Consider the following 487,587-nt stretch of genomic DNA (forward strand, 5'->3'; position numbering starts at 1 on the left):
CAGTTTTGAGGAAAAGGGCAGGGGTTTCAGAAGACCCTTAGAATTAGCTCTTGTCCTTCTAGCTCCTTTCCCTCTTGTCCTCCTTGGCCCAGTGCTCTACCTCTTCTTGAGAGGAATATTTTTGTATGCTGTCTTGCTGTAGCTCACTGTGTGAACTGTTCACTGAACCCATGGTAGGAAAGGTACGAGATAAGTTGGAAGAAAACTCAAAGAGCCATAGGAACTGCAGACGTGTCACTCCTTCCTGGCTGGCACAGCAGACACACCGTATTCTCTCCTCTCCTGGTTGACTGAGCAGACACAGCCACAACACAGCCAACACACCATAACACAGCCATACATAGACACAAGGACTTTTTTCAGGTGGAGCTGATACAGGTGACTGCACAAAGCAGCCCATGACCAAGCCAGTACCTTGAGGCAAGCATGCACAGTACTGATATCAGCTGTTACATAACCATGTATCCTCGAAGCATGGGGCAAGAGCAAGAGGCCGTGGGGCGAGAGAGCTTGACCACGCCATCTTGGCTAATTTGCTCTCTCCCCACACTCCACCCCTTCAGGGTCTCTCACCTCACAATCTATGCACAGTCCATCTTCTGTGATATTCCCTTGGTGAGTAACACTGACCCTTGAACTTACATCTTGCAACAACAGCAGATGTTATAACAACAAACAGTTACATCCCCAATACATGGCAAAACCCCACGCCAGGTATCACCTGGAACTCATGTTGCGGTCCTTGCCCTCGTGGGGCTAGAAGAGCCAATCACCACATGTGGAGTGCCTTTGTCTTCCATGGCCAAGTCCAGTCCACCATCTGTCTTTGTGAAATTGTAAGACAGCCTCCACAGGGGCAACTCTACCCCACAGGGTTTTTATTAAAGACCCGCAAAACCCCTCATGGGGTCTAGGCCCACCCCTTCAAGGAGGGGATTTTTGTGGCATTCACAGTCCGCCCACATGATTCACAGTCAACCTACATGATTCCAAATGCAGTCCACCCACATGATTCCAAACACTGTTCTAAACCTGCAAGAGAATCAGAGGGTAGTAGCACATTACAGGACACAGACTTTATACACTGTTCTACATCATCGGACGCAGCCTTTACAGTATACCTTTGCACAAATCAGCCCACGTTTGCATCTGAAGAACCTAGATGGGATCCCTGGCAGCTCGGGCCCGCTTTGGGTTCTTCGCATTTTCAAAATGGTGCCTCACATGTCGTCCCTCTACTTCTCTCAGTAAAGAATCTGCAAACCCCCCCTACAGGTTCCGGGCCCACCCCTGTGTCTCAGAGTCACAAAAGCCAAGCTGCCAAGGTTTCCCCTTGCTTTTGCCAAAACTTCTTACCCAAGTCAACCAACTCTGCCTGAGTATATGGTCAATACGTCATGACTCAGTCACATTGGGGGCCCCTTGAGGTGGCCCCTCTTGCTCTAATGCCAGTATATGTTGCTGTGCTTCTTCCAAGTGTCTCTGCACATGGCACCCTGGCTTGCCACCACGTAGGGCACTATCCACACTCGCCCTCAGGGCAGTCAGGAAAATCCATCCCACGGTGCCACCTTGTTCAGCAAATGCCACCTTGTTCACTGCCTATAATGCCTTTTCAATGTTCTCTGGTCACCCATCCACCCAGCCACCACCTCCCAGTCTTCCAGCAGAGCGCACACTGATAGGATTGCAGCCACCTGGCACTATATCCTATATGGTGGCCACTGGCTTCCTCCATCCAGTGGTACCTCAGGCTCTTATCCTCCTGGGTACCCCTCCTCCTCTTCTTCGGTGGAGCCTCAGGCTCTTCTACCTGCTGGGTATCCTGCTGACTACACCAATTATCTTGCTATAGCTCACTGTGTGAACTGTTCACTGAACCCCTGGTAGCGAGAGTGCGAGCTAAGAAGCTGGAAGAAAACTCAAGGAGCCATCGGAAGTGCAGACACATTTATTCTCTTCTGGATGGCGCAGTAGCCATAGCAGCAGAAACACTGTATTCTCTCCTCTCGTGGTTGACCCACCAGACCTAGCCATAACACAGCCAACATGCCATAATGCAGCCATAATGTAGCCCCAAAGGTTTTTTTCAGGCGGAGCTGATATAGGTGTACCACACAAAGTAGCCCAAGATCAAGCCAGTACCTCATGGTGCACATGCACAGGACTATAAGTGATCTCAGCTGCTACATAACATGTGCTTACTAAGTGTGGGGTGAGAATGAGTGGCCATGGGGCGAGAGAGCCTGACCATGTTGTATATACCTGGTAAGTTGCTACAGTTGTGTCCAACTCTGTGCGACCCTATGGACTGTAGCCTTCCAGGCTCCTCTGTGCATGGGATTCTCCAGGCAAGAGTACTGGACTGGGTTGCCATGCCCTTCTCCAGGGGATCTTCCCAACCCAAGGATCGAACTCAGGTCTCCCACATTGTGGGCAGATTCTTTACCAAAATACTGAGATATACTTTATACTGAGATAAACTTTACTATTAACAACACATTTTATGTTAGATGATGAAAATGAGAGGGAAGAAAGAAATATTTGGTTTGTGTAGGGAAAAGGCAGACTAGTCTAGATGGCGTGGTCAAGGCTTCCCAGGTGGTCCTAGTGGTAAAGAATCTACCTGCCAATGCAGGGGATGCAAGAGACACAGGTTCAGGGACACTGGTGGCCTCTCCTTTCCATGAAATTTCACACATGTAGTCTAATACATTCATGATGTTATGCTGATTGAACATTGTGAGCAGGAAGTGGCAACTACTCCAGACATACGGCTAGGATGCATCAGAAGGTATGAAATAAATTCCACAAAAAATTCAGGGACCTATCACTTCAGTGAAATTTCTAGGGGTCATGATGTGGGGGCATGTAGAGATATTTATTCTAAGGTGAAGGAATGATGGGTTGTCACATCTGGCCCCTTCTCTGACCAAAACAAAGGCAAAACACCTCTTTGGATTTTGAAGACATATTCCTTCTCTGGGTGTGCTACTCTGATCCATTTGCTGAATGACCCAAAAAACTGCTAATTTTGAGTGGACTCTGCACTTGCCATGCAAGCTGCTCTGCCACTTGGGCCAGTGGTGCTTGAAGTGCCCGTGTTGGTGAGGGATGCTGTGTGGAACTTTGGCAGGCACCAATAGATGAATCACAGCACAGGTCCTTAGGATTTTGGAGCAAAGTTCTGCTATCCTCAGCGAATAACTGATCTTGGTGAGGCAGCAGTGAGTGGTGGCGTGAAGTGAGATCTAATTCTCTGCCCAGGAATTGAACATGGGTTACCTGGATGAAAAGCAGGAATCCTAGCCACCAGACCAGCAAGGGCTAGAAGCTAGAAGCTACGTTTCCCTGGATCTCTGCCCCCAATGAAAAATACATTTATCACAGAGGCAGAAAATGTAAATGCAGGCACTAAGTTTATTATTAGATACACAGCATAACAACAAGTGGGAGAGAAACTGTTTGTTAAGATAGAAGCAAGGCAGAGATGCACACTTGAAAAGAAAGAATGTGGCGTCCCCCAGTGAGGAGGAGCACAGTAAAGAGGCAGTTGTCATTTATATAGGTCAGTTCTTCCTGGTTTTTTCCTTCCTTCAGGCCAATTATCTGGTTTCTTTTTCCACACCTGACCTACCCTGGGACCCTCCACTGGGGTGCACATGCACCCCTCAGCCAAGATGGATCTCAAAGTGAAGGCTTCTGGGAAGAGTAAGATTCATTATGGCCTGGCATTATCCCTTGACTTTTGACCCACAAGCACCCTTTCCATGCATGTGTAGTGTTTCCCTTGTCCCAAAAGAGGAGGGGAGGGAGATTCCTTAATCCTTCACTCAAATGGGGTTTTGCCTCTCTTTGTCCTTGAGATGACTATTACCTTAAGGTGTTTACAAGAGACAAACACTGGCTATTTACCCTGTTTCTGTTTTTACTTCCATTTCAGAGGGAGAACAGGAGGCTGATTGTAGATGTCTCCACTGGAGCCCACATATCTCTTGTCTCAGGAAATGCAAACAGGAGGCTAGTTGTAAGTGTCTAACCTGGAGCCCATCTATCTCCTACATCATAACTACTGCCCTTTTGAGAACCAACTTTTGGTTTGCTGCTGGGCCTAAGTAGGGACTGAACACTTAACCATGGGCCACCAAGTTATACCATGTGACCTGAGCTGCACATCATGAACTTCAGTCTGAAGCACACAGACATCAAGCTGGAATACATGAGATAAGTGCAAGCAGGCCTGGAAGGCCCAGTTAAATTGCATGTGGAAGTGGTCTGAGTGACTATGGCCCCACATTTTCCGAACTACTTCTCTCTCTAGGACCATCCCACTTTTGAGTGGGCTCCTCAGAGGAAGAGAACGCAGGGCTTGGCTTACAAATGGTTTTACACAGTATGCAGGCCCACTCAAAAGTGGACAGTTGCAGGTGCAGCCCTTTCTGGGACATTCCAGAAGGATAGTGGTGAAGGGAAATCCTCCTAGCCCAGGTGGTTCCTTATTTTTCCTGGAAGGAGAAATAGTCACAGGTGCAATTATATATCAACTCATGACTGCACATGCCAATGGTTTGACTATATGGTCAGGGACAGGAAACTTGGTGACAAGGAGGTTGGAGAAAAAAGGATGTGGTAGCCATTTCTTTATGGGCCAAGAATGAGAATGCTCACTAATGGTGTCCTCAGCAGAAAAGGATGGGTTAGTAAATGGATGGGTAGTATGATCTGTTCTGTGAATACCAATCAAGCTCTTTCCTCAATCACCTTGTCATTACCCAATGGGCTCTTGAATAAAGTGGCCATGGTGGAGGGACCGAGGTTGTGCACAGGCTCAGTAATATGCACTTACACTCAACAAGGCCAACTTGGCTAGTGCCCATTTGTTTGCAGAAAAAAAACGACACTGGACACTCAATATGGCACTACTGCTCACATTTACATTAGATCCCTTCCATCATGGAAGAGGCAGTGTTTTGTTCTTATTGAAATAGACACTTACTTACCCTGGATATGGATTTGCCTCCCCTGCACACAATGCCAAAACTACCATCTGTGGACTTTTCCACAATTATGGTATTCAATAGAGCACTGAACCTAGACAGCATATTAAAAAGCAGAGACATTACTTTGCCAACAAAGGTCCACCTACTCAAGGCTATGGTTTTTCTAGTAGTCATGTATGGATGTGACAGTTGGACTATAAAGAAAGCTGGGTGCTGAAGAATTGATGCTTTTCAACTGTGGTGTTGGAGAAGACTCTTGAGAGTCCATTGGACTTCAAGGAGATCCAACCAGTCCATCCTAAAAGAAATCAGTCCTGGGTGTTCATTGGAAGGACTGATATTGAAGCTGAAACTCCAATACTTTGACCACCCGATGTGAAAAACTGACTCATTGGAAAAGACTCTGATGCTGGGAAAGATTGAAGGCAGGAGAAGAAGGGGATGACAGACGATGAGATGGTTGGATGGCATCATCGACTCAATGGACATGAGTTTGGGTGAACTCCGGGAGTTGGTGATGGACAGGGAGGCCTGGTGTGCTGCAGTCCATGGAGTCGCCAAGAGTTGGACATGACTGAGCGACTGAACTGAACTGAACTAAACTGATATAGCATTGCTTTTGATCAAGGAATTCACTTCTGAACAAATACAGTGTAGAAACAGGTCCATGTTCATGGGCTGAACTTGTCTTATCATGTTGCTCATCGTCCTGGAGCAGGTTCCTTGATAGAGTTTATTGAAGAACATTTTTAATTTCTTTCATCAAAGTTTTATGGTTTTCAATGAACAGATATTTAACATACTTGGTTACATGTATTCCTAAGTATTTTGCTGTTTTTGATGCTATTGTGAGTGGAATTGTTTCTTTCATTTCCTTTCCAGAATGTTTATTGTAAGTGTACACAAATGCAATTAATTTTTTATGTCAGTCTTGTGTCCTGTAACCTTGCTAAATCTATTTACTGGTTTTAATAGTTTTTCAGTGGATACCTTACACTTTTCTATAGACAAGGTTATGTCATTTGCAAATAAAGATAGTTTTTACTTCTTCCTTTCCAACATGGATACCTTTCCCCCTAATTGCCCTGAATGGAGCTTCAGTCCAACACTGAATAGAAGTGACATTAGAGGGAAAGCATCCAGTCTTTCTGCATCAAGTGTGTGGGTTTCTTATAAATGCCTTTTATTAAGTCAAAGAAGTTCACTACTATTCATAGTTTGTTAAAGGTTTTTATCATGAAAGAGGGTTATATTTGATAAAATGCTTTTCTGTGTTATTGAAGTGATTGTTATTTTTGTTATTTATTCCATTGATATGATGACTTACACTGTAATTGATTTTTGGATGTCTAAATAACTTTGCACTCCTAGAATAAACCCCACTTGGTCATGGTTTATAATTCTTTCTATATTTTGTTGGATTACACTGGTTAGTATTTTGTTGAGAATTTTGTATGATTTTTTAAAATTTTAGTGAAAGCATAAAATTTTAAATTTATTTTTAAGTCTACAATTCAGTAGATTTATAACAACATTATACTATTGCTATTGTTGTGCAATCATCACCATAGTCCATCTACAGAACTCTTTTCATTTGCAAAATTAAAACTCTGTATCCATTAAAGAATAACTCCCCAATTCCCCCTCCTCACAGCCCCTGGCAACAACCCTCAACATTCTGTCTCTATGGATTTGACTACTCTCGATGCTACAAAGAAGTGGAAATATATACAATTTGTCTTTTTGTGACTGGCTTATTTCACTTAGCATAGTGTTCTCAAGGTTCAGCCATGTTGTAGCACATGTCAGAATTTCATTCTTTTTTCAGGTTGAATAGTATTCCATTGTGTGGATATATCATACTTTGTTTATCCATCCACCTGTCAGTGGACACTTGGGTTACTTTCATCATTTGGCTATAGTGAACAATGCTATTATGAACATAGGTGTACAAATATTTCTCTGAGACCCTATTTTCAATTCTTTTTGTATGTACCCAGAAGTGGAATTGCTAGACCATATGTTGATTCTATTTTTCAGTTTTTGAGGAGTCACTGTACTGTTTTCCACAGTATGTGCATCATTTACATTTCCACCTATAGTACACAAGGGTTTTAATTTCTGTACATCCTCAGCAAAACTTGTTATTTTCTGTTTTTTAAAATTAATTTTAATTAATAGCCATCCAAGTGGATGTGAGGTAGTATCTCATTGTAGTTTTAATTTGCATTTCCCTAATGATTAGTGATGTTGAAAAATATTTTCATATGCTTATTAGCCATTTGTTATTTTCTTTGGAGAAATATCTAATCAAATCCTTTGACCATTCTTTAATTGGGCTGTTTGTTGTTGAGCTGTGCAAGTTCTTTATATATTTTGGATATTAAAACCTTATTAGATATATGATTTAGAAATATTTTCTCCCAGTCTGAGGGTTGCCTGTTCACTATGCTGATTATGTCTTACGAGGCAAAAAGTTTAAAAATTTGATGTTAGTTCAATTTATCTATTTTTTATTTTTTGTTGTCCTCGTTTTTGGTGTCATATTTAATAAATCACTGTCAAATCCAGTGTCATGAAGTCCTCTCATGTTTTCTTCCAGAAGTTTTATAGTTTTACCTCCCTCTTACATTTAGGTCTCTGATCTATTTTGAGTAAATTTTTGTGTATAGATTACGGTGATAGTACTACTTCGCCCTTTTGAATGTGGATATCCAGTTTTTCCAACATCGTTTGTTGAAAAGGCTGTTCTTTTCCCATTGAGTGGTCTTGAAATCCTGTTAAGAATCACTTGACCATATATATGAGGGTTTATTTATAGGCTCTATACTCTATTCCTTTGGTCTGTATGTCTGTCTATATGCAAGTAACACATTGATGTGATTACTATAAGCTTTGTAATAAGTTTTGAAACAGGAGGTTTGGATCATCCAGCTTTGTTCTGCTTTTTCAGGATTATTTTGGCTATTTGGGGTCTCTTTAAATTTCATATTAACTTTAGGATGGAGTTTTGTATTTCTGCAAAAAACACTGCTGAGATTTTGATAGGAATTACACTGAATATGCAGATCACTTGGGGGTAGTATTGACATCTTAAAATTACTGTCTTGGGACTTGCCTGACAGTCCCATGGTTAAGACCCTGTGCTTCCACTGGAAGGGGCACAGGCTTAATCCCTGGTTGGGGAACTAAGATCCTGCATGCCACTTGGCTTGGCCAAAAAAAGAATATTAAGGCTTCTGGGCCTTTTTCCAAAGGTGATATTTAAATGGCCAATGGGTACTTGAAAAGGTACTCAGCATCACTAATCATTGCTGCTGCTGCGTGGCTTCAGTGGTGTCCGACTCTGTGCGACCCCATAGACGGCAGCCAACCAGGCTTCCCGTCCCTGGGATTCTCCAGGCAAGAACACTGGAGTGGGTTGCCATTTCCTTCTCCAATGCATGAAAGTGAGAAGTGAAAGTCAAGTCGCTCAGTCGTGTCCAACTCTAGCGACCCCATGAACTGCAGCCCACCAGGCTCCTCCGTCCATGGGATTCTCCAGGCAAAAGTACTGGAGTGGGGTGCCATTGCCTTCTCCGTCACTAATCATTAGGGAAATGCAAATCAAAACTAGAATTAGATCTCACCTCATGCCTGTTAAAATGACTAGCATCAAAAAGGAAAGAGATAACAATTGTTGGGAAGGACTCAGAGAAAAGGAAACCCTGGTGCACTGTTGATGGAAATGTAAATTGGTACAGCCAATATAGAAAACAGTGTGGAGGTTCGTCAAAAAATTAAAAACACAACTACTACATTATTCAGCAATTCTACTTATGGGTTTATATTCAAAGAAATCAAATTACTATGTCAAAGAGGCATCTATAATACCCAAGACATGGAAACAACCTAAGTGTACATCAAAAGATCAATGGATAAAGGAAATTATATATATATGTACATTATATATAATATATATATAATGAAATATTGTTCAGCAACAAAAAAAAGAAAGAAGTCCTGCTCTTTGCAACAACATGGGTAAAACCTGAGATCATTATGCTAAGTGAAATAAATCAGAATGAAAAAGACAAATATTTTATGATCTCTGCTGCTGCTACTGCTAAGTCGCTTCAATTGTGTCCGACTCTGTTCGACCCCATAGACAGCAGCCCACCAGGCTCCCCGGTCCCTGGGATTCTCCACGCAAGAACACTGGAGTGTGTTGCCATTTCCTTCTCCAATGCAGGAAAGTGAAAAGTGAAAGGGAAGTCGCTCAGTCGTGTCCGACTCTTAGCGACCCCATGGACTGCAGCCTACCAGGCTCCTGCGTCCATGGGATTTTCCAGGCAAGAGTACTGGAGTGGGGTGCCATTGCCTTCTCCGTTATGATCTCTATTATATGTGAAATCAAAAAGAAACAAAAAATACAAGCAACAAACAGAAAAAGATCAGATTTGTGGTTACTAGAGGCAGGAACCTGGAGGTAGAGCAGTTGGATGGAAGTGATCCAAAGGTACTTAAGATACATAAGTACTGGGGATGTAATGTACAACAGTTAACACTGCTGTTTGGTATGTTTGCTGCAAGAGTAAATCCTAAAAATTCCATCAGAAGGACCTTTTTTTTTCTTTTTTGCAGCTGTGTGAGGAGATGGATATTAACTAAATCTATTGTGGTATCATTTTGTGGTACGTTTGTGTTAAGCCGTTATGAGTTACACTTTAAACACACACAAAGCTAAACGTCAGTTATGGGCTTCCCAGGTGGAGCAGTGGTAAAGAATCTGGCTGCCAATGCAGAGACACAGGAGACGCGGGCTTGATCCCTGGGTCAGGAAGAAGCCCTGGAGAAGGAAATGGCAACCATTCCAGGGCTCTTGCCTGAAATATCCCATGGACAGAGGAGCCATGGGGTTGCAAAGAGTCAGACACGACTGAGCACACACACATGTCAGTTATATCCCAGTAAAACTGAAAAGAAAATTGCCTGTCAGTCCATGAAAGTGAGAGTTCTTTTCATATATTTCTGTCTTTAGGCAAAGTTTTGTGGTTCCAAATATACAAACTTTTTGTCTTTTTTTTTGTTTAGATTATTCCTAAGTATTTTATTCTTTTTCATCCTATTATACCTGTAATTGTTTTCTTAATTTCCTTACTGGAATGTTAGTGTATGTAAATACAACTGACTTTTTAATGTGTTGATTTTATATCCTACAACTTTCCTGACTTGGTTTATTACTTCTAACAGTTTTTGTTTTTTTTTTAATGAGATCTTAGATTTTCTACAAGTAAGATCATGTCATCTACAAACAGATGATTTTACCTCTTTTCCATTTTGGATACTTTTTTCCTGCCTAACTGCTCTGAATAGGCCTTCCTATGTTAAACAGAAGTGATGAAAGTGGTTTATCCTCAAGAAAGTTTCCTGTACACTTGAGAAAAATGTGTGTTCTGCTGTTGTTGACTGGAGTGTTCTGTATATTTCTTTCAGATACAGTTGACTTCAAAAACTTGTTGCAGAACTTCCCTGGTGGTACAGTGGATAAGAATCTGCCTACCAATGCATGGGACACGGGTTAAATACCTGGTCTGGGAAAATTCCACAATGCCTCAGAGCAACGAAGCCCATGTGCCACAACTCTGGAAGGTCTTGATCCTAGAGCTTGTGCTCCGCAACGAGAGAAGCACTGCAATGAAGAGTAGCTCCTACTCACTGTAACTAGAGAAAGCGCATGCAAACCAATGGAGACTCAGTGCAAAAATAATTAAATAAATAAAAGTTAAAAAATTTTTTGAATAAAAATTTTTTAAAAACTTGTTACAAAGCTGCAGTAATTATGACATACAGTAAATCACAACACTGTGGTCCTGGCATAAAGAAAGACAAACAGAGCACTGGAATAGAATAAAAATCCCATTAATAAGCCCTCACATACATGGTCAAATGATATTTGACCAAATAAGGAAATAGAGTACTTTAACAATATGTCTTTAACATATTAATCACAGCTTTTAAAAAGCTCCGGATCGGATAATTCCAACATTCTTTCCATATCTGAGTCTTGTTCTGATGCTTGCTTGATCTCTTCAAACTATTTTGTCTTTTTGTTTGTTTTTTACCTTTTACTTGTGCGTGTGTGTGTGTATATATATATATATATATACACACATATGCACCTAAAAGATGAGAATTATGCTTTACTCAGCAGTCATACTGAGGACTTCAACTCTGACAGGCAGCATTTCAAGTAACCCCGAGAAAACTGCTCCAAGGAGAACAGAGGTGAGCTAGGATATACAGGAGTTTTGCAGCAAAGGGTAGGTAGTAAGAACAAAAGACTACTGTTAATAAAAGAAAACTAGGTATCTCAAGTTAAGGAATTTAGTGCTTTTCTACACATGAGCAGATGCAAGAGTCTGAGCTCACTGAAGTCATTCCTTTGATACGCGCCTCAGCTGTCTAGGGCCAGGATCCTGTTTTCACATCCGCGGTTCCTCAGGGCTCAGCATCTGAGTGACTGCAGTGCAATGGCTGTTAGATGGCAGGCATGCTTTCCTCCCTGAGTTCCCCCAGGGCCCACCAGCGCACTGTGGGGGGACTGCAATTGTTGATGACTGTGACATCCTTTGTTTACTGATATGGCAGGTAATATTTTATTTCTAATAGTATACCTTGTGATTTTTGCTGAAAGACAAAAACAATGTACTAGATAAAACAATCTGTGGTAAACAGGCATTTACTGATGTGGTGGTAAGGTGTAGATGGAGGGGTAGGATTCCACAGACCATGAAATACAAGTCCTCAGTCTTTTAGGGAGACTGTTCCCCTGAGCTGTGAACTTCACAAGTGTTTCTCAGCTTTCCCCCTCCTTTAGATGGGAGAGGGTATCTGGAGGGGCTGGCATTATTTCCCTTCATCCAGGTGGCTTATGCTCTGAAAAACTCCAGGAAGTTAGGGTTGTTGAGACAGTTGTTGAGGTGTTGTTGAGATAGCTCTCTTTAGGGCAGGCTTTGTTAGGAACAGAATGCTCTGGTTTATTTCAAAATAGTTCCTTTCCCCGTCCCTCTGCTGAAATCACAAGAGGACTTTTTTTCTCTAATTCTTACTGTAAGTAACTGGGAAGGCTCCTGGAGATAAAACTCAAAAAAGTACAAGCACACCATCTAAGAATGGTCCCCTCTGGAGTTTTTAACTCTCAAACTTTTCCACACTGAGCCTCCAGCAATTCATCAGTTTCCGTTTAGGTTTACTACTTTGATACTAGCTCCCACAGAAGTTTCTGTTTGTGGGTTTCTGCTTTGGTGTGTTTTGATTCCCTAAGTCTACTGGTCTGTCTCTCTGATTTATGGGTCAGCAATATGCCCTGTGACCTCACTTCTTTAATGGATCTAAGAAGATTTGCTGATTTGTGGTCCATTTAGCGTGTTAGAACACTGACAATTTTCATGCTCCAGACGTACTGGACCAGAAACTGGATCTCCATAATTTCTCTCTCATAGATATTTTCATTTGGTTCATATATTGACTTCCTGATGTCCTTAGTTTTCTGTATGTGTTACACCTTAAGTCATCAAGCTGAATCATTAAGAAAATTGTTTCAAAGTGTTTGTCAAGTGAACTGGAAGGCTTTCTTTGGGTTCATTTTCTGAAGATTTATATTGCTTCTTTGAATGGGTCATATGTCTGTTGAAAATCAAGCACTGGACAATCAGAAACCTCTCCTAGCCTTTGCAGCCTGGCTGTGCAGGAGTCAGTCCCCTAATCAATGCAGTATGAGAGCTAGGGTCTTCTCGGAGCTTTTGGGTGCTGCACCTTCCTCGGGCGTGCGTGTGTGCTTTCCCCTACCCTTAATTCCTCTACATATACAGCTGCTTTTCGAAGTATCTTATGTCCCTAAGAGTCTTGGCCTTCTTCTTAGGGCCTTGGATGTTCAGTCGTACTTCTCTACCCACAGGTGCATATAGGTCAGAAATGCCCCTGCAGCATTCCACCATGCCCTGGCACCACACTGCTGTCATGAGCCTTCAGTCCCATACCCAAGTTAATCCACTATTCCTGTCAGCACTCTGAGTCAGCACTCTGACACAAAAACCAGTCCTTCCAATAACCCCCAGAGAAGTTGAAACATTGTAGACAACTTCCTTTCACTCTAAGGGAGGGATCAGGAATTAAGTGACTTCCTTTATCTGTAGCATGCCTTTGTTGGGGGTGGGCAAGGGTGATTGCAAATGCCATGAAATTTTTGTCTGGAATGTTTTGAGTGCTGCTGTTTCCGGCTTGGGCATTCATTTGGCTGCTGCAGATCCTTTAACTGGTTTCTAGAGTTCTCATAAAGCTACTGAGGTCAGAATGATGTTTACTTGATGTTTCTGTGAGGAAATGAGGACCTGGAGCTTCCTACTCTTCTTTCTTGATCACATCAACCAATATTATCTTTTGTACCTGGTAAAATTTTTGTGTGATAATACTTGGACAGTAATTCTTTCCCATTTAATATTAATATTCCATTGTACAAATATACAACAATTTGTTTATCCACTTTTCTAATTGTATTCTTTGAGTTGTTTCTAGTTTTTTGCTTTTATGATTGATTACTCATGTACAAGCCATTGTGTAGATATAAATTTTCTTTTCTTGGGTAAATATATACAAGTAGGATTATGCTATATACCATATGTATATGCTATGTGGCATATATATATATATATATATATATATATATATATATATATATAACTTGATAAGAGACTTCCAAAGTAGTTTCTTCTTTGAAGTGTCCTATTTTTGTTGGGTTGGCATTTTATTGTTGATTTGTAGGGGTTCTTTGCATATTCTGGGATCAGTTGTCTGTGTGCCAAGACTGTCTTCAAGTCTGGCATTTCACTGTCTTAACATTGTCTTTTGGTAAGAAGTTTTAAAATTTCTGACCAAATCAGTTATCACTTTTTTTTAAAGGTACTGACCAAAGAGGTTAGTACATTTTCTCTTCTAAGACATCTTTTCCCACCTACATTCTAAGGTTGTAAAATTACTCTTTAGTTTCCTTCTAGAAACTTTGTATCTTTAGCTTTCATGTTTAGGTCTATGATCTGTATCAAATTAATTTTTGTGTATGATGTGGGCAAGGAGATCAACTTTTTCCACATAGTTATACAATTACTTAGCACCATTAAAAATAGTTCCCTTTGTCCACTGAATTCCTTTGGTATGTTTATTAAAAATCAACTGACTATAGAGGTGTGGGCTTGTCAATCTGTTTGGGAAGAATATCATAGACTGGGTAGCTTACAAACTACAGAAATTTATTTCTCACAGAGTCTGGAGGCTGGGAAGTCCAAAAGCAAGATGCTGGAAGATTTGGTGACTGGTGAGAGCCTACTTTCTGCTTCACAGACCTGTAACCTCATATAGAGGAAGAGATGAAGAATCTTTCTGGGGTTTCTTTTCTACAGGAACTAATGCTATTTGTGAGGGCCCTATTCTCTTTACATATTCACTTTCCAAATACCAACACATTGGGGTATTAAGTTTCAACATATGAATTTTGAGGAGACACAAATGATAGGGACAAAGTAAGTAATGAAATAGTTAATCCCACTAGAGGACTGTAAGTAAAGAAAAAAGCATGGGAGACCCCTGCAAGTTAAGTGAAAAGTGAAAGTCGCTCGGTTGTGTCTGACTCTTTGTGACCCCATGGACTGTGGCCTGTCAGGCTCCTCTGTCCATGGAATTCTCCAGACAGAATACTGGACTGGGTAGCCATTCCCTTCTCTAGGGGATCCTCCCAACCCAGGGACCTAACCCAGGTCTCCCACACTGCAGGCAGATTCTTTACCATCTGAGCCACCAGGGAAGCCCCTCTGTAAGTTAATGATCACTCAAGAAACAGGTTTCATTAACCACAAAACCAAGCAGGCTTCTTAAGCAGCAAAATCACGCAATAGAAGCATGAGACAAAAACAATAAAACAATGATGGCATGAGACCCACATTTTGTCCTGTGAGCTCAGTAAGTTAATGATCCTTAAAACACGCTCTTTGCACAAATTAAAAAAAAAAGTTATGGAAAAGTGAGATTTCAAAGTGAAACACCATTATTGTACTCAGACCTGAAATGATATTCCCTAGTGCCATGACCGGAGAAGGCAATGGCACCCCACTCCAGTACTCTTGCCTGGAAAATCCCATGGATGGAGGAGCCTGGTAGGCTGCAGTCCATGGGGTCGCTAAGGTCGGGCACGACTGAGCGACTTCACTTTCACTTTTCATGCATTGGAGAAGGAAATGGCAACCCACTCCCGTGTTCTTGCCTGGAGAATCCCAGGGATGGCGGAGCCTGGTTGGCTGCCGTCTATGGGGTTGCACAGAGTCGGATATGACTGAAATAACTTAGCAGCAGTGCCATGATAGTCCTGGCTTGACCATGTAGGGACAAGAAAACTTTTTTGCCCAACATGGAGAAGGAGCTAACGATGGAAGTTTGACATCTACTCAAGAATAAGGAAGAATGTGGTCTCCCTCCCTTACTTTCCTCTGATTATAAAACTGTAGCCCACTAAGTTCTCTGGGTGCAGCACCCTCTCGCTCATCTGCTTATAAGCCTCACAAGTCTCCAATTCTAAAATATCACTTCTTATCTACTACTTTGCCTCTCACTGAATTCTTTCTGTGCTGATACATAAAGAACTGGAACCCGTGGGAATCCCCTGAAATGACATCTAGAAGTTTTACAAACATTCAGTCTATAGCAGGGATTTTTTCTTACTATTCTGTTCCATTGCTTTATTTGTGCATCAAGTCAATACTATACTATTCCTGTGGCTTTGTAAAACTGGTGTTGCTTCTTTCTTAAATGTTTTATAGAATTCACCAGTGGAGCTATACACCCTTGGAGATTTTCTTTATGGGATGGTTTTAAATTACAGATTCAATTGTTTTCTTCTACCAGTGCAGAAGGGATTGAATCCTCTCACATTGCAGATGGATTCTTTACCAGCTGAGCCACAAGGGAAGCCCAAGAATACTGGAGTGGGTAGCCTATCCCTTCTCCAGGAGATCTTCCGAACCCAGAAATGGAACCAGGGTCTCCTGCATTGCTGGCAGATTCTTTACCAACTGAGCTATTAGGGACCAAGTGAAGTCGCTCAGTCGTGTCCGACTCTTTGTGACCCCATGGACTGTAGCCTACCATGCTCCTCCATCCATGGGATTTTCCAGGCAAGGTTACTGGAGTGGATTGCCATTTCCTTCTCCAGAGGATCTTCCCGACCCAGGGATCGAACCGGGGTCTCCTGCATTGTAGGCAGACGCTTTACCTTCTGAGCCACAGAAGGGAAGCTATTAGGGAAGCCCCTGTTAATCCCAAACTCCTGATTTATCCCTGTGGGGGCGGGGGTGGATATTCTTATTTGTTCATCTGTTTTCTAGTGTATTGACTTCTGTTCTTATCTTTATTATTTTTTTACTTATACTTTCTTTGAATTTAATTTGCTTCTGTTTTTCTAACTTTTCTGAGGTAGAAGTTAAGGTAATTGATTTTAAACTTTTCTTGTTTTTTACTATGTGTATTTGATATATTAACTTTCCTTCTGAGCATTCATTTGGCTGCATCTCACAAATTTTTATTTTTTTCATCATTACTTAGTTCAATATATTTTCCAATTTCCATTGTGATTTCTTTTTTGATCAAAAGAATATTCAGAAGTGTATTATTTAGTTATCTAATATTTGGGCATTAAAAAGTTATCTTGGACTTCTCTGGTGGTACAGTGGATAAGAATCCACCTGGCAATGCAGGGGCGTGGGTTTGATCCCTGGTCCGTGAAGATTCCACATGCCCCAGAGTAATAAAGCCCATGTACCACAACTACTGAGCCTACTCTAGAGCCAAGCTGCAAACACTGAGTTTGTGTGCCGCAGCCCCTGAAGCCCAAGTGCCTAGAACCCATGTTCCGCAACAAGAGAAGCCACTGCAATGAGAAGCCCATGAATTGCAAGGAAGGCCCAGCACAGCTAAAAAATAAAATAAATAAATAAAATATATTTTTAAAGTTTTATTTTTATTGCGTTTTCGTTCAATTTCGTGATGGTCAGAGAAAGTTCTGTATGATATCAACACTTTGACATCTTCTGAGATTTGTTTTACTTCCTAAAATATACTTTGTGCATAATATTTGAAAATTTTAATTCTTCTCAGTAATTACCTTAAGGGTTCAGCATAAATATTTTGAACATCTGTCATCAAATACAACATATTTTGTGTTTTGTTTTGTGAGGCTTAAGGGTAAATCAGTCAACTGCTTTAAAATTTTCTGTATCTGTACTTATTTTGGTGACTGCCTGTCACATCAAATCCTAAGAGAGGGGTGTTAAATCTCTAATTGTGAGTATCTGTATGCCTATTTCTTCTTCTGACTATCAATTTTTCACAGTTTATTTGGTGCATACACTCTAAAAATTGTCATTTTTTTTTTCTGAATTAATTGACCCATTTATCTTTACCCAGTGTCCCCTTTAATTTTTGGTCATGCTCCTTGTCTTTAGGTCTACTTTAATATTAATATAGTCACTGACTTTTTTGATTAGCATGGGCATGGTAGATGGTTTTTCATCTTTTAAAATTTCAACCTCTTTGTGTCCTCATATTTAAGGTATGTTTCTTTTAAACAGCCATGTATTTAGGCTCTGTTTTTATCCAATGTGACAAGTTCTTTGGAGTGTTTAGTTCATTTACGTTTAATGTAATTACTAATACAGTTGGATTTAAGTCTAACAGCTTGCTCTTTGTTACTTATGTGCTTTTTGCTCCTTCTTTGCTTTCTTCGATTTATATTTTAGCATTCCATTTAATTTCCTATCTTGGATTTTTTAATTGCTTATTTTTCATTAATTGCTCTAGGGGGTTACAGTATTTTTAAGTAAATACACTATACCTTGAATATGTATTTCACCACTTCACTTTCAGTATAAAACAAACAAAAACGAAACAGCCCTTGGGAATTTAACTTTGAGACTCAGCCCTGGGCTGAAAATGTGTGGACTAGCCGGGAACCAGAAAGTCACTCAAAACCCCTGTTGGAGTGAGGGACCTCCAGGAGCTTCTAGAAAAAGTGGTCTCTGAATATTTAGACAACTGGTGGATTTTGGTTTAGTCAGGATTCATTTGCTGTAACTTTGCATCATCTAGAAGACAGCCAGGAGGTAATGAAACTTCTTGTGGTTTTCAAAGGCTAATGGCCTGATACCTGCTGCTCATCTTTATTGCTCTCCCTTACGACAGGTTGGGGAGGTGGTGGTGGTGATGGGGAGCGGCGGTAGTTTAGGGAAAAATTTCTCCCAAACATGCTTGTGACAAACTTACTCCACTTGGCCTCTCTCAAGATTTTGTTTGGGGGCTAGTTCGTCAGATTTCTGCTCTCAGCCATTCCCACAAATCTGCGCACGCCTTTGCTCCTGGCTCAGAGAGGACACGCGATCACTTCAGAGGCCAAACAGGATCATTTTCTCCCGGTTGGCCGGGTTCTGGCAGGGAGTCCCAGTCGCACCCCGCACCTGGCCGCTTGCAGGATCCCGCCCGCGGAGCTCAGGTGTGAACGAGTACCTCCTCCTTGGTTGCGGGGCGCCAGGCCATCGCGCCTGGGTGTCCCCCTAAGTTCGTTCTGCGGCTCATCTCACTTGCTGCCCTTATCTCACTGAGGCCCGGGACAGGGTGCGCCCTCCGCGCTCTTTTTACGGCCCAAGCTGGGCGAGTCCCACTGGGAAGCCCCCCCCCCCCCTTTCCCGCGGTCCCAAGGACTAGCTGAGGTCTCCTAGGCCGGCAGGTGGCCCTCGAGGTTCCCTTCCCTGAGGAGCATTTTCGACAGCCAGAGGGGCCTGTGGCCCCCGGGGTCGAGGGAGGGAGCACAGCGCACAAAGGCTAGCCGACTGGCCGAGGGCCGGGGGTGGAGGGAGGAGCGCCAGGAGGAAGAGGCCGAGCCGGGAGAGCCCCCGCCCCGGGAGGAAGGGGAGGAGGCCGGGTGTTTCCTGGCGCATTCCCGGCCCGCCCGAGTGACTCACTCGGTTAGGAAACTCCCAGGGCCCGCCCGGGACCCCCAAGCAGCCGCCGCGGACCCAGGTGAGGAGCGCTGCGGCCCCCTTCCCGCCCCGCGCCCCCGTTGGGATCGCGGCCCGCCCTCGGAGCCTGGCCAGCCGGGAGCTGGGAGGTGGCGGTGTCGCACCGGGGCCCCTCAGGCAGCCGGGACTTGGACCTCCGCGGCGCGGCCTCCCGGGCGGCGCGGCCTCCGGGATCACTCCGGCCTCGGAGTGGCGAAGCCATTCCCCAGCGCCCCTGGCCGCGACGGAGTTCCAATGGGGAGGGTCCATTGGGATTTTGCAGTTATTGTTTGAAAGTACGGAGCAGGCGGTTTGTACTGAGGTCGCGCTTTGTGCCCCTCTCTGAGGGGAGGAGAGACTGACCAAGCGAGACCATTTTGCAGATTCTTGGAGAGAGGAGTTTGGGGCTTTGTTAAGGAGCCCGGATTGTTACGTGGGCAGTGCGGTTCAACACAGCCAGATTGAGTTGTATATTTTAAGCCTCAAATGCGTGCTCCTAATTCGCAGCCCTTAGTGGGTGGGAGAATAATTTGGAAATGGGGTTTAAGAAGCGCTTTCTAAGCCGAGAGAGGCGTCCGGAGCACGTCCACCCTAGCGTTATGTCTGAACGGCCGGATGGCGATTGCTTATGAAGCCGGGTGTTGGACGGTCTACGCTGCTGTGGGAGTCCGAGACTTGGGAGTTTCCTTTTCCAGGAGTAGAGAGAGGGTGCTGTGCGCCGCGCCGCTCAGTTGTTTTGTCAGAGCTTGGTGAGTTGGGTGGTATTTCTTGGCCGTTGTCAACGTGATTCCGTCAATGACCCGTGATTGAAGCAGCAGCGTTCTCGGTGTTGTAGCTCAGGTTGCTTGCTTGACAATTCACCAGCAGCTCTAGCGGCTCCGGGCTCGTGCAGGAAAATCCTGCTCGGCCGCTCGGCCGCTCGGCCTGTGAAGCCGCGCGCCGGTGCCTGCCGTCTCTTCTTCCTGAAGGCCTTCAGTGGTTTTTCGAGTAAAGCGCAGATCTACCCGTGCTGAGCCTGAAGAAAATAATCAAGTTTTAAATGAATGTGGGCCACGGCAAGTTTGCATTTGTGGGAATTCACTTAGGAAGATGGTGCCAAACACTGTCTTCACGCAGCGGCATCTCTATGCCAGAGGTGAACAGGGAAATGTGGAAAACATTTCCGGTATTAAAACATACATTTGTATGCTCATACGTCCCTCAAAGAAAAGTTACTCGCCAAGTGTTTTTGTGTGTTTATTTAAATTTATTTTAAGTTGACATGTAGTAATATTGACTTTATGATAAACAGTCTGAATTTTAACAAATGCTTAAGTGTCTGGTGACTTACAACCACAGTCAAGATACAGAGCAGTTTTATCACCCCCTAAATTCCTTTCTGTCCTTTTGTAGGCAACTCCATTTTCCACTCCTGACCCTTGATCTGTTCTCCATTCCTACAGTTTTGCTTTTTACAGAATGTCATATGTGGTTTTTGAGTTTGGTTATTTCACTCAGCATAATGCATTTTCGATTCATCTGTACTCTAGTTTGTCCCTGAGGGGTAAAGACATTAAAGTTTAAAACGTGTGCCTCTAGGATACAACCTGAGCTATTCAAATAACACTTTTAATTCATGAGAAGAATTACAACACTTAAGCTTATTAAAAAGTCCAACAGTGCTCCACTACATATACTAAAAGTGCAATTCCCTAAGTCTCTCTTAGTATGTAGCCTTTTCTGTGCATAGGTTTTATTTTTGTGTATGTTCTTTTTCTGACAGCAAGATTATATTGCATGTATTGTACCTTTTCACTTAATGTTCTTGGATTATTTAAAGATCTTGGAAATATTAACATGTTGGCATATATATTATATTGGCATATATACTATATATACACACAGATATTCTTCATTCCTTTTAATGACTATAGTATAGTGCTTTATGGTTAGATGTATGATCATTTATTTAATCAGCCCCTAGTTAACTGACATTAGTTTGCATTTGTCACCATCATATTCTGGGAAAGATTGAGGGCAGGAGGAGAAGGGGATGACAGAGGATGAGATGGTTGGATGGCATCGCTGACTTGATGGACATGATGAGTTTGAGCAAGCTCTGGGAGTTGATGGACAGGGAAGCCTGGCGTGCTGCAGTCCATGGGGTCGCAAAGAGTCAGACATGACTGAACAACTGAACTGAACTACCATATTCAGTGCTTGTGTCTATATCTTTATGTATATACTCAGATTTATCATTCTGGAAGTGAATGAGGGTTTAAATAAAAGCTAATGTATCTTTTAAGTTGGCTTAAAACTCAGCATTCAAAAAACTAAGATCATGGCATCTGGTCCCATCACTTCATGGCTAATAGATGGAGGGAAAACTGGAAACAGTGGCAGATTTTCTTTTTTTGGGCTCCAAAATCACTTAAGATGGTGACTGCAGCCATGAAATTAAAAGACGCTTGCTCCTTGGAAGAAAAGCTATGACAAACCTGGACAGAGTATTAAAAAAAAAAAGCAGGGATATCACTTTGCTGACAGAAGCAAAGCTGTGGTTTTTCCAGTAGTCATGTACAGTTGTGAGAACTGGACCATAAAGAAGGCTGAGCACTGAAGAACTGATGCTTTTGAAATGTGCTGGAGAAGACTCTTGAGTGTCCCTTGAACAGCAAGGAGACCAGACCAGTCAGTCCTAAAGGAAATCAATCCTGATACTCGTTGGAAGGACTGATGCTGAAATTGAAGCTCCAGTACTTTGGCCACCTGATGTAAAGAGCCTACTGATTGGAAAAGACTGATGTTGGGAAAGATTGAGGGCAGGAGGAGAAGGGGACAACAGAGGATGAGATGGTTGGATGGCATTATCGACTCACTGGACATGAGTTTGAGCAAACTCTGGGAGATAGTGAAGGACAGGGCAGCCTGGCATGCTTCAGTCCATGGGATCACAGAGAGTCGAACATGATTTAGCGACTGAACAACAGCAACATTTCTTGAGTACTTACTTTGCTTCAGTGTTGTTTTGTGTGCGTGCATGTTAAGGCACTTCTGTCACGTCTGACTCTTTGCAACCCATGGACTGTAGCCTGCCAGGCTCCTCTGTCCATGGAATTGTCCAGGTAAGAATACTGGAGTGGGTTGCCACTTCCTTACCAACCCAGGAATGGAACCCGTGTTTCTTATGTCTTTTGCATTGGCAGGTGGGTTCTTTACCTCTAGCGCCATCTGGGGAGCCCCAGCATTGTTGTAGGCCAGGATTACTTTTCCTGTAAACGTCCAATAGTGATTATGTCCAGCTTTGCAGGTCATATGGTTTCTGTCACAGCCTCCCCAGTTTCACTCCTGTAGCATGAAGTCAGCATGGACAATTTGTAATGAATGATTGTGGCTGTATTCCAGTAAAACTTTACTTATGGAACAAACCGTAGGCTGTAGTTGGCTAACTCTTGAGTACTTTGTGAAAGTGAAGTCGCTCAGTCGTGTCCGACTCTTAGCGACCCCATGGACTGCAGCCTACCAGGCTCCTCCGTCCATGGGATTTGCCATGCAAGAGTACTGGAGTGGGGTGCCATCTCCATACCAACTATTCTCACAACCCTCAAAGATGGGTGCAATTATTATTCTCACTTTATGGATGAGGAAAATGACAAAGAGGTTAAGTGTGTGCCTGTTAAATGTCTGGGGACTTCTCTGGTGGTCCAGCGGCTGACTCCTCGCTCCCAATGCAGGGGCCCAGGGTTCGATCCCTGGTCAGGAAACTAGATCCTATATACTTCAACTAAGAGTTCACATGCCACGACTATTAATAAGACCCAACACAGCCAAATAAATAAATAAATAATTTTTTTTAAAAGTTAGCATGCCTGATAAGAGCCAGACTTTGAATCGAGCCTTCTGACTAGTAAGTTAAAAACTAGAAAGAAGCTGCCAAAGATGCTTTCTCCAAAATATTAGACCTTGGGACCTGACCCTCATACACTTACTGAATCCCTCACCTATGATTTTTTGAAGGCACTGTGCTTGCTCAGGTATCACTCCAGGATCACTGCCTCTACTCCTCTGTTGGGCCAGTGTTCCTTCAACCCCTCTCAGTGTGTGACAGTCTTGTGTCTTGGCTTTTGATCTGTGTTTTAATACTACTAGTTTATAGAGGGGTCACCTCAGTCAGTGCCTGGGACTTTGGCAAATGAGATCAAGTTGGGTCCTGGCAAAGCTACTATATATGTCTGCTATAATATGATCACCTGAGCCCTGATAGGTATGTTGGTTGGACTACCTTTGACCATTTTTCTTCTTTGGTAACATGGAAAAAGCACCTATTAGATTGTTACGAAATCAAAGGAGATAGTATATATAGGAATGTATTGTTAATATTCATACTTTGGCTTCTAAAGCTTTTATATATCTTGTCCTACCTAGGTCTTCATAATTTTTGCAACCAAAGGAATAGAGCATGGATTAATAACATATATATAATAATTAAAAACTTTATTTTAGACAGGGCAATAAGATCAGAAAAATAAATAAAAGGCAGATTGGAATGAGAAAATTGTCCCTTTTTGCAGATGGTATTATCGACATAGAAAATCCAAGAAATCTATGAAAAAACTATCAGAATTAGTATGTGAAGTTAATAAGGTCACAAAATACAGTTAACACATGTAAGTTAGTCTTATTTCTATATACCAACAGTGTGCAATTAGAAAGTAAAATGTTTAAAAATAACCATTTTCAGCAGCTTCAAAAAATCAAATACTTAGATATAAATTTTAATAAAACACATACAGGATCAATAAGCTGAAAACTGCAAAATGCTAATGAATGAATCAAAGATCATGTAAATAAATGAAGAGGCATGTATGGGCATGAGTTGAAATACTCAACATAGTAAAGATGTCACTTCCCTCCAAGTTGATCTATAGGTTTAACACAATTCCAGTAAAATATTGCAAGAAAAAAATATCTCAACTTTATATTGAGGTACAATGTACATACCGTAAAATTACCTCCTTTAAGTGTGCAGTGATTTTTAGTAGATTTATGGAGTTGAACAGCACCATCATAACATACATATCACTCCAAAAAGGTTACTCATGACCTTTTACAGTTAATCTCCATTCCTAGCCCCTATTCCTGCTAATCACTAATTTGCTTTCTTTTATAGATCTGCCATTTCTGGACATTTAATATAAATGAAAGTGTACAATTTGTGTTCTTTATGTGTAACTTTCTTCACTTAGCATAATGTTTTTGGAATTTATTTCTGGTCTAGTATGTACCAGCATTTCATTCCTTTTTTATTGCTTTGTATTCCATTGAATGGATATATTACATTTTGTTTAACCATTCATTAAATTCATTTTTTTTTTTTGCCTGTTATGAATAACTGCTGCTATGAAGACTCATGTTCAAGTCTTTATGCAGGCCTATGTTATAATATCTTTTTGATAGAAATCTAGAAGTGTTCTTGCTGGGTCATAAGATACTTTTGTTTAATTATTAGAAGTCACAGCAGATTGTTTTTATAGATAAAAGACAAACTGACTCTAACATTTCTATGAAGGGGGAAATAAACTGCAGTAGCTGAAAAAATGTTTAAAAAAATAAATTGGGGAGATATTGTCCGATTTTTTTTTTACTATAATAAAATATAAGTAGCCTAAAATTTACGGTTTTAATCATTTTAAATGTACAGTTTAGTAACATTAGGTACATTTACATGGTTGTACAGCCATCACCACCATCCATCCCCTAAACTCTGTCTTCATCCTAAATTGAACCTCTGCACTTATTTATTTATTTTATTGAAGTATAGTTATTTACAATGTTTCTGATATACAAAGTGATTCCATCTTTTAAAAGATGGAATCACTTTTTGTGTGTGGAATCATGTATATACATATATATACACACATACATGTGTGTACATACATATGCAGGTCTATTTTTTTTTTAGATTTTTCAATCTATAAAGATTATTATAAGATGTTTAATATATTTCCCTGTGCTATACAGTAGGTCCTTGTTTATTTTATATCTAGTAGTGTATATCTGTTCATCTCAAATTCATAATTTCTCTCTTCCCCCCTTACCCTTTAGTAACCATAAGTTTGTTTTCTATGTCTTTACCCATTTAAATACTAACTCCATTTTCTCATTCCTCTAGCTCCTAGTAGCAACCATTCTACTTCCTGTCTATGAACTTGACTATTGCAGACACCAATTAAGCACTGCTATGGCTTACTATAACTATGAACATTGGTATATGTTATTGAGATGCTGTTTTCAGTTCTTTTGGTTATATACCCAGAACTGGTATTGCTGGGTTATGTGGTAATTAAATGTTTAATTTCTTTGAACAGTTGTCATATTATTTTCCTTAGCAGCTTTGCCAGCATTTCTGTGTACCAGCAATGCACAAGGATTCCAATTTCTTCACATCCTCTCCAACAATTGTTATTTTCCTTTTTTAAAAAAATAATATCCACTTTGCTGCTACTGCTAAGTTGCTTCAGTCGTGTCCAACTCTGTGCGACCCCATAGACAGCAGCCCACTGGGCTCCTCTGTCCCTGGGATTCTTCAGGCAAGAATACTGGAGTGGGTTGCCATTTCCTTCTCCAATGCATGAAAGTGAAAAGTGAAAGTGAAGTCCCTCAGTCGTGCCTGACTCTTAGCAACCCCATGGACTGCCGCCTACCAGGATCCTCCGCCCATGGGATTTTCCAGGCAAGAGTACTGGAGTGGGGTGCCATCGCCTTCTCTGAATATCCACCTTAATGGTCATGAAATAGTGTCTCATTCCAGTTTTGATTTGCATTTCCCTAACAATTAATGGTGTTGAGCATCTCTTCATGTATTTATTTTCCATTTGCATATCTTCTTTAGAGAAATATCTGTTCAAATCCTTTGTCCATTTTTTAATCATGTTGTTACTTTTTTTTCATGTTGAGTTGTAGGAGTTCCTTATATATTTTGGATAGCAGTCCCTTGTCAGATACATGATTTGCAAATATTTTCTCCCATTCTGTAGGTCTTTTAACTTTCTTGATAGTGTCCTTGCTGCACAAAAATTTAAAATTTTCATGTCTAGTCTAGTTTTATCTACTTTTTCTTTTGTTGCTAGTGCTTTTGGTGTCATATCCAAGAAATCATTGCCAAATTGAGTGTCATGAAGCTTTTCTTATATGTTTTTTTCTTAAAGTTTTATAATTTTAGTTCTTCTGTGTAGGTGTTTTGTTCATTTGAGTTAATTTTTGTATATAGTATGAGGTGATGGTCCAGTTTAATTCTTTTGCATGTGGATATCCAGTTTTTCCAGCACAATTTGTTCAAAACAGTCTTGGGCTTCCTTGGTGGCTCAGTGGTAAAGAATTCTCCTGCCAGTGGAGGAGACATGGATTCGATCCTAGGTCCAGGAAGGTCCCACATGCTGCAGAGCAGCTAAGCCCATGTGGCACAACTATTTAGCCTGTGCCCTAGAGCCCATGGGAGCCGCAACTACTGACCGCACGTGCTGCAGCTGTTGAAGCCTGCACGCTCTAGAGCCCCTGTTCCACAACCAGAGAAGTCACAGCAATGAGAATCCCTCCCACCACAACTAGAGAACTGACTCATTTTCTGTAACTAGAGAAGAATTCTGTGCAGCAGCGAAGACCCAGCACAGCCAAAAATTAAAAAAAAGAAAAGAGAAGGTCCTTTTTTCAGTGAATGGTCTTGACACCCTTGTTGAAAATCATTTGATCATATACACAAGCAAGGGTTTATTTCTGGGCTGTTTATTCAGTTTCATTGGTCAATGTGTCAGTCTTTATGCCAGTATCACAGTTTTGATTATTATAACTTTATAGTAAGTTTTGAAATCAGTGAAAGACTTTCAGGTTTGCTGTCCTCTATCAAAATTTGTTTTGGCTATTCTGGGGTTTTTTTGAGATTCCATATTATTTTAAGATGAGTTTTTCTATTGCAAAAAAAAAAATGCTGTTAGAATTTTGATGGGGATTACATTGAATTTCCTGGAGAAGGAAATGGGAACCCACTCCAGTATTCTTGCCTGGAGAATCCCATGGATGGAGTACACTACACAGTCCACAGGGTAGCAAAGAGTCGGACACGACTGAGCGACTTAACTAACATTGAATTTGAGGATAGCTTGGGTTATAGTGACATCTTTTTTTTTTTTTTTTTCGGTTGCTCCATGCTGCTTGGAGGATCTTAGTTCCCCAAACCAGGGATCAAACCCAAGTCCCTGTCAGGGAGAACAAGGACTCCCAACCTCTGGGCCACCAGGGAATTTTGTATATTGTTATCTCAACAGTATTAAGTCTTCCAGTTCATGAACATGGAATATCTTTCCATTTATTTGTGTCTTTAATTTATTTAATCAGTGTTTTGTAATTTTTAGTGTATGAATCACTCACCTCCGTAGTTAAATTTATTCTTAAATTTATTTTCTTTTTGATGCTATTGTAAATGGAATTGTTTTCTTAATATTCTTTTTGGAACATTTATTGCTAATGTATAGACATGCAGCTGATTTTTATGTGTTGCTTTTGTATCCTGTAGCTTTGCTGAGTTAATCTATTAGCTCTTACAGGTTTTTTGTGAAATCTTCTGTGAAAGCTCTACATAGAAGATCATGTTCTCTGTGGTTTCATATAGTCCAAAGTTCTGTTGTTAGTTGAATAGGTTTATAGTTGTTACATCTCTCTGATGGAGTGACTATTCTATTATAATGTTTCTAGTAACAATTTTCTGTTTCAAGTCTATACGTCTAATATTAATATAGCTGCTCTGACCACTTTTGGTTTCTCTTTGCATGTTATATCTTTTTCCATCCTTTTGATTTCATCTCCTTGTGTCTTTGAATTTAAAATTTGTCTTTCATGGGTAGCATTCCCACGTGGTGCAGTGGTAAAGAATCCGCCTGCCAATGCAAGAAATGCAAGAAACATGGGTTTGATCCCTGGGTTGGGAAGATCCCCTGGAGAAGAAAATGGCAATCCACTCCAGTATTCTTGCCTGGAGAATTCCATGGACAGAGGAGCCTGGCGGGCTGTAAGCCATGGGGTCACAAAGAGTCAGATGCGACTGAGCAGCAGCAGGTGGCGTATACTTGGTTCATGGTTTTTTTTTTTTCCCCATTCTATTATTGTCTGCCTTTTGATTGTCTACTCCATTTTCACTTAATGCAGATACTTATATCTTAGGATTTACATATGCCGTTTTGTTATTTGTTCTCTGTATATCTTATATCTGGAGACCCTTTGGCCATAGTGAGGAGCTTAGACACAGCAGCTGTGTAGGAGCCAGTAGAGAACCTAGCACCGTGAATGGCCTGAGTTCAGGCTACCTAATAAGACTCTAGTATTCTGGCTTGGAGAATTCCAGGGACTGTATAGTCCATGGGGTCACAAAGAGTCAGACACGACTGAGAGACTTAAAAAAAAAAAAAAAAAAAAGATTCCAGAGCACTCTGGGGGTAAGATTTGCATTTATATGAATTTTTTATGTTAAAGGCCTCTCAGAACTTGGTCTTAAGAATACAGGGATGTATTTTTTTACCTTTGTGTTGGTTTGAGCCTGGTGTAACTTGTGCTGTTGAGCATTCATTTACGCACTCCACCCCGCCAAACTTCGTCATGACTGCCTTACTTTCATGCAAGACTGTGGAGACAGAACCCACAAGCCAGACCTTGAACTGTGGCATTCAGATTTTTTAACTGTGTATAAGACAAATGGACAGTGATAGTTACTGTGACTTGAAACAAGCATATTTGTGCTTTGTATTTATATCTCAGAACTGGACTAGCCAAGGTTGTCAGGTCCTGTTCTTTACTCTCTTTTGGGGGAGTTTTGCTCCATGGGAGAGAAAAACCAGTGCTTAGAGAGCAGTGAGTTCCATCTTGGAACTTGATTTGATAACCAGAATTTTATGTCCTGAGCTAGCATGGTTATTTCTTGTGCCCATTTGTCCTGACTAGGAGAGTGGAGGTGTGCGATGCTTCATCTTTGAAGATATTCACAGAAGAAGATACTTTGCTGTGAAGAACCGCACAGGCCCAGGTCAGAAGTGGTGATGAGGATTTACATTATATTTAAATCCCTACCTAAAGCTTGAGTTACTCAAGCTGTTCCATGTTGAAGAGTTTTCTTCTTTTCCCACAAATCCTGCCTGGAAGAACCAGTCTCCACAAAACCAACTAGCATTACAACCACCTGGACTCTTGACTCATTGGGGTTGTCTGTCCCAGGGGTCATGGAATAACTAAGTGTGTTAAATCAAGCAGACTTGTGCATGTGCATGATATTTTCATATTCTGAAGTCAGTTTTGCTTCTGCCCTGGAGACCACATTCCTAAGAGTTTTGTACATGCCAGCTGTGTCTCTTCCTTTGCGTTAATTGGGGTGGGGTGTTTGTATGAGTCAGCATTCTCCATAGAAACAGAGCCATAGGGTATATGGAAAGATTGATTTTAAGGTTTGACTCACATGATTGTGGAGGTTGGCAATTCTGAATTCAGAGAGTAGGCAGGCTGAGACTCCGGGGGAGTTGATGTTACAGCTCAAGTCCAAAGGTCCTCTGAAGGCAGAATTCCTTCCTCTTTGGAGAATCTCATTTTCTTCTTTTAAGGTCATCAGCTGTTTGGATGAGGCCCACCCATGTTATGGAGGGTCACCTGCTTTACTCCAAGTCTGCCTATTTAAATGTAAATCACACCTAAGAAATAGCTGCACAGCAACATCTAGACTGATGTTTGACCAAAAACCGTATTGTACCTAGAACTCGTCATAGGGAATAGTTTTTACTTTGTATTTTAAGTTTGCACTTTATTTGGCTGCGCTGCGTCTTAGTTGCCAGTGGGTTTTAGTTGCGGCACATGGGATCTTTGCAGAGTCTTAGCCACTGGGCTACCAGGAAAGTCCCTGTAATTTTCGTTTCAGACAGTTGCCTCCTCCTGCAAAGATTGACTTCAAGGTAAGCACCATGCAAAGGGTGGGAGGGGAGGGGGACGGTCCTTGCCGTCTGGAACTGCCCGCTGAGGGAGGGAAAAACCACCACTGCCCACCCTTCCTCCACTGGGAATGTGTCACTGACCAACGTTGCACACAAGCTCTGAGAGGCTCGGACAGACACCAGCGGTGGACAGAGCAGGGTTAGTCCTCTCTGGGAAGCCTCTGCCAGGATGGCCAAGGTCTGGGGCAGCTCCCTTGGAAGGCGTGACTTCCTGCCCTGCGCTCTGAGTGTCCCTGAACCGTTTCTGAATGTGCTTTTAAGGAGCTCTGTACCTCAGGAGCTCGTGTTGCAGTTTAGAGTGACTGGGGACTGTGTCCTGCAGCAGTCCCGCTGGGTCTGCCAGAGGGCCCCGCCCCTTCCCGAGGCCTCTGTCCTTGGCATGTGGGTGGCCACATTCTCACCATGTTTTCACATGGCCTTCCCTCTGTGCCTGTCTGTGTCCTGATCTCCCCTTCTTATAAAAGACACCAGTCACATTGCGTTAGGACCCACCCTATAACCTCATTTTGCTTTAATTGCGTCTGTAAAGACCCATCTCCAAATACAGTCAGTCTGAGGTATGAAGAGTTAGGACTTGAAAGCGGAACAGCCCTTTCAAGTTCAGGGCTCAAAGCAGTTCAACCCCAAGCAGCTCATTTAATTACAGTGATGGAGTGTCTATGAGCCTCGGGAGCCATTGGCTCCTGCTGCTCCTTGAGGATCTGGCAAGGAGGCGGGGGCAGATGTGTTGCTATCAGGGAGACTTTGTTCCTCTTTGTGAGGCAAAATTACAGACACTCCAGCATTTTATTCTGTCACTTCGAAGGATTACATGGTATACTCTTACGTTGGAGACTGCTACCCTAAGACGGCCTCAGAACTGGCTGGTTCCCTCCTGATTGCAGCCCCTCACTGTTTCCCAGCCTTTAGCCCCTGCAGCTGGCAGCTCCCAGGAAGGGGTGGGTAGGGAGCAGCCACCCATCGTGCTGTCGCCCTGGCCACACTTTCTCTTAAGTGTGGGCGAGAGACTCCAACCTCAGAATCAAGAGGTGTATGTGGGTGCATGCCTGGTCACCCAGCTCACCTAGTCAGGGCAAGGTGTGAGAGTTGGCATTTGCACCGGGTCTCCCTGGCAATTATCGTCTCTTTTAGTTCCAGCCAGTTCGTGCCCTAGTTCCCTAAGCATCCTGGGGTACTAGGCAGGAGGAGCCCACTTCCAGGGTTTTATGGTGCTCTGAATAAGGTACAGACAGACATCATATAATTGCTCTTTGCTTTATTGCACTTCTCAGATAGTGTATTTTTTACAAATGGAAAGTTTGTGGTGATCCTACACAAAGCAAATCTGTTGGTGCCATTTTTCCTTCAGCATTTGCTTACTTCATGTGTTTGTGTCACATTTTGGCAGTTCTTGCAATATTTTAAACTTTTAAATTATTTTTATATTTGTTAGGTTGATCTGTGATCAGTGATCTTTTAAAAAATTTTTATTTATTTATTTTGGCCACGCAGCATGTGATATCTTAGTTCCCTAACCTGGGATCCAGCCTGCGCCCCCTGCATTGGAAGTGCACTGGACCACCGGGAAAGTTGCTATGATCAATGATTTTTGACGTTATGATTATGCTATGTTATGTTATTATTGCTGCAGGCTCAGATAGTGGTTATCTTTTTTAGCAGTAACATATTTTTAAATTAGGGTATATACTTTGTCTTTACTTTTTGAAGAGAGACAACCATTATGTAGTCTCTCAATACTAAGATTCTGAGCTGCTTTTACATTACCACAATGGCATGCTTTTAAAAATACATTTCTAGCACCCTCATTATTTCCCCTCCAGTATTGTCTTCTAATACACTTGGTTGACATTCCTATGGGACTGGTGGCCTGTCCCTTCTGCTATCACAGGGGAACCCTATACATTATTTCCAACTCACAAGTAAAACTAAAGTACAGTGAATTTCTGGTCTTAGTAAGTATTGTTGTCAAAAATACAGTCTTGAATTTCTTGTGCACAAGGTTAAATAAAAATATTCTACTGTTTTACTTAAAAGTGTGGTCAAGTTAGAATGGTGGCAAAAGAGGTATGGGACATTTGAGGCAGGGCAGCGTGAGTCAGTCACATTCAGCATGTTTGTGTATCAGCCACTATTATTTAGACCAAGTCTGTACATTAGTTTTGGGCTTCCCAGGTGGCTCAGTGGTAAAAGAATCTGCCTACCAATGCAGGAACCGCAGGAGACATGGGTTTGATCCCTGGATGGGGAAGATCCTCTGGAAGAGAAATGACAACCCACTCCAGTATTCTTGCCAGGATAATCCCATGGACAGAGGTGCCTGGTGGGCTATAGTCCATGGGGTCTTAAAAAGAGTTGGACACAACTGAGCACCCACATACATTATTTTTAAAGAAATAATGCTATCACACACTTAATAGGCTACAGTATAGTGTAAACATAACTTTAGATGCTCTGGGAAACCGAAAACGTTGTGTGACTCCCTTTATTGCAGTATCTGCTTTATTGTGATGGTCTGGAACTGAACTTGCAATATCTCCCGAGATATACGGGAAAAGAAGATGTAGACAATTAGAACTATACAGGAAGGAACTTTAAATAAGGTGGCCTCAGGGCCCAGTGGCTACAGGCAGAGCCCTAGCTGCTACATGACCTGCAGGGATGAAGCAGTGATTGCACATTCTAGCTCAGTCTGAAACCTGTAATCTCACATGTATGTATATTAAACTGTTCGTTGAAGGCAATTCCTTAATGTGCAGAGGCATGGAATAGTATTATGAACTCTCAATAGTGGTCTGAGCTCTGCTGTAACCCCTGCCCCACACTGTGCTGTTGTGAAGGAAGTCCCAGAAGCAGCATCTTATCTCGGTCATAAGCATTTTGGTACATGTCTCAGAGTTTTGCTGCTGTTTTTCTGGGCCAGAAGTGGAAATGGTTTTCTATTTTTAGGATCTCTTGCTATTTTGTATAAGCTGGTTTCTTCAGATTGTAAAAATCTGGGAAGTGTCAAATTTTAAGTAATTGAAGCTAAACATTTGGAGTGTATATATATTTTAAACAAAGCCCACTACTCTGCAGTTGCACTACTCTGAAACACTTGATTATAGAATGAAAATAATCACTGCTGAGGGCTGAATTGCCTGAGGATGTGTGGTCCTCAGCTCAGATTTCCGTTGGATCAGAAGCTTTCTTCAAGAGTGCGGGACTCTGGGCAGACAACAGGGATTTCCAAGGCAGATACTCAGACTGGAAAGATGTGTTTTACTCTGAAGAGATGACTTTACATGTGGACATCACCAGATGGTCAATACCAAAATCAGATTATATTCTTTGCAGCCCAAGATGGAGAAGGTCTATACAGTCAGCAAAAACAAGACTTGGAGCTGATTGTGGCTCAGATCTTGAACCCTTATTGCAAAATTCAGATTTAAATTGAAGAAAGTAAGGAAAACCACTAGACCATTCAGGTATGACCTAAATTAAATCCCTTACGATTATACAGTGGAAGTGACAAATGGTTTCAAGGGATTAGATCTGATAGACAGAGTGCCTGAAGAACTATGGATGGAGGTTTGTGACATAGTACAGGAGACAGTGATTAAAATCATCCCCAAGAAAAAGAAATGCAAAAAGGCAAAATGGTTTCTGAGGAGGCATTACAAATGGCTGAGAAAAGAAGAGAAGCTAAAGGCAAAGGAGAAAAGGAAAGATATATCCATCTGAATGCAGAGTTCCAAAGAATATCAAGTAGAGAAAAGAAAGCTTTCCTAAGTGATCAATGCTAAGAAATAGAGGAAAACAATAGAATGTGAAAGACTAGAGATCTCTTAAAAAAATTAGAAATACCAAGGGAACATTTCCTGCAAAGATGGGCACGATAAAGGACAGAAATGGTATGGACCTAACAGAAGCAGAAGATGTTAAGAAGAGGTGGCAAGAATACACAGAAGCACTATCCAAAAAATATCTTAATGACCCAGATAACCACGATGGTGTGATCACTCACCTAGAGCCAGACATCCTGGAATGTGAAGTCAAGTGGGCCTTAGGAAGCATCACTATAAACAAAGCTAGTGGAGGTGATGGAATTCCAGTTGGGTTATTTCAGATCCTAAAAGATGATGCTGTTTAAGTGCCGCACTCAATATGCCAGCAATTTTGGAAAATTCAGCAGTGGCCACAGGACTGGAAAAGGTCAGTTTTCATTCCAATCCCAAAGAAGGGCAATGCCAAAGGATGTTCAAACTACCACACAATTGCACTCATCTCACATGCTAGCAAAGTAATGCTCAAAATTCTCCAAGCCAGGCTTCAACAGTACGTGAACTTCCAGATGTTCAAGCTGGGTTTAGAAAGGGCAGAGGAACCAGAGATCAAATTGCCAACATCCGTTGGATCATAGAAAAAACAAAGAGAATTCCAGAAAAACATCAACTTCTGCTTTATTGACTATGCCAAAGCCTTTGACTGTGTGGATCACAACAAACTGTGGGAAATTCTTCAAGAGATGGGAATACCAGACCACCTTACCTGCCTCTTGAGAAGTCTGTATGCAGGTCAAGAAGCAACAGTTTGAATCCAGACATGGAACAACAGACTGGTTCCAAAGTGGGAAAGGAGTACAACAATGCTATATATTGTCACCCTGCTTATTTAAATTATATGTAGAGTATATTATGGGAAATGCCAGGCTAGATGAAGCACAAGCTGAAATCAAGATTGCCGGGAGAAATATCAATCACCTCAGATATGCAGATGACACCACCCTTATGGCAGAAAGTGAAGAGGAACTAAAGAGCCTCTTGATAAAAGTGAAAGAGGAAAGTGAAAAAGCTGGCTTAAAACAACGTTCAGGAAACTAAGATCATGGCATCTGGTCCCATCACTTCCTCCAAATAGATAGGGAAACAATGGAAACAGTGACAGACTTTATTTTTTTGGGCTTTAAAATCACTGCAGATGGTGACTGCAGCCATGAAATTAAAAGACGCTTGCTCCTTGGAAGAAAAGCTATGACCAACCTAGGCAGCATATTAAGAAGCAGAGACATTACTTTGCCAACAAAGATCCGTCTAGTCAAGGCTATGGTTTTTCCAGTGGTCATGTATGGATGTGTGAGTTGGACTATAAAGAAAGCTGAGCGCCGAAGAATTGTTTGCTTTTAAACTGTGGTGTTGGAGAAGACTCTTGAGAGCCTCGTGGACTGCAATGAGATCAAACCAGTCAACCCCAAAGGAAATCAGTCCTGAATTTTCATTAGAAGGACTGATGCTGGAGCTCCAATACTTTGGCCACCTGATGCTGCAAAAGATTGAAGGCAGAATGAGAAAGAGACGACAGAGGCTGAGATGGTTGGATGGCGTCACCAGCTCGATGGACATGAGTTTGAGGAAGCTCCTGGGAGTTGGTGATGGACAGGGAAGCCTGACGTGCTGCAGTCTAATGGATTCCAAAGAGTTGGACATGACTGAGCAACTGAACTGAACTGTGTTCAAATGTATAACCTGCTTTGGGTCACAGCAGTGAGGAGTCACTCTGCAGGTGTTTTCAACATTTTTCATTCTCTTTCCTTTACGTTCACAAGAAATTTTCGGAGGGATATTCCATTTTTTACTGTTCTAAAATAAATTCACACTTACAAAAATTGCAAAAATAAAAATACCTCAATACCTGAGTGTGTTTCCTCAGGGTAAGGATATTCTTTTGCAAACCCACAGAACAATTACCAACTCTGGCCCTTTATAGAAAAAGTTTACTGATCCTGTCCTAGAGAACCCATTGCACGTATTAGTGTGCAGGAATTTTCTTCACAGTTTACTGTAACAAAGACCCTGTTTAGGGAACCTCAGGAGACCCAGATCGATTCGTTCATTCAGTGAAATAGTATATATCTGTCCAAACAGTGGTTCAGAGCAGTATGTGACAGTGTGTGGATCCTTTTAGTAATAGTGAAGAAAATAAATCAGACAGTTAGAACAGCATGATACTCTTTTGTAAAGACTGAATTTTAAAAGTACTTTTCTGAGAATATATATAGGTGAAGTGCAGCTTATATACACAAAAAGGCAGGGGCTTTATGCCCAGGTGAGATTTGCTGTATATAACAGTCAGGACCCTAGCTTTTGTTGTAGATGGTGATTCACCTGTCTTTATGCCCTCATTTTAACATAACGAAGTGAGAGTGGGCCAGAGTCTAGGAACTGTTTCTCTGAATCTCAGTGTTACTTTCAAGTTAAATCTTTGAGATTACCGGCTGTCTCCGAAATGTTTCTCAGATGGGCAATTGTTTGACGTCTGACAGAGGTCAGCAGTTTGCTCAAGTAGGGACTGTGAGTTAGAAACTGCTTCATTCCCTAATGGCATCATGGGGCTGGTAGAGTTCTTCCTACTTGATAAATTTGTAAGTGAAAGATTCCAAAGGGAAAAGGCTGAAAAGTGGATAATGGTAAAAATATTTTAAACTGAGTTTTCAAAGAAAAAAGTAAGTGACTTAAGAAGGCAAGTAGTCTGACTGGGAAACATTTTTGTAGCAACTTTCACACAGTTTTAATGTCTGTAGTATCAGAGGTAGAGGTATAGTGAGTACTTGCCATTGATGAGGAAAATAGTGAGGTTTCAAAGGACAAAAATAACAAGAAAATAAACCAAACTGGCAAGTCACAGAAGAAAAAAAAATGGGTTACTCTGTAAAAATTTGTTCAAATTCCTTCATAGGAATAAAAGTAATACAAATTCAAAGAACGTTTATTTTATTTTTTTAATATTCCAGTTTTTAGTATTTATTTCTATTTTTAAATTTTTATTGGAGTGTAGTTGATTTATAATGTTGTGTCAGTTTCAGGTATACAGCAAAGTGAGTCAGTTACACAGGGACATATATCTCCTCTTTTTTCTGCATTCTTTTCCCCTGTAGGCTGTTAAGTGTGCTGTGCAGCAGCGGGGGCTTATTTATCATCTGTTCTGTATATAAGCACATTTAGATGCGGCTCCACTTCAGTTCAGTTCAGTTCAGTTCAGTCGCTCAGTTGTGTCCGACTCTTTGCGACCCCATGAATCATAGCACGCTAGGCCTCTCTGTCCATCACCAACTCCCAGAGTTCACTGAGACTCATGTCCATCGAGTCAGTGATGCCATCCAGCCATCTCATCCTCTGTCATCCCCTTCTCCTCCTGCCCCCAATCCCTCCCAGCATCAGAGTCTTTTCCAGTGAGTCAACTCTTCGCATGAGGTGGCCAAAGTACTGGAGTTTCAGCTTTAGCATCATTCCTTCCAAAGAAATTCTAGGGCTGATCTCCTTCAGAATGGACCGGTTGGATCTCCTTGCAGTCCAAGGGACTCTCAAGAGTCTTCTCTAACACCCCAGTTCAAAAGCATCAATTCTTTGGCGCTCAGCCTTCTTCACAGTTCAACTTTCACATCCATACATGACCACTGGAAAAACCATAGCCTTGACTAGACGAACCTTTATTGGCAAAGTAATGTCTCTGCTTTTGAATATGCTATCTAGGTTGGACATAGCTTTCCTTCCAAGGAGTAAGTGTCTTTTAATTTCATGGCTGCAGTCACCATCTGCAGTGGTTTTGGAGCCCCCAAAAGTAAAGTCTGACACTGTTTCCACTGTTTGCCCATCTATTTCCCATGAAGTGATGGGACCAGATGCCATGATCTTCGTTTTCTGAATGTTGAGCTTTAAGCCAACTTTTTCACTCTCCACTTTCACTTTCATCAAGAGGCTTTTTAGTTCCTCTTCACTTTCTGCCATAAGGGTGGTGTCATCTGCATATCTGAGGTGATTGATATTTCTCCCGGCAATCTTGATTCCAGCTTGTGCTTCTTCCAGTCCAGCGTTTCTCATGATGTACTCTGCATATAAGTTAAATAAGCAGGGTGACAATATACAGCCTTGACGAGCTCCTTTTCCTATTTGGAACCAGTCTGTTGTTTCATGTCCAGTTCTAACTGTTGCTTACTGACCTGCATACAGACTTCTCAAGAGGGAGGTCAGGTGGTCTGGTATTCCCATCTCTTTGGGAATTTCCCACGGTTCATTGTGATCCACACAGTCAAAGGCTTTGGCATAGTCAATAAAGCAGAAATCGATGTTTTTCTGGAACTCTCTTGCTTTTTCGATGATCCAGCAGATGTTGGCAATTTGATCTCTGGTTCCTCTGCCTTTTCTAAAACCAACTTTAACATCAGGAAGTTCACAGTTCACATATTGCTGAAGCCTGGCTTGGAGAATTTTGAGCGTTACTTACTAGTGTGTGAGATGAGTGCAATTGTGCGGTAGTTTGAGCATTCTTTGGCATTGCCTTTCTTTGGGATTGGAATGAAAACTGACCTTTTCCAGTTCTGTGGCCACTGCTGAGTTTTCCAAATTTGCTGGCATATTGAGTGCAGCACTTTCACAGCATCATCTTTCAGGATTTGAAATAGCTCCACTGGAATTCCATCACCTCCACTAGCTTTGTTCGTAGTGATACTTTCTAAGGCCCACTTGACTTCACATTCCAGGATGTCTGGCTCTAGGTCAGTGATGACACCATCATGATACCTGGGTCGTGAAGATCTTTTTTGTACAGTTCTTCTGTGTATTCTTGCGACCTCTTCTTAATATCTTCTGCTTCTGTTAGGTCCATACCATTTCTGTCCTTTATTTGGCTCCGCTTAGTAAACTGTAAACATGAAAGTGATCCCTGGATGCTGTCCAAGCTGGTATCTTTGGGACCCTGTGCGGGTCCTCACCTGAATCCACCTGCAGCTTTTAAAAATTGAGAAATAATTGACATGCAGCATTATATTAGTTTCAGGTATACAGTATAATGATTTGAAATTTGTATCTATTGTGAAATGATCACAGTAGGTCTAGTTAACATGTATTACCTTTACAGTCACAAAAAATTTTTTTTCTTGTGATGAGAACTTTTAAGAATCTATTTTCTTAGCAACCTTCAAATAACACAATACAGTATTATTAACTACAGTCACCACGCTATACATTACATCTGCATGACTTGTTTGTTTATTTTTGTAGCTAGAGGTTTGTAGCTTCTGACCCCCTTACCCAGTTGTCCCACTCCATACCTCTGGCCACCACCAATCTATTATCTACCTGTGAGCTTTTTCTTTTTAAGATTCCACATGCAAGTAAGATCATAGGGTGTCTTTCTCTAACTTGTCACTTAGCATCACATATATCTTGGCTACTGTCAACAATACTACAGTGAACATGGGGTACAGATATCTTTTTTTGTTGTCTGTGCTGGGCCTCAGGTGTGGCGTATGGAATCTAGTTTTCTGACCAGGGATCGAAGTCCGGCAGGCTGCACTGGGAGCGCAGAGTCTTAGTCACTGGACCACTAGGGAAGTCCCGATAGTAGTGATTTTGTCTCCTTTGGATAAATGGCCAAAAGTAGGATTGATGGATCATCTCCTGCAGCTTTGAAGACAGACATTCATGGGATTTAAGAATCCCCTCTTGGAAGAAGGGGATATATGTATGCTGCTGCTGCTTCTGCCAAGTCGCTTCAGTCGTGTCCGACTCTGTGCGACCCCATAGACGGCAGCCCACCAGGCTCCGCCGTCCCTGAGATTCTCCAGGCAAGAACACTGGAGTGGGTTGCCATTTCCTTCTCCAATGCATGAAAGTGAAAAGTGAAAGTGAAGTCGCTCAGTCGTGTCCGACTCTTCATGACCCCATGGACTGCAGCCCACCAGGCTCCTCTGTCCATGGGATTTTCCAGGCAAGAGTACTGGAGTGGGTTGCCAATGCCTTCTCCAGGATATATGTATACCTATGGCTAATTCATGTTGATGTATACCAGAAACCAACGCAATATTATAAAGCAATTATCGTTCAATTTAAAAAAAAAACAAGAATCGCCTCTTGGGGTGTGCTGCCAAGAAAGTCATCTGAAAACACAGACACCCCTTGGTATCCACCAAAGGTTGATTCCGGAAACTTCTGTGGATACTGAAACACACAGATGCTTAAGTCATGTATATAAAATAAAAGTTGTACCATGAATACAGTCAGTCCTCTGTATCCCCAGGTTTTGCATCTGTGGATATGGAGGACTGATTATACTGGACTTTTCTGCCCAGATGTGGTCATCTTAGACTTTTATCTAGAAGGTAAAAATCTGTTATTAATAAAATGGCTCACATGAAGGGAAAGTTCAGAAGTACTACTGGGTCAGAGTTCTTGGGGAGCATTTATGAGGTTGTGTGAGCAAGGTTGAGCCACCTTCCAGTGTGGAGGGATGGCTGGAGCCTGGATAGGAAGCATCTAGGTCCACATTTGTGGGGCAAGCCTGCCCTGTGGTAAGTGCGGATGTCCCTGCACCTGGCAGGCGGGCCCTCAGGATGGTTGCCAGGCTTGTGGCGGGCTCGCTCTCCTTTCGGGGAGCCTCCAGCCTGGTTGGAAGTTTGGTGGCACCTCTATGGTGTGACCACCCCCAGTGCCAGAGACTGCCGAGCTTGACTCCATCCTAGAAAGAACATGCTGAGTTGCTACTGGCATCTTCTCTAGTGTCTTAAACATGCACTGGAGTCTATATAAAGATGAAGGCCACCACAATCACAAAGAAATGGTCAGGCATTGGTGAACGAGGGTCCAGACCATGGAGGAGATCAACCTCCCACTGTCCCAGCCTCATCCCACTGCAATGAACTGGTCTCACGGGGCTCCCCTCTGTGCTTGGTGTACTGGTGCAGAAGCTGCAGAACATTTCCATTTTTCCCCCAAGGACCCACTGGAGGTGGCAGGGGTGGTAGAGCTTAGCACAGGGCATCCGTCTGGGTCCGGTGTGGGCACTGCACGCTGCAAGGACCCTCTTTATCTCAGCAATTGAGACTTGATTCTGTGGAATTGTACACCCAGTCCTGCGTTTTGTTGATTGATTTATATTGGCCTCAGATTAGTTTTTCATAAAATCTCAGGTGGCATCCCAGTTCATAAATGGATAAATGCAGCGCTGCTCTCCCTTGCCATCATGGGGCACCCCAGAATTCCAGGGCACGTGGTTTGAAACCCACAGCTATAAGCATGTAAGCAGGAGAGCCACAGGGTCAGAGTACTGCTTGCATAGTTAAAAGGAATTAAAAAGGAGTGTGGCAGGCTTGAGTGTGGCATATGAGTGCTCTAGGTTGGGAAGGGGCCAGTCAAGCTGAGTAGAGCAGCGACAGGAAACCTGGGGAGAAAGCATTCAGGAGGCAGAGAGACTACTCTGTCTTGAGAAAACCCTGTCCCAGGTCTGCAGACTGAGTATGAAAGGCAGGAGAGCAGTGCCAGGACCTAAGCACTGACAGACTCGACTCCTCTGGGGGCTCTGTCTTAGACTTCACCTTACTGTGATTTTCAGGCAAACTTGGTTTTTGTTTCTCTGTTGATGCAGTGATTCCTTTGAGGTAATTGCAGAAGAGACCAGTGCGGCTTTTGAGAATGGAAGTTAATATTTTGTGCAATTGAATTTCTTCAGTAGTAAAGAAATTTACTATATTGTTCTTCTTGGGCAGAAGATGATGTTTGTGTTTTAATTATGAAGTTTTTTGCCTAGGGATTATAGCAGCCCTGTTCTTTTTCCCCATCCCACTTAGTCTGGGAAAAAAAGCTGGAATTGGAAAAACACATTGTTTTAAAATGCAAGATAGAAAGGCTCAGCTGAATAAAGTATACTTCTCTTCCTCAGATGATTTATTTTACATGTGAACAGACTGCACAAAAATTTGGATGTAATTTTCTGGGAGGTACCATTATTTGTATATAGAAGAGGAAGAAAATCAGTTAGAAACATCTTGTAGTTTGCTGTGGTTTGGTTATGCTCTGCCGTTTGACAAGTGAAACACTGTCCAGTTGTAAAATTTCAGAAGTACAGGTTTGGAGCTGTGGGGGAGGCCCTCTTTCCAGCCAACCATCCTCTTGCCTCAGGTTACATGGGCTTGAAGGGTCACATGGGCAAACAGGCAGGGGTGCCCCAAGGCAGTATGTTTAGATGGGCAGGAACCATCCGTTCTGCATTTTCCCTCCTGTTGTTTCACCATGTTTTGCAACCTTGGCATCAAGCTGCCTTGGCAGTTCTATTTTAAAGCCTATGCAAAGCACCCGCTCCCTGGCTTTCGGCTAGGATGCAGCCTCACTTCTCTTTGCATCTGACCCTGTGCCCCGTCTGTGCTGGACGCCATCCCTCCCTGTGTCTGGGGCCGACGCAGCCTCCTCCTGCCCTGCCCTGTCTGGCTGGACCGGCATGGACTGCGCTCCGCAGCTCCTGGCCGCGGGCAGGCATTCCCCTGCCTCCGCACTTTCCTGTGCCTCCCCTCTAGTGTCCGTCTCCTGAGGCGTCTGTCTCAGTCTTGCTCCTTTGTTTCGTCTTGTCTCTGCAGCCCTTGTTCTGCCGGGGAAGCCTGTGTTCTCTCCCACACGGTGGCTTATTGAAAACATGTAAACACTTTGTTTCTCTTTTCCTTTTAATATTTTGGTGCCACCCTTGCTACCAGGTTGAAAATTAGTCTCTCCCCTTTAATTTCAATTAGTGCTTTGCAGCCTAGCCTACGTGTTCTTTTTAAAAAGTGATGAGTTATATAGGGAAGGATTCGTTGTCTGTTACTGCCAGCCCACCTACTCTCATGCTGTCCAGAGACAGGGGAAATAGTCAAACCATACTTACTAAACCACACAAGTTCTGTTATCCACTGTTCCTGGTTTTGAAGTGTGTGGTGGTTGCTGTGAGTCACAGAAATCCTTTTAGTGTCTCCCTGTCCCCGTCCCCAACACTGCCCCCTCGGCCCCAACTGCTGGTTGGGGTTTTATGCTCTTGCTGCCCCTCTCCTGCCCTCAGACCTGGCTGGCTCCTCTGCCACTGATATCATGCCTGTGAAAATCACTGCCGCTGAGGTCACACTGACTCTGTCCCTGACGTGTGGCTGTGGGCTCCATGCTTTTCTCTGCTCTGCTGTCAGAGCGTGATGACCCCACCTTAAGTGTAACTGTGAGGATGACTTGTTGAGAAGATGTAGGGTAAGCTAGGCTGAGGGGCGGACAGTATCATGTGAGGGTCAGCAGCCAGGGGGTTTCTAGCCTGGCACCAGGAACCTTGGCCTCCTACCTACTTGAGGTTGCTTGCCCCTATTTGGGGTCTCCTGGTCCCACTTGGGTCATCTGATGCCTACCTGTGCTGGCCATCTGAGGTTCCTAGGGCACGTTCATTGGGCCCTAGTTCTGGTCATTTGTAGATTCCAAGTCCAGGTGAGGGACTAGAGGAAGGGTCACTAGCTGGCTCTGCTTGTGAGCCTCGCCAGAAGTACCGTCGGGGTGCTGGTCCTGGGAGAGTGGGGTTGGTGCAGCTCCACACAGTGGTTCGTGTCATGGCAGGAGAGGGAAGGCCGTCTTATGGAGGCAAGATTTTAAACCCTGCCCTGCACAGAACTGAGCCTGAGTCTAGGTGCATGAAGGTGTGTCTGCCGAGTCAGAAGAGGCCCCTGGGCCCTAGGGGCCCCACACCCAAGGGCAGGGGGTAGGGAGTGTAGCAGGAGGAAGCAGTTGGGTCTCACTGGCTCCAAGTGTTGTAAGGTCTCACAGAAGAGCATCCTGGACCTCGGCCTTGCCGGTAATCTTGCCCACTCTCCTCTTCTCGAGCTCATGGGTGTAGGCCCACTGTCCGAGTGCGAGGGCCCAGCTGTGGGAGCCCAGGGCGTGCCGATAACTGAACAAGCAGGGCAGGTGGTGGTGTAGTGTGCATGAGGTTTACCAGCTCGCAGTTCTGGCTTTGCGCTTACCCACCCTACCCGTGGGGAGGATCCTGAGAAGTCCCCTGGGCCCCAGAGTTCCCTGAGTCAGGGACACTCAAACAGCAGCTCAGTGAAATCAGCATGTCTTTTCTTTTCTGGCCAAATGCAGGATCTTGTTTTTCTGACCAGGGTGAACCTGGGCCCCTGCAGTGGGAGGCACAGAGTCTTAACCCCTGGACTGTTAGGGGAGTCCCAGCTGAAATCTGTTTTAAAAACTTAAACTTGCAAAATAAATTAGTTGATAGCTTGTTAAAAGACAGTTCCCCTGACGTATTTAAATTCATTTTTATAACTTGGCAAACTATAGGAATCAGAAACAGGGTTGAAAACTGCTGTTGAAAGAAATCAATCAAGGAAGGAAAATACCTGGCTTTTATGTTGTTGGAGGACGGAAACCCTGGACAACATGTTTGCTCTGTTGTTTCACCCCCATCGGAAGGAAGGATGCGATGGGTGGGGGGCGAGCTGGGGGCGGGAGGGATGGGTCACAGACTGGGGGTGCTGGTGCTGGGCTGTGAGACTGAGGCTCTGGTGGGTCAGGTAGTCTTTGCTTTGCTCCCAGCAGTCTGCTTTTTGTGCATCAAGTATGTATGTGTCAGAAAAATGCCAGCATGAGGGTGGTTTTAGTGGCCAGTCAGCACGAGGGGGTAGGTACCCTGTCTGGGCAATTCCGCTCTACTCAGTCTTAGCTGTGTTAGTCTGCTCAGGCTGTATGTATGCTAAGTTGTTTCAGTCCTGTCCAGCTCTTTGTGACCCTGTGGACTATAGCCCTCCAGGCTCTTCTGTCTGTGGGATTCTCCAGGCAAGAGTACTGGAGTGGGATCTTCCCAAGCTAGGGGTCACCCCCCTCACCTCTTATGTCTCCTGTGTTGGCAAGCGAGTTTTGTTTTTTGTTTTTTTTACCTCTAGTGCCACCTGAGAAGCCAAACTGAAACAAAACCATACCCTAGGCAGCTTTCAGTTCAGTTCAGTCACTCAGTCGTGTCTGACTCTTTGCGACCCCATGAACTGGTAGCACGCCAGGCCTCCCTGTCCATCACCAACTCCTGGAGCCTACCCAAACCCATGTCCATTGAGTCGGTGATGCCATCCAACCATCTCATCCTCTGTCATCCCCTTCTCCTGCCCTCAGTCTTTCCCAGCATCAGGGTCTTTTCAAATGAGTCAACTCTCCACATCAGGTGGCCAAAGTATCGGAGTTTCAGCTTCAACATCAGTCCTTCCAATGAATATTCAGGACTGATTTCCTTTAGGATTGATTGGTTTGATATCCTTGCAGTCCAAGGGACTCTCAAGAGTCTTCTCCAACAACACAGTTCAAAAGCATTAATTCTTTGGTGCTCAGCTTGCTTTATAGTCCAGCTCTCACATCCATACATGACTCCTGGAAAAACCATAGCCTTGACTAGACGGACCTTTGTTGGCAAGCAGGTTAGGCAATAGAAAAGTATTCTATCCTAGCTCTGGAGGCTAGAAGTCTGAGATCAAGGTGTGAGCAGGGCTGGTTCCCTTCGAGGTGCCTCTCCTTGACTTGCAGACGGCCGCCTTCTCACCATGTCCTCACATGGCCTTCCCTCTGTGCCTGTGGTCACATGCCATCCTGCTGTGACCAGGCCCCAAGCTGTGGAGGGGATTGAGCTCATTTGAGCTGAGCCAAGGGAGACAGAAATGTAATTGAGTTGTTAAACTGTGAAGTCTTGCATGGCAGCAGGGGAGGTTTTGAGTGTGTTCCAGATGTGTTATTTTTGTTACACTCTTGGGCTTTGGCACTGTGGCTTTTGACACTGCAAAGGCGTGTCAGTCCTTAAGGTGCAGTTGAGGCTCTGTCCCAGGGCCGTGCGGTGGGTGGCCAGGCACACAAGGCCCCTGTGTTGTGCTGAGAAGAAACCCCAGTGAGCTGAAGGGGGTGAGGCTGGCAGGATTCTGGATTTGGGGTGGCTGGAGCAGGGACAGGGAGCGTGGATTTTATTCCTGGGGCAGTGGGCCACCCCTGACAAGGGAGTGGCTGCTAGAAATGGAGAAAAGTAAGTGGATTTAAACGGAATCTTGAGGTGAAATTGGGAGGTGTCAAAGAAACCGGTGAGATGGAGACTGGGGACTTGAATTCAGAACTGACGGTTTCAGGTTTCCTGAACAGATGAGGCAGACACCTGCTTCTTCTTTGTGGAAGAAGCACAAGGCTGGAGCTCCAGTCATGGAGGCGCCCGTGGCCCTGGAATTGGATGTTTGTAGGGTGTGTTCGTGGTCGAAAAGCACGGAGAAGAAAATGCAACAGTTAGGAAAGAGCCTCTGTGTGTGATAAGAGAGCCTTGACTGGTAGTTCACACAAAGATTAAAGGATGCTGTGAGAGAATGTTCAACAACTTCAGTGTTTTTATGGAAGTTGGAAGGGAAAAGCAGCTTACAGAATAACTGATATCGTCTTGTTTCTGTGAGGGATCAGAGGATTATGGATAATTTCCTTTACTTTTTCTTTATTTTCTGATTTATCTGCCATAAATATTGATAATTTTTTTATCCTAATTTTTAATTGTAGTAAAATATGCAGAACATAAAATTTACCATTTTAAATACTCACACTATCGTGTAACCGTCACCACCATCCATCTCCAGAACTTTTCCCATCTTCCCAAACTGGAACTCTGTGCCCATTAGACAGTAATTCCCCCGTTTCCTCTTCTCCAGCCCCTGGGTAACCACCGTTTGACTTTTTCTCTGAGTTGGGCTCCTCTCCTCTGAGCGGAATCGTGCAGTGCTCTTCGATTTGCGACTGGCTTATTTCAGTTAGCATGACTTGTGGGCTCATTTGTGTTGTTGCATGTGTCAGAATTTCCTTCCTTATTAAGACCAAATAATATTCCTTTGTATATATAAACCACAGCAAACAAAAATGTCCTTAAACACTGATTTGAAATAAGTTGAACATTTGACATTTGTCCTAGGGTGTGACCCAAGCGTGTCACAGAGCCTTTCTGCAGCTCTCTTGCACCACCTCTCCTGTCAGTGGGTGATCCAGGCCTGTCCTGGGCAGAGAGTGGGGAGGAAGCAGGTCCCATGGGCACTGAGTGGAAAGCTAGGGCAACTGGTCGTGTGGGCTGCATGGTGGTTCCTGGGTGGTTGGCTTGACCTGTGGAGGTGAGAGGCACAGAGGTAAGGCCAGGCAGCCCTGAGGGACCACAGGGACCTTGTTGGGCAGCCTGGCTCCTTGGAGGCCGTCAGCTTTGAGGTGCCCTGTATGGGCACCGCTGGGGCCCCTGCGCTGGCTCTGCAGGGCAGTGACCGGGAGGAAGACTTGGCTCTGTGCACCCCTGTCCTGGATGTCCTCCTTTCCTGAGTGTGTGGAATAGGAAGTTGTGATGAGAGAAGGAAGTTGGTAATGAAAGGGAGATTTTTTCATTGCTGTGAAGAATATCTGCTATATTTAGCATTAACGTGGATGGTGGGAACCATGCAGAATGGATCTTGTGCTGTTGTTGGGCTGGGGGAGGAGTTCAGGCCTCGGCTCCCTCGGTGTCTGTCCTCCCCGTCCTGCTGATCTTGTTGCTGGCTGAGAGCTGTCACTGTCTCCAGGGCGGAGTTACTTCTCCTTTCGGGGCTGCCGGGGTTTGCCTGGTTTGACCCTCTCTCGTTAGTCATTCACACTGAGCGTGGTTGTTTCCTTTCTGAATGATCTTCCGTCGTGCACCCTCCTCTTTATCCCTGGGCATTTCCTGCTCGGAAGCCAGCTCTCTCTGACACTTGAGTAGTCCAGCTTCCTTTGACTAGTCCTGCTTGGTTTCTCTTTTCCCCGTTTACTATCAGCTACCTGTGTCACTATGTCTGAAATGAGTTTCTTACAGCTGGCATAGGCTTGGGTCAGGAGTTTTTAAATCCATTCTGACAATCTCTGTCTTTAATTGGTGTGTTTCAGCTTACTTTGATAAACCTAATTATTGATATGTTTGGATTTAGGTCTGCATTTTATTTTTTAACTCCTCTTAGATCCCTCCCTCTCCGTCTCTCTCTTTTTGGCTTATAAACAATGGAAATTTATTTCTCACAAATTATTGTTCTCTAGGTCATGAACCACTTTGGTCAGGCTATTTTTAGGATATTTTTTCATTGTCTTTATTTTTCAGCCGTGTGACTGTGATCTGTCTGGGTAGGGATTTCTTTAGGTTTGTCTTGTTTGGGGTCTGCTGAGCTTCTTGAATCTGTACACACATTTGCAAAGTTTTCAGTCTTGTTTTCAACTGTTTATCCAGCTGAGACACTTTGTTCTTGTTCTTGTATTTTTATGAGACAGTGTTTGATAGTTTTCTCTTGTTCTAGAGGTCCTCAAGGTTCTTCATTTTTTTCGGTCCTCAACGTTCTTCATTTTTTTCAATCTTTTTTTCCCTCTGTCATTCAATTCAGCTTATTTCTGTTGCTCTGTTTTCAAATTCACTGAATCTTTTCTCTGCTTTTAAGCTCCTGTGGGGAGTTCATTAAATTTCATTATTGTATTTTTTAAATTTATGTTTAATTGGAGGGTAGTTGCTCTGCAGTGTTGTATTGGTTTCTGGAATACAACATCACGAATCAGCCATGTGTATACATGCATGCCTTCCTACTTGCCCTGCCACCCCCCACCCCCACGCAGCACTCTAAGTCATCACGGAGCACCCAGCGGAGCTGCCTGTGCTGAGCAGCTGCTTCCCGCTAGCTTCCTCTTTACACGATAGTGTATCTGTGGCAGTGCTCTTCTCTCAATTTGTTCCACCCTGCCCTTCCCCTATATCTCCACAAGTCTGTCCTCTATGTCTGTGTCTCCATTCTTGCCCTCCAGATAGGTTCATCAGTACCGTCTTTCTAGATTCCATATATATGTGTTAATATATGATAATTTGTTTTTCTGACTTACTTCACTCTGTATAATAGGTTCTAGGCTCATCTACCTCAGTTCAACTGATTCATATTTGTTCCTTTTTATGGCTGAGTAATATTCCATTGTGTATATGTACCACGGCTTCTTTATCCCTTCATCTGTCGATGGACATCTAGGTCCCTTGCATGTCCTAGCTATTGTAAATAGTGCTGCTGTGAACATTGGGGTACAAGTGTCTTTTTAAATTATGATTTTCTCAGGGTATAAGCCCAGTAGTGGGATTGCTTGGCCATATAGCGGTTTTATTCCTAGTTTTTTAAGGATTCTCCATACTCTTTTTCATAGTAGCTGTATCAATTTACATTCCCACCAACAGTGCAAGAGAGTTCCCTTTTCTCCACATCCTCTCCAGCATTTATTGTTTGTAGATTTTTTGATGATGTATTTTTTAGTTCTAATTTTCCATTCAGTTATTTATGTATTTATTTGTGACTTTCAGTTTTTTTGTTCACTTCAGGAGTGCCATGTTTGTTTAGAGCATTTTTATAGTAGGTACTTTAAGTCTGGTAGATAATTGTAGTATCTGTATTATTTTGGCATATCTGTTGCTCATCTTTTCCTGTAGGAGCTAAGACATTACTGGTTCTTTACTGAGTAGTTTGGATTGCAGCTGGACATTTTGGATATTATAGTATGAGACTCTGGGTCTTGTCGAAATCCTAGGAAATGTTGTTTTTGTTTTAGCTGGCAAACAACCTGCTTTGATTTAAGCGCCAGTTCTGACCTGTCCTCTCTGGACTGTGGTGCAGTGTCACTCCTGTCTTTGGAGCTCAGCAGTGCCTTTTGGATCTGTCCTGTGTGTGCCTCCTATGGCCGTCTGGGACCTGGCTCTGGTCTCAGGGCTTGGGATGTGAGGATCAGATCCACGCATGTGCAGCTTGAGGGTGAGCCTGATGACATTTCTGACCAACTTTGTGGGCTTGGTCTTCCAAGCTTCTTCCTCTCCACATTGTCCCTGGGGCTTTCCAGTGCCCTGGGGTTCCCTTTTTGGTCCTCTGACCAGCATGCTGAGGCTTTGGAAACCTGCCTCACCAAATACTTCCACACCCATGCCTGTCTGGTGCCCAGTGCTAAGTAGAGCAGCTGGGTACCTCTTCCTTTTCTTTCAGTGTTCTTGCCCAGCCTGCCTGCTGCTTTTCAATCTCAGAATGAACATAGCTGTCCATGTAGCTGCCCCACGTATCCTGCTGGGGTCAGGGCTGCTTCACATGTCCATCTGGAGTTAGAGTTGCTCCCTGAGTCCCATGCAGGATCACAGCAACATTCAGCGGGAGGCAAGCTGGAGTATGTTGACTCCTCCCTTCTGGAGCCAGCATAGATGTATCAGATGAAGTCCATCTCCTTTTCTGTGCTTCTGTATGGCAGTCACAGAGTTCAGGCTCTCAGTCCTCTGCCAGTAGCCCTCTCCCTATTTCCTTTCCTTAGCTATAGGCCCTCACCTTATTGGGCCGTGCAGGCTGTCCTGCATTCTTGGAGTCAGGGCACTGGCTTTGTGCATCTCCATCTGGAGCGTGTGGCCCTGCTTGGAGGAAGCCCCTGGAAAGCGTCGTTGGTTGGAAGCACTGTTGCCCATCCGAGGCTGTGCTGGCCTCCTGAGGACAGACATAGTACTGGAGGAACTATTCCTGCCCCCAGCTCAGTGAAGGGGTTGTCAGACCCTCTCGGAGAGCCCTCCAGGATGATGGCCCTGAGGTGGGAGGGTGGCAGGAAGCCGTGGCACGTGTGTTGGCCCTTGTGCCCTATACCATGACCAGCAGCAGTTGTGTTGTGACTCCCCTGCTGATGAGGCCCGAGAGAGATGCCAGGCCCCAGGGACAGTCTAAGATGCCTTTGCCAGCCCCAGCTCCCTAAGAAGAAGGCACAGGGGAGCAGGACCCTAAGTACCCCACCCTGGAGGGACTGTCATGCCCTTCCTCACCGCACAGGGGGCTTTGTGTTTGGTCGTAGGCCAGGATGGCGGCCCAAGTGACGCTGGAGGATGCCTTGTCCAATGTGGACCTCTTGGAAGAGCTGCCTCTGCCTGACCAGCAGCCCTGCATCGAGCCCCCACCGTCCTCACTGCTCTACCAGGTGGGTGCTGGACAGCTGCAGGACATGTGACCCGTGATGCTGACCTCCATGTGATGGTTTTCTTTTTCCTTCCAGCCAAATTTCAACACTAATTTTGAAGACAGAAATGCATTTGTTACCGGCATTGCAAGATACATTGAACAAGCAACCGTCCATTCTAGCATGGTAACTACATGTTTTCCTCAGTGGGAGGGCAGGGGGTTGACACATCTGAATGGCAAATGTCTTTTTTTTTTTTGGTATTATTCTATTACTAAGAACAGTGCATGCTCTTTCTGAAAATCTGGCTTCTGTGGCCCAGAGAAAACCTTTGTCAGCATCAGCAAGCCCACTCTCCTTTGTTTATACTTGTGGTCAAGCATACCAGCCACACACCCATATGGGATTTAGATTGCAGAAGTGAATTGCATTGCTGTTATAACTATGTATATTAATAATTTAATGAACATTTTGGTATGTCATTACATTAAACCAGATGAAGCATGTTTACTTAGTTTGCCTTGCTTTCTTATAATAAGTTCTATGATGAATATCTTCCTAAATATATAATTATTCTCCCCGGCTAGATTTGTACAAGTGAAGTTATTAGATCAAACCTTGTGAACATTTTAATGCATCTTAAAAATATTTCAGACTGTAGTCAGCTTCCCCGCCTCTCCCTCTGGTTTATGGCTGTATATGTTAGCACTTGGTGACTGTTCTGCTTGCCTTTGATTTGCCCGGTATACCCTTGCAGAATGAGATGCTGGAGGAAGGCCAAGAATATGCTGTCATGCTGTACACCTGGAGAAGCTGCTCTCGGGCCATCCCACAGGTGCCGGTCCCAGCCAGACTCCACCCCACCCCTACTGGGCACACCCCACTCCAGACAGACCAGGCCTCATCCCTTCCAGGCTTTCCTGCCCAGTCATACCACACCCCACCTCTGATCTGCCCTCCTCCAGCAACTCCTCACATTCTGTGGGTTGAAGCCTCTCTCGGTCGTGCTTGTTTACTTCCAGGTGAAATGTAATGAACAGCCTAACAGAGTTGAAATTTATGAGAAAACCGTGGAGGTCCTTGAGCCTGAGGTCACGAAACTGATGAATTTTATGTACTTCCAGGTAAAACGGTGAAATAATCCCAGGGGTTTAGTGCAGAGAGTGGGGCACTGGCACCATGTCCTGACTAAACAAACTGCATGTAAATTCAGACGGTCACAACAGCTTTGAGGCCAAAGGGAACTAAACCTTTGACAGGCTGAAGCTTGACTGGCTGCTTCAGAATAAATGCTGCTTTTATGTTTCACTTCTCTCCTTCCCTTGAGAGTGACTCTGTATTTCCTGCATGAAGACTGCTTTCTATCAGTATGCTTGTACTTTCGATTCATCTGGTTTTCACGTGTTTTCATCCCATTGTCTGCTCTGGTGGGCCTCACCCTGGTCTTGACTCCTTCTGGCCCTTGGGTTAGGCAGGGTGGCTACGGGAGGGGCCTTCCTGGATTTTTAAAGACATACTTAAATGTGTGTGAGTTTTTTATTATAGATTCCTTTAGCAAAGATAAAACTTTAGAAGATAAAACTCCTTAGATGATGAGTTTTGTTTTATCTTAAAAAATTGTCATGTGGAAATCCTCCCACTCCCTTTTTCAACTCTGAAAGCTAAAGCAATCTGCTTTACAGATGTTCTTTTGCAGCATCTTGCTCAGTAACTTTGCCGGAATAGTCAACAAAATTCTTTTACTTTGGGGACATAGTTGGTAAAGTGCAAAATCGATGATGATTGTTATAGAGCAAAGACATGTGGAAATCACTTTCTAGAAAATGTCTCTTTACCTGAGCTGTAAATACGCACCTGTTGGTTGGGCATTTCCTCAGCGAGTAATGTGAGTCTGGACTCTGTGCTTGGAGCTGAGTCTGGGGTTGGCCCGTCCCTGAAAGCAGTGTATTTGTCCCTGCTTCCTCTGTACAGAGAAATGCCATTGAGCGTTTTTGTGGGGAGGTGAGGCGCCTGTGCCATGCGGAGAGAAGGAAGGACTTCGTGTCCGAAGCCTACCTGATCACCCTGGGCAAGTTCATCAACATGTTTGCTGTGCTGGACGAGCTGAAGAACATGAAGTGCAGTGTGAAGAATGACCACTCAGCCTACAAGAGGTGAGCGCACCTGGGTTCCCGGGCGCCTTTGCGTGGGGGGTGCGGCACCCACAAGGGCCATTCTGGGCCTGAGACAGATCACGAGCCCCACAAAGCATTCTTGTAGTCCTATGTGTGGAGGGAGCTCTGGGCTCCCATCACCCTAGAGGATGATGTGCTGCCTTGAGCCTGCGCGTCTGGTCTAGGTGGGCACGTCACAGCAGTGTGTCTGTAAGACTGAGTATGTTGGTGGCAGGTAGATCAGAGCAGCTGTTCTGTAACCAACTCTCTAGGGAAAGTCTGTGCCCTAGACTGTTAAAATAAGTTGGCTGGAATGAGATGCTGACTTCTGTTTCCTTTGTTAGACAATGAAACTTAGCTATACAAGTGAATTAGAAGAGATTTACTTTGCATCTGAATAGGCTGTGGTTTCATTTGTAGAGAAAGCAAAGTAATTTCTCCTGTGCCCTTCTAGGTTCTTGCCTGAGAACTGCCTTTAAGAAAGCAGAAATTAATAAGAGCAAAACAAATTTAATTTAATAAATATGGCGGGGGGTCCCAAGATATGACACCCAAAGAAGTAACCTTTTAAACAAAGAAAAAGTAGCCTGTGAAGAATTGATAAGACAGAGAAGTTTGCGTTGGCATGGTCAGTGAGTGAGGAGGTAGGAAGGTTGTTCACACAGCCTCTGGTGATGAGGACGCCTCCTGACCTCCTGGTACAGGGAGGTTACCTTTCAAATGTGGGAGGTTTCTTTCCTGCTTTCAGGGGCACAGAGGAGGTCAGAATGTACTTGCTGTAGCTGTTTAAGTAACTAATTCAGAATAAATCAGTATGCCACAGTGGCATATTTGGGAGCAGCCTACCCTGAACCCTAATACACATCTAAAATCATGCAACCATTGCTGTGTCTTTAAAATGAAGTCAACTTGAGATGCAGCACGAAACAGATCTGAGCTTGGGTCAGCAGTGGGGGTGGAGCTAGATCTCCCAGCTAGATCTCACATGAACTTATTGTTCATGTGAAATAAGTTCAGGTGTTCCATTCATCACCAAGAGTCGGCTCTGCATGCAAGCGTAGATCTTCAGAATGACAACATCTTTTGAATGGTCCCGTTAACTCCTCTCCAGTAGGAGAGTCTGGAGTTGTCTCCATTTGATGCCAGTGTTCGGGGATTTCAAGTGTGTGAGACTCTTGGTGGAGCATGGGGCTTCTGAGCTTCCCAGTCCAGGAGAATAGCTTCTGCTCCTGATGGCACAAATCACTTGTTGCATGATTTTTGATCAGCTTTGTCAGCCTTTCTGACTCTATCAGAGGAATGGGGAGGTAGACAGCACCAGTGGTTTTTCATTTTAAAAAGGTTTCTTTTCTCTCTCTCTTAGCAGTAGCACCTTTATTTCAAAGCCCAGTCTGGAAAACAGTTTAAAGATGGGACTGCTCTGTGGAAGGCCATTGGAGGGCCCCTGGGCACCCCCTTCAGAAGTTGCCCACCATCTTTGCCGCCCTCCAGGCTCCCCTGAGCACAGAAGATGGCTGAGGCAATCTTCATCCTTCCAGCATCCTCTTGCTGTGATCTCTGTTGTGGACAATCTGTTGGTTCACTTTCCCAGACAATAACCCTTACTCATCCCCAGCCCTTACACCCACAGTCAACATTCAAAACACTTTTTATTAAAAAAAAAATAACCAAAAAACACTTTATTTGAATGTAGCTGGTAGTTACAACTTCTTCTAAGTGTAAGTTCCCGATAACCCATATTGTCATGGTGAGGCTTAAGGAAAATAAAAATAGGTATTTTTGGTCCTTTTCTTAATTTCCATTCTTGCAGCTTCAACAATCACTCAAGTCAATAAAGTGGACACTATACATTCTTTAAAAAAGAATGTAAATGTGCCAGTTAATATTATTTTACTGCATATATTAAAAAAAAAAAAAACTTACAGAAATAAGCAAGATTACAGTTTATTTCTCACCTGGAATGTCCTGATTTAGGTGGCCTGCAGCTAAGTGGGTTCCCGACCATTCAGGAACCAGGGCTCCTGCTGTCTTTATGTGTTGCCTTGTAGCCCAGAATGGCTAGTTGAGCTCCAGGTGTCATCTCTGCATTCAGGTCAGCAGAAAGGAAGGAGAGTTGAAGGCCCTACAATATCTCTTATAAGTAAACTTTCAAGTGCCTTACAAAGTTTTGCCTTATTTTTCATGGCTGAGCAGTTGATCCCAATGTGGAGATGAGGTTCGTTGCTGCACTACAGGAATTCAGGGCTTATTTTGAAGCAGGAAGGAAAGGAAATGACAGTTGGGATAGGTTACCAGTCTTTGCCATGAAAGCTTTTCTTTAGTACGACCCTCAAGGTTCTAGGTTGTACAGACAGGTCCTAAACTTTTTTGGGGAAGCCCTAGAAGTGCAGAGTCCTCTTATGTGCTTTCATACTGCTTTTTAAAAACTAGAGACTCAGCCCGTGTTGTGTAGGATTGTTGGACCTCAGCATTCAGGTCCTTCTGTGTCCACTGTTCCCTTGTCAGCCCATGAGTAGGTCATATAGGTCTTGTTTTTCAGATATGGTGAGAGTCAGGAGAGTTCAGGGGGTATGTATTGATATATAACAAGAAGTGTATATTCATCCTCATTTCTGGCACAACTCCTAAAACCCTTGGAATTTCCTGTGATGAAAGCAATAAAATTTCTTTTGTTATGTTAGTGTGATTTTGGAAAGCCCCTAGGTACCCTCAGGATGGTGCTGGTCACCAGAGGAATCAGCCCCGGGACTGGAGGGTTGGAACTTTTAGTCCTACCCTTCTGACCTCAGTGGGGAGAGAGGGGTTAGAGGTTGAACCCATTGCCAGCATTAGTAATCTAATCAAACACTTTTCTATGAGGAATCTTCCATTAAAAACCCCAAAGGACAGGGTTCGGAGAGCTTCCAGGTTGGTGAATATGTGGAAGTTTGGTGGAGTGGTGATTGGAGAGGCCGTGGAAGCCCCATTCTTTTCCCATACATTGCCCTACTCATGGGATCTGATGCTGTCTTCCAGCAGTGTCAGAATTTAGTTCATTGCAGGCCACCCAGCTGGTGTTAGAATATTGCTTGATGGTGTGGGAAAACCCACTCCTCATATTAGACTTGGTACCAGATCTTTAGGTTTGTCCAAGATGGAGCTGCACATTGGTGGTGGAAGCAGGATTTTGTCTCATACCTTTGGCACAGAACTGTGTGTGGTGTAGTCCCTGACTGATGGGAGGTTTGGCTGCCCAAAAGTTTCCCAACAGAGAACCTAAATGGTGCTGGCCATCCATGTCACTCAGCACTGGACTCACGGAGGGAGTGTCAGCCTTTTTCAGACTTGGGGATGGGGAGCCAATGTGAGAGGCCATTGTGTTAGTGCCCTTCAGGAAAACCTGTGAGTGGTGGTGCCACTTCTCTGAGGAAGTCCATCAGCTATGGACAGTGGGGTCATGAGCTGTCCACGTTGCAGAGAGACTTAACTGGAGTTCAGGGGAGAAGCTGGAGGAGGCTGAAATTGAAACCAGCGTCTATGATGCACATTTGTACAGATAACTGTGGCAGTAGTAAAGTAATTTTGATTTTGCCAGGCTGTTTTTTTTGTTTAATGTCATTAAGCATGTTGGTTGATTAACCCTTTTTTCCCCCTGTTTTATAGGGCTGCTCAGTTTTTACGTAAAATGGCAGATCCACAGTCCATCCAGGAATCACAGAATCTGTCCATGTTCCTGGCCAACCACAACAAGATCACACAAGTAACTCACACTCTGGCTGATGGGGCACATTGCCAGGGGGCTGAGGGGCAGAGATTGGTCAGTGACATAGATCTTTGTGTTTCAGTCTCTGCAGCAGCAGCTTGAAGTGATTTCTGGTTATGAAGAGCTCTTAGCAGACATCGTGAATCTCTGTGTGGATTACTATGAGAATAGAATGTACCTGACGCCCAGTGAGAAACACATGCTTCTCAAAGTACGTGTGTTGAGGGAAGACTGCCAACAGCACCATGAGAAAGGGGCAGCCTTCTTTTCATGAATAGGCTGAACTTGATGATTGTTTTGCCAACCTTTTCTCTCATGCTTGTGTGTGTGTGTGTGTGTGTGTGTGTACATACAGCATCTTCCACCTTACATGCAGATTGCACTACAAATCCTTGACATATTCCCATGAGTGTGTCCCAAGCTTGAGCCCAGTGTCAGATAGATCTCATGCCCATCCCTGGAGAAGGTGCTTGTAGATAAGGAGGTTTTGGTCAAGGACTTTTCTCAGCATAAAGCTCCTTGTAGCAGAGATTATGCCAGATTTTACTTGGCAGGGATGTAGTTCCTAGAGATTTAGTATACTGTGTCACCACGATTGGGCTTCCCAGGTTATTCTAGTGGTAAAGAACCTGCCTGCCAGTGCAGGAGACATAAGAGACGTGGGTTTGATCTCTGGGTTGGAAAGAGCCCCTGGAGGAAGGCATGGCAACCCACTCCAGTATTCTTGTCTGGAGAATCTCATGAATAGAGGAACCTGGCATGCTACAATAATCCATAGCATTGCAAAGAGTTGGACATGACTGAAATGACTTAGCACACATGCACGTCACCATGATTATAGTAGACTTTCGTTGTTCAAGAATCATGCCATTTAACATATTCCTCATTATTACTCTGTTTCAAATTGGGGAGGTTTTCAGTGATGTTTCTCATTGGGAAAATGAGAAGTTTTTTTTTTTTTAATCAAATGAAAGTTTAATAATATATACATTGGAGAGAACCCAGGAAAACTGAGTAGCTCTGAGGAGATGGTTCTGCTATTCTCTTCACTCTGCTCTCTACCTTCATAGAGGGCAGCTCTGTGGGACCCTGTGCTGGATGTCCTGCTGGCCCAAAGCAAGTGGGCCCAGCTCCAAGATTTCTTCCATGTAGGAGAACTGCATGGAGGGATCAGAGAAAATGGGCACTGTCCAGTGGAGTGCTTTATGATATTAGAAACATTCTGTTTGCACCTGTTGGTACAAGAACCCCCTGGCAATAGGTGCTTTTGGAAATTCACATTTATTATTGCATTGTGCTTCAGAAGAGGTGGAGCTGATGTGTATACATGTAAGAGGAAACAAGAAGTCACATAAAATGGCTTCACGTGAAGGGCTAGCTATTAATTTCTGAGGGGCTTTTAAAAATACTTTTTACCAAGCCTAGAAATATTAAAATTACAAAAAGAAAAATCTCATTGGAAAAGATAAATAGTAAAAGTAGTAGATCCACTTATAGCAAGGTTAAAAGACAGAAGTAGTAAAATCACCTATATTCATAACAAATAATTAAGGGATACAAAAAAGATATAAAACATGATGTAAAAAAACATTAAGCGTTGGTAGGGGAGTAAAAATGCAGAGTTAGTAGAATGAATCCAAACTTAAGAGACTATAACTTAATCATACATATACATATATATGGGTTGTTATATATCAACCTCATGATAACCACAACCAAAAATTTATAATAGATTCACAAAAAAGACAAATCTAAACCTAACACTAAAGATAGTCATCAAATCACAAGGGAAGAGAGCAAAAGGAGGAGAAAGGAATGAAAAGGAACTATGAAAAACTGAAGAACTTAACAATGAATAAAATGGCAATAAGCACGTTGTTGTTTAGTTGCTAATTGTCTCTGATTCATTGTGACTCCATGGACTGTGGGCTTATGGGAATTCCCAGACAAAAATACTGGAGTGGGTTGCCATTTCCTTCACCAGGGGATCTTTCTGACACAGAAATTGAACCCATGTCTTCTGTATTGGCAGGCAGATTCTTTACTGCTGAGCCACTAGGGAAGTACCTATCAATAATTAATTTAAATGTGAGTGGATTAAATGCTCCAATAGAAAACACACAGTAGCTGAATGGGTTAAAAAATAAGACCCATATGTATGCTGCCTTCAGGAGACTCATTTTAGATCTAAAGACACATAGACTGAAAGTGAGGGGATGGAAAATGATATTTCATGGAAGTGGAAAGAAAGCTAAGGTGGCAATACTTATATCAGACAAAATAGACTACAAGACTTAACAGCACAATTCTAAAGAACAAGGACAAAATCATGAAACGTGGAAGTTTGCTGTGCCTGTGATGTCAGCAATAATGTTGAAGAAGTATAGAAAAATGATAGAGGAGATTGAGGAACTTCTCAGTGTGTAGATGCAGGGTCAACCACTCAATGCTGATTCAAAAGAAAGCTAAAAGCCTTTGTGAAGACTGGAGAAAGAACCACAGTAAAGAATCAGAGGGTGCATCTTTTAATGCCAGCCGTGGCTAGTTTCATCAGTTCAAGGCTAGTCAGCCTTTACAACATAAAAGCAAATGGCAAGATAGCTAGTGCAGATAGGGTAGCTGCCTGGGAATTTCCTGAAATGCTTTGAGAAATTACTGATGAAGGCTTATATTTACCAGAGCAGGTTTGTAATGTATATGAGACAGGACTGTACTGGAAGTGGATGCCAGACCAAAGTTACATCAGTAAGGAGGAAAAGTTGATGCCAGGCTATAAAGAAGCAAGTTCAGTTCAGCCGCTCAGTTGTATTCAACTCTGCGACACCATGGATTGCAGGACGCCAGGCTTCCCTGTTCATCACCGGCTCCTGGAGCTTGCTCAAACTCGTGTCCATTGAGTCAGTGATGCCATTGAACCATCTCATCCCCTGTCGTCCCCTTCTCTTCCTGCTTGGGTGTCTTCCAATGAGTCAGTTCTTCACGTCAGGTGGCGAAAGTGTTGGAGCTTCATCTTCTATGAGACTAGGAATCAACTATAAGAAAAAAAAAATGCAAAAAAACACAACCACGTGGAGGCTAAGCAATATGCTACTAAAGAACTAAGGAGTCCCTAATGAAATCAAAGAAGAAATTTAATAATACCTGGAGACAAATGAAAATGGAAACACAGTGTTCCATAATCTGTGGGACATAGCAAAAGCAGTTCAGGAAACAAGAAAAATTTCATATAACCAATCTAAACTTACCCCTAGAGGAACTAGCAAAAGAATAAGCAGAACCCAAAGTTAGTAGAAGGAAATAATAAAAGATTGGAGTGAAAAATAGATGAAATAGTGACTAAAAATAATAGAAAAGAGTAAAACTAAGAGCTCGCTTTTCAAAAAGTAGACACATCAATAAACCTTTAGTTAGACTCCTCAAGAAAAGTAGCAAGAGGGCCCAAATCAATAAAATCAGAAATGAAAAAGAAGTTACAGCCAACACCACAGAAATACAAAAGGTTATAAGAGATTACTGTGAACAATTATATGCCAATAAAATGGACAGCCTAGAAATGGATAAAGTGCTGGAAACGTACATCTACCAAGATGTATCAGGAAGAAACAGAAAATAAATATGAACAGACTGATTACCACTAATGAAATTGAATCAGTAATCAAAAAACTTCCAACAAATGAAAGCCTAGAACCAGATGGCTTTACTGGTGAATTCTACCAGACATTTAAGGAAGAGTTAACAACTATCTTCAAAATATCCCCACCCACCACAAAAAATGAAGAAGAAGGAAAGCTCTGACCTCATTCTGTGAGGCGTCATCACTCTGATATCAAACCAGACAAAGATATCACACACACAAAAATTACAGTCCAATATCATGGATGAACGTAGATGCAAAAATCCTCAACAAAATGTTTGCAAGCCAAATTCAGTACATTAAAGAGATCATACACCATGATCAACTGGGATTTATTCCAGGGATGCAAGAATAATTCAATAATTGTAAATCAATTAATGTGATAACACATTAGCAATTGAAAAATAAAAATCATATGACTACCTCAATAGATGTGGGGAAAACTTGACAAAATTCAGGATCCATTTATGATAAAGAATCTTAACAAAGTGGATATAGAGGGAACATACCTCAGCATGATAAAGGCTGCGTATGACAAGCCCACAGCTAGCATCATATTCAGCAGTGAAAGTGTATTCTCTCTAAGATTAGGCACAGAACAAGAATGCCTGGTCACTCTCACCACCTTTATTCAGCATAATATTGGCGGTCCTGGCCACATCAGTCAGAGAGAGAAAAGAAATGACAGGAATCCAAATTGGAAAGGAAGAAGTAAAATTGTTACTGTTGGCAGACGCCATGATACTATACGTGGACAACCCCAAAGATACCCACAAAAAGCTTTTGGAACTAATACATGAATTCAGTAAAGTTGCTGGATGTAAAATAATATATAGGAATCCATTGTGGTTCTATATACCAACAACAAACTATCCGAAAGATAATTTTTTTTTTAAATCCCATTTGTATCAAAAAGAATAAAATACCTTGGAATGAATCTAACCAAGGAGGTAAAAGACCTGGCCTCTGAAAAATTATAAGACATTGTTGAAAGAAATTGAAGACAACATGAACAAATGGAAAGATCTGTTTTGTTTCGGGGATTGGAAAAATTAACGTCATTAAAATTCCCATACTACCCAAGGCAATCTACAGTTTTGGTGCAACCCCTATCAAAGTACTACTGGCATTTTTCACAGAACTAGAACAAATCATTATAACATTTGTAAGGAAACATAAAAGACCCCAATTAAAACAATCTTATGAGAGAAAGCTTTAAGAACAAAACTGGAGGTATCACACTCCAGTTTGATGTAATTGATTTCAAACTATACCACAAATTCAGAACAGGATCATAGTCATCATAAGTCGCTCAGTCGTGTCCGACTCTTTGCGATCTCATAGACTGTAACCTACCAGGCTCCTCCGTCCATGGGATTTTCCAGGCAAGAATACTGGAGTGGGTTGCCATTTCCTTCTCCAGGAGATCTTCCCAACCCAGGGATTGAACCCGAGTCTCCCACATTGTAGGCAGATGCTTTACCATCTGAGCCACCAGGGAAGTCCTCAGAACAGGATGGTAGGGCACAAAAACAGACACATAAATCAGTGAAACAGAGAGCTCAGAAATAAACTCACACTTAATGGGCAATTAATCTATGACAAAAGATACAAGAATATGTGACGGAAAAGACAGCCTCTTAATAAGTGGTGCTGGGAAAACTGGACTACTCTCTCACACCATATACAAAAACAAGCTCAAAATGGATTAAAGATTTAATTGTTAAGACCTGAAACCATAAAATTCCTGGAAGAAAACTCTCTGACATTATTAATTTTAGCAACATATGTATATTTTTTGATCTGTCACCTCAGAAAAGGGAAGCAAAGGAAAAAATAAACAAATGGGACCACATCAAATTCAAAAACTTTGAAGGAAACTATCAGCAAAATGAAAAGACCGTGTACTGAATGAAGACGGTATTTTCAACGAAGGGTTAATATCTGAGATGTAGAAAGAACTTGAACAACTCAATGTGAAAAAAAATTTAAAAATGGACAGAGGATATGAATAGGCATTAATTACAAAGACATAGAGATGACCAAGAGCTACATGAAAAGATGCTCAATATTACTCATCATCAGGGAGATGCAAATCAAAACCACAGTGAAGTATCATCTCACACTTGTCAGAATGGATGTTGTCAAGAAGACTAGAGATGACAATTGCTAGCAAGCAAGTGGAGAAAAGGGAATTGCTGGTACAGTTTGAAATCTGGTGGGAATGTAAATTGCCGCAGCCATGACTGAAAACAATATGGTGGTTCTTCAAAGAATGAAAAAAATTACTGTAAGATCCAGCAGTTCCACTTCTGGATAGTTATATGAAGAGAAATACTAATTAAAAAAGATATATGCAGCATTGTTAACAATAGCCAAGACATGAAAGCCTAAGTGTACATTGATAGATGCATAAGAAGGTTGCTACTGCTGCTGCTAAGTCACTTCAGTCGTGTCTGATTCTGTGCGACCCCATAGACGGCAGCCCACCAGGCTCCACCGTCTCTGGGATTCTCCAGGCAAGAACACTGGAGTGGGTTGCCATTTCCTTCTCCAATGCATGAAAGGGAAAAGTGAAAGTGAAGTCGCTCATTCGTGTCTGACTCTTTGTGACCGCATGGACTGCAGCCTACCAGGCTCCTCCATCCATGGGATTTTCCAGGCAAGAGTACTGGAGTGGGGTGCCATTGCCTTATAGATATCTATATAGCTATATATTTAGATATAATGGAATGTTGTTCAGGCATAAAAAATGAAATCTTGCCATTTGTGAATGTACTTAGTATTATGCTATGTGAAATAGGCAGAGAAAGACAAATACCATATGATTTCACTTATATGTAGAATCTAAAAAAATAAATGAACAAACATAAAACAGAAACAGACTCATAGATACAGAGGACAGGAGGTTCCCAATTGTGGTATGGAGGAGTGAATGAAATAGGTCAGATTAAGAAGTGTAGACTTCTGGCTACAAAGTAAGTGAGGCCAGAGGATGAAATATACTGCTTTGGAAATACTGTCGTCAATATTGTCTGTCTTTGCGTGGCAGACCAGTGGTAACTGGACTTATTATTGTGATCATTTTTGAATGTATAGAAATATCAACTCACTGTGTTGTGCGCTTGGAACTAACATAGGGTTGTAGGTCAGCTACAGTTTTTTTAAAAAGTGCTTTTTGAAATAAGAATGAATTGTCATTTCAAAGTTATGAACTATAGCAGTGTGTTTATGGATAATTAAACCTGCAGGTCTAAGCTTTATGTGCCATTTTGTGATTTTTCAGGTCATGGGGTTTGGTCTATATTTGATGGATGGAAGTGTCAGCAACATTTATAAACTAGATGCCAAGAAAAGAATAAACTTATCCAAAATCGACAAATACTTCAAGGTGAGTTGCAGTTTCTAGATAAACCTTTTTATTGAAGTGTATGCAGTTTGCGCTTTGGGAGGTCAACCTCTGTGACTTTGGTCCAAAGTAGGAAATGCAGTGTTGGCAGGTGGGTGGATGTGAGTAGACTGTCTCCTGCTCTTACAGCAGTTTTACCTGAATTTGAACCTTGTCTAAAGGAATCATGCCATATGTATTCTTTTGTGTCTGGCTACCCCCACTTTGTCAGATCGTCCCTATGGGAACCTGCAACTATAGTTTTTACTTTTTCACTGTGGTGTGGCCCTACATTTTATGACTAACCTGCAATTTATGTATCCATTCTGTGATGAACATGAGATTGTTTCTGCGTTTGGCTTGTGTGAACAGTGCTGCTCTGATGTGTGCACATTGTGCACACTTTTACTGGATGAGCACCCAGTGGTGGATTGCGTATTCATCTATAGAATGGACATTTTCAGTGCAGTAGATACAGCCTCAGTTCCCCCACATGGCTGTGCTGACTTGGATCACCACCAGCAGTCAGTGAGCATTCTTGGGGCTTCATATCATCACCAAGGGGGCATCCTGAGGGGTGTGCCTGTGTGTCTTTGAGATTTTATTGGCTAGTTTCCTTGTGGTTTAGTTGATGTTTCCCTGATTCCTGATTGTATTATTAGTCCTTTGTGTGTTCTCTTTGTGAAGTGTCCTTTCAAGTCTCTCATTCTTTTTTTTCCCTGTTGGTTTGTAGTTCTTTACGTATTCTGGGTATGTATCCTTTGTCGGACACATATGTCCTAAAATACATGCATTTCCCCTCTGTAGCTCTTATTTTTCACTTTCTTGAAGAGTCATCGGTGAACTGAGGTTCTTAATTTTAATGTGGTCCGATATATTCATCTTTGATGTCCACTTTAAGAACTCTTTGATAAAACAGACTCTTGAGAATTTTCTTTTGCATTACCTTCTAGTAGCATCATTGTTTCCTTTTCTGTCTAGCTTTATAATCCCCCTGGAATTGATGTAATGTATGCTGTGAGAGAGAGGGTCGACAGTCTTGGATTTTTTTTTTCCCCCTGTGGATATCTAGTTGACTCTTTTTTCCCTTCATTGCTCTAAAGAGTCACCTGGGTCATAAAGCAGGTGTCTCTATGTGAATGACTCTGCCTTAAGTTGCTCTGCCCCACTGGTCTGCACCTGTGCTGGCTTAGTTGCTGTAAGTCTCCAGCAGGTCATCAAGTTATGTTCTCCATGGTTGTCTTGAGCATTGTCCCTCTATCTTTTGAAATATATTTTAGAATTGACTTGCTGATTTACACACAGACATACACACACGTGCACATACTACTCATAAACCATTTTTCCTCTTGGAATATTGTTTGGGATTCTGTTGAATCTGTAGATCGATTTAGGGAAAATTGATATTTTAAAAATACCATGTTTTCCAATACATGAACCTAACATAATTCTCTATTCACTTAGAACTTTAAAAATTTTTCTAGAATTTTTGGTAATATTTTGTTTTGAAGTCTTAACATATTTTGTTAGATTTAATACTACATACTTTTATTTTTTGATGCTATTGCAATTTTTTTCTCTTTAGTTATTTATCCTAATTGTTTCTTGTATATAGAAATGCAGTTTTTTTTTTTTTTTAATGACCATGGTTCTAGCAAGAAGGTAGGTTAATTTTAATGTTTGAATTCGTTCTTTAAGTGAATGTAGAAGTTGTTTACAACTTTTTTACAGTAAGTAATTTGCAGAAATAGCATTCAGCCTTCAGTAATTATTAGCATTCCTCATTCTTCTTAGATTGTATTTGGTGACTAAATACAATACATAATGACCCTGGGTTTTTTGTTTTTATTCTTTGAATACAGCAGCTCCAGGTGGTTCCGCTATTTGGAGACATGCAAATAGAACTGGCAAGATACATCAAGACCAGCGCCCACTATGAGGAAAATAAATCTCGGTAGGCAGAGAGTGAGTTGCCCGGTCAGAGCATTCTTCAGTGTTCTCACTGTGGTTCCTGACATGCTGCTTACCTATCCAGAGACGCCACCTTTGACATTTTCAATCAAATCCTGATATGGTAGTCTATTCCATGTGTAGATGTTTACATTTAAATTCATTTATAAGTGCAATTTATTTTCTTAGTAGAATGGCCACATTTCAGATGTCTAATAGATAGGGTCCTAGAGGAGCTATCCCACATTGAAGGTCAGGAAAGGTGGCGGTGAGGAGATACCCCTCGTCCAAGGTAAGGAGCAATGGCTGCGCTTTGCTGGAGCAGCCGTGAAGAGATACCGCACGCCCAAGGTAAGAGAAACCCAAGTAAGACGGTAGGTGTTGCAAGAGGGCATCAGAGGGCAAACACACTGAAACCATACTCACAGAAAACTAGTCAATCTAATCACACTAGGACCACAGCCTTGTCTAACTCAATGAAACTAAGCCATGCCCATGGGGCAACCCAAGATGGGTGGGTCATGTTGGAGAGATCTGACAGAATGTGGTCCACTGGAGAAGAGAATGGCAAACCACTTCAATATTCTTGCCTTGAGAACCCCATTAACAATATGAAAAGGCAAAATGATACAATACTGAAAGAGAAACTCCCCAGGACAGAAGGTGCCCAATTTGCTACTGGAGATCAGTGGAGAAATAACTCCAAAAAGAATGAAGGGATGGAGCCAAAGCAAAAAGAATACCCAGCTGTGGATGTGACTGGTGATAGAAGCAAGATCCGATGCTGTAAAGAGCAATATTGCATAGGAACCTGGAATGTCAGGTCCATGAATTAAGGCAAATTGGAAGTGGTCAAACAAGAGATGACAAGAGTGAATGTCAACATTCTAGGAATCAGCGAACTGAAATGGACTGGAATGGGTGAATTTAACTCAATGACCATTATATCTACTACTGCGGGCAGGAATCCCTCAGAAGAAATGGAGTGGCCATCATGGTCAACAAAAGAGTCCAAAATGCAGTCCTTGGATGCAATCTCAAAAACGACAGAATGATCTCTGTTCGTTTCCAAGGCAAACCATTCAATATCACAGTAATCCAAGTCTATGCCCCAACCAGTAACGCTGAAGAAGCTGAAGTTGAATGGTTCTATGAAGACCTACAAGACCTTTTAGAACTAACACCCAAAAAAGATGTCCTTTTCATTATAGGGGACTGGAATGCAAAAGTAGGAAGTCAAGAAACACCTGGAGTAACAGGCAAATTTGGCCTTGGAATATGGAATGAAGCAGGGCAAAGACTAATAGAGTTTGGCCAAGAAAATGCACTGATCGTAACAAACACCCTCTTCCAACAACACAAGAGAAGACTCTATACATGGACATCACCAGATGGTCAACACTGAAATCAGATTGATTATATTCTTTGCAGCCAAAGATGGAGAAGCTCTATACAGTCAGCAAAAACAAGACCAGGAGCTGACTGTGGCTCAGACCATGAACTCCTTATTGGCAAATTCAGACTTAAATTGAAGAAAGTAGGGAAAACCACTAGATCATTCAGGTATGACCTAAATCAAATCCCTTACGATTATACAGTGGAAGTGAGAAATAGATTTAAGGGCCTAGATCCGATAGATAGAGTGCCTGATGAACTATGGAATGAGGTTCGTGACATTGTACAGGAGACAGGGTTCAAGACCATCCCCATGGAAAAGAAATGCAAAAAAGCAAAATGGCTGCCTGGGGAGGCCTTACAAATAGCTGTGAAAAGAAGAGAAGCGAAAAGCAAAGGAGAAAAGGAAAGATATAAACATCTGAATGCAGAGTTCCAAAGAATAGCAAGAAGAGATAAGAAAGCCTTCTTCAGCCATCAATGCAAAGAAATAGAGAAAAACAACAGAATGGGAAAGACTAGGGATCTCTTCAAGAAAATCACAGATACCAAGGGAACATTTCATGCAAAGATGGGCTCAATAAAGGACAGAAATGGTATGGACCTAACAGAAGCAGAAGATATTAAGAAGAAGTGGCAAGAATACACAGAAGAACTGTACAAAAAAGATCTTCACGACCCAGATAATCACGATGGTGTGATCACTGACCCAGAGCCAGACATCCTGGAATGTGAAGTCAAGTGGGCCTTAGAAAGCATCACTACGAACGAATCTAGTGGAGGTGATGGAATTCCAGTTGAGCTATTTCAAATCCTGAAAGATGATGCTGTGAAAGTGCTGCACTCAATATGCCAGCAAATTTGGAAAACTCAGCAGTGGCCACCAGACTGGAAAAGGTCAGTTTTCATTCCAGTCCCAAAGAAATGCAATGCCAAAGAATGCTCAAACTACCGCACAATTGCACTCATCTCACACGCTAGTAAAGTAATGCTCAAAATTCTCCAAGCCAGGCTTCAGCAATATGTGAACTGTGAACTTCCTGATGTTCAAGCTGGTTTTAGAGAAGGCAGAGGAACCAGAGATCAAATTGCCAACATCTGCTGGATCATGGAAAAAGCAAGAAAGTTCCAGAAAAGCATCTATTTCTGTTTTATTGACTATGCCAAAGCCTTTGACTGTGTGGCTCACAATGAACTGTGGAAAATTCTGAAAGAGATGGGAACACCAGACCACCTGACCTGCCTCTTGAGAAATCTGTATGCAGGTCAGGAAGCAACAGTTAGAACTGGACATGGAACAACAGACTGGTTCCAAATAGGAAAAGGAGTTCGTCAAGGCTGTATATTGTCACTGTGTTTATTTAACTTATATGCAGAGTACATCATGAGAAATGCTGGGCTGGAAGAAGCACAAGCTGGAATCAAGATTGCCGGGAGAAATATCAATGACCTCAGATATGCAGATGACACCACCCTTATGACAGAAAGTGAAGAGCAACTCAAAAGCCTCTTGATGAAAGTGAAAGTGGAGAGTGAAAAAGTTGGCTTAAAGCTCAACATTCAAAAAACAAAAATCATGGCATCTGGTCCCATCACTTCATAGGAAATAGATGGGGAAACAGTGGAAACAGTGTCAGACTTTATTTTTCTGGGCTCCAAAATCACTACAGATGGTGACTGCAGCCATGAAATTAAAAGACACTTACTCCTTGGAAAGCAAGTTATGACCAACCTAGATAGCATATTCAAAAGCAGAGACATTACTTTGCCAACAAAGGTTCGTCTAGTCAAGGCTATGGTTTTTCCAGTGGTCATGTATGGATGTGAGAGTTGGAATGTGAAGAAGGCTGAGTGCCGAAGAATTGATGCTTTTGAACTGGGGTGTTGGAGAAGACTCTTGAGAGTCCCTTGGACTGCAAGGAGATCCAACCAGTCCATTGTGAAGGAGATCAGCCCTGGGATTTCTTTGGAAGGAATGATGCTAAGCTGAAACTCCAGTACTTTGGCCACCTCATGCGAAGAGTCGACTCATTGGAAAAGACTCTGATGCTGGAAGGGATTGGGAGCAAGAGGAAAAGGGGACGACAGAGGATGAGATGGCTGGATGGCATCACTGACTCGATGGACATGAGTCACAGTGAACTCCGGGAGTTGGTGATGGACAGAGATGCCTGGCGTGCTGTGATTCATGGGGTCGCAAAGAGTCGGATATGACTGAGCAACTGATCTGAATAGATAGGGTCTACTGTTTTGGTCAGCACAGATATAGAACTTTTTCATCATCCCAAAGAGTTCTGTTAGACAGTGTTGGTCACATATATGGAAGTATAAAATTCTCTGGGTGCTGATAAAAGCTGAACAACCAGTCTGCTGGGAAGGGGCTGGATGTTTGTATGCAACTTACAGAGGTTATAGAACTATCACCCGAGGGTCAGAACCTGACCAGGCTTATTTTTGCAAGGTCTCAGTTGTTGAGACTGGTCTTTACATTTTTAAAGAGGTGGTTTTTTGTTTTTTTTCTTAAGATAATGGCTCTACGGCTGATGTGACAGAGGCAGTGTAGCCTCCAAATTTTAAAGTGCTTACTTTCTGGGCCTGTGCTAAGACAGTTGACCAATCCCTGTTATAAAGAATCTGCAGCTTATGGTTACAAGTGATAGTAAATACGTAATTCTTTTTAATGCACCTTTCACATAGTCACTTGAGTCTCATAGGATGCTTCTGTTGACTTTCGCCAGATCCATGGTCTCCATTCAGCCATGGTTTTGAAAAATACAGTTGTACCTCAATCTGCCTACTCAGAGGTTAGCAGTCTTTTTCTGTGAAGGCCAATTTATAAACATATTATGTCTTTCTAGCCACATATGTCACATATTCTTATTTTTTACTTTTTTTTTTAATTACTCTTTAAATCTGTAAAAACCATTTATGTGGCTCGGGGGCACATAAAAACTGGTCACGTTGGGTCTGTGCTGTATGCAGCTTGCCAGCCTCTGTGCCAGCTTATTTCCTAATACATCTGTCATTAAATCTGATATGTGATGACCTTCCTCAAAATCACATTCACTAAACTGAACCCTCTCTTCATTTCAGCATCGACTTGGGCTCTGATTGGAGGGTGTACTGATTTCCATGGTATAAATAGAAATGCCTAAATACAAGTTAGCAGCGTGCACCTCCTGCTGTAACAAACTCAGTCATCTGTATAGCATAAGTAATGGTGAAATCAATAAAAGAGTCAGGAAGCAAGGAGTTTTGCATACTTTGTTTTTAGTGTAAGTGTAAAGTCACTAAAAGTCACAGGGATTTGTGTAAGTCATTGGCCATTATTACCAGTTAATTTCTGTGTTTCATAGCCACTGAGGCAGATGCCTAAACCTGTAGCAGTCAGCTCTAAGAGCTCAGCCCAGCAGTCTAGCACCTGTGTCTGGCCCCTGGGGGTTGGTGCAAGTGGCAGATGTTGGCATCTGGCTCTTGTGCCAGCTTATTTCCTAACGCATCTGCCATTAAATCTGGTAACACATATGCCTCTCCTGAGGGGGACATGCTGTCTGGGGCCTGCAGGGAAGGCCAGTGTGTTGAGAGTGGACCCTGGTGCAGGGCCTGGCCTTGTGTGCCTGCTGTAGACTCAAGGAGCTGCCTTGGCCAGTGCCTCTGTGATCATCATGCCATCTTATAGTGGAATCAAAGTTAAAAGTGATGCTGCTTGAGATAGTGTACTGATCATCTTGAAAATTGGTAATCTGCATCCTTTCCTTCTGGCAAAGGGGCGAACTTGTTAGAAACATGGTGCAAGTTGGTGCTGAATGTGAGGAAACCAAGGGAACTGCTCTGAGCCCGAAGACCCATGCTTTCTGCCCAAGAATGCCAACAGATTTAATCCTTTTTTTTTTCCAATTTAAGTTTTGATACCCTTTTTTCCCCACTCTCTTGACTATATCTGTTTGCTGCTGAAATGGCGTGTTGTACACGTAGTTAGTTATGGCAACACTGTCTAATTTCCAAGTTATGTCAGTTTCAACTCTCCCATCAAAGATAACTTTTGTTCCTGAGTCTTTGGCTGACTTGTTTTGTACTATAGTTTATATTTTCACATGTGAATAATAAGGAAATACTAGTTCCTGCCAACTGTGCAGTAATGTGTCAAGGGGCTCTGGAAAGGTTATGCAGTATCTTGAATCCAGCAACTCTCAGCTTTGTGGAAAGTAGTTTACTGATTAAGGAGAAATTAACAGTTCCTTTTCTAGAATACAGATATGAGAAGGTAGACACAGACCCGACACGGAGCTGAGGCAGACCCAGCTGTTACCATGCAGAGAATGCCACATTTGCTCTGCACCTCGACCTCAGCTGCAGTGGGCCTGCTGGGCTGGGAGTGGGCCTGCCTTGCACGTATCCTTGGCCAGGTGTCCCTCAGGTCATGCACGTTTCCCCTTTACCCCCAGATGGACCTGCACGTCCTCCAGCAGCAGCCCACAGTACAACATCTGCGAGCAGATGGTCCAGATTCGGGAGGACCATATGCGCTTCATCTCGGAGCTGGCACGCTACAGCAATAGCGAGGTGAGTGGCTTCTGCCTGCAGTGCACACCTGGCAACACCATGTCTGATGTGGTCCTTGTATTCTCTGCACCCAAATTTACTTTGAATTTTACACCCTTCATTTACTTTGAGAAGCATAGTTTAAGTACTGTGTACTTAACAAGCTCTCATTATAACGGATGAGGCAGTGCAGATATGATATAGTGGAGTTTGTTTAGATCTGTTCCGCTGTACAAAAAGCATCTTCTTTTTTTTGGGAAAAATATTAGCAGTGATCCCCAAAAAATGACTGAGTTGAGACCATGAATTAAGTGCATTTTCTAGTCTAGTTCCATTGTTCCAAACTGCTAGGAGAAAGGAGAGGAGAGTAGAAGACATCAGGAGCAGAAGGGATGGTTTTGACTTGTGCCCTTTCCTGTCTAGAAGGAGGAAGTACAAGAGCTTCCAAGTTGATGGGAAGATACATCAAGTGCCCAGAAAAAGGCCTGAAGAAGGGTGTAGGAGGTAGTGCTCTCTCTTGGGCCACGGGCCTTGTTACTTCCTTCTGGCTTTGCAGCTGGGTTTTCTGTGTCCTTGTTTGGGCCAGTCACATTGCCCATACCTGCTGCGTGCCTGGCTCCAAGCCAGCGTTACTCACATGGGGTCGGTGGGTCAGGGGTCTAAGAGAGGAAAAGCAGCAATGGGAGGGTCATTTCTCACATCCTAGACTTTCATGCATTGGAGAAGGAAATGGCAACCCAGTCCAGTGTTCTTGCCTGGAGAATCCCAGGGATGGGGGAGCCTGGTGGGCTGCCGTCTATGGGGTTGCACAGAGTCAGACACGACTGAAGCGACTTAGCAGCAGCAGCAGCAGCAGACGAGGCACCAAGGTCAGGGTCAGAGCAGTGGTCAGTGGCATGGATGGGTGCTGGAAATGGTCTAGAGGGACCTAGGGACTTGGGGCAACATATATAGGTCTGGTTTTTGAGGTTGTAGTACCTTGGGGTTCCCAGGAGGACCATTACATTTGGAGGAAGAACTCTGTGTGCTGTTCTGCCCGTTGCAGACAATGAGCACTGCATCTCTCAGCCACAAGCACTAGTCAGTATGTAACCAAAATGACTGAAAGAGAGCCCAAACCCTCAGGGCCTGTTACCTCCTTGCAGACCACAGGTGGGTGGCCGACCGAGTAGAGACGGGGGCCAGCCCCCTGGACTTCTTCATGTAGTTGTAAACTGAGTTCATGAGGAGCTTTCAAACAGCACAGAGAGCTAATGTCTGCCTTTCCAAATAGGAGCATTTCACAGCATGCATGGTTCCTGTCTGCCTTCTGAGTTCTGCCATAGTGTCCTTATAATCAGAGAATGGTTTTAATAAGAGAAAAGAGATCTACCTTTGAAAGCTTTGCTCAGTTTATTTTTAAACAGATTTATGAGGACATAATACACATATCAGACAATTCACCCATTTAAATTATACAGTTCAAAGATTTTTAGTATATTTAGTGAGTTGTGTGACTGTCACCACAGACTTGTTGAACACTGTCAACATCCCCAGAGCAACTCTGCACCCATTAGTAGGCACTCCCCGTTCCCCTTCCTTCTGGCACTTGGCAGTCTACTTTCTATCTATGGATTTACCTACTGGAAGGTTCATCCATGTTATAGCCTGTATCAATAATTTTATGGCTTATACTATTTAAAATAATTTTATGTCAGAATAATACTGTGTTGCTTGGACACACCACATTTTGTTGGTTCATTATGAATAATGCTGCTATGAACATCCGTGTACAAGTGTGTGGACGTGAGTTTTCAGTTCTCTTAGGTAGATATCTAGGAATGGAACTGCTGAGTCATATGGCACTCCGTGTTGAACATTTTGAGGAACTGCCAAGCTGTTTTCAAAGCAGCTGCACTATTTTACATTCTTGCCAGCAGTCCATGAGGACTCTGATTTCTCTGCATCCTCGCCAGCCCTTGTTTCTGTTTTTTTTTTTATTCTAACCATCCTGGTTAATGTGAAGTGGTACCTGGTTGTGGTTTGGATTTATATCCTTAATGGCTAATGAAACTGAGTATTTTTCCATGTACTTGTTGGCCAATTTTAAAAAATGTCTCTTGAAGTATTTGCCCATTTTTAAATTGCATTACCTTTTTTTTTTTTTACTATTGAGTTCTTATATTCTGTTATCTGTTATGTGATTTTCATATATTTTCTTCTGTTCTTTTGGAGTTCTATCTCCTGTCTTTTTGCTGTTCTTCTGTCTTTTTGCTGTCTCAGTGATGTTCTTTGAAGCACACTTTTTTATTTTTGATGTGGTCCAGTTTGTTTTATTTATTTGCTTTTGGCTGTGCTGGGTCTTCATTGCTGTCCAGGCTTTTTCTCTAGCTGTGGTAGGCGGGGCTTCTCTCAAGTCTGCCACCCTCATTGTGGTGAGCTCCCTTGTTGTGGAGCACAGAAGCCAGGGCACACAGGCTGTAGTAGTTTTGGCACGTGGCTCTGTAGCCGTGGCTCCCAGGCGCTACAGCACAAGCTCAGAAATTATGGTGCACGGGCTTAGTTGCTCTATGGCATGTGGGATCCTCCTGGCCGAGGGATCAAACTCCTGTCCCCTGCATTGGCAGGCAGACTCCTTAGTGCTAAGCCACCAGGAAAGCCCTAGTGTAGTCCACTTTTATCTATTTTTTCTTTGGTTGTTTGTGCTTTTGGTCATAATGAAGAAACCGTTGCCTAACCCAAGTCACAAAGATTTACCTCTTGTTTTCTTCTAAGAGTTTTGTAAAAGTTTTAGCTCTTATATTTAGGTCTATGATCCATTTTAAGTTACTTTTTAAATATGATATAATTTAAGGGTTCAAGTTCATTCTTTTGTATGTGGATATCCAGTTTTGCCAGTATTGTTTTTTAAAGACTATTCTTTCTCCACTGAAGGCACCTTCATCAAAAATCAATTGACTGTACCACTTCTGTGTTCATTGCAACATTATTTATGATACTCAAACCAAAGAAACAGCCTAAGTGTCTACAGATAAATGAATGAATAAAGAAAATGTGATATATATTACACAATGGAACATTATTCAGTCATACAAAATAAGGAAATCCTGCCATTTGTGACAACATAGATGGCCCTTAAGGGGATTACACTAAGTGAATAAGTCAGACAGAAAAATACTGTATGATATCACTTTTATGTGGCATCTGAAAAACTAAACTCATGAATACAAAGAACAGATTGGTGGTTGCCTGAGGCAAGAGGTAAAAGAAGTGAGAAAAGACGGCCAAAAGGTACAAACTTTCAGTTATAAGATAAATAATTTCTGGGGCTGTAATATGCAGCATGGTGACTCTAGTTAAATAGTACGGTATTATATATTTGAAAGTTCCTTGGAGAGTAAATCCTGAAAGTTCTCATCACAGGGAAAAAAAATTGTAACTGTGAGTTGGTAGATGTTAACTTATTGTGTAGTCATTTCACAGGATATGCACTTGTCTCAGTCGCTTAATCATGTCTGACTTTTTGTGACCTCATGGACTGTAGTCCATTGGGTTCCTCTGTCCATGGAATTCTCCAGGCAAGAATACTGGAATGGGTTTCCATGCCATCGAACCCAGGTCCTCCGCATTGTAGGTGGATGCTAATATCTCAATAATTAGGTGGAGGAGAATCAATTGATTATAATCCTGAGGCTTCATTTTTGGACTCTCAGTTCTGTACCATTGACCTTTATGTCTGTCCTTATGCCAGTACCACACTTGCTTCTTTTAATTGAAGTATGGTTGATTTACAATGCTGTGCCAATCTCTGCTGTACTGCAAAGTGACTCAGTTATACACATACAGACATTCCTTTTTTAATATTCTTTTCCATTATGGTTTATTACTTGATGTTGAATATAGTTCCCTGTGCTATACAGTAGGACCTTGTTGTTTATCCATCCTATAAATAATAGTTTACACGTGCTAATCCCAAACTCCCAGGCCCACCCACCTCCTGCTTGGGCCATCACAGATCTGTTCTCTGTGTCTGAGAGCCTGTTTCTGTTTTGTAGATAGGTTCATTTGTGCCATATTTTAGATTCCACATATAAGTGTATCATATGGTGTTTGTCTTTCTCTGTTTGACTTAATTCACTAGTACGATAACCTCTAGTTGCATCATGTTGATGCAAATGGCATTGTGTTCTTTTTTATGGCTGAGTAGTATAATTGTATGTTTTAGCTGTTGTGAATACTGCTGCTGTGAACATAGGAGTACATGTATCTTTTTTTTGCCATGCAGCGAGGCATGTGGGATCTTCCCTGATCAGGGATTATACCTGTGCCGCCTGCATTGAAAGTGCGGACTCTCAACCACTGGACTTCCAGGGAAGTACCCTGCATGTATCTTTTTGAATTACAGTTTTGTCCAAGTATATGCCCAGGAGTGGGATTGCTAGATCGTTTGGAAATCTATTTTTAGTTTTTTTAAGGAATCTCCATACTGTTTTCCATAGTCACTGCACCAACTTACATTCCCACCAACAGTGTAGGAGGGTTCCATTTTTATTATTTGTGTTTTAGTTCTCCATTACATAAATTTTCAAGCACACAAATGAAGAGACCAGTCCTGACTCCTCAGATGCCACACGAGGCTTCATCACCTACCCCTTTTCAGTTACTCCTCCAGGTTAGCGTGAAGCAATTGCAAAATAACATAGCACTCCCTCTGAATATATTCCCCATGCGTCTCTAATAAATAAAGAACCCTCTTAAAACATAACCATAATTCCATCACACCTAAACAGCCAAGTATGTATTCCTCAACAGTAAACAGCTGGTCTTTGTTCACATTTACCCTATTTGCTCATTATCAGCAATGATTTATTTTTCCAGGTTTTTGTGCGCCAGTCTCCAAATAAGTTGTATAAGCTGCAGTTGGTTGACATGAACATCCCCCTTCTCATGCCTATGTCCGCCCTCACTTTCTGTGCCGTCATTTGCCATGACCTCTTTCCCCTGTGTGTCCTGTACACTGCCAGATTAGAGGCCCCGGCAAACACAGCTCCCGTTCTCCAGGCCCACTTGGTCCCTGGGCAGCCATGCTGAGGTCTGCTGAGGGGTCCAGCTGATTGTCTGGATACGGACAGCTGCATCCACTGTCTTGAGGCATGACTAGGGCTCAGCCTGGTGGTCCTCAGCTCCTTGCTACTTCCAGAGCTGGATTCCTTTGCTCTGTGTATCAGTTGTTAATTAATTCCCTAGCACAACTAAAGTAATAGCTAGTTTTTTAGAACTACTTTTGCCAGTGTACATTTGGAGTAGGCTCCTAGAATGGGTTTGGTAAGTGGTTTCCTGGACACTGGTGACCTCTTAATGCTCTATTATCTCTAGGTGGTCACGGGCTCAGGCCGCCAGGAGGCTCAGAAGACGGATGCTGAATACCGGAAGCTCTTTGACTTGGCTCTTCAAGGTCTTCAGCTGCTGTCCCAGTGGAGTGCTCATGTGATGGAAGTGGTGGGCCCTCTCGCTTTTATTTGGAAATGCACCCCCTAGTTAATTAGAAGTGCTTTTCTTCCTAAACTTGTCAATAAACCGACTAAACTATATTTTTCTGCTTTAACTTTGGCCATTGGATCAAAAACAAATTAGCTTTTTATCTTTGGCACTAGAAATAAGAGTATATATTAATTTAAATGTTTCTAAGATGGCTCAATGTACATTTCATTTACATATATTAGAATTAAAGGTCCTTATCTTTTAAAACACATTGGTAGAATTACATTTGTATTGTTATGATGATTTTTACTTCTCATTTTTTTAAAAACAACACTCTGTATTTCTAGCCATCAGTTTCTTTTGTTTAGGATTAGTAAAGTGGTTTATGATGCATAAAAAGGTTTGGATACTCATAAGTCAGAAGATTTTTCTGTTTCATTGTTTATTTTGCTCAGACAAGGATTTTTATATTTGGATGGGTACTTGATTGTTTGAAAGGCTAATTCTTTTAGAAATGGTGATAAAGTGCTTATAGTCTTAGATATTCCACATAAAATATCCAGACCATTTTACCTGATGTATTTCTTAAGTTTTTGATGTATTACTTGAGACTGAAGTCACATTTCCAGAATGTTTTGCAGTTTTATGGAGATGGACTGTGTGTGCATGCATATGTAGTGTGCGTGTGCACATGTGTGCATGCATTGTGTGTGTGCGTGTGTGCATGCAAGCACTCATGCCTGTGTGTGACTCTCAGACTCAGTGAACAATAGAAGGCTGACCTTTTACCTTTGGTAGCTTTTGGCAGTAGTCCTGTAAGTCAGACCAGCAGGTAAACATTTTGCATTCACTGTGGCTGTCGCCCCTCTTTTTTTGATCACGCCAGTATTCATGGAAACTTGTGCACCCAACGGACAAGTACTCTAACAAGGACTGCCCTGACAATGCTGAGGAGTATGAGCGTGCCACCCGCTACAACTACACCAGTGAGGAGAAGTTTGCCCTGGTGGAGGTACGGCTTGTCTGCTTTCTTCTCCTTCTTTGATTCTGACCTCAAACTGTCTTTGCTTTACAAAGAAAGGCAAAAACATGAATGAACTACTTGTTTTATGCAGTTGCGTCTGTGTAGGGCGGCTCTTTGAATCTGTCACAAATGTCAGAATAGAGATTAAAATAGGTTGTGGGTTCCTGGTCTCTGCATAGACACTCCCCTGAGCCAGATCAGGGCGTGTTCTGGGAAGAGCTTGGGAGCCTCAGCAGCTTTTTGGTGGCACACACAAGAGGAGCGAGTTGAGACCTGGATGTTGGAGGGAGAGGAACCCCACTCACAGCTGTGTGGTCCCCAGCTCTGCATGATGTTCAGGACTCTTGTGATGAGCAGGTCTTAATTTCTGTGCCATCTAGTTTCTGAATGTATGTTTTTTAGCTGTACGTTTCCTACCTTGTTTGAGAAATCTTTGCATACCCCCAAGGTCATGAAGATAGTCTTCTACATTGTCTTCTGGATGTCTTATTCTGCCTTTCACATTTAGGTCCGAAATACCCCCTCCAACCCTCCCAGGTGCTCTGCCTGCCACCTCTGTTGTGCGTCAGGTAACCATACTCAGGCAGGTGTGTTTCTGCTCATGTTCCAATCCATTGGTCAATCTGTCTGTCCTTTCCTAATCCCTCTGTCTTAATTACAGTAGTTAAGTGTGTCTTGTAAAGTACATCTTTCTCTCTTCAAGAATTCTTAGCTGTTCTCACCCTTTGCATTTTCATATACATTTTAGAACCATCTATTTATGTCCCAGTGAATCCTGTTAAAATTTATTATAAGGGTTTGAATAAACCTATAGACCATTTTTGGAAGAATTAACAAATTTATAATATTAAATCTTTCATGAATCTGATATGTCTGTCCATTCCTTAAGATTCTCTAATACCTCTTTTCATCTGTAAAACTGTTGCACATCTTTTGTTGGCTTTATTTTATTTTTTTCTAAATGTTTATCACTGGTGTTTAAAATCAATTTTTTTTTTCAGTTTTCATTGTATCTACCAACTTGTCTAAACTCAGCTTATTAATTGTAATGAATTGTCCATAGATTATTCTGTATTTTCTACTTATATAATCATATCATCTGGAAATAATGACAGTCTTATTTCTCCCCCTTCTATTTTTTTTTTTTAATCAGACTGGGTAGGATTCCTACTCATTAAATAGAAGGAGACTCCAGGCATTTATGTCTTGTTTCCCATCCCAAAGGGAAAGCTCTCAACATTTCGCCATACAATGTATTTGTTATAGGTTCCTTGTAACTACCCTTCCTCAAATCAGGGAAGTTGCCTTCTATTCCATACTTGCTAGGAGATTTTATCATGGATAGATGCCAGTTTTATAAAAAAATTTTCATCCATTAAGATAGTTTTATGATTCTTTTATCTATCAGTGTGCTAGATTTATGTTGATAGGGTTTTTTGGATCAGGTTTAATATTAAGCTAGCCTTGCATTCCTGATATAAACTCAACTTGATCATGATATTTTATCCTTTTTATATATTGCAAGATACAGGTTGCTAAGATTTTTATATGGATTTTTGCATTGAAGTTCATGAGTAAGAGTGGCTTTTAATAATACTTTTTTCTTTTAATGTTTGGTTTTAAAACACTTTTAGATTTGCAGAAAAATTGCAAAGATAGTACAGTGGATTCCCATATACCCCATGCCCTTTTTCATTTATTACTAACATCTTATTTTAGTATTGTTATGTTTTAATAAGCCAGTGTAAATACATTATTATTAGCTAAAGACCATGCTTTCTTCACATATCCTCACTTGTTGTATAACACTCTTCCTCTGATCCTAGGATCTCACATCACATGTAGTCATCATGTACCCTTTGATTCTTCTGGGTCATGACACTGTCTCAGACTTTCCTTGTTTGTGATGACCATGACAGTTTTGAGGCGTGCTGGTCTTTAGAATAGCCCTCAACTGGAATTTATCTGATGTGTTTTTCATGATTAGATTGGGGTTGTAGCTTTTGCAAAGGAGGAGCACAGAGCTGAAATGCCATTTTCATAACATCACATCAAAGGCCCATGCTGTCAGTGTTATTGATTCCTCAGTGCTGGTGTTGACCTTGGTTGTTTGGCTGAGCGTGTCCAGGTGTCTCCGTTGTGAGGTTCCCTGCACCAACTACCAATACTCCCTTTCACAGGTGCTTTTAGGGAGGAGGTTGTGCTTAGCCCACACCTTGACAACCTTCCATTCTAATTTTTGGATTCTGGCTTCATGAAATGGTTGATGACACTCCCGTCTTTTCTGTTGTCTGTAGTGGTTTGTGTAAGATATTTTTTCTTTAAATGGTTTCCAGCATTTACTTGTGAAGCTTTTCCTGTATGGGATGGCTTCTGAAACTTTCAGTTTCTTTGTGAGATATAGAAGTATTCAGATTTTCTGTTACTTGTATCAGGTTTGGTAAGTTGTATTTTCAAAGATTTTTCTAAGCATCTTTCTAAATTTTCTTATTTTTGACATAGATTTTTTATGATAAGTTTTCATCTTTTTTGGTAACAGCTTTTTCCCACATACCTACAGTTCACCCATTTAAAGTGTAAAATTCAGTGCTTTGAGGGGATATACTCACAGAATTGTATAATCACAAACAAATTTGGAACATTTTTGTTGTCTCAAAAAGAAACTCATACCCATTAGGAGTCACCCCTCATTTTCCCCTTCCTTCATCCCGTGGCAGCTAACAATCTGCGGTCTGACTCTGTAGATTTGCTTATTCTGGGCATTTCATACAATATGTGATTGTGATTGGTTTCTTTCACTTAATAATATTTTCAAGGTTCCTACATATATCATCAATGTTTCATTCTTTTCCATGCCAAATAATATTCCATTGTATGTATATATCATATTTTATTTATCCATATTAGCTGACAGACACTTGGGTTGTTCTACCTTTTCACTTATGAATAATGCTGCTATGAACTTGTGTGTGTAGGTTTTTGTGTGGACTTGTTTTCCTTCCTTTTGATAATACATCTAGGAGTAGAGTTGCTGGGTCATATGGTATCTCTGCCTTTAACGTTTTGAGAAACTACCAGATAGTTTGCAAAATGGCAACACTTCTTTACATTCCTGCCAACAGTGCATGAGAGTCCACTTTCTCAACTCCTTGCCAGTTGCTGATGTCTGTCTTGATTCTGGCCATCCTACTAGATGTGAAGTAGTGTCTCATTGTGGTTTTGATATGAATTTTTATAACAACTAACGCTGTTGAGCATATTTTCATGTGCTTATTGACAGTTTGTGGGCTCCCCAGGTGGTGCAGTGGTAGAGAATCTGCCTGCCAGTGCAGGGGACCTGGGATCGATCCCTGGGTCAGGAAAATCCCCCTAGAGGGGGAAATGACAACCCACTCCAGTATTCTTGCCTGGAGAATTCCATGGACAGTGGAGCCGGATGGGCTACAGTCCATGAGGTCGCAAGAGTCTGACACAGTTGAGTGACACAGTTGACAGTTTGTATATTTTTGGAGAATTGTCAGATTCTTTGCCCATTTTTTAATTGAATCATTTGTCTTTTTCTTATTGAGTTCTTTATATATTCTAGGTACCAGTTCTTACCAGACATATGATTTGCAGCATTTTCTCCCATTTACTTTTTGTTTTCTTAACGGGATCTTTTGAAGCATAAAAGTCTTTCATTTTAATAAAGTTCAGTTTTTCAATTTTTTTCTTTGGTTGCTTGTGCTTTTAATGTCATATCTTAAGAAATCACCACCTAACCCAAGCCACAAAGATTTGTCTTGTTTATTTTTGTTTGTTTGTTTTGTCTTACAGATTTTTAAATGTATATGGTCCATTTTGAGTTAATTTTTTAATGCTGTGAGATAGGGTGTTATATCAGAGGTCCCCAAGACTACCCTTAGCCTAGATTTGCTAGACTAAGCTACATAGAACTAAGTAGCTGTTCTGTTCAAGGTTATGATTTATTATAGAGAAATGACATAGATTAAAATCAACAAAGGGAAAAGACACTGGGTTAAGTCCAGGAGAAGCCAGGTGCAAATTCCAGATGTCCCCCTCCTTACTGGAGCTGCAGGGAATGTGTTTATTTCTCCTGGCAGTGGTGGGTGACCACAGATGCAGAGTTTTGCCAACCAGGGAAGCTCACCTGAGCCTTGGTGTCCAGAGTTTTTATTGAGGGTCAGTTGGCATGTAGCACAATTGCTATAGCACTCAGCTACTCAGACTGTAGACCTAGAAGAAAAACAGCTGTTTCTTATAAATCACATTGTTAGCATAAAATATGTGGTGAAACTGCTATTGAAGTGGCCCAAAGCCTCAGACACATATTCTTCGGGCTGAGTATTCCATTGGCTTAGAGTCGTTTCCGAGGAGCCAGCCGCAGGCCGACTTCCTGGGAATGTGCAGGGCTTGTTCATCCCAGCCTACTGATATGACCCTTTCCTACACGAGAGTCCGGCTTGATTCTTTTGCGTGAGGATGTCTAGTTGTGCCTCAGTGTTATCTGTCGGGGTCGCAAAGAGTCGGATGTGACAGCGCACGCACGTTTGTTGAAAAGACAGTATTTCCCTGTCGAATTGTTTCACACCCTTGTTGAGAGCAAATTGGTTATAAATATAAGGACTTATTTCTGGACCTTAATTCTATTCTGTCAATCTGTATGTTTATCCTGTTCTAATACAGTCTCATAATCTCTTAGTATCTGTGGATTGTGTGGTAATGTCCCCTCTTTATCCATAATGCTTGTCTGTTTTTTTCCCTTGATCAGTCTTCCTGAATATTTGTTTGTTTATAAAACAGCTTTTTCTTAGTTGATCACTTTCTAGTATATGCTTATTTTCTGTTCCATTAATTTTTGCTTTTAGATATTCATTTCCTTCTACTTTGGGGGGGTTATTTTTATCTTTTTATAAATTAGTGATGAGTATTGTTGTTATTATATTTAGGCCAAAGCTCTAGATTTACCTTTCAGCACACCTTTCCTACATTCCATTGTTTGAATATGTTGTTACTGTTGTTCAGTCACTAAGTCGTGTCTGACTCTTTGCAACCCCATGAATTGTAGCATGCCAGGCTTCTCTGTCCATCACTATCTCCCTGAGTTTCCTCAAACTCATATCATTGAGTCATTGATGCCATCCAACCATCTCATCCTCTGTCATCCCCTTCTTTTCTTGCCCTCAACTTTTTCCAGCATGAGCGTCTTTTCCAATGAATCAGCTCTTTGCATCAGGTGGCAAAATATTGGAGCTTCAGCATCAGTCCTTCCAGTGAATATACAGGGTTGATTTCCTTTAGGATTAGATTTCCTTTAGATTGCTGTGAGCTTGAATTCAGTTCAACTTCATTTGGAGAATTTGCTTTTTTAAATAGAAAATTTCCCTTTGTTTCCTCATTAGAAAAGCAGCCTGGGTTCATTATATAAATCCTGCAAGCAAACAGAGAAAACAGGCATGTGAAATGAGGGCAGAATCCTGTCTCTGGTACCATCACAAAAATGAACTTTAAGCAGTTCACTGCATTTTCTTCTGACTTTCTATGCAGATCAATTTACTGTGCCATTGTTAACAGATGGGATTTGGGTTACATACTTGTAATTTCTTTTTTCTTTTCCAGATAATAACAAATTTGCTTTCCTGAATCTTTTTCTTTTTTGTTGGAAGTCTTTCACAGAGAGGTGTACCCTAGTAGATTGAGAGGTGTTTTGAGTCAGTTACCAAACGCTCCTGTTAGCTCCAGGCCAAGCAGATATGTCCCTGCCCTCAGGTACTTGTAGTCCGGTGGGGTCAGACCCAGAAACAGGGACAGATGCAGGCGTACAGTAGAAAAACAGAAGGCCGGGGGCGAGGGCCTGCGCTCGGGGGAGGCGGACACCTGGCATGTGCCCGGCTCACTTGCCAGCCTCCACACACTGAAGGTCCTATGTCCTCCTGCAGGTGATCGCCATGATCAAAGGCCTGCAGGTGCTGATGGGCAGGATGGAGAGTGTGTTCAACCATGCCATCCGCCACACTGTCTACGCTGCGCTACAGGACTTCTCCCAGGTCACCCTCAGGGAGCCACTCAGGCAGGCCATCAAGAAGAAGAAGAATGTCATCCAGAGGTCAGCCCTGCTGCACACACCTCCCTACACAATCATCCACAGTGGAAGGATCAGCTTAGGTTTGAACAGCTGTAGAGTTACATTTTTATACATATGCTCAATACACTTATATTCAACCTCCAGACACCTGTTTGGTGAATTTCCTCTAAATGTAATGTAATGGATCCAATTGTTAACCTGAACAACCCACAATAAGTCAGATACAAAGGTCTATGCAGTCTGGAGACCCAGGAACAAGGGTTTGGTTATCTCAGACCTGGGTGTGTCTCAAAATCTGTGCAACAGTTCTGCTTACCAGGACAGTAGGGACACACAGCTCAGCATCTCATCTCCCGTTTTAAAGTTTATTATCTTCAGTGTTTTTGCTTCTATTCATATGGCCTGTCCTACAAACTAGTTATAAACCTCATATGTATTGCAGAGATCCTACAGCAAACTTAAGCTAGGTTTCTGTTAATGTTTAGCATTTTAGATAAGGTCATCTTTCAGAGACATTTGTATAAAATGAAGCTCAGAGAGGCTTACATGGATAGTACTTTCGTTTTGTTGCTTTATAGGTGATATAATTGTCATCTGGTCTTTTTTTTTTTTTTTAAACTTTACAATATTGTGTTAGTTTTGCCTGGTCTTGTATGACTTTAGCACTAATAAGATCTTATTACACTGTCAGGCTTCCTAGTTTTTGTTCTCTCACCTGGAGGGCTTAGTGAAAATTTTCATGTTTTCACTGAGCCTCAGTATTGCTGCAGGGAGCCCCACTACTACTGTATGGGAAATGTGCATGTAGTCTAGCTCAAAGTGACCAGAGTGGGCATGTGGGTGTGTCTGCCCTGAATGTGGCACCTGTGGGGAACTCTACATGGTGGAGCCCTGTTGGGAGTGGCAGAAGCCAGATGTCCAAATGAGGTGTGGACAGCGGCCCCAGGATTGTGTTGGTGACCATATTCAAATGAGAAAATGGGATAAGTCTCGAGAAGGTTGTTTGAGCTCTGAGTGGATGTTTGGGGTTTGTCTTCTTGCTGCCCTTAGCGTGACTCAATATTTAAGAAATCAAACACCACTTCTGGGCTAATTGATGCAAAATGCAAATGCAAGCACATTAGGTTTTCTGAGGGTGGTAACGTCCCCAAGAAAATGGTCTATTTTGAAAGTTTAACGTTGAACTGTCTCATTAGCACATCCTCCCACTGCCCCCAAGGGTGTCAGAGTTGGCTGTGGGTTGTCAGGAGATACTGTGATTGTAAAAGTGCTGAGGATGTCAAGACTTTGTCCCGCCCTAACAACTTGACTGGTGGTTTAGTGTCCTGCAGGCCATCAGGAAGACTGTGTGTGACTGGGAGACAGGGCATGAGCCCTTCAACGACCCAGCCCTGCGGGGCGAGAAGGACCCAAAGAGTGGCTTCGACATTAAAGTGCCGCGGCGCGCTGTAGGACCCTCCAGCACCCAGGTTCTCGTTCCTTGCTCTACTGAGTGGGGTGACCGTGAGCTGGGGAGGTGGTGGGAGGCTGGGAGTGAAACGACCTCACTGTGGCCAAGTACAGTCTGGGTCTTTTTTGCTCCTTTATTGCTTGTCCAAGCGAATCTAGGGTATAGACACCCCATGATTCCCAGGTTTGGTCATTTGCATGCAGAACTTAATTTGACTGCATCAACTCCTATTCCCAAAATGTGGGTGAAAGTCTCTGTGTCCATATTTACACTGTGTTTCCTGGTGTTTAAATGTGTGGTTATAATTTTTATGTAGGGTCTCAAAAATGATTATTCCTAAAGATAAAATTTTTGGAAATTTGAAAACATAGCTTTGCTATATCCCTGGTCTTCAGCTTTCACTGCTGGTCTTTCTCCTAGCACACTCAGCTCCCTCCTGCCCCTTCAAGCAGCTTTCCTCTGATCCTCACATCTGATTTAATTGCCCTCTGCTTTTTCCCCTCCTGTCTGGAACTTTGTTCTCGTCAGCTCTGTGCTGTGGGCTTTTTGAATCTCTTCTGTCAGCCTTTCAGAGAATTGCCAGCAGAGCGTGTTGCTGGCTCTGTATAAAATCTTGGGGTACTTGGGCGGAGGGTGAGGGTGCCGTCCGGGGCCTGTCCCTCCCGTCTGCCAGCGTGCACATCCCTGCTCATCCGCGTGCCCCCGTGACTAACGCTCTCCTGTCTGTCCGTGTTTAGCTGTACCTGGTGCGCACCATGGTGGAGTCCTTGAGCTCTGCCGAGCTGCTCAGGCAGCTCAAGTCTGTGGGCGCGGAAAGACTCTTGCATGTGGTTAACGCGTTTCTGAGGCAGTCCTACGTCTATCCGCCCCTTTTAACCTTTGGTGGTAAGACATCATTTGTTTTTCTTGTTGACGTTTATGACATGAGGGTCTGCTCTGAGTTCTTTGTCCCAAGCAGCAACGACTTGGCCGTGTGGATTGGTGCTGCCCTTGCAAGGAGCCAGCGCAGTGTCAGTGGGCAGCCCTTCTCGTGGTTTATCTGTGTTTGTTGTAACTAATGTGCCATGTATATTTTCTCCCCTACAAATGTTTCCTTGGATAATGCAGCTTTACATGGTGAGAACCATGCTAGAGTCCCTCATTGCAGACAAAAGTGGTTCCAAGAAAACCTTGAGAAGTAGCCTTGAGGGGCCCACCATATTGGACATAGAAAAGTTTCATCGAGAGTCATTCTTCTACACCCACTTGATAAATTTCAGTGGTAAGACCTACTGCTGACCAGTGTCTGCTCCAGCATATTCTAACACCACTAACAATGTCTAGAAAGCTCCTGCCTGGCTGGCTGCCCCTGCTGTGGTCCCTTCGTCCTCTCAGGCAGTGACACATGTTGTAACCCTCGTGGCATTTCCTCGCCTGTTGCTTTAAATGCATGGCTGGCCAGGGACTTCCTCCATGTGGCATGGCCCTTAGAAGGGTGAGGCCCATCGGGCTGGGGCTGGCCCAGTGACCTGGATACAAAGTCTTTGTAACCTACACTGGGTCAGCAACTCAGACCGGTGTAACTGTCACCTGGCTTCAGATCCAGGTGGTGATAAATACCAGAAACCACTCCCAGGCTAAGTGTAGAAAGTAGCGGGTGAGCTGAGGTGCATACTGCACATGCCATCCTGGGGTGACCATGTGCATGTGGGTGCCCTTGGTCTTCATGGAGCTGTACATGTTTATTTCTGTGCTGTAGCCGTGATTCAGGGTACAAAGCCTCTATCTTGGCTGCAAGTGCTATAGGTTTATAGTAATCGTTAGGCTTTTCTTTTTCTCTTCATAAAAGGACGGAAACATTTTTTTCCAATCTGTTTTGCATTAGATAGACATGTACTAAGTAAGAATACAGTACTGTGTCTGTATCCCAAGTAAACTGTCAGAAGGTGCACAGTGTTAACCATGTCCTGTTGATGGGTGTTGCTGGGCTTGTGGTGCTGGACGCTGACTCTCCTGTTGGTGAATGAGAATCAGCACATCCAAGTGGCTTTGTCTGTGGCCACACTGTGTGCAAGGCACATACTCATGTCCACTCGCCAAGGCCCAGGGCTGAAAGCCTGGCACGTGCCCCCTTGCCTTGCCCTGTGGAGTCCTTTCTGGTTACAGAAGATTAATGTGGTGTCTTTTGAATCCCTTAAGAGACGCTCCAGCAGTGCTGTGACCTTTCGCAGTTGTGGTTCCGAGAGTTCTTTCTGGAGTTGACAATGGGCAGAAGAATTCAATTCCCTATTGAGATGTCCATGCCCTGGATCCTGACAGACCACATCTTGGAAACCAAAGAAGCGTCAATGATGGAGTAAGTGTTCTGGAGGCCTGTCCCAGCCTCCTGTCCATAATGTTTATAGTCCTTGGTGGTGTTTGGGAGGTGGAGGAGGGGCCGATTGTTCTCATTGCTTCATTTGAAATCATGATTCTTGGGGTGAGACTTCAGAGATCAATACAAGGAACAGGTGTCTTGGCTTTGGATTGAAATCTGGTGCCCAAGCAGTAAAACTGATGAATAAGTTCTCTGTGTCCAGGTGCCTGCAAGGTCCTGGGAACTTGGCAAGGGGAGAGGTAGCCTGACCTCTAGTGTGGCATGGCCTCAGACCCAGATGGATTTGGGAGAGGAAGTGTTTAGTGTGAGGCTCAGGGTCAGGGCTGGGGGTTAAAGACTATGAAGGGGTCAGAAAATACGAAATCCATGGAGGGAAAGTAACTGCAAACAGGGTCTCGTGTGGTGAGCAGATGGGGTCCCCACCTGGCCGTCCTCCCTGTCCTCCTGGCCTGTGCACACCAGGAGAGCAGCCTTCCCTCCCTCTGCAGCAGCAGTGGCATCCACAGCATGAGGTCTTGATGAACCTGTGTGCTCTCTGAGGGCTGCGTTGGGCCTGCTGCTCATGTGCCTCAAGCCCTCAATGAGACCTTACCTCTGCAGACTGCTGCTGCTGCTACTGCTGCTAAGTTGCTTCAGTCGTGTCCGACCCTGTGCGACCCCATAGACAGCAGCCCACCAGGCTCCCCCGTCCCTGGGATTCTCAAGGCAGGAATACTGGAGTGGGTTACCATTTCCTTCTCCAATGCATGAAAGTGAAAAGTGAAAGTGAAGTCGCTCAGTCGTGTCTGACTCTTTGCGAACCCATGGACTGCAGCCTGCCAGGCTCCTCCGTCCATGGGATTTTCCAGGCAAGAGTACTGGAGTGGGTTGCCATTGCCTTCTCCAGACTGCTAGCTACCACCTTTTATCCAGGGTCAGAGGGGCTTTGGCCACACCAGATTTGCTCTTGGTACGTTATGGGGCCCGGGACCTTTGTATGTTTTTCTTTTTAGGTCAGACAGTTTATTCTTAAAAATAAGAAAGTGACTCATTCTTGTGGTTATTAAAAAATTGCAAATTGGCATGAAAATCTTTAAAACATGGTAAGTGAGAAGATGAAGTTGCAGGAGGCTGTCATGGACCTCCCAGGTGCCCTGGGAGTTGACTGAACCATGCGTATCCTGCCAAAAGCCCAGCCTGCCTGCTGGGGCTGTTTTGTCAGGGTACTCACAGGAACCAAATTTGGCATTTGAAGTAAGAAATTATTTTTCCTCATGAGAAAGGAGAACAGTGAGTGTTACATTGCTGGTGGAGGGGAGGGTGTGAAAGCCAAGAAAGCCCGTGTGGGCAGCCGGGCTGACCTGTCTCCCCTTCTGCAGGTACGTCCTCTATTCACTGGACCTATACAATGATAGTGCCCACTACGCCCTCACCAGGTTCAACAAGCAGTTTCTCTATGATGAAATTGAGGCGGAGGTAAGGGCCCAGGCACTTTTAGCAGACTTTCTTTAATTTCCCTTTTCCTCTGAATATTAGAGGAAGCAAACTTTTCTTTTTAATACAAAGACGTTTAAACAATGGAATGAATTTTGAAATAAACATTTTAGGATGCACCCTTCTATCAGTACTTTTTTCTGTGCATCCACACAGGATGGTTGGTGTCTTCAAACCAGCTTCAAAGCACCCATCAGCTGTTGGGTGACATTTTTTTCACGTGATCCCATGTCTCACATGACCCCATGTTATAAGCACCGCATATCTTGCCTGTTCTCTTGCATGAACACAGTCTAGAACAGGGACATTATATGAAATAGATGGACTGAACCAATCTCTATTTTATTTCTCTAGTTTTAGCTTTTTATTTTTTACTCATTATAAATAATGCTTTAATGAACTTCCTTGCACATAACTTTTTAGTTGTTTTGGGTTATTCTTGAGGAAAATTCCTCCAAGTGGAATTAGTAAGATAAATCTGATTTTCTGGCTCAAGATATAAGAGAATTTAACCTTAACATTACATTATACATATGGGTCTCATTCCCCATTGTTGTTGTTCAGTTGTTTAGTTGTGTCTGACTCTTTGTGACCCCATGAACTGCAGCATGCCAGGCTTCCCTGTCCTTCGCTATCTCCTGCCGTTTGCTCAAACCCATGTCCATTGAGTCAGTGATGCCATCCAACCATCTCATCCTGTGTCGCCCCCTTCTCCTGCCCTCAATCTTTCCCAGCATCAGGGTTTTTTCCAATGAGTTGGCTCTACGCATCAGGTAGCCAACGTATTAGAACTTCAGCTTCAGCATCAGTCCTCCCAGTGAATATTCAGGGTTGATTTCCTTTAGGATTGATTGGTCTAATCTCTTTGCAGTCCAGTGAACTCTCAAGAGTCTTTTCTGGCACCGTAGTTGAAAAGCGTCAATCCTTTGGCACTCAGCCTTCTTTATGGCCCAGCTGGCACATCCATACATGACTATAGAAAAGCCATCCCTTTGACTCTACGGACCTTTGTCGGCAAAGTGATGACTCTGCCTTTTAATATGCTATGATTGTCATAGCTTTTCTTCCACGGAGCAAACATCTTTTAATTTCATGGCTACAGTCACTGTCCACAGTGATTTTGAAGCCCAAGAAAATAAAGTCTGTCCCTGTTTCCATTTTTTCCTCATGTATTTGCTGTGAAGTGATTGGACTTGGTGCCACGATCTTAGTTTTTTGAATGCTGGGTTTTAAGCCAGCTTTTTCACTCTCCATTTTCACCTTCATCAAGAGGCTCTTTAGTTCCTCCTTGCTTTCTGCCATCAGGGTGGTGTCATCTGCATATCTGAGGTTATTGATTTTCCTGGCCATCTTGATTCCAGCTTATGCTTCATCCAGCAGGCATTTTGCGTGATGTATTCTGCATATAAGTTAAATAACCAGGGTGACAATATACAGCCTTGACATACTCCTTTCCCAGTTTTGAACCAGTCCATTGTTCTAACTATTCCTTCTTGACCTGCATACAGATTTCTCAGGAGGCAGGTAAGTTGGTCTGGTATTCCCATCTCTTTAAGAACTTTCCACAGTTGGTGGTGATCCACACAGTCAAAGGCTTTACCATAGTCAATGAAGCAGAAATAAATGTTTTTCTGGAATTCTCTTGCTTTTTCTATGATCCAGAGGATGCTGGCAATTTAATCTCTGATTCCTCTGCCTTTTCTAAATCCAGCTTGAATATCTGGAAGTTCTTGGTTCACATACTGTTGAAGCCAAACTTGGAGAATTTTGAGCATTACTTTACTAGTGTGTGGGATGAGTGCAGTTGTGCAGTAGTTTGAACATTCTCTGGCATCACTGTTCTTTGGAACTGGAATGAAAACTAACATTTTCCAGTCCTGTGGGCACTGCTGAGTTTTCCAAATTTGCTGCATATTGAGTACAGCACTTTCACAACGTCATCTTTTAGGATTTGAAATAGCTCAACTGGAATTCCATCACCTCTACTAGTTTGTAGTAATGCTTCCTAAGGCCCACTTGACGTCACACTTCAGGATGTCTGGCTCTAGATGTGTGATCACACCTGTTTGTAAGGCCTCCTCAGACAACCATTTTGCCTTAATGCCTTTCTATTTCTTGGGAATAGTTTTGGTCACCACCTCCTGTACAGTGTTACGAACCTCCGTCCATAGCTCTTCAGGCACTCTCTCTGTCAGCTCTAATCTCTTTAATCTATTTGTCACTGCTACTGTATAATCATAAGGGATTTGTTTTAGGTCATGCCAGAATGGCCTCATTCCCTGTATCCTCACGAAAACCACAGGAAACACTTCCTCAGGGAGATGCTCTGGATTCCTTGGTGAGGCAGGGTAGGCTGGGGAGAGAGACCCATGGGTCCTGGGGCAGCTCCACTCTGAGCACAGTGTGTCTTCATCACGGTTTGGGGATATGAGTTAATCCCATTTGCAAGTGAGAATACAGTCTTGAGGGTGAAGTCCCAGGACTGTCCACCCTGCATCTCCTGACTAATCTTGGCAGCCCAGGAGAGGCCATGAGCAGATGCCCTTGGGACATACAGCCTGGAGGCAGGGGTATACCCCCTCAGTTCAGTTCAGTTCAATTTAGTTGCTCAGTCGTGTCCTACTCTTTGTGACCCCATGGACTGCAGCACGCCAGGCCTCCCTGTCCATCACCAACTCCCGGAGTCCACCCAAACCCATGTCCATTGAGTCAGTGATGCATCCAACCATCTCATCCTCTGTCGTCCCCTTCTCCTCCTGCCCTCAATCTTTCCCAGCATTAGGGTCTTTTCAAATGAGTCAGCTCTTCACATCAGGTGGCCAAAATATTGGAGTTTCAGCTTCAACATCAATCCTTCCAATGAACACCCAGGACTGATCTCCTTTAGGATGGACTTGTTGGATCTCCTTGCAGTCCAAGGGACTCTCAAGAGTCTTCTCCAACACCACAGTTCAAAAGCATCAATTCTTCGGCACTCAGCTTTCTTTATAGTCCAGCTCTCACATCCATACATAACTACTGGAAAAACCATAGCCTTGACTATACCCCCTGGAGGAGCCCAAATGCAGTGCACATTAGCCCCCTGGGAGTACATGATAAAGAGAGACTTTTTAATATTTCTTTACATTTAGGAGAATTGAAGTATTTTTCTCCATCATTAAGAAAGGTTCTGACATACTTTTCAGTGGTAGTGTGGTGGTTACTCCTGGTCACACTGAAATGGATTTAATCTTCTATCATTGGATGGTAAAGTTGTATCCTTTCTCATGAGAACCTCTTTTAGTTGCCTTAACAAAGAGTTGAGATTTTGTGGAAGGGTTGAGGTTCTGTGGTTTTAGGTTTTTTTTTATCCCTAGGACTTAACTTATTTTATAACTGGAAGTTTGTACCTTTTGACAACCTTCACCCATTTATCCTATGCTTCACCTCTTCAACTACCAATCTGTTCATTGAATTTATGAGTTTGTTTTTATTCTTTTAAGATTCCACATATAAGTGAGATCATGCAGTATTTGTCTTTGTCTGACTTACTTCACTTAGCCTAGCACCCTCAAAGTCCATCTATGTTGTTGAAAATTGGCAGGGTTTTCTTATCTTCTATGGCAGAGCAGTATTCCACTGTGTGTGTGCGTGTGTACACACCACAACTTCCTTACCCATTCATCCGTCAGTGAACACTTAGGTTGTTTCTGTGTCTTGGCTATTGTGACTAGTGCTGCAGTGAACTTCAGGGTATAGATCTTGAATTAGTGTTTCCATTTCCTTTAGATTAATACTTAGAAGTTGAATTGCTCAATCAAAAAAATTTTTAAGTTTTTTTTAAAAATTTCATCTTAATTCAGAAAAGCAAAATTTGGGGCGAGAGTGCAACTTGTGGGATCTTAATTCCCCTGCCGGGGATGGAACCTGTGCCTTCAGCAGTGAAAGCGTAGAGTCCTAACCACTGGACTGCCAGGGGAGTCCCTAGGGAAGCAGAATTCAATGCATGCTTTTTTTTTCTTCAGGTGAATCTCTGTTTTGACCAATTTGTTTATAAGCTGGCAGACCAGATATTTGCATATTATAAGGTTATGGCAGGAAGGTAAGTATGTGGTTTGCAATTTGGGTACAAAATCTTGGGCAATTTGATCTGACATTTCCATTAAAATTCATAGTGCATGAGAAATTGTCCTCTCTTCCCTCCATGCTAGTTTGCTTCTTGATAAACGGTTACGATCAGAATGCAAGAATCAGGGCGCAACCATCCATCTCCCGCCATCCAACCGCTATGAGACACTGCTGAAGCAGAGGCACGTGCAGGTGAGCCAGGTCACTCCTGGGTGCAGTGAGACACGGAGCCGGCCATGGAAACGTGGGGTTTTTCTTAGAGCTTCTCAGATTTTAATGGACGTCAGTATGTGTTGGCTGTGGGAATATCCCTGTCAATAGCTGGGATTTTAAAGATAAACAGTTTCTCCTGGGGAACCTGACACACTGGGGATGCTGCCCAGCGCAGTTCCCGGGGGCTTGGCCCAAGCGCGGGTCCTCTCCAGGAGCCCAAAAACCAGAACTTGAGTGAAAGAAGATTCGGCACTTGTTACAGTGGTGTGCTCAGTAGCTTCAGTCATGTCCGACTCTTTGCTACCCCATGGACGGTAGCTCGCCAGGCTCTTCTGTCCATAGGGTTTTTCAGGCAGAAATACTGGAGTGGGTTGCCATGCCTCCTCCAGGGGATCTTCCTGACCCTGGGATCAAACCTGCATCTCCTGCATTGCAGGCAGATTCTTTACCGCTGTGGCTCAGATTCTGTGGTAAAGAATCTGCTTGTAATTCAGGAGGCCTGGGTTCAGTCCCTGGATTGGGAAGATACTCTGGAGAAGGGAATGGCCTAACCACTCCAGTATTCTTGCCTGGAAAATTCCATGGACAGTGGAACCTAGTACATGAAGTCTCAAAGAGTCGGACACAACTGATTAAGACTTTCAGAGTGGTGGGGAGGAGCTTTTTCTTGGCCAGCATGAAGAGTAAGAATACAGTGCTTGTTTTGTTTCTTTAAAAATAATATATGTATATATAATCAAAAGGAAAATACAGAAAGTTGTAGGGAAAGTTTCATGTCATTCTATCTACAGATAGTGTTAGTCACTCAGTCATGTCTGACTCTTAGCGGCCCCATGAACTGTATAGCCCTGCAGACTCCTCTGTCCATGGAATTCTCCAGGCAAGAATACTGGCGTGAGTTGCCATTCCCTTCTCCAATCCACAGATAACCACCATTCATATTTTGGGGCATTTTCACCAGGGTTTTGTCTGTATCTTTATGGTATTGAAACGATACTGAGGTATACCCTTGTTGTTACTACTCTGCAGTAGAGATGGAGGGGTTTTCTCCTGTCCATCCCTGTGACACAGTGGAGGAAAGGCACACACAAGCCACTCTGCTGGGAGGTGGCCCTGAGCCCATCACAAGGGGTGCACTAAGTGACAGGCCCAGGCTTTCCAGGAGGCTTGGCATCTCTGCTGTGATACAAGTGCAAATTCGCTGCAATGAATGCTATAAAAAGTACTTTACAGCTTTGACTTGCAGAATTTCAGCTCTAGGAAAATAGGATATTTGATTGTACCGCCTTCTAAATTTTGTATGTTATTTGCCTTATCCTTTGGAATAGCTTTCTGGGAGTAGATACATATTCTCTTGCTTGTTTGTTTTTTGTTGCTCACACTTTCTACCCTCTGTGCCCAGCTTCTGGGCAGGTCCATCGACCTCAATCGTCTGATTACCCAGCGCGTCTCCGCTGCCATGTACAAGTCCCTGGAACTGGCAATTGGGCGATTTGAGAGTGAAGACCTGACGTCGATAGTTGTAAGTGCACCCTCCTTTCAGGTGCAGCACACGCGGGGGAGGACTGGTTGCAAGGATTGGAGCTGCTACTGCTTTCGTCATTATTGATGAATTGACCTGATTGTAGCTGAAGTTTTTGCACAGAACTCCAAAAGTGTGCACTCACTGAGCTGGGCCTGCCTAGGCATTTGCTCTCAGTGTTCGCAATTCCAAATCAACTTCAGAGAACACATAGTTACATCTCACTATTGCATAAGATATGGTAAAAGAGTAAAAGGTGAAAAGTTTAAATTAAAAAGAAATGAAGACAGACAGAAAGGATTTGAGAGAAAATCATGTAGAAGATGAGATAATGAAGATTCAACATAACGTGTCATAGAGCCCCCTGAAGACAAAAACCAAACAATGAGATGGAACAAACATTAAAAATGCTATTTCAAGAAAACTTTGATGAAATAAAAAACACAGTATAAATGCTTATTAGAAGCAAATACCACATACCAGGGAAAACTTGACCAAGGACCATTGTAGTGAACATTGTAGTATTGGACTTTTGAAGAAAAGGAAAAGTCCTGTGGCTATCTGAGCAGAGTGATTAGGGAAAGAAAAATCCAGTTGTCCTCAGACCTGAGCTGGCAGAAAAGCAGGTGCAACATAAGGATCTTTTTGCCAAATCTGTCTTCCAGGAATAATGGCTGCAGGCACATGCTAATGAACTTGTGATAACTCCAGGAAAACTCTTTGTCCTTAGAAATCAGTAGTGGGTGGGGGTTGTCCCCTGGGCTCACCTCTGAGCAGAGCATCTCCACAGGAGTGAGCATGCTTCCCCATCCTTCCTCAGGATCCAGGCTGTCTTGGGACGCGAAGCCTAAAGTGGCCTTCCCTTCAGCCTGGCTTGGACTTGGCCATAGTGTTTTCATGCCCTTGGTCTTTCATGCCTTAGTGGAGTCTTTGACCAGTATAAACAGAATGCAAGTCACAGAGACCATTTCAAATTTACTTGTAGTCACATTAGAAAAGGAGAAAGAAATAGGGGGAATTAATTTTAATAATCTATTTTTATTTTATTTAACCCAATATATCCAAAAGTCGACATTTTAACATATAATCGTTAAAGAATTTTATTGGTGTGGATGTTTTATATTCTTTGTTTTCACATTTGGTTTCTGAAATCTGTACGTATCTCACACACACGGCACAGCTCGGTTCAGGCCAGCCGTGTTCATTGCCGTATGTGGTCAGTGGCTGCCGCAGTGGATGGAACGGACCCGGGCAGGTCTATGAGGGGGCCGTGTGAGAGCCTGGAAGGCCGCCTCTGCGCGTGCTGCCAGTGTTGCCACACAGCTTTGGATTTCCTAAGGTGTTTCAGGGAGGCTGGCTGAAACTGACACCCGAGCACACACAGTCTGTCATCAGTGCGGTGGACACGTCTCCGTGTTCTCTGCCCCGTGAAGGGTTTGGAGGATATCGTCGGCCAGTAGGGGGTCACTACCGTGGAGAATGGACAGTGGCTGTGGGGGGACGACCGTGGAAAGGAGGGGCATTTTAAGAACACTGGAGAGGGCGTGATGAATTTAGGTGTGAGAAGTAAGCTCGCATCACCTGTCAGACCCCTGCCGAGGTCCAGCCTCGGCTGATCCAGGGTATTGGAAGGGGAGACGGCTTTGGCGAGTTCACTGGATACAATAGCTTATAGCTTTATTTAAATATTAATTAGAGATATAAAGAGTAACAGAATGAGGATAGCTCAGTAGGAAAATTCAGCAGAGAAAAGAGGCTGAGTAGCTTGGTTTACGCGGAAAATCAATGTAACCTGTGACATCAGGTTAGCTCTGACCACGGAGGCCGCAGGCGCCCTCTCGAATAGCGGAAGGTGCCCCACCTTAGACACTTTCTTGAGTGGGTCTTAGAAGCCCAGGCAAATAAATGGTCACAGAGGACCTCCACACTCCAGATGGAAACTTCAGCCGGAATGTGAAAAGAAAGAATGACATGGGGAGACCAAGCTTTGGTGAGCAAGGCCCGCAGCTTTATTTTCAACAGGGGCTTTTATACCCTAAGTTGCACATAGAGGATAATACGGGATGTGAAATCATACAAAGTCAGCAGTCTTTGATCCTTATTGAACCAGGGTTTCTTTTCTGCAAACTTATCTTATACATGGTTTAGGTGATTTACATCATCTTCTAGCCAGAAGGCCTATTAACATTTTATGACTCTTGACAAAGGTTTGTCAACCGTAAGACTTATTTTCTCTAAGAGTAATTATTTTAAGGTTTGGCGCCATCCTCCGAAGGTGTTAGATAAAGTTGCATTCCTATAGGGCAGAGGTGCAGTGGGTTTACAACAAAGGAAAGAATTTATTACCTTAAGGGTCTAAAGTTGCTAACACCAAGGCCACTACTTATTTTGTCTGCATACCAAGTATATTAATTAATACACATTCAAGGATACAATACAGGGGATGTGGAAACTTGGCAGCAAGCATTGGCTCATCAGTGAAATCCTTTACTAGTTTTATTCTGACAGTTTCTAACTCTCTGAGAGGCTCTAAGCTATTTGAATATCTTAAGCTTCCCGTGCCTCTCGAGGCTGGGAGACTGTAAACAATCATATGCATAGCTGTAGGAATCCGAGTAAACTTGTCAGGCGAGTTAGAGAGCTATCTAAGGGGTTTGGATTTAAACACTCCTAATGCCCAGGAACTTATTAACTGGAGCTGTAAGTTAACTCTTTATCAGAGAGAGCGAGATGGTGGTGGGGGACAGCCCCCACTAAAGTCAGAGGTGAGAGCACAAAGCAGTAAAGTAGGCAGACTCTGGTTTTTTGGGGGTAGATGCTCGAGAATTTCCAGGGGGACTCCTGAGGCTTGATCCCGCCTTTGCATATATTGAGCCTCCTTCCTCATGACCTTTGCCACGGGTGGAGGTCCTCACGCCGGGTCCCCACAGACCCCCACCACGTGGGTCCTTGGCCTCGTACGCTGACCCCACCTCGGTGCAGCGCCTTCCTGTCTGTGTCCTGTCCCGCTCCATCCGCCTCCAGCCCCCACCACGGCCCTGCCCGTGTGGAGGGTGGAGGCCACCATACCATACCTGACTCTTCTCATGTGCCTGACTTTATGGTCCCGTAGGAGCTGGATGGCCTCTTAGAAATCAACCGCATGACACACAAGCTGCTGAGCAAGTACCTCACTCTGGACAGCTTTGATGCCATGTTCCGGGAGGCCAACCACAATGTGTCTGCACCCTACGGGAGAATCACCCTCCATGTCTTCTGGGAGCTCAACTATGACTTCCTGCCCAACTACTGCTACAATGGCTCCACCAACCGGTAAGCATGTCACCTCACAGACAGCTCTGGGTGCCCCTGTCATTGGGCATCAAGAAAGGATGGTCTCTGGGCCCATCTTTCCCCGTGTCCAGGATATGCAGGCCCTCGTGATCTCCTCTAAACAGTGCAGCCCAGGGCCAGCCCTTGGTTCTGTGGTCATGGCTTCCATGTGCAGAACACATGCAGGTCAGGGTTCCTATCGAGGGCACTCCCATGGGGCCCAGGGTCAAATCTGTGGAGCAGTTGCTGGATCTACACCACCTCCATGCTTTTACGTCTGTTGATGTTGGGATGTGCTGGCTGACTCGACACTTTGCATGCTTCCATTCTGGGGTGCTGGAGCACGTGAGGGTCCAGTTAGCCTCCCTCCACCCATCCACCATTTCACTACTGTGTTGAATGCATAGAGTGGCCTGCTGGGTAGCGGCGTGGCTGCTGGCTGCAGTGTCACGTGATCCAGCCTCAGGGTACATCCGCATCCTGGGATGGTCCTGTGTCACTTCCAGCTCTGTGGAGAGCTTCATTTCTGCTGTGTCAGCACATGCCAGGGACTCATGGGAACGTGTGTGTTTGTGAAAGAGAAAACGTGGTGGGTGTGAGAAATAGGAGTGCGGGCGAATGAGGGTGTGTGTGAGAGACTATGTGTGTTTGAGCGTGATGACCACTTTTTTAAAGCAAATGTCTTTTGCTTTTACTTTGCTTCCCTACTGCATCTGAACATCCCATCCCATTAAGTGTAAGCTTAATCACTACTGACTTTTCGTCCTAGATTTTTGTGTCTTAATCCGGGGTGCTGAGGTTCAACCCCAAGGGCAGAAGGGAGGCCCTCCTTTGGCGTGACCATACCTGCTGTTGCCATTGTCTGTTTGGGACACCAGGCTTGGTTTCCTTGTGGGAATACAGGCCTGTTGCTGGTACATGGAGGTGTGCCCTTAGGGCCATCTTCTCAACCCCATGTAGCAGCAGGGGGCATGTGGCCATGGCCACGAGAGCCACTGGTGAAGGAGCCCTGGTTGGCCGCTTCGGGTCAGGGGCCCTGTGCCCAACTGGGTGCAATCCACTGAAACCAAACTTAAGTTTTTTTTAGAGTTTGAATTAACTAGAAAAATATTTTTATTACACAAGTAATGCATCATAGTTGTGGAAAAGCTGGAAGTCATGTGTGTGTATGTGTGTATGGGATATAATGGGGAAAATAATTAAATCCCTAGAGATTTCCCTTGTAAAATGTCTGTCTTTTAGAGTTTTTGCCATACAGGCAAATATACATGTGTAGTTTTTATTTTGCAAAAATGGAGGCATACTGTCAAATTCACATTCTTTTTTTCACATCATATGTCACAGTGAGGGGTATTCTATGCTCATGAGGGTGCATACATGCTTATTGTGCATTTGAAAATCTAATTCATGGCCATTTACAAGATTTTCTTTGCTTTGGTTGGTCCGTTTGGAACTTTGGGAGTTAGTTTCTGTTGTGTCTGTTAACAGGCTTCCCTTGGGGCTCAGCTGGTAAAGAATCTGCCTGCCCCTGGAGAAGGGACTGACTCCCCACTCCAGCATTCTTGGGCTTCCCTTGGGGCTCAGCTGGTAAAGAATCTGCCTGCCCCTGGAGAAGGGACGGGCTCCCCACTCCAGTGTTCTTGGGCTTCCCTCGGGGCTCAGCTGGTAAAGAATCTGCCTGCAATGTGGGAGACCTGGGTTTGATCCCTAGGTTGGGAAGATCCCCTGGAGAAGGGAACGGCTCCCTACTCCAGTATTCTGGCCTAGAAAATTCCATGGACTATATAGTCCATAGAGTCACAAAGAGTTCACTTTCATTATATCCCTAAAATTATTTTGCCTAGTGCTTAGAACTGGCATCTCCCAAAGTGAAATGCATCAGAACCCTGTTACAGACAAACTGAGAAAACATGTTACAGTGGTGGCGGGGGCGAGAGGGTTAGAATCAGGCAACATAAGGAGTTGTAATTTTTTTCTTTATTTTAGATTGCATTTTTGATCATCTAGCATTTTGTAGCCCTTTAAAGAATTCCCAAAGATCTTGCAAAAGGAACAATTGAAAATGTTCCCTGGACCCCCTTTGTGCCCCCTGCACTGCATGTGTACAGCACTGGCCTGTTCTGGACAGCCCAGCGGGTTGAGGGCTCAGAAACAGTCTTGTTATCAGAGACAAGGTTGCCAGGACTCAGGTCAGGAAGTGGTGCCAGTGGCCTTAGCAGGAGTGGGGCCAGCTCCAGGCTGTAGAGCTGTGGGTGTGGAGGACGCTGCAGCACAGGGCGTATGAACTGACTTGAGGCCCCTCTGCCCTCAGTCCCCTTAGCCTGTTCCATGTGAGAGCTCATGCGGAGAGCCTCAAGTGGAGGCTGCCTTCACTTGGTGGTATGTGTTCCTGCCTCCCAGGAGGTGCTGATACGCGGCTCTGCCCCAGGCTCTTGAAGCCTGTGCTGCCTTCAACAGGCTTGGTGATCGCAAGGAAATACAGTTTCACATGCATAGGAGCTGCAGTCTGGCAGGGGCCAGCATAAAGTGACCTCAGCCTTCTTGGGCCCAGAAACCCGTGTGCAGTTCAGAGATACCATCTTCACCAGAGCAGCTCTGGTGGCCTTCACCTTTCTTAGCATAGGCAAAGCCAATTACTTCTGTATTTTTAACAGTCTTCTAGTAGATCCCCTAGAGCTTCATTATCTGGAAAAGACAGTGAAAAATAGGATTTTATATCTCCACCTTGCATGTGGAAACCTGAGAAGACAGACAAAACTATGCCATCCAGGATCTTAATTCTATACTGAGGGTTTTCTGAGAGCTGCTTGCAGGAAATCCACACTCCAATTTGTTTCTTGTCATACCTACTTATTTTGCTGCTTATTTCTGCTTAATAATTTATGCCTGGTGACTCTGGGAGGTCACATGGGATGACATGTGACTTAAATTTAACCTGTACAGCTACTGATTTTGACAGTATGATAGCCCTCAAAGTAAGCCAGCTGTTGGGAAGTGTGCCTGTTTGGCAGCAAGACTGCTGAGGAGGGAGCGTCCAGAGTGCAGTGAACCACAGGGTGTCCCATCACTGGCTGTTGTAACATCCATCCCCTCGTTAGGGTGCTGCTTATGCTAACTTACTTCAGTTTTGTCTGACGCTGTGACCCCACGGACTGTAGCCTGCCAAATTACCCAAATAATTATCCCTGTGGTGTTTGAACAGTGGTGATTTTCCAACCTTGTCATTCCATCTATAGTTACTCTTTGGCATTCTGCTGTACGTGTTAGCAGTTTTTATGGGGATTTTAATACAGGGTTATAATCTGTTGCTGTCATGACTTGGTTTTCGTTTTCGTGGCTCACATCTGTCTTGGCTCGTGGGAGCCCCTTCTGCCCCATTTCTCTGTCTTCTTGGCTGTCCCATTATTCTTAAGCCCCCCATCGTGTGTAACACAAGAAGTCCCAGGTTCATCTTAGAATTATCCTTCTTTATTCTTGTAATCTGTGAGTCAATGATTCCTTTTCATGGAGAATATTTTAAAATTAAGCGAAGTCTGAGTGTTAGGTGTACTCACTGCTGCTGGGGTGTCCTTGGTCTCACCTCCTCTCAGTGGTCAGAGCTGGGAAGGACTTGCTCCTGTGCTGTACCAGATTCCTGGGGCTGCCAGAACCAGTTATCACAAACTGGGGGGCTTAAAACAGCAGAAAGTTATTCTCTCACAGTTCTGGATGCAAAACGTCCAAAACCAAGGTGTCGGCAGGGCTGTGCTCCCTCTGAGGCCGGTTGGGGCCCTCTCTTGGTTTCTCCTGCCTCTGGTGTAGCAAGCCGCCCTTGGCCTGCAGCTGCACGGCTCGTCTCCATCTTTGTTGGCCTGTGGCATTTTCCTCACGTGTCTCTCCCCTCTTCTGTGAGGAAATGAGTCATGTTACATTGAATTAAGGGCTCACTCTGCTCTAGCATGACTTCATCTTAATTAATTACATCTGCAACAACCGTGTTTCTGAATAAGAGCACATTCTGAGGTGCTAGTAATTCAGACTTCAAGTTATCTTCTGGGGGACACAAACCCATAATGTGTATGAGTGTGTCTACTTGTATCCAGGCTTCCCAGGTGGTGCTAGTGGTTAAGGAACCTGCCTGCTAATGCAAGAGATATAAGAGACACAGGTTCAGTCCTTTGGTTGGGAAGATCCCCTGGAGGAGAGCATGGCAACCCACTCCAGTATTCTATGCCTGGAGACTCCCATGGAGAGAGGAGCCTGGCAGGCTACAGTCCATAGGGTCACAAAGAGTCAGACATGACTGAAGAGACTTAGCATGCATGCATACTACTTATTCGGCTTTCCTTGTGGCTCAGCTGGTAAAGAATCTGCCTGCAATGCGGGAGACCTGGGTCCAATCCCTGGATTGGGAAGATCCCCTGGAGAAGGGAAAGGCTACCCACTCCTGTATTCTGGCCTGGAGAATTCCATGGACTGTATAGTCCACGGGGTCGCAAAGAGTCGGACATGACTGAGTGACTTTCAGTTCACTCACATGTTACTTGTACCTAGCTCTCTCTATATTGAAACCATGAATTTTCACAGCTTTGTCTTCAATTCCAGGTCAACGACACAGGCTTCATTTCCATTTTTTAACTTCCTTCTATATTGAGAATTCTTATTTTGTCATTCTTAATGTATTTATTCATTTGCTTAATTCCGGGACATGAAGAAAGTAGTTTCAGAATTACTTAGCCTTCTGACTGTGAAGCACAAACCTATTAACTAGAATTCAGCGCTTGTTCCCATTTTTTTGTCTTTAGATTGAGAAATGTGTATAATCAAAATGTGGTGTTTAAAAGTTATTTGAGATAATGGAGTAATAGGGTTTGAATTTACTCTTTCACCTTAAACAAGTGGAAAACTGGACAGCATTTATGAAACAACTGTTTTCATCAGATGTTTCCTGGAGGGAAAGGAAATGAAGGATGGAGCTGTGTGGCTCCTTGGCTTCCTACCTGAAAGCACTTTGGAGGTCTTGCTTGGTGGAGGAGACAAAGAAGCTGAGATGGCTGGATGTGCACGGCAGAGTATGGGAAAGGAGAGCAATATCAGAGGAAGAGCTCCTGACACCAGCTTAGGAGCCCTTTGTGTCTGTTGGTCACTCAGTTGTGTCCGGACTCTGTGCGACCCCGTGGACTATAGCCTCCCAGAATCCTCTGTCCATGGGATTCTCCAGGCAAAAATACTGGTGTGGGTTGCCATTTCCTTCTCCAGGGGATCTTCCAACCCAGGGATCAAACCCGGGTGTCCTGCATTACAGGCAGATTCTTTATCATCTGAGCCACCAGGAAGCCCAGTCTTTGCTTGAATATGTATTTTGTGTTTTGTGTGTGTGTGTGTGTGTGTGTGTGCACGTTGGTTTGGTGGTTTTTTTTTTTTTTGGCTGTACCCACAGCATTCAGGATCTTAGTTCCCTGACCACCTATGTAACCTGTATCTGCTGCAATGGTAGCACAGGGTGGTAACCACTGGACCACCAGGGAAGTCCCCATTCTTGAGTATTAAACTGTGTGAGCTGAGTGGAACGCCCCAAGGCTGGTAGAAGAACAGCTGCCAGGGAACTGTAGATGGAATTGTTTCCACAGCTCACCAGGACTAGGAGTCATTTGAGGCTGCCTGTAAGAGTGGGGAAAGCTCTCTGGATACTCAGGTATTCGATAGAGTTGCCAGCAGGGCCTGTCTTAGTGCCAGCACTAGGGTAGTGACTACTCTGTGTGCTGTGCTTAATCACTCAGTCGTGTCCGACTCTTTGTGACCCTATGAACTCTAACCCACCAGGCTCCTCTGTCCATGGGGATTCTCCAGGCAAGAATACTGGAGTAGGTTGCCATGCCCTCCAGAGGATCTTCCCAACCCAGGTCTCCCACATTTCAGGTGGATTTTTTAAAAATATTTATTTCTTTATTTGACTGCACCAGGTCTTGGTTGCAGCATGTGGGAATCTAGTTCCCTGACCAGGGATTGAACTTGGGGCCCCTGAATTGGGAGCCTGGAGTCTTAGCCACTGAACTACCAAGGAAGTCCCTCAGGTGGATTTTTTACCATCTGAGCCACCAGGGAAGCCCAAGAGTGGGTAGCCTATCTCTTCTCCAGGGGAACTTCCTGACCCAGGAATCGAACTGGGGTCTCCTGAGTTGCAGGTGGATTCTTTACCAGCTGAGCTACCTGGCAAGCCCAGTGGCTACTTTACACCCTAACAGACCATCTACCCCCCAAAATTCAGCATTCTTTAAAAGTTAAGGACAAAATCCAGCCACTCAACACTGTGGTGTTTCCACGTCAATGTGCTCAGAGCCACGGGCCGCTCCTCCCCTTGGTTGCAAGTGTTTGTTTCATGAGCTGGTAGTGTTTTGACAGTTACACTCTTTTTATATGTTAATCAGGTTCTTAGAATTTAATAATTAACAAATCCAGGACTTTTAAAAAAATTTATATTTTAGTTGAAGGATAATTTACAGAATTTGTTGTTTTCTGTCAAACCTCAACGTGAATCAGCCATAGATATACATATATCCCCTCCCTCTTGAAGCCCCCTCCCATCCGCCTCCCCTTCCCACCTCTCTAAGTTGATACAGAGCCCCTGTTTTGAGTTTCCTGAGACATACAGCAAATTTTACATGTTTCCGTGAAACAGAGTAACAAAATTTCCATGTTACTGTCTCCACATATCTCACCCTCTCCTCCCCTCTCCTCATGTCCATAAGTCTGTTCCCTATGTCTGTTTCTCCATTGCTCCCCTGCAAATAAAGTCTTCAGTATCATTTTTCTAGATTCCATATATATTAGTATACAATATTTATCTTTCTCTCTCTGACTGACTTCACTCTGTATAGTAGGCTCTAGGTTCATCCACCTCATCAGAACTGACTCAGATGCATTCCTTTTTACGGCTAATACTCCGTTGTGTATATGGACCACAACTTGTGATAAATTCATCTGTCGATGGACATCTAGGACATCTGCTCTCACGTTCTAGCTGTTGTACATAGTGCTGTAATGAACAGTGGGTGCATGTGTCTTTTTCAGTTTTGGTTTCCTCAGGGTTTATGTCTAGGAGTGGGATTTCTGGGTCGTATGGTGGTTTTATTCCTAGTTTTTAAGGAATCTCCATACTGTCTTCCATAGTGGCTGTATCAATTTACATCCCCACCAACAGTGCGAGAGCGTCCCCTTTTCTCCACACCCTCTCCAGCATTTATTCTTCGTAGACTTTTTGATGATGGCCATCTGATTGGCATTAGGTGATATCTCATTGTAGTTTTGATTTACGTGTATCTGTTAAAAAGCGATGTTGAACATCTTTTCATCTGTTTGTTAGCCATCTGTATGTCTTCTTTGGAGAATTGTCTGTTTAGGTCTTTTCCCCACTTTTTGATTGAGTTGTTTGTTTTTCTGGTATTGAGTTGTATGAGCTGCTTATATATTTTGGAAATTAATCCTTTGTCAGTTGTTTCATTTGCTATTGTTTTCTCCCATTCTGAGGGTTGTCTTTTAACCTTGCTTATACTTTCCTTTGCTGTGAAAAAGCTTTTAAGTTTAATCAGGTCCCACTTGCTTACATTTGTTTTTATTTCCATTACTCTAGGAGATGGGTCATAGAGAATCTTGCTTTGATTTATGTCATCAGGTGTTCTTCCTATGTTTTCCTCTAGGAGTTTTATAGTTTCTGGTCTTACATTTAGATCTTTAATCCATTTTGAGTTTATCTCTGTATATGGTGTTAGGAAGTGTCCTAATTTCATTCTTTTACGTGTAGCTGTCCAGTTTTCCCAGCATCATTTATTGAAGAGTCTGTTTTTGCCCCATTGTATATTCTTGCCTCCTTTGTCAAAAATAAGGTACCCATAGGTGCATGGGTTTATTTCTGGGCTTTCCATCTTGTTCCATTGGTCTATATTTCTGTTTTTGTGCCAGTACCATACTGTCTTGATGACTATAGTTTTTTAGTATCTATGACTTGTTTTTTTATCATGCTTCTTTGTGAGAATTTAATATGTTTAAATGACCCCTTCTGATGAAACTTAGTCAATTTTGATATTTCTGCTTTAAGATCCAACTGTTTCATTTTCAGTGGCTCTTAATACATTATGAAGCCACAGTCTCTTGGCTTCACAAGTGTGTTTTTGGACTCATCTTCTGTTAGTTCATACCCAGTGACCTAAGTGACATCACTGCTCAAATCTGCCTTCCTACTCCTGTCCCCTGGCGTCATTGCTGTGTCCACAGGCCCCTTTTCAGAAGATGAATGAGGCCTGAAATGGTTCTGGCACCCACTCTGCAGACTCTCTTTATGTTCTAGAAGGGCCCTGGTGTTCTCATTCTGTTTCTTTGAACTTTGAGTACATTTATCAAACTTGAGAGTATTTATCAGTTCAGTTCAGTTGCTCAGTCATGTCCGACTCTTTGCGACCCCATGAATTGCAGCACGCCAGGTCTCCCTGTCTATCACCAACTCCCGGAATTCACTCAGACTCACGTCCATCGAGTCAGTGATGCCGTCCAGCCATCTCATCCTCTGTCGTCCTCTTCTCCTCCTGCCCCCAATCCCTCCCAGCATCAGAGTCTTTTCCAGTGAGTCAATTCTTCGCATTTATAGCTCATTCTTACTATGGGTTTTGATTTCCTATGTGATGATTAATTGGGAGGAAGAGTTAATTGATGAGTAATAGAAAAGTTCTCAATTTTAAAGAAGTACCGTTAAATTTTTTATTTTCTTTCTCTTTTAAAATCTTGTTTAGATTTGTTCGGACAGTATTACCGTTTTCTCAAGAATTTCAAAGAGATAAACAGCCAAATGCACAACCTCAGTATTTGCATGGATCAAAGGTAAGTTCTTTTGTGTTTATATTATATTATGATTTTTAAGTTCACAGTGAAGTGTATTTTGAAGTTTAGTTTGATTAAGTTTAGTTGCAGTAATTTAAATGTATGCCACATAGGGCTTTCCAGGTGGCTCAGTGGTAAAGAATCTGCCTGCCAATGCAGGAGATGCGGGTTTGATCTCTTGGTTGGGAAGATCCTCTGGAGGAAAAAATGGCAACCCACTCCAGTATTCTTATGTGGAGAATCCCATGGACAGAGAAGCCTGGCAGGCTACAGTCCATAGAGGAGCAAAGACATGACTGAGTGACTAAGTACACACACATCATGCCACATACGAAATGTGATTATATCCTTCAGTTAGCACCTTTCTAAATTGTAATGTTGTGCTGCCTTAAGTGTGGCTGTAGGAGTACACAGAATCCTAGGAGGCCGTCTGTATTCATCAGTATTTAAATATTCTTGCTTGTAGGAAGTCAGACTCCTAAGGAAATAAGTCAGACAAGTACAAAGTAAAGTATGTTACAGGGGCAATAATACATCATCGTCATAAAAAGCATGGCAGCAGACTAACTGACCACAGCACCTGCCTCACAGGTTCGGGGCTGGGGGGTTAGAGATGAAAGCCCCCTTCTCAGTACTGCTGCTGAGCAGCTGTGCAGGTAGGACAGGTGACGGGTGGGGTGGGACACGAGGCCCAAGACTCTGCCTCTTCCCCACGCCCAGATGACGTCCATGCTCTGGGACTGCACAGGAAAGCATTGTCTCGGTATCTGAGCTGCTGGTGGAGTGAAGCTGGGTACCCAGCCCACCCTTTAAATTGGGAGGTTGGGAGCCTCCTTAGAGTGTGAGCCTTTCATTTCCATCCTCTCACTGCAGATGTAGCAGAACTCAGATGTGCAGCAGTGTTTCCACCTTGGAAATGGGTAGATAATACAGTCTGGGCTCATGTGTGGGTTCAGCCTTCCTCCTCCACCACTTGGTAAGGGCATGAAGTGGATAACTTAAAAAGGACGAGAATAAATCCTCTAATGCACCTCCTTTTGGAATTAAAATACAGTGTTTAACCCCCTTGGAACTAAAAGAAGTTTTATGTAATTTTTGAAGACAGAACTAGAAACTTTGGTGATTAAGATAGAAATTTCTGGAGAAGGAAGTGGCAGCCCGCTCCAGTATTCTTGCCTGTGAAATTCCATGGACAGAGGAACCTGGTGGGCTATAGAACATGGGAGTCACAAAAGAGTCAGACACAACTTAGTGACTAAACAACAAAACTGTGCTCATGTTTGCACTCCCTCCCAACCTTGGAAACCAGTCCACGGCCACCCCTTGCTGATGAGAATATGTTCAGCTGCCAGAGATGAAATCAGGAATTATAGCTTGATTATCTTTAGTGCCAGTGAGCTGAACTCACAAGTTTCAAATGATTCAGGATGGTGTCATCATCTTTGGGTAATGAAATGACACCGCCATGCTTTGTTTGGGGCAAATTCAGGAAAAAGAAGAAAATAGAATATCTGTGTGAAACAATTCTACAGCGGTGCTCTCAGACTTTAACATGCTATGTGATTCGCCTGGACTGCAAGAAGATCAAACCAGTCAGTCCTAAAGGAAATCAACCCTTAATATTCATTGGAAGGACTGATACTGAAGCTGAACATCCAATACTTTGGCCACCTGATGTGAAGAGCCATCTCATTAGAAAAGACCCTGATGCTGGGAAAGACTGAAGGCAGGAGTAGAAGGGGCCAACAGAGGATGAGACGATTAGAGAGCATCACCAATTCAATGGATATAAATTTGAGCAAACTCCAAGACATAGTGGAGGACAGAGGAGCCTGGTGTGCTGCAGTCCATGAGGTCGCAAAGAGTAGCAACATAGCAACAACAGTGTGATTCTGACAAAATTCTAGCATCACCGATTCAATGGACATGAATTTGTGCAAATTTCAGGAGATAGTAGAGGGCAGAGGAGACTGGTGGGCTACAGTCAGTCCATGGGGTTGTAGAGAGTCAGAGATGATTTCATGACTGAATAACAACAACAAAGGTGAGCAGAAGACAAGAAGAATCAGGCTTCCTAGAAGAGGAATCACATAGGTGTTTTTGCTTGAGTAGGTTTTTTTCAAAGTGGCGAGTGACAGATCCCGCTTCTTTGCCAAATTGGTCCTCTGCCATCTTCAACACTTGCCTCCCAAGGAGTGTTCCCTGTACTTTATGTACTTTATACACTAACTGTACAGTTTGGGTGTATTGAAGGAGATGGGGTGGGGAGAATATGCAATATGCAGGATGAGAAACAAAAAAGACCTGCACCATAACATTAGGAAGTAACACACAGGAAATTAATTTGGCAGCTGTCTCATACATTTCAAGTGGAAAGCAACTTTCTAACTATAATTTTCCACTTGCCAGTATAATGAAAACAATACTTCAGGAGAGTAAGTTTACTGTACATCATCACTGGTAAAATTAACAGGGCTTATACTTTAAGGATTGTGAAGAATAGGGAATGTATTTATTTTTTAATATGCTTTTACTATAGCTGCAAAGTATTTGAGTATTCCTCTTCTGGGACAGTTCACGGCTATCAGAAACACATTTTATGTGATGCAAAGCAGATAGAACACATGTCATTGTCACAAAACCCTTGGTTTTTTGATGGGATATTTATTATTGTCATTTACTCCATGAGGATGACTGCTACTGGAATTCACATCAGAGAAGAGCAGAGAGAAGGTTCTGGGACTTCCTTGGTAGTCCAGTGGTTAAGACTGCACTTCCACTGCAGAGAGCACTGGTTCAATCCCTGATCAGGGAACTAGGATCCCACATGCCAGGTGTTGCAGCCAAAAAAGAAAAGAAAAAAGTGAAGGTTGTGCCACCAATCTCTGGCGCTCCAGGAAAAGCCAGCCTCTAGGAACAGAGCCAGGAAAAGCCTGATTTTACATGTCAGTGGGTTTCCAGCTTTCTACTCATATAAGAAACAAGGTGTGATATCCCAGTTTTCCTTTTGGTTAAAGTGTAGTCACTCTAGAACAGGTTCTTTTGAGAGGCAGTGAGATTCTAGATGCTCATGGCTCGGAATGCAGAGTTCATTGCTCAGGAGAAAGAGGAAACACCTAGAACAGCCTCCATAAGCCTTGAGGATAGGATGATCCCCTGAGAGTTGATGACTGATGAGGTTTCACACTTCCTCCTTGGAAGGAAAGCTATGACAAATCTAGACAGCATATTGAAAAGCAAAGACATTATTTTGCCGAAAAAAGTCCATATAGTTAAAGCTATGGTTTTTCCAGTAGTTATGTACAAGTGTGAGTTGGATCATAAAGAAGGCTGAGAGCTGAAGTGTTGATTCTTTTGAACTGCGGTGCTGGAGAAGACTCTTGAGATTCCCTTGGACTCCAAGGAGATCCTAAAGGAAATCAACCCTGAATATTCATTGGAAGGACTGATGCTGAAGATTAAGTTCCAATACTTTGGCCACCTGATGTGAAGAGGCTGACTCATTGGAAAAGTCCTTGATACTTGGAAAGATTGAAGGCAAAAGGAGAGTATGAGACAGAGGCAGAGGATGAGACAGTTAGATGGCACCAGTAGACATGAATTTGAGCAAACTCTCAGAGATAGTGAAGGACAGAGAAGCCTGGTGTGCTACACTCGATGGGGGTCACAAAGAGTTGGACACTACTTAGCAACTGAACAACAAAACTCCTGAGGATATTCATTCAGAGCTGAACAACCAGACTTGCTAGTCCAGGTATTCAGAATCTTCTTGTCCTGATGTAGTTCTCTGTGTTTGTAGAGGAAATATTTAAGACAATTATAAGAGGGGAAGGGGAAAGAATACAGAGACCTAAAAGGAGAAATCCTAAAACACTTCATTCAAAAGTGGTAACTTCTATAACCTATAACTTACATAATGTATAATACAACATACACATTACATCCTCTGTCCGTGGAATTCTCCAGGCAATAATACTGGATTAGGTAGCCATCCCCTTCTCCAGGGGATTTCCCAACCCAGGGATCGAACCTGGCTCTCCTGCATTGCAGGCAGATTCTTTACTGTCTGAACCACCAGGGAAGCTCACAGGTTAACTCACATAACATATAATGTAAAACTTGGAACATCACTGAAAGACCTGTGCAAAGAGATGCTCTCAAAAATACCACAGTTATGTCACAACAGAATTCCAGAAAATGTCTAAGTGACCCACAGGAAGAGAAGAAGAAAGAGCCTACTTAAAAATCAATAATTGCATTATTTGTAAATGTATTAAATGTAAGTAGTCTAAAGACAGTTCAAAGGCAGAGATTGTGGATTAAAAAGTACGACTGCATAAGAAACTCACTTCAAGTCAACGATATAAGTAAATTAAAAGTAAAAGGATGGAAAAAGATGTACCACACATCAGGGGCAAAGAGGAATGGACATAACATAATGAGAAGAAGGTCAAGCAACCAAGAAGATATAGCAATCCGAATTGCAAACAACAGTTTCAAAATACTTGAAGCAAAAACTGACATAAGTGAAAGGAGAAATGAACAACTCCATAGTTGTAGTTGGGGAGGTCAACTTTCCTCTCACTTAGTAATCAAAAGAATAAGTATACAGAAAATCAGCAACAAAGAAGAATGAACACCATCAACCAACAGGATCTCATGGACACGTGTAGAACACTTCACCCAACAACAGCAGAACACACATTCTTTTCAAGTACCCATGGAGCATTCTCAAGATAGACCATATCCTGGGCATTAAAACAACCTCAACAGAATTCAAAGAATCAAAATATTACAGTGTTATCTGACCACAGTGAACTCAAACTTGAAATCAGTAACAAAGAGATGACAAGAAAATCTCCAGACACTGAAATTAACATATTTCTAAATGATCCTTAGGGCAAGAGGAAGTCTCAAAGGAAGTAAATCAGAATTTGCAGGGTGCAGCTAAAGAAGAGCTGAGAGCAAAGTACATAGCACTGAACGCTTAACGTGAGGAGTTTCCCCGATGGGTGTGCGCCTGCGTCCTTAGACAAACTTGGAGGCCTGATCTTACCAGAAACTACCCTGCCTACCTTTCTTGCCTGCCCACCATGCGGGGGCTGCGGTCTCCAGCTCCCTGGTACCCACTGTCCCATCAGAACCTATTGCTGAGCGTCTCCCTTAGGAGACGGGGAGCAGTAATACGGGGGCAGCAGTGAGCTTCTCAGATACATTCATTTCTCATTCCAGGACCTCAAAATATCTTCTGTAGGACTGGCAGTTTAATAAATGTTGGAAGACCAAATGGTTTTGTTTTCTTCCTTCTGTTTTAGCGAGCTTGTTTTCATGTCTTCAGGTTGAAAACCTAGATACCAATGAAGGGCAGTCTGACAGGTTCTCTGGATCCACTGTGTGCTAATGCATGTAGATGTGGATTCTTCATTTTCATGTGTGCATGGGGCTACACTGAAGACCCGGCAGCTTCATCAAGCACTAATGTTCTTTGCCCCCAGGCTTTAAACCTGGCCTATTCGAGCATCTATGGGAGCTACCGGAACTTTGTGGGGCCCCCACACTTCCAGGTCATTTGCCGGCTGCTTGGCTACCAGGGCATTGCAGTGGTCATGGAAGAGCTGCTGAAGGTGGTCAAAAGCCTGGTATGTTTCCCTCTGGTGGGCTTCCTTCCCAAGGTTGGGGGGAGGATTCTGCACCCAGTTCCTGTGTGGCGAGGGGCTGCCCACTCCCATTGAGGTTGCTTTTCGTCTATGTGTGAGATTTCCTTTCTAGCCAAAGTGATTCTCAGTCCTGGGTCATTACCGTGCATTTTACTAACAAATTCATTTTCAAAAGTCCCCATCGCACCGACAGCCTGCAGGGTAATGTGGCTGGTGGTTGACACAGACCATCTCTCACAGCTGCAAGGCACAATCCTACAGTATGTGAAGACGCTGATGGAGGTGATGCCCAAGGTCTGCCGGCTGCCGCGACATGAGTACGGCTCCCCGGGTGAGCACAGCGTCCCTCTGGGGCGTACAGGGAGGGGCAGTGTCAGCCCTAGGTCAGTTAAGGGAAATCAAGTTGGAAATTACTGGTAAGGATCAGATCTGCCTTCCCCAAGTGGGAGAAGGTGGGAAGCCAGAACCTGATTGTTTCTAACAGAACAAACCTGCCTTTCAACCAAGAGCAGGTGTGCAAGGGTGGGAGAGCTGGGTGGAGGGTGACAGTGCTGTGAACCCTGTGCACCTTGGCTCTCCTGTAATACCAGGATCTTGCAAATCACTGGTGGGGGAGGCAGGGAGCGCCACTGCCTGGTCCAACTGCCTGCTAGTCTTCAGCAGCCCAGGCTGCAGGGGAGCCCGTGGAGGGGGTCACTGCCCCAACAATGCAGCTTGTCTGTCTCTGCCCGGCAGCCTCCTATCTTACTGACTGGCCAGCTGCAGGGCCCTCAGGCAGATGTGGTCTTTGGGGTGCCAGACGAACCTATGTGACCTGACCAGAGTGGATTTGGGGCTTTCTACATGGATAACATTCATGACCTCAGAGAGCTTTGTTTGTGATAAAATTGAACTACAAGAACCTTTGTCTCTTAACAAAGCTGCCTTTTATCTCTTATCTGTTAATACTTTATTGAAAGCTGGAAAACTATCTTGTTGGTCACCAGTGAGATACTGTCCTGATAGGCAGTTGGCTGGTGTGGTTGAGCCCCTGGGTGTTCCTGGCACCACCCAAGGCTGCTGTTGGTGTTGGAGGAGACAGTGAGGTGACCCATTTGGCCACTGGGAAGGGAATAACCATTGGTCTGTCCTGGCTTAGGGAAAATCTCAGAAAGTAGACGGGTAATGTTGGGATAATAAAACTGGTGCTCAGATCCTTATTAGAGGTGGATATTTTAAATGTCAAAGACAAAGCCATTTAAGCCAAATCCAGAGCTGGTCTGCAGGAGAGCTGTGGACTTCCGGGCTGGTTTCCACATGTCCTCACCCAGCTGGCATGGCACCACTGTGGAGGTAGTGCCATGTTGCTGGAAGTACCCCTGTACTCATGCTCATTGTGGGGTGGACCACCAAGAGGAAACGATGGTCTCTCAGGCAGGCAGGGCTGTGGGGTCATTGTGGAACAGCACTCAGGGCCTGACCTGATGGGATGAGAGGTCTGAAATCTCTTTAAGTATCCAGCATTTTTCTCAGTGTTGTTTTGCCTGTTCTGGGTCTTCTGTATGACTATAAATTCTAGAGTCAGCTCGGGGATTTTGACTGTTTCAGCAGTGAATGGATAGAGTGCTTCCTAGACTTTATGCTTCGTGTCTTTTCCTACCTTATGACAACATCCAGAACCTCCAGGAGAGTGGTGAAGATGCTCTCTTTCTCTGAAGCTCTGGGAGAAGGCATGCAGATTCACCACTGAGTATGATGTTAGCTACAGGGTTTTTGTAGATGTCCTTTATTAGATTAAACACGTTCCTTTCTGTGCCTGTGAAGGGATTTTGAATTTTATCAAATACCTTTTCTACCTCTGCTGGAGATGACTGTGGTCTTGCTCATTTATTGCAACATGATGCCTCCTCTGAAGGTATACACAGACCTCAGAGATGTTGCATATCTGGTTCCAACCAGCTGCAAATTATCACAATAAAGCAAGCCATATGAATTTTTTTATTTTCTGATGCATATAAAGTTATGTTTGTACTATACTATAGTCTATTACGGAGAAGGCAATGGCACCCCACTCCAGTACTCTTGCCTGGAAAATCCCATGGACGGAGGAGCCTGGTGGGCTGCAGTCCATGGGGTCGCTAAGAGTTGGATGCGATTGAGCGACTTCATTTTCACTTTTCACTTTCATGCATTGGAGAAGGAAATGGCAGCCCACTCCAGTGTTCTTGCCTGGAGAATCCCAGGGACGGCGGAGCCTGGTGGGCTGCAGTCCATGGGGTCGCACAGAGTCAGGCATGACTGAAGCGACTTAGCAGCAGCAGCAGCATAGTCTATTAAGTGTGCAGTAACACAAGATACGCCTTTTAAAACATCCGTATCTTGGACTTCCCTGGTGGTCCAGTGGTAAAGAATCCGCCTGCCAGTGCAGGGGACACAGATTTGATCCCTGGCCCAGGAAGATCCCACATGCCCTGAAGCAACTAAGACAGTGCGGCACGCTGCTGAGCCCTCACTCTGGGGCCCGTGCTCCAGAAAAAGAAAAGCCACCAGAACGAGAAGTCTGCCCTGCAGTGAGGAGTATTCCCTGCTCGCCACAACTAGAGAAAGCCTGAGTGCAGCAATGAAGACCCAGCACAGCCATAAATAAATAAATACAACTAAGTATCTTAATTTAAAACACGTCATTGCTAAAAAATGCTAACCATCATCTGAACCTTTAGCAAGTTGTGACCTTTTTGCAATAATAACATCAAAGATCCCGGATCACCATGACAAATATAATGATGAAAAAACTTAAAATATTGCGGGAATTATCAAAATCTGATATAGAAACATGAAGTGAACAGATGCTATGGGGAAAATGGCACCTATAGATTTGTTTGACACAGGAGTGCCACAGACCTTCAGTCTGTGAAAATAACACAATATCTGCACAGCACAGAAGAACAAGCTGTGCCTGGACTGGGTTGGCAGGCTTTGGAGCTGAGGACAAGGATGCAGGCGGTGGAACAGGGGACACAGCCATCTCCTTGGTGGGCAGGATGGCAGTGTCAGAGTCTTCTGTCAGCACGGGTGCTTCCGGCCGTGGACCCAGGCTGCGCACTGTCACGCTCCCTCCCTCTAGCCTCTCCCAGCCCCACACTCATTCTCTCCCACTTCAGGCATCCTGGAGTTCTTCCACCACCAGCTGAAGGACATAGTTGAGTATGCGGAGCTGAAAACGGTGTGCTTCCAGAACCTGCGGGAGGTGGGCAACGCTGTGCTCTTCTGCCTGCTCATAGAGCAGAGCCTGGTGAGTGCCCAGCACTGCCGTGGCCCGCGTGCTGCCAAGCCCCTTCCTCCTCATGGAAGACAGAAGAGGCCATTCTCTAGGCGCTTGATTTACTGGCGTTATTTAATGGGGGAAGGAGAGCAAGTGTTGTAAAGCACTTTTCTTTTTTTCATCGTTATTTAGACTTCTGAATTTGTTCCCTACAATTGAAAAACAAAAATGCAGTAGTTCATTTAAGAATGTTTTACTGTGTGAATATTGTAAGAATGTTTTATTATAGATTTACTGCATCTAGATTAACATATATGACATACACATAATGTATAAAGCTGCTGCCCGGGAGAACTGTTTGTGATGGAAAATTCCATAGCTGAGGCTGTTGAGACCTCAGAGTGGGGCTCCATGTGACTAAAGAACAGAGTTTTAAATGTCATTGAATTTTAACTTTTTACATTGAAATAGGTACACATGGCCCATGCCTGCTGAGGTGGACAGCATAAGAAAGCAAGCGCTGGGAGCCCAGCAACACCAAGAAATCATGCGTGGGCACGCGCAGTCCCACTGCCTGCCTGCTGGGGGTGTCCTTCGGCCTCTCCCTCTGTCCCTGTAGGTCGTCAGCTGACTACCGCTCTGCACCCAGAGCCCTCTTGAGGTGGCCTCACTCTGCTTTTCAGTGAGGACTGCGGAACTGGGCATCTTTGCTGCTGCTGGGCTCTCCTTCTGTTAAATGTTCCGTTTGTATCTTGTCCATTTTACTACAACTTGTGTATCTTCTGTGTGTTACATGCAAATGCTAGTATTGTTGTATATCGCTTGATCGTGTCCGATTCTTTTTTGTGACCCCTTGGACTACAGCCCACCAGGCTCCCCTGTCCATGGGATTCTCCAGGCAAGAATACTGCAGTGGGTTGCCATTTACTTCTCCAGGGGATCTTTTCGACCCAGGTATCGAACTTGTGTCTCCTGCATCGGCAGGTGGATTCTTATTGCTGAGCCACCAAGGAAGCCCTGATTTTAGCTTATCTTTTCACTCTAATAGTAGCGATGTTTGAGAAACTGATACTCCTAATTTGACTAGAGTCTCTTTTCTATGGTTCTTGTGTACAAGCACTTCTTGTATCTCTTCAAAGAAGTCCTTTCCTCTCTAGGAATCATAAAGACATTCTTTAATATTTTCTTCTAAAGATTTTAGGTTTTGTTTCTACATTAAAGTTTATAATCCTTCTGGAGTTGGTTTTTGTGTGTAATGTGAGATGTGGATGAAGATTCTTTTTTCCTCATGGGTCACCAGTTGTCCCTTCTCCAGTGACTGAAGGAAGACTCCTTTCCTTGTTGGTCAGCAGGATCCCTCTGTCACCCTTCTGCTTTCTGTAGATGTGCTAGTCTGTCTCCTGGTTTTCCTCCTCATTCTACTAGTCTGTGTCTGTCCACGGCTTCTAACATGTTGTCTTACTCATGGTAGCTCTAACTAAAGTGTTAACCCCAGGTAGGACGTGCTCCTTACCGTATTCTTCTTCAAGCACATGCTACCTCTTTGTGGATCTTTGCTCTGCTCTGAAAGTATGAGAATCACCTTGGGCCAAATACACTGAAAAAGCACACTGATATTTCAGTGGGAGTTGTGTTACATTTCTAGCTCTGTCTGGGGAGATCTTTGCTCTGTTACTTCTTAAAGCAGTCTCTTCTCTCTCTGGAGCCTTGGCACCTTGGCAGAGGCACAGTGTGCTTTGCAACGACCTGGGCCAGGTGTTGCATACACTGTGCAGGGCGTGGCAGGCAGACTGCAGGCTTGAGGGGCTGAGCCAGCGGGCTAGGCACCTAACACCTGCTTACTCGAAAAAGATATGTTGGCTCTCGTGTCAGGGAGCCCAAGTTCGGGTGCAGGGTACAGTCTCTGGTCAGGACCTGCATCTTCCAGACTCTACTCTGCCACTCTGCTCGCAGAAGACCTTTTCCATGTGGTGCCAAAGGCGGGCAGCCCCCAGGCCCTTGCTGTCCCCTGCCTGCGACTCAGCCCAGCTGCTCCCTGCAGCAGGACTGGTGGTGCTGGGCCAACAGGCAGCTCCCCAAGAAGCTGGTGTCCAGGGCAGCCTTGCTCCAGGAACAGCTGAGGGAGAACTGGATCTTTCACCTAAATACACAAGATAAGTGAGGGAAATTCCTGTAAATAGTAATCACTCGTCATGAATTTTCAATATTTAATACAGGAAAAGTCCCTTCACGTATGACTTCTCCTGAACACATACATAAAGTGCAGTATCTCATCCGTGTGTATCCACACCCATCTCCGCGTTCCTTTTTCACTTGACAGTAAATCTGGAGGTCATTCCACATTAGTAAGTGTTGACAGTCATCAGCCTTTTTCAGCTGCGTGATAACCCACAGACGTTACTCGCTAGTCTGTGTCTGCGTGGTAGTCCTTCACGTCTGATGCCTTCCTTCTGTGTGAAGAGCTTGTGTTCTTTCTGGACTTGGGCACAGGAGGTGTGGAGGAGGGGGCCGGTCTCCTTTTGGAGGGTTCTGAAGGAGCAGGTCTCTGAGTGACTGCTCTTCCAGGCTCATGTTAGGGGATAACAGGACTTTTACATGATGGTGCAGAAAGCCTTCTATTCCTCCTCTTGGTCTTAGTTTTGCTGTCATCTTTGTGGAGATCCTCAGAAAGGAAACTCTTATCAGTCAGTATGTTTTGATTCTCTGATAACTATTTCTTTGTTTAGCAGTTTGTTTTCTCAAGATTTTAGGATGGATGTACAGTAGGAGGCAGGAGAGCCCATTCTCATTGCCTGTCTTTTTGCCCTGTGCTGAGCACACTGCTAAGCAGTTTCCCTTGTTTAGGGGCCCTCCAGCTAGGGAAGGGCACCCTTCCTGACCATATTTGGGTTCGTGGTGGAGTTTTAGATGTTGTGAAACCCCTGTGATATTGGAAGTAAGCTTTCTTCCTACATTGCATTGTTCTGGAGAACAGGTTTTATGTAGTGTGGGGTTTTATTGCCTGTTTAAAGGAATTTGTGATCCAACAACAGGTTCAGAGTGACTGCTCAGACTCTTGTTTTAGGCTCAGTGGGGAATGGCCAACGGTGCCCCTTCCTTCTGCCTCCTGCTCTTTGTTTACAAAGGAGGCACCTGCTTCCTGGCTCTACAGGGACGGCTGAGAGACCCTAAAGACAAAGGCACTGTGCTCAGTCCTGTCTGTGTTTCAGTCCAGTCGTTCAGTCGTGTCCGACTCTGCAGTCGCATGGACTGCAGCACTCCAGGCTTCCCTGTCCATCCCCAGCTCCAGGAGCTGGCTCAAACTCATGTCCATCCAGTCAGTGATGCCATCCAACCATCTCATCCTCTGTTGTCCCCTTCTCCTTCCTTCAGTGTTTCCCAGCATCAGGGTCTTTTCCAGTGAATCAGCTCTTTGCATCAGGTGGCCAAAGTATTGGAGTTTCAGCTTCAACATCAGTCCTTCTAGTGAATATTCAGGACTGATTTCCCTTAGGATGGACTGGTTGGATCTCCTTGCAGTTCAAGGGACTCTCAAGAGTCTTCTCCAAAACCACAGTTCAAAAGTATCAATTCTTCAGTGCTCAGCTTTCTTCACAGTACAACTCTCACATCCATAGATGACTACTGGAAAAACTACAGCCTTGACTAGACGGACCTTTGTCAGTAAAGTAATCACAATCTGCTTTTTAATATGCTGTGTAGGTTTTCCTGCAAGGAGCAAGAGTCTTTGAATTTCATGACTGCAGTCACCATCTGCAGTGATTTTGGAGCTCAAGAAAATAAAGTCTGACACTGTTTCTTCATCTGTTTGCCACGAAGTGATAGGTCCAGATGCCATAATCTTAGTGTTTTGAATGTTGAGTTTTAAGCCAGCTTTTTCACTCTCCTCTTTCATTCTCATCAAGAGGCTGTTTAGTTCCTTTTTGCTTTTTTCCATAAGGGTGATGTCATCTGCATATCTGAGGTTATTGATACTTCTCCAGGCAATCTTGATTCCAGCTTGTGCTTCATCCAGCCTGTCATTTTGCATGTTGTACTCTGCATATAAGTTAAATAAGCAGGGTGACAATATTCAGACTTGACATACTCCTTTCCCAATTTTGAACCAGTCCATTGTTCCATGCCCAGTTCTAACTGTTGCTTCTTGACCTGCATACAGATTTCTCAGGAGGCAGTTAAGGTCGTCTGGTATTCCCATCTCTTTAAGAATTCCACAGTTTCTTGTGATCCACATAGTCAAAGGCTTCTGGCATAGTCAATAAAGCAGAAGTAGTTGTTTCTCTGGAATTTTCTTGCTTTTTCAGTTTGATCTCTGGTCTGTATTTAAATTAATCAAAATGAAAATTGAGTAACTAAAAATGAAAATTCAGTTCCTTAGCCACATTCCAGGTACTTAATCCCCACATGTTGCTGGTAGCTACCTGGCCAGAACAGCAAGGGACAGCTCCACCAGCGCAGAGACTCCTGTTGGGCAGTCTGCTTGCAGTGTTTATTTTACACAAAATGACAAAGATGTGCCTTGTTTTCAGCATCCGATTTCTTTGTCCATCTCTACTGTGAGATGAGATTCTTCATGCAGCCTTCTTTTTCATTGTTCTAGTCTCTAGAAGAAGTATGTGACCTGCTGCACGCAGCCCCTTTCCAGAACATCTTGCCAAGGGTCCATGTGAAAGGTGAGCCAGTCCTCTGACCAGGGTAGGGACACATGTCTGTGTTGCCAGAGAGTTCTCTTTAGTTAAAAAGCCAGCTTTGAGTTTGCTTCCTGTTCAGTCACATCCTGGAAGTAATATAATATAGTTAAATGAATACTGAATAAAGGAAGTACTTAGGATGGAAATGCTGTATCTTGATTGTTTCAGAATAGCATGGGAGCAGGGGTATTAGGTATATATGAAAGGAGAATGCCATGAGCTCATGATTGTAGCAACAGATAGTCACAGAGGATTCATTGTACTGTGCTGTTTTTGACTACATTAAGTTTTTAAAAGTTTGAATATTGAGCAAAGACTCAGTTCTCTGTTTGAGTTAAAACAGCAGATGAGCCAGTTCCATAAAAGAATTTTCAAAGAGAACCTCTATGCATAATGTTAAATATTTTTCATTTGGGTTTTTCTTTTTTTTTTTTTTTTACAAAATTAAACTTATGCAATTGTTATTCATACAAGGAATAGAGTATAAAATATTTTTTTCCACCATAGAGGGAGAGAGACTTGATGCCAAAATGAAAAGACTAGAATCAAAGTATGCCCCACTGCACCTTGTCCCTCTGATCGAAAGACTGGGAACTCCACAGGTAATGCAACATGCTGCTGTGAGCTGGGCGCCCAGCTGGGCTGGTCCTTGGCAGGGTGGATGGACTCTGGGTGAGACCTAGTCCTCAGGCATCAAGAGATTGCATGGGCCTGCTCAGCTACTCAGGCCTGAGTTTTCCAAGTGAGTTTTATAATAGGACCTTGTCACAGGGTGGCTGGGAAGTGTGAATGAGCTAACACGTGAAAGGACGTGGAACATCACGTGGCAGGTGAGGCATGCACAGTAAACATCGCTGTTTTTGTTGTCCACCCCTTCATGAAGAAAGCTTTCTCATTGGTTTTTAAGAACAGGAGGCAGGGAGGAACTTAAGCTAGCTACATCAGAGTCTCTCAACCTGTTGCCATTTTGGATGAGATAATTCTTTGCTGGGGGGACTGTCCTATGAATTGTAGGACATTTAGCAGCATCCCTGGCCTCTACCCACTAGATGCCACTAGACCCAGAAGCTATGAAAACCAAGTATCTCCATATGTTGCCAAATGTCCTCACGAGGTAAACCTCTCCCTTAAGAACAACTGTGCTTGACAGTTCTATTTAGTCTGATAAGACATATAAGTAATAGCTGACGTATTTTGTTGATGTTTATTTTTAAAAACCCTCTTCTGCAAGGTGTGATAGTTTCCAGTGAGTCAAAAACAATACCGGAGTACTTCGACTTCCGCATTCTAGCTGCCTGCCATGCCTGTGACATTTTGTCCTTTTACAGCAAATTGCAATAGCAAGAGAGGGGGACCTGCTGACAAAGGAGCGTCTCTGCTGTGGCCTGTCCATGTTTGAAGTCATCCTGACCCGGATCCGGACCTTTCTGGATGACTCCATCTGGCGCGGGCCTCTGCCCAGCAATGGGGTCATGCACGTAGATGACTGTGTTGAGTTTCACAGACTCTGGAGTGCCATGCAGTTTGTCTACTGCATTCCTGTGGGAACACACGAGTTTACAGTCGAGTAAGTGAGTGCTCAGGGAAGGGAAATGGGAGAGAAGCCGGCGTTAGGCTCATGCAGAGAACCACTTTCCTCTGGAAATGGATCCCCATATTGCTGAGCTGCAATAAAGTGGCTTAAATAGGGGCTGTTACCTGATGCCTAGGAAATGCCTCAGGGCTGGGCTTCTGGAGTTTTCTGAACTCATGGAGACTTATGCAAGTCAGTTGTGTATTTTGCTAGACAGGAGGACCACCAGCACTTCATGAACTCATTCTTCATGGCAGGGCCTTGATCTAAAAAGAGGTTCAGAAACAGTTTGCCACAGGAACCCCAAAGAGGTGTTTACCAAACCAGGGACACAGCTCTGCTCATCATACCCTGTGGGGCACACAGGTGGTTTGGCAACTGGCATCTGGTTGCCCGTTCCACCTCCTGCTTCTTGTCTCCAGGCAGTGCTTTGGCGATGGGCTCCACTGGGCTGGCTGCATGATCATTGCGCTGCTCGGGCAGCAGCGCCGCTTTGCTGTGCTGGATTTCTGCTACCATCTGCTCAAAGTCCAGAAACACGATGGCAAAGACGAAATCATCAAAAATGTGGTATGTGGAAGCTTCACAAAGACAGACATTTTCTATTTATTTAAAGTTGTTTTTTTTCCCTGTGAATGTTGCTCATCTGAGGACAAAAGGTGCCACCAAATGAAACTTTCTTTTCACCCAAATGAGTCCAAATAGAATTAGTGAGCAAAGGAGTCTGATGCCATTTTCCTTCTATTTTCAAGGTATGTAGATCTTCTTGTGTTTGTCATTTTATGGATTCTTTGTAATTGAATTCCAGAAAATACTTATTATCTTTTCAAATATTTTAGTTTTTCTTCCATTTGGGGACTTCATCAGACATGTCTATACTTCAGTTTAGGCATTCAGTCCTGTCCAACTCTTTGCAACCCCATGGACTGCAGCACGCCAGGCCTCCCTGTCCATCACCAACTCCCAGAGTCCACCCAAACCCATGTCCATTGAGTCGGTGATGCCATCCAACCATCTCATCCTCTGTCTCCACTTCTCCTGCCTTCAATCTTTCCCAACATCAGGGACTTTTCAAATGAGTCAGCTCTTCGCATCAGGTGGCCAAGATATTGGAGTTTTTGCTTCAACATCAGTCCTATGAACACCCAGGACTGATCTCCTTTAGGATGGACTGGTTGGATCTCCTTGCAGTCCAAGGGACTCTCAAGAGTCTTCTCCAACACCACAGTTCAACAGCATCAGTTCTTGGGGCTCAGCTTTCTTTATAGCCCAGCTCTCACACCCATATAACTACTGGAAGAACCATAGCCTTGACGGACCTTTGTTGACAAAGTAATGTCTCTGCTTTTGAATACGCCGTCTACGTTGGTCATAACTTTCCTTTCAAGGAGTTTAAGTGTCTTTTAATTTCATGGCTGCAATCACCATCTGCCGTGATTTTGGAACCCCCAAAAATAAAGTCAGCCACTGTTTCCACTGTTTCCCCATCTATTTGCCATGAAGTGATGGGACCGGATGCCATGATCTTAATTTTCTGAATGTTGAGCTTTAAGCCAACTTTTTCACTCTTCTCTCACTTTCATCAAGAGGCTCTTTAGTTCCTCTTCACGTTCTGCCATAAGGGTGCTATCATCTGCATATCGGAGGTTATTGATATTTCTCCTGGCAATCTTGATCCCAGCTTGTGCTTCATCCAGCCCAGCCTTTCTCATGATGTACTCTGCATATAAGTTAAATAAGCAGGGTGATAATATACAGCCTTGGCGTACTCCTTTTCCTATTTGGAAGCAGTCTGTTCCATGTCCAGTTCTAATTGTTGCTTCCTGACCTGCATACAGGTTTCTCAAGAGGCAGGTCAGGTGGTCTGGTTTTCCCATCTCTCTCAGAATTTTCCACAATTTATTGTGATCCACACAGTCAAAGGCTTTGGCATAGTCAATAAAGCAGAAATAGAGGTTTTTCTGGAACTCTCTTGCTTTTTCAATGATCTAGCACATGTTGGCAATTTGATCTCTGGTTCCTCTGCCTTTTCTAAAACCAGCTTGAACATCTGGTAGTTCACGGTTCACATATTGCTGAAGCCTGGCTTGGAGAATTTTGAGCATTACTTTGCTAGCGTGTGAGATGAGTGCGATTGTGTAGTACTTAACATCTCTCAGTTTTCTGCGTCAGAGGTCGGGAACAGCGTGGCTCAGCTGGGTCTTCCATTTACTGTTTCACAAGGCCACTGGCAGTGTGTCTGTAGGGCTGTGTGCTCTTCTGGAGCCTCTAGTTATGGATCTACTTCCAGACTCATTCAGGTGGTTGGCTCCATTCAGCTCCGTTCCATTGGAGAGCTAAGGTCTCCATTTCCTTGCTGGTTATTTAGCTCACATCCCTTCTCATGCTTTCCACATGGCCCCTTCCAGCCAACACGATCAAGTCCCTCTCACACTACTAATCTAATTTTGTGCCGCGCCTCTGCTGTCTTCAGCTGGAGAAAGTTCTCTGCTCAGTATGATTAGATTGGATCCACCTGGGTAATCCATCCTACTTTTCCTATTTTAAAGTCTGTAACCACCTACCTATATTTGCAAGGTCCCCTTTGCTATTGGAAAATAATACATTTACAGGCTGCAGGGACTGGAACATGGACATCTTAGGGGCCACTCTACCTCCCATACCTCCATTTCCTTGGCTGTCTGGCTGTACCCAAGTACTGACTTAACTGATTTCACCTCAGTGTGATCTGCTGTGTTTTTAACTTTTGAAAGTCACTAGTTTATATTTAACATGTTGATTTCCTTCTCCAAATCTTGGTAGTAATTGATAATTTTATCTTCACAGAATTTTTTCCATTTTTGTTTCTGTATACATCTAGTCTAAATGCATAAAGAAATGTCATCACATAGTCTTTACTTTTCAGTTCCAAGACCTCAAGGGGTATCTAAAACTCTGAAATGTTTCATTGTTTATTGGATTTCTATTTGGCAGCTTTTGTTTGGTTGAACTTAATTTGGGATGCCTTTCTCCCTGGATTTCCATTTACTGTTCATCTCCCAGAGTTATTACCAATGTGGAACCACTTTTAACTTCCTAAGAGGTCCAGGCTTGGTGGAGAGCCTTGGAGTGCAGTCCACTTTGCTTAAAGCCCAGCCTGTCACTTCATCCCACCCCTGCTGGTAGCATCTGTCTCTGAGGAGCCTGGCTTTTCCCTCACTTCTTGCATAGGCAAAACCAGCAGTGCTTTAAACTGGAATAGACTTTAAAGTTTGTTCTGTTTTCGTTTTTGTGTGTTTTTTAACATAGTTCTATTATAGCAGGAAGTGACATGACGTGAAAGTTGCCCAGTCGTGTCCGACTATTTGCAACCCCAATAGTCCATGGAATTCTCCAGGCCAGAATACTGGAATGGGTAGCCTTTCCCTTCTCCAGGGGATCTTCCCAACCCAGGGATTGAACCTAGGTCTCCTGCATTGCAGGCAGATTCTTTAATGAGGGAAGCTCATTATAGCAGAAAGTGAAAGTGAAGTCGTATCAGACTCTGCGACCCGTGGACTGTAGCCCACCAAGCTCCTCTGTCCATGGGATTCTCCAGGCAAGAATACTGGAGTGGGTTGCTGTTTCCTTCTCCAATTATAGCAGAAGGGTCTATCAAAGCACCCTGTCCACAATAACTGGAAATTACTTGTGTTGTGTTGGTTACTGGGCTTCATCTTCACATTTCTAGCTCTTAGGACACCATAGTTCTCGATACCAGTCTGTTGAATAAACAGGTCTTTAAGTTTTACACGTGAATCTACAGTAGCATGAAGCCAACAGAGAAATGTTGCAGTAGAGATGGTATGTGTCAATAGTTGGCTGTAATTTTTCTAATATGAAAATGCTGAGGTATTTTGAAGCATGAAGAATAAATGACAGCTATCCTAATTTTAATTGTTGTAGCCTTTGAAGAAGATGGTGGAAAGAATTCGCAAGTTCCAGATTCTAAATGATGAGATAATCACTATCTTGGACAAGTACTTGAAGTCCGGTGATGGAGAGAGCGCACCAGTGGAGCACGTCCGCTGCTTTCAGCCACCCATCCACCAGTCCCTGGCCAGCGGCTGACGGAGCGTGTGTCCCCTGTTTCTCAAGAGTTCCAGTACTGACTGCATTTAAGATCTAGAAGGGCATGTTTTTCTTTCCATAAACTATTTAGTGGGATTTTTGAGAACTATTTTTCAGTATCTCTGTGCCTGTTAAAATAAGGGGGTGCTTTTCAATCTAAAAGCTTGATTTTACAAAATTGACTTATTTTTCTACACTAAAATTGTATATACTTTTAGTAATTGCAAAATCTGAGAATGTTGACTGCAGATTGTTGCCTTCATGTTCTTACAAAATCATTTTCCATTTTTTTGTGGAATGTTCCAACAGCTAGCTGTGTCAGGAAGTGCTGCTGAGTTCATCCATTTATCCTGTAACATTTAAGGAAAGATCTGTGAATTTAAGCAAGAAACTTAATACCAGCTAATTGTAATAAAACCCATTACCAATTAGAATAAACTTAATGATTAGCTTTTGTTGAGGGATTTTTCTGTTTTTTTAATGAAAACCTTTTCTAAGTCATTTCCCTTTCCCTTTTTGTGTCTTTCAAAAAGTAGTGAACTTGATTTCTCTGTTTCTACTAAATCCAGCTGTAACAAAATCTAGTTTGTGACAGGATTTAAAGGTTACAGAAATAAAAATAATGAAACCTGTTTGTGTTCATTCATTTACTGTGACCCTGTGCGCCCTGGCTTTGGTCAGGTACTTTCCCTACTTGCTCGAGTGCACAAACCAGGCTAGAAGTCCAGGTCACCTGCAGCCATGAAGGAAGGGACAAGATTATGGTGGTAACTCCTATATGGTTTTAAAAACATTAATAGCAAAGTCCAGGTGCATTATCTATGGCACCAAAAATAAAGTCTGTGAACTACTTGGTTTTACTGTTTAACCTTAACATAAAACAGAACTGTTTTAGAAAAAGTAACCTAAAAATGTTGCTTGTGGTAACGTGAAATAATAACCCTGGGGCCAGTATTCTCCTGCAGATTAAGAGGTAGTATCCGTGCTCACCTTATAATGGAAGTATAGAATATGATGAGTAAACTTAAATAATTCATGAGTTTTTATAACAATTATAAACTAAGTAAGAATTTTAAGTGCTGTAAGATGTTAAATAATTACAAATTTATTACTATAAAGCTATGCATTCTCAATGAGGGCAATATCACACCCAAAGGGGTGAAAATTGGTTTTCATCTGTTGTGTACAAGCACAGATATAGTTACGGTTTCGTACATAAGCAAATATAGAGTATATCTGTGGTATTACAATTACATGGAGAGAGGCAGTTAGGAAAAAAATGTCTACAGAGGTTCCTTAGAAGATCAATAATAAAATATTGGGAAAATGGAACGTGTTTCAGAGACCTGGAAAGTGTCAACTCTGCCCTGATAAGGCCAGTGAACAGTGAACCTCCCATGGATGGCTCCTTAGACAGCAGCCCAAGCTTGGTGACTGTGGGCAGGAGCAACAGAATGGAAACAGGCCCAAGCTCTTCCTACCTAGGTGGGGATGAGTTGTATTTTTGAGGCCAATTGATGACAGGTTTTGAAGCTGGACAGAGGTTCATTACACTGTTATTTTTTGCACAGGTTTGATGTTTTCTGTAAACATTTTTTTCATGGACATTTTAACAAAACCAAAATAGTGGTCCAAACTCTTAAGCAAAAATAAGTGCTACAAAGAAATTATATTTTACAAACACCCTGTTTGTTCTAAACATTCAGATTTAGAAGAGATCTTTCAGTTTTATTTCAACATGAGCTAAATTTAAGAATTTACCCTAGTCTTCTATTTTCCAGCGTTGTTAGAAGAGCTAAATGATAATATAACTCATTACAAAAATATATGGAAAAGTACAAGAGCTGATGTAAAATGGTAATCAAGGGTCCAGCCATCAAAGGATTAGAGTAACTGAAGAAGAAAACCAGCCAGGCTGTAGTCTGACAAAGGATGTGCTGATTTAACAAAGTGTCATCTAGGAAGGCCATCAAATGTTCATGGTGGCAACTCCCAGCCTGAGAAGTACTTCCGTGCAGTGACTTCCTACCTTTTTTTGTTTGTAAGTTTCCTTCATTTAATAATTTAGGGGTCTCTTAATAGTTCAAAATTTAAATAATTCATTAAATAGGAGTCATTTTTATAGGTAAGATAAATTACAGGATAATGTATTAATTTTGTTTTTGTTTTAATCAAAAAGCCTTAAAATGATCAGGAATTGATAAGAATGAGCATGAAGAATGTACATTTCAGACTTTCATCACCAGTGGGGGGAAAAAGCCTTTTTATAGACCTAAAACTGTCATTAGTGCATTTAGATTTTGGTGAAGGAAAATTTAAAATAACTCTACAATAATACAATGTTAATAGAAATGGGCCATGTATTGAGTCGTCATTTAAACATAAGTAATTTCTTGGTCCAAATTAGTGAAACCTTAAAAAAAAAAGGATTGTCTCTAGAGAACATCATTTGAGAACAATGCTTTTTCAGACACATTCTGATACTCAGATTCACTTTTTTATAACAGTTATAGATTAATTACATCTTTCTTCTAAAAAGCTGTCAGATTTCCATTTCTTCGGGAGATATTTTCAGCAGTGTGTTGTTCGATTCCACAGGTTAAGCTCTCTTCATTATTATTAAGAACTTCATACATACTAGAAAGACTGCCATTCACTGCTTTTTCGTCTTTCCGAAAAGACACAGGCAGACTTGAGAGACTAAAGCTGACGTCTTTAAAGGCATGCAACAAGAATATTCCCACAATGATTGTAAAGAAGCCACTCAGAGTACCAATGACATCATCAACAGGCATATCTTGCCATTCCTTAAAAAGAATAGCTGAACAAGTTATAACTGATGTTGTGAAGAACACGTAATATATTGGAGTCACGATGGAAGTGTTGAATATGTCCAGGGCCCTGTTTAGGTAGTTAATCTGTGTGCTCACACAGACTATAAGGCTCAGCAGCAGGATCCAGGTCAGGGGATGTTGTAGCACAGGTTTTCCAGCAAACAGCTCTTTGATAGCAATGCCCAGGCCTTTAGCACAGGAGACTGAAACTGCCCCAATTACAGAGCAGATTGTGATATACACAAGAATGTTTGTCTGTCCATGGCGAGGTCCCACCACAAAGATTAATATCAAGGACACAATGACCACAAGTGTTGCAAAGACCACAAAACCTGGAGGAGGCAAAGAAAAATTATATTTAGTTAAATGTTTAAGTACTTGATAAGAAGGAGAAAAGGTGTGGTCCTAAAATAAAAATTAGCTTTCTTATGCTGCCCCAACAAAAACACAGTCATAATAATTTAGTTAGATGTACACACTGGAAGATTACGCTTCATATTCACAAATTATTATACTATTAACATTTTTAAAGTAGTATCTTGGGCCTCATAATTATACAGATATCCCTTGATTAACATGGGATTGAGTTGCATGGATCCAATTATACATGGATTTTTTTTCCCCAATAAATACAGTACAATACAATCTGAAGGCTGAACCTGTGGATGTGGAACCTCAGACATACAGGATGGACTGTAAGTGGGTGTTCTCAGATATCCCTAAGCTCTGTGTTGTTGAAGGGTCAAATGTATATATGTCAAAGAAAACAGTATCAGGCTGACTCACAGCCATCCGTCCAAGAACACTGCCCTACTTCCACCCACTGGGGTGCTCTCATTCCAAGAATAGGTATAATACAATCAGAACAATCAGAAACCAGTGGAGAGAAATTATGAGATGACCTTGAATGCTCAATGATCTGTAGATGCTAAAGAACATTTGTCTAATAGGAGCAAATTTTTTAAATATTTAGGGACCAACCACTGGCGTAAAAAATCAATAAGAGAACTTGACAATAACTGTCGGGATCCAAGTTAGATAGGAGACTTGAAGCCAACATGATAATAGCTAATGACTGTATAGCACTACAGATCAGACACTTTTCTTAGCAATTTGCATCAATTAAGTCATTAAATTCTCACAACTACCCTGTAATACAGACACTGTCATTTGCAATTTTAAGATGAGGAAACAGAGCAGTTGTTTAATCTTTTAACTCCTTGAATTCTAGTAATATGATTTTTAGAGAAGGAAACACAAAAATAAGAATTTGTAAGGAGATGATAGAAACATGAAAGCCAAAAATCAGAAGATAGTAACTGATAACAGCAGATTCAAGAAAGCTGAATCCCACATCAGTAGTGATCAAAAATTAGAAAGTGACTCGGTGTGCTACAAAGAATGCTCTGAAGATACAAACTACCTCTAGAAGTGGGTTGAAGAAGAGACTAAAAACAGGAGGCCTAGCTAAAGTCTCTTCAAAGAGCACTGAGACCACGTCAGATCCCGGCCCAGTTCTGAATATCTCAGTGACCCGTCCCCTTGCCAGACCAGCTGAGTGCGTGGGGGCCTCACTAAAATGGGGCCCTGGAGGAAGGCATACGTCTATGATGGTAGCCATCTCCTCTTCCCCACTCAAATCCTAGATGCTGGCAAGCCAGATAGGAAACTTGGCTGGGAATCTGACCAGCTCAACTCTCAAGGCAGTCAAGGGTCACTAGAGAGGGGCCAAAACAAACAGAAGAAGTCTTTGTTAGTTCAACGTAGACAGAGGGAAACTTCAAAGACAATAATGAAATGAGAGGAATCAAAGCAGTCAAAATCTGAAGTAAAAGGAAGTACCCTGAGGTAGCTAGAGAAAGACCACACAAAGCAATGAAGACCCAGCGTAGCCAGAGAGAAATAAAAAGTATTTTGAAAAAGAATAAAATACAGTAAGACTAATAAAGTTTTTATTTTTTCATACCTGGATCTCCTAGCTTGTGAGACATTTCATTTAAGGTCTCAATCTCCTCTTCTTTTGGAGCATGAATAACCATAACTGTAGATCCCAGAATACTTAGCAAACATCCAATTTTTCCATGAAGATTAAGTCTTTCATTTAGAAAGTATGAAGAAAGAATGGCACTAAAATGGAGGGAAAGATGGAGGACTATTAATCAGCTACTTTTCTCATTTTTAAATATCAACACAACTTAAGAATTTAAATTACTGAACTCAAACTAAAACACTGAGCTTATAAAGATTCTAGCTTTCAGCCAAGGTAAAAAAAAATGCACATTCAATCATAAAATGAAAGTTTCTGGGAACCACCTGCTTCATCATACTCTTAAACCAGAATAGTTACCATCTTTCTACTGTAGGACATCAATATGAAATTTTACAATAAACAGAGCTATGATACAAATTTAAGAATCTAGGTCCATTTGGACTTATTTGCTCAACTTTATCCTTACTGAGTGATGAATCCATCATATATTTTCATTTAATTCCACATAACTTGCCTATTAATGATCAAGTTTTAATATTTTACAGCTAGTTTTATTGAAATCTTAAAAAAAGTATAAACCTATAAATAATGGCATAACAGAAAATTAAGAATAAAAGACATTACCATAATACATATTTATTACACATAATACACAAATAGCATCTTGTATCTTTATACATTATACAGTTTCTTGAAAATTATATAATTTTGCATACAATATAGATTTATGTAAATATTAATGTTAAAAAAAGGATAAAAATACCTATCAATCAACCATCTTTGGGAATACTAGCCAAAATCCAGACTTCAATATGGGCTTAGCTGTTTCGGCTAATGATTAAAACAACAGAAACAGGACAAGTCTTGGACTTGTTCCTTCCAAAAAAGTGTCCCAGGCCAGTCTTCAACCTTGCTCCAATCAATTACTTTCTAGAGAAGTTATAGAGATCTATTCATCACCAGTCACCACCTACCAAAGTATACACGGGTCAAATGATAAATACTGTTAACTAATGCAACTTGGAATTTTAAAATACTGCAATTAAAGTAGAACTAGTGTTGACTCTAAACACAAACAAGACAAAGCATAAAAGCATTTTCTCCCACAACTTGTTAGCTGGCCTATGCACAGAGAATAACATTTCAAAAGCAAACTACTACACAGCATAAAAAAAGTCTCAAGGTTGTTTAAATAAATATAAATTAAACTGAGCATGTGTAATTAGCAGGTACTGAATGCCTTAGAGATGAAACATTAACTGCTGTTTCTACACGTGAAGAGAAGGGTCCTCACCTTACTAGGACACTGAGTGCTCCTAAGGGAGTCACTAGGGTGGCTGGTGCAAATGCATATGCAGCAAAGTTGGCCACCTCGCCAGCTCCCACTTGGAGAAAGACAACAAAAGAAAATGCTCAGATAGGAACATATTTAGTCAAAACAGAAAAGGCTGCATTTTACATACATTTTTTAACACACTATTTAAATTGTTATTCATAAGGGTTCTCCTGTAAATTATCAACATTAGAATAGAATTCAAACCAACTAGAAACAATACAAACCTATAATTTTAATGGAAAATATCTAATTTCTATGTGGGTTTTTTTTTTTTTTTTTCTGGTTGGGCTGCGTGGCTTGTGGGATCCTAGTTCCCCAACCAGGGATCGAACCAGGGTCCTCAGCAGTGACAGCACTGAGTCCGAATCACTGGGCTGCCAGGCAATTCCCCTGTGTATGGGTTTTTTAAATCAAAAATTTAGTATTTATATCCTATGACAAACAAAAAATCAGCTTAAATAGATATAAAAGCCTTTTTTACTAGCTCTTTTCTTTTTTAAAACCCAACTCTTACATTCAGAAGATATTCTTGGGTTGCTACTATGCATCAGATGTTCTAGGATGAGGAAAAATAAAATAAGACATTTTAGTGAAGGGAAACAGACAAAACATAAAAATGAAGTAAAGTGTGCTATTCAGAAAACAAAGCAAGGGAAAGGAATGAAGAGCTGGTGCCAGGCAGATAATGTTGCCAGGCAAGGGTGCTTGGACAGAAAGTTTTGATCAGTCAGATATGGAGTGAGGGATTTACCAGCAGCTATGTGTGGGGGGGAAATGGGGAGACATCCCGAGCAGGAAGAACAAGTACAAAATTTTGAGTCAAGACCATGTCTGGCATGTCTGAGCAGCAAGGAAGCCAGAGTGGCTCATACAGAGCAAGCATGCGGGGAGTGGCCAGGGAGAACAGGACCTTTGTGAGTCTCTCAGTGGATTTCATCTGAGCTGAAAAGCCACTGAGGAATTTTAGCAGGGGAGGGACATGTGATCACATAAAATCACTCTTGGCTATGGTTTTCCAAAATGGTTATACACCTAGTAGTGTATGAGAGTTTCCTATTTCTCACTCTTCCCAATGTTTGCTAATCTGTTAATGGGAAACAGGATTATTTTATTATGCTTTGAATTTGCATTCCCCTTTTTCATATGTTTATTAGCCAAGTTAAATCTTTTAGTGAAGTAGTTTGGGTTTTTTACCAGTTTGTCTATTAGGGTATTTGTTTTCTCTGATTGATTTTAAGTAATCCTTCATATATTTTGAACACGAATATTTTCTCAGCTTCAAAAAAAGTCTTTGCTATTTCCCCATTTTGGTGTTTACTATGGGCTTCCCAGGTTGGCTCCAGTGGTAAAGAACCCACCTGCTAATGCAGGAGATGGAAGAGATCCCTGGGTTGGGAAGACTCTGGAGGAGGGCATGGCAACCCACTCCAGTATTCTTGCCCGGAGAATCCCAAGGACAGAGGAGCCTGGCGGGCTTCAGTCCACAGGGTGGCAGAGTCAAACATGACTAAAGACTTAGCATCAAGCAATTGTCAGTTCTGGCATTTTTTTGGCTTAGAAATCCTTTATCATCTTATCATCTTTAATTCACCTAAATTACTAATTTGAAATGGTTTTAGTCATGAATAGCTGAATTTTACTGAAATAATCATATAATTTTCTCCTTCAATTTAACACAGTAAATTACAGTGACTTGTTTTCCAAGATTATGCCAATTTTGCATCTGCAGAATAAATCTAACTTGCTCATATTATTTTGTTTGTGATTTTTACATTTAGGTTTGTGAATGAGACTAGACTTTATTTTTCCCTTCTTATTCTGTCCTGATCAGGTTTTCGTATTAGGATTATACTAGCTTTTTAAGAAGAATGAGGGAACCCCTTTTTCTATTATTAAGAAACTTCTTAAGACTACAATTATTTCTTCTTTAAATGACTGTGTAATTTACCTATGAAACCATCTGGGCTCAGGACTTAGTACATGCAAAGGTTTTAAAACTACAGCTTCAACTGGGTTAAGCTAGAGGAGTATTCCAGTTTTCTATTTCCTCATGAGTATTGATACACTTTACCTTTCCATAAATTTTATCTATATTTTTTATCAACTGGATGTTTTTCATAATATCCTGTTAATATCTATGAAACCTTAATTACATCACCTAGCTATTCTATCTTTTCCTTTTCTTGATCAGTTTCAACAAAAGGTTTGTCAAATTCATTATTCTGAGCATTGACCCAAATCTCGCTTTAATACTTTGTTTTTCTATTTAAATACTTTTAGCTCTTCTCTTTACTCCTTCTATGGTTTATTCTACAATTCTTTTTCTATTTTCAACTAGATGCCTCATCTTTCTTTTCAATTATATTTATTTGAAACTATAAATTTTACTCTACTTCAGTTTTATTCCCTAAGTTATGATATTTTGTATTCTGTATCAACATACTGAAGTATTGTTTAAATTAAACATACTTTTAAAATATTTTAATTTCCATTCTGACTTCTTTGAACCATGGGTTACATAAAAGCGTATTTCTAAATTTCTACATGTATTTTTCATGTTGTATTTTTGTTACTGATTTCTAATATAATGATAATGATCTGTGAAAAACTTAATTAAATCCTTTGAAAAATTTCAAGACTGGCTTTATGGTCCAGCAAATAGTTCATCTGCATCAATATTCCATATGCACTTGAAAATAACGGAGACCTGAAGTTGCTGAGTTCAGTGAGTTAAGTTAAATCTGCTGTTCATATTTTCTATCACCTTAAGAATTTTCCTCTGCCGGTCCCATCAACTGCTCAGTGTCATATTAAAATCTCACTATATGAACCTGGATTTGTGTATTTCTCCGTGCTGTTCTGAGTTTCAAGGCCACATTATTCGTTTTATGTATTTATTTATGGCTGTACTGGGTCTTCGCTGTTTGCCTGTGCAAACATTCTTCAGTTTTCGGTGCGCGGGGGCTACTCTTTGTGGCGGTGCACAGGTTTCTCCTTGTAGTGGCCTCTTGTTGCAGAGCACGGGGTAAGGCTTAGCAGGTGCTGATATATGGGCTAAACTGCTCCAAGGCATGTGGGATCTTCCCAAACCAGGGATCAAACCCATGTCCCCTGCAATGGCAGGCAGATTCTCATCCACTGTGCCACCAGGGAAATCCTCAAGGCCATATTATTTATATATATTTTATCAGTCAGGACTGATAAAACCTCCTGAGTTGAACCCTTTGTTTTTAAGAAATAATCCTCTATCTCCAGTGTTGTTTTGGTATGAAGTTTATTTTTTCTAAAACAATAACAGAAATGTCAAGTTTCTTTAGGCATGTTTTTCCATCCTTCTCTTTCAGCCATTTTATATCCTCATATTTTACAGTGTACCTGACAACAGGCATGAAGTTTATTATTTGTTTTTATAATTCCTTTGTCTTTATAATAATAATCTTTGTCTTTAACTGGGCCATTTCATGCACAGTAGTTGATAGACCTGGATTTAAATATACCTGAGGCTGATTCATGTTGATGTTTCGTAGACACCAACACAATACTGCAAAGCAATTATCTTTCAATTAAAAATAAATTTTAAAAATAAGTTAAAAAATAAATATACCACATTTTAAAAGACTTTCAAGAGTTTAAATATTAATAATGTAATACTTCAAATATTCAGAAAAACAGAATAAAATATAAATGACAGCTATATATCCACCACCCGAGTGGTATCACCCTTCACAAGTTCTCTCTTTCAAAGGGGCCTGCTATGGAGTCTGTAGTTACCTCTAGGGCAGGAGTATCTCCAGCTCATCCTGAGCTTCATGCGTTTCCTGGCTAGGTAATTCTTAACTATCATGTTGGCTCTTTAATGCTTTTAAGAGGATGCTTTTTTATATCCTGTCCAGTCTTTCAACTTGTTTTCAGCGAATCTTATTATTAGTTTCATCTTCAAAACATCCAGAATTCTACCACTACTCACCACACTAACTGCCATTACTCTGGGTCCATGCCATTATCACCTCTTACCAAATTATTTCAATAGCTTCTTACTGGTTTCTCTGCTTTTGCCCCTATACAGTCTATGCCTCCACACAGCAGCCCAAGAGTTCCTATTAAAACCTGAGTCTGTACATGTTACCCCTTTGTTCAAGCCTCCAATAATCCCCCATCAAACATAAAAGTCAAAGTCTTTTCTGTGACGTACAAAGCCCCATGTAATCTAGGTCCTCATTACTTCTCTAAACTTAAGCTCAACGACTGCCCTGCACTCCCACTCCGTTACTATCCTTATCTCTTTAATGGTTCCTGAGGTTTTAGTAATCCAGTGCTGTACAACAAAGCACCCCCAAAACTGGCAGCTTAAAACAACAAATGTCAGCCGTGTTTTCTGTTGGCCAAGACAATGATTTCTCATAGTTTCTGATGATCAGCAGGTACTTCTCAATCAGCGTCTTTCAAAACGTTGCAGTCGAGATACTATCTGGAGCCTGTGCCTTGCCACAACCTGGAGGACTCACATCCAAGGTAACTCATGTGACTGTTAAGGCAGTAACTTGAGTGTAGCCTGGGGACCTCTCCTCAGGCTGACTGTCCTCCAGCACAGAAGTTGGCTTCAGAATGACCAATCCAATCAATTAAGGCAAAACCTTAATGCCTCTGATGACTTAAGTCACAAGTCATCAACTCTGTTGTATACTTTGATCATAACGCATTAATTCAGTGTGAGAGGAGATAATACAAAGTTGTGACTACCAGGGAGCAAGAAGCTTTGTGGGCTATCTTGGGTTCTGCCTACCACATTTTAACCCGCCAGGCATGGTCCTGCTCACTGCCTTCATGTTTATTATTTCCTCCTGCTTAAAATGTTCTTCACCCAAATACCCATATGGTTCTTCACCCAAATACCCCTCACTTCCTTTATCTTTTACTCAAATATTATCTTTCCAATGAGGCCTGCCCTGGCCCCTCGACTAAAATATAAACCTATCTATCCTTCCTTTTACTACATCCCTTCTCTACGTACTACTAGCAAATGTCAGCATTTATCACTAACACACAGTTTAGTTTATCTTCTTTACTGTTGTCCACCTAGAAAGTAAAGTCTCCTGTGGATAAGAAGCACCTAGAACACCTGACACACAAAATGATCAAGAAGTATTTCCTGAATGAAGAGTTAAATTGTCTCTTTGTTATTTCAACTGCCCTTAGAAAAAAATTTTACATAATTCAATCCGGAATATTTTGAAAGCTCAGTGTCTTAAGGATCCCTCTTTCTATGTACCTTTTAAAAGACAATCATCAGAGCCCCCTCGCCTGCCCCCTTGCACCCCTCACAAGCATCCTACAGTAATAAACCTACTTCTTGCCTATCAAAAAAATAATACATAAATACACAAAATGTAATCATCAAAGTATGCACGGAAGTCTTAGCAAATGCATACCTCCTTTCTAATTTGGAATGAAAATCAAAGGAAGGACAGGAATGCTTTCTATGATCTTTCACTTAAGATCACCTTAAACTGAGCATAACTTTTAAAAATACATATATATGTCAGGCATGTTTTAATCAGATAGACAAAAGTTTTCTCATCCAAATTAAATAAACTATTAAACTGTTAAGTGACTTATACAGGCTTAAATTTTACATATTTTGAGTTCTGTTCATCAAAAAAACCCAGAATTTAAAGTTTTAAAATTTGCTGGTAATATAAATATGGTAATATGTAAAATAGTATACATAAATATTTCAATATACACCTATAGTATTTTCTTGAAACATCCTCTATACATACTTGATAGCAGTCCAGCCCACCATAACCATTCTTTGAGATACGCATGGCCACCTTGACCTGTCAATGAAAACATATTTCACTTTTTTGGAAGATTATTAGACTTCAATATATTTATGACAACAATTAGTAATGACAGATTTTAAAATATCATTTGCTTATTATTACTATATTGAATAAAGGTTTCATCATGATTACACCGGAGAAGGCAATGGCACCCCACTCCAGTACGCTTGCCTGGCAAATCCCATGGATGGAGAAGCCTGGTAGGCTGCAGTCCATGGGGTCGCTAAGAGTGGGACACGACTTCACTTTCACTTTTCACTTTCATGCATTGGAGAAGGAAATGGCAACCCACTCCAGTGTTCTTGCCTGGAGAATCCCAGGGATGGAGGAGCCTGGTGGACTGTGTCTATGGGGTCGCACAGAGTCAGACACGACTGAAGTGACTTAGCAGCAGCAGCAGAAGCATAATTACAAAGGGGATTTCTTAGATAATATTTTTATGATTATCTTAAAACAGGGGATGTGAGGATCACAAGAACGTGAATGAAGGAGTTAAATCAATCCTTCTATTTCAGTTCATAGTTCATGCTTTTGTTTTGTGAACTTACCTTCAATAAACAAAGTGAACCAATCAGAAACAGCTCAACTTCTAGTGAATGAGATAGTGGAGAAGCCATTTAGGTGTGGGTTGGCCCCACTTATGAGGTAGTAACCCTGGAGAAAAGGGTCCTTTATTGACCAGAACATAAAAAGTTTGAGCACTGCTCACAGTCTGGAGCTTCCAGGATATTCATCCTGCCTTTTCCTCTAGACCATCCTTCGCTTTCCTCTAGACCAAACTAACAAAATTCAGAAGCAATCAGTACTTAACCCATTATTCAAAAGAAAAGGTCAATGTGAATGAACCCTTTGATAAGCATATCCACATGGAAAGTGTGAGTACCTGACTTAGGAATGAGGATATACTTGTTCAAATAGTATATGCCAATACTTTCTCCTTTCTGCACGAAATCCAATTGAGGTCATTATTTTAAGAGCTTGATTAGGTATGGCTATAGAAATGGCACAGAAAAGAAGGAGGAGGTAATTTTTTTTTACTGCCAAAGCAGATTTTCCTATGAGAACAGAACTGGGTCTAAAACTGAAGCAGAGGCTGAATGACAGAACATGGCCAGAATGCAACATAAAGCTGGAAGCTGTTATGATACACCAAAGTTAGAGGGCATTCAATCACATCAGGCATTTTCCAGGGGCTCATGGCTTGTCAGTAGTTTCTGGGGATCAACCTATACCACCAATCAGAATTTCACTCAACTGAGTACACCTCAACCCAAAGAAGCCAGCTCTCCTTCCTGCCAATTTGAGATCAGGAAGGAAAATGTCTAAGGAAAAAACAAACTTACTATCATAGACAAAAGAGCCTAGCCTTTGATAGGATTCTGATTCTATCCATATAAGCTCATTTCCTTCTCTGCAGACATATCAAAATTTAAAGAAAGGGCTGGATGCTAACTGGGTATTGGTCCCTATTCCCACTTTGATAATAACTGCAAGAGTGAGTAGTTAACTTATTTTGACTTTTTATTTTTCTTATTACAAAAGTGATTCTCTATAAACATTTACAATTCTTACAAAGTCCAAAGTTTTGAATATAGTCACCAGGAATGAAGATATAGTCTTCTACAGTCAAAGAACCCAAATATCAATGGATATTTGGACCCAAATATCATGTGTTCCACAAAGGAACACAATGATGCCATTTCAAAGTTACACAGGGCATAAATAACTTACCTGCTCTCGTGGAGCCTTTTCTGGCAAGTCGTAGAAGGCCTTTTTTTTTCAAAATGAAACTCCCTCCAATGAAAATACTGGAACTCATAGCCAATCCCAGACCAATATAAAAGTCATACTTTCCATGCCCCTGGCTCATTTCGCTTGTTACTTAAAAAGCTACTGTGAATCACATTGATCAAGAGCACAGAAACTGTTGGTGCTGGAGGCAGGATGATGCAGTCTTCAAATCTAAAGAGGGAAAACAAAATGAAATTTTCACAGAATGACAGGATGCATGATCACTGCAAAATTTTACTGTTTCTTTTCTCATAAAATAATACTTTTTATTACTACTATTAATAACATAAATATATTCACCATTTGTATTTAGCACTAATCTAATTATATATCCTCCAATTATGGAAAAAGATGGGATTGTGATATAAAACCAAACTTAAAAACTGGGACTTCCCTGGCAGTCCAGGGGTTAAAACTCCATGCTTCCACTGCAGGGGGCAATGGTTCAATCCCTGATCAGGAAACTAAGATGCTACATGCTGTGCGGTGCAGCCAAAAAAGAAAAAACACTGAACTCATAGGAACAGAAAACTCTGAAAGGTGGGGGTTAAGGGGTAGGGAAAGGGAGCGAAGGTGGTCAAAAGGTACAACCTTCCAGTTATAAGATTAATAAGTGACATAGTTAACAATACTGTATTGCGTAGGCTAGTGAATGTGGCTAGACAGTAGATCTTAATTCTCACTACAAAAAAAAAATAAAAACCCATTTAGCTATGTGTGGTCATCGATGAACGTTAACTAAACTTACTGTGGTAATTATTTTATAATATATACCTTACGCGGTACACCTTAAACTAATACAATGTTACATATCAACTACAATTCAATAAAACTGGGGAAAAAATAAAAGTAAAACCATATTTAAATTGATTTTATAAACTCTGGTTTCGTATTTTAAAAATGTTTCCTGTCTTAGCTGCACAGTCCATAGTTAACAAACTTTCCTAAGAAAAAAAAACTCCTCAGAATGAAAATGAGGCATAAAAATACACAAATCTAGTTTACAAAAACATTTACCAGTTTTACAAATGTGTCTTTCTGAATATGCTATACAAAGAAACAAAAAATTTTCTCAAGCATACATTTTCTTCTTAGAAATCTATGTAGATGTAAGTATATGGTAATTTATTTCTTATGTAGCCCATTCAGGAATGTGTAAGGAGAAGGCAGATGTCACATTATTTTGTTATAGTAGAGAATGAAGTCTAGCAGACAGATGTTTGTCAGGGTTATGTGTGTGGTACTCTTGGCCCTTTTAGAAAACAGGAGGGTCATGGAACCTAGAAGACTCAAGCTATAAGACCAGAAAGGATGCGATGGCTTACCAAAGACTACAGTTTTTTTCAAACAGCCCAAACTCAGAACTCTATTGGCAAATGAACTAAATTGGGTAGAAAAGCAGAGGAAAAAGCACTTACTCGGCTGCAAGGTTTACTACTGGTTATAACAAACTGCCAGCCCAACTTTCTGATATGTCTTGAGATGTTTTTAGTCCCACAATTTAACAACTGAATCCCAGAATTAATCTACAATTCAGTCAGGATCCTTAGTCATTAACCCTCACCGACCAGCCAGATTTTTCCATTCTTCAGGTTACAGGACACTGGCCTTTAACAAAAGCAACTTAATTTCCTATCTACCTGCCCCTCAATTACCTTATCCATCCACGCAAACAGGTTTTACTGAACATATGTTCTGTGCACTAAGCAGTATGATCAGCTGTTTGGATAAAATGGTAATAGCTTTTAGACTTCAGTGGGGAGACAGACAAGGGCAAGATTATAACAGGGGGTTGGGAGGTAAGTGAAATAGGTGAGGGAGATTAAGAGGTACAAACTTTTAGGTACAAATAAATGACTCACTGAGATGAAACATACAACATGGGGAACATAGTCAATACCAATGTAATATCTTTTTATGGTGATAGAGGGTAACTAGGTTCATCAAGGTGATCGTTTTGTAACATATAAAAATATAATTAATCCTGAAATGAATTTCTAAGGTCCCAGGCTGCTGAAATTGTGAACTAATTGCATCCTTAAGCAAATGAGCCAACATAAAAGTGGTTCAATTTTTTTTTTTTTAATATTTTGCACTTGGAACATAGCATTGTGGGTCAATTATACAGTTAAAAAAAAAAAAAAAACTTTCAATACTAAACTTCCAGTTATGAAAAAAATACCTTAAAAACAGTACTTACTGTAATTGCACAATAAAGTTTGACAATTTTCTTAAACACAAAAGAATGAAACCCTCGGCTATAGTTTTTCACATCTAGTGGCTTAGTTTGAATCAATTCCCTTATTTCTCCTTCTTATTAATAAATATACGAAAATGAAAGAGAAGTTCTAAACCTATAATTAAACTACTCTATTAACAAAAGAAAAAAAGATTATAACAAAATAAAAAGTGTGTTTACAGGTTCCCACCATACCCTACAATTTGTTTATCCATGTTTATGACTCAGTTACCCTCAGCAGAAGGCCAGCTTCCGGGCTCCTGCACAAGAGTCACCTTTATTTATCCTGTGTGCCAAGTATCCAGCAATCTCAAACTATGTCAGATGTATTCTGGGTGAATACTGACGAATGGAATCATATGATTGGCCCTAAAAAATAAAGCTGGCTATTTATGAGTAAGAAAACCACTGCGTCATTCAGCTTAGCATTCTAAAACGTAACCACTGTAAAACATAGCCTATAAACTGAAAAACTATAAAAAGTTGTCAAAGTAAGCTGGGAAGTGATAGTACCACATACAAATGAACATGCAAAGATGACAGTAACAATGGCTGGAAAATGAGAGTAAAGAAACCCAGCCACCGCTAAACACTTCAGCCTACTTGGCAGATATATTCTTCTAATAAGCAAGAGTCATCTAACTGAAATGAACCATCCTCCTTTAACCACTATGTTCATGGAACAACGTTCTTAATTACCATCCAAGTTCTACTGAGGAAGTAACTAATTAAATCTTTGAAAATCTCCCTTTTGAAGGTTTGACTAAAACAAGCCAACTGAAGAGTCTGAATATCCTAGAATCAATAAAACAAAACCTTGTTATCTGCAAGGACCATACTCAGAAACAAGCCAAGCATATCTATAATTCCAATCCCATTATAAGGATAGCCTCACAAATCCAAATTGAGACTTCATAAAACTGACCTTCAAATACCAAATGTGTAGCTACCAACTTACTAATATTTACTAGTGCTTAAAGTTGAGCGACTCCACTTTCACTTTTCAGTTTCATGCATTGGAGAAGGAAATGGCAACCCACTCCAGTGTTCTTGCCTGGAGAATCCCAGGGACGGGGGAGCCTGGTGGGCTGCCGTCTATGGGGTCGCACAGAGTCAGACACGACTGAAGTGACTTAGCAGCAGCAGCAAAGTTAACTTTCCACTAAATGGCAAATTACAAGTAATGTAAGGTCTAAAATTAAGATCCAATATATTATGCTGCCTTGACACCTGGTAAAACTGGGGTGACTTAACCACAAGTTTCGGTCCTCCCCTACTCTGCTTTCATGGACAGGTCCCAAAGTCAAACAGCCCTCCTTATCACGGAGACCAGGCACACCTCCTGCTTATCCCTGAGTAGTGAGCTTCACTGCCTTGACAGACTGCAGAATTATTAAAGCAAGCCAATCACATCCTCCTGCAGGAACTGAGGGGCCCCTCAACCTCCTGCTTGCCTCACAGAGGTCCTGGTTTTTTACTCTGCAGCATGTGTGTGGCCCTGTGTAGTATGTGGTGTACTCCTCCTAGACATGTAAAAGTGACTAATGAACTGTTGTCTAAGAAACTGCTCTCACGTGCCCAGTGTCTAATGTCATGGGGAGGAAATCTTCTCCAGCAACGAGGTGAAGAAGAGATGACTAAACCAACACATTAAGTCGGAATCTTATTTTACCCTATGATCACTGAAAGTCCACTGTTCTTAACTCTACTGTGTCTATATATAAATTTTCTCTATATTTTACATAAAGTTGCACGTTGCTATTTAAAATCTTTTCCCCTCTTTTCTTTTTATTGTTACTGACTTATTGTGGAAAGCTTCAAGCATACAAAAGCAAAGAAGGAAGTTTTTGATCGGTTGGGTCAATCTTACTATGCACATGGCTTTGGAGAGCTGTACCCCTTATCCCAAATTCATTTCCAAACACAGAATCATGGCTCCCTTCATACAAGTCATCACTACCAGGACATACCACAGCTCCTCACAACCTTCTCTCCACTATGTAAGAGGATGCTCTTCACTTCAGGCCAGGTCACACTTCAAGTTGTGCTATAAAGACTTGTCCTGTAGCTACAGCCCACAGGCATTTTCTCTCCTGTGCAATTATTTTATTTACAGACAGGTTCATAAAATTTATTTCCCAATTACTATTCTGTCTTTGAAGATAAATTCTAAGTTTCTTAAAGACAATGACTAGTTATTCGTGGTGGTCTCCCCAGAAAAAGGCACTCACTTATACTGGCAAACCTGATTCATAAGCTTTTCTAAAATTAAGGTTATTTGTTGTATGTGTTTGTTCACTTACTGAATACACCAGTGTGTACATGGGTGGGGAAGGATGCCAAGTAACATAAAAGTTGCATACCATCAAGCTATAAAGCAGCCTTCAGCCACTAAACTAAGTAAATGAATCACCTCATGTGACTTACACAGCAATGAGTCAGAATCTGTTTCCAAGCGCAGAGAAGTTCCTCCGTGCTACGTGGGGACAACAATGAACACCCAGAAGGATGTTCAACTCCCAAAGCAGCAGCCAATGATATAGATCTGTGGAGAATGTTACACAGAAAATGAAACAAAATTAAGGGGTCTAATCCGATGCAAAGAAGGTGGATACAGAATAATGTAGAATAGGACTAAAAGATGGGTGGGTTTTGATGCTCAATGAAGCATGAAATTCAGAAGACTATCTTCATTTGATTTGTTGTTAATGTTGTATAGTTTTTGACTATTGAATTTATGAATACAACTATATACAACTGCTTTCATTTTAAAAACCATGTTGTATTTAGGTATCCAATAGTTTATATAAAAATATTATTTTTTGTTCAATTAAAAAGAAAAGGAAGGAAAGAAAATGGACATCAGCATGAATGTCCTGAAAGGAATATTTGCTTCACTATTCTCAGACCTGGTAATGTTCTGTTCCCACTCTGTGTAACTAAAGGTCAATCACAGCCAGGAGAGCCTGAAACAGAGATTATTTTTTATTTCTCAAGGATCTGCTTTAGGCAGAGCCAGATTTAAAAACAGTTAAACAAGGAAACTTGCTAAGTTTCACTTCAACTAGGTTCCCAAGCCAGAAATGACGAGTCCCAGGTGGTAACCTGCCCATCTTACCTCTCAGAGGGACTCAGGTGAAAGGTCCCAGTCCGCTACCCCTGACTGTTACAGTTTAATTTTTGTGGTAATCTGTTCAATAAACATACACTAAGCAGCACACGTCCCAGGCACTGGCGTTATAAAGATGACCAAAAGTTCCTGTCCTCAAGGATTCCACAGCTAAGTAAGAATTCTGAAAATAAACTATTCAAATTTTAAACACACTTCCAAATTTTAATAACTTTTAGAATTTTCAGCTTGTTCTAACAGGCACTTGATTTTCATAATTGATTTCATTAATATCTGTGAACACTTACACTGTTAACTTTCATCAAATGCAATTATGTCAAAAGTGAAATTAATACAGCTCAAAGAAAAAAAATTATGAAACTGGTCCACTTCCTTCTAAAGCACAGAGAACATACAATTTAAGGAAGAGGAAAACATGGACCGGTATTCTAACACCTATATGAAAAGCCTGAAGTAAGATTTGTTTTGGGAATTCCCTGGCAGTCTAGAGATTAAGACACAGTGCTTTCACGCCCTGGTCCCAGGTTCAATCCCTGCACAGGGAAAGATCTTACAAGCTGCAGCACAACCCACCCCACCCCCCGCCAAAAAAAAACCATGAAAAAAAGAAAAAGATTTACTTTGCAAAATGACATCATCAATTTCAAAGTCAGCTAACTTTAAAAATCACACCTATTTATTTAACAGTTTTAAACTTGTCACAGCACTTTTGACATTTTATTTTCACAAGAGCTTACATGTGATAATGTTAAGTAACTTCTCATGCAGCTGGTGAGTAGCAGACCTGGGATTAGAAAATGAGTCTCCTCATCCTCAGCCTTTTGCGTTTTCCATTAGTTTCCTTTTAGTCCCCAGGCTGGAACACAATCAAGGGGCAACTCAAACCAGGTTCTCAGTGTAGGTCAGTCTTCATGCCCAACCTGCTTCTCGTGTTCGAACTGTGGCTTCACCATCCTTCATCACCCAAATTGCCTACAACGGCCAAGGGTGCCAGATGGATTCTCTCTCTGAGAGAAGCCAGCCAGTGGCTGGCTACCCACTATTTACAAAAAGAATTCCAAATTTTGTAACCCAATATCTAAGACCTTTCACATTTGCTCCAAACCTGTATTTTAAATCTCTGCTTCCCAATACTGTATTTCATATACTATGGCTCCACCCTAGGTGAACACACTGCTGCCATTCTTACTTATTCCTTTCACTCCTCTGTATCTTTTTTACATTATTCCTTTCATCTTTAAAGACCTACTTCAAAAAAGCACCTCCACAATGAAGCCCTGCTTGAATTCCATAAACCAATTTTTTTCTGAATGTGCTAACCTTTATTCTGAATCTTTCTGCGGACACTTTTCCAGCCTCTATTATGATTACTAATGTACATGATTTATACCCCCCTCACTGTGACGCCCTATGGACAACGGTATGCTTATTTCATTTACTCAGTCAACAAATAACTGATTTACAGTAAATGAATACATACTATGTTCAAAAACACGGCTACACAGTGAATACAGCAGACCAAAACCCTGCCCTTGAGTTTACCTTCTGTTGGCAAATAACGTTAATTTGGAAAGTGGTGAATGATACAGTGAAAAGTAAAGCATGTTAAAAATATTGAGTAATCTTAAAGATATTGGGTAATATAAAGTAATTGGGTTCAGGGGCTTCTATTTTAACTAAGTTGGTTAGGAGGCCTATTGGACAATGTAACATTGAGAGGCTTGAAAGAAATAGTAAAAGAACAAAGCATAGAAAGAAGCAAGTGCAAAGGCACTAAGGCATGAGCAAGCACGTAGTTTCTTAGGAAAACAAAGGCTACTATAACTGACACTAACTGAATCAGAGGGCTTCCCAGGTGGCTCAGTGGTAAAGAACTGGCCTGTCTAGCAAGAGATGTGGGTTCGACCCCTGGCTCAGAAAGATCCCCTAGAGAAGGAGATGGCAACTCACTGCTTGGCGGGCTACAGTTCACGCAGTAGTAAGAGAGTCCAACGCTGTTTAGTGACTAAACAACAAAAACTGAAGGAGGGTAGGTGGGATACCTCAGCAAGGTGTTTTTATACACTAGAAATATCCTCAAGAGTATAACTGTTTCTTATTATTATGTCTCCCTAATAGTAATAACTACCACTCTGGTGTGATTGATACACATTAATTCTTTTTTTTTTTTGGATACACATTAACTCTAATCCACACAATAATGAGAAAAAGCTATCATTACCCCCCACCTTTTAGTTAAAGAAACCAAACCTCCCAGAGGTTAAATCTCAAATAGAGGATCACATAAAAGTTGCACAGCCTGAAATGAAACCTAACTGTCCACTGGACTCAACTTCTATACAGACTACCCACATCTAAGAGTTCTCATTATTTACTTCTGCTTGGTTTCCATTGCTTTAATTTTTTCCAGCCTCTCCTTGGGCTAATTATTTTTAAACGTAGTAACTATAAATACTATGGAACCTAACTTTCCAATCCTATTTAGCAACAGTAATTATAAATTAAAATTTTAACTTACATGTAAGTTTAATATGGTCTCTTATGAATAAAAGGCTGGAAGAGGTTAGAGATGACTTATTCATTCTCATTTCCTCGTAAATAAAACCCTTTATTCTCATTTAAAGTTTTAAGCCCTGGCAGAGTGGCTCCAGCCTGGAAAGAAGAAAATACAGAAGTAGCAAAAGGAATGAATAGTTACTGAATACTTTTTTAAATTTAGCTACTAGCCTCCATACTCATTTTACTTACCAACTAACATAAAACCTACTCAACTGAGCATAACATACTGCTTCAACAGACAGCTTACGGGTATGAAACAAAGATCTCTATTCTCTCATATTTATTGTTAGTACTTTTAACAAAAAAATGTACTAACTGGGTTCATGGTACATAGGGAATTTCTAGAAACAAAACTAAAACATAGCGTGTAGTAAATGAATTGAAAAATCTAGAAAAGAGATTCAAGAGACAAACACAAAATCAAAGGTATAATGAATTTTGTTCAGTTGTATGGTGAGGGAGAGAGGGTTCATTGACTTTATAAAAGTTAGGAAATGGCCATGCTCAAAACGTTACAGCGACATCTAAGGCTTGTTCCACTGTCAGTATCTCCGTGGTAGCTGAAACAATCTTTTAGAACTCATAACAAAGTGAAACTATTTTAATGAACAGGCGGCCCGAAAATGCCAGGCCAGGTTTCCATGGGATTTATTGGCAATCCAAATCATGTTGGAAACTCGATTACGGGGGAAATTACTTCCTTCTCAGAACACGCGTGGCTCAGTGTCTCCAGAGAAAAGAGGCGTCCCTGAGGAGTCCTCCCCGACCCAAAAGGGGCAGGCCTGCCCACAGTTAGCCCCTTCGCGCTTGCCTGAAATGAAGAAAAGTGGAGACCTCACCGAAGTTGGCAGGCCCGCCGCACGGCTTCCCCTCCGCTATCCGGCCCGGGTCACCTCTGCTCACACCCCCACACAGGCCGCTCCGGCTACCCACTCCTGAGCTCGCGCTGCCACCGCCTTCGTCTCCGTCCAGTGGGAGGTGTGAGCATCCAGGGCTGCAGCCGTGCGCACCGCTTCCTCCATGGGGGAGCGCCCGGGGGATCTTGTCCCAGACGACCTCCAGCCCCCACCACCGCCGCCGCCGCCACCGCCGCCGCCACCGCCACCACCAGGACCTAAAGAGACAGCTAAAGAGAGCCTGGGCGCGGCCGAGTGACGCAAGAGGCAGCGCGCGCACGCGCAGTGAGGCGCGGCAAACGCCCCGCCCCCGGCGCGCCTTCCGGATAAGGGGCGGGACAGAGGAAAGTGGTCTGGATTGTTGGCTGACCAAGTGATCAAAAGCAAATCGAATCAACGTCAAGAAGTACCATGTACGGTGAATTCCCACGCGCGGTTAGCACATGAAGCTATGTGTCTAAGCTATCCTAGGGAAAGGTGCTCCGAGAGGGCAAGAGCGGGACTAGAGTGAGAACCGGAGGCCCGGGCGAGTAGGAGGAGGCCAAGGGGTGAAACCGAGTGCTGGGGACGGGGCGGAGTTTGGCCTTCTCCGGGTAAGGCCTCCTCTTCCCAGATGGTAACTAACCGAATCCGAAACTATTCGTTACGTTCTTTGGGAGGGTTCATTGTTTGCTAAAAAGCCGACCTCCCTACACTTGGGAGATTTATTTTTCATGAGATGCACGGGAAACCCACTGTTAAGCTGCCCTGCCTTGGCTTCTTCTGGAACGTAGGAAGTTCCTGGGACCCATGATCATGGTTTCGTCGAAAAAGGACGAAGAGGGCTGGCTCATTTATTTATTAGAAACCAGAAGAGCAACTAGCTGGATCTGGAGTGAGACCTGCTAATAAAACAATAATACCTTGGTTACAGGTGCAATTCCTCTGGGGATATTTTTCCAGTTTTTGACTAGATACGGGAACACTATTATACCAAATTTAAATAATTTTGGGTAGGAATCTTTCTAAAATGAAGTCTGTGCTTATTTAGCCAGAAAATGCCAAATGTAATTTGCTTGTTTAGGACTGTAGTCTCATTGGACTATTATTTAGACTGCACAGTCCCTGACTACTCAGGTTTTGGTAACTATGCAGCTTCTAATTTAAAAGCTTTTAATCTTCCCTAAACTTGGCAACCAGACAACTGTCCTTTTTAGAATTGGCTCAGAGGAACTTTTTTGTTTACTTTTTTGGTCTCACCTGTTGTATCTAGAGGACATGGTCAAATAAGCAATTACATTGACTATTGAAAGATAGTTGACCAGCTGGTCTCTAATGATGCAGTAGAGTGTTAAAAATGGCTATAATTCTGTACCCACACATTTTGCAGAGTGGCTTTGCAGTTCTACTCCATCCCAACTCTGCCTTAGCCAAGAAAATGTGGTGGTTGCCAGCCTAAATCATCATAAGAAGTGTGGATTAGTTGGCTGGAGGAGACCAGGTGGAGCAGAGCACCTTGCAAAGCCACCTAACTGACCCAGAGAATAGACATAGGGCCACGTTGGTTGAGGTACACAAAACTGTCCTGTTGACCCGTAGATACATGAGAAAGAATAAAGGAATCTTCTATTAAGCCACTCTTTTTGACATGAATAAGTATGTAGCAATAACATAAATTCCAACAGGTACCTCTAAGAGGTAGGTGGCTGTAATGGAAGCAGTGGCTAGTTCATATGAGCAAAAACACTTTGAAACTATGTCGACCTAACAAATTTGCTCGCGCCTCTTTTCTGCCAGTATTGTAATCATACCAACTAAATCCTGCCTAATCTAGTCATCTCTCTCTCATCACTGTAGCTCACAGACTAATCTCAAATTCATTATCTGAAGTCACCACGCACCTGACACTTATTGTCTGCACGGTGTATTATTTTTATAAGTATATGTAATATTCCCTGCTAATGTGATACAAGCGCCTTAAATGCCCAGATAACTTCTTCAGCACCTGATGATGCACATCTTACATACCAGAAGTGTTCAAGCATTGATGATGAGATATTTTTAAACTTTTAAAAGTTGAATGCGTTTTCATATACTGCTAGTAGGATTGTAAAATGGTACAACCTCCTTATAAAACACTTTGGCAGTTTCTTAAAAAATTAAACATACACCAACCATATGATCCAATGATCCAGCTGTTCAACTTCTAGGTAATTTTACCCAAGAGAAATGAAAGCATATACCATTAAAAGATATAATGTGAATATAAATGAACATTCAATAAGTTTTATTTATAATAAAAAAATAGAAACAATCTAAACGTCTGTCAATACATGAATGGATAAACAACTATGGTATGTCCATATAGTGGAATACTACTGAGCAATAAAAGGGAATGAAATGTTGATACATGCTATAATATGGTGGCATGTCAAAGTAATTCTGGATAAGTGAAAGAAGCCAGACCAAAGAGAGAGTATATATAGATTATTACATTCATATAAAATTCCAGGAACTGGATGGTAATATATAGCAATAGAAAGCAGATGAATGGTTGGGAGTAGAGGGGGCAAGGACGGCAGACAGATTACAATGGGGTAAAAGGAAACTTTGAGAGTGATAGGTATGTTCACTGTTTTGCTTGTGGTGATGCTTTCATCATATGACATCATATATATTAAAACATACCAAGTTGTGTATTTTATATATGTGAAGTTTATTGCATGTCAATCATACCTCAATAAAACCATTAAAATCTACTTTTGTCATTGTTAAAGAAGTATAGGCAAGATTTATTAAGTACTATTTTTTAAAAATCATGAATTAGTAAATCAAAATTACTTCTCATATATAAATTATCCTTCAATTACTCTCCTGTGTTTCAGTTTTGTTACCATAGATGTCAGTCAGAAACATGAGAGTAGCATTTCAGATAATCTTTTAAATTTAGCTCAACCCCCTATTAGTAATTTTACCTTTTACACTGAAAAGTAAATAATGACATTCTCTAGCATTTTAATAGTTTATTATTATATACATTTTTCAATTAATATTAGTTTACCCAAGGCCATAGATAACTGACACATGTAGTAGGCATTTTCTAATACATTTGTTGGAGGAAGAGGGGATCGCTCTCTGAAAAAGTAATAACTTGAATTTTTGGGTAGAACACTAGGATATTTATTAAAAGCCAGACGTTGGCTTTTTTATATTTAATTATTTTAATGAGCATATGACACTGTTAAGAAATAACCACAGAATCCTTCAAAACTTGTACACATCTGTGTGTGTGCTCGGTTGCTAAGTCATGTTTGACTCTTTTGCAACCCCATGGACTGTAGCCCACCATGCTCCTCTGTCCATGGGATTTCCCAGGCAAGAATACTGGAGTGGGTTGCCATCAGATGTTGGCTTTTAACAGTTGCTTCACTTGATGAAATGTTGAGTGGATCAGGTGGGGAGTGTTATGGCCCCCCAAAGATATCTACAGTCCTCATCCTCAGAACCTTGTGAGTATGATTAAGTTAAGCATCTTAAGAAAATCCTGGATTGTTCAGGTGGGCCCAAAATAATCACAAGGGTCCTTGTAAGAGGGAGGAGGGGGCATCAGAGTCAAAGACTGAGATGTGACAGTGGAAGAAGAGAACAGCTTTGAAGATGGAGAAAGGGAAACAAGCCAAAGAATGTGCATGATCTCTGGAAACTGCAAAAGGCAGAGAATAGGTCTCCTCAAGTGCCTCTAAAAGGAATGTAATCCTGCCAACATCTTGACTTGAGCCCAGTTAAACTTGTGTTGGACTTCTGACCCTCACAACTATAAGACAGTAAGGTTGTGTAGCTGTAAATCACAGTTTGTGGTAATTTGTTAGAGCAGCAATAGAAAACCAACAGTGAATAAACATGCCAAAATAGGGAAAGAACACTGAGATCCTCCAGACATCTTCACCCAAAATAAAACGATTGCATTTTATAGACAGACAACATAATTTGAGCTTCCTCCACCTTCCAGCCCGTTATCTCAATTATTTTACATGGATCTGTTGTGTTTGTTACTTGATTGGCATCTCTCCTATCCTGCTTGCCATGGCACAATTCCAAACCCCACACTTACAAATTTCTTCAGCTGGAATTAATACCTTTTTTCTTTGAACTGCTAATATAGATACAGGTATCTGTTTATTTCTCTATTTCTTGACTGTGCCTCAGCTTTCCAAAACAAAAAGTCTTTTTGAAACTACCTATGATATGAGGTTAAAAATATGGTGTGATTAATATTACATCAAAGATGCTGGCATGTGATGTCTAAAGGTCAGCTGACAGGGATATAACTCATCAACAGAGGAAGTGGAAACTGGGGAGCACATCTAATTTTCTCGACTCAAATTCAGATATAGAGCTCAGGTTCAATAGTAGTATACTTGGCTACCAGCTACAACTAACAGTTTTGTAATAGTAACCAACCCAGGCAAGTTTTTGAAGAATTTGGCACTTACACATTTCATCCCAGAACCCTATGTAGAAACAGTTATCCATTTGGTGGTTTCTTAAAATGTTTTTTCCTGATTTCTATACAGATATACTGTGATCAAAATGTGAGTAATTAAATCTTTTTGGATAGAGCCTAAGGAAAAGTATTTTGCTCAAATATTTTTTTTCATTCAATAAAATTACTTTAGGATACTAATAAAGATTAGTGATAAGATTTTTGATGACAGTATTAAAATGTGTTATGATTCTCAAATTTTCAATGTATTTAAAATGTGTTATATACCTCAAAAACATGTAAAAGACATTAACATATTAAAATACAAATGGTTTTCTTTAATACATCATTTCATTGTATCAGAAGGTAGTCACTGGGTGGTGAATTCCTTCACACATCATAGATTTGCGTCCTAAGATATGCATGAGTGGACATTTTACATCCTGATGGAGACCTGGGCTATTTGTTTCTATGATGAAAATGGGAAGCATCTGATTGAGAAATTAAGATGATATGGAACCTGAGACCACACAAACTTCTCATGTAAAGGGCAAAAAAGCAACGAGTGTTCAGCTAGAAATAAGTTATTTTATTTTAAAACACATACATATTAATAAATATTATTGGAAAACTTAATAAATAGCCTTTTATTTACATAAGGCAATTACAACATGCTATGACTACTTCTATAAAGCAGAATATAAGCAAGTATTAGTCATTGACAAATATGTGTGTGTGCCAATTGGAAGCTCTCCTGATACATTTACATGAAAAAACTTTTATGCAACCAACCAACATTTTACATTTTTTATCTAGTTTTATTCCTCTTTCACAATTATATTCCATTTTACAAGAAAATTATTTAAAGAGGCAAAAACACTCAGGAATTCTACTGAAAAACAGTACTCTTAAATTTTTCCAAAGTGTAAAAACACTGACATGAGGTTGGGGTTGGGGGCAAATTATTATGGTCTGACAAATAAAGAGATTCTGCGCTTTTCAGTGTGACCCTTGGCACTAATGGTCTGGGAGTTCCTGACATCCACCTGGTGTCAGGTAGTTCATGGTCAGGGTTGAGCCGCTCGGAAGCAGGAAGTTCAGCATCACCCATTACAAAGTAAACACAACAGAATTCATCTGGTTTACAGGTCATTGATTCTTCTGCAGAACATACACCTTTGTGAAATGTCAAAGAAGCTCATCACACCATCAGAATGTGATCTCTCAGTGCAGCTCTTTAAAGTCCTTGTTTAATTTCCATATTTTACAACAGAATATATAAAACCCTTCTTTTTAAAACAAAAAAATAAAGGAAAATTAAAGCTTCATAGAATCATGCAAGCTTTACACCCAGTGCTTCCTTTGCTTACTCAGTGCTCGAAGTTGCATGGTCCTGAGCAGACAGGATGCCCAGTCCATCACTCCCAAGGAGTCCTGTACATGCACTCTGGTCTGAGGTGACCAGCATATGCTAAACATGCAAGTGCTCTTACACAGATATGGAGACCCATCCCACCCTTTAGAGGTAGAGAAACTGAGGCACAGAAAGGTTAAGTGACTCACCTACAGTTGCACAATTCAGAGGAAAATAGAGAAAATAACAAATAAATCCTCCCGGCTCATGCTCTGGGGCCTAGACTAAGCTTTTTATCATATTGGGTACATTTGAAATAGATGTTTATTTACATGATCATTGTTCTACTGAGTATCAACTTTTCACTAGACAGTATTTTTTGATGTAACAGAAAGTTACACTTTTTTTAAAATATAATTCTTTTGTTGCATTTAACAGTATGTGAGAAATATGTATGAAAATAAATGAGTTGTGAAATTGGGCCAAATTCTTGTTCCCATTCCTATATTTCTTAATCTATTCAAGTATATGATGGAGGTATAAGAATCTGGCCAGATGTGAAAACTCACCTATAAGCTAAAGGATAGACCCTCAAAATTCATCACCAGTACAACTTTGAGGCGGAGGTGAGGAATACAGAAAGTTGAGGTATTTTATATGATAAACTGTTTTATGGTGTGACTGGTGTACAAACTGGTCTTTCTCTTCCCAACTCAAACTAACAGACCTCTAGCTATGATTATGAGTAAAACATATGAAAAACTATTAATAACACAGACATGTCTTTGAGAGGAAGGTCAATGCTAAGGAGTTAATGTTACATTTTTGGTCCCTGAGAAGGTAGAACACCAAGATTCCATCAAATCCTGCTTGATGGGTGAACTATTTCCATGGTGTCAGACACAGTAAGGACAACTTCATCAGACCACTGGAGCCAACTGATCAGTCATGAACACATCTAAACTAAAGCTTCTTCTCTCTGCAGGTTCCTACTCAGTCCCAGGAATTCTAAGTCAGGATCAAGCAGGCATCAAAGAAGAGTGATGGGCAGAGCTCTGCAGATTGCTCTTTTGCGTTAGTTGAGAAGCTCAGAAAAGAGAGGTATCATCTCCCAATAAGAATTAGGCAGCCCGACAGTAGCCTGTGACCAACAAACACCTCAGTCTCCGTGGACTCATCCACGCCTACAGACGGTGCATCTCAAGCACTTTACAGATGTCTAGGAACTGGCCTCTAGAAGTGAGCACAGTATTTACAAAGAGCTGAGAGGTCAATGAAGAAGGAAGATGAGAGGTGACTGCCTACTTTAATAGTACTTTCTTCTATCAGATGAGAAACCCAAAGAAAAACCCAAAGATCAATCTATTGACTACACCTAGAATCAACTTCTGGAAATAAAACTGCAGATAACAAATTGGCTTGAAAAGTAGGAATTGAAAGAATATTTCTTATTGCTGAATCAAGAGCAGCAAAGTGTATTTCACTAACTTTCTAATGTGAAAAGACCATAATAACATCTGAGTGATGATACCCCCTGAAGACCCACCTGTGGGGAGTTCTTGCTCCCCATGTGGCAGTGGAGAGACTGCCCTTCCTCTCTGGATTCTTCTTTGCAGAGATGGAGCAGTCCTATAGAACAGCAAAGTACTCAGGGTGATCTCGGTGCTGGGTTTGGGTTAGAATCCTTAATAGGCCCTACACTTGACCACTGAGCAGAACAGGAAGCAATCTTTTTAAATGCAAAGATTCAGAGGAGAAAACAAGGCATTGTCCAAGTAAGAGAGGAGAGACATGGCCTATTTAGATATCTATCCAGGTAAATGTGCAAGTTTTGATCACAAACATAAGATTTTACAGGAGGCTTGAAAACAAATGGACAATTTTTTCCTTAGTTTTATCAAAGATAAAACCCAGAGAATAGCATAATAATGAAAATGTTTACTTTTGGAAAGATCACTGTAAGACCTATTCCCTTTCTCTTTAAAGCTTTTATTTTTTTTAATTCCAAATAAATTATAAAAACACAGATTTGTAAAATAAATACTGTAAGTCAGAAGTTATATGCTGTATGTCAAACTTGAAAAGTAGGCTGTTAGACTGCTGGTCATGTCAATTACTTCCAGGCTGCAGTCACACTTGGAATACAATGGATGATATGAATTGCATTCCACTGGAAGAAAAGCTGTGCATCCTACCAAAGTAATCTGCTAAACAGATATAAATTTGGAAGAGTCTAACTATTCACTATAACTTACCACCTTCAAGAGACGACAAGTTGTTTATACTTCGAGTTTTTATTTTACTAAAAAAAAAAAAATCATAGGGAGATAATCCAGAAAATATCACCTCTAAGTATCTATGGAATAACCACGGATTAACTGCAATCAGGAACATCAATAGATTGATTTAAATAAACTAAGCTTCACATGTGAATTGCAACCAAAAAAAATGGTAATTTCCATGAACTTTCTTATGATACTTGTATAGCCACATGTATTTTTTGAATATCTCAACTCCTTACCTAAGAAACTATTTATACACCTACATTTTTAGAAAATTCAGTTCAATAAATTAAGGCCTGTATTCCTAAAAATACTGATGATAAAAAACAAACCTTCAAGAGTTGATAAAAAGAGTAATGGATTTCTGAGCATTTATTAACTATCAGTTACTATAAGATTTAGAAAATTTTTTAAATAATCTTGCTGCTGTTAGTTCACAGCTCACTGACAACTCATGATCATCCAATGTACTTTTAATTCATAAGGGTGTTTTTTGCTCTATCCTTGTTTTATTTAGCCTCTTTATTCAACACTTTAGGGAACTATCCCTTAGGTCTTTAGAGATGTTCTTTTTATCTAAAAAAAAAAAAAATACATTTTTTTCTATTGACATTCCTTAGTAATTTTAACTGGGTATTATTAAATTCCATGTTCTACTTCACCAAGTCAATCCCATCACTTTACTCAATCTCATTTTTCAACTTGGCTTAGTTCCCTATTTAGACAAAACACTGCCCTGAGGGCTTCCCTGGTGGTCCAGTGGTTAAGACTGCACTTCCACTGCATGGGGCACCGTTTCAATCCCTGGTAGGGAAATCCCACAAGTCTCGCAGGGTGGGATGGGGTGAACAATATTGCAGATGAAGTATATAGATATCTTGATGAATATTTGCGTCACTCTGTGCCTTGTTACTATTTCATACACATGGAAGATTACTATAGACAGGCAGATGACCTCTTTTGATCCAAATGCTGGGATAATTCATGGCTATTTTGCATTTCAGAAGTTTAATGAGAGATTGGGTGAGGGACTACAGAGTGCTTTGTCATCTCAAACAACAGGGAGATGGTTAAACTGTTTTCATTTTTGCTAGAAATTCTTCCTAAAACTATGTGTGTTCCAATTTGTAGCAAAAAAAAAAAAAAAAAAACTTAAGCTTAATTGTGTCCTTTAACTTGTTCCTGAACTCATATGTGCCACTGAACAGGTACTATCTCATTTAACAGCCTTATTATCAACTTAAATAATTTCTTCTTAGTGGACACAATGCTTGCTGAATGAGAACATGGGTAAATTTAATACTGGATCCCAGTTATATTAGACTGAATACAAATAAAATACCTCATGCTACTTAGTCAATTGTCTTTCATTGGATTATAACACATACTGAAAGGGTCAACTTACTCTAGCGTGTCTTTCATCTTGATTCTCTTCCAATAAATAATATTCTATAATTTATAACTGCTTTGAACATTTATAGTTTGAATAGTGAAATACTAAAGTATAATCATGGAAGTTGCATTATTCTAATTTAAGAGAACACACACACAGTAATAGTCAAATTAAGTGAATAGTTCAAGTGATAAAGGCACTGAAATTGATTTGAGCTACTGAAAATCATCCTGCAAATGGAACAGTATATGGTATCCATTCACTCTTCTCTGTTTCCAATTAAAATGTCTAGGAGTCAGGGGTAGGAGAGTCAACACATCAGAGGATTAAAAACAATTAAATGTATATACCTCTGATTTGGATGGAACACCTGAATGTTACACATGCTTAATGCAAAATAACAAGACTAAAGACACATTTACTGTAGAGTCAGATTTCAAGACAACACCTTCTCCCATTTCCAAAGTAAGCTTCTAAATAAGAATATCTGTTCCCCTTCAAACACTAACCAGAATAGGCCCGTTCTATTTAAATAATGATAGTGTTTTAAAAGCAAAGAGTATTCATCAAAGCTTCCAGGTTAATGGCAATGAACATAAGATTCGTCTCATCTGAGAGAGATGACACTCAGGCAACCATAGAGCAACTTCAGAGAACAGAAGGCTGAGTCCACACTCCAGTGCTAAGCAACGCATCCTCATTCTCCACCAGCCTATTCATCATATACAAGCAACTCCAACACAAGCCATTTACTTGTGTAAATTTACTCTTCTACTTCACATCAAATTAGGACCAGAAACCATATCTTCTTTCTGTTCCTCAAGCCATACAATTCCTTGTCACATCCTAGTCCGTTTTCACATTAGATTTGTTCATCTCCCCCAGGTTGAAGTTGAACTCTTTGAACACCTGTATAAGGACAATTCCAACGGAGACAGTGGTGAACCCACAGGCCATGCCCAAGAAGTCCACCAGACCCACGTTGCTCCACTCTCGGAAGAGGATGGCTGAGGCCAGCAAGACCAGTGTGGTGAACACCACGTAGTAGATGGCCCCAAACACAGAGGAGTCGAAGCACTCGAGGGCCTTGTTGATGTACCTGAACTGGACGATGATACTGCAGCCAAGCACGGCTAGGAGCACCAGGCACAGGCAGAGGGCCCGCTGACTAGATGGGTTGTTGTGGAAGATGTCTTGGGCAGCCAGCCCAATGCCCTTGGTGGAAGGCACGGTGAAACTCCCCAGCAAGGAGCAGATGCTGATGTAGACCATGATGTTGGTGGGCCCGTGGGCCGGTGCGATCCAGAAGATGAGCAGCAGCAGCATGAGCAGCACGATGCACAGATAGCCCACAAACACTGGAAAAGAGGGGGCACACAGTGACTGGGGGGCTAGCAGAGCAGCCCCCATCATATGCCCCACCACCTGCCCCTGCCCTCGTCACCAGGACACTCCACTGCTCCAGGTGTGCTTAACCACACCCACTGAGCTCATTCCACAAAAATGTTTTCCCATCACTATTTTCACCATTAAAAAATTCATAGCTCCTACATATTACAAATCAATAAATAAGTCTTCTATTAGTAATATTTTATAACATTAAAAGTCAACATATACACTATGAGATTTTTTCTTTTTCTTTTTTGCGCACATGGCATGGCACGCAGAACTATCCCCAGCAGGGATCAGACCCATGCCGCAAGCAGCGGAAACAAAGAGTCCCAACCACTGGACTGCCTGGGAAGTCTCAAGAATTTTTTTTAAGCCAGTCCACAAGATGGTCAATTCAACAAACCCTAGGCAGAGTATTCCTGTTGGGGGAGGGCAGGGAAGGAGAGTCATGTGGGGTCTTAAAGAACATGAGGGAAAACTGTGGGGTGTCTCTGGCTGTGGCAGGGACTGAGGGCTACACGCAGAGGCCAAGGGTCCTCAGGTGTGTAGAGAGTTTCACACAACAAAAAATCATCAGATTCTCCTCACAACTTCTGAATATCACCTTGGACAGGTAACTGAAAAATGTTTATAATAATCAGAGCCTAAAACCTGTTTTATGTATAAAACAAAGTAATTTGGCAAGCATTTAATATATATTGAATTTTTCAGTACTTCAAGAGTTATTTTCCATTTCAGAAGATCCCACTGCTGGGAGTTCCCTTGTGGCCAGGTAGTTAGGATTCCAGGCTTTCACCGACAGATTCAGGGTTTAACCCCAGGTCAGGGAACTGAGATCCTGCAAGCTGTGTGGTCCAGCCAAAGAAAAATAATAAAAGAAGAAGAAGATCCCACTGATGATGGCAAAATCCCAAGTGAGTCAATAAGATAACACCTCCACATCATCTGTTTTGCACCTGCCAGATTGTCAGCAACTCCACATATGCTATGGGGTCTGCTGGCTTTAATGTATCTATTCCTGTGGCTATACTTGAGCATTCTATTTTATTCCAAAGTATTATTCTTAGGGCATTATGTTGACTGCTATTTATATGTACAAGGAAGTTGTATTTTCCATGAATTTCATTCCCAGATTGTAAAGTGGGTGCTAGGCACTGGGCCTGAGAGGGCTGGGTACAGCCTGGACATGCCAGCAAACAGGTGGTGGGAGTCCCCTCTTCCCCAAGGGTAAGGAAAAGGACCTTGGAGGTCTGCTGCAAGAGAGGATTCGGGAAGACACTACAGCTGAAAGCTGTCTGGGAGCCTGACCTATAAACAGGGGAAGAGGTAGTGAAGGGCAGAGAGAGCAGTGTGCACAAGGGTGTTATAAAATATTGCAAAAGCATGGGCTGTGTTTGTGGAAAAATCAGAAAAAGCAGCTGAGCCTGAATGTGTAGCAGATTTCCCTGGTGGTTCAGATGGTAAAGAATCTGCCTGCAATGCAGGAGACCTGGTTCAATCCCTGGGTCGGGAAGATCCACTGGAGAAGGAATGGCTACCTCCTCCCGTAATCTTGCCTGGAGAATCCCATGAACAGAGAAGCTTCATGGGCTACAGTCTGTGGGTCACAAAGAGTAGAACATGACTGAGCAACTAACATTGAATGTGCAGGAGTTTCGTCTTTTGAATCTCATGGGGATGGGTGTTGGGGGTGGGAGGGTGGTGATTGCAGTTATCAAAAAAGGAATGAAAGAGAACCTAGGTAAAAAATATATACCAAAGAACAAACAAAAAACACATACGGAGCTCTATAGGGTCTCTAAAGATGAATTAAATCAGGCCTTGGCTCTCAGAGAGCTTCACAACAGAAGGAGGAACCAAGGCCTGGACACATGGTGGTCCTAAGGGAAACAACATGTGGGAGAGCCGCAGAACTGGCACCCGTTGTGCTATGGACAGGGAGGCAATGTCAACGTACAAGGTCCAGTCCCAAGAGGCAGCAAAGGGGCCAGGTCAGCAGGGCAGCCCCAGGGGACAGCCGTGGACAGTGGTGAGCAAAGAGGAACCAAGGGCCTGGAGGACAGACCACACAGCAGGGCAGGGCAGAGGGTACAGCTCCCCTGGGGAGAGCCACGATGGAGGCAGCAAGCTCTCTGGCAGTGAGGCCTGAGTTACCTGGATTGGTCAGCTTCTCCTCCAACTCAGCCTGAGTAGTCACACTCTCAGATTTCGGGGAATGGATAATCAGCACGACAGAACCCGCACAGCTTAGCAGACACCCCAACTTGCCCAAGATGTTGAGCTTTTCTTTCAGAAGATAAGAAGCTAAAATGGACCTTCAATTTTAAAATAAGAAATGATTAAATCAAACTATCTGACCTGTTTCTTCTCATTGCAGATGTTATTAAAGCTACCTTTTCTTTATAGTCACGTTTTATTTTTAAATTAGTTTTTAAGTGTAGAAGGATTAGGAATTTATTGAAGCTGCTATTTCAGTGCAAACAGGATTTTCATACCAATTCCATGCACAGCCAATATATAATGATACTCTTAAGTCATACCACGGTATTATTTCAGTAGATATGAAATATACCAGGATAGAAAAATAAGTTTTATGATTGGCCAAAAATTACAATATTGCTTCCATATTTTTAAAAGTAAACAGTCCAAAAAAACTATGTTAAGTAGGATATTAAAGTTGTTAAAATAATTACAAGTAATTTATGATCAAAACACTTATGTTAAAATGAAGTAAATTAAGAAAGTGCACAAAAAGGAAAAAATCAAAACGCTAACAGAAATTCAATTATGATAGAAAGAATCTGGGTGATTACTTTTAAAATGTGATCACATTACTTCTTTAATGCAAGAAAAAACATTCCTCATAAAACATCTATAATTTTAAGGCTGGTGATTTGTAGTTGTTCAGTTGACAAGTTGTGTCTAACTCTTTGCAACCCAATGGACTGCAACATGCCAGGCTTCCCTATTCTTCACTATTTCCTGGAGTTGGCACAAATTCATGTCTATTGAGGCAGTGATGTTATCTAACCATCTCATACTCTGCCGCCCACCTTTCATTTTGCCTTCAATCCTTCCCAGCATCAGGGTCTTTTCCAGTGAGCTGGCTCTTCGCATCAGGTGCCCAAACGATTGGAGCTTCAGCTTCAGCATCAGTCCTTCCAATAAATATTCAGGGTTGATTTCCTTTAGGATGGACTGGTTGGATCTCCTTGCAGTCCAAGGGACTCTCAAGAGTCTTCTCCAGCACCACAATTTGAAGCATCCATTCTTCGGCACTCAGCCTGCTTTACGGTCCAACTCTCACATCTGCATATGATCACTGGAAAAACTATACCTTTGACTATACAGACCTTTGTTGGCCAAGTAATGTCTCTGCTTTTTAATATGCTGTCTAGGTTTGTCACAGCTTTCCTTTCACGGAGCAAACATCTTTTAATTTCATGGCTGTTGTCACCTTCCTCAATGATTTTGGAGCCCAAGAAAATAAAATCTGTCACTGCTTCCACTATTTCCCCTTCTGTTTGCCAAGAAGTGATGGGACTGGATGCCATGATCTTATTTTTAGTTTTTTGTTTGTTTTAATTAATTTGAAGGATAATTGCTTCATGGTATTGCATTGGTTTCTACCAAACATCAACATGAAACAGCCATAGGTTTACCCATGGCCCCTCCCTGATCTTATTTTTTGAATGCTCGGTTTTAAGCCAGCTTTTTCACTCTCTTCTTTCACCTTCATCAAGAGGCTCTTTAGTTCTGCTTCACTTTCTAAAGCTGGTAATAGTGTTTCTTAGTTCCCTGTATATAATTTGAATTGGGAAACCTGGGCTTTTTCTAAATCATGGGATTGGTCATTGTCAATTTGCTACTGTCCATGCCAAAGGCACTCAGAGAATAGGAACATCTTATAGGGAGGACACACAAGACCCAGATATATACAGGACTATTTCCAATAATCATTTCACAGATAAGGAAACCAAGCCTCAGAAATGATCAGCATTTAACCCAAAGCCACAAAGCTAACAAGAGGTGAAGCCATGGAGAGGTCAAAACTTCCATTTTTCCCTTACAGCACTTTATGTCCCGGTCCCCAAGGAGACCCAGCAGTGCAGTTGAGAAAAATAAGCAACATATTTGAAGAAACCATATGGGATACTATAATACGCAAAGTGAAAGTGATGTCGCTCAGTCATGTCCGACTCTTTGCGACCCCGTGGACTGTAGCCCACCAGGCTCCTCCGTCCATGGCATTCTCCAGGCAAGAATACTGGAGTGGGTTGCCATTTCCTTCTCCAGGGGATCTTCCAGACCCAGGGGTCGAACCCAGATCTCCCACATTGCAGATAGATGCTTTAACCTCTGTGCCACCTGGGAAGCCCCACTATAATACAAAACTGGATATTAAATTGGGGGGCTCCAAATAGCTGCACAGAGAGGTGGAAACCACAGGAGTGGGAAGCTCCAAGTAGAAAGAAAGAGCCTGGCGTCAGCCTGAGACAATGGGTGGGCCTACGATGGCAAGAGGGGAAGGGGCTGCCATGCATGAAAGAAAGGGGCAGGGACAATCCTGGACCATGAGGCCAACTCATCTTTTAGTCCACTCTTAGTATTACACCAGAGTACAGTTAAACAGTACTTTTACAAAATAGAGTGTCTAACAGAAAATTGGAGGGATACCCTTTCTCCTCTCTTCCTGGGCTGCAGTAACTTCAGCTTACTACCTTTTGAGCCAAGATTAAACAAAAAGCATACAGAAGCTCTTTGACTTAAGTCAGGAGTCAACAGACTATGGCTGAAGGCCCAAGGCAGCCAGCCCTTCACCTGTTTTTGTAAATAACATCTTACTGGATCACAACCACATCCATACAGTTAGTCAGCTCTGTGGCTACTTTCTACCATGATGGCAGAGGCAAGCAGCTAAAAGAGGCCACAAGGCCCACAAAGCCTAAAATGTTCACCATCTGGCCCTGTACAGAAAAAGGTGGCCACTCCCAAAGTTAAATGATCTACAGAACTAAGCACACATCTACTTGGACAGTTGGCCTGAGATGGAAGCACAAGTTACGTGTTGGCATCAGGGCCACAACACAGAGGAGCAGTATCCTACCAGAAGGCTCCGGGGAGTGGAGCAAGGATGGGAGGGTGGAGTAAGGAGAAGTGTGATAAAAGGAAAGAAAGGGAAAGAAACTTAATGCCAAGAAAGAGTCAATAAACTCTTAATAAACTTATAGTAATAGAAAGCAAACAAAAACATGCTGTACAATTGACAGCAAGGTCTTGAAAATAAATCTGTACACTCTTGTTCATAGCAGCATTACTAACAATAGTGAAAATGTAGAGGCAAATCAAGTGTCTACTGGTGGATGTATGAACAAGTAGACAGAGCACAGAGGGCACAAGGGTACCCTTCTCTCCACACCCTTGTCAGTACTTCAGTTCAGTTCAGTCGCTCAGTCGTGTCCGACTCTTTGCGACCCCATGAATCGCAGCATGCCAGGCCTCCCTGTCCATCACCAACTCCCAGAGTTCACTCAGACTCACGTCCATCGAGTTGGCGATGCCATCCAGCCATCTCATCCTCTGTCATCCCCTTCTCCTCCTGCCCCCAATCCCTCCCAGCATCAGGGTCTTTTCCAACGAGTCAACTCTTCGCATGAGGTGGCCAAAGTACTGGAGTTTCAGCTTTAGCATCATTCCTTCCAAAGAAATCCCAGGACTGATCTCCTTCAGAATGGACTGGTTGGATCTCCTTGCAGTCCAAGGGACTCTCAAGAGTCTTCTCCAACACCACAGTTCAAAAGCATCAATTCTTCGGAGCTCAGCCTTCTTCACAGTCCAACTCTCACATCCATACATGACCACAGGAAAAACCATAGCCTTGACTAGATGGACCTTTGTTGGCAAAGTAATGTCTCTGCTTTTGAATATACTTCTTGCTTATTTTTTATGGGTCATTCTAACAGGTGTGAGGTGTATCTCACTATGGTTTTGATATGGATTTCCCTGATGACTAATGATATTGTGCATTTTTCTGAGAGGGTAACAGGCAGGAAGACCAGGGGTCTCCAAACGGAGGAAATATGCTGCAAGTGTCAGACAATTTTTATCTCTCCCTTAAGCTGCAATAGGAAACAAACTACAAGTGTCACATTTTTTCTTGTAAAATTCTGTGTTGCCAAGACACCTGGTTCCACCTGAACCTAACTTGTCTCAAACCTTGAGCTAACCAATGCATTTTTCTTAGGGAAATGTTTTTCTTAAGCTATGTTAATCAAACTATGTATTTGCTTTGGAATTTGCCTTTCTTCAAAATAGTTTCACCTAAGACTAACTTTTAGCTGATAACAGCTCAACAAACCAGTATTCATATCAATTATTTTACGGCTGAGAGATGACATACCTCGTGCCATTCAATCTCAAAAATGCATACTGTGGGAGAGGGGCCTGGTGAAACTCCGTCACCCTTGAGGTGTCTCTCTTATCTGATTCATAGCTTTCTAACAGACATAAAACAGCTTGCTAAAACTAGCAAGGGGGGCACTCTCCGGCCCGCTTTTGATGTCTGTGTCAGAAGCTTTCCTTGTCCCTTTCCACTTTAATAAAACTCTGCTATACAAAAGCTCTTGAGTGATCAAGCCCGGTCCCTGGTCCTGAAGTTAAATCATCTTCTTCAGAGATCACGATATCTGACACCATTAACCGAAAGCTATCATTTTCATGTACCTATTGCCCATATGTATGTCTTCTTTGGAAAAATATTTGTTCACTTCTTCTGCTTAATTTTTAAATCAGATTTTTTATGGGCATTTTGGTATTGAGTTCTTTATATAATTTGGATATTAACCCCTTATCCTATTATGATTTGTAAATTCTTTCCCATTCTATAAATTGCCTTTTTTTTTGTTTATGGTTTTCATTGCTGTGGTGAAGCATTTTAGTTTGGTGTAGTCCTTCTTACTTACTTTTTTGCATTTGCTGCCTTTGCTTTTGATATCAGACCCAAAAAATGTGTAACACCAATATCAAGTAGCTTACTCCTTATACTTTTCTTCCAGGAGTTTTTTGGGCTTTTTTTTGGTATGGTTTCAGGTCTTAGGTTTTGAGTTGATTTTTGTGTAAAATCACAAAGTAAAATAGTGATCTAGTTTCATTCTTTTATATGTGGACTTTACCAGTTATCAGGAAGAGACTATCCTTTCTCCATTACATATTCTTGATACTTTTGTCTTAATCGCCCATACATGTGTGGGTTTTATCTGGGTTCTCCATTCTGTTTCACTGATCTATATGTCCATTTGTATGCCAATACCATATTGTTTGGATTACTATAGCTGACAATATAATTTGAAGTCAGGAAATGTGATGCCTCCAGCTTCGTTCTTTCTCAAGATTGCTTTGTCTATCTTTGTCTTTTGCAGGTCCACACAAATTTTAAAAATTGATAGTCCTCTTTCTATGAAAAAAATGCCACTGGAATCTTGATAGGGATTGCACTGAATCTGAAGTTGCATTGGACAGCATGGACATTTTAACAACATTAATTCTTTCAATGTATAAGCATGGAAGACCTTTGCCTTTATTTGTGTCTTCTTCAATTTTTTTCATCAATGTCAATGGTTTTTAGTGTACAAGTTTTGCTTTCTTAGTTAAATTTATTCCTAGGTATTTTATTGTTTTTGATGCAACTGTAAATTGTTTTCTTAACTTCTTTCTCTGATAGCTCATTCTTAGACTGTAAAAATGTAACTGATTTTTATACACTGATGTTTGTATCTTGAACTTCATTAGATTTATTTACTAGTTTAATAGTTTTTTGTTAGAGTCTTTAGGATTTTCTATATTAAGTTATCTCCAAATGGGAACAATTTTACTTCTTTCTTTCCCATGTAGATGCATTTTATTGCATTTTCTTGCCTTCCTCTAGTTTAATTTTCAGTATTATATTGAACAAAAGTGGCAAGAGTAGGCATCCTTGTCTTATTAATGATCTTAGAGAGAAAGCATTTGGCTTTTCACTGTTAAGTATGAAGCCAGCTGTGAAACTGTCATATATGATCTTTATTACATTGCAGTATGTTCCCTTTGTACCCAGTTTGTTCAGAGTTTTTATCATGACTAGATATGGAATTTTGCCAAATGCTTTTTCTGCATCTACCGAGATGATCATATGATTCTCATCCTTCATTCTGTTAATGTGGCATAGCAGGTTGATTGATTTATGGATGTTGAACCATCCCTGCATCCCTGATACAAATCCCATTTGGTCATGGTTTATGATTTTCTAGTGTATTGTTGAATTAAGTTTACTAATATTACAAATTTTTGCATCAATATTCTTCAATGATATTGGTAAGTTATTTCCTTTTTGGAGTGTACTTATGTGGTTGGAATTATAGTAATGCTGCTGCTGCTGCTAAGTCGCTTCAGTCGTGTCCGACTCTGTGCGACCCCATAGACGGCAGCCCACCAGGCTCCCCCAGTCCCTGGGATTCTCCAGGCAAGAACACTGGAGTAGGTTGCCCTTTCCTTCTCCAAAGCATGAAAGTGAAAAGTGAAAGTGAAGTTGCTCAGTTGTGTCCAACTCTTAGCGACCCCATGGACAGGAGCCTACCAGGCTCCTCCGCCCATGGGATTTTCCAGGCAAGAGTACTGGAGTGGGGTGCCATTGCCTTCTCCGATAGTAATGCTAGTTTTGTAAAATGAGTTTGGAAGTGTTCCCTCCTCTTCAGTTTTTGGGAAGATTTGAGAAGGTATTAATTCTCCTTTAAAGATTGGCTAGAACTCACTTGTGTAGCTAAAGATTGGAGAGAATTCACTTGTGTAGCCATCTCTTCCACAAACTTTTCTGTGTTGGGATGTTTTAAATTACTGATTCAATTTTCTTAGCCTGTTTAGATTTTCTGTTTCTTCATGATCTAGTCATGTTAAGATACATGCTTTAGAAATTTATCGGTTATTTCCAAGATTATCCAATTTATTGGTATGTAATTGTTCATAGTAGTATCTTATGATCTTTCTATGTCTGTAGTTCAGTTGTAAAGCCTCATTTTTCATTTCTGACTTTATTTATTTGAATCTTCTCTCCTTTTCATTAGGTAATCTAGCTAAAAGTTTCTCAATTTTATCAAAAAAAGGGAGCTCTTAGTTTTGTAAAGCATCTCTACTGTTTTTATGGACACTGTATCATTTATTTCTGTTTCGCTTTTTATTTCCTTCCTTCTGCATACATTGGGGATAGTTTGCTCTTTTCCTAGTTTCTTGAGAGGAAAAATTAACTTGTTTATTTGATATATTTCTTTTGTCTTAACGAACGTGTTTATTGATGTAAACTTCCCTCTTGGATCTGCTTTTGTAGCATCCCACAGGTTTTGATATATTAGATTTCCATTTTCTTTTGTTTCAAGATATTTTTGGATATCCTATTTGATTTCTTCTTTGACACACTGTTCAAGAGTGTATATCAAATATTTACATATTTGTGAATTTTCCAGCTTTTCTCCTGTTGTTGATTTGTAGTTTCATTCCACTCTGGTCAGAAAAGATACAAGGCATGATTTCAATCTTCTTAAATTTGAGAAGACTTGTCTGTAAGCTCTAATAGGTTGTATCCTGGAAAATGTCTCCTGCACACTTGAGAAGAATGTGTACTATGCTGCTGTTGGACCGGATAGTCTGTATATGTTGTTGTTCAGTCACTCAATCATGTCTAATGCTTTGAGACCCTATGGACTGCAGCATGCCAGGCTTCCCTGTCCTTCACTATCTCCCAGAGCTTGCTCAAACTCACGTCCATTGAGTCAGTGGTGCCTCCCAACTTCTATAGTCCCTTATCCTCCTGCCTTCAATCTTTCCCATAATCAGGGTCTTTTCTAATGACTCGGCTCTTTGCATCAGTTGGCCAAAATATTGGAACTTCAGCAACAATATTTCCAATGAATATTCAGGATTGACTTCCTTTAGGATTGACTGATGTGATCTCCTTGCAGTCCAAGGGACTCTCAAGAATGTTCCTCAACACCACAGTTCAACAGCATCAATTCTTCAGCATCCAGCCTTTTTGATGGTCCAACTCTCATATCCATACATGACTACTGGAAAAACGATAAGCTTTGACTACACAGACCTTTGTTGGCAATGGCTTTGCTTTTTAATACGCTGTCTAGCTTTGGCATAGATTTTCTTCTGAGGAGAAAGCATGTTTTAATTTCACGCTGCAGTCACCATCTGCAATGATTTTGGAGCCCACAGAAATAAAGTCTGTCACTGTTTCCATTGTTTCCCCATCTATTAGCCCTGAAGTAATGGGACCAGATGCCACGATCGTTGTTTTTGGAACGCTGAGTTTTAAGCCCGCTTTTTTTCACTCTTCATTTTCACCTTCATCAAGAGGCTCTTTAGTTCCTCTTCATTTTCTGCCATAAGGGTGGTGTCACCTCCATATCTGAGGTTATTGATATTTCTCCTAGCAATCTTGATTTCAGCTGGTGATTCATCCAGTCCAGCATTTCACATGATGTACTCTGCATAGAAGTTAAACAAGCAGGGTGACAATATACAGCCTTGACGTACTCCTTCCCCAATTTTGAACCAGTCTGTTGTTCCATGTCCAGTTCTAACTGTTGCTTCTTGACCTGCATACATGTTTTGCAGGAGGCAGGTAAGGTGGTCTGGTATTCCCATCTCTTGAAGAATTTTCCACCGTTTGTTGTGATCCACACAGTCAAAGACTTTGGCATAATCAATAAAGCAGAAATAAATGTTTTTCTGGAATTCTCTTGCTTTTTTGATGATCCAGCAGATGTTGGCAATTTGATCTCCGGTTCCCCTATCTTTTCTAAATCCAGCTTGAACATCTGGAAGTTCTTGGTTCCAGAAGTATCATCCTCTTTTCTCCTGGCCTGAACGATCTCTGCTCAGAAATACACTGATAATCTTATAAGGGTTTCCTTCTATGAATTTTTTCCGTTGCTTCTTTCAAAATTCTCTCTTTGACTTTAATCTTAGATAGCTTTATTATGTGTATTGAACAAGATCATTTCAGACTGAAATTTTAACGAAACTTATTAAAAGACGTTTACTTCTTGGAAGGAAAGTTATGACCAACCTATATAGCATATTCAGAAGCAGAGACATTACTTTGCCAACAAAGGTCCGTCTAGTCAAGGCTATGGTTTTTCTGTGGTCATGTGTGGATGTGAGAGTTGGACTGTGAAGAAAGCTGAGCGCTGAAGAATTGATGCTTTTGAATTGAAGTGTTGGAGAAGACTCTTGAGAGTCCCTTGGACTGCAAAGAGATCCAACCAGTCCATTCTGAAGGAGATCAGCCCTGGGATTTCTTTGGAAGGAATGATGCTAAAGCTGAAACTCCAGTACTTTGGCCACCTCATGCAAAGAGTTGACTCATTGGAAAAGACCCTGATGCTGGGAGGGATTGGGGGCAGGAGGAGAAGGGGACGACAGAGGATGAGATGGCTGGATGGCATCACTGACTCAATGGACGTGAGTCTGAGTGAACTTCAGGAGTTGGTGATGGACAGGGAGGCCTGGCGTGCTGCAATTCATGGGGTTGCAAAGAGTCGGACATGACTGAGCGACTGAACTGAACTGAACTGATGGCCTTCAAAAACCTGGTTGTCCAAATCTCTCCCCATGTTTGGGAGGGTCTCAGCCACTATTTCTTTACATAAGCTTTCTACTCCTGTCTCTGCTTCTTTTCCTGGGATTCCAATGAAGCCTACATTGTTTCTCTTAACGATGTCATTTAAATACTATGAGCTTTCTTCATTCTTTTTCATTCTTTTTTCTTTTTGATCCTCACACTGGATAATTTCAATTGATCTGTCTTCAAGCTTACTGATTTTTCTGTTTGGCTATCTACTGTTAAAGCTCTCTATTGAATTCTTCAGTTCTGTCATTTCATTCATCAGTTCTAAAATTTCTGTTCGGTTCTTCTTTATATTTTCTGTCTCTTCATTAAACTTTTCATTTTGTTCTTGTACTATTTTCCTGACAAAAAAATAATTAAGAAATAATTAAATGTTTATATGTTATTTTGAAGCTAAGAATCTTCAGCACAATCACTGTGAATTATTTGTTAGGAAATTCATGATCTTCATTTCTTTGGGTGTTACTGGAGGTTCTTTTGGTGGAGTCATGTCTTCTGATTCTTTGTGATTCCTATAGCTTTGCATAAGTGTCTGCACATTTGAAGAAGCAGTCACCTTTTCCAGACTTTATAGGTAAGAGAAAACTTACTACTAAATGATCAATGGATCAGTAAAGAAATCGCAAGGGAAATTAGAAATCACTTTGAAATGAACAAAAATGAAGCAACAACATGCCAAAGCATTTGGGATTCAGTTAAATAGGTACACAGAGAGAAATTTATATACATAAATGCATACAGGACCCAATCCAAATCCAGACTAAAGTGTAGCTGTGGAGGGCTGGTTCTCAGAGTGCTCTCCTGGGGCTGTCAGTCCACCCACTCCCAACATGCATATTGCAGAGGAGGCTTGCAACGTGGCAAGGCACAGCAGAAGGGGCTAGCTTCAAGGAAGCACATGCTGGTGAGGGTCAGGTGTGGGGATACAGGCTAGTGTCTGCACTCACAGAGCCAAACCACAGTCACTCCCACTGTATGGCTGCCAATGATTTCTCTTGCTTTTCTTCCTTGTTCCTAGCCATCTTAATACACTTCTGTTTTGCCAGTCTAGGTGAGACTTTCTCATGGTGCTCTGAAAGTCTTGGGGAAACTGGTTACTTAATCCATTCTTCATTTTCTAGCTAGGGGAACAACATTCTTGATTGTTGTAGGGAGATGTTTTCTGACATCACTCTTTGGTGTCACCTTTTTTCCTGAATTTTCATTTTCTTGATGTTATCCTTTAAATCACGAAAGCTTCTAATTATTATGATGTCCAGTTGATCTATTTTTCTTTTGTTGCTTGTGCTTTCAGTTCAGTTCAGTTCAGTTCAGTTGCTCAGTTCTGTCTGACTCTGCAACCCAGTGGACTGCAGCTTCTTTGCCAGGCTTCCCTGTCCATCACCAACTAAAAGAGACTGCTCAAACTCATGTCCATCAAGTTGGTGACGCCATCCAACCATCTCATCCTCTGTCATCCCCTTCTCCTCCTGCCTTCAGTCTTTCCCAGCATCGGGTCTTTTCCAATGAGTCAGTTCTTCACATCAGGTGGCCAAAGTATTGGAGCTTCAGCATCAGTCCTTCCAATGAATATTCAGGACTGATTTCCTTTAGGATTGAATGGTGTGATCTCCTTGCAGTCCAAGGGACTCAAAAAAAGAATCTTCTCCAACACCACAGTTCAAAAGCATCAATTCTTTGGCACCCAGCCTTTTTGATGGTCCAAGTCTCACATCCATACATGACTACTAGAAAAATGATAGCTTTGACCACACAGACCTTTGTTGGCAAAGTAATGTCTGTGCTTTTTAATACACTATGTTTGGCATAGAAGCAAGTGTCACCTTTAATTATTATTAATTAAATTTAATTAATTAATTTCACGCTGCAGTCACCTTTCTCAGGGATTATGGAGCCCACAAAAATAAAGTCTGTCACTGTTTCCATTGTTTCCCCATCTATTCGCCTTTAAGTAATGGGACCAGAGCCATGATCATTGTTTTCTGAACGTTGAGTTTTAAGCCCACTTTTTCACTCTCCATTTTCACCTTCATCTAGAGGCTCTTTAGTTCCTCTTCATTTTCTGCCGTAAGGGTGGTGTCACCTCCATATCTGAGGTTATTGATATTTCTCCTAGCAATCTTGATTTCAGCTGGTGATTCATCCAGTCCAGCATTTCACATGATGTACTCTGCATAGAAGTTAAACAAGCAGGGTGACAATATACAGCCTTGACGTACTCCTTCCCCAATTTTGAACCAGTCCGTTGTTCCATGTCCAGTTCTAACTGTTGCTTCTTGACCTGCATACATGTTTTGCAGAAGGCAGGTAAGGTGGTCTGGTATTCCCATCTCTTGAAGAATTTTCCACCGTTTGTTGTGATCCACACAGTCAAAGGCTTTGGCGTACTCAATGAAGCAGAAGTAGATGTTTTTCTGGAATTCTCTTGCTTTTTCTATGATCCAGCGGATGTTGGCAATTTGATCTCTGGTTTCTCCGCCTTTTCTAAATCCAGCTTGAACATCTGGACACGTACTATTGAAGCCTAGCTTGAAGAAGTTTGAGCGTAACTTTGCTAGTGTGTGAAACGAGTGTAATTGTGCGGTAGTTTGAGCATTCTTTGGCACTGCCCTTCTTTGGGATTGGAATGAAAACTGACCTTTTCCAGTCCTGTGGCCACTGCTGAGTTTTCCAACTTTGCTGGCATACTGAGTGCAGCACTTTAACAACATCATCTTTTCGGATTTGAGAGAGCTCAACTGGAAATGTGAACGTTAACTTTGTTCACAGTGATGATTTCTAAGGCCCACTTGACTTCACATTCCAGGATGTCTGGCTCTAGGTAAGTGATTACACCATCGTGGTTATCTGGGTCATGAAGATATTTTTTGGAGAGTCCTTCTGTATATTCGTGCCACCGCTCCTTAATATCTTCTTCTTCTGTTAGGTCCATATCGTTTCTGTCCTTCAATGTGTCCATCCATTCATGAAATATTTCCTTGGTAACTCTAATTCTCTTGAAGTAATCTCTAGTCTTTCCCATTCTATTGTTTTCCTCTATTTCCTTGCATTGATCATTTAGGAAGGCTTTCTTATCTCTCTTTGCTATTCTTTGGAACTCTGCATTCAAATGGGTATATCTTTCCTTTTCACCTTTGCCTTTTACTTCTCTTATCTCAGTTATTTGTAAGGCCTCATCAGACAACCATTTTGCCTTTTTGTATTTCTTTTTCTTGGGGATGGTCTTGATCACCATCCTGTACAATGTCACAAACCTCTATCCATAGTTCTTCAGGCACTCTGTCTATCAGATCTAATCCCTTGAATCTATTTGTCACTTCTACTGTATAATCATAAGGGATTTGATTTAGGTCATACCTGAATGGTCTTGTGATTTTCCCTACTTTCTTCAATTTAAGTCTGAATTTGGCAATAAGGAGTTCATGATCTGAGCCACAGTCAGCTCCTGGTCTTGTTTTTGCTGACTGTATAGAGCTTCTCCATCTTCAGCTGCAATGAATATAATCAATCTGATTTTGGTATTGACCTTCTGGTGATGCCCATGGGTAGGTTGTCTCTTATCTAAGAAACCATTGCCTATCCAAGATTACAAAAATTTACATCTATTTTCTCTTAAGAGTTCTACAATTTTAGCTTTTACATTTACATTTGTTTTGTTTTATAATCTATTTCATCTGATCCACAGCCTCTCCAACTTTCTTATGGTTACTACTGGCATAATATATCTTCTTCCTTTCTCTTATATTCAATCGATTTGTATCTCTGAATATACACTATGTCCGAAGTAGAAAGCATATAATTGGATCTTGTTTTTTTAAACCTGCCTGACAACCTTTGCCTTTTAATTGGATTGTTTAGTCCACTGACATTCAAGTTTTACTGATAGATTATCTTAGTTTTTGTTTTCTATGTTTCATGTCTTTTTTTGTTTCCTATTCTTCATTACTCTCTTCTCCATTAAGTGAGTATTTACAGTGTGACATTTTAATTCCTTTAATGATTTTTTTCACTATAGTTTTTTAAAAGTTATTTTCCTAAGGCTTTCTCTAAGGCTTATCAGAATACATGTCAAATTGATACTAACTTTACTACAGTGAGATATTATGTTACTCTTCTTCCTTTCACTACATATATGTTTTTGATGTTTATATGTTTGCTATGTGCATTTTGTTGAAAATGTGGTTTAACATTAGTGGAATAAATTTATTTTCATATGTATAAAAGTGGCACTTTTCAACCTTTGTCATTTTATCTATTGGGATTCTCATATTATTTTAGTCAATTTAAGAAATTCTTTATATCACATTTTAACTATTGTCATATTTGTTGAAATCTTTTTCCTATCCTTCTTATTTTACCTCTCAGTGTAGGAAATTAACCTTTTCATTTTTATTGCTTCAAATGTTTGAAACTTCTTAACCTTCTAAGATACAAAACACATTAAAAGTTTTCTTATACATAGGCTATAAACTCTAGGTACATAGCTAAACTTTTTTTCTCCTCCTTCACAGATTAAATCTCTACATAACTTACTCTGGGTTGTGCTAGAGATGCAGGTTTATTCAGTGAAAATCAGACAGAAATTACTGGTAGCTACATGTCACAGACAGGCAGGTATTAATGGAGATGCTAGTTAACACAATGAGTTCACTGCAGCTTTACTCAGCACACCCTGCACTGCTGAGTGAGATAACACATCTCAACATACTGATCACACAACATGTGACTACACAAATCAGTCCCTGAATGTAGTATCAACAAACCATTCAATGTTGTATTTCACACTTGATGGCCATGCTTAGTTCAGTTAGATCATATTTTGATGCTGCTATGATTAGGATTTAAGTTGATGTCCCTACAAATTGTTTACCAGTTTTCCCAACACTATTTTTTTTTAAAGAATAAGAAACTCTCTTTTTTAAACTTGAGATATGACAACTACATGCAGCTCTTGCTATACTAGATCATTCACTAGACGGAAAAATAATGGTATAAAGCATAATGGCATAGAATAACGGTACAATGGCTCAATGAACAAAATTGGAATGGGGAGGGCAGATCAGAAAGATACATTTAACATTAAATAAAGTGAAATCTACCAAAATTGATGATTATACCATTAACTTATATGCAGAGTACATCATGAGAAATGCTGGGCTGGAAGAAGCACAAGCTGGAATCAAGATTGCCGGGAGAAATATCAATCACCTCAGATATGCAGATGACACCACCCTTATGGCAGAAAGTGAAGAGGAACTCAAAAGCCTCTTGATGAAAGTGAAAGAAGAGAGTGAAAAAGTTGGCTTAAAGTTCAACATTAAGAAAACGAAGATCATGGCATCTGGTCCCATCACTTCATGGCAAATAGATGGGGAAACAGTGTCCGACTTTATTTTGGGGGGCTCCAAAATCACTGCAGATGGTGACTGCAGCCATGAAATTAAAAGACGCTTAGTTCTTGGAGGGAAAGTTATGACCAACCTAGATAGCATATTCAAAAGCAGAGACGTTACTTTGCCAACAAAGGTCCGTCTAGTCAAGGCTATGGTTTTTCCAGTGGTCATGTATGGATGTGAGAGTTGGACTGTGAAGAAAGCTGAGCGCCAAAGAATTGATGCTTTTGAACTGTGGTGTTGGAGAAGACTCTTGAGAGTCCCTTGGACTGCAAGGAGATCCAACCAGTCCATTCTGAAGGAGATCAGCCCTGGGATTTCTTTGGAAGGAATGATGCTAAAGCTGAAACTCCAGTACTTTGACCACCTCATGCGAAGAGCTGACTCAGTGGAACAGACCCTGATGCTGGGAGGGATTGGGGGCAGGAGGAAAAGGGGAGGACAGAGGATGAGATGGCTGGATGGCATCACTGACTCGATGGACATAAGTTTGAGTGAACTCCGGGAGTTGGTGATGGACAGGGAGGCCTGGCATGCTGCGATTCATGGGGTCACAAAGAGTCGGACATGACTGAGCAACTGAATTGACTGACTGAACTGATGAAGAAGATGTTTCTAGTCTCAGAAAACACAAGTCAAAGAGTTTAAGGGTAAAAGATCATGACAAACGTAACTGATCTCATAAGGATCAAAAACAAAATCCAAAAATCAAAACAAACATCACATTCATAATAGAACAGTGTTTCTCAAACAGGGGTGATTTGCCCCACAAAGTGACATTTGCTTATGTCCAAAGACATTTTGGGGAAGAGGAGCTACTGGTATCTGGTGGGTGGAAGCCAGGAATGCTGCTAAACACCCTACAAAGCACAGACTGGACCCTCAAAGCAAAGAATTACCTGGCCCCTAGGTCGATAATATCAAGGCTGAAAAATGCTAATATAGAGAAAGCAAATGATGGAGAAAGTGGGATAGAATTTAGTAATCTGTGTCTGGGGGACCCAATATGAATATTGTTTTGATTATTGTTCTTAACCTTGTATTTTCCTATAATTTGGAAATTAATTCCAAATAAAGCATTTTTAAAAGCCTTTTAAAAAGTACTATGTTGTTTTAGAAAAGGCAGAGGAACCAGAGATCAAATTGCCAACATCCAGAGGATCATCAAAAAAGCAAGACAGTTCCAGAAAAACATTTATTTCTGCTTTATTGACTGTGCCAAAGCCTTTGACGGTGTGGATCACTATAAACTGTGGAAAATTCTGAAAGAGATGGGAATACCAGACCACCTGACCTGCTTCTTGAGAAACCTATATGCAGGTCAGGAAGCAATAGTTAGAACTGGACATGGAACAACAGACTGGTTCCAAATAGGAAAAGGAGTACGTCAAGGCTGTACATTGTCACCCTGCTTATTTAACTTCTATGCAGAATACATCATGAGAAGCACTGGGCTGGAAGAAGCACAAGCTGGAATCAAGATTGCCAGGAGAAATATCAATCACCTCAGATATGCAGATGACACCACCCTTATGGCAGAAAGTGAAGAGGAACTCAAAAGCCTCTTGATGAAAGTGAAAGAGGAGAGTGAAAAAGTTGGCTTAAAGCTCAACGCTGATTCAGAAAAAGAAGATCGTGGCATCTGGGCCCATCACTTCATGGGAAATAGATGGAGTAACAGTGGAAACAGTGTCAGACTTTATTTTTTTGGGCTCCAAAATCACTGCAGATGGTGACTGCAGCCATGAAATTAAAAGACGCTTAGTTCTTGGAAGGAAAGTTATGACCAACCTAGATAGCATATTCAAAAGCAGAGACGTTACTTTGCCAACAAAGGTCCGTCTAGTCAAGGCTATGGTTTTTCCAGTGGTCATGTATGGATGTGAGAGTTGGACTGTGAAGAAAGCTGAGCGCCGAAGAATTGATGCTTTTGAACTGTGGTGTTGGAGAAGACTCTTGAGAGTCCCTTGGACTGCAAGGAGATCCAACCAGTCCATTCTGAAGGAGATCAGCCCTGGGATTTCTTTGGAAGGAATGATGCTAAAGCTGAAACTCCAATACTTTGACCACCTCATGCGAAGAGCTGACTCAGTGGAACAGACCCTGATGCTGGGAGGGATTGGGGGCAGGAGGAAAAGGGGACGCCAGAGGATGAGATGGCTGGATGGCATCACCGACTCGATGGACATAAGTTTGAGTGAACTCCGGGAGTTGGTGATGGACAGGGAGGCCCGGCGTGCCGTGATTCATGGGGTCACAAAGAGTCGGATATGACTGAGCGACTGAAATGAACTGAACTGATGCTGAGATGATTACTTTATCATACATTAAACCACTGCAGAGAAAAGTGGACCTCTTTGGGGGCTCTCTATTCTATTTCACGCATGACAGACATCTTTTTTCCCAGTGCCACATTCTTTTCATCTCTATTTCTATATAATTCTAGCAACCTCATTCCATTAACAAAAATAGAACTGTTTTTAAAATATATATATATGTACCTATATATTGTTATATTTGGTTTTTCCAAATTAGTTTTAGTTTTCTTATTTTTAAAAAAATCTTTTATTGGGATCCTGATTTGAAAGCACTCTTTCAATTCAGAATGCCATTTCACACACTTCTTTGGGAAACATCTCCTGAAGACTCAGAGTAATGAACATTTCTGGTTAGGAGACCTAATTATCAAAGTCCATAAGAATAGTTCTTTGGAAATTAATGAAGCAAGGCATTTTAATATATGCACCTTAAATATGCAAAGATCACATAGCTGGGTTGTTTATTTGCCTGATCATTTTTCAGGAAACAGAGAGAGAGGCTGGGCTCTGAAAGGCTGAAGCAGTGATTCCCCAATGATAGCACCACTCATGTCATCCAAGCTTTTCAGGGTCATCCGAAATGAAAAGTGATATTAAACCACACGTAATACTAAGAATATGTTTGCATTAGAAAAATACAAATGCATTTTCAAAGGTTGACATGTTGGAAAATGCTTTTGTATTTTTTAAGCTATAGAATCTTAAAGCCTAAGTGACTTTAAATTAACTACATCTATCACAGATACATTTCTCTACATGTATTTGTAGCTCTGTCTGGAACATAGCAGCATACCAATATATCAATGAGTTAGAAACTTGGATTCTATTTCACTTCTATTTTATCTCTGTTTATTAACAATTTCTTCAAAGGTAAAATAATATAAATAGGTTCACTAAAGGATATGTGTTAATATAGTAGTCTTCAACCTTTTTAGCACCAAGGACCGGTTTCACGGAAGACAATTTTTCAATGGACGGGGGTGGGCGGTGGGGTGGAGAATGATTGGTCAGGCAGTAATGGGAGTTGACAGGCAGGATGGTGCAGGTGGTGATGCAAGTTATGGGGAGCAATAGGGTGCAGCATATGAAGCTTCGCGTGCTCACTCACTGCATACTTCGCGCTATGCAGCCAGGTTCCTAACAGGCCAAGGACTGCTACCAGTCTGTGGCATGGGGGTTGGGGATCCTGTAATGTATTTAATAACTGTCTCACAAAATCATTTTCAAAAGAGAAAGACCCCATTTGTGGTGGCTGGTAGCTTTCATGTTCCCAATCCTCTCTTTTCCCTTTTGTCCCATATCTGGACAACCTCATAAAAAGGAGAGCTTATAATGTTAGGCCCCAGCATACTCAGTCCCTTGGCACTAAACTTTCAAAGTATGCAAACCCTAGCCTGAGCATGGGACTCCCTACCTGGCTTACCTCCTAACTGTAATAAAAACTCAAAGCCCTGAATTGTTCCTGTTCTACTCCAGATCAAACCAGAGCCATTTTCCTTGAATGATATATTTACTATTGACTGTTGTGAGTAACAAATCCTTTTCATACCCACTGGAGCCCAGGTGTCATTTGTCCCAACCTCCATAACTTCCTGAGGCAGGGGACTGCCTAGCATCCAGTAGGAGATGGCAAATAAAACACCAATAAAACAAAGAAAACACCAACTGACAGTTTTGCTTACTGATATCTCAGAATCACTTGCCAAGGAGCTGGATGATTCCAATCTCTAGGAAGTCCTCCAGAGAAAGACCAGGAGAGTAATAGCATCATGTTTGTAATCTTGAATAAGTTAGAATTTGAAATATACTAAAGCAAATGTCTAAGAGAAGGTTAATAATTCACACAACTAAATCTGAAGGGATAAAATTAAGCCCAGAAATGCAATACTAAAGACCTAACTTCAGTAACTTTTACTTTTATTATTTTAACAAAAACATTTAAAATGAAAACTTTTCTTATACCTAAACTACACATTAAAAACCAAAACACAGAATCCCAGTTCTCACCCAAATGGCACTCCAAGGGCACCAAGAGGAGTCACCAGGACCGTGGGGACCGCTGTGTAAGCCAGGAAGTTTCCAATCTGGCCAACAGCCACTGTCAAGAGAATCACAAGGATATCACTGCAATTACAAAACTCTCTTTGAGCAACATCCCAGAGTTGAATTTTGCAAGACTGTGCTCTGAAAGGGCTTCTTTTCCATTCCAGGTGAGGAAGGCTATATGGGACACTGTTTGCATGTTTAAGAGTCCTGAGGGCAGAGGACAGCAGGCCCAGAAGTATCTATCACTGCCCTAATTAGTCAAGGGAGTAGCTTCAACTTGCTATGAAAATTCCCAACTTAACCAACAGTGATTGACAGTGGATGCAATAAAAGTGTATTTCCACTTTCTTCTTAACATATCCCTGTTTTAAGACAGATCATATAGAGCTTCCATGGCCCTTCAAGCGGCCTGGGATACATTCCAGTGACATACTGCTGGCACGTCCGGTGGAAACACTATTGCCTGCACAGGACTGTGTCTGAGGCTGCATCAAGATAAAGCTCAAACATGAGCTCTTCAATAAAGCAACATCTGCCAGAAAATTTATTGCCTAAATACAACATGTGACAAATAGACCTCAAGATACATTTGAAATATCTAACAAAATTTTTCTTTACATATTTAATGTTCTGAAGTCTAACTTTATATAACACATGACCTCTGTTAAGGCTGAGTGAAGAAACTCTCTTTTGTAAACCAATGACACTGAGCAAAAGTTCACCAGATGCCCACAGACAAACCACAGATGAGGAAGCAAGAGGTGCTTTAATTTCTTCAGACCCAGGGCAATCTGACCTGGATAAAATTCAGGGCTAATTTCAGGCAGCAGGAACCTCTACCCTCTCCCTCCATTGCTCCCCACCCTCTTGGTCCTCATTCCAAAGAACAAGCTAAGCTCAACCCACAACCTCCACCCAGCCCTGCCAGACAAATGACTGATCTTACAAAAGACCAAGCTTTTCACCAAAAAGAGTACTTACTTGCAATTGTTCCTGCCCACCATACAATGTCTGTTAAGTAGGAGGTACCTGTAAAGAGTGAGATAAACGTGTCAGGAAGGTATGAAGCGAGAGGCTTACAAGCTACATACTGAAAAGAGGAAGTCAATCCAAACAAAATCTTTATAAACTGTAGGGTTTTTTGGCTCAACATGTCACCTAGAGACAAATATTCTTTGGAGTAACATTTTATATGTTGATTTCAAATGAGATTTGATCTTCAAAGTACAATTCTCTCATGCATTGACAGAAACCCATGTATATGATAATTTTACTAGCATAGGGTTTAACGACTTGCTACTTAAACAGGTTACTCAATGTTCATAATGTAGAAGTTCTGTGACATGGCTCTTTTTGAAACCATGTGAAAATGGCTGAAACAGACCCTTACACTCACTCAACGACTGACACTGTACACAGTGTTTCTCTTTTACTTCCTGAGATTACCCTCCTATGTTCCCACGCATGCCAGGGCAGGCAGAGATGGGAGCAGCTGTCCAGGCCCTTGTCACATCCAGCCCTCCTTTTGTCCTTCTTCAGGTATGTCAAAATGCTCCTAGTCCAAGAGGCTTTTTTCAGTTCCGATTAAAATACCTAATTCTATTCGGATGTTTTAATTTTCAGTAATTTGGTATAATGAACATAGGAAGCCAACCTGTTTCACTGAGAAGCAGAGCTCCAGGTATTTAAAAAGTACCTTTAAAAAATGAGATCAATAAGTAATGATAAAGTAGAAGGAATGGTCTAGTTCAAATAGCACCATTTGGCAACATCACAGTAAAAACTTATTCAGGCAAGAACCATCGATGGATAATAAATGGGTGAATGAAAGCTTGTTGAGGGATAGGATTGTCACATAGTCTCCATGGATCACCTCCACCAGTTTTATAATCACAAGAGATAAAGTTATCTTTGGGCTTCCCAGGTGGCACCAGTGGTAAAGAACTTGCTTGCCAATGCAGGAGACATAAGAGATGTGGGTTTGATCCCTGGGTCGGGAAGATCCCCTGGAGAAGGGAATGGCAACCCACTCCAGCATTCTTGCCTGGAGAATCCCATGGACAGAGGAGCCTGACAGGCTACAGTCCGTAGGCTCGTAAGAGTCAGACATGACTGAAGCAACCTGCGCACACAGCATGCAAGACTCTGATGAACATTACCTTAACCTAATGGTCAAAGTCAAGTTTAACATAATCAGCAGCAGGACTAGCCACACTGTGTCCTCCTGTGGGTGTACCAAGAAGGGTACAACATTATGTCTTCAGAGCTCCTACCAGAGTGCATCACCTGATCTGATCACAAGGAAATTGTGAAATGGTCCATATTTCAGTTGGCCTGGACTCTTTGAAATCAGCAATGTCATGAAAGACAACTGTTTCAGATGACAGGAAATTAAAAGAGATGTGACTAAACACAACACATGATGTTAGATGGAAAAAAGGCTGCTACAGAGGACAGTGTGGGGTAACTGGCAAAACCAGCTGGACTGCTGTAGATAGCAGAGTAACAAAACCTCTTCACTTACTACATGAGAATGTGACTTATGGTCCGCTTTTTGAGGGCTAATAGGATGAAAATGACCCCTGATGGGCAAGTGGCACCTAACTGAAGGTGCATGCACACCTTCAGGAGATTATCACTTAAGCTCCCCCTTAGCACAATACCTCTGGGAACAGGCTCTTTGAGGGTCTGGGAGTTCTGCATCTACAACTTTATACTGGGGGGCATGAGGCTTATAAGGATGGGCAGTTGAGCACCGCCTGCTGCAGTTCTGCCTCTAAGCCCTGAAACTGCATCCTTAAAGAGCACCCTATAGCTCTGCCTCTGCTATCAGGCTCCAAAACAGAGGGCCTGACACTGGCTCCTGTCCCATGTCCTTCTGAATGTGCCTGATGTGAATGTGGCCCATGGTGTCCTACATGTCTGAAAATATAGCTGAGCCTAAGAATGCCCTGCAGTGAACACTGCAGAACAACTATCAACTATTAATACAGAATCCTGGTTGAATTTCCCAAAAGTGCTGTGGCTATTTTAGAGCCTGTCCTTACTTACATGTGAAATCTTAAAGAAAGAAAGAGAAAAAGACAGAATTGTCAAAGCAATCCTAAAGAAAAAAAACTAAGCCGTAGGCAAATCCTCCTAGACCTCAGACAATACTGCAAAGCTACAGTAACTAGGACAGTGTGGTACTGGCACAAACACAGACAGATCGATGAAAGAGGACACAGAGTCCAGACATAAACCTACAGACTCAGGGTCAATCAACCTTCAACTAAAGAGGCAAGAATATACCATGAAAAAAGACATTCTCTTCAGCAAATTGTGCTTGGAAAGCTGGACAGCCTCACATAAATCAATCAAAGTAAAACACTCCCTCACATCATATACAAAAAATAAACTCAAAATGGCTTAAAGAGATTTCCCTGGTGGTCCAGTGGTTAAGACTGTGCTTTCAACACAGGCAGTGTGGGTTCAATCCCTGGTCAGAGAAATAGGATCCCACATGCTGTGTGGCATGACCAAAATTAAAAAAAAAAAAAAAAAGCCTTAATATAAGGCATGACACCATAAAACTCCTGAAAGAGAACACAGACAAAACATTCTCTGATATAAATCGTAAAAATAGTTTCTTGGTTCAGGCTCCCAAGGTAAAAGAAATAAACAAACTGTACTGAATCCAACTTAAAAACTTTTGCACAGCAAAGGAAACCATCAACAAAACAAAAAGACAACCTATGGAATGGGAGAAAATATTTGCAAATGATACAACCAAAAAAAGACTGATATCCAAAATATACAGCTTATACAACTCAATATCAAAAACAACCTAATGAAAAAATGGGCAGAAAATCTAAATAGACAAGTCTCCAAAGAAGACATACAGATGGCTAACATGCACATGAAAAGATGCTCAACATCACTAATTATTAGAAAAATTCAAGTCAAAACCACAATGAAGTATGGCCTCAAACCAGTCAGAATGGTTATCATCAAAAAGTCTATAAACAATAAATGCTAGAAAGGATGTGGAGAAAAGAGAACTCTCCTACACTGTTGGTGGGAATGTAAATTGGTACAGCCATTATGGAAAACAGTATGGCAATTCCTTAAAGAACTAAAAATAGAGCTATCATATGATCCAGCAATTCTATTCTTAGTTATATACTGGGAAAGATGTAAACTCTAATCTGAAAAGATACATTCACCCCAATGTTCACAACAGCACTATTTACAATAGCCAAGACATGAAAGCAACCTAAGTATCCATCAACAGATGAACGGATAAAGATGTGCAGTGTATGGGAATACATGTGTTTGTGTCTGGAATATTACTCAGCCATTAAAAAGAATGAAATATTGCCATTTGCAGCAACACATGGGCCTAGAGATTATCATACTAAGTGAAGTAAGTCAGATAGAGAAAGATAAGCAATTATCTTATATATCACTTATATGTGGAATCTAAAAATAATACAAATGAATCTATAAACAAAACAGAAACAGACACACAGACATAGAAAACAAACTGATGGTTACCAAAGAGGAAAGGGAGGGGCAGATAAACAAGGAGTATGGGATTAACAGACAGACAGTACTATATATAAAACAGATAAACAACAAGAATTTACTGTGTAACAGAGAATAATATTCAGTATCTTGTAATAACCTTATGTACTTATAAGTATATATAATATCTTATTATGTAATATAATGTAAAATAATCTGAAAAATACAATATATATATAAAACTGAACCACTTTGCTGAATACTTGAAATTAATATAATATTATAAATCAATTACATTAGGATTTTTAAAAATATTAACAAAATCAAACTCATATATACAAAAAGATTGGTGGTGGCCATAGGCAAGGGGTGGAGGAAATGGGTGAAGGGGTCAAAAGGTACAAAATTCCAGCCATAAAATAAATAAGTCCTAGGGACACACTGTATAGCATGGTGACTATAGTTGATAATACTATATTGTATATGAATGTTGCTAAGAGTAGATATTCGGAGAAGGCAATGGCAACCCACTCCGGTGTTCTTGCCTGGAGAATCCTAGGGACGGTGGAGCCTGGTGGTTTGCCGTCTATGGGGTCGCACAGAGTCGGACATGACTGAAGCGACTTAGCAGCAGCAGCAGCAGCAGCAGCAAGCAAGAGTAGGTCTTAAAGAGTCTTATCACAGGGGAAAATTGTTACCATGTGTGGTGATAAATGTTAACTAGATTTATTGTGGTGATCATTTCACAATGTATACATATATCAAATAATTACACAGTACAACTGAAACTAATGTTATACATCAATTTTATTTTGATGTTTTTTTAAAAAAGAATACTATGCACCCACTTAAAATAAAAAAAATTTTTTGTGAATCACTGTTGTACACGTGTAACTAATATTGTACATCAACTATACTTCAATAAAAATGCAATTTAAAAATCAGTCATTCATCTGCATTTACCTCATTAAAGGAAGACTACCAGTTCACCAGGTGACATACATACGTACATGCATGCATGCTCAGGTGCTTCAGTCGAGTCTGCTGCTTGGTGACGCCATGGACTGCAGCCCGCCAGGCTCCTCTGTCCATGGGATCCTCCAGGCAAAAATGCTGGAGTGAGTTACCATGCCCTCCTCCAGGGAACCTTCCCAACTCAGGTATTGAACCCGCATTTCCTGTGATTCCTGCACTGCAGGCAGATTCTTTACCTGCTGAGCCATCAGGGAAGCTCACACACATACATATATAAAATTAAAAATAACAACGACAACAACAAATTTAGGGTCTCTCCTGGTGGTCCAGTGGCTACAGACTCCACATTCCCAGTGCAGGAGGTCCAGGTTCAATCCCTGGTCGGAGAACTAAGAGCCCATGTGCCATGAGGTACAGTCAGAAACAAAACCCAAAAAACACCACATGACGCAACCAAGCATTCCCATGCCACAGCCAAAGACCCTGCATGCCCCACAGAGACTGAAGACGCCACGGGCTGCAACTAAGACTTGGCACAGCCTAAATAAATAAATAAATATTTTTATATGCTGTTTATTTAAAAATGAAAAGTCATAAAGCCCACTTTCAAATACAGTGTATGAGGAGCCTCATGGATAGTTCCCTAGCAAAACAACCATATTTGGTAAATAAAGCAGTAAAAATAAAATAAAGTCTCTGGAAATTGTCCCAAGAGGATACAGCAAATGAAGAAACATTTTTTTCAAGAAAATCAACAAAATCTCAGTAAGAACAGTGAGTCTTTAGCACATGAGCCAAGACCCACTTCTCCCCCTGCTGCAGCTCAGCTGGACAGACGTGCCACTCCAGGCTGGTGTGACCAAAAGAGAGGGCTCCTTCCCCTCTCAGCTCTCAGTCACCAGAAGAGCAGGCCTCCAGCACTTCCAATCCCTTCCAACTTCAAGTTGAAGAGATTAAATATCTGGTTAATCCATCCAAGGGTTGGAGGCTCACTTCCTTCACTCAGTCCCTACTTTTAGGGTACAGACTCTACCCTAGGCATGGCAGGTCCTAATCATCCTGTCCCAAGTATGAAGATAAATGTAGGGTGAATATCCTATATCTGGAGAGGCAAGAAGAGAAGATCAGAGGCTACTACCCCCACCCACTAACTGTTCTCAACAAGTAAATCTGCCTGAATTTAACAGGATAAGGTTGTAAAGCAATCTATGCACTGCAGCATTGTCAAAAACAGTAGAGCAACTAGCCAGCAATTAGTAGATCTGGGTGTAGTACCCAATGAGGCAGACAACAAAGAAATCAGGGTAAGAGACGATCGAAGATTGCCAGTTGCCAGTTGGATGACCACTGTCATCCCAGGGTAAAGGTGCACATATCCAAGGCTATCCCCTCTGAGGAGTGACATCAGAGACTTCACATTGCAGGGGAATGATAAATGGATAAATATACTTTATCAAGGTACTCTAAGTCACTAAACAAATAAACAAACAATAGGTTGGAGGTGGGGGTAGGAGAATATGCATCTAGAGTTGCTACCACATATTACTTAAAATCAACAAAAATATTGTATTGGTATCAACAAAAATATCATGAGGTAACAACAACAAAAACCATTTCAAAAATGGGGAAAAGATTGGAATAGATGTTTCTCCAGAGAAGATATACAAATAGCCAATAAGCACATATAGAGATGCTCAAAATCACTAATCATTAGGGAAATGCAAATTGTTAACAATGATGAGATACCACCTACACCCATTAGAAAGGCTACTATCAAAACAAACAAAAATCCAGAAAAACAGCAAGTGTTGGTAAAGATACAGAGAAATTCAAAGAAACCCTTGCTGATTGCTGGTGAAAATGGAAAATGGTGTACTTGCTGTGGATAACAGAATGGCAGTTCCTCAGAAAGTTAAATATAGACTTAGCATATGATCCAGCAATCCCCCTTCTGGGTATATATCCATAAAAACCGAAAGCACAAATTTGAACAAGTATGTGCACACTTATGTTCTTAGTAGCATTATTCACAATAGCCGAAAAGCCATTAGAATCCACATGTCTATCAATGGATGAATAGATAAATTGATAAAATATAATGTATATATTCCCTTTTGTTATGCATGAAACAGCAAGCAGTACAAAATCTACTGTATCGGTGCTTTAGTAGTATTTGTCTTTGTTGCACTAACTATAAATGTTCTGGAAAAGAACTATTGAAACGATGATTATTACCTGATTGGTAATAATAAAAAAAATAATTTTTAACTGAAAAAAATTATAAGATGCACCAAACAAACAAGAAAACATGCAGTATATTACAAATATCATTTAAAGGGGGGAATGCAAGCAACAAAATTGCCCGTGAGAGCATCCAGATTTTAGATATAACAAAAACTTCAAACCAGTTATTTAAAATATGTTCAAATAACTAAAGGAAATCATGCTTAAAGAAGTAAAGATATGATGACAACTCATCATCAAATAGAGTATCAATAGACATAAATTGGGCTTCCCTGATGGCTCAGAGATAAAAGCGTCTGCCTGCAATGCGGGAGACCTGGGTTCGATCCCTGGGTTGGGAAGACTCCCCTGGAGAAGGAAATGGCAACCCACTCCAGTATTCTTGCCCAGAGAATCCCATGGATGGAGGAGCCTGGTGGGCTACAGTCCATGGGGTCACAAAGAGTCGGACACGACTGAGAGACTTCACTTTCAGACATAAATTATTTAAAAAAAATGAAAAGCCAACTGTAAATTCTGGGGTTGAAAGGTAAAATGACTAGAATGAAAAAATCAATAGCAGATTTTAACCTCCTGGCAGAAGAAAGAATCAGTGAACTTGAAGACATATTGATAAAGATTATACATTCTGGAAAACATTAACAGAGAACAAAAACTAAAGAGAGAGAGGTACAAATAAAAATTAACAGCACCTCAGAGAAATGTGGGACATCATTAAGAATATCAATAGATATAATGTGATTATCAGAGGAAAAGAAAGTATCAGAAAAAATATTCAAGGAAAAATAGCTGAAACTTACCAAATGTGATTAAAAAAAAAAAAAAACTACACATCCAGGAAGCTCAAAAAACTCCAATGAGACAAACACAAAGATATCCACACCCAGTCACATGATGGTAAAATGCTCAAAGACAAAATTGTGAAAGAAGCAAGAGAAAAACAACTGACAACAAGGGAATTCCAATAAGATTAACAACTGACTCCTCAGCAAAATAGTGGAGGCCAGAAAGCAGTGGAATAATACAGTCAAAGTTCTTAAAGGAGAAATATTACATCCAGCAAAACTATCTTTCAAATATGAAGGCAAAACAAAAACATTCTCAGATAAGTAAAACTGAAGAGAATTGAGAACAAACAGAGCTTACAATAAACATTAAATGAAGTTCTTCAGGTGAAAGCAAGTAAATTCAGACGGTACTTTGAATACATACACACACACACTCCAGTAATGACAGACGTAACTGCGTCGTTATAAAAGTCAGTGGAGATGAAAATATATTGTCCTTTCTCATCTTGCTGCTGCTGCTGCTGCTAAGTCGCTTCAGTCGTGTCCAACTCTGTGCGACCCCATAGACAGCAGCCCACTAGGCTCCCCCGTCCCTGGGGTTCTCCAGGCAAGAATACTGGAGTGAGTTGCCATTTCCTTCTCCAATGCATGAAAGTGAAAAGTGAAAGTGAAGTTGCTCAGTCGTGTCCGACTCTTAGCGACCCCATGGACAGCAGCCTACCAGGCTCCTCCGCCCATGGGATTTTCCAGGCAAGAGTACTGGAGTGGGGTGCCATTGCTTTCTCATCTTAGATGATTTGAAAAGGTACTGAATGTATATTATTGTATTGTCGGATCAATAACATACAGCATTATACATTATATAGTATACATTATAAATACACACATATATAACATATAGTAATAAATTTGATAAGGGCAGCACAAAGGATATGTGTGTGAGCAAAGTTTTACCAAGCAAGAACATGATAACTTGATGGTAACTTGATCCACAGAAACAAATGAAGAAGATAAGAAATGGTAAATAAGAAAGTAACATAACAAGGACTTCTCTGTGGACCAGTGGCTAAGACTCCACATTTCCAATGCAGGAGGCCTGGGGTTGACCCCTGGTCTGGGGGCCTCCCTGGTGGCTCACACAGTAAAGAGTCTGCCTCCAGTGCAGGAGACCTGGGTTTGATCCCTGGGTTAGGAAGATCCCCTGGAGAAGGAAATGGCAACCCACTATGGTATTCTTGCCTGGAAAATCCCATGAATGGAGGAGCCTGGCAGGCTACAGTCCATGGGGTCAAAAAAGAGTCGGACACAACTGAGTGACTTCACTTTTTTTCAGTGCTACAATTAAGAGTTTGCATGCCACAGCTAAAATCCAGCATGCCACAAAGAAGACTGAAGATCCTAGGTGCTGCAACTAAGACCAAGCACAGCCAAATAATTTCTTTAAAAAGAAACATAACAGACACTATAAATCTGTATTTGACTTCGTTTTCTAAGCCTCTTTGGGATATAAAATAATATAAAGTATATATTATCTTTATTATAAGCTACAACAATACATTGTTGGGTTTGTAACATAAAAAATGTAACATATATAACAATAATAAAGAAAGAAGTTACATGTATATGTATGGCTGACTCCCTTTGCTACTCACCTGAAACTATCACAATATTGTTAATTGGCTATACCTCACTACAAAAGGTTTCTGGTGTTTAAAAAAAAAAATTACAAAAAAAAAAAAAAAAAAGCAGCAATGCAGCTGTATAGGAGTAATATTTCTATATCTACCTGGATTTAAATTAGTATAAGTCTGAAGTAGATTCCATTAGCTAAAATATAATGGTAAATCCTAGAGCAAATAACTAAAAAATATGGTGAAAAATCATTAGAGGAATTAAAAGGTTACACTAGAGAAATTCACATAATGCAAATAAAGCCATAAATGAGTAGAGAAACAGAAAATCTACAAGATGCATAGAAAAAGAGTAAATGGCATAAATCCAACTGTAAAAATTAAAACAGTAAATGCCAATTGATTTATAGTATTGTTCAAGTCTTCTACTTCTTTGCTGATCTTCAGCCTTGTTTTTCCATCCATTTGAATGTAGGATACTAACATCTCCAACTACTATTTTTTTTTATTTTTATTTATTTGGTTGCATCAGGTCTTAGCTATGGTTGCCCCACGGCATGTGGGATCCTAGTTCCCCAACCAGGGATCAAACCAGCGTCCCCTCCATTGGAAGGCAGATTCTTCACCACTGGACCACCCGGGAAGTCCGATCCAGCCACCTCTTCTAATTGTCTCTCTCTCCCTTTATTCTGTCAGTTTTGCTGAAGCAAAACTGGGTGTTGTTGCCAAGTCCACATGTATTTAGAAATGTTGTATCTTCCTGAAGATTGAACCATTTCATCATTATAAAATGTCCTTCTTTGTCTCTAGTAACAATTTTTGTCTTAAAGTTTATTCTGTTTAATATAAGCATGGCCACTCCTGCTCTCTTGTGTGTATAAATAAATATTCTTGCTTATTATTTAAAATAGCTCTGAATATCATTCTAGATCTTGAAGATTGTTTTACAGCAAGTGAACACACTAATTTACTCAACAGCTTTTCAAAATTCTATATATGATACTCAGCAGATTTCAGGAACTTAGAAATCAAGGAATCAGTCACAATCTTTTCTGTTGGGGGTCTATGCTGAGGGCATGGGACCACTGCTACAGCAGCAGCTAGAATGTGGGCAATCCTCCTGCAGTTCAAGGATGCCAGTACAAGGGGACCCACTGAGACTCTCCTCTTTCACGGCTTTCACTATCGTACAACACTACTATAGAGCGTATGCTTTTGCTGGTTTCAAATGGATTCTCACTAAAATGGGGAAGGACCTGGGATACTAGGAATGGAGAAATAACAAGATTTTGGTCTCCCTTTAGTCAAAGGGTACAAGTCAGCTGCAAGTGTTTAGGGTCCCCCCACTCATACTCCCCAAGAGGAGACTGAATTTGCTGAAATGCAAAAGTATTGCAATCACCTGCACCTTTTAAGTCAATATTAGGTAAAATTTTTCTGCTTTAATAGGCATTAAGTTACACTTCTAACTATGTATCAAAGTGGTACTTCTCCACGTGGGCCCCAAGGACCCCAGTTCAGCAGTACCCCCAGTGCTCATGGAAGAAAACCCACTGCTCTTTCTGCTCATCCACCTGTGCAGTAGCTGCCCCAGGTTCCATCCTCTTGCAGCCAGAAACTCTTAGGAGCCTGCCTTCCACGTTAGGCCTTGGCCCTGCTATAGACATTATTTTCTTATGTTCTAAAATGACAGTTTCTTCATAGTTTCACCTTCATCACTGTCCCTAAACATCTTAGTTACTTAGCTGACACCCTCAGGGGGCCCTTGTTCAAGCTTATGTTCATGCTCATCCTCTTCCAGGCTGATGTTTGGGACTCTTCAAGTTCTCTGGCCTCAGCAAGAACAAGGAGCTCAGAACTGTAGAACACTGATGATTTTCTGTTTGTTTATTTGACTGCACTCATGCCTCCTCCCCTCCACTCCTAAGTATGGGTTCCAAAGGTAGCAATATCTAAAGTCTAGAATTTTTTTCTCCCCTCATACTGGAAACCCTGGATGCTGAGAGTTCAATGGTTGTTTATAATAGCTGAACCATAAGACAAAGAACTGTTGTGCAAACACAAAAGAACCTTCTCAGGATGATAATACCAATTGGCAGTGATGTTGTCTATTGATAGTCTATTGTCTACTGATATTGATATGATAATATCAATTGGCAGTGATGATGGACTATTGGCTTTTAAAACCTTCCATTTAGTTATAAACATGTGTCAGAAATGTCCTTAAAATATTACTTTCTAGCACAAAAATACAGACAGTCATCTAGTTTATGTACCTCCTGATCATACCACAGGAAAATTACTTCCATTCACGTGCGCTCCCAAGAGGAAGAACAGAAGTTGCTACAAACAGCAAAGCAGAAGTGGATCATTAAGTCCTTTACTAGCTAATTAATGCCTTAACTTAAAAGATGCTACATAGTTTTTACAGAGTTCTTTAAAAAAAAGAACTATCAAGAAAATTTCTTTCCTGACACCAACTAGCTAAATGAGAGCATTAACTAGACTCAATTTGGGTACTTGGTATTCACCAATGTATGAATGGAGTTAGTACCTGAAGTTCTTATTAGTACAGTTAGTACCTGTATGATTCTTATTAGATATGTAGAATCTACTTTCCTAAAGAAATAGCTAGGCAATTTTGAAAAAGAAGAAAAAACCTGTATGACTTATACTATCTGATTTTAAGATTATAAAACAACATAATCAAGACAGACTGACGTAAGTATAGGCATAAACAATAAAAAGCTAAAGCTCTAATACTTTGGCCACCTGATGCAAAGAGCCAACTCATTGGAAGAGACACTGATGCTGGCAAAGATCAAAGGCAGGGGGAGAAGGCGACAACAGAGGACAAGATGGTTGGATAGCATCACAGACGCAATGGACATGAATTTGAGAAAACTCCGGGAGTGATGAAGGACAGGGAAGCCTGGCGTGCTGCAGTCCATGGGGTCGCAAAGAGTCGGACACAATTGAGGGACTGAGCATATAATAAAAACAGAATACAATTCAGAAATACACTCACACATGTACACTCAGATCATGGACTAAAGCAGCAGTATAATTCAGTCAACAAATGATGCAGAACCAAATGTCTACCAGGAGAGACAACACTGAACCTTGACTCATACCTTCACTTCAGTTCAGTTCAGTCGCTCAGTAGTGTCCAGCTCTGTGATCCCATGAACCGCAGCATGCCAGGCTTCCCTGTCCTCCACCAACTCCCGGAGCTTACTCAAACTCATGTCCATTGAGTTGATGATGCCATCCAACCATCTCATCCTCTGTCACTCCCTTCTCCTCTGCCTTCAATCTTTCCCAGCATCAAGGTCTTTTCCAGTGAGTCAGTTCTTCACATCAGGTGGCCAAAGTATTGCAGTTTCAGCTTCAGTATCAGTCCTTCCAATGAATATTTAGGACTGATTTCCTTTAGGATGGACTGGTTGGATCTCCTTGCAGTTCAAGGGACTCTCAAGACTCTTCTCCAACACCAAAGTACAAAAGCATCAATTCTTAGGTGCTCAGCTTTCTTTATGGTCCAACTCTCTCACATCCACACGTTGACTACTGGAAAAGCCATAGATTTGACTAGACGGACCTCTGTTGGCAAAGTAATGTCTCTGCTTTTTAATATGCAGTCTAGGTTGGTCATAACTTTTCTTCCAAGGAGCAAGTGTCTTTTAATTTCATGGCTGCAGTCACATCTGCAGTGATTTTGGAGCTCCCCAAAATAAAGTCTCTCACTGTTTCCATTGTTTCTGCATCTATTTGTCATGAAGTGATGGGACCAGATGCCATGATCTTAGTTTTCTGAATGTTGAGTTTTAAGCCAACTTTTTCACTCTCCTCTTTCACTTTCATCAAGAGGCTCTTTAGTTCTTCTTCACTTCTTCACTTTCTGCCACAAATGTGGCATACCTTGACTCATACCTTAGTCGTATACAAAAATTAATTCAAGATGGCTTGCAAAAAGATCTTAATGATCCAGATAACCACAATGGTGTGCTCACTCACCTAGAGCCAGACATCCTGGAGTATGAAGTCAAGTGGATCTTAGGAAGCATCACTGCAAACAAAGCTAGAAGAGGTGACAGAATTCCAGCTGAGCTATTTTAAATCCTAAAAGATGATGGAACAACATACTGGTTCAAAATTGGGAAAGGAGTACGTCAAAGCTGTATATTGTCACGCTGCTTATTTAACTCATATTCAGAGTACATCATGTGAAATGCCAGGCTGGGTGAAGCACAAGCTCCAATCAAGACTGCCAAGAGAAATATCAATAACCTCAGATACGCAGATGACACCACCCTCATAGGAGAAAGTGAAGAGAAACTAAAGAGCCTCTTGAGGAAGGTTAAAGGGTGAAAAAGCGGGTTTAAAACTCAACATTCAAAAAACTAAGATCATGGCAACCGGTCCCATGACTTCATGGCAAATAGATGGGGAAACAATGGAAACAGTGACAGACTTTATTTTCTTGGGCTCCAAAATCTTGCTCCTTGGAAAAAAACCTACAACAAACCTAGAGAGCATATTAAAAAGCAGGGACTTTGCCAACAAAGCTCTGTCTAGTCAAAGCTATGGTTTTTCCAGTAGTTATGTATGGATATGAGAGTTGGACCATCGAGAGGGCTGAGCTCCAAAGAACTGGTGCTTTTGAACTGTGGTGTAGAAGACTCTTGAAAGTCCCTTGGACCACAAGGAGATCAAACCAGTTAATCCTAAAGGAAATCACTCCTGAATATACATTGGAAGGATTGATGCTGAAGCTGAAGCTCCAATACTTTGGCCACCTGATATGAAGAGCCAACTCACTGTAAAAGACCCTGATGCTGGGACAGATTTAAGGCAGGAGGAGAAGGGGATGACAGAGGATGAGATGGTTGGATGGCATCACCAACTCAAGGGACCTGAGTTTGAGCAAACTCCGGGAGATGGTGAAGGACAGGGAAGTTTGGCATGCTGAAGTCCATGGGGTTGCAAAGAGTTGGACACTACTGAGAGACTGAACAACAACAACAACATTCATGCAACCACTGGATATTTTTTCAAAGGATATTTAACAGCATGGGGATGAGCACAACAACAGGACGTAACCTGGCACACAGTTTTCAAGGTACATGATGAAGAGATATACCATATCTGACTGGGGGTATTTATTTCATTTTTCTCTATACCCTATGTATTATATATATTTGGTACACAGGATTTATTCATTAAAATTCAATGTTGAAATATAAGTATTGAATGTGACTAAGAGAAATACACCTAATTGTAACAGTAGTTACCTCAAAGTGAAGAGATGAATACTTTTTATTTTCCTATTCATATGTACTTCCCAGATTTTAAAAAATGGCCACATTTCTATAATCCGGAAGAAGATGCTCTTTTAAAAATATGACAATGCCCAGAGTTCTCTGGAACGATATGATTGTTTAGCAGAGCTCTGATTGGGCATGGACCAGCAAAGGAAACCCTCTGCCTGCCCACCCTCCCTGGCTGATGCAGGCACTATCCAAAAGAATCAGTTTACAGTCACAGATTTGGAAACATTAGCGAATGGCACAGATACATAGGGAATGTGGGATTGAGCATATTCTCCTTGAAAACTGTTTTTTCCTAGTTGCTCATCTTTAAAATTTTTCTAAAAAGGGCTATTTACTCATTGAGGACTTAAAGTATTGGAAATATAAATTACATTATATTTTATACTGTATCAATAAACATTTTTGAAGAAAAAATACACTCTGTCCAACAGAAGTTCAATAAGATCAAGTGGTATTTCATGCAGGAATGTATATTAGTGATCTAGTCCCATGTCTGTCATAATGAAAAAGATTAGAAATTATTTACCTTAATGTTTTAGGGTATTAATTATATATACTTATTTATAATAAACCAGTATCATATGATGAACTTTTTTCAAATAAATTATGAAACTCATTGGAAAAGTCCTACTTGTAGGTGAATTTATGTGTTAATATCTTCCCCTTCACTTTTCCTACAGGCAGCAGGAGAGAAAGACCACCTTCAAAGTCAGCCTGAGCTGGGTTCAGATCATGGTACCACCAGTCCTGTATCGAGTGCGAGCCTCAACTTCTCTCCTACATCACACCTCCTGGGATCCATGTCCCTATACTGTCCCCTCACACTCTGAACTTGGGCTGGCTCTGAGTATACCACTAGAATGTGGCAGTGGCAGTATTTTAAGACTTCCAAAACAGGTCACAAAGATCGTTCAGCAATCACTTTAGTCTTTGGAAGATTCGGCCTCGATGAAGCTATGCAGCACATAAGGGGTATGACTTCCCTGAGACCGCTATGGTGTGAGAAAGCCCAAGGTAGCCACGTGTGAAGAGACTACAATAGTGACAGAGGTAGGGAGGAAGGCGGAGAGAGAAAAAGAGAGGGGGCTCAGGACTCCCCCTAGCTGTTTCAGCTGTCCCGAACAAGCAAGTGAAGAAATCATCTCAGATGGCTCCAGCCCCAGCCACCGTCTGACTGCAACCCACTGGAAGACCCCAAGGAAGCAGGGCCTATCTGAGTCCAGACAGAGGCATGAGGCTGGGACATCATGAGTCTTGTATAAGTAGCAGCCTTCTTTACCTTCTCTTCTTCTGGAAATACTACCAAGTAAACCAGATATGTACAGGCTATGGAGACACTTGATGCTCTTAACAACTGCACTGTTCTCCCCGTGTTCCTCATCAATGGTCTCCCCTTGGAGCTGGACAGGGATCAGGGTTAGAGGTTTTCAGATCCGGCAGTAACTCTGGTTTCTGTTGCTTAGCAAAGGCCACAGATAAATGAGGTCAGCTCTGAATAATTTGAAGAAAGCTTACAAATAAAATACAAGGTTCAGTTTTACCCTCTTTACTACACGGATACTCATGGCCAGTTAGATGTTATATTGAGTGCCCACCATATGGCTCCCCGTTGACAGGACATGTCCCCTGCCTTGAACAGCCACGATCCAGGGGGCACACAGATAAGTGAACAAGCCATTAGACCACAGGTTTCAGGAGCAGAAAAGGGTTGAGGACAGACACAAAGAAGACATACAGCAGGAGGAGCCAACTCCATCTGTTAGGGTATGGAGGACTCACAGAAGCTGAGAAACTAATCGCAGGCCCAGAGGGCGGCAGGGGTGAAGACAACATGTGTCCATCTCATCCCTGGCTGTGGGGGTACATGCACCTAGGTGTGTGCCTGGGAATGACAAGAGAGGCAAGGAAAAAAGTGTACTTTCGAAAGCCAGAGAGCACGTGCCCTTCAAGTCAGTACAGGAGGCTTGAGACTAGCAGGCGGGATACTTGGATCCCAGTTTTCACTCTCATGGGACAACTCACTCACCTTCTGAGCATCTAACAGTTTAACTACACACTTAGGCTGTACTCTTCTCAGGAAAAGAGACTATGAAATCTGAAGAGGATTTTTTTATTGTGGAAAAATACATATAAAAGTCACCATTTTAACCATTTTTAGGTATACAGTTCCATGGCATTAAGTACATTCACTCTGTTGTACAAGCACCATCATCCATCTCCAGAACTATCCCATCTTACAAAGCAGAAACTCTGGGTAAAAGAGAATATTTAACAACAACAAAAAAGAAACTCTGTGCCCATTAAACATTAATTTTCCACCCCTCCTTCTTACAGCCCCTGTGATACCATTCTACTTTCTGTCTCTATAATTTGACTACTCTAGATACCTCATATGGGTAGAATCATGTAAGGTTTGTCCTTCTGTGACTGATTTATTTCACTTAGCATAATGTCTCAAGGCTCATCTATTATGCAGCATGTGTAAGGATTTCCTTCCTTTTTAAGACTAAACAATATTCCTTTTAAATGTATATACCACAATTCGTTTATCTATTTATCCATCAATGGATATTTGGGTTGTTTCCACACTTTCTCTATTGTGAATAATGCTCCTATGGACAAGGGTGTGCGGATATCTATCCAAGTCCCTGCTTTTATTTCTTCTGGATATATATACTCAGAAATGGAACTGCTGGCTTATATGGTAATTCTACATTTATTTTTTGAAGAACCTCCATATTGATTTGCATAGCAGGTGTACCATTTTATATTCTCAAGAACAGTGCACAAGGGTTCCAATTTCTCAACATCCTCACCAATGCTTATTACCTCCTACTTCTTTTTAAAACAACAACCATCCTAACAGGCATTAGGAGGTATCTCCTGGTTTGGGGCTCCAAAATCACTGCAGATGGTGACTGCAGCCATGAAACTCAAAGACACCTACTCCTTGGAAGGAAAGTTATGACCAACCTAGATAACATATTCAAAAGCAGAGACATTACTTTGCCAACAAAGGTCTGTCTAGTCAAGGCTATGGTTTTTCCAGTGGTCATGTATGGATGTGAGAGTTGGACTGTGAAGAAAGCTGAGCACTGAAGAATTGATGCTTTTGAACTGTGGCGTTGGAGAAGACTCTTGAGAGTCCCTTGGACTGCAAGGAGATCCAACCAGTCCATCCTAAAGAAGATCAGTCCTGGGTGTTCATTGGAAGGACTGATGCTGAAGCTGAAACTCCAATACTTTGGTCACCTCATGCGAAGAGTTGACTCATTGGAAAAGACCCTGATGCTGGGAGGGATTGGGGGCAGGAGGAGAAGGGGACGACAGAGGATGAGATGGTTGGATGGTATCACCGACTCGACGGGAGTTGGTGATGGACAGGGAGGCCTGGCGTGCTGCGATTCATGGGGTCGCTAAGAGTCGGACACGACTGAGTGACTGAACTGAACTGATCTGGTTTTGATGAAAGGGAATTTTTTAAAAGTTCATGGTTCTTCCAGGCCTAGGACATTCTAATAGAGTTATTCATCTGTGTAGATCTCCAAAGCCTCCAGCAAATCCATACATATGACTTTCCTGAGGCTGTCTCTACAGTGTCTGTCTGAGGGTAGGACATCATTCCCCTAGCTAAGAGGCTCCATCCTAGCCTATCTACCAGCACAGGAATTCTAATATTGCAACTGGCTTTCAACAAACATCTTTACACTCGATGATTACCTTGTTTCTCTTTTAAAAGCTCTGCTTCAAGTGGGTTCTAACACTAAACATATTATCAATGTCCTATAGCCCCAGGTGCTCCCGGACCTCTTCCCATCTTCAGAGTCCTTCAAAGCCACCCCAGAAGAGAGGCAGTTCACCTTAAGCCTGTGTTGTTGATGGTGCTCCTAGCCTATCCATTTTCATTCCACGCATGGTATTCTATTCAAGGTCCTTTCAAGAGTGAGTGAAAGCTAGTAACAGAGGAAGCTGTACCCCAACCCCTCCCAGCCAATAGAAGGGCTGTAACCAGAACGGTGGCTCTCCTGAAGCTGAGACTCAAAAGAAATGCTGGTGCATGGCAATGCAATAAAGTTGAAACTTTCAGTGAGAAAGAAATGCTGGGGCATGGCAATGCAATAAAGTTGAAACTTTCAGTGAGACAGCTTTTTGCAGTTAGAAACCATTCCTTAACACAAGAACTTGACTCCCCAGTTTTCAGCCACCTCCTCTGTCCTCCCATCTCCTCCATTTCAGTCATTTCATAATGGCCAACTATGCTGCTTGTCAGAAAAGGCAGAAAAAGGATTCAGGAGGAGTCGATTTTGAAACTACGTGTCCTCGATACCTACAACAGTGTCTGACATATAATAAGACTTTCATGAACATCTGCTGAACAAATAAAAACTAATTTATCAAAACAAGACTATATGTCTGTACTCTACCATTATGAGGAACCCAGCTAGCTTGAATTAGTAATGGTGGATAGTAACTGGGGAAGAATGAAATTAGCAAATATTACATTTTCACTCATTAATTTAAGGACATAGTGTGCAAGCATAAAAAAAATCAATAATTTTTTTTCAGGTTTCTGTGGGGTTTTTTCTTATTCACTAACTCCCTTGAACACATAAGCTGAGCTGAAACAACACATTTAGTTTTACTCAATAATCATTGTTTTCTGTTAAGTCTATATTCAGGTTTCCTTAGATTTTACCTAATGTCATATGGTCACGTGTCCTCAGGCTACTCCTGGCTCTGACAGTCTCTCAGACTTTACAACCTTGACAGGAGGGCTGCAGATATTTTGCAGGCTATTTCTGAATTCAGCTTTGTGTGGTGTTTTTCCCATGGTTAGACTGGGTTTGGGAGATCATGTACCCATCCTATCAAGGGCATATATGTTGTTTATTTTTTAATTACAGCAAATACTTCACCCTAAAGCCCCTCAAACTGACAGGTGCTCTCTGAAAAGTGTGCAGCTGCCAGATGGCTAATTCCTACCTTAGGGTTTACAGCCACATCCAAGGGAAACTACATTAGATTTCATTTAGATCTTATGTATAGACTGCAATTGGAGAGGGCAATGGCACCCCACCCCACTCTTGCCTGGAAGATCGCATGGACGGAGGAGCCTGGTGGGCTGCAGTCCATGGGATCGCTAAGAGTTGGACATGACTGAGCGACTTCACTTTCACTTTTCACTTTCATGCATTGGAGAAGGAAATGGCAAGCCATTCCAGTGTTCTTGTCTGGAGAATCCCAGGGACGGGGGAGCCTGGTGGGCTGCCGTCTATGGGGTCACACAGAGTCGGATACGACTGAAGCGACTTAGCAGCATAGACTGCAATGTTTTCCCTTTGAAGCTGAATTCTTTAACAAATATCTATAATTTCATATTTTCTCTTGAGGTTGTAGGTCCCTTTATCTCCTTCCTCAATTCACTCATGGCTGAACATCCAGGGCACTCAAGAGAGTTTCACTTGCATTCTAGAATTAGAACTATTAAATGAGTTAACTTATTCTTAAACCCATGACCTGGTGGCTTCCTCCTTCCCAGAAAGCTCCTAACACTATTCTTGTAGAACACAATGAACAACCACAAGACCTTCTCAGTCCTTCTGGACAGGTTCATTAGCAGTTTAAAGCATGCTACATCTTGCCTTCAGTAAACAGTCTCAACCTCTCTTAGCACACAGGAACACTGGCAAAAAACTCGGCCACATCTCCCACTTTCCATACTGATAAGCAGTGTCCACCTCAAGCAATATTCAGTCGGCCCATTCTTGATTATTTTAATCTGTCTTTCGTGTTCTTCACACTGAAAATCATTTGTAGTCAAATCAGTTCAGTTCAGTTGCTCAGTCATGTCCAACTCTGCGACCCCATGAATCACAGCAAGCCAGGCCTCCCTGTCCATCACCAACTCCCGGAGTTCACTCAAACTCACGTCCATTGAGTCAGGGATGCCATCCAGCCATCTCATCCTCTGTCGTCCCCTTCTCCTCCTGCCCCCAATCCCTCCCAGCATCAGGGTCTTTTCCCATGAGTCAACTCTTTGCATGAGGTGGCCAAAGTACTGGAGTTTCAGCTTCAGCATCAGTCCTTCCAATGAACACCCAGGACTGATCTTCTTTAGGATGGACTGGTTGGATCTCCTTGCAGTCCAAGGGACTCTCAAGAGTCTTCTCCAACACCACAGTTCAAAAGCATCAATTCTTCGGTGCTCAGCCTTCTTCACAGTCCAACTCTCACATCCATACACTGTAGTCAAATAGGTCAAATCTAAACCAAAGACGGTTCAAGCCGAGGACCTCAGGAACAGAAGACGCAGAAAAGCACAGACCCCGAGGACAAGCGCCTTCTTGGCCCACAAGTCCCACCCTGGCCTGCCTAGCGCACATTTTTTCTTCTGCACTGATATGGCTACTGCGGGGAGAGAGGTCAGCGGACCCTGCCCTCCAAGTGCACCCCAGGCCCGAGTCAAAGCAAAGGTGGGAGGCCTGTCGCACCTCCCGGTCCGGCAGTGGACTCTGACCATTCCAGGAATACTGTAGACAAGAAGCTTTCCCTAAGCAGCCGGCGAATGCAGGTGACAGGGACACTGGGAGACAACCAGAGGGCAGGTCGGCGGGCTGCAGGGCTGCAAAGGGATTGGGTCTGCGAGGTAGGAAAGAAGTCTGCTGGAAAAATCTTATAAAACTGAAGACGGCCTTGGCAGCCGCTGGGAAGAAAGAGAAAACAGTGGCGGCGACACCACTACCATCGCTCAGGGCGGGCGGCTGATTTCCCCGGCAGCTATGCTTGCAGAGACGCTCCTGGCGCGCGGGGCAGCGTCTGTGCTAGCGCTTTGGGTGGGCTCAGGGGTCTCTCGCCCGCGCAGCTCGCCCTTCGGAGGTGCCCCGCTCGGTCTGACGACCCGAACACTCCCCTACTTGAGGCAGCTCCTCTCCCAACACCCGGCGGCTGCTCCCCCCACACCCCCCGCCCCCACCCCGAGCAGGGCCGCTGCCCGCCCTACCTCGCCGCTTGGCGCGCACGATGCCCTTCTTCTGAAGCACGAACGTGGACCCGTTCACCAGGCTCGACACTACGGCCACGCCCAGACCGAGCGACACGGCGGCGGGGCTCGGGCTGCGCGCCCCCTCCCCGGCCGCCGCCGCTGCAGCAGCCGCAGTCCCCATTCCGCCCGTGCCCGCCCTCTGCGCCTGCGCGCTCGCCAGCCCGGCCAGAAGGCGGAGGCCGGCTCCTCGGCAGAGCAACTGGGCTGTGGGGCGGGGGGACCTTGGGCGGCACGGAGGCAGGGTGGAGTCTGGGCTCCTCGTGGAGGTCAGGCGGAGGGTGGATCCCGAGTTCTGGGAGGAGGGTGAGCGCCGAGACGAAGCGAATGGGGGTTCGGAGCGCCTGAAGAGGCCGCGATGGTGAGGGATGGAGCGAGACGGTAGGTGGGTGGGTGTAGAGGCAGAGTTTCCAGATTTGGCAACTGCAAATACAGGACCCCCAGTTAAGTTTGCATCTCAGATAAACACATAATTTTTAGTGGTTGTCCCATGCAATATTCGGGACTGAAAAAGCGCCACAAGACGCAGTCCTAACTGGGATCATGGACTCCCACAAAGCTGGTCCGGGATCAGCAGGGAGCCGCCCCTGGGGCCTGAAGCCAAGCCAGCTATGGAAACTCAAATGGGACCACTAAATGAAGTCATCTGCCTCCGCACTGGAGCAGTGAGCTTGTGATCATACTGTCTATCCCAATTTATTTTTGATAAAACATACCAAATTTCAGAAAACACGGAACAGTATTTTAAAATTACTCAAGCGCACTCAGTTCAGTTCAGTCGTTCAGTCGTGTCCGACTCTTTGCGACCCCATGAATAGCAGCACGCCAGGCCTCCCTGTCCATCACCAACTCCCGGAGTTCACTCAGACTCACGTCCATCGAGTCAGTGATGCCATCCAGCCATCTCATCCTCTGGCGTCCCCTTCTCCTCCTGCCCCCAATCCCTCCCAGCATCAGAGTCTTTTCCCATGAGTCAACTCTTCGCATGAGGTGGCCAAAGTATTGGAGTTTCAGCTTTAGCATCATTCCTTCCAAAGAAATCCCAGGGCTGATCTTCAGAATGGACTGGTTGGATCTCCTTGCAGTCCAAGGGACTCTCAAGAGTCTTCTCCAACACCACAGTTCAAAAGCATCAATTCTTCGGTGCTCAGCCTTCTTCACAGTCCAACTCTCACATCCATACATGACCACAGGAAAAACCATAGCCTTGACTAGATGGACCTTAGTTGGCAAAGTAATGTCTCTGCTTTTCAATATGCTATCTAGGTTGGTCATAACTTTCCTTCCAAAGAGTAAGCGTCTTTTAATTTCATGGCTGCAGTCACCATCTGCAGTGATTTTGGAGCCCCCAAAAATAAAGTGTGACACTGTTTCCACTGTTTCCCCATATATTTCCTATGAAGTGATGGGACCGGAAGCCATGATCTTCGTTTTCTGAATGTTGAGCTTTAAGCCAACTTTTTCACTCTCCACTTTCACTTTCATCAAGAGGCTTTTTAGTTCCTCTTCACTTTCTGCCATAAGGGTGGTGTCATCTGCGTATCTGAGGTGATTGATATTTCTCCCAGCAATCTTGATTCCAGCTTGTGCTTCATCTAGCCTAGCGTTTCTCATGATGTACTCTGCATATAAGTTAAGTAAGCAGGGTGACAATATACAGCCCTGATGTACTCCTTTTCCTATTTGGAACCAGTCTGTTGTTCCATGTCCAGTTCTAACTGTTGCTTCCTGACCTGCATACAGATTTCTCAAGAGGCAGGTCAGGTGGTCTGGTGTTCCCATCTCTTTCAGAATTTTCCACGGTTTATAGTGATCCACGCAGTCAAAGGTTTTGGCATAGTCAATAAAGCAGAAATAGATGTTTTTCTGGAACTCTCTTGCTTTTTCGATGATCCAGCGGATGTTGGCAATTTGATCTCTGGTTCCTCTGCCTTTTCTAAAACCAGCTTGAACATCAGGAAGTTCATGGTTCACATATTGGTGAAGCCTGGCTTGGAGAATTTTGAGCATTACTTTACTAGCATGTGAGATGAGTACAATTGTGTGGTAGTTTGAGCATTCTTTGGCATTGCCTTTCTTTGGGATTGGAATGAAAACTGACCTTTTCCAGTCCCGTGGCCACTACCCCAGCCTAATAGTTATTATTTAAAATGTTTTCCTACCTTAAGTACAATTTAATTGCCATATGCAAAATAGCCTTTTTATTTAATATACCATAATCAGTTTTAACGTTTCTGCACAATGATTGTTTTAATGATAGTATAGTGTTGGTGGTTTAGTCGCTAAGTCATGTCCGACTCTTGCAATCCTATGGACTGGGAACCTACCAGGCTCCTCTGTCCATGGGATTCTCCAGGCAAGAATGCTGGAGTGGGTTGCCATTTCCTTCTTAGCATTAAAGTTCTCGTACAGAAATACAGAAATGATAGTATAATCTCCCTTAAAGTTAATTACCATAATCTGTGTAACTGTTTGGCTGTTGGTTGTTAGTGTTGAGTCCTGCCCCAGGCCATAGGTACAAGGACTTGTACCAAGGCCACAGAAGCAGAGCCCAGAATCAACCTCACCCAAGAAACTAATTGAACCCCTTTTTAACGTTTGGCAAAAGCCCCTGATCATCACTAACTCCAAACTCCTAACTCCAAGTTAGGCAAAGATGCCCACTCCAGTAAACACCCTATGGCGCCTCAACCAGTCACCTAATGCCAACCTTCCAGCAGGAATTTTGTTTTGTCTTGAAGCTATAAAGATTGGCTACTAAGCCACAAAAATACTGACTCTCCCTGGTTTGTCAGGAGTTTGGCCTGCTGCACTTACAGCACCTTCATTATCTCTGCTTCTTGCTCCTAATAAACTCATTCCCTTTTGAAATACTCTGTCTGGAAATTCTTTTCCAACCTGAGCTCAGACTGCTTCAACAGTAAAGTTGCTACTAGTTTGTTTGTTTTTCTATTATAAGTGACCATTTTCCAAAGTTTTAAAAATACTGAAGAGTATCAATCTATACCTATATACATCACTGTTTGTGAAGGAATATAAAAATCAAATACTATTTCTGTATGAAAACTTTTATGCTGAATGAATTTAGTCTTCTGCTTTTTCTTTCTTGTTGTGGTAATGTATGTGTAACATAAAACTTACCATTTTAACCATTTTTAAATATACAATTCAGTGGCACTAATTACATTGACAATGTTGAGCAACCCTTATTACTATTTCCAAAAGTTTTCCATAAACAGAAACTGTAACCATAAAGCTTATCCCATTTCCCTCCCCCTAGTCCCTGCTAACCAGCTAACTTTCTGCCTCTGTGAATTGGCCTATTTTAGAAATTTCATATAAGTGGAATTGAACTATATTTGTCCTTCTGTGACTGGCTTGTGTCTCTCAGTATAACATTTTTGAGATTCATGCATGTTTTAGCATTTATCCATGCATGTGTTGTAACATTTTGTTTACCTAGTCATCGTTTGATGGACAATTCGGTTGTTTCCACCTTTTGGCTGTTGTGAATGTCGTTACAGTGATCATTTTCATGAAAGTATCTATTGGAGTCTCTGACTTAAATTCTTTGGGGTATACACCTAAGAGTGGAATTGCTGAGTCATGTGGTAAATTCTATATTTAGCTTTTTGAAGAACCACCAAACTTTTCCACAGCCACTATACCATTTTATGTCCCCACCAGTAACACATGAGGGTTCCAATTTCTCCAAATTATCACCAATACTTCTTATTTTCCCATAGTCTTTTTCCCATAGCCATTCTAGTAGGTATGAAGTGGTTGCTTATTCTTTTTAAATATACTACTGAACATCATTCAGTAATGAAATCATTCTGAAAGAGATAGGAATACCAGACCACCTGACTTGCCTCTTGAGAAACCTATATGCAGATCAGGAAGCACCAGTTAGAACTGGACATGGAACAACAGACTGGTTCCAAATAGGAAAAGGACTACATCAAGGCTGTACATTGTCACCCTGCTTATTTAACTTCTATGCAGAGTACATCATGAGAAACGCTGGGCTGGAAGAAACACAAGCTGGAATCAAGATTGCTGGGAGAAATATCAATCACCTCAGATATGCAGATGACACCACCCTTATGGCAGAAAGTGAAGAGGAACTCAAAAGCCTCTTGATGAAAGTGAAAGAGGAGAGTGAAAAAGTTGGCTTAAAGCTCAACATTCAGAAAACAAAAATCATGGCATCTGGTCCCATCACTTCATAGGAAATAGATGGGGAAACAGTGGAAACAGTGTCACACTTTATTTTGGGGTTGAAACTTCAGTGAGATAAAGCAGTTAGAAACCATTCCTTAACACAAGAACTTACCCTCAGTTTTCAGCCACCTCTCTGTCCTCCCATCTCCTCCATTTCAGCTGCCTCTTGTTAATGGCCAACTATGCTGCTTGTCAGGAAAAGGCAGAAAAGCGGATTCAGGAGGAGTCGATTTTGAAACTACGTGGTCCTCGACACCTACAATAGTGTCTTATGTATGGTAATAAGACTTTCTTGGGTGAACATCTGCTGAACAAATAAAACTAATTTATCAAAACAAGACTTGTATGTCCGTGACTCTGTACTAATGGTGAGGAACCCAAACAGCTTTGAATTAGTAATGGTGGATAGTAACTGGGGAAGAATGAAATTAGCAAATATTACATTTTCACTCATTAATTTAAGGACATAGTGTGTGCTAATAAAAAAATCAATAATTTTTTTTTCAGGTTTCTGTGGGGTTTTTTTTTCTTATTCACTAACTCCTTGAACACATAAGCTGAGCTGAAACAACACATTTAGTTTTACTCAATAATCATTGTTTTCTGTTAAGTCTATATTCAGGTTTTTAGATTTTACCTAATGTTATATGGTCACGTGTCCTCAGGCTACTCCTGGCTCTGACAGTCTCTCAGACTTTACAACCTTGACAGGTGAGGGCTGCAGATATTTTGTGTTATTTCTGAATTCAGCTTGCGGTGTTTTTCCCATGGTTAGACTGGGTTTGGGAGATCATGTACCCATCCTATCAAGGGCATATATGTTGTTTATTTTGAATTACAGCAAATACTTCACCCTAAAACCCCTCAAACTGACAGGTGCTCTGAAAAGTGTGCAGCCGCTAGATGTATTAATTCACCTTAGGGTTTACAGCCACATCCAAGGGAAACTACATTAGATTTCATTTAGATCTTATGTATAGACTGCAATTGAGAGGGCAATGGCACTCTCACCCCACTCTGCCTGGAAGATCGTGACATGGACGGAGTGAGCTCAGGCTGCAGTCCATGGATCGCTAAGAGTTGGACATGACTGAGCGACTGCCTCACTTTTCACTTTCATGCATTGGAGAAGGAAATGGCAAGCCATTCCAGTGTTCTTGTCTGAGAATCCTAGGACGGAGCCTGTGGGCTGCCGCCTATGGGGTCAAGCACAGAGTCGGATACGACTGAAGCGACTTAGCTGGCATAGACTGCAATGTTTTTCCTTTGAAGCTGAATTCTTTAACAAATATCTATAATTTCATATTTTCTCTTGAGGTTGTAGGTCCCTTTATCTCCTTCCTCAATTCACTCATGGCTGAACATCCAGGGCACTCGAGAGTTTCACTTGCATTCTAGAATTAGAACTATTAAATGAGTTAACTTATTCTTAAACCCATGACCTGGTGGCTTCCTCCTTCCCAGAAAGCTCCTAACACTATTCTTGTAGAACACAATGAACAACCACAAGACCTTCTCAGTCCTTCTGACAGGTTCATTAGCAGTTTAAAGCATGCCTCCCAGCATCAGAGTCTTTCCAGTGAGTCAACTCTTCACATGAGGTGGCCAAAGTACTGAGTTTCAGCTTTAGCATCATTCCTTCCAAAGAAACCCAGGGCTGATCTCCTTTCAGAATGGAGGGGCCCTGAGTCAGCAAGGTGGAGGCCTGTCGCACCTCTCCGTCCGGCAGTGGACTCCTGACCATTCCAGAACACTGTAGACAAGTAGCTTCCTAAGCAGCCGGCATGGTGATAGGGATCAGAGACAAAACTAGAGGCGGTCGGCGGGCTGCAGGGCTGTATCGGGTCTGCGAGGCAGGAAAGAAGTCTGCTGGAAAAATCTTATAAAACTGAAGACGGCTCGCAGCCGCTGGGAAGAAAGAGAAAACAGTGGCGGCGACACCACTACCATCGCTCAGGGCGGGCGGCTGATTTCGGCAGCTATGCTTGCAGAGACGCCTCCTGGCGCGCGGGGCAGCGTCTGTGCTAGCGCTTGTGGGCCTAGGTCTCTCTCGCCCGCGCAGCTCGCCCTTCGGAGGTGCCCCGCCTGGTCTGACGACCCGAACACTCCTCACTTGAGGTAAGCCTTCCAACACCCGATGGCTGCCCCGCACACCCCCGCCCCCACCCCGAGCAGGGCAGGACCTCAGGAACAGAAGACGCAGAAAAGCACAGACCCCGAGGACAAGCGCCTTCTTGGCCCACAAGTCCCACCCTGGCCTGCCTAGCGCACATTTTTTCTTCTGCACTGATATGGCTACTGCGGGGAGAGAGGTCAGCGGACCCTGCCCTCCAAGTGCACCCCAGGCCCGAGTCAAAGCAAAGGTGGGAGGCCTGTCGCACCTCCCGGTCCGGCAGTGGACTCTGACCATTCCAGGAATACTGTAGACAAGAAGCTTTCCCTAAGCAGCCGGCGAATGCAGGTGACAGGGACACTGGGAGACAACCAGAGGGCAGGTCGGCGGGCTGCAGGGCTGCAAAGGGATTGGGTCTGCGAGGTAGGAAAGAAGTCTGCTGGAAAAATCTTATAAAACTGAAGACGGCCTTGGCAGCCGCTGGGAAAGAGAAAACAGTGGCGGCGACACCACTACCATCGCTCAGGGCGGGCGGCTGATTTCCCCGGCAGCTATGCTTGCAGAGACGCTCCTGGCGCGCGGGCAGCGTCTGTGCTAGCGCTTGGGTGGGCTCAGGGTCTCTCGCCCGCGCAGCTCGCCCTTCGGAGGTGCCCCGCTCGGTCTGACGACCCGAACACTCCCCTACTTGAGGCAGCTCCTCTCCCAACACCCGGCGGCTGCTCGCGCACCCCCGCCCCCACCCCGAGCAGGGCCGCTGCCCGCCCTACCTCGCCGCTTGGCGCGCACGATGCCCTTCTTCTGAAGCACGAACGTGGACCCGTTCACCAGGCTCGACACTACGGCCACGCCCAGACCGAGCGACACGGCGGCGGGGCTCGGGCTGCGCCCCTCCCCGGCCGCCGCTGCTGCAGCAGCCGCAGTCCCCATTCCGCCCGTGCCCGCCCTCTGCGCCTGCGCGCCAGCCAGCCCGGCCAGAAGGCGGAGGCCGGCCCTCGGCAGAGCAACTGGGCTGTGGGGCGGGGGACCTTGGGCGGCACGGAGGCAGGGTGGAGTCTGGGCTCCTCGTGGAGGTCAGGCGGAGGGTGGATCCTGAGTTCTGGGAGGAGGGTGAGCGTCGAGACGAAGCGAATGAGGGTTCGGAGCGCCTTAAGAGGCCGCGATGGTGAGGGATGGAGCGAGACGGTAGGTGGGTGGGTGTAGAGGCAGAGTTTCCAGATTTGGCAACTGCAAATACAGGACCCCAGTTAAGTTTGCATCTCAGATAAACACATAATTTTTAGTGGTTGTCCCATGCAATATTCGGGACTGAAAAAGCGCCAACAAGACGCAGTCCTAACTGGGATCATGGACTCCCACAAAGCTGGTCCGGGATCAGCAGGGAGCCGCCCCTGGGGCCTGAAGCCAAGCCAGCTATGGAAACTCAAATGGGACCACTAAATGAAGTCATCTGCCTCCGCACTGGAGCAGTGAGCTTGTGATCATACTGTCTATCCCAATTTATTTTTGATAAACATACCAAATTTCAGAAAACACGGAACAGTATTTTAAAATTACTCAAGCGCACTCAGTTCAGTTCAGTCGTTCAGTCGTGTCCGACTCTTTGCGACCCCATGAATAGCAGCACGCCAGGCCTCCCTGTCCATCACCAACTCCCGGAGTTCACTCAGACTCACGCCCATCGAGTCAGTGATGCCATCCAGCCATCTCATCCTCTGGCGTCCGCTTCTCCTCCTGCCCCAATCCTCCCAGCATCAGAGTCTTTTCCAGTGAGTCAACTCTTCGCATGAGGTGGCCAAAGTATTGAGTTTCAGCTTTAGCATCATTCCTTCCAAAGAAATCCCAGGGCTGATCTCCTTCAGAATGGACTGGTTGGATCTCCTTGCAGTCCAAGGGACTCTCAAGAGTCTTCTCAACACCACAGTTCAAAAGCATCAATTCTTCGGTGCTCAGCCTTCTTCACAGTCCAACTCTCACATCCATACATGACCACAGGAAAACCATAGCCTTGACTAGATGGACCTTAGTTGGCAAAGTAATGTCTCTGCTTTTCAATATGCTATCTAGGTTGGTCATAACTTTCCTTCCAAAGAGTAAGCGTCTTTTTAATTTCATGGCTGCAGTCACCATCTACCGTGATTTTGGAGCCCCAAAAATAAAGTGTGACACTGTTTCCACTGTTTCCCCATATATTTCCTATGAAGTGATGGGACCGAAGCCATGATCTTCGTTTTCTGAATGTTGAGCTTTAAGCCAACTTTTCACTCTCCACTTTCACTTTCATCAAGAGGCTTTTGAGTTCCTCTTCACTTTCAGCCATAAGGGTGGTGTCATCTGCGTATCTGAGGTGATTGATATTTCTCCCAGCAATCTTGATTCCAGCTTGTGCTTCATCTAGCCTAGCGTTTCTCATGATGTACTCTGCATATAAGTTAAGTAAGCAGGGTGACAATATACAGCCCTGATGTACTCCTTTTCCTATTTGGAACCAGTCTGTTGTTCCATGTCCAGTTCTAACTGTTGCTTCCTGACCTGCATACAGATTTCTCAAGAGGCAGGTCAGGTGGTCTGGTGTTCCCATCTCTTTCAGAATTTTCCACAGTTTATAGTGATCCACGAGTCAAAGGTTTTGGCATAGTCAATAAAGCAGAAATAGATGTTTTTCTGGAACTCTCTTGCTTTTTCGATGATCCAGCGGATGTTGGCAATTTGATCTCTGGTTCCTCTGCCTTTTCTAAAACCAGCTTGAACATCAGGAAGTTCATGGTTCACATATTGGTGAAGCCTGGCTTGGAGAATTTTGAGCATTACTTTACTAGCATGTGAGATGAGTACAATTGTGTGGTAGTTTGAGCATTCTTTGGCATTGCCTTTCTTTGGGATTGGAATGAAAACTGACCTTTTCCAGTCCCGTGGCCACTACCCCAGCCTAATAGTTATTATTTAAAATGTTTTCCTACCTTAAGTACAATTTAATTGCCATATGCAAAATAGCCTTTTTATTTAATATACCATAATCAGTTTTAACGTTTCTGCACAATGATTGTTTTAATGATAGTATAGTGTTGGTGGTTTAGTCGCTAAGTCATGTCCGACTCTTGCAATCCTATGGACTGGGAACCTACCAGGCTCCTCTGTCCATGGGATTCTCCAGGCAAGAATGCTGGAGTGGGTTGCCATTTCCTTCTTAGCATTAAAGTTCTCGTACAGAAATACAGAAATGATAGTATAATCTCCTGAAAGTTAACTACCATAATCTGTGTAACTGTTTGGCTGTTGGTTGTTAGTGTTGAGTCCTGCCCCAGGCCATAGGTACAAGGACTTGTACCAAGGCCACAGAAGCAGAGCCCAGAATCAACCTCACCCAAGAAACTAATTGAACCCCTTTAACGTTTGGCAAAAGCCCCTGATCATCACTAACTCCAAACTCCTAACTCCAAGTTAGGCAAAGATGCCCACTCCAGTAAACACCCTATGGCGCCTCAACCAGTCACCTAATGCCAACCTTCCAGCAGGAATTTTGTTTTGTCTTGAAGCTATAAAGATTGGCTACTAAGCCACAAAAATACTGACTCTCCCTGGTTTGTCAGGAGTTTGGCCTGCTGCACTTACAGCACCTTCATTATCTCTGCTTCTTGCTCCTAATAAACTCATTCCCTTTGAAATACTCTGTCTGGAAATTCTTTTCCAACCTGAGCTCAGACTGCTTCAACAGTAAAGTTGCTACTAGTTTGTTTGTTTTTCTATTATAAGTGACCATTTTCCAAAGTTTTAAAAATACTGAAGAGTATCAATCTATACCTATATACATCACTGTTTGTGAAGGAATATAAAAATCAAATACTATTTCTGTATGAAAACTTTTATGCTGAATGAATTTAGTCTTCTGCTTTTTCTTTCTTGTTGTGGTAATGTATGTGTAACATAAAACTTACCATTTTAACCATTTTTAAATATACAATTCAGTGGCACTAATTACATTGACAATGTTGAGCAACCCTTATTACTATTTCCAAAAGTTTTCCATAAACAGAAACTGTAACCATAAAGCTTATCCCATTTCCCTCCCCCTAGTCCCTGCTAACCAGCTAACTTTCTGCCTCTGTGAATTGGCCTATTTTAGAAATTTCATATAAGTGGAATTGAACTATATTTGTCCTTCTGTGACTGGCTTGTGTCTCTCAGTATAACATTTTTTGAGATTCATGCATGTTTTAGCATTTATCCATGCATGTGTTGTAACATTTTGTTTACCTAGTCATCGTTTGATGGACAATTGGTTGTTTCCACCTTTTTGGCTGTTGTGAATGTCGTTACAGTGATCATTTTCATGAAAGTATCTATTGGAGTCTCTGACTTAAATTCTTTGGGGTATACACCTAAGAGTGGAATTGCTGAGTCATGTGGTAAATTCTATATTTAGCTTTTTGAAGAACCACCAAACTTTTCCACAGCCACTATACCATTTTGTGTCCCCACCAGTAACACATGAGGGTTCCAATTTCTCAAATTATCACCAATACTTCTTATTTTCCCATAGTCTTTTTCCCATAGCCATTCTAGTAGGTATGACGTGGTTGCTTATTCTTTTAAATATACTACTGAACATCATTCAGTAATGAAATCATTCTGAAAGAGATGGGAATACCAGACCACCTGACTTGCCTCTTGAGAAACCTATATGCAGATCAGGAAGCACCAGTTAGAACTGGACATGGAACAACAGACTGGTTCCAAATAGGAAAAGGACTACATCAAGGCTGTACATTGTCACCCTGCTTATTTAACTTCTATGCAGAGTACATCATGAGAAACGCTGGGCTGGAAGAAACACAAGCTGGAATCAAGATTGCTGGGAGAAATATCAATCACCTCAGATATGCAGATGACACCACCCTTATGGCAGAAAGTGAAGAGGAACTCAAAAGCCTCTTGATGAAAGTGAAAGAGGAGAGTGAAAAAGTTGGCTTAAAGCTCAACATTCAGAAAACAAAAATCATGGCATCTGGTCCCATCACTTCATAGGAAATATATGGGGAAACAGTGGAAACAGTGTCACACTTTATTTTTGGGGGCTCCAAAATCATGGCAGATGGTGACTGCAGCCATGAAATTAAAAGACACTTACTCCTTGGAAGAAAAGTTATGACCAACCTAGATAGCATATTGAAAAGCAGAGACATTACTTTGCCAACTAAGGTCCATCTAGTCAAGGCTATGGTTTTTCCTGTGGTCATGTATGGATGTGAGAGTTGGACTGTGAAGAAGGCTGAGCACCGAAGAATTGATGCTTTTGAACTGTGGTGTTGGAGAAGACTCTTGAGAGTCCCTTGGACTGCAAGGAGATCCAACCAGTCCATTCTGAAGGAGATCAGCCCTGGGATTTCTTTGGAAGGAATGATGCTAAAGCTGAAACTCCAATACTTTGGCCACCTCATGCGAAGAGTTGACTCACTGGAAAAGACTCTGATGCTGGGAGGGATTGGGGGCAGGAGGAGAAGCGGACGCCAGAGGATGAGATGGCTGGATGGCATCACTGACTCGATGGACGTGAGTCTGAGTGAACTCCGGGAGTTGGTGATGGACAGGGAGGCCTGGTGTGCTGCGATTCATGGGGTCGCAAAGGGTCGGACACGACTGAGCAACTGAACTGAACTGAACATCAATGATGTTTTTTGAAAACATAAACAACATCTTGTATCTTAAATCTCAGCAGAAGCAAGTGGACACAGCAGCAACAGCATTACCATAATCATAATGTTTTACTTTTCTAATAATGCTACTTTTACATTCTTTTAAGAAAAAGACTAAAGCGCTTTAGGAAAAAGAGGCATGCTAAGTTTAAAAAAAAACTCAATAAATTTAGAGAATATAACATCATCTCAATTTCATCTCGCTAAAGTAACTTATTACCATTGAGAACTCCACTCCAGACAGTTTTCCAGGATATGGATATATAGGTAGACATTTTATCCAATGGGAAGGCACATGTACATAACTTGGATTTGACATTTAGAAAACTCAAAAGAAACTAAAGTAACTACCCAAGATGAGATAAACACTAATATGCCGTAAGAGATATTAGTTCCTTAAAGATACCACTAAAATTTAAATGAAAAGCAGTAAGAGATGGTAGTTATTATGTTTTTCTTAACTCCACATTTCAAACTTAGTGTCAATGAGAAGTGAGGAAATCAGCTTACTTTCTGACTCCTTGAAATGTTTTATATGTTGAGACATACAACACTTGGAGACTATTCTTTATTCATACCTATTTAAGATAGGTGAATTGTGAATTGTGAATTAAATATATGTGAATTGAGGTGCTCCTACGTTGGGTGCATAGATATTTACAATTGTTATGTCTTTCTCTTGGATTGATCCCTTGATCATTATGTAGTGTCCTTCCTTATGTCTTGTAATCTTCTTTATGTTAAGGTCTATTTTGTCTGTTGGAGAAGGAAATGGCAACCCACTCCAGTATCCTTGCCTGGAGAATCCCATGAACGGAGGAGCCTGGTAGGCTACAGTCCACAGGGTCGCAAAGAGTCGGACACGACTGAGCATCTTCACTTGTCTGTTAGGCGGATTGCTACTCCAGCTTTCCTTTGCTTCCCGTTTGCGTGGAATATGTTTTTCCATTCTCTCACTTTTGGTCTATATGTGTCTTTAGGTGTGATGTGGGTTTGTTGTAGACAGCGTATATATGGGTCTTGTTTTTGTATCCAATCAGCCAGTCTGTGTCTTTTGGTTGGAGCATTTAATCCATTTACATTTAAAGTAATTATTGATATATGTTACTATTGCCATCTTCTAATTGTTTGGGGTTGATTTCGTACATCTTTTTCCTTCTATTGTATTTCCTGACTGTATAAGTCCATTTAACATTTGTTGTAAAGCTGGTTGGGTGGTACTGAATTGTCTTACCTTTTGCTCGTCTGAAAAGCTCTTTATTTCTCCATCAATTTTTAATGGAATCCTTGCTGGGTACAGTAATCTTGGTTGTAGATTTTTCCCTTTCAGTACTTTAAATATATCCTGCCATTCCCTTCTGGCCTGCAGAGTTTCTGCTGAAAGATCAGCTGTAAAGCATATGGGGTTTCCCTTGTATGGTACTTGTTGCTTCTCCCTGGCTGCTTTTAATATTCTTTCTTTGTGTTTGGTCTTTGTTAGTTTGATTAGTATGTGTCTTGGTGTGTTTCTCCTTGGATTTATCCTGTATGGGATTCTTTGTGCCTCTTGGACTTTATTGACTATTTCCTTTTCCGTGTTGGGGAAATTTTCAACTATAATCTCTTCAAAAATTTTCTCATACCATTTCTTTTTCTCTTCTTCTTCTGGGCTCCTATAATTCAAATGTTGGGGCATTTGATATGATCCCAGAGGTCTCTTAAATATATATGAAAGTGAGTCATTGTTCACATCATCCTTTTACCAAGGTTTCCCATTCATCTTTGATCCACTGGAAATTTTTCAATGACTTTATATTAAAAATAAACAACTATGGGTTCTACAGTCTTTGAGCTTTTTTATTTACAGAGAGTTTGCTTGAACTACAAAATGGACATGTCTTATATTTCCAGGCTATACTTTATTTTCCTAAAACTTTGCAGGTATTGTCCCATTGACTTCTGACATTTAATGTTATTTTAAGTCTGAGTCCAAAGTCAGGGGAAATTGAACCCAAATATGGTATAAATAATGTTGAGGAATGGTTGTTAATTTTCTTGGGTACAATAATAAAATTGTGACTATACTAATATCTTGACTATTACAGACAACTATGAAAGTATTTACAGATGAAATAATTACACTGCAGATTTGATTTTTTTTTAATTTCACAAGGAAAATAAAAAAGAGTGTGTGAGCCTGTATGGAAATGGATTTGTCAAGCAAACAGCACCTGTAACCACCCTCAGGGAAAAGTCCTACTGCATGGAGAATAGCAAATAGCATAGGAATGCCTGCCAGCAAGACTAGCAGTCCCAGGATATCTACTCTCTTCATGGTTTGTAGATGTCAGGGTTGCCAGGAGAGACACGGCTCATGGATGGAAACTGGATGGAACCCTTTACTCACATGCAAAAGAGGCAGAGCAAGGTCAGCTTCAATAGTGGGCATTGGTCCCTCGTGGTCAGGGATGCAAATAAAAAATGCAAATGAGAAGTCAGAAAAGATTGAAAAAGCTGTTGTCTTCCTTCATCATAAAGTATTTCAAGTGTATATAAAAGTACTGAGAATAACACTTTTTAAAATCTATGAATTCATTCTTCCAAATCTGTCTAATCCTGGTTTTTTGCTATTTGCGTCAAATGTTTTAAGGAAATAGGTAGTAGGAGAGACTCTTTATTTCACCTCTCTTCTGCTTAGTGCCTCCAGAATTATTTATTCTTGAAGCACAATAGCTCAATCAGGGTATATTACAGTAGTGCTCAATCTATATCATTCTTCCTAGCACATATCCTTCCTAGTATATCCTTTCTTTTGTAGATTGTTTTTCCTTCTTTCAGGCAATTCTTTACCACTGTGGGGTTTTTTTTAATATATTTTTTAAATTTATTTGGGCGTATAGGATCTTTTAGTTGCAGCCTGCAGGATCCATTTCCCTGACCAGGAATCAAACCCATGTTCCCTGCATTGACAGGTGGATTCCTAACTACTGGATCACCAGTAAAGTCCCTACCACTGTTTTTTAAATATCCTCAAACTGTCCTTCTTCTTAGGTTCTATCAGGTAAATTCTCTTTTAAAGACTCCAGTTCTCTTTGTGTTGAATAGTATTTTATCTGTATTTTCTTAATTATCTCCATATATATCATTGGAAGAGACCCTGATGCTGAGAAAGACTGAAGGCAGAAGAGGGCGACAGAAATTGGATGGTATCTCCAATTCAATGGACATGAACTTGGGCAAACTCCAGGAGATGGTAAGGGACAGGGAAGCCTGGTGTGCTGCTGACTTTGGAATCTCGAAGAGTCGGACACAACGTGGTGGCTGAACAACAACTAATAGGATAAAACTGCTAATAGGATAATGGTGGTGTTCTATTTCCTTAGCTCTGAAATTTTCTTTTTCATTTTATCCATTGTCTTGTTATCCAGTGTCTGAGTTCTGCTTTCATTGTTCTATGTTCTTATTAAGCATCTGTGTCAGGGGTTCCCAAGACCACTCAGTGGTTTGATGATTCACTAGCAAGACTCATAAGGACTCAGCATATAGTCATACTCCTGACATTGGCTTTTACAATGCAAGGCTGTAAAGCAAAATCAGCAAAGGGAAAGGTCCATGGGTTGAAGTCTGGATGAAACCAAGAGTCAGCTTCCAAGAGTTCTCTTTCAAAGGTCACACAGTATGTGCTTAATTCCTTCAACAATGAGCTGTGACAACATGTATGAGGTGCAATCTGCCATGAAAACTTGCCTGACCCCAAGAGTCTAAAGATTTTCTCCATGGTCAGTCATACACCGAAATTCAAGAACCTCCTACAGGAAAGCAAGGGTTCAACATAACCCCTATTTGTTTGCACAATAAACAGGCACAGTGAACCTTCTTATCAGTTAGGGGAAAAGATAATAATGAAGCTGTCAGAAAGAAAGTGAAGTCGCTCAGTCGTGTCCAACTCTTTGTGACCCCATGGACTGTAGCCTATCAAGCTCTTCCGTCCATAGGATTTTCCAGGCAAGAGTGCTGGAGTGGATTGCCATTTCGTTCTCCAGGGGATCTTCCTGACCCAGGAATCGAACCTGGGTCTCCGGCATTGCAGGCAGACGCTTTACCGTCTGAGCCACCAGGGAAACTGTCAGAGGCCTAACTAAATCCAAGTTCCCAGAGGTCACCCAATGGAAAACTTTGCAAGCAGGCCTCTCTCAGGACAGTTTATCTACCTATCTATCTATCTGTCTGTGTGTCTGTCTTTTTCTTCCCTTTCTTTCTTTCTTTTTTCTCTTGTGTATTTGCAGTAAGAGTTTCCTCCATACATCAGTTATAGTAAGGGAAGTACGCTCATAAAAGGTATCTGAGTAGATTAACCAAGTATCACAAAGCCAACAGATTGATTCTATTAATTTTAAAAGCAGGAGGAACTCAAGTCTTACTCAGAAAAAACTATTTACTCATTTTTACACACAAAGCTTCCCAGGTGGCTCAATTGGTAAAGAATCAGTCTGCCAATACAAGAGAATTAAGAGATGCAGGTTCAATCCCTGGGTTGGGAAGATCCCCTAGAGGAGGGAATGGCAATCCACTCCAATATTCTTTCCTGGAGAATTCTATGGGGAGAGGAGCCTGGCGGGCTACAATCCACGGGGTCACAGCATCAGACACGACTGAGCTTGTACACACACAACTACACACAGAACTAGAAAAGTTGTAAACTTTATTGGAACTGCTTAACTATTGTGTGGTGGAAATGTTAATGGATAAGCTGAGCACAACTTGGTGATCAAAGAAAGAACATTACATTGGATCCATTTATTACAACTTACAGCCAAATAAATTCCAAGTAGATGAGTCTTTTAATGTTAAAAAGAGTCTCAGTCAATATCTTGATTTCAGCCTTGTGAGACCCTAAGGAGAGAACCAGCTAAGCCATGCTGAGTCCTTACACACAGAAACTGTAAGATGATAAATATTTTTTAAGCCTCTAATTTTGTCATACAGCAATAGATAACTAATGAAGTCTGCTAGTTTTTTTGTGTGTGACAATATTTTATTTGTTCTTCTATTCATATTTTCTATACATTGGATGTTACTTTTACATGTGTAATTAGATTCCAGTTCTACTTTTTAATGTTAAAAATATGACATAGATAGTGCTAATGATTTTATTTCTATTGTATCAAATATGGAGGCACCCAATGCCTGATAAGGTCAGTGGGTTCGGGTGATAAGAACCTGATCCCTCCACTCTAAACTCTCCCTTCATCCTTTCAACTAATAGTTTCATTCATTGCCTGAATAAATTAATACGGTGAAATGGTGATTTTTATAAATCAGTCAGCCTTTCTACATTTACTAATTGGAATCTTAAGTGTGCAGCTTGGTCTATCTATCTATCTAACTGCTGCCCAGATCAAGATATACAAAATTCCTAAGACCCCAGAAGATTCCTTTTCATTTTTTCATTTAGTTTGCTTTCTTGAACTCCATATGGTGGTGGTGTAGTCACTATGTCATCTCTGACCCTTGCGACTTCATGGACTGTAGCGTGCCAGGACTGTCCCTGAGATTTTCCAGGCAAGAATACTGAAGTGGGGTGCCATTTCCTTCTCCAGGAGATCTTCCTGACCTAGGGACCAATCCCTGGTCTCCTGAAATTCAAGCATATTCCTGACCAACTGAGCTACCAGGGAAGCCCTTGAACGTCATATAAGTGAAATCGTATAGTGAATATTCCCTTGTACCTCATTTCTTAATTCAACCTAATATCTGTGAGATTAGTCCATATTATTGAATGTTCTACCGCCTCATTCTGTGTGTGTGTGTGTGTGTGTGTGTGTGTGTGTGTGTAGTACTCCATTAAAGTATCACAGGATTTATCCATTCTCTGGTTGATAGGCATTTAGATTGTATGAACTTGGGGACTATTATGAAGAAAAATGGCTATGGGATTTCCTGGTGGTCCAGTTGTTAAGACTCTGCCTGCCAGTGCAGGGGACTCAGATTCAATCCCTGGTCCAGGAAGATTCCACATGGCTTGGGGCAACCAAGGCTGAGTGCCACAACTACTGAAGCCTGCATGCTCTAGAACCTGTGCTCCTCAGCAAGAGAAGCCACCATAGTGACTAGCCCTTGCTAGAGAAAGCCCGTGTGCAGCAACAGAGACCCAGTGCAGCCAAAAACAAAACAAATAATTTTTTAAATGGTTATGAACATTGTTATACAAATCTCCTTGCGGACATATGCACTCATTTCTCTTGTGTAAAAACCTAGGGGTGGAATTTCTGAGGGTAGGAATATGTTCACAAAACAACTTTGTAATGTGATTTTACTACTCTCTACTCCCGCAAACATTGTTTGACAGTCCTGATACCACCACACATTTACCAATACTCAGTATAACACAACATTTAACTTGTAACAGAGATAAAACAATGGAAATATCCAAAGTAGTATGCACATTCCCAAGTAATATTCAGTAAAGTACCAGTTTTGTTCATCTAATTCTGGTACTAAAAACCATGATACAGCCAACTTGGAGAAGGAAGTTTGCAGAACCGTCCCAGTGAGGCACATGTCTCATACACTCCAGTCACAGAACAAAGAGAAGGGATGGAGGAGGCTTCTTCTGGGCATGCTGATCTCTCCTGACCTTGCTAGGCCAGAGAAAGAGTAAGGTGAGCAGAAAGCAGTGTCTTCTGCCCCATCCTCCATGAAGAGGCCAGCCCCTTGGCTTCTCTTTCAGGAATTATGAAATCCATAGGTCCTTGGTGTATTTATTCACTGAACATGGTTTAAAGCAATGTCTTCTTCCTAGCTCTGTTGGATGAGTCCCATGAAAAGAGCTGAGGCTGACAAGGGGTTCTTGAAGGAAGAAGCCCTCTGGTCAGAGTCTTTGGGCCTCTAGTTCTCGGGACTGAAGTGAGGCTGTCTAGGGAAAGTCTTCTTGTCTGGGACAAGGAGTCCACAGTAGTGATGCCAGCAGGCCCCAGGGTCTGTGGTGGAGCCAAAAGGCCTTGAGAAGTCAGTGTTTAGCCCCATCTGAAAGAGTGCTCACGTTACTGAATGCACTGAGTCCTGCTGCTTGCAACTTACAAAAGCAATTACATACTCACAAATACTAGAAAAGAAAAATGACCTTAATCAGGATGCCAGAAATTCAAGGAGTTGGTAGACTCAGTGTCCCAAAAAACCACCTTTGAAGATTCTGCTTGGCCCTGAAACTTTTAAAGGGAAACATGAAAGTAAGCTCAGTTAATCATTGAGATAGGGAGTCATCACCATCCTCTATTGTGTACAACCTTGTGTACAGGCTTGTTGACCTCTTGTGATCTTCATCTAGAAGTATCTTGTTCAAACAGTTTTGGTCACACAGTGAAAAGCGAATCTGAACTTTTGTTCACAGAGACAAAGAATGAACTGCACAAACACACAACCACTCACAGTAGCAAGCAAACAGGATTTATTTCAGAGAGAAAGAAAGTACAAAGCTGTTAGCATAGACACTGAGAGGGGATGAAGTGCCCTGAAAAGGTGGGACTTACAGCAGTTTATATCCTTACTAGCATTGATTTGTACACTTTTGATTGGTTCTTACTTTTAACATGTGTCATTTCTAACAATCAGTTTAAAGGTCACAATGTTTAACTTGACATCTTTATGTCTTCTTTTGATCCTCAGATTGTTAGTTTTCATAGACATTAAGTCGCCATCCCATGACTTTTTTCATGACCCGTGTCCATTTTACAATGGATCAGATATATAGTCTAAAGATTAATGATCACCAATTGTTTTTCCCTCAGGCATATGGAACAGAAGTTAATTACTACCCTTTCCTGGATCTGAGTGCTGATAATTTAATCAGACCAAGGACTCTGAGAGCCAGTAATTCAGGACATAGGGTATTAGATCAGATCAGTCGCTCAGTCGTGTCCAACTCTTTGTGACCCCATGAATCGCAACAGGCCAGGCCTCCCTGTCCATCACCAACTCCCGGAGTTCACTCAGACTCACGTCCATTGAGTCAATGATGTCATCCAGCCATCTCATCCTCTGGCGTCCCCTTCTCCTCCTGCCCCCAATCCCTCCCAGCATCAGAGTCTTTTCCAGTGAGTCAATTCTTTGCATGAGGTGGCCAAAGTACTGGAGTTTCAGCTTTAGCATCATTCCTTCCAAAGAAATCCCAGGGCTGATCTCCTTCAGAATGGACTGGTTGGATCTCCTTGCAGTCCAAGGGACTCTCAAGAGTCTTCTCCAACACCACAGTTCAAAAGCATCAATTCTTTGGTGCTCAGCTTTCTTCACAGTCCAACTCTCACATCCATACATGACCACAGGAAAAACCATAGCCTTGACTAGGTTAATGAAGAGGGATTTTTCCTGAAACAGGCTGAGGTCTCAGAGTTCCTACACTAACTGCCTAACAACTTCTGCCTCAATAGTTTGTTCAGGAGATTGCTGAAGAGGAGGCTAGGGAAGAAATCTGGTTGTCTGTTAATTATTTATTCTTCATTTTTATTTCTTTGACCTACAGAACTGACAATTTAGGCAAAGTATTGTGTGATTAAAAGATTTGAGTGGTGTGCTTGGCTGGGAGAAGAGTAGACGATGGTGAAACTACTAGGTAGAGTATTAGGGACCCCCAAAGAGCTCCAGTTCTTTATGTCTCAGTGCAGGAAGATTTTAGCCAGAGGCAAAATGATACATAAGAAGTGCTTTGTTAGAATAGGACACTTGTGAGGCTTACAAGCAGACAAGTGAGAGGGTGCAGTATGCTGAAAACTTAGCAGGCTACAGTTTTCTAATCAAAGGAAAACTGAGAAGCGGGAAAAGACCACCTTCTTCCTCATTTTGAGAAGAGATCACACTTCCATTGCCAGCTCCTCCTCCAGGTTGGGTGTGCTTTGCATGCTAAGTCACTTCAGTCATGTCTGATTCTTTGTGACCCTATGGACTGTAGGCTGCCAGGCTCTTCTGTCCATGGGATTCTCCAGGCAAGATACTGGAGTGGGTTGCCATGCCCTTCTCCAGGGGATCTTCCCAACCCAGGGATCAAACCTGCATCTCCTCCATCTCCTGCATTGGCAGGTGGGTTCTTTACCTCTAGCACCATCTTGGAAGCCCTCCAGGTTGGGCAGAAGAGTTTTTTTGTTCCTACATGATCAAGCCAGAACTGTCATGGCACTGTGAAAAAATTATTTCAGGTTTCAGTACAATGAGGGTCTTTCACTTTGAAGTTTCATCTTTCAGTAAATTATTGTTTTTTAAGTGTGCAGAAAGCATGTCCTAGGAATCATTAACTTACTGAGTCACTGGGTAGAATGTGCCACCATTGTTTTATTGTTTTGAGGCAAATCTTATGCTTCTGTTGCATGGTTTTGTTGCTAAGCAAGCCTGTTGGTTCTGTGGTTAAGCAAACCTGCTTTCTTGAGTGATCATTAACTAACTGTGGTCTCCCCTGAAGTTCCCTCTTTATCTAAAATCCCCAGTGGGATTTCTGAGCTATTTAGTTGTCATAATTATCCTTACCAATGGTGGTGCCTAGTTTAAAAGTTAGTTATGATATACCTTTAACAAGAAAAGTGGCTTCCTGTGAGGGCAGTTTTCTGTAAAGAACTGCTTACACTCATGCAAGTTTTGGGGGTATGTAATTCTGGGCTGAGTCAGCCAGCTCAGAACAAACACAGGGAAGCCTGGCAGCTCTGACCCTGAAGGAGGCAAAGCCCTCCCAGCACAGGCCTATGCTGAGTCTTGGGTGCCTACTGTATAATTTCTAACCACATCCAGAAATGCTGACCCATACACCAACTAGTAAATAATAGATTTTTAAAGCTCAGAAGGGCTTTCAGACCAAGCTGGAGGCACCATAGCAGCCAGCAGCAACCTGTTTCGAGTGGATTAGATTTCATTAAGTGCAGTGGTATTTTTTGGAGAAAGCTTTAAGTAGGTGTCAACTACAAATTGGCAGCCAAGAGCACTGTCAGTGACTGAGCAACAAGGGCATTTTCCATCTGCTTCTGTGGAGACTGAACCCTGTGCTGCAGTAGCTGTTGACCTTCAACACCCTCTGGGAGAGTTCAGGATGGAGTGAGGCACTCTGTGCTTCAGGAAGTCTAGTGGAACAGGCCTTTAGATAGTTAAATATTTTCAGGAACTGATTTCATGATTTCAATCCTTGGATCTCTTCATATCTAGAAAAGCACTAAATCCCTTTATGATGACATCAGCTCCTCATGACTAGCAGAAAATCTTTTTAAAATGAGTGCTTAATTGTACTGAACTCCCCCTTCACCAAAATCTTATGTGTTGACCTTCCCCCACTGCCTCTTTGGAGGAGTCTCTCAGGACTAACTTGAAGTGATGTCTCCCAGGCTGCAGTCCTCATTTTGCCCCAAACAAAACTTAATTTGCAACTCTCAAGTTGTGCATCTTTTTCAGTCAACATAGGTGTCGACAGAAAACTAAGCACAACTTAAAATTTGAGAATTATGTTTTATTTGGCAGACATTCTGAAGACTTTAAACCTAGGAGGCAGCCTCTCAGATACTCTGAGAGACTGCTCTGAAGAGGTAAGGAAGAAGCCAGAATATATAGGGGTTTTTGCAACAATAACCAAGTAGTCAGACCACCAAAAGACTACAGGTGATTAAAAAGAACCAGATAAGTTAAGGAATTTAGTATTTTTCTCTGTATGAGAAGATGTAAGAATCTGGACTCACTGAAAGCATTTCTTTGATATGCACTTTAGCTATCTAGGGCCAGTAATCTCTTCTTTTCCATCCTGAGTTCTCTCAGGGTGCACCACTGGGGGTGGTTGTAGCGGCTGAGGGCTGGGCAGTGGGTAGTCCATTCATCTCCACCCTGAATTCCCTTAAGGTTCACTATCAGAGTTAGCTGTAGTGGCTTGATTCCTACAACATTGTTTGTTTATCAATATGGCAGGCAATGTCTTATCTTTCACATAGGATAAAGAAGGATGATTATACCTTAAGGTGATATGGGTAATTCAAAATGGAGTTTTGAGCTAGATCCACTACTAAAAACTTTAAGAAAAAAAGAAACAACTTCCCACCTCCAAAACTCTTCCAGCTTTTCTACAGAGGAAACTATTGAGATAAGGACAAGAAAAAATTATTTGTGGGAAGTGAAATTTAAATGTGTTTAATTGTGCATAGCTATCAATTCTTTCTGTTTTTATACTTCACTTATTGTTAACTATGGGCTTCCCAGGTGGCACTAGTGGTAAAGAACCTGCCTGCCAATGCAGGAGACATAAACTCCTTGGGTCAGCAAGATCCTCTGGAGGAGGAAACCCACTCCAGTATTCTTGCCTGGAGAATCCCATAGTCCATAAGGTCTGTGGGATACAGTCCACAAGGTCGCAAAGAGGAGGAAACTACTAAAGTGACTCACAGCAAATTGTGAACTATAAAACACATAGGAAAGTAATCAAAGACACAGTGAAATAAAGTAGTATACAGTCAATTCCCAGCTAATTTTTAGCTAACCACCTCCCAGGCCAAAATCTAGATTGTTGGCAGCAGCCAAGAAGTGTAACCAGGAAGGGTTAATTTGACTCCATGTTGAATCTGTTCCTCAAAGTTTATTGCTTGTTTTGCCACTTTTTTTTTATAAGCATACATAATGGCCTGCCCCAGGGAACTCTGCCCTGCTCTGACTGACTGTTAAACTAAAGTGCCTTTGTTCATAAGCTGTCCACCTGTAGATTGAAGGAAGAAAAAATTAACACATCCCCTGCCTGAGGCTTGCCAATCTAGGAGATATTTGCAAGAATTAAATGGTATTTTTACTTTGTTTCCTCACCTCACTGCATTTCTGATCTATAAAAGAACCTGGCATCCAGGCTCTGACAAGATGGTTATTTTGAAATGATAGAATGAATTTGGAAGTTTGCCTTCCTCTGCAATTTTCTGGAAGAGTTTGAGTAGGATAGGTGTTAGCTCTTCTCTAAATTTTTGGTAGAATTCAGCTGTGAAGCCGTCTGGGCTTTTGTTTGCTGGAAGATTTCTGATTACAGTTTCGATTTCCATGCTTGTGATGAGTCTGTTAAGATTTTCTATTTCTTGCTGGTTCCATTTTGGAAAATTATACTTTTCTAAGAATTTGTCCATTTCTTCCAAGTTGTCCATTTTATTGGCATATGGTTGCTGATAGTAGTCTCTTATGATCCTTTGTATTTCTGTGTTGTCTGTTGTGATTTCTCCATTTTCATTTCTAATTTTGTTGATTTGATTCTTCTCCCTTTGTTTCTTGATGAGTCTGGCTAGTGGTTTGTCAATTTTATTTATCTTCTCAAAGAACCAGCTTTTAGCTTTGTTGATTTTTGCTATGGTCTCTTTTGTTTCTTTTGCATTTATTTCTGCCCTAATTTTTAAGATTTCTTTCCTTCTACTAACCCTGGGGTTCTTCATTTCTTCCTTTTCTACTTGCTTTAGGCCTAGAGTTAGGTTATTTATTTGACTTTTTTCTTGTTTCTTGAGGTAAGCCTGTATCACTATGAACCTTCCCCTTAGCATTGCTTTTACAGTGTCCCATAGGTTTTGGGTTGGAGAAGGAAATGGCAACCCACTCCAGTATTCTTGCCTAGAGAATCCCATGGACAGAGGAGCCTGGTGGGCTTCCATCTATGGGGTCGCACAGAGTTGGACATGACTAAAGTGACTTAGCAGCAGCAGCAGCATAGGTTTTGGGTTGTTGTATTTTCATTTTCATTCATTTCTATGCATATTTTTATTTCTTTTTTTATTTCTTCTGTGATTTGTTGGTTATTCAGAAATGTGTTGTTCAGCCTCCATATGTTGGAAATTTTAATAGTTTTTCTCCTGTAATTGACATCTAATCTTACTGCATTGTGGCCAGAAAAGATGCTTGGAATGATTTCAATTTTTTTTAAATTTACCGAGGCTAGATTTATAGCCCAGGATGTGATCTATCCTGGAAAAGTTTCCATGTGCACTTGAGAAAAAGGTGAAATTCATTGTTTTGGGGTGAAATGTCCTATAGGCATCAATTAGGTCTAATCGGTCCATTGTATCATTTAGAGTTTGTGTTTCCTTGTTAATTTTCTGTTTAGTTGATCTATCCATAGGTGTGAGTGGGGTATTAAAGTCTCCCACTATTATTGTGTTATTATTAATTTCCCCTTTCATACTTGGAGAAGGAAATGGCAACCCAGTCCAGTATTCTTGCCTGGAGAATCCCATGGACAGAGGAGCCTGGTGGGCTACAGTCCACGAGGTTGCAAAGAGTTGGACACAACTGAGCAACTTCACTTCACTTCATACTTGTTAACATTTGCCTTACATATTGCAGTGCTCCTATGTTGGGTGCATATATATTTATAATTGTTATATCTTCTTCTTGGACTGATCCTTTGATCATTATGTAGTGTCCTTCTTTATCTCTTTTCATAGCCTTTGTTTTAAAGTCTATTTTATCTGATATGAGTATTGCTACTTCTGCTTTCTCTTTTTGCGTGGAATATCTTTTTCCAGCTGTTCACTTTCAGTCTATATGTGTCCCTTGTTTCGAGGTGGGTCTATCGTAGACAACATATATAGGGGTCTTGTTTTTGTATCCATTCAGCCAGTCTTTGTCTTTTGGTTGGGGCATTCAACCCATTTACATTTAAGGTAATTATTGATAAGTATGATCCTGTTGCCATTTACTTTGTTGTTTTGGGTTCGAGTTTATACACCTTTTCTGTGTTTCCTGTCTAGAGAAGATCCTTTAGCATTTGTTGGAGAGCTGGTTTTGTGGTGCTGAATTCTCTCAGCTTTTGCTTGTTCTGAAATGATAGTCTGCCATCTTCTCCATCAGTTAGCTCTCCAAATAAAGTCTTAGTTCTTGCCTCAACACCTCATCTCCTGGATTTATTGGCCTCTTGTATGGCGAACAGAGTAAGCCTGGCTCAGTAACAGAAGAACTTACCTTCTCCTTCTGTCTCACAGCACTGCCTCCTGGCCTAGAGAGAACTACTCTCCTGCTTTTCTCTAGAATATTCCACCCAACAGCAGCAGAACATATATTCTTCCTAGGTGGGTGTGGCCCATTTTATGTCTCTTCTGCAACTCCCATTATGTGTATAGTTGTACACTAGATAGGTGTTCTAGACACCTCTGAGACTGTTTTCCTTGCTCTTTTTTTTTTTTTATTCTATTTCTAAGGCAAGATAATCTCAATTGACATAATTTCAAGTCATTGATTTTTATTTTTATTTTTCCTGCTTCAATTTACTATTTTGCCCCTCCAGGAGATTTTTCATTTCAGTTATTGTACTATTCAACACCAGAATTTCTACTTGGCTCACTTTTGTAATTTATTTCTCTTAATTAACCCCATAACTTCATGGAAAATAGATGGGGAAAATGGAAACAGTGACAGACTTTATTTTCTCAGGCTCCAAAATCACTGTGGACAGTGACTGCAGCTGTGAAATTAAAAGATGCTTGCTCCTTGGAAGGAAAGCTGTGACAAACATAGACAGTCTACTAAAAAGCAGAGACATCACCTTGCCAACAAAGGTCTATATAGTCAAAGCTATGTTTTTTCCAGTAGTCATGTACAGATGTGAGAGTGGGATAACAAGGAAGGCTGAGCACCAAATAATTGATGCTTTTGAATTGTGGTGCTGGAGGGGACTCTCGAGAATTCTTGGACTCCAAGGAGATCAAACGAGTCAATCCTAGAGGAAACCAGCTCTGAATATTAATTGTAAGTGAGAGAGTTGATTCTTAGGTTGATAAGGGGTCCAGGACCCTCCAGGAGGAAAAAGAACAAGTTTTTTTTTTTTTTTTTTTAGTATATATTCCTTCCTATTGTCACATAAGACATTTTTTTTCTTAACTTCTGAGTTGTTATGGCAACAATCTATTTATTCTTAGACTTTCCTTAAGCCCAGAACTAATGATTATGCAACAAAACAACTCATCTTGCTCAAGGGTATGTTTTTCCTTAAGCTCTGTACTAATGATTATACAACAACATTGTATCTTGCTTGAGGAAATGTTTCTCCATCTTAGCAAGAAACTTCTGACTAAGCCTGTTTTTTTTTTCTCCTTCTTTTTTTCTTTTTTAAATTTTATTTTATTTAACTTTAAAATATTGTATTGGTTTTGCCATATATCAAAATGAATCTGCCACAGGTATACATGTGTTCCCCATCCTGAACCCTCCTCCCTCCTCCCCTCCCCATACCATCCCTCTGGGTCATCCCAGTGCACCAGCCCCAAGCATCCAGTATCGTGCATCAAACCTGGACTGGCGACTCGTTTCATATGTGATATTATACATATTTCAATGCCATTCTCCCAAATCATCCCACCCTCTCTCTCTCCCACAGAGTCCAAAGGACTGTCTATACATCAGTGTCTCTTTTGCTGTCTCGTATACAGGGTTATTGTTACCATCTTTCTAAATTCCATACATATGTGTTAGTATACTGTGTTGGTGTTTTTCTTTCTGGCTTACTTCACTCTGTATAATAGGCTCCAGTTTCATCCACCTCATTAGAACTGATTTAAATGTATTCTTTTTAATGGCTGAGTAATACTCCATTGTGTATATGTACCATAGCTTTCTTATCCATTCATCTGCTGATGAACATCTAGGTTGCTTCCATGTCCTGGCTATTGTAAACAGTGCTGCGATGAACATTGGGGTACACATGTCTCTTTCAATTCTAGTTTCCTCAGTGTGTATGCCCACCAGTGGGATTGCTGGATCATAAGGCAGTTCTATTTCCAGTTTTTTAAGGAATCTCCACACTGTTCTCCATAGTGGCTGTACTAGTTTGCATTCAAGATGTATGTTGTGGGAATGGGTCTGGTAATACCTTTAAAACCTTGAGACATTCTTTCAATCTATTCTTAGTTCAGTTCAGTTCAATCTCTCAGGTGTATCCAACTCTTTGCAACTCCATGAATTGCAGCACGCCAGGCCTGCTTATTTAACTTATATGCAGAGAACATCATGAGAAACTCTGGGCTGGAAGAAGCACAAGCTGGAATCAAGATTGCCGGGAGAAATATCAATAACCTCAGATATGCAGATGACACCACCCTTGTGGCTGAAAGTGAAGAGGAACTAAAAAGCCTCTTGATGAGAGTGAAAGAGGAGAGTGAAAAAGTTGGCTTAAAGCTCAACATTCAGAAAACAAAGATCATGGCATCCGGTCCCATCACTTCATGGGAAATAGATGGGGAAACAGTGGAAACAGTGTCACACTTTATTTTTGGGGGCTCCAAAATCACTGCAGATGGTGATTGCAGCCATGAAATTAAAAGACGCTTACTCCTTGGAAAGAAAGTTATGACCAACCTAGACAGCATATTCAAAAGCAGAGACATTACTTTGCCAACAAAGGTCTGTCTAGTCAAGGCTATGGTTTTTCCCGTGGTCATGTATGGATGTGAGAGTTGGACTGTGAAGAAAGCTGAGCACTGAAGAATTGATGCTTTTGAACTGTGGTGTTGGAGAAGACTCTTGAGAGTCCCTTGGACTGCAAGGAGATCCAACCAGTCCATCCTAAAGGAGATCAGTCCTGGGTGTTCATTGGAAGGACTGATGCTGAAGCTGAAACTCCAATACTTTGGCCACCTCATGCGAAGAGTTGACTCATTGGAAAAACTCTGATGCTGGGAGGTAATGGGGGCAGGAGGAGAAGGGGACAACAAAGGATGAGATGGCTGGATGGCATCACCGACTCAATGGACGTGAGTCTGAGTGAACTCCAGGAGATGGTGATGGACAGGGAGGCCTGGCGTGCTGTGATTAATGGGGTCGCAAAGAGTCGGACACGATTGAGCAACTGAACTGAACTGAATTTCAATCCAAAAGAAAGGCAATGCCAAAGAATATTCAAACTACCATACAGTTGCACTCATTTCATATGCTAGCAAGGTAATGCTCAAAATCCTTCAATGTAGACTTCAGCAGTATGTGAACCAAGAACTTCCAGATGTAAAACCTGGGTTTTGAAGAGGCAGAAGAACCAGAGATCAAGCTGCCAACATCTGTTGGATCTTAGAAAAGCAAGAGAATTCCAGAAAAACATCTACTTCTGCTTCATTGACTATGCTAAAAGCCTTTGACTGTATGGATCACAACAATTAGTGGAAAATTCTCGAAAAGATGAGGGTACCAGACCACCTTAACTGTCTCCTGAGAAACCTGTATGTGGGTCAAGAAACAACAGTTAGAACCAGACATGGAACAAAAGTGCTTCAAAATTGGGCAAAGAGTAAGACAAGGCTGTATACTCTCATCCTGTTTATTTAACTTATATGCCAAATGCATCATACGAAATGCCAGGCTGGATGAATCACAAGCTGGAATCAAGATTGCTGGGAGAAATATCTATAATCGCAGATATGCAAATGATACCACTCTAATGGCAGAAAGTGAAGAGGAACTAAAGAGCCTCTTGATGAGGGTGAAAATAAAGAGTGAGAGCTGGCTTTAAACTCAACTTTCAAAAAACAAAGATCATGGCATCTGGTCCCATCACTTCATGGCAAATATAATGGGAAAAAAGTAAAAGCAGTAACAAATTTTATTTTCTTAGGTCCCAAAAATTACTGTGGATGGTAAATGCAGCCATGAAATTAAAAGACACTTGCTCCTTTGAAGGAAAGCTATGACAAACCTAGACAGCATATTAAAAAGCAGAGACATCACTTTACCAACAAAGGTCATATAGTCAAAGCTATGGTTTTCCATTAGTCATGTACAGATGTGAGAGTTGGTCCATAAAGAAGGCTGAGTGCTGAAGAATTGATGCTTTTGAATCGTGGTGATGGAGAAGACTACTGAAAGTCTTGGACTACAAAGAGATCAAACAAGTCAATCCTAAAGGAAATCAATCCTGATTATTCTTTGGAAGAACGAACTGTCTCTGAAGCTGAAGCTTCAGTACTTTGGCCATCTGATGAGAAGAGCTGACTTACTGGAAAAGACCCTGATGCTGGGAAGGATTGAAGGCAAAAGGAGAAGGGGGAAGTAGAGAATTAGATGCCTAGATAGCATCACTGACTCAAAGGACATGAATTTGAGCAAACTCCTAGAGGAGCCTGGTGTGCTACAGTACATGTCATCACACCACTTAGCAAATGAACAGTAACAACAACCAAAACTTGTTTCCATGGCTTGTTGCATCCCATATGTGAAGGTGAGTGCCTGACACTAAGCTTTTGATTGCAGAAGCCCTCATTTCAAAGAGGGCTTCCCTGGTGGCTCAGACAGTAGAGAATCCTCCTGCAATGCAGGAGACCTGAGTTCGATCCCTGGGTTGGGAAGATCCCCTGGAGGAGGGCATGGCAACCCACTCCAGTATTTTTGCTTGGAGAACCCCACAGGCATAGGAGTCCAGCAGGCTGTAGTCCATGGGGTTGCAAAGAGTCGGACATGAGTGAGCAACTAAGCACACATACACATTTCAGAGAAGTCCATCTTGAATAAACATATTCCTAGCTACCAAACTAGATGAAGAGATAACCCATTCATAAATTTCCCCTTTACAGAAAATCCATGAAGACCAGATAACTGACCAACCCTGCTTTCCACTTTCCCCTTTGTGCACTTTAATCCTTGCTCTTATGTTTTAAATTCACCAATTGTGGCTGTTGTTCAGTTACCAGTCATGTCCAGTTCTTTGCAACCCGTGGACTGCAGCCTGACAGGCCTCCCTGTCTCTCACCATTTCCCAGAGTTTGCCCAAGTTCATGTTCATTGCATTGGTGAAGCCATCCAGCCATCTCTCCCCTCTGACGTCCTCTTCTGCCCTCAAACTTTCCTAGAATCAGGGACTTTCCCAATGAGTCATCTTTAAGAGCTTCAGTTTTAGCATCAGTCCTTCCAGATAGTCAGGGTTTATCTCTCTTAAGATTGACTGGTTTGATCTCTGTGCTGTCCAAGGGATTTTCAGGAGTCTTCTCTAGCACCATAGTTCAAAGGCATAAATTCTTTGGTGTTTTGCATTCTTTATGGTTCCGCTCTCACAACCATACATGAGCACTGATTTACCATTAACTCAAGTGGTAAATTCACCAATAGTGAACCCTTAAATCCCTAGGCAGAACCCTCCATCTGTATGCACTCTCTCTCTCTCCATAACCTTGCTATCTTGCCTCAGGCATGCAGTGTATCCTCTAGGACCTATGAGTAATAAAACTTGCTTTTTCAAAGTTCCATGATGTTTGTTGCTAATGTGCATCTTGCAATCATAATAAAAACCACAAGGGCTAGTTCAGCCATACCACTGGGGAAATGTCTGCGGAGCTGCCACAAGCAGTATGGGTCTAGATGAGTGCCCCAGACATTCCCAGCTAACAGCACCACTATAGATTGGTTGAGACTGCCACAAAACAAGATGTCAAGATTTCAAGTATGAGTATCTATACTTGTTGGATACAAATTCTCTAGGTTCAAAGCATAGACAACTACTCACTCGGTGCCTAGGGCTGACTTCCTCTCTTATTGGCACCAAAGTCTAGGTTCACAGTAGAGAGCAAACCATAATACACAAAAACTGGTCATTCTTGCTTGTTGTTTATTGGTCCTCCTTGCTTGTTGGTTTCAGGTACTGGCAACTATTCTAAGACTAAGGCCTTGTCTATTCTTCAGTAGAAAGAATTTAGATTCATAATAATAATGAATTATTCTCTACTTCTTTCAACTCAGCAAAGCCTATTCTATTCTGCTTGTTGGATCCCTGGTGTTTAAGAACCAATCGTGGGAAACAGGGCCTTCAGTTCAGTTGCTTAGTTGTGTCCGATTCTTTGTGACTCCGTGGACTGCAGCAAGCCAGGCTTCCCTGTCCATCACCAACCCCGGAGCTTGCTCAGATTCATGTCCATTGAGTCGGTGATGCCATCCAACCATCTCATCCTCTGTCATCCCCTTCTCCTCCTGCCTTCAATCTTTCCCAAAATCACTTTTCAAATGAGTCAGTTCTTCACATCAGGTGGCCAAAGTATAGGATCTTCAGGTTCAGCATCAGTCCTTCCAATGAATATTCAGGACTGATTTCCTTTAGGATGGACTGGTTGGATCTCCTTGCAGTCCAAGGATCTCAAGAGTCTGCTCCAACACCACAGTTCAAAAGCAGCAATTCTTTGGCACTCAGCTTTCTTTATAGTCCAACTCTCACATCCATACATGACTACTGGAAAAACCATAGCCTTGACTAGATGGACCTTTGTTGGCAAAGTAATGTCTCTGCTTTTCAATATGCTGTCTAGGTTGGTCATAGCTTTTCCTCCAAAGAGCAAGCGTCTTTTAATTTCATGGCTGCAGTCACCATCTGCAGTGATTTTGGAGCCCCCCAAAATAAAGTCTGTCACTGTTTCCATTGCTTCCCCATCTATTTGCCATGAAGAGATGGGACCGGATGCCATGATCTTAGTTTTTTGAATGTTGAGTTTTAAGCCAACTTTTTCACTCTCCTCTTTCGCTTTCATCAAAAGGCTCTTTAGTCCTTCTTAGCTTTCTGCCATAATGGTGGTGTCATCTGCATATCTGAGGTTATTGATATTTCTCCCGGCAATCTTGATTCCAGCTTGTGCTTCTTCCAGCCCAGCATTCTCATGATGTACTCTGCATATAAGTTCAATAAGCAGGGTGACAATATACAGCCTTGACGTACTCCTTGCCTGATTTGGAACCAGTCTGTTGTTCCATGTCCAGTTCTAACTGTTGCTTCCTGACCTGCATACCGGTTTCTCAAGAGGCAGGGCAGGTGGTCTGGTGTTCCCATCTCTTTCAGAATTTTCCACAGTTTATTGTGATCCACACAGTCAAACACTTTGGCATAGTCAATAAAGCAGAAGTAGAAACAGGACCTTGTCTCCTTTGTATTCAATCTCAGGTCTCTATTCAAGTTTGGGAGAATACTCTCTGGGCACCAAGACCTGGTCAAATACCTTTATTAAAAATGAGCCTTGGGACTTTCCTGGTGATCCAGTGGTTAAGACTCTGCACTCCCAATGCTGGGGGCCCGGGTTCTATCTCTGGTCAGGGAACTAGATCACATGTGCTACAGTGAAGATTGAAGATCCCTTGTGTTGCAAATAAGATTCAGTGTAGGCAAATAAATAAATATTTTAAAAAATGAGCCTCTAGTTTCTGAGTATAATCCACTATGCACAAAACATCAAAACTTTTTTTACTTGCTTGTTGAATCCCACATTTTAGGGTTTGAGTGAAAGAATAGACTTCCAAGGCAGCAAGCTCTGTTTTCTTCTCCTTATTGAGTCTCAGGTCTGTAGTTCTGGGTATGGTAGCTGCTGTGAGGACATCATGTCTTGTCTCCTGACCTTATTAAATCCCAGGTAACTATGTTCTGTGGAGAAGGAAATAGCAACCCACTCCAGTATTCTTGCCTGGAGAATCCCAGGGATGGGGGAGCCTGGTGGGCTGCCATCTGTGGGGTCGCACAGAGTTGGACACGACTGAAGTGACTTAGCAGCAACTATGTTCTGAGTATGATAACTATGTTCAGGGTATCATCACCTCACATCTTTTACTGGTTAGATTCCAGATCTTTCTGTTTTGAATATGGGCACATAATCTTACAGTTACCAAGCCTACATCTCTCCTGCTTATTGGAATACTGAGTTCAGGTTATAAGGAACTACTCCCAGAACACCAAAAATTAACCTTCTTTGCTCTTTGTTTTCCACATATCTAAGTCTACAGTATGTATACCTTCTAAGGCACAGGACCTTGTTTCCCTGATTGATAATTCCCAATTTTCTAGAAACTACTCTCATGTCACCAAAGCATTGTATTCTTTGCTATTGCACCCCAGATCTCTAATCTGAATATAGGCAGCTACTTTCAGAGTAGTTGGAGCCTGTTTGTTGGAGTTCAGATTTCTGTGTTGAGTTGGGGCAACTTCTACTTGGGCAAAAAAAAAAGCTCTCATATATTCTACTTTATGGGTCCCTGATCTTTTGAGTCCAAAATTTTTACAAGCTCCTATGGCATCATGTCCATTTTTCTCTGCTTGTTGGATCTCTTATCATTAAGGTCTGAGTGGTGGCTCAGTGGTAAAGAATTCACCTGCAATACATGAGCCACAGGTTTGTTATCTGGGTTGGGAAGATCCCCTGGAGAAAGAAATGGTAATCCACTCCAGTATTGTTGCTTGGGAAATCACATGGACAGAGTAGTCTGGTAGGCTATAGTCCATGGGGTTGCAGAAGAGTCAAATACAACTTATCCACTAAACAATAATAATCGCTAAAGCAAATAATCTCCAGGCACAGAGGCACAGGCTCCTCTGCTTGTTGGAATCCAATTCTCTAGGATCCTAGAATGGGCAATAACACCAAGAGCATTCATGATTTTTTCCTTTTCTCCTTAGCAAAGTTCAGATCTCTATGATCTGGGTATAAGCAACTATTCCCAAGGTGAAAAGATCCTGGCTCCCCAGCTTGAAGGAATCCAGACCTCCAAGTTCAGCAGATCAGCAGCTACTCCCAGGGTAAGGCCTTATGTCCTATGCTTGTTGGATTCCAGGTCTGTATGTTTCCAATAGTGGCAAAATTTCCCCATGCAAGAAGGTCTCAGATATTCTGCTTTGTGGATTCCAAGTCTCTAGAATCTGGGAGCTGGCAAGTACACCTAGGGCAATGTTTCTTCCTTGCTTGTTGGATCTTGGGTTATTTAAAAAAAATTATTGTGAGAGTTGGACTAAAAGAAAGCTGAGTGCTGAAGAATTGATGTTTTTGAATGGTGGTGTTGGAGAAGACTCTTGCGAGTCCTTTGGACTGCAAGGAGATCAAACCAGTCAATCCTAAAGGAAATCAGTCCTGAATATTCATTGGAAGGACTGATGCTGAAGCTGAAACTCCAATACTTTGGCCACCTGATGCGAAGAACTGACTCAGTGGAAAAGACTGTGATTTTGGGAAAGATTGAAGGCATGAGGAGAAGGGGATGACAGAGGATGAGATGCTTGGATGGCATCACTGATTCAATGAATATGAGTTTGAGTAAGCTCCAGGAGTTGGTGATGGACAGCGAAGCCTGGCGTGCTGCAGTCCATGGAGTCATAAAGAGTCACAGGACTGAGCAATTGAACTGAGTTGATAGTTGCTTTAAAATATCATTTTAGTTTCTTGCTATGGATATCAGGTTTTGATGACGGGAAAGTATCCTAGCACTGAGGCAGAGGCCCTTCTGCCTTTTGGATTCCTAGTATAAAATCTGGGTATCGACTACTACTTTTAGGGTTCTAAAGCCTGTCTCTACTGCTTGTTTGATCTCATGAGCAGAAATACTAAGTATGTGCACATGGTTTAAGGGCGTTAAGACTTTGTTTCTTCTGCTTGTGGGATCCAGTGTGTTTATGCCCAGGGAACTAAGGCTTTGTTTCGTCACTGTCGTACCCCAGTTCTCCAAGTTCTGAGTATAATCTACATCCAGGCACAAAAGCCATGTGTCCTATCCTTTTGGATCTCAGGTTCCTATTCCCAGTATGGGTTACTATTACCAGGCCACCAAAGCTGTCTTTGTTCCTTGCTTGAATCCAATTCCGCAAGTTCAGATTATAAGGGTCCCACCTGTCTAGGTTCCACATAGAGTTACCTACTTCCAGGGTGTCAAGGCCCTGTCTCCTCTACTTGTTGCACCCCAAGTCTGTAAGCTCTAAGAATGAACCTTTACTCTCTGGGCAACAATCCCATTTCTTCTCCTTGGTAGATGACAAACATCTAAGTTCTGAATATGGTTAACTTCCCCAGGGTGAATATCCTCATCTCTCCTGCTTGTAGATCTCTAACTCAGGCTCCCTGTATGAACACTCATTCCCAGTGCTCCAAGATTGTCTCTCAGATTTGGGATTCCAGGTGTCTAGGTTCCACGTATGGGCAACTACTTTCATGTTACAAAGGCTTTCTTACTCTATCATTGCTTTAGCTCTCAGTTTCTATTTGCATTATATCTAGAAACATTCTTGAGCTTTTAAAACTTGGTTACATTTAGACTGTAATATAATTTCTAATATGTCGAGGTGTTTTTAAGTGGTAAGATTTTTTTTTTTCTCAGAAACTATATTTCCAGAAATAAAATTTTTCCAGCTAACTAAAAAAAAAAGTTTACATTTCACTTTTCTGCAGTGAAGTCTTGTTATATTTTGGAGTAGGAAATGCAACCCACTCCAGTATTCTTGCCTGGATAATTCCAGGGACAGAGGAGCCTGGTAGGCTACAGTCCATGGGGCTGCAAAGAGTCGGACATGACTGAGCATGCACGCACTTATTATATTTACTTATTTTTAGAGTACAATTTAACCTTTATATGTTTAGAAAACTAGAAAATACAGATAAGCATAACTAAGAAAATAATCACATCTTTTTTCATTGTCCAAATTTTATCACTATTAATCCCTTAGAATGTATATTCCTAGATCTTTTTCAATGTGTGCGTCCACATACACACACTGTTTTGCAAAATATTTTCATCCCGTACATTGTTTTTCAATTTGCTTTTTCTCCATCAATGATATTCACTTTTTAAATTTCAGTATATATCCACATAATTTAAAACCCAGATCTTATTCAGATTTATCTTATTATCCTCCAAATGACTTTTAAATGGAAATTGTCAAAAGTATTCAACTCAGGACTCTGCATTTATATTTGATCTCTTAAATCACATAAGTATCTAAATTCTCTTTTTATCTAATTCAGACCCTTTCTTCACACCATTGACTTGATGAGACTAGGTCAGATTACTTGTGATGATTTCACCTTGTATCTCTAATACCTATGTGTCCTGTAACTCAAAAGTTATAAGAGTCTAAAGACTTGATAGATTTAATGAAAACATTTAAAAAGAAAAGATTTAATGAAAGCATAGATTTAATGAAAAATTCTTATTTTTTTAAAAACTAGAGTGTATCATGGGTAATACTGGATATTTTGTATTATGTCAGAAGACTCAAAATATCTAGTTGACCTTTCATCAGAGTTACTAACAGTGGTCACAGAATTAGGATGATATCATTCAGGACAATTAAGGTTTTCCCCTTGTGACTAGAAAGCCTTTTGGGTAGCATTACTGTAGGACATCAATCATTCACCTAATGGTTTTACTACGAGTTGCCTGAGTCAGTGTTATTAGGATTTGCAAAACAGTGCTTCCCTAATTTTGCCATTACTTCTACATTTGTTATACAATCCTATAATTGTTATGTAGAGGAAGAGAATGCTAGAGGATCTCACATCAGCAACTAATGCTCTAGCTCAGAACTGATGTATGCCATTTCTACCCATTACCTACTGGTATGACTCTACCTCACTTCAAAAGGAAATACAGTCTTCATGTATGCTTGGAAACAAAGAGGAACTGTCTCTGATGCTACGGCTGGTTGTTAGTTACAGACTGCATGACACATCACACACATTGTCTCTGACCGGCGGAACATTTCAAGAGCTAGGCAGTGAGGCTCTTGCGTCACAAGTAAAGGAACTGAGGTTAAACAACTTCCACAAGTTCACATAGAAGCAGCTAACTCAGAATTCAAACCTCTATGACTCTATAGCACATACAGGAATCTTCTGGTGGGATAAATTACCTTTTTTTCTCCTTTGTCTTTGGGGTCTCCTTCAGCTCCAAATAACTAACTGGAGCTAGAGTGAGGCCAAGGGGAATGATGATGATGATGATAATGATGATGATAATTGCTAACATAAATTAAGATCTTACTAGGCACTGTTCTAGGCACATTGTATCAGTTATGTCAATCCTCAAAGTAATTCTATGAGGTGGATACGTTTATTATCCTTATTTAAAAATAAGACTAGGGACTTCTCTGGCAGTCCAGTGGTTAAAACTCTGTGCTTCCAATGCAATGGGTGCAGTTCACTCCCTGGTCAGGGAACTAAGATCCCATATGCTGTGTGGCATGATGAAGAAAATATTAAAATGGACAATTAAATAAAATGAGACTGAATGACTCGCCAAAAGTCACATAGCTAGTGAGAAGCAGAAACAAAATTTAACAGAGACAGTCTGTCTGCAAAGCTCTTCCTCTTAATTATTGGAAACTTGACCAATCAAAAAGGTAAAGAAATTGTAAATAGACTTGTTATATGAGTGCCTACCCAACTCATGCATCTTATTTGAAAATACATCGAACCTATAGCTTCTGCCAAAGGACTGGATCTAAGTAGGTGTTTTATATCGTATGACTCTCCTCTTGGCTCTGATGATTGACCCAAGGATGGATAACTTCCTCAAGAGAGAGTGATCCTCTCCATTGCCTGGAAATAGTCAAGGAGGTTTCCTCTCTTGGACACTGTGAGTTGGGGTGTGGAGTCAGATGTTGATGAGTCTTTGAGCTATGTATAAATAGAGGAAAACCAGATAAGTTTCTAAGGAAAGATCTTTCCAAGTAGGGAGAACAATAAGGGCAAAGGCCCTGGAACAAAAACACATTTGGCATGTTAAAGCAGCAGGAAGACCAGGGTACCTGGAGTGCAGTGGGTAAAGAAGAAAGTAGAAGGAAGAAAGCACAGAGGAGTGGGGAGTGAACCAGGTATAGCTTGCAGACATGATAGTGATCTTGGATTTTATTCAAAGTATGATGAGAAGCCATTAGAGGGTGTGGTTAGGGAGAGATAATCTGAAGCATATTTGAAAAGTATCATGAGGTTGCTTGGGTGGAAAACAGATGGTGGTGCACAAAATTGGAAGTAGGGGGAGGAGTTAAGAGCATCTTGCATAGGTCCAGGTGAGAGATTAAGGCATTTTGGACCATGTTGTTGTGGAGATGATGTGAAATGATCTAACTCAAGATCGAGCCAATGGGATTTATTCTTGGGTTGGATGTTGCACATGAGAGAAAGAGAGGAGTTATGGATGATTCCAAAGTTTTTGGCCTGAGAAACTGGGCGAAATGTAGCCTACTTACTGAGAAGAACAGGAGGTGGGGAGGGGAGAGCCTATATTCACTTTTGGACATGCTAAATTTGAGATACATATTATTCTTCCAAATGGGTGATTGGATGTAGGACTGGAATTTAGAAATGGAAATCTATAAATCTTATTTCCTCAATTCTGAGGTACACATTTTCCATGTTTTAATATCTCTGAAATAAGGATGCATCCTGTTGTCAACAGATGTCAGACAAGTGGAAATTGTGATTCAGTTATGACATCTTCTTTGACATCTTTTAGTAAAATCAAGAAAATAATGACATCAAGGCATATTAGATTTGATGAAAGATGTCAAACTTGGGAGTTATTAGCATATTGAAAGTCACAGGATTAGATGACATTACCCAGGGAATAAGCATTCATAAAGAAAAGAGATGAGGAATAAGCTTGGGTCATTTCAATATAGAAAGGTCAGGAAAATAAGGAGCCTGATGAAGAATTTCCAGTCATGTAGGAAGAAACATGGGTAAATGTGAAGAACAAATTTCAATAATGAAGATGCGAGCAACTATGAACTTACTGCTGCTGCTGCTGCTGAGTCGCTTCAGTCATGTCCAACTCTGTGCGACCCCATAGACGGCAGCCCACCAGGCTCCACTGTCCCTGGGATTCTTCAGGCAAGAACACTGGAGTGGGTTGCCATTTCATTCTCCAATGCATGAAAGTGAAAAGTGAAAATGAAGTCACTCAGTCGTGTCCGACTCTTCATGACCCCATGGACTGCAGCCCACCAGGCTCCTCCGTCCATGGGATTTTCCAGGCAAGAGTACTGGAGTGGGTTGCCTTTGCCTTCTCCGATGAACTTACTGGGAGATCACAAATGGTGAGGATTGATGACTGATATGAGATTTGGCCAAGTGAAGGTCATTTGTAACCTCTCCAAGAGTGTCCTCATAAGTGGTGGGAACAAAGCCTGACTGGTGTGGTCAAGTGAGAATGGGATGGAGAAATAAAGGTAGAAAGTAGAGACCACTTGAAAAAAAATTGCTAAACAGAAAGTAAGAGAGAAATGAGGAAGTTTCTGAAGGAACATGCAGAATTCAAAGGAGGGTCTTTAAAGCTAGGATCCAGGCATATTTATAAGTTGATAGAACAGATACAGCAGAGAGGGAAGGATGGAGGGGAGAGGAGGCAAGGACTAATTCCTGAATGGAGTCACTGAGAGCTGAGGATGTGGATCCAGAGCCCTAGCAGGGGGATTGTCTATCTATAAGACATGGGAAGCTTTATCCACAGTAACAGAAGAAAGAAAGAAACTACAGACAGAAATTATGATGGTAATTTTCATGGCGAGAAGTTTCACCAATTAGAGTGCTTCTGACTGCAGTAATATCTGGTTGTTAATTTTTTCTACCCTTAGTAAGTCTTGGGGTGAATGGGCTCAAGATTGGTGAGTGGTACATGTACGTCTTCTATGGTCGCTTACCATCCCTCCACTCTGCTACCCCTGCTGGCTGGTTTTTAATTCTTTTATTTTTGGCTGCACTGGGTCTTCCTTGCTGTATGCAGGCTTTCTCTAGTTGTGGCAAGCAAGGGCTGTTCTTCATTGTGGTGCATGAGCTTCTCATCCGGTGGCTTCTCTTGTTGTGGAGCACAGGCTCCAGGTGCATGGGCTTCATTAGTTGTGGCATGTGGGCTCAGGAGCTGTGGCACATGGGCTTAGTTGCTCCAAGGCATGTGGAATCTTCCCAGATCAGGGATTGAACCCATGTGCCGTGCGTTGGCAGGCAGGTTCTTATTCCCCATGCCACCAGGGAAGTCCTATCTGGCTTTTCATCCTCAGGCCTGTTGTATTCTGGGTACCAGGAGCACCAGGCGAATGGAAAGAACTATTGAGTGGATACTCGGTAGTGTACCTCAGGAATTCAGCCACATTCCAAGTGAGTGGAGCAGAGTCATCCAGTGCTGAGGTTTCCCACGGAAGTACAATGGAGGGAGAGGGGTGCAAGTGGTTAGAGATTATGGGCAAGTGATATTCTGGGCTGCAAAATTTAACTTGGCAAAAAAAAAAAAAAGTGAGACTGTGACTCAGGACTCCTAAAGGGGTTGAAGATTGTTGGCATAGTTACTAGAGGAAGTGAACTAGAAAGACAAGATGTGGTGATCAAAGAGTCAGAGGCCCACAGTTGTGATGTTCAAGGAGATTTGGTGAATGGAACTGATCAGGGTGGTTAATGGCTCAGGTGGAGCAGGAAGAAAGGGTGGTCCTGAGAGGTTAGGGAACTGGATGAGTGATTCCTGTTCTTCAGCGAACATGAGAGGTGATGAAAAGGAGTGTGGATTATTGCAATCAGAAGCAGACGATAGTATAGTCTTATAGTAAGGGCTTCCCTTATGGCTCAGTTTGTAAAGAATCCACCTGCAATGCTGGAGACCCTGGTTTGATTCCTGAGTGAGGAAGATCCCCGGGAGAAGGGATAGGCTACCCACTCCAGTATTCTTGGGCTTTCCTTGTGGCTCAGCTGGTAAAGAATCTGCCTGCAATGCAGGAGACCTGGGTTGGGAAGATCCCCTGGCCTGAAGAATTCCACGGATTGTAAAGTCCATGGAGTTGCAGAGAGTCGGACATGCCTGAGTAACTTTCACTTTCAAAGAAGTTTGGGTTTTGTTTTCTTAAGTGAAGCAGAAGGAAAAACAGTTTAAAAGTGACAGGAACAACTTCATGCCCTAAGATGTACATATGTGCAAGAATAAAAAGTGACTGATTTTTTCTACAGGGGACAACAAATTTTTCATTAGAATAGTAACATGAGGAGAATATTAAAAAATCAATTGAAGATGTTGTGGATGATAGTCTATAAGTTCCAAAGGGTTTAGGTGGGGGAAAAGGATGAGAAGTAGGAACCTAAATAACATTAGGGATAAGCAAAGCTTTAAGTTTATTCAACTTGTCTATTTGTTGCTGTTGTTGCTTGTGCTTTTGGTGTCATTGTCTAAGAAATCATTGCTAAATTCAATGTCATGAAGGTGACGTTTTCTCCCATGTGTTTTTCTAAGAGTTTTATATTTCTAGTTCTTACTTTTAGATTTGATTAATTTTGAGTTAATTTTTATATATGGAATATATAAGGCAAGGGTCCAACTTCATTCTTTTGCATGTGGATATTCAGTTTTCCCAGAATCGTTTATAGAAAAGGCTGTCCTTTCATTACTGAGTAGTCTTGTCAGAAATCAACTGACCAGATTATGAATGTTTATTCTGTATTCTAATCCATTGATGTATATTTTTATCCTTTTGGAAGTATTAAAAGTTTTGTTTATATAGTTTTGTAGTAGGTTTTCATATCAGATGGTGTGAGTCCTCCACCTTTGTTCTTTTACAAGACTGTTTTGGCTTGCATGCAGGTTTTCATAAGTGTTCATTATCAGGTGGAGTTCTCTATGTTGCTGAGTTTTTATAATGAAATGTTGGATTTTGTCAAAAGCATTTTTTTTTTTTTTTTTGCTGTTGAGATCATCTCATGGTGAATTACTCCACTTAGTTAGGCTGTGTTATTCTTTCTGTATGTTGGTGGAATCCATTTGCAAAAAGTTGTCTAAAATTTTTTTTGCATCTAGTAATATGTTTGCATATTGGTCTTTTGAGTTTTCTTGTAATGCCTTTTTCTGGTTTTGTTATTAGGATAATATTAGGCTTATATAATGAAAATGTTTACTACTCTTCAATTTTTTGGAAGAGCTTGTGTTACTTCTTTATTAAATATTTAGTAGAACCAGAATCCACCAATGAAATAATTTGGTCCTGGAGGTTTCTTTTTTGGAAGATTTTTTAACTGTGAATTCAATTTAATAGGTATAGTCCTGTTCAGGTTATCAATTTCTTTTTGAGTGTACAACTTTCATGGAATTAACCCATTTCATATAAATGGTCAAATTTGTATGTATACAATTGTTTCAGGTAGAGGGAACCCCTTTTCATAAGTTTATTTTACTCCACGTTACTTTTATGAAAAGCCCTATATTACTACCCGTTTTCGCTAACCAAAAGAAATCCCAGAGAATTTTTGCTTTTATGAAAAACAGGCAGAGTGAAAATAGCGTTCAGCATTTGTTTTGCTTGTGAGCTGCTACAGAGGTAGACTGCACCCCAAGTAGCAAATGGCACTATAGAGTTCCTTCCCTGGGAACTAAATTCAGCACCTCAGCATCAAGGCACTGTAACTTTGGATTGCGTCTGTGAGTATCTGAGCTTTGTGGTGTAGTCTCAGTAGTTCTAGCCCATCAGGCTTCTCTTGTCCATGGGATTTTCCCCGCAAGAATACTGGAGTGGGTTGCCATTTCCTCCTCCAGGGTATCTTCCCCATCCAGAAATTGAAATTCCGTTTCCTGCGTCTCCTGCTGTACAGTAAAGGGACTGAGTTATATATATATACGCATTCTTTTTCACATTCTTTTCCATTATGGTTTATCACATGGCCTGTATCTTTTAATGATTTGTAGTTAAGTACATTATGATCTGATAACATACTTAACATAAATTTGTTTTGCACTTCTTAAGAATTAGTTTTTCGGCTGCTGGTTGTGGACCTAAAAGCTCTCACTTCCTTTTCCGATTCCCCTGCCACCAGCTGCTCCACGTATTCTGCCCAGGGTTTCAGCAGCACTCAGTGCGACAGGCAGAAAGAGGCTCTTGCAGACCCCAATCTCATTTTTAGCCCCAGCGCCCGTCCAGGCCGCACGTCCCTGTACTAGTCCGGTGTCTTAGACGCCCACCACACTTGACGGCTTTCTGAGAGCGCAGTGCGAAATCCGGGTCAGGAGCGCGTGCGTGTGTGCGTGCATTCGGCGGAAATCCCGCCTCTCGGCGTCTTCGGTTGGCCCTGACCGCAGAGGGGTGAGCTTAAGGAAGAAGACGAGCAGGATAGAAGAAAACTGGAGAATCGGGAGGAGGGGCGAGGAGGTTCCTCTTTCCCATTGGCTGGGCCCGCGGCGACGCCTCAATGCAATTGGCTGAGCATCGTGGGCCTTAGCCCCGCGTCGACCCGCCCCTCCGGCCGCAAGAGACGCCGGGATTGCGAGCACCGGCGGAGCCAGTGGCGGCTGGTCAGTGTTAGCACGAGCTGGAGCTAAGCGGCTGGGGGCCTGTGCCGTACGGTCTTCGTACTCCGGGTGGCGGGGGTGCGGCGAGGGCGGCCGGCCGCTGGGGCGGTGCGGGCCGGGGCCGGGCCAAGCCGGGCCACGGCGGGCGTTGGCACAGCCGCTGGGCCCGGGCCTGCGCTGACCGCCTTCGGCGCGTGTCTCAGGCTGTCTTTTCATTTCCAAGTGATTATTGTTTTGGATTTTTCTGCAGACGTGAATTTTGATTAATTTATTTCACGCACCAGTTGCTGCTCTGAGGTAAAGCGGATAATGCATGCTGGTGTCATTTGTCGTGGAGACGTGGGGTTCCTGCAGTTTGTGTGTTAACCTTTTGGATTTAAGGGAAGGAAATGACATTGTGATTTGGTCTCTGTGACCGTCCATTCTCAAGGTCTCGCCCATGTAGTATAGACGCGGGCGAACCCTGTCTGTGAGTCTCTTACCTGGACTCGAAGTAGGCTTTTTCCTCCCTCCCTCTGTCTTTCTCCCTCCTCCTCTGACTCCCCTCTCCCTAGTGCTCCCCTTCTCCATTTCTGTTCTTTTTGCTGCATTAAACCTTGCGGGAGGGACTTTGTAAAATTCTGAAGAGGTTTAGGTCTTCAATATTTCTGCTCTACTTGCAGGTTTTAAAAAAATTTTTAGTGGGGTGTAATTGATTTACGGTGGTGTTTGTGTTCGTTTCAGGTCTACACAAAGTGAATCAGTTAGGCATATACACATGTGCAGTCTATTTTTAGATTCTTTTCACATACAGGCCATTACAGTTGAGTAGAGTTCCCTGTGCTTTACATTAGGTCCTTATTAATTGTCTATTTTATGTGTACTACTCAATCCCAATCTCCCAATTTATCACCCCTGCCCCCCATAAGTTTATTTTCAATACCTATAACTCTATTTCGGTTCTGTAGATAAGTTCATTTGTAGCTTTAAGATTACACATATAAGCAATATATGATATTTGTCTTCCTCTGACTTCACTCAGTATCAGAATCTCTAGGTCCATCTATGTTGCTGCAAATGGCATTGTTTTGTTCTTTTTATGGCTGAGTAATATTCCTTGCTTGCAGGTTTCACGACTGGGAGGAAATCAGGGGAAAGATGCCTTCTGATTCTTTTTGTTTGGCTGCTCAGGCTCGACTTGACTCCAAATGGTTGAAAACAGATATACAGGTGGGGTTTTGACAGCCTTTTTTCTCTTGTCTTCCTACCTACAGAGTTATATTTCTGGTTAACCCTTTCCAAGGTTATATAAGGGCATGCAGATCTGATCTTGTCATATTAGAGAAGCAGGTTTATTTTCTGTAACTCAAAATGTACTTTTTATTGTTTTCATAGAGTGTATCTACATTTTAATTACAGTTATTTATAAATGCAAGAAACGAGATAAAAGTTATGCAAACATTTTTTCTTTTTTTTTTTTTTTCACAAGGTCTGTATCATTCTTAGCCATACCTTGGTGACAGATTAGTGATACTTTTTGAGATGTTCAGTTAATTATGTGGAGAAAAGTGACATACAGTAATTTATTGTGTCCTGCAGAAACTCATTTTTATGGCATTCTGTGTTTGTGTTTCTGGAGAGATGAATTCAGTTGAGCTGTTTGTTTTTATTTGTCACTGTTCTTAAGAGGAGTACTTAGATTTTTGTATCAAGAGCGTGTGAAAACAAAATGTTAACCATAGATTTTCTAATATTATTTTTTAAGGTAATTGCAAACTTGCTGAGAAATGATCAATAAACAGTAACAGTAATGTTTCTGTAGTCTATTTTTTATCCCATTAGTTTTGTTTGCAAATGGAAAAACTGCTTTTGTAACTTTCTATTGCCCTCAGAAATCGCTGAAATAATTTTGCAGTGTGTTTGTGTTCTTTCCCTCTTCCTTGAGGTTAACTATTTAAAGTATTTCTCAAGTAATCTTAACTTTGTTTAAATACAGTCTTCTGAACTGTATGATGCAAGTCATGTATTCTGTAAGCAGTTGATCTTAGACACTTGAAGTGAAGCATTATTACCCCTCTTTTTAAAAAATATTTATTTATTTATAATATTGATTATTTATTTGACTGCCCTAGGTCTTAGTTGTGGTATGTGGGACTTTTAGTTGCAGCATGTTAATTCTTTTGTTCCAACATGTGGGATCTAGTTCTCTGACCAGGGATCAAACTGGGGCCCCCTGCATTGGCAGTGCAGAGTCTTAGACACTGGACCCCCAAGGAGGTCCCTAAATTTTTTTTTAAGTATTGAGTATTAGTTGGTGGCAGAGCTAAATAAATGTTAAGAACTGTGTTGTGGATGATGAAATTGTTATTAATGGCATAATGTTAGATAAGAAAATCAAGAAGAATTGGGTTAAGAATTGGCATAGTAGTAACTTTTTTTCCCCAGCAGGATTGGGGGAGGTGAGAGATAGATAATTTTTTATTGATGACATCCAGACAAACTGACTTTATGAATTATCTTTATATAAAATTTAATTGAAGTAAAGAACTTTACCTGATGAAGTTTCTATTTTGTTAGCAATCATAATCGAGTAGCTGCTTAATATGAATTTTAGCATGTTGATCTAAAATGAGTTTAATGTTGAGTTGAGTGCCTATGATGAGTTATAAAAAATACCACTTATACCTTCAAGTGCTTACCATTTAACTTTTGATTTATTTAGTGTAATATAAAGTGTTTGGTGCTTCTTAGACGTTTGAGTACTATACAAAAGTCTTCCAAACTCCTAGGAATAAGTGACAAGACTTAGGTTTTGGATTGTGCATCAGAGGCAAAATGTGGTATGGTTACTGAAGCTGTGAGAAAAATGTGAAAATAGTGTGAAAAAAGTGATTGCTGACCTTGGTTTTATACAGTTTTTCCAGTGTTGCTTACTAAGTGTAAGGAGTGAATCTTGTTTTACCCTAAGGAATTTGAAAAGACTGATGCTGGGAAAGATTGAGGGCAGGAGGAAAAGGGACGACAGAGGATGAGATGGTTGGGTGGCATCACTGACTCGATGGACATAGGTTTGGGTAGACTCTGGGAGTTGGTGATGGTCAGGGAGGCCTGGCGTGCTGCGCAGTTCAGAGTTGGACACGACTGCGCGACTGAACTGAAGGAGTAACTTAGACGTAGTTTACTCTTTGGAATCCTTCCTGAAGACAAATGCTGTCTATTGCTGACAGGCCTATAAGATGCAGGCCTTATGCTGACAGGTTTTACCCTTATCTAGTTGGGGATGTCTCTTCCACCTGGAGTGAGAAGTGTCCCGTTCCTTAGGTAGGCTTTTGTATTGGGAACAGGATTGATACCAGGTTAATGAACAGTATGTGGGGTAGAAACGTGTTTCTTAGTCATAAGGTTTAGCAAATACATTTTCTATGGCTATTTTTATTTGAAATGCCCTTGAGGTTTTTAGTGATTTTTGAAAGGAAAAGGTTTTGGAGACTGAAAAATTTTAATATGTATATATTATGGAGGATATAGACACTAATCCTAGACTTTCTGCATCAGAGATATTTAGATGCCTCAAGCCTTGCAACCAGTTGCCTCTAATGGAGTGCCCATTATATGGCAGGCACATATCTGGTTTTTACACATATAATGCTTCTTGTTTCTTCAGTTCTCTTTCCTGGTTGTTGTGTGGAGTTCCGTTATTTGTCATATTTTCCTTCACAATTCTCTTGAGGACGCAACAAAATAGAGAGTTCAGAAGTGTTTGTTACATTTGTTACATCAATCACTTCCATTACCATTTTTATATTTACAGTAAAATCCTGTCTTTTGTGATTGGTAGTTTTTTTGGTGAACCAAAAAGTCAATTAAGGGAAAGAACTGTAAAAATAGTACATAATCCCTTAAAAACATTTTATTTTTGAAAGATATGTGCACACTTATTTGCTAGTCTTGATGTAAGGTTAAAGGTGTGTCTTGGAGCATGGGGTCAGGAATGGCATTATCCTGCTCTTTTTTGCATAAACTGTACTCAAATGAATCTCCTCCAGTTTCTATTTTTGGGTTCTTTGAGGTGAAACATGAAATTAGATATGTGTGAGGCAATTTTTAAAACTTTTTATTTTGAAATATTAATAGACTCACAGAAAGTTGCAAATGAAGTACAGAGGTCACTGTATACTCTTCTCCCAGACTCCCTCAGTGTTGCAGTCTTAGGTACAGTGTTAAAACCAGGAAACTGACATTGGTGTAATGTGTGCCTAGTTCTATGCCATTTTATCGTATGTGTCTATTTATGTAACCATTAAAATTGAGATCCAGAAGTGTTCCATCATTACAAACATCTCCCTCCTGCTGTCCCTCTGTATTCACACTTCCTCTACCATCTCTGACCCCTGGCAAGCACTAATTTGTTCTCCATCTCCATAATTTTGTCATTTTGAGAATGTCATGTGGTATGTGACCTTGTGAAATTAGGTTTGTTCATTTGGTATAATGCTTTTGAGGCCCATCAAATTTGTTAAGTATATCAGTAATTCAACTCAGATTAAACTTTTCTTTTCTTCTAATCATCAGTTTAAAATGATTCAGCATAAAAATTAGCTTTTAAAATTAAACTTGTCACTTTATGCTTGGAAATACTAGTAGATTAAAAAATGTAAACATGAACATCTTGGTAATTTCTAATCTCACGTTTTTCAGTTGACAGATGATATGTAGAAATAAAAGAATGTTGTAGGGACTTCCCTAGTGCTCTAGTTAAGACTGTGCTTCTAATGCAGAGGTCACAGGTTTGATCCCTGGTTGGGGAACTAAGATCCCACATGCCATATGGCTTGGCCAAATTAAAAAAAGAATGTTGTAAATACAAGGTATTTGCTTGATTGAAAGGTAACTTACTTGATTTTCATAATGACTTTTTGTATTTATTTTCGTTCTGTAGAATTGGTAGCATTCCTCATTTTTTTATTCATGAGTTTGGGAGGCTGCAGTTCATCGGGTCGCAAAGAGTCGGACACGACTGAGCGACTTCACTTTGGTTATTTATATCTTTTCTGTATTTTGGATTATTTTGTCAGATTTATATATTTAATTAGTCTTTTTCTTGTAGCTTTGGGTCTTGGAAAAGACTAATAATAATTATAAAGGAAAGAAAATGAGTTTATTATCAGACGTGACAACAGGCCTTATGTTGGAAGAAAGCTGAGTAACATATTTAAGGCACCCAAGAAAAGAAAATCAATGAGTAGGAGCTCAGAAAATATTGTTTCCATGAGTCCTTCCTGAGGAAGTGAATAGAGACTAAAGATGTTTAGATGACTGAATGACTGTAGATTAACATAAAGACTGGTGGTTGGTGTCAGACCTATAGTTACGGATAGGACCCAGAGTAAATGAATTTTATAAAGGATGGAACATAGCATGTAACAGTTGTATGCTTAGACATAGTGGATTAGACTAGAACTGTTCTACAGTGTCTAGTTAATCCTGTGCATTGAAGTTTTTACTTTAGATCCTCTATTTTTCATCTCTAGAGGTTCCATTCCAGTCCTGATTGCTATCTTCCATTTTACTTGTTATCATGTTCATATTTTTCTCTGTCAATATATGATACATCTCTGTAGTGGAGCTTTTAACATTCTGGTCTGCTAATTCCATCACCCCTATTGTTTCTGTGTTTATTTTGATTGATTTCATCATTTCTGTTGATTTATTGCTCTGGTTATAGGATATGTTGGCATGCTTGTTAATTTTTTTATTGAATGTCGCTAAGAGTCAGACATGACTGAGTGACTTCACTTTCACTTTTCACTTTCATACATTGGAGAAGGAAATGGCAGCCCACTCCAGTATTCTTGGCTGGAGAATCCCAGGGACAGAGGAACCTGTTGGGCTGCTGTCTGTGGGGTCGCACAGAGTCAGACACGACTGAAGCAGCAGTTTGTAAATAAATATGTTATTCTGTGCTAGATTTTGTTTTATTCTCTTGAAGAGCTGTAGTTTTGTCTGACATGCTTGTAAGTTACTTGGAATCAATTTGGTCTTTTCAAAGATTGAGCCTAAAGTTTGTTTGGGCTGATCTAGCACAGCCTTTAACCTTGGGCTATTTATCTGCCTCATTAAGGCAGTGTCCTTCTTAGGACTCTGTCTGATGCTTGGTGTGTTGGGAGGTCTTTCTGTTCTGGTTGGTGGAAACAGGCTTTTCCTAGACTGTGAATATTGATTGGGGTTCTGCCTGCTCTTTTTTAGTGCTGCTTTGCCTATTCTTGGTAGTGTTCTCAACCTGTACCCAGATCAATACCCAGCTAGAGTCTCAAGGGGGCCCCTCTGTCCAGCTCCAGAGATTATTCTCTCTGCAGCCAACTTCCTCTCCTATATTCTTGTCATTTTGACCTGCTTACAGGCAATCTGCTCCTCCTTTCAGCAAGACTTCTGGGTTCTATTTGGGTTCCTCTTTCCCGTGCTACAGTCTGGAAGCTGCTTCTAGGCATTAAGCTTGGACTCTTACTTCATTATTGCCCTTCATGGGAATCACAGATCACACTGGATCTTTTGCCCAGTGTTGGAAAACAGTTGTTTGATATATTCGGTCTGGCTTTCTACCAGAGATGTAATTACTAAAGAAGTTAATTCTTCACAGGTGAGAGAACAGGCCTTCCCAATCTGATCTCATTTATTGACATTTTAATTTTAGATTTGTATTTTTTGTTTTAGAATTTCCACATTTTCGTATGACTGCATTTTATTGAGGTGTAATTAATTATATTTAGTAAAATGCATCTATTTAAAAGATTTACTTACTTATTTTTTGACAAGTCTGGTTCCTGGTTGCTGTGCACATGCCTTCTCTAGTTGCAGCAAGCAGGGGCTGCTCTTGGTTGCAGTGCATGGGCTTCTCATTTTGGTGACTTCACTTGTTGCAGAGCACAGGCTCTAGTCACGCGGGCTCAGTGCTTGTGGCTCTCGGACTCCAGAGCACGGGCTCAGTAGTTGTGGCACATGGACTTAGTTGCTTCGTGGCACATGGGATCTTTCCTGAGCAGAGATCGAACTGATTGAACCCATGTCCCATGCATTGGCAGGTGGATTCTTAACCACTGGACCACCAGGAAAACCTTAAAATGCATCTGTTGTAATGTTGAGTTTGAAGTGTTTTGGCAGTTTGCTTAACTGCCACATTAGGGACTTTTCTGTAGTTTCTAGTTCTCTGTTGAGATTGTTAACATGATCTTTTAATTGCTTGGACACATCAAACCTTGTGCAGCCTTTTTTGATTCCTCCACTGCATCTTCCTTTCCCTCTGGATTGATACCCCAGCATGCCTGTGGGCCACCCTTCTGTTCCTGCTCTTAGATGTAATGTCACACAACAAGGCGTAGGTTGTGGCTTCCCAGCCACCTGCCTTGGAGCTGTAGGTGACAAAGTCTGGAAAGTGGGGGAGAGCAGAAGCTCATTTTCCATGAGGTGAACATGCACCACTTGGTAAAGAGAGGTAAGGGAACTGGCTATTTTAATCTCCCTCTCCCCCCTTTTTTCCCCTCTTTGGATGGTTCTGTGGTTTCTTCTTGCACTTTGGTTAAGAGCCCCACTGCCTAGTGAAAGTGCCTGCAGCACATCTTGGAGTGGGGACTAGTGTGGTAAAACAGGAGTCAGCAAACTTTTCTCTAAAGGCCCAGATCGTGAATATTTCTATGGGCCATATGTTGTCTGTAACAACTGCTCACCTCTGCCGTTGTCATGTGAAAGTAGATACAGATAGTATGTGAAACAAGTGTGTGGTGTTAGGCCCAGAAACTTTATGGATACTGAAATTTGAATGTCATAATTTTCATGTGTCATGAAATGTATTTTTCTTCTCTTGATTGTTTCAACCACTGAGACATGTAAAACCCCTCTTAGCTTGAGGGCTAAGAATCATAAAATCGGATTGTGGGCTAGATTTGGCCTCTTAGCTGGGCCTTAATTTGCTGACTTGTGTAGTAACTTGCTATGTCCCCTCACTGCCCTGGGCTGGTACCTTCCAGAGAAAGTGTTACTGCTTTAGTCCATTACTTAGGCTTTCCTTTTTAGGGAAAGGCTATGTCTCTGTTTCTGTTTTCTTGATCTACTCTTGATTTGTTTATGCTGACTTCCATTTTTATTTATTTATTTTTTTCCATTTTTTTAGTTATGTAGTCTTATCTTCAGAGAAGGCCGTGGCACCCCACTCCAGTACTCTTGCCTGGTAAACCCCGTGGATGGAGGAGCCTGGTAGGCTGCAGTCCATGGGGTTGCTAAGAGTCGGGTGTGACTGAGCGACTTTACTTTCACTTTTCACTTTCATGCATTGGAGAAGGAAATGGCAACCCACTCCAGTGTTCTTGCCTGGAGAATCCCAGGGACGGCAGAGCCTGGTGGGCTGCTGTCTATGGGGTTGCACAGGGTCAAACACGACTGAAGTGACTTAGCAACAGCAGCAGCAGCAGTAGCAGTAGTCTTATCTTATTATTATTTTTGAGTTCTAGGTATTGTATGTGAAAAATTGTTGTGGTCATTTGAGGCCCTGGATAATGATCTCTTCTCCAGAGTGAATCTGTCAAGCTAGTAACACTAGTGACTCCAGGTTACTGCAGAGCAATATGGAGCTGTGATGATTCAGAGCTGGGCTCCTGTCAGTCTGCTTGCACTTTACCTGTGCTTCTGTGTATGTGGCCCTTGGAGGTTCTGTTCAAGGTATGGCGTGTTTACCAGGCTTCTCCCCTGTGAGGACCAGGGCTCCGTCCTTTCTCAGCAGCTCCACTGAGGTCTGCTTGGTCTCAGCTCTACTTGCAGAGTTGGCATGTGCCTCAGGAGGCAGTCTTCAGCGCCTTGGGCTGTTCTCTCTTGGGTCTTAGGTTTGTTCTTCCTTGCTGCTTGGATATCTTCAAACTGATGTACTTTATGTTTTCTTGTGACTTTCCCAGAATTTCTTTCTTTCTGGAATTTGTCATTCTTAAATTTGTTTGGAATTGATAGGTTATCCTGTGTTCAACAGGTGTTTAGAAGGTATTTTTCTGCACAGCTAAGAAAAAAGCTAGATATCTTTATAGTCATCTGCAAATATTTGAACAGATCACATTTCAAAAATATTTTAAAGATAGAAAAAATAAATATCTAAACTATAAGTTAATGCCATTTCATTGGGCACATTCTATTTTGAATTATATTGCATAATTACACAGTTCTGAGTGATCATGTTAATAGATACCTTAAAAGACCTCTTGCCCGATTCTGTTTGGTTTTCAAATATTGTGGCCCCTTCAGTGGCTCCCCCAGGCCTCCTTACTGCACCTGTTGGTTCATGTTGATGAGAAGAAAACAAGCTGGAGAGTTTGGCTTCTTTCCCCAAACTGATGACCTTGGTGATCTTGGTGACCTTGGTCAGGTAATTGAACTGCTAAGTTTTAGTTACTGTCTCTCAAAATTGGCCCTGTTACTACCCCCTGCCTTGTTGGCTTCTTTTCAGGATGAAAATGCCTTTACCTGTTATGTCGTTTTAGAGGTATGAGGTAAGAATATAAGAGCAAATTGGTAAAGGATCCTCAGAATGAATAATACTAATTAGAGATATCTGGATTCTGTATGAAAAAAGTTAAAATTTAAGAACTGTATTGTTAGCCATTGGGAATGTTTTTGTAAATTAGCTACTAATAAGGTCAGGATTTTTTAAAAATTTATTTTTGGTTGTGCTGGATCTTCACTGCTCTCGGGCTTCTCTCCAGTTGTGGCAGGTGGGGTTTACTCTCTGGTTGGGGTGTTTGGGCATCTCGTGGTGGTGGCTTCTGTTTTGGAGCACGGGCTGTCGATGCACTCGGTAGTTGCTGCTTCTGGGCTCTAGAGCACGAGCTCAGTAGTTGCGGTGCATGGGCTTAGTTGCTCCGCATGATGTAGGGTCTTCCTGGATCAGGAATTAAACCCATGTCTCCCATGTAGGGATTCTTTACCACGGAGCCAACAGGGAAGCCCCAAAACAAGCTATTTGTAGACTGTTGTACAAATACTCTTAAACTGACAAATTTAAGTGATTGTATTGCTTGTGCATGCTCTTTTTCCAGTGCCATGATTGTTTCCCAGTTTCTTTCTCCTTGGGATCCTGTGCTTTCCTCCAGTGCCTTGGAATGCTCTCCCAGGGACTTCATCTCTGCCTTTCACAGTCCAACTCTTTCAAGGCTTCCTCCAGGGAAGCTTGCTTTGTTACCTTAGCAATGTTCCCTCCTTCCTTGAATCCTTTCAGATGCCTGAATCATTGTAGTTTGCGTGGTGGTTACTTGAGTTCATGTCCCCGGCTCCTAGGAGGCTTTTACAGTGGGTATCCCTCCAGACACCCAGTTTCTACCTTCCACACAGCTTCTGCCCTACCCCCATCCTTCCCAACACTACTAAAGTGATGAGAGAAAGAAAGGACGATAGTGATGATTCTTGTCTTCATGTAAATGGGGCTTCCTCGGCCTGTTCTTTAATAATTGTATCATCCCCAGCCACCCTGGGGTAATCCTAGTGGGCCGTCAGGGCTGAGGACCCTCCCTCCTTGGGTGTGGGCATCTTCTCCAGGTCTGCAGCCCATTTGCTGATGCCTTCCAGGTTTGAATCTCTAGCCCTGAACCCTCTGCTAAGATCGGAATTTGTGTTTGCAGTGTATGTGTATTGTGTGTATGTGTATGTGTGTGCACGGGGAGAGGATCTCCATGTTTATGTTCAGTAGTTGGTGCAAGTATCAGTGGTTAAAACTGAGCGAATTCTGTCATTTTGTCTGTTCTCTACCTTGTTTTTCACATCTGATCTGTCCCATTTGATCTGAAATGTCTTAAATACTCTTTTTTGTCTTGACTTAAGCTCTCATCCTGTTTTCTCTGTGTTTGGTTTCTTCCTCTGTCCTGGTCCACTGCTCTGACACTGAGTTACGACCGGATGTGTGGTCATTTATTTCCTGGAGCCCCCAAAGGTGGCAGGTAACTGCTCAAGTGCAGCACACGTGGGGCTGTTTAGTCTGGTCATTGTTTGATTCCCAGCCTTTGTGGCCACGTGGGCCTGGACTGAGCCCAGGGAGAGGTCTTAGGTCCCTCCTCTTATCCAGGTCAGCAGGTGAGCCAGACCTTTCCATCATGTGTTAAAACAGCAGGGGTCCTGAATGTTTGTGGCTCACTTTTTAGGAAGTATTTACTTCCCCCTCTGCTAGTTGATACTTTTGCCAGCAGTCGTGTATTTTGGTCTTAAGCATGTTTATGGCAGTTGTCTCATTCAGTGATGTGAACAAATATGAGTGCTGAGAGAAAGTTGTTGCTTCTATGAGAACTAAGTCGGTTGTCAATTTGGTTTTCTATTGCTGTGTAACAAGTCACTGACCAGAAAATGTTCAGTTAAAACAACTCAGTGTACTCTCTGCTCCTTTTCTCTGTGGGTCAGGAGTCTGACCATGGCTTAGCTGGGTCTTCTGCTTTAGGACTCACAGGCTGCAGTCAGGGTGCTGACCAGTTTGCATTCTCATCTAGGGTTTTATTGGTGTCCTTGTTGGCAGGATTCAGTTTGTGGGACTGTGGGACTGAGTTGTGGCCTCCTAGGAGACACCCCTCTCCATAGGCAGCTCATGGCAGTGGCTGTGGAGAGCGTCTCTTCTGGAGGGTCCCATTCTCTTAAGGGCTTTTACCTCACATGACCCTAGGATAATTTTCCTTTTGATTGACTAGATATTAGCTGATGTGAGACCTTAATTGTATATGGGAAATTCCTTCACCTTTGCCACAGAAAGAAACAAAACCTAGTCCAGTTGTGATGTCCTCTCCTGTGTTCGGAGGTCCTGCCTAAACTCAGAGAGAGGATTACCCAGGGTGTGTATGTGCCAGGGGGTAAGAATCTTTAGGGCATCTTAGATTTGCCTACTACACATTGCTTGGGTAAAACTGAGATGCTGAAAAAATTACTTGTGCAGGTTAGGAAAGAGAGAATTGATAAGGATTGGGGGAGATGTCTTGTAGAAGAATTGTGTACTAAGATTGTTCACAAAGTGCCCTTCAGTTCTTGGTGAGTCTGGAAATAGTGAGTGCTTCATGAGAGTGGTGTATGCGGAACTGATGGCAAGGAACAAGCTAGTGGACTTGTGAGCCAAGAAAAGGCCCTGGCCTTCCATTGAAAGGTGGGCAAACAGATGTGTTTGTTTTAGTGTAAAGTGTATTGTCTGTCTGAGAAGAGGGTTTCTACTGTACCTGCAGCTTTCAGAATGAATGCTTTCTGTGGGTGTTCACTGTGCCCCGACCCTTGGTCAATGACTGCTTGCTCTGGGAAACCTTTTCTGACTCCCAAATGTGGACAGCCAAGAGCACTTTTTGTGAGAATGTTATTTTGTCTTTGAATATCAGTATGGACTCATGTTTTTATTTACTATTTTAGTCTAATATAGTTGTTATATATTTTGCTGTTCAAAATTACTCTCAGTTTGGCCTGTGGAGGAGTTCCTGTCAGGCTTTGAGCAGCTTTTTTGGTGCAAACCTAAGTATTCCTGGCTCACTATCAAAGTTATATTTGGATTAACCTCCAGGTTATTCAAGGGTGAAGTGTAGTTTTCTTAATAAACAGGTTAACTTGCATGTAAGGTAAACTCAAAATCTTGCTTTCATTCACCTCTCCTGCCTTCTACCCATGTTCCCCTTCCTGTAAGTGATCACATTATTTGTGACTGGCTTATCTTTCCAGAGCATGTGCCCACATGTGTCTTTTATCTTGTATCTTAAGTAAAACTTAGTATGTAAAATATTGTGCATGGTACCTTGTTCACTTAACTGTGTACCTTGGGACAGTTTTCATTACATGCTGAATGACTGAATAATAAGTGAGATTTTTTTTTTTCACATTATTCTTTAAAAATTGCATTGTGAGTATGATCACTCTGAATTTATTTTTTTTGTCATTACCAGCTTGCATTCACAAGAGATGGACTTTGTGGTCTGTGGAATGAAATGGTTAAAGATGGAGAAATTGTATATACTGGGACAGAACTATCACAAAATGGAGAGCTTCCTCCTAGAAAAGGTAAGGGCCTTTAACTAATATTTTTCATTTTTTGAAGACCTTTATAAATTGAATTCTATAGAAATTTTAGAATGTGCTGTATGGACAGGAGTGTGGCTGAGTATAACTCTGAAGTTTTGCTTTCACTTTGGAAATGCCTAAATGATAATTAATATTAGGCGCTTCCTGAATTTTGTTGTTCTACTCAAATTGAAGGCCTTTTAATTGCAGAGCCACCTGCTGTGGTGTCCTTCCTCTGATGTCTCATTTGCAGCTTCTGGGAACTCCACTTATTGTTTTTTCCTCTAAGTTTTGAAATATACCTTGCTTTGGCTAACTATAAATTGTGGTTTTTATGAGGTTGAGTGGAAATAGTATTCTGAAATTTTCCAACATGACTACCCTGTGCGTGTGTGTGCGTGTGTGTGTGTGTGTGTGTGTGCGCCACGCGCGTTCAGTCGTGTCTGACTCTGCAGCTCCATGGGCTGTAGCCTGGGATTCTCCTCTGTCCATGGGATTTTCTAGGTGAGAAGACTGGAATGGGTTACCATTGTTTCCTCCAGGGGGTCTTCCTGACCCAGGGATTTGAAGCCTGTCTTTTGCGTTTCATGCATTGCCAGGCAGTCTTCTCCACTGCACTACCTGGGAAACCCCTGTGACTATCCTGTGGGAGTGTATAAAACACTTTTTGGAAGCCTTTGGCCTGTGGACTTTTATTGTATTTGTCTGTGCAGGGAAGTATCAGTGAACACTCTTGTTGGGGATAGGATTATGAAAACGCAGTGAAGTCAGTTGTTCTTGACTTTGGCTGTGAATCAGAATCACTGTTTAGACTTTAAAAAGAAATGGATGCCTATACCCACCCCAAACCTGTAGAATCTGAACAACCCTACTTGAGACCCACTGCTGAAGTTTATTAGTCCTCCTATTTGAAAATCATCAGGATGGATAAAGTTATTTTAGAAAGTAGTGGGACTTCCCCGGCTGTCCGGTGGATAGGACTTCACCTTCTGATGCAGGGGGTGGGGGTTCAGTCCCTGGTTGGAGAGCTACATGCCTGCAGCCAAAAACCAAAGCATAAAAGGGAAGCAATATTGTAACAAATTAAAGAAAGGCTTTAAAAATGGTCCACATTAAAAAAAGAAAAAAGAAAAAGTAACTTTTCGTAGAATGAATTAGAATAGTGTCCACTTGAAAATACATTGGAAAAACAATATATCTTTTCAGTTACAGTGTCTAGCAGAGTGAGCTCATTTTTTTTTCCTGATATTTTATTGTGAAAACTTCCATGCACCCACAACAATGGACAGGTCTGTACAGTGAGCAGGTGCACACTCATCCCCCGGATCATACTAATCTATCCTCTGTCCACTGGTGCGTCTTACCTGACTTCCTTAGACACTTCATGCATATTATTAACAAGATTGACTTCAGTGTAGCTTTTTGTCTTTAGGGCAGAACTTACCCATAATAAAATATATGTTTTGAGTTTCCTGTTCCATAAGTTTCAACAGACATAATTGGTGTAACCAACCACTTATTGGTACTCCTACTTTGAAGGTTCTCACGTGCCCCTTACTGGCTCCGTCCTGCCCTCTCTACTCATAGGCAACCACTGATCTGATCTTTTTCTGTTGTGGATTGGTTTTGCCTGTTCTACACTTTCATGTAAATAGTATCATGTAATCACGTTACATGTTTGTTTCAGTTTGTAATGATTTATTAGTTTTAGTAGTTCATTCTGTATACTTTTGAAGTTTTTGTGCCTTTTCGTCCTGTCCTTCCAGTATTAATGCATTAAAACATACTTTTTAAAACGTTTTTTGTGAAATATTAGTTCTAAAAGATATTCTGAGAAAAACTAATTACATGGAAAAATTCAAAGTCTATTTCTTATTCATTGCATTTGATGACTAATAGTGGTTAGATTAAAAAATATGTGGTTAGAAAGCAAAGTGTAGGGCCTCCCTGATGGATCAGTGGTAAAGAATCCTTCTGCCAATGCAGGAGACACGGGTTTGATCCCATGTCCGAGAAGATCCCATATGCCACAGAGCAACTAAGCCTGTGCACCAGAACTAGAGCCTGGGAGCTGCAGCTACTGAAGCCTTCATGCCCTAGAGCCTAGGCTCCACAACAAGAGAAGCCGCTGAGATGAGAAGCCTGCACACTGAAACTGGAGAGTAGTGCCCACTCTCCGCATCCAGAGAAAGCCTGAGGACAGCGACAAGGACCCAGAAGGGCCAAAAGTAAATAAATTTAAAACAATAAAAGAAAGCAAAGTGTAATTGTTCTTTATGTAGGTCCCAAATTAATATTTTTTCTTGACATTCAGTAAAAGTTATTGTTTTTAATAAGACATGATATATGCTTTTTGTTATGAAAAAATACTTTTTTTAATAGATAGATTTATACACCTAATTTCATTTTTAAGGCCATGGTCTTTTTTTTTGGGGGGGTGGCTGCATTATATAGCAGCTTGTGGGACCTCAGTTCTCCAACCAGGTTTCAAACCAAGGCCCCTGGCAGGGAAACTGCAGAGTCTTAACCACTGGACTTTCAGGGAATTCCCAAGAGCGTGTACATTATTTTGTTGTTGTTCAGTCAGTAAGACCCGTCTGATGACTCTTTGCAACCCCATGGATTGCAGCATGTCAGGTTTCCCTGCCCTTCATCTATCTCCCAGAGTTTGCTCTGATTCACGTCTATTGAGTTAGTTAACCTGTCTTAACCATCTCATCTTCTGCTGCCCTCTTCCTGTTGAATTCAGTCTTTCCCAGCATCAGGGTCTTTTCCAGTGAGTTGGCTCTTTGCATCAGGTGGCCAAAGTTTTGAAGCTTAAGCATCAATCCTTCCAATGAGTATTCAGGATTGATATCCTAGGCAATGGCACCCCACTCCAATACTCTTGCCTGGAAAATCCCATGGATGGAGGAGCCTGGTAGGCTGTAGTCCATGGGGTCGCTAAGAGTCGGACACGACTGAGTGACTTCCCTTTCACTTTTCACTTTTATTCATTGGAGAAGGAAATGGCAACTCACTCCAGTGTTCTTGCCTGGAGAATCCCAAGGACAGGGGAGCCTGGTGGGCTTCCGTCTCTGGGGTCGCACAGAGTCGGACACGACTGAAGCGACTTAGCAGCAGCAGCAGCAGCAGCAGGATTGACTGGTTGGATCTCCTTGCAGTCCAAGGGACTCTCCAGAGCCTTCTCTAGAACCACAATTCGAAAGCATCCATTCTGTGGCACTCAGCCTTTTTAATGGGCCAACTCTCACATCCATACATGACTACTGGAAAAACCATAGCTTTGACTTTACAGAGCTTAAGTGATATCTCTGCTTTTTAATATGCTGTCTAGGTTTGACATTGCTTTCCTTCTAGGGAACAAACATCTTTGAATTTCATGGCTGCAGTCACCATCCATAGTAATTTTGGAGCCCAGGAAAATAAAATTTGTCACTGCTTCTACCCTTTCCCCTTCTGTTGGCTATGAAGTTACAGGACTGGATGCTATGATCTTAGTTTTTTGAATGTTGAGTTTCAAGCTAGCTTTTTCACTCTGTTCTTTCACCTTCATCAAGAGGCTCTTCAGTTCCTCTTCACTTTCTGCTGTTAGAGTGATATCATTCGGACAGCTGAGATTGTAGATATTTCTCCCAGCAATCTTAATTCCATTCTGTGATTCATCCAGCCCAGCATTTTGCTTAATGTACTCTGCATAAAAGTTAAATAAACAGGGTGACAGTATATAGCCTTGTTTTACTCCTTTCCCAATTTTAAACCAGTTCCTTGTCCAATTCTGTTTCTTTTTCACCCATGTACAGGTTTCTCAGGATCCAGGTAAGGTGGTCTGATATTCCCCCTTTGTGGATCATAACCTTTTCGTGGTGAAGGGACTTGCATGCCTCAGTGAAGCTGTAAGCCATGTGGTTCAGGGCCACATGAGACAGGCAGGTCATAATGAAGAATTCTGACAAAATGTGGTCCACTCAAGCAGGGGAATGGCTAACCACTCCAGTATTTTTGCCGCAAGAACCCCATGAACAGTATGAAAAAGCAAAAAGATATGACACTGGAAGATGAGCCCCTAGGTTGGAAGGTGTCCAGTATGCTACTGGGCAAGAGCAGAAGGCAATTAGTAGTAGCTCTAGAAAGAATGAAGCATTTGGGCCAAAGCTGAAATGACTTTCATTTCAACTGTGGATGTATCTGGTGGTGAAAGTAAAGTCCGGTGCTGTAAAGAACAATATTGCATTGTAACCTGGAATGTTAGATCTGTGAATCTGGGTAACTTGGAGGTGCTTAAGCAGGAGATGGCAAGAATGAACATTGATATCTTAGCAATCAGTGAGCTAAAACGAATGGGAATGGGTGAATTTAATTCAGATGATTATTATATCTACTACTGTGGGCAAGAATCCTTTAGAACAAAGGGAGTAGCCCTCATAGTCAACAAAAGAGTCCAAAATGCAGTATTTCGATTCAGTCTCAAAAATGACAGAATGATCTCGGTTTATTTTCCAAGGCAAACCATTCAACATCACAGTAAACGGAAGTCTGTGTCCCAGCCTCCTTGATGCCAGAGAAGCTGAAGTCGACTGGTACTTTGAAGACCTACAAGACCTTCTATAACTAACATCAAAAAAAGATTCCTTCTTTTGTCCTTTTCACATAGAAGATTGGAATTCAAAAGCAGGAAGTCAAGGGATACCCAGAATAACAGTCAGGTTTGGCCTTGGAATATAAAATGAATCAGAGCAAACACTAACACACTGGTCATAGTAAACACCCTTTTTTCAGTGACACAAGAGATGACTCTACACATGGACGTCACTAGAGGTCAATACCGAAATCAGATTGATTATGTCCTTTGTAGGCAAAGATGGAGAATTTCTGTGCAGTCCACAGAAAAAAGACCTGGAGCTGACTGTGGCTCAGATCATGAGCTCCCTATTGCAAATTCAGGCTTAAATTGAAGAACGTAGGGAAAACCACTAGGCCAGTCTGTTAATGACCCAAATTAAATCCCTTATGATTATACAGTGGAGGTGACAAATTGATTCAAGGAATTAGATCTGGTAGACAGAGTGCCTGAAGAATGATGGCCAGAGGTTCGTAATATTGTACAGGAGGAAGTAATCAAAACCATCCCAAAGAAAAATACACAAAGGCAAAATGGTTGTTTGAGGAGGCTGAGAAAGGAAGAGATATACCGAACTGAATGCTTAGTTCCAGAGAATAGCAGTGAAAGATAAGAAAGCCTTCTTTAACGAACAATGCAAAAAAGTAAAGGAAAACAATAGAATGGGAAAGACTAGAGATCTCTTCAAAAAAATTGGAGATACCATGGGAACATTTCATGCAGAAATGGGCAACAAAAAAGGACAGAAATAGCAAGAACTTAACAGAAGCAGAAGAGATTAAGAAGAGGTGACAGGAATACACAGAGGAACTATACAGGAAAGGTCTTAGTGACCTGGATAACCATGATGGTGTGATCACGTGTCTAGAACCATACATCCTGGACTGAAGTCAAGTGGGCCTTAGGAAGCATAACTACAAACAAACCTAGTGGAGGTGATGGAATTTCAGTTGAGCTGTTTAAAATTCTAAAAGGTGATGCTGTCAAATTGCTGCACTCAGTATGTTAGCAAATTTGGAAAACTCAGCAGTGGCCCCAGGACTGGAAAAGGTCTATTTTCATTCTAATCCTAAAGAAGGATAATGCCAAAGAATGTTCAGACTGTCGTACAGTTGTGCTCATTTCACATCTAGTAAGGGTGTGCTCAAAATCCTTCAAGCTCTGCTTCAGCAGTATGTGAATCTAGAACTTCCAGATAGATGTACAAGCTGAATTTAGAAACGGCAGAGGAACCAGAGATCAAATTGCCATAATTCATTGAATCATAGAGAAAGCAAGGGAATTCCAGAAAAACATTTGCTTCATTGACTGTGCAGACTCTTTGACTGTCTGGATCACAAGAAACTGGAAAATTCTCAAAGAGATAGAAATACCAGACCACCTCACCTCTCCTCAGAAAACTGTGTGCATTGTATGTAACTGTAGTGTGGCTGATTCTGAGGAAAACACAGATCAGAGCAGAAGCCTTAGAGGCGCCGTTTCCTTTCCTCTGCTTCCTGGGGATGACCGTTTTCTCCTGCACACACGGCGATTCAGGATGGGTTCTTACTCTGGCTTAGCTTGTTTTCTTCATTCATTTCTGGACATAGTGGCTTTTAATAATTGGAGCTTACCTTGGAATAAACCTTCTTTTCTTCCTTTTAGAACTTTTTGATCCTACTGATGAAAGAGTGCTTCCATCTAGGTAGTAAGCTTTGTGTTTCCTTTTTGGGGCCTGCCCTACAAAAGACAGGCTAGATTATAATCTTACACTTTTTTTTCAAGTGACTGTTTCTTACAACCCTGTTTAGAGTTAGAGTATTTATTATTTTGAGGGAAAATAGAGGAGGGAATAGGATGTAAAGAAGGGAGAGTTAAGAGGCTAATAACAGATACACTAAACTTGATTTTTAAATTTTTGTCAGGGGCTGACCTTTGTGTGAAGAACTGTTTCATATATTGTAAACCTTCTCAGTCTGTGCAGATAGTAGAAATATACTAGCCAGTTGTTTGCATAGTCAGGCCTCTTAAAAAATTTTATTGCTATTTCTGTTACATTACTAATGTCATTTATGGACATCAGTACTAACTTTTTATAGTTTTTATATAGTTCTTATGGAGTTTATTTTGGCTTTTTCTGACTTTGTATTGTGCATTGTTTTTAAGGTTTTCTTTTCTCTTGGTCTAGTCAGTGCCTTTTTTTTTTTTTTTTTTTTTTAGTCAGTGCTCTTTAGTTACATGTGTTTCAATTTTAAGCGTCCAGAGATGAGTTTTTAATTTTTTTTTTTTTTTAAAAGAACGTGACAACTTTTCTCCTGGTTTTATAGTTTCTCTGTGGAGGATATAAAATATTGGATGTGGCTTTTCTTCCCAAATAATTCATGATTATTTGGGCAGAAAATGTATTTGCATACAGAAGTGTTTAACAGGATCATAAAAACCCCATGATGTTACCCACAACCAGGGCTGGTGGAGTTCAGGAGTGGCCTGATTCCTGCGGTTTGTCAAGGAGACCTGGCCTGGGCCCAAGGGTGGTGGTGCAGCTGGGATCCTCCAGGTGGAGGACTGTGAAGAGCAGTGGTATGTATGGTGGACAGGGAGCAGCAGATAGGTGTGGGCCAGCCTGGAGGGACATGGACTGCTTGAGTGCTCAGCCGCATCTAAATCTAGGAGAATGCAGCTGCTGATGCAGTGGACACATTCTGGGGGGGCACATTTATAAACTCAAGGCTAGACGCTATTGCACAAAGGGCTGTGAGTGTTAGGAAGAGTAGTCAGGACTCAGTCCTCCTAGCAGTGAGAACTCAGTTGAATCCTTATTCTGTAGCCCAAGGGTTCTCAAACTCTGTAGTTCATTAGGATCACCTGGAGTCTTGGTCAGATACTGGCCTGACCAGTGTCTGGCCCCACCCTTAGAATTTATGATTTCTTGGATTTGGGTAGGACTTGGGAATTTGCATTTCTGACATGGTTCCAAGTTCTGCTGATGATGTTTTCTTTTCAAAGTGTGTTGTGTCTGTACAGCCAAAGTCTACTACCTTGAGGGTTTCAGAGACGGGAAGAGAGCTGATCCTGGGAAGATGGCATCAAACAGCTTTCAGAGGAAGTTGATCTGGGCTCGAGAGAGGATGGCTTTGCTATAATCACAGAGAGAAAGCCCAGGGTGGTAGTAAAGGGTTCACACCTTTCTTTATTGATCAACTTTGTCAATTCTGACACATTTTTTGCAGGTTTTGTTAACTAAGGCAGATAAAGTTTATCTCAGATCTTCTGTTACTTACTGTATCTGCCAACTTATCTCTTACCATCTTGTTTCATGTTTTTGCATAACTGGACATTTTTCTTTAAGACAGAAATTACTATCTTTCTTCCTTGATAGTAATCTTTAGCATCTTGCTTATATAGTTATGTTTCTCTGCCAGCATTCTTTCTTGTTTAATCTCAGCCATTCATGTGGTTGAGATTATGACTTTGATCTGAATTAAGTAGCCTCTAATTCAGATAGTGGGCTTCCCTGGTGGCTCATTGGTAAGGAATCTACCTGTCAGTGCAGGAGACACAGGTTTGATCCCTGGGTCAGGAGGATCCTCTGGAGAAGGAAATGGCAACCCACTTCAGTATTCTTGCCTGGAGAATCCCATGGACAGAGAAGCCTGGTGGGCTGTAGTACATGGGATCACAAAACAGTCGGACATGACTTAGCGACTAAACAACAACAAATTCAGAGTGTGGTTCTACACTAATTCTGTGATTCTCCAGCACCAACTGAATGTCTGATCATTCAGTCCAGTTCTGACACTTAACTACTGGAGTTCGGTCCTCACAAGTGAAGGGCTCAGTTCTCCAAGGCTGCCTCCACTTCAGATGCCAGACTCAGCTGGAATTCCCAGGTTACTCTCACATTTGCCTGACTGACTACAAATTTAGAGGTTTCCATAACCCTCTCAGGTTCAATAATTGCCTAGAAAAACTCACAAAATTCAGGAAAACACTTTGTTGGTTTATTATAAAGAAGACAGCTCAAAACAGCCAAGTGGAAGAGATGCAGAGGCAAGGTGTGGGGAAGGGGCTCAGAGCCTCCATGCCTTTTCTTGGCCCTCCAACCTCCCAGCACATCTGTGTATTCACCAACCTGAAATATCCCCCAGTTTTTGTGCTCAAGAGATTTTATTTAATCTCCAACCTCTCTCTCTCTAGAGGTCAGGAGATGGTCCTGATAGTTTTCCCCTCTAATCACTATTGGGTCTTTCTGGTGACCAGCTCACATCATGGAGCTAGCTATCTAGAGGCCCCATCCTGAGTCAGTTCCTTAGCATAAGCTCAGGTATAGTGGAAAGGAGCTTGTTGTGAATATCAAAAGACACTCCTGAGTAAATTGCAAGGGTTTTAGAAGCTCTGTACCAGGAATCTAGACCAAAGACCAAATAAATATTTTTATTATACCACAGATTAAAAAGTATGATATTGGTGTTAAACATTTTAGCAGAACTCTGGAGTCCACATTATGAGTCCCATTTAATATGTTTAATAAGCAAAAAGAATGTGCTAATGATTAAGAAGTGTAAAGTTGATTTTGCATCTTGGCATACAGTAGCATGAAGAGGCAAAGGCATGTGTACATTTATTTGTTAACTTGAGCGTGGTGACTGATGATCTAGTAGTCTCTCTTAGCATTTGTACAGGATTTCACAAATTCAGTAAGTCAGTTCAGTCGTGTCCAACTCTTTGCGACCCTATAGACTGCAGTATGCCAGGCTTCCGTGTCCATCCCCAACTCCTGGAGCTTGCTCAAACTCATGTCCATAGAGTTGGTGTTGCCACCCAACCATCTCTGTTGTCCTCTTCTCCTCCCGTCTTCAATCTTTCCCAGCATCAGAGTCTTTTCCAATAAGTCTTCACATCAGGTGGCCAAAGTACTAGAGTTTCAGCTTCAGCATCAGTCCTTCCTATGAATATTCAGGACTGATTTCCTTTAGGATGGACTGGTTGGATTTCCTTGCAGTCCAAGGGACTCTCAAGAATCTTTTCCAACACCACAGTTCAAAAGCATCAATTCTTTGGTGCTCAGCTTTCTTTATAGTCCCAACTCTCACATCCATATGTGATTACCAGAGAAAAGATAGCTTTGACTATGCAGACATTTGTCAGCAATGTAATCACAAACTGCTTTTTAATATGCTGTCTAGGTTTATCATAGCTTTTCTTCCAAAGAGCAAGTGTCTTTTAATTTCATGGGTGCAGTCAACATATGCAGAAATTTTGGAGCCCAAGAAAATAGTCTGTCACTGTTTCCATTTTTCCCCTGTCTATTTGCCATGAAGTGATTTAACTTGATACCATGATCTTTGTTTTTTGAATGTTGAGTTTTAAGCCAGCTTTTTCACTCTCCTCTTTCACTTTCATCAAGAGGCTGTTTAGTTCCTCTTTGCTTTCTGTCATAAGGGTGTTGTCATCTGCGTATCTGAGGTTATTGATATTTCTCCTGGCAGTCTTAATTCCAGCTTGTGCTTCATCCAGCCCAGCATTTTGCTTGATGTACTCTGCATAGAAGTTAAACAAGCAGGGTGAAAATATACAGCCTTGACATACTCCTTTCCTGATTTGGAACCAGTCTTTTGTTCCATGTCCAGTTTTAACTGTTGCTTCTTGACCTGCAAACATGTTTTGCAAGAGGCAGGTAAGGTGGTCTGGTATTCCCATCTCTTGAAGAATTTTCCAGTTTGTTGCGATCCACACAGTCAGAGGCTTTGCTGTAATCATTGAAGCCGAAGTAGATGTTTTTCTGGAATTTTCTTGCTTTTTCTATCATCCAGCAGATGATGGCAGTTTGATCTCTGGTTCCTCTGCCTTTTCTGAATCCAACTTTAACATCTGGAAATTCATGGTTCATGTACTGTTGAAGCCTAACTTCAAGAATTTTGAGCATTACTTTGCTGGTGTGTGAGATGAGTGCAATTGTGCAGTAGTTTGAACATTCTTTGGCATTGCCTTTCTTTGGAATGGAATGAAAACTGACCTATTCCAGTCCTGTGGCCATTGCTGAGTTTTCCAAATTTGCTGGCATATTGAGTGCAGCACTTTAAAAGCATCATCTTTCAGGATTTGACATAGCTCAGCTGGAATTCCATCATCTCCACTATCTTTGTTCTTGGTGATGATTCTAAAGCCTACTTGATTTTGCATTTTAGGATGTCTGGCTCTAGGTGAGTGATCACACCATTGTGGTTATCTGGGTCATTAAGGTCTTTTTGTATAGTTCTTCTGTGTATTATTGCCACCTCTTAATATCTTCTGCTTCTTTTAAGGACCGTATCTGTCCTTTATTGTGCTCATCTTTGCTTGAAATGTTCCCTTGTTATCTCTAATTTTCTTGAAGACATCTCTAGTCTTTCCCATTCTGTTGTTTTCCTCTATTTCTTTGCACTGGTCGCTGAGGAAGGCTTTCTTGTATCTTTTTGCTGTTCTTTGGAACTCTGCATTTAAATGGGTATATTTTTCCTTTTCTCCTTTGCCTTTCTCTTCTCTTCTTTTCTCAGCTATTTTTAAGGCCTCCTCAGACAACCATTTTGCCTTTTTGCATTTCTTTTTCTTGGGGATGGTCTTGATCACTGCCTCCTGTACAGTGTCATGAACCTCCATCCGTAGTTCTTCAGACACTGTCTATCAGATCTAATCCCTTGAATCTATTTGTCACTTCCTCTGTTTAATCGTAAGGGATTTGATTTAGGTCACTACCCTTATGGCAGAAAGTGAAGAGGAACTAAAAAGCCTCTTGATGAAAGTGAAAGAGGAGAGTGAAAAAGTTGGCTTAAAGCTCAACATTCAGAAAATGAAGATCATGGCATCCGGTCCCATCACTTCATGGGAAATAGATGGGGAAACAGTGGAAACAGTGTCAGACTATTTTTTTGGGCTCCAAAATCACTGCAGATGGTGACTGCAGCCATGAAATTAAAAGACGCTTACTCCTTGGAAGGAAAGTTAATGACCAACCTAGACAGCATATTAAAAAGCAGACATTACTTTGCCAACAAAAGTCTGTCTAGTCAGGGCTATGGTTTTTCTAGTAGTCATGTATAGATGTGAGAGTTGGACATAAAGAAAGCTGAGCGCCAAAGAATTGATACTTTTTCATTGTGGTGTTGGAGGAGGCTCTTGAGAGTCCCTTGGACTGCAAAGAGATCAAACCAGTGAGTTCTAAAGGAAATCAGTCCTGAATATTCATTGGAAGGACTGATGCTGAAGCTGAAAGTCCAATACCATGGCCACCTGATGTGAAGAGCTGACTTATTTGGAAAGACCCTGATGCTGGGAAAGATTGAGGGCAGGAGGAGAAGGGGACGACAGAGGATGAGATGGTTGGATTGCATCACCAACTCAATGGACATGAGTTAGGGTAGGTTCTGGGACTTGTTGTTGGACAGGGAGGCCTGGCATGCTGCAGCTCATGGGGTTGCAAAGACTCAGACACAACTGAGCGACTGAACTGAACTGAACTGAATAGAGGTTCTTCATCTTTGGCTGCAAAAATATAGTCAATCTGATTTTGGTATTGACCATCTAGTGATGTCCATATGTAGAGTCTTCTCTTGTGTTGTTGCAAGAGGGTGTTTGCTACCACCAGTGCGTTCTCGGAAAAACTCTGTTAGCCTTTTACCTGCTTTGTTTTGTACTCCAAGGCGAAATCTGTCTGTTACTCCAGGTGTCTCTTGACTTCCTGCTTTTGCATTCCAGTCCTCTATAATGAAGAGGACATCTTTTTTGAGTGTTAGTTCTAGAAGGTCTTGTAGATCTTCATACAACTGTTCAAGTTCAGCTTCTTCAGCATTATTGGTCAGGTTATAGACTTGTATTACTGTGATATTGAATGGTTTGCCTTGGAAACGAACAGAGATCATTCTGTTTTTTTTGAGATTGCATCCAAGTATTACATTTCAGACTCTTATGTTGGCTGTGATGGCTACTCCTGTTCTTCTAAGGGATTCTTGCCCACAGGAGTAGATATAATGGCCATCTCAGTTAAATTCTCCCATTCCTGTCCATTTTAGTTCACTGATTCCTAAAATGTTGATGTTCACTCTTGCCATCTCCTGTTTGACCGCTTCCAATTTGCCTTGATTCATGGACCTAACATTCCAGGTTCCTGTGCAATATTGCTTTTTATAGCATCAGACTTTACTTCTATCCCTGTCACATCCCCAACTGGGTGTTGTTTTTGCTTTAGCTCTGTGTCTTCATTTTTTGTGGAGTTATTTCTCTACTCTTCTCCAGTAGCATATAGGACACCTACCGACCTGGGAGTTCATCTTTCAGTGTCATACCTTTTTGCCTTTTCATTTTGTTGATGGGGTTCTCAAAGCAAGAATACTGAAGTGGTTTGCCATTCCCTTCTCCAGTGGACCACGTTTTGTCAGAACACTGCACAATGACCCGTCCATCTTGGGTGACCCCACACAGCATGACTCATAGTTTCATGGAGCTAGACAAAGCTGTCGTCCATGTGATCCATTTGGTTAGTTTTCTGTGATCGTGGTTTTCATTCTGTCTGCCCTCTGATAGATAGGGATAAGAGGCTTATGGAAGCTTCCTGATGGGAGAGACTGACTCAGGGGAAACTGGGTCTTCTTCTTATGGGTGGGGCCATGTTCGGTAAATCTTTAGTCCAGTTTTCTGTTAGTGGGCATAGCTGTGTTCCTCCTGGTTGCTTGACCTGAGGCCAATCTGTGGTGGAGGTAATGAAGATAATGGTGACCTCCTTCAAAAGGCCCCATGCACACACTGCTGCACTCATTGCCCCTGACCCTGCAGCAGGCCACTGCCGAACCTAGCCTCTGCTGGAGACTGCTGGACAGTGACGGGCATGTCTGGGTCAGTAACTTGTGAGGTCACTGCTCCTTTCTCCTGATTCCTGGTGCGTGGAAGGTTTTGTTTGTGCCCTCTAAGAGTCTGTTTGCCCAGTCCTGTGTAAGTTCTGGTGGCTCTATGGTGGGGTTAATGGTGACCTCCACCAAGGTTTTTGCCATACCCAGGTCTGCTGCACCCAGAGCCCCTGTGGCAGGCCACTGCTGACCCGTCCCTCCACAGGAGACACTCAGACACAGTTCTGGCTCGGTCTCTGTGGGTTGGGTGTACATTTTGTGCCCTTCTCCTGTCTGAGCAGCTCAGGCCCCCAGGTGCTTGGTGAGCATGCTGTCCCGAGGGGGCTGTGTGTCTCAATCACCTCCTGGTCCCAGTTGCTCAGTTTCCCAGGGGCACCATGAGAGTACCATATCAGGTGTGCTGTGTGTCTCTTCTGGAGAGCTGGTCTCACCCTAGACCCTCCTGGCCGATGTCAGCCGTCCAGGGTCTCAGGAAGTCAGCATTAGCAGCTGGGAGCCTCCTCACAGTTTGGTGGAAGATGTTGTCTCTGGGGGTGAGATTGTAGCAGTCCCTTGCCTTCCAGCTCTGGCTGTTGCAAGCCTGCCTCTGCCTCCAGGCATTCTCCTTTGGTATTCCCTCATTCCTTTGTTCTGTGAGCAGGCCAGGCTACCCGTTAGGTTGTTAGGTTAGAGCCTTTCTTGGGAATGTTCCCATTTCTGCATTTGTAGTTAGGTGTGTATTCTCTGGGGTTTTTTTTTTTTTCTTCTGGGTATGTTGCCTTCTGAGATTCCAAAAGTCCCCACACACCTGTCTGTGAGAGGGTTTCCTACTGTGTGGAAACTTCAGGACTCCCTCCCCAGGACAGGTCTCTGTCCCTAACTCTTTTGTATCTCTTTTTGTCTTTTGTATTTTGTCCTACCTCCATTTTGAAGAGATTGGGCTGCCTTTCTGGGTGCCTGGTGTCCTCTGCCAGTGTTCAGATGTTGTTTGGTGGAAGTTGCTCAGCATTCAGATGATCATTTGATGAATTTGTGGGGGAGAAAGTGGTCTCCCTATCCTATTCCTCCACCATCTTGAAGTATCTCCTTTTAGTTTTAATTAATTTTATTAATTGAGATCTTTAGTGTAATGGTTTATCTTATGTATCAACTTTGCCAAGCCATGTTGTCTAGATATTTGTTTGATTAAATATTATTCTGGATGTTTCTATGAAAGTGAATTTTGAATGAAATTCACATGTAAATCCATGGACTTTGAGTAAAGCAAATTACACTTCATAATGGGGGTGGGCCTCATCCAGTCACGTGAAGAGTCTGAGTAGAGAAAAGACTAACTGTCTTCCAGCAAGAAGAAATTTTCCCTCCAGATTGCCTTTGGACTCAAAACTGTAACATCAACTGTTCCTTGGTCCCCACCTTTCTTGCTTTCTTTGCAGTTTTTGGAGTTGAATTTCCACCATTGTGGAAGCCAATTCCTTAAAATAAATCAGTCTCCCCCTGCCACCAACACATGTATAATCACCGCCCCCCCCCCACCCCCCAGCCCATTCCTTTTCCGTTTTTGTGGAGAATTTTCAGTGATAAATTTAGATTGTTGTTCAGTCACTAAGTCATGTATGACTTTGCAACCCACGGACAACAGGCTTCTCTGTCCTCTGCTTTCTCCTGGACTTTGCTTAATTCATGTCCACTGAGTTGGTGATGCCGTTTAACCATCTCATTCTCTGTTGCCCCCTTCTCCTCCTGCCCTAGATCTTTCCCAGCATCAGATTCTTTTCCAGTGCATCGGCTCTTCCCATCACATGGCCAAAGTATTGGAGCTTCAGCAAAAGTTCTTCCAGTGAATATTCAGGTTAATTTCCTTTAGGATTGATTGGTTTGATCTCCTTGCTGACCAAGGAACTCTCAAGAGTCTTCTCCAGCTCTACAGTTCAAAAATATCAATTCTTCCATGCTCAGCCTTCTTTATGGTCCAACTCTCACATCATTACACGACTAATGGAAAAACCATAGCTTTGACTGTATGGACCATTGTTGGCAACACACTGTCTAGGTTTGTCATAGCTTACAGGGAGCAAGCATCTTTGAATTTCATGGCTGCAGTCATCATCTGCAGTGATTTTGGAGCCCAAGAAAATAAAATCTCACTGTTTCCATTTTTCTTCCATCTATTTGCTGTGAAGTGATGTGCCCAGATGTCATGATCTTAGTTGTTTGAATGTTGAGTTTTAAGCCAGCTTTTTCCACTCTGCTCTTTCACCCTCAAGAGGCTCTTTAGTTTCTCTTCACTTTCAGCCATTAGAGTGGTATCATCTGCGTATCAAGGTTGTTGATATTTCTCCTGGCGTTTTCATTTTTGGCTGCAAAGAACATAATCAGTTGGATTTCGATGTTGACTATCTGGTGATGTCCATATGTAGAGTAGTCTCTTAGATTGTTGGAATAGGGTGTTTGCTGTGATCGGCGTGTTCTCTTGACAAAACTGTTAGCCTTTGCCCTGCTTCATTTTATCCTCTGAGGCCAACCTTGCCTGTTATTCTGGGTATCTCTTGACTTCCTGCTTTTGCATTCCAATCCCCTATGATGAAATGGACATCTTTTTTTGGTGTTAGTTTTAGAAGGTGTTGTGGGTTTTTGTAAGACTGCTCAACTTTGCCTTCTTCGGCATCAGTGTTTGGGGAGTAGACTTGCATTACTGTCATGTTGGATGGTTTGCCTTGGAAATGAACCAAGATCATTCTGTCATTGTTCAGATTGCACCCAAATACTGCATTTTGGACTCTCTTTATTGACTGTGAGGGCTACTCCATTTCTTCTAAGGGATTCTTGCCCACAATATTAGATATAATGGCCATCTCAGTTAAATTCTCCCATTCCTGTCCAGTTTAGTTCACTGATTCGTAAGGTGTTAATGTTCAACCTTTCCATCTCCTGCTTGACCACTTCCAAGTTCCTATGCAATATTTTTTTTTTCTTTTTTTTTTTTAAATTTTATTTTTAAACTTTACATAATTGTATTAGTTTTGCCAAATATCAAAATGAATCCGCCCCTATGCAATATTGTTCTTTACAGCATCAGACTTTACTTTCACCTCCAGTCACCTCCACAGATGAGCATTGTTCCACCGAGGCCCCGCCGTTTCATTCTTTCTGGAGCTATTAGTAAGTGCCGTCTGTTCTTCCCAGTAGTGTATTGGACATCTTCCATCCTAGGGGGTCATCTTTCGTAGTATATTAGACATCTTCCCACCCGGGGGGCTCATCTTTTGGCGTCATATCTTTTTGCCTTTTCATATTCTCCGTGGAGTTCTCCAGGCAAGAATACTAGAGTCGGTTGCCATTTCCTCCTCCAGTGGACCATGTTTTGTCAGAACCCTTCACTATGACCCATCTGTCTTGGGTGACCTGGCATGGTTTTGGTCATAGATTTCGTTGTGTTATGCAAGCTCCTTCGCAACAACAAGGCTGTGATCCATGAAGGGGAATGTTCTTAGATACCTGTAGTTCTTTTTTTTTTACTTACAGTCTATTTTTTTTTTTAATTGAGAAGTCTGTATTAGTGAACAAGCTTTCTTCAAGGTAGTGATTAAAGTGAAAATAAAACACAGTTGAACTTATGTTGTGCAGTAGAATGCAGGAGTCTCTGGTGGCCCTGGGCCATTTAGGAGTGCTGCTCCAGCTGTGGTCCTGCCTGTGTGGGGAGAACTGCACAAAGGGGTTGCCTGTACCTCTAGCCTTCTGCTTACTCTGGACCTCAAGCATAGCGACTAAGCAAGAACAACTCCTCTTTCTGTAGGTCCTACACCTAGCACCTTCTGACAGTGCTTTGAGAGGAAATCTCATTGGGTGGTTGTGAAAAATCTTCTTACTGTACTAGAACAGGAGAGTGTTAAAGTCTTCTAGTCCTCATTTCATCTCCTGAAATCTGCTCTTCCCCTTCAGGGTGTTACCCTGGAACGTTAGGAAGATCAACTCCCTGACTCCTGTATCCCCATCTTTCCATTATCTGTGCTGTGTGTGTGTTCCATAATAGTTTATGTTCTGTTTGTTTGCTCTCTGTAAACTTTTGAGCCCTGTGTTAATGGAAAGAAGAAATGACATACTTAACCTTTTGTCTCAGAGCTTGTTGTGGAGCTATTCTTGGTTGTTTTTGTATCCTCAAGTGACTGCCTCCTGCGTTTGCTATTGTAAACGTTCTTGTTTATGCTCCTGAGAGTAAAACTTGAGTTGTGTTTAGTGATGCTTCTTGTCTGCTTCCTGGTGATGAAAGATTATATTGCTGATGTTATATTAGCATTTTGTATTTTTATTTGTAATATTTACAATGAGATTTGCTTCAGAGGTTGACAGACTTACTCTAAACGGCCAGGGGACCCACTTTTGGGACCCTGCAGTTGTGCCAAAGCAGCCATACACAAAACTTCACGTTGAAATGTAAAGTTTTTATAATGTTTTCATTAGAAAATATTCTTTTGATTACTTTTCAGCCATTTAAGATGTGAAATCTTTACTTAGCTTTCAGACCGTACATGAGCCAGCTTCAGGCTGGAGTTTGCCCCCAGCCTTGTAGGCAGACCCTATGGTGTGTAGGGCCCAGCAGTTACAGCCTACACTGCGTTCTAGCCCAAGCTCTTTGCCTGAACTGTACTGTGAGGTGCAGTATCTTTTGCATCTGTGAACAGGAGACAGAAGCCTGCCTGCTGGAAGAATTTTTTGTAAGGATTAAAAAGAATAATGCTCTGCTGTATGGCCAGGTACTTTGTATTGTACACTTCAGCTTATTTTCACTTTTCTTGTGCTGTTTCATTTTTGTCCCCCTTCTTCAGTCCTGCTTTTTTGAAATGTGATCTGTCTTGGTGAATATTCAATGTATACTTTAAAAAGAAGGCATGTTCTACTCTTACTGGATAGCTTGTTGTATAAAGTGTTGATCACATCTGTTTGGTTTATGCTTATGATTTTCAGTTCCTTATCAGTGCTGGTTTTCTCTCTGCTTGTTTTGTTACTGACAGGGTAGTATTGGTGTCTCTAACATAATTGTGGATTTGTCCATTTTTCCTTTTAGTTGTTGTTTTGTATGTTTTGGGGCTTTATTTTGACTTCATACACATGTAAGGTTGTTATGTTTTCTTTGGTGAATTTACTGCTTTATTATTATGTTATATTCTGCTTTATCTCCAGTAATTTTCTTTTCTCTGGCATCCGTTTTATATGATATTAAAATAGTCATTTCAACTTTCTTTTGATTAGTATTGTTTGGTATATATATATTTTCCATTTATTTACTTCTAATCTCCTTATATTTTTATATTCCTAGTGAGTTTTGTAGAGATTGCATGTAGTTGGGTCATTTTTAGAAAATCCATTGTGACAGTCCATCTTTTGTGTTCAGATCATTTATAGTATAATTCATGATATGTTTAGATTTTAAGACTTCTCGTCTTACTATTTGTTTTCTGTTTCTGCTCTGTTTTCTGTTTCTCTCACCTACCTTTTTTGGATATTGGAACATTGTTTTTAAGTTGTTGCTGCTGCTCAGTCCTGTCTGACTCTTTGCGACCCCATAGACTGCAGCACACCAGGGTTCCCTGTCCTTCACCACCTCCTGGAGCTTGCTCAAACTCATGTCCATTGAGTGAGTGATACCATTCAACCATCTCTTCCTCTGTTGTCCCCTTCTCCCTTCAATCTTTCCCAGTATTAGGGTCTTTTCTAATGAGTCAGCTCTTTGCATCAGGTGGCCAAAGTATTGGAGCTTCAGCATTAGTATCAGTCCTTTCAATGCCTATTCAGGATTGATTTCCTTTAGGATTGACAGGTTTGATCTCCTTGCAGTCGAGGGGAGTCTTCTCCAACACGACAATTCAAAAGCATCAATTCTTAGGCTCTCAGCCTTCTTTATGGTCCAGCTCTGACGTCCATACATGACTACTGGAAACATAATAGCTTTGACTGTATGGACCTTTTTGGCAAAGTAACGTCTGTGCTTTTTAATTTGCTGTCTAGGTTTGTTATAGCTTTCCTTCCACGGAAGAAGCAGCTTTAATTTCATGGCTGCAGTCACTGTCAGCAGTGATTTTGGAGCCCAAGAAAATAGTCTATCACTGTTTCCATTTTTTCCCCATTTATTTGCCATGAAATGATGAGACTGGATGCCATGATCTTAGTTTTTTGAATGTTGAATTTTAAGTCAGCTTTTTCGCTCTGCTCTTTCACCTCATTAAGAGGCTCTTTAGTTACATTACAAAAATAATCTATGTTTTGTTGGATTTATTTTTTATTCCCTTTTTTCTTTATGGGCCACGTTGTATGGCTTGCAGGATCTCATTTCCCAACCAGGGACTGAACCCAAACCCTTGATGGTGAGAGTGCAGAGTCCCAACCACTGGACTGCCAGGGAATCCTTGATATTTCTGTAAATAAAAGAGGTACCTTTAACCATAGCTATGGCATGACGTTGAGGGAATGGGACATAAGTAGTATACTGTGACAAGGGCTTTTTCTTTGGCCTCAGGGGCAGAACGTTGAGTTAATTATACTTGTCAGTTCCTGACACACTATTTCCAAATCGATATTTTTAAGTGTTTTTCTGTCTAATGAATTTGTTTTTGTGTTTTTATTTTATTTTATTTTTTTTGTGTGCTTTTATTTTAAATACACTGGTATTTAAAACATACTCGTGTACAGTGTTCACACATTATGCTATGTCTGAGGTGCGTTAGATTGCTGTGAGCCTTTGTCTCCATGTCTCCCGTCACAGGCCTGTCCCAGAGCTCTGTGGGCATGTGCCTGGAGGCGACTGCTGGACCTCCCGTGCCCTAGATTGCTCTTCAGGTGGGCTGTGGGCGCGACTCCTCCACAGCTGTGTCTGAAGATTTGTGCCTCCAGCTCCACATTTCTCCTGACACTTGGCATTATTTAGTTATTGAACTAAATAATAATAGCCCTCATCATCGAGGGCTTAATCCCTGGCATCTGTTGTTCTAGGCCCTTGGGAAACAGAGCAAAACCAGATGGAAAAGGAATAAAAGGTTCTGCCTTGGAGCTTTTATTTTAGCTTTCTAACAGTTGTGAGTTTGGTGAGTGTAAAGTAATATTTCATTGTTTTAATTTATACTTTTTCTAAGTATGAATTTAGTATCTTTTCATAGCATTAGCTTTTTGGGGTTGCTTCTGTTGGACATTTGATATTTTTCTTATAGAATGTCAGAGTTTCTTTTATACCTTGTTGGTTTTAGATACTCTTTACTATCTGTGATATGATACACTCTTTTTTCACAGATGTAGATGTAATAGTGGATGCTAAATAACAACACAGGTTTGAACTATGCAGGTCCACATATGAGCAGATTTTTTTTCAGTAGTAAGTACTATGGTACTGCATGATCGGTGGTTTGAATTGCTGGATATGGAAGAACTGTGGATTTTTGACTGCACATGTTCAAGAGTCAACTGTCTATTTCTAATTACTATTTAGGAAATAGTTTCTATTATTTAGAAAATAGTTCATTTAGTAGCGGTCTTCTAGGATAGGATACATTTACACTTCAAGGTGAATATTAGTTCTCTCTTAACTTGCTAAGTAAGGAGTTTCATAACAATTTTTCTTAGGCCAACTAGTCAGTGGCCTAAAGTTGTGGTACTCAGTTTACTTCTGTATTGCAGCATTGCTGAATTACTATTTCAGTTGGTAGTGGCCCTGTGTAACATTGGTTCTCAGTTGGTGTGGGGTAGGGCAGTGTATAGAGTTGAAGATGATTTTTGAATCATATTCCCATTCCATGTCCTCCCTTACTGTGGACACACTGCAATTGGAAATCACTGGATAAAAACAATTAATGTTAATATCAAAGACTTAAGATTTTTAGTTGAGAAATATAGTAGGAAATCGATAGTATGTCTTGGAAGACATACGTCAAAGAACAGTTTGAATGATATTTTGATTTTTCAAATGAAAAGAGTCACTGGGCCATTCATTACTTCTTAAATCACACTGTATGTTATGTTGATGAGTCATGTAATTTTTTCTTCCCAATTGTCAAATGGTCAGCTAATGATGTGTGTTGCAACTTAACTTTTCCATTTTTTGGGTGAAAATTTGCAAAGAGACTGGCAAGTGTTATGTTACATTTTAAAAAGCAATTTATATACTTAAATTTATAAAAAATTTTCCAGATGATGGTGTTGATACTCAGATTGGAACAAAGAAAGAAGATCTGAATGACAAAGAGAAAAAAGAAGAGGAAGAAACTCCTGCACCTGCATATAGGGCCAAGTCAATCCTAGAGAGCTGGGTATGGGGTAAGCAACCAGGTATGAAGATCTACTCAAATTCTAGTTCTTTGAAATGAATGGCTTGGCATTCATTTTCTAGATAAAGTAGATGGACTTTATTTTTGTCATGGGATTTTTAAAAATTAAACTTAAATTTTTATATTTTAGTAGTGCGCTCAGTCACTTGGTTGTATCTGACTCTTTGCCACTGTATGGACTGTAGCCCACCAGGCTCCTCTGTCCATGGGATTTTCCTGGAAAGAGTACTGGAGTGGGTTTGCATTTCCTCCTCCAAGTTTATATTTTAGTAGACTGTGCATAGCATACATTTTACCATTTCAGTCAGTTTTAAGCGTACCGTTTAGTGACATTAAATACATTCACACTGTTGTATACCATCCATTTCCAGAGCCTCTTTATCTTCTGAAACGGAAACTTCCCTTCCTTGCCTTGGAAATCACTTTCTGTCTTTAGGATTTTGACTAGTCTAGTTACCTCATTTAAGATGGTTGCCATCCAGCCATCTCATCCTCTGTCGGCCCCTTCTGCTGCTTTCAATCCTTCCCGGCATCAGGGTCTTTTCCAGTGAATCAGCTGTTTGTATCAGAGGGCCAAAGTATTGGAGTTTCAGCTTCAGCATCTGTCCTTCCAGTGAATATTCAGGGTTGATTTCCTTTTGAATTGACTGGTTTGATCTCCTAACTGTCCAAGGTTAATACATGATATTTGTTTTTCTCTTTCTGACTTAACTTCACTCTGTATAATAGGCTCTAGGTTCATCCACCTCAGTTCACCCGAGTCACATTTGTTCCTTTTTATGGCTGAGTGATATTCCTTTGTGTATATGTACTGTTGCCCATATATACTTCTTTATCCATTCATCTGTCAGTGGACATCTAGGTTGCTTCCATGTCCTGGCCATTGTAAGTAGTGTTGCGACAAACATTGGGGCGCATGTGTCTTTTAGAATTGTGGTTTTCTCTGCCCATTTTTTAATTGAATTGGTTTTTTGTTTTAATGTTGAGTGAGATTTTGTACATTAATCCTTATTGGATATATTGTTTATAAATATCATCTATTCAGTGGGCAGCTTTATCATTTTGTTGATAGTTTTCTTCACTGTGCAGAAGCTTTTTAGTTTGATGAGGTCCCATTAGTTTATTTTTGCTTTTGTTTCCCTTGCCTGAGGAAACATATCCAGAAAGATATTGCTAGGACCAGTGTCAAAGAGCATATTGCCTAGTTTTTCTAGAAGTTTCATGGTTTCAGGTCTTTCATACAAGTCTTATAGTTTAAAATCAGGGAGCATGATACCTCTAGCTTTGTTCTATCTCAAAAATATTTTAAATATTTGAGATTTTTTGTTTATGTTTCTGTACAAATTTTAGGATTATTTGTTCTAGTTCTTTAAAAAATGTCATTGAAATTTTGATAGGAATTGCATTGAATCTGTAGATGGGTGGTATGGTCATTTAAGTAATATTAATTCTTTCATTATATGAGCACAGTATGTCTTACATTGTCAGGTTCCTTTATCAGTGTCTTACAGTTTTTTAACTACAGTTCTTTTACCTCCTTAGATTTATTCTTAGCTATTTTATTCTTTTTGATGCAGTTGTCATTAGGACCCTTTTTCCTAATTTCTCATTCTGATAGTTCATTGTGAATAGAAATGCAACAGGTTTGTGTTTATTAATTTTGTATCCTAAAACTTTACCAAATTCATTGACGAGTTCTGATAATTCTTCTGAGTGTCTTCAGGATTTTATGTCATGACATTACAAGCAGTGACAGTTTTACTTATTCCTTTACAGTTTAGATTACTTTTTCTTCTTTGCTGTGGCTAGAACTTCAAATACAGTGTTGAAAAAATGTTGTGAGAGTGGGTATCCTTGTACCTTATATTAGAGGAAATGTTTCAGCTTTTCAGCATTGAGTATGTTGGTGCTGCTGCTGCTGCTGCTAAGTCGCTTCAGTCGTGTCCGACTCTGTGCGACCCAGTGGATGGCAGCCCACCAGGTTCCCCCGTCCCTGGGATTCTCCAGGCAAGAACACTGGAGTGGGTTGCCATTTCCTTCTCCAGTGCATGAAAGTGAAAAGTGAAAGTGAAGTCGCTCAGTCGTATCAGACTGTTCGCGACCCCAAGGACTGCAGCCTACCAGGCTCCTCTGTCCATGGGATTTTCCAGGCAAGAGTACTGGAGTGGGGTGCCATTGCCTTCTCTGGAGTATGGTGTTAGCTCTGGGCTTATCATATATAGCCTTTATTACATTGACGTATGTTCCCTCTTTACCCACTATATTGAGAGTATTTATGAGAAATGTGTATTGAGTTATGGCAAATGCTTTTTCTGCATCTATTGAGGTGATTATATGATATTTATCCTTCAGTTTGTTACTATTGTATAGCACATTGATTGATTTGTGGATGTTGATCTATTTTTGTATCCGTGGAAAGCGTCTGCCTGGAATGCAGGAGACCCGGGTTCGATCCCTGGGTCGGGAAGATCCCCTGGAGAAGGAAATGGCAACCCACTCCAGTACTCTTGTCTGGAGAATCCCATGGAGGGAGGAGCCTGGTAGGCTACAGTCCATGGGGTCGCAAAGAGTCGTACACGACTGAGCGACTTCACTCACTCATGATTCTTTTAATGTATTGTTGATTTTTTTGATGAATATTTTGTTGAATATTTTTGCATCTGTGAACATCAGGGTAATTGTGCTGAAATTTTCTTTTCTGGTGGTTGTCCTGTCTGTTTTTGGTATCAGGGTAATCCTGGTCTTATAAAATGAGTTTGGAAGTATTCCGTCCTTTTTTTTTTCGTTTTTTCCTTTATCCTTGGAAGAATTTGAGAAGAATTGGAATTAATTCTTCTTTGAAGGTTTTGCATAATTCCCCAGTGAAGTCCTTTGGTCCTGGAGTTTGTTTGTTGGGAGGTTTTTGATGAATAATTCAGTCTCCTTACAGGTTATTGGTCTGGTCATATTTTCTATTTCTTAATGATTCAGTCTTGAAATTTTATATGTTTCTAGGAATTTATTTCATCTAGTCTTCAGTTGGTGTATAGTTGTATTTCTCTGGTGCCAGTTGTAACAGTTCCTTTTATATTTATGATTTTATTTATTTGGGCCCTCTCTGTTTCTTGGTGATTCTAGCTAACAGTTTGTCAGTTTTATCTTTTCAAAAAACAGCTGTTGGTTTTATTGATCTTTTATATCATCTTTTTATTCTCTTTGAATTGTTCCCACTCTTACCTTTATTGTTTCCTTCCATCTGATAACTTCGGGCTTCATTTGTTCTTTCTTTTCATTTTTTTTTTTTTTTTGAGTTTATTGAGGTGTTTACTTAGGTTATTTAGTTTCTTGTTTGAGATTTTTCTTTTTTTCTTTTTCTTTTTTTGGGGTAGACATTTATCTTTCTGAACTTCCCTGTTAGAACTGCTCTTGCTGTATCTGGTAAGTTTGGTAGGTTGCAGTTCTGTTTTTCTTTGTCTGAAGGTATTTTTAAAAATTTCTCTTTTGATTTCTTCACTGACCCATTATTCTTCAGTGGCATGTTGTTGCATCTCCATGTGTTGTGAATTTTCCAGTTTTCTTTTTGTAATTGATTTCCAATTTCATAACTTAATAGTTTGGAAAGATTCTTGATGTGATTTCAGTCTAATGAAGTTTATTGTGGCCTAATATGTTTTTTGTTATGGAGAATGTTTCATGTGCGCTTGAGAAGAACGTGTATTCTGTTACTTTTGGATGGAATGAACTGTATATTAACTGTTAAGGCCGTCAGGTCTTACGTTGTCATTTAAGTCTGATGTTATTTTAGTGATTTTTCTGTCTGAATGATTTATCTGTTGATGTAAGTGAGTCTTGTACTATTATTGTATAGCAATTGATTTCTCTTTTTAGGTCTGTTAAGATTTGCTTTGTAAATGGTTATGCCTATGTTAGATGTATAACTATTTTACAAATGTTAGTCCTTTTGTTAGACTCACCTCTTTATCATTACGTAATGCTCTTCTTTGTCTCCTGTTACAGTTCTGTTTTAAAATTTATTTATCTAATCTAAGTGTAGGTACCCCAGGTTTCTTTAGGTTTTCATTTGCATGGAGTATCTTTTTCCATCCCTTCATTTTCAGTCTGTGTGTTGTCCTTGTCTGAAGATAGTCTTTTGTAGGTAGAATATAGGTGACTCTTATTTATTTTTAAAAAACTTTATTTTGTATTGGGGTATAGCTGATTAACAGTGTTGTGACAGTTTCAGGTGACCAGCAAAGAGGCTCAGTCATGCATGCACGTGTATGCATTCTCCTCAGACTCACTTCCTATCTGGGCTGCTACATAACATCGAGTAGGTCCCGTGTGACATACCTACAGTAGGTCTTTGTTGGTTATCCATTGTAAGTATAGCAGTGTGCCCATGTCCATCTCAGACTCCCTGGACTTGCTAGATTTCAGTGTCTGCTTCCTCCCCGTTTGGCAGGTTTGTACCTGTGTTACATTGCATCGCTTCTCTGCGCCTTTCTCCGCTTCTTCTCCTTCTGGGGCCCTGCAAATGTTAGTCTGCTTGATGTTGTGTCATGTATCCCTTAAGCTGTTTCCGCATTTTTTTATTCTTTTTTCTTTTTGTTGATCTGATTAGGTGAATTACCCTGTCTTTGAGTTCACTGAGCCTTTCTGCTGCTTCATGTAATGTGCTGGTGAATCCTTCTAGCATAGTTTTAGTTCAGCGCGGTTTTATTTTTTGCAGTGTATTTTTGGTCTTGATTCAGATTGGGCAACTTCCAGCTTTTAATTTTTTTTTTCCATTCTACTGTTGAGCCTTTTCACTGAACTTTTTATTTTGGTTCCAAAATTTCCATTTGGTTCTTTTTTTTTTTTTTTAAAGACATCTTTTTTGACTTAGGTTTTCTATTTTCTCACGTTTCAAGTGTGTTTTTGGTTTTGAGGCATTTTTAATCTGTGGCTTCTTTAAAATCTTTCTCAGAGTATTCTAATGTCTCTGTCATCTTGGTTTTTCCATCTGTTGATTGTCTTTTGAAAATTAATTTTGAGATCTTCCTAGTTCGTGATGTGGTGAGTAACTTTCTGTTGAAACACAGGCATCTTCATGTTATATCCTGAGACTATTGCACTGGCTTTCTGTGACACCATTCTGACAGAGCAAGAAGGTGCTGTACTTTGTTAATGTCAGGAGGGGATTGGAGTTCTGCTGGCTCCCCACATGGTCTCATGATTTATTTCTGTGTGTGTATGTAAACACTCACCAACTTGTTTCAAAGTATCCTGCAAAAACTGACTGATTTCTTGGCATTAGGAGTTGGACAGGGCAAGCAGATGTAGAACAGTCAGGAAGGAGAGCAGGCAGATGCTCAAGAGCATATGTGCTTTCTCTAAGTTTCACAGTTATCTCTGGATTTTGTAGCTAAGCAGATGAGAGACTTTATCATTTCATGGTAGAGAATGCAATGACTGGAAGGTGCCATCTGTTAGACCTGATCTCTGGAAGAAATTCTGATGAGCTGTCCTTGGCAATGCCATTTCAGTGACGTCTCCTGTGTGTCTACAGGGAATCAGGCATCTCTCAGTGGTGGGCCAACAGTGATTCTGCAAGGATGCCTGTGAAGGCTAGGGATAGTATCTCACATATAAACCTTTCTACTTCATCTTGAGCCTAATGTGGAGTTTAAAAGATATATATGTTTTTTAAAGTATTTTTCATCTAGATTTTGTAATGATGGGCTGTTTTAGCTAGTGGAACTTTCCATACTTGGAATCCAGCCTCTGGTGTCTGAATGTGTGTCTCTGTGCCATAGTGCCTGTGCTTGGTGAGAGAAGCTTTGTCCTGGTGGCCTCCCTAAAGAGAGGTGAGGTGTGTCCATCTGATGCCTTCTGTGATCTCCTTTCTCATGGGAAAAGCATGTTGAGGTCATGGGTAGCTGAGAAGTAGGTGTCTTCCATATAGGGACATTCACTAGGTATGTGGCTGTTGTCTCTTGGGATATAAAGCTATCAGGGTGTTGATTGGTTTAGCCTCATAACTAATCAGCATTAGCGATAGAACAAAAAGAACAGGACACCCCTGCTCTGGTCACCACTGGGTACTGTACTGTTATAAGGGATTGGTGGAAGGTAACTTATATTTCAACTTTAGACAGCTTTATGATTAATTGCTAGATGAGACTCCTTTTAATTATTTTCATTCATGTAACTTTCTTCTAGGTACCTAAAAAAAGTCCTAAACTGTGGAAAATTTCAAACATACATGGTAGAAGGAGTAGTGTAATGAAATACCCGTTATCCGTAGCACATTCTGACTAGTTAATTTCATCTTCCTCTGAAACATTCCAGTAAATGTATCAACTTTCATGAGTATTGTATGCTGGGCAATTTATTGAAGCATTATTTTCATTATGAATTTGTTTTCACAACATAAAAATACTGAATATGGTTTTTCTTTCTGTCTAGGAAATGTATTGCTAATAAGTATTGACTTCATAGTGTTGTGTTAAAAACTTTTTTAACCTTATACCATGTTTACAGAAGGACAGAATGCCACACTCATTTGGGTGACATTGGGCAGGTACTCTGAGCTGAGTTGCCTCTTCCATAGAATGCCCTCCCAGTACTGCCTCTCTATGGGGCCTGTGAGGATTACCTAATGTGTGTTAAGTGCTCAAAATCATTTGTGGCACATATTAAGCACTCAAGTGTTACCTATTATTATTACCTATCAACCTTAAAACAAACTGTGCCCATGATATTCAGAGGTTGGATATTCTATGTTGTTTTCTAGATGTGAATGAATTGAAGGAGTGTCTTTCTGTGTTGGTTAAAGAGCAGCAAGCTCTGGCCATCCAGTCAGCGACCACCACCCTTTCAGCTCTGAGACTCAAGCAGAGGCTCATTGTTTTGGAACGATATTTCATTGCCTTGAATAGAACCGTTTTCCAGGAGAATGTCAAAGTTAAGTGGAAAAGCAGCAACATTTCTTTGCCTCCTGTGGACAAAAAAAGGTAATAATATAATTAAGAAAGTATCCTGATAACAGCTAAATGTAAAACTCAGGCTGGTTTGTTTAATAAGGAAAGTTTAATTAAGACTTACAATGTAGTCTGCTTTTTCCTTTTTTTGAAATTTTATTCTTGGTTTCCCTTTTTGTATGTTTTACATAATTTGGAGAATGGCTTTCCCAGTTTGCTTATGAAGTATCAGGCCATGCTGTAACCTGTCCCATTAAAGACACTTTTCTGTCAGTAGCAGTAAAAACCGGTCAGAAGTTTAGATCAGCATGTCAAGATTTGATAATCTGATCTGAACATTATGTTCTTTTTGTTTAATTTTGGTATTGGATAGGAAATTATCATATTGCAGTAGTGCTTAACTAGTTTAGATGCTTCATTTTTTTTTCTTCTTAATGTGATTTACTCATTCTTTAATTAAAGAGGTGCTTTTATGAACTCACTTGTGGTTGTAAGAAATGATACAGGGATTCCTTATACCCTTTGGCCGGGTTCTCCAGGGTTAGCCACTTGGAAACTGTAACGCAAAATCACAGTTAGCATGTTGACGTTGGTACATTTTACCTGTGTCACTCATATTTCCTGTTTTAGGTGCTCTCAGTCCTGTATGTATGTTTTTCCAGGTGATTTTATCACAGGTGTAGGTTTCTGTCAGAACTGCCCCAGTCAGAGGACCCTTTTTTATAGCTGTAACTATTAACCTGTTTTCCATGTCTATTATGTAACTTTATGAGGTTGGCTTTTTCACTCAGTATTATTCCTTTGAGGTTCTTCCAGGTATATGCATGTGTCATTACTGTTGAACAGGATTCCATGTATAGGTGTACCATATTTTTTTAACCACTCACCTTTTGAAGGTATCTCAGTTGTTTATAATTTTTGAGTATTTTGAATAAAGTTGCTGTGAATATTTTCTACAGGTTTTTCTGTGAACATAATTTTCAGTTTCTCTGGAATGAATAACTTAGAGTGCAATTGCTGGGTCTTAAGTTTGGGTTTGTAAGGCATTTTCATAGTATGTCCAGAATAACTGTACAATTTTACATTCTCATCAGCCAAGTATGAGTGGTGGTTTTTTCCTATCCTTGTCAGCTTTTGGTATTGTCACTTATTTACTGTAGCCATTTTGTTAGATGTATTGTGTTATCTCCTAAATATTTATAGATTTCCTAATTTCTCAACCTATTTGTATAGTAGTGAGTTTTTACCTTTTTCACAGAACTAGCTCTGGGTTAAATAGTTGATCAGTGTAGATGAGAGTGTGTCCAAACTGTTTCTGTTTCTGTTTGCTTAAATATCTATAAAATAGAGAGCCACTTGTTGAAGATTTAGCAGTTCTTGCACCATGCCAGTTTAGGACTACTGGGCTCCTTTTCCGTGGATAAGGTCACGATTGGCTCAGGAGAGCCCTAGACTCATGTTTCTCCTGGAATGTGTTTCTTAAAGGGTTCCCTGTGTGGGGTGCTCCTCCCACTTCATCTGAATTGACTTTGTCTGTGTATTTATTGTTTTAAAGACCACATGTCTTATTATACATCTTTATCCTTTAAGGTTATAATTCTTATTCGGTATAAATCTCCTTATTCCTGTCTTGCAGGCGCCCAGTTGCCTCGTAGGAGGCAGCCACTAACTGCAGTTGTTTGTGTTTCCTCAGAGCTCCCCAGGCACATGTTGTGTTCCCTTCAGGATTTACCAACTTGTGCCTACCAGCCGCCTCTGTTGGGTCCTCACATTCTTCACTGCTAATTTGACTTGATTGTGTCTTGAGGAGATCATTCCATATCTTGCCCATTTTTAATAGCATTTCTAACTGATTATGAAAGAGAATAAAATATATGGTACAAAAACCATGGTAATATAGAGTTGAAAATAAAATTGCTGTTTATGATTAAGTTTATACTGTACACACTTTTTTGTATTCTAGTTTTTTTTTTCAAGGATGATTTTTATGGTTTGTATGACTTCTTAATAGATGTACAACGAAACCATGTCTTGTTACATTAACATATGTAAGTAATAAAAAGCTTAAAAAGACATCTGAGAATGATAAGCACTAAATTCAGGAGAGGGTAACCTCTCAGGAGGCGGGATGAAGGAGAAGAGCATGAGTATGGGCCCTGCAGACCCAGTGGTCACATTTACCCAGGCAGGGAGAGAGCCAAAGCAGACTCCTGGCCTGGATGCGTTGTCTTCTGTGTGCTCCTCACCCATCGCCTGCCTTTTCTTTATTGCATGAGGTTATTTCCCCCTTTTATGTACTTACTGTTTATCCAGCTAATAATACTAGTTCCTTGAGATTATTTTTGTGTTTTTGCAAGTCATTTAAAATTCTTTGTAAATATCTTTCTTTTGCTCAAAGAGAAAGCTTTTCCTTTACAAAGGACATTTGGTAAAAGTTTTTAAAGTGTCAAACTAAAAGTTGTTTGTGATCTTCTATCTAAAGAAACCCACTGATCACGTTTTGGAACAAATCCTTTTGTACTGCATGCTTTATTTTAGCATTTGCACATGCCTCTTGACTGACAGTTCCCACTCTCCCCGACCCCATGTGTGTTGTTTGCAGTTCCCGGCCTGCAGGCAAAGGCGTGGAAGGTCTGGCAAGAGTTGGGTCCAGGGCAGCTCTCTCCTTCGCCTTTGCATTTCTGCGCAGGGCCTGGCGCTCAGGTATGTGCCCAGCATGTTCTCTTTTCCTGCCACGTCAGGAGATGTGGATTCTTGGCTCACTTCTGCCAACACATATCCCTAGGATGGTCTATGTGCTCTCTATGCCTCATTTTCCTTGTTGGTAAAATGAGAGACTTCATAGTCAGTTTGATTTTTAGGCCTAAAAATGTGTGTATGCACACACACATTCCAGGTAAACCACTGCAGTGCCTCAGTACTGATATGTTTTCTAGGACAACCAGAAAGTAGAGTTGCCCATGTAAGAGTCATAAAATAAAGAATTGACTTTGGAGCAACTGTTAACTTTTAATCTCTGAGTTCTTGGGGTTTCTAATTGAGAGGAAAGTGGGAAATACAAAATGTGCCAGTGTCATTCTCTCACTCTGGGACTAGAAAACCCACCTGGGAGTGGGGAGTGCTCAGTGTGTGTGCTGCTGGGGGACGGACGGCCTCATCTGTCATATGTGTGTGTGTGTGTGTGCCCAGGAGAGGACGCGGACCTCTGCAGTGAGCTGTTGCAGGAGTCTCTGGATGCTCTGAGAGCGCTGCCTGAGGCCTCCCTTTTTGATGAGAGCACGGTATCCTCTGTGTGGCTGGAGGTGGTAGAAAGAGCAACCCGGTTCCTCAGGTCCGTCGTGACTGGGTGAGTTGTTCCTTTTCATGTCTTACTGTGTGAATGGTTCCAGCCCGCTTCAGAGTCTTGTCTCTTCTTCTGTTTAGAGATAAGAAACTTAGTAGATTGATTCCTGGCATGTTTCCTGCATACCGTCAGCTCTGTGATTCCAGATCTTTGGTTCTCAGCTTTTCAAATGTTTGACTTTCGATACTGTGATTACACCTAGTAGGCTGTCATACTCAATGGAGTGGAAAATGAATCATGCTTTTGTTACTTATTTTTTTCAGAAATTTTATGATTTGGATATCAGTATTTCCTAAAGTGTTTGAGCACCTGTTATGCATCTCTCAGTGAATGCAGGTGCCACCATTCTGAGTGGTGGGTATTGTCCTAATAGACGATGTGGGACTAAACAACTGATTCAGAACGAAATGTTTAAACCTACAGCGGGTCTTCTCAGTGTGAAAAGATATGAATGCAAATCATTTTTCTTTAAGGAAAGCCATGAACTCTGGTCTTAGGTGCTCTGCATGTTTGTTAATAGTTTTTAAGTTTAAGGAAAATGTGTATACTCAATACAAAATTAAACAGCAGAGACAGGGGAAGAGAGTTTATTCTCATTCTCTTCACCTGCTGTGTCCCTTGCAGCAAGGAAGACACCTGTGGTCTCCATGCCAGTGGGCTGTGGGTTTAGCTATTCAGAGTTTCTGATGTCATTGCCATGGAGTTTAGGATTGGGAGGCCCTGAAAATAGGCTTGGGCGATTCCCTGGTGGCTCAGATGGTAAAACAATGCAGGAGACCCGGGTTCGATCCCTGAGTTGGGAAGATCCCTTGGAGAAGGAAATGGCAACCCACTCCAGTACCCTTGCCTAGAAAATTCCATGGATGGAGGAGCCTGGTGGCCTACAGTCCATGGGGTCACAAAGAGTCAGACACGACTGAGTGACTTCATGAGTGATGTTGGAAGATCCTCCCTCCCTCATCTTGGGTTAAGAAGACTTATTTATTTTTGGAGAACAAGGAAAAGTTAAAATTATTTCTTCGGTCAGAAATAAAAGTAAACTGACATTTTGCCTATAGGTTTTCAGATGGTTTTATAAATGGATTCTTCTCTACTTTTGTAGATGAATGTTGATACTATAATAGCCTTACATGTCACTGAAACTGGAAACATGTCTAAACAAGCATTTTTCTCCTCATGATTTGAATAATGATATAAGTAGTTTTATGCTGTAGCAACTTGGAATGTCTTATAATGTAATCATCTTATAGTGTCTGAATCAATACTTATAATAAAATCTTGTCTTATAAGTTAATTGTATCCTTAGAGTATCTGATTAAATTTGAGTAAGCAAGTCTCAGAAACTTGATTCTAAATACTAAAAACACTTCTTCATGGGAGAGGGAGTATAATTAGTTTAACATTAATAGCATGCCTATTGTAAGCACGTTCTCTTTAAGCTCTGTTGTCACTTTGTCCCTGCATCCTCCGCTGTCATTTCAGGGATGTTCATGGAACACCTGGAACCAAAGGGCCAGGAAGCATCCCCCTGCAGGACCAGCACCTGGCCCTGGCCATCCTGCTAGAACTGGCTGTGCAGAGAGGCGCGCTGAGGTGAGGCGTGCCACAGACTGGACGTGTGGTTGGGAAATGCCTCTGTATTGAGCAGCTGTTGCATTTCCTTGAACTATTTGTGATTGCAGCAAACGTGTGAGGATCTGTGATCAAAGAGCCATGTCCCAGGACCCTTCTTTCAGATCTGGCTGCACTTTTAAGTTTTCCTTTTTATGATCAACTTTCTAGTAGTCTAGAAACTGTTTTTTTTCCTTTGTGTCTCTCTCTTAATTTTCTTCAAATTGTTATTTTTATTCCATTAATTTAAGGTCCTAGAAATTCCCTGTAGAAAGTGCTGTTTGAACTTCCTAACTGGTTTTGTATTTCTTATCCACAGAAGATGGATGTCTTGTGCTAAATTATTTGTTTAGCGATTTTACTGCTTAGATTTGCTTTCATTTTTCATGGCCTTGTTTTAGTTACCTTTCATATTTAAAGTATTTCTTCAATTTTATTTAGCTATCTACTTTTATTTTTTATAGACTGTGGCCAAAAAAATTAATCTGTCTTTACTAGAGCATGAGGATATTTTCTCTTCCAGTCAGATGTTATCTGCTGTCCTGCTGCTGCTGCACCTGTGGGATAGTGGGACACGGGAGACTGACAACGAGCGGTCTGCCCAGGGCACCAGTGCCCCTCTCCTTCCGCTGCTGCGGAGATTCCGGAGCATCGTCTGCAGCAAAGACGGCCCCTGTGCCGAGGTGGACACTCACGTAGGTATCATCATGAGACGTGGCACCTAAATAGCTGTCTTCATTTTGCTTATCCTAAAGGATTTAACCTTTTATGAACAAGCCCAGAGCACATATCTGTGATAGTAGTTGCTTCTTGGCGGGGGTATGTTTTTGGCAGTTACAACAGTGAGTCAGGTGTGGGATAGGTATGGGAGGTCATGGTTGGGTCACAGTTGATGCAGCAGAAGTTGACATGGTCACATTTGGATTCTTTGCAGCAACTAAGGAGGGATCAGAGCCAGCTGTGTTTCGTAGATGTTGTTCTGGATTGTGTATTAGGAGCATGCTTCTTGACATAATCAGTTTGTGCTTTTAGAGAGATCTGTCTGCGGCTGCCTTGTTGGCCACGGAGTTTTCTTCCTGCTGCATGAGTCATTGAGCCCTTTGTGTTTGTATGTTTAGTGCTTGTGTGTTCCCAGCAACCACTTGTGTTGTGCTTTGGCTGTGATGGGGCTGTGGAAGGTGTAAAGAAGGCATGCTCACCTCCATGTGGGAGCAAGGTAATAGTAGCGGAATAAAGATGTATTAAAAATCCTGATGCTATTTCAGGAAAACGTGTGAGAGTCAAGTGTGTTCTGATGGTACTTGCAGCAAGCCATGGGCAGTGGGGCAGGGAGTCTAGGCTCAGCTAGAGTGGGAAGGAGCAACAACGCCTCACTCTGTCTGTTGAGAGCAGTTACTGTGGATTGGTTTTGACCCTCCCAGGGGCACTAGGCAAATCTTCTCTTCCTCCTCTGTCTTCCTTCACGTGCCATTTACGGACCACACCTCCTTTAGCCTGCATCTGCTACGTTGGCAGCAAGGAGCCAGGTCTGAAATACACATTTTTAGAAGAATGTTAGAAAAACAGCATTGAAAATAGTGACTCAATTTGTTGGCCCTTCCTGAGTGTGGAGCTCTGTGCAGAAAACGTTACCTCAGCCATCACTGTGTTCAGTCCTAGGAAACAGGCTGGTGGCAGAGCAGGCCTGCCTAGGTCCAAACCCCTGGGACTGCTGCTTTTGAAAGGCACAAGTTTGAGTTTGCAGGTCTTTTCTGGAAAAACTTAGCAGTTCTGATATGAAGTTCCAGCCTAGTTATTCTATTACTTTACAGTCTTTGATGATAATAAGGCTGTTCTGGTATTAGCAGAATTAGAATTATTAATGTACAAACAAAATTGTCACTTTTCTGATGAGTGGGCAAGCTTTAGATTAAAATAATGGTTATTGTTCTGTTTTCAAAGCCAAGTTGAGGTACAGTGCTTTTGTTCCCAAGTAGATAGCTCTGCATTCTTCTGAAGGTCCTTGGGATGGTGAACCCGAGGAAGATGGGGCAGTGTCCCTGACCTGTGTGGAGTTGGCACACAGCTGACGGGTGTGTGGATGTATGGGCACCTCCGTGTGCAGTGAGTGTGTAGATCTCAGTGCATCAGCAGTACTTCTTATGTGACAGCCAAAGAGAGGGAGGTTTACAGGTCATGTCTGACTGTGGGTATCAAAATATAAAGAGCGGTGAAAGACTACTTGTGTTACTTTAATTTTCTCCCATTTCTGAAGCTGTTTTTTTTACTTTTCTTCTTTAGCTTCTCTCTGGCCCTCTGAGCCCCAATGAGAGTTTCCTGAGGTACCTTACTCTTCCACAAGACAATGAGCTTGCTATAGACTTGCGACAGACTGCAGTTGTTGTCATGGCACACTTAGATCGCCTGGCCACCCCGTGTATGCCGCCTCTCTGTAGCTCTCCAACATCTCATAAGGTAAGTGGGATAGCAAGGTTTATTCTTTCTGTATTTGTTCCTAGAGTCTCATTCTGTGCCTGTGTGGAGACTCACTTTCTCTGGGGTTGGGCTGAAGTTTGCTTTCAGCTTTTGAACGTGTACACTTGGAGGTGTTAGTCACTAGCTGTCACTGTGAGCAGACTGATACACAGAGGTTCAGGACCCATCCCAGGTTCCAGATTCAGCAGGTATGTCCCCAGAGAGGTCTCCTGTGTTCACATAGCTGCATGCTGTGCTGTCTTCCTTAGCAGGAACATAGTGGTGTGTCCGACACTAATCTACATGTGTGAGGATCTGCTGATACAGGCTCACCGAGAACCTCATACAGTCACACCCAATCATTGCAGTGTTGTCCCATCATATGGATGAGAAGGCTGCATTTGGAGTGAACTTCGCGAAGGTCACACAAAGAATCCTGATTTTAATCCAGAGTTTTTAAACTTTGTTCTTGATAGTATAAGAACTTAAAATTAATTTTTATTGGAGTGTAGTTGATTTGAAATATGTTAGTTTCTCCTATGCAGCAAAATGCAGATTTTTCTGACTTTTAATTTTGGGGGAAAGGTGGGGACTGCATCATGAGGTTTGTAGGATCTTAGTTCCCAGACCAGGTATTGAATCTGGATCACTGGCAGTGAGAATGTAGAGTCTTGTTCACTGGACTACCAGGGAATTCAGTCTAACTTTCAATTTGAAGAGTATTTATTTTATTTTACAGTAATTTATGTTTTCCAAATAATACATTTACATGGTTCAAAAGTAAAAGCTAAACGCGAGGGTGCATTGACACGTCCTGTCTCTCTGCCTGGTCTCACCCAGTTTTCCACCTGCTGCTTCTCACTTTGCGGGTCTTCATGTGCCCTCTCAGTGTTCTCTCAGTGGTAGTATGTTATAGCCCTTCTGTAGCTTGTCTTTTCACTAATCAGGATACTCTATATGAGTGAAGAGCTTCTCGCTTTATTTTAAAAAACAGCTTAGTGGTCCACGTGTGAATGTGTCATGATTTTTTAAAATCAGTTTCCTGTTGGTGAACACTCGTGTTGCTAGAAGTTTGCTGTGTAGGTGGTATTGCGATGGCTACCCTCATACCTTTGTTCTTCTCTGTGTGTACACGACCTTTGTTCTTCTCTGTGTGTACACGCAGGTGCACACGTGTGCAGCTGTGATGTACCTGGTGTGGAGGACATGGGAGCTGGTTATCCCCCAGTTGCTGTCATGCGGCTTGACTCCTTTAACCCCACTAACAGCAGGGATGCTTATCTGCAGGCGTGCAGACCTCTGGGTCCCTACCTGTTACGGCAGAGTGGTAACCTATGTTCTGAGCATTTGAAAATATATTTAAGATCTACTTGTTCTACTTTTTAATGTGCTCTGTTAAATGAAATGCTCTGGAAAAGTAACCTGTCCATTTACTTATCTTACCTGCTAACGGAGGCTGTATGGGGTGTTCTGAGTTATTTTAATGTTTTAAATCAGCTTCCTTCTTTACTTGCTTTATTTTTATCTTATTATATCTGTTTGTTACTCCTTTTATGAATTATTCTTAATTTTTTTCTAAGAAGGAAATTTTCTTGGTGATATGAAGAAAATATTTACTTACTTCATTATTTGACAGGGATCATTACAAGAAGTCATAGGATGGGGGTTAATAGGATGGAAGTACTATGCCAATGTGATCGGTCCCATTCAGTGTGAAGGCCTTGCCAACCTGGGGGTCACGCAGATTGCCTGTGCAGAGAAGCGCTTCCTGATCTTGTCGAGGAATGGCCGTGTATACACGCAAGCCTACAACAGTGACACACTTGTAGGTCCTGGGGTGGGTTGGTGGAGGGGGCTCTCTGCTATGTATGCTACATATCTTGTCTTTTTTTATGTCGGTTGATTTCTGAAGATTTATAAGCAGCAGCTCATTGTATATTATTAATTGTATTTAAAAGTCTTGATTGAAATCATTATTGTCAAGATTTTGGGGCAGAATTTCTTAGTTCTTAAGCTCAGGAACTCCTTATAGTGTCAATTATTGTCAACTATTATTCCCATTTACAAACTGTATTTGGGACCAGGAAGTAACAGATGAGAAACTCGTGGGGATGATGGCAGATGGGCGCTCTTCACCTGTAGTTGCACATTTCCTGTGCAGAAGTGGTCTAGACATGCCATGCGGCACATGGCACCTGCCTGGTGCTGCTCTGTAGGTCTGGGCAGGCCAGCTGTACAGCCACCAGAGAGGTTTAGTCTAAGTGGGCGTACTAGAGTAAGACACACGAGTGAGGCAAGTCATGCAGTTTTCTTGTCCTTGGATTGCTTACTAATTTTCCTCCTGTTTTTACCTTTTTTAGGCCCCACAGTTGGTCCAGGGGCTTGCCTCCAGAAACATTGTAAAAATTGCTGCCCATTCAGACGGTCACCATTACCTGGCCTTGGCAGCCACTGGAGAGGTATATTCCTGGGGCTGCGGGGACGGCGGACGTCTGGGCCACGGAGACACCGTGTATGTGCAGCCTGTTCCTGTACCTGATACACTCTGCTTTTGTGTTGCTGTAACCAAAATAAGGTGGCAAAGAAAAGTGTGGTGAGGGTTGTGCAGCTGCTCAGACGTGCAGGGCTGCGATGGAGAGAGCTGCCCCCCTAGATGGATCTGCCCTTGTGACATGGGGGTTTCTGCATGCTGCATAGACAGTGATGGCAGTGGGCCGTTGTGTTCTTCTCCCCTGGCTTTTGCTACTCCTGTTGATACACATACTGCATCCTCACTGCAGAGTTTTCTAAACTGAATTCCACCCTCTTCTTCCTTCATTTGTTACCTCAGCACATCTCTATCAGATAACGTCCTCATTTCCTTGAGCCATACTATGATTTTCACAGCTACAAAAATGACGAGTTTTCTAATGTGTTATTTTGACTATTGTAAGAGACCAGAAACAAAACAGAATGGTTGTTCTAAATGTGGAGTCATAAAAATAAAGAGTTCTGATGGCTGCCTTGCAGTCACAGGAAGCCTTTCATGTTACTGTTGTGAGTGGAGGTTGGTGGAGAAAACATTAGTTTTAGGTCGAGTTTGAAGATGCAGCCCATTTCGAGGTTGTCAGAGCCATGAGCAGGGAGTGGGCGGCCGCAGAGTTGAGAGGAGACTGGCCCGTTCTCACTGGGTGGAAGTAGACATATCCAGGAAGGATCCCAAATTGTGGAAAAAGAGTCATGCACTCTGGGTGTTAGCATTCAGCAGACTTGGTGTCCTAAACTTGATAGTGTTGTAGGAGTTTCAGACAAATCTAGTAAAATGATAGTGAAGAAAAGGAATTACAAGCACAGAACTTAGAATTATTGTTAATCTCAGGTAACAGGGAGACAGGGATTGGCTTGGGGCTCACAGGACTTGAAAGAGTTGAGGTTTGGGTTAGAGGCATTAGTCTTTTTACTTTTTAAATGTTGGATGTAATTACCATGCATAAAATAGTTTGTAATTAAATAACACTCAGTTGAGATTGAGTGCTAGTTGAGTAACGTGTCTATTGCCTGAGGAGTTAAGGGAAAGAAAGTAGAATGGTGCACATGCAGAAGGTGCAGAGAAACTTCGGGGTGGGGGGTTGAAACTTGAGCTGAATGGGGAGGTGGTGCTGGAGTAATTCCTTTGTTCCTCTTACCGTGTGCCCCTCCCTCTGTGTGCTTATTTTGCAGAATAGTGTGTCACAAAATAAGTGAGCTGTGTCTTTGGAGAGGCTAGAATGAGTGTTAGTGATCATGGCAGCCGTATTTTAGATTACAAGCATTGGGCATTTGCTAATTTTGAAAGTGAATCAGCTAGTGGTCTCTTCTACCCAATTAATCCTTGCTGCTTCCTACTTTTCATTTGTGAAAAATAGATTGCAGTGTGATTAGTAAACCTTGCCCATCATTTCTTCCCTGTTTGTTTAACAAATATATATAAATTTCAGCCATGTGCATGAGATTTACAAATTCACCAGCTTTCTATGTACAGTTTGGTGAGCTTCACAAATGCTTGAGGTTGGGAGCCATTGTAACAGATACGGAGTGCTTCTATTAGCACCCCTCACCCTGGCTTCTTTGGACCCTTCTGCAGCCAACCTCTGCTCCCCACCTCTGGCTGCTGGTTTTTGCCACTTTGGAGTATTTTGTTTCTGGCTGTGTTACTCGGTGCAGTTCCTGAGCTTCTTCCTTTCCTATTGCTGCACTTGTGCCGTCTGTGAATAGGCCACTGCTCAGACCACTGTGACCAAAGCTGCCATGGGTTTGATCATCTGTGTCTTTAACAGTATGCTGGGTGTGACGCTTGGCATTAGGTGCCCACTTAACAAAAAATCATGTAAGTGTTTGGATTCTGTATTTCTTAATTATTTCATAAGACGCCTGAAAGGCAAAGTTATCTCAATGCTCTGATAGTTCATTCCTGGGAGTGTCACTAGTAGGAAAGGCTCAGAAGTGCATTCATGTTTGCTCCTTTTGTCTCCACAGGCCTCTTGAGGAACCTAAGGTGATCTCTGCTTTCTCTGGAAAGCAGGCCGGGAAGCATGTGGTGCACATTGCATGTGGAAGCACATACAGTGCAGCCATCACAGCCGAAGGGGAGCTGTACACCTGGGGCAGGGGGAACTATGGCCGACTGGGCCACGGTACGTCTGCTCTGAGCCAGCTTGGGCACGCTGCGTAAGGCCGCTGCTTTCTCAAATACTTGCAGTAACAATAGTCCTGTCTGTTTGAAGGCTCCAGTGAAGATGAGGCCATTCCCATGCTGGTTGCGGGGCTCAAAGGACTGAAGGTCATTGATGTGGCTTGTGGAAGTGGTGATGCTCAGACCCTGGCCGTGACAGAGAATGGTATGTGCAGCACGTGCTGCCTTGGGAGAGCTCTCAGGATGAGGAGGGCCACTTCCCTAGAGGGAGTGAGCTTTGGAGGCTCTAAGTGCATATGCACCTCAGTGTGTTTGGAAGAGGTGGAGATGTTATGAGACTCGTAGTTTCCATTGCCCAGGGCCAGCCTTCCTAGTTGGGCATTTTATTTTTTAACAAAGAAATGAAAATAAATGGAATAATTGATGTATTATTTCTATTATTATGACTACTTTTCCTAATGTTGAGCCACCCTTGATTCTCTGTTGTAAATCCTGCTTATTATTAGTCTTTGTGTATTCACAGTATGATACTTGCTTTTAATTTCAGTTTTATATTTGTGTTCATTAGTGAGATTGTGGAGAAGGCAATGGCACCCCACTCCAGTACTCTTGCCTGGAAACTCCCATGGACGGAGGAGCCTGGAAGGCTGCCGTCCATGGGGTCGCTGAGGGTCGGACACGACTGAGCGACTTCACTTTCACTTTTCACTTTCATGCATTGGAGAAGGAAATGGCAACCCACTCCAGTGTTCTTGCCTGGAGAATCCCAGGGATGGGGGAGCCTGGTGGGCTGCTGTCTATGGGGTCACACAGAGTCGGACACGACTGAAGTGACTTAGCAGCAGCAGTAGCAGCAGCAGTGAGATTGTACTCGTGTGACACTTTTTGTGGATATACTTACCAGGTTTGATGTTGAGTTTTTTTCTTTTTTTTGACTGCACTGTGTGGCTTGCGGGGTTTTTAGTTCCCTGACCAGGAATTGAACCTGGGCCCTCAGCAGTGAGAGTGCAGAGTCCTAACCACTGGACTGCCAGGGAATTCCCAATATTTTTAAAATAGTATTTGTCTTTCAGTATTGTGGGAGTCTGTCCTTTGAATTGTGGGGTCTGTCTGTCAGCATTAGTTGGGAGCCTGTCAGCCTTGCTCTCCCACAGATAGCAACTTTATTTTATCCCTTTATGTAATATTTAATTAAATTGCACTAAAATTTTTATTGGAAATAAATACTGTTGTATGTTTGACATGTGGTCAGCATAACAAGAATGTTGGCAGGCAGACCTGAGATAGTGTGCAGTATGCCGTGGGTCTAGTCACTGTGTTCTGTGGAGGCAGTAGAGCTTTTGTTCTGTGTTTAATACTTAGTGGAAGCTGTTTCATGAGGCCAGACTAGTAAGGGTTAGGGCTTATTGCTTCCCCAGGTGGCAGTAGTGGTAAAGAACCCACCTGCCAGTGCAGGAGATGCTGGTTCAATCCCTTGGTCCAGAAGATACCCTGGAGGAGAGCATGGCAACCCCCTTCAGTACCTTCAGTATTCTTGCTGAATAATCCCAAGGACAGAGGAGCCTGGAGGGCTACAGTCCATAGGATCGCAAAGAGCCGGATACGACTGAAGCGACTTAGCACACACAGGACTTTACTATTCATTCAGTTAAAACAAAATGAAAAGTCAGCTTTCTACTTCTTACCTTTCTTTTAAATTTTTTAAATTAATGTTTTTGGCTGAGTCAGGTCTTGGTTGCGGCGTGGGGATCCTTTGTTGTGGCGTGAGAGCTTTTCTAGTGGAGGTGTGTGGGCTCAGTAGTTGCAGTGCCAGGCTTAGTTCCCCTGAGCTATGTGGGGTCTTAGTTCCCGTACCAGGATTGAACTCTGTCCCCTGCACTGGAAAGTAGATTCTTAACTACCAGGGAAGTCTCTCCATTTCTTAATTGCTTCTATAACAACCTGAAATAGAAACTAGATTTCATTTGTGTCAACTGTATGCATTAGTGATCTAGATTTTTGTGTGCTTTTGGCTATATGGATTATTTTCAGACATTTAAAAGGCTTATTTAGATGTACAGCTATTTTTACTTAGATAGTTTGTGCTTTTTAGGTCAGGTGTGGTCCTGGGGAGATGGCGACTATGGGAAGCTGGGCAGAGGTGGCAGTGATGGCTGCAAAACGCCAAAGCTGATTGAAAAGCTGCAAGACTTGGATGTTGTCAAAGTCCGATGTGGAAGCCAGTTTTCTGTTGCCTTGACAAAAGACGGCCAAGTTTATTCATGGGGAAAGGGTGACAACCAGAGACTTGGGCATGGAACAGAGGAACATGTTCGTTATCCCAAACTCTTGGAAGGATTGCAAGGTGAGTGCAAAATGTAAACTTTTAAAACCATTTGAGGAGTTTTCTTCAGTAATCTTTTAAAGTTTGCAGGTATTTTCCTTTACATGACATTCTGTGAATGACCCATGAAATTAGAAGCTTTTACCCACATTTTAATAGATACAGATAATAAATGGAACGTGGTTTGTCGGTATTAAAAAGTGACCTAGAATTATTCTCAGCAAATTTAATTTGAAACTTTAAATTTTTCCAATTTTGGAGAGTTGTTTTTTGTTGTTTTTTTCTATTTTATTGGAGAGTTTTTTTTGTGTGTGTGTATGGGATCGGGGGGCAAGTACTCATTTCATTACTCATTAAATTGGCCTTGGTGAGATTAGCTTCTGTTTGGTGAGGTCATCTGTAGTTATACTGTAGATCTTGCTAAGACTATGGATATGTATGTAGCACAAAGGGAGATAGGATTCGGTCAGCCTGGAGTGGTCTTGTTTGAACTGATGCTTGATGGATGAATCCTCTTTTTTTGGTTTCAAGGTGTCCAGTATGCATTCTCAGTAGATGGGAGGAATGAGAGCCAACGCATGTAGCTGTGCTTTGCAAATACCTTCTGAAGTATGGGAGAGGGTGGTGATAAATGTATCAAGTGGGACCTGTAGTGCTCTGTTGCTACACTACATAAGGTGGGCAGGCTGTTTTTTTTTGGATCAGGCTCTCTGTATGATTTTAGGTTTGAGGACCTTATGCCGTCTCTCCTAACTACTCAGCCTTGCTATTGTAACCTTAAAGCAGTCATAGACAATAGGAAAACAAATGGACCTGTGTTCCAGTACACTTTGATTCACAGAAACAGGCCTTGTGCTGCATTTGGCATAAGGGATACAGTTTGTTGGGTTACTTACCTGGATTCATCTTTATGTTTTTGCTTTGAGTTTAGAAGTGAGAATTTTAAGTGGGACTTGCCAGTTCATTTCCCCATCATTTTTATTTTAAAACATGTTAATACTTTGGTGATTAGAAGTTTTGTGTGTTCACATGGTGTTTATTATTTTCTAAGTGTCTGAGGTAAGTTCTAGAGTTAATAAGGTTGGTTGTTTACTAAGGAGCTGTATTTGAATTTTATTTGCCTTTGTGTTTATATTCCCTTCATTTACTAGATGAAATCAAGTTCCTCAGCCACATTAGTTAGATACAGGGATAGCTTACTATGAGAGTATAGTAAGTATAGGTGATTGTTGATATAGTCATTTGTTCTTAGGAGAGGCTCTTAGGATAGAATTGTCTTCTTTACTGTAGTAGAGTTTTTTCAGCTGAATTTTTTTGTATGTTGATACGTCTGAAAGCATGGCCTCATGTTAAGCATGACCTCTTAACATGACATAACATGTTTGTGTCATGTTAAATATACTAATAGGCAAAATTATAATACTTTGCTAACACTATTAAATAGAAAAATATATTTTATATTTATATCTTTTAACTTTGGGGAAAAATAAAAAAACAGATTTTGTTTTAGAAAACTTTCTAAATAAACAGTGTACTTTGACTTTCACCAAGATAGACCAGGCCATAAAACACACCTTAACAATTTAAAAGAAGAGAAATCAGTGTCTCCTCTCAGACTACAATGGAATTAACCAGAAATCAGTAACAGAAAGTTAGCTGGAAAATCCCCAAATACATAGAGGTAAAATAGTTTACTTCCAGATAAAACATAGGTCAATGAAGACATCTCAAGAGAAACTTTAAAATATTTTAAACTAAATGAAAATACAACTTTTAAAAATTTGTGGCATACAGCGAAAGCTTAGATGGAAATTTATAGCTTCAAATATATAAGAAGAGAGATCTAAAATCAATAATCTTTCTGCCTAGCAAAGGAAACCATCAAAGAAATGAAACGGCAAACTATGAAATGGCCGGAAATATTTGTAAGTCATATATTTGATAAGGAGTTAATATTCAAAATATATAAATCTCATATAACTCAAGAGCAAAAAAAAAAAAATGCTCTGAATAGTCATTTTTCCAAAGAAAACGTATTATGGCTAGCAGGTACGTGAAAAGATGTTCAGCATCACTAATCGTCAATGAAATAATTTCAAAACATTGAGATATCACCTCTTACCTCTTAGAATGTCTGTTATCAAAAGACAAGAAATAATAAGAGCTGGCAAGGATGTAGAGATAAGGGAAAATTTGTGCACCATTGGTGGGACTGTAAACTGGTGGAGCCACTCTGGAAAACAGTATGGAGGTTCCTCAAAAAATAAAAATAGAACTGCCAGCAGTTCTACTTCTGGATATCAAAGACACTAACTCAAAAAAAAATCTGCATCCCCATGTTTATTGCAGCATTATTTACAATAGCTAAGACATGTATCTAACCGTAGTGTCCATTGATGGGTGACATATAAAGAAAAAATATATAATAATAAGTATATGTATGAACTCAAGACATATGAAAGGCTGGTTCAGTGTTAAAAAATCAGTTAATCCATCAAGTTGACAGATGAAAGAAGAAAAATCACATGATCCTATCAATAAGTGCAAAAAAAGCTTTTGACAAAATTTCAATACCCATTCATGATTTAAAAAAAAAAACTTAATAAATTAGGAATAGAGGAAACTTCCTCAACGTGATAAAGACTATTAGGTTCATGCAATCGTAATTGTGGTTTCCGACCATGAATTTTAAATCATTATAACTAGGTTCAAACACATTTTTATTAATCAAAATAGGAACCATAGTAATCAACAATTTTCGCTAATGAGAAATAAGTTTGTGTATTCCTGTAGCTTAAAAATCTATGCTTTGGGATTCAATGAACTCTTGGAAAGCATTTTCTGCCTCCTGCTGGTTGAGGAAGTGTTTTCCCTGCAAAAGTTGTTGGCATGCTTGAAGAAGTGGTAGTTGGATGGCGAGAGGTCAGGTGAATATGGCAGGTGAGGCAAAACTTCATAACCCAGTTTGTTCAACTTGTGATGCATTGGTTGTACGACATCTGGTTGGGCGTTGTCATGGAGAAAGGATGTTCCATTTCATCGTTTTCTGTCCAAATTATTACTGGAAGTTTAGCTAATGCAATAAAACAAGAAAAGGAAATAAAAGCTATACAGATTGAGAAGGAATAAATAAAACTTTGTTCACAGATAACTTGATTGTTTATGTTGAAAATTTGAAAGAATTGACCCAAAACCCTCATGACTAACAAGGTTGTGACATACAAGGTTAATATGCCAAAGTTAATTTCTTTCTTACATACTGGCAACTAACAAGTAGAATTTGAAATTAGATATACAATGCCGTTTGCAGTAGCAACTTAAGAACGAAATACATAAGTATAAATCTATATATAGATATATATAAATCTATATATATATAAATCTATCTATCTGTCTATATCTATATCTATCTATCTATCTCTATATATATATATGAGATCTGTATGAGGAAAACTGATGAATGAAATCAAATAACTAAATGGAAAGATATTCTAAGTTCATTGATAGAAGCACTGAATATTGTTAAGATGTCAGTTCTTTCCAACTTGTTTTATAGATTTAATGCAATTCCAATCAAAATCCCAGAAAGTTATTTTCTGAATATCAACAAACCGAGTCTAAAGTTTATATCGAAAGGCAAAATAGCCAACACAGTATTAAAGGAGAAGAGCAAATTGTAAGACTGATACTGTCCAACTTCAAGACTTAACCGTAAAGCTGCAGTGATCAGAACAGTTTGGTATTGGCTAAAATATGATCTTTGTGGGCTTTCCTGATGGCTCAGCAGATAAAGAGTCTACCTGCAGTGCAGAAGAGCCATGAGATGCATGTTTGATCCCTGTTGGAAGGATCCAGTGGAAGGATCCACTGGAGTGGGTTGAAGGATGGCAACCCACTCCAGCATTCTTGCATGAAAAATCCCATGACAGAGGAGTCTGGCAGGGTAAAGTCCAAAGGGTTGCAAAGAGTCAGACACGACTAAGTGACTAAACACAAAGTATGATGACAAGAAAAGGAGAAAAGAAGAGAGAGCTTGGAAATAGATCTACATAAATATAGTTAACCGATCCTTGGCAGAGGAGTAAAGGCAATACAGTGGAGCAAAGATTGTCAGTTCAACAAATGATGTCAGAAGAACTGGATGTCTGTGTGTAAAAAAATGACTCATTAATAATGGGGAGAGGCTTAGTGTCCATTGGGATCAGTAATATATCGCAGATATGTGCCTTCTCCTCAGTTTCACTGTGAACCTATAACTGTTCCAAAAACATAGTCTTTTAAAGAGGAGTACACTTTGCATGGTTATACATTGGGATAAGAAAATATGATCTCTAGTTAATTCAAAGTACAGGTGTCTTTTTTGAACAAGGATGAGGAAAATGAATAGATCCTTTTCATTTCACAGTATTATTTTATTTGTAGGCTATAGGTCTTAATAGATTGTAGCTAGTAAAACACAGCGGAGGTTTTAATAATGTATGTAAAGCAGGTGAATTGTGAATAATATTAAAGCAATTACATTAAATGCCTTCTGACCTGAGTGTCTTAGAGTAAATATCTTCATTGCAACACAAGTCATAGATATAAAGCTATATCTGCATCCTCCTTTGCCCCCAGGGAAGAAGGTGATTGATGTGGCTGCAGGGTCTACCCACTGCCTGGCCTTGACTGAGGACAGTGAGGTCCACAGCTGGGGGAGCAATGACCAATGTCAGCACTTTGACACATTGCGTGTGACCAAGCCGGAACCCTCTGCGCTGCCTGGACTGGATACCAAACATATAGTCGGGATTGCCTGTGGACCTGCCCAGGTACAAAGTAGATAGCTTGGTATTTGATAGAATTTTTAATTTCCTGTCATTTGTTGGTAGTATGTAGAAACATAGTTGACTTGTATGTGTAGTCCTTTGTCAAATGCTTTTTCTTCTCAAATGATGTGATCATGTTTTCCTTTAGTCTGTTTAATATAGTGGAATGCATTGATTTTCTAATACTGGGTGAACCTTGTGTTTTTGAGATAATCTCCACTTGGTCTTCTTTTTTTATATTGTTGGATTTGATTTGCTAATACACTGTTGAGAGTTTTCCTGTCAGTCCTCTTCAGAGATACTAGTTTGTGGCTTTCTTAAACAACACTTTCTTGCCTTTTCATCAGGGTGAAACTGGCCTCATAGCATCGGCAAGTGTTCTGTCCTGTTCTGTTTTCTGGAATGGGTTAAGTAGAATTAGTGTCATTTCTTTTTTAATGTTTTCCTATGAATTTATATGACCCTAGAGATTTCTTTCTCCAAAGATTTTTAACCACAAATTCAATTTTTTAATCTGGAATTGCTCAGATTATTTCCTCTTCGGTGAGTGTTGATGGTTTATGATACTCAAGGTATTGCTCCATTCTGTCTAAGTTACCCAGTTTCTGTGTGTAGCATTTTCTTTACTAGCGTTTTCTTACTGACCTTTTGAAGTTTTTGGGTCTGCAGTGATATCTTCGTTCAGTCCTGACATGAGTAATTTGTGCCTTTTCTCTTTGCCAGTTTTGTTATAGGTTTACCCATTTTTTTCATTTTTTCAAAGAACTAGCTTTTAGTTTCATTAAATTTCCCCTTGTTCTTTTGCTTTCAGTTTCATCGGTTTCTCCTCTTGTCCCTTTTCCCCTTTTGGTTTGCTTTGGTGTCACTTTACTGTTTTCTTAGTTTGTTTAGGAGAAAGCTTAGGTGGTTGATTTTTAGACATTTTCTTTTGTAGTATGTAAGCACTTGATACTATAATTTTTGCTCTTAAGTAGTGCTTCAGTTGGATCTACAAATCTTGATATATTTTCTTTTTTGTTTGGCTCTGATTTCTTTTGAGAATTGCTCTTTGCCCTATGGATTAAGTGTGTTGTTTAGTTTCAAAATTTTTGGAGATCATTCTTTATCTTTGTTACTGATTATTTAGTTAACCATTGTGGTTAGTGAAGAAACTCTGTATGATTTCATTTCTTGATTTGTTTTTTTTATCTTAGAATGTGTTCTGTTTGTGAATGGTCTGCATATGTGCTTAAAAACAGTGTCTATTTTGCTGTTGACGTGTTTCACCATTGTTGAAGTGTTCTGTAAATGTCAGTTAGATCTAGTTCATTGATAGTATTACTCAGTTTTTCTAGATCCTTGCTGATTTTCTGTTTGCTTGTTCTGTCAACAAGGACAAATTTTTCTGGGTATCTCTAAGAATAATTGTGGATTTGTTAATTTCTCTTTTTGGTTCTATCAGGTTTTTTTTATATTAGTGCTTTTGATCATTAAAAATTTATGGTAAACCATACAGTGGCATTAAGTATATCTCCAGTGTTGTGTTACCATCACTACTGTTCATCTTCAGAACTTTTTCATCATCTCATACAGAAACTCTGTACCCATTAAACAATAACTCCATTTCTCCTCCCCTGGTGACCTGAAATTTACTCTCTGAATTTGCCTGTTTGAGGTATCTCATATATATAGAACCACATAAAATTTGATCTTTTATGTCTGGGTTATTTCATATTTGATTATGATGTGTTCAGCATTGATGTATGTTGTAGCATGTATCAGAATTTTATTTTCTAAAGGTTTGATAACATTCATGTGTGTGTATCTCCCACATTTTGTTTATCCATTCCTCCTTCAGTGAACACATGGGTTGTTTGTCTCTGGCTATTGTGAATAATGTAGCTATAGGGCCTTCTACTGAAGTGGGTGTGGGTTTGATCCCTGGACAGGGAACTAAGATCCTGCCTGTGGTGACCAAAAAGAAAAGCAGATATTAGTGTAGAAATTTCTGTGTGAGTCCCTGCTTTTCAGTTTTTTTCAGTATATATCTAGGACTGGAATTGCTGGATCATTATGGTAACTATGTTTAAATTTTTGAGACAGTACCTTACTGTTTTTCTACAACAGCTGCATGATTTTTACACTCCCCTAGTTATGCACAAGGGTTTCATGTTTTCCACATTCTTGTCAACTGGTTATTTTCTTTGTTTCTTTTTTTGTTTAAAGGCCATCACAGTGAGTATGAAGTGGTATCACACTGTGGTTTTGATTTGCACTTCCCTAATGAAATGGTCAGTGCTTATTGACCATTTGTATATCTTTTTTGGAGAAATGTATTCAAGTTCTTTGCCCATATTTGAATTAGATTTCTTTTTTAAGTTGTAGCAGTTCTTGATATATTGTGGTTATTAATCCCTTATCAGGAAGATGATTTACAACTGTTTTTCCATCATTCTATGGTTTTCTTTTTATTCTGTTGATAGTGTTCTTTGATGCACAAAAGTTTTAATTTTTCTTCTGTTTTCACTGCTTTCAGTGTCATATACATATCCAAGAAATACATGATCATGTAGATTTTCCAGTCTTCTAATAGTTTCATAGTTTGAAGTCTTATGTTTTATGGTCTTTGATCCATTGTTTCATATATGATGTAAGATAAGGATCAAATGGATTCTTCTGCAGTTTTCCCAGCACTGTTTATAGAAAAACCTTTGTTCTTTCCCCACTGAATAGTCTTGGCACTTGTCGAATATCATTTGACCATATAGGCAATGTTTACTGTAGTCTGCTTCATTGGTCTTTGAATCTGACTTTGTACCAGACCACACTGTTTTGATTAATGTAGTTTTTTGTTAAGTTTTGAATTAGGAATTAATCTTTTCCCAACTTGGTTATTCCTTTTCAAGATTCCTTTGGTTATTTGGGATACCTTGAGATTTCATTGGCATTTTAGGATAAATCTATCAATTTTGTTCTATGTATTTTGAAAGTTTTGTTTGATACATACACATTTTGAATGTTTGGTTGTCTTGGTGAATTGACCTTTCGGTTGTTTTTCAGTGCCCCACTTGATCCTTGTTTTTCCTTGCTCTGAAGTTTCTTTTTTAATGTAGGTACTCCATTTTAATTTTCTTAGTAATTGTGTATTATAACTCTTCCAGCCTTGTTTGAAAAAAATTTAAGAAGTCTATATTTTAGTTCCTCTGCCTATCCATTAAAATTTAGAATAATCTTGTCTGTGTTTGCAGAAATACCTTGCTTAGGTTTTGGTAGAGATTGTGTTCAGCCTATTACCAGTTTGTGAAGAATTGACATTTTTGCTACATTGAGGTTTCTAGTCTATTAAAATATTATGTTTAAATGTTTATTTGCATTTTTGTTGATTTCATTTATCAGGGTTTTCAGCATATAAATCCTGTTTTGTTAAATCTATATCTTTTTAAAACATTTATTTTCAATTTGAGGATAATCTGGAGTGGAATGTTATTTGCTCAGTTGTGTCCAACTCTTTGCTTTGTGGACTGTAGCTTTCCAGGCTCCTCTGTCCATAGAATTTTCCAGGCAAGAATACTGGAGTGGGTTGCCATTCCCTTCTCCAGAGGATCTTCCCAATCCAGGAATTGAATCTGGGTCTCCTGCATTGCAGGCAGGTTCTTTACCGTCTGAGCTACAGAGATAATTGCTTTACAATATTGTATTGGCTTCTGTTGTACAACATGAATCAACCATAAGTATATACATGTCTGTCCCTCTTGTCCTCCCTCCCAACACCCCCCCCCACCCCTCTAGGTTATCACAGAACACTGTGTTGAGCTCCCTGTGTCATAGAGCAACTTCCCATTAGTTATCTATTTTGCATATGGTAGTGTATATGTTTCACTGCTGCTCTCTCAGTTCGTCCCACCTCTACTTCCCCTGCTGTGTCCACAAGTCTTCTCTATGTCTGCATCTCTATTCCTGCGTGAAAATAGGTTTATCAGTATCAGTTTTCTAGATTTTACATATATATGCATTAACACACAATACTTGCTTTTCTCTTTCTGACTTACTTCACTCTGTACAACAGGCTCTAGGTTCATCCACCTCACTAGAACTGACTCATATGTGTTCCTTTTTATGGCTGAGTAATACTCCATTGTATACATGTACCACAACTTCTTTATCCATTCCTCTGTTGATGGACATCTAGGTTGCTTCCAGGTCCTGGCTATTATAAATAGTGCTGTGATGAACATTGGGGTACATGTGCCTTTTTCAGTTACGGTTTCTTAGGGTATATGCCCAGTAGTGGGAATTACTGGACTATATGGTAGTTTTATTCCTAGTTTTTAAAGGAATCACCATACTGTTCTTTAGAGTGGCTGTATCAGTTTATATGCCCACCAGCAGTGCAAGATGGTTTCTTTTTTTCCACACTCATTTATTGTTTGTAGATTTTTTTTTGCTGATGGCCATTCTGGCTGGTGTGAGGTGATACCTCATTGTAATTTTGATGTGCATTTCTCTAATAATTATGAGTGATGTTGATCATCTTTGTGTGTGTTTTTTAGCCATCTATACGTCTTCTTTTGAGAAATGTTTAGGTCTTCTGCCCGTTTTTTGATTGGGGTATTTGTTTTTCTGCTGTTGAGCTACATGAACTGCTTGTATATTTTAGAAATTAATCCTTTGTCAGTTGTTACATTTGCAATAACTTTTTCCTGCCATTCTGGGGGTTGTCTTCACCTTGTTCAGAGTTTCCTTGCTATGCATGGGGCTTCCCTGGTGGCTCAGTGGTAAAGAATCCACTTGCCAAAGCAGGAGATGTGGATTCATCCCTGGCTCAGAAGATCCCCTGCAGAAGGAAATGGCACCCCATTGCAGTATTCTTGCTTGGGAAATCCTATGGCCAGGGGAGCATGGTGGGCTACAGTCTGTGGAATTGCCAAAGAGTTGGACATGCTGTAGTGACTGAATAATTGCTGATAAAAGCTTTTAAGTTTAATTAAATCCCATTTTTTTACTTAAATTACTGTAGGAGGTGGATCAAAGAGGATTGCTGTTTTATTGTTTAGTGGCCAAGTCCTGTCCAACTCTTTGTGACTTCATGGACTGCAGCACATCAGGCTCCCCTGTCCTTCAGTGTCTCCCACAGTTTGCTCAAACTCATGTCCATTGAGTCGGTGATGCCATCCAACCATCTCATCCTCTGTCACCATTTCTTCTGCCCTCAATCTTTCCCAGCATCAGGGTCTTTTCCAGTGAGTTGGCTCATCACATCAGGTGGCCAGAGTATTAGAGCTTCATCTTCAGCATCAGTTCTTCCAGTGAATGTTAAGGACTGATGTCCTTTAAGGTTGACTGGTTTGATCTCCTTGCAGTTCAAGGATTCTCAAGAGTCTTCTACAGCACCACAGTTCAAAAGCATCAAATTCTTCAGCACTCAGCTTTCTTTATAGTCCAACTCTCGCATCCATACATGACTACTGGAAAAACCATAGCTTTGACTATATGACCCTTTGAAGCAAAGTGACGTCTTTGCTTTTTAATATGCTGCCTAGGTTTCTTATGGCTTTTCTTCCAAGGAACAAGCATCTTTGAATTTCATGGCTGCAGTTACTGCCCCCAGTGATTTTGGAGCCAAGAGAATAAAATCTGTCCCTGTTCCTTTTTTTCTTTTTTCCCCATCTCTTTGCCATGAAGTAATGGGACCAGATTCGATGATCTTAGTTTATTGAATATTGAGTTTTAAGCCATTTTTTTTCATTCTCCTCTTTGACCTTTTTCAAGAGGTTCTTTAATTCCTGTTCTGTTTCTACTGTTAGAGTGGTATCATCTGCATATTTGAAGTTCTTGATATTTCTCCCGGCAATCTTGAATCTAGTTTGTGATTCATTCAGCCCACATTTTGCATGATGTACTCTGCATGTAAGTTAAATAGGGTGACAGTATACAGGCTTGACATACTCCTTTCCAAATTTGGAACCAGTCCATTGTTCATGTCCAGTTCTAACTGTTGCTTCTTGACCTGCATAAGGGTTTCTCAGGAAACAGGTATATTCCCATCTCTTTAAGAATTTTCTAGTTTGTTGTGAATGGTGTGACCCACACAGTCAGGGTTTAGCGTAGTCAGTGAAGCAAAAGTAGATGTTTTCTGGAATTCCCTTGCTTTTTCTATGATCCAACAAATGTTGGCAGTTCGATCTCTGGTCCCTCTTCCTTTTCTAAACCCAGTAACTACATCTGGAAGTTTTCAGTTCATGTACTCTTGAAGCCTTGCTTGAAGAATTTTGATCATTATCTTGCTGGAATGTGAAATAAGCACAATTGTATGGTAGTTTGAACATTCTTTGGTATTGCCTTTCTTTGGGATTGGAATGAAAACTGACCTTTTCCAGTTCTGTGGCCATTGCTGAGTTTTCCATACTTGCTGACATATTGAGTGTAGCACTTTAACAGCATCATCATTTAGGATTTCAAACAGCTAGAATACCATCACCTTCACTAGCTTTGTTGGTAGTAATGTTTCCTTAGGCCCACTTGACTTCAGCTTCAGGATGTTCTCCTCTGGGTGAATGACCATAATCATGGTTATCCATGTCATTAAGACCTTTCTTATATACTTTTGCGTATTCTTCTCACCTCTTCTTAAACTCTGCTTCTATTTAATCCTTATGCTTTCTATCCTTTACTGTGTCCATCTTTGCATTAAATATTCCCTTGATTATCTCCAAATGTCTTGAAGAGATCTCTGATCTTTCCTATCCTATTCTACTGTTTTCGTATATTTCTTTACATTGTTCATGTAAGAATGCTTTCGTATCTATCCTTACTATTGTCTAGAACTCTGCATTCAGTTGGATATATCTTTCTCTTTCTCCTTTGATTTTTGCTTCTCTTTCCTCAGCTATTTGTAACGACTCCTCACACATGCACTTTACCTCCTTGGATTTCTTTTGGGATGATTTTGATCAGTGCCTCCTATACAATGTTATAAACCTCTGTCCATAGTTCTTCAGGCACTCTTCCTACCAGCTCTAATCTCTTGAAGCTATTTGTCACATCTACCGTACGATTGTAATGGATTTGATTTAGGTCGTGCCTGAATGGCATTTTCCCTACATTCTTCAGTTTAAGCCTGAATTTTGCAATCAGGAGCTCATGATCTGAATCACAGTCAGGTCCAGGTCTGGTTTTTTCTGACTGCAGAGATTTTCCATCGTGAGGTGCAAAGGATATGATCAATTTTGTTTCAGTATTGACCTGACATGGTGATGTCCATGTTTGAAGTCATCTCTTGTGTTGTTGGAAGAGGGTGTTTGCTTTGACTAGTGTGTTCTCTTGACAGAAGTCTGTTAGCCTTTGCCCTGCTTCATTTTAATACTCCAAGGCCAAATGTGCCTATTGTTCCAGGTATCTGTTGACTTCCAGCTTTTGCATTCCAATTTTCTATGATGAAAAGGACATCTTTTTTTTTTTTTCTTTTTGGTGTTCTAGAAGGTCTTGTGGAACTTTATGGAACCATTCAACTTCAGCTTCTTCGGCATTAGTGGTTGGGGCATAGATTTGAATGACTGGGATGTTGAATAGGTTTGCCTTAGAAACCAACTGAGATCATTTTGTTGCTTTTGAGATTCCACCCAGGTACTGCATTTCAGACTCTTTGGTTGACTGTGAGGCCTACTCCATTTCTTCTAAGGGATTCTTTCCACATGGTCATCTGATTGAATTCACTCATTCTCATCCATTTTAGTTTTCTGATTCCTAAAATGCCTGTGTTCACTCTTGCCATTTCCTGCTTGATCACTTCTAATTTACCTTGATGCATGAACCTAAGATTCCAGGTTCCTAAAGCCACTCCCCATCCCTTTACTAAGCCACCTTTTATCTTGATATTTAAGGTAAATTTCTTATAGATACTGTATAGTTAGGTTTTGGTTTTGCTGTATCCTGATGATCTCTCTCTTTCTGTTTTTATGTTCAGACCCTTGTCTGTCATTTATTAATTTTTTTGTTTGCTTTCTTCTTTTTGTTCCTTTATTGTTTCCTGACTTCTTTGGGGTTATTTGAATAGATTTTAGTTTTCAGTTTTACTCAGTTGCTTAATTTTGGTAGCAAACAGAGTTTTGAAAACAAGATGGAGTACTGAATTGAGAGGAAATTGGAAGCTGTTAGTATGTGAATTAGATAACTGAAAATGCTTGCGCCTTTGGGACAGTTAGAGGGATGAAAAAGTAGTAATTTAGGGCATCTTTGTCATTCCTAATGGTGAATCTCTTGTGGAACAGGCTGATAACTGATTGTGTAGATTCATTTTAGGTTCTTGTGTTTCTTCCATAGAGTTTTGCTTGGTCTTCCTGTTCTGAGTGGTCCATTGGCCTTCGTGTCCCTTTTGTGGTGGACATCTGCTCAATGACTTTTGAGCAGTTAGATCTCCTACTTCGGCAAGTGAGTGAGGGGATGGATGGCACTGCTGACTGGCCCCCACCTCAAGAGAAAGAGTGTATGACTGTGGCAACACTCAATCTTCTACGACTTCAGGTATTAATGCTTTTTCTTTCCTTTTCCCCATTACATAAGTGTCTTAGGTATTTATAATGATGTTTATGCATATTACAGGGCATGGGGTTTAGCCTGTTAAATGAACTACTGTTGAAAATTTTGAAGTGTCTTAAAGTAAGATTGTGATGGAGTATAATGTTTATGAGGCTTAAAAAAATCAATCTGGTTATTTTGTGTTTATCCTGTAAGTCAGTCTCTGCATGCAGGTAAGAATATATATATTGATTGTGTTATTACGGCTGAATTCAGCTTGTTGGCATTCATCAGACAGTCTTGAATTTATGGTTACTGTATGTAAAGATGTAACTGGGTATGACAGTAGATGATCAGCTGGATGTGGTTGCCAGTCTCTTCTCTGGCCTGAGAGGAGAACTTCATTCCGGAAGTTCTGCTTCCTCCAGTAGTACCTCCACTTCCTCACAGGAGACGTTAAGGATAAATGCCAGTGTAAGAAAAGCTACACTTAACGTTACCATATGTAAAATAGATAGCCAAGGGGAATTTGCTGGGAATTTGCTGTGTGTCTCAGGAGACTCAAACAGGGGCTCTGTATCAACCTAGAGGGGTGGGATGGGGCGGGAGATGGGAGGGAGGTTCAAAAGGGAGGGGATATGTGTATACCTGTGGCTGATTCATGTTGAGGTTTGACAGAAAACAGCAAAATTCTGTAAAGCAATTATCCTTCAATAAAAAAATAAAGCTACAAAGTTTTTTTCCTTAACTTTTTTAAAAAGTAAAACTGTAACTAAAATCTTTGATCATGTTTTTCTTTGTAATAAAACGCCTATGACTTAATGTCAAGAGAACAATATTTCTGAGCAAAATAATTTTCCTCCTTTATAATGTGAGGGTTTCTATGTGACCCATCATGTCCCCTTTTTGTTCTCTCCCCTTTTTGTCTTGGCTTTCAAAAAGCAGGAAAGTGAATGTAACTTTTAATTGCAACATGGAATTAGCAGAAGGTTAGAAATTGCCTCCCTTCCCCAGGAGTCTTTTACAGTAGCTGGTTCACAAGCGCACCTGTGGTGTGGTGTCTTTGTTTCCTGTTGCTTCCCATGGTCTTTAGTGACTCCGTTGCTTTTGCCACAGCTGTGGAGAAAGACCTTGTACAGGCCCTAGGCTTGGTTCCATTAGGGCGTATGTACCTAATGCTGTGTTTTCCCATTGCTTTGTTTTGTCTTTCAAGGTCTTTTAGTCCTGTCTTAAAAAATTAACTCACATAGCTTAATTCGTAAAAAGAATTCAGTTTGAGAGTATTTATTCAATATGTGGATTTAATCTTTTATATTTGTGATTACTGATGTTTTGTGTAAGTTTGTTCATCATTTTATTATCTTTTGGTCAAGTTTCTCAGATTTTTTCCTTTCAGATCGCTTTAATTGTTCCCAAGTTTTGAAATTTTGATTTCTGGACATTACTCATATTATAGAAAAAATTTTAACTATTTGTGAATTTCCCAACATGTTAAGTTAATCAGTATTTCTCTTCCTGAAAAATACAGGGGTTATAGGATGCCTTAAACCTAAATGTCTCTTTCCACCATTAGTATTTGAATTATTTGGTAGTCTGTTACATTGACTCCAGGGACTTTTTGTGTGTGTGTGCAGCTAATAGAAGAACACTCCCAATTGCAATAGATAAGATATTCTGATTTTAGGGTTGTTAAAACATGAAAGAAAATACCTCCTAGAATTTGTGAAATATAATTATTTTTAAACTTTCCTTCAATTAATTATTATAATTTTGAGAGGTCATACTTAACTCTGATATGTAGTCCTTTTTTTTTTTTTTTAAATCAGTTTGTTTTGCTATTGTTACTTATATCACCTCTCTCCTGGATATCTCCTTCAGTAAGTTTCTTCATTAAGGTCTGTGAGTTATAACATCTGAAAAACTTTATTAGCTTCAACATCTCTTGAGATAATTTAATAAGGCTTAATTTTTTAGGTTGTATGTTGTTTTATCAGCTGCTGCTGCTGCTAAGTCGCTTCAGTCGTGTCCGACTCTGTGCGACCCCATAGACGGCAGCCCATCAGACTCCCCCGTCCCTGGGATTCTCCAGGCAAGAACACTGGAGTGGGTTGCCATGAAGATTTTCTACTGTCTTCTGACCTTGTTGCCAGTGAGAAATCATTACTGGTGCAGTTGTTGTTTCTTTGTAGCTAATTTGTCTTTCCCTTTGGTGACTTTTTGGATTTTTGCCCTTGTTTTGTGATTTTAATACATTATGTCTAGGATTTATTCTTAGCTTTGGACATGTCCTCAGAGGGCAGTTTTATACTTTTGTCTGTGAGGTTCCATTGAGTTCCTCCGGCTCTAGATGAGTTTTAGTGTTCAATTCTTGACTTGCGATATCCATACTTAGATTGATATAACTTTGATTTCACATCTGCTTGTAAGGCAGGCTGAGTCTCTGATTTCCTGTGGGTTCTCTGTGCCCAAAGCTTTGTGTGCGTAGTGTGTTGCCCCCCAGGTCCTGGCTGACTGACAGGCAGCTCCTGTTCAGTGGGCCTTCCTGTGTCTCAAAAGGCTTTGGTGTGCTCTCAGAGCCCAGAACCCCTTAGCTCCTGTTGTGTATGTGTCTGTGTGAGTCCTGGTTTAGCTCTTGAGGCATTTCTTTATATACCCTCAGCTTGACTATCTACTCTTCTAATACTTTTTTGATTGTTTTATAGTCCTTATTTCTATGGTACAGGTGGTTGAGAGTGGGGTGGAGGTGCTGTTTCCACAGGGTTTAATGAGTTTGTTGATATTGAGCTTTTCTGTATATGTACTTATAGTTAGGTTTAAAAAATTCCTCTTATGGAAATACTTTACCTCAGATTCTCAATTACTATGGATAAACATTTTTTAGTTAAAAAAATACCTATACTGGAAGTTTTTCCTTTACTATTTGAATAAAACTCAATTTGAGATATTATTTTAATAAAAATTTGAAAAGCATTCATTTTAAGGGCTTCTAAGTAAAAATTGTTTTTCTCCTTTCAGTTGCATGCTGCCATTAGTCACCAGGTTGACCCAGAATTCCTTGGTTTAGGTCTGGGCAGCGTCCTCCTCAACAGCCTGAAGCAGACCGTGGTGGCTCTGGCCAGCAGTGCAGGCGTGTTGAGTACTGTGCAGGCGGCTGCCCAGGCTGTGTTGCAGAGCGGATGGTCAGTGCTGCTGCCCACTGCCGAGGAACGGGCACGGGCACTCTCTGCTCTCCTACCCTGTGCAGGTGGGCTTGGGCCAGGAACAGGGGTGGTGTGGGGCTGGCACAGGAGGAGTGCTGACAGGGGATGGTGCTTACCACACACTGGCGAAAACACTTGCCCTTTTCCAGTTTCAGGTAATGAAGTTAACATAAGTCCAGGTCGTCGATTCATGATTGATCTTCTCGTGGGCAGCTTAATGGCTGATGGAGGCTTAGAATCAGCCTTAAATGCAGCCATTACTGCAGAAATCCAGGTATGGTCCTAGGAATATGTGTGTGTGCACGTGTGTGTATAAGCTGATGGAAGCAATTTTAGTTACCAGTGAGCTGAGATTGAAACTTTGCCAGAATTAAAAAAACTTTGAAACATAAGACTTTTAGTAACATCTAAATATTTCTGCAATTAAAACTTTTCTAGTAGTTTAAAAGAACTGAGTTAAGTATGATAAAATATACCCACTTTGTGTCTATTTATTAATAAGTGAATTTGACAGGTACCCCAATCATAATATAAATCATTGCCATCACCCCAGAAAGTGCCTTTGTGCATGTTAAGTTAGCATACTTTTCCTGCCTCTCTCAGAAGATGTTGGCCAGTTTGGGGGACTTTATTGGTTAAGGGACTTGCAGTGGTTAAGAATCTGCCTGCCAATGCAGGGGACCTGAGTTCAATCCCTGGTGCAGGAAGATTCCACATGCAGAGGAATAACTAAACCTGGGCACCCCAACTACTGAGTGGCGTAACTACCAAAGCTGGTGTGCTCCGTAACAAGAGAAGCCACTGCGCTCAGAAGCCCACACACTGCAACTGGAGAGTAGTACTGCTTGTCACAACTAGAGAAAGCACATGTAAGCAACAAAGACCAGTGCAGCCAACACCAAATCAGTAAATAAGTAAAAATTAAAAGAAATTTTTTTGCCAGTTTTGATTTTCACATAAATGATATCATACAATAAGTACTGATTTGTGTTAGCTTTATTTTGCCTTGATAATGATTTTTAGATTCAGATATGCTGGATGCGTTATTAATTTTTGCTAGTGAGAAGTGTTTCCTTGTGTGATTATGGCACTGTTGATGTATCCATTCTCCTGTTGGTAGACATATGATGATTTTTGATTCTTAGAGCTGCTGTGATCATGCTGTGTACAAGTCCTGTAGTGAACACTTGTTTTTTTCTTTTGGGTAAACACTCTGAATTAGAATTTGCTGGATCCTAGGGTGAGTGTATACAATTTCTCAACGTGATTGTGCCATTTATTGCACATTTAAACAGCCAGTATGCGAGTTCTAGCCCTTTCTTGACCTCATTAACATGAGGCATGTCAGTCTTTTTTTAAAGACTATAGCTATTCTGGGAGTAGGGTGGGGTGTTAATTTGTATTTGCATGTGCATACTTGTCATTCATAGCTACTTTTGTTGCTCTTGTTGTCATAATAGTTTTCAATTTAAAAACTTACACTGATAAAATCAGATGATGTGAGTGTATTAAAAATGTTTTGAAAATATACCTACTTTGCTTAAATTGAAAAAAATTAGAAGCAGTCAAACAGTAGGATGGGGTGTTAATTTTATTTGCATGTGCATATTTGTCATTCATAGCTACTTTTGTTGCTCTTGTCATAATAGTTTTCAATTTAAAAACTTAAACTGATAAAATCAGATGATGTGAGTGTATTAAAAATGTTTTGAAAATATACCTACTTTGCTTAAATTGAAAAAAATTAGAAGCAGTCAACATGTAATGATGTTAGTAGCAAGTATGATGCACTGTGTGCCTTTTCTCCCTCAGATGCTGTGCTGTGTACTTTACTTTCATTCTCTCTTTTAACTTTGTCAGCCATGTTGATGTCGACAAAAAAAATCAGTGGATCTAAAAAAGGGATAGAAAATTTTATTCAGGCCAAATATAGGATTATACCCCAGGAACAGCATCTCAGAAATTTCTGAGAACTATTGCACCCATTACAAGTCAAGGCACAGTTATATAAGTTTTTTGAGATAGAGGGCTGTACATTAAATGATGTTATTATTGACAGTTTACATAGTCCAGATCTAAGCCTCCTCATGGCCTCTTAGAAAATCAAGAAGGAGGGTTTTCTTTTAAGGTATTACATGTTGATCCTGGTAGAATGTTTCTCTTTGGTTGAGCAGGTATATCTGCTGATGAGGAGGTTTAGTTCATGCATAATGTGAATACACAGGGGCTTCCCTGGTGGCTCAGACGGTAAAGTGTCTGCCTGCAATGCGGGAGACCCAGGTTCGATCCCTGGGCTGGGAAAATCCCCTGGAGAAGAAAATGGCAACCCATTCCAGTACACTTGCCTGGAAAATCCCATGGACATAGGAGTCTGGAAAGCTACAGTCCATGGGGTTGCAAAGATTTGCACGCGGCTGAGTGACTTCACTTTTACTAATGTGAATACAACATGCACAGCGAGGAGAGAAAGGCCATAGGACAGAGAAAATTTTTCTGTTTAAAGTTTTCTTGTATTGCCAGAAAATGTGAGTTTTTTTCACTAGTGGAAAAAGTTGTCTGAAAATTTCATTTTAGGGCATGGACACAGAAGTACTACAGAAGTTAATAGTGGTGCTAAGGTATTGTAAGTAGTGAGTGGCAGTTTGTTGATTCTAGGCTGCTTCCTTCTCTTGCTGAGTCTCCTGTGGCTCAATGTAACAGCTCACCTGATGGGAGCTGTGATATGGGGACTAGACTCAAGCAGTGTTTTCAGAGCCTGTTAATTTAGTAAGCATATGTTGATTTTGTGCTTCCTGCTGGAGAGTGGAACCTTGGGAGGGGAAGAGAGGCTATAGAGTATACAGGTGCTGATCCTTAGATAATAATTAAGGTTCATAAAAAAATAGCCAAAAGGCCATTTGTTTTAAGACAAAAATACTTTGAAGCTACAGAAAGGCATAAATAAAAAACCTCATCATGTGGGATTAATCATTGTTAATATTTTTTTGTGTGTAGTCTTCCAGGCTTTCAAAAATGCAAATATTTACTAACAGTAGTAATTATAATGTTAGAATTGGTCTTAGTGGCTTGTATCTTTTTCACTCATCAGGTTGCCATGTCATCTATATTGAATACCCTTCTGCTATGTCCATTTGTTCTGTTGGCTTTGGGGAAGTCTGTCGTAAGGAAAAGGACTAACGTTTCCTTTTTTAAAAACAATTTCTGATTGTTGACCATTTAGGTTTTAGATATTTTTACTACTATAAATATTTGTTGTTGTTGTTGTTGTACTACTGTAAATATTAATTCTACTTCCAAAGAAGGGTAGTGCCAAAGAATGTTCAAACTACCATATGGTTGTGCTCATTTCACATGTTAGTACAGTTATGCTCAAAATTCTTCAAGTGAGGCTTCAACAGTATGTGAACTGAGAACTTCCAGATATACTAGCTGGGTTTAGAAAAGGCAGAGGAAGCAGACAGCAAATTGCTAACGTTGATTGGATCACAGAAAAAGCAAGGAAGTCCCCCCCGCCCCAAATCTGCTTCTGTTTCATTGACTATGAGAAAGCCTTTGTATGGATCACAACAAACTGGAAAATTCTTAGAGATGGGAATACCGGACCACCTTACCTGTCTCCTCAGAAACCTTTATGCAGAAGGTTATCAAGAACCTTTATCAAGAAGCAACAGTTAGGAACAACGGACTGGTTCCAAATTCGGAAAGGAGTAACATCAAGGCTGTATATTGTCATCCTGCTTATTTAACTTATATGCAGAGTACATCATGCGAAATGCCGGGCTGGATGAAGTGCAAGCTGGAATCAAGATTGCCAGGAGAAATACCAACAACTTCAGATATGCAGATAATACCACTTTAATGGCAGAAAGTGAAGAGGAACTAAAGAGCCTCTTGATGAGGGTAAAAGATCAGAGTGAAAAAGCTGGCTTGAAACTCAGCTTTCAAAAAAAGAAGCCAGTCCCATCACATCATGGCAAATAGATGAGGAAGGAGTGGAAGCAGTGACAGATTCTTTTTTTCTTGGATTCCAAAGTCACTGCAAACAATGACTGCAATCATGAAAGAAAAAGATACTTGCTCTTTGGAAGGAAAGCTGTGACAAACCTAGATAGCATATTAAAAAGCAGAAACATCCCTTTGCTAGCAAAGGTTTGTCTAGTCAAAGCTATGTTTTTTTCTGGTAGTTACGTACAGATATGAGAGTTGTATCGTAAAGAAGGCTTCACACCAAAGTAATGCTTTTGAATTGTGGTGTTGGAGAAGAATCTGGAGAGTCCCTTGGACTGCAGGGAGATTAAGCTAGTCAGTCCTAAAGTAAATCAACCTTGAATTATTAATTGGAAGCCCTGATGCTGAAATTGAAGCTCCAGTACTTCAGCCACCAGATGTGAAGAGGCAACTCACTGGAAAACATTCCCTTGCTGGAAAAGATTGAAGGCAGAAGGAGAAGGGAGCGGCAGAGGATGAGATGGTTGATGGCATCACCAACTCAACGGACATGAATTTGAACAAACTCTGGGAAATAGTGATGGACAGGGAAGCCTGGTATGCTGCAGTCCATAGGTTGGAAAGAGTCGGACATGACTTAGTAACTGCACAACAACATTACTATAAGTAATTTTTAATTATATTCTTAAAGATTATAAGTTATTGGTTGTAAGAATGATAATTAGGAAAAAGATGGTAAAGATGGCAGAGTAGAAGGATGTGTGTTCATCTTCTGCAAGAACTCCAAAATTGCAACTCACTGCTGAACAACCATTAACAGGAGACTGTTGGATCCCACCAAAAAAAGATACCCTACATCCAACAGCAAAGGAGAAGGCCCAACAAGATGGTAGGGAAGGCGGAGTTGCATTTAGAATCAAACCCCATATCAGCCAGACACACTCAGAGGGCTCAAACAAAACTTTGTGCACACCAGGACCCAGGGACCCCACAGAGACAGCCAGACCTGCCTTTGATTGTTGGAGTGTCTCCTGTGGAGGCATGGGTCAACAGTAGCCTGCCGTGGGGACAGGGGCTCTGGCTGCAGCAGACCTAGGAGGCACGGTGTGTAGCATAAGTCCTCTTGAGGAGGTCACCATTAGCCTCACCATAGAGCCACCGAGCAGTCGACCCACAAACTGGAGAGCAATTACACCAAAGACGTTCTTGCACTGTTACAAAAGTTCAGGGGCCCACAACAGATTTCCCAACCTGGGATTCCAGCAAAGGGACTGAGAACCCGAAGGAAGTTGACTTTGGAGGCCAGGGGATTTGATTACATAACTTCCATAGGACTGGGGAAACAGGCTCTTGGATAGGGCACAAACAAAACCTTGTGCACCAGGACCCAGGAGAAAGAAGCAGTGTTGCCACCAGAGACTGAGCCAGACTTGCCTGTAACAGTCCTGGCACAGGGTAAGGCACACTGAATGCGACAGTCCTGGGCGCTGCAGCATACTAGCATAATTCCTTTTGAAGGAGGCTGCCATTACCCATACCATGTTTTGGCCTCAGACCAAACTACAGGGAAGGAAGACAGCCCCACCCATCAACAGAAAAATGGATTAAAGATTTACTGAGCATGGCTCCACCCATCAGAGCTAGACAGCCAGGCCCTCCCATCAGGAAGCTTCCAAAAGCCTCTTATCCTTATCCATCAGAGGGCAGACAGAATGAAAACCACAATTGCAGAAATCTAACCAAACTGATCTCTGGTGGCTTAGACGGTAGAGCATCTGCCTACAATGCCAGAGACCCGGGTTCAGTCCCTGGGTCAGGAAGATCCTCTGGAGAAAGAAATGGCAACCCATTCCAGTACTCTTGCCTGGAAAATCCCATGGATGGAGAAGCGTGGTAGGCTACAGTCCACAGGGTTGCAAAGAGTTGGATACGACTGAGCGACTTCACTTTAACTTTCAACCAAACTGATCACATGGGTCACAAACTTGTCTAACCTAATGAAACTAAGAGCCATGCCATCTAGGACCACCCAAGATGGATTGGGTCCACTGGATGGGTCCACAAACCATGGTCCACTGGAGAAGGGAATAGGAAACTACTTCAGTATTCTTGCCTTGAGAACCCCATGAACAGTATGAAAAGGTAACAGAATATGACAGTGAAAGATGAACTTCCCAGGTCAGTACGTGTTCAATCTGCTACTGGAGAAGAGTAGAGAAATAACTCCAGAAAGAATGAAGAGATGGAGCCAAAGAGAAAACAACACCCAGGGGTGGATGTGACTGGTGATGGAAGTAAAGTTCGATGCTGGAAAGAACAATATTGCATAGGAACCTGGAATGTTAGGTCCATGAATCAAGTTAGACTGGAAGAGGTCAAACAGGAGATGGCAAGAGTGAACATCGACATTTTAGGAATCAGCGGACTGGCGTGGGTGAATTTAACTCAGATGACCATTATATTTACTCTTGTGGGCAAGAATCTCTTAGAAGAAATGGAGTAGCCCTTGTAGTCAACAAGAGTCCAAAATGCAGTACTTGGGTGCAGTCTCGAAAAGGATGGACTGATCTCTGTTCATTTCCAAGGCAAACCATTCAACATCACAGTAATCCAAGTCTATGACCTGACTAGTAATGCTGAAGAAGATAAAGTTGAATGATTCTATGATGACCTACAAGACCTTCTAGTTCAGTTCAGTTCAGTTCATTTCAGTTGCTCAGTCGTGTCCGACACTTTGCGACCCCATGAATCGCAGCATGCCAGGCCTCGCTGTCCATCACCATCTCCCGGAGTTCACTCAAACTCACGTCCATTGAGTCGGTGATGCTATTCAGCCAGCTCATCCTCTGTCGTCCCCTTCTCCTCCTGCCCCCAATCCCTCCCAGCATCAGAGTCTTTTCCAATGAGTCAACTCTTCGCATGAGGTGGCCAAAGTACTGGAGTTTCAGCTTTAGCATCAGTCCTTCCAAAGAACACCCAGGGCTGATCTTTAGAATGGACTGGTTGGATCTCCTTGCAGTCCAAGGGACTCTCAAGAGTCTTCTCCAACACCACAGTTCAAAAGCGTCAATTTTTTGGCTCTCAGCTTTTTTCACAGTCCAACTCTCATATCCATACATGACCACTGGAAAAACCATAGCCTTTACTAGACGGACCTTTGTTGGCAAAGTAATGTCTCTGCTTTTCAGTATGCTATCTAGGATGGTCATAACTTTTCTTCCAAGGAGTACAGAATGATCTCTGTTCGTTTCCAAGGCAAACCATTCCATATCACAGTAGTCCAAGTCTATGCCCCAACCAGTAACGCTGAAGAAGCTGAAGTTGAACGGTTCTATGAAGATCTACAAGACCTTTTAGAACTAACACCCAAAAAAGACGTCCTTTTCATTATAGGGGACTAGAATTCAAAAGTAGGAAGTCAAGAAACACCTGGAGTAACAGGCAAATTTGGCCTTGGAATACAGAATGAAGCAGGGCAAAGACTAATAGAATTTTGCCAAGAGAACGCACTGGTCATAGCAAACACCCTCTTCCAACAACACAAGAGAAGACTCTACACATGGACATCACCACATGGTCAAAACTGAAATCAGATTGATTATATTCTTTGCAGCCAAAGATGGAGAAGCTCTATACATTCAGCAAAAACAGGACTGGGAGCTGATTGTGGCTCAGATCATGAACTCCTTATTGCCAAATTCAGACTGAAATTGAAGAAAGTAGGGAAAACCACTAGACCATTCAGATATGACCTAAATCAAATCCCTTATGATTATACAGTGGAAGTGAGAAATAGATTTAAGGGACTAGATCTGATAGACAGAGTGCCTGATGAACTATGGAATGAGGTTCGTGACATTGTACAGGAGACAGGGATCAAGACCATCCCCATGGAAAAGAAATGCTAAAAAGCAAAATGGCTGTCTGGGGAGGCCTTACAAATAGCTGTGAAAAGAAGAGAAGTGAGAAGCACAGGAGAAAAGGAAAGATATAAGCATCTGAATGGATAGTTCCAAAGAATAGCAAGAAGAGATAAGAAAGCCTTCCTCAGCAATCAATGCAAAGAAATAGAGGAAAACAACAGATCTTCTAGAACTAACACCAAAAAAAGATGTCCTTTTCATCATAGAGGATTGGAATGCAAAAGTAGGACCTCAAGAGATACCTGGAGTAACAGGTATGTTTGGCCTTGGAGTACAGAATGAAGCAGGGCAAAGGCTATCAGAGTTTTGCCAAGAGAACATAGTGGTCATAGCAAACTCCCTCTTGTAACAACACAACTGATGACTCTACAAATGGACATCACTAGATGGTCAACACTGTAATCAGATTGATTATATTCTTTGCAGCCAAAGATGGAGAAGCTCTATACAGTCAGCAACAACAAAACTGGGAGCTGAGTGGCTCAGATCATGAACTCCTTATTGCAAAATTCAGACTTAGATTGGAAAAAGTAGGGAAAACCACTATACCATTCAGGTGTGACCTAAATCAAATCCCTTAGAATTATACACGGGAAGTGACAAATAGACTCAAAGGATTAGTTCTGATAGAGTTCCTGAAGAACTATGGACGGAGGTTCGTAACATTGTACAGGAGGTGGTGAACAAAGCCATCTCCAAGAAAAAGAAATGAAAAAAGGCAAAGTGGTTGTCTGTGGAGGCCTTACAAATAGCTGAGAAAAGAAGAGAAGCAAAAGGCAAAGGAGAAGAGGAAAGATACACCCATCTGAATGCAGAGTTCCAAAGAATAGCAAGGAGAGGTAAGAAAGCCTAAGTGATCAGTGCAAAAAAATAGAAGAAAGCAATAGAATGGGAAAGACTAGATATCTCTTCAAGAAAATTAGAGGTACCAAGGGAACAGTTCATGCAAAGATGGGCAAATAAAGGACAGAAACGGTATGGACCTAACAGAAGCAGAAGATATTAAGAAGAGGTAGCAAGAATACATAGACAAACTATCCAAAAAAGATCTTAATGACCCAGATAATCATGATGGTGTGATCACTCACCTAGAGGCATACATCCTGGAATGTGAAGTCAAGTGGGCCTTAGGAAGCATCACTAGGACAAAGCTAGTGGAGGTGATGGAATTCCAGCTGAGCTATTTCAGATCCTAAATGATGATCTTTTGAAGTATTGCACTCAAAATGCCAGCAAATTTGGAAAACTCAGCAGTGGCCACAGGACTGGAAAAGGTCAATTTTCATTTCATTCCCAAAGAAAGGCAATGCTAAAGAATGTTCAAACTCACACATAATTGCACTCACCTCACATGCTAGTAAAGTAATGCTCAAAATTCTCCAAGGTAGTCTTCGACAGTACATGAACCAAGAACTTTCAGATGTTCAATCTGGATTTAGAAAATGCAGAGGAACCAGAGAGGAAGTTGCCAACATTCGTTGGATCATAGAAAAAGCAAGACGTTCCAGAAAAACATCTACTTGTGCTTCATTCACTGCCTAAAGTCTTTGTCTATGTGGATCACAACAAACTGTGGGAGATTCTTAAAGAGATGGGAATATCAGGCCACCTTACCTGCATCCTGAGGAATCTGTATGCAGGTCAAGAAGCAACGGTTAACAGAAAACAGCAAAATTCTGTAAAGCAATTATCCTTCAATTAAAAAATAAAAAGAAAAGAAGCAACAGTGAGATCTGACATGGAACAATAGACTGGTTCCAAGTTGGGAAAGGAGTACGTCAAGGCTGCATATTGTTACCTTGCTTATTTAACTTATATGCAGCGTACATCATGCAAAATGCTGGGCTGGATGAAGCACAAGCTGAAATCAAGATTGCCGGGAGAAATATCAATAACCTCAAAGATGCAGATGACATCACCCTTATGGAAGAAAGCAAAGAGGAACTAAAGAGCCTCTTGATGAAAGTGAAAGAGGAGAGTGGAAAAGCTGGCTTAAAACTCAACATTCAGAAATTCAAGATCATGGCATCCAGTCCCATCAGTTTATGGCAAATAGATGGGAAACAATGGAAACAGTGACAGACTTTACTTTCTTGGACTCCAAAATCACTGCAAATGGTCACTGCAGCCTTGAAATTGAAAGACGCTTTCTCTTTGGAAGAAAAGCTATGACAAACGTAGACAGCATATTAAAAAGCAGAGACAGCCCTTTGCGGACAAAGGTCTGTCTAGTGAAAGCTATGGTTTTTCCAGTAGTCACGTATGGATGTGAGATTTGGACCATAATGAAGGCTGAGTGCCGATGAATTGATGCTTTTTAACTGTGGTGTTGCAGATAACTCTTTGAGAGTCCCTTGCACTACAAGGAGATCAAACCAGTCCATCCTAAAGGAAATCAGTCCTAAACATTCATTGGAAGTACTGATGCTGAAGCCAAAGCTCCCAACAATTTGGCCACTTGATGCGAAGAACTGAATCATTAGAAAAGACCCTGATACTTAGAAAGTTTGAAGGCAGGAGGAGAATGGGCTGATAGAGGATGAGATGGTTGGATGACATCACGGACTCAATGGATACTATTTTGAACAAGCTCGGGAGTTGGTGATACACGGGCAGGCCTGGTGTGCTGCAGTCCATGGTGTTGGCAAAGAGTTGGTCATCACTCAGCAACTGAACTGAACTGATTATGAAAAAGTTTTAGTAATAAAATTTGGTCAAAAGCACACACAGTTTTAAGCTTTCCAACCCATGTCGCCTTCTTACCTTAATTGTGGGTGGCACAATTCTAGTCCAGCCACTTCTCAGGATGGAGCAGACTGTTGTGTTTAGACTTATTCTGGTGTTCACTGTTAGAAAATAAAGACCAGAAGGAAAGAAGTAGTATGCTTTTTTTGCAGTAAATTTGAGTGCTAGAGGAATGCTTGGTATATAGTACATTCTTAGCTTTTTTTGCAGTAAATTTGACTGCTAGAGGAATGCTTGGTATATAGTACATTTTTAGGAACATTGGTTGCATTTGACTGGCAAAAGATACCTCCTTCAGAACTTGTTTAAAATAATAACTTATTGAGTTCTACTTCACCTAGTATAAAATTCAGTTTTTTAAAGTGATTTTTTTTTGTATATTTGAAGAATTTTTCAGCCATTGTCACTAATGTCTAATTTCCTGACTTATCTCACTCCAGAAAGAAAGTTTGTGCTCCTTAATCGTTTCTGCCCATTCCCCACTCCTTGCAGCCACTGACTACCACTAATCCACTTTATGTTTGTAAAGATTTCTCTGTTTTGGACACTTCATATAAATGAATTTGCACAGTGTGTGGCTTTTTGTATTTGGCTTTTTCCAGTTAACAGTGTTTTCAAAGTTCAGCAAGGTTGTGACCTTCATATTGTACTTAATTTTTTAAAGTTGCTAGACAGTATTCTCTTGTATGGATATAGCACATTTTGTTTACCTATTTATCAGCTGATGGACATTTAGATTATTCCCTCTTTTAAGTTATTATGAATAATGCTGTTATGAATATTTGTGTGTAGGTTTTTTTGTGGACATATGTGTTTATTCCTTATGGGCATATGCCTTGGAGTAGAGTTGCTGAGTTTTATGGTAACTCTGTGTGTAATGTTTCGAGGTATAGTCAGAGTGTTTTCTTAAGTGACGGTACCATTCTACATGCCCAGTAACATTGTATGTCAGTTCCAGTTTCTCCATATCCTTGCTAGTACTTGCTGTTAATACTATTCATCTTTTTTGTTCTACTGTCCTGACAGATGTGAAATTCCCTGATGACTAATGATGTAGAATATCTTTTCATGTGCTCATTAGCTATTTATATATCTTCTTTGAAGATATGTCCATTCATTTTTTGCTTACTTTACAACTAGGTAATTTGTCTTTTAATTTTTGAGTTGTAAGAGTTCTTTCTCTATTTTTTAGGTCCCATGTCAGATACAGAACTTGTGGATATATCCTCTCATTCAGTGGTTTATTGCTTCATGTTTACAAAGCAGATAGATTCTGCCTAGGTGATCACATTGGGTGTTGTGAGGGCCAGTAGCAGGAGTAAAGATTCTAAGAGCTTCACAGAGGCTGGAGAGCATTTGCACTGGCAGCCTGGACAGTTGGGTTTGTAGGACAAATTGTCTGTTTACAAACAGAGCAGCTGCTGCTGCTGTTAAGTCGCTTCAGTCGTGTCCGACTCTGTGCGACCCCATAGACGGCAGCCCACCAGACTCCCCTGTCCCTGGGATTCTCCAGGCAAGAACACTGGAGTGGGTTGCCATTTCCTTCTCCAATGTATGAAAGTGAAAAGTGAAAGTGAAGTCGCTCAGTCGTGTCCAACTCTTAGCGACGCCATGGACTGCAGCTTACCAAGCTCCTCCGTCCATGGGATTTTCTAGGCAAGAGTACTGGACTGGGGTGCCATTGCCTTCTCCAACAGAGCAGCTGAGCAGTGTGATTTTCAGTGCTTGGCTGTGAGCCAGTGTCCCCAGGTGCGTGGGTCAGCACACAGCTAGGCTGTGGGGTCCAGGCTCAGCCCACGGTGCCTCCATGCCTGCTTCTAAGATTACTGGTAACCAATTTGTATTTCATGAATTACAGGATATTGAAGCCAAAAAAGAAGCACAGAAGGAAAAAGAAATTGATGAACAGGAAGCAAATGCCTCGACATTTCATAGAAGTAGGACTCCATTGGATAAAGATCTTATTAATACGGGAATCTATGAATCTTCTGGAAAACAGTGCTTGCCTCTGGTTCAGCTTATTCAACAGCTTCTTAGGTAAATAGTACTAGATGTATTTTAATAGAATTATTGATTTTCATAATAAGATAGATTGAGTGCTGGGGACTCAAAAATGTCTTCAGTTGTTGAGGAAATACTCCAAAAAGTACCTCAGACAGACTTTAGAGCAGACTCTTAAATATAGGTGAAATGAGAGGTTAAGAGTGTATGAAGTAGAGATTCCAAAGGTTTTCTCACAGGAGAAAATTGGAGTGTGTGATAAGTGTAGGGTGAGATTCTTATCTTCATTAGTAAGTAGGTAGATACAAATGAAAATCATCATGGTAAGATTTTTTTTAATAGTTGGTTGTGTCATTGGCCATTCTGTCTATCATAGATTTATATATATTTATTTCTAAGACAACTTTTAAAAGCTGAACTAAATAAAAGAATGGTGAGCATTGTATTTGAAGGACTTAATCAGAAGGAGGTAAGATCCAGTGAGAATCAGAATATAAACAGAGACTAACATAGATAAGGGCTGAAGTAGTTACTCACTGTTTGCTGAAAAATGTCAGCCTGTGTCACTGTGCCCTTCAAAAAAAGTGAAAGAGCAGGGTGGTTTCTGAAAGGCATTTGTTAGACATTGAAAAATTATTCTCCTTTATGTAACACAACTCCACTCTGTGTAAACCTGGCTCCTGGTTTATTTTTTATATAGAAAGGAAAGTGAGCCCTAGATGCAGAGCAGTGGTGGTGTGCTTGTGTGGGTTGGCCTGCCCTCCACATGAGGAAACACCAGAGTTTACCAGGCACACTGTGGCTTTTAAAAGAGGATGTTTTATAGCTAATTCCTTTTATAGATTTTAGTAAATGCTAATTAAAAAGCTTTTTCTTATTTTAAAAAATAATCTGATGATGGTTTTTTAAAAATCAATGTTTGTACATTGTAATCTTCAGAATCACAATTTGAAATAAAGTGAATTAACTCAGTGTATTTGGTGGTAATGAAAAGAGCTTGAGAATTTTTCCTGGAAAATTTCAGTTGTGACTGCTTGTGTAAAGTTGGCAGCTGAAACTCTGCCCAGTGTGGTAACTGTGGGAGTAATAACAGTAGTGTTTACATTGCAGAGTTAGTTAAGGATCAAGTGAGAAAATGGTCATTGTTATGCAGAAGTTTTAAAGCAAAAGCATGTAACTCAAGACGTGCTTTTCTGTGTTCTTAACTATGCCTTCCTTTGCTGAGGAGGCTGTGCCTAGGCCCACTGGTCTCACTGCCAACCAGAGGGCTCCCTGTTCTCCATCCTGTGGTAGGTTACCATCCTCATGAGAGGCCAGCTCTCTTGCTCTCCTGCCTGTTCAGACCGTCTCTTCCCTCGGTGTGTAGAGACCTGTCCCTCTTAACCTGCCTGCACCTATGCTATTTAGTCTGGCAGTCATTTGCCACATTGATGTGATGAACATTTGAAATGTGTCCACAATGTAGCCAAGACACTGAGATTTTATTTTTTTATTAATTAAAATTCAAATTAAAAACTTAGACCTGATTCAACTATTAGAAAACTTATGTTTGGAATAAGCCATATGAATTTACCTTTTCATCTCTTCATTTTTATGAGCCTTAAGTGCAGATCAGGTATTTGCAATGAAAATTTAGTTATCTGAATTGAAATGTACAAATTACACAAAATATACAAATGTACAAAATATACAGAATACACAATGGCTTTTGAAGACTTTATGTAAAAAAGAACTGATATAAAACTCTCAGTGTTTTTTATTGGTTTTACATTGAAATGATAATATTTTAAGTATATGGTAATAAATACATTATTAACACTGATTTTACATGTTCTTTTTACCTTTATTTGTGTGACTGGTAGACATTCTAAATTACGTGTGTAAGTCCCTGGCAGATGTTTCCTGTTGCACCATGTTCTCTATACCATTCTCACATTGTCTTCTGACCCTTCCTCTTTACTTTTGGTTCCTTTGGCATACAGGCAGGAGTTGGCCCCACAGCAAGTTTATAATGAAGATGTACTTATTTGGAAAACACAAAACAAAAACTGAATCATGGAAGTAAATAGTACCTTAAAGTTTTTTGGAAAAGAGAAAAAGAATAATGTATGAATGACTTTCTCACTGACAGAATGCCTGTGATCTCTGCTCTTTTCATAAGCATAGATAATTTGCCTTTCCTTTTAGAGAGATAGACTTTAACATTTATTTCCAACCTTAAGGTTTTGTGACTAAATGAGACTCATGTATTGACTTGGCTGATGGAGTTGTTGAAAAATAATCTGAAGGTTTACAGTTTGGAGATTTTGGAGACATCTGATGCATTTTATTATTTGGACAACAGGTTGGAGGAATTGTAGTTTGCCCAAAGCAAGCCATGAAACAGATTTCAGAGTAACTCCTATCCTGACAAAGAGCCACAGAAAACCATTTATATTTGGAAATAGAGAGCTATGAAGATTTTTAAGTCAATGAAACTCTGTCAGAATTATACACTTTGACTGTGGTTCTGAATTTTTTATTAGGGAAATAACATTTGTATTGTGTTCTGTTAATATATTTTGCTCCATCATGTATGGCATAAAAGCGAGATTCTAGACTGTTTCTTTTAGTGATACGGTTATCAGGGCAGGTTATCAGGTCATGGAGCAGGAAGATGAGGTGAACCGAAAACAAAGCCCTGAGCACCCACTTGCATTTTGTGTGGCTGGGAGTGCTGAGCACAAGCCAGGGTTCCCTGTTGCCTTTTGTTTGCAACCCTGTCTGTGTATGTTGATGTGTGTCTTCTGCTTCTGTCCTCACTCCACGGCTATAGGTAGAGTAGAGTGAGGACAGAATGAGTTCCTGGACTGAGGCCTGGGGGCAGGTATGGTTGTTGGAGGTTCTGCTTAAACTTGCTATTGTGTAAGAAATCAAAGAAGTGGACCAGAATGCTTCTCCATGGCCTGGTGTTGTGCAGAGGTTCTGGACTTTTCTGCTCAGTGACCATGCCAGGCGCTCTTGGCTGGAATAGGGCTGGTGTGGTGGGGCTACATTGACAGAAGTTCCCAGCCAGGCTCTGCTTTGGCTCTTCTCTTTCTCTGACTTACTTTCTCTTCCTCTTCTCAGGACCGCAGGGCAGGCCTTGTCCGCTTGGTGCTGGGCTGTCCCTGAGTGGTCGGGTCTGATCTGGTGTTCTCCGTGCCTTCTAATCTGCCTTCACACTCACTTGAGTTACCTTCTTGGACACAAAAAGGATAGCACATTTCTTTCAAAACTTGGTGGCTGAGCACTGCAGAATTTATTCCCAGCAGCCTGGCACTCTGTCACCTACAGTGTCCACTGTGTCCACTCCCCTTCTTTGTCTTGACCTCTGTGCCCTTGTTCCTTTGCATTCTGCTCATGGAACATTTAGTACTGTTCTAATTATACTTTCTCTTTTCTCCCCAATTATCTACTGATGGTTCATTACTCAAGTTGGATCCTGCAGTTGGTATCAGACCCTCTTCTCCTTTCCTTGTTTCTGTGTTCTTTGAGCACCTTTTAACTGTGACGTTTTTTATTTGTACCCACTCTGGTCTTCCTTCTTGTACTTTCTGAACCCTGGGTATCCTTCACATGGCCCACTCTGGTGCTTAATTGAGTAGATCTGAAGGTAGACTTGTGAGGCAGATGCAGAAATGTGAGTGGATCTTATCTTTAAGAATAGTGTTGCATTTGTATTTGAAATGAAGTGCGAGTGGATCTTATCTTTAAGAATAGTATCACATTTGTATTTGAAATGCAGCTTTGGATAAAAAATTATGTAACAGTTACTTTTCCTTCCAAAGGTTTATAGAGGAGTTTTCTATTATTTTGGACTATTCCATGCAACTCCTTAAGAGCACATTTGTAAGGCAAGGGGTATCATTCTACCTTTGAGTGTCTTCTGCACGCCTCTGCTTAGTTTTGAATGAGGTATGCTTATTGCATGTACACCTGACACATTGGGGAAGGAAGCCAGCCGCAGGTCACGAGGGTGTATGGTCTTTATTTCTGATTTTAATTTATGTTGTGATTTTTTTTTACATCCCTCCCCCCTTTAAATACAAACATAACTTGCTTAATTTTGCAATTTTCTTTCTCCTACATAGAAACATTGCTTCTCAGACAGTAGCCAGATTGAAAGATGTTGCCCGTCGGATATCATCATGTCTAGACTTTGAGCAACATAGTCGTGAAAGATCTGCTTCATTGGATTTGTTGCTGCGTTTTCAGCGCTTACTTATCAGTAAACTTTATCCAGGAGAAAGTGTTGGTCAGACTTCAGAAATTTCTAGTAAGTTACTTTAAGTGTTAAAGTGTCTTGTATATATTTTGACTTTTTTATTTAGGCTTTTTGACATACCTATTCTGCATGGCCTACATGTGTAGGTTTTATACTATTAGATGTACCAATTTTGGAGGACTTTATTTTACATCTACTTTTTATTTTGGACAGATATTTCTGTTTTAAACTCATCAGTATTTTTATTTCATTGTGTTAACATTTAAATTCCTTAGAGATGAGAAATAGCATCCTTTATGTTCAGGTTAGGAGAAGGCAATGGCACCCAACTCCAGTACTCTTGCCTGGAAAATCCCATGGGCAGAGGAGCCTGGTAGGCTGCAGTCCATGGGGTCGCTAAGAGTAGGACATGACTGAGCAACTTCCCCTTCACTTTCACTTTCATGCATTGGAGAAGGAAATGGCAAGCCACTCCAGTGTTCTTGGCCTGGAGAATCCCAGGGACGGGGGAGCCTGGTGGTCTGCCATCTATGGGGTCGCACAGAGTCGGACAAGACTGAAGCGACTTAGCAGCAGCAGCGGAAGAAGTCTTATAGAAGGTCTGTTAGACTTATTCCACATGTTAGTTACAGACTGTTAGAGACTGACATAATATGGGGACAGAATTGTGACCTAATATTTGTATGTCACCCTGGTAAGCTAGATGAGTGTAGTAGGAGAAATGCATCATTGTTGGAGGAAGAGAATCTCAGTTACAGCTTTAGCTTATTAGCTGCTGGATATAGGACAAAGTCTCCTGGGAGTTGTTGATTCCTCACCTACCAGACTTAGGATGAGACTTGAGGGTGCCTGTGAGAATTAGGATGATATGTAAGAAAGAGCTCAGTTCTGTGTACAGTGTAGAGTAGAGCACTTGCACAAACTCCAGAGGAGTGGTTGGGTCTTTATGGGATAGTTCTGTGCCAGGAATGGAAGGGTCTTCTACTTTTTTTTAGTGTTTTTATAGCTGGTGTATTCTAACACAATTTGATTACTTCCTGAAAATAGTTAGGCACCTGTAGAAGATGGAAAATTTCAGGTTGAAATCAGTGAACTATTTCAGTCTGAAAGAGATGTCATAAACTCACAAGGACTATTAAGAGTCATGTAGCAGGAAAAGTTGAACCAGGAAAAGTTGAAGATTTTTTATGACATCGAAAACGGCATAACTGTTCATTGAGAGTAATTTTCAGGCCTTAAGATTTGGACTTGAAAAACATGTATGTTGCGTATAAGGTTTTAGAACTCTTAAGTTGTAACTTTGGTTTAGTGTTTTTAAACACTGTGTAGTTCAGTGTTTAAAAATTGATGTATCCAAACTCACTGTTTTTCAAATTATGTGCTGTAAAAGGAGCCAAGGACTAAGTAAGGGTTAATAACCACTCCTGTTTGAAAAAATTATTATAGATAAAAGATGTAATAGATAAAGATAGAATAGTGAAGCAATGAAGTTTATTTACAAGGTAAATTTTGATAGTGCAAATGAAATTCTCTACATCTCCCCTCCAGGTCCTGAACTGATGGGGGTTGGGTCCTTGCTGAAGAAGTACACAGCCCTTCTGTGCACACACATTGGAGACATACTGCCTGTGGCAGCCAGCATTGCTTCCACCAGCTGGCGGCACTTTGCAGAGGTGGCCTGCATTGTGGAAGGGGACTTCACTGGTACTTACCTTGTTTCCTAAATGTCGGCATGTATTTATTTTTGAAGATTGATATGATTTAAAATGTATCATTTTGTGATAAACTTGCATGCCTTTACCTCATATATCTAGTCCTGTAGAGTAAACTACATGTCTAGTACTGTAGACTAGGCTATATCTAGTCCTAGTCTTTAACCTTTTGCTTTTTTAGTTGCAATTCTAGAGTTAATCAACCTGGTGTAAATAGAATTGGTGCTTTAGAGTCATACCACCGTTATTAGCACTTCAATAATGAAATAAATGGTAATTGTCTAATTTTATTTCAGCAACATAAAAATTAGTTGCCCCTTTAAGGACCTTAATATTTTTTCAAGTTAATTCTGTGACAGTAGATGATTATGATTGAGTGCTTTTTTTCTGATGATTAACTTAGTTGAAAACACTTAGTTTTTCTGAATAAAAAACTCTAGCTACTCCTTTTGTGTTGAAACGGTGTTTTCAAAAAAGTATTTTTATAACTCAAAGGGTTCTGTTTGATACCTATGTTTGTTTCTTTCAAAATGAAAGATAAAATAATCCTGTAGAGTATACTGAAGGACAAGTGTTCCTTATCTTGTGATTTATCAGGATTTAAACATAGCCCAAGCTTGTAAAGTGATTTTATAAGATAAAGACTTTTGTTTTAAGTCTTATACCTTTTTTTCTTTTTCTTTTTAAATGTAGGTATTCTCCTTCCAGAACTAGTAGTGTCTATAGTGCTTCTGCTCAGTAAAAATGCTGGTCTCATGCAGGAGGCTGGAGCTGTCCCTCTACTGGGTGGCTTGTTAGAACATCTGGATCGGTTCAACCACCTGGCACCAGGAAAGGAGAGGGATGACCTTGAAGAGTTAGCCTGGCCTGGCATCATGGGTATGGCACCTTCACTTAAGGACTTGCACTGGGGAAAGTTTTGTCCTAGTCTGCTCTTTCATTTGAAAGACTAATTTGACAAAGGAACACCAGTTATTGCCATTTTCACTGATTGTAGTGTGGAGAAGGAGGTGGCAACCCACTCCAGTATTCTTGCCTGGAGTGTCTCTTGGACAGAGGAAACTGGCAGGCTGCGGTCCATGGGGCTGCAGAGTCAGACACGACTGAAGCGACTGAGCACTTTGATGGTAGTGTAAGTGGAAAACAAAAATAAGAAACATCAGAATAGTTTTGGGTTATATTTAAGAAAAGTTTTTCTGTCAGTAATGGTTGTTACATCCTGAATTGGATTATTTTAGAGCATTCTGGAAAATCCTTTTTTGGGAATTGTCTCCAGAAGATATAGTTGAAATGGTTAGTTATGATCCTGCTTTGGAGGCAGACATTGATATGGGAAGGCTTTCTTAAACTCAGTGGCCTTATGTGATGTTAATGAGTTATGGAATTTCCACAGTCTACTGGGCACTTCCCATCCTTTCTGTCTCTAGTGCTTACCAAATTGGAATGAAACTTATCTTTTCAAAGTTTTGAACTTTGACACTTGAATCTAAGTCTAAGCATTATGACTTCCTGGACTTACAGAATTAATTGTGCTTTACCTTTCATTTTATAGGAAAGCTGAAGCAAGGTAGGCCTTTCTACCATTGTAGACTGTCATTTTTATATGTATTACTTAACACAAAAAGTAACAAGTGTCCCGAGGAAAATAACCAGCCTTAGGATATTGAACATTATTTTTTATTTCTTTATTATAGCTAATATTTTCAACACAATTCATCTACTTTGGTGAACTTAAATGGTCATTTGTGATTTTTGTCTGTTTTACTCTATGTGGTTGAGAGCTTATAATTTGATCAGCAGTTCAGACATAGACTTTTTTTTATTGTGAAGTGTAACATATACACAAAATTACCAAAGTCAACTTTGGGACTGATCACAGGGGAAACCATTTATTAAGCAGAACCTTCCCAAACACTGTCTCTGTCTTACTGAAAGGTTTCTCCGGGCTTTTGTGCTTGCTGTTCCCCTGCTTCTGTTGATCGTTTTATCAGATAGGCATGTGACCCATAACAAATTAATTGCTTAAATGTTCGTCTGTTTCTTGGTGGTTTGTAAGGCGTGCTTTAGTACAGAATGCCAGATTTCCACAGTGATTGTACTGGTCTTCATCTCTACGAAGTGGGAAGTACTCAGTGTTCCACCTCCATGCCTAGCATACGCCATTTTTTTCCATAGGCGTTTTGTCTGTAGGATCATTGTGCCAGCACTCGCTGGAAGGACTGTTGTGGTCTGTCCTCTGGAGTACCACCTTTGACTAAATCAGTGACTCTCTGCCTGTGTCTGCTTCTGAGTGTGACTTCCTGCCAGAACATACTATACTTGCTGGCACCTCTAGTGCACTGTGGAATAGAAATGGTGATAATGGGCACTCTTGTCTTGCTCCTAGGAGCAGAGGAAAAACTTGCCAAAGTTCATGTATGAACTATGATATTTGTTGTTTTTTCTTTGTAGATACCTTAAAATATTAAGGATGTTTCCTTTCATTTCTGAATGGACATTTAGATCAGATCAGATCAGTTGCTCAGTTGTGTCCAACTCTTTGCGACCCCATGAATCACAGCACACCAGGCCTCCCTGTCCATCACCAACTTCCTCAAATACTTTTTTCTGCATCTCTTGATGATTATACAGTTTTTTCTATTCATGTTGCAGATGACAAATTTCATTCTTGTTTATGACTGCGTGGTATTTTATTGCATATTTGTGTGTGTATATATATCTCATGTCTTCTTTGTCTATAACGATGTAACATTCATCTGTTAATGGATAGTGGATTGTTTCCACCTTTTGGCTGCTGTGATTAATGCTGCTGTGAATATGGGTGTGTAGATGTCTGAGTCCCTGCTTTCACTTCTTTGGGGTATATAGCCAAAAGTTGGTTCAGAATTCTTGCTTGGACAGTTCCCTAGACAGAAGAGCTTGGCAGGCTGCAGTCCATGGGGCCAAAGAGTCGGACACAACTGAGTGACTCAGCACCAGTGCACTTGATAATTCCATTTTTAATTTCTTAAGGAATTGCCATTCTGTTTACCACAGTAGCTGTGCCATTTGAAGTTCCCACAGGCATTGCACAAAGGAACAGTTCTAGTTTTTCCACCTACTTGGCCAACACTTGTTTGTTTTTTAAATAATAGCCATCCTACCTGGAGATTGTCATACTGAGTGAAGTAAGTCAGACAGACAGGAGAAATACCATATGACAGCCCATATATGTGAAATCTAAAAAGAAATGATACAAATGAAATAACTTATGAAACAGAGACTCATGGTCTTAGAGAACAAACTTAAGATTGCAGGGGGAAGGATGGGGAATAAGATAGTTAAGGAGTTTAGGATGAACATGTACACACTGCTATATTTAAAATGGATAAACAATAGGGACCTATTGTATAGCATGTGGAACTCTCTTCAGTGTTATTTGGCAGCCTGGATGAGAGGGAAGTTTTGGGGAGAGTGGATATGTTTGGCTGAGTCCCTTCACTGTCATCTGAAACTATCAGCCTTGTTAATTGACTATACCCTAATACAAAATAAAAAGTTAAAAAATAGTAGCCATCCTATTAGGATCAAGTGGTATTGCATTGTAGTTTTGATTTGGTTTTCCTAATGATTAGTGGTGGTGTGCATCTGTTTATGAGCCTGTTGACCATGTACGTATCTTTGGAGAAATGTCTCTTCAAGTATTTTTCTTATTTTTAAATCAAATTTCTTGTTGTCATTGTTGAGTTGAAGAAGTTTGTTACATGTTCTGAGAATATATGTATGACTTGCAAATACTTTCTTATTCTGTGGGTTGCCTTTTCATTCTGTTGATAGTGTCCTTTGATTTTTTTTTTTTAAATGAAGGTTGTCTGTGCTTTTGGTGTCTTGTCTAAAAAAATGATTGACAGATCCAGAGTTATGAAGCTTTCCTCCTGTTTTTTTCTAAGAGTTTTATTTATAGTTTTAGCTCTTATGTTTAGGTTTTTAATCTATTTTGAGTTAATTTTTGTGTATGGTAAAAGGTACAGGTCCAACTTGATTTATCTGCATTTGAATATTCAGTTTTTGCAGCACCATTTCTTGAAAAGACTGTCCTTTCCCCATTGAATGGTCTTGCCGTTCTTGTAAAAAAAAAAAAAAATATTGCCTATATATTGTGAAGATTTATTTCTGGGTTCTTCTGTTCTATTGCTCTAAATGTCATTGTGCTGGTACTACACTGTTCTTTACTTTTTTATTTTTTCCTTAGGGTTTAATCTGAAATTTTTCTAACTTTTTGAGAAATTATGCTAGTTAGCATAGTGATATTTTTATAATGTTTATTATGAAAATGTTCCAACAGATAAAAGTAGAGAAAATAATATAATGAATGCACAATCAAGTATTTACATTCCCAAGGACTTCCCAGGTAGTCTGGTGGTTAGGACTCCAGGCTTCCACTGCAGGGGGCACAGGTTCAATCCTTAGTCAGAAACTAAGATCCTACATGCTGCATGGTGTGGCAAAAAAAACCCCCAAAACCTCACATTCCCCAAGCTCTCCTATGCTTTTTATCTGATTGATTGTATTATTTTAAAACAAATTTCTGTCTTTAAAGATTTTTACATGCTTTACCTGTTAACAATAAAAACTTTTTTGGGAGAATGAAACTACAGTCTCATTGTTCTAAGATGAACAGATTCATTACTCTTTTTATTAGTGGTTATGTTGAGTCAGGATGTAGACAGGTCCTCTGTCGTCAAGGTCATATATACTTCTTGTTTTTTTTACCCAGCAGCGTATCTCCAGGCTCTCCTCCCTCACTTTGGTTGTACTGTTTATTTTTTTTGTTTGTTTTTTAAAGAAGTAGGCTGTTTGTTCTGGAGAATTTCACATTTTCTGAACTTGGTTTATTGCATTCTCTTCTTCGAGTCGTAACATCTTTTGTCAGTGATATTTTCTATAAACTGCCGATAGGTTTGCTGAGATTTGGTTTCTGTTTTGTTGGGTCGGAGTGTTGCTGAGGTCATGCTGTGTGCTTTCTGTTCTGCCCATGGTGCTGGGTGGCCCGCCTTCAGTCCTGTCACGTGGGCCAGGGGGTTCATATAGTGTGTCCGCTCTACAGTCCTCTAGCATCCCTGTCCTCAACTGGTGGCACGAGGCAAAGTTTGCACAGGAAAGACACGATCCTAGCATCACCCCCAGCCCACCTGAACTGCTTTTTGTAACAGTAAGTTGGAGTCCTAATGCTTCCAAAGCTGACTAGTGAAGTTTTCTCTTTTTTTGAAGTATTATTTTAACTCATTGAATTTTATTGATTTTATGTTTATTAACTTTTTAGCTTTTATTTTTTCCTAATATGTACATTTAAAGATAGAAATGGCTTCAAAAATATACTTAGCTATATGTCACAAGTGTTGATTTGCAGTATTTTCATTATTGTTTGTTTCAGTTTTCTGATTTCCACAGTCATTTTTTTCCTGGGAATTTTGGATGACATACATATATAATGACAGCATAATTTCAAATGTAGGGATTTTAATTTTTTTTACTTGTTTTATTTATTTATTTGTGGCCACACCATACAGCTTACAGGATCTTAGTTCCCTGACCAGGGATTGAACCCAGGCCCTTGACAGTGAACGCACAGAGTCCTAACCACTGGATTACCAGGGAATTCCCTTAGCTGTTTTTAACTTAACTGCATTGTAGTCATTTTACATGCTCTGTAACTTGACTTATTTGAAATTTTTGAGGTTTGCTTGATGCTTGGTATACGGCCAGACTTAATGTTCATCCTATCACGTTGTGTTTTTGTTTTTAAATCGTTCTGTATCCTTGTTGAATTTTTGTTTGTGGTGTTAGTTATAGTAAGATGTATGTTAATTTCTTATTGTGTTTGTGGATTTGTCTGTTTCACCGTGTAGTTCTTTCACGCAATTTGTTCAAGTCGTTTTATCTATTGATCTATTGATTCATTGATTTTGGTTTCTGTATACACAGAGTCATTTTTTACAGGTCAGAACTGTAGAAATAATGAGGAAGTAACACTTATACGCAAAGCTGATTTGGAGAACCACAATAAAGATGGAGGCTTCTGGACTGTGATTGATGGAAAAGTGTATGATATAAAGGACTTCCAGACGCAGTCATTAACAGGAAATAGTATTCTTGGTAAGGCATTGCCTTTTACTTTATGGATAAAGGTTGTGAATGTGTCATCTTAAGTAGACCATTTGGTTTAAAATGATCAGTTTAGTAACTGCTCCAGGTCTCATACATTTTAGTCTATCAGTGACTTTCTATCACAGCAAATTCAGACATATTTAAAGAATTTCTTATAATTATGCAGTTTTTGTTCCAACACTTGTTGGAACTTGTTCCAGGTTCTGAGTTGACCCAGACAGCCCTGGCAGAGGGTGAGAGATCATATTACTTTGGAGTTAACCTGCACAGTCTATTTCCTGTTTATGTAATAAATGGCTAGGCAAACTGTACTGAAGTCATGTTACTTTTTTCTGTTTTATTTCAGCTCAGTTTGTAGGGGAAGACCCAGTGGTGGCTTTGGAAGCTGCTTTGCAGTTTGAAGACACACGGGAATCAATGCATGCTTTCTGTGTTGGTCAGTATCTGGAGGTGAGGCTGTGTGTGTGGTGAGCAAGGTGGACATCAGTGGGGACCCTCTCTGGATATTTCTGATAAGTGGTTTTTACCCTGAAGTATTGATAGCTGGATCTTTTAGAGGAAGGGGTCATTAAATGAAAAGCAAAGATCTTTTAAGATTTTTTAAATAAGCCAATTTCCATTTATTCCTGTTAAGATTTATGATGTACTGATCTTGAAAAACTATTTTAAAATTGTTAATTTGTAAGAAATACAAACCCTAAACCACACACACACACAAAAAAGTTAACTGATTATCTTTACAATTTTATTGTAATTCTATGTAGAAATTTGGAAGGACTTAACATCTTGATAGGTATTTTTTGGGAGTAGCTATTTCATAGCATAGTGTTTTAGAATAGAAATATGCCCATTCTGTATATTCATAAGCATTGGGATTTATATGTTGAGATTGACTTTCCAGATGTGGATATAGAAGTGACAAAATGTATTAATTTATGCCTCAAGGGTAATGTTTAAAGGATCTTATGAAGGGAAAAATTAATTTTGTTTATAAGTTGTCATATGACTAGCAGCGTTTAAGATTATTTTCATTTGAACCCTTTCTGTTCTACCTTCTGTTTGACTTCCTCAGGAATTTTCTAGTTAAGTCGTTTATCATTGCTTTGGATTTGCTACCAGTAGACCTATGTGTACTGTCTGCTCTCAGTTATTAAAATCTTCTGTTATTGTGGGGCAGCCTGAGCTCACTATTATAGGACGTAGTCTTTATTATGGCAGTATATCTTGTTTAAGGATAAAAGCTGTTGAAATTCTTGATTGAATGTTGTTAATTAATTCTATTTTCATTTCATACTGATAATGAAATTTATCTTTCCCAGCCTGACCAAGAAGTTGTTACCATACCAGATTTGGGAAGTCTGTCTTCACCTCTTATAGACACTGAAAGGAATCTGGGCCTGCTCCTTGGATTACATGCTTCCTATTTAGCTATGAGCACACCACTGTCTCCAGTTGAGGTCGAATGCGCCAGTAAGAAAAATTTTGTTTTCTGTTAACGGATTAGCAGGTTAGTTTAGCTGGAGCTGTAAGTGCCGTTAAGGATAGTGAAGAAGAATGAGCACAGTTGTTGATGAGGAAATATAAGGATAGTGAGACTAAACCAGTTCATAGAAATAGCTGTGAGTGGCTTTCATTTGTGCGATCTGTGGCATCACAGGAAGCAAGCTGACAGGTGTGCAGGAAGGTTGAGCTTGTGTGTGGTCTCACTTCCACATCCTCTGACAGATTGGCTCAGCTCCCTGCTGCCTAGAAGTCTACATGTTGTGGACTGACGGTTCCTCAGGATGGTGTTCTCTTTGAGGATTGTGTTTTTACCAGACTCCAATCCAGTGTATTTTGAGATGGCAACATTCGTAACCACCTAGAATATTACATTTTCTCCATATCCCATATAATACATTTGAATGACTCAACATATTTATGTATTTCTCTATCTGTTTCTCCACTGACTGTCCCGTGCACATCTCTTGAGTAATTTCTCATGGAAGTTACCATGTTAGGCACTGAGGATGTAAGCAGGTATAGAATTAGATGCACCCTGCCCTTAGCTTGGAGAAGGAAATGGCAACCCACTCCAGTATTCTTGCCTGGAGAATCCTGGGGACAGAGGCGCCTGGTGGGCTGCCGTCTATGGGGTTGCACAGAGTCAGACATGACTGAAGCAACTTAGCAGGAGCAGCAGCAGCTGCCCTTAGTTACTTCCTGTACCTAGACGTCATAAACAGGTCAGGTTGGATGGTGGTAGAAGATAAAATTGAGTCATTTATAAGTGGTTTGGGAGGTAAGGAGTGGGTGGAGGGAAAGATTTCATGGAGGTGGAACTATCGTGAAATTGGAGTCCTAGCAGACTGGGTGTATGAGGGCAACATTGAGAAAATCAGCTTTGGGCTGGTGCATGTGGAGGGTTAGGGGAGAAAGCTAGTGGGCAAGGATTGCCATGGTGCCTACTCATCCTGCCTTCTGGACAAACCTTTGGTGCAGGTGCTGTACACTTTGCTGCCTCAGAGCGTCTAAGATGGTGATCTTGTCTTCTTCTAAATCAACTAGGAACTGCAAGGTATCAGAGTAGAGGGGAGCAGTAGGTACTGTGGGCTTGTGGTGTGGGGGTCTCTCCATTCTAGGACATCAGAAGCCACCACTGGAGCAGAGAGACAAGAGGGAGTTCTAAATGGAGAGGTTCAGGGAAGGTATGGTCACGATTGTGTTTTGGAAGAATTAATGTGGCACTTTGGAGAATGCTCTGAATACTTTAATATCTAAATTTCCAGTAAAAGAACATTGAGTCAACCCAGTTTTGATTGCTTGAGTTTTGGAGAAATACTCTGATAGCACAAGTTATTGAAAAAAAATCTGTAGTTATAAAAGCTGATTCTTTGAGGTGAATCTCAGTTTAGTCATCATAGCAGTTACATGGGTATTCCCATTGGCACTGATAGAGGACTTGCTTTTATGGTGCTTGGCCTGTGCATCACACAGATCTCCTTTACAACATACTGGATCTCAGGTTTCCAAGCATCCATCCCTTACGTAAGTTCTTGTCTTGTATATTCAGTAGTCTCTCATTATTATTATTTGATTAATGCTCTCAGTTCAGTCGCTCAGTTGTGTCTGACTCTTTGCAACCCCATGGACTGCAGCATGCCAGGCTTCCTTGTCCATCCCCAACTCCCAGAGCTTGCTCAAACTCATGTCCATTAAGTTGGTAATGCCATCCAACCATCTCATCCTCTGTTGCCCCTTCTCCTCCTGCCTTCAGTCTCTCCCAGCATCATGGTCTTTTCCAGTGAACAAGTTCTTTGCATCAGGTAGCCAGAGTATTAGAGCTTCAGCTTCAACATCGGTCCTTCCAATAAATATTCAGAACTGATTTCCTTTAGGATTGATTGGTTTGATCTCCTTGCAGCCTAAGGGGCTCTCAAGAGTCTTCTCCAACACCACAGTTCAAAAGCATCAATTCTTTGACGCTCAGCTTTGTTTATGGTCCAACTCTTACATCCACTCATGACTACTGGAAAAGCCGTAGCTTTGACTAGATGGACCTTTGTCAACAAATTAATCACTGTCACATATTAAACTGCTTTTTAATATGCTGTCTAGGTTGGTCATAGCTTTTCTTCCAAGGAGCAAGCGTCTTATAATTTCATGGCTGCAAGTCACCATCTGTAGCGATTTTGGAGCCCCCAAAAATAGTCTGTCACTGTTTCCATTGTTTCCCCATCTATTTGCCATGAAGTGATGGGACCAGATTCCATGATCTTCGTTATTTGAATGTTGAGTTTTAAGCCAGCTTTTTCATTCTTCTCTTTCACTTTAATCAAGAGGCTCTTTATTTCCTCTTCAGTTTCTGCCGTAAGGGTGATGTCATCTGCATATCTGAGGTTATTGATATTTCTCCTGGCAATCTTGATTCCAGCTTGTGCTTCATCTAGCCCAGCATTTTGCATGATGTATTCTGCATCTAAGTTAAATAAGCAGGGTGACAGTATACAGCCTTGATGTACTCCTTTCCCAATTTGGAACTAGTCTTTTGATTAATGCTTTAGGGAGATGTATTACCCCGAACATGTTTTTCTCCTTGGAACCCTTCACATGTGCTGTTCTCCTACCTATATGCTCAGTGTCTTGGTCTTCATCCAGATCACAAAAAAATTCTGTATGAGCCCTCCAAATAATGGGGTGTTTGCTTCCGCACATTCCCACCATAGACTTTGTAGTGTATAGTTATCCCAACTGAAGTTGGGGATTACTTGTGTAAGTGGTATCTCATTTTCTTTTCCCTGTTAGAAACAGACTCAGTTTCACATGGTATCTGTGAAACTGGACAGCTCTATACTTGAACAGGTATCCAGTAAATGTTGGATCGGAACTATTATTTTGGGCTTTGATTCCATACTTAAGATGTGTTGAGTAACTGGAAGGTGTTACCTTTTTTCAGGTAGACATAGGAATTATAAGCCAATCTATATAAATATGTTAGATGAGACTTGCATATGAGTGATCCTGAATTTCACCTCCTAAATGAAGTACTTAGTTTTCTTTTTCCCCTAGTGTTTATTTCTGAATGGTGCACTCAGATTTTGTTTTAACCTTTGTATATGCACTCTCTAGAGTGGCTTCAGTCATCCATCTTCTCCGGCGGCCTGCAGACTAGCCAGATCCACTACAGCTACAATGAGGAGAAAGATGAGGACCACTGTAGCTCTCCTGGGGGCACTCCTGCCAGCAAGTCCCGGCTCTGCTCCCACAGACAGGCCCTGGGGGACCATGCCCAGGCATTCCTGCAAGCCATCGCTGACAATAACATTCAGGATCACAATGTGAAGGTGAGTGAGGCCTTCCCACACTGTGCCTTCTGTTTACCTTAGGACTTTGACTTGTGAACAGCTTAGCACAGACTTCATTTGCATCTTATTTGGAGGGATGTTAAGAGGCTGGTTCACTTCGGTGTCCAGTGAAGTTTTAGAAGCATCGCTGATCACAAGTGCATCAGAAGTTGCAGCACTTAGAATTTATGACAATGTTGCAAGGTTGGCTTTGAAGTTACCTCCAGCTGTTTCTGTTGCAGGACTTTCTGTGTCAGATTGAAAGATACTGTAGGCAGTGCCACTTGACCACACCCATCACCTTTCCCCCTGAGCATCCTGTGGAGGAGGTTGGCCGCTTACTGTTATGTTGCCTCTTAAAACATGAAGATTTAGGTATGAATCTCAGTATTTTATCGGTACTATAGATCTTACAACTGACATATTTCACAGTCATAACTAATATTCACTTTATCTTAAATATCTTTCACAGGTCACGTGGCATTATCTTTAGTTCATGCAGGTACACTTGGTATTGAGCAAGTAAAGCATAGAACGTTGCCTAAATCAGTGGTGGATGTTTGTAGAGTTGTTTATCAAGCAAAATGCTCACTCATTAAGGTAAGTAGATTTTGATTCTCTTTCTTCTATGCTTTGTGGACAGTTGGTGGGGTATTGTTGTTAAGTTGTCCTTTCATATTTAACTTTGTAGACACATCAAGAACAGGGCCGTTCTTACAAGGAAGTCTGTGCCCCAGTCATTGAACGATTGAGGTTCCTCTTTAATGAACTGAGACCTGCAGTTTGTAATGACCTCTCTATAATGTCCAAATTTAAACTCTTAAGTTCTTTGCCCCGTTGGAAAAGGATAGCTCAGAAGATAATTCGAGAACGAAGGAAGAAGAGAGGTAAGAAGGTAAAGGGTATAGGGGGATGCTTTCACCTGTGTCCCCCTCCTGTCTGTGGTTTGAGTGAGGCTGTTGGCTGTTGCTCACCACATGGGCATTTTCACAACTGCTATAATGTTTTTATGTGTATTTATGATTAAGTATACAAATGCTGCTTATTTTACCAAGACATGAGATAATGTTGCAGCTTTGGGACTGAATGTGTTATGATTTGGTAACTAGTAAACTGATACTGAAAAATACTGTGAACTTTATTAAATTGATGGTAAAGGTGAAGTGTTTTTTAAATCAGTTGTCCCAGTAATGAGATTTAATTAATCCGGTAATGGATTTAATCTTTCCAGTGGCAATTATTCTTGCCATTCTTGTGAATAAATGTTTTTATTTGGAAATATTGAATGTTCTGAAGCATGGAGGATTGTTATAATAGGAACCAAAAGAGTTACTGCTATTTTCAGGAAGCAGCTGTGTAGGGATAGGAAAAAGAGTTTTTGTATTAACCAAAGTTTGAGTGAAAATACTTAAAAAGCTTTATAATTTGGTCATTTGTGATTATAAACAAACCTACCAAGGTATCTGATTATACTCGTATGAATTATATTGATTTATGCCCAGATCAGCCTTTTAAGCAATATTAATTAGTGAGTTTTTGATGAATATTACAAACAATAATGTCATGGAAGACTATTTGTTCCTGGGCTTGAACCATAGCTTATCTGGATCCTGGAAATGCTTTGAATTAGGAAATAGGGCAAGAGCACTTCTGAGACCCCTTTAACCCAGGAGGCCAGGAGACTCAGGAGATAGGATCTCAGCTGGAAGGAGAACAGTCCCATCCCCATGTGGCTGTTGCCTCCCTGGACTCTGAGCTCACATGGTCACCTCTTAAAATGTCTTGATGTGGGTTATATATTTAATTGCAGTTTTTAAATAATTAATATTACTGGTCTTATGCTAATTTTTTGATTCACTGGTAGGGTACTATAGGACTCAGAAGAGCTATTGTACTCTTGGTTATTACTATGAAAAAGAACAGAGGAAGATTAGCAAAAATTGACACATGGAGGAAATTCCAGAGGAAACCGGGCCCAGGCTTCCTTCCAGTGTTCGCTCTAGTGAATCACAGAGTCCTGCTTGGTTCTCTCAGCAGTGACATGTGACAAAGCTATCTGTCAGGGACGCTTGCCTGAACCTTGGTGTCCAGGGTTGTTGTTGATTGTCAGTCACATGGCCACGTGGGGCTTGCATGATTGCTCTCAGCTTCCCAGACTCCATCCAGAGTAGAACAGTTGACATAAGTCACAAACTCTCTGTTCACTCTGGTTGAGGTGGTCCTATGCCTGAGGCACATTCTTCTCAGTGAGAGCATGTCCAGGTTTCAGAGCTCAATTCATAGGAGTTGGGCAAGGGCCAGTGCAGATGATACAGGCCTTTCTTGGGAATTTGCAGGGTTTGAGCAACCCAGACTTGATATGTTAGTGTTTTATTGTGTTGTCTGTTAATTATATTATAAAGTAGAAGAATTAGACTAAAAGCCTTGAAGAGTACCAAAAGTAGAGAAGCAACACCACATATTAAATTGCAAATTCAATCTCTCATTTAAAAGACTAACTTAAGGGACTTCACTGGTGGCCAGGAGGTTAAGAATCTGCCTCCCAATTCAGGGGATGCAGGTTTGATACCTGGTCAGGGAACTGAGATTCCACATGCTGTGGGGCAGCTAAGCCTGTGAGCCACAGCAGCTGAGCCCCTACATTCTAGGGCCCATGCTCCACAAAAAGAAGCACACATACTACAACTCGTGGAAGCCTGCACGTGGCAAGAAAGCGTCCAAGAGCTGCAATGAAGACCTAGCACAGCCAAAAAAAAAAAAAGACTAAACATAGCTAAAAAACAAGATGACTAACATAGCCAAAGGCATCTAATTGATTCAGTTGTACCCCGGTGACAGAACCAATATACTAGTCCTGAGTGGGCAGAGTAGGATCTGTTGACAAATGTAGCCTGCCATTTACTGTGTACTCCCCGTGAGCTAATGCTGGGTTTTCCATTTAAGTTATTTTATAAAAAACAAAGAAGAACGTGACACATGAAAATTATATGAAGTTTAACAGCGTTCACAAATAAAGTTAGCTACTTTTCATGCTGCAGCAGTAGAGTATTTGCAGTAGATTGAATAGCCTGCAAAGACTAAAATATTCACTCTATTCATTCTCTGTCCCTTTATGAAAAAGTTTGTCAGCCTCTGGGCTTCTCATTCTTTAGGGCTTCTCTCCATTGTAACATTGTCACTATCTTTCTGTCCCTGACATGCAGTGGCAGGGAGTTATTACTGAATGTCATGTGAGAATAATTATGATAGTCTTTACTTTTTGTAATTTGAGCACTTGACAATGATATTTACATGTTTCTTTGAAAAGAATATTCATATCCTCTACCTTCATGCAAATTTAAACATTTCTTAATGTAAAATCATGTTTAAGGATTTTTGTAATGAATGATGTTTTTAAACATAGTTCCTAAGAAACCAGAATCTGCTGAGGAAGAAGAAAAAATTGGAAATGGAGAGAGTGATTTAGAAGAAGCTTGCATTTTGCCTCACAGTCCTATAAATGTGGACAAAAGACCCATTACAATTAAATCACCCAAGGTGAAGTATTTTTTGTGATTCTAAGACTGACTATATAGAAGCACAGCACATTGGAAGGGAATCCACAAGTTTTGTTGCTTTGTTTTTGAATATGAGTAGAGACTATGGTAGTTACCAACAGCATGAATAACTGCCCCAGCGATGCTTAAATGCACTTTACTTATGGTGCCCTGGTCAAATCAATAGCTGGAGAAGTGTTTTCTTTTACTCTTAGCTGTATACTGTGTCATTATTTGTTCACCATTTTACTCATTCATTCATTTATTCACTCATTCATTGAATGTATCCTTTGCTCCAAAAACTGTTAACATGGATGATAATTTAACTTTGTCAAGTTAGCCAGTTCCAAAGTACATAAGTATACAGATTATACATTGATTTGTAAGACTGTTTATGACATGGTTGTTTTTATCATTGGTTCCTAAAGTTAAAATATGTTACCAATTTAAACCTAGTGGCATTTATTTATATTTTCTTTGAGTAATTGTTTTAGAGCACATCTTAATATGAATAGGGTTAACTGATGGTGAAAATGGTTTTCGTTTGTCAGGATAAGTGGCAGCCACTGTTGAGTACGGTTACAGGTGTTCACAGATACAAGTGGTTGAAGCAGAATGTTCAGGGTTTGTATCCTCAGTCTGCACTCCTCAGCACAATTGCTGAATTTGCCCTTAAAGAAGAACCAGTGGACGTGGAAAAAATGAGAAAGTGCTTACTGAAACAGGTAAACTTGGTAAGACCATTCTTCTCTGTCTTGGATAATACGTAAACACTTAACAGTATGCATTGATTTTTTTCACAGTTGGAGAGAGCAGAAGTTCGCCTGGAAGGGATAGATACAATTTTAAAACTGGCAGCCAAAAATTTCTTACTTCCATCTGTGCAGTATGCTATGTTCTGTGGATGGCAAAGACTTATTCCAGAAGGGATTGATATAGGGTAAAACTTTATGTTTTTTCTTAATTAAGGGAAGCTGTGACAACAGAGCATTGTTTTATTGAAGTTAAAAGTCTGCAATATTCTGAGTAAACTTCTTCATCTTTGTTTGAAGGGAACCCCTTACCGACTGTTTAAAGGATGTTGATTTGATCCCACCTTTTAATCGGATGCTGCTTGAAGTTACTTTTGGCAAGCTGTATACTTGGGCTGTTCAGAATATTCGAAATGTTTTGATAGATGCAAATACCAAATTTAAAGAACTTGGTGAGTTAAAAATCTGGTGGTTAAAAGGCTATATTAAAATTGCTATTGATGTCAATGATATCAGCATTATTTCTTAGTTTGTCTCTTAATTACATATTCTGGAAACTTTGAAATGCTAATTTTTGCTTTGAAGACTTTCATAACTTTGTACATTAGAATGATAATCTAAGCTGCTTTAAACTTTCTCATATTCTAAACTAAACTTTCAGAATTTGACAGAAGATGTAATATTGTACTATCCTAATACAAAGCTTTTGTATTTTAACATTTTCAAGTGTATCACACAGTATACCTTAAAATGTATTTTTTATTAGTACATAATTTCCTTAACAATTTAAGCATCTACAGAGAAGAGGGAGGATTGGTTTGTGGAAGACAAGTGAAATCTCTCTCTTGTAATTGACATGAAAGGAGTGAGTCACTAGGGATATTTAGAAGAGCAGAGTTACAAGTTTTGTAGATACATGGAGACAGCTACATGTGAAGTGACAGTGGTATGATTATTGCAGAGTAATACGGAACTGCCCAATGTCCACACTCTGGATATCTGATGAAAAAGACAGACTTACTAAAAAAAATTGCTAATGATTTCTGCTTTGTGTATGTTCTTGGATCAATGCACAAGAAATTTATTTGAGTGCCAATGCCTTTTAGGTATCCAGCCTGTCCCCTTGCAAACAATTACAAATGAGAACCCATCAGGACCAAGCCTGGGGACGACCCCACAAGCTCGCTTTCTCCTGGTAATGCTCAGTATGCTCACCCTGCAGCACGGTGCCCACAATCTGAGCCTTCTGCTGAATTCTGGCACGCTCGCTCTTACACAGACAGCACTTCGTCTCATTGGTGGGTTGGCATTGCCCTAAGTCACTTGTGAAAATTTCATTGGTTTGTCTTGATCTCTCTTTCTATAAACTTTTTTTTTTGGTGGATAAGTACAAATAACATAAAATTTACCATTCTAAGTAATTTCATAATTCATTGTCAGTAATCACATCCACATGTTGTGCAAGCATTAATGCTGTTGTCTATAACTGTTTATCACCTGAAATGCAAACACATGTCCATTTACCAGTGACTCCTGACTTCCCACTCCCCTAATTATTGGCAGTAGCAAATCTGCTTTCTATCTTTGTGGACTTACTTGTTTGGATATTTCATACAAATGAAATCATACAAACAAATTTCAGCCTTTTGTATCTGGCTTATTTAGCATGCATTAATATCAATACTTCATTTCTTTTTATGGCTAATAAATATTATATGAATATACTATGTTCTGTTCATCCTTGGATGGCTATTGGCTTATATCTACCTTTTGGCCATGCTAAATAGTATTGCTAGGAAATGTGTACAGGTTTTTATTTGCAAACTTGTTAGCAGTCCCTTTGTTATATACATAGGAGTAGAATTGCAGGGTCATATGGTATTCCTATGTTCAGCTTGCTCAGAAATTGCCAGACCATTCCACAGCACTATATCATCTTACATTTTCACCCACAGTGGGCCAAGAGTTGCAGCTTCTCCATGTCCTTGCCAACGCAAGCTATTTTCTGATTTTTTTTGTTTTTAATTTAGGCTACTCAAGTTAGTGTGAAGTGATATTTCATTATGATTTGTTTTATGCTTCTCTAATACTGAGTGTTCTTTCATGGGTCTCAGGCTTGTGGTGAAGGGTCTTGCATAACTCAGTGAAGTGATGAGCCATGCTGGGCAGGGCCACCCAGAATGTCACAGTGAAGAGTACTGACAGACTGTGGTCCACTGGAGGAGGGAATAGCAAACCACTGCAGTGTTCTTGCCTGGAGAACCCCATGGACAGTATGAAAAGGCAAAAAAATAAGATAGCAGAAGATGAGCTCCCCAGGTTGGAAGGTATCCAGTATGCTACTGGGGAAGAGAGGAGAGCAGTTACTAATAGCTCCAGAAAGAATGAAGTGGCTAGGGAGAAGTGAAAACAATGCTCAGCTATGGAGTGTCTGGTGGTGAAAGTAAAGTCAATACTGTAAAGAACAATATTGCATAGGAACCTGAAATGTTAGGTCCTTGAATCATGGTAAGATGGACGTGGTGAAGCAGGAGATAGCAAGAATGAACATTGACATCTTAGCAATCAGTGAGCTAAAATGGATGGGAATGGGTGAATTTAATTCAAATGAGCATTATGTCTACTATTGTGGCCAAGAATCCCTTAAAAGAAATGAAGTAGCCTTCACAGAAGGCTATGAAAGAGCCTGAAATGCAGTGTTTGGGTGCAATCTAAAAAAGACAGAATGATCTTGGTATATTTCCAAGGCAAACCTTTCAGCATCATAGTAATAATCCAAGTCTATGCCCCAACCACTGAGGCTGAAGAAGCTGAAGTTGACCAGTTTTGTGAAGACCTGTGGTGTTGGAGAAGACTCTTGAGAGCCCCTTGGACTGCAAGGAGATCCAACCAGTCCATCCTAAAGGAGATCAGTCCTGGGTGTTCATTGGAAGGACTGATGTGGAAGCTAAAACTCCAATACTTTGGCCATCTGATGCGAAGACCCTGATGCTGGGAGGGATTGGGGGCAGGAGGAGAAGGTGACGACAGAGGATGAGATGGTTGGATGGCATCACCGACTCGATGGACATGAGTTTAAGTGAACTCTGGGAGTTGGTGATGGACAGGGAGGCCTGGCGTGCTGTGATTCATGGGATCACAAAGAGTCAGACATGACTGCGCGACTGAACTGAGCTGATGACGCATTCTTGAACTAACACCAAAAAGTGATGTCCATAGGGGATTGGAATGCAAAAATGGGAAGTGAAAATATACTCAGAATGACAGGCAAATATGGGGTTGGAGTTTTGTCAAGAGAACACACTGGTCATAGCAAACACCCTTTCCCCAACAAACCCAAGAGACAACTCCACACATGGACATCATCAGATGGTCAATACTGAAATCAGATTAATTATGTTCTTTGTAGCCAAAGATGGAAAAGCTCTATATAGTCAGTAAAAACAAGACCTAGAGCTGACTGTGGCTCAGATCATGAGCTCCGTGTAGCAAAATTCAGGCTTAAATTGAAGAAAGTAGGGAAAACCACTAGACCATTCAGTTATAACCTAAATCAAATCCCTTAATGATTGTATGGTGGCGATGACAAATAGATTCAAGGGATTAGATCTGGTAGACAGAGTGCCTGAAGAACTATGAACAGAGGTACATAACGTTGTACAGGAGGCAGTGACCAAAACCATCTCAAAGAAAAAGACATGCAGAAGGCAAAGTGGTTGTCTGAGGAGGCGTTACAAATAGCTGTGAAAAGAAGTGAAAGGCAAGGGAGAAAGGGAAAGATATATCCAACTGAATGCAGAGTTCCACAGACTGGCAACGCCTTATTAAATGAACAGTGCAAAGAAATGGAGGAAAGCAACAGAATGGGAAAAGACAAGAGATCTCTTCCAGAAAGTTGGAGATATATTATCAAGGGAACATTTCATACAAGGATGGGTATGATAAGACAGAAAGGACACCCACTTAACAGAAGCAGAAGAGACTGGAAAGAAGAGGTGGCGTGAATACACAGAGGTATACAATGAAGGTATTAGTGACTGGCGGCATGACCAGAATGGTGTTTTCACTCACCTGGAGCAAGACATCCTGGAGTATGAAGTCAAGTGGGCTTTAGGAAGCATTACTATGAACAAAATAAGAGGAGGTGATGGAAATCCAGCTGAGCTATTTAAATTCCTAAAAGATAATGCTGTCAAAGTGCTGCAGTCAGTATGTCAGCAAATTTAGAAAACTCAATGGCTACAGGACTGGAAAAGGTCAGTTTTCACTCCAATCCCAAAGAAGAAGCAATGCCAACAAATATTCAAAGTACTGTACTTTTGCACTCATTTTGCATATTGGTAAGAAAGAAAGAAAGAAAGAAAGTGAAGTTGCTCAGTCGTGTGCGAGTCTTTGCGACCCTGTGGAGTGAGTGTCGCCTACCAGGCTTCTCCGGCCATGGGATTTTCCAGGCAAGAGTACTGGAGTGGGTTGCCATTTCCCTCTCCAGGAGATCTTCCTGACTCAGGGAATGAACTTGGGTTTCCCGCATTGTAGGCAGACACTTTATTATCTGAATCACCAGGGAAGTCCATTACCAGGACTTCAACCAAGAACTTCCATATGTACAAGCTGGGTTTCAAGAGGCAGAGGAAGCAGAGATCAGATTGCCAACATTTGTTGCATCATGGTGAGAGCAAGGGAGTTCCAGAAAACATCTTAATTCTGCTTCATTGCTAAAGTCTTTGACTGTGGAAAATTCTTAAAGAGATGGGAATACCAAACCACCTTACCTTTCTCCTGAGAAACCTGTAAGTGGGTCAAGAAGAAAAAGTTAGAACCGGACATGGAACAATGGATTGGTTCAAAATTGATAGAAGAGTATGAGAAGGCTGTATATTGTCACCCTGCTTATTTAACTTTCTTGTAGAGTACATCATGTGAAATACTGAGTTGGAGGAATCAAAGATTGCTGGGAGAAATATCAATAATCTCAGATATGCGGATGATGCCGCTTTAATGGCAGGAAGTGAAGAGGAACTAAAGAGCCTCTTGGAGAGGGTGAAAGAGGAGAGGGGAAAAAGCTGGCTTGAAACTCAACGTTAAAAAAAAAATAAGGTCATGGCATCTGGTCCTATCACTTCATGGCAAATAGAAAGGGAAAAAGTAGAAGCAGTGATCAATTTTATTGGGCTCAAAAATCACTGTGAATGGTGACTGTAGCCATTAAATTAAAAGACTCTTGCTCCTTGGAAGGAAAGCTATGAGAAAACTAGAGAGCATATTTTAAAGCAGAAATGTCACTTTGCCAGCAAACTTACTGTAATCATGTACGCATGTGAGAGTTGGACCATAAACAAGGCTGAGTGCCAGAGAATTGATGCTTTCAAACTGTGGTGCTGAAGAAGACTCTGGAGAGTCTCTTGGATTGCAAGGAGATCAAATCAGTAAATCCTAAAGGAAATGAACCCTGAATATTCATTTGAAGGACTGATGCTGAAACTCCCATACTTTGGCCACCTGATGCGACCAGCCAACTCATTGGAAAAGACCCTGATGCAAGGAAATATTGAAGGCAAAAGGAGATAGGGCGGCGGCAGAGGATGAGATGGTTAGATAGCATCACTGACTCAATAGACATTAATTTGAGCAAACTCTGGGAGACAGTGGAGGATAGAGGAGCCTGGCATGCTACAGTCCATGGGGTTACAAAGAGGCAGACATAACTTAGTGGCCAAACAACAACAATACTGAATGACATTAGTCTCTGTACCCATACTTCTTGGCCATTTGTATATCTAGGAAATAATGTCTATTCAGGTCCTTTGCTCATTTAAAAATTCAGTTGTGTGTGTTGTTGAGTTGTAGAGGTCCTTTGACATTCTGGATACTAGACTGTTAACAGTGATATGATTGGAGGACTTTTTTTTTTTTTTTTTTCATTCTGGGTTTTATTTTACTTTGGTTTACAGAAATTATAATGTCTACTTTATTTATTAGTATTCTTATTATTCTTCTGTTGCTTGTGCTTTTGATGTTATGTCTAAGAAATACTTGGCAAATCCAAGGTCATGAGGATTACCCATTATATTTTCTTCATCAAGTCTTGTATTTAGTTTTATGATCCACTTTAAGATGATTTTTTTAATATGATGTGAGATGAGGGTTCACTTTATTAATTTTTTGGTTATCCAGTTGTTTCAGTATCATTTTTTGGAAAGACTTCTCAAATTCTTAGCACCCTTGTCAGAAATCATCTTGACTGTAGCTATTTAAGTTTCCTTCTAGAATCTCAGTTTTGTTTGTGTTGGTCTATGTGTCTGTCATTGCGCTAATCCCATACTGTTTTGAACACTGATAAAAGCTTTGTGTTAAGTTTTAAAATTGTCTTTCAGCTTTTTCTTTCTTGTGATTATTTTAGTTATTTCTGGTCCCTTGCATTTCCATATGACTTCCAGGTCTGGCTTTTCCGTGTTTGCTAAAGGGCCATTGAAATTTTCAAGGATTGTATTGAATCTGTACGTAGGTCCTTTTGGAGAGTACTGCCCTCTTAACAATATTAAGTCTTTTATTCCATGAATATGAGATTATTTTATATTTGTTTAGGTCTTCTTTCATTTCTTTGAGCAATATTTTATAGATTTTTGTTGTTGTTGTTATCAGGGTAATGCTGGCCTCATTGAGTAAGTTAGCGAGTAGTTCCCTCTTGTTCTGTCTTTGAAAGAGTTAGAATTGGTGTTGATTCTTCTTTAGTGTTTGGTAGACTTTACCAGTTTAAGAAGAGATGTATGTGATGTAAGAGATGGATATGATGCCATCCAGCCATCACATACTGTTCACTCTTGATTCTATTGTTCTATTTATCTCTGTTCTAATGTTTGTTATTTCCCTTCTGCTACCTTTAGGTTTACTTAGTTCTTATTTTTCTAGTTCCCCCAGGTATAGTTAAGTTGTTTAGTTGTTTTGAGATCTTAAGTATGCATTTATAGATTTAAATTTCCTCCTTAGTACTGTTTTTGCTGCATCTCTTAAGCTTTGCTATATTGTGTTTTTGTTTTCATTTGTTTCAAAGTATTACTTTTTGTTGTGGTTTTTCTTTCTTTGTCCTGTTGAGTTTTCACATACTTGTGTGTTGTTTAGTTTTCACATATTTATGACATTCCTAGCTTTTGTTGTAATTTCTAGTTTCATTCCACTGTGATCAGAGAATATAATTTATATGATTTTAGTTTATTTCAGTTTATCATTTTGTGACCTCTCCTGGAGGGTGTTCCCTGTGAACACTTGAGAAGAGTGTGTTTTCTGCTGGTTTTGTATAGAATGTCTCTTCATGTCTGGTAAATCTGATTCGTTTATAATGTTGTTCTTTGCTGAAATGTTTAGATACTGCAGAGCCAGTGTTCTAAATCCAAATCAAAGAGCAAAGCTTTCCTAAGCAATTTGATTTTGCTAGTCTTTGTGCCCACAGGACCCATTCAGAAATATGCACCAGACTCTGAGTCAGCATCTGATTTCTGTGGACCTCATTAGCAACTAAAAATTGCTTTTAAAAATCTTAAAAATATATCTCCATCTAAAGTTGCCTCTATTTTCCTGTTGTCTCCCTTTTTTTCCAGAGACTCCAATAGGTAAAAGAGCACAAATTGTTAATTATGGGGGCTTCCTCTGTTAACAGTACTGACTGTGAAAAGCCAAGGAGTTGTGTCCAATGAATACATATCTCTCTTTGTTGCTTTCTCTAATCAAGGTGATTCTCCTTCATATAAGAAATCATAAGCATACAATATTTTATATTAAATTTTCTGTATATATTCACATACAATAGCCACAAAATACAAATCACTTAAAAAAAGATTCTCCTTTTTTCCTTATCGCAAAATGTATTCAAACCCTTGGCAGCAAATTCAGCGTTTACAGTGTTAACGTTATAGCTGCCTGGGGAGGTACCAGCTAGATGGAACCCCCGCCCCTTCTGGGGCCTCACAGAGGCACTCCCAGGTTGAGAAAAAGACTATTTTCCCTCCAGTTTATTTAAAGCTTTACTCCTGACCTGGGAATTGAGCAATGTTTTTTCCCTCCTTCTTGAAGGTGAGCAGAACACAAACTTTAAAATTTTCACCCGACCAAGCCCAAAAAGGAATGTTTGGGGCCTTTTCTGTCCTGGAGAGAGAATAAAAACCACAGGGTTACCAGTGTGCATACCCCTCCCTCAGGCCAGCGTGCTGGTTCCTGGGGTTAAATTTCCTATTTCGAATACATTGGTAAATTTTCCTTCTCACGGATTACAGCTCACCTTCTGTTTTATACTGTGAGGGGTTCCATGGCCGCCAGGGACCATATTTTCATCATGTCCCTACTCCTTCATTTTCCCTTGTACCAGACAATGGTTTTGCAATATTTGAGTGAGTCCGCATTGTTCTAACAAATCCTGTTGCTGCCACCCCTGTGTCAGGGTTCCCAAGACCACCTCCAGTTTTAATAATTTGCTCGCAGGCCTCACAAGACTCCAGATATAGTCATACTTAGGGCTAAAGTTTGTTACAGTGAAAGAGTAGGAAGCAGAATCAGCCGTGGCACATAGGTAAAGTGTGAGAGACCGGACACAAATCCTCTCCTGGGGGAGACACACAGAGTGCACTTAGTTCCCCTAGCAAAGAGTTGTGACCACACATGTGAAGTGTTGTCTTTACATGCAAAGTATGGAGACTTGGTGCCCTGGGCTTTCACTGGGGCAGGTCATGTAGGCATCTCTGCCCGGCACTTGAGTAAGGTTCACACCCCCCAGAAAGAAGCAGGTTTTAGCAGAGACCATGTTGTTTGTGCAGTGTAGGCACAGGAATGGCTTCTTGGCAGTTAAGGACTGGTGGGAGCCTTCACGAAATCCAGGTTCCCGAAGGCCAGCTGAGGGCCAACCCTGTAAACAGGCTTTTCTGGGGACAGCAGTATCAGGCCTTCCTTATCAGCTCTTTTCTTCACATTACCATAATTAAAGGTTGTTAATTTCTCACAGTGTTAAACATTTAGGTGGTTTTGTATATCATTTGTTTTCCTGTTCTAATAATATGAGTAATGAGTGTCTCTCTAATCATTTTTGCTTTTTGGAGTGGATCATAATTCCTGGAAATAGAGTAAATATCTTTTCTGAGAGTTTCTAAAATCTTCTACATATTTCTAATACATATTTATATATTTTATCCTCTCCTTACCTTTTAAATGTCTTAGTTCTCATCAGTAAATCTTTGATGGTATTTGTTGTATTGGTAAAAACTACACTATAGATTATTTAAAATTATCATCTTCATTAATACTTAACTGCTTATTGGTTCATCTGCTTTTTCTGATGCTCTGATAGGCCCTAGTTGTGATAATGTTGAAGAAGACATGAATGCTTCTGCCCGAGGAGCTTCTGCTACAGTTTTGGAAGAGACACGGAAGGAAACAGCCCCGGTACAGCTGCCAGTTTCAGGGCCGGAGTTGGCCGCCATGATGAAGATTGGAACCAGGGTCATGAGAGGCGTGGACTGGAAATGGGGAGATCAGGTCCTTAGAGATTTGAGTTAAACGCTTTAGCCACACATTAGTCACCCTCTGCGCATCCTGACCTGCATGCAATGAGTGGGTGGAGACTGGAATAAATACCTACACTCAAAAGACAGGTGTGGTTGACAGGCGATGTAGTTACCGATTCCTGGGTGGGCAAATAGAATCTCAGCACCAGTAGAGAAGGGCAGCAGCCTGCTCCAGGGCCCTTGAACAGGACCACATCTTAGAGGAGTAGCTGCTTGTTTTGGGACACTCCTGGCCTAGGCTTGACTTGAGGCTCAGCCTGGACCAAGAGTAAGGGTGAGCAGGAGAGAGTAAACTGCATCTGAATAATCATGTCGTGAAAGCTCTGACCCTGCCTCTGTGAGCTGATGGCCAGGTGCCAGTTAGGTATCCTGACCCAGCAGCTACAGGCACCTGCTTGGGCAGTGTCCGTCTTTCCCCTTCTTCCCCCAGCACCTTGCTCACGTGTGTGTCGGGTCTCCCTGAGTAGATGTTGGGACTGGGCTCTACACCATTACTGGAGCAACTAGCTAGGCCAGTGCTCACCCTACTGTGATGTGGAGCGTTCTTGTCTTGTCCAGGTTTTCTCAGCTTCATTCTTAAGCATGTACCTCCTGAGAATCATCTCAGAAATCAGTGTGTCCAGGACAAATAGCAGCATCCTGAAAACATCTTCTACTCGTAGAAATTAGAAGTAGAGTTTCAGTCTTAAGGTTTGAGGGAAAATTGAAGAGTGAAAGGGAGTGAGGAGATTCTGGTGCTTGTTTGAGGTTCCCAACCTTGTGAAGCCCCATGTGGGATAAGGGGGGGCCAGTGAGCAGGGTGGCAGAACCAGGCTGGAAAGTCTGGTGTCTGCATTGGCTTATAGAGGATGCTAAGTGAGGTGGTTCTTCCCCCACTTACCTCTTTTGTTAGGAGTGTGGGCAGATTAGTCCTGGTGTTCACTACAGTGATGAAGTGAGCTCTGAGTATAGGTGGGTTTGGAGCTCTCTGCTGACTTGAAGTCTGTGCAGCCACCCTTATAGGCAGTGTTCCAGTGAGAGGCCTGCACTCTCTTAACCAGTCTTTGTTTTGGCTTCCTCAGGATGGACCTCCTCCTGGCCTTGGCCGTGTGATTGGTGAACTTGGAGAGGATGGGTGGATCAGGGTCCAGTGGGACACAGGCAGCACCAACTCTTACAGGATGGGGAAGGAGGGGAAGTATGACTTGAAGTTGGCAGAGCTCCCAGTCTCTACACAGCCTTCGGCAGAGGACTCAGACACAGAGGATGACTCTGGTGGGTGTTTGGGGGCCCTGGCAAGCTGTGTGCATGTGCTGTTTGTCCTTTCTTTTGGGAGTGAGAGTGGCACTCCGTAGGTGAAGCTTTCCATGAAGGTCTGGTTGAAGCAGGCCCAGGGGCAGGATAGTTCCTGTCCCTCTTGGAGATAGTGTTGTGGAGGCAGGTGGATTTTCGGGGATCCCTGAGCCAGTGCCTTGTGTAGTGGACATAGCCTTGCCATGCCCTGAAGCATGTGTTTTTCCTTCTTTCACCTTCTCTCAGAATGTGTCACACAGTGCAGAGTTAGTACTTTACTGCCTTTGGTAAAATGAAGATGAGAATTTGATGACCTCAGAAAGTTAAACCCTATGTATTAAGAGGCAGAATTGTAGGAGGAGGGCTTCATGACATTTGTCAGACATGTCTGAAAGACCTTGGGATACCAGTCTTGGTGAGACTGTCCAGGAGGCTGGCACTGATTTGGGGCTCAGGTGTCTGCTGTATACATGGCATGACAGGCTCCCAAGATCACTTTTATGGTTAGGAGAGAAAACCCGAGAGACTGAGTTCACTAGAGAAAGGGTGGTGTGGAAGGTGGGCTAGGTGTTCTGTGCCCATGGTGTGTGTAGGCCACTCCACGCATATCAGATATAAACCGATGATGCCTGTCTGGGGCACTTTAGAAGTAGCACACGGGAAGCTGTGTGGCCCCACCTAGGTAGTCAATGCTGATTTGTTATTACTGGATCTGACAGTGTCTAGGCCAATTGTCCCTACTCCTACCTCTCTGCCAGGGGGTTTCCGTTGTGAAGTTGGGGCCTGAGCAGGGCTGGCCAAGTAACAGAAAGATGGTCTGGTTCCACGTGTATTCCTTATCAAAGATCCAGTGATCCGTACATGTGAGCATGTGGCTCCCTTCCATGGAAGCACCCACCTAATACTTGTCCAGGGCACAGCCACCTTAGCAGCAGCCAGCTTCTGACGTTGAAGTTGTTTTTCTAAGGAATGAATCCTTGGAATTGTTCTGGTGTTTCTGAGCTGTAGGATGAGATTGCTTTAAAAAATTAAACTGTAATGGAAAAGTCTTATTCCCTTCAGTTAGGGTGAGTGTTCAGTGCATCCTGAATTCCATCTTTAATGTAAAGAACTGCTTCCCTGTCTACAGTAAGAGAAGAAGTATGTGATATTAAATCCCTTAAGTTAACATGTAGAGACATTTTCCTTTTTTTTTTGGAAGTGTAGTTCCTTATTTTGATTCTTTTTTTCAGAAGCTGAACAAATTGAAAGGAATATTCACCCCACTGCAATGATGCTTACCAGCACTGTTAATTTACTGCAAACTCTTTGTCTTTCTGCTGGAGTCCATGCTGAAGTTATGCAGAGTGAAGCCACGAAGACTCTCTGTGGGCTGCTGCGAATGTTGGTGGAGAGTGGAACAACAGACAAGACATGTATGCAGTGGGGAGTTGTGGGCCAGAGAGTCAGAACTGGGCTATCAGTTTGGGTGTGTGTGTATGTGGGTGATTGTGGGGGTGTGTGTGTCAGTGTGGTAAGGCTGCTGTGATGAATTACCACAGACATGGTAGCTGCATTCTCCATTATCAGCACCACCCTTCACAGTGGTACGTTTGTCACAGTTGTTGAGCCTGCACTGATTTATCATTAGCGCCCACAGCTGGTAGTTCACAGTAGAGCTCACTCTGGGTGTTGCACACTCTGCGGGTGTACAAGGCACCACAGACACAACCTGCCATATCAAAGTACCACAGCCTGGGCCGTCTCAATTTCAGAAATTTTCTTCTTCACAGTTCTGAAGGCTAGAAGTTCAAGATCAAAGAATGAGCATATTGAGTTCTTTTTTATGAATCTGAGGGCAGAATCTGTTCATGGCCCTCTGTAACATCTGATGGTTTGCTGGCAATCTTTTGGCGTTCCTTGGCTTCCCTCATCTTCCCTTTGGCATCCCTCATCTTCACATGGCATCCTCCCTGTATGTGTCTGTCTCCAGATTTCTTTTTATAAGAATGTCAGTTACATTGTATTAAGGATGCAACCTAATCTAGTTTAACTTCATCTAAACTTACTGCATCTGTTTCCAAACAAGGTTGCATTCTGAGGTACTAAGGACTAGGACTCCAACATGTGAATTGTCGCGGAACATAATTCAACTCTTAACAGAGGCTTAAAACAAGAACTTCACTCTCTCAGAATTCTAGATGGCAGAAGTCCAAAATCAAGGCATACTCCTTCTGACACTCTGGGGGAAGATCCTGAATTTTAGCTTTTGTACCTCCAGGCTTCAAAAGTGTGGTGTATGGTCACATCATTCCAGTTTCTGCCTCATCTTTAGTTGAATGCCTCCCCTCTTCTTTTCTGCCTCTTATTATAAGTACCTTCGTTCGATTTGGGGTTCACCCAAATCCAGTATAATGTCATCTCAATCTTTATCATAATTATCTCTGTGAAGAATTTATCTCCACATCTGACTCTGGGTGAACATGAATTTTGAGGGTACAATTCAGTCTACCAAAGTGTTTGAGTATGTGAATATGAGTATGTGTAAGTGTGGGAGAAGTTGAAGAAGTGATTGGAGCAAATGTGTATGTGTGTGTGTGCAAGTGTGTATGTGTATGCATGTGTGAGTTTGAGTGAGATTGAGTGTGCATGTGTGTAGTTGGGTATGTGGAGAGTTTGACTGTGCGAGTGACTGTGAGAGTGGTGTCTGAGGTGGGGTGCCAGGGCCTGTGCACATGTGTTGTTAAGTGTGACTGAGTGAGTGGCATGAGCGTGTTTCTGAAGAGCAGTGTCCCTGGTGAACAGGGAGCTGAACTGTGGAAGCTGGGGAAGGGAGCTAGTCTGGTGTCTGAGCAGGTCACGTGGCATGCCCCCACCTCAGAGTCTCTGCCAGCCAGGAGGGTGTGGACACCCCAGGTGTCCATGAGTGCAGACCCTGGAGGAGCAGTCAGGGTCACTGTCTCATGAAAACCTCTTACTCTTTTTCTAGGAATACAGCCTTCTTAAAACTTGGGCTGGGAATTTATGATGCAGATTAAATATAAACAAGCTCATGGGAGATACTTAAAACATGTGAAATTTATAAACTATGGTATTTGCCCTCCCACAGATAACCGCTATTTGAATTGTAGATTGTTTTCCTACTGCTTAGAGACAGTACATAGATGAAATTCCTTAACGAGTTTGAATTACTCCATCTCCATGTACTTTAGAGATTTTAAAATGTGAAGTGTTCCTTGAGCTAACTTGCAAGTATTCTCCCGTTCTTCTCACTTAGAGTCAGTGACGTTGTAGTATATTTGTAAAGGAGCTTGTTATTGAAAATGTGTGACTTAGGTAAGTTGAAAGTAAAGGTGGTTCTGAGTGCTTGTTTTTAGAGCGTGAGTGCCAAGCTGGTCTGTCTTGCTCTGCCAGCCTCCCCCAGCAGGCTGGTGTGCCGGGAGCAGCACCGGAGCTGGTGCACCCTGGGCTTTGTGCGCAGCATCGCCCTCACGCCGCATATGTGCGCGGCCCTCAGCTCCCCGCCCTGGATCTCACTGCTTGTGAAGGTTGTGGAGGGACACTCGCCTTTCACCGCTGCCTCCCTACAGCGGCAGGTAACTAACTGTGCTGCCACACTGATCTACGCTCACTGTGAGTTTTGGGATTGGGAGCCCCATCAGCGTTGGCATCAGGCTGGCCATTGTAATTAGGTTCCTGAATGCAGAAAAGAACTAACACAGGGTGGATTTTCTAGGTACCAGTGCATACTAAGTCTCCTCAGTTGTTTCAATGCTTTATGACCCTTGGAACTGTAGCCCGCCAGGCTCCTCTGTCCATAGAGATTCTCCAGGCAAGAATACTGGACTGGTTGCCACTTCCTACTCTGGGGGATCTTCCCGACCCAGGGATTGAACCTGCATCTCTTACGTCTCCTGCATTAGCAGGCGGGTTCTTTACCACTAGGGCCACCTCGAAAGCCCTGAGACAAGAGGCTAAAGATATTGATTATTTTAAATTGATGAAGTTGTTAAGCCTTAGATGACTTGCTTTTCTATGATCAGCTGCTCTCATCTTCACCATAGTTGTGGTATACTTGTCTTGAGAAGAATTAAACTAAAGAAATTATTTTTTAATTAAATGAGTATCTGCATGTGTAATGTAGCTTATTTTTAACCTGATAATTCATATTATTAATCAACTTTGAGGTAATTATGTGGCTGTAAAATAGTTAGAATTTTCACACGATTAATTGCATTACAGGAACAAAAATTAAAATCTTTTACCTCATAATTTTTCAGATAATGGCTTTCTTTAATACTTGCTGTTTTAAATTACCTTTATCAGATCTTAGCTGTACATTTGCTGCAAGCAGTACTGCCGTCATGGGACAAGACAGAGCGGGCCAGGGACATGGAGTGCCTTGTGGAAAAGCTCTTTGGTTTCCTGGGCAGCTTGCTCACCACCTGCTCTTCAGATGTCCCATTCCTCAGAGGTGGGCATCTCTCCCCCTTCCTGGTGTCCTGGGTGAGCAAGCAGGGCGTCATGTAGCCCTTCCTTTGTGTGTGTTCTACAGAATCCACTCTGAGGAGGCGGAGGGCCCGCCCGCAGGCTTCCCTGACTGCTACGCACAGCAGCACGCTGGCGGAGGAGGTGGTGGCGCTGCTCCGCACCCTGCACTCCCTGGGCCAGTGGAACGGGCTCATCAACAAGTACATCAACTCACAGCTCCACTCGGTTACTCGCAGCTGTGCAGGAAAGCCGGCTGAAGGGGTGGGTGCTGCATGCGCTTTGCACATCTGGTAGTGTTTCTCTGTAGAATGTTGATTTAACTTTCAGATTGTCTTTTTAAATGCCATGTATTTTGTTCATGGATATATTTATAAATATTTTTTACTGGAAAAAATTATTGAGGAAACTAATATAAAAAGTAAATTTGGCTTAATTGTAATGTATAAGAAGTAGGTTAGCTCTCTGGGCTCTCCTCAAGTTTGCTGTCTGTCTGCACTAGGCTCTGTTAGATGACTACTTTCCTGACTGTGAGAACCCTGAGGTGGGGAGCCTCATGGCAGTCCTGGCTGTCATTGGAGGCATTGACGGCCGGTTGCGACTAGGGGGACAAGTCATGCATGATGACTTTGGAGAAGGCACCGTGACTCGCATCACTCCGAAGGGCAAAATCACTGTGCAGTTCTGTGACTTGCGAACCTGTCGTGTTTGCCCACTGAATCAGCTGAAGCCAGTAAGTGAACTTATGTTCAGGTTGCTAGGTAGTAAGGTGAAGGGCTTTTATATTAGAACCAGAAGGAGCTTGATTCTTGTGGTTTGGGTCTGCCTTCTAGGTAGCTATCCACCTTGAGGAAAACTGCCTTTCTTTCTCTGTTTGCATTCCATTCCTGTGGTTAATCAGGTCTCACAGGGTTGTATAGATTAGCAGTTCATGTGTCTTATTTTAGCCTTTAAAGACATGAAAGGGTGTTAGTTATTTAGAAGATCTTGTGTAAGTGTATTAGTTGTATTTATTTTAGAATGTGAATTTATTAAATTTATTTTTTATCGAACAATTCAACTTTCAAAAAACCTAAAAATGATTCCTTTAAAATGATGATCTTTGTTCATGTAGAAAATGCTTAATTACTGTGTTGAGTGACATGACTATATTTAGCAGGTACTGTCATCTTAAATCTGTGAACTGGGGGTCCATTCGGAAAGTGAGTGAATTATGTACTTTGTGTAACCTAAGTGCAAGTGAAAGTGAAAAAGTGCACTTTTACTGTATGTTTCAATACAGTACTGTTTTTGATGATTATAGGATATGCATGTCATAGAAAATTTGAAATGTATAGAAAATACTTGAGAATAACAACCACCATCATGTAATTATTGTTAAAAAGTTGACAAGAAAAAATTAATTTAGGTTATATTTACTATACATGTAAGTCTTTATCTTACCTTCAGGGTCATCTGTCAAAATTATTTTCAGATGTAAAAACAGTTTTGAATACATGTGTTATTTTAGAGTTAAGATTCCTGATTATGCTAACTTTTCAGAACATTTGTTTGTTCTTTTCAATGGACACACTTTGAAGGTTTCTATGCTCTTTCTTTAGCTCCCCGCCGTGGCGTTCAGTGTCACTAACCTGCCCTTCACAGAGCCCATGCTGTCTGTGTGGGCTCAGTTGGTGAACCTCGCTGGAAGCAAATTGGAAAAGCACAAAATAAAGAAATCACCTAAACAGGGTTTTGCAGGTCAGTACATGTGCTTCATGATGAAACAGCTACAGTCTTAACTAGTGTTTGAGCAGTGTTTGTTCTTTTGTCAGAGTAAGTTCTTGCATTGCTGAAGCCTTTGCATTCAGATGGATTGGCCATTGGTTGAGCGGTGATGGGAGTGGTGATGAGAGTGTGCGATACAAAGAATGATGCTGGGGTGGGGTGGCACCTGAAGAACACCAGCCAGCATATATTCTGAGCACACCTTTTGAAGAGGAGTCTGTTTTCTCTCTCACTGCCCATCAACCCCCTGTCTTAATCACACTTTGGGACCTCTGCTCCTGGCCTCATGACAGACATACCCAGCAGGGCCTGTGTGCTTTGTCCTGCTTCACGTGGTATTTGGATGCAGGCCGCCCATGAAAGACCAAGGCCACTCATGCTTAAAATATTCCTCTTCCACTGCTGTCTTGATTTTCTTTACATTGCTGCTCATATGTTCTTTGAGAGTTCTTCTCCCTGCCTATTCTTTGCACATTGGAAATCCTTGAGGTTTCATCCATAATTTCTAGCTCTTTAGGTCCACTCTTCTTGAGTTTTCTCACCCATTTCTCCCATCCCTGTAATTGCTGCTGTAGGATTAATGATGATGAACACTTTTAACTCTGGATCTCCAGTTCACATATCTGGCTAGAGGGTCAGGTGCAAGTAAACCATGGCATGTCCACAATTCAACTAACTGTGTCCCTTAGCCAGTGTTTCCTGCCTGCCAGGTACTGGCGCTTGCTGCCCTAGCGCCACCCCTCACTCTCCCTGTGCCCTCCTACCCACATTCCCACAGCTCCAAGCTGCCGTCCATGACCTCCAGCATGTCTTGCTTTGGAATGCTGCAGCTATGATTGTAGTCTCACTCCTCTTGCTGCTGCTGCTGCTGCTGCTAAGTTACTCCAGTCATGTCCGACTCTGTGCGACCCCATAGACAGCAGCTCACCAGGCTCCCCCGTCCCTGGGATTCTCCAGGCAAGAACACTGGAGTGGGTTGCCATTTCCTTCTCCAATGCATGAAAGTGAAAAGTGAAAGTGAAGTCGCTCAGTCGTATCTGACTCGTAGCGACCCCATGGACTGCAGCCTACCAGGCTCCTCCGTCCATGGGATTTTCCAGGCAGGAGTACTGGAGTGGGGTGCCATTGCCTTCTCTGTACTCTTCTTGTGGGCTGCCTATATCTTTGTAGTGTCTTCCCTAGGCTGTTCCTCAGTCAACTCAGGGACATTACTGCAGTTGTTGGATTAGATAAAATTCGAGAGCTATCAGGGAAGCCCCAAGATTCTAGAGAGTGCCATGATTTTGATGAGTTATAGAACTGTATGTTGTAAGTCTCTGACAAAATTGTCTCATAGATGTCTTGGCATGACAAGAAAGTATTTTATTTGTGATGTAGGTATGGGGTTGAAATTTTAGCAGTTTAGGAAATATTTGATTATACTAGCGATAGTTATGGAAAAGGAAATGGCAGCCCATTCCAATGTTCTTGCTTGAATAATCCCATGGCGAAAGGAACCTGGTGGGCTACCGTCCATGGGATTGCAAAGAGTTGGACACAACAGAGTGGCTGAGCATGCATGCAGCAATAGCTAACTTGATTCTAACTATGTTAAGCCATAATCGTCACCCCTACCCAAAGTAATGCATGGGGAGCAAGAAAGGGAGAAGACCTGGGGGAGGAAGAGCGTGCTTTCCCACAACACTGGGAAAGGCAAGTCTTTGATTGCAGACAGACTTTGACATGATCAGCTGAGTCCCTCAGGGCAGGACCTCCTCAGGGCTGAGCAGCAGCTGAGGTGGTACGCCCAAGCAGCATGTGCCTTTCCTGCTCAGTCCTTTTTTTCCCACAGGACAAGTAGACTTGGATCTGCTGAGGTGCCAGCAATTAAAACTGTATATTCTGAAGGCGGGCCGTGCTCTGCTTTCCCACCAGGACCAGCTCAGGCAGATCTTGTCTCAGCCAGCTGTTCAGGAGGCTGCAGCTGCTCATACAGGTATCTTTTTAAGGAGCTCTTTTGGATCTGTAAGAAAGGCAGAAATAGAAAACAGGCAAGGAACATGAGAGGGAAAATACAGATGGCTTCTACATGTGCAGTTGGGCCAGTATCTGATGAAAAGTGATAGACAAACCTGAGGGGGTTTGGTGGGGAGGAGGGAAGCAGTGTTCTCTTGCCTCCGTATATAAGGTGTGGTCTGAGTACCAGTAGCATTGATGACACATATGAGGAACATGTAGAAATGTGGACTCTCAGGCTGCACCACAGAGCTAAAAAATCCGGATCTGTATCTTTTAATAAGGCAGTAAAGTGGTTCACATGTGCATAGAGTGGCACCACCCTAACACTTTGCTATGCTAGTGGGAATTTAAGTTGGTAGAACCATCTAACAGTCATTTGAGTAAATGTTAGACTTTAAAATACATACATTTGTATATTCACTGATTAATAAGTTGTCTTGTGGGAATTTATCACATGAAAAGATGTCGTGGTGCTGACATCTTTTTACATCTCATCTGGAAACACGTGACACATGTTTCCAGATGCTCATTATAGCTTTTTTTGTTGATATTATTTTTGTGCTGACACCTGAATGCCCATTATTAGATGGTGTACCTATATAGTGGAATACCATGCACCATTCACAAATGATGATACATATATAGGTTTAATACCATGGAAATAGCAAAATGATAAAAAGATATTGCTGTATACATCTGTTTGTAGATTTGCATTCATTTGCTTACCAGAATAGTGATAGTAGAATTTCATCTGACTATTTTCTTTGTACTTTTCTGTATTATCTCAGTTTTCTGGAGTGAGCTCATTTCATTTTGAATAGGAAAAAAAAAACTATGAAATATGTTTTTATTATCTCCTATTAAAAGACATTGTGGTAAATATTATGGAAAACAAGATCGTCTTTGTTTATGATTTACTGTCTGGAGTCAGGGTGGGGAGAGAAAATGAGAGTAGATGGCACTGTCCAAGGTATGGGCCTCTGTGCTATAAGACGTGTGAGCACAGTTTCACAGGCGCCCTGGGGTGCTGGAGCTGAGGTCTGGGGAGAGCAAGCAGCCTTTGAGGTGTGTGGCAGCCCTGGCTGCAGGGGTAAGGACTTTCCATCCTGGGGGAGGAGACAGTAGGAGCAGAGGCATAAGCAGTGAATATTTGGGTACTGACCTTTGCAAGGAGCTCAGGATTTATTGATGAATATGGGGCTAAAGCTGGGGAGAGGTCAGCTGAATCATGTGATAGAGTGCAATGGCTACCAGGGTGAAATGTAAGGCTGACTGGGAATATGTGGCAGGGCTTCACATGATAAGGAGGATATTCAGGATGACAAATATGCTAGTGAGTTATAGGAGCATTTGAAACTGGGAGATCATGGAGTTGGGGAAATCGTGTCAAGTGATAAAGTGTCTTCCAAGGGAAGGCATGAAAAAATGGAAAGAAAGTACCAGTAGAGACTGTGATGCTATAGTCTTTTTAGATGATGACCTTTTGGAAAATCAGTGGAAAGTCAAAGGTGGCTAATGTTTCAAGCTCAAGTTATAGGGAAGACAGGGAGAAGTGCTATTGACAAAATTAGAAAGTCCAATGGAGTATGTGGTGTTTTTCCTTGACTTAAGAGTTACGTTTCCTCGACTTAACGAATTTAATTACAGCATGCTGAGTATGAAGTAAATCTAATAAAAGTGCAGATTCATTCTGTATTAGACATTAGGGACCTTGAAGATAATCCACAACTGTAGAGGATCAGGAAACCAGAGCCCAGGAAATTGGATTGACTGCTCTGTGGTTATCCCCCTGAGGAACTATGGCAGCACTGAATCAGGATTACCATCCTGCACTTGGGGCAGAACAGGGGCTCCAGATGGAGCTGTCTAGAACAGGGCTTTAAGGAAAACACCACAGCCACCTGTCTTACAAAATTTTATGGTAACATTGCTGCTAGCTGCACCAGCTGGTTTACATGTCATCTCTGGCTTCTTTTACATTTCAATGGCAGAGTTGAGTAGCTGTGACAGATCCTATGGTCAGTAAGCCTAAACTATTTACTCTCTGGCACTTTGAGAAGATTTACAACCCCTAGACATATTTGGGTTAGGTGTCAGTTTATAGTCTGAACAAGGGTTAACAAAAGCTAGGGCTGAAGATACAAACTTGGGGGTTTCATAGAAGAGGTTTCTGCAGAAATGAGTGTACACCAAAATGGCAAAGGCAAAGAACTGGACTAAGGGCAGTAATCTGGGAAGTAGCTTTGGTTGGCTTTAAAGACACAGACAGATGAACTAAAGAAGGACTGAGGCCAGAATGTAGGGAGTGAAAAAGCCTTGAAGATTTTGCTTGTCTAATGCTTGATTAGGTAGAAATCATATCTGGTTTAACATGATTAGTGCACTGTCTTTCATAGTAAAGAGGTGTATGTGGTTGAAAATACCCATATTTTGTTTTTAAATTCAGATGATGGCGCAGCTGTATCCCCTGACCTTGTGGACATGTCTCCTGAAGGGCCGCAGCCCCCCATGATCCTCTTGCAGCAATTATTGGCCTCGGCCACCCAGCCGTCTCCTGTGAAGGCCATATTTGACAAACAAGAGCTTGAGGTATAGTCAGTAGACCTGGTAGTTTTAATCTGCTGCATTAAACTATAAACAGCTTTATTTTGTGTGTGTGCCAGAAGTGTATTCTTTTAAGGATATGGTTTGAATTTTAAATGATATGCCAGAATAATTCTTAGGACTAGGTAGGTTTTAACCATATCTGTCATAGAGCACTGCAGTACTAGTCAGACAATGAATGAGTTAAAAGTTTAATCTTATTTTGAGTTTCTGTAAATTGTTTGTAAAAATTAACTAGATTCATCATGAGTTAATGCTCAAGTATTCATGGAGGGATCTTTTTCCAGGATTATTGAAAGAGTGCTGTTAGACCTAGGAGCACTGTATGGTGCTTGCTCGTTTGTTTCACTCACTCCAAAGCCTTTCTTGAACATGCCCAGGCTCTCAGCCAACGCCCTGTTTTGGAGCATGTGCCCTGCACTGCACGCGCTGTGGACTGCGGGGAGGGGGCCTGTGGGCGTGTTCCCATAGAAGAGACCTGATCAGGACTGAGTATGATGGAAACTCCATGGCCCACTACATGGAAGACTAGATATTTTAAAAAATCTTTCTTGCTGTGTACTATATTAAACATTCTGAAAAAAAAATCAAAGACAGGAGTAAAATCTTGAGCAGACAGTTTGGCAGGTGGAAAATACCCTAGTAGAAATCCTCAGAGACTAAGACCCTGTGGGGAGCCAGGATCCAGAGTGAGTTGGGAAGCCAGTTGGGTGTAAAGGGATTCTTCAGGAAATACTGGGCATGGGGGCAGCAGAGAGAGGAGGGTGCCAGGCTTTCTCAGACCAAGTCCGAATGACATCTGCTCCTTAGGTCTGAAAACCTGAGATGAGAGATTGGGTTAAAGTTGTTGCAAGGCTATGTTGCCAGTCATTTGTCAGATAAAAACAGGATGCGGAGGAATGAGGAACTAATCAATGAAAAGGGTGTTGAGCAGATGCAGCCCAGAGCCATGTTGGGAGATGCCCAGAGTTGAGGGAAAAATAAGACTTGGAGAAACAAGTAGACCTAGAGTTGTCCTTTATGAATCAGGAAGGGCTTTTGTACCAGAGAGAGAGCCACGATTGTTTTGTCTCCCTTGATTCTTTTTTTTTTTTTTTTTTTAAAGATTTATTTATTCATTATTTGGCTGTGGTGGGTCATTTCTACACGTGGGCTTTCTCTGGTTTTGGTTCGTGGGCTTCTCATTGCGATGACTCTTCTTGTTGGGGAGCACAGGCTGTAGGTGCGAGGGCTTCCGTAGTTGTGCCTTGCAGGCGCTCGTGCCCTGGCTCAGCAGTTGTGGCCTATGGACTTAGTTGCCCCATGGCATGTGGGATCTTCTCGGACCAGGGATCCAGTTGGTGTCCCACATTGCAAGGTGGATTCTTAACCACTGCACCACCAGGGAATCCCCTCTCCCTTGATTCTGATGGAAATTCATGTGACATTTTATTGTTCTATATGAAATGTCTTTTATTTTCTTTTGTAGATGGTTCAGTATGTGGTAGTTTTCTTCAGTCTTAAGGAGGTTGGTTCTAGAATTTTTGGTGATGATTTATCATTTTCCCCTTAGGGCTGGCTCCTAGTCTCTAGTTCTGTGAGATTTAGGACCTCTTCCAGTGGAAACCTTTGTGTCTTGACCAAAATGCTGAAACTTCATTCGACTGGGATGGCACGCCATCTTCTTAGCACTGGGTCTCCCAGCAGTTTCTTCTGGCTGGGCCCCTCAGTCTCACACATGCTCAGCTTTGCAGTCAGCCCAGGATTTGAGGTCGCATGTTTTGTGGTTCTCCCTCACCCGTCCTTGCTCGAGCAGGCTGCTGCCCAGTGACACTGCCCCTGTTAGTGGCTTTCCTGTGGGCTTCCCTTGTGCTCAAGGTTGCCCCTATTCCTGTTTTCTCCAGGGTCTTCAAACAGTTTTTAAGAATATTTTGACCAAAATTCATAATTATTACCAAATCTGGAAGACCCAGCAGTGGCCACAGGACTGGAAAAGGTCAGTCCTTATCCTGATTCCCAAGAAGGGTAGTACCAAAAAATGTCCTAACCATCGGAAAATTGCACTCATCTCCCAAGCTAGTAAGATCATATTTAAAGTCTTGCCTGCTAGGCTTTAGCATTATGCCAACCAAGAACTTCCAGATATCCAAGCTGGGTTTAGTAAAGGCAGAGGAATCAGAGATCAAATTGCCAGAACTTCGTTGGGTCATAGAGAAAGCAAGGGAATTCCAGAAAAATATGCACCTCTGCTTCATCGACTACGCTAAAACCTTTGACTGTGTGGATCATAACAAACTGGGAAAGCTCTTAAGAAGATGGGAATACCAGACCATCTTGTTTCTCTCCTGAGAAACCTGTATGCGGGTCAAGAAGCAACAGTTAGAACCCTGTATGGAACAACTGATTGGTTTAGGATTGAGAAAGGAGTCCGACAGGGCTGTCTGTTGTCTCTCTGTTTATTTAACCATTATGCTGAGCACATCCCAAGAGAAATGTCAGACTGGATGAGTTACAAGCTGGAATCAAGATAGACTGGAGAAACATCAACAACCTCAGATGGGCGGTTTCCTCTAATGGTGGAAAGTGAAGAGGAACTAAAGAACCTCTTGATAAGTGTAAAGGAGGAGAAAAAAACTTAAAACTCAGTATTAAACTAGGATCATGGCATCTAGCCCCATTACTTTATGGCAAATACTGACTTGTCTTTGGGAAGGGCAAGGGTCTATTTCTCCCACCCCATCAAACCTCTCACCTTGGCTTGTTGCTCACTCATAGCTCAGTGCTTCTGTGAAGTTTCCTTAGTGGACATTGCTAATTTGGTAATTTATCAGGTAGACTGTGTGTACTGAAGCCGAAGTTATTGGGCCATTGAATCTTTCCACTGCATTAAACTGTGAAAGTTGTCTTTTTTTAAACATGTTTTATCCATTCGTTTAAAAATACACATGTAAGCCTAGGTTTCTATATTTCTGCACTGCAGTTTGTTGTAGTAGTCTGTACTTTCCATTTCTCTAGACTTCTTAGTCCCCTGATTTACAAACTCTGCTTTCATTTGCCCAGGCTGCTGCCTTGGCTGTGTGTCAGTGTCTGGCTGTGGAGTCTACCCACCCATTGAGCCCTGTGTTTGAAGACTGCAGCTCCAGTGAGGCCACGACCCCTGTCCCTGTGCAGCATATTCGCCCAGTCAGAGCGAAGAAGCACAAGCAGTCTCCTGGTCCTGTTCTGCCTATTGTAGTTCAGCTCATGGAAATGGGATTTCCTAGAAGGAACATAGAGTTTGCACTCAAGTCACTCACTGGTGCCTCTGGGAATGCTGCTGGCTTGCCAGGTACTGTATTTTCCTTATGGTTTTTGACTTAATGTGCCTACCCTTCTGTTCGTAGGCTTCCCTTGAAATACTAATGTCAGAGGCCCCTCGGGCACGCAATCGCTGTGGTCCTCATTGTGGTTGTGCTGTGTGTGCTTGCTCCTAGGCGTGGAAGCCTTGGTTGGGTGGCTGCTGGACCATGCTGATGTGCAGGTCACGGATCTCTCGGATGCAGACACAGGGTCTGAGGAATGTTCAGACGAGGAGGTGGTGGAGGATGTGGATGACACGGCCTATGCTATGGTCTGTGCTTCCCTTGTGCCCGTCTGTTCTGAGTTCTGGATTCCTCTGCACTACTCCATGGGGCCTATCTGTGGTTCTGCTGGGCATGTGGCAAAGCTACTAAGTGCTGCCTGGGATTTCTGTGCCTTAATTACTTTTAGCTTTAACATCTGTTGATGTTGGGCCGCCATTAGAGAAGATCTTAAAAAAATCATTATTTACATGACATATTTACTTCTGATTTGAGTAAGTTGTTTTATGGGACTGATTTGGAATTGCCTCAGAAATTTTCTGTACTTTCAGCTTTTGAGATTTATTCTGCTTACAGTGCTGTTGCTATTAGTCTTTTTTTAAGTGAAGAATTTTATAGTGAAAACATAGAATATTATTACTTTTTTAATATTATGGATTTCACTTACTACTTTCTTTTTAAGTAGGTTTATCTGGTTCACCATTTAAAAAAAAGTATTTATCTTTTGTAGTCCACTGGTGCTGTTGTAACAGAGAGCCAGACTTATAAAAAACGAGCTGATTTCTTAAGCAACGATGATTATGCTGTGTATGTGAGAGAGAATATTCAGGTGAGTAATGGTATTGGGCTAGAACCTTGATTGCTTAGGTTTTCATTCAGCAAATGTTTGAGCATCTCAGAAAGTCAGAGAGGGAGGGCCCAGCACAAACCAGGGGAGGAACAATGACTGGAGCAGAGGACAGAGGAGCAGAAGATGTGCAGAAAGTGGCTTGTCCACAGTGATGTGGCACACACACCCGTGCTTCCTGATTATCCCTATTCTGGACACTTTTATAATCTATTTTTGCTTTTTTTTTTTTTAAAATATTACTCTTCTTGCCATCTAATTGTAAATTTTAGCTATGCTTTTTGTGTAGTCCTTTTCAATCTTAAATTCTTTCTTTTCCTGTTTTAGTTCTTTTGTTAGAATGTGTGTGTGTGCTAAGTGGCTTTAGTTGTGTCTGACTCTTTGCAACCCCATGGACTGTAGCCCACCAGGCTCCTCTGTCCATGGGATTTTCCAGGCAAGAATACTGGAGTGAGTTGCCATGCCCTCCTCTCTAGTTAGTGTTAAAGTGAAAGTTGCTTGGTTTCTCTGGTGATCCCATGGATTATATAGTCCATGGAATTCTCCAAGCCAGAATATTGGAGTGGGTAGCCTTTCCCTTCTCCTGGAGATCTTCCCAACCCAGGGATCGAACCCAGGTCTCCTGCATTGCTGCTGCTGCTAAGTCACTTCAGTCGTGTCCGACTCTGTGTGACCTCATAGACAGCAGCCCACCAGGCTCCCCCGTCCCTGGGATTCTCCAGGCAAGAACACTGGAGTGGGTTGCCATTTCCTTCTCCAATGCATGAAAGTGAAAAGTGAAAGGGAAGTCGCGGGTTGCCATTTCCTTCTCCAGTGCATGAAAGTGAAAAGTGAAAGGGAAGTCGCTCAGTCGTGTCTGACTCTTCGCGACCCCGTAGACTGCAGCCTACCAGGTTCCTTCGTCCATGGGATTTTCCAGGCAGGAGTACTGGAGTGGGGTGCCATTGCCTGAGCCACCAGGGAAGCCCAAGAATACTGGAGAGGGTAGCCTATCCCTTCTCCAGCAGATCTTCCCGACCCATTAGTATACTTCAGTGAAAATCCCAGAAATGGTCTCATTTCTCCTCTAAATAAGTCAACAACATGTATCTCTAAATAAAGGATTTTATTTTTAACTTACTGACAGTACTGTTACGTAACATTGCCTAACAAAGTAAACAGTAATTCCTTCCTATTATCTCATTATCTAATTCTGGCTCAGATTTTCCCAGTTTTTTCCAAAAATAGCTTGTTACAATAATTTTTTAAGATTTAGATACAAATAAGATTACACCCACATTTGGGTGATGTGTATTTTTAACCTAGAACCATTTTTTACTCTTTTTTTTTTTTTTCATGCCATTTATTTGTGACTAAAATTATGTTGCCCCACATCTTCCTCCCTGTCGTCTGCATCTCCTGTAAAGTCAGAAGGAGGGCTGGAGGTTGATTGGACTTTGGCTGCATCTTGGGAAAGACTATTGTATTATGGCCCACCATGCAGTGTTGTCATCTGTACCATCCAGTCTTTATTAATTGTCCATCTTGGAGCTTTAGTAGTGATTAATGTTATTATCTAGATAATGTTATTATCTAAATAATAATGTTATTATCTATTATGCATAATAGTGATTTTCTAAATTTGTCATTCCTTCCAAATTTATTATCTAGAGTTCTGTACATTGAAAAAAACTTTATCCACTCTTGTCACTGTAAAATAGTTTGTATAGGAAAGGCAGAATAGATGGTTGCTTTTTGTTTGCTTGTATTATGAATTTTCAGTTGTGAATTGGTAATCCTATACTATAAAAAGATGACCAAGAAACCTTTAATTTGCTTATATGATGAGTTTATTGGCTGTTATGGATTTGATGTGTTTCAGTCATTTTTCCTCTTGGTCAGGTTGTTCTTTTGAGGGAACCCATTAATCTTTGATAGCTCCCTTGCTTTCTGGCACAAATTGATCCAAATTCATCTTATGTATTTCCTGCCCCAAACATCAAGCCAGGCAGTTTTCTTAAGAGTTCTGGTGCCATTTTGTGTAAAATTATTGAGAGCATGCTGGGTGCTAGAGGAAATTCTTTCTTAGGATAGAGTAATGCTGCTTTACAATTGATCGTTTCACCTATACATTGGACTGTATTTTTAACTTAATTTTAGGTGGGAATGATGGTTAGATGCTGTCGAACATATGAAGAGGTGTGTGAAGGAGATGTGGGCAAAGTCATCAAATTGGATAGGGATGGATTACATGACCTCAATGTGCAGTGTGATTGGCAGCAGAAAGGAGGCACTTACTGGGTTAGGTATATTCATGTGGAACTTATAGGTGAGAACATTCTTTATTAAGTTCTTTTGACTTTCTTAATTAGATTCAGAGTTCCCCAAAATGAATGCTAATTATATATTTTTTTATTGGAATCTCTAGGCTATCCTCCACCAAGTTCTCCTTCTCACATCAAAATTGGTGATAAAGTTCGTGTCAAAGCCTCAGTCACAACACCGAAGTACAAGTGGGGATCTGTGACTCATCAAAGTGTGGGGGTTGTGAAAGGTAGTATTACCTAGGCAAGAAAACTCCCAAGGGCTTAGCTTTTCATCAACTAATGTAAACTCTTTTTTTCATTCAAGGGCAGGAAAAACAAGCCTTATGATATATACACAGTATTCTTTTGCTTTTCAGTACTCTGTAGAGCTGCAGCACACCTGTTACTGGACAGAGTCGGGTGTATTAACTCATTGCAGGTGGGAGAATGCATACCCTGGAAATGGGATGTCTTCATAAGTGGTGTAACGAAGACTAATGGAATTTGCATTTGGTATTTTTGGGGAGGGTTTAGGAAATTGGGGTAATTCTAAGAATGGATATCTTAATAAATACTATTTAGAAGGAAGAGATAATGGACTCATGATGAGCTTATGCTTGGCAAGGAAGCAGTTGTTTATACTAATCAGGATGGGCTTGTGGTTTGGATTAGATTGAATGTGACCAGATATGTTAAAAGAGTGGTTTTGTTTTTACCTCAGTCTGTCACAGTCTCAGGGTGGCCTTGTGTTGGGGTTCTTTGAAGTTCTGTCAATCCTGCCAAATGGCTAGCTCCTTCAGTGTTTTTCTCTCTTTTAATAAATTTAAGAAATAGATTTGTGCAAATGATAGAAGTTGGCAACTGGAAACACAAAATTTTCTTCACTTTATGTTTAATGTGATATTCTTGAGATTTCAAATCAAACATGGCACCCTTTAAATGGTATACATATCCGTTTTAACAGTTGCATGAGAAATGATTAAGTATTTGTGTGGTTTTATTTTATCTTAAATTTGCTCTCAGTGCCATTTTTCTTTGTTTTGTCTTCCTTCATCCTTGTAGGAAAACCTCTTACTGTACACCTTAGATTAAAAATGGCCACAATGGTGGTACTTTCCCAGTGGGCCCAGGGGTATTAGTGTTTCTTCGATTACATAAGAACAATTATTTAATATTTTACTTTAACAGTTTTCAGTTTTGTTTAACAGTTTTCTGAAGCGATTCTTCAAAGCTTTACAAATCAAAGCAAAGATAAATTTAAAGAATAACTTGATTTAGAAGTTAATATTTAGAGTAGCTTTCACCAAAGGGCAGTAGATATATTATTAATGTAATTTTTATTCCCTAAGATACTGAATGGAGTTTTTGCTTGGTGTAATTAAATGAACCTTCTTACTGTAGAAAATTTTAAACGTATACAAAAATAGAGACTATAGTATAAAGAACTTCTGTGTACTCATCACCTGGCATCAACAGTTGACAACTACTGGCCAAAGTTGTTCATCCATGATCCTCTCCCTCCATTATTTTGAAGCTAATTCCCAATTGACATCATGTGTTAGTTCATCCAAAAGTGTCTTAGTATGCCTCTCTAAAAGAGAAGTACTCTTTGTAAAACAAAAACAACTATAATACAGTGTCACATAGCTAGGTATAGATTTAATTTTAGGTTTTTGTTGGTGACAGAGATGTTTCAAACAATTTCTGTCTGTCCTAGCTTTCAGTGCCAATGGAAAAGATGTTATTGTCGACTTTCCTCAGCAGTCTCACTGGACTGGGCTGTTATCAGAAATGGAATTGGTACCTAGTGTTCACCCTGGGGTTACGTGAGTTTTATTTTTATATTGCCAGATTTGTTTGGGAGGAATGGTTTTCTTTGGAATTAAATTTGATAGCTGACCTCATGTTTTTCTTATCAACTCAATGGCTATTTTAAAAATAGGTGTGATGGCTGTCAGATGTTTCCCATCAATGGATCTAGATTCAAATGCAGAAACTGTGATGACTTTGATTTTTGTGAAGCTTGCTTCAAAACCAGAAAACACAACACCAGACATACATTTGGCAGAATAAATGAACCAGGTATAGTAGACTGGTTATCTTCTCTTTCAACAGACTATTATTAGATAATTATTGTGGATACTTAATTTTCCTCTTTAAAGTTCATATTGGTGAGCACTATACTGTGTACACAGTGAGACAGGAAAGGTGGTCCTGCCCACTTGATGAATTGCTGTTTTGTTTTTTTTTCCAAGTAATGAGTAGTCCATGGAACTAGAATAACAGTGTTGTTTGCTTGTATTTTCATAAAGAGTAAATGGACTCAAGAAACTAATAAATGTTTTGTTGGATGGGATGTAGAATTGGATAGACTTATTTGTATGTCTTTTAGTATATATATATATATTTTTTTTATTATGGTAAAATATATGCAACATAAAATTTGCCATTTTAATCACTTCTAAGTGTATAATTAAGAGAATATTGCACACTGTCAACAGTCAGTATTTTTAAGACTTTTTCACCATTCCAATATAGGAGTGTACCAATTAAGCAATAATGCCCATTCTTCCCTTCCCCAATCCCTGGCGACCTCTTATCCACTTTCTGTCTCTGAATTAGACAGAGACAGGTACCTCATTTATAAGTGTAACCACACAAAATTTGTGTTTTTGTGTATCTAACTTATTTCACCTTAGATTATGTTTCTAGGGTTCATGTTACATAGTGTGTATCAGAATTTAATTTCATCTTATGACTGACTAATAGTCCATTGTATGTATATATCACATTTTGCTTATCTAGTCCTCTATTAATGGATATTTGGGTTGTTTGTACCTTTCAGCTATTGTGAATAATGTTGCTATGAACACTGATAGACAAATGTGTCCCTATTTCAAAACTAGGAGTAGAATTGCAGGGCCATTCTGTAGTTCTTTAACTTTTTAAGGAACCATCAAAATGTTTTCCACGGTGACTGCAGCATTTTACGTTCCTACCAGCAGTGGGCTTCCTGGTGGCTCAGACGGTAAAGCGTCTGCCTGCAGTGCGGGAGACCTGGGTTTGATCCCTGGTTTGGGAATATACCCTGGAGAAGGAAATGGCAACCCACTCCAGTACTCTTGCCTGGAAAATTCCATGGACTGAGGAGCCTGGTAGGCTACAGTCCATGGGGTCGCAAAGAGTCAGACTCAACTGAGCGACTTCAATTTCACTTTTTTTCACCAGCAGTATATGAGGATGCTGGTTTTTCCACATGCTCACCATTTTATTTTCTTTCTTCTTTTTTGAAGCCATGCTAATGGTGAGAAGTAGTTATCTCATTGTGATTTTGATTTTTGAGTTTCCCTAGTGATAAATGGCTTTGAGCCTCTTTTCATGTGCTTTTTGCTCTTTATATATCTTTGGCAAAGGGGTGTGTCAGCTCAGTTTCAAAACTTTTGATGTTAGTTTGCAGGAATTCTTTATGTATTGTGGGCATCAAATCAGATATGTGATTTGCAAATATTCTACCCTATTCTGTTGGTTTTCTTTTCACCCTCTTGATAGGATTCTGTGATAAAAGTTTTACATTTTAATGAATTTTAATTTATTGTTTCTTTTGTTTGTCTGTGCCATTTGATGTCATACTTATTTCTGGGTCCACTTCAGAAATCACTGCTAAACCCAAAGTTGTGAAAATCCGTCCCTATGTTTATAAGAGGTTTATAGTTTGAACCACTTTGAGTTAATTTCTATACATAGTATAATATGTAATTTCATCCTTTTAAGTATGTGTATCCAGTTTTTCCAAAACTATTTGTTGAGAAGACTGTCCTTTCACTATTGAATGGTCTTGGCACCCTTTCTGAAAATCAGTTGACCACAGATGTGAGAGTTTTTTCCTGGGTTCTCTCGTCTACTCTGTTGGTCTTTTTGCCTATCCTTACATAAGTACCACACCGTGACACTGTGATTATTATAGCTTTTGTAGTAAGTCTTGAAATTGGGAAATGTGAATCTTTCAGCCTTCTTTTTCAAGAAGGGTTTTAACTATTTGGTGTCCCTTGGAAGTCAATATAAATTTGGGGATGGATTCTACTTCTATGAAAAATAGTATTTTGATGGGAATTGCATGTACTCTGTATATCACTTTGGACAGTATTGTCCGTTGTCTTTGCTTAGATCTTCTTTAGTTTCTTTCATCAGTGTTTTGTGATTAGTGTATAAGTCTTGTGTGTTCTTGGTTGAATTTATTCCTAAGTGTTTATTTTTCATGCTATATTAAATTATTATTTTAAAATTCCTCCTTGAAATATCTATTGCCAGTGCATAGAAATACACACTACACATGTTCAGTACATAGTTTCAACACATTTTGCTTGTTGAATTTATATCTAACAACTTAGAAGAATTTATTTTCTCTGACTGAGTTTGTTTTGTTTTGGCTTTTTTTGTAGTCTTCATTAGTTTTCTATGTGTAAGATATATATGTTGTCTGTGATCTGGGATAGTCTTACTTTTTCTTCCTTTCCAATTTGGATACCTTATATTTCTTTTTCCTGCCTTACTGCTTCAGCTAAGTGTTTCAGTACAAAGCTGAATACGAGTGGCAAAAATGGGCATCTTTGTCTTGTTTTTTGACTTATCATAGGGGGAGCTTTCAGTTTTTAAGTATTGTGTACAATGTTAGCTGAAGGTTTTTCATAAATAGCTTTTATCATGTTGAGAATGTTCTTTTATAGTCCTAATTTATAATACCTTTTTATCTTTATGAAGGAGATCTGCTTTTGAGATACTCTTGTATCTCAAACAAAGATTTGTGTAAGATTTATCTTACACAAATCTTACATATGCATATATACATATTTCTTTGTATTTATCTTTCTTGCAGTTAGTAATGCTTTTAATTAATTAATTTTCCAGCTTTTTTGAGCTATAATTGACATATGACATTGTATAAGTATAAAGTGTTCAGTGGGATGCTTTGGTACACATATATTACAAAATGATTACTGCAGCAAGGTTGGTAGTTAACACATCCATCACTTCTCATTATAACTACCCGTTTTTTGGTGTGTGTGGTAAAAAAAATTTCAGGTTTTTTTTTCCCAGCTTTCAAAGTAGGGCTTTTAAAATCTGTGCTTTGATATCTTTTGTTTGTTTTGGACAATTTCCCGTCATCCAGTATTTTTTCTATTATTAATCTCTGCCCTATTTTCTTTTCCTTCTTTTTTGGGATTCTTCTTTCTGATAAGATAGATCTTATTTCTGTTTATTAAATTTTTCACATCATTTATGTTTTCTAAACTTATGCTCTTCAGTTCTTCATTCTAGATAATTTTTGCTAGTTCTCTTTTTCATCTGAATCTAGTCTGCTGGTAAACCTATTCATTGAGTTTTTTATTTTAATTGTTGTATTAAGCAGTTCTCATCTTTTAAAAAATAATTTTCAATTCTCTGCTGAAATATTCAGTGTCTTATCTTTTCAAACATACTAAGTATAGTTATTATAAAATTTGTACTTTATAATTCTATCTGGAGCCTCTGTGAGTCTCTCTCTATTGTCTGTCATTTGTCATAGGTTGTAGTCATGTTCCCTTGTCTCCTCATTTTCCATCATGTACTGGACATATGGTAACAAAAGTTACTTCTTGAATCAATTTGAGGCCTATGATGCTACCTTTCTCCAGAGATGGAGGGAGAGAGGGTTGATCTTCTCGGTAATTGGTGCATGTGTGTTTTGTAAGTTACTTCAGTTGAGTCAGACTTTTTTGCAACCCTATTGATGTAGTCTGCCAGGGTCTTCTGTCCATGGGATTCTCCTGGTGAGAATACTGGTGGAGGTTGCCATACCCTCCTCGGGGGTCAGGGGATCTTCCTGATGCCCAGGGATTGAACCCCTCTCTCTCATATCTCCTTCGTCTGCAGGCAGGTTCTTTACCACTAGTGCCATTTGGGAATTCTAGGTAATTGGCGTAAGAATTAACATCTGGGCTCACCTCAGTCCAGTTTCGTTGATGGAGATGATTTCATGCAGAACTGCAATCTGGAAACAAACAGACAACTTTGTAGAGTTAACTCTTCTCTTCCTCTGTGGTTCTTCCCATTGAGACCCTAGCTCAGAGTGTGAGTTTTTCTTTGTGTTTCTTCTTTCGTGATGGGCTGTGCTGTGTGTCCTGTTTAAGGCTCCCTTTAGAAACTGACAAATGCCACTGGGGAAAAGCATTTTTTGATCCACAGAGCAGCTCATTCTGATGCCTTTCATCTTAGCCTTCCTCCAATTCTGGTCCCACAATTCTTTATCAGCTTGTTTACTCTGATATTTTCAAGATTTATTCATCTTTAAATGTTTTGTCTGCCTCTTCTACTTGTCCTCAATGGAAGAGATAGATCAATTCCCAGATTTGCCATTTAAGAAAGTAGAAACTCTTCAAGTTTGTTTTATTGCATTTATGAAAACTTTTTAAAAAATGTCTTCTGTAAGCACAGTTACTGAACTTCATACCCCACTTTTATATGTCCTTCTATCTGGAGATACATCACTCTGTTGTTACTTGAGGGAGTCAAGTGGAATAAATCATAGTATTATATGAACTTCATCTCATAAATTGGGATAAAATACCTTGGCTAGGTTTTTTGAAGCCGTTTAAGTATTATGTAATAGCTCCTTCTAATTTGGAAACTTACTGTTTTCTTGAAGTAAGGACCTCAATAAAAAATTCTTTATTTCTTGGTTGTGAAGTTTCTGTTCTACAAGTATTAACACTGTTTGGCCATCATTAAATAGGACAGTCTGCAATATTTTGTGGCCGTTCTGGAAAACAGCTGAAACGCTGTCACAACAGTCAGCCAGGAATGCTGCTGGATAGCTGGGCACGGATGGTGAAGAGTCTAAACGTGTCATCCTCTGTGAACCAAGCCTCTCGTCTTATTGATGGCAGTGAGCCCTGCTGGCAGTCCTCTGGTTCACAAGGAAAGGTAGTGTGCCATGGGGGCATGTCCAAAGACACTTTTGTTTAGAAGTGTTACGTTTTAGAGCTTGAACACAAACTTTGAAAATCCTATGAAGGTATACTGGGATGTCACCTGTCAGTACTCATTTTATATTTTAGTTCATAATTATTTTAATGGTACAGAGTAATATGCCATTTAGTTTTCATTGTCAGAGATTTTAAAAAATATAAATGATAGATTTTATCTAACTGATAGAGAGTTAAATAGGGCTTTGTTTTGTTTTACTCCCCCACATAAAATGTATGAGTTCAGATTCTGCTTCTTGTTAGAAGATTTTCTAATATACCCTAATAAATATATGTTTATTTTTTAGAATGTTATTTTAATTGCACTTATATTTGGGTGTGCCTCATCTAGCCATGAAGGTTAGACTTGGAGAATGGTGCTTTTCCTCTACTTTGATTCTAATGTTTTCTGTAACCCACCCATTGATGGATATTAATGGACCACCCTATGTCAAAAGGCTATAAACACATCATTTCTGGAGCATAGAGGGAGGCTTTCTTCTAATAAACAAGTAATGGAGTAGAATACTTATTTCTTTTTCTTTTAAAGCATTGGATTCGTTTGGAGATTTTCCCAGATGTTCTTGTTCATAGATTAAAAATGATTGTAGATCCTGCTGACAGTAGCTACATGCCTTCCCTGGTTGTTGTGTCAGGTAATTGAGTTACTTTACTCAAAAAAGTATCTTCTATTATATAATGAAAACTTCTTTGTCTGATTCCTTTATGCTCCTGTCCCTTTATTTCCTAGGTGGAAATTCACTAAATAACCTAATTGAATTAAAGACAATCAACATCAACCCCACTGACACAACGGTATCTCTTCTGAATGACTGCACAGAGGTGAGTAGATTAGATAGTGTTCCTCTTTTTTAAGGTATAATTATATAAATTTTTTATTGATATATAGTTAATTTACAGTGTTTTCAGTTGCTAAGTGATTCAGTTATACATACATGGGTGTGTGTGGAAAAGTTGCTCAGTTGTGTTCGACTCTTTGCGATCCCATGGACTTCTCCATGGCCAGAATAATGGAGTGGGTAGCCTTTCCCTTTTCCAGGAGATCGTCTCAACCCAGGAATCAAACCCAGGTCTCCCGCATTGCAGGCAGATTCTTTACCAGCTGAGCTGCAAGGGAACCCCCAGAATACTGTGTGTATACGTTATATATAATGTGTGTGTGTGTATATGTATTCTTTTTCAAATTCTTTTCCATTAAAGGTTATTAAAAGATCTTGAATATAGTTCCCTGTGCTCAACTCTTTACAACCCCACAGACTGCAGCATGGCAGGCCTCCCTGTCCCTCACTGTCTCTTGGAGTTTTCCCAAGTTCATGTTCATTGAACTGGTGATGCCACCAACCATCTCATCCTTCCTCTCTTGGCCTCTTCTCTTTCTGCCTATATAGTAATATGTAGAGATTAATCCCAAACTCCTAACCCCTGTCTCCCACCCTCGTCCCCTTTTGTAATCATGAATTTGTTTTCTGAGTATATTTCTGTTTTGTAAGTAAGTTCATTTGTGTCATTTTGTTAGATTTCACAGATAAATGATTTCATATGATTTTTTTTTTTCTGTCTGACTTACTTAATATGAAATATCTGCATTCATCCATGGTACTGCAAATGGTATTATTTCATTTTTTTTTTTAAATGGCAGAGTAATAGTTCATTGTATATAGGTACCACATTTTTTTATCTTTCTGTTGATGGATATTTAGGTTGCCTCCTTGTTTTAGCCATTGTAACTAGTGCTGCTATGAACATTGAGGTGTATGTATCTTTATTTTTTTTAAATTTATTTATTTTAATTGGAGGCTAATTACAATATTGTATTGGTTTTGCCATACATCAACATGAATCTGCCACAGGTGTACACGTGTTCTCCATCCTGAACCCCCCTCCCACCTCCCTCCCCATACCATACCTCTGGGTCATCCCAGTGCACCAGCCCCGAGCATCATGTATCATGCATTGAACCTGGACTGGCGATTCATTTCACATACGATATTATACATGTTTCAGTGCCATTCTCCCAAATCATCCCACCCTTGCCCTCTCCCACAGAATCCATAAGACTTGTATGTATCTTTAGAATTAGAGTTTTGTTCAGATATATGCTTAGCAGTGGGATTGCTGGATCATATGACAACTTTATTTTGATTTTCTAAGGAACCTCGGTACTGTTCTCCCTGGTCACTGCACCAATTTACATTCCTACCAACAGTGCAGGAGGGATCCCTTTTCTCCACACCCTCTCCAGCATTTATTATTTGTAGCCTTTTTGATGATGTCCATTGTGACTGGTATGAAGTGATACATCATCATAGTTTTCAGTTGCATTCGTCTAATAATTGGTCATCTTTTCATGTGCCTGTTGGCCATCTGTATGTCTTATTTGGAGAAGTATCTATTTAGGTCTTCTGCCAGTTTTTTGATTTGTTTGTTCATGAGCTGCTTGTATATTTTGAGATTAATTCTTTGTCAGTTGCTTTGTTTGCGATTGTTTTCTTCATTCATTTCATCTTGTTTATAGTTTCCTTTGCTGTGCAAAAGCTTTAAGTTTAATTAAGTCCCATTTGTTTATTGTTGTTCATATTTCCATAACTCTGGAAGGTGGGTCAAAGAAGATCTTGCTGCTACTTATGTCAAAGAGTATTCTGCCTATATTTTCCTCTAATAGTTTTATAGTATCTGGTCTTCCATTTAGGTCTTTAATCCCTTTTGAGTTTATTTTTGTGTATAGTATTAGGGAGTGTTCTAATTTCTTTAATTTTCATGTAACTGTCTAGCTTTCCCAGCACCATTTACTGAAGAAACCATCTTTTCTCCGTTGTATGATCTTGCCTCATTTGTTGTAGATTGATTGACCATTGATGTATGTGTTTATTTCTGGGCTTTCATTCTGTTGATCTATATTTCAGGTTTTGTGCCATTTCCATACTGTTTTGATAACTGTAGCTTTGTAGTATAGCCTGAAGTCAGGAGCCTGATTTCCTCCAGCTCTGTATTTCTTTCTCAAAGAGTGCTTTGGCTTTTTGGGGTACTTTGTGTCTCCATACAAATTAAAAAATTTTTTTCTTCTTGTTCTCTGAAAAATGCCATTGATAACTTGATAGTGATTGCATTGAATCTATAAATTGCCTGGGATAGTATAGTTCACACAATATCAGTTCTTCCAATCCAAGAACAAGGTCTATCTTTCCATGTGTTTGTATTGTCTTCTTTTTCCTTCATTAGTGTCTAAAGCTTTTGAAATGCAGGTTTTTTGCCTCCTTAGGTAGGTTTAGTCTAGTTATTTTATACTTTTTGATGTGATTATTAAGGGGATCGTTTCCTTAATTTCTTTTTCCGATCATTGTTTCTCTTTCTGATTTAATCTCTTTCTTTCATTGTTAGTGTATAGAAATGCAACAGATTTTTGTGTATTAATTTTGTATTCTGCAAATTTACTGAATTCATTGATAAGCTCTAGGTAGTTTTCTGGTAGCATCTTTGGATACATTTAGTCCATTTACATTTAGCGTGTTTATCCATAAGTATGTTTATATTGCCATTTTGCTGTTTTGAGTTTGTTTTCATAGGTCTTTTTTTCCCTTTTTCCTTTGTTCTCTTCTCTTGTAACTTGACTAACTTTAGTGTAAGTTTGCATTTCATTTCCTTTTTTGTGCATATTTCTATTATAGATTTTTGTTTTCTGGTTAATGTGAGTTTTTTGTACAACAGTCTAGTTATATATGTGCTTGTTTTAAGTTGCTTATCTCTTAATTTTAAACATTTTAGATACCGTGCATTTGTACTCTACTCCCCTCATGGTCATTGTTTTTCAATTCATGCCTCACACCTAATTATTTTGTATAACCCTTAAACCCTTAATGTGGGATTTTTACTACTTTTGTCTTTTAACCTCCCTACTAGCTTTATGTTTGGATGATTTTCTGTCTTGCTTCTAGTTGTGGCCTTTTCTTTTGCACCTAGAGAAGTTCCTTTAGAGTTTATCATAAAGCTTGTTTGGTGTTCCTGAGTTGTTCTTAAAAAATATTTACTTGTCTGTAAAGCTTTTGTTTTCTCCATCAAATTTCAGTGAGAGCCTTTGCTGAGTATTCTTGGGTGTAGATTTTTCTTTTTCATCACTTCGAGTATTTTATGCCAGTCTCTTCTAGTCTGCAGAGTTCTTTCCTCAAAAAAAAAAAAATCCGCTAATAGCATTATTGCAGATCCCTTGTATGTTATTTTTTACTTTTCCTCTGTTACTTTTAACATTCTCTTTTTGTTCATTTTTTTTTCATTTAGTTTATAATATGTCTGCACATATTCCTCTGCAGGTTAATCCTTTATGGGACTCTATGCACCTCCTGGACTTGGTTGACTTTTTCCTTTCTCAAGTTAGGGAAGTTTTCAGCTATTATCTCCTCAAATATTTTATCAAACACCTTTTCTCTTTTTCTTGGACCTTTATAATATGACTATCTGTGTGCTTGATATTGCCCTAAAGATCTCTTAAACTGCCCTTATTTCTTTTTGTTCTTTTTTTCTGTGTGGTGGTGGTGATTTCCGCTATTCTGTCTTCCAGCTCATGAATCCATTCTTCTGTCAGATTTAGTTTACTATTCATTCCTTCTAATGTATTGTTCATTTTGCTTATTGTATTTATTAATTGTGTGGTTCTGTATATTTTCTATTTTTTTCTTAAAACGCTTCTAATTTCTTTCTCTGGGTATCCATGCTCCTCTTGAGTTCTTTGATCATCTTTACCATAATTACTGTGAACTCTTTCCCTGGTAGATTGCCTGAGAATCGACCACATCAGTTTGTTTTCCTTCTGATGTTTTATCCTGCTCCTTCATCTGAAGCATACTCTATTGTTTGAGTTTGTCAAAATTGCTTTGTGTTTTTGTGTACGTGGTAGGTTGGTTCTATTTCTCAGCCTTGGAGAAGTGGCCCTCTATAAGAGAGGTCCTATGCAATCCAGCAGTGAACTTCCTTTCATCACTGAAGAAAGGGCCAGGGGCCTGCTGGTTTCAGGATAGGATCTGGTCTGCATTTACAGACTTGATGGGTTGGCTGCAGGATTAATAGTTTTCTTACTTCTGGCAGGCATTATTATTGTTCATTTGCTAAGTCGTTTCCGACTCTTTGTGATCCCATGGTCTGCAGCACACCAGACTTTCCTGTCCTTCAGTATCTCCCAGAATTTGCTCAAATTCATGTCCATTGAATCAGTGATGCCATCCAACCATCTATCTGATCCTCTGTTAACCCCTTCTCCTCCTGCCTTCAATCTTTCCCAGCACCAAGGTCTTTTCCAGTGAGTCGGCTCTTCACATCAGGTGGCCAAAGTATTTGAGCTTCAGCAGCAGTCCTTCCAGTGTATATCAGGGTTGATTTCCTTTAGGATTGACTGGTTTGATCTCCTTGTACTCCAAGGGGCACTAAAGAGTGTTCTCTGGCACCACAATTCGCAAGCATCAGTTCTTGGGTGCTCAGCCTTCTTTGTGATCCAATTCTCACATCCGTACATTACTACTGGAAAAATCATACCTTTGACTCTACAGACCAAAATGATATCTCTGCTTTTTAATATGCTATCTAGGTTTGTCATAGCTTTTCTTCCAAGAAGCAAGTGTCTTTTAATTTTGTGGCTGCAATCACCATCTGCAGTGATTTTGGAGCACCGTCTGCAGTGAAATAAAATCTGTCACTGTTTCCATTTTGTCCCCATCTATTTGCGATGATGTGATCTGACTGGGTGCCATGGTTCTTGTTTTTTGAATATTGAGTTTAAGCCAGGTTTTTCACTCTCCTCTTTCACCCTCATCAAGAGGCTCTTTAATTCCTCTTCAGTTTCTGCCATTAGAGTGGTATCATCTGCATATCTGAAGTTGTTGATATTTTTTATAGTTGAGATTCCTGGTGGGAGGGGCTGGTGCCTGTCCTCTGGTAGGTGAAGTTGGGTCTTGATCCTCTGGTGGGCAGGGCCTTGTCTAGAGTCAATTGAAGTTGATGGGTAGGGCTGTGTCCCCACCCTGTTTGTTGTTTGGGCTGAGGCCTTGTAGCACTGGAGTCTAGAGTCTGATGTTTGGAGCCAGGTCTTGGTGTCAGAATGTTGTCTTCCATGATAGCTCATGCAGCTGAATATTTCCCCAGTGTATCTGCCACCATTGTCTGCACACACAGGCGGGGCCACAGCCACCCCCTGCCTCCCCTTTGAGGAGACCCTCTTAAGACCAGCAGGTAGGTGTGGCCCCAGCACCTATCCGATTACTGCTTTTGCTCTTGGTCCCGGCACGTATGAGGTTTTGCAGGTGCCCTGTATGAGTGAAGTATCCCCCCACCCCAACCCGTCCTCCTTCTAGAGCTCATCTAGTCAGGCCCCTGTGACCTTCAAGGACAAATGTTCTTAAGGTTCTCTTTCCTGTGCCAGACCCCCAGGCTGGGGAGAGTGACATGAGAAAAACTCTTGAATATAATTATTCTCCAATTTGTGGGTCGCCAACCCTGGAGGGACTTTCAAGAGTCTTCTCCAACACGACAGTTCAAAAGCATCTTTGGGAAAAACAAAACAAAACAAAACAAAAGCATCTTTGGCGGAAGTTGGTGATGGACAGGGAGGCCTGGCGTGCTGCGATTCATGGGGTCACAAAGAGTCGGACACGACTGAGCAACTGAACTGAACTGAACCCTGGAGGGTATGGGATTTGATTATATCAGGAGTTCACACCTTCTGCCATTCTTGTTGTGGTCCATCTTTAGAGGATCTTTCCTGGTGGTTTCAGTCTTTCGGTGATGGTTCTTTTGCAGATTGTTGTGATTTTGTTGTGCTTGTGAGAAGAGATGAGCTGAGGGTTATTCTACTCTGCCATCTTGACCACTCTGATAGTATTCCTTTGATGGTTTGCAAATGGCAAGAGAGGTTCCTTTTCTCATCATCTCTATAATAATATTGAGCCCATTTTCTCCCCTTAATTAAATAATTGTATTTATTTTAAAATTTGACATGTGTACAACTTGAATTTGTTGCTTACCAGATCAATTTCAAAACAAAACAAATTCCTTCCTCATTGTCTTTGGTTAAAAGCAGGTAAAAAGCTCTAGGCAGAAGTCATTGCCACACACCTTGGGCTTCTTTGGGCATCTAGCATCATGGTATTTCCATTAAATATGTACTAGTAAGCAGTGGTTCTTTTTAACCATATATATGACACTGAAATTGTTTTTGTTTTCATACCTTTAATTTGGTAATAAGGACATTTGCAAAATGAATCCAAGTTAATTTTATCTCTTAAAAATTCTGATAGAATCAGTGAAGGTTCTTTTAAATAGAACATATTATAGATTAGTGAGACTGCCACATAAATCTTTCAGTAAATCTACACTATTTTGGTAAATTATATATATTTAAAATAATGCAAATTAAGGCAATTTTTTTTTACTGCTTATATATACATTGTCTCATGAGAAATTGTTTAATTGGTATGATAGTGGATAAAGATGTCAAACATTTGACTTTCTGTTCATCTAAAATTCATCGTAAATGAGTTTATTTTTAAATTATTAAGTGCTGTTTGTCAGTCATTGCTTTATTATTTTGGTATTCTCACAAAGGGCTTCCCAAGAAGCTCGCATGGTAGAGAATCTCCCTGCTGTGTGAGAGACCAAGGTTCAATCTTTATGTCAGGAAGATCTCCTGGAGAAGGGAATGGCAACACACTCCATTGTTCTTCCCTGGAGAATTCCATAGACAGAGGAGCCTGGTGGGCTATAGTCCATGAGTCGCAGAGTCAGACACGACTGAGCAACTAACACACATGCCCACATAAGGACAGACAAGTTTCATGGGGTCCTAGTGTGTTATATCAAAGAACCTGGTACACAGCCAGTCATAGATTAATTTTTTTTAAGAGTGGAAAGTTGGTAACTTGTGTCTAGAGACTATGGGACCATACTAGCACTTCCCCTGCCAGATCCAAGAGTTGATTATTTGGCCTTTGTGTACACCGGAAGATTTTTTAAAATTTTCTTCCAGTCTTCAATGAATAAAATTGTAGAACACCATTCATTCTTGAGTGTCATTAAACTATTTTGTGGAATACCATGTAATTAACAGTTACTATCAATGGTGGTAATAATAAAGTGGCCAATGATGAAAATGTAATATATTATTGAGTTTTTTTGAGAAAAGATAATGCATTTAGTGCATTTTATTGTAATAACTTATTCCAGGGTAATGGAAAATGCAGTTTGTCTTATGTCTGAATTATACTACTGAATATTTTTTGTTTGAATTTTGCTTTGTATTTTAAGTAGATCAATAACCAAGGATTAATTTATTTAATAAAAAACTGAGGTTATTATTCATAAAAGATATATTGACTTTAACAAATTTTCAGTTGAAAACAATTTATTATGTATTATTTGATGAGCACAAAATAGCTTATACCACATATATGAGAAATATTAAGCATTGTGAGTACTCAGAAAATTCATGGCCCAGTCTCCACCCATCAGACCAACTTACAAAGTAGAGCATTATCATTCCTAAAGCTATGGAACTCTCTAGCATTGCCTTTCCTCTAAAAATGGCTTGTTAACAGAATTTTTCTAACATAACTGAAAATAGAAAGTATACTGAATCCTCCATGAACCTACCACCCAGTTTCAATGATTATCAACATTTTTGCCAGTCGTGTTTCACTAACTCTCTTCCTGTGTTACACCCCATTTTTTTGAGTGTTTTAAAGCAAGTTCTAGCCATGACATTATTTCAGTAGTGAGTACTTCTATTTCTGACAAGGACTTTAAAAATGTAACCACAATAAAATCACACCTAAAATTTTGTCTTTAATATGATACAATATCCAGTCAGTGTTTAAAATTTCCCAGTTATCCCATAAATGTTCTTTGCATTTGCTTTCTATGATTCGTGAGTCAGACAGTGTCTGCCCTTTGCACTGCATTAAAATCTTAACCCTTTTGTTTTTTCCTTGCTAAAGAAAGAAACTATCTTTTTTTTTTCCTATAGAATCTTTCATTTCTCTCTTTGTTTGTTTTATTCAAATTGTTCTTCCTGTGACATCATAGATATTATAGATCTTAAGGTTTGATAGGTCCCCTGGAAGCAGTCAGTCTTTGTTCACATGAAATATAGGGCTAGAGGGATAAACTACATTTAGAAACACCATGTATGGGATGTGGGCGTGCCACAGGACAGAGGGCCAACTTTAAAATAATGAATGGTGAAGACGGTACAGCGTTTGACCTAGATTTGAACAAGTCCAGAATAGAAAGATGTTTACAAGACAGATAGAAAATTTGATCACTGGTAGCATTTAGATGCGGAGAAGGCAATGGCACCCCACTCCAGTACTCTTGCCTGGAAAGTCCCATAGACAGAGGAGCCTGGTAGGCTGCAGTCCATGGGGTCGCTAAAAGTCTGACACGACTGAGTGACTTCACTTTCACTTTTCACTTTCCTGCATTGGAGAAGGAAATGGCAACCCACTCCAGTGTTCTTGCCTGGAGAATCCCAGGGACAGTGGAGCCTGGTGGGCTGCTGTCTATGGGGTCGCACAGAGTCGGACACGACTGGGGCGACTTAGCAGCAGCAGCAGCATTTAGATGACATAAGACTATTGTTTTAGCTATCATAAGAGTACTGTGGATGTATTTGTTAAATGCTGATATTTTGCTGATACCTACTGAAGTTTTGAAACAACATGTTGTCAGGAATTTTCTTATGATAATCCCTACATGAACAAAATCAATCATACATTGATAATTGTTGGGCTAGTTGGTGGGGTTATGAGTTCTTTGTATAGTTTTTTCTAATTTGTATGTAGTCAAATTTTTTTGTTAATTTTTTATTTTATATTAAAGTGTAGCTGCTTAACAATGGTGTAGTTTCATGCATAGCAGAGTGAGTTAGCCATACATAAAATGTACCCATTCTCCCTCAAATTCCCCTCCTATCCAGGCTACCACATAACACTGAGCAGTGTTCTGTGTGCTATACAGTAGGTCCTTTTGGTTATCTGTTTTAAATATAGCAGTGTGTGCATGTTGATGTCAAATTCTCTATACTTTAAGTGTTATGAAGGCTTGTGACTTGCCACATACTGCATGTTTCATATGTCCTTCTCTCTAGTTAAAGTGTTTGCCTCTGAAAGCTCTGCAGCTTACTGTGTTTGTGTCTAGTATCACAGGTATATTGAAATTGCCATAAAGCAGTGCAGAAGCTCAGGAATTGATTGTAAAATCCATGGTCTCATCCTGCTGGGACGGATACGTGCAGAGGAGGAAGATATGGCTGCAGTTCCTTTCTTAGCTTCAGATAATGAAGAAGAAGAAGATGAAAAAGGCAACAGTGGGAGGTGAGAGCTATTTGCTTATGCCCACACTCTCACTTTCAAAAGCCAATATTTAATTAGAGTGTATCTCATAGTGAGAATACATTAGGATTATTGTATTATGTAGTCTATATGTATTATATAGACCATATGTATTATATTATTGCTCATAGGACTATTTGGTAAATATTAGTTAAGTTTTCCAAAATTGTAATTTAATTTAATTTTAGGAAAAATTTAATACGGAAACATTGTATTTAGAAAAATTTATTTAAAAGAAAAAATACAAATGTTTAACTTTTGTGCCTGAAATATTGCTGTTAATATTTTGGTGTATATTCTTATAGTTTTCTTATTTATTTGTCCCTAATTGTGTTTTCCTGTGGAGATAGTATGTGGTGGTATATATTTTAAAGCCTTTTTTATGTTACGTATTTTATTGTTAACATGTAAATTGAAAGTTTTTATTATAGTAGAATATACATAAGACTTACCATTTTAACCAGTTGTTAAGTGTATTATTCAGTGGCATTAAATAGTTTATATTATTTGGAAGCTAGAAGCAACATCCATTTTTAGAATATATGTATCCTTTGTCTTCTGTTGTATAATTTTTTAATTGACTCAGTCTATTTATGATTTATATTTATATTTATTGGCTATGCCAAAGCCTTTGACTGTGTGGATCACAATAAACTGTGGAAAATTCTGAAAGAGATGGGAATATCAGACTACCTGATCCGCCTCTTGAGAAACCTGTATGCAGGTCAGGAAGCAACAGTTAGAACTGGACATGGAAAAACAGACTGGTTCCAAATAAGAAATGGAGTACGTCAAGGCTGTATATATTGTCACCCTGCTTATTTAACTTATATGCAGAGTATATCATGAGAAACACTGGGCTGGAAGAAGCATAAGCTGGAATCAAGATTGCCAGGAGAAATATCAATAACCTCAGATATGCAGATGACACCACTTTTATGGCAGAAAGTGAAGAAGAACTAAAAAAGCCTCTTGATGAAAGTGAAAGAGGAGAGTGAAAAAGTTGGCTTTAAAGCTCAACATTCAGAAAACGAAGATCATGGCATCTGGTCCCATCACTTCATGGCAAATAGATGGGGAAACTGTGGCTGACTTTATTTTTTTGGGCTCCACGATCACTGCAGATGGTGACTCGCAGCCTTGAAATTAAAAGACACTTACTCCTTGGAAGGAAAGTTATGACCAACCTAGAGAGCATATTCAAAAGCAGAGACATTACTTTGCCAACAAAGGTCCGTCTAGTCAAGGCAATGGTTTTCCCAGTGTTCATGTATGGATGTGAGAGTTGGACTGTGAAGAAAGCTGAGTGCCAAAGAATTGATGCTTTTAACTGTGGTGTTGAAGTAGACTCTTGAGAGTCCCCTGGACTGCAAGGAGATCCAGCCAGTCCATCCTAAAGGAGATCAGTCCTGGGTGTTCATTGGAAGGACTGATGTTGAAGCTGAAACTCCAATACTTTGGTCACCTGATGCAAAGAGCTGATTCATTTGAAAAGACTCTTATGCTAGGAAAGATTGAGGGCAGGAAGAGAAGGGGATGTCAGAGGAGGAGATGGTTGAATGGCATCACTGACTCAATGGACATGGGTTTGGGTGGACTCCGGGAGTTGGTGATGGACAGGGAGGCTTGGCGTGCTGCGGTTCATGGGGTCGCAGAGTTGGACACAAGAGCGACTGAACTGAACTGAACTGATTTATGATATACAATGAATTTGAAGTAACAATATCCACTTTTAAGTTTTTTTAACAGTATAGTTAACACCTAACTCATGGACATCACTTGCTGGTTTTGCTATTATACTTATTTTGTAGTATTTTTTTCAATTTTATTTTCATTATATTTTGAAGAATTTGTGGCTTTGTTGTTCACACTTTTAACCTGTTGAGGGCAGGTCAGAAGATAGAATGAGTCAGGTGGCAGGAGCCAGCTGCCTGTGCTTCAGGAGCCCTGGAATTTAGGGCAGGCCTTCCCTGGTAGAATGGAGGTTGGGACTTCTAGCATAGCTGACCACACAGTGGACAGAGGGTATAAAGTAAGAAAATTGCATTTTGCCTTGGTTCATGTGCTTGTATTAGAGCACGTTGGAGGTCATATGACTGAATCCATTTTATTATTTGTTTTGGGAAAAAGTATGACCAAACAGAGGTCTCGATTTAGGGACATGGCCACAGTGCCAGTACTGGTGGTGATTCTTAGAGCTGTTTAACCAGCATTCTCTCCAGTTACATCTATAGTAGCTATATTAAGGTGATGAGTGGTAATTGCTTTAAAATATGTCATGGTCAACTTGGTGTACAAGAAAATTATAGTGTCTCCTAGTTCCTAGTGTTTCATAGGAAGCCCCTTCACGGATCATAACCTTGTCCTAGCTAAGGGGCTTGCATCACTCAATGAAGCTAAGAGCCATGTTGTGCAGGACCTCTCAAGACAAACAGGTCATATCAAAGAGTTCTGACGAAACATGGTCCACTGGAGGTGGGAATGGCAAACCCTTCCAGTATTCTTGCTTCGCGAACTGCATGAACAGTATGAAAGGCAAAAAGATAATGACAGCAGAAGATGAGCCCCCCAGGTCAGAACGTGTCCACTCCTGCTGGGGAAGAGCGGAATATAGCTCCAGGAAGAATGAAGAGACTGGGCCAAAGCAGAAATGACTTTCAGTTGTGGATTTGTTTGGTGGTGAAAGTAAAGTCTGATGTTATAAAGAACAATATTGCATGGGAACCTGGAATGTTAGGTCCATGAATCACCGTCAGTTAGATGTGGTTGGGCAGGAGATGGCAAGAGTGAGCATCGACATCTTAGGAATCTGTAAAATAAAATGAGTGGGAATCAGATCAGATCAGATCAGTCGCTCAGTCATGTCCGACTCTTTGCGACCCCATGAATCGCAGCACGCCAGGCCTCCCTGTCCATCACCAACTCCCAGAGTTCACTCAGACTCACATCCATCGAGTCAGTGATGCCATCCAGCCATCTCATCCTCTGTCATCCCCTTCTCCTCTTGGCCCCAATCCCTCCCAGCATCAGAGTCTTTTCCAGTGAGTCAACTTTTTGCATAAGGTGGCCAAAGTACTGGAGTTTCAGCTTTAGCATCATTCCTTCTAAAGAAATCCCAGGGCTGATCTCCTTCAGAATGGACTGGTTGGATCTCCTTGCAGTCCAAGGGACTCTCAAGAGTCTTTGGGTAAATTCAATTCGGGTAACCCTTATACCTACTAATATGGGCAAGAATCCCTTAGAAATGGAGTAGCCCTCATAGTAAGTAAGAGTTGGAAATGCAGTACTTGGGTGCAATCTCCAAATCAACAAAATGCTCTTGGTTCGTTTCCAAGGCAAAACCATTCAATATCACAGTAATCCAAGTCTGTGCTCCAACCACTGATGCCGAAATTGACTGGTTCTGTGAAGACCTACAACACTTTATAGAACTAACAGCAAAAAATTTACTCTTTTTATCATAAAGGATTTGAATGCAAAATTAGGAAGTCAAGAAATACCTGTAGTAACAGGGCAAGTTTGCCCTTGGACTACAAAATGAAGCACGGCAAAAGCTAATAGTTTTGTCAAGAGAAACACTGGTCACAGCAAACATCCTCTTCAACAACACAGGGGAGAGTTCTGAAAGTGTTAGTCACTCAGTTGTGTCTGACTCTTTGTAATCCCATGGACTTTAGCTCACCAGGCTCTTCTGTCAATCAAATTCTTCAGGCAAGAATACTGGAGTGGGTAGCCATTCCCTTCTCCAGGGGATCTTTCCAGTCCAGGGATGGATCCCTAGTCTCCTGATTCCCGGTGGATTCCTCACCATCTGAGCTACCAGGGAAGTCCTACAAAGTGAAGCAGAGCAAAAGCTAACGTGTTGTCAGGAGAACACACTGGTCATAGCAAACACCCTCTTCCAATAACAAGAGACAACTCTGCATATGGACATCACCCAATGATCGATACTGAAATCAAATGGATTATATTCTTTACAGCCAAAGATGGAGAAGCTATATCCCATTAGCAGGGTACAAGAACTGGAACTGATTGTGCCTCAGATCATGAGTTCCTTATTTCAAAATTCAGGTTTAAATTGAAGAAAGTAGGGAAAACCACTAGACCATTCAGGTATGACCTAAATCAAATCCCTTATGATTAGACAGTGGAGGTGATGAATAGGTTCAAGGGATTAGATCTGGTAGAAAAAGTGCCTGAAGATCTATGGGCAGAGGTTTGTTACATTGTATAGGAGGCAGTGACCAATACCCATCCCAAAGAAAAAAATACTAGAAGACAAAGTGGTTGTCTGAGAAGGTTTTACAAACTGCTGAGAATACAAGAGAAGTGAAAGGCAAGCAAGAAACGGAAGTATACCCAACTGAATGCAGAGTGCCAGAGAATAGCAAGGAGAGATAAGAAAGCCTTCTTAAGTGAATCCTGTAAAGAAATAGGGGCTTCTCTTGTAGCTCACTCGGTAAAGAATCTGCCTGCAGTGCAGGAGACCTGGTTTTGATCCCTGGGTTGGGAAGATACCCTGGAGGAGGAAATGGCAACCCACTCCAGTATCCTTGCCTGGAAAATCTAATGGACAGAGGAGCTTGGTGGGCTGCAGTCCATGGGGTCGCAAAGAGTCGGGCACGACTGAGTGACTAACTCATGTACTCATGTAAAGAAATAGAGGAAAACAACAGAATGGGAAAGACTAGAAATCTCTTCAAGAAAATTGAAGAACCAAGGGAACATTTCATACAGGGATGGGCATGATAAAGAACAGAAAGGGTAAGGACTTAACAGAAGCAGGAGAGATTAAGAAGAGGTGGCAAGAATGCACAACTATCCAAAAACTATCTTAATGATCCAGATAACCCTGGTGGTGTGGTTACTTACTTGGAGGTGAACATCCTGGAGTGTGACGTCAAGTGGACCTTAGGAAGCATCACTATAAACAAAACTAGTGGAAGTGATGAAATTCCAGCTGAGCTATTTCAAATCCTAAAAAATGATGCTATGAAAGTGTCCACTCAATATGCCCACAAATTTGGAGAACTCAGAAGTGGCACCAGGACTGGAAAAGGTCAGTTTTCATTTGAATCCCAAAGAAGGGCAGCACCAAAGAATGTTCTAATTGCCGTAAAGTTGCATTTCACATGCTAGCAAGGTAATGGTCAAAATCCTTCAAGCTAAGCATCAACAGTATGTGAACCAAGAACTTGCAGATGTACAGGCTGGGTTTAGAAAAGGCAGAGGACCCAGAGATCAAATTGCCAACATTCACTGGGTCATAGAGAAAGCAAGGAAATTTCAGACAAATGTTTACTTCTGTTTCATTGACTACGCTAAAGCCTTTGACTGTGTGGATCCACAACAAACTGGAAAATTCTTAAAGAGATGGGGATATCAGACCACCTTACCTGTCTTCTGAGAAACACTTATGCAGGTCAAGAAGCAGCAGGTAGAACCAGACAGGGAACAGCAGACTGGTTCAGAATTGGAAAAGGAGTATGACAAGGCTGTATATTGTCACCCTTCTTACTTAACTTATATACAGAGTACATCAAGCAAAGTGCCGGGCTGGATGAGTCACAGTTAGAATCAAGATTACTGGGACAAATGTTAGCGACTTCAGCTATGCAGAGGATACCACTCTAATGCCAGAAAGCTAAGAGGAACGAAAAAGTCTCTTAATGAGGGTGAAAGAGGAGAGTGAAAAACCTAGCTTTAAGCTCAGCATTCAAAAAACAAAGATCATGACATTAAGTTCTGTCACTTCAAGTTCCATCACTTCATAGTAAATAGATAGGGAAAAGTGGAAACAGTGACAGATTTTATTTTCTTGGGCTCCAAAATCACTGCTGATAGTGAGTGAAGTCATGAATTTAAAAGATAGAAGCAACAAACATAGACAGCATATTAAAAAGCAGATACATCGCTTTGCTGACAAAGGTCCATCTATTCAAAGCTATAGTTTTTCCAGTAGTCATGTACAGATGTGCAGGTTGGACCATAAAGAAGGCTGAGTGCATAAGACTCCGTGCTTTCCAACTGTGGTGCTAGAGAAGACTCTTGCGTGTCCCTTGGAGTACAAGGAGATTAAACCAGTCAATCCTAAAGGAAATCAGCCTTGAATATTCATTGGAAGGATTGATGCTGAAACTCAAGCTGCAGTAGTTTGACCACCTGATCTGAAGAGCTGACTCATATGAAAAGACCCTGATGCTGGGAGAGATTGAGGGTAGGATGAAAAGGGGATGATAGAAGATGAGATGGTTGGATGGCATCCCTGACTCAATGGATATGAGTTTGAGTAAGCTCTGGGAGATAGTAAAGGACAGGGAAGCCTTTGTAATCTGTGGGATTGCAGAGAGTCAGATAGGACTTCCCGACTAAACAACAGTAACAACTCCTGGAAAGATTTCCACCAGGATAAATAGCTAAAGTTAAATTCTAGTATTGAAAGGTAGTATGTTGGTTTGTAGACATTTTGACCCTCTGTACCACTAACTTTTGTGTATGCTTCGGATTTTGTTTAGTTATAGCAAAATTTTAAGAGTGTTTGGTAGTAACCATCAAACTGTGTGCTTTAGGTGGTTTCCTCTTTATTTAAAAAATTGCTATGTGATTAACCTCTGTTTCTGTTTTATTTTTTTACTTTGATTAGCCTTATTAGAAAGAAGGCAGCAGGTCTGGAATCAGCAGCTACAATAAGAACCAAAGTATTTGTGTGGGGCCTGAATGACAAGGACCAGCTGGGAGGTCTGAAGGGTTCCAAGGTGTGTGCCTGACACCCCATGCGCTCGCCACCCCACACTGCTTGGGCCCACACAGGCCCAGAGTTAGCCAGGCCTCTTAAAATTTTTATAATGATTTTCCCTTTTGTGTGTGTGTGTGTGTTTTAAATTTATTTATTTTTAATTGAAGGGTTTAATATTGCTTTACAATATTGGTTTGATTTCTACTATACATCATACCTTTTATATGTTGTTTTTAAAATGGACTTTTCTTAAGTAATTCTTGACATGAACTCATAGACATTATCATTTTAGGTTCTAAGACGCCTCTGTCCTTGGAAAACAGTACATGTTAGCTATAGTTGCATTATTGCTGTTTTATAAACTAGAAGATACACTTCCGAAAACATTTGACAAGTGTAGAGGTGAAAATTGTAGACTGTGATTATATTTTAAAGAGTAGGAACGACAAGGTATGCATTTGAACTCGAGTTGAATTCACCTGTGGCTCTCAACTAAGGTGCCACAGAATAGATTCCTCCAAGGTTTAGTGTCTGAAAACAGTTTCTTTTTGACTGAGCATCTGTGTTACTTGGGTTTCTCAGGTTGTGCTATTGGTAAGGAACCTACCTGCCAATGCGGGAGACCCAAGAGATGCAGGTTCAATCCCTGGGTCGGGAAGATCCCCTGGAGGAAGCCATAGCAGCACACTCCAGTATTCTTGCCTGAAGAATCCCACAGACAGAGGAGCTTGGCAGCTTCAGTCCATAAGGTCACAGAGAATTGAACATGACTGAAGCGACTTAGCACAGACACAACTTAGTATTTCACGAGACCTCACTCATTGTAAGATTCCTGTTATTTGCATTGTTGAGACACTGAAACGGAAAGTTAGAACTCATTCATTTTGAGACCATGGTTCTAGTATGATGAAAATGATCCTATATAATTCAGCAGCCTTGGGTTCCCTTTGTTTTTGAGGCCGCTGCACTGCCTTTGGAGATGTGTGGGGCCCAGGAGATCTGGGCGCTTCTCTTATTACTGTGGGCTCTCTAGAGGGCCCTGTGTGCACATGGGTGTTTGCACACGAAAGGCAGATGGGTGCTTCATAGTTGGGATGAAGAGCGTCCTTCTTCCATGGTAGCATTGCCTGTTTGATACTTCATGACGTATGGGCATCATAAAAGACTTTTTAGACAGGGCTTTAATAATTTTAAATGAAATCACATTCATCTCTAATGGGAAATTTGCGCATATATTAATAGTTTCTTAAAGAAGTCGGAATTAACAAGAATGAGGAGGACATGACCTGAAATAAAATATAGTTTACCAAATGTTTGTTTATAACTTTACAGTATGTGTATTTTTTTTTTTTTTTCTTTTCACCTTTTATTATGGAGATGTTCAGATGTACCTCCCTGGTAGGCAGAATAGAGACTTGCTCCTTTTGTCACTGTACCAGCTTTAGCAGTTGCGGATGGTCACATTTTTGTCTTTATTTTCTACAAAGCCTCACCCCTACATATTTTAAAGTAAATTCCAGTATATCATTTCATTCTTAAAATGCTTATGCATCTGTAATAGACAAGAGATTCTTTGGAGAGTGTAACCATGTAAATTCTTTGTACTATTAAATATGATTACTTGTAATTTTAAAAGTGTAAATAAAATTTTCTTTTTTCTTTTGCTTTTTTTAAAAAATTTTGTTTTAGATAAAAGTTCCGTCATTCTCTGAGACACTGTCTGCTTTGAATGTAGTACAGGTGGCTGGTGGTTCTAAAAGTTTGTTTGCAGGTATGATTATTCAAATAATGTAAAAGTTTTAAATGATGTTAAAGCCTAAATATATAGTTGTTGTGTCACAAAAAGTGAGTCTCTTCCTCACTCCTGTTTCTTACAGTGACAGTGGAAGGAAAAGTATATGCCTGTGGAGAAGCCACGAATGGCCGGCTGGGGCTGGGCATCTCCAGTGGGACTGTGCCCATCCCGCGACAGATCACAGCTCTCAGCAGTTACGTGGTCAAGAAGGTGGCTGTTCACTCAGGTACAGGCCAGAATTGACACTTGTGCTCAGACAAGCCTGCTGCTCAGGCTCTGTAATTACCCGGGGCTTTAAACAGTTTCCCCTAGAGTGTCCTTGCATTCTGTCAAGTTCTACTCATTATTAGAAGTAAAAATTGGGTAATATAAAACTTCAGATGGTCTAGAGTTTTAATTATTTTTGTTACATAAGACTTTTTGGAGATCAGGGTTTGTTGGTATTCTGCCATGTGGGGCATACCCCTCCAAAGGAGGGGATTTTTAATTTTGAACTGTTGTCTCAGGTTCTTAAAAGATTGCAGTAATCATGTTCTGTGCCTAAATATGTGTTATTTTTTGGGAAGAGAGCCTGTAAGTTTCATCAGATTTCAAGTGTCTATAAATTCTAGCCATAAGAAAGGATCATTTTTTAAAAAGTCACAGTGCTTCAATTCAAGAAATATATAGAGCATTATTTTAAAGCACTGTGGTTGGCTTCTGAGGAATGAAACCGAATTAGATACAAACTGAGTTTGTATTTATACTGAATAGGGTTAGATTTAACCCCATATAACAGAAAATCTGAACAGTAGTGCCTTGAGCAAGATCGTGTTTTACCATTCTCCTCTGTAAAAATCTGGAGGTGAGGGGGAGGGACAGTGTTGCAGCTACAGTACCCGTGAGGGACACTGGGTTGCTGTCCATCCCTGTTGCAGCTACAGGTGAGCACATAAGCATTTCCTCAAGCCCACTCTGCCCCTTCAGAGAGCTTTTCTGGAAGCCTCACTCGTCAGTCATCTTTGTCACTATCCTCTCTGGGCGAGGGAGTGTGGGAAACATTGTTTTTAGCTGAGCACATTGCCTTGGATCATGTGGGCTCTGTTGGTAAGTGGGTCTTGGATCCTAGAAGCTGGTGACAGAGAGGAAACACTCTTCAGTTCTGAGCTGGGATAGATGGAGTGAAAGAGTGGGCCGTGGTGAGGAAAGAGTGTGAGCTGATTGTTTTGGGAAGAGTGAGCATAATGCCTTTATTGCAATTGATGGTACTTTTGCTTTAGTAATTTCATTGTTGAGATGCATTTCACAAAAGCCTGAATACCATTACACTTGCTAATTTGTCTAATTGCAAATGAACTTAGTTTTACTTTTTCCATCTGAATTTTGATCTTTTATATATTTAATATAGCAACCCCATTAAAGTTAATAATGCTAAAAATAGCATTATTTTGCTGATTCTTTGCAAGTAAAATCCTTTATAGGACTTGAACTTTGTAGAAATGTTCATTTATTTTATATAATTGTCATCCTTAAATGTTGATCCCATTTACTCATTTGACAGATACTCACACATACTGTGTGCCAAGCAAAAAAGGTAGTTATGCTGTTAACTTCTTTTAAACCAACTTTGGCAGCCTCTACCTATGTGACTATTGCAGGTGGACGGCACGCTACCGCTTTAACTGTCGATGGCAAAGTGTTTTCCTGGGGTGAAGGTGATGATGGCAAACTTGGACACTTTAGTAGAATGTAAGAATATTTTCTTCATTTTTGCTAATAAGAAACTGTTAATGAATGCTTTTGGATACTTTTTGTAAAAAATTGAATAGGATGGGTTATTTATACAAAAGAAACTTAAAAATACATTTAAAAAATATCTCTGAATGTGATTTGCCTCACATGCTCTAAGGTTTGATAGTTCAGTGAATCTAAAGATACTGTTTTGATTAAATGTGGATCAGTGTAGATGTCCTTTTTTCCCCCTTCTTTAAAGAGGCTAGATTGATGATAGGGAATATTATTTAATCTTGCTTTAGGAACTGTGACAAGCCACGGCTGATAGAGGCCCTGAAAACCAAGCGAATCCGGGATATTGCCTGTGGGAGCTCACACAGTGCAGCCCTCACGTCCAGTGGTGAACTGTACACCTGGGGTCTCGGAGAGTACGGCCGCTTGGGACATGGGGATAACACAACACAACTGAAGCCCAAAATGGTGATTATACCTATTTTTGTTGCTTACAGAAAGCTCCCCATCTGCTGATTTCCAGAGAAGATAAGCTCCCAGTCTAGGACAGTTAATAAAGATATGTGCAGTATTGGCTTTCATTTTGTGGGGAAAAATTTCCCTTGCTTTCTTGGTGCCTGTGCTTGATTCTGTTTTTAAATTTGTAATTGAGTAGGTGAAAGTCCTTCTTGGTCACAGAGTAATCCAAGTGGCATGTGGAAGTAGAGATGCACAGACCCTGGCTCTGACTGATGAAGGTAAGTCCTGTCTGACTCCACGTTTCAGGGAAGGAATGTTGTGAGATGCTGGCCTGATGTCTATATTTTTAAACCTAGGTTTGGTATTTTCCTGGGGTGATGGTGACTTTGGAAAATTGGGCCGGGGAGGAAGTGAAGGCTGTAACATCCCCCAGAACATCGAGAGACTTAATGGACAAGGGGTGTGCCAGATCGAATGTGGAGCACAGTTCTCCCTGGCCCTCACTAAGTCGGGTGTAGTTTGGACATGGTACGTAAATGCCTGTCACCCACCAGTGTGTCTGTTCAGGGCCTTCCAGGGAGGGGTTCGCCTTTATTTTCTTGCTCATCCAGGCATCTTTGTCCTTTTATTTATTCTGAGTTGGGATTAGTGACAATATTATAAGAAGAAATATCCAATTATAACTGGGTTGTTTAGAAAAGAACACTGGAGAAATTTTAGCCTAGCTTGTCTTTCTTATTTAGATAAAGTATGTGTAGAGGCTTTTTTCTGCTTTTTTTGCCATGCAAGGAGCCTAGTGATCACATGTGTGGAAGACAGATTTCTGATTTCTTTGATCCCTGAAAAAGTTCATGTGTGTTTCCAGTGAAAGATTATTAAATCAGAGAGAGGTGGAATATTCAGCTGACCATGGGCAGACAGTGTGATGGCCTTGGTCTTAGCGTCATGACTCAGAGGCAGCTTGGGGAAGAATCACTACAGAGATCTTTAAAGAGCCATTTGAGGTTGCGTGTCATGTTTTCAGTCTCTATGAAATCTACATCAGTAATTTAAGTACCGTTAAACACATTAAGGATCTTGCTAGCAGAATTAATGTATTATTTTGAATTAATGGTATACTGTTTTATAATTTCTAAGACCTTGGGCATTGTGTCTGTTGTCATTGAGCTGACTCTAGTGCTGTGGCAGTGAATATTTTGCTGTGGGGTATTGCCAGACCATAATCATGTATTAAAATACTCACTGTTGATTCCTTACAGGGGGAAGGGGGACTATTTCAGACTGGGCCATGGCTCGGATGTGCATGTGCGGAAACCACAGGTAGTGGAAGGGCTGAGAGGGAAGAAGATTGTGCATGTGGCTGTCGGGGCCCTGCACTGCTTGGCGGTCACTGATGCAGGACAGGTAAGGGAGCTCGGGACAAGATCTTATGTTGATAGTATAACTTGTGACAAAATAAAGTGAGTCTTGGTACTTGAAAAACCAGAAGGGTGGGCTGTGTCCACTGTGTTCCTGTGTACATTTGCCTAACTGTCAGCATGAGTGAGGGCATCCAGGAAAGACTGCTGAGTAATGCACGTTATAAAGTAGTGAGCTTTCCCACTGTAATGTCTGATAGGGAAATGTATGTATTTCATTTCTGAACTAAAGTTATCCTTGATAAGAGTTGTTTGTTCCTCCAATAAGAGGCTATCCTGTGACAGGCTCAGAGATAATATAATTTGAAATTATGACAATTTGAAATGTATGACAATAAATCAGCGTATTGTACTTCAATCAGAATGAAATAAAAATGAATTATACTTCCTAATTCTGTAAAGCATAAAATTCCTTGAAAAGTAAACATATTTTTTGGATCATTTTCTCTTTTCAAAATTAAGGAAAAAATGTTACAATATTTAGTTAAAGAGGAGAACTTCCTGCTCCTAAGAACAGTATATAGATGAGTTTATTGGGTTGATATTAAGTAAATGAAAGTGAAAGTTGCTCAGTCATGTCCGACTCTTTGTGACCCCATGGACTATACAGTCCATGGAATTCTCCAGGCCAGAATACTGGAGCGGGTAGCCTTTCCCTTCTCCAGGGGATCTTCCCAACCCAGGCGATCGAACCCAGGTCTCCTGCATTGCAGGCAGATTTCTTTACCAGCTGAGTCACAAGGGAAGCCCAAGAATACTGGAGTGGGTAGCTTATCCCTTCTCCAGCAGGTCCCTTCCTGACCCAGTAATTGAACTAGGGTCTCCTGCATTGTAGGCAGATTCTTTACCAGCGGAGCTATCCGGGAAGCACTCAGCAAGAATTTTGAAGTAAACTTAAAGAAAGTCCTGAAATGTTGAAAAATTATTTTTATCCCCTTAACAGGTATACGCTTGGGGTGACAATGACCATGGCCAACAGGGCAATGGCACAACCACAGTTAATAGGAAGCCCACACTTGTGCAAGGCTTAGAAGGCCAGAAGATCACACGAGTAGCTTGCGGGTCTTCTCACAGTGTGGCGTGGACAACCGTTGATGTGGCAACACCCTCTGTTCACGAGCCTGTCCTCTTCCAGACTGCAAGAGACCCTTTAGGTGCTTCCTATTTAGGTAACTGAGATCTGTGTTTTATACGAGATCCTTCTGCATAGATAGAATGTCATAGATGGAATGTTTAATACTGCTACTAGGTTAGAGTTTGTAGCACCGAGTTACCTATGTTCTGAACCATAGCCCCAGAGTCGTCATGGTGCTCTGTGCTATGATTTATGCTGGAATGAAAACTAGAAGAAGTACAGTGCTGGTTCTTGAGATCAGGACAGCTCTGGCAATGCTGTGCACGTGTGCAGACAGAGGGACTTTAAAGTTTAGGCATTTGGTGTTTTCAACAGCTCTATTCAGAGCTGAATTCATATATGTATTCAGAAATGAATACATATATGAATAATACAATCTACATATTAAAACAATCCAACCTGTGTAGACTAATTTTTATCAGCTTTGATATGTGTGCACCTGTGAGAGCATCATCACAGTCGACATAATGAACAAATGTGTATACTACCCTTGAGTAGACCCCTCCCAGCTTTCCACAACCACTGACTTCATGTCTGTCACTGTAGATCAGTTTGCCATTTTAGAGTTTTATATTAATGGAATCATATAGTATGTGCTTTTTTTCTAATCTAACTTTTTTCACACACCATAATTATTTTGAGATTCATCCATGTTGCATGTATCAGTATTTCATTCTTTTTTAATTGTTGGCTAGCATTTTATTTATGGGTATACTGCAGTTGATACATCAGTTTGCCTGTTGATGGACTTTGGTGTTGCTTCTTAATTTTGACTATACAAACACTTGCTCTGAACATTTGTGTATAGTCTTTATATGGACACATATACTTACATTTCTCTAGGGTAAGTACTTAGGAGAGGAATGATTGGCTGGTATGGTAGATACAAGTTTATTTTCTTAAGAACTGCAAACTGTTTTGCAAAGTGGTTATTCTGTAACTCCAGCATCTCCATATTTTTGTTTGTATTTGATGTAGTCAGTTTTTAATTTTAGCCATTCTGTAGATGTGTAGTGCTCAGTTCAGTCGCTCAGTCGTGTCCGACTCTTTGCGACCCCATGAATTGCAGCATGCCAGGCCTCCCTGTCCATCACCACCTCCCAGAGTTCACTCAGACTCTTGTCCATCGAGTCAGTGATGCCATCCAGCCATCTCATCCTCTGTCGTCCCCTTCTCCTCCTGCCCCCAATCCCTCCCAGCATCAGAGTCTTTTCCAATGAGTCAACACTTTGCATGAGGTGGTCACAGTACTGGAGTTTCAGCTTTAGCATCATTCCTTCCAAAGAAATCCCAGGGCTGATCTCCTTCAGAATGGACTGGCTGGATCTCCTTGCAGTCTAAGGGACTCTCAAGAGTCTTCTCCAACACCACAGTTCAAAAGCATCAATTCTTCGGCGCTCAGCCTTCTTCACAGTCCAACTCTCACATCCATACATGACCACAGGAAAAACCATAGCCTTGACTAGATGGACCTTTGTTGGCGAAGTAATGTCTCTGCTTTTGAATATGCTGTCTAGGTTGGTCATAACTTTCCTTCCAAGGAGTAAGCGTCTTTTAATTTCATGGCTTCAATCACCATCTGCCGTGATTTTGGAGCCCAAAAAAATAAGTCTGACACTGTTTCCCCATCTGTTTCCCATGAAGTGATGGGACCGGATGCCATGATCTTCGTTTTCTGAATGTGGAGTTTTAAGCCAACTTTTTCACTCTCCTCTTTGACCTTCATCAAGAGGCTTTTTAGTTCCTCTTCACTTTCTGCCATAAGGGTGGTGTCATCTGCATATCTGAGGTTATTGATATTTCTCCCAGCTTGATTCCAGCTTGTGCTTCTTCCAGCCCAGCGTTTCTCATGATGTACTATCCATAGAAGTTAAATAAGCAGGGTGACAATATAAAGCCTTGACGTACTCCTTTTCCTACTTGGAACCAGTGTGTTGTTCCATGTCCAGTTCTAACTGTTGCTTCCTGACCTGCATATAAATTTCTCAAGAGGCAGGTCAGGTGGTCTGTTATTCCCATCTCTTTCAGAATTTTCCACAGTTTATCGTGATCCACACAGTCAAAGGCTTTGGCATAGTCAATAAAGCAGAAATAGATGTTTTTCTGGAACTCTGTTGCTTTTTTGATGATCCAGTGGATGTTGGCAATTTGATCTCTGGTTCCTCTGCCTTTTCTAAAACCAGCTTGAACATCTGGAAGTTCATGGTTCACGTATTGCTGAAGCCTGGCTTGGAGAATTTTGAGCATTACTTTACTAGCGTGTGAGATGAGTGCAATTGTGTGGTAGTTTGAGCATTCTTTGGCATTGCCTTTCTTTGGGATTGGAATGAAAACTGACCTTTTCCAGTCCTGTGGCCACGGCTGAGTTTTCCAAATTTGCTGGCATATTGAGTGTGGCACTTTTACAGCATCATCTTTCAGGATTTGAAACAGCTCAACTGGAATTCCATCACTTCCACTAGCTTTGTTTGTAGTGATGCTTTCTAAGGCCCACTTGACTTCACGTTCCAGGATATCTGGCTCTAGGTCAGTGATCACACCATTGTGATTATCTGGGTCGTGAAGATCTTTTTTGTACAGTTCTTCTGTGTATTCTTGGTACCTCTTCTTAATATCTTCTGCTTCTTTAGGTCCATACCATTTCTGTCCTTTATTGAGCCCATCTTTGCATGAAATGTCCCCTTGGTATCTCTAATTTTCTTGAAGAGATCTCTAGTCTTTCCCATTCTGTTGTTTTCCTCTGTTTCTTTGCATTGATCACTGAGGAAGGCTTTCTTATCTCTTTTTGCTATTCTTTGGAACTCTGCATTCAGATGCTTATATCTTTCCTTTTGTCCTTTGCTTTTCACTTCTCTTCTTTTCACAGCTATTTGTAAGGCCTCCCCAGACAGCCGTTTTGCTTTTTTGCATTTCTTTTCCATGGGGATGGTCTTGATCCCTGTCTCCTGTACAGTGTCACGAACCTCATTCCATAGTTCATCAGGCACTCTATTTATCAGATCTAGGCCCTTAAATCTATTTCTCACTTCCACTGTATAATCATAAGGGATTTGATTAAGTCATACCTGAATGGTCTAGTGGTTTTCCCTACTTTCTTCAGTTTAAGTTGAATTTGGCAATAAGAAGTTCATGATCTGAGCCACAGTCAGCTCCCGGTCTTGTTTTTTGCTGACTGTATAGAGCTTCTCCATCTTTGGCTGCAAAGAATATAATCAATCTGATTTCAGTGTTGACCATGTGGTGATGTCCATGTGTAGAGTCTTTTCTTGTGTTGTTGGAAGAGGGTGTTTGTAATGACCAGTGCATTTTCTTGGCAAAACTCTACTAGTCTTTGCCCTGCTTCATTCCGTATTCCAAGGCCAAATTTGCCTGTTACTCCAGGTGTTTCTTGACTTCCTACTTTTGCATTCCAGTCCCCTATAATGACAAGGACATCTTTTTTGGATGTTAGTTCTAAAAGGTCTTAGAGGTCTTCATGGAACTGTTCAACTTCAGCTTCTTCAGTGTTACTGGTTGGGGCATAAACTTGGATTACTGTGATAGTGAATGGTTTGCCTTGGAAACGAACAGAGATCATTCTGTGTAGTGCTAAATCACTGTAATTTTACTTTGCATTTTGCTAATGACTAATGATGTTGAGTGTCTTACTAGGCTTAAGTGTCTATTCAGTCTTTGGCCTGTATGTAAACCTAGGTTGTTTATTTCCTTATTGTTGAGTTCTGAACAGTCTGTATGTATTCTGTATACAAGTCTTTCATCAGATATTTAATTTGCACAGTGTGACTTGTCTATTTATTCTCTCAGGTAAATTTTGAAGAGCAAAAGATTTTAATTTTGATGAAGTCCGGTTTATCCATTTTTATCTTCTATGAATCATAGTTTGGATGTTGTATTTAAATAACCTTTACCTAACTCAACATCATAAAGATTCTTTTCCCATGTTTTTTTGTAAAAGTTCTATAGTTACAGGTGTATGCTTGATCTTCAGTTAAAGTTCATACATGGTGTGAGGTATGAATTGAAATTTATTTTTGGTATTTGGATATCCAGTTGTTTCAGTTGCATTGTTCAAAAACACAGTATCATTTCTGTATTGGAAGAATTTGTACTTGTGTTAAAAAACCAGTTGTTTATGTATGTGTGGGTCTATTTCTGGATTCTCAGATGTGTTTTGTTGATTTGTTTTTGTATTTTGATGCAAATACCATATTGTCTTGATTACTGTAGCTTTATAAAAGACTGAATTCAGGCTTTGGTAATTCTTTAGCTTTGTTCTTTTTCAAATATGTTTTGGGTATTCTAGACCCTTTGCATTTCCATGTAACTTTTAGTATCAGCTTGTGCGTTTTTATAAAATAACCTACTTGGGATTTTGATTACTTTGACTATAGATCCATTTGGGGTTTGCTTCATAGTATTGAATCTTCCCACTCATGAGTATACTATTTCTCTCCATTTGTTTATGTCTTTAATATTTCTCAGCAATATTTTATAGTCTCAGTATGCAAGTCTTGCATATCTTTTGTCATATTTGTCCCTAAATATTTCATATTGTTCATTCTGTTATAAATGGTATTTTAAAAAATTTCTTTTGTTCCTTGTTCTTTTCTAGAAATATTCAAGTTGCTCCTTATTAGTGTGTAGAAATACATTTATTTTTTTAGGATATTTGGATTACTTCCAGTTTTGGGCTGTTACAAGTAAAATCTGCTATTAGTTTTCACATTCAGGTTTTTGAGTTAGTCTTCCATACCTTGAATACACCCCACTTGATTTTGCTACTTTTCATTTCTTTGATTTTCTCTCGTCTGTTTCAGTTTTATTGGTTTCTCTTCTCACCTTTATGCTTGCTTTATGTTTATTTTCTATTCTTTTCTGCTTTCTTGAGATCAGAGCTTAGATTATTGATTTGAGACTGTTCGTCTTATCTTGTGTAAACTTTTAGTACTGTAAACTTCTGTCTTGGTACTGATTTAGCTACATCTGTCAAATTTTCGTATGTTTTATTTTCTTTTTCATTCAGTTCTATATATAAATGTATGTATAATTGAGGACATAAGTAATTTTATTTTTGTATAACCTTAACCTTGCCAAACTGCTTCATTCTTTTAATAGCATTTATCTTCTGTTTGACACCCAGCTGCACTCATATTGAAAATTAGTGACAACTACTTAGTGATTCCAGCTTGAAGTTATAACCATACACCAGATGTTTTGAATACAAGCCAATCTGTATGTTGGGTAAACTTAAGAACTCTTAGTGTCTCTTCTTTTGCAGAAACTCTCTCTCTCTCCTGCTGTACTTTGTTTGATCAAGAAGACTAAAGGCAAATGGCCAGAAAGCTAACTTCCTTCAGTGAGACAGAAATGTTTTTCCAACTTCTCCTATAAATAATGTTTCAAATACCAAATTAGTTTTCCCAGTGTATAACAAATTCTAATTTGATGGGGTTTTTTCTTAACTACTTCTCTTCAGTGACCTATAAATTTGTTTAAATAATAAGTACCTTTTCTATTTTTTTTTCACAATGAAAAATTAAATGATGTGTTGAATATACTACTAAAAATACTTCACCTCTCAAATATGGTTTCTATGTTGAAAATTATGGAATTTTTCCAGTTAACTTTCAAATCTTGGCACAATCTCTCTGTTTTAAAAAAATATATCATTTTTGAAGTAATTTGAATCAGTTCCATTCAGTCGCTCAGTCGTGTCTGACTCTTTGTGACCCCATGAACTGCAGCACGCCAGGCCTCCCTGTCCATCACCAACTCCCGGAGCCTACCCAAACCCATGTCCATTGAGTCAGTGATACCTTCCAACCATCTCATCCTCTGTCGTCCCCTTCTTCTCCTGCCCTCAATCTTCCCCAGCATCAGGGTCTTTTCAAATGAGTCAGCTCTTCGCATCAGATGGCCAGAGTACTGGAGCTTCAGTCTCAACATCAGCCCTTCCAATGAACACCCAGAACTGATCTCCCTTAGGATGGACTGGTTGGATCTCCTTGCAGTTCAAGGGACTCTCAGAAGTCTTCTCCCACACTGCAGTTCAAAACTGTGAATTCTTCTGTGCTCAGCTTTCTTTAGAGTCCAACTCTCACATCCATACATGACCACAGGAAAAACCATAGCCTTGACTAGACGGACCTTTGTTGGCAAAGTAATGTCTCTGCTTTTTAATATGCTGTCTAGGTTGGTCATAACTTTCCTTCCAGGAATAAGCGTCTTTTAATTTCGTGGCTGCAACCACCATCTGTAGTGATTTTGGAGCCCACTGTTTCCACTGTTGCCCCATCTATTTGCCGTGAAGTGATGGGACAGGATGCCATGATCTTAGTGTTCTGAATGTTGAGCTTTAAGCCAGCTTTTTCACTCGCCTCTTTCACTTTCATCAAGAGTCTCTTTAGTTCTTCACTTTCTGGCATAAGGGTAGTGTCATCTGCATATCTGAGGTTATTGATATTTCTACTGGCAATCTTGATTCCAGCTTGGGCTTCATCTAGCCCAGCATTTCTCATGATGTACTCTGCATATAAGTTAAATAAGCAGGGTGACAATATACAGCCTTGATGTACTCCTTTTCCTATTTGGAATCAGTCTGTTGTTCCATGTCCAGTTCTAACTGTTGCTTCCTCACCTGCATATTCTCAGGAGGCAGGTCAACTGGTCTCCTATTCCATCTCTTTCAGAATTTTCCACAGTTCATTGTGATCCACACAGTCAAAAGTTTTGGCATAGTCAATAAAGCAGAAATAGATGTTTTTCTGGAGCTCTCTTGCTTTTTCAGTGATCCAGCGGATGTTGGCAGTTTGATCTCTGGTTCCTCTGCCTTTTCTAAAACCAGCTTAAACATCTCGAAGTTCACGGTTCATGTATTGCTGAAGCCTGGCTTGGAGAATTTTGAGCATTACTTTACTAGCATGTGAGATGAGTGCAATTGTGTGGTAGTTTGAGCATTCTTTGGCATTACCTTTCTTTGGGATTGGAATGAAAACTGACCTTTTCCAGTCCTGTGGCCACTGCTGAGTTTTCCAAATTTGCTGGCATATTGATTGCAGCACTTTCACAGCATCATCTTTCAGAATTTGAAAGAGCTCAACTGGAATTCCATCACCTCCACTAGCTTTCTTTGTAGTGATGCTTCCTAAGGCCCACTTGACCTCACATTCCAAGATGTCTGGCTCTAGGTGAGTGATCACATCATTGTGATTATCTGGGTCGTGAAGATCTTTTTTGTACAGTTCTTCTGTGTATTCTTGTGACCTCTTTTCAATATCTTCTGCTTCTGTCAGGTCCATACCATCTGTCCTTTATTGAGCCCATCTTTGCATGAAATGTTCCCTTGGTATCTCTAGTTTTCTTGAGGAGATCTCTAGTCTTTCCCATTCTGTTGTTTTCCTCTATTTCTTTGTATTGATCGCTGAGGAAGGCTTTCTTTTCTCTCTTTGCTATTTTTTGGAAGTCTGCATTTAAATAGGTATTTCTTTCCTTTTCTCCTTTGCTTTTTTCTTCTCTTCTTTTCACGGCTATTTGTAAGGCCTTCTCAGATAGCCATTTTTCTTTTTTGCATTTCTTTTTTTGGGGGATGGTCTTGATCCCTGTCTCCTGTACAGTGTCATGAACCGCTGTCCATAGTTCATCAGGCACTCTATCGGATCTAGTCCCTTAAATCTATTTCTTACTTCCACTATATAATCATAAGGGATTTGATTTATGTCATACCTGAATGGGTTAGTGGTTTTCCCTTCTTTCTTCAGTTCAAGCCTGAATTTGACAATAAGGAATTTGTGATCTGAGCCACAGTCTGCTCCCAGTCTTGTTTTTTGCTGACTATATAGAGCTCCATCTTTGGCTGCAAAGAATATAATCAATCTGATTTTGGTGTTGGCCATCTGCTGATGTCCATAGAGTCTTCTCTTGTGTTGTTGGAAGAGAATGTTTGCTATGCCCAGTGTGTTCTCTTGGCAAAACTGTTATTAGCTTTTGCCCTGCTTCATTCTGTATTCCAAGGCCAAATCTGCCCGTTACTCCAGGTGTTTCTTGACTTCCCACCTTTGCATTCCAGTCCCTATAATGAAAAGGACATCTTTTTTGGATGTTAGTTCTCAAAGGTCTTATAGGTCTTCATAGAACCGTTCAACTTCAGCTTCTTCAGTAATTTGGATAGCTACTCTATAAATCAAAAATTGATTCACAAGCCCCTGGTACCATAATCATCCATTTTATCAAGTGTCCTAAATATGTTCTGTATAAGTTTTCTTGATCTTAAGATGAATATGAAAATATTTTTAATATAACTATTTTTGACTATATAGTTTCTCATAAAGATACTAGTCACTTAATGTTTATATTATCCATTTCCATTGGTTGGCAGGAGGCTCTTCCACTGAGGACTCCCATGTTTTCCACTCCACCATTTTTCTTGCAGACTTAATTCATTTTCAGCCTAAAAAAATCATCTCTTCTATTAACCACTCTGAAGTTGCTCTTTTAATTTTATAACCTCTGGTTCCATTTTAACTATACCCAGCTTCTTATTTGTAATCTATACTATATACCTTCTATATGGTGTATTTTTAGGGATTCGTCCAAGAACATCCAAGAATCTTTGTATACCATGTTCTTAGCTTCTCATGTGGACTCTTAAACATAAGCTAGTCCCACAAGGCCAATGGTCTTCTGGGGCCAGCCCACCATGACAGCCCAGTTTTATATGGTTTTCAGCTTTATTTTTGACATATGAATTATTCTTTTTGTTCCTTTTTGTGTTCTAGTTGCTTTAAAAAAAAAAGCTAGTTAAGAACTTTCACCTCTCTGTGTAGTATTTTTAAACCATAAATTTAATTCCTTTAAGATTTAGGGCTAGCTGTTTCTTTAATGGTAAGATTTGTGTCTTTGATGCAAGTTTAACTTAATGGCATAAAGTTGTCTCAGTGTTTGCTTATTTTTCTTTTAATATTTGTAGACTCTATAGTGGTGTTATTACTCATTGCTTATATTGGTAATTGTGTCTTCTCTTTCCAGTTTGTCTATAGCTTTATCAGTTCTATTAAGTTTTTTCAAAGAATAAGCCAGTGGTTTCCTTGATTTTCCTTCGTTGTTTTTCTGTTTTCTGTTTCACTGATCTTTAATCTTTATTCTTTTCTTCTAAGAAGCTTAGGTCTTTGGCTTAGGGTCTTCCCAGTTTTCTAGTGTAAACGTCTGTTTACTCTCCTTGAGTAATTGACACTGACATCATTAATGACAGATTATCCTCTCATCCTTTGCTTTGAAATTCTTGCTTTGAAATAAAGTTTGACTGTTAAGAATATAGGTACAAGAGAAAATATGATATATTTTTTCCATTCTTTTTACTGTTAACCTACTAAAAAAAAGTTCCTGGTAGGCAACATATAGTTGGATTTTGCTTTTTAATTTTTTCTCTGGGACTCTCTAATTGGGGTGTTTACTTCACTCACATTTAATGTGATTATGAATGTATTTGTTTTCAATCAGTATCCTGCTGTTTGTTTTGTATTATATTAGTCCTAGCTGTTTATTGTTTTTTTCTGCTCTTTTTCTGCCTTTCTTTGAATTAATTGTTCTTTTTGATATTGTATTTTCTTCTTTGTTTTCTTTGAGCTTTAACTTTTTGTGTTACTTTAGTGGTTGTTTTAGGAATTATGCACCTTTAATGTATCATAGTCTGCCTTTAGCTGATTCCCTTGTAGCTCAGTAGGTAAAGAATCGACTGCAATGCAGGAGACTCAGGTTCGATTCCTGGGTGGGAAAGATCCCCTGGAGAAGGAAATGGCAACCCACTCCAGTATTCTTGGCTGGAGAATTCCATGGACAGAGGAGCCTGGCGGGCTACAGTCCGTGGGGTCGCAAGAGCTGGACTCAACTGAGCGAGTGCACCAGCGCCACCTGCAGGTGGGGTCACACTGTTTCATGCGCAGTGTGTGCCTCTCTCGGTGATACATCTCTGCTTCTGCCCTCCCGGCCTCAGTGCTACTTTGTTATGCCTTTCTCTGTATGTTGTAAATGTTACAGTTGTTTAAATCAGTTTTTTTAAACATCAGGTTATCTATTTAAATGAGTTAAAAGAGTATCTCTGTATTTACTCACACAGTTAACTCTTTCCAGTGTTCTTCATTTCTTTGTGGAGATCCTTTTTCCATCTGAATCACTTTTCTTCTGCTTGAAGAAATTCCTTTTTTATGTCTTGTCAGCTCAGATGTGCGATTCTTCCTTTCAGCTTCTTATGGCTAAACTAGGCATTATTTTGCTTCATGTTTGCACCATATTTTAGCTGACTATATAATCTTTGGTTGACATTGTTTTCATTGAGAATTTGCTGTCATTCTTATCTTTGTTCTTCTGTACATAGCATGTCTTTTATCTAAGACTCCTTTTAGGATTTTCTTTTTATTTCCCTGGTTTTTATTTTCATGGTTCAAGCACTTGTGGTTCATGGTGCCTCTTAGATCTCTTGAGTTTTAAGTTTTCATCCATTTTGTAAAATTGTCGGTCACTGTTCTTCAAAAAAATTTTTTTCGCTGTACCTTTGGGAAGTCTAGTTCCATGTGTATTAGGACTCCTCAAGTTGTTCCACAGATAAATGACATTGTTCATTTTTAAACTGTTCTTTCTGTTTCACATGAATAGTTTCTGTTGCTGTATCTTCACATGCACTCGTCTTTGCTTCATTTTCATATGCTGTTAATGTTACTATTTAAATCTCAGACATCTTAGCTAGTTTTCTAGAAATTTGAGTATTTTTTTTTTTACGTCTCTGATTCTCTTTTGAACATATGTAATACAGATATAAGAAGGTAATCAGACATCTTAGCTACTTTTCTGGAAATTTGATTTGCGTATTTTTTTTATCTTTTATGTCTCTGATTTTCTTTTGAACATATGGAATACAGATATAAGTATTTCAACTTAAGTTGTCTGCTGATGGTAATATCTGTGTCAATTCTGGATTGTTTAGATCGATTTTTCTTCCTGAGTTGAGTGGTATTTTCCTGCCTTTCTTCCAACATGGTAACTTTTAGTTTGATGCCATACATTGTGAATGTTGCTGGAGATTTTTATGCGTGTAGTGAATCTTCTTGAGCTTACGTACAGTTAAATTACTCTCAAAACAGTTTGATCCCTTTGGACCTTTGTTTTGGATTTGTTAAGTGGATTCAGAGCTGATACTATTGTGGGACTAATAATTCCCTACCACTGAGTATTTCACCCAGTGCCTTGTGAATGATGAGGTCTTCCCTCTAGCTGATGGGAACAGGCAGTAGCTGGGACCTCTGTGTTCTCCTAGTCCTCTCATACAAGTTCTTTCTTTGTCTCTGAGTCATGCCCATTTATGAAGGCGTCTTATCTGGATGAGTGAGAATGCCTGCATATCTCCAGGGCACTCTCTGTGCAACTTTTCCCTCTTATCCTGTCCTGTGAACTTTGCCCACATTGGATTCCCTGGTGCTGAGCTCAACCTCCTCTTCTCACAGAGACCACTGGGCTCCATCTGGTTCTCTCCCTGTAATCAGGCCTGGGAACTCTCAGGGCAGTGGGCTGGAACTTGCTAATACTGTATATGGTGAATATACTATCTTCTCACCATTGTTGTGGATTTTTTTGTTTTTGCTTTACGTTTCATCAATAAGTAAATATAGATAGTTATCATAGTATTGTCATGGCTTATATATGTATAGCGTAAATTGTTGTAAGTACATTTTGCAAAAGCATTTACATTTTTTTGTAGTTATAGCAAACCTTCGCTATAGATGTTTGTTTTTAAACTATGCGAGATTATTAGTGAAACTAATATTTAATCTGTGAAATAGCAAAATGCAGATTGCAGTGTGCTTTGAAATGAAATGGAAAGGTCAAATTATAGAAATAGAGCAAACTCTGATCTTAAAAATTGAAGCCAGTTTTATTTTACTTTTCCAGGTGTGCCTTCTGATGCTGACTCTTCTCCTGCCAGTAATAAAATCAATGGTGCAAATAATTCTAAACCAAATCGCCCTTCTCTTGCCAAGATTCTCCTATCATTAGATGGAAATCTGGCCAAACAACAGGCCTTATCTCATATACTTACAGCATTGCAAATCATGTATGCCAGGTAAGCTTGTTTGCTAGCTTTTGAAATCCCACAATTATGTAAACTTTAGGTTTTTGTCCTTTTTTGATGGAGAATGTTTGTTACTGTTTTTAAATACTGTGAGTTTTAGGTCATACACCCTTTGATAGTGAATGATGGTATCTTTATGCTTTTCTTTAATGGAGGTTGAAATATGAATTAGAAAATCAAGTTGAAGAACATTTTCATTATTCTTTATGGCCAATAAGCTTTATACCTGTTTTGGGAGGAAGAATTAGTTGATGCTTATATACAGTAATATTTAAGATAGTTGTCATCTCCTTCAGTCTTGTTAAGGCAGAGATTTGATAGTGTTGTCTTTTCCTCCATTTTGCTGCTATTTTCATGCAGACTAAATAAATGGCCCATCAATCATTGTATTGTGGTTATGTACATGATGAATAGAAATAAATACTTAGGGACATTAATTTAGACTAAAGGCTAACTTAGTCGTTGAGAGGATATTTAATCTTCACTGCCTTGTGTGAGGCACCTTTGGTATCTGGCTTGCAATAAACACAAAATCACTGTGGATGGTGACTGCAGCCATGAAGTTAGAAGATGATTGCTTCTTGGCAGGAAAGCTATGGCAAACCTAGACAGTATATTAAAAAACAGAGACATCACTTTGCCAACAAAGGTCCATATAGTCAAGGCTATAGTCAAAGTCTTTCCAGTAGTCATGTACAGATGTGAGAGCTGGACCGTAAAGAAGGCAGAGCACTGAAGAATTGATGCTTTTGAACTGTGGTGCTTGAGAAGACTTGAGAACCCCTTGGAGAGCAAGGAGATCAAACCCGTTAATCTTAAAGGAAATACATTCTGAATAATCATTGGAAGGACTAATGCTGAAGTTTTAATACTTTGGCCATCTAATGTGAATTCCAGCTCACTGGAAAAGACTCTGGTGCTAGGAAAGCTTGAAGGCAGAAGGAGAAGAGTGCAACAGAGGATGAGATGGTTGGATGGTATCACTGATTCAATGGACGTGACCTTGGGCAAACTCCAGGAGATAGTGAGAGACAGGGAAGCCTGGTGTGCCTGCTGGCCATGGGGTCACAAAGAGTTGGATATGACTTAGTGACCTAACAACAAAAAAACCCAAATTATCCTTAGACTCTTAACAACCAAGATTTCTCAGAGAAATCCAGAGGCTTATTCTGGTCTGATTTTTATGTTGGCAGTTTTTCACCTGTTATCACTGTGGTCGTTCAGTAAATAAGATTAGGAGTAAATATTTTAGGCAATAGATACATAGTAATAACATTCAATATTTTTCTAAAACTCTCCTTTTATAGTTATTCTGTAATAATGAGGGAATCCTTCAGTAAACAGTTGCCCTGCCCCCTGACTCTGCCATCCTGCAGAGGTAGATTCAGTTCACCACAGGCCTGGCTTTCTCTCCTGACAGAGACACCGTGGTTGGGGCCCTGATGCCGGCTGGCATGGTTGCCCCAGTGGAGTGTCCTTCCTTCTCCTCCTCGGCACCTGCTTCTGACGTATCTGCCATGGCCAGTCCCATGAATGGAGAGGAGTGTGTGCTGGCTGTTGATATTGAAGACAGATTGAGTCCAAATCCATGGCAAGAAAAGAGAGGAGAGGTAAAAAATGGTAAAGCAGTAAAGCAGTGTTTGATTAGGAAGTGAAAGGTAGCTCATTTGTGTCTTATAAAGTACAAGTCATTCTTTAATTTAATTCAGAATGTTTTTGTGTCTACTACTATGATTTTTGGCTTGAATTAGTATTCTGTTTAAAAGGAGTCTTGTAGTGTATAGATGGGAATATTCTTTTAAAAAGTTGCTAAGTACACCGTGCAGTTGTTCATCTATAATGCTGAAACTTGAACACTGTGAAAACTAAAGGTTTTTGTATTTATTTTGGGGAAAAGCCCAGCTTGGAGAGATGTGAGCTCATTTTAGTTGTTTTCATGTGATTGCTTGTGAATATTAATAGGTTTTCCTGGGAACATGAATATGCTTAACTTTGCAGGGCTGTCCCAGATTGCACTGGAGGTGGTAGCTGGTAATATAAATGTCTTGTTATCTCTGTAAAATCTTGCATATTCCAGATGACCTAAGGGGTAAGTAAGCCTTTTGGAGTTAGAAGGGAAGTGTGCCATGTTGCCAAGTTTCTCGTTTTTCTTCTTCATTTTCAAACTAGATTATCTCTTCTGAGGATGCTGTGACCCCTTCTGCAGTGACCCCATCAGCTTGCTCAGCTTCTTCTCGGCCATTTATCCCAGTAACAGATGACCCAGGAGCTGCCAGCATCATTGCAGAAACCATGACCAAAACCAAAGAGGTCAGGGGGTTTTCTTCTTTAATGGTTTATTTTGAAATAATCTTAAATGTACACTCAAGTTGCAGAAATATTTCCTAGACATAGAGCATGGCATACTCCTTTGTACTGTCTACCTAGATTCTCCAATTGTGAGTGTTTCTAAACTGTTGGTGGGAGAGCTGCATGGCATAATCCCAGCCTTCCTTAAAGCTTCAGAGTGTGCTTCCTAAGTATCAGGACATTGCCACTGATCAGGGACTATTTTCTGCTCCAGAGACCGACTCAGATTTTGCTCATTACGGGTCTAGATCCTGCCCAGGTGTGAGGGTTACCTCTTTTTGTATTCAATATGGAACCATCCTTAAGTTCCTCTTTTTATAAGAAATGCCACAAGAATGATGCAGAGTTCTTTTCAGTGCATTCTTTTGAGGTGTGTGCATTGTTGATTTGCTGCATCACAGGTGATATTAATTCTTATTTGTTAAGTTTGTCTACAAGATTTCGCTATTGGAAGTTAATAAATTTTAAAAAAAAAAGCATGTTTATAGGTATTCCTGGGGAGATAATTTACTTTGGGACTATGTTACTAGCTTATCCCTCATTATGTTTTCATCTGCCAGTTTTTAGTATCTCTTGATAATTCCATCTGGGTCCATTACTACTGTGATAATTGTCAAATGGTGATTTTTCAGATTTCATCATTCCTTTTGGAATACCATTGTTGCTACTCTTCAGTAGGGAAGAACTTTCCCTCTTCATCTCATCTTTCTGTGGGTATATATTCATGGAATTCTATTTTACTCAAATAATGACTTATATTACTATCATCATTTGACACCCAAATTGTCCCAGACTTGGCCTTTGGTAGGCCTTTCCATCTGGTTTGTCTTTCTGATGTGCCCCCATATTTCTTTGAGCACTTTACTTTATAGCACAGTCAGTTTAGCTCAGTCGCTCAGGCCTGTCTGACTCTTTGCAACCCCATGAACTGCATGACTCCAGGCTTCCCTGGCCATCACCAATACCTGGAGCTTGCTCAAACTCATGTCCATTGAGTGGTGATACCATCCAACTATCTTATCCTCTGTCGTCTCCTTCTCCTGCCTTCAGTCTTTCCACCATCAGGATCTTTTCCAGTGAGTCAGTTCTTCACATCAGGTGGTCAGAGTATTGGAGCTTCAGCTTCACTATCAGTCCTTCCAGTGAATATTCAGGACTGGTTTCTTTTAGGATTGAATCTCTTTGCAGTCCAAAGGACTCGCAGAGAGTCTTCTCCAACACCACAGTTCAAAAGCATCAATTCTTCGGTGCTCAGCTTTCTTTATGGTCAACTCTCACATCTATACATGACTACTGGAAAAACCATAGCTTTGACTAGGTGGACCTTTGTTGGCAAAGTAATGTCTCTGTTTTTTAATATGCTATCTAGGTTGGTCATGACTTTTTTCCAAGGAGCAAGCGTTTTTTAATTTCATGATTGCAGTCACTATCTGCGGTGATACAGGGCCCCCAAAAATAGTCTCTCACAGTTTCCATTGTTTCCCATCTATTTGCCATGAAGTGATGGGACCGATGCCATGATCTTCATTTTTTGAATGTTGAATTTTAAGTCAGCCTTTTCACTCTTCTCTTTCACTTTCATCAAGAGGCTCTTAGTTCTTCTTTGCTTTCTGCCATAAAGATGGTGTCATCTGCATATCTGAGGTTTTTGATATTTCTTCCGGCAATCTGGATTCCAGCTTGTGCTTCATCCAGTCCAACGTTTTGCATCATGTACTCTGCATTTAAGTTAAATAAGCAGGGTGACAATATACAGCCTTGACATACTCCCTTCCCAATTTGGAACCAGTCCGTTGTTCCATGTCCAGATCTAACTGTTGCTTCATGACCTGCATACAGATTTCTCAGGAGGCAGGTGAGGTGGTCTGGTATTCCCATCTCCTTAAGAATTTTCCAGTTTCTTGTGATCCACACATCAAAGGTTTTAGCATAGTCAGTGAAGCAGAAGTAGATGATTTTCTTCAATTCTTAGATCTAGCGGATGTGGCAATTTGATCCCTGCTTCCTCTGCCTTTTCTGAATCCAGCCTGTACATCTTGAAGTTCTCAGTTCATGTACTGTTGAAGCCTAGCTTAGAGAATATTGTGTATTACTTTGCTAGCATGTGAGATGAGTGCAGTTGTGCAGTAGTTTGAACATTATTTGGCATTGCCTTTCTTTGGGATTGGCATGAAAACTGAAAACTGACCTTTTTCTAGTCTTGGCCACTGCTGAGTTTTCCAAATTTGTTGGCATACTGAGTGCGGCACTTTAACAGCATCATCTTTTAGGATTTTAACTAGCTCAACTGGAAGTCCATCACCTCCACTAGCTTTGTTCATAATGATGCTTCCTAAGGTCCACTTGGGTTCTCACTCAAAGATGTCTGGCTCTAGTGATCACACCATCATGGTTATTTGGGTCATTAAGATCTTTTTATATAGTTCTTCTGTGTATTCTTGCCACCTCATCTTAATAGCTTCTGCTTCTGTTAGATCCATAGTGTTATTTTTCTTTATTGAGCCCATCTTTGCCTGAAATGTTCCCTTGGTATCTCTGATTTTCTTCAAGAGATCTCTAGTCATTCCCCCATTCTGTTGTTTTCTTCCATTTCTTTGCATTGATCACTGAGGAAGGCTTTCTTATCTCTCTTTGCTATTCTTTGGAACTCTGCATTCAGATGGGTATATATATATATTTTTTCCTCCTTTGCCTTTCATTTCTCTTCTTTTATCAGCTATTTGTAAAGCTTCCTCAGACACTGTTTTGCCTTTTTACATTTCTTTTTCTTGGGGATGGTTTTGATCATGGCTTCCTGTACAGTGTTACAAACCTCCTTCCATAGTTCAGGCAGTCCGTCTGTCAGATCTAATCCCTTGAATCTATTTGTCACTTCCACTGTTTAATCATAAGGGATTTGATTTAGATCTTATCTGAATGACCTAGTGGTTTTTTCTACTTTCTTCAGTTTAAGTCTGAATTTTGCAATAAGGAGTTCATGATCTGAGCCACAGTCAGCTCCCCATCTTGTTTTTGCTGACTGTAGAGCGCTTCTCTGTCTTTGGCTGCAAGGAATGTAGCCAAATGGTGCTGTCCGTCTGATTTTGGTATTGATTATCTGGGTGATGTCCATGTGTAGAGTCAGCTCTGGTGTTGTTGGAAGAGGGTATTTGCAATGACCAGTGCATTCTCTTGGCAAAACTCTGTTACCCTTTTTTGTATTCCAGGGCCTAACTTGCCTGTTGGATTGCTTTGCTATTTTGTGAAGGACTTTTGTACCTATATCTTCTCCTGATTTGCATTAAAGCATAATACTGGCCTCCTAGATGAGTTAGGCAGTGTTCCTCTTCTGTTTGTTGGGAGAGTTTGTGAAAGATTGGTGTCAATTCTTTAAATATTTGGTACAATTTTCTCTCTTTGAACATACTCTCATTATTCTTTTATTTTGTTGTTTCCTGCACAACACAGAATTCTAGGTTCATCAAGATGTTTTGTGCTGCACCACAGAAATCCTATTTCTCCAAAAAATCATGGTTCTTTTTCTTGGAGAATGGTATTTCAAAGCCAAGATCTGAAATATCTTTGGTTTTCTATGGCGGGAAGTGCAGTTCATCTCCTTTCTTACTGGGCAGAGCTAGAAAATACGTGTGTGTATATGCTTTCAATAAGTTACGCATTTAATATTTACTTTGGTATATACCTACATATATTGAAAACCACTGATTCACAGCAGGACAGTCAGTACTAATAACTGCACAGGGTTCATTCTAGTTCCTTCCTTTTCTGTATTGATCATGCTATTCTCTCAGTGAGGAATCTGGCTCCTGCTATTGACAGTTTAATAACTTCCCCTCAGTTAGCTGCCTTCTCATTTGGCTGTCTCTCCTCACGCATATGGATATCCTCCTTCCCCTGCATAGCTTCTGGCACTCAAAACCAGTCTGCCTGTGCAGGGATGACCTTTCATCCTGCTTGACCCACTCCTGTCCCCAATGCCAGCTGGCCCAAAGCAGGAACACTTTCCACTTGGCTTGGCTCTGTCACATGGCGGCCTCCCCTGCCCAACCCTCCCATTGTGGACGACCTCCCAAGCCTACTCAGGTGCTCCTTATCCCAGGCCATCTCATCCTGCTCACATGGTCTCCAGCATATTCCAAGCATATATTTTCAATTACATTTGGAACTCTTGATTTATTATGCTGTCACTAGTGTCAAAAATAAATGCTATGGAAAATATTCATAACCTGTAGTAATAAGAAAGTTGATATTTGTAAATTAGATGTCTGGACTCAACTTGTGATATTTGGCAATCTCCTAAGGTGAGGTTTTAATGCAGAAATTAATCTGAATTATTCAAAATTTTTTCTTTTAGGTAGAAGAAAGATGATATAATTTCTTTCTTACAAATTTATTTATGAGGCATAGGCATTATACAGATTATAGCCTGAAATTACTATCATTTCAATTTTGTTTGAGTCATTAATAACAGGAAAGTAATTTTCATGTTAGTTTTGGGCACGGAATCCGCCTGCTAATGCAGAAGACACAAGAGATGAGGATTTGATCCTTGGGTTGGGAAGATTCCCTGAAAGACTACATGGCAACCCACTCCACTATTCTTGCCTGGGAAATCCCATGGACAGAGGAGCCTGTCAGGCTATACAGTCCATGGGGTCACAAAAGAGTCAGACATGACCTAGTGACTAAACAACAGCAAGGTTATGTAGCTAGTACTAGTGATTATATTTTCAGCAGTTCCTTTGGATTTGTTCTCTATTTTTTTTTTTAAACAACCCCACCAAAAAAATGTTTGGTATTGTTTCAAATAAGACCAAAGATGTTATATATGATTAATATATTCTACTGAATGTTTTTGCTGGCCTTCAGTGAATGAGATTCTGGAGTGTCTTCGTTTCTGATGCACTTCACTTGCTGATTCCCTGTGTCTTCACTTGAAGGTGGGAGTAAGGTCTGTTTCTTTTAAGGGAGAAACCATGCTCCTGCCTCAGAGCTATGGTTTCCAGGGCCAACTTGAGCATTGATGGAATCTGCACAATTCCCAAACAATTGTTCGGATCACATTCCTCTAAAGATTCCTAAGTGGGGCTTGTGCTTTCCCTGGCTTATTTCTGTTTCTGAAAACCACTGACAGTGATTTCGCTGAGATCCAGAAAGCAAGAGAGAAGAGAAGAGACACTTGTGGCATCTTGTTCTTTCCCTGGAGAGCTGGCCTCTGCCTAAGAAACAGAAAGGGCTCAGGTCTCTGATACCCACTCCCTCTAAGCTTAGAAGCTGTTGGATCTCTCTGTTACTTTATGTAAGCCAGACCCCACTGCCAACCTTCAAGAGGCTCCTCTGTGGTGGCAGCAGGTTGTGGGGTGATTGTCCTGGGCAGGAAACCCTCATGACGTGGGATTGTGATGGGTCAGTGATGCTGTCACAGGCAAACAAGCAATTCCTTTTTCTGCTGATGTGGAAAGAGGTAAATAATCACAGGTGTGGTTTGTTTTAACTGACATTCTGTGAATGAGAAGTAAAAGGGGAGTACTGAGAAGACTGTTTATTTTCTTCTTAACAGTACCTAAGGAACAAGAGATTATGAGCAATGTTTATATGTCAAAAAGTCTGTTACGTAATATTCTGAGAAAGAATTATGAAGAGGATCTAGGCAAAAGATGTAAAAGTATAGTGTACAGATGCAGTTGATAGAAGACTCCGAAACATACCCTGTGGTGGTAGATTTTACATGGTGAGATTTCATTTGAAGTCTCCCCTTGAAACACAACCTCAGATATGAAGTTGGTCACAGTATATATTGTCGTTTCTTTATAGTTTAGGCATTCCTTTTGACAGCTGCTGTTGGTAATTTGTAAAATAGTTGATTGATTTTGAAAGCATAGTACAAGGTGGTGTAGATTTAGGGGCTTCTTATTTCTTATTCTAGTATTTCATGGTTGTAAATAGCTTAGAAGGTTCCTTATTCGTCATTAGTAATCATGTATCCTTTGAGTTCTTGACTGTTTGTCTCTTAATATATGATTCCTCATTTTAATTGTTGAACTTTTTTAGGATGTTGAAAGCCAGAATAAAGTGTCAGGCCCAGAACTTCAGTCCTTGGATGAATTCACTAGTTTGTTGGTTGTGGACGACACGCGTGTCTTGGTGGACCTGCTCAAGCTGTCTGTGTGTGGCCGGGCGGGGGACAAGGGCCGGGACGTGCTTTCAGCGGTGCTGTCCGGCATGGGCACCGCCTACCCACAGGTGAGCTGCAGGGGCGTGGGCTGAGCTGCAGGGGCGTGGGCTGGAGGCGCTGCAGCCGTCTTGTGCTGCAAGGAATTCTGGTGAAAATGAGTCCCTTCTCTGCCATCTGTGCTGAGTTGCTCCTCAGTTTGCCTTATAACATTGTTTTAATATTTTAGAATTTAGAAATTTCTAGTTTTTGCAAAGTCAGATCTGCCAAATTTTCTCATTTATGGCTTCTGGATTTTGTATTATGCTGTAAATACGGTACGAGCATGACATTGTTTAAGAAATCCTCTCAGGTTTCTTTTAATCATTTTTGTTTTCGTTATTTTTTTATTGGAATATAATTGCTTTACAATGTTGTATTTTTGTTAAACAAACATCATGAATCAGGGATATATATTTATATATATGTCCTCTCCCTCTTGAGCTTCCCTCCCAGCACCTCATCCCACCTCTCTAGGTCACCACAGAGCACCAAGCTGAGCTTCATTTGTTATTATATTTACCTTTTTGAACCATCTGAAATTTATCTTGATATAGGGGATAAAGTAGGGATTCAGCTTTACTTTTTCCTAGATGGCAAACATGTTGCAACAACACAGTTTATTGACTAAATCCATCTTCTTCCCAGTGACTTGAAGACCACTCTTATTGTACTGTAAACTGTACTTATTTGGGTCCTTTATAGACTTTTTTTGGTTCCATTATGCTAGTTTTTATGCTTTAATATCAGAGTATTTTAACTATTAACTATTTAAAGTAGGTTTTACTGTTTGGGAGCACGGGTTCTGCAGTATTTTCTGCCATGATGATGATCTGTACCTGAGCCGTCCGGTGTGGTGACTCCTAGCCACGTATGGCTCCTGAGCTCTTGAAGTGTGGCTGGTGCACCTGAGGCACTGATGTTTTCATTGTATTTCACTTTAAGTTCGAACAACCGCATGTGGCTAATGTATGGTATCGAGTCAGTATCATATCAGTGTACCTTAGAAGTAGAACTCATCAGTTCTGAAGCCCTTGGGCATCCTTGGGGACACCTGTTGCTTACCAGCAGCCCCCCTCCGCCTCTTCAGAGCAGGCTGTGTCAGGAGTGACGCCATATGCCCTGTGCAGTTGTGTCGCCTGGGTTTGATTTCCATACCACCACCAAAACCATAGTGTGCTTAGGAATGGGTGAGCGTTCTTGAAATCCTAGTAAATGATTTGGTAGATACTTTAGGGGCTTGTTGTTTCTTAATCATATTCAGGAAGAACTGAAAGGTTATAGGTTTCCTGCTTCGTAGTTTTTTGAGGCAAGTTACTTGGCATAATTCTGAGAGATTAAATCAAGGTGAATTTCCATAAGGAAAATATTAATGTTTTTACAAGTGTATTGCATTTGTGAGAGGAAAGGATGGAATGAGAATGTGGATTTAAAGTAATAATACGTAGAATTTGTTGTAAACATATCTTCCAGGCCCTGTTCTTGGTGCATTCTCTTAGTACAGAACACAGGCTTTCCCTTTGTTTACAGATAAGAAAACTGAAGCTCTCAGTGGTCGTTACTCCCTCAAAGACACTCAGGTGTCTGGTGGATGGGAGAGATGATTGTAAACTCTTGAGGGCAGAACCACATCTATGACCCCTCTGTCACCCTCTTCTCAGAGTTTATTTGGCTCTCCTGGGGTACTGGCTGTCTTTGCAGAAGAAGGTGTTAAAGCCCAGAAAACCCCTGCTAGGCTGTGCATTAGGAGTTAGATGACATCAACATCTCAAATTCAAGGGGAGACAGAAACAGAGATGGGGATTTTCTTCCAACTTTCCTGGCCAGTGGCAGGATGCTACTCTTATGCCCCATCCTGATCTAGTATTTGAGACTTCTTAAACAAGAGAAACTTTTGTTTTCATAATTATAAAACCTAAATTATGGCAATGATTATAGTTTGTCATTAATGAAACTTCTTACTAAGATAACCTTTATTATCTAAATACAAGGAAAAATAGATTAATCATTTCTGAAAGAATAGAGAATGGTCTCATTAAGTTTTTCTAAGTTTAAAAACTTTGGAAGTTAATTACTGTAACAATGTATTGTTTGTTTTTAAAATAGTAATCAAAATATAATCACTAGTATTGACCATTTAAATGGTGTGAGTCACTAAAATTTTGAAATGAAATCTGAACATTATGGATTGTTGGGCTGTATGGTATGGGGGCTGAGCCTAAATGTCTTGGGTCAGGAGACACCCCCGGTTGTCTCATTTCCGGTGCTGTCTACCACCGTTCAGCCTGGACAACTGGGTTGTTCCTCTCCATTCCTGTCCCTTTTGCTTGACCCCCATGCCTTCTAGGATTTTGGTCATTTTTACACCTGCTGCTGCTTGCTTGAAAGTTTTGTTCCTGGGCAGATTTTCCTCACTAGGACGTAACCTTGTCTTGACGTGAAGAGAAAGTGCTGAGATCACGGGCATTTCATCACTTGGCATGTATTGGGTGTTTTGTGTGTAGGTGCTTCCTTATTACTTGTATATAGATCTCTCCAAGCTTCACAGCACCCCTGTGAGCTCTGCTATCATGATTTTATTGGTGAGGAAACTGAGCCCTGATTTACACTAGATTTCTCAAACTCCCAAGCTCTCTGTGCCCCCGTCCCTATGGAAAGAACTGAACCGGGCAGGCATCCTGATGTCTTCCTGCTTTGTCCCCTGCTTCCCCCCACAGGTGGCAGATATGTTGTTGGAGCTCTGTGTCACCGAGTTGGAGGATGTGGCTACAGACTCACAGAGTGGCCGCCTGTCCTCTCAGCCTGTGGTGGTGGAGAGTAGCCATCCCTACACTGATGACACTTCGTCCAGCGGCACAGTGAAGATACCAGGTACCGAGGGCTGGCCCCAGGGAGGACACAGGGGTCATATAAAAGCTGCCTGTAGAACAGCTTCATTTCTGCCATTGCATCAGTCGAAGTAGCCATCCTTGTTTTACATAAAAAAAAAAAGGGACAAAATTGCTTTAGAGTCACTTTCCCCACCTTTTCTAGAAACCTCACTTACCCAAAACATGATACAGGAAACTATGCAGAGTAGATGTTTAGCTTAATGCTTATTAGGTGGATACCTTAGTTGCCGAAACTCAGATCTAGAAGCAGTCTTGTGCCTGTGCCCAGAAGCCCTCCATGTGTCGCCCCCTCTAATGTGACACTGTCCTGGCTTGTATTTCTGGACAGTTTCTATTACCCAAGTGTGCATTCTCATCTTAACTCTCTTAATTAAACAGTTTCCATCTTTTAAGTATCTTTTAACCAGTAGTTTCTTCCTTTTTTTTCAATAATTCATCCCTTCTGCACTTTCACCTGTTCCTCCGTCCCGTCTTTCTACAGATTACCCCTGATTCATCGGCCTGATTAGTTCAGCCAGGCCCTCTGGCTGGACCATTAGTGTTTGCGATCCAGCATCTGGAAGCATCTAGTATATGCTTGTCTTTACTTTTGTGATGGCAGCGGCTACTGATGCTCATTACCTGAGGCCATTAAGTCCATTGGTGGTTGCAAAATGGTGCTATTCTAATTATTTCATTTCTTATTTATTATTTAGATTACATTATATAGGGACATTTTCCCTGATCCTTTGGTTGGTTACCCAGGAGTACTGTTTGTATAAGAAAGGCAGGATAAAAGCTTGATTCTTCTCTTCTTTTTACATTTTCATGAGAACGAACACATCATTCTTTGAAGGTGACCAGTTATTTTGGGGTTTTTTTTTTTTTGGCTGTGCCTCATAGCTTGTGGGATCTTAGTTTCCTGACCAGAGACTGAACCCAGACTGACAGATGGGGAAAGCACCAAGTCCTTAACACTAGATAGTCAGAAAATTACCTATTTTTTCTTTTATATCATGAACCCATGGATTTGCACATGTGTGATGGGCTTTAATCCATTGTGACTATTGTCCTGTTGAAGCTCAGGTTATCGCGTCTCCAGACGTTGAGCTCCTTGTTGTATTTGGCTCTTGCCAGTGCTTCTTATGGTCCAGCGGTAACTTCCTTGTAGTCTGATAAGACAAGATGCTTCAGGCTGTCATGTAGTTTCTCCTCTCCACCTGGAGTCTACCCTGGTGTCTTTTAGTGGAGATGGCATTTTAGATCACTGGGCTGTTGTTGTTTCTAGACTTTTTCAGCGAATAGAGATAGGGTAAATGAGTGGACAGTCTCACTGACTGACTGACCGACTTTCTTTTGAGTTCATAATGGTATGATAGATCCAAATTCAGAACTACACGTTTCTATTTATACTTAACCTCTTCTGTTCCGTCTCTGTTTCTTTTCTCCCCCCAAATCCTGGTTCTAAGACAGAGGAATGATAGAATTAGAATATCTTATAATTATGTACTTGCTTTATCCCACATCACAGGCACAAAAGACTCAGGGTACTAGTCTAACACTACCAGATATGTATATGGTTACTGAAAATAGTTAACAAAACTTTGTCTTGGTTTCTTGCTCTCTTCATTGTTGAAATTTGATTAGCTTGGTCATACTATAAATCCCAGAGCATAACAGCTATTGCATAGTCTGCTTTCTTCCTGTTAATCTTCATTTAGTTCTAGTTGTCTCCTTTCTTACTATGATTGTCTGAAGCTCACTCTCTTGTCAATTCCTCAGCAAGGCTCAGAGGATGACAGTCCTGACATGAGTCAACTTGTTCTAAAAGTTGGTTGCCCACATTTGAAAGTTAGTTTTATTGAATAGCATATTTTCCTCCTGTAAAAGTTTGTTGTTGAAAGTGTTATAAGTGACATTCTCAGATAAGGGTTTGTACCCCTTTAAAATGTTGAATAGTTTTGAGTCTTGTCTTTCAGGACAGTTTTTTTTGCATTACAGTTTGTGGTATTTGTTTGCAACCTTGTTTCAATTTTCTTTTTCATGGATATGTGATTGTTATCTTGTGTTGGATGCCTTTAGAGTCAATATTGGCTACTTCCTTTCCTCCTGTTTGTCTCAAAGCATATCTGTTGTGTTTATTTGCCCCTATGTTCTTTGTAATTTAATTTTCATTTCTGAAATTAAAAAAATTGTTTACTAAACTTTATCATTTAGTGTTTTCTCCTAATTCTTATTTATATTTTTCTTTCATATCGTGTATCATTTTCCTAATTTCTTTTAGCTTGGTTTGAAATAATAGATTACATTTTTCATGTGTTTTGTGGGCACATCTTTCTGGCTTGCCTTCATTGTCTATAGGAGAATGTTATTCTACTCTTTTTCTCTCTTTTGTAATAATAACTTTATATTGTATTTGACCTTGATAATTTTATCCTGATTATTTTTATGTGAAATTAATTTTCTTAAACTTTTAGAATGAGATGGGATTTATAAAAGCTTCTTTAACTTTGAACTCTTACTCTCTCATAGTAGAAATTAAACAAAAGGTAATTCTACTCAGCAGTTACCTAAGACAAAGTCTACTGTACCTCTTCCTGTTTCTGTTTCTCTTACTTGATATCCAGTCTGCCTGCAAGTCCTAACATTTCTACTCTAAAAATGTATTCAGATTCAGCCATTTATCACCATTCTGAATCATTCTGGGCCTAACCATCTAGTTTCACCTTGTTTATTATACTGACTCATATACTAGTATAATATAAATGTTCTGCTTTTACTTCTCACCTTCTGTGTCTCCCAGAATCAGCTCCTTACATGACAACCAGAGAGAGAGATTCTTTTAAAGTGAGTCAGAATATACTGGTGCTCTGCTTAAAATCTGCCAGTGCACTCCTGTAACCTTAAAATAAGACTCAGATCCTTGATGATGGCCTGTGCAACTTCCCATGAACCTTGTTTGCCTCTCCAACAGCATTCCCTTCCTCTTCACCTGTCTCTCCTGGGCCCTCCACATCATCTTTTATGGTGGCCCTTAAATATGTTCCAGGAATAGGCCATTTGTCTCACTTTGTACTTGCCATCTGCCTGAAGTAGTATTCTCGTAGGCAGTTAGTTACGGGTTTCTGATCATATCTCCCTTGTGGAGGGAATCCTTTCCTTGCTACACTAGAACAGCCTTTTCCAAATTTTGTTTCGTAGACGTCCTTCTTCAAATCAGTTATACTTTGTGACATTTAACAGACATCACCTGTTTCTGTCTTATGCTAGAATAGGGACTAGCTGGAGTTAATGTTATATACAAGGGATGAGAGTGGAAATCCTTACCTTGTTGCAGTAGAGTGAATACATATCATTCTCTTAGCATTAGGTATGTTAACAATAGGTTTTTTCATACATGCCTTTATCAAGTTGAGGAAACTTTCTCTTCCTAGTTTGTGGGGGAAATTTTATCATGAGAGAGTGTTGGATTTTGTCAAATGATTTTTCTGTGTATTGACATACTGTTTTCTATATTAATCCTTTATTAGTATGGCATGTTACATGAATCAGTTTCTGGATATTAAACTTGTATTGCATTTCTAGACAAATCATAATTGTCCACAATGTATAATCTATAGTATATGTTGCTGGATTTGGCTTGCTAATATTTTGTTAAGGATTTTTTGACCTATTTTCATGAATAGTGTCAGTTTGTGGCTTTCCTTTCTTTTTATTTTTTTATTAAAAACTTCAAAATTTATTTATGTAGCTTTCCTTTCTTGTAATATCTTGATCTCATTTTGATATTAGAGTAATACTGGCTTTACAGATTGAATTGCAGCATGTTCCCTTCTCTACTCTCTGAAAGAGTTTTTGTAGGGTAGATATTCTTCTTCCATAAACATGAAAACATATTTACAGAATATGTTTTCTGTATAAAATATAGCAAAAGTAAAAATGAAAACTCCCTCATTCTCCTCTCTATTCTCCTGCTGTAGCACTCTACTTCTGACATTAGACATGTGAGGTTTTCCACACATCATGCAGCTGTGCAAAATCAGCTGGTGTCCTGCAGTTTAACTCAGTCCTGACACTAGGTTAATGGCTTAAGTCCCACCAAGATGGCACCCACTTCAAATGCCAGTCAGAAGTGAAGTTCAATTGATTTGCTATAGCACCTCACAGAACTCACAGAAGCATTTACTTATGTTTATTAGTTTATTGTAAGTTCAGTTCAGTTCAGTCGCTCAGTCATGTCCGACTCTTTGCCACTCCATGGAGTTTATTATAAAGGACATGAGAAAGAATACAGATGAACAGCCAGATAAAGAGGTATATAAGAGTTCAAGATGGTAGGTAGTCTTGTTGAAATCTTCTGTATCTTTACAGATTTTTCTCTCTGTCTGTCCTGTCAGTTGTTGAAGGCTAAATTTTGAAATCCCTAGTTGTAATCGTGGATTTGCTTACTTTTTTAATTTATATTTGTTTTTTTGTCGTGTGTTTTGGGGCTTTGTTCAGACCTAAAAGAAGCAGAAGAGGCTAACAGGAGACAACAAGAATACACAGAACTATACAAAAAGGTCTAAGGACCCAGAGTCATTGTTATCATATTTTCCTTTGTTATCATGTTTTCACTGTTTTTGTGAATTCTTTGAACATATTTATTATAGTTTTGAAGTCATTGCCTACTCGGTTCAGCATCTGGCCCATTAGGGTCAGTTTCTGTTGTCTGATTTTCTTCCCGCGTATGGCTCACATTTTTCAGTGTTTTTGCATATCTCATTATATTTTGTTGAAAACTTAGACATTTTAGATTCTGTTGTGACACTTGGTTTCTGAGTTTTTAAAAAAGACTTGTAATTGTTGCTGGGTTTCTATGGTGGTTTTGTGTATTTATTTTGTAAGATGCCTGGAATTACTCTCTAAAATCTCTTCCCTGCGTCACATATTCACTGATGTCCTAGCTTACTTTATAATTCTGATTTTTGTTCTCTAGCCTGACTTTTAGGGTTTGTTCCATATCTGCTTGATTTAGCCTGCTCATTTCCCCATCTGTGGATGGATCTCTGTGGGTGGAAGCAAGGGAGGGCATGGAAGTCAGTGTTTCGGCAGTTTTCCTGTGTGTGTGTGTGCGTGCGCGCAAGTGCACGCACACATGCACACACACATGCACACGCACACCCAACTCTCCGTTTTCTTGAGGATATGTGCCTCGAGTCACCCAGGCCTCCATGACGTCCTCATTGAGCCCTTCTCTGTTCTCTGACTTCCAGAATCTTCTTGTTAGATTTCTGGCTAGTTCTCATGTCTGGCACCCGCCCAGCCACACCACATTCTCAAGCCAGCAAAGATGCAAGCTTTTCTGTATGTCCTCAGTTACCCTCCCCACTCTCTGACTTTTAGGATCTCTGCCCAGGCACTGCGCCTGCTTTGCACCAGTTAGCATGTCACTGGAGACAGAGTCCCATCCTGGTAAAGCTGAGCTGCAGCCGCACAGGGCAATCCTAGGCGAGAACACATAGGCTCTCACTGTCCCTACCTGAGTTGGGCAGTTTTTCCGTGAATGAACTCTTCTCGGCTTGTTGTTCGCCTTGAATTGATTTGAAGAGCCCTGGAATCATTGTTTCTTACTATTTTGAGTGATTTTATAGTTGTTTTGCCAATCTTTTCCCTCCACCGTAACCCAGGTCATAGCCTTCACTGATTCTTTTCTAAGCTAATTTGTCCCAGAGAAGACTCTAGATCTAATGCTAAATTCTTGGTGGACATGATTTTATATGGCTTTTAAAATGTGGGGGAGCAGGATAATAAAGCTTGGTCGTCTGGTTAGGGCTATAGCATGAAAATCTTTCCAGAAGTGAGACCACAAAACTAGTTGGCCAAGTGAGAGTGTCTTCAATTGTTTCATCATGGGTGAAATATTTTGTGGGAGGCAGAGTTGGAGTGAGAGGAATCCTTCTTTTTTGAGGTTAGTTCTTCCTTTCTGCTTTTCGTTGGCTGTTGCACATCATTTTAGACTCACTGCTTCTGTGTGGTGTGGTTTTGGCCCTGTCTGTGGTATGTTGACTGGGAGCGTTACCTTGTTTTTGTACCTACTTGTCCTCCAGGTGCAGAGGGACTCAGGGTGGAGTTTGACCGGCAGTGCTCCACCGAAAGGCGCCATGACCCTCTCACAGTTATGGATGGTGTCAACAGGATTGTCTCCGTGCGGTCAGGTAGGAAGAGGAGTTGAGCTTGCTTTTGTAGAAACCATTAGCACATTACTGCTTCATTCTCACGTGCGACTTCACGAGAGAACAATAAGTGACCTAACTGCAAAATACAGTAGGTTTTATCTGTTTTCCCCTGTGCTTTCAGTAAGATGATTTATTAAGTGATGCATGTACCTCCCCACCAATGGGTGGGACTACTGGTGTCCAGTATGACTGCCGGTCCTTCTTGGGGGCACTGGTTGTCGGGAGGGTCCAGTCTCACCTAGACAGTGGAGATGGTGCTGTAAGATGTTTGGGATTGTCAGACTCATGCACGGTAAAGGTTGACATACTACAAGGCTTCTTAAAGGTTTTATTTTTTAATTGATTGCTGTGAGGAGTTAGGCTCCCCTCTGAGTAAGTGTTGTGTGCGCGTGGTGGACAGTACTGGAGTAGATGGGAGGGGTCTCCTTTGGGCCTCTCCCTGCTCTGATGTGCTCCGTGAGATTGAGCAAGAGTGAATCACTCTGTCTGGGGGCTTGAAAAATGCCCTTCACTGTGTTTTTTAGAATCATCAGTGCAGGTGTATGTGTGTCTGTGTGTGCAGATCTCTTAAGATATCTTTATTCTTCATCTGGAGCCAGGATCAACAAATGTTTCCTAACATAACTACTCCCCTCTGCCTTTGTAGCAAAGGCAGTCACAGACCAAATATAAATGATGGGCCTGGCTGTGTGCCAGTAGAATTTTACTCACAAGAGGTTACTTTGGATGAAGTGGTATCACAGATGAGCATGGATTTTTTTTTTTCTGACAGTTTGACAGATGTCACTGTAGTATGCAGTAGTGTTCTGACATGTTTCCAGTTTCTCTGCTTCCAACAGGATCCCTTCCAGGCTACTCCCACACTGCTGCCTGATGGCTCCTCTAAGTGGAAGCTCATTTGGGGTGGCACACTGTAAGCTTGTCTCCCCAGCTCCTCTCCAGGGCACCCCAAGCTCTGGCAGGCTACTCTCCTCTTTCTGGAGAGTGGCTCATGTGTGCTGAACCGCCCCTGTGCTTCAGTGGGGGCCCTGTGTCTCTGAACACTTGCTTCCCCTTTGAGGAAGATGGAGGCTTTCTCTTTGGCTGCCTGGGTAATAACCATTGCATCAGACCCCTCAAAGAAACTTCTGTAGGCCCTGACCCTGGTGTGAGCACGAACTGGCTCTGTGGGCCTCTCACATAGCATTGTGGTTGTGTTTGAGTGTCTTCTGTTGGGGCACTGCCTACCTGTCCTCTGCTTCCCAGTTGCTTGCTGCAGTGTGAGCTGAAGGCCTTGGTGTGGACGCACCTGGGCAGTGGGCTGGAGGAGCCAGCTGTCGTTCAGACAGGATGTGAGTGACTTTGTATCTAAGGAAGTTGATGTTGATCTGATGAGGGGTAAACCCACCACCAGTGTGCTTTTGTCCCCCAGGCCGGGAGTGGTCTGACTGGTCCAGCGAACTGCGCATCCCGGGGGATGAGTTGAAGTGGAAGTTCATCAGTGATGGGTCTGTGAATGGGTGGGGCTGGCGCTTCACAGTCTACCCCATCATGCCAGCTGCAGGTGAGGAGGGGGGTTGGTGATCCAAGCAAGGGAAATACACACGAATTTTCACTTGGTGCTTGTAGTCTACCTTCTGTTGTGTTGGGACCCAGCACTGCCCAAGGCCCCACCACATCAAGGCTCAGAACTGCATGAGCTGCTTCAGTTTCTGGCTGTTGGGGTGTGGCTCTCTGTTTTCACCCAAAGTCTTCCAGCTGTTGCTGGTTGCGGTTCTTCAGCCGTGTGAGATCTCAGGTGAAATGTCAGTGTGTGGAGCGTAGTCACGTGACACGACAGTGGTGCAGCCCTCTAGCCGTGGCATCCATGTGGATGACGCACTCAACTTTGGGTGAATCTCCTTGTGGGGTAGCTGTTGCCCTGCCCAACAAGGGGACATTTATAATTACCTTTCTTCAGGCCCTAAAGACCTACTTTCTGATCGCTGTGTCCTCTCGTGCCCGTCCATGGACTTGGTAACTTGTTTGTTGGACTTCCGGCTCAACCTTGCCTCAAACAGAAGCATCATCCCCCGCCTTGCAGCGTCCCTGGCAGCTTGTGCACAGCTGAGTGCCTTGGGTAAGTGGCACCTCTGTTGTCAGGTCTGTCTTACTTCTTGAGAAGAATGGTCATCCTCTGACTTTTCTGTCTTCTCATTTCAGCTGCCAGTCACAGAATGTGGGCCCTTCAAAGACTGAGGAAGCTTCTTACAACTGAATTTGGACAATCAATTAACATAAACAGGCTACTTGGAGATAATGATGGGGAAACAAGAGCTCTGGTATGAAACATTACATTATAGTTTCTAGTTGTGTGACCCTTTGGGACTAAAATGTTGCTTTAATTATTTTAACTTCTTAATCACAGAAGAGTTGGGAAATTTCACATAGGACTAAGACAGCCTTTCTTGCATTCAGACTCCCTTTATGTTGCTATTATACTGAGTGCAGGCTGGACTTTGATTATAGAAACAGCCCCATGTAGATGGCTATGAGAATAGCTTTATGAGTCTAACTCACCACATCCCCTTTGTTTTGCTGGATGAAGTAGTTATTGTTAAAAGAATGCTTATCTTAACCATGTTGGAGATGGAGGTTTCTGAAGCAGAAATTCCTTTCTGGTTCCCTGGGAGAACTGTTTTTGTTATACTGAAATTAAGCCCAAATATTCTGAAGTGAATTTTCATGCTCTTCTTTTTAATTTCAGTATTCATTGTGTCTTTTTAGATTTTTTTCCCCATTTATAAATATCAATCACTTGTTTTAGGGGAGAATAGTATCAGTATAATTAAACATTTGACTCATAGAAACAAAACACTTAACTCAACTCTCCTGAATTTGGTTTCCTAGTATGGGCTATAATTTTGTTGTTTTCTTAAAAGAGTTTTTCAGGCAGTGCTCTTGCTGCTTTGGTGAAAGGCCTTCCAGAAGCTTTGCAAAGGCAGTTTGAATATGAAGATCCTATTGTGAGAGGTGGCAAGCAGCTACTGCACAGCCCATTCTTTAAGGTAATTCTTGGCTTGTTTTGAGGTGGTGAGAGAACCACAGAGAGCTGTCAAGTACAGTACATCAAATATCAGGCATCCCTGAGGACAGGTATAGGTACTGAAGGTGAATGTGAAACAGTTTCAAGACTGTGTGGTCTAAGCTCTTGTGCTTTAATAACAGTGTGCTTTTAGATGCTTTTACTTAGGTGGCAAGTATTGTAGCCGTGGTCTGATCTGGGTTCCTGTTGTCAGGTGTATCACTAGGAACTGGGTAGGAATAATCCACATCATTGGTGATGCCACGCCCCTTGCTGGGCATGTGGCAGTTATCTGGAGTGAGGAATTGTGAAGGAAGACCCACAGAGAGCCTGCATGGGGGCTGTCTTTGGTCATGCAGTGCTGGTGAAGTAGAATGTTCGCTGTGTCTGAGTATCCCTGTGTTGTTAATTTTTGCTGGCTGCAGGTACTAGTAGCTCTTGCTTGTGACCTGGAATTAGACACGCTCCCTTGCTGTGCTGAAACACACAAGTGGGCTTGGTTCCGGAGGTACTGCATGGCCTCCCGTGTTGCTGTGGCCCTGGACAAGAGAACGTCGCTGCCCCGTCTGTTTCTCGATGAGGTATTGTACCTTATTTTGGAACCTCTTTAGGGATGCAAAGTGTCTTCTTTTATAGTGTAAAAAGATGCCAGTGTTACAAGATAGTAACATCTGTCTTGGCAAGGAATATCATAAAAAAAGAAGCACATAGTTGAAAATGAATAACACTGAATTTCAGTTAAAGTTTGTTTTTAGTAAAGATATAATGATACTGCCTAGACATTTTAAAATATCTTCAATGTAATATAGTCTTGGTTTTGATTATTAACCCTAAAATCACAATGTTGGCATTCCCTCATTTTCTTGGTTGGGAAGACCTCCTCTCCTGTCTTCTTGCCTTAGTATTATTTATTTTATTCCTGAGAGATGAGTGCTTGATTTATAATCTCATAATAATATTGTCCAGGTGGCTAAGAAAATTCGTGAACTAATGGCAGATGGTGAAAACATGGACGTTCTCCATGAGAGTCACAGCATTTTTAGAAGAGAGCAAGATGAACAGCTTGTGCAGTGGATGAACAGGTTGACTATAGCCAAAACAAGAATTAATATTGTCTCTGGGAAAATGGTGCTTAACATGGAGTTCTTCCCATGTCAATTGTTTTTTAATGTTTGTTACAGGCGACCAGATGACTGGACTCTTTCTGCTGGTGGCAGTGGAACAATTTATGGATGGGGTCATAATCATAGGGGTCAGCTTGGGGGCATTGAAGGTGCAAAAGTTAAAGTCCCTACACCATGTGAAGCTCTTGCAGCCCTCAGACCTGTGCAACTAATTGGAGGAGAGCAGACGCTCTTTGCAGTGACAGCTGATGGGAAGGTAAGAAGGTGTATTTTCTGTCACACTGACATCGAAACTGCGAGACAGCTGTGGCTAGAGGGCAGTTGAGTTCATAGTGTGTATAAGGATTGTGTACTAAAACATTATCTCAAGATTAATAGTATTCATGGTATACTGAAAGCAGTATGCCATAAATTCTGTAGTGTTTCTGTATAATCTTTAATGTATTCTATGATTTTAGAATTTTTTACTTTGAAATGCAGCATACATACAAAAGTGTATTATAGTTATTTGCATATCAGTTCATTTGATGTATCACTTTTTTGTCTGCTATCATAATGCTGTCTTTTAAAAAATTTTTTAATTGGACGGTAATTGCTTTATATTATTGTGTTAGTTTCTGCTGTCCATCAACATGATCATCCATAGGTATACATATGTCCCCTCCTTCTTGGACCTCCCTCCCACCTCCCACCACATCCCACTGCTCTAGATTGTCACAGCGCACCGGGTTTGAGCTCCCTGCGTCATACATTTGCACTGGCCATCTGTTTTACATATGGTGCTGTATATGCTTCACTGTTACTGTTTGAGTTCATCCCTCCCTCTCCTTCCCCCACTGTGCCCACGAGTCTGATCTCTATGTTTGCCTCTCCATTGCTCCCCTGCAGATAGGTTCATCAGTACCGTCTTTAAAGATTTCATATATATGTCTTAATATACAATATTTGTTTTTCTCTGACTTACTTCTCTCTGTATAATAGGCTCTAGGTTCATCCTCTTCATTAAAACTGACTCAAATACGTTCTTTTTTTGTAGCTGAGTAATAATCCATTATATATATGTACCACAGCTTCTTTATCCATTCACCTGTCAGTGGACATCTAGGTTGGTTCCATGTCCTAGCTACTATAAATAGTACTGCAGTGAACACATGTGTCTTCTTCAATTATGGTTTTCTCAGGGTATATGTCTAGTAGTGCGATTGCTGGGTTATATGGTAGTTGAACTAAGACTAGCTTGTTAAGGAATCTCCATACTATCTTCCATAATGGCTGTATCAATTTACATTCCCACCAACAGTGCAAGAGGGTTCCCTTTTCTCCACACCCTCTCCAGCATTTGTTGTTGGTAAATGTTTTGCTGATCGCCATTCTGACTGTTATGAGGTGATAACTCATTGTAGTTTTGATTTGCATTTCTCTAATAATGAACAGTGTTGAGCATCTTTTCATGTGTTTGTTGGCCATCTGTATGTCTTTGGAGAAGTGTCTGTTTAGATATTCCATCAATTTTTTGATTGGGTTCTTTGTTTTTCTGATATTGAGCTGCATGAGCTACTTGTATATTTTGGATTGCAGCTGTTTTCTTCCATTCTGAGAGTTTGGAGAAAATAATTGCAATTATTTTATCCTTGTTTATAGTTTCCTTGGATGTACAAAAACTTACAAGTTTAATTAGGTCCTACTTGTTTATTTTGTTTTAATTTCCATTATTCTAGGAGGTGGGTCATAGAGGATCTTACTGTGATGTATGTCAAGGAGTGTGCTGCCTGTGTTTTCCTCTAGGAGCTTTATAGTTTCTGATCTTTAATCCATTTTGAGTTTATTTTTGTGTATGTCTTAGGAGGTGTTCTAGTTTTGTTCTTTCACGTGTAGCTGTCCAGTTTTCCCAGCACCACTTACTGAAGAGGCTGTCTTTTCTCCATTGTATGTTCTTGTGTCATTTGTCAAAGATAGATGCCCATAGATGCGTGGGTTTATCTCTGTGCTTTCTATCTTATTCCATTGGTCTATATTTTTGTTTTTTGTGCCAACCATACTATCTTGATGACTGTAGCTTTGTAGTATAGCCGGAAGTCAGGAAGGTTGATTCTTATAGCTTTTTTTTCTTTCTCAAGGTTGCTTTGTCTATTTGGGGTCTTTTGTGTTTACATAAAAATTGTGAAATTTTGTGTTCCAGTTCTGTGACAGATGCCATTGGTAGTTTGATAGGCATTGCATTGAATCTGCTTTGAGTAGTATAGTCAGTTTCATGATGTTGATTCTTCCAAGAACATGGAATAGCTCTCCATCTTTCTGTGTCATCTTTGATTTCTTTCATCAGTGTCTTATAGTTCTCTGCATACAAGTCTTTTGTCTTTTTAAGTCAGTTTATTCCTAGGTATTTTCTTTTTGTTGCAGTGGTGAATGGGATTGTTTCCTTAATGTCTCTTTCTGATTTTTCTCTGTTAGTGTATAGGAATGCAAGGAATTTCTGTATATTAATTTTATTAATATATCCTATGACTGTTATATTCGTTGATCAACTCTAGTGATTTTGATCGATTAGCTCTGCTTATAGGCTATCCTCCAGTGTTTGTTCCTTAGCCAGGCAAGAGGTGGAGAAGGCCAAGGCTTATTAGGGCCCACTTGTTCCCTTGGGCTGTGGAGAGGGTGGAATGTGGCAGCCACAGTTAGGATGTACTAAGTAGTGCCTGCGGCGTTAGACTTGCCAGATGTTGTCATAGTCTGAGGCGGGTCATGTGCTCTCCCAGAGGAATATACCTCAATTTGTGGGTCCCTAGGAAGAACCAAGCTGCATAGACTCCCAGCGTGGGTTGGGCAGTAACCTGTGCCTGCTCACAGCCGTTGGCAGCTGCCGCCTCTGGGGTCGGGACTGCAGTGACGGCTTTTTGTCTGCTGCCTCAGGCCCTTGTCCTGGTTTTGGCAGTGTCTAGTCATTTATGTTTACGTAAACTGCAGTCGTGTCACATTCTGCCTCTGGCTCTCCTACCAGTTTTGCTGGTTTTGACAGCCACCACCTGGGCACACACTGCTGTCTGCAAATGCATGGAGTAGGAGTTGGAGTGTTCCAGTGGCAACGATATTTTGTCTCTCTGGGATGCTCAGTTTTTTCCCTGGACTCCCTCATGTGTGTCCTACTAACGTCCTCAGAGTATTCTCACAGTTGGCCAAATCAGGACCTCTCCCTGAGATTCAAAGTTTGAGCCTCAGCACTCAGCCCCGATTTGTTCTAGGCCAGCAGTATGAGCAGCTTCTCACCTGGGAAGTAATGTTTGGCAGCTATCTTTGTGGTGAGTTCTCTCCATTTTGCCTTCCGAGCCCCCGCCATTGTGTTCCCCTCTGAGGTTCTGAAGCTCCCCCCCTGCCCCACCTTCCATGAGGGGTTTCTGAGTATGTGGAAACTTTTCCTCCTTTACAGCTGTCTCCCCAGAGCTCAGGTCCCCATCCTGAAATCCTTTGTCTCGTTTTTTTAACCTTTATCTTTTGACCTACCTCATTCTAAGGAGATTGGCTTGCCTGTTTGAAAGTCTGGGTCTTCTGCCAGCATTCAGAAGGTGTTCTTTAGGAGTTGTTCCATATGTAGATGTATTTTTGATGTATTTGTGGAGAGGAAGGTGACTTTCCCATCTTATTCTATCACTGTCTTGGAAGTTCTCCCATAATGCTGTCTTTTAAAAAATTGCTACTGATACGTTCAAATAGTTGATATTTATATATTGACTGTGTGTCTAGTGAAAGTGAAAGTTGCTCGGTCATGTCCAACTCTTTGCAATCCCATACAGTCCATGGAATTCTCCATGGCCAGAATACTGGAGTGAGTAGCTGTTCCCTCCTCCGGAACAGCTTCCCAACCCAGGGATCAAACCCAGGTCTCCTGCATTGCAGATGGATTCTTTACCAACTGAGCTGCAAGGGAAGCCCTCATCCAAAGGGTGGCCCATATGTCTAGTGACTTTATTATATTCTTCTTTCTTAGTATCTCAAACTGTTTTGTATCATCTTTATAAATTCATGTTCTGAGATAAATTTTGTTCATTCCTTTTCAGTTCACCTGTCTTTTACAGAGAAATGGAGCTAATTGGGCTGGGTGGGAATTGCAGTATAATACTGAACAGGGGTGGTGGTAATGGACCTTCTTTTTGTCTTAATTTAGGCTGCAAAAGAAACACTGTGATGGGATCCTTCACACACTGTGAGATTTTGATAGATGCCTGTTGAAGTCCTTTAATGGACTGGAACCTGGTGGTCTGGAGTCGGCAATAAGAAAGTAAAGGAGAGAGAAAGAGGCTGATATTCCTTGGTTTACACAGAAAACCAGTGAAGTCCCTGACACGGGGCTTGCTCTGTTCACGAAGGCCTCAGGCGCCCTCTCGAAGGGGTGAAGGGGCAGAGCACCTTCTGGAGAGGATCTTAAAAGCCCAGGCAGGAAAGTGAACCCAGAGGGCCTCTGTACTCCAGAGAATTAGCCTGAAAGAGAGAGAGAGAAAGAGAGAGGGAGAGAGAGAGAGAGAAAGAAGACACGGGGCCCAAAGCTCTGATGGAGCAAAGGTGTCTTATTCAACATTTTGTGGGTATTTATACTCTCTTACAAGGTAGCTATTTCCAGCAGAGATAAAATCAAAACTTACAAGTTATCAAGGAAACATGAGGTCATCTATATGAAAGAGAGAGGGTCGTAAATAATCACTTTTACTGTATGGTTCGTAAAAAGGAAGAGGGTCGTAAATAGTTACTTATCACCGTACGGAAAAACTAACAAAGGAAATGCATGCATTCCTAAGCCCCTGGGAGTAGTTTGCTAAGGGACAGAGGATTCATGACAGATCCAAAACAGCACACAGGAAGCCTCCTGTTAAATGCTTCCTGACAGATGCCCTTTATCAAATTAAGGAAGTTTGCATCTTTTTCTAGTTATGAATGGATATTGACTTTTGTCAAACATCTTTCTACATTTAAAACACTAACATACAGATGTTTTTCTCCTCGTGTTGTTTAGTCGCTAAGTCATGGCCAACTCTTTGCAACTGTATGGACTGCAGCATTCCTGTCCTTCACTATTTCCTGGAGTTTCTTCAAAACTCAGTCATGTCCACTGAGTCAGTGATGCTGTCCAGCTGTCTCATCCTCTGTCACCCCCTTCTCCTGCCTTCAGGGTCTTTCCCAGTGAGTCAGCTCTTTGCATCAGGGGGCCAAAGATTAATATAGTGTATTAGATTGACCGCTTTTCCTGTATCAAATGGTCTTGCATTCATTGAAGAAACCTTACTTGGTTAGGTTCTGTTTTATTTATATATTTATAAATATTAATATATATATATACACACACACCTGTGTATACACACACACACACACACACATACTGGTTTGTGTTTGGAATTTTAGGGACACCCAGGGTCATGAGTGTGATCATCATAATATATTTATTTGTCTTATCCATTGCACGTCAGGTTATGATACTATATTATCTATTTAACTTACAACAGTTTACATAAAACAATACAAATTTATTATGTCACAGTCTGTCTGGGTGGCTTAGGTTGGTCCTCCAACCTAGACTCTCTCATCAGGCTGCAGTTGCTGCAGGACTGGCCTGAGGAAGATTCAGCTTGCCATGACCTATTGGCTGAGGTTGCCTTCAGCTCTTTGCCATCTTACAACATGTCAGCTGGCTTTGTCAAAGCAGGAGAGCCTGCGAGCAAGACAGAAGTCACAGTCTTGTGCAAGCTAATGCAGAAGTGACATGTCATCCCTGTTGCTATATTCTATCCATTAGGAGAGTGTCACTGGGCTCAGCCCACATCTAAGGAGGGATTACATAGGGGTGGGAATCCTGCAAGCAGGGACTCTGGGAAGCAAATCAGAGGCTACCCGCCAGAAGTATCAAGGTCATGCTACCTAGAAGTATCAAGGGTTGAAGTGTAGCTCTCTTTTGCCAGGGACCAGCCCCGGCTGATCCAGGGTATTTGAAGCGGGGACGGCATCGGCAACCTATTTATTTAAATATTTTATCAAAGATATAAAGAGTAATAGGATGAGGATAGCTCAGTGGGAAAATTCAGTGGAGAAAAGAGGCTGAGTAGCTTGGTTTATGTGGGAGACCAATAAAACTTCAAGACAAGAAGTTTGCACCACTTACATAGGCCGCAGGCATCCTTCCGTTCTCCCGAAGGAGAGGAGACACTGAGGCCTCCCCGGTCAGATCTTAGAAGCCCAGGCATAATTAGCAAGCATGGCGGGTTCTGCGCTCCAGATGGAGACTCAGCCAGAATTTGGGGGAGAGAGCGACATGGGGAGACCAAGTTTCAGTGAACAAAGCCCGCACTTTATTTTCCAAAGTAGTTTTTATACCTTAAGTTGTGCATAGAGGATAATGGGGGAAGGGGTGGAGTCATGCAAGGACAGCAGTTCCTGGTCCTAATCAAAGCCAGGCTTTCAAACTTATCATATGCAAAAGTTCAGGTGAATTACATCATCTTCTGGCCAGGAGGCCTGTTAACATTTTAAGAAACTTATCTTTCTTTAAAGGTGATTATTCCAAAGTCAGGCACCAGCCTCCAAAAAAGCATTGGACAAAGCTGCATTCCTATAGGGCAAAGGTGAGGTGGGCTCAATCAATTGAGAAAAGAATTAACTCAAGGGTCCAAGGTTACAAACATTGAGGCTACTACTTACATTTCTATACTCCCATTATATCAATCAATACACTGCCAAGGACACAGTAGGTAAGGAGTATGGAGACTTAGCAGCAAACATTGGCCCAATAAGTGAAAAACCCTTCACCAATACAATTTCTAATCAATCTTTTAACTACTCAAAGGAATCTGTGTTTAGACAGTTTAGAACATCTCCTGCCTCTCACAGTCGGGAGGCCCTGAACAATCACATGTGGCCGGAAAAACCTATTCAGGCAGGCTAGAGGATTTCCAAAGGAGTTTGTAGGTTAAACACTGTCACACCCAGGAATTATTACCTGGAGCTGTAAGCTAACTTTTTTCAGAGAGAGGTAGTCGGGGACAGCCCCCCGTAAAGTCAGAGGTGTAGGTGAGAGCACAAAGCAGAAAGTAGGCAGACTCTGGTTTTGGGGGTAGATGCTCGAGAATTTCCAGAGGGACTCCTGAGGCTCGATCCCCGCCTTTGCGTATGCCGAGCCTCCTTCCTCATGACCTTTGTCATGGGTGGAGCTCCTCACGCTGGCTCCCGGCAGTGATAGAATTCTAGTTGAGCTATTCCAGATCCTGAAAGATGATGCTGTGGAAAGTGCTGCACTCAATATGCAATATGCACTCAGTATGCAATATGCCGGCTCCCGGCACTCTTTTTCTGTTTTCTGGAGTTTTCTGGTTGTTTTAACATATCTAAAATCTAAAGTTAGTCAGTATTTCTGTACTCCTCCCAAATAAGAAAGGCTGATCCTTTGTTATTCTGCGTTTTGGCCCTAACCTGTGTCCCTAATAATAAACATTATTATTATTGTTTTTTTATATAGACCATATAGTTTTCTGGATTTACCCAAATGTTATACACATCTTTTCTCACCAGTTATTTCTTATGTCCTCAATTATCTGGGATAATTTTCCTTCTCAGTTCAGTTCAATCGCTCAGTTGTGTCTGACTCTTTGCGACCCCATGGACTGCAGCACGCCAGGCCTCCCTGTCCATCACCAACTCCCGGTGTTTACTCAAATTCATGTCCATTGAGTCAGTGATGCCATCCAACCATCTCATCCTCTGTCATCCCCTTCTCCTCCTACCTTCAATCTTTCCCAGTATCAGGGTCTTTTCAAATGAGTCAGTTCTTCACATCAGGTGGCCAAAGGATTGCAGCTTCAGCTTCAGCGTCCGTCCTTCCAATGAATATTCAGGACTGACTTCCTTTAGGATGGACTGGTTGGATCTTCTTAGAGTCCATGGGACTCTGAAGAGTCTTCTCCAATACCACAGTGAAAAAGCATCAATTCTTTGGTGCTCAGCTTTCTTTATAGTCCAACTCTCGCATCCATATGACTACTGGAAAAACCATAGCTTTGACTAGACAGACCTTTGCTGACAAAATAGTGTCTCTGCTTTTTAATACGCTGTCTAGTTGGTCATAACTTTTCTTCCAAGGAGCAAGCATCTTTTAATTTCATAGCTGCATCACCATCTACAATGATTTTGGAGCCCCCCAAAATAAAGTCTGTCACCGTTTCCAGTGTTTCCCCATCTATTTGCCATGAAGTGATGGGACCAGATGCCATGATCTTAGTTTTCTGAATGTTGAGCTTTAAGCCAACTTTTCCACTCTCCTCTTTCACTTTCAAGAGGCTCTTTAGTTCTTCTTTGCTATAATAAGGGTGGTGTCATCTGCATATCTTCTTCACTGTATAATAAGGGTGGTGTCATCTGCATATCTGAGATTATTGATATTTCTCCCGGCAGTCTTTATTCCAGCCCAGCGTTTCTCATAATGCACTCTGCATATAAGTTAAATGGGTGACAATATACAGCCTTTTCCTATTTGGAACCAGTCCGTTGTTCCATGTCCGGTTCTCACTGTTGCCTCTTGACCTGCATACAGATTTCTCAAGAGGCAGGGCAGGTGGTCAGTCCTTCTACTGATACTTTAAACATGTATTTTCAGTTTCTTTTAGTGAGGGTCTGTTGTTGGTTAATCTCCTGATTGTTTTTTTTAATATCTTAATTTTGTCCTTTTTCTAGGTCAGTGTTGCAAACTTTTTCTGTGAAGGTTGCCATAGTGTTTTTTGGCTATGGGAATCATACAATCTGATCTCTGTTACAATTATGAAAGCAGCTTGTGGTGAATATGAAAATGAGTGAGTGTGCCTGTGCTCTAATAAAACTTTTCTTTTTTTAATAAAAAACAGGTGGTGGGCCTGATTTGGCCTGTGGGTAGCAATCCAAGCCATGTCCCAGAGTATAAAATTTTCGGTTGACCATTATTTGTCGTCAGTCTATTAAAAGTTTTGTTCTTCTGGTTTTTGGCCTCATTGATCATGACCTAGGATGTCAGCAGTCAGATTAATTTTTACCCAAATGAAAGTTAAATCCTTCCTTTGTATAACATCTGCTTCTAAAATCTTTCTTTAGTGACTTATACTTTCACTATGATATATTTAGATGTCAATTTCTTTTTATTTTTCCTGTCCTTTTTTATTGTTTTTTTTTAACCAGGTGGTGAGGGATGAGGGATGGGCTTCCTGGTTCTAGGGAACTGGTCTTTTAACATTCTGATAAATTCTCAGACATTATTTTTTCAAATATTGCCTCTCAGCCATATTTTCTCTATGATCTGTACTTAAAACTCCGAGTTCTAATTGATGTTCAATGAGGAGATCTATTCCCAGTTCTCTCTTCTTTTCTGTTGCCTCTTCTTTCCGTGTTTCTTTGCCATATGCTGGATAATTTCCTTAGAGCCATATACTAGTTTTCTAATATTTCTTCACCTGCTTATGACTCTTTTATGCATCAGGGCTTTTAATTTAAACTCTATTTTTTTAATTTCTGGAAGTTCTGCTTTGTGTTATCTTAGTCTCTCATTCCTTGGGGATACTTTCAAGTTTTTATTTCTTTAAACATAATATTGGACTTTGTTTCTTTTCACTCTTAGATAATGGGAATTTTTAAAATATGATCTGACTATTTTCCTTGGAAAATTTTATGTAGAAATTCTTTGAGATGAGGCCTAGTTTTTTTTGTTGTTGTTTTTATTTAGATTTGTTATGCAATTAATGGACACATTTTAAAAAATGATATCCAAAACTATTAGAATCTATTAACATCTTAGTTAAATATCTGCAAGAAGTAGGACTCTGAAAGGATGGGACAGCTTTTTGAAGCATAGAAAACTGCCTGGAAATAGCTCCATGAAAGTTTCCAGGCAGAGCCTGAGGGATCAGGCAGTATCTAAATGAAGAGAAAAAGAGAAGCCAGCACATTTGTTTGCTTTTTCACATAGTGTTCTCTCCTGCCTCTGCTGGTTAAGAAGTTTGTGGTGTTAGAGGTCTGGTCTAAAGTCACTAATCAAAAGAGAGTTTAGGGTACTCCAAGTCTAAGCCATTGTAAATTAAATTCTCTACCTACAGAATTTAGACCATAGGTAGCATTAATTCAGACTGAAAACCAACTCAGTGACCAGCTTTTGTGGTTATGAATTCTCAGGAGAGATTTTCCACCCTTTCATTCAATCCTACGGTTGAGAAAGACAACTTTCTTTGTTTTCTTCTTAGTTCTCATTCAGTCTGAGTGAGAGGAAGCCCTTCTCAGCCTGTTCTTTTTGCACAGTTTCCCTTTGGGCTTGACTCCTAACCCCCCACACCCTGTGCACTTGAGATCCTCAAAACATTCCCAGGGGAAACTGACTTTGGGCTCCTTTATCTGTCTGAATTCTTGGTTTTACTTCTTGTTTTGGGCCTTCAAGTTTCCTTCCTGTTGTGTCAGTGTAGCAGACCAGTTGAAACAATGTGAAGCAGCCTTTAAATTGTTACAGGAGGGGTGTTTGACATGCATTTGGAAATGGCAGTCTTGACTTTTTTTTTTAATGATAAAGATGTTTTATATCCTAAATGAATTACCCACCTAGAATGAATGAAAAAATAGTATATTCTACTATGTGATTTATATACTGCTTTGCTGAAATATTGATATATGTATACTTTTCCTGTGGGTATTTGTGTAGGTGTTATTTGGCATTTGCATGTAGTGTGTGCACGTGTGCTTAGTCGCTTCAGTTGTGTCCGACTCTCTGCAGCCCTGTGGACCATGGGCTGCCAGGCTCCTCTGTCCATGGGATTCTCCGGGCAAGAATTCTGGAGTGGGTTGCCATTTCCTTCTCCGGGGTTGCATATAGTAGATAATTAAATTGTTTTTGCTTTTCTTGGTATTAATTGTAATTGCTATTCTAGACAAAAATAGAAGTACTTTCAGGGAAAAGACGTATGTTCAAAATACATTTTCTGAATTTGGGGTTTCTATTCATTGTAATTTTTTCTTAAATTTTTAGAGTTCTGATAAAGCAAAAATAAAGTCTTAATTTTAAATTTCATTTTTCTGTGGTAAAAATACCTAGGGCATTGATTTGATTTATTGAGTATTAAAATATAGGATCCTTAGATAAAAATATGATGCCTGTATTATTTTATCTTGTAGCTATATGCCACTGGGTATGGTGCGGGCGGCAGACTAGGAGTTGGAGGGACAGAATCGGTGTCCACCCCCACATTACTTGAATCCATTCAGCATGTGTTCATTAAGAAAGTAGCTGTGAACTCAGGAGGAAAACACTGTCTTGCCCTCTCTTCAGAAGGAGAAGTTTACTCTTGGGGTGAAGCAGAAGATGGGAAGTTGGGGCATGGCAACAGAAGGTATTTTGTGAAAACATCATTTTCAGTGTTATGTTTTCCTTTTCTTGATTTTATTTGTGCTAATGCTTGTATAGTATATTGACAGTTTGTTTTTAAGGACAACATCTGCAATAATCTACTCAAACCTAGTGACTTATTTAGCAGAAATAATTCATGTAACATTATTTAGGCTCGTCTACATGACCTCTCTGTTGGGGGACATCAAATCTGAATTTTGATTTCTGATTACCAAGTATGGTGAGCTTCATCTTGTCCTTTCCCCTGAGGCTGCTTACCTTGGTTCTAGTTCTCCACAAATAGCTGGCATTTTGTGAACATGCAGATGCTAAACCTATAAATACCTATAATACAGAGCAAATGGCAGTGCGGGGAAAGGAACACACAGATGACACAGTTTTTTACACAAAACAACCACACTCAGTAATTTTTAAAAATTAATGGGAACTAAAGGCCACATTGGAGTCACAGGACCTTTGCATCTGAAATAACTAAAGCACCAGGCAAGACACATGAAACAGCAGCCCTCAAGGCATTGAGTAACAGGCGATAAAGTGTGTTCAGTGATCTCCAGAGGTGAGCACTGACACTCACTTGTAGGGAGACTGAGAGGCAAGAAAGCCTGGAGTGCTACAGTCCACGGGGTTGCAGAGAGTTGGCCATGACTTAGCAGCTGAACAACAACTCAATAACTGCTAGAGTTGGTGGATAGAAATCTGTCAGGAGACTTGAACAACTTTATCGACCAACTTGATCACAATAGAGTACTACTTACTTAATAAGACATTCTTTTTAAGTACACATGGAACAGCTGCTAAGATAGATCATAATTTGGGCCAGAAAACTAATCTCATAAATCAAAAAGATTCAAGTTATATAAAAGATTTTCTCTGACCACAATGGAATTGATTAGAAATTGAGTGAATCAATAATGTATAATCCTCCATTAATTTGGAAAGTAAGTAAAACATGTTAAAATAACTGATAGGTCAAAGAAAGAATCAGAGCTAAATTAGAAACAATTTTGAACTGAGTGAAAGTGAAAACAGCATGTAAAAATATGTAGGATCGAGAAAAAGCAGTACTTAGAAGGAAACTTATAGCATAAAATGCCTTTTTATAAAAGAAAAATGGTCCCTAACAATGACCTCAGCTTCTACTTTAAGAAACTAGAATAAGAGAGATAAAGTGAGCAGAAGGAAGGAAATAAGAAAGAAAGATCAGAGCAAGAATCCATGAAATAGAAAACAGGAAAATGGAAGAAAATGAAAGAAAACATAAATCAGTTCTTTGAGAAAGTGTAATCAATGAAAACCTCCATTTAAACTGATCTATCTCTACACACACACACACACACACACACAGTGTGTAGGACTATCAGGAATGAGGGAGTTTTCATCACTGAAGATGTGTAGTTACTGAAAGATGAAGTATGTTGAATAACTTTATGCAAATGGATTTAACTGTTGAGGTGAAATGGACATGTTCCTCAAAGGACACGTATTCTTTAATGCTCACTCAGAAAGGATGACTTGAATAGCCCTGTGTCTATTTAAAAAACTAAATTTTCCACAAATAAGTCTTCAAGACCATATAGATGACTAGTGATTTCTACCACACATGTAAGTAACAGATAATACAAGTTCTACACAAACTATTTCAGAATAGTGAAGAAGGGAATTTGCCCCAATTTAGTATTTTGTGGGGACAGTTATATTCTTATATCAAAATGAGACTCAGATATTATTAGGAAAATACAGACTAATATCCTTCATTGACATAGATGTAAAAATTCTTAATAGTTTAGAAAATTGAGTCTTAACAGTATGTAAAAGGATAAAGTAGTATGGCCAAGTGAGGTTTATGCCAGAAATTGAATAATTGTTTTAACATTAAAAAATTGATCAGTATAAAAAAGAAAAATTATTTTGATTACCTCAATGGATGAAAGGCAGAAAAGCATTTGGCAGATTAACCTTTGTTTCTGATAAAAAAAAACTTTCAGCAATATAGGAAGGAAGGAAAACTTCCTAAACTTGATACAGGACATCTCTGTTAAACCTAGGACTAACATAGTGCCTGATAGTGGCAGACCTAGCACTTTTCCTGTCTCCAGGAACAAGACAGGGACATCCCTGTCTTGTTGTGTTCAGTTGTATTCAGCATTGTTTAGCAGGTTTAGCAAGTGCAATACAACAATGCAGAGAGATAAAAGGCATTCAGATTGGAAAGAGAATTTGTTGTTGTTCAGTCGCTCAGTCCAACTCCTTGTGACTCCATGGACTGCAGCACACCTGACTCCCCTGTCCTTCACTATCTCCTGGAGCTTGCTCAAACTCATGTCCATTGAGTTGGTGATGCCGTCCAACCATCTTGTCCTCTGTCATCTCCTTTTCCTCCTGCTTTCCATCTTTCTCAGCATCAGGGTCTTTTCTAATGAGTCAGCTGTTTTCATCAGGTGGCCAAAGTATTGGAGATTCAGCATCAGTCCTTCCAGTGAATATTCAGAATTAAAACTGTCCATTTACACATAATATAATTATTTATGTAGAAAATCTGATGGTATCTACAGAAAAGCTATTGGAATTAAGAGGTGAGATTAGCAAAGTTGCAGGATAGAAGATCAGTAAATAAAAGTCAGTTGTAGACAAAGGAAACATTCCTGTATCAAAAAAAGTCAATTGTGTGTCTTTATACATATTACATATGCAATCAGAAATTGAAATTTTAAAATACTACTTATGGCACCCTTCCCCTAAAATTGAAATAGTAAGGAATAAATTTGACCCAAAGATAGGATAACTTATAGACAACAAAAAAAACCTATAAAAATGTTACTGAGAAATTGTAAAAGACCTAAAATTATGGAGGAGTATACTGTGTTCATGGATTGGAAGACTCAATATTGTTAATTTGTTGTTTTTCCCAAATTAACCTATCGACTCAACCCCTTCCCATTCAAAATTTGTGTAGAAATTGACAAGCTGATTATAAAATTCATGTGGAAATGCAAAGTACTTATAATAGTAAAAACAAACTTTGAAAATGAGCAAAGTTGGAGAGCTGATACCACTTAACTTCAAGTCTCATTATAAAGATACAGTAATCAAGACTGTGAGGTACTGTAAAGAGAGAAATATGTCAGTGGAGCAGAACAGGATGGGCAGTCCAAAAATGCACTTGCAGATACTGACACAATAAATACGGAAGAATGAAATTTGATTTGTCCCTCACAGTTTGCATTGAAAAATTTACAGATGTTCAAAGACAAGTTTTGGGAGAAAAGATAGTCTTTTCAGTGAATGGTTGTGAACAATTCAATAACCATATGGTAAACAGTGAACCTAAATTCTTATCTTGTACCATTAATATACAAAATTAAACCAAATCCTTCACTTTCTACCTAGGCCAACTAGCCGTTCTTCTGTTCAGATCTGGTTTAAAGCATGGACTGTGCAACATGTCCAGTAATCCGTCCAGAAATAAGGACTATAGCCTGAATTCCACATACCATAGCCTGAAATCTTCAGCCTTGCCTAAGGGAATACCTCGATCTTTGAACCTGAATTATCTTGCATCATATCCAAGATTAACTCATATACCTAAAATTAAAAACTTCTAGAAGAAAACATGGGGAAAACTTTTGTGACCTTAAGTCAGACAAAGATTTTTTAGCTAGAACTCCAAAAGCACAATTCAATAAAGAAAAATAGGATAAATTGGACTTCTTAAAAATTGTGAACTTCTCTTTGAAGAAATTCACAATTTTTATAAAGACAGTGTTAAGATGGACATGCTACAGACTGGGAAAACATTTGCCATCATATATTTGACTAAGGTCTTGTATCTGAAATCATTAAAAAGAGCTTTCAAAACTCAAGAAAAAGAAAGTGCTTGGTCACGTTGTAGACTATTTGAGTCTGTAAATAAAAAGTTGATTTATAGCAAGGGTGGATAACCTGTTTCTCTAAAAGGCCAGATACTAATAAATATTTTGTCAGTCACATACCATCTTTGTTGTCTATGCTTCTTTCTTGTTTTGTTTGTTTGTTTTACAGCCCTTAAAAAATGTAAAATCCATTCTCAGTTCACTGGCCTTTCAAAAACAGGTTATAGTCCAGACTTAGTCAACCTGTAAGTGCTACCCCTTGATTTAGACTGTACATCTCTTCTCTGGCATTTGGCAGTTTGTATAAAAGAAGGTAGGTAGGGTATTATGTAATTTAGAGTTCAGGCCTGAAGGATTCCTCCAGATTGATTTTCTTTTTTTTAATGATTGACTTGATGTAGATTGAGAGGTGTGCATTGAATAAGTGAACAGCAAACCAGAAGCCTAATATTAAATAATTTAAAAATATTCAGGAATTAAACTCTTTCTGCTATATTTGGTGATGTTTTTTGCAGTCCGTGTGACCGTCCTCGCGTCATTGAGTCTCTGAGAGGAACTGAGGTGGTTGATGTTGCTGCCGGTGGAGCCCACAGTGCTTGTGTCACTGCAGCTGGGGACCTGTACACCTGGGGCAAAGGCCGCTATGGCCGTCTGGGGCACAGTGACAGTGAGGACCAGTTAAAGCCGAAGCTGGTGAGGAGAAGCTTTGCTTGGGAGGTCTGGAGGGACAGCTTGCCGTTGTCATTATCCTTTTTTAAAAATAAAAAGTATTTCCTGTTGCAGATTCATTTTAGTTTCAGAGTTAACAGTTTTATTTTTGGTGGGAATAAAAACCATCTTGGTATATTTTCCATAGGTCATTTAAACAGGATAGTGTTGAAATTTTATCTACACTAGTAAATATTGCTTTGGCATCTACCTAGAGACTTTTGTCTCCTAGAAGGCCCAGTTTTTTTGGGTGAGGCCATAGGGTGGCAGAACTGAGCATTGGACACTGAGACCTGCCTCTTATAGCTGAGATGCCTGTAGTTTGAATATGTGAGGGGTATCTTCTATCTTGTCTTATAGGATTATTAAGATTACCTGTTTTTTGGGAAGAATTAAAAAAGGCATCCCAAAAACAAAAAAAAAATCCTCAGCCTCTCTCAGGGAGATTCTCCTTCCTGTTGTGGTCAGATAACCCCTAAGTCCCTTTTCTCTGCAGGTGGAGGCGTTGCAGGGCCACCGTGTGGTCGACGTTGCCTGTGGCAGTGGAGACGCCCAGACCCTCTGCCTCACGGATGACGACACTGTCTGGTCCTGGGGGGATGGGGACTACGGCAAGCTGGGCAGAGGAGGCAGTGATGGCTGCAAGGTGCCCATGAAGGTATTTCTCTTGACGTTTCTGGGGCCCTCGGGTGTGAGGTCTCTGTAGCTCAGGTTGCTCATGGCACCATCCGCGTGCACGAGCCCAGGGCCCTACTGGGCTCATGTCCTGTCCTATACCGCATTAACTTCATCTTTAACTTCTTTGGAAAAAATATAATGGGTTATTGGGTGAAAAGTGAGTGGAAGATCCAGAGGTATAAAGATATAAGTGCTGTTTTGTGCTCTCTTGGAACGTGAGGAATCACATAGTCTGTGGTTTTAATTAGTATGTAGCCCTGTTTGAGGAAAAACCACCAATTCATTCACACTCTTCAGGTTACTGAGGTCTGTAGCTGTGCAGTGTACTAGTACTTGCTGAAAGGCTGCATCTGACTTAGTCAGAAACTGTTAGATGGACATCTTGTGAGAAGCCAAGAGAAGAGGCTTCACTTGAGCTGAGTGGCTCTGAGTAGTTTATTAACATTTGTGTCACAACTGTATTTTGCCTTTGTGAATATGTAGTTGGCAGAGGTTTTTCGTCATTGGCGTGCTTGGGTCACTTGCTGACTGCCTAGCAGCCTGCAGCTGTGATTTGCTGTGGACTTGGGAGTGTAGGTGCTGTGAAAGAAAGCTAGAAGCTGTCTCTGCTTGGCATCCTGTCTTGCTGGTGTACTGAGACTGCCCGTGTGGAATAGAGGCCAGCACGGTGCATGGGCAGCCTGGGAGGGGCTGGGAAGCCACTCAAGGCCAGTCAGAATATGAACCTGAGCTGGAACTGCCAAGCTGTTCTTCTCAGAGCTGTGCTGCTTAGTACAATAGCCACTGGCCATACATGACTACTAAAATGTTAGCTTAAATCAGAGCTAGTAAGTAAAATTATAGCTGACTCCCTCGCTTAACAGTATCCACATTTCAGGAGCTGATGTGCTTCCATGCTGGGCAGTGTGGACACCACAGGCTTCATTATCATGTGGTGTGGCATTGGCAGGTGCTGGCTAGAGGCAGGGCATGATGAAGGAGACGGCACCTGCACCTCTGCCATGAGGCTGTGGCTGCTCAGGGCCTCCTTGGCAGGTGCTGCTGGAAAATCTGGGACTCAAGGCTGCCTCCTTGTCCTAATCACCACTTTCTCTTTTCCCTTATAGTTATATGGAATTTTAACCACGTGACAGGTTGCTTATGGTTTCCACATTTATGAAAAAATTGTTGACTTTTTTATGCTGAGAAAGCTTTAGACTTAACCAGGATTGAAATGTCAAGTACTTGGGGAGAGGGGGCACTGGAGGATATTAACTGATATCATTGTGATGGGGGTAGGGTGAGGAAAAAACTAAAAGAATTAAGCTATTACTAATTTAAATTTATAATTAAGTATGAGAACTTGAGTCTGGGATCAGAAACAAGTAATAAGGAGCATAGATGGATAGGTGAAGAAAGATGATAGCTAGGTAAATGAATCCCAACAAGACGTCTGGGTGCTGGCTATGAAGGTTCTGGACCCTTGAGCAGGCGGGGCTGGGAGTGGGTTCTAATACTGGCGTGATCACCATTGTTTTTAATTGGAATAACCTGGGCAGATGGATTGCTGGTAACAGAACCCTGTTTGTCTTGGCTACTCCTCCCTGTTACCTGCTCCTCCTCCCCTGTGGGCTTCTATGTCTCGGAAGGCTGGAGGGCAGATGTGAAGTGCAGGGCTTGCTAGAGAGTGGGGCTGCCATAAAGAGAAACTGAGTCGGGAGAGTAAATTCTGGGGACAAGCAGTGTGTTCATTTACGCAGCAGGTCTCATGGGTCTCTGCCTGCCTGTGGCCTCTGTACCCTCAGAGCCTTTTGAGAATACTTGGTTACATGGAGCAGGATTTTAAGTTGTAATAAATATTTGGCATAGAAGTAAGGGTTTTCAGAGTTCTTTATTAGATTTAGTTCAGTATATGGGTGCTGCCATCAGCAAAATCCTTGATTCAGTCAGTCTAATTGAACCGTTTCCCTTCTAGATTGACTCTCTTACAGGCCTTGGAGTGGTTAAAGTGGAATGTGGATCCCAGTTTTCTGTCGCCCTTACCAAATCTGGTGCTGTTTACACTTGGTATGCAAGATTCTGTTTATTTAATTCCACCAAAACCAATGATTGTTAATTTGAAGTTACATTAACTGTCTTTCTGTAGACTGAAATGTAACTTTTGTGGCAGGCTGCAATTTCTGTCTTCCTGTAGGTGTTTGCAGAAGGGTGGGGCAGCATGGTGAACGAGATGGCATTGTACTCATAAGTTCCATGTTCTTGTGTGCAGGGGCAAAGGTGATTATCATAGGCTGGGTCATGGATCTGATGACCATGTTAGAAGACCTCGGCAAGTCCAAGGGCTGCAGGGGAAGAAAGTCATTGCCATTGCCACTGGCTCCCTGCACTGTGTGTGCTGCTCTGAGGACGGTAGGTGGAAGCGATTTTGTAACTTGGAGGTGTGTGATCTGAGAGGTCAGGGATGAATACACAGCTGTAAGGTGGTGGGGGGTGGGTATGGAGGGATTCATTACTGTATTCTGAAAAGACATTTGTGGTGTTGGCCTCTGGTGTTAATACCTGTGAATATATTGTGTTTCGTGGCAGAAAAGAGCAGAGCAGGGCTGATATGGCTGTTTTTATTTATTTTTTCTTAATTGCAGTATAACTGCTTTACAATGTATTAGTTTCTGCTATATGATGAAGTAAATCAGCTATATATGTATGTATGTGTGTATCAGGTCAGTTCAGTCGCTCAGTCGTTCTGACTCTTTGTGACCCCATGGACTGCAGCACACCAGGCCTCCCTGTCCATCACCAACTCCTGGAGTTTACTCAAACTCATGTCCATTGAGTCTGTGATGCCATCCAACCATCTCATCCTCTGTTGTCCCCTTCTCCTCCCACCTTCAATCTTTCCCAGCATCAGCGTCTTTTCAAATTAGTCAGTTCTTTGGCATCAGGTGGCCAAATATCCCCTCCCTCTTGAGCCTCCTTCCCTCCCAACCCCCATCCTATTCATCTGGTCATCACAAAGCACCAAGCTAAGCTTCCTGTGCCATGCGGCCGTTTCCCACTAGCTATCTGTTTACACATAGTAGTATATGCCCACACTTGCCCCACACTTTGATGGCTATTTTTAGAAAGGCCTGCTTGTGAGGTTGGCCTTCAGCTGGCTTCTGGGAACCTGGATTTCAGGCTAACCCACTACCCCAATTGAAAGAGGCCTTGTTAGAATGTTTGAAAAGAGTGTGGTCTCTGCTGAATCCTGCTTCCTTCTGGGCGGGAATCTGGAACTTGGGTACATGCTGAACAGAGGTGCCTGCATGATCTGCCCCACTCAAAGTCCTGAGCACTGAGTTTCTAATGAGCTTCCCTGGTGGACAGCACATCACACGTGGCCACAGCTTGTTACTCAGGGAACTAAATATGTCCGTGTGACAGCCCTGCAGGGGGACTGTTGGGAGCTCGCTCCTGGTTTTCTCTGCACTTCATCCATGTGCCGTTTGCTGATTTTGCTTTGTGTCCCTGTAATGAACAGTGGCTCTGAGTAAGATATGCTGAGTTCTTGAACATTTTATTTACTTATTCTCATCAGATATTTAAAATTTTTTTGTTTTCATCTTGTTGGACTCATGGTTTCCTAATTTATTTAATGAGTTATATATACGTAAGCTTGTTTCATGCAAGGATGGGCACAATAAAGGACAGACAGGGTAAGGACTTAACAGAAGCAGAAGAGATTAAGAAGATTAAGAATACACAGAAGAACTATACAAGAAAGGTCTTAAATGACCCAGATAACCACGATTGTTTGTGGCCACTCACCTAGAGCCAGACATTCTGGAGTGTGACGTCAAGTGGGCCCTAGGAAACATTACTACAAACAAAGCTAGTGGAGGTGATGGAATTCCAGCTGAGCTATTTCAAATCCTAAAGGATGATGCTGTTAAAGTGCTGCACTCAATATGTCAGCGCATCTAGAAAACTCAGCAGTGACCACAGGACTGGAAAAGGTCAGTTTTCATTCCAGTTGCAAAGAAAGGCAATGCCAAAAATTGTTCAGACTACCATCTGTGGCGCTCATTTCACATGTTAGCAGAGTTATGCTCAGACCCTACAAGCTAGGCTTTAGCAGTACATGAACTAAGAACTTCCAAATATACAAGCTGGGTTTAGAAAAGGCAGGGGAATCAGATATCAAACTGCCGACATCTGTTGGATCATAGAGAAAGCAAGGGAATTCCAGAAAAACATCTACTTCTGCTTCATTGACTATGCTAAAGCCTTTGACTGTGTGGATCACAACAAATTGTGGAAAATTCTTAAAGAGATGGGAGTACCACACCTTATCTGCCTCCTGAGTAACCTGTATGTGGGTCAAGAAGCAGCAGTTAGGACCAGACATGGAACAACTGACTGGTTCCAAATTGGGAAAGGAGTACGACAAGACTATATTGTCACGTTGTTGGTTAACTTCTATGCAGAGTACATTATGCAAAATGCCAGCCTGGATAAATCACAAGCTGGAGTCAAGATTACTGGGAGAAATATCAACCACCTCAGATTTGCATATAATACCACTCTAATGGCAGAAAGTGAAGAGGAACTAAAGAGCCTCTTAATGAAAGTGAAAGAGGAGAGTGAAAAAGCTGGCTTAAAACTCAACATTCAAAAAAAGAAGATCATGGCATCTGGTCCCATCACTTCATCGCAAATAGATGGGGAAACAGTGGAAACAGTGTCAGACTTTATTTTTTGGGGCTCCACAGTCACTGTGGATGATGACTTCAACCATGAAATTAAAAGACGCTTGCTCCTTGGAAGGAAGCTATGATAAACCTAGACAGTGTATATAAAAAGCAGAGCCATCACTTTGCCAACAAAGGTCTGTACAGTCAAAGCTATGGTTTCTAGCAGTCATGTATGGATGTGAGAGTTGGACCGTAAAGAAAGCTGAGCACCGAAGAATTGATCCTTTCAGACTATGGTGCTAGAGAATACTCTTGAGAGTCCTTTGGACTTCAAGGAGATCACACCAGTCAATCCTAAAGGAAATCAACCCTATGAATACGCATTTGAAGTACTGATGATAAAGTTGAAGCTCCAATACTTTGGTCACCTGATGTGAAGAGCTAACTCATTGAAAAAGACTGATGCTGCAAAAGGAGAAGGGTGTGGCAGAGGAAGAGAGGGTTAGATAACATCACCGACTCAATGGACACATGAGTTTGAGCAACTCCGGGAAATAGTGGAGGACAGAGGAGCCTGGCATGCTGCACTCAATGGGGATACAAACAGTTGGACACAACTTAGTGACTGAACAACAACAAAAATATAAGCTGTTGCTATTACTTACCTTGATGCTTAAATCATGCCCTATTTCATCTCCTGGAGTATCCCCACGTTATTCCTTGAGTACTTCTGTGCTTTCTGGCACAATAAGACATTCTGTCCTTATCCTCAGTCTTTATGTCTCAGACCTAGAATTTGATGTTTCCCCAAGGAGTCCTGGTACCTTTGGAGAAAATGGCATTTAAAAGACAAGATCTGATCTACAGGCGCTCATTGCTAAAATGTTATCACTGCTGTCAGACCTTCATAGAGGACAGAGCTAGGGAATATATGTGTAAATAATATACAAAATTACATCTGTGTTTGTTTCTGTATGTATATATATACAGTGAACACAACTTGTTCACACAAGTACCCCAAGCTCTAGTTATTTTTTTTTTAATTTTATTTAACTTTACAATATTGTATTGGTTTTGCCATATATCAAAATGAATCTGCCACAGGTGTACGTGTGTTCCCCATCCTGAACCCTGCTCCCTCCTCCCTCCCCATACCATCTAGTTCTAAACCACCGATTCATTCTAGTTTTCTCTCTCCCCATCCTTGTAACTCCTTGCTCTTTTGTAAGAAACCTGGTCCTCTAATGTAGCAACTTGCTCTTCCTGTAGTGGCTGCTGTCCCATCATTGCCTTTGACTTCTCCCCCGTGTGGATCCTTACCTCACTCGGTTGTGACTGTCCCAGCAATCAGGATTGTGCCCTCTCATGGGTATACAGCTCCCTGCTTTGGCCTACCTCTCCTACTGGGCTTACCCTCTTTGTGGAAGCCCTTGCCCCTGTGCATTCTGAGTCTTTTCACCCAGCTGTGCCTCTGCAGAGAGGCTCTCTTCCTCTTGTTTGCACTCTGACACCTACCCAGTGGCTTTCGGACTGAGCTATCCAGAACAGGAAGGGGAAGAACACAAGCACCCTGCCCTTCATTGTGCAGGCCTTGTACTTTGTAGAGTGGTGCTTATGGCTGCATGGCATCCTGAGGAGTCTTTGTGAATCTGGCAAGGCTTGTGACATCTCTGCAGAACTAAATTCACTTCTGTTCTAATCACCATCGTAACCATACAGTGGTGTTTTGTGATTGGAGTCTCGCATGGTGTGCTGAAAAGCGTGATTCTCATCAGTGTTTGAATCTTGAGTTTAGGATAGGAATAACCATTAGAAGAGCACATGTTCCTTTAAGACATGGATTTTGTTTAGTTAAAAACTGACTTTCTCTTCCTTTAACATACAAAATCAATTTGGATTGTTTTTACCATCTGTTTTGATGTTACTTGTTTGGATTAAGAGCTGCTTCCAGGTACATGCTTAGTCTGGTGAACAGACACACTTGGAAAAGGAGTTTTAGCCAGCAGAGGCTGTCAAGAATCCTGGGAATCGTGCTGCCTTTTAAGTATTGTGATTCAAGACATCTAGGTCACCATAAGTGTAACATTTTGCACAGATGACCTCCAACAGTCAGTTGGAGGGTAGTGAGAACTGTATACGTGGGAAGATGTGGTGGTTGTGCATTTATTGGTTCTTGTCTGCAAGTCCTTGTTCTCAATCTGCTGCTTTAGGTGAAGTTTATACATGGGGTGACAATGATGAGGGACAGTTGGGAGACGGAACAACAAATGCCATCCAGAGGCCTCGGCTGGTAGCTGCTCTTCAGGGTAAGAAGGTCAACCGTGTGGCCTGTGGCTCAGCACACACTCTCGCCTGGTCAACCAGCAAGCCCGCCAGTGCTGGGAAGCTCCCTGTACAGGTCAGTTGGTTGAGCCAAGTGGGCTAGCAGGCATGCATGTTGTGACAAAGTTATGCTCTATGTACTAAGTTATGGGTGTATAAGCATGCACACACTTCCTTTCCTCTGATTCATAATGATAAAAACAGTATTTTAAGAACCTTAATTACCAGGTTCAATCCCTGGGTCAGGAAAATCCCCTGGAGTAGGAAATGGCTACCCACTCCAGTATTCTTGCCTGGAACACTCCATGAACAGAGGAGCCTGGTGGGCACAGTCCCTGCGGTCGCAAAGAGTCATATACAACTGAGCACTCACACATATAAGAACCTTAATTATTCACACTTGTCAACATTCTGTGTATATCAGTGTGTCACCTTTATTAAAAATTTTATAAACTATTCTGGTAGTACAGATTGTATGTTTTCTGTAGTAAATATAATTCTATAAGCTAATTTTTTTTTTTAGCATTCTCCTTGGTTAACATTTCTTGGCTCAGGCAAAATGGCCAGAATATTATTTTTTAAATGGCAAGATTTTTCAAACCAAACTCAGAAGTCATAGTGCTTCTTTGTTTTCAAGAACAGTATTTTCAACCCATCTGCTATACTGTGGCTTAACTGTGCATTTGACATCTAAATTGACATAACAAGTTTCCATGTTTCAGGTTCCCATGGAGTACAATCATTTACAGGAAATCCCTATCATAGCGCTGAGGAACCGGCTGCTGCTCCTGCATCACATCTCAGAGCTCTTTTGCCCCTGCATCCCCATGTTTGACCTTGAGGGCTCTCTCGATGAAACTGGACTTGGGCCATCTGTGGGGTTTGACACTCTTCGAGGAATTCTGATATCCCAGGGAAAGGTACTGCTCTGGTAACAATTTTTACTGTAGGTGATGTTGTTATCCTTAGTAAGTTTTAATCCAACAAAAATTTCTAAACCAGAAATATACTGAAAACAGGTCATTTAGCAAATGTTCACAGAGCACATACTATGTACCAGGCTCTGTCCTGGGTTCTTAGAGTGCATTGGTGACAGACAGACACAAATCCCTTCTTTTTTGGAGCTTATATTAAAATGGTTAGGTGCTATGATTTCTCCTGGTAATGTCTTTCCCACTACCCCACCCCTCAGGAGGGGGTGGGCAAAACTAAGCTTCCGTTCTTACAGTGCTCTCTGCTATCCTGGACTTGAGGCTTTATGGCAAATTCCTACTGGCAGCAGGAAGGAAAAAAAATGAGATAATTTCTTCTCCAGGTATGTCTAGCAGAGGACCCAGAAGTTATAGATTGCTTAGATAAAAGTATTATACTAGGATATGTAGAAATTCCTGATTGAAGGTAATTTATCAGACTCTGGAAAGAATCAGGAATGAGGGCTTCTGAAAGGTGTCAGACAGATTTTGACCCACTGACATTTGTAATAATTTGAGCTGTCTAGAATTGAGATATCTGAAGTCATCAAGTTTCTGGCAAGCATCTTGGCAGGACGGCCTAGAAGAGGCTCAGTTGCTGTATGCTAGGGGGTGTTTATACAGGGAAAAAAGTATAGAGGTTAGGTTAAGGAGTCCTTGCCCTGAGGGTTCTGATTCTGTGACATAATAGGGTTTTTAATCCAAGGTCATGGCCTGTTTTTAATGATAATAAAATTTAGATGTTTTGGAGTACTGTCCAAACAGATTATTTTTCAGGATTAGCTTTATTTCCTAAAATTCCTAGCCACAAAAGACTGGTGCACACATTTTATGTGTGGCTTAGAGACATGTCGAAGAAGGTGATGGCACCCTACTCCAGTACTCCTGCCTGAAAAATCCCATGGACGGAGGAACCTGGTAGGCTGCAGTCCATGGGATCTTGAAGAGTCCGATGTGACTGAGCAACTTCACTTTCACTTTTCACTTTCATGCATTGGAGAAGAAAATGGCAACCCACTCCAGTGTTCTTGCCTGGAGAATCCTGGGGACGGGGAGCCTGGTGGGCTGCCATCTATGGGGTTGCACAGAGTCAGACACAACTGATGTGACTTAGCAGCAGCAGCAGAGACATGTAGGCAATGATGGGGATTGTGGTAATGGAAAAATTTCTCTGATAATGGGGAGCAGGAAAAAATTGTGGACAGGTAAAATCAAATTTGAATCTTCAACCATTTTTAAGTAATAAAATGGCAAATTGATTCCTTTCATCATTACTTTAATCCCTCAGAGTGGAGGTGATAATGCGCAATAAAAGGGAGAAAGCCTCTCCTTGTGGGGAGAGCAGAGAGGCAGCATCTCACACAGTGTGTGAGTCTCCTGTAACTGAGTGGGGTATGGGGGCCTCAGGGAGGCTGAAAGGTTCCCTCAGCAACAGAGGATCAGCCTGTTTGGTCCTAGTTAGAAAGGACTGCTTCTGCTGGGAGTTTTGGCAAGTAGTTTTTGTTGGTGACTGTGGAGTCAGCAGAGCCCAGAAGAGAGCGCATCTCAGGAGGGTGGGACTAGGGGGGCTGCTCTGTGGGGAAGGGAACGCTTGCCCAGAGCAGGGGGAGAGCAGAGGTCAGGAAGGGTGAGGGCAAAGGTAGCTGGTTGGTGTGCAGGATTGTGTGGGGAGGGGCCTGCTCTGCAGTCTCCTGTGTGGTGTGGAGTGTGTGTCTGTGGTCCCCTCTGTGCAGATGGGAGCACCTCTGCCTTCGCCTCCTCCACAGGTGAGAGTTCTAGGGCTCTGACTTAAGAGCAGTGTGCCCTGCCCTCTACGTCTCTCTTAGCCACCCTTTCTCCAGAAAAGAACACGGGGTCCACTTGTGGGGACCCGTGTCTGCCAGTGACCCTGTCTCCTTTGAGGGCCTCTGGGGTCTGGTCCCGTCCTCAGGCACGCGCACAGCACCGCACACTCTCCCCATGTGCTGGAGCCCACACAGGCATGCTTCCCCGGGTGGAGTTGGCACCCACTCCGCTTCCCTGTCGTCTTCACCCTGGGTTTTCCAGGTTTCTCTCAGTGCAGGGTGCAGGTGTCTCCCCACCCCACCCCGGCCCTGGCCCCTCCCCTGGCTCCCTGCTGCCGCCTTGTGTCTGGCGTCTCTGTCGGGACAGCAGTGCTGCGGTGTAGTTGGTGCCTCAGTCTGCCAGTACTGGACTTGCAGTTGGCTGGGAAACCTCAGGTTTCTCCTTAGCCCTGAGCCTGGCCTGAGACCTGAGTTAGAGCAGCTGCTCCTCAGGTTCTGGCCCTCTCCTTTCTGTGTCCAGGGCATGTTGGGTGCCTCCTATCCCCAGATGGCAGGCAGGGAGCAGTGCCAAGCACTGGCCCTGCTGGCTGCCTCAGCCTCTGCAGGGACTTGTGTATTGATGCCAGGCTAATCCCCTGGGCCACCTCAGACCTGAAAAAGGGAGTTTTATGACGTGGAATATCTATGGGTAATACTTAATGTATAACATTCTAAATTTTGTTGTGGTGTGTTTTAGGAAGCAGCCTTCCGAAAAGTAGTACAAGCCACTATGGTGCGAGATCGCCAGCACGGCCCTGTGGTGGAGTTGAACCGCATCCAGGTAACAAAATGGAGATGTTCTCTGTTCACAGATGCGATGATTTTGTGGTTGTGAGTTGCGTCCCTGCAGCCTGGGGCAAGTGCTCACAGCAAGACTCCTCTTGTGCCCTTGGTTTGAGAGCAAGGTGCCATGTGTGTGGGATGGCTTGTGGTGCTGAGACTGCCAGGTGGCCAAGTAAATGGTTTTCTTTATAACACGAAGAAGGAAAGCTTATTTCAGATAACCTGGGAGCACAAATCCAGATAAGCAAAAAGGGAAAAATAAAAATGACCCATATTTCCACCACATGTTGACAACTGCTGCTAATGTTTGTGGGGTATGTTATAACCTGAACTAGACTTTGGTAACTTGCTCTCTGTTCCCCTTAATGCATTGTAAGCACCCAGATCTCTGTCATGTGCCGTGGGGCTGTGCGATTGTTTCTGCTAACCAGCGGCACATGCTGATTTCTCTGCTGTGGGCTGGAAAGTTGGGCTTGCTTTTCTGGGATACAGCAGGGCCAGCTGGTGTGCCTCTAGCTACGTGTGTGTCTTCAGTCACCCACTTGGGTTAGGTTCTGAGATGCAGAGCAGGTTTCGTATTCACACCAGCCTCACACCCTCTCCAATTCTGATGGCTTACTTTGCCAGTTTAATAGGCCAGAATCACTAATACTAAGACTTTGCATCACAGTAGTAATCAAAGAAATGAAAAGGAGACTATCTCTGGACTTATAGTGCTGCCGAATGTATATAAGCTTCACATTAAAAGAATTAAAACAAAAGGCACTAATGATGACAGTGTGTGTACTTGACATTTACCATGCAGATGAAATTGGCCCCACCTCTGGAGCAAAAGCGAGCCATGAAGAACAAGTGCTTTGTTCCTGAACTTCCTTGTTAGCACATGATTTTTACCCTGATGTTGGTTATATGACTAGAAATTCTTCCAGAGTTGTTCTTGGGGGGCATTTTTAATTAAGGCAACAACTCTTCTCCTTTGTTGGAGAAGAGTTCTCCAACAACTCTTGTCCTTTGTTGGAGAACACATGTGACCATGCTGATGGAAGTGATTAATTCACTGACGTCACAATGTTTAATGTGAAGCTGGAGGTCAGTCAGCCCATTCCACAAACAAATGGGCTATTTAATTAGATTAATGAGAAAGCTTTTATGTCCCCCCTTGGAGAATCATTTTGGTTTTCTCTACATTATTAGGTTTTAAATACTTCAGTTCATAAGTGCAGAAGGCTGATGGCTGCAGATCGTCTAATTTAGGCAGTTGGGTGTTCTTGGGTCTCAGGCTTGCCTCAGACATGCACGGGCACCATGCTGGGGCCAGTGGCCTAATGTGGGTGTCCAGGCCCAGGGGCCCTGGTCATCTGGGAACCTGGATAACCTGGAATCTGCACTAGGCACATTTTTCAGTCATTGTGTGCTTGATGACTCTTTCTTTCTCGTCTTTATATCCCTAGTACCTTGAGTTATGAGTCTTTTGGGTGCATGTCTGAACAGACGTGACTAGATAAGAATAGATAAGAGGGCAAACAGATTTTATTGCACATTTTTTAAAAGACGTATAAATACCCTTCGGTGCAGTGTATAGTGCTTGTTGATGTCGGAGCAGCCACTCCAGCTACAGAGACCCTCAGGCGCCGGAGCCAGATTCTCCTCAATTCAGGCTTTCATACCCACTCTTAAAATTAGGAAGAACTTCCACAAAGATGGAGATAAAATAGAGCAGAGCGGTGGAGGGGACAGTCTGTGAGTCCAAGTTGAACGCAGACACCAGTAGTCACCCAGAAAGGTGGTGTAGGTGGCCTCTTCCCTGTACTCTCCCAGGGCTGCAACTTTTGTGGGGATGCCTGTGGAGAGATTTTCTTACTTTATGTTAAAAGTGCCCTAGAGACACTAAAAGTAGACTGTGTTCTTGGAGGGTATTTCTGTTTGAATTTGATTTAGTTTTGTAACAGGGTCTAAAAATCAGTGTATATTACAATTTTATTATAGATAATGAATGAGCACATTTCCAAAAATTTAGAAAATTTAAAGACAATTAAAACTACCTATATTCCTGCTGTTCAGAGATAGCAGGTACACAACCCTGTCCTTTCAGTGTCCTGGCTGTATTCATAGAGCCATGCTCCTTCGTAGCGGCTGAGAGTATCAGGTTGTGTTAACTGGCACTGTAAATGGAGGTGATGTGATCTTTCAAGTGGGAAGCAAGTTTGTGTCTTACTTACCCTCACAGAGAAACACATCCTCTTCCTTTGTGTAGCTCACTTCCCCCCCAGGTATTGTATGCCTTAGAGAGCTGCTGAGGCTAAATGAAATGACATATGAGAACGTGCAGCTAAATGTGTGGCGTGTAGGAAAACTCACTCCACGGGAAACTGTTGTTATTATTATTGTCATTGTTCTTTTAGTCTTAAGATTGATAATTTCTGCAATAAGGAAAATTAGTTGTTAAACTCAGCTGAGAACTCACAAAGAAGTTGAGGATGATGAGAGTTTAGCCAGAGGAGTCAGTGTAAAAGTACATTTTCAGAATCATTTTTCCTTAACTTCTCATTTTGCCATCACTTCAGACTGAGCTTCCTGGGTGATTCTGAAGCACAGCCTGAGATGCAGGCTGCAGGGTTACTTAGTCCACTGAGTAGCTGAGTAAGGGCTTGAGGCCATTGTTCTGATCTGTTGAGGCATCTTACTAGGTTGGTGCAAAAATAATTGCAGTTTCAGACCCTGAATTTTAAATCAGTATAACTAGACTCAAACACATCTTTATTAATCAGAATAGAAACCATTACTATCAACACATTTTTGCCGATGAGAAATAAGTTTGTTTATTCCTGTAGCATAAAAATCCATTCCTCAGGATTTGACAAGCTTTTGGGAAGCATTTTCTGCCTTCTGCTGGTTGTGGAAGTGTTTTCCCTTTGCTCAAAGTTGTTGAGATGCTTGAAGAAGTGGTATCAGTTGCCGAGAGGTCAGGTGAATATGGCAGTGAGGCAGAACTTCATAGCCCAGTTTGTTCAACGTTTGAAGCATTGGTTGTGCAACATACGGTTGTGCGTTGTCACGGAGAATTGGGCCCATTCAGTTGACCAGTGCTGGCTGTAGGCGTTGCAGTTTTCAGTGCATCTCATCAATTTGCTGAGCATGGTTCTCAGATGTAATGATTTTTCCAGGAATCAGAAAGTGGTAGTGGATCGGACCAACAGCAGACCACCAGTGACCGTGACCCTGTTTTTTGGTGCAAGTTTGGCTTTGGGAAGTGCTTTGGAGCTGCTTCTTGGTCCAACCACTGAACTGGTCATCACTGGTTGTCATATAATCCACTTTTCATCTCACATCACAATCCAATCGAGAAATAGTTTGTTGGTGCATAAAGTAAGAGAAGATGACACTTCAAAATGACCATTTTTTTGATTTTCAGTCAGCTCATGAGGCACCCACTTACTGAGTATTTTCACCTTTCCAATTTGCTTCAAATGCAAAATGACTGTAGAATGGTTGATACTGAGTTCTTGGGCAACTTTTTGTGTAGTTATGAGAGGATCAGCTTTGATGATTGCTCTCAGTTGGTCATTGTCAACTTCCGATGACCAGCCCCTATGCTCCTCATCTTCAAGGCTCGTCTCCTTTGCATAACTTTTTGAACAACCACTGCAATGTACATTCGTTAGCAGTTCCTGGGCCAAATGCGTTGTTGATGTTGTGCGTTGTTTCTGCTGCTTTACAACCCATTTTGAACTTGAATAAGAAAATCACTTGAATTTGCTTTTGGTCTAACATCATTTCCATCAGTTCAGTTCATTCACTCAGTTGTATCTGACTCTTTGCGACCCCATGAACCACATGCAGCACGCCAGGCCTCCCTGTCCCTCACCAACACCCGGAGTTCACTCAAACCCATGTCCATCAAGTCAGTGATGCCATCCAACCTTCTCATCCTCTGTCATCCCCTTCTCCTCCTGCCCTCAATCTTTCCCAGAATCAGGGTCTTTTCCATTGAGTCAGCTCTTCGCATCAGGTGGCCAAAGTATTGGAGTTTCAGCTTCCACATCAGTCCTTCCAATGAACACCCAGGACTGATCTCCTTTAGGATGGACTGGTTGGATCTCCTTGCAGTCCAAGGGACTCTCAAGAGTCTTCTCCAACACCACAGTTCAAAAGCATCAATTCTTTGGCACTCAGCTTTCTTTAGAGTCCAACTCTCACATCCATACAGGACCACAGGAAAAACCACAGACTTTTGTTGGCAAAGTAATCTCTCTGCTTTTTAATGTGCTGTCTAGGTTGGTCATAACTTTCCTTCCAGGAGTAAGTGTTTTTTAAGTTCATGGCTGCAGTCACCATCTGCAGTGATTTTGGAGCCCAAAAAAATAAAGTCAGCCACTGTTTCCATTGTTTCCCCATCTATCTGCCATGAAATGATGGGACCGGATGCCATGATCTTAGTTTTCTGAATGTTGAGCTTTAAGCCAACTTTTCACTCTCTTTCACTTTCATCAAGAGGCTCTTTAGTTCTTCACTTTCTGCCATAAGGGTGGTGTCATCTGCATATCTGAGGTTATTGATATTTCTCCTGGCAGTCTTGATTCCAGCTTGTGCTTCCTCCAGCCCAGCGTTTCTCATGATGTACTCTGAGTCAGTCGTGTCTGACTTTTTGTGACCCCATGGACTGTAGCCTACCATGCTTCTCCATCGGTGGGGATTCTCCAGGCAAGAATACTGGAGTGGGTTGCCATTTCCTTTTCCAGGAGATCTTCGCAACCCAGGGATCGAACCTGGGTCTCCCGCATTGCAGGCAGACGCTTTACCATCTAAGCCACCAGGGAAGCGATAACGTACTCTCGTTTAAAATAAATATAAAATAAGCAGCAAGTAATAAATCATTAGCAAAAAACATAAAGCAAGAAATGCACGTTAAAATGAAGTATAACATAACCACATTTATTTAAGAATGTATTCCAGTGTCAAATGGCAAATTTCAACAGTGCAAAACCACAGCTACTTTTACATCAATCTGGATAGCTTATGATAAGAAACTCAGGTGGGATAAGTGCTCATACTTGGAGACACAGTGACCCCAAGGGTTGAATAGAATCTGTGCAGGTGAAAAAAAGGACAGAAGGAAGATTCTGTTCTGGCCAAGCTGGTGCATCCAGGTCTGGTCTCAGAGCCACTGGATGTGATCCTCCCAGGGCTGATGGTCTGCTTAGAGGCTGCTTTCAGGTATCCTGTCTCTTCGTCATGGAGACGATGCTGCTGCTGCTTCTGCTGCTGCTAAATCGCTTCAGTTGTGTCCGACTCTGTGCGACCCCATAGACAGCAGCCCACCAGGCTCCCCCATCCCTGAGATTCTCCAGGCGAGAACACTGGAGTAGGTTGCTATTTCCTTCTCCAATGCATAAAAGTGAAAAGTGAAAGTGAAGTCTCTCAGTCGTGTCCAACTCTTAGCAACCCCATGGACTGCAGCCCACCAGGCTCCTCCATCCATGGGATTTTCCAGGCAAGAGTACTGGAGTGGGGTGCCATTGCCTTCTCTGCATGGAGACGATGGGTAAGGTTAAATACAGTGTGAGGATAAACCAGGTTGCAGTTAATGCCTACTTGAGCTGCTTGCAGCTTTCCCTGTGGTCTGTGCTCTCTTGATAGACGCCACCCGTCCTCATGTGCTGTGTGTGCTGGTGAGCGGGCCCTGGCCTGGCTGACACAGCTGTCTAGCAGGCAGCCTGTGTCAAGGGCGGGAGAGAGAGGAGCTCAAAGCTGATCCTTGGGGTCCTCAGCAGGTGTGGGTGAGGAGACGAGGACAGGAGTTACTCTTGGGAGGTCCAGCTGCCCTTCATGTTTGCACAGGTGGTTGTACTTGAGTTTGCTGGGTGCTCACAGTGGCCTGAGGTTGTAGGGGTGACACCAGGAATCTGAGTGCTGTTTGTTGTCTGTAGAGGGACCCCACCGTCACCCCCACTGTGACCAGGACAGGGCAGGCGAGGGTAGCAGGAGGGATAATCAGCTGCAGAGCACTGCTTTGGATGCAGGGGTTCCAGGGCTGGTCAGTTTGTGAAGATGGCACCCATGTGCTTTCTGCTGTGGACTTTGTTATGTATTTTCCTTCTTTCTGTCTCTAGGTCAAGCGTTCAAGAAGTAAAGGGGGCCTCGCGGGCCCTGATGGGACCAAGTCTGTCTTTGGGCAGATGTGCGCTAAGATGACCTCGTTCAGTCCTGACAGCCTCCTCCTCCCACACCGCGTCTGGAAGGTCAAGTTTGTGGGTGAGAGCTCGCGTGTGTGGAGGGGTGTTGGTGTGAGAGGAGAACTGGGAGACCCCCCAGATGCTCCCCAGGGGCCTCTGATGGAGTCAGTGACTGTGAGCTGCTGACCCTCCTTTTCCCTAGGTGAATCTGTGGATGACTGTGGTGGTGGCTACAGTGAGTCCATAGCTGAGATATGTGAGGAGCTGCAGAATGGACTCACCCCACTTCTGATCGTAACACCCAATGGGAGGGACGAGTCGGGGGCCAACCGGGACTGCTACCTGTTCAGCCCAGCTGCCAGGGCGCCTGTGCACACCAACATGTTCCGGTTCTTGGGTAGGCCTCTCGTGTGGATGCAGTGCTGCAGGTGTGCAGCTCCATGTGCTCTGCTTAGTGTAATGGCTGCTGTCTTGGGACTGGTGGTGGCTGTTGTAAATACCTCCCTTAGCTTCCTCAGTGTGTAGCTGCAGGGACATGCAGAGCTGGACCATTAGCAGCTGTGTGCTAAGGACCAGACGGTGCCTTTGTCGCTTAGAGGATCTGAGATACTGTGTTTCTGCATCTTAAACATATCCAAAACTTGGGATCACATCTTAGAGAGTCTTTACATTTGGCCAGGCCCTCCCTCCTGGTGAGGGTCAGCTTCCATCACTCATGGCACTGCCTCCAACTACCTTGAGAAGCTCCAGCTGTCTGCTTTGCCATATAAGGAACAAGGATTAGCCACTGTGGCTACAACTGTTGGTGGAAAGAGCAGAAGAGTCATAGACTCAGTCCGTAGGAACAGAAGCAAGTGATGAACCTTAGTGTACGGTATAAGGCTGCACGGACAGACTAAGTCTCTGGGAATCGGGGCAGCGTTGGTTTGGAAGGCACTGAGGCCCCAGTGCCGAGCTCATCTCCACTGTGTGCTTGAGTGGACTGGGCACTTTGTCATCAGCACCAAGTATATCCTGTCTTCTGTGCTTTGAATGAGCAGGTGTGTTACTGGGTATTGCCATTCGGACTGGAAGTCCCCTGAGTCTGAACCTTGCTGAGCCTGTCTGGAAGCAGCTGGCTGGGATGAGCCTCACCATTGCAGACCTCAGCGAGGTAACCTCCAGGAGGGAGAGGACAGAGAAATGGGACTCACTGTGTGTCCAGTGCAAAGCATGGTGGGGGTCACCTGCGGTCTGGTTAAGAGGCATAGCCTGCCCTGAGATCCCAACAGACTCATGATGATCAGTCTGCTGGCCATCGGGTAGCAGAGTGGCAGTGTGGACACAGGCCAACCTGTTTCTAGAACTTGATACCTGCTTTGTGGGCTTTGCCACTTGTACAGTCTCGTCAGATGAGAAAGCTTGCTGTCTTTCCTGTGGCACAGCTGAGCGTGGGCAGGCAGCTGGGGGGCAGTTTAGGCTCCTGGGACCTCTCCAGGGTGTGGTTCCCTCAGTGCAGGTGGGACTTACCTCTGACCAACACAGTCACTCTCAGCAAGTGATTTTAAGGACTTCCTTGTTGCAAACTCTTTCTTCAGCTCCATGGGTGAAAACATTTCCCTGCTGCTGCTTCTTTATTTCCTGGCACATGCCACAGCCTTGCCACAGGCTCCAGGCAGATCGAGACCCCACATGACCATGTATGGGATGTGAATAGGGGCCTGGGGCAGAGGAACAACCCTGGCTCAGTAGATGAACTCCCTTCTTCCCTTGAAAGGTCGACAAAGATTTTATCCCTGGACTCATGTACATCCGTGATAATGAAGCGACCTCAGAGGAGTTTGAGGCCATGAGCCTGCCCTTCACAGTGCCTAGTGCCAGCGGCCAGGACATCCAGCTGAGCTCCAAGTACACACACATCACTCTGGACAACCGTGCAGAGTATGTCCGGCTCGCAATAAACTACAGGTGTGTGACAGTCTGCCTTCCAGAGTTTCAACTCAATAAATAGCAAAAATAGCAGAAAATGGTTTGCTTGGGTGGCAGCTTTTTTTCCATAAGTAAAATTTAATGGAGTTGGCTCCAGCAATTGCTGCCTGCAATCATCAAAGCTTCCTTTGTAGTCAGGGTCAGAGTACTTACTGTTCTCACCTGAGATTCCTGGCTCTGGCTAGAACACCGGGGTGAGAAGTGCCCTGTTGGGCTCTGCCAGCAGAGGTCCTGGGGCCTCTGTGTGCCGCCTTTCCCAGGGCAGGGCTGTGTTCGGACGGTCTCCACCCCTCACGGGGCCCTCGCACTACCGCTCAGTTGTGTTTGCTGCATTGCAGACCGGCGGCACCATCCATGACCTCTGCCCACTGTCCCCTCAGTGTGGTCTTTGGAAGCCTTGTCCTCCAGAATCATCCAACTGGGTGTTGGGATGAGGCCCAGTGTATCACGTGGGCTTTGCTTGCTGGACTCTGGCTAGGGGCAGTCCTTGCAGGTATCCTGTGTCGTCCACCTGTGTTCATTTCTGTCTCATGCCCTAACTCGCCAGTCACGAGGACCTTGGATACAGCATTGACTTTCAGAAAGTTCTTAGCTCGGCTGTTGTGGGACCTGACTCTCTGACTCTGCATGTCTAAATCTGGCTCCTTCCTGGGAAGGAGGGAAAGATGGAGAATTGTGTCTTGTAATGGGTATAGCTGTGGCTCATTTTTGAAGTAGAATTCTGTGGGCCAGTCTCGCTTCTCAGTCCGTGAGAAGCTTTGAGACTCTGTGTCTGCAAAGCGCACACCTTGCCCGTCAGCATAATGAGACTTGGCATGAGTAGGTCATGATCTGCATGAAATGCAAAGTGGATGTTTTCTTTCAGACTCCACGAATTTGATGAGCAGGTAGCTGCCGTTCGTGAGGGGATGGCCCGAGTCGTGCCTGTCCCTCTTCTCTCTCTGTTCACCGGATACGAATTGGAGACGATGGTATGCCCACCCCTTCGCTGTGCTTCCCTGCAGTGCCCTTCTCGTGGTAATCCACTGAATCAGCACTACCAGTTAACCTCTCAGTTAAATCTCGCTCTTGGAGGTCTGAGATGTGCTCATGCCTTTTGAGTGAAGTAAGACGTGCTCAGGAAGCGAGTATTCGCTGCCTCCCACCCCTCCCCTCCAGCCGCTCGCACCTGACCCTCCCCACCCCAGCCCTGGTAGAAAGCTGTGGTATGCTGATGTGAAGTGTGTCCCTCCACAGGTGTGTGGCAGCCCAGACATCCCTCTGCATCTTTTAAAGTCTGTGGCAACGTACAAGGGGGTGGAGCCCTCTGCGCCCCTGATCCAGTGGTTCTGGGAGGTGATGGAGTCCTTCTCCAACACTGAGCGCTCCCTCTTCCTTCGCTTCGTGTGGGGCCGCACAAGGCTGCCCAGGACCATCGCTGACTTTCGGGGCAGAGACTTCGTCATCCAGGTGTGGCTCCTGCATGTCCTTTGGGATCAACTGAGAGTCATGCCCCTCACACAGAGCTCTGCCACAGATGAGAAAACAATTCTTTCCTGTTACATGGTTTTCCTACCCTCTGGAAACAAAATGAAAAACACTTAACTTCTCTGATATGAGAGCTCAGAATTTTATGACTACAGGTGTTGGGTACCACTACCTACTTCTAAAAAATGTATCTGGCCACCCCCAGAATATGCTGCTATTAAGTCAGCATATTCTAGATTCTGAGCACATACATCATGTAAAAAAGCATTTGTTTGAGTCTCTGGTTGAATTAGGCGAATTAATAAATAATGCTCCTTACTGAGAAAAATCAGAGTGCCCATTCGATTGAGGATAAGAGTTCTGCCTTGAGTTCTTACTGGTCAGAATCAGGCTCTGTTTACCTGCCAGCCCCTGGGGGTGAAATCACAGCAACCAATTGCTATTTTTTACTGAAAGTCCTAAGAATTAATGAGTTGTTCCTTTTTATTTCTGAAATTGACTAGATGATATTTTTTCTGATATTTTGTTATTCTTAGCCAAAAACATCATGCTGTATGTGAATGAGAGTCAACTCTAATGAACGTAATAAAACAGATTGCAGTTTTACCTGTCCTGTACATGGTCTCTGATTATTTAACATTTTTCATTAACAGGTATTGGATAAATACAACCCACCTGACCATTTCCTTCCTGAATCCTACACATGCTTCTTCTTGTTGAAGTTGCCCAGGTATTCCTGTAAGCAGGTGCTGGAGGAGAAACTGAAATACGCCATCCACTTTTGCAAGTCGATAGACACAGATGATTACGCTCGCATAGCCCTCACAGGGGAGCCGGCTGCAGATGACAGCAGTGACGACTCGGAGAACGAGGATGTGGATTCATTTGCCTCAGATTCTACCCAGGATTATCTAACAGGACACTGAGCTGGATAAATGCCATCCACCACAAGACCCCACGAGACTGACTGAGACGGCAGAGTGCTACAGTTTAGAGTTCAGGGTGTGATATGTGCCAGGAGATGGGTTAGTCCCCTAGTGTGTGGGATATCAATTGGAGAGTTAGCCTTGCACTTGGAAACTGTTAAAAGGGTCTTCTAACCCACAGTGCTGCATTACATGTAGGACGTGTTTACTAAAGTGCGTAAAGGTTTTAACATGAATATTGAATTTGCAGCATCCCCGAAAATGAATAAAAAGCCTTTTCCCTTGTGGGTGCAATAGATATTTTCCCCTTCCTTTTAAATGTTGTGCATTGCCTTGATTGTACATTGGAAATACTGTGTAACAATGAAATCCTATTATAAATATTTCAATTAATTTTACTCGAAATTTGTTATTAAAAGTTTTTTGAACATTAAATGATCAGTATTACTTGAACGCATCCAGAAGTTATTTAAACCAAACCAAACAAAAAGGCTGCCAGCTCCCCTCTGCTCCCCAGGTGCTCACGCCAGCATTTGCGGTGTGTGACTGGAGCCAAGTCCTCTCCATGAGCAGTGTCGTCACTTCTGTCATGGACAGCGCTATATATAATGTTTGTGTCATGTTTATGCCTAAATTTTAATTCTCTATAAATAAAACATTTGTCACAAAATTGCAAGCTGATCTTTCTATATGGTTAAAACTAGCACTGGTGGATATACTACCACCAAAGTATAGATTAGTGTTTGATGCAGCACAAGTTAAAATGATTCCAGTCTAATTAGACTTTTTTGGTTACAGAACCAAACTCATTACAGTGACGGGGGGAGTGGTCATCAGGAGCCAGGAGAGGTTTAGGGGAGTGGCTGGGGTTAGGAGCCTCTCCTGCCCTCCATGCCGTCCACCTGGGCAACCGTGGCTCCCGTAGGCCTGGGGGCGAGGGAGTGTTTCTGGCCCAGTTGGCCATCGGGTAGGATTTGAGCTGCTTGTTTCGGGATCATGTGTCTAGTACGCTCTGCAGTGAGAAAGACTGAGATTGCAGTAGGAAGATTGGTCAACAGGCCTGATGCAGTGGAACTTAGGGTAAATGGTACCAGATGGAGGCCAGAGGTAAGTGTTTTATGTTGGGAGACTGCTCAGGGATCCAATGTGTTACATTAAAAGATCCAAAGAGAAATTTCCTTCTGGGCAATTATTCTTGACCAAGATTGTTATAACATTTTTCAGCTTGTATTAAAGTTTCCATAAGCTGTGAGATTCGTTTTTTAATCACCATCCTTTTTGTTGTTTGTCAGTCAGTGGACACAGTAAGTATTTATTGGACTTCCCTACTGGTCCTGCAGTTAAGAATCTGCCTGCTAGTACAGGGGACATGGGTTCGATCCCTAGTCTAGGAGGGTTCCACACGCTGGGGGGCAGCTAAGCCTGTACGCCACTACTACTGAAGCTCACGTGCCCTAGACCCTGTGCTCTACAAAAGAGACACCACCAAAATAAGCCCGTGCACCATAACCAGAACGTAGCTGTCACTCACACAACTAGAGAAAAGCCAGAGCAGCAACAAAACCCCAGGGCAGCCAAAAATAAAGGGTTTTTTTTTGTTTTTTTTTTTTTTTTAATAAATACTTATTTCTCTCTCTCTGCATCTGAGTGGGCTAGTTTTGGCTGCATGGTTCTGGACTGTGAATTGGTAGGGCTCTGCTTCACATGCCCTTCTGATGACTCAGGGTAGGAGAGCAAGTAAGAACAGGTGTAGCCTGCACTCAGGCCTGAGTCCTTGTCAAGGTGTCCAGAAAGTCATCTTTTCCAACTACATATCTGCATGAGGCCAAATTATCTTCATATCCTTCAGTCAAGACATTATACGGGTATTTTTCCTGTTTTCCTCCAAGAGTTTTATAGTGTAAAACTCTTAAAACTATAAAATCCATTTTATTTTTATGTATGGTGTTAGGGGTTGCAGGAGACATGGGTTCCATCCCAGGGTTGAGAAGATCCCCTGGAGAAGGAAATGGCAACTCACTCTAGTATTCTTGCCTGAGAAATCCCACGGACAGAGGAGCCTGGCTGGCTATGATTTAGTGACTAAACAACCACTAAACAACATGGTATTAGGGAATGTTCTAATTTCATTCTTACACATGTAGCTGTCCAGATTTCCTAGCACCAATTAGTAGAAGAGGCTGTCTTTTCTCCAATATGTATTGTTGCCTCCTTTGTCAAAAATGAGGTGACCATAGGTGCATGAGTTTATTTTTGGGCCCTCTCTCCTGTTCAGTTGATCTGTATTTCTGTTTTTGTGCCTGTGCCATACTGTTTTGATGACCATAGTTTTGTAGTATAGTCTGAAGTCAGGGAGCCCTGATTCCTCAGCTCCATTTTTCTTTCTCAAGATTACTTTGGCTATTCAGAGTCTTTTGTATTTCCCTACAAATTGTAAAATTCTTTGTTCTGGTTCTTTGAAGGTAATTTCACAGGGGTTGCATCGAATCTGTTGATTGCTTTGGGTAGTATATTAATTTTCATTATATTGATTCTTCCAATCTAAGAACATGGTATAGTTTTCTATTTGCTTGT

The 487,587-nt window shown here is 41.3% G+C and overlaps 4 protein-coding genes, 1 non-coding gene and 2 pseudogenes across 17 annotated transcripts; 3 read left to right on the forward strand and 4 right to left on the reverse strand.

Moving 5' to 3' along the window:
* Window positions 1-18,939: 18,939 nt before the first annotated feature.
* CYFIP1 (cytoplasmic FMR1 interacting protein 1) lies at window positions 18,940-127,352 on the forward strand. Of its 4 annotated transcripts, none has more exons than XM_014481660.2 (31): window positions 18,940-19,097; window positions 50,712-50,834; window positions 50,910-50,999; window positions 51,571-51,648; window positions 51,836-51,937; window positions 52,785-52,966; window positions 56,609-56,705; window positions 56,791-56,919; window positions 63,629-63,733; window positions 65,593-65,684; window positions 71,521-71,638; window positions 76,973-77,095; window positions 77,964-78,089; window positions 84,041-84,207; window positions 85,508-85,655; window positions 86,744-86,897; window positions 87,815-87,971; window positions 89,351-89,447; window positions 93,470-93,546; window positions 93,656-93,764; window positions 95,188-95,307; window positions 98,420-98,619; window positions 107,382-107,469; window positions 112,965-113,108; window positions 113,367-113,457; window positions 116,267-116,397; window positions 120,968-121,040; window positions 121,566-121,660; window positions 122,387-122,625; window positions 123,054-123,201; window positions 126,556-127,352. In XM_014481660.2, the coding sequence occupies exons 2-31, from the start codon at window positions 50,718-50,720 to the stop codon at window positions 126,718-126,720; spliced, it is 3,762 nt and encodes a 1,253-aa protein (XP_014337146.1). In that variant the 5' UTR covers window positions 18,940-19,097; window positions 50,712-50,717; the 3' UTR covers window positions 126,721-127,352. The 4 variants fall into 4 exon arrangements, with proteins under 4 accessions (XP_014337146.1, XP_070216204.1, XP_070216212.1 ...); XM_070360103.1 differs by having other exon boundaries at window positions 65,596-65,684; XM_070360092.1 differs by lacking the exon at window positions 18,940-19,097 and adding an exon at window positions 29,105-29,123.
* Window positions 127,353-128,370: 1,018 nt separating this feature from the next.
* On the reverse strand, window positions 128,371-149,548 carry NIPA2 (NIPA magnesium transporter 2). Of its 4 annotated transcripts, none has more exons than XM_005888584.3 (6): window positions 149,282-149,548; window positions 140,455-140,685; window positions 138,661-138,717; window positions 132,839-132,929; window positions 131,521-131,681; window positions 128,371-129,886 (listed from the first exon to the last, which is right to left on the reverse strand). In XM_005888584.3, the coding sequence occupies exons 2-6, from the start codon at window positions 140,591-140,593 to the stop codon at window positions 129,252-129,254; spliced, it is 1,083 nt and encodes a 360-aa protein (XP_005888646.1). In that variant the 5' UTR covers window positions 140,594-140,685; window positions 149,282-149,548; the 3' UTR covers window positions 128,371-129,251. The 4 variants fall into 4 exon arrangements, with proteins under 4 accessions (XP_005888646.1, XP_070216225.1, XP_070216219.1 ...); XM_070360124.1 differs by having other exon boundaries at window positions 149,254-149,548; XM_070360118.1 differs by lacking the exon at window positions 149,282-149,548 and adding an exon at window positions 145,181-145,304.
* LOC102273766 (DNA-directed RNA polymerases I, II, and III subunit RPABC4 pseudogene) lies at window positions 145,246-145,653 on the forward strand (annotated as a pseudogene).
* Window positions 149,549-158,015: 8,467 nt separating the features above from the next.
* Window positions 158,016-204,309, reverse strand: NIPA1 (NIPA magnesium transporter 1). Its single transcript, XM_005888586.3, has 5 exons — window positions 204,121-204,309; window positions 182,625-182,672; window positions 181,605-181,695; window positions 162,376-162,536; window positions 158,016-160,187 (listed from the first exon to the last, which is right to left on the reverse strand). Exons 1-5 carry the CDS (start codon window positions 204,281-204,283, stop codon window positions 159,676-159,678), a joined length of 975 nt encoding a protein of 324 aa, XP_005888648.1. The 5' UTR covers window positions 204,284-204,309; the 3' UTR covers window positions 158,016-159,675.
* A 43,829-nt stretch (window positions 204,310-248,138) lies between these two features.
* HERC2 (HECT and RLD domain containing E3 ubiquitin protein ligase 2) lies at window positions 248,139-486,618 on the forward strand. 7 transcript variants are annotated; one of them, XM_070360163.1, is made up of 94 exons: window positions 248,139-248,157; window positions 248,405-248,451; window positions 249,261-249,363; window positions 261,057-261,171; window positions 282,805-282,942; window positions 289,696-289,915; window positions 292,485-292,585; window positions 293,072-293,228; window positions 294,708-294,818; window positions 295,360-295,531; window positions 297,117-297,290; window positions 298,927-299,115; window positions 299,651-299,802; window positions 301,785-301,942; window positions 302,033-302,146; window positions 304,034-304,285; window positions 308,882-309,075; window positions 317,371-317,571; window positions 320,581-320,809; window positions 320,915-321,039; window positions 333,240-333,418; window positions 337,495-337,679; window positions 339,177-339,332; window positions 340,034-340,219; window positions 345,305-345,475; window positions 345,834-345,937; window positions 346,807-346,957; window positions 350,096-350,310; window positions 350,553-350,685; window positions 350,783-350,910; window positions 351,002-351,197; window positions 353,714-353,847; window positions 354,398-354,571; window positions 354,650-354,786; window positions 354,899-355,050; window positions 355,705-355,896; window positions 363,930-364,117; window positions 365,208-365,400; window positions 366,651-366,833; window positions 368,812-368,993; window positions 369,724-369,871; window positions 369,953-370,149; window positions 370,388-370,618; window positions 371,487-371,625; window positions 373,484-373,627; window positions 376,097-376,239; window positions 379,294-379,561; window positions 379,707-379,843; window positions 380,305-380,403; window positions 382,561-382,729; window positions 382,829-382,954; window positions 384,424-384,532; window positions 384,649-384,788; window positions 389,476-389,666; window positions 390,258-390,363; window positions 390,459-390,550; window positions 399,902-400,077; window positions 406,739-406,850; window positions 408,521-408,602; window positions 408,709-408,852; window positions 410,264-410,354; window positions 410,642-410,819; window positions 411,007-411,088; window positions 411,167-411,338; window positions 412,070-412,214; window positions 413,172-413,397; window positions 425,301-425,472; window positions 426,902-427,091; window positions 427,651-427,791; window positions 433,879-434,070; window positions 436,756-436,909; window positions 442,998-443,105; window positions 444,538-444,669; window positions 445,066-445,224; window positions 445,308-445,426; window positions 446,027-446,152; window positions 446,595-446,750; window positions 447,136-447,251; window positions 447,351-447,549; window positions 458,442-458,656; window positions 463,058-463,235; window positions 463,747-463,908; window positions 465,883-465,974; window positions 466,177-466,316; window positions 470,791-470,978; window positions 471,625-471,822; window positions 474,394-474,477; window positions 480,590-480,731; window positions 480,855-481,049; window positions 481,693-481,805; window positions 482,409-482,599; window positions 483,486-483,591; window positions 483,857-484,069; window positions 484,741-486,618. In XM_070360163.1, the coding sequence occupies exons 3-94, from the start codon at window positions 249,292-249,294 to the stop codon at window positions 485,011-485,013; spliced, it is 14,514 nt and encodes a 4,837-aa protein (XP_070216264.1). In that variant the 5' UTR covers window positions 248,139-248,157; window positions 248,405-248,451; window positions 249,261-249,291; the 3' UTR covers window positions 485,014-486,618. The 7 variants fall into 7 exon arrangements, with proteins under 7 accessions (XP_070216264.1, XP_070216270.1, XP_070216275.1 ...); XM_070360174.1 differs by lacking the exon at window positions 248,139-248,157 and adding an exon at window positions 340,893-340,907 and having other exon boundaries at window positions 248,164-248,451; window positions 345,320-345,475; XM_070360169.1 differs by lacking the exon at window positions 248,405-248,451 and having other exon boundaries at window positions 248,140-248,157.
* On the reverse strand, window positions 302,906-302,978 carry TRNAE-CUC (transfer RNA glutamic acid (anticodon CUC)). Its single transcript has one exon. It is a non-coding gene; the product is annotated as a tRNA-Glu (tRNA).
* LOC102275272 (NADH dehydrogenase [ubiquinone] 1 alpha subcomplex subunit 5 pseudogene) lies at window positions 421,709-422,060 on the reverse strand (annotated as a pseudogene).
* Window positions 486,619-487,587: the final 969 nt, after the last annotated feature.

This window comes from Bos mutus, chromosome 2 (genome assembly GCF_027580195.1).
Source record: "Bos mutus isolate GX-2022 chromosome 2, NWIPB_WYAK_1.1, whole genome shotgun sequence".
NCBI classification, from domain to species: domain Eukaryota; kingdom Metazoa; phylum Chordata; class Mammalia; order Artiodactyla; family Bovidae; genus Bos; species Bos mutus.

Excerpts from the sequence above, each read along its gene's own strand:
- CYFIP1 (XM_014481660.2), top strand. The coding sequence starts at position 50,718 with ATGGCGGCCCAAGTGACGCTGGAGGATGCCTTGTCCAATGTGGACCTC. Across the intron at positions 77,096-77,963 it reads GTGCTCATGTGATGGAAGTG|TATTCATGGAAACTTGTGCA; the intron begins GTGGGCCCTCTC and ends TGATCACGCCAG. Across the intron at positions 116,398-120,967 it reads TGCTCATAGAGCAGAGCCTG|TCTCTAGAAGAAGTATGTGA; the intron begins GTGAGTGCCCAG and ends TCATTGTTCTAG.
- NIPA2 (XM_005888584.3), bottom strand. The coding sequence starts at position 140,593 with ATGAGCCAGGGGCATGGAAAGTATGACTTTTATATTGGTCTGGGATTG. Across the intron at positions 132,930-138,660 it reads GTGGGCTGGACTGCTATCAA|TGGGAGCTGGCGAGGTGGCC; the intron begins GTATGTATAGAG and ends TCTTTCTCCAAG. Across the intron at positions 129,887-131,520 it reads TCACAAGCTAGGAGATCCAG|GTTTTGTGGTCTTTGCAACA; the intron begins GTATGAAAAAAT and ends TGCCTCCTCCAG.
- NIPA1 (XM_005888586.3), bottom strand. The coding sequence starts at position 204,283 with ATGGGGACTGCGGCTGCTGCAGCGGCGGCGGCCGGGGAGGGGGCGCGC. Across the intron at positions 181,696-182,624 it reads GTGGGCAGGAACAATTGCAA|TGGCTGTTGGCCAGATTGGA; the intron begins GTAAGTACTCTT and ends TTCTCTTGACAG. Across the intron at positions 160,188-162,375 it reads GGAGAAGCTGACCAATCCAG|TGTTTGTGGGCTATCTGTGC; the intron begins GTAACTCAGGCC and ends CCTCTTTTCCAG.
- HERC2 (XM_070360163.1), top strand. The coding sequence starts at position 249,292 with ATGCCTTCTGATTCTTTTTGTTTGGCTGCTCAGGCTCGACTTGACTCC. Across the intron at positions 299,116-299,650 it reads CCTACAACAGTGACACACTT|GCCCCACAGTTGGTCCAGGG; the intron begins GTAGGTCCTGGG and ends TACCTTTTTTAG. Across the intron at positions 444,670-445,065 it reads CCCCATCATGCCAGCTGCAG|GCCCTAAAGACCTACTTTCT; the intron begins GTGAGGAGGGGG and ends ACCTTTCTTCAG.